Here is a 576,716-nt window from a genome sequence, read left to right as displayed (position 1 = left end):
CTAAGGGCACACAGTCCTCCAGGCCACTGTGGTCTTACACAAGCAACATAATTAGTAGCATGCTTGCTTCTATTAGTCAGCAAGGAGTAGAATGGCAGGAAGAAAGAAAAATAAATGGATTTCCAAGTAGAGAGATTAAAGTTGGTATACTTTAAAATTCATTTTTTTTAATTTTATTTATTCATTGATTTGAGAGAGAGAGAGAGAGAGAGAGAGAGAGAGAGAGAGAGAGAGAGATTTTGTTTAACTTATTTATGCATTCATTTGTTGATTTCTATACGTGCCCTGACTGGGGATCGAACCTGAAACTTTGGCGTATCGGGACAACACTCTAACCAACTGAGCTACCAGGCCAGGGCAAAATTTCTTTTTATTATACAAATATGCTACACATGGTTTGGGGAATTCAGAAAACAAGGTAAGAGGGGGGAAGGATTTGTCACCAGGTCTGGAAACTAATTTATATTTCTGCATAATTTATATCAAAAGATAACTTGGCAAGATTCCTAACAATTACCTCAATGTTCACTAATACAAAGGAGTCAAGTTCATCATTAACAGTGTCTCCCTCACACCTGTCAGAATGGCTATTACCAATAAATCAAGAAGCAACAAATGCTGGCGAGGTTGTGGAGAAAACATAACCCTTGTGCAGTGTTGGAGGGAATGCAGATTAGTGTAGTCACTGAGGAAGCAGTATGGGGTTACCTCAAAGTACTACATAATATTTGGTCAGCAATTTTCTGGACTACCCAGTGATTCCACTTCTGGGAATTTATCTGAGGAAATCCAAAACACTGATTCAAAAGAACATATGCACCCCAATGTTTATTGCAGTATTATTTACAATAGCCAAGATTTAGAAGCAGCCCAAATGTCCCTCAGCAGATTAGTGAATAAAACAGCTGTGGTACATTTACACAATGGAATACTACTCGGCCATAAAAAGGAAGAAAATTGTATCCTTTGTGACAGCATGGGTGGACCTAGAGAACATTATGCTAAATGAAATAAGTCAGTCAGAGAAAGACAAGAACCATATGATTTCATTCATATATGGAATTTAATGAACTAACAAGCAAAATAGAGACAGACTCATAGATAGTAGGCAGACAGCTCTGTTGGGGGGGAGGGAATTAAGGAGGGGGAAGATTGAGCAAAAAAGTGTCTCACCAGGAACTAAACCAAGAACAAGAATATCTAGCTCGATGGACCCATTGGAGTTTGCTTGGAGTCCAGTTTCAGACGCACAAAATAGGAGATTTGCTTAGAAAACTCACTCTCATAGTCCTAACCCCAGACTCTCAGAGCAAAGAGTGTAAGAAAAGCAAAGAGAGGCCATTGAAAGCAAGAATTTTGAAGTGTTAATATCCAGATAAGGCCCCAAAACTTCAGGGTTCCTTGCTCTTCTTCAGTGGCTCCTTCCTACCCTGTAGGCCACTGTTCCCAGGAGGTAATAACTAGGTTGCAAATTCATGCTTCTACCCAGTAGTTTCCAGCAACAAGATAATTAAAAGTATAACAATTATCACACAAGGCTCATTAAATTCTTTCATATTAACAAGGGGTCCTCACCCTCATAAAATTTGAGGGCCATTACTCTAGTCTGTCTTTGACTCCTAAGACTTAAGTGCTTAAGTTATCTCCCATCTAGGTCCTACCCACCCTCATACAGAGGATGTGCCAAGAGCCTTCTGTACCTATGTGGCCCCAGATACCTCATCTGAGTGCAGGGCCTCAGTTTCTCCTTGCCACTGTCATTAGTCATAATGATGGCAATAAGTGATACAAATGGAATGCCTAACCCTCAAAGGTAATTTTGAGAGTAGTAAGATAATATGTGTCCATTCCCTAAAGGCATCCATTTCATAAAAGGATGTTAACATTAATGATGTCAAATATTCTCAAGAACTCCAAATGTAACCCCTAACTTGCCACTTGCTAAATCGGTGTCCAAACTGATTCGCACATCACAGAAAATCTATTGTAAGTCTGCCAAAGAGACAATTGTTCACATGGAATTAGGTACTGAAGGTCATGTTTTCTATTTCCATTGTCTGCCATTAGAATCTTAACTATTTATCCAATTTCAGATTCTCAAGTTGAAAAAAGAATTAAAAGTTCACTCCAGTGAGAATGTTTGCAGTTATTTTTAGGGATACTATAAATTAAAAACTTTGTTCATGTTGTAAAGTAATATCACATAATATTTATCTTTAGAGTTAGTGTAAAATAAATATTTGAGGGGGTGGAAGGACTGAGCAAACAAGAAAAAAGAGAAATAAATAAATATTTGAAAAACACCTAAAATATTTTGAAATATACTATCCTATCTAGTAAAAAGGGAATATGCAAATTGACCATCACGCCATAACAAGATGGCTGCACCCACAACAGAGGCAGGGATTCTGTAACACAAGATCTCTGTGCCCACAGCAGAGGTGGGGATTCCATAACACAAGATGGCTCTGCCCACAGTGGAGGCTGAGTTCCCGTAATGAGCCTTCACGAGCAACCAGCAGGGACCTGAGGCTGTGTGGCACTGGGCCAGGGCATGGGGACCTGAGGCTGCACCCCCCACCTGGAGGGGCTTGACAGGGAACCTCAGGCCCCGCCTTCCACCCCAGCAACCAGGCCAGGGGACCTCAGGCCATGCCCCCACCCATGGGGATTGACGGGGACATCGAGGCGTGCCCCCTGCCCTGGCCTGGGCCGGGGGACCTCAGGCCATACACCCCACCCTGGCACCAAGCCAGGGGACCTGAGGCTGTGTCCCTCTGCCTGACAGGGCTTGACTGGGGACCTCAGGCCATGCCCCCCAGCCCGGGCCAGGGGACCTCAGGCAGCACCCCCACCCAGCGTGGCTTGATGGGGGGGGGGGGCCGGCTGGGTCTGGATCTAGCCCAATGGGGGTGGGGCTGGCTGGGTCTGGGTCTTGCGTGATTTTGAGGCACACATGGGTGGGCAGGGACTTGACTCTGGCTCCCGTGGCGTGCCCCAGACTCTGACAGGAGGAAGATTTTCATATACATTTTACTAATTTTCTTTCATCTCTGACACTTCTATTATAGAGAAAGGGCAAATAGCAATATTAAAATATTTTCTCTAATTAATTCCCTTTTAATGTGCATGAATTTCGTGCACTGGGTCATGAAAATAAATCTCTATTATTATTGTTTAACCTATAAAAACTAATACATCAGCCCTAACCAGTTTGGCTCAGTGGATAGAGCGTCGGCCTGCGGACTGAAGGGTCCCAGGTTCGATTCCGGTCAAGGGCATGTACTTGGTTGTGGGCACATCCCCAGTAGGGGGTGTGCAGGAGGCAGCTGATCGATGTTTCTCTCTCATCGATGTTTCTAACTCGCTATCCTTCTCCCTTTCTCTCTGTAAAAAATCAATAAAATATTTTTTTTAAAAAAAACCTAATACATCGATTTAATCTAGGAAATTGCTGACCAAATATTATGTAGCACTTTGTCCCTAATGAGACTCCAACCAGCAGAAAGTTGTGGGAAAGAATAGGATTTGGTGTCAAAGACTTGGGTTCAAATCTCAGCTATGTCACTTATAGGTTTCCATATAGGGCTAACTCACTTTTTTCAGTTCTAAATAGTAATATTCATAAGGTTGAAAAAAAGGATTGCATGTAATAATCTACGTGAAAGCAGAAGTGCTGCGAAAATTTTAGCTACTCATCAGTGCACAACCCATTATTCTTCTAGTCCAGCTAGCTAATCAATAACTACAACTAATCTCAGCTAGAGTGAGGTGTGGGCATGGGGTATAATCACCCCCAGCAACCCCCACTGAGAGAAACAAAAGAGGTCAGAGGTTCCATTAGTGCTAGCTTAGCAGTTGACACTTGATAAAATATTTTTTCATGGAAACCTAACATCAGAATCACATAGTAGACTTGGAAAATGCTCCCTGTTTAGAAATTCTTGGGAAGATTGCTATTTCATGTCTTAAAGATAAAGGAATTAAATAGCACATTTGTTACAACAAAGTTTCTTCTGCGCCTCCCCGTTAGCATTTGTCATATTACATACATCACATTTGCACTTGATAAAATCATGAGAGTTGCTGTGCATGCCCATTTGCCTGCCTGATTGGAGCTGAGTTCATTCCTGGGTGCTTTCCAGAAATGTAAGCAGGAAAAATTGTTTCTAGGTAACATTTTTGTTTTAAATCAACACTAAACTCTGGATTTCAGAAAAGATAGAGTCTCCAAGGTCAAACAGCTTCCCTCCACATGTTACACCATTTGCGTTACAATCAAATTTAGCTGCAGGTGGTTACTATAAAGTTGAGCTTTCATTTAAAAGGAAACTCTCATTAAATGTTTTTTCATGATGTTTTCTTTTTTTTTAATTTTATTGATTTTTAGAAGGAGGAAGGGAGAGGGAGAGAGACATTGATGTAAGAGAGAAACATCAATTGGTTGCCTCCTGCATGTACCCAGACCAGGATCAAACCCCACAACCTGGGTATGTGCCCTGACTGGGAATCGAACCAGCGATCTTTTGGTGCTAGGGACGACACTCAACCTGAGCTACACGGGCCAGGGCACAATTTATTCTTAAGATAAATTCTAGAGGCAAAATTACTGGGCTGATGGGTATACCAAAGTTACAAGCTTTGGCATGTACCTGCACATTTTTGTTTCCCAAAGTGAGAGTCAGCCATCTTTAAATAGGCCCAGAGATAAGTATATGATTGTCTAACCACTATGCTGTATACCTGACACTAATACAAAATAATATTGAATATAAAATGTAATTTTAAAAAAAAAATTATTTCTTCACTTCAAAGAAAGAACATAAAAAAGAGAAAAGGGGGGAAAAATAGGACCCGAGCTTTCAGAAGTACAGTGAGACTGTTATTCACAGAAACTAATCTCTACCTAGATCTGCTCTCATCAATGGACAGAGGGAGGGGGGAAATGTGTCATTCAACCAAACAATTATTAAATAATTTCTCAAGAACCTACCATGTCTGGCACATAGCAAGTCCCCGCTCTCATTAGGTCCCGTGCCCTGTTGTTGCTGAGGAGTTTCTGCGTGGTCTCCTAGCATGCTCTCTGTACAGGAAGAAATATCGGTCAGCTTCCTTTGGCCAAGCGTCCCTCAGAACTATCCCCATATACACAAAATCGAAATAAACATCTAAATGTAGTCCAAATAAATTTCCCACCAATATCTTAGAACCAGTTTTTATTTTATTTTAATTTATCTTTATTGTTAAAAGTATTACAGTTGTCCCCTTTGTTTTTTTATTCCCATTGTAGAACCAGTTTTGTTTTGTTTTAAATATGTTTTCATTTATTTTTAGAGAGAGGAAGGGAAAAGAGTAGAGGGAAACATTGATGAGAGAGAAACACCATGGATCGGTTGCCTCCTGCAACCCCCACACTGGGGATCAAGCCCACAACTCGGGCATGTGCCCTGACCAGGTATCAAACTGGTGACCTCTTAGTTCCTGGGTTGATGCTCAACCACTGAGCCACACTGGCCAGGCAGAACCAGTTTTTAATACCACCCATAGTAAACCATTCTCTACAAGTTTATATATAGGGATAATGAAGCACTATCCATCATATATTGTTCTTTTTTTTTTTTTTTATTTAATGAATCTTTATTGTTCAGATTACAATTGTTTCTCCTTTTTCCCCACATATCTCCCCACCACCCAGTTCCTACCCCCCCTCTTCCCTTACCTCCCCCCCCGCTATCCTTATCCATAGGTGTATGATTTTTGTCCAGTCTCTTCCCATACTCCCCACACACAGACACCCCTTTCCCCCTGAGAATTATCAATCCATTCCCATTCTATGCCTCTGATTCTATTAAGTTCACCAGTTTATTCTGTTCCTCAGATTTTTAATTCATTTGACTTTTAGATTCACTTATTGATATATATGTATTTGTTGTTCATAATTTTTATCTTTCTTCTTCTTTTTCCTCTTTTTAAAGAATACCTTTCAGCATTTCATATAATGCTGGTTTGGTGGTGATGAACTCCTTTAGCTTTTTCTTATCTGTGAAGCTCTTTATCTGCCCTTCAATTCTGAATGATAACTTTGCTGGGTAGAGTAGTCTTGGTTGTAGGTTCCTGCTATTCATCACTTTGAATATTTCTTGCCACTCCCGTCTGGCCTGCATGGTTTCTGTTGAGAAATTAGCTGATAATCGTATGGGAGCTCCCTTGTAGGTAACTAACTGTTTTTCTCTTGCTGCTTGTAAGATTCTCTCTTTGTCTTTTGCTCTTGGCATTTTAATTATGATGTGTCTTGGTGTGGTCCTCTTTGGATCCCTTTTGTTTGGGGTTCTGTGCGCTTCCTGGACTTGTAAGTCTATTTCTTTCATCAGGTGGGGGAAGTTTTCGTTCATTATTTCTTCAAATAGGTTTTCAGCATCTTGCTCTCTCTCTTCTTCTGGTACCCCCATAATTCTGATGTTGGTTTGCTTGAAGTTGTCCCAGAGACTTCTTACACTATCTTCAACTTTCTGAATTCTCTTCACTTCATGCTTCTCTGGAGGAGTGTCCTTGGCCTCTTTGTATTCCAAATCTTTGAGTTGATTCTTGCAATCCTCTAGTCTGCTTTTGGGTCTCTGTATAATATTTTTTATCTCAGTCAGTGTATGTTTAATTTCTAGTTGGTCCTTTTTCATATCCTCAAGGGTCTCATTGAATTTATCGGCCTTTTCCATGAAATTCTTGAAAAACCTTATAACCGTGGTTTTGAACTCTATGTCCAGTCGCTTATTCTCCTCCATTTCTTTGGTTTGTGATCTGTTTCCTTGCCTTCTCATATTCTCTGCCTCCCTGAGTTGGTAGGGTAGTTTTGTCTACTAGGTGTCCTATTGGTTCAACGGGTCAGCCTCCCAGTTACTTGAGGTGGACACTCTTGGTGTACCCTTGTGTACTGTGTGTTCCCCAGCAGGAGCTACAGCAAGGGCTAGTTTTCTCCTCCTTTGCTTGGGCGGTTTTGGAGCAGTCTGGAGCTGTAGTTGGTTAAGCTGCCACAGAACAGGCCATTTATATGTAAAAGCCGCTGTGTGGAGCCTGGGCGGGTTTGTAGAATGTGCGGGGCGGGGCCTCAGGGCGGGGCCTCAGGGCGGGGCGGGGTCTCAGGGCGTCACTAGGCTGGGGCGTGGCCAACGGCAATGGCTGCCGTCAGCCGTCTCTGCCTTTCCACGTTTCCAAGTCCCTGCGCCCCACGCTCCAGCGCAGTAAACAATGATTGCTGGGCGCACCTCTGCAAAAAAGTCACTCTCACTTTCCGACCCGATGGCCGAGAGTCCAGCTTCTCCCCGTAGGCGTCTGGGTCCCCGAGTGTCCCCAGAAACTGGATTTCAGAGTGATCGGGAGCTTGTCTCCCTGCGGGTTGAAGAAAAGCCGCGCACCCAGCCGCCCGCCGCCGGCCCGATTCGCGTGCCTCCGTACCTCAGCTTTTCAGCGATTGTGCTCCTTTCTCTTCTCAGCTGTAAATCTTCCACTCAGCCAGCTTTCCCGTGGTTCTGGGTGGTAGACGTTTCTGTCTTTTAGTTGTGTTTTTGAAATTGTTGTGTGAGGCAACAGATTAGTTGTTTAACTATGCCGCCATCTTGGTTCCTCCTCTCCTCCCTCTACCTTCTATGCTGTCTTTGGTCTTCCCATATATTGTTCTTTAAACAAAAGTTAAGTCATCCTCACCTTTCCTGACAAAATTCAACTTTGAAAAATAAAGCAATACTACTACAAATAACAGGAAATATTTTGGCCAATGTTTCGGAATCATTCCTAATTTAAGAGCCCATATGTTCACTGGCTTTACATGTAGCCACATCTCTATCACCCTAATATTGCTATCCTAACATTCTTTTCCTCCTTTTGCTATTTCCAAAGAGTCAGATGGAAAAGATCAGTAACAAAAAAAATAAATCAGGAAAACAGTTCAAGACTTAGAAAACTTTGACATCTTTTCCACGACCATCAAAACGTGATTTTTAAAAGCACCACCCTGGCAATGCCTTGATAGCTTGGCAGACATTGTTCTTTCTGCAAGAGCATAAATTTAACACAGAAAACATTGTCATGGGCTGTCAGAACAAGTTCCTATTAAATGACCATTGAATGGGACACATATTTAAAAAGTTAATCATTGCTCTGCAGTAACCCCACTAGTGCCTCTGAGGAGTTTGCCCTGGGCAGGCCGCTTGAAATCACTCACTTAGTTCATGGGGGTCATTGCAGAACTCTGTGCTTACAAAGAGAACTGGATTATGGCTCTCATGTAGCTTAAGATTCATTTAGGACCAGGGGACCACACACCCATGACTGGACACCGTGTTCTCAATTCAGCCAGGTGCTGAGAAACCTTGAGGAACTAAACTGAACCGCTGGATGGTAAGGAGTACGCCTTACTCATCTTTTCAGTTGCCGTCCCTAACACAGGATCTAACACTGTGGATAAATGAACTAAAACACTACAAAAGTTGCACCCTCTAGAGGGTAAGTTTTCCAATGTTGAAAGATGCAAAAGGCAGCAACAGTAATAACGATTATTTACCAAAGCCTGAGTTGACTCTAGTAATCACTAGGCATAGCCCAGGGAAAGAGAGTGGGGCATTAATTCCCCTTCTTTGCAGGCAACCTTCTCCTCCTTTTTGCTGCCTTTGTTCCTAAGAGCACGAGCCCTAAGTTGCCTGCCACTTCTGCCTCTCTCAGCTCGGGCATATTTCACTGCCTTTGGCTCTCCAAAACATGCTTTAATCCCATTTTCTAAGGACTCAATTTTCAGGAGAGGAACAAATCCAGCAAACCTGTTTCAATCCCAATTAACTTCTCTGAACCTTAATTTCCTCATCTGTAAAATGGAGATATTTACCATTTCGAGTTATGTAAACTACTTGACATGAGGCCTGGTGCAGTGCTTGATAAATAGTAGGTAGTACTGTTATTCTTAAGGACCCAGTCGTTTAGATTCCTGGAGGAAAGTAAAAAAAGAGGAAACTTTTTATTTTTTTAATATTTTTATTGATGTTTTGAGAGAGAGGAAGGGAGAGAGAGAGAAAAAAAAGCATCTACTATTAGTATGTGACAGAGAAACATTGATCAGTTGCCTCCCACATGTGCCCTCACCAGGAATCCAGCCCACAACCTGGGCATATGCCCTGACTGGGAATTGAACCAGCAACCTTTTGGTGCACAGATGACACTCAACCAACTGAGCCACACTGGCCAGAGGGAGGGAGCCTTTTAAAAATAGCTAAATCAGTTCCTAATTATTCTCTAGACAAATTAAACTAATCATGATCAGATGGTGACGGGTGTAGTGATCTGTGAGAAGGAAATCAATTTAGCTAGAAGGGCTAATTATTTAAAAAATCAAAAAATTGTACTGGAAAAAATATAAGAAAATAAGAATATCTCTCTCTTTTCCTCTCTCTCTTTCTTTCTCTCTCACTCTCTCACTGCTTTCAAGCATCCTTAAAGTTGGTAAAATTATGACCCTAATACATTAAGAAAAATGCCCCGAACCAGCCCAGAGTGAAAATAAACATGACTGAGCAATAAATTAGGATCTCCTTCATTCTCCTACCTCCCACAGTCCACATGGACGCTTTGGTGTAATCAAGTCCCACTCCAGCCCTCTGCACATGCCCTCCCCCAGGTGACTCCAGGCCCAGGCATCCAGGGGCAATGGATAAACATTAGCTGATACAGATGGAATGAGCAGATGTCTGGAGTCCTGAGCCCAGGCTGTGAAGGACAGACCGTGAGTAGGAGGCTTAGAAGAGAACAGGCACCCCGTTTCCCTGCCCAGTCCCCAGATCCCTGAGTGTCAATAGTGGGAAGAAATGCTCATTCCAACAATTGGTGCCTCCTCGTGCCTCTCTTTAAACCGTGACTCCCAGACATGCTCCTAGAAAGGCATTAGAGCCAAAGCAGTTCCAAGTTCACTAAATGCCATCTGTCCATGTGACAGATAAGAAAACTGATGCCTAGAGGCTTTAAGGACTTGACCAACTTCATATACCAGCTTACTGTAAAACCAAAAACAGATTCCAAGTCTCCTGCCTTCTAGAGCAGTCCTCCTTTTTTATATTCTACTGCTCCCATAGTAGGACCAAAGATCATTCATCCACGCCAGGCACTATGGTGAGCATTTGAAACTGTAAGATTCTTCCATGGCAATAATAAAAGATCCCTTTGCAAATGACAAAAAAAAAAAAAAAAATTGCCCTGAAAGCTTCTTGCCCTTTAATATCAAACAATTGATGAACACCTACTATGTGCCCAAGTTCAGTACTAGGTGCCAGCAAAGAAAGAAATAGATAAGACACTCTCCATCCCCTCCTTGCAATACTCCTAGCTGAAGTTAGATTCCACCAATTCGGATAAACAGAACAGAGATTCAGACCACGTATTAACATGGAATAAACACAGATAACAAATAGACAAGATTAAATATTTAGATTATGCATTGGCCAGGGGTTAAGTGGATTAATGGAGTGATGAGTTGGGCAGAGTTATGGGATTTCCATGTTTAGACAGGGTGGATTAGGTTGTCTAGCACATGGAAATGCAAATCGAAACTGCTATCTTCAGCACTAACACCCTCTATTCATCTCTAGAAGAGCCTTTCTGTCAAAGGGCGGAAAGTGCACGACAGACCATGTCTCCCCATCTTTACAACATCCTGGTGAGTCAGACCCAGAACTGTAATTCCCAGGCTCATGGTGAGGAAGCTGACCCAGGGGAGGAAGTGGGAAAGACAAGTCACTAAAACCTAGTCCTGGCCCCTCTTCACCTCCAGTCTAAATGCCTCCGGAGCACTTGGGCAATCCATACAGGCTCCAACATGAAGACCCACTGTAACACAGCTCCTTTGATCTTTTACTTCAAAGGAGAAGGAATTGTGAGTTACCTTGTAATTATCTCCCCAAGTACTTCAAATGCATGTTTTGGATTCTCTATAGAGCATAAGTTTCTTAAGGGCAGGGATGTACCTTGAATGCCCCATCACTTGCAGTAGAACTGGGAAGCGCTCCAGAGACTGTGGATCTTACACTTTCTTGCTGAATGAGTGAATGGTCTAGCAAAGACATCGCAGAAGAAAAAAAATGGCCGTGCTGCCGACCAGGTGCATTTCTCACTGCCCATTCATTTCTGGCCCTGCACACCTCCCTGCCCCTATGAAGCTTGCTCCTGAAACAAATCTCTACAGAACAGTGATTCAATTGGATGCCCTTGAAATCACTTGCATGAATCCACTACCAACAGAAACAAAAGAGTTGTTTGCAAAGAACTGTGAGAAGTGCCCGAAGACCTTGGTACATTGTTTTTCTGGACAGAAGAATTCCATACTAATATCCTCATCCACAGATACTGCTTGTCAAAGAATAATTAAGGGCACAGGTACCTGGTTCCAGCACCAAACTTTTGTTTGCTCCTTGTAATTTTTCTCCCACACCTGACACCCACTCACTACCCAGATAAATTGGAAAGTAGAGGTTAGAGTCTCTTTCTAAAATCATTATACAGGACGAGCCGAAATAGCTCAGTTGGGAGAGCGTTAGACTAAAATCATTATAATGTTGCTTCTTTATAGGCCACATCTTGTCTGACTTCCAGGCCCCTGTTACTGTGAGTACTAATTTGCCAAATAGTCTTAAGAGAGGTAAAATGCGGACATAGTGGAGTGGAGTGGCCTGGGTTTGACTCTGGGTCCTGCGGCTGCATTAGCAATATGATTCCCTTCGAATGAAAACTTTTGATTTACAGATGACAAGCTGAGGCCCTGGGACATTTAAAAACCTACCTTTTAAACTGTTCTAGTCCATCTCAAAAGTCTATTCCAGCTCCATGCTTTTGACTGCAGTTTACCTGCCTGTTATCTCCCTCCACCCCCAAACTGTTATCTTGTGAGACAAGGTGGGGAACCTCACCTTTCCTTACTGGGAGCTGGCCCAATCTTACCATGCATGACATTCAGACAAATGGCCGCCAATGGTTGCTAGTATGAGTAAATAGGCTGTGACCTTTATATGCCTTCCTGTTGGGTGTGCTCTGCCCACCGCTTTGTTTCCCTGTCTGAGTACCCTTCATCACCACCCTACACAGAATCGAACTTGATTCCTGACCCTGGACCATCTGTCCCATCTATTACTCTTTCAGTTCCTGCCAAGGCAACTACCATTCCCCCAGAGAAGTGGTGCATCCTCTGCATTCATCTCTCCTCCAACCCTTACAGCCCCCACAACTGATCTTTCCTGAGCACTAACATGCCTCTGGTTCATCCCCATCGAGATCTTCAGAGAAAGTGTGTCCATTACTGCTTCCCTCATGTGTTGTTCATTCAATAAATGAGAACGTGACACAGAGTCCTGAAGTTCTAAGAGAGTTTCAATCCTTGAAAAGCTGACATCTATTGCTGTCTTGGTGAGTCTACAAAAGAATCTGTTAGTTCAAGATGGCTTTGGCCTTCTTTGGCGGTTTGAGGGCAATTTTTAAAGGGTAGGAGCTGGAAAGTCCCTCAACAGTTAAAATATTCCTTGAAAATACAAACTGGCAGACTGCATTCATTATTGTGGATTCTTTTTTTTTTTAAGTAGAAAAAACATTTTTCAATACTTGGGTTATGTGCTTTAAACATTGTCCTGACATCTGTTCTTTAAAAGCACAATAGAAGGCATGCTTTCAACTACAAACAAAGATAAAATATGGAAACACAGCTCTGTATTTCTGGGCTAAGGACATGCTAAGTAATAGGGATTTGCATGACTAAGCTTCTACTATGCTGACGTATGCAAAACTCAGGAGCAATTGAATCATCCTTCTTCGTTTGACAATGTTTAAATGAGAAACAGCCTTCACCCTGGATCTGAAGACTTGTGAGCTCACATGAGAACGTGACTGCACCCAATTTAATAGAAATTTTAAAATAGCTCTATCTAAATATTAGGTCTCCTTAGCTAACAGTGATGTAGGCAATGATTCTAATTATAGGAACAAAAGGTCAGGAGAGATTAGACCAGGGCAAATCTGGGCACAATTAACCTGAAATCTGGCTCAAGCTGGTTTTTAAGATCCTACTTTTATTTGCAAAAGTATAATAAAACCTGGAACTTAATGAATATTTATCTTGAAACTTATTTCATGCTAAACTTTTGTAGTGATGTTTTTCCCCTTTCCTTTAAGAAGTGCTACCTCATAACAATAAATGAATTTCCAAAAGCTTAGTCAGTTAAACACTATGGTGACAGCATCTGTTTTGTTCTTTTCAATTACAATAAAGTGGATTAGGGGTTCTAATCAAATTATTTTTCCCCAAACATCAATTACCTACTCCCCAAAAAAAGTCTCACATTTTGAATTTCCTGAATCGCCGTAATTCCAAATTTTCTGTTGTCATGTCACAATAATTAAAATGTCCTGGAAAGTCTTAATTTTTTGTTGTGGGAGGGGAAAAGCATCCAAATGAACTGAAACCCTGTGTTAGAGAGCCTGTCTTGATGTTGATTCAGGAAGTACTCATTGCCTTGAGAAAGAGTTGTAGTGGCCCACCCACATCTGGATTATTTCATAGGACAAAACACAGCCAAACCCCCTCACTGGTCCAACTTGAACCTGAGTCGGGACTGACTTCCTCTAGTGTTTCCCCATATTGTGAAGGAGCCTCTGGCTCTGATTCATGTGTCCTTCCTCCTAAGGGAAGTCACCAGCCAACCACACCTGAGACCCATTTCACAGCAGAAAAAAAGTGTCTGACAGATTGCTGAGAAACCAGCCTGTGTAGGGCCCCACCTGGGCACTCCCTCCCCCTTACACTCCTTAGGAACAGAAATAGTGATGTGGGAGGAGATTGTTGGCCCTGAATGTCTAGGGTGTGATGGTTCCCAGAGGGTGGGAAATGGATGCTGGTGCTTTGAGAGTAGCATGGACCTGCCCACGCAGGTTCCATTGATGGAGCAATACAAACCCAGAGGAAGTGGAAACGCCTACGTTCTAATCAACGTCAAAAGACTGGACAATAATTATTTCAGCAATCATCATGAACATCTGAAGACCAATGGACCCTCCTTAAGTTTTCAGGACTGTATAGGCCTCCAAGTCTCTTACACCAGTACCTCCCAAACTATAATGTGCATATGAATTGCCTGAGTCTCTTGTTAAAATGCAAATTCTAGCCCTAGCCGGTTTTGCTCAGTGGATAGAGCGTCAGCCCACAGACTGAAGGGTCCCAGGTTCTATTCTAGTCAAGGGCACGTATCTAGGTTGTAGGCTCAATGCCCGGTCCTAAAGGGGCATGTTTGGGAGGCAACTAATCGGTGTGTTTCTCTCACATCAATGTTTCTCTCTCTGTCTCTCCCCCTCCCTTCCACTCTTTCTCTCTAAAAATCACTGGAAAAAATATCCTCAGGTGAGGATTAATAAAGAAAAAAAAAATCAAATTCTAATTCATTAGGTCTGGGGTGAGACCCAAGATTCTAGTATTACTAACAAGCTTCTGAGGACCACACTTTGAGCAGTGTCTTAGTTTGTTTAGGCTGCTATAACAGAATACCATAGACTAGGTATAAACAACAGAAATTTATTTCTCATAGTTCTGGTGGCTTGGAAATCAAAGATCAAGATGCTGGCAGATTCAGTGTCTGGTGGGGTCCCACTTCCTGGTTCTTCTTGCTCTGTCTTCACATAGAAGGGGTGAGAGAGCATCCTGGTGTCTGTTCTACAAAAATACTAATCATATTCATGAAAGCTCCATCTTCCTAATACCATCACCTTGAGGATTAGGATAGCAACATATAAATTTTCGGTAAACACATTCAGTCCATAACATGTAGAGAGGTCTTATACCAATCAAGGGATGTGGAGAAGCTCACCCTGGACAACTGATATTGGTCAAATTACCAACCTTGGGAGGTAACTGCCAACAAGACAAATTTAATTTGATTTAGAAATATTAAATAAGTGAGATTTCCTGCATCCATATGTTGTGGAGCAAATGCAAATTCATTTCTTATTCAAGCTGGCCCGTTAGTACTTTAAAGCTTTAAAACAGCTGTTATGCACTCAGCCAGAATGGCTGTTGGTTGAGTGTGACCCTATGCACCAAAAGGTTACAGGCTTGATTCCTGGTCAGGGCACATACCCGGATTTCGGGTTCAGTCCCTACTTGGAATGCATACAGAAGGCAACTGATGGATGTTTCTCTCTCACATCAATGTTTTTCTCTCTCCCTTCCTCTCTTTAAGCATATCCTCAAGAGAGGATGAAAAAATTATATATATATATATATATATATATATATATATATATATATATATATATATATATATATATATATATATATATATATATAGGGTCGTAACATCCAAAATGAGTCGTAACATCCAAAACGATTGAAGACTCAACCGAATGCCAGGCTGCGCGCACAGCAGATGAGCAGGCTGTACTGCTGACCTCTTAGAGAGAGAGAGAGGTGGGGCTGATCAGCAGCAGCAGCAGCTGCTGGCAAGGCCTCTCTCTCTCTCCCAGAGGTCAGCAGTTCATCCCGCTCACCAGCAGCCTGGGGAAGCTGCTGATCAACCCCACCTCTATGATCTGGCCTGGAGATAGGACCAGAGATGCTGACTGGCATAGAAACTGACCAATCAGAACCAAATCTGGGTGAATTGCAAAGAACCAATGGCTGCCTAGGAGGCAGGGCTTTTGATGCTGACTGGTATAGAAACTGACCAATCAAAACCAAATCTGAGTGAAGTGCGAGGAGCCAATGGCTGCCTAGGAGGTGGAGCTTTTGATGCTGACTGGCATAGAAATCAATCAATCAGAACCAAATCTGGGTGAACTGCAAGGAGCCAGTGGCTGCCTAGGAGGCGGAGCTTTTGATGCTGACTGGCATAGAAATCGACCAATCAGAACCTACTCTGGGTGAACTGTGAAGGCAAAACCTAAGGTGGGGGCTGAGGAGGGATTTTAAGGGCAACAACTGTTTGGTGTAAGGTGTAAGAAAGCGGTTCAATTTTTTAATGACCAGTTTGGCAGTATAGTGCATATGGCTGGCTATCAGTCCAGATATAGGGATTATGTGTTTTTGCCTGCCAAGAGCATCTCATCCTGCTGAAAAAGGCTCCCCCCCCCCCCCCCAATTTAAGCAATCCTATCCTATATAATCTATTTATACTAATAAAAGGGTAATATGCTAATTAGACCGGGTCGACTGGCCATCTTCCAGACATCTGACTTCCTTCCGGACAAAGCCATGGTGGTGGGGGCCAAGGCAGAGGCAGCTAGGGGCAATTAGGCTGGCAGGGGAGGGCAGTTGGGGGCGAGACCAGACCTGCAGGGGAGGGCAGTTGGGGGCGATCAGGCAGGCAGGCAGAGAGGTTAGGGGCGATCAGGCAGGCAGGGGGGCAAGGTAGGGGCAATCAGGCCAGTAGGGGAGAGCAGTTAGGGGTGAGATCAGGCAGGCAGGGGAGAGCAGTTAGGGGTGAGATCAGGCTGGCAGGGGAGGGCAGTTAGGGGCAATCAGGCAGGCAGGCAGAGGCAGTTAGGGGTGATCAGACAGGCAGGCAGGCAAGTGGTTAGGAGCCAGTCATCCCGGATTGCAACCAGCAGTTGGACATCCCCCAGATTGGAGAGGGTGCAGGCCGGGCTGAGGAACCTCCCTCTGTGCACGAATTTCGTGCACCGGGCCTCAGTAATAATATAAAACAGGTGTTACCCATCAAAATAGATTAGTCAGCAAGGACCTGCTCTCATGTAAGTAGCCAGAGTCTCCATGGCATCAGTGTATCATCTGCTGTGTGCATTTCATAGATCAACTTTCCATCACTTCACCATCATCTTAACCAAAAGTTTATAACAAATGGTTCTTCATTCAGTTATCATGGAGCTTTTATTTTGTAATAGATGATTATTTTTAAAACCCTTTTAGAACCACTTCATAATCTCATTGTTTCCTACTTCAAAGTTTAAACTCCTAGATAAACAATCTTTCACTGTAGCACCATGTTCTAGGCATCTGGGAGAAACTAGACATTAGGCTAGGCTCTTTACATAGACATCATCACATGTATCCCCCATGAAATGTAGGTATTATTAGTTTCATTTTATAGCTGGGGAAATTGATTCTCAGAGCGTTTAAATAACTTGTTCATGCTCACTTTGTACTAAGTGGTAGAACTGAAAATTAAAAACTCAAGTCTATTTGCTCTGTAGCTATTTCTGTTGGTTTATTTGTTTTTCTTTACCAGGCTACACTATATCTGTGCCTTCTCCCAGCTCCAGAGATAACCTTTAGGATTATAATCCTACTAAAGGCCTGTTGCATGAAGAGATTTGTGCAATAGGCCTTCCTTCCCTTGGCTTCCAGCACTGGTTTTCCTCTGGCACCCAGGACCAAGGCCTTCGCTCCAGCCAGAGTCTGCCTTCTTCGTCTTTGCTGCAGACTCCAGCCGGAGTCTGCCATCTTCACTGCAGACTGCCATCTTCATCTTCGCTGCAGACTCCGGAATCTGCAGTCTTGTCTTCGCTGTGGCACTCTGCTCCTGTAGATCCCTTCACCCCCTGCCCTCCCTCTCATAGCAAGTGTCCTGCCCCATCTGGCCACTGCACCTGGAGCAGCTAGGCAGCTGCCACCTCTGGCCTTCTAATTTGCATACTCACTCTGATTGGCTGTGGGCATAGCAGAGGTGCAGTCAATTTACATGTTTGTCTATTATTAGGTAAAATGGACCACACCCCTATGGATCACTTCCCAATGGACCATCAAACCTTTTCCAAATAAAATAGAATACTCTGTGGCAGGGGCTTAATTTACTTTTCTCTAAACATCTATTTAGAACCTTCCCAGAAAAGGGAAGACTTTAGTCTAAGGCTCAAGATTTTTGATTCAGCTTAAATTTTCCAGATTTTTAATGAGAGTTTCATGAGCCATCTCTAATTCTTTTGTGTAAGCTTCTCTAACAAAGAATTCTCCATTCCTAGAGGGCTGAACACATCTTCCTTAGGATTTAAGACACTGCAGATACTACCAAGTCTTACCTTTTCCTACAGGGATAAAAACCCATATGGGGATTCAAGATGGTACTTATTCTTCTCATTACAATTTCTTTCCAAGTTACTTTACTTTTCTGAGTCTCAACTTATTTAATCGTAAAATATTAGTAATGGCAGCTGATCATTAGGCTGCTCGAGAATTGCTAGAATATCCTATGAAAAGTAACTGGTCCAATAAGTAAAGGGGTGGCCTCTCATAAGGTAAAAGATTTTAGCCTTTATTCCTCTTCTATTTTGTGTGAGTGAAGTGATGGGTAAGGGGAATCCAATCACTTTTATATTTCTCTTCCTATTAGCTAGCAACTCATTTTCTGGCAAACTTCAGGTCCTTTCCATCTTAGTCAGGCTAAAAGCCAGATAATGATAATTAATAATAATAATAATAAACTCTTATCCATCTAGGTATCATTACCATTGTAAATTGTGCCATGTATGGGTCAAGCTAACATTTTGTTATCCTTCTGAAATGGTCTGTTGGGCCATGTCTTGTTCACATTAGGTCTTATCTGGATGACCTCTGGTAGTGCTTTGAAGACTGCTCAGAAAGTACACATTTAGACTGTGGTTTGCCCATAACTGTGTACCTCATCTAGCCACATTTCAGTGACACTTCATCAGTCCCCTAAAGTGAACTCCTGTCCTACAATTATTCAAATCCTACATATAACCCAGATCCTGCTTTTTCTTTTGCTCTGTCTCAGAGTTATCAAGTTAAAGGAAGCTGCTTTCCAAGTCTGGTTCAACTACAGGTCAAAATGATCCCTTTTCCCTTCTTGCCATCTCACCACCAACCACCTTCCAAGGCCTCAGTACTTACATATAGAGCTAGGCACAGGGTTGAACAACTGAGTGAACAATTGTTCCAGCAGGTTTGGGCACTGTATCAAGTCTGCAAGGACACAGGCCATCTATCTGCTTTGAATATTGACACTTTATGGTGTTTTGTCATTTCTCTTAGTTCTCTCCAACCTCTTAAGCACCAGCATATTCATGCCCATTCAATAATACCTCTTAGCTAGGGAATTCAAAATAGTTCTGGGTGAGTAACAATAATTAACAGTCCTATGAAATGATGTCTCTGGATAAAGGGAGAGAATTACAAAGGTAAAAATAGAACTCAGGTATCCTCACCCCAAAGGCATTGCCTGTAGGATCAGCTCCACATTCTTCAGCATGGACAATGGTCACAGTCTAGGTCCTGTCATTCCATATCACCTGCTCAGATGCTCTAATTCCCTGTTATTTAGGATGTGTGTATGCACCATCAGCATCAGCATCATCTGGGAACTTGATGAGAGTTTCATGAGCCATCTCATGCAGGAAAAAAAATAAAATGCAGAATCGAAGGCCCCTCCACAGATGTACTAAATAAGGCCCTGCTTTTTAACAAAATCCCCAGGTGATGACAATGCTCTTTTCTGGGGACTATACTTGGAGTAGCAAGGCTCTAGATTACCTATCATTCCCTAAAGAAGTTACACATGGTTTTGCCTCCAACCCTTTGCTCATATTATCCCTTCTGTTTATAATATTCTTGCCCACCTCTCTGTGAATTCTACACAATTTCAGTTCCTATTATAAATCATCAGAGCATCCATCTTTGCACTAAGCAAAAAGAATGATTAATAATAATTGCTTCTCAGACTCCACATATGCATTTCTAACCACCTGTACTTATAATTAGTTGCCTAAATGTACTGGTCTCTCCAGCAGGATTAAGTTGTTCAACAGTGGGGGCCATGTTTATTTATCAATCCAGCATATGATATGCTCTCAATAAATGTTCATTGAATGCATATTGACACTAGCTCAATGTTCTTCGACATTTTTACATGTTCAGTAGGTCCCAGAAGAAGCCATGTCATTTGTAAGACATCCCACCAAATTTTAACTTGGTGCCACCTTTAGCATACAGCAAATGCTACGTCTTTGACAGGCCATCTTGACTCAGAAACTTAAGATATTAAGTTTTTGCATATGTACTCACCGATGTGCTAAAACAAACAAAAAAATTGTTTGCTCCATCATCTTGGGCAGGTGATTCTAAATTGCAATGTGTAAATGTAACCCATCACTAGGAGCCTTAATGATCCAAAATAGGCTCTGGTAAAGTTTTTCTTTCTCAGTCCAAGAGCACACAACAACAACCTTTGTAGATAGGTAAGTTGGTATACAGTAAAAACAAAAATATTTTAAAACACTCTTTGGAATTGAAGGCATTGAAGTCAATCATAAATTCATCATGTTATTTCCTGCTTCTCACCCCAACCTCATTCATGACTATGCTCCAACAGCTTGGTTTTAAGTAACTATGACTATGAAATTTTCCTTCTTCCCCAAGGCCCCAGCCAAATCCCACTGGGAATGAAAGGACTATGCAGAAACATGGTTGAAATTTCCCATCAGTTGAATTTTTTATTACAATGACTGCTGCTTTAAAAGCCAATTGCAATGCATATGGCTTACAAATTATTGCCTCGTGTAGGGAAAGCAAAACTATTTCTCCAAGTAGATGTGCACTTGGCCAAATCCTATGGTGTAGTTTACATGTTTAGAGCTGAGATTCTATAACAATTGAGGTACCTGTTAAAGGTACCACGGACAGTCCTGGGACAACTCACATCTGTTCATTCTTCACCACTATGTGCTGTGATTGTGCTGGGTTGTGGGATATAGGTTACGGGGCTTAGTCACTGCCAATAGATAACTAGCAAGAGTTTTAGAATTTTAGGTTGTAGATGAACTTCAAGACCATTTTATCTAATGCTTGAATCTCCTAGGTAACAGCCTACCAAGTGGTCTTCTAGCCAATACCAGAACACCTCCAATAACAAGGAACCCATTTCCTTCCAAAGCATTTATGTTCCAGTCTTGTCTCACCTTGTGTATGCAGCCTTATCTCCATCTTTTCCTGTACCGGAACATTGCACCCCAGCCAAACATGGGCTGTGCATGTATCCCAAATAAAACATCTGCTTTCTCTCTCTATGCACCCACTAGCTAGGATTCCTCAGCTTCAAGCAACAGATCCTAACTCTTATTACCTTGATAAGCAAGAAATCTGCTAGGAAGAACAGAAGGAAAGAGTAAAGAATCAGGCCCTATGAAGGGTGGACAACTGGATCCAAGCCACAGGAGCACCAGTGCAGCGTTTTTACAATCTCACCATCGATTAATCAGGTCCAGTGGTTTCCTAGCTCAGAAACTCTGGGTTCAAGTTCCAAATTTTAGGGACCAGAGTCTGTTTAGTCTAAATGGATGTCACTTCTTGTCCAGAGAAAGGCCAACACCACTTAGGCCACATGCAGAAGAATGGGGAGTCCTCCAAAGTAAAAGGAGGTGCTGTTACCAGAAAAAGGAGAAACAACGTTGGACTGACAAAAAATGAAAAAATGTTTATAAAGTCACATCCCTGCTTTGGCCCAAAGCTGGAAGGACCTCTTCCATTCCCAGGCAATTTTAACTGGCGGCCTGGATACCAGCCCCCTTCCCCTTTCTGGCTCTCAGTGCCTCTGCCTTGTTTTGTAGACAACCCCCATGAGTGTGCACATCATATCTCCCACACCAGATTGTAATTTCTTGGAGGGCAGGAACCAAATCTTCTTGTTCTTTTATATGCATCAATACCTACATACAAAGTACCTGCTTATATACCATTGTTTTCCAAAGCAGCAGAAGATGTATATCCAAAAAGTAGGGTAAAGGGTAGGAAGCAGTGAATTACCCTGAGCACTAAAATGTGCATAATTGAGACTCCTTCATTTTAGGATTTTATGGTGTAGGGGATTTCTATTGGTTAAATAAAGATTTCTTTTCCATGATTGTGGTGTTAAGTAGAAATACCTCAACATATTAATATTCATCTTCTGGCATTTCAACTACTATTCCTGTTCTTTCAGCCTACAACCAGTAATTATGCCAAGATCCAGGAGTATAAATGGGCATCATATTTGTCTCTGCCTTCAAGGAGCTCATCATCGTTGATGAGTGTGGCGGGTGGGGGGAAGGTGGTGGAGTGGAAATAAAGCAGGACTTGTGGTATGAGAATCTGTATACCAGAGGTACAGGCTAGGTGCCTCCCTAATCCTCTATTCAGTGTTTCTCAAAGCACAAACTCAGACTTGCTGCAACAAACTTCTCAGACCTCAGACCCCTAGCCTCATGCCTGGCCTATAGAATCAAGCATTTAGCTAGTGCTTGGGCCTAGGAGGTTTTTTTTTCTTTTTCTTATTCTTATTTTTTAATTGATATAAACATTATATAAGTTGCAGATGTACAACATTGTAATTCAATATCTGTATGCACTACATCATGATCGACACCAAAAATCTAGTCACCATCTTTCACCATACAATTGACCCCATTCCCCCAACCCTCTTTCCCTCTGATAACCACCAATCTGCTGTCTGTATCTATGAGTTTGTTTTTATTTTATTTATTTGTTTGGTTTGGTTTTAGATTTCACATATGAGTAAAATCATATGTTATTTGTCTCTCTCCATCTGACTTCTCTCACTTAGCATAATACACTCAAGGTCTTTCCATGTTACAAATAGTAAGATTTCATTCTTTTTATGGCTAAATAATATTCCATTGTAAATATGTACCACAACTTCTTTATCCATCCATCAGTGGACACTTAAATTGTTTCCATATCTTGGCTATTGTAAATAATGCTGCAATGAACATAGAGGTAGATATATTTTTTTTGAATTTGTGTTTTGGGTTTCTTCAGATAAATTCCCAGAGTGGAATAACTGGATCATCTGGGAGTTCTATTCTTAATTTTTTGAGGAAGCTCCCTGTTTTCCATAGTGGCTGCACCAATTTGCATTTCCACCAATGGCATATGAGGGTTCCCTTTTCTCCAGATTCTCACCAACACTTGTTTCTTGGCCCGGGAGTTTTTCAAAAGCATCCTGAGTGATTTTTATGCACATCATATATTGAGAGGTATTATTCTAGTCACAAATTTTTGAGGTTTGTGTATGCAGTATTTTATTATAGAGATACTAGGGGCCCGGTGCATGAAATTTGTGCACTGGGGAGGGGTCCCTCAGTCCAGCCTGCCATCTCTCACATACTGGGAGCCCTCAGGGGATGTCCTACAGATGGCTTAACCTTTTGCACTCGGATGTCGAGTGTGACTTGACACAGTTAGCATTAGAATAAAGGAATCGAGAAAAAAGCAAGCGAGTGCAAAGGTTTAAGCCCGCACCCCATTGGGAGTGGACCTAAGCCGCAGTCTGGCCTCCCTTTGCTTGAGGCAACTGGGCTGATCAGGGGAAGGCATCAGCCCCATCACCCTGCTGCTGCCAAGGTATTTTCATGAACACAAACTCCAGTCCCTTCACCATGAAAAAATGACAACTTTCTTTAAGCATTTTCAAGATGTGTCTTTCATAGGATATGACATTTCTTTCTTTATTTTTCTTTTTATCCTCACCTGAAGATATCTTTCCATTGATATTTTCCCCTTCCCTCCGATCCCAAGCTCAGCCCCTTCTCAAGACAAAAGCCTCTTCCCCAGATTTAGGCTTGGGAAGGGGTCCCCCCCCCCCAGAACCTCCAATCACAGGCTCGGCACCTCCCCAAGCTTAAAGCCTCTGCCCAGGTTTAGGCTTGGGAAGGGGTTCCCCCCAGGACCTCCCCAAGCCTAAAGCCTCCACCCCAGGTTTAGGCTTGGGAAGGGGATCCCCGCCCCTCCGATGGCAGGCTCGGCCCCTTCCCATGCCTCAAGCCTCCGCCCCAGGTTTAGGCTTGGGAAGGGGACCCCCACCCCTCCCATCGCAGGCTCGGCCCCTTCCTAAACCTAAAGCCTCCGCCTGATGGCCAGCTGGGAGTGACCTGGGTGCCAAGGAGGTTCCCCAGACCCAGGTATGTATGCAAATTAACTGCCATCTTGGTTGGGTTAATTTGCATACTCACTCTGATTGGCTGTGGGCATAGCGAAGGTACTGTCAATTTACATCTTTCTCTATTATTAGGTAAGATTACAAAGCCCCCAAAAAACTAATAAAATTCCAATAAAACAATATATAAATCCCCACTAACCCATCATCTAATGAAATAAAACTTCCATGCAGTATCATACTCATTTTCCATGACTCACCAGTCATTGACATACATGGTTCCATTATTAAACCCCGAAGGCGACAAATGGCCTATTTGACAAGAAGAGTTTTCAGACTGGCAAGTGGCTGCAATGTTGTCTGGCCCAGGCATTGGTTAGAAGACTCAGCACAGGCAGTATATCTGGATTGCATTATTGGGTTTCTATTAACTGTGCTCCCTTAATATTTGTTATCCAATTAGAAATGGGTCCCATGATAAATAGGATTTCTGACACAGGGAAGATGCAGCAATTGTAATATGTATAGCTGCTATTAATATTATTTTTAATCATGGGTTGTTTCTCATGATCTTAAAGTCACTAGATATTCTCCCTGCCTTCTATTTTGAGTATAGCAGAAGAGAGAACTGGAAAATGTGCTATTGACTCAGTCAAAGAATGAAGAAGTACAGTGTAATTTCCCCCTTTCTAAAAGCCCTGATAACTACCAAAAAGTGAAACTAAATAAAAATAGAAATGCTGTCCTTTTAACAGCAGGTTCCAAATTTTCTGCGGGAAATGGAACAAGCCTGGCCTTGCAAATAGGAAAGCTAAGTTTGGCCCCACACTGCCTCTTAGCAGATATGGGGACAAATCACCCGCCTCTATACCGAGGTCTCCTCGTCTGTCCATCATGGGTAGCATCTCCCCCAGCGTTTTAGTTGGATAAAATAGTTCACAGATGCAAAAGTATTTTATATACTCACAGTCAGGGCTTCTCACTAGGGGTCCATGGAGCCCACGGGCCTTGGCCACAGGATTCTAGTGAGCATCCTGACATTATAAATAAAACTGAGTGTGTACATGCACATGTGCTTTTTTCTGGGAAAGAAGGTCTGTAGCTTTCATCAGATTTTCAAAGAAGGCTATGACCTAAATTAGTATCCTGTTCCTCTTTTCTCTGTAATTAATTACCAAGTGTTTATTGAGCCTTTACCATGGAATCTGTCATTAGTGGTGCCATGAACCTCCACTTCTCTTCTAACCCATGAACAGTCAGGGACGTTTTACAGGGTTTATGTTGGTTTGAGTTTCATTTTACAGGAGGGCAGGGGTAAGGGTCATGCACCAAGAGATGCCTGAGAAGCATTACCTCATCCCTGGGGGAATCTAAACCCACGGGGCTCTCTCCCAAGCCTCTGACAGGGAGGAGTGCAAGGCTGTCGGGCCTGTTCTAAGTCAGCATAACGTGTTTTCCACTCTAGCAACACCTAACATATGGTGTGTGCACTGATGCTTATGAAAACAGTGATTCATCCTTAATCCTTTAAAAAAAAAAAAAAAAAGAAAGAAAGAAAGAAAGAAAAAACGTCGACCCTATGTGGCCTTGGCTCTGCTCCCTGAATGCCCTTCTGTTCTCCAAAATGTCTGTGCTGTCACCTGCCTCCACCTGGTCCTGTTTGCTCCTCTGCCTTACCTTTCCTGCAGGCTCCTCCTGCCAGCCTTCTGATCTCCGGCTCCTTCCCTTTGTGTTGCTCTTTCTCTGCATCTGCATGGTCACTGCTGGAGCTTTCGCTGCACATCCAAACCCCCTCTGCAATGTAAAGACCTTTCCTCTCACTTCCATTCTATGCCTTGCCTGAATGTCCCCTCCCCTTGCACCCCTTCTAAACCTGGTCTTCTCTATGCCTTTATCATTCTTCCCTATCCCTCACCTCTTCAAAGAAATACCTCCCTATTTGAGGGGAACAGGGAAGTAAGAAGGAGAAGGAAAGTGTAGGAAGAGATGGGTTGCAGGATAAAAACATTGAGAATCACTGATTTTTCCCTCCCTTCTTGATTTAATTCACAAGGTCTTTTATTTGATGTCCAACAGGGCAGACGGCAAAGGTGCTTTATTCTGAGGGAATACAAAACCTCACCAGTCTTGTGAAAAATCAAAGAAGTAAGAGAAGAACAGAGGCACAGATCAAAGAGAGGGAAAGAGTAAAGAGATATCTCACTGTAGGTGATCTCATAGTTTAACTCTGTTTAAACCAAAGTAGATCTTAATCAAATAGGCAAATAGCACAAAAGAGTCATATCTGGAGATAGGCAGCCAATCATTGTCAATGAGACTTGGGAAGAGGACAGACTCGAATTATGCAACAAGGTGTGTTTCAAACATTAGTTGTTGCTTGGGGCTGAAAATGCCTTTTCAAATAAAGGCATTATGATTCAGAGAAGGCAGACAAAACTGAGTGAATCATAGTTCCACCTTGAGCAAGTAACTCATAGTAACCTTGAGCAAGTAACAACCTCTCCCAGCCTCAAATGCACATGAGGACTTCTTAGAAGTATATCTATCTCTATTGCAGGATTGTTGTGACAAATAATGTCTCTCAAGTACCTGGCATATAGTAGATGTTCAATAAATGATGGCTATTACTACTGTTGTTTAAAACCTGCTGGATATGGCAGTTAGAATCACAGGGGGAAACCACAATAGCTAATAACCTGCAATCCACCAGAAATAAAGAACCATGCTTAAAATATATATATAAACCTAACCATCATATACTTAACACTTCTCCAGGAAAATCCAGAGTTTAACCCCCAGCAAAAAAGTAGCTGCTTCTCCAAGTACAGGCTTTGCTGGCATCTGTGCCCTGGGATGAGGCAGGGGGTGGTCCCAGCAGGTGGGAGGTAAAGAGAGAGAGGCAACCTCACAAGAAGTGGTCAAGTTTCTGAGCTCGGTTCCTCATCCATATTAAAAAAAAAAAAAAAAACAGTTGTGTACACTGCACACAGATGGGAAGAATTAAAAATTGACCAGTTACAAAACCTGTGTTTTCTGGAATACCAGTTTCATAGGCTATTAGTAAGTATTACCAAAATGAGAAATGCTGGGTCACAATGCTGGTATATGCTACTTTGCAATGTCTACCAACATTTTAAATGCACCCATCCTTTGATATAGCAATCCTGCTAATGAGATAGAGAGGACAGATTAAATTGACTTCTTTTACAGGACTTCTTCAAGACAGGAATGTGATATGTAACTTTTCCCAAACATATTTCAACTCTGGCGCCTTTTCTTATAGAACATCTCCTGGGACTACTGTTTCAAGGAAGACATTTGGAAACACTAAATTAGATCATGTGCATGTGAGCTATACAGATGGTACTCCACAAGCCTTTTATTTTCTTCTGATGGTCCTAGGATTAGCCCTAGACCTCCTATCCTATCACCACCATCTGTTCCTTATGACCAAAGTCTCTCTCCTCCCTGGCCTGCTGGAGGATACAATCTAATCCAGTAACATCTCCCTACCCTCCTGTCTCTGAAATACAGAGTCACTTAAAAGTTTTCTAAAGCTCTTTACTGCTTATAGCAAGAAGAAATGAAGAACTGCCCTGGCTGGGTAGCTCAGTTGGTTAGAGTGTCATCCCAATACAGAAGTTGCAGGTTCGATCCCTGGTCAGGGCACATACAAGAATCAACCAAAGAATGCATAAATAAATATAAATAAGTGGAACAACACATTGTTGTTTCTCTCTCTCCCTCTCCCTTCCTCTCTCTCTCTCTCTCTAAAAGACAAAAGAAAGAAAAAAGAAATGAAGAACAAAATCATTTTCTCCTCTAATTATCTTAATTTATTCATTTCTCTTTATTTGTTTCTATATGGTATGACAAAGCCAAGTACAGATATTAAAGGTGAGTGTGGGTACATTAAAGACTTGAAGTAAAACTCATCTACATTTCAAGGAAAAAATAGATAATAGATCCTGGGTTTTTCGACAGAAAAGCTAGGGGAGTTTTTCTGTTTTCAGGCTGTGGACTGAACAACAGGTTGGAACAGAGGCTGGAGAACCAAGAGCAATCAGAGTGAAGTCGTTTCTGGAGTGACCTTCCCTTTCCTTTCTTGAATCATCATTAGTCATTTGCCCAAGGATTTGATGTGATGCTTGTGAGTGGATGTTAGACTGGTGAAGGAAAGAGGAAGCAGAGCGGGGCGGGAGGGGGGGGGGGCGGGGGGGTCTTAAAAGGGAAGATGCTGTATACAAAGGGCCATTGGTAATTGGGTAGCACCTACAAAGAGAAATATGTCAATGAATGAGTGAATGAGAAAACTGGACATAAACTGACTATAAGTTAGAAAGCCATAATATTTTAGACTTCAAAAATAAAGATATTAAAAAGAGTTGGATCCAGTTGAACAAGACTGTCTCGGCTGACCAGATAACCAGTTCCCGTCACAGTAGCAGTGAGACTCTTCTTAAGGGAAAGGACTAACTTAATCACCCTTGTTCCAATTCCTTCTCAAAGGCACTGGCACCCAGCAGGCACCTGGGAGAAGGTCATTCTAGCAGATTTATCAATAGACTGAATTCTACTCTAATCTGTCCAGAGAGGCTTCTCTTTGTGTGTAGTTTTTTTTTTCTTTGCGTTTTCATCTTGATGGTAGAGATCTTCACCAACTAGCCATCAGGGGTTTGGCACTGACTGATGAGTCTCTTAAATTCCTTGAATATGAAACAAACACAATGAACACTAAGGAGGAGGAGAAATTTTAACTGCATGAACAGCTGAAAACATCAATATTGACAAAGGACTCCAATTACCATAATTAATTGTTGTGGGGTGTCTTAAGACCATGGAATGTCACATAACTGATGAAAGACTTATACAGTCTTAAAAGCACACGTAAATGCTGACACACACAGTAAAAAGGAAATTGTTTGGCCAATAAAGATAGATTTAAAACTAAATATATTTGTTTAAGTAAAATATAATCAGGAAGATAAACCCTTAACAAGCAAAATCTGACCTGCACTCAAAGCCAACAATAAATTTTTTTAATTCCTCATCGATTTAAATTATGGATTAAAAAATACTTCTATATTTTACTGTAAAATAATTGAGAGTTAACTGGAAACCTAAAGTTTTTTCAGGATAAAGAAATGAATTCTTAAATTCTTAAAAATATAACATGATAAATTTCCTTTTGGTTAAGTGTAATTAAAATGATTGAATTAAAACTAACAAAAGGAAACAAAATAACAGCAAGAATTAGAATTTGAATGTGTTTATGGGTAAGTGAAAGTCGTGTTTTTCTAATTAAGGATGAATTAAGGAATACAATTCTTATTGAAAAAGCAACACGCTTTTCCAGAATCTACCCAATCTTATTTTTTTCTCTAATAACCTTTTAATATTTAAAAATCTTTTAATTTTTCTCTTCTTTGCTGAAAGATAACATCCACTTTTTCAAATCATCCAGGGAAGGTGATCCTGGATGATTCTGCCTCCAGCTGTGGCAGATTAATTTGTAACAGACCCGCGCTCCCCCTAGGAGCACCTGGGAGAAAATGGAGATGGGGGAGAAGAGTCAGCTTGAGGACATCAGAGAGGAACCTAGGCACCTAGCACCTGAGGGGGCAAAATTCCGGAAAGAAGATAATCTGATATTTGTCAGCTGAAGCAGTTTTTCTCTTCAAGGCATTTGATGATCTGAAACAGCAGAATAGTGGTCAAGAAAAAGAAAATCAGCAACATGTGCATTATCCACTGACGCAGTGATTTCATGAAAATAAGTCATATATATTACTTAGCATCTATGAGAAAGGCACTACCAACCTTCTAAGTGGGCACTCAATGATATTGTGCCTGGCCTTCATTTGGAGTTGTCATTCTTCTCATAGTCAGAAATGAGTATTTTAAAACCTTAGCAAAACAAACACTGTAAGTTACCTAGGTGAACAGTCTAGTAAGCAAAGGTAAAGAGCCTTACAGGTTGGGTTCCCCAGAAGTAGATGCTGAGATGGAGTTGGTGTCTAAAATGTTTATTAAGGACCAACACCTGTGAAAGGAAGACTGGAAGAGGGAATGGACAGAGGGGGGAGTTGAAGTGTGATGCAGGCTCAATAAAGTTTTAGCTAATCAGGGAGGGAGCTTTAGAGTAAATATTACCCATCTGAGTTGGCCCCCATTGGGCCAAAAGGGCCAGACCTCTGTATCCTCCCTGCATCAGTCACAGGATTGAGAATGATCCGATAAGGCATGACCGTGGGCAAGGTGGCTCTCTGCAGAAACAGCAGACTCTGAAGGAGTGGACAGCTGCAGGCTTCCTTCTGACAGCACTCCCTGCAGCTGGTCAGCAAGTCTTTCCTTGAAGGAGGAGCGAGCTAGTGCATTTCTGTGTTTCCCAAGCAGCAGTGGCCAACAAAATGGAGCACACTGTACTGAAGAGGAATGGAGTCGGGAAGGGGATGGTGCCCCCCCCCCCCCCCCTCCCTGCACCTGTTCATTCATCACTCCCAAACATTCACAGAGCTCTTATACTGGACCTAGAACTCTAGCAGGCCCTGTGTGGAAACAGAACCAAGACTCACACTGTCCCTGTCCTCAAACACCATCCATTCAGTGAGGGTAGGCAGACATGCACACAGAGGGGCTGTGGGACAGAGGAGGGACACCTCACCTGGCCAGGATTCTTCTTATCTCCCCACCTAAGTGCTTGCTGGACAGGTACGCCTGCCATGTAACTAACTAGGCATACACTGCCATCTACAATGGAGCACACCCCTGGTGACTTATGGAAAAAGTAAAACATGGGACAAAAATGATTTAGGTGCCATTTCCAATAGTCACATGAAGGTGAATCACCATCAACTTCCCTAGGCTTTGATAGTCTGTAACAAAGGGGAACTCTATTCCAAAGAACAAATTAATTCCCATGAAATACGTTCACTGTAATTACAAAATTTGGTCAGGATTGTGTAAAATCTGAACTTGGTTCTCCCAGCTGGAGAAGGCTAGTAAGTAAAATTTAAAGAGTCTGAAGAAAGAGCTAAGAACATGACTATTTGTGTCTGTTTTGTTCATGGCCATATCCCAGCTTCTAGAGCAGTGTCTAGTACACATGGGAAACTCAATAGTATTCCTAGAGTCAGTTACTGAGCAGTCGCTTCTATCCTCTTCTTTATGCTCCCTTTACCCTCTTATTTCCACCCTTCCCCAGCCTAGGAACACCTGTTAGCTAAGACTGTGGATTGGTACACCTGCATGTGCTTCTCCAAGCGGCCAGGACTTCCTCACTGCATGGTTCTGCGTTTCAAAGGTGAGCATCCTGAAAGAGAGGAAGCCATACAGAAGACATAGTGCCTTTTATGAGCTAGGCCCAGAGGTCAAATTGTATCACATCCACTGCATTATTCTATTTGTTGAGATAGTTACAAAGATTTTCCCAAGTTCCAAGGTAGGGAACATACCTTCTCAATAGAGGAATGTCAACATCATATTGCAAAAAGAACAATATTATGTATTCCAGAGGATGTATATGTATCTATCTCTGGAAAAATAGAATCTGCCATAACACTCAAACTTTCCCCTTGTTAACATAAAAACATTAAAACCTGTAAAGAATTTTTGTGAGTTTATTTGCCGGGAAGCAGTATCTCAACGAATTGGGATAATGCTTCAGAGAATGGCAGGTTTTCATCTATATTTATACATTGCAATCAAAGGAGGGTCACATGAAATCCATTGGTGATAGGTTAGAGAAGCGGGAGAAAGCAAAGCAGGGAAACCCCAGGGATTGGATAAAAAGTAAAATGATAGACACATACTTAGGTGGGTACAGGATAGTCAACAATTAACACAATTCACATGAGAACACAACAATGAAGGAATTTGTGGTATCTGTCCTGGAGCCCAGGCACATTAGGTTGTACCCCAAGGGGTCCAGAAAAAAAGGAAGTTACAAGATACCCAGACATTTCAAGGTATGTTATCATAGATGCAATAAGACAGATAGGCTCAGTTAAGGTAAAGGCTGACCTTGTCAGCAAAGACAAGGACTGGCCTAGGACATAACTACCCACCATAACTGCTTTTATTTTATTTTTTTATATAAATCTTTATTGTTCAGATTATTACAGGTGTTCCTCTTCCCCCCCCCCATATCTCCCCTCCACCTGATTCCCCACCTCACCCCATACCCTTATCCCCCCCGCCACTGTCTTCATCCATAGGTGTAAGATTTTTGTCCAATCTCTTCCTGCACCCCTCAGACCCCCTTCCCCCTGAGAATTGTCTGTGGCCTCCCTTTCTATGTCCCTGATTCTATTATATTCACCAGTCCATTCTGTTCTTCAGATTTTTTTTTTTATTCACTTAATTTTTAGATTCACTTGTTGGTAGGTATGTATTCTATGTCTTTTTGTTTTTCATAATTTTTACCTTTACCTTTTTTTTCTTCTTCCTCTTCTTAAAGAATACCCTTCAGCATTTCATGTAATCCTGGTTTGGTGGTGATGAACTCCTTTAGCTTTTTCTTGTCTGTGAAGCTCTTCGTCTGACCTTCAATTCTGAATGATAGCTTTGCTGGGTAGAGTAATCTTGGTTGTAGGTTCTTGCTATTCATCACTTTGAATATTTCTTGCCACTCCCGTCTGGCCTGCATAGTTTCTGTTGAGAAATCAGCTGACAATCATATGGGTACTCCCTTGTAGGTAACTAACTGTTTTTCTCTTGCTGCTTTCAAGATTCTCTCTTTGTCTTTTGCTCTTGGCATTTTAATTATGATGTGTCTTGGTGTGGTCCTCTTTGGATTCCTCTTGTTTGGGGTTCTGTGCACTTCCTGGACTTGTAAGTCTATTTCTTTCACCAGGTGGGGGAAGTTTTCTGTCATTATTTCTTCAAATAGATTTTCAGTATCTTGCTCTCTCTCTTCTTCTGGCACCCCAAAAATTCAGATGTTGGTACGCTTAAAGCCGTCCCAGAGGCTCCTCACACTATCCTCACACTTTTGGATTCTTCTTACTTTCCCCCTCTCTGGTTGGGTGTTTTTTGCTTCCTCATGTTCCAGATCTTTGGTTTGACTCTTGGGGTATGGTGATCTACAGTTGAGTTTCTGTATATTCTTTATTTCAGACAGTGTATGCATAATTTCTGACTGGTCCTTTTCCATTTTTTTTTTTTTTTTGTATTCTCATTAAGGTCCTTGAAGGTCTCTTCAAATTTATCAGCGGTTTTTAGAAGATTCTTGAGTAACCTTGTAAATGTGGTTCTGAACACTGTGTCGTCCATTAGTTTACTTTCCTCCATCTCTTCTATTCGTGACCTGCTTCGGTGTCTCCACATTTTGGCTGCCTCCCTGTGTTGATGGAGTGGCTTTGTGTGGTCAGTGACCTATAGGGGCTGGTAGCTCAGCTTTCCCAATCTCCCTAGGTGGTCGCTCTTGGTACCCCCCCTTTGTGGGCTGAGTGCAAAGTCTTGGTGTTGTTAAGCCTTGATTGCTGTTGGTACACTGGGAGGATTTGACCTCCAGGCCAATTGGCTGTGAGGATCAGCTGTGTCTACGCCGGGAGACAGCCTTATTCAACTAGACTTGCAAAATTGTAAAAGCCTCTGTGCTTAGCTTGGATGGGGCGGAGTTTCAGGGTGGAGCCTATAGCCTTGGCTTCCCGTCAGCCCCGCCCTATGAGGTTCCTGAGTCTCAGTGTCCCTCAGTGTCCCTCGGTACTCCCTGCAAGCACCTCTGAGAGAAAGGCGCCCTGGAGTTTCACCCGCTGCCAAACAGTCTAGTCTCTCCCACAATGGATGTGGATTCCCAGATTCTCGCCTGGAACTGGGTTTCAGTGCAGTCGGAACTGGGGCTCAGCACAGTCCGGAGCTTTTGTCTCCTTCCCACTAAGGCAATTCAGCGGCACAGTCAACAGTCCATCCTCTGCGCGCATTCACGTGCGCACCTCCGGAGCTCTGCCTTTTGCTGCTCCCCTGAGTTTCCACCTTACAGCCCAGATTCCCCCAGTATGAGCCTGGCTTCCCAGGGTCTCACCCGGAACTGGGGTTCAGTGCAGTCGGAGCTGGGGTTCAGCGCAATCTGGAGCTTTTATCTCCTTCCCGCTAGAGAATGCCGGCCAGGCACTCAGCCGCCCCGTCCTCTCCGGCTCCATCCTCCCCGCATGTGTGCGTGCCCGTGTCTCCGTACCTCAGTCTTTTATGGCTCCTCTGATTTTCCTTGTGGTTTTCTCTTTCCTTCTAGTTGTGGGCGTTTCAGTCAGCCAGCTTTCCTGTGGTTCTGGATGATGTCCGTTTTGACTTTTAGTTGTATTTTTGAAATTGTTGTGCAAGGCTGCAGGTTAGGTGTTTACCTATGCCGCCATCTTGGTTTTCCCCCCATAACTGCTTTTAGTTAAAGCTTCATTTCAGACCATCCTTTGTGCTTACTTTAGGTCTCTGATTTTGCAAAACCACCATGCAGGCTTTCCCTGAGTTTGTCAGGTTAGCATGTGGCCCCTTTTGTCCACACCCTGCATTCACATTATCAGCCTAACCTTCACTTTTTTTTTTAAAGAATTTTGTATTGATTTTTAGAGATAAAGGAAGGGAGAGAGAAAGAGAGAGAGAGAGGAACATTGATCAGCTGCCTCCTGAATACCTCCTACTGGGGATTGAGCCTGCATGTGCCCTGACTGGGAATCAAACTGGCAACCTTAGGTGCATCGGATGACACCCAATCAACTTAGCTACACTGACCAGGGCACCTACGCATTTTTTGTGCAATGTTCAGGAGCTCTGCATTAAAAATATGAACAGAATAGCACTCCTTCCCATTCTTGCCAAAACTCAGAACTGAAGGGACCAGAGGGGTTGGGGAGTGCAAAAGTGGGACATTGGGAATGTTTATCTCATCAAGTAGAGAACTCACTTGTGCTCGGGGTGACTTGGGAGCAAAGCCACATACAACTGTCATCACTGTCATGTCACCTGTGTCAGAATGCAATTTCTGTTCCGTTTTACTCCTCATTTTCATTGTTTATTTATCACATTTGTTTGGTTTATGTTACAGGGAATAAATCATCTTGGAAAGAAGAAGACATTACCATACAATGTAACTCCAGTTTCATTTATTTATGGACAATGCTTGTGGCATCATTAAGAATTTTAAGCTAAATTCATTTATGCTGGGTGGCCCATTTGATAGAAAGTGAATTTCAGACTAGGTCAGTACTAAGGCAGTAATACAATTCTGGGCCCTCAATGTCAGGGTGCAATTCAATTATTTTTACTATCAATGGATATATTCATTAGCCAGAGTTAAAATAACCTAAAATCTTCTTGCAACAATATGATTGGACTAAAATAACATCCAGAGTGCTTAGATGGAAACAAAATGGCATTATTCAATTTCCAAATACAGTGCCTTGAATAATAAATTTAAAGAATACATTCTTGTTTTATTACTGGTATCACTTCATAATTGTTCTTTATGTTCTCTCTTTATTTCTTTTTGGGAAGATGGGGAAGGAGTGACTAATGCAAAGCAAAGCCAGTAACTTATCTAAAACCCTAACTACTTTTCCTTTACCCTAAACCCTCAAGACGGGTTTCTGCAGAAAAGGGGGGGAGCGGAATTACACCTTATCCAGTGGAATTTAGAGAGGTAGAAATAAAACAGCCTTAAAAGTTGTAACACATATCTTTCTGGTTTATGACCACATTCTCTAACATCTGTTGAGGGACATTTTCTGACCAAAGGTCCTGTCAGTATCAATAAGGAAAGACGTTTTCCTCATTGTTCTAGAATCTACAGGGTCCAGGGTTATTGAAATGTATATATGGTGTAGTTCATACCAGAAGATAGAGGGCGAGTAAAGAGGGGAAGGAAAAGGGGAGTGTGGATTAAAGTGTGGAGTTGCCCCTGGCCCTGCTTTGAACTCTCCCGGCTTTTCGGAACTTAACCAAGATCAAACAAGCAGTTGCAGCCAGCTCCAGGCCTCTGGTTCTCTGTATAAATTTAGGAGTAGATTTTGAGGTTAAGATTATGAAGTTTTGTGGTAACTTTAAACTGGAAAGTATTGCGTTCACCTTTTATATTACCCAAAGAAAGAAGAAATGCCCAGCCATGTAATGAAACTCCTTTCGATCTGACCATTGTGTTAGGAACAGATTTCACACTGAGCAAATTTTTGTAACCAGACTCAAATGTTTCCCATTAAGGCCGTGCACGGGTATAAATGTGCAAATGCCTGCTGCAAAGTGTGCAGTTCTCCAAGCAAAATGCACACACTTGGTGGTTTGGATATAGTACCAGAAAACGGATCCAAGGTTAACACTTGTTTGCACTTACTATTGCCATAGCTCAGAGCCTCAACAATGAGAAAGCAAACTCCCTCAATAGTCCTATGCGGGAGACCCCCATCTGCAACATAGCTCAGGTTGTTGCAGCCTTAATACCTTGAATGAGAATTGGCCGTTTTCAACATATCTTACAGTTTAGCAACTTTTGTTTCCATGTAAAACAAGTTCTGGAAAGTGGAGGTAAAATATTAGACAGTCTTGGCCAGTGTGACTCAGTTGGTTGGAGTCTCCTGTACACTCCTGGTTTGATTTCCCGTAGGGGGACATACATACTCAAGTTGCTGGTTCAGATGCTCCATCAGGGTGCATGTAGGGAAGCAACTGATGGATGTCTCTCTCACATGTCTGTCTGTCTGTCTGTCTCTCTCTCTCTCTCAAATCAATTTAAAATACATATATAATTTCCTATTTAAAAATATTTAAATATCAAAAGAGGAGATTCTACTCAAATGATTTTCACTAAAGTCAAAGACGTTAATAGAAAGTTTCAATTTTGACTTTTTTTTTTTTTTTTTTTTTTTTGGAGAGGGGTACTTTCCTTTCCCTTCCCCTTGTCTCAGAGTAAATGTTAAAACCCACCTCTTCTGCCGAAACTGGTTTGGCTCAATGTATAGAGCGTCGGCCTGCGGACTCAAGGGTCCCAGGTTGGATTCCGGTCAAGGGCATGTACCTTGGTTGCGGGCACATCCCCAGTAGGGGGTGTGCAAGAGGCAGCTGATGGATGTTTCTCTCTCATCGATGTTTCTAACTCTCTATCCCTCTCTCTTCCTCTCTGTAAAAAATCAATAAAATATATTTAAAAAAAAAAACCACCTCTTCTTATAACATTGCTGCATACTAGAGGACCTTAAACCAGATTAAAGTCCCCATGCATAACTTACGAATTCTTTTTGCATAATGGGCATTGTTATCTCCACTTTATCAGTGGGGAAATCAAGGCACCCAAAGCTAACTTGCTGAGGTCCTAAGATTCCAGAGCCACCAGCAGCAGCCTCAGGTCCCTAGGACAAGCTCATCCTAGAGGCGATCTTGTTTTCAGCTCAGAGATGAAGTGTGCACACAGGCCAGGGCTAACTTTTGTAGAGAATCTGTTGACTGAAGTAAGTGGAGAAATAAGCAGGAAAGAGAATAAAGACAAAAATGAAGGCTGATCTGTGACTCCTCAAAGAAGTTATTTCTATGATTATTCAAAAGCAGACCATTTTTCAGAGTCTTAGAAAGTTTTAGCATAATTTAATACAACTGATGACACAAATACATACTTCTATCCTGAAAGTTTCCCTTTATCCCTTCAGAATTTTAAGTTATATTGAATACTTTCACCTAATATTTCAAACCTGATACAGTAGCCTTCAATAATTTAAAGTGACATTTTAAATTTATTTCAATCTGTACTATGTCATAAGAAAATATGTCTACTGTTACTTTATTGTACATTAATGTCAAGAAACATACAAAATAAAAATACATTTCCACTATTCAATATATTCAAGTTTTGGAAGGTTGATAAGCAATGTTGTAGGGATTGTTTCTGTTTGTCTAGAATTCATCCAAACAGCCACTCTTACTTGTTGGGTATTTTTCCCCTTTCAATTTAATGTTTCTTATTTGCTTACAGTACAAGTGATTAGAATAAGGGGGAAGGGGTGACTTTCTTCTCACCTGGGAGCATAGCCAGCTCCAGCAAAACTCTCCTTTCTCCTAACCCTCTCCCCATTTTGGGGGGTCCCTAGTTTCAATCATCTGAGACTATCACCAAAATGCTCACTGACTCCAATTTAAGGTGATATTGACCCAGAAATATGTGCATTGTAATAGCTAGCTTTGAGGCCTAACAGTTTGCCAGGGTCAAAAGGCTGCTGTCATTTGTAATGGCAGAATTTCAGGTACATTGACAGGTAGTGGGGGAGTCATTTTTGAAACTGGAGTTGATTCCCTCAATTCATGTTACAGAAGTAATTTCTTATATGTGAGGCAAGTGCTGAGTACAGGTTTTTTATTACTTTTCCTTAAATTTTAAAAATTTGCCTTAAATTTTAAAAACCTAACAAAGCTGGAAAGTAATCTACCAAAGAATGAGGGTAGACTTGGGTCTCTCCAAGTCCTTGAATTCCAAACCAGAGACGGATAACCTCTTTAGACCTGCGGGGGTCCCACCTCACTCCCCTGCTACAGGGGAGGGGAAGTAGCAGGAGAAGCAAGAACTGCAGGCCTGACAACAGGATCTTTCAGGAAGCTATGCACCTCATAGAAATTCTAGACACAAGGACAGCTGATGCCTATAGTTCCACAATTAAAGATTCATTCCTCTTTCAATAAAACGGAATTACCCCGATGAAAAGTCACATCTTATTGGATAACCTAACATCACACCTCAACACCTACAACAGAAATACGTGTGGTATTTGGTAAAACTCAGATTTAGTAATTCACACAGAATCACTGAATAAGAATCCTGGGTTTCCCCAGAGCCCAGGAATCTGAATTTTAACCAAAAGTCTCATTTGATCTTTCTGCATAGTTAAGTATGAGCATTTCTGGCTTAGAGCTAGAGAGTAATAAAGGGAAAGCAAAAATAGACAGTGTGGGACTGGGGTGGTGTGCAGAATCAAAGGTAAACACTCATAAAGTATGGCTTATTTGACAAGTTAAGCCAGTCTTGGAAGGCCCAGAGAAAGCCAAAAAGGAAAATCAATGAGAAAAAAGGAAAGAAAAACTGCACAAGTTTTATGAACCTGCCATGTGCCTCTAAAATGTTGTCCTGCATTAAATAGGCCTCTGCTACCTCATCGAGGAAGGAGTTTCGTTGTTTCTTCTTCCTTTCTTCCTTCCTTCCTTCCTTTCTTCCTTTCTTCCTTCCTTCCTTCCTTCCTTCCTTCCTTCCTTCCTTCCTTCCGTCCTTCCTTCCTTCCTTCCTTCTTTTTCACCTTTCTTTTTCTTTCCTTTTTACATAAAAAGATTGCTTTCTCTATTCAATGCACAGAATTTCACTAAGAAAATATGTGTGCTCTTTTAGAATGAGAAAGGTTTTTTACAAATAAATGTTATCTACCTATGAATCCCATGTATTTTCCCACATTAGTTTTTATCAAGGGTTTCTGCAAAGTTGGTAATTTTTCGGGTTCTTTTTTTGTTTTTTATAACACCTCTCTTAAAATAAGCAAAACGTTTATTCACAAAAATATCTTTTACTAACTCTACCCAATATTAGAAGATTTATAGCATCAAAGACTATCATGATCTACCTTCCTGGAATAAAACTTTAGGGATGTGCTTTGAACCCACAGAAGAAATTAAATGCACAGTTAAGACTGATTTTCATCATCAAGTTGCAACAGGGAATTCTCTTTAAAGACATCCCCTGCTGCCTTCATTCGAGTCTTGATCTCTTGCTGCAAATTTATATTCCTTTGTGGGTTTAAGGCAGATATTGGATATCTTTTTAATCTATATTTATTAAGCGAGCTATTGACAAGTCTCATTCTGCCACAAATCCACGAACAATATTCTCGTGGCCACTCTAGTGGGAGTCTTAAGTGAATACATCTTCAGGATAAGAGGCCATTTTTCACAGAGCATTTTTTTAAATGTGCAAGTTAAAAGCACATATTAAAATATATTTTGAGCCCGGCCAGTATGGCTCAATGGTTGAGCCTCAACCCATAAACCAGGAGGTCATGGTTGGATTTCCAGTCAAGGCACATGCTTCCTCTCTCTGAAGTCAATAAAAACATTAAAAAAAAAAAAAAAGATATATTTTGACTTTATCCACAAGCCCCAATCCACCAGCAAAAGTGAAGTATGCCAGTAACAGAACACAAAAAGACAGGTTTTCTGCTCCCCAGCCCCACCCTCACCAGCTGCTTTCCCAGAGAGCCGCTCCCAGTTTAGGACCTTTTGTACTGAGCAAAGTTTTTGATTGGAAGAAACTTTGACCTAGAAACAAGGTGGGAGAGTTTGCCTGATTGCTCTCAGATCCATTCATTGCCGCTTTGTTCTGAATCACCAAAATTGGCCTGTTGCAAAGTCCATTTCTTATGTCCCTTGCCAACTGACATACAGCTAGGTTTAGTCAATGGGAGGCACTGGGCAGAGATTGGGCAGCAGGAGGAAAGGAGAAGTCAGAGTGTTTCTCCCCTTCGTCTCTGTTTTAGGCAGCATGCTTGGCCATGATTGCACCAACTCCATGGTTGCAACTCCTGCAGAGAAGCCTCCCACTGGCTGAACCTAGCTGGAAGCCAGTTGGCAAGGGAGTCTGGGAAAGGCCATTTGCAGATCAGCCCCTTGTGCATGATCCAGAGCAGAACAGGGAAGTATGAGGACTGAATCGGAGAACAGCCAGCCAAATAACGAGCACGGAGTGCTGACTAAAAACTCACTGGGCCCTCTTTATCTTGGTAGGGTGAAGAATGATAGCTGGCTCCAATGAAGTCATGCGATATTTATGGAACATTTAGCAGATGTTAGGATCTGTTCTAGGTTCTAAGAATGCTATGATCTATAACATATCGTCTCAGCTCTCACAGACAGACCTGAGTTTGAATCCTAGCTCTTCATCCTTACTTGCACTTTACATATATTTTTATTGATTTCAGAGAGGAAGGGAGCGGGAGAGAGAGATAGAAACATCAGTGACGAGAATCATTGATCTGCTGCCTCCTGAACACCCCTACTGGGGATCGAGTCTGCAACCTGGGCATGTGCCCTTGACTGGAATCGAACCTGGGACCCTTCAGTCCACAGGCTGACACTCTATCCACTGAGCCAAACCAGCTAAGTCTTCATCCTTACTTCTAGTTGCTTTGGGCAACTTACTTGACCACTGCAAACCTCCTCCTCCATTGTGTAACAGGAGCTACTTCCTGGAATGGTTGTAAGGGTTGCATGAGATAATTGCTTACAGTAGACATTCAGTGAACATTTATTGGATAAATTGTACCTACTGAGACAGATACTGTGCAAGTAAAATGAAGTTACATTTCAGGGATTGCCTCCTCTGTGGCAGGCACATACATTACTTTAATTTCTACAACAGCTGTCCAAGCAGGGTAACAAGCAGCTTTAATAGAATAAGGGCTTTAACAATGGCACCTACAAACTATGACAGGAACTAGTGAGAGGGAATCTGTAGAGACTTCCCAGAGAAATATGGAGGATTTCATTGGTGGAAAGGTAGGCAGGGCCCAAAGAAGGAGGGACTTTGTAATAACAGCAGTAAAGATGACAATAGCTGCCAGGCCCTAAGCTACAGCATCACTGACTCTTCTTGCATGGAGAGCTCTACCTCCCAGAGCTGTGTATCCTATCCATGGACGTATGATTTTATTAAGAACTAGAGGCCCGGTGCACAAAATTCATGCACGGAGGGGGGTTGTCCCTCAGCCCAGCCTGTACCCTCTCCAATATGGGACCCCTTGATCGGGCCTAAACCAGCAGTCGGACATCCCTCTCACAATCCAGGACTGCTGGCTCCCAACTGCTTGCCTGCCTGCCTTCCTGATTGCCCCTAACCACTTCTGCCTGCCAGCCTGATCACCCCCTAATCACTCTGGTGCCAGCCTTTTTGCCCCCAACTTCCCTCCTCTGCTGGCCTGGTCACCCCTAACTGCCCTCTCCTGCAGGGTTGATCACCTCCAACTGCCCTCCCTTGCAGGCTTGGTCCCTCTCAACTGCCCTCCCTTGCAGGCCGGGTGCCTCCCAACTGCCCTCTCCTGCTGGCCATCTTGTGGTGGCCATCTTGTGTCCACATGAGGGCAGGATCTTTGACCACATGGGGGCAGCCATATTGTGTGTTGCAGTGATGATCAATCTGCATATTACTCTTTTATTAGATAGGATAGAGGCCTGGCACAGGGGTGGGGCTAGCTGGTTTGCCCTGAAGGGCGTCCCAGATCAGGTGGGGGTTCCCTTGGGGTGTGGGGTGGCCTGAGCGAGGGGCCTGTGGTGGTTTGTAGGCCAGCCACGGCCCCTGGCAACCCAAGTGGAGGCCCTGGTATCTGGAATTTATTTTCCTTCTACAATTGAAACTTTGTAGCCTGGAGCAGAGCCAAGCCTGGGGCTCCTTCCGAGGCCTGCAGCCATTTGTGTTGGGGTTATAATTGAAACTTTGTTGCCTTAAGCGGGTGGGCCCGGCCAGGGTGTGTGGAAAGCTTTGCTTCCCCTGTTGCCGGCGGCAACCCTGGTCTGCTCTCTCAAGCTCCATTCTGCCGCCATTTGTTTGAATTTGTTTACCTTCTATAATTGAAACTTTGTAGCTTGAGTGGAGGCTTAGGCCTGGCAAGGGCAGGCGGAAAGCTTGGCTTCCTCTGTTACCTAGGAAACCTTGCTCTCTGTGGCTGTAGCCATCTTGGTTTGGGTTAATTTGCATACTTGCTCTGATTGGATGGTGGGCGTTGCTTATGGGTGTATTGGAGGTATGGTCAATTTGCATATTTGTCTATTATTAGATAGGATTAACCAGCCCTAGCCAGTTTGGCTCAGTGGATAGAGTGTCAGCCTGCAGACTCAGGGGTCCCAGGTTCAATTCTGGCATGTACCTTGGTTGCAGGCACATCCCCAGTGAGGGGGTGCAGGAGGCAGCTGATTGATGTTTCTCTCTCATTGATGTGTCTAACTCTCTCTCCTTCTCCCTTCCTCTCTGAAAAAAAAATCAATAAAATATATATATTTTAAAAAAAAAAAGAATTAACCAACATACGGCAGCTGTGCAAATCACAAATCTGTGCACTCATGTCCAACAAACTCTCCCCTCCTTGAGGGAACTGGGATTCTGAAGGCACTTAATTCTTTGGGAAGTCCCACCTGTTTGATTCCAGCTGCACAGCATCCCTTCAGAGGAGGACTGGGGACACAGGGCTGCATCCTCGGTGGGGTGACAATGGAGGTGGGGGACTTGGCTGAGACAAGTAACTCGGTCTCTAGAAATAAACCGTGTAACCTGAAGAGAGGAATTAACTCTTTCAGGGGGTTAATATTTGGTTTAATTATTTCTCCAGGTTACTAAATGTCACTACATGGTCTCACAGAGAAAATGTATCTCCCAAGTGGGAGCCATTGACTAACCTTCTTCATGCATCAATTCTTCCGCCTAGGTAGCTTTTCTTTAAAAGGCCAGTTGCAGCCCATCTGGTGTGGCTCAGTGATTGAGTGTCAACCCATGAACCAAGAGGTTGCTGGTTCAATTTCCAGTCAGGGCACATGCCCAAGTTTCGGGGTCCATCCCCAGTAGGGAGTATGCAGGAAGCAGCCCATTGATGATGTTTCTCTCTCTTCGATGTTTCTATCTCTCTATCACTCTCCCTTCCCCTCTTTCTAAAAATCAATAAAAAATATATTTTTTTAAAAAAGAATGTACTGTTTAAAATAAATAAATAAATAAATGGCCAGTTGCAGACAAGATCATTGCTTTTCTGCTTAATATAAAGTGGGGAGAAGTCCTTAAAACTTCCCAAGATTACTTTTAATGAAAAAATACTATTTCTTATTTTTCCTATTTCTCCCACCTTCTGTGTTGCTGGGGGAGATGAGATATCTATAATAATAAAAGCATAATATCCTAATTAGACCAGACGACCTTCCAGACGAAGCTGGGGTTGCGAGGGAAGCTCGGGTCCCAGCTGCCGGAGGGAAGGGAGGCCTACTCTTGCCCAAATTTTGTGCATCGAGCCTCTAGTTTGCAAATAAAAGGAGACTTTTCCTCAAATTTTAGAGCTGTTCAATTATAAACACAGCCACCTGCAAAGTTGGAAATAAACTACAATCTTCTTTAAAGCCTTTTCAATGCAACTGCTAACCTGTCTAGATGTTTAACTTTCAGGTTTCAAAACCTGTCAGTTAAAACTTGCTTACTGTTACTCCTTTTCTCTGAAGCTACAAGCCTGAAGAGGAATTATATAGCAACTTGGAAACAAGGAACTAAGACTTGATAGCAACACAAAGACCTGCTGACGGGCTGGGGTACAAGAAAGTACAATCCTTGTTCTGAAAATGAATAAGGATTAGAGAGTTCATCTCCTGGCGGCCTCTAATGAGGTTGTGCCTTCTCAGTTCGGAAACAAGCAGTCAATTGATCCCTTCACAAGAACACCTGGTGTATTTTGAGGAAAAAATTAGTCAAACCTGTTGTTGCCAGTCAATTCCGCTAAATTGTGTCATTTGGTGGCAATGGATAGACACAGCTCATTAAAAATACCACTTGGGGGAATCCTAAGGCAACGGGGCAGTCATTACTAAACTAATTCTATTGGCCTGAAAGAGTTAATTCTACTCCTAAAGGGAAGCAATTTACTTTCTATTCCCCAGGAGGATGAGCCAGCCTCTTTCAGAGCTTAATACAATGAAGCTGTTTTATACCAGCCCTCCCTTCCACTCCCCAAACTGAAAGCCCCCTGACAGTTGACAAGCCCAAGATGGGGTGCGTTGGGAGGGTCACCTCGCATTGTCCCATGTGGGGCCCCCGTGAGTTGAGGCGACAGGGTAATGCTGAGTAAATCCACGCAGGCAAGGAACAAGCACAAGGACAAATCCCTTGGCTTGTGTGTCTGGATTCTAAACACCTCCCTGGATTCTAATAGCAAAGCCAGATCAATCCATCAACAGGAGTGGCTAAGGGATACCTGATTTATATGCAACCTCAGCAGTGTATCACTGGGCACAGAGTGCCAGTGTCCACAGTTCTGCACAGGCTCCAGGCCTGGCTGCCGGAGAACGGAGGTCGTCGTCCTCATTGCTAAGGAGAAACGAGCGGGAGAGGACAGAGAAGTGTTAAATAATCCACACATTCTCTCACGGATACTTTTTCATTTTCTAACAATTCATTATGAAACATGTCCAATGTAGATCAAAATCGACATAATATTGTAATGACCCCCTAAGTACCTATTACCCAGCTGCAATAATTAATAACTTACAATCTTATTTCATCTGTACCCCCATCTATTCCCTGCCATTATGCTATCTTGAAGCAAATCCCAGACTTTCTATCATTCCATCCATAAATATTTCACTGTGTATCTCTAAAAGACAAGGGTTCTTTTTATTATTATCAAATACAAAACAATTACTCCCCTAAAAAAATACTCTTTTGACACATGTGACAACATGGATGAACCGTGAGAACAATGTGCTAAATGAAATAAGCCAGTTACAAAAGAACAAATGCATAATTCCACCTATACGAGGTTCCTAGAGTATTAAATTCATAGAGACAAAAAGTGGATGGTGGTTGCCAGGGGTTGGGGGAGGAGAGAATGGGATTATTGTTTAATGGTACAGTTTCAATTTGCAAGATGAATAGAGTTCTGTGTTCGGACAGTGGTGATGGTAGCACAACAATGTAAACTTAATACCAATGAACTGTACACTTAAAAATGGTTAAGATGGTAAATTTTAAGTTAGATATATGTATTTTACCACAGTTTTTTAATTTATTAAAAATAAAACCCTTCACATCAAAAACTGTTTACTAAGTGTTTAATCCTATATAATAAAGAGCTAATATGCTAATTAGACCAAACAGCAGAATGACCATCCAGATGACCTTCCGGACGGATTTTCCGGATGAAACCAGGAGCTGCCAGGGCCGAGGCAGCTGGGGGCTGCGAGGGCCGAGCCCCTTGCACAAATTTCGTGCACCAGGCCTCTAGTTATTACATACATGTCATAAATTTTGTTCAGTTTGTTTGCTTGGATCAGAATCCGCATAATGTTCACACATTGTGATTGGTTGTCAGAGCTTTTTATTTTTATTTATTTTTTATACTAGAGGCCCAATGCACGAAATTTGTGCACGGGGGGTGCGGGGGTGGGGGGGATGGCTGTACCTCAGCCCAGGCTGCACCATCTCCAATCTGGGACCCCTCGAGGAATGTCCAACTGCCCATTTAGGGCAGTCAGACATCCCTCTCACAATCCAGGACTGCTGGCTCCCAACTGCTCACCTGCCTGCCTTCCTGATTGCCCCTAACCGCTTCTGCCTGCCAGCTTGATCACCCCCTAACCACTCCCCTGCCAGCCTGATTGATGCTTAACTGCTCCCCTGCCAGCCTGTTTGCCCCTAACTGCCCTCCCCTGCAGGCCTGGTCCCCCCCAACTGCCCTCCCCTGCAGGCCTGGGTCCCCCCCAACTGCCCTTCCCTGCAGGCCCGGTCACACCCAACTTCCCTCCTCTGCCAGCCTGGTCACCCCTAACTGCCCTCCCCTGCAGGCTTGATTGCCCCCAACTGCCCTCCCTTTCAAGCCTGGTCCCTCCCAACTGCCCTCCCCTGCTGGCCTGATCGCCCACAACTGCCCTTCCTTGCAGGTCTGGTCCCTCCCAACTGCCCTCCCCTGTTGGCCATCTTGTGTCCACATGGGGGCAGGATCTTTTACCACATGGGGGCAGCCATCTTGTGTGTTGGAGTGATGGTCAATTTGCATATTACTCTTTTATTAGATAGGATAGAGGCCTGTTGCATGGGTGGGGGCCAGCTGGTTTGCCCTGAAGGGTGTCCCCAATCAGGATGGGGGTTCCCTTGGGGCATGGGGCGGCCTGGGCGAGGGGCCTGTGGTGGTTTGCAGGCTGGCCACGCCCCCCAGCGATCCAAGCGGAGGCCCTGGTATCTGGGATTTATTTATCTTCTACAATTGAAACTTTGTAGCCTGGAGCAGAGCCAAGCCTCCTGCTCACTCCGTGGTGGCAGCCATTTCTGTTGGGATTTATTTATCTTCCATAATTGAAACTTTGTAGCCTTAAGTGGAGGCCAAGGCAGGCCAGGGCTGCAGAAGCTTGGCTTCCTCTATCGCTAGGGGCAACCATAGCCTCCTGCTCTCTCCAGCTCTGTGGCTGCCGCCATTTTTGTTGGGATTTATTTATCTTCTATAATTGAAACTTTGTAGCCTGGAGTGGAGGCCTGGGCTGGCCAGGTTGTGCGGAAAGCTTGGCTTCCTCCATCGCCAGGGAAACCCAAGCCTCCCTCCTGCTCTCTCCCTGGCCGCAGCCATCTTGGTTGGGTTAATTTGCATACTCGTTCCTGATTGGCTTGTGGGCGTGGCTTGTGGGTGTAACAGAGTGGTGGTTAATTTGCATATTACTCTTTTATTAGATAAGATATATTTTTATTGATTTCAGAGAGGGAAAGAGCGAGAAACATCAATGATGAGAGAGAATCATTGATCGGCTGCCTCCTGCACACCCCCTACTGGGGATTGAGCCTGCAACCCAGGCATGTGCCCCTGACTGGAATCGAACCCTGGACCCTTCAGTCCGCAGGCCAACGCTCTATCCACTGAGCAAAAACCGCAGGGCTTGTCAGGTCTTTTTAAATCTATATGTTCCTGCTTCATGTTTTTCCCTCATTGCAATTTATTTCTTGAAGAAACTTTTCCTATCATTTTCCACAGTCTAGATTTTGCTGTTTGCACCCCTGTGGAGTCCTCTATTCTCTGTTTTCTGGAAAATTGGAAGTTGGATCAGGAAAACAGATCAGATTTAAATTTGATATTTTCGGCAAGACCACTGCCTAGGTTCAACTATATTACTGAAGTGTGTATGATTGACCCAAAATGTGAGTGCACAAAGATTAATCAACAAACTGATGAGCAATTTAGTATGGGGTCCCCATTGAAAGTAAACTTGGGAAGGGGGCAGGAAAAATGAGAGGAGATAAAAAAAAAATGTTCCCTCAGGATTCTAGCCATCAAGGCACCTGCAATTTTGTTAAAGTGAAACTGTTGCATGTGAAACAATTAAATAAGAATAAATGTAAAGCTGTGCCCAGAAACTCATCACATTCCACGGGTGAGATAATCTATGAGTAAAATGGTTTTAGGCAGGACAAAATTCCTGAAATGGGTCTGGAAGGACTGTTAAGATTTTGGAAGAAAGAAGTCATTCAATTAAGTGAAATAAAGAAAAGTACAAAATTGGAACTGGGTACAAAAGTTAGAAATGACAATACAGAAGCATGAAAACCCAGCAGAGATATAAAAATTGGAAGAAATCTACTGATCTCTAGAGATTAAGGCAAATCAGATGTTACTTATGTTTTGGCACTTCAGCAACATTCTAAAGCCTGCTTCGAGGATCTGATATCCACTCTTTCTAGAGATTAAACACATGAAAAATAGTTTCATGAAAAATGCAGTCAGAATTTGGTAAGGTGTTTAGGATTAGCCTCAAAATACTCTGGGGAAGGGGGAGATATACATGGATATACATGAAAAAAAGATAACGAGTTGGTAATTTTTGGTGCTGAGTGATGAGCTTATACTGCCATTATCTGTATTTTTGTGTACGTTTGAATAATGAAAAGAAGTTATTTGTAAACCTATTACTGTTGGGGTCAAGGGTCCTTCCCACATCTCACGTTTCCAATGTTATAGAAAAAAAGGGTTCACTGGACCAGAAGATGCAGAGCTTGTCACTTCTGTGACTAAGCTGTTTAATTCTGAGCCAATTACTTCACCCCTATGGGCTCAACTCCCTTCTCTGTAAAATTTACTGAATGCCTACTATATGCAGGAATTGCAGAATGCACTTTATATACATGATCTCAATGGTAGGCACAATGTTATTCTTAGAGTCTAAAGTCTTTTTCCCACTCTGGGGTTCCAGGAATTATCCCTTTAACTTTCATTTCATTTTTCAATAAACCCATGTTCCGGATACTTTGCTAAGCTCTGAAGACATAGGGAGAGAGGAGACAGCTCCTGTCTTCAAGGAGCTTATGATCAAAAGGAGAAACTGAGGGACACCACCTCAGGATGATTTTAAATTAAACCTGGACACCTTTGGGCTTTGGGCCTTTTTAAAATCTCTTGAGCATTTTTTAATAGAAATAAATTCAGGCTTCACAAAATTATATTTTTAAAAAGAGGAGCTTATGATCTAGAAAGACTAGCATTCTCTGGATGGAGGCTGTCTGCTTCATGAAGTGTTAGAGTTGGTATCACCTTAAAAAAAAAAAAAAAAAGAAAGACCAGTAAGAAAGATTGCAATACAACTGATAAATGTTTTAATAACTGCTGTGTATCGAACAATAACTAAATAAATAAGATGCTAAATGCTTTACATTATTGATATTGTATATCTCTACAATATGAGAAAACTGTGAGATAGTATAATGACAGAAATAGCATAGTGTGCTATGGGATCAAGCAGGAAGGACACACATCCCAGATTAAGGGCATCAGAAAAGGTTTTATAAAGGAGACAATGTCTTTGCTGTCTTTTTTTATTACTTTATTTTAATTGTGGTAAAATATACATAACATAAAATTTACCACTGTAACCATTTTAAGTACAATTTAGTGGCATTATGTACATACACATTGTTGTACAACCATCACCACCATCCCTCGCCAGTACTTTTCATCTTCTTAAACTGAAACTCAGTACCAGTTTAACAATAGTTCCCCATCCTCCCACCCCTCTCAGCCCATGATAACCACCATTCTGCTTTGTGTCTCTATGGATTTGGCTGCCCTAAATACCTCATAAGAATAGAATCATACAATATTTGTCCTTTTGTGACCAACTTATTAACTTAGTATAATGTCTTCAAGGCTTATCCATGTTGTAGTATTTGTCAGAATTTCCCTCCTTTATATCTACAAATTTTATTTTAGCTTTTTATTTTTTTTAAATACAATTGACAAACAATATTATATTATTAATTTTAGGTATACAACATAATGATTAGACATTTATATAATTTACAAAATGATTACCCTTATGAGTCTAGTACTTATCTGGCACCATACATAGTTATTACAATATGATTGGCTATATTCCCCATGTGGTATATATTCAGATCCTCTGCCCATTTTTAAATGATTGTTTGGCTTTGAGTTGTTAAGTTGTATTAGTTCCTTATATATTTTGGATATTAAACCCTTATCAGATATATCATTAACATATATCTTCTCCCATTCAGTAGGCTGTCTGTTTGTTGGTGGAGGGGGGGGTGTCCCTCATCCCAGCCTGCACCCTCTCCAATCTGGGACCCCCAAGGGATATCTGACTGCCCATTTAGGCTCAATCCCCGGGATCAGGCCTAAACCAGTGGTCGAACATCCCTCTCACAATCCAGGACTGCTAGCTCCCAACCGCTCACCTGCCTGCCTGCCTGAATGCCCCTAACTGCTTCTGCCTGCCAGCCTGATCACCCCTTAACCATTCCCCTGCCAGCCTGATTGATGCCTAACTGCTCCCCTGCTGACCCGATTGCCCCTAACTGTCCTCCCTGCAGGCCTGTTTCCCCCCAACTACCCTCCCCTGCTGGCCCGTCACACCTAACTCCCCTCCCTTGCCAGCCTGATTGCCCCTAACTGCCCTCCCCTGCAGGCCTGGTCCCCCCCAACTTCCCTCCCCTGCAGGTCTGGTTCCCCCCAACTGACCTCCCCTGCAGGCCTGGTCCCCCCAACTGCCCTCCCCTGCAGGCCTGCTGCCCACAACTGCCCTCCCCTGCTGGCCATCTTGTGGCAGCCATCTTTGACCATGTGGGGGCAGCCATCTTGTGTGTTGGAGTGATGGTCAATTTGCATATTACCTCTTTATTAGATAGGATATTACATTTTATTGATGCATTTGTTGATGGGCAGTTGGTTTGCTTCCACCTTTTGGCTATAGTTAACAAGCTGCTATAAACATAGGTGTACAAACATCTCTTCAAGACCCTACTTTCAATTCTTTTGACTATATATTATGCTAAGTCTTAAAGAGTGAGAAGGAATTAGACAAAAAGGAGAAGATGAACTTTCCAAGAAGAGTGAACAACAAGTGCAAAGGCACAGAGAGCTATGGTTCCCCACAGCTGAAGAATAGACAGAGGCAGTGAGCAGTGAGAGGTAAGGCTACAAAAAGAGGCAGGGGCAAGACCTTTAGGGGCCTCACATACCATGGGGAATGGACAGTGGAAGCTAAAAGCAGAACTCAAACCGAGTCCCTGATTTTACTGATATTCTTAAAGGGTCCCCTTCAATGTAATTTTAAGCAATTCTTCAAAAACAATGTTTTGACAGCAAAGACTTTGGCCCTAATGGAAATGACACTAGATGACAGACACATTGTGGTGACTCCAGTCTTATGTTTCCCCCACAAAGTCCCCCTCACTCTACAGGTGTTCAATAAATAGCAATGGAATGTTCAATTGACTATTTATGGTCAATGGATATATGCTATTTTATAAAATCTCTTGCTCAAAATAATGTTGTCTAATGTATTGCTTTTGACTGAACTCTTTTCAGAATCAACTAAGCCACAGCACAGATCTGATCATAAGTGTCTGCATTCAACTCTCCTGCTTGCTTTCTCTGCAATATAGGATGAATCTGTTCAGTGGTGAAAATGGTGCCAGGTAAACTTGGGGCCCACACAGATGTGAATGGTTTTATGACAATGCAACCCAAAATCTTTTCATTCTTATAAAGAGTCTTTATCCCATGTGAACCCAATTATATTTTAGAGAACTAGATGGAATGTTATGTGAGTGTGTGTGTGTGTGTGTGTGTGTGTGTATTAGTTTGATACTCTGGTGACAAGTTCTCACATGAGGATCCATAAATGAAGTCCATGTGTTCTTCAGGTTAACTATTTTGGTATTCATGTTTATCCTTTTGTTTGTAATGTAAAATAATAGTAACAATCAAGAACCACTATATTGACTTTTATACCAAAGACATTTATCCAATGGAAGTTTGGTTTGTGTATGTGGAGGAGGTTGTGTGGGGGATGGTGTACAGTAAGGTGGGGATATGTGACCTTGGTCACTTCAGTTGTTGCTTGGTAAGATGTTTTATAAATCCGAAAATTCTATAAACCCAAAGCTCTGGACTTGAAATCCTGCAACATGGCTTAGTCAATGGAGGTGGAGTTTGCAGTGACCTTAACATCATAGAGCAATACAAAAGTCAGCAATATGAACTGGCAGCCTACCAAGGGAGTAATGTCCCCAAATACACTAACAAAGATGCTATGACCAAAGCAAAGGACAGTCTAGTCCTAATCTGTTAGAGAGTGGTCAAGTTACATTGAAGTTTGGTGTTCAGTTCTGGTTATCCTGAAGACTTAAAAGCAACTCTGAAGCATGTGCATGATAAGAATTTTCATTAAATTTCCTTTTATTCAATTTGACTATTTTTAATAGGCACACTGTATTGCTTAGGATTTAAGTTCAATTATATATAACAGAGATTCATCTTACCTCACCCTGCCAGTCCAAAATGGCTTAAACAAGGCAGTAGTTTATTTCTCTCTCAGACATAAGCACAACTACAGGCAGTAAGAGATGGAGAAGAACCCCAGTTACCATCCCACCCCACACCCCAGATGTTGCCCTGCCCACATGGCCAAAGATGGCCCACTGCCAAGTTCTTATTACAAGCCACAAAGTAGAGGAAGGTGAAAGGATGCTGTAGAGATGAATCCCAGAAATGAATGGCACTTCTAATGGCCAGAATTCATCACAGGCCACAAGAACTGTTGAGGGATTAAGTGAGGTGATGTCTACAAGTACTGTGCTAAGATTCCCAAAGAGGTTGCCTATCTTGTTCCACTCCTGGCACCCTTTGATAAAGTTAAAGGGAGGTATCATTATGCTAGGGACTGGTTAATATTTGAATTAAGCAGCAAAAAATAAATTTAATCAACAAAACAGAAACTTTTAAAATAGTTACTTAAAAATAAAAGTGTAACTGTAACATAACAAGAATAAGAATTCAGATTCAGAGTTAGATAAACTCTCTGCTCAAGGGATTTTAAGCAAGATATTTAACCTCCCTAAATTTCAGTCTCCTTATCTGTAAAACATGGCTAAAATGTAGTTCACAGATGTTTTGAAGGATTAAAATGAGATGTCTACAAGCACTGTACTAATCATGACTCTCTTGGTTTAAATATTAAAACCCTGGTTGAAATTAATTATTTAAAATGTTTTTATTATAAAATACATGTTTTTATTGATTTTAGAGAAAGAGGAAGAGGAAGAGGGAGAGAGAGAGAGAGAAACATCATTCCGCTGCCTCCTATCAGTACCCTGACTGGCAATTGAACCTGTAACCTGGGCATGTGCCCTGACCGGGAATCCCACCAGCGACTATTTCATGGAAGGGATGATGCTCAACCAAGCCACCCAGGCCAGAGCTAAAATTAAAATATTTTTAAATTTTTATTTATTGATTGATTTTAGAGAGAGAGGAAGGGAGAGAGAAACATCAATTTGTTGTTCTATTTATTCATGCATTTATTGATTGATTTTTGTTTATGCCCTGACCCAGGATGGACCCACAACTTTGGTGTATCCAGACAACACTCCAACCAACTGAGCTACTTGGCCGGGGTTAAATTAATTTTTTTAAAAGGAATTTATTGGCTCCTATAAGCGGGGAAGTCCATGGACATGACTATGTGTGTAATGTTTGCCTCCTGAATGACACACTGAGCTCTGTGAGGACAGGAATTGAATCTGTGTTATTCACATGGGTCCCTGGTAAGCACTCAAGACAAATTTCTCAAATCAATTCATAAATGAATGGGGAGTCAAAGCATGTGCTCAAGGTAACACAATTAGTGCGGAACCAAGACTGAAACTGGGTCTCCAAACCCTATGTTCTTGTCATACCATATACCTTTTACAGGTGAAAAATAAGGCCCAGAAGGACAAAGTCACTTACCTGACCTTGTGCAATTAGTGGCAGGACAAGGCCTGGAATCCAGGGTACTTAATGCTTAGCCCAGTTCTCTTTTCACTATAATATAAATAGTGCTTTATTTCCAAACCCAAGGAGGTCCTACCTCAGAAAAAGTCAAGATGTTCACAAGATTCTCAATTATGGGTGCAAACAATTTGCTTAAATTCATTTTGATTTTTAAAATAAGTAATAATAATCATATGTAATATGGGAACTTTAAGTTCTAAATCAGGAACAAAAAGCTATAAAAGGTATCTTGGGTTACATTGGGATCATTTAAATATAGACCATATATTAAATGACTATTAAATAAATGTTAATGACCTTGAATATGAGAATAGTCTTGTGATTAAGAAGAAGAATATCCCTTTTCTTAGAAGATGCCGGGTAAAGTATAGGATGGGGAGGGGAAGAGGTGCTATGATATCTATGTACAGAGATAGGATCTCACCTTTGAGCTCATCTTGGAAGATGGTGTTGGGGCTGCTTATCTGTTCCTCCATGAGAAGTGGCATCTTGATCACCACAAATTACTACTGATTAATGTTATCATTTTGATCAGCAGGGACTAAGGTATTTTCCCTACAATCCTGATTGGATAAAAGACTTTATATAGTCCATTTGATGACAAATTATAGTAATACAGCTGCTTTTTAAAAATTCTTTTGTATATCCTGGATTGGTTCTGTTGGGGAACACATTAGAAGAACAAATGTTACAAAATATTCTGTTCCTTTTAAAACATAATTGACCTCTTCAGAGAAGGCCATGTACTCTTGACATCCAGTCCTCATACAATGTTTCTTTGAATCTAAGAATCATTTATGTTTAACACGTGCCATTTCAAAGAATGGCAAGAATTCTTAAACAAGTGACGTTCTAATCTATGATTGCTCTATAGAAACAGAAATGCAAATCACAATAGTTTAAAGCAAAAAATAATGTAACTAATGTCTCCCAAGTGTTTTTATTTCTCCTGCCTTCTCCCCAGACTTCAATCACCAACTCTACTCTTCCAAAGTTATAAAACTATACTTTTTTTAATAAAGCAAAGATAAAAACAAAGAAAAACAAACCACCTTTACGTTCCACAAAGATGTTAAGAAGACACAGATTAGACCTACTAGCAATAATGGTCATTTCACACTAGAATAGCCAACTAAGGTAAGTTCCATCATCTTCATCTCTAGAGAGCACTAAAAATAGATAGGATGGCCCACCACATGCCTCCCATAATTTATGTTCTCAGATGTTCTCTGAGATGTTCTATTGGGTAGCGGTCTTGACCACATCTTTAAAATATTGTCTAGCATTAATATTTTATTTAAAAATGAAAGCAGACCACAAAGGTGATGTCTAATTGTGTTTTTGTGGTATTTCTGTATATACAAATATTAAAGAAGTAGCCAGATTCAAATATTAAAGTGAGTGATCATAGGTGGTCTCCAAGCCAGAGATGGCATAAGAGAAGGACTGAATTTTTACCATTGATTAACTGGGAACAAGATTGAGGAGAAATAGTCCTCCTTTGTCTACTTCTCTAATGTGTTTTCATCAGCCTTAAAGATAGGCACAACATGTTCCTTTTTACTTAATAAGACTCCATATACAAGATGTGAGCAAGAGTAAGCAAAATAAGCCAGTCAGAGAAAGACAAGTATCACATGATCTCACTCATATGTGTAATCTAATGAACAAAAAAAACTGATGAACAAAACAGATCCAGAGACATAGATGCATGGAACAGACTGATGAATCTCAGAGGGAAGCTGGAGGAGAGAGATTAACCAAAGAATTTATATGCATAACCCATGGATATAGACAATAGTGTGGTGAAGGCCTAAGGGGAGGCAGAGGAGGAGGAGGACAAGTGCAGGGTGGAGGGGATCAATTTGCGGCAGGGGCAGCGGGGGGAGGAAGAACATCTGTAATACTTTCAACAATAAAGATAAATTTTCAAAAAAAAAAAAAAGATGTGAGCAAGAGGAACTTCAAATGTGCTCAGGAAAAGCAAGAGGATGTTGATATAATTTATCAGAATAGAAATGTCTGTCACCCCTACCTTGAGAAAAGCTTCGAGAACATAACCAACACCCATAGAACCCATCAATTATGGTCACTCATGAAATACAAAACTGTAAGACTAGCAGTATTTGGGGAGCCTTCATAATTAATATAAGGGAATAACCAGAGGAAAAACGTCATAAATCATTTTAGAATATTAAGTCTAATAGAGGCAGTTAATTAGTTTTTGTCTTCATTTTAGGGAGAGCCACTTTAAGAAAGGATCAGACATGAACACCTCTTAAACCGAAGTCTAGGAGCAAAGGAGGACCTGGAAAATAGCAACTGCTATAGACAGAGTGTTCATATCCCTTCCCAAATTCATATGTTGAGCCTGTTTCCCAGGATGATGGCATTAGAAACTCTACAGGTCATAAGGCAATAGCATGAAGTACTCAAGGTAAGGGAATGCAAGGATCTGAGACCAAGCAAGGCTATCATTCAAAACAAATGGTCAAATAAAGAGCTTCCCAAACAAAAAAAAGGCTAAAGGAGTTCATCGCCACCAAGCCAGCATTACAAGAAATGCTAAAGGGATTGCTGTAAGGGGTTGCTGAGAAGAACAAACAGAGAGAGAATCCTAGCCATACAGAATTAAAATGGCTATAAATAAGTACCTCTCAATAATAACCCTAAATGTAAATGGATTAAATGCTCCTATCAAAAGGTGTAGGGTAGCTGAATGGATACAAAAACATGACCCAACTTTATACTGTCTACAAGAGACCCACCTCAAAACAAAAGACACACAGAGGATGAAAGTGAAGGGATGGAAAATAATTTTCCATGAAAATGGTAAAGAAAAAAAAAGCTGGAGTAGCAATACTCATATCCGACAAAATAGACTTTAAAATGAAGGTCATCACAAGAGGCAACAAAGGTTGCTACATAATACTAAAAGGATTGATTCAACAAAAGGATATAACCCTGGTAAACATTTATGCATCCAATATAGGTGCGCCTAAATATATTAAAAAAACTTCTAGAGGACTATCACTGAAAGATTGACAACAATACAGTCATAGTAGGGGACTTTAACTCCCCTCTGACTTCCCTGATAGATCTTCCAGACAAAAACTTAACAAGGAAACAGAGACTCTAAAGGACACATGGGATCAGATGGATTTAATAGACATTTATAGAACATTTCACCCCAACGCAGCAGAATATACATTCTTCTCAAGTGCACATGGATCATTCACAAAAGTATGGAGTTTCCTCAAAAAATTCAAAATGGAACTCCCATTTGACCCAATTATCCTACTTCTAGAAATATATCCCAAGAAATCAGAAACACCACTCAGAAAGGATATATGTACCCCTATGTTCTTAGCAGCACAGTTTACAATAGCTAAGATTTGGAAACAGCCTAAGTACCCATCAGCAGATGAGTGGATTAGAAAACTGTGGTACATCTACACAATGGAATACTACACTGCTGTAAAAAAGAAGGAATTCTTACCATTTGCAACAGCATGGATGGAACTGGAGAGCATCATGCTAAGCAAAATAAGCCAATCAGAGAAAGATAAATATCATATGATCTCACTTATTTGTGGAATATAATGAACAACATAAACTGATGAACAAAAATAGAGCCAGAGGGAAAAAATATATACTGGAATATAATAGACGTAATCCTATTATTTCCAGATTTTTAATATTTCCTACAACTTTTGTGATATCATACTATGTTAGTACAGTTTTGGTAATATTATTATACTTAAAATCCTTTTATTCTTGAAATATTAATGTTTATTGCATATAACATTATTATATGTAAGATCTTTTTTTTTTTTAATAATTGGTGTTTATTGCATGTAACATTATCATGGTTAAAATCGTTTTTCTTGCCAAAACCGGTTTGGTTCAGTGGATAGAGCGTCGGCCTGCGGACTGAAGGGTCCCAGGTTCGATTCCGGTCAAGGGCATGTATATTGGTTGCGGGCACATCCCCGGTAGGGGGTGTGCAGGAGGCAGCTGGTCGATGTTTCTCTCTCATCGATGTTTCTAGCTCTCTATCCCTCTCCCTTCCTCTCTGTAAAAAATCAATAAAATATATATTTTTTTTAAAAATCGTTTTTCTTGGGGAAAAAAAAAAAGCTGCCCTAACTGGTTTGGCTCAGTGGATAGAGCATCAGCCTACGGACTGAAGGGTCCTGGTTCAATTCCAGTCAAGGGCGCATGCCTGGGTTGTGGGCTCAATCCCCAGTAGGGAGCATGCAGGAAGCAGCCGATCAATGATTCTCTCTCATCATTGATGTTTCTATCTCTCTCTCCCTCTCCTTCCTCTCTGAAATCAATAAAAAATATATTCATATAAAAAGAACTATTGGGAACTTGAGAAGGGCAAGGAGTCTGTTTGTGTGTCCTGGGGTGGGCTATGAAAGGCAGGGAGCTATGGTCTTAGCCCCCTACTAGGAAATCAACTGATGATTCCTAAAACTGAAATCTCAAGAAATAAGCATGCAACTAATTATTTAAAATTATGAAGATGAATACTGAAATAATCAACTAAAGTGTTGGAAGTGTTTGTGGAGCAGAAAATGGGTAGGGATGATCAGGGTTTGCTGTTTTTAGTTACAAGCCTTGTAGAACTATTTCTGAAAATTATGTGCATGTATAATTTTAATAAAAATGAAAACAGAGAAAAATTAAAATAATACAGTAAACATTCATGTGTATATCTTTGCACTTGTGACAATATATAAAAAGTTGAATTTGGCCCTGGCCGGGTGGCTTACTTAGTTGAACCATCATCTTATACAATTCCCAGTCAGAACACATACCTGGGTTGCAGGTTCAATCCCCAGTCAGGGCATGTACAGGAGGCAACCAATCTATGTTTCTCTCTCACATCAATATTTCTCTCTCTCAAATCAATAAAAACATATCCTCAGCCCTGCCGTCATGGCTCAGTAATTGAGTGTTGACCTATACCAGGATTCGATTCCCATTCAGGGTGTATGCCTGGGTTGCAGGCTCCATCTCCAGTGTGGGGCATGCAGAAGGCAGCCAATCAATGATTTTTTCTCATCATTGATGTTTCTCTCTCCTTTCCCTTCCTCTCTGAAATCAATAAAAATATATTTAAATATGTATTTAAAAAATATCCTTGGGTGGAGATTAAAAAATAATATAATTTTAAAATTAAAATAAAAGTGGGATTTAGAGACCAATGAAAATGTGTATTTTATTTTATTTTTTAATAAATCTTTATTGTTCAGATGATTACAATTGTTCCTCTTTTTTCCCCCCATAGCTCCCCTCCACCCGGTTCCCACCGCCCTCTCTGCCTTTACCCACCCCCCACTGTCCTCATCCATAGGTGTACGATTTTTGTCCAGTCTCTTCCTGCACCCCCCACACCCCTTTCCCCCCGAGAATTGTCAGTCCACTCCCTTTCTATGCCCCTGATTCTATTATATTCACCATTTTATTCTGTTCATCAGATTTTTTATTCACTTGATTTTTAGATTCACTTGTTAATAGATATGTATTTGTTGTTCATAATTTTTATCTTTACCTTTTTCTTCTTCTTCCTCTTCTTAAAGAATACCTTTCAGCATTTCATATAATACTGGTTTGGCGGTGATGAACTCCTTTAGTTTTTTCTTATCTGTGAAGCTCTTTATGTGACCTTCAATTCTGAATGATAGCTTTGCTGGGTAGAGTAATTTTGGTTGTAGGTTCTTGCTATTCATCACTTTGAATATTTCTTGCCACTCCCATCTGGCCTGCATAGTTTCTGTTGAGAAATCAGCTGACAGTCATATGGGTGCTCCCTTGTAGGTAACTGTCTTTCTCTTGCTGCTTTTAATATTCTCTCTTTGTCTTTTGCTCTTGGCATTTTAATTATGATGTGTCTTGGTGTGGTCCTCTTTGGATTCCTTTTGTTTGGGGTTCTCTGCGCTTTCTGGACTTGTAAGTCTATTTCTTTCACCAGGTGGGGGAAGTTTTCTGTCATTTCTTCAAATAGGTTTTCAGTATCTTGCTCTCTCTCTTCTTCTGGCACCCCCATAATTCTGATGTTGGTATGCTTGAAGTTGTCCCAGAGGCTCCTAACACTATCTTCATATTTTGGATTCTTTTTTCTTTTTGCTTTTCCGGTTGGGTGTTTTTTGCTTCTTTGTATTTCAAATCTTTGACTTGATTCTTGCGATCCTCTAGTCTGCTGTTGGATCTCTGTATATTATTTTTTATTTCAGTCAGTGTATGCTTAATTTCTAGTTGGTCCTTTTTCTAGGAAATTCTTGAAAAACCTTATAACCGTGGTTTTGAACTCTATATCCAGTCGTTTGTTTTCCTCCATTTCTTTCGTTTGTGATCTGTTTCTTTGTCTCCGCATTTTCGCTGCTTCCCTGAGTTGGTAGGGTAGCTTTGTGTGCTAGGTGTCCTATATGGCCCAGTGGGTTGGCCTCCCCAGTTACCTGAGGTGGACACTATTGGTGCACCCCTTTGTGGGCTGCGTGCACAGTCTTGTTGTAGTTAAGCCTTGATTGTTGTTGGTATCACTGGGAGGAATTGACCTCCAGGCCAATTGGCTGTGAGGATCAGCTGTGTCTATGATGGGAGAACTTCTGTGCTGGAGACACCCTTATGAGGCAAGACTTGCTTCAGTGGGGCTTTGGTGCTTACTGAGTCTGCCCCCTGAGTGTGTCCCTTATGGGTCTGAGGAGTTGTAATCTGGATGGTCCTATTCTGACCCCTGGGTACACTGGCTCTTGGATCTCCAAAGAGGTGCTAATTTAGCCTCTGCCTAAGGCCACTTAGCAGGAGGTATGGAGAGATCTGCAGATTCCTCTTCTTTGTTTGGGTTTTGGAGGTGCTCAGATGAGGCCCAGCTGTGAAACAATGCAAGCTGCTGTGGAGCCTTGGGCCTTATTTTGGATGTTCTGGGTCTCTCTGACTCAGCTGCAGTTTGTTAGGTAAGTTTAGATTTTAAAAGACCAGGCCATTCATATGCAAAAGCCTCTGCACACAGCTTGAATGGGGCAGAGTCTCAGGGTGGAGCAAACAGCAATGGCTTCCCATCAGCCCTGCCCTAAGAGGCCCCCAGGTCTCATTGTCCCTTGGTAATCACTGCAAGCACCTCTGAGAGAAAGCCACCCTCGAGTTCCACCTGATGCCAGACAGTCCACTTTCTCCTTGTATAAGTCTGGGTCCCCAGAGTCTCGCCCAGAACTGGAGTTCAGAGTAGTCAGGAGCTGGTGTCTCCCTCTGGATTGAAAAAGACAACCACATACTGAGTTGCCAGCCCTCTCCGCGCGCCTCTGGACCTCTGCACTTTACTTCCGCAGCTCCTCTGAGTCTCAGTATGCTTTTCTCTTCCTTTCTAGTTGTAGAATTTCCACTTAGCCAGCCTTCCTGTGGTTCTGGATGATGTCCATTTTGTCTTTTACTTGTAGTTTTGAAGTTGTTGTGTGAGGCAGCAAGTTCAGGTGTTTACCTATGCCACCATCTTGGTTTCTCCCCAAAAATGTGTATTTTTAATCTTGGTACATATTGTACCACTGGGATCCAGAAAGGTGAGATAAATTTCAACTACAAGCAATAAATATATGATATTCACTTTTCTACTTCTCTGACACATTTTTTTAAATTTTTATCTCTGACAATATGATAGAAATCATACATTTCATTTGCATTCTTTGGTTATTAAAGTCATTTCTCTCACTAATGAGTATATAAGTGTGATTATTATTGGTTATCTTTTTATTCTTTTGTGAACTGCCTATTTATATCCATTGCCATTTTTTTCTCTTCTGCTTGTTCTTATGGATTTGTAAAGAGTTCTCTGTGTATTATTAATATTAACCTTATGTTTGTCACATATTTTGAAAAAAATTTCTCCATATTTGTTCTAAGATTTTGTGGCATATTTAGAAAATGTCCTCTGTTCTAAAATTATTTTTTTATTATCCTTATTTTATAGTATTTTCTTATTTCATTTTTAAAATTTTATTTTTAAAATTGAGAGTGATAAATCATTCCTTTTTAAGTAGTTTCTGAGTACCTTAATTTAGGAGGAAGGCTCTTGCTACTCTTTATATGTAGCAAAGCAAACATTGTAATTTCTAGATTCCAATTTGATTTTCTATATTTTAGTTGAAATTAGAAATATCTTACTATTACTTAAAATTTCTTATTGCATTTCAATAGCAGTTATCTTAAATGGCAATAAAAATTAATTACTTTAAGTTAAACTAAGATTTCAATAGTTTTTTAGCATGCAGACTGTATACTTATTTAATGTGCTCTCACTACCATAGCTTTTGAAATCTCAGAATGGTAAGTACTTTCTAGAATTGATATCATGGTGAGGTTTAGACAAGAAGGGATTTTAGGTGCTTTTTTGTCAGTAGTTAGGGTGAGTTCATCTTGTATGTTTTAGTTGTTAGTTATTGATAAAGTAGAGAGAAAAGAGGGGGAATTTTGTAATAAGATCTCTCTGTTTCTAAATCACGGCTTTACAAGAAATATTAGACCAAACAGTTTTCTCATAAAATGATCAAAAACAATGGAACCTTCTTACTAATTTCTGATGTTCCCCAACTGGGTGTGTGTTCTTTAGGACTGAATATATGCATGAAAGGGAAACCTAATGAGGTGGTCTGTAGGCTTAAGGAGGAAACTGCATGTTCTTAAATAAGAGGCAAAACAGGGGGGAAATGTCTACCCACTGATTTTACTAATATTAATTGAATTTTGGAACAACAATTATTTTTAACACTACAGTATGATGGAATAGATAATGCACAATCACTATATTGATTATTTCATTAACCTGTGAGTAAAAGCAATTTAGTTTAATTTAATAAACATTAAGTGAGTGTCTAATATGTGCCAGACACTGTGCTAGGTCTGGAGTCATAAAAATAATTGTGGCGTGATCCCTGAGTTAAAGGGACGTATAGTTTGAGAAATCCCATTCATTTCAATATTCAAAGCAATTGCTCTATGAGATGGATGCACAAAGTTCTACAAAGGTAGAATGGTGGGGGTTTAGAGCAACCTGGAGGTTTGGAGAAAGCTTCTGGGAGAAGCTGATACCTGAGTACGAATTAGGGGAAAACTTGCAAGGGCAAAGCCACCAAGACATGAAATAATATGATGGTCACAGAAGGATTACAAGAAGTTTGCTTTTACGAGAGCAACCAAAAAGAGGAGTGAACAGGTGGGAAATGAGTCTGGAAAGGCAGAGAGACCTGAATAATTTGTTCACCATGTTTAGAATTTATTCGACAATAATTAATAAAAAGTAACTTGACTTGGGGTGGTGAACACATAATACAGATGAAGTATTTTTTTAAGTAATACAAGAATAAATTCTGTGTTTCACATATAACAATTAACCTACTTTTGCCCACCCTGTATGTAATGATGAGGAGCCAAGAAGGATATGAGGCAAGAGACAAGTAGTAGCAAGTTTCTTGATGTCCCTGGGCCTCAGTTGTCTCACCTCTAAAATTAGTATGTAGGAATTTCAAGTCCTTTCATACAGAGAAGTCCATGATTCTATTAAAGAAACATAATATATGTGCTTTATCAATTAACTTGTTGTGCAGGGGATCAGAATATGCTACCCCCAAATAAGCACTTTGGCCAAAGAGTTGTTTGGAGCGGAAAGCAATTAAGCAGTAGCAAAAGCAGAAGCAGCTTTTTTTATTCTTATGTTTGTTTCCTCTTCACCTATCTACTTAAAAGCAGGTCATAAATTTCCCTTTGTAAAGGTGTCCTCCTCCCCTTTCCCATACATGAGGAGGAAAACCACCATTATCACTAGAGACAGAAAGTCAGCACCAAGATAGGTCTGCATAAACAAATCTTACTAAAATAACTCTTATCTTCTGTTAGTTTCCCTAGCATATTCACCTTCCTACAATTTACCACCCTTAGGAGCCCAAACCCTTTCCTTTGTCTTGTCACTTCTCCACAAATTTATCACCCTTTGTTAAGATGGTGTATAAGTCCCATATTCTAACCACCCCTTGACTTACTAGTATTCATCACTGAGTTCTTCTACATGTATGTGTGTAGCATGTATAAGCAAACTGTGTTTTATTCTCCTGTTAATGCCTTTTATCAGTTTAATTTGCAGGCCCCAAACTACTGGACCTAAGAAGGTAGAGGAAAGTTTTATTTCTTATCCTACAGTTCCTACATTTAAGCCAGCCTCATATGGGGATGGATTTCTTAATAATATCCATAGGAGAAAGTCATGGGAAAACATAGGCAAAGATTGGAGTTACATCACCACAAACCAAGGAAAACTTGAGGCCACTGGAAGGTAAAAAATAACAACACAAAACAAAAATAAAAAACCAAGAACTGATTCCTCCTTAGAGCCCTCAAAGGAAGAATAACCCTGCTGTCACTGTGATTTTTGGACTTCTAACCTCCAGAACTGTGAGGGAATAAATTTCTATTGTTTTAAGCCACTTAGTCTGTGGTTCTTTGTTACAGCATCACTAGGAAACTAGTACAACTATCATGCTATCACTGTCTTTCTGAGAGGAGAGTATGCAGAGAGTAATGTCAGAATTTCCCAGTAGGAGAGGTTGATTCTCAGGGTTGGAGAAGAGAGGAGCCTGCCGCTTTAGAGATGTGTTTCTGGATCATACTTGAAGCCCATCCCCTGATTTGAATAAGCCTCATCCCCACCTCTCTCCACATCGTGGCTGTACCAAGTCACTGATTATGAGCAGAATATGCCATGTTCATGTGCTCATTCATGATGGAGAGACACAGGCCAGGCTGTGTGTAAGTGTGTGTGGGTTATGGTTGGGCTGGAGGGAGGAATGGAGAGTACTTAGAGCAGGCTCCTCCCATAAAAGGGAAACTTCTCTGGGCCCTCTCTAGGCTCTGTGGCCTGTCTTGTTCCACCCCTGACACCCACTTTTTTTTTATCCTCACCTGAGATATGCTTAGAGAGAGAAAGGAAGAGAAAGAAGCATCGATCAGTTGCCTTCCATACCCAGGGATTGAGTCCGAAACCCAGGTATGTGCCCTGACTGGGAAGCAAACCAGCAACCCTTCAGTGCATAGGAGGACGCTCAACCAGCTGAGCCACTTGGCCAGGCCCCCCTGGCACTCTTTGATAAAGTAAAAAGGAGGTAACATTATGCTAGGGACTGGTTAACATTTAAATGAAGCAGTTGCAAATAAATTCAATGAACAAAACAGAAACTTTTAAAACAATTACTTAAAAATAAAATAAAAGTGTAACTGTAACATAAGAATAAGAATTCAGGTTTAGAGTTAGATAAATTCTCTGTCCAAGGGATTTTAAACAAGATATTTAACCTCCCTAAATTTCAGTCTCCTTATCTGTAAAACATGGTTAAAATGCAGTTCACAGAAGTGTCGAAGGATTGAATGAGATGTCTACAAGCACTGTACTAATCATGACTCTCTTGATTCAACTATTAAAACCCCAGTTAAAGGAGCATTCAACATCATGCTTCCCAGCATGTCATCAATTTGGCTCAAATAAACTCATAAAAAATTTTTTAAGTTAAAATTAATTTTTTAAAAATGAATTTAGCCCTAGCCGGTTTGGCTCAGTGGATAGAGCATTGGCCTGCAGACTGAAGGGTCCTGGGTTCAATTCTGGTCAAGGGCACATGCCCAGGTTTCCGCTTCAATCCCCAGTAGGGGGCAGAGCATGCAGGAGGCAGCCAATCAACAATTCTCTCTCATCATTGATGTTTCTATCTCTCTCTCCCTCTCCCTCTCTGAAATAAATAAAAACATAGTTTTACAAAAAAAGAAAAAGAAAGAAAGAAAGAAAGAAAGAAAGAAAGAAAGAAAGAAAGAAAGAAAGAAAGAAAGAAACATGTATTGGCTTCTATAAACAGGGAAGACCATGGATATGACTGGCTTGAAAAGATGCAGGTGCTCACATGTGATCAATAGTTCTTGCTCTTTTTCTCCTTTTCTCTCTTCATTTCTTGGCTATTCCTAATCCTGTGTTTTTGTTTCATTCTCTTTCTACAATAGTCTTCTTCTATCATAAAGAAAATGTCCACCAATACTGCCAGTCATTTCGCATCCCAACCTAGCAGTTCTAGTAGAAAAAGGAAGCTCCCTATTCCCAGAATCCATATGTCATTCCCAGAGAAGAACTCTGATTGGATTCCCACTGCAGAGTGATTGGCAGGCCTGAGAGGGGCCAGGATGAGAGCAGTCATCCACGCAAATCATTCACACTCCAGGAGAGTTTTCCAGCACGTTGGTGGTTATATGTCTGTGGACATATACCAAACTATTTTCTTCCTAGTGGGATTGTGGTTTGTCTGTTTGCTTCTTTCTGTACTTTCCAAACATTCTGCAAGGAACTGCATTCATTTGACAATGAGGGATTAAAATTACAAAAACTAATTAGAAATACATTGTTGATGAAACCAGGAAATCTACAAAGTTTTCATCAGGGAGACTATCATGAAACATATGAGAATATACCTGCCGTGTCCAAATTCTAATGTGATTAATTGTAATATAGCTGAGACAAGGTTAGAAGCAGGGAGGAGGGATAGAGAGGGAAGGGAGTTCTGCACAACTCCCAGAATAACCTTTGTGGATCAGGTTAGCCTGCTCCAGGGAGAGTCCCATTGTGCCGGGCTGCATGTTACTCAGAGAGATCCCGGAGGGAAGAGGGGGTAAGCCTCGGTCCCCCTCTAGGGGTCTGGTGCTCTTTCTCCCCTTTGCTCTCATTATCCACTCGTCAAGCACTCCCCAGAACTGAGCCTTCATCTCCTGGATGCACCTACTTATTCTGAAAATGGACAACCCTGGTTCTCTGGCCAGAATAAATTCCAGCTGAAATTTACAAACTGGTGTAGGGGAGGAAAAATAATTTTATCTACCCATCTAAATTCCATGGCTGAGAAGCAATAAAAGACAGATTAACAAGAGAAAAACAGAAGTTTAATGACATATATACATGGTAGATATCCAGAAAAGCTAAGCAACTCCCAGAAATGACTCAAGCCAGCACTTTAAACACTAGAGATAAAAGAAATCCGTTGAGGGGTGGGGAGTCCAGTTATGGGAATTTATCAGAAAAAGTCCAGTAAGATTGTATGCAGATTTACATCTGGTGCCTTCTCTATTAACAAGAGTTTCTCATGATTTAGAGTTAGTCCTTGGTACAGACAGGGAGACACCCTACAAATGGAGATTTCCCTTATAAATGTCAATTTCCCTTACAAAAGGGCAATTTCTACTGTCTGCTTTTTCTCAAAAATTATCAGCTCAAAATAATCCTTATGCCAAAGAGGCATATTTTGGGGTGGCACATCCTTCACTACATTTTTATTTTTGGACATATGCAATACAAGAGGAGGGGGCCAATGCCATACAGTAGGTACAAGAGGGGAGAGTAGAATGAAATGAGATAGAAGATGTGAGCAGCAATTTGTTGGCAGATTATTCCAAGTGAAAGGGAAAACCAGTACAGGGTTCCTTAGCTTGGGTTAAGGGAGAAAACAAAGCCTAAAATGAAAACCTACCTGCAGGTAGTTTACTTGGAATGATCCCAGGAAAGAGATCATGAGATTAAGGGAGGGAAGGATGAAAAAGCAGTATGTAAATTGCCACTTACGGCAGAAGCAGTGGGGCTTCATTCAACCTCCGGAAAAGCATCAAGCAAGCTTTCCAGAATTGGTGTCCGGATGGACTAGAAGTGGGACTGTTTATCCTTTGCTTCAAGCTTCCTATTGACCTGCAAATTTAAAGGAATCCCCAAACAGGAAGCAAAGTCCCGCTCTCATCCAGGTGCACAGCAAGTATCCACTATCTTATGAATTGACTTGAAGCTGCCCACCCAGCCACAGCTGAAAACTAATGTGAGGCTGAGAGGTGAAGATGGGAGGCATTTGCTACAGAATGTTTTTGGCAGAGGAATAATGAGGTCCAATCATTATTTAAAGCTAAGGGAATGCACAAAGTCACCTAGCTTCATTCTCCCAGTACCTATATATTATTAAAAAGATAAGAGAGTCCAATGACTAAATCCTTTGTGATTCTAACATTCAGAGACCGTGTAGTATATCAATTCAGAAAGTATTTGATGGCAAATAACAGTATACACTGATAGTGTCTTAAACAGACAGGGTATAGTCTCACATAATGTGAAGTCTGGAGCTGGTGCAGCTGGCCAATGATACTTTGGGGGACCCAAGTTCTTTTATCTCCCCTCCTGCCATCTTTATACATAGGCCTCTGTCCTTGAGCTGTGGCTTCAAGGAAGTTGCACTTTTAGACACACAACCACAACTCAGGTAGGAAGTGCACAGGGTAAGTCAGCCCTCTTTTCTCAAGAAACAAAAGAGGACCTAGAAAAGCTTTTACTCAACCAACTTCTTTTTTTTTAATCCGCACCCCAGGATATGTTTCATCATTGATCATTGATTTTAAAGAGGAGAGATAGATGGAGAGGGAGAGGGGGATAGAAGGGAGGGAGGAAGGAGAGAGAGAGAGAGAGAGAGAGAGAGAGAGAGAGAGAGAGAGAGAGAGAGAGAAACATCAATTGGTTACCTCCCACCGTGGAACAAACCCGATACCCAGGTATGTGCCCTGACCAGGAATTGAACCTGCAACCTTTTGGTGCACGGGACAACATCAACCAACTGAGCCATACTGGTCAGGGCTCAACTGACTTCTTCATTGCCCAGAACTATTGAGACAAGCTAGTAAGCCAGGAGAAGCAGAAGAGGGAAACTGAGATAGATAGTTAAACAGCAGTTTGCAGCCATCTAATAAATTCTACCTTCTCTAAACCAAGGACACTGCTCCCCAACCAGAAGGTAAATAGCTTAAATCACCCTACTCAGTGAGACACAGAAATCCAATTAGTGCCATTTGCCACCACACTCAAAGACAGATGAAGTTAAGGGAATAAATCTTATTTGGTATATCACCATAAACCTGATGAATATTCTATTGAGATCCTCCCATAAATGCCCAGCCTTTAAAATCTCTCAAAACGAAGACCCAGCGCTCACTCTTCCTCCTTTCCCCTCAGCCTTTCCCCTACCCCCCCCCCCTTCTTGCCCCACAGGCATGCATCTTCTAAACTCTAAGGGACCCCATGAGGCTTGCAACCAGGGCAGCAAAGAGTAGTGGCAATTCATCAAATGCAAACCCCCTGAACTTCTCCCCAAGGTCCTCTTTTCTCTGATTTCTAGTGAGCCAAGCAGACCAGCCCAGGCTCATTTCCCCAGCCTTTTCTTGTTTCATTGTCCCCAGCTTTAATAAACGTCCTCTAGCCTTGGCCTGTATGACTCCGTTGATTGGGAGCCGTCCCAGGCACTGAAAGGTTGCTGGTTCAACTCCCTGTCAGGGCACATGCCCAAGTCATAGGAGGCAGCCCTCTACCACACTTCCTCTCTCTCTCTCTCTCTCTCTCTAAAAATCAATTTTAAAATCTTTTTTTAAAAATAAGTAAAAATCCTCTAAAATTCACCTGAATTTGTGTTGTGAAGTTTTTACCAAAGGCCAGGTTCCCTTTCTGTAACACTATGACACATCAACCCCTAACTCCAAGTGAGTCCAGAATGGAAGTATTTTTAGCTGGTCACTTTGCTGCTCCGAATAACACTGGAGTTTTATTCATAGGGAAGTAGGAAGGAATGGCTGTTGCATAAACAGCTGGTCTGTATATTGCCCCAGCAGATAAGAATCCGTGAAGGAGACTGAGGGGTGGCAAGAAAGGTAGAACAAGGACAGTGTGTGGTGTCCACAAAACCAAGGGAGGACATTCTTTCAAGGAGGGAGCAATCACCTGGGTCAAATATTCCTTAAAATCTGGGAAAGATAGGGGTTGGGGGAGAAGAAGTCCAGTGGGATTGGCAACAGGGAGGCCATGAGGGACATGTGAGGACTAATTTTATTTTAGAAGTTGGGCCTTGAAAGAGGTAGTTAGGGGAGGAAAAAGAGGAGTAAAAAGGGACAGGTGAAAAAAAAAAAGGGACGGATGTCTTAGGATAGAAAATATTGTCTATCTCACTAAATTGTTTTGAGAATACAATAGATATCAAATTGCCTTAATATCTATTTTTTATTTTAGTTGATTTGAGAGAAACATTGATTTGTTGTTTCACTTATTTATCCATGTATTGGTTGATTCTTGCATGTGTCTTGACCAGGTAACTGCAACCTTGGCATATCAGAACAACGCCATAACCAACTGAGCAACCCAGCCAGGGCACTTTAATATCTATTTTAAAACATTAAGTTTCAGGGCATCACAAGCCTATTTCTTCCAAAGCTACAAAGCATGATGCATAGAACAACCTTTGGAGTCAGAAGGAGTTAGACTTGAATCTAAGTCTGCCTCTGACTAGCTGTGTGATCTTAAACCAATTGTTTAACCTCTCTAAATCTGTGTGCTCATAAGTAAAACGCGACAGTCATGCCTACTGCAAAAGCTATGAAAGAACAAATACATGTAAAGTGCCTATCACAGTGCTTGACATGTAGTGAATCACCAGTAAGTGGTACTAACATTCTTCTTGCAGATCAGATCTAACATTTACGTATCAAGAAGCTAAATGACATTCCCATGAGACTCAGTATAACAAATGCTTAATAATGTTTGTAATTTCCTTTGAGCCAAAGCACAGGAAGACAGCAAGTCCCATATAGCCATCGTACATAATACATGCAACCCAAGTTACTCCTTCATGTTTCCTTATTTGTAACGTGGCAGAAAATCATGTACCTGCTTGTCTCTCTAAGGCTCAAAGTATTGCCAGAGGGCTGAGCAGCAGCTGAGCATCTGCCTCCTCCTTGAAATTCAGGGTCAGCAGGAGGACAGACCCCCGCAAGAACACTCACAAGGGGAGATAGTTCTTTGCAAGGCAGATGGAAGAACAAATATTAAGCAAGAAAATGTGTGGATGTTTGTGAGTGAAAAGGTATGTATCCATGAGAGTTCTCATATTAAGTGAGAGTTAACTTTATATAGCATTACTTTATAATAATTATTATGATTTTTACTTTTGTTAGGCTTAGCTCTTTGTCTGAAACTGGATCTAGGGAAAGGGGTAGATCAGAGTGGGAGATTCAAAAGGTGTTTGCAGAGTGAGGGAAGGATTCTAATTTCTCTCTCCTGCACAGCACCTTGAATGATTCTCCTGGCTCTCATAGACTGACTTAAAGGAGCAGGGCTCATTGTGCTGGCTTACTTTCTGCTACACACTGCGCACAGCAGCAGAAAGAGCTCAAACACTGGAATCAAACTGTCTAGAATCCAATCCTGGCTCCAACCTTAGTAACTGGGTGACCTCAGGCAAGTTTATTAACCTTTCTGAGACTTAGTGTCCTCACCAGTAAATGGAGACAATAAAACCTACATCACAGTTTCATTATGAAGACTAAATTAAATCATGTATACAAAGGGCCTGGTTCAGTACCCAGCATGCAGTTGGGGCTCTTCTGGTCTGAGCCCTTTCTGCACGTATGTCATCTGTCATCTGCTCCCTTTCCCAACATGCATGTGCCCCACACATATGGCTCTAGGGCTGTGATTAGCATATTTTCTTGGGTTCTCTGGGAAGCAGGCTGGAATGGGGTTTCACAGGAAATACCCTTGAAAGAAAACAGGTAGAAATAGGATGGGACAGGGGGAGCCTTCAGAATAGGATGAAGATGTGACTAAGTCTTCAAACCAAGGGAGCCCTGGAGCAAATCATGCCCATCAGAGGAATTCCTCATGGGGCAGAAATAGCCCAGCCCTCCCAGCACCAGGTGCTCAGTCAGGATCAGGGTCAGGGTCAGGGGCTTGGGGTGGGAGGTAGGGGGAACAGCCCTGGAAAGCCAACCTCAAGCTGAGATGGATCCTAGAGAGAAGGTGCAGGGGGCTCTCAGCCTTGCAGTCTGGGCTGTCTTCAAGGTGCCTCTCAGGTCTGTCATGTCTCTGAAAACAAATTTATTTTTAACACACAATAGAAGTATTCCCGGTGCTGAGTTAGTGGTAGCAACTAATGTGATGACATAGGAGGAAAAGAAAAAAAAAGGAGAGAGGATGAGAAGAAGGGATGAGAAGAAAGGTGAAATAGGAAGGGTGAGGGAGAGGCTAGTAGCTATAACCAGCCTTCTCTGATTCACAGCCTTTTAAAGTTGGCCCTGAGCTGGGCTATGGGCAGAAATGAACCTTAAGATGAACCCTTTCTCTCCCAAAGTGGGTGAACTGCCACCTTGTACATGCTTATCATCGCTAGGCAGGAAACAGAAAGGGCAGAAGGTCTCCTTAGCAAAGAAAGCTGGCCCACTGAGAAGGAAGGGAAGAGTGTCTTGCCAAAACATGGTTGAGAGAAAATCTGCATGCTTCTTTTAGCCTTCAGTAAGGAAACCTTACTGAATGTAATGTAAGTGGACAATCAATGGGTCCAGGCTGCCTGTCACTACTTGAGCCAATTAAACAAACACAGGGTTGAATCATATATGAGCATTTATTCCAATACTGCTGGCAGTATGGGAGAGCAGCAGGTCATTTACAAAAATCTGCTCTGCAGCCCCACACAAGCCAGCTACTTATATTGGGTAGGACAAAGATTACATGGGGAAGTAGGAATTATAGGCATGGGGAAGTAGTCAAGGTGGGCTGCAGGGGGGCGCGGGCTGGGGTAGGACTCCATTGTTTGGGCAACAAGGTTGTTAATCTTTCCATGATAGTAGGCAGTTCTTTTTTTTTTTTTTCAAAATGTATTTTATTGATTTTTGCAGAGAGGAAGGGAGAGGGATAGAGAGTTAGAAACATTGATGAGAGAGAAACATCGATCAGCTGCCTCCTTCACACTCCCTACTTGGGATGTGCCCGCAACCAAGGTACATGCCCTTGACCGGAATCGAACCTGGGACCCTTCAGTCCACAGGCCAATGCTCTATCCACTGAGCCAAACCAGTTAGGGCAGTAGGCAGTTCTTCAATGGGGATGGACCAAGTTCCAAGGTTAACTCCCAGGGACAAGGTTGACTCCCAGGTCCTGGGGGTATACAACTCCCAGCCAGGTTAGAATGTACTTTCTTTAACCAGATTAAAGAAAATACCACTGCTTGTTGAAGATGTTATTGGGCCCATTTTATAGATGAAGAAACTGAGGTTTTGTAGTTTTTTTAGTTTTGCTAAAGGTAAATAGTTTGCCCAAGACTTTGCAAACAATGGCATAGTCTTCATTTGAAACTGGGTCCTCTGATTCCCAAAAGCCTGCCCTCAATCCCATAACATCTTATCCATGAGCCAGGTTGTCCCCTATAATTAGGCACACCTCTTACTGATCTCCAGTGTGACGTGTGAACTGTCCAGAGCCTACCCCTCAGCTGAAGTTCTGTTGCAGTGGAAAGAACATAGGCCTTTAGGGCCAGAAGCACTGGGAGGTAGCCTGGATTCTGAGGTCAAGCAGTAGTGTCCCTGAGCAGGTCCCTGTAAATGTTATCAACCTGGCTTTCCCGCTTATCTTTGAACAGAGGAGATAAACACTAAGATGATCTCTAAGAATCATTCCAGTTCTGTAGTCCTGGGAGTTATTCATTAGCAAGGATGAATAATCCCAAATAATTCCAGGCTAAGTCAGAACTAGGTAGATAGCTCAAGGCGTTTGGACATGTCTTGTTTTCTAAGGAGAAAAAAATGGCAAGTAGCATAACTGCAGAATATTAAATCAATACAGATTGTTAATGAAGAGTCAGAAAGGCTGAGTTTATTTTCCGATGATTATGAATAAAACCTTTCCCATGCAAGAGGCAGATCTGACTCTCTGTTCGCTAGAGCCAGACCTATTTCTCCCAGGAGGACACACACTCATTTCCCCCATATGAAGGAGAAGGCCTCACATGCCTAAACCTGAAATCCTTCCAGTTCAGATGTGCTTTGGGCCTAGGAGGCTTTTATTCCCTCTTTCATGAAATGAATCATGATTAATAATAGCCAGAGGGTGAGGAATTACAGTCATGCCTTATTACTGAAGATGCGTCTTCGAGATGATGACAGCAATGACGAAGCATTTCACCCTCGCATCCCACAGAAAGGCTGTCACAAGGTGGCTGGAAGAGCTGGGGAAGCACAGGCTAGTTAGTCAATTGTGTTGGTGGGTCCACCTCCTACTAAATTCGTGATTCAGCTCTTGGCCCCCAAGAAATGTTTATTTTTTTAGAGAGAGAATTCAAAAATTACTACTGGTCTGAAAAAGTGAATCAAATTTCTTCTGAACAGATAAAAATCAGCAGAATGGATTAAATAACACTAATTTTTAACTAAGTTATATCCCTTCTTTCTGGGTGTTTACCTAATCAAATAATAAAAACCACTTATAGAGCTCGGCTGGCGTGGCTCGGTGGCTGAGCATCGACCTATGAACCAGGAGGTCATGGTTCTATTCCTGGTCAAGGCACATACCCAGGTTGTGGGCTCTATCCCCAGTGTGGGGCGTGCAGGAGGCAGCCAGGCAATGATTCTCTCTCATCACTGATTCACTGATGTTTCTTTCTCTCTCCTTCTTCCTTCCTCTCTGAAATATATACATATATATCACTTATAGAGAGATAGATGCATAAGGGAGCCTGCGTGGCTACTAGTTTTTTCAACTTGTCTTGAGTTCTAGAACTGTCTTGATTACTTCTCAGGTAATAAACCAGTCTCAAATTTAAACACATTTGGGAAAAATATCTCCACTCACAGGGGCACAGGAAAATAAAATATATGAAAGGAAAAAATGAATTGACTCAGCATTCCCCACATATTATCCCTCCAGCCCCAGCTCATCCTTTTGGTGTGAGAACTGTTTTTGTCACAAGTGCAAATGACGATTAGTCATTCAAGGGAGTCATGTTAGTCCAACTCCTTTACTGACTGTGTGCAGTCGATTATTAAATCTAATAAGAATATGCACATTTGTAGCTTTGGGGTATGATGAAAAATGACCTGCAATAAAAATAAAATATAAAGTACTTAATATCTACACTAATAAAAGAGAAACATGCAAATTAACGACCACTCCGCTACACCCACCAGCCAATCAGGAGTGAGTATACAAATTAACCCAACAAAGATGGCAGCGGCCACAGAGCTGGATGGAGCAGGAGGCTTGGGTTGCCCCCAGCAATGGAGGAAGCCAAGCTTCCCGCCTGACCTGGCTGGCCCTGGCCTCCACTCAAGGCTACAAAGTTTCAATTATAGAAGATAATTAAATCCCAGATACCTGCTTCCAGCCGGCCCTGGCCTCTGCTCAAGGAGGCGCTGTAAAAAAAAAAGGAAAGAAAAGAAGCCCCCTTACCCAGGATGGCCACACCCCCATGGAGTGAGGGTCCCTGCTGGGGGGCTTGGGCCAGCCTGCAAACAGCCATCAGCCCCTCACCCAGGCTGGCCAGGCACCCCAGTGGGGACCCCCACCCTGAAGGGGGTGTGGCCAGCCTGAAAATGGCCCTCAGCCCCTCACCCAGGCTGGCCACAACCCCCCAGCGGGGACCCTCACCACATGGGGGCATGGCCGGCCTGCAAACCACCACAGGCCCCTCACCCAGGCTGCCCCATGCCCCAAGGGAACCCGCACCCTAATCCGGGACACCCTTCAGGGCAAACAAGCCGGCCCCCACCCGTACACCAAGCCTCTATCTATACTAATAAAAGGGTAATATACTAATTAGACTGGGAGATCTTCCAGGAGACCTTCCGGACATTCTTCTGGACAAAGCCATGGTGGTGGGGCCGAGGTAGAGGCGGTTAGAGGCCAAGAGGGGATGGCAGTTGTGGGTGATCAGGCCGTCAGTGGGGATCAGTTTGGGGTGATCAGGACAGCAGGGGGAGGGACAGTTTGGAGTAAGCAGTCCAGCAGGGGGGCAGTTGAGGGTGAGCACACTAGCACAGGGGGCAGTTGGGCATGATTAGGCTGGCGGGAGGGGGGCATTTGGGGGCAAGCAGGCCGGCGGTGGGGGGGTGGGGGGCGGGGGGCAGTTGAGGGCGAGCAGGCTGGCAGGCATTGTGGTTAGAAACAATCAGGCAGGCAGGCAGGCAGGTGAGCGGTTAGGAGCCAGCAGTCCAGATTGCAAGAGTGATGTCTGACTGCCGGTTTAGGCCTGATCCCTGTAAACCAGCAGTAGGACATCCTTCAAGGGGTCCCAGATTGGAGAGGGTACAGACCAGGCTGAGGGACACCCCTCCCTGCACAAATTTCATGCACCGGGCCTCTAGTTTTACTATAAAAAGTTGTTTAATGTTAAATCCTGTGGGGTTTAAAGTTTTATAATTTGATCCAGCTTCAATTTTTTTCTGTTGTTGAACTTAGCATCCATACCATCACCTTCACCACCATCCTCCATCCTCCATTGCCCACCCCCCTTCTCAGTGGGTCCTCTCTTTACCTTTAAATTACCCTGACCCTTGCCCTAGCTGGTTTGGTTCAGTGGATAGAGTGTTGGCCTACGGACCCCAGTTCGATTCTGGTCAAGGGCACATGCTTGGGTTGTGGGCTCTATCCCTAGTGGGGGGTGTGCAGGAGGCAGCCAATCAATGAATGATTCTCTCTCATCATTAATGTTTCTCTCTCTCGCTCTCTCTCTCTACCTCTACTTTTCTCTCTGAAATCAATAAAAATATTTTTAAATAAATAAATAAATTACTCTGAACCACCACATAGAAAAAAGGAAGTCTGTTTTAAGTTTAAGAAACTGCCTCTTCCTCTCTTTAATTACAGTACATCCCCAAATAGTAAATGATTCTATCTGTATTTAATCGAAAAAAATCAAAGAATTGGGTTTGGGAAGTGAAGTTCTTAAGATTGTTCCCTAAACATCCTGACAATAAAAACTCAACAAAGGGGAAGTCTCTAAGATTAGCAAAGTTAATGATAAACAAAATTATTTTTTTAAATATATTTCTTTATTGATTTTAGAGAGGAAGGGAGAAGGAGAGAGAGATAGAAACATCAATGATGAGAGAGAATCATTGGTTGGCTGCCTTCTGCACGCCCCCTTCTGGGGATCGAGCCCGAAACCCAGGCATGTGCCCTTGGTCAGAATCGAACCTGGGACCCTTCAGTCAGCAGGCTGACACTCTATTATCCACTGAGCCAAGTCGGCTAGGGCCAAAATTATTTTTTTTTAAAAAAACCTGAAATATCTTGTTCCATGGTCAGCAGCACGTTATCCAAAAGGCTGAATATCCCAAATCTCTTTTTCTTCTTCTTCTCCCTTTGCCTCTTTTGTTAGGTACATTAGTGCATGTTTCCTCTGAGATGCCAAAGATCTTGAGCCCCCTTGACTTTCCCCAGAACAGGCAGAACTAAGAAACATGCCTCATGAGGTATCCTGGTCACTTGAACCACAGGCAGAGCCTAGGGACTTCTTTCAGAAAACAATGCTTATTATCTAAATTCTAAACTATTCCTTTCATCTTAAACCCTCCCAAAGATAAAAAAAACTCGCCTCCTTCCCTACCTCACTCCAAGCACTTTATTTTAGTCACCCTGTATTTTTATTTTTTATTTATTTTTATTTATTTTATTTTATTTTTTTAAATTACTTTATTGATTAAGGTATCACATATTTGTCATCAACCACCCCCCATTCCCTTCCCAAACCCCCCCACATGCATGTGCCCCTCCCCCTGTTGTCTGTGATCACTGGTTAGGCTCATATGCAAGCACACAAGTCCTTTGGTTGATCTATCTCCCTTGCCCCCACCCTCCCCTACCTTCCCTCTGAGGTCTGACAATCTGATCAATGCTGTTCTTGTTGTTCATCTTTTCCCCTAGATGAGTGAGCTCATGTGATACTAGGAATACACTTATAGGAACCGAAAATGAGATAAGCAATAATAGTTATGCTGAGAGGCAAATGAATCAGTCTATAGTGAGTTTCTTTCTGGGCCAACAGTTCTTTTGAGTCCCGGTTTCTATGTCCAACAGTTGTTTATGTGTTTATAACAGCAATGATATTTCAGTTCTGGATGGTGGACAAATGGTGGTAATGCAGGTCCGACCCTCTCTGGTTTGGTCCTGGGCAATCTGCAGTGACGCACATCTGCTGACTGCTAGTATGGCAAGGCATGGTCAGTGTCTTCCATCTCTGGACTGTTTCTCTTCTGACTTCATGGCTAGAGCACTCCTGTCAATTCCTCTCTGTTGCAGGAATCCACATGGTCTCGGAGTTGTTTTCTGAAAATATACAAACATATTCTCGACCAAAAGTTAATAAAGGAATCTTTTCTATAAATTTGACTTGCGATCCTTTTTCATTTTTTTGCCCAAACGATTTTCCTTTGGCTTGTTTTGACACCATGTATGTTTTACCTGGGTGTCTTGCTGTTAGCATTACAAATGAAAGTTAATTTTCTAAAGTAAAAATTTTCTAGATGTAATTTATTTACAGGATATTTTTCCTTACATGATATTCTTCTACTATCCCCCCTTTTTTGGTTTAAATATTAGGAGGCTTTTGGAAATTTTATGCTGTAATCTTGATAGCTTTTAAATTTTACTTTTTTGCACTAAAATGTGACTGCTTTAGGTTCATTATATGTTACGCAAATTTACCATGAGATAAACTACCAATAAAAATTTTAGTTAACACTTTAGGAACAGCTTTTTTGTCCAGTACAATTGATTTTTCTAGAGTATTTGCTTATTTTGATTGGCCAATTTAAATTAGTCTGAAAACTTGACTACTATTTTACTGTCAAATTTAATACTCTAACAACCATCTTGTTTTACCCTGTAATTATTAGTGGAGAGGATTATTTGCCTTCTTGAGTAGGCCCTGAGCATTCTTGGTGCTAGGCTGGATTTAGATATCATAGACTCCAGTTCCCCGGATCATGGGTGCAAGACATCTCCATCAAGTCTTGTTGCAGTGAGAGGGCATCTGCTGTCGGCCATGTCTCAGTTACCTGGGTCCCGATTTGAGCTGGGCATGTGAAGCCTAGCAGCCATGGGGGCAGGAGATCTCCTTCAGCAGGGGTGAGGGTTCAGGCCCCTGCAAACTTGGGGGGAGTCACCCTGTATTTTTAAATGTCCCTAAAACTCTTCCCAAAGTTGAATTGAACTTTCTACTGCTGGGTGTGTCACATCTGTATGTCTTCCCTTTACTCCACTCTTCAGGTGAAAGGGAGGGGCATTCGATTTTAGAAAGCTTAATACTTCAGGTATTCAAAGGTCAGGATAAAGGTAGTTCCCCTCACCTCCCTGTCCAACTGCCTCCAAAGAGTGGCCAGAGAGTTCCTTGGTTTGAACCAAGGCTATCCATTTAACCAAGATGCTCAGCTCTGGAACTTGGATTGGAATCTTGAATCGTTTATTTTCCTCATTTGTTACTTAAAAAAAAAAAAAATCAGCTTACAGGCATTCATTCTAGGCCTAGGGTTTACAGCAGTCCACAGACAAGGATTCTACACGTGTGGAAATTACTGTCAATGTAAGAAACATTCAAACTTGTAAAGAATGTTTGTGAGGTTATTTTAGTCAAACTCTCAACAATTGCCAGGAAGCAAAATTTTAATGGGTTGAGAAAATACTCCAGATAATGGCCCACTACAAGCAGAAAGGGGCTCTATCAAAAAAGAAGACATAAGTGGGTTATATGAAATCCACTGGTGGTAGATTAGGGAGGTAGAAGAAAGCAAAGAGGGAAAAACCTCTGTGATTGGATAAAAAGTAAAATGATAGCCCTGCCAGCATGGATCAGTGATTGAGCATCGACCTATGAATCAGGAGGTCACGGTTCAATTCCTGGTTAGGGCACATGCCCGGATTGCAAGGTTGATCCCAGTGTGGGGTGTGTAGGAGACAGCTGATTAATGATTCTCTCTCATCATTGATGTTTCTATTTCTCATTCCCTCTCCCTTCCTCTCTGAAATCAATAAAAATGTATTTTAAAAAATAAAAACAAAAAATATTTTCTAAAAAAAGTAAAATGATAGGCACATTTGTCTTCTACAAAGGTGGTGCAAGATAGTTAAGTCAACAATTAACACAATAACAATAACAATGAGAGGATTTGTGGTATCCACCCTGGTGCATTGGTTGTGTCTTAAAGGGTCTGGAAAAAGGGAAGTTACCCTGACATTCCAAAGGTAAGTTTATGATAGATGCATAAAGACAATAAGCAGGCTTAATTAAGGTGAAGATCGACTTTTGTCAAGGAAGATTCTAGTCTAGGACATGACTATCTGCCATAAACTGCTTTTAGTTAAAAAGTTTTAATTTCACACCATCCTATGTGATTATTTTAGGTCTCTGAGTTTGTGAGGCCACAAGTTAAGAGGTGATGGTAGTCATGCAGGCCTTCCTGACTTTGTCAGGTTTAGTATGTGGCCCCTTTTCATCCACATTACATTCTGGCAAAGGAAAGCAACAATAATCAGAGAAATAAGATATGACTGCAATGAAGAAAATCAACAGATTCATATGTGAGAAGTGGGATAGAGGTCAGAGAAGTTCTTGCTGAGAAAGTAACATTTTAGCTAAGATCTGTGGGAACATCACAAGAGCCATTCCCAGGAATGACCAGTGCAAATACAGGAACTTGGCCCACTACAGCAGAAAGGAGACTCTGGTGACTAGAGCTTATTAGTGAGGGAGAGGTATGGGCAGCAGGGTGGGGAGCGGGGGGCGGTATATGGAAGGTAACTACAGGACAATCTGATCATAAATTCCTAACTGGGCAGGTCACAGTAAGTAGTCAAGCCCCAGGCATATAGCTTCTTTAGTAAAAGTTTTATCTTTTGCCTTAAGCAAGCCCTGCCCATTGTTTTTGTGCATCTAGGTTAACACACCTTTGAAATGCCTTTTTTCAGACCTCTCCTTCAGAAGGAGAGGTCTATATATATGATAACTGATTTCAGAGAGGAATGGAGAGGGAGAGATAGAAACATCAATGATGAGAATCATTGATCAGCTGCCTCCTGCATACCCCACACTGGGGATCAAACTCACAACCTGGGCATGTGCCCTGGCTGGGAATCTAACTGTGAACTGTGACCTTCTGGTTCAGAGGTCGATGCTCAACCACCGAGCCATGCCAGCCAGGCAGACCCCTCCTTCTAACGTGTGCACTGCCCTTTTAGACCCCTCTAAAGGTGGTAACCTCCCTCAAGATAGCAAATAATCATACTATCCTGTAACCCAATTCCCACCTTGTTTTCTTTCACCTTCATGTAACCTTACTAATTTCAAGTGCAATAAAGAAGCTGCAAAACTGATATTCTCCAGAGCATTTGAATTCTTCTTTCCTGGCATAAGTTGTCAGTTTAGCTCAAATAAACTCATAAAAATTCTCTACAGGCTTGGAGGTTTCTTACATCGACAGGTAGTAGGAGATAAAGATTTAGTTTAAATTTGTTAAAGAACTGAAATTCAACTAAGTAAATTTTAAAGATCCTATTGGCTTTACTCAGCAATTCATCAATTAGGTAGCATTCAAGCTAGCAGATAGAAAGGAACTCCAAGCAGTTGTAAAATCTGAGAGGATTTTATAGACCAAGGTGAGCAGGAATAGGGAGGTTATACTGGGCATTTGCTGATTGGTTAAAGCAGGTTTACTCTCCTTATATGGAGCAAAGCGAAGTCTTGGAGCCTGGTCAGGTAACTTGTGCTCAGCAAACAAGTGCTAATTTCTTGACTTAAGCTTTCCTTTTCTAGGAGAGCCAAGCACAGAAACTTAGTTAAGTGCTGATGTGAGGCCTATCATGACTAACTCCATCTTGGGCCCAATGTGATTACTTTAGCAAAGGCTCTGAGAAGTCATGGTAACTTTTACTCAGAGGGATAACATTATCTGACTTACTTTTAAAAAAATGTTTTTAATTGATTTCAGAGAGAGGAAGGGAGAGGGAGAGATAGAAACATCAATGAGAGAAAATCATGGATCAGCTGCCTCCTGCACACCCCCTATTGGGGATTGAGCCTGTAACCTGGCATATGACCCAATCAGGAATGGAACCATGACCTCCTGGTTCATAGGTCGATGCTCAACTATTGGGCCACACCAGCCAGGCTGACTTACATTTTTAAAAGATCATTTTGAGTATCAGTGGAAGAATAAATTAAAGGGGAGAGTAACAGCTAGGAAAGCAGTAATCCAGTGAAGAGGTGATGGTAGCTTAAACTAGGATAATGGCAACAGGCATTGAAAGAAGTAGAGAGATTCTGATTCGGGGTACATTTTGGTGATAGAGAGAAAACAGGACCTGACAATGGATTGGCTATTGGGAGACAGAGAAAAAAAGGAATCAAAGATGACTCATAGCTTAAAGTCTTGAGCAACTGGATGGAAAGTGGAGACATTTAATGAGGTGAAAGTTAGGGAATGAAAAGTTTTTGCAGGGGAAACAACTCTATTCTTTCATTTTCTCATTTGTAAAACTGGGATAATAGTATTTACCTCATAAACCTATGATGAGGATTAATTAAAATAAAATAAAAAGATAGCACATAGTATATGCTCAATTAATGTTAATTGTTGTTGTTATATGCCAAGAATTTTGCTAGAAACTGGTTTACAAAGGTGAATACTTGCTCTAAAGAAGCTCAGAGTTGCCTGGTAGGTGTGAAGTGGTATTATGGTTATGGTTTAGACAGAGAAAAAAGATATATTAGATATATGTAATGAGCGATTAATGGGTAAAATGGAATGACATCTGGGATTTATTTTTACGTACTCCAGAAAAAGAGAGAGAGAGAGAGAGGAAAGAAAGAGAGAGAGAGAAGATTAAATAAGAATGGCAAAATCCTGATAATTGTTAAAGTTGGGGATTCATCATACCATCATATATGCTTATATTGTTGTCTATATGTTTAAAATTTCCATAATAAAAAGTTAAATTTTAAAAAAGGAATGGCAAGGAAATTTTAATAACTAATTACTATAGAGAAAAATATAAATGTCAAGTACAACTTTCAGTTAATAAATAAATTGGACTTTCCTACTATTGTCAGAGATCATATAGGAAACAGCAGCAGGTTAGTCAGTCATCAGCAGAATAGATCTTTTCTCACTTGTATCAACAACCAGTGTACATGGCCTTAGATGCCAATATAACCTCTGCTTCCAATCCTGTAAAAATAGAAATATACCACCGCTCCCTCTTCTATTTGTCTCATAAACTGTGGTAAAATGAAATGGTTAACAGATATGGTATCCCCACTGAGAAAGTAAAATAATTTACAAAAGTAAGGACTTCCTTCCCCCACTCCCCACATGGACAAGCATTGAGTTGTTCTGGCTCCTAAATGGTCAGATGGCTTTTACAGAACAGAGACAAGCTCCTTAGTCTGTGTTCCTTCCTATTTATTTATTCATTCATTTATGTTAATCCTCACCTGAGGATATTTTCCATTGATTTTTAGGAAGAGTAAAAAGGAGGGGGAGAAAGAAAGAGAGAGAGAGAGAGAGAGAGAGAGAGAGAGAGAGAGAGAGAAACATTGATGTGAGAGAGACACATCAATTAGTTGCCTCCCACATGAGCCCCAACTGGGGCCAGGGAACCAGCCTGCAACTGAAGTATGTGCACTTGACCTAAAATTGAACCCATGAGAGACCCTTTAGTCCTCCAGCCGATGCTTTGTCCACTGAGCCCAACAGGCTAGGGCTCATTCCTCTTTAAAACTGTAACCATGATTCTGTTCTGCATAGATATACATGGTAGGCAGTCATGGATTTCACTCAAACTGACACTCTCAGGGGTGGGTATGCTAGGCAGAGTAACTCAGTTCATTGCTATGACCTCAGAATGCATTTTTTAGGACTGTATGTATCCAGTTCTAGGAGTATCTTTGAGAAGGCTAAAAGGCTAATTCCAATGTAACCCTGATGTTTGGGGGGGCTAGCAAACTGAATCTGTGCCAGTAACCTAATGTACATTCTTGATAACCTATAATTAAGTCACTGCCCCTTTCTCTACAATCTGGTCTTGCAAGACCTGTTTACCTAAAGTACTACTCCCATTTTAGAGAGGCCATAAACCATGAACAATACACAGCCCCCGGAGGGGGTTATCAGCGCTGGCGCCAGGCCAGGCCCTTAGATATTGTCTCAAGGCCCCACCCCAACACACGGGGCTTTTTGCAAAGCCCGTGAAAGATCCGCAAGTCCCACCCATATTTGGGGAACAAAGAAACCAAAGGGAATAAAAGAAGAGCTTCCACCATATTGGTTTGCTCAGACTTTGGAGGCAACTCCTCTGAGACCACTGGCATAATAAAAATGTGTAGCTCCATTTCTCTAAGTGTTGCTTGGGTTTCTTCAGTCTTCTACTTTTCTACAACATCTTACATATATATATATTATTTTTTCTTTAATTTTTAGAGAGAGAGGACAGAAGAAGAAGAGAGAAACATAGCCGAAACCGGTTTGGCTCAGTGGATAGAGCGTCGGTCTGCAGACTGGAGGGTCCCAGGTTCAATTCCGGTCAAGGGCATGTACATTGGTTGCGGGCACATCCCCGGTGGGGGGTGTGCAGGAGGCAGCTGGTCGATGTTTCTCTCTCATCGATGTTTCTAGCTCTCTATCCCTCTCCCTTCCTCTCTGTAAAAAATCAATAAAATATATTTAAAAAAAAAAACGAAGAGAGAAACATAGATGTGAGAGGGGAACATCAATCAGCTGCCTCCTGCACACACACCCCTTCCCCACTGAGGATAAAGCCCAGCAACCTGGCATGTGCCCAGACTGGGAATCAAACCAGGGACCTGCCAGTGCATGGGACAATGCCCAACTAACTGAGCCACACTGGCCAGGACAAGTTGTTCGGGAATTTTTAACATTAGGGTTGATGAAGACTTATAGATTATCACAAATTTGCTTACTACATTTTCAAAAACTAAAACTATAGTTTAGTCTGTGACAATTCATCACTTCAAGGTTTCAACATATCCCCAGACTCATCATGAATACCAGCTACTGTCCCTTTGGGAACAGCTGAGATAGAGAGGAGACATTTAAAATTCAGAGAATCTGCCGAAACCGGTTTGGCTCAGTGGATAGAGCGTCGGCCTGTGGACTCAAGGGTCCCAGGTTCGATTCCCGTCAGGGACATGTGCCTTGGTTGCGGGCGCGTCCCCAGTAGGGGGTGTGCAGGAGGCAGCTGATCGATGTTTCTCTCTCATCGATGTTTCTAACTCTCTATCCCTCTCTCTTCCTCTCTGTAAAAAATCAAAATATATTAAAATTCAGAGAATCTGAAACAGAGTTTTTAAAAGATAATATCTGCTGGGGACAATCAGGAATGGTATAAGGGAAGGAAACATGATCAAGTCTAAAAAGAATATTTCATAGTTGTAATCCCTTAGTCAGTTGGCTATTCATTCATCAAACATTGAATAGCACATCCTGTGCCAGATAAGGGATACACTTACTAAAAAGGCAGATAGTCCCCACCTTCATGAAGCTAAAAGCATAATGGTGGATACTAATGAATACTGAGGCCATTGCAATATGACTTGTTAAGGGCTACAGTAAAATAAGTACAGGTTCAACAGAAAGCCTGATAAGGCGCCCAACCCATTCATGAAATCAAAGATTTCCTGGAAGAAGTGATGTTTCCCTGATGGATGGATGAATAGGTGGGACAAAGGAGGAGATGAAACATATGATATAAGTGTTCAAAGGCCTAGAGGGGAAGACAAGGAAGCAGAGAGGTCAGCTGGCTCTATTTCAACCTACTGCTCATGAGAAATGAGACTAAAGATGTAAGGGCTGGGTCAGCACCATTGTAAGGAAAATTGACTTTAAGAGTAGCACAGGTTTCAGCTCTCTATGTAACAAACCATGCCAAAATGTAATGGCTTAAAACAAAAGCAACCATTTATCTGTTCATGATTCTGCAGTTTACCTAGGGTTTGATAGGAGCGGCCCTTCTATGCTCTATGTGTTGCTGGCTGGGGTCACTTGACTGGAACTGGAGAATTCAAGATCTCTTAGGGCTAAAATGTTCACATGACCTCACTCATCTAATGCTGCAAAATGTGGGGTTGTGTCTCTTTATCTGGCTCTTATCCAGTAATCTGGCCTGAACTACTTTCCATGGCAGCTGACTCCCAAGAGAGGGAAAATAAAAGGTGGTTTCTAAACCCCGGGGTTTAGAAGTTCCAAAATATCACTCCCACCACTTACACTTCTGTTGGTAAAATCAAGTCATAAGGCCCAGATTTAAGAGGGGAAATAGATTCCACCTCTTCATGAGAAGGGTGTACACATGGGAATGGGAGTAAATGTTGGCGCCACCTTCATGGACAATCACACAGGACAGAACCAATCTCTCTTGTGGGAAGACCAATCTCTCTTCAGTGCAGAGAATGGGCTGTAGTTGGGCAGCAGTGCAGGCAGAAAGACCAGTTTGGAGAGTATTACAATAGAACAGGCAAGAGGTAAAGGTCTAGGCTGGTGGTGAAGATGGAGAGAAGTAGAGGGGAAGAGTCAGGTAACTGGCAATTGGGCCATAAGGATGGAGAGAGAAAATTCAAGAAGGACACCAGAGTTCCTACTTGATTTCAGAGCATCTGCTCCTAGTTCTGTCAAAGCACAACTTAAGTAATTCTTATTCCTCACTGAATTTAATCTTTCAGCAATGCTTTAATCATGCTAAGGAAGTCACTCAAGTAGGGTTAGTTTGACTCCAAGAAATCCAAGTTAGCCCTGCTGGTTTGGCTCAGTGGATAGAACGTCAGCCTGTGGACCAAAGGGTCCTGGGTTTGATTCCGGTCAAGGGCATGTACCTTGGTTGCAGGCTCCTTGGCCCTGGTCAGGGCTCGTGCAGGAGGCAACCAATTGATGTGTTTCTCTGTCTTTCCCTCTCTCTTCCACTCTCCCTAAAAATCAATTGAAAAATATCCTCGAGTGAGGATTCACAAAACAACAACAACAACAAAAAGAAATCCAAGTTAAATGTACTGTACTTAACAGGTCAATCAGTGACCCAGCACCCACCTGTGAGTCAAGGAGACAATGTGGCTGGTAGCTTGAAAGGGAGGCAGAGAGGTCAGCTGGCCCCATTCCAACCCGCTTCTCCTGTAGCCCCCATGGAGAGAGGCCAAGGTCAGGCTGTTCTGTCCTGCCTTGACCCCACATCATGGGACTTGCTCCACTTCAATGGCCAGGAGAGTCAGCCTGACCTATTTTCTCTCTGATAGGTAGCCCAGCCACCAGCTGGAGCAGGACTCTAAAATACCTGAGGTAAGTGAATGTCTTGGAGGCTGCAGAAACCTTCGTTCCTGTCCCCAGAGAGCTAGAGTCTGTTTAGAAAGCTTTATCTTTGGAGAGCTGAGCCAGGATGGTCTGGGATGAGAGACCTGTGATTCTAGTTAGACAGGTCCATCGGGAAGCCCTGATTCTTGGAGTAAGGACTCCTCAGAAAAACATAAGTCTAGCCAATGAAGTGAGCTTCCCACACCTCCCTTCACCTGCAGCCAGGGGTGACAAGGATGAAACACTGGGTGGAAGAGCTTCTCTCAGTGTACCTCCTCACCTGGGTACTTGGCACTGAAAATCTGGAACAACTCAGTTGTCTATTGATCCCTTAGGCTCTTGGGTAATTTTAAGTTGTATAAATAGATGCACCTTGATCTTGTGCAAGTCAAAAAACTGGGCTTTTTCACCCTCTATGCATGGAAACTAACTTTTAAGGGAAGACGGAACAATCATAGAAACAAAACAAAGCAGCACAAGAGTGAAAACAATGTGTCTGTCCAAACTGAAATAATCATCTTTCTCCCACCCCCAGTTTCCCCTCCAAAAACCGGTTTCCCCTCCAAACTTCCCTATTTCTTTCAACAGTCACAGCATTCTCTGAGCTGCCCAAGCTTAAAAAAAAAAAAAACAACGAATTTTTAAAATGCTTTTCCCTGTTCCTCATCTCACATAACCATTGTCACCAAGTCTTGCTGGTTCTTGTTAGGTCACCAAAGGAGGAACGCATGAGGCTGAAGGGGGTAAAGAATTATGAATTTACTAGAGGTCCTGTGCATGAAATTCATGCATGGGGGGGGTCCTCAGTCCAGCCTGCACCCTCTGCAATCTGGGACCCCTCAGGGAATGTCCGACTGCCTCTCGCAATACGGGACCGCTGGCTCTCCTACCTGCCTGCCTGATCACCCCTAACCACCTTTGCCTGCCTGCCTGATCACCCCTATCTGCTCCCCTGCTGGACTGATCGCCCCTAACTGCCTCTTCCTCACCCCGTACCCAGGATTCCCTCCCTCAGGCCGGCCGCAGGCACCCAGGACCTAGGCTGGCTTCACCTGGGCCAGCCGCAGCTGCAGGGGACCATGTGTGGGTGGCTTCACCTGGGCCACAGCCATAGGCGCTGGCACCCGGGACCGCGGGGCAGGTGGCTTATCCCTCTCCTGGGTCACAGGCCCAGGTGCAGCTGCTGGCACCTGGAACCATGGGGCATTCAGCTTGTCCCTCTCCCGGGCCGCAGCTCCAGCCGCTGGTACCCAGGACCGTGGGTTGGGTAGCTTGTCCCTCTCCTGGGCCATAGCCTGGCTGGTCCCCATTCTCTCTCGCCAGCTCATTTGTGTCTGGCTGGTCCCCATTCCTCTCTCCCCAGTGTTGAGTGTCTGAGCCATTAAGGCATGATGGTGTGATGACCATTTGCATATTAACTCTTTATTATATAGGATTAGGTCATCTGGAAAACCAGATGGGCTGAGCCCCAAAATGGCGCCAGCACCCAGGGACTGGGAGTTAGAAATTTTAAAGAACTCTATGCAGGCTTTTTCTGGGTGGAGAATTCTCTGGGTGGCTGGGGATTCTGGGAAGGTATGGAGGGGAAGGATTATGGCCTTAGCAAATGGAATGTGGTCTAAGGAAAAGGGAATGTCGGTTGTGAAGTGGTCTAAAGGTTAGTTCCCAGGGGAGGGGGTATCCATTCAATTATTTGATCAGACCTAACAGTTCTTTCACTCCAAAGCTTCGTGACTTTCCCACAGTCCTCCTCTTCTCCCAGGGTCTGGCCTTTCACCCTTCACCTTTCTATATGCCCTGCCAAAGCCCTTCATGGTCTCAATCCCACCTATTTCTCCAAGACTCACCTCTGGTCACTTGTTCATTTCCACCTTTGCCCAAAGCCAACCAATCTGCTTACAGTTCCCACAGTCCCATTCTCTCTTACTTTCCTCTGTCTGAATTGCCCTTCCCCCATTTCTGCACCTGGCTTACTCCACTTAGTCTTTCTGGTGTCCCTTCCTCTGAGAAGCCTTCCCTGATGGCCCAGGCTGGGAACTCCCAAATCTTTTATGGTAGTGTTCATGGTACCACATTAGAATATTCTGTCTCGCATCACTGGACTACGCCCTCCTTCAGGGAAAAACTGCTCTCTTCTATCTGAGGACATCAGAGTGAGTACCCCTTGGATGGGGTTGAATAATTGAGGGTATTACTAGGTCCTTTCTGGACATTCTTCTCTCCCTCCCCACCTCCAATTCCATCGACACCAGGCTCTCAATCTACCCTTGTTTTCATTATCTGCCTTGACCTCAAAACAAAACAAAGCACACAGTTAAGGGAAAAGTTCTAAGAGAATCTGGCATTCATGGCTCTCCAGAAGCTACACACTCTCCACTTCAACCCACTCCCTGAGGCACAGGCACCTCTGTAGCAGGGCTGTCACCTTGAGGCTACTTGAGTGCTACCTATCTTGCTCAGCTGCCCAGTCCCCTGTGTTCCTGCCCTCTTTGCCCTTTCCCCATTGTTCTGGGCCAGCCTAAGCCTCTCAGTCTTTTTGTAAAAATTTTGCTCAATCCCCACCCCTTCCAGGAATCTTTCTCAACTGGCTGAATCACTCTCCGCCTCATTTCTGAATCCTATGACATTTATTAATCTAATCTAAATCATTTATTTGTACTTAACCTTGTGCTGTTATTTAATTATTCTTGAGGATTCTTGAGGATGTATTTTTTGTTCCAAGAACATTCTAAGGGCAAGGGTCATTTTTTACATGACTTTTTACTCCCTTCAATGTCAATATGAGGCAGAAATAACAGGCCTTTAATTTTTATTTAAGAAATCATGGAAAAATCTAAAATCATAAAAGTATAAAGCCCAGCAAGAAACATATTAAACTTTTATCTTCAACACACTGGGATTTCTGTCATGCTTTCTCTCCCAAGTGTTCAAAGGAATGGGTACAAGGTGAATAATTTTTGGTCAGTGGACGTTCATTGATTCCATCATTCCAAAAATAGTTATTGAGGGCCTGTTCTGCCCTTCATTTGGATGTGCCGTCAAGATAGAATAAAGACTCTGTCCTCATGGAGCTTGCAGTCTCAAATATTTTTCTAAGATGGGGTGACCAACCTTGACAGTTTGTCCAGCACTGAGGAGCTGAGGGGTTTTATGGGATGTGGGACTCTCACTGCTATTACTGGGAAAATCTCAGGCACACCAAAGGTAGACTCTTACCTGGACCCCACATTTCTTGTTCCTGAACTTGGGCTCAAGAGTGCATAAATAACAAATTACTCTGCTTGAATCTGTAGAGCTGTGCTGTTGAAAATGGTAGCCACGGGTGGTAGCATATATGGCTTTGAGCTCTGGATATACAGGGTGTTGAGAGAAAAGCTAGAAAGAAATCAAGAAAAAATGAACCCAAGAAAGAGAGGGAGGTATAAACAATTAAAAATATATTGCAAATGTTTATACTGAAATCATTTTCCAGAAGAACACATTTTGATTATTCTAATGAGAAGTAAGAAAATTAAGTTCTCTATGCAGAATCTGCTTCATAATAAAAATTTCAGGAGGATATGTGTCACACACTAAAGAATATTTACAATGATACCTGTGTTCCTTACTGCTTTTTCTTTTAAAAAATAAATTTATCTTTATTGTTGAAAGTATTACAGATGTCCTCTCACCCTCCCTTGACTCCCTCCACCCCACTCCCACACCACTCCCCACCCCCAGGCCTTCATAGAACTATTGTTTGTGCTCATGGGTTATATGCATATATGCATATAAGTTCTTTGAGTAGTCTCTTCCTGCCACCCCCCTTCCCTCTGATATTCATCAGACTGTTCCATGCTTTTCCTTTCAGTTGATTTTTGTATTTCCAGTATTTTTCCCTCATCAAAATCCTTACTAGAACATGTGATAACTTCTCCATTTTATTGACAAGAAAGCCAATATAAACCATACTTTTAATATATTGTACCTTCCAGAAAAAAAAATAAAAAGAACAGTGACAGTCTATAAAGCAAGATTCAGGTAAAAGAAATTATCTCTGGCATTCATTTGCCTTCCTTTTCTGGTCTCATTAAATCTGACTCTTCCAAATGCTTATTTGAATAGCTAACCTTGGACTAACCTTCCCCAGGCAGAATCTGACCCAGACTCTGTATCTGGCTCAGAGTACCCTCTTGACAGAGGGTCTAGTCAGAGTGCAGAGGTCCTGTAGTTGAGATGCCAGTTTATACAGAACTGGATGGAGTGGGATGTCAGTAAGCAACACAGTTCTGATCACTTTAGCATGCTTGGTCCAAAGGGAATAATTATAATCCCTAGATGATCAAATGATACTTCTAGAAGATCCATTTGTGAAAAGCCTGGGAGACACATGACAGAACCAGAGGGGCATCATGCAGGCCAGTGTTTCTCAAGTGTGATGACAAGATTTACAGCATAAGAAACACCTGGATTACTTGTTCAAAGGCAAATTCCTGGACCCCACCCTAGATTTACTAAAGTATAATTCTAGGCTGATGGCCAAAAATATGCATTTCAAACAAGTGCTCCAAAAATTCTTGCCTGCATACTCTAAAAGTGTAATAACCTTACACAGTATCAATACTTCCTCATTTTGTTTCCTTAGACCTTGCTTACTAATCTCTAATACTTAATTCATGCTAATATATTAATGTCTGATAATGGTTTAATAACTCCCTCATATAACTTTTTTTTTTAACAGATATATATATATTTCAGAGAGGAAGGGAGAGGGAGAGATAGAAACATCAATGATGAGAATCATTGATTGGCTGCCTCCTGCATGCCCCCTACTGGGGATCAAGGCCACAAACCCAGCATGTACACATAACAGGAATCGAACCAGGGACCCTTCAGTTTGCAGGACGAGGCTCTCATATAAATTATAGCCAGGGCCTCTCATATAACTTTTATTTAAGAATAGGTCCCTAGATCTTGTAGTGCCTTATCCCAAAAGGAGATATTTATATATATATATATATATATATATATATATATATATATCCTATCTAATAATAGACAAATATGCAAATTGACCACATCTCTGATTGACCACACCCACAAGCCACGCCCACAAGCCACGCCCACCATCCAATCAGAGCGAGTATGCAAATTAACCCAAGCCAAGATGACTACAGCCACAGAGAGCAAGGTTTCCTAGATAACAGAGGAAGCCAAGCTTTCCACCAGCCATTGCAGGCCTAAGCCTCCACTCAAGCTACAAAGTTTCAATTATAGAAGGTAAACAAATTCAAACAAATGGCGGCAGAATGGAGCTTGAGAGAGCAGGCCAGGGTTGCCGCCGGCAACAGGGGAAGCAAAGCTTTCCGCACACCCTGGCCGGGCCCACCCGCTTAAGGCAACAAAGTTTCAATTATAACCCCAACACAAATGGCTGCGGGCCTCGGAGGGAGCCCCAGGCTTGGCTCCGCTCCAGGCTACAAAGTTTCAATTGTAGAAGGAAAATAAATTCCAGATACCAGGGCCTTCGCTTGGGTTGCCAGGGGGCGTGGCCAGCCTGCAAACCACTATAGGCCCCTCGCTCAGGCCGCCCCACACCCCAAGGGAAACCCCACCTGATCCAGGACGCCCTTCAGGGCAAACCAGCTGGCCCCCACCCCTGTACCAGGCCTCTATCCTATCTAATAAAAGAGTACTATGCAGATTGATCATCACTGCAACACACAATATAGCTGCCCCCATGTGGTCAAAGATCCTGCCCCCATGTGGACACAAGATGGCCACCACAAGATGGCCAGCAGGAGAGGGAAGTTGGGAGGCACCCAGCCTGCAAGGGAGGGCAGTTGAGAAGGACCAGGCCTGCAAGGGAGGGCAGTTGGAGGTGATCAACCCTGCAGGAGAGGGCAGTTAGGGGTGTGACCAGGCCAGCAGAGGAGGGAAGTTGGGGGCAAACAGGCTGGCAGCAGAGTGATTAGGGGGTGATCAGGCTGGCAGGCAGAAGCGGTTAGGGGCAATCAGGAAGGCAGGCAGGCAAGCAGTTGGGAGCCAGTAGTCCTGGATTGTGAGAGGGATGTCCGACTGCCTGTTTAGGCCCGATCCCAGGGATCGGGCCTAAACGGGCAGTCAGACATCCCTTGAGGGGTCCCAGATTGGAGAGGGTACAGGCTGGGCTGAGGGACAACCCCTCCTCCGTGCACGAATTTCGTGCACCGGGCCTCTAGTATATATATAATTGAGGAATGATATTCTAAATGGTAGAACTCTAACTAGTAGATCAATTAACTACCTAAAAGGGCAACAAATGATTTGTGGTCAACTGTGACCATAGATTTAAGAAAGGAGATATTTTATTAAGTACCTCTCTTAACCTAGATAATAATTTGGGCTGTACATATATAACAGGCCAGTTACTTTTGGGGATGTAAAGGCCATGCATGTTGGGCTTTTAAAATTATTGTAAAAATTTAAATTGTGCTTAAATAATACTCTATACGGTATAACCCAGCTACTAAACCAGCACAATCAAATACTTGGCTGCTTCTTTATTTTAAAACTAGAGGCCCGGTACATGGATTCATGCACCGGTGGGATCCCTCGGCCTGGCCTGCACCCTCTTGTAATCCGGGACCCCTTGTGGGATGTTGGAGAGCCATTTTCGGCCTGATCCCCACGGGCCCGATCCAGACAGGAGGGAGCCCAATCCTGTGTGTTGAGCATCTGACCCCTAGTAGTCAGTGTGCATCATAGCAACCAGTCGACTGGTCCTTCATTCATTCAGTCACTTAGGCTTTTATATATACAGACTAGAGGTCCGATGCATGAAGATTCATGCAAGAATGGGCCTTCCTTCCCCTGGCTGCCGGCACCACCTTCACTCCAGCCCGGAGCCGCCTTTCCACCTTCCCACGCTGCCCAGAGGCCTGGAGTGGCTGGGGCGGTGTGGATCCTAATCTCACCAACCTCATCTTGAAAATTCATGTCACAGGGGAAGTGAATGTGAGAACAGATCCATACAGCCTATTCCCATTACTAGACAAACAACTCAACATCAGGCCTTTCTGCCCACTGGTCAGTTTCATTTTCATATATCTAAGGTTACATTTGCAAGGTAACTGCATTAGTTTGCTGGGGCTGCCATAACAAAGCAATAAGCCATATTTCCTCATACTTGTGGAGGCTAGAAGTAAAAAACCAAGGTATCTGCTGAGTTGGTTTCTTCTAAAGTCTCTCCCTTTGGCTTGTAGATGGCTATCTTCTCTCTGTCCTTTTTTTGTGTCGGTGACCAAATTTCCTCTTTTTATTAGGACACCAATCATAATGGACTAGGGTCCATCATTTTAACTTGATTACCTTTTTAAAGACCCTACCTCCAAATACAAATACATTATGAGGTATTGAAGGTCAGGAATTCAACATTTTAATTTGGGGTGGTGGGGACAGTTCAGTTTATAACAGCAGCAGACAAATATCATTTGTCAGATGAATATATCTACACTGGTCTTGAATTTTAGACTCACTATATGAAAATGTCTGCGCCTTTTACATTACTGACGTAACAGGAAATTTTTCATTTTGTCCTTTCTCTTTGGACATTTCACAGGAGAACTGCTGGCTGGAAAGCAAAACGAAGATCTTTTAAGTGCCACTTGTCAAACGGTTTCACTTCCTCAATAATTGCAACTCCTTGGTGGGAGCTGACCTATTTGAAAGAGCACTCCAGATGCAGAGAATTATTTGTGAACAAAATGATAATTGGCACAGTGCCACATTCCATTCATTTATTTATGAAGCATTTATCTACTGTGCAATAGATACTGTGCTAGGTAAATACTAGGTACTTTGTAAGTGGGAAGATGGAGAGTATAAGGAATGTGATTCCTATCATTTATATCAGAGCCCTGGGAAAGTTTGGGACAGCTGCGGGCATACTGACCAGGCTGAGAAATCTCCAAGGATCTGCTCTGTTGTAACATTGGAAAAAGCTAGCCTCCTTCCTCCTGGTTTCTCCAGGCCTCCAGATTGAGAGAATCTCTTGGGATTCATTTTGGGTCCTTAGTTGCTTGGAAGATATGGATTCTCCTATTAACTGGGACCCTAATCTCATCTTCAAACATATTAATTTTTAAAAATATATATTTTTTATTGATTTTTTACAGAGAGGAAGGGAGAGGGATAGAGAGTTAGAAACATCGATCAGCTGCCTCCTGCACAAACATATTAATTTAAACAGAGTGCCTAAGCAGGCGTCCTCAAACTACGGCCCGCGGGCCACATGCGGGTGTTTTTGCCGTTTTGTTTTTTTACTTCAAAATAAGATATGTGCAGTGTGCATAGGAATTTGTTCATAGCTTGTTTTTAAACTATAGTCCGGCCCTCCAACGGTCTGAGGGACAGTGAACTGGCCCCCTGTTTAAAAAGTTTGAGGACCCCTGGCCTAAAGCATAAGCTGTGCCCTGGACGGGGGTAGCCCATTTGGTTAGAGTGTCATCTTGATACACCAAAGTTGTGGTTTGATCCCTAGTCAGGGCACATACTTCAAGCAACTAATGAATGCATAAATAAGTGGAAAAACAAATTCCTCTCTCTCTCTCTCTCTCTCTCTCTGTCTCTCAAGGCAAAATAAATGCATAAGCTGTGACCAATGTTTGTCGTCTACATATATTATCTTTTTTTCTAGGTTTCTGAAAAGAATGACTGTTTATATACCATGAATTTACGAACACAGCAGAAACTGTATTCATAGTTTATGCACTGTGTGTATTATCTATCAGTTTACTGTTGTACTAGAGATTTACAACATTAACCATGTTGTAGAAAATTGGTATGATTGCAAATTATCAAGACTAGTTTTGATTTGTATATAATCATAGGTCACTAGATTTGGAAGGGTCTCCAGGACACATCTAGGTCAGTCCCCCTTTTCACAATTGAAGTAACTTGTTTAAAGTCACAAAAAAGCTAAAATTAAACCTCAAGTCTTCAGATTTCCAGTGTAACCTTGCCATTAAACCATATGGTATTAATCTCACTGATTTTATAGTTCTTTTTGTATCTGTTTATCTAGAATCATAAATGCCCCAATTCTCTAGATACCATGCACTGTTTGAAAGCCCTCACCTTCCCTTATCTTAGGTACATGTACATATGAACACCTATAAATACTGTCATTTTGTGAGGACAAAGGCAAGATTCTAACAATCCAGGTTTCCTTGCCTTGTCCCAGTTCTCTGGACTTTCTAGTCAGTCCCTCCTCATCTTTTCCCCCAGTTGCTCTTCCCACCTGAGGACTGTTGGGCTTAAGGCAGTAGAAGCTCCAAGAATGTTCACTCAGGAGGGCTGCAAGGATCCAGAGAAAGGAGCATGTAGAGAAAGGGGAGAATTGCAAGCAGTCACTGGGTACTCTTTGGATGAATAAGTGAACGAAACAATGGGTGAACAAATGAAAGCTAGAGGAAAGAAAAGGAAAATGGTGAAGAGGCTGACATTTTGGATCCTTGGCATCTTGAGTCTTGGGGCTGAAAGGTGGGTAGCCAGGTTTGGAGTTAAGGAATGGGGATCTCTTCTGCAAACTGCTGTGGGGCTCAAGACCAGAGCAGTTCCTGGCCAGCCCGGAGTTGAGAAGAGCCTAGAAGTTCCCTTCTACCTGCAAATATCTTCTCACGTCTCTCTTCCTTGACATTCTTTTTACGGGGGCAAAATTCTAAGTGCTTTGTGTGCATGTTTTTGAGGACAGGGTCTATATTTTATTTAATTTACACCCTTAATAAATTTTCAACAAATGTTTGTTTTCAGTGGATGTTTGACAATTGAGAAAAACAAACATCTGAAAAGTAATACCCACTAAGTTTTAGTCATAGGGTAACTGCTGATTTCCTATCTTTTGTTTAACTATATAGAATCAGAAAGAAGGTTGGTGCAGGGTTTCTGTAAAGGTATAGGTGAATCTGGGGGTTTCAGAAACATTCAGGTTTCAGAAAAAAAAAACAATATAAACTTTGCAGATGTCACGGTTTTACAGGACATAAGTTGTGTTTTCATTGAACAGTATACATAGGAGCTGTGGGCACAAGTGTCTGATAAAGAGATCAACCAGCATCTTGGCATGTGACGTGGCTATGAAAACCCCAACTGTGGAAGCTGGGTTGAATGAGCCCCGGACTGAGCTGGGCTGGTTCTGAATGAAGGAATCCTTAGGCTTCTGACTGGTGAAAGGGTACTTTTCTCATTTCTGTGGTCCTGACAGATTGAAGCACTAATGACTTCTGTAGTGGACTGTGATTGCTATTGCTTTTTTGCTGCCCAGAATGCTTTTCTCCCACCTCTTCTGATAATAAATTCTACTCCACCCCCATATTCATGGCGGGAAGGAGTCTTCTTTGGAGCTATCTTTGCTGGCTGCATCGAGAGCCTAACAGAAGAAAGAAATCTAAAGTGAATGGCAAGAGAAAGAAAAGAAAGGAGAGAGGGAAAAATGATGGCATCCTTTGTAGCAAGAAATGAGGACTCTGGATTTCCCAGTTAGTGAACTACCCTCCCCACCCCCTTATTTTCCCACTAACCATTGGACTTCTTTCAATTATAACAGGTGTCCGTCCTGTCCCTGCCTACTCGGGGTAGCCTTGTCATCTCTGGGCCTCAGTTTCCTCATAATGATCCCCTGTGGATTAGTTGATCACTAATAAGATTTTACCGCCAAACGCAGAGTACAGTATTATTGTAAATAGTAACTCCTATTCTTAGGAACTGCAGGTTTCCCGTCTTGGCTGCCTTACCAGAGTTTCTGAATCAGGGCCAGCTCTCTTTCAATAACACAAGACACAATCTAAGCAGAATAGTAATGTTAGCCCTCAAATTTTAGATAATCCAAAGAACCAGGGACTTCAGTGACTCGTTTAAACGAGGTCCACCATCGGTAGATTTAAAACAACATTTTATTGTATGTATCTGGTTTGTGCTGTGGCATTTTAGTGAGGCTTGAAAAATAAAACTATAAATTCAGGGACAGGAAGCAGTGAATAACAAAAAGCACTAATGTCTCAGCAGTGAATAACAAAAAGAACTAATGTCTCCTTGACATCACCCATTCTTAAGAAGGATGTTTACTTCTGAGTGTACCTCCTAGTGTGTTTTAAAATACTCTTGCAAATCTCAGTCAGCTTGAAATAGTTGTTCTACTTTCTTGTAATAGAATCCCCCCACCTTCTGAGTACACAGGCTCATAGTTTATTGATAAATTTGATGTCAAAGATTATTTTTTACATCCCTCCCCCACCCCCCATACATATAGAGATAGACCTATATACAGCCACAGGCTTCACATAAATTGTTCAGTCACTTAGTTAAGAACTATTGTCAGCAATCATTCACGAAGCATAAATTCATCCTACCGGGTGGAGTATATCTCTAAGCCTATTCCGTGGATATCAGCTCCTTAAAAAAAAAAAAAAATTCCTTCTCTGGTCAAATAAGTTTAGAAAACAATATGCCTCTTTGGGATTTAAAAAAATCCTACGGTAAAATAATCAGGTTATCTTTGTGTAAGTTAGCAATTTCCAATTCTCTTTCATCAAAGCATGCTTTCCTTTCCAACCATATCCAGTAACATTTCTTGAAATAACGTCTTGAGTCACATTTTGAAAACCAGGGAGGTGTCTGCAGAGATGTGGAGGCAGGAGCTCGGGGTGGACGCCTGGCTCTGCCACGCTGATGACCTGGAGCAAGTGACCGCCTCTCAGTATTTCATTTTCACATCCGAAGAGCGAGGACAAGCCCGATCTTCATCTGGTTTGCTTTATGGATTAAGTGATATTATGGCTGTCCCTTAAACACCACACAAAGTTATACAACTGGAAGGTATTGTTAGAGATCACAGAGAAATCAGTCAGCAGACCGGTTACCACGGGAGGGGGTCAGGGGCGAGCGCCCGCGGAGCCGAAGCCCGAGTGGGCGTTGCGCGCCCCCCGCCCCCCAGTTCCCAACGCCCGTCCACCCCCCGCCACGCGCTCGGCGCGGGCAACGGAAACAGTCGCGGGGCAGGCGGACCCGCGCAGCTCTGCAAGCCTCCTTCAAGGATCCTCTGCATAAGGTTGTGTTAGGAGACTAACAGTGTAAGAAATAAGAAACTTACCCGAGCGATCCTTAATAAAAAAAACGGTGTGTCTGTCTGGTTAGGGGCCAGTCCTGAGAGTGGGAAAAGGAAGCACAAAAGGTCAAGGCAGGATTAGAGCGCGTCGCACCCAGAAGTGCCTTTGGCGGTGATCGAAGTTCACCTCCTCACTTTATGGAGGATCCACGTGAGACCGGAGGGGTCAAAGGAATGGCTTCAGGCCCCTCAGAGAATTAATATCAGAAACATCTGATTCCCATGCCAAAGGCTGCCTCAATATGAGACAAATCATAGCCCCATGAAATGTCTGATATAATTAGGACAGACAAGATATACAAATGGCTTAAGTAGAAAATAAGACAACATGGGACAAAATTTTAAAGCTCAAAGAAAAAAATGTGACTGATGGCAGCTAGATGAGGCGATGAATATGTTAATTAGCCTGGCTAGTAGTCGTGACAAAATGAATATACATACCAAAACATCATGAATTGAATTGAAATATTTAACAATAAGATTTATTGGACACTTCCAAATTATACAAAGTTGTAGGAGCTTTGGGGAGGTTATGAGAAATAGACAAGTCCTATAAACTTTTGACATCCTAAATATTTCTCAACCTGTTCTCTGCTGTGTATATTTCCTCTGCCAGTGCATTCAGATCACAATCAGTTCTCACCTCGTTTATGCAATAATATTGCAACTGGTTTCTAAGTCTCCCGGCCTCTGGTCTCTCCCTCCTCCAATCTTCCATTTCACCTCTCACACAATTAGAATTACTTTCCAAACACACAAATCTGCTTTATACCTCCAGTGAAAACCCTTCACAGGCCCCTTTTAAGCCTACAAAGACCAAACGCCTTTGTCTGGCACACAAAACCCTTCTGGTCTTGGCTCCTGCTTACCTCTGTCTCACCTGTAGTTACTCCCAAACCAAAATCGAATCCCATCCAGGCCTGTTTTTTAGGCCTCATTTTCTTTCATGCCGCAAAGTTGCTCAGCTTACTTCAACCTGCAGAACCTCTTACTCATCCTTCAAAACTCTTTCCTTTCTGGTGACCTCAGCTATGTTCCCTTTAGAGTCCTTTCACATACACGTAATATGGCACTTTTAGAGGTACCACAATGGATTGTAAAGTCTGCTTTTCCTACTGAGCTTTGTAATGCTGGAGGCAGTGTGTTAGTGAGGTCTTCCCTCTAATCTCCCAACCCTCCCTTGCAGACTTGAAGTCAAGAGAAGTGCTGTGAGGAGTTACAATCACCAGGAGAGTGAATTAGGCTTCTGGAAAATAAAAAAAAGAGGAGGAAAAAGAAAGGAAAGGTAATATGTGGCCTTGCCAAGATGGCAGGAAAAGGAAGTTCATCAGGAGACAGTTACTTATGCAACAGGAAAGGCTTTCAACACTGAAAAAGGCCAAGCTATTTTCCTTTTTAGGGAAAAACAACACTGAAGTTATCCAGATCTTTTGGATTTGAGCAGATTCCCTTTTTCCCCCCTGCCCTCAAGTCTCACCTAGGATGATCGCTTTTACTATGTGGTGACTTGGAATTGGACCGAGAAGCCCAGCCTCAGGGGCTGGCTAAGGGAACTAAGAGACCCACCTTTGTGCCTTAGTATTTTGCCTGGAGAATGACAGATTTGATATTAAATCTCCAGAAAGTGAGTTAAAAACCACAACGTGATGGACAAGTGGAGACCTCCGGGATACAGGTCATTATGACCAGAAAAGTCTTTTGGAAACACCTGGTTGTAACCCAACCATAAAGTTACTTGGGTGGCCGGTACTAAACTGGGCCTTTCCGAGGAGATGGCACCGGAAAGTACGTTTTGCAATATTAAGGCACAGAAGGTCATTGATTCTCTGATTGTGAAATGAACATAAGACAACATTATTTCAGTTTAGAAAGAATTCAGTTTTTAAACAGCAAAGCCATCATTAAAACGTAAGAAAAAAAACATTTTATTTCATTTACTGCAAGTTTCCGAGACCATGTCTGGTTCTCGGCTAGATTAACGTTGTTAAATAATCCTCCCAAGGTGTGGACCTGCCTAACTCACAGGTGAAGCAACTGGCAAGCTCCGGGAGGCCAGGGGCTACCTTTCAGGAAGTGGCCACCATGTGATTTGAATCCAGGCCTCTTCAGTTTGAGACTTTTCTAGACACTTATGGTTTAATCTCCTCAAACACTGATGCAAATAAAATCCAATGGCGTCACCCGAGTATTTTTATTTTTTAGGGAGAATCTAAGGAATGGGAAGCAGAGTACAAAGTACCGGAGCATGACCCCATTTTTCATTTACTCAGAGGACAGTCCGGGAGAGCATTTCACACAGTACCTCTCGAAACCCTCAGTTTCGATAAGGGAATTAATGCAAAATGGCTATGAGAGACTCGACAAAGTTGTTCATACGGCGAAAGCCCGGAGAGAGACCTCAGGGCCCGATGCTGCGTTTCTATCAGGGACTGAATAACCTCGCCAGGGGCAGAGGCAGGTGGAAGCCTCTCGCGCGGCCGCCGCCGTCGCTATTCCTGGCACTCGCTGTTCCAGATGCTTCCTTAGGTCTGCACGGCCGTGGCTCGCTCTCCATATTCCACTCGTTTTTAGCTCCATGTTTGCCTCGCTCATGGGCCCCCCCCAGACGCAAAACACGCCCGTGGAGGCAAAGATCGAGTTCGATCTCTTTGGAGCCGGTTATCCTTTGTAGGAGGCAGCCGCCCGGGGTCCCCTTTTTGCTACCCCCCTCCCCCCCCCCCGGGCGTCCTCGCCGGTGGGCCGCGTGCCGCGCCGGGAGGGGGCCTTTCCCCAGCGCCGTCCGCGCAGCCCCGCACGCGAGGGCGCGTGCGGCAGCCGGTAGCGGGCAGAGGTGACCTTAGGCTACCCTGGCCCGGCCGCGGCGCGCTCCGTGCGACTACGCGAGGCGGTGTCCTGAGGTGACACCGGCTGCGCGGCAGCGGCAGCAGGCGCCGCCGATCAACTAGTTCGCACGGAGGATCCCTCTTGGTGCGTGGCCCAGTTTTCCTTAGGACGGGCTCCAACCCCTCGCTGACACCGCCCCCCGCGCCGCCACGCTCTGAGGCCTTCCCCGGGGAAGCCTCGCGTCCCACCCCCGCCGCTCGGCTCCGCTCGGCCCGGCGCGCGCGCGCGATTCCTCGATTCCACAGGCGGTTCGCGCCGCGGGTGGGGGCGGGGCGCGCGGGGAGGGGGCCGAGCGCCGCTACGGGAGAGGGGCCGGACCCGGGGGCCGGGGGCGGGCCGGCGCGGGGAGTTCCTCGCTCGTGGACCACACGCTCTGCGGGCCATTCCGGAGCCAGCCTCTAGCTGTGTCTGTCGCACGCGGGACACGTCCTAGCATTTGTTGGCAGGGCCGGTGAGGAGGGGGGGGGGGGGGGGGGGGGGGGGGAAGAAGTGGAGGGAGGGGAGTTGAGTGACAGGCTTACGGGGCAGGCTGGGAATTGTAGTTCCTCGATCCCGTGGCCATAGCCATTTTGTAGTCGGGGGACTACAACTTCCAGAAGATCAAGGGGACGATTCTAAGGTGCCCCGGGAATAGGCGGCTTTCCCCGGGGCCGGGCGTCCTGGCGCACTCGTACCCCGAAGCCGGCTGCAGGTAGACGTGAGGGCAGTGGCGGGGGCGAGCCTCTAGCGGCTGTGGGGTGAGCGGCAAAGCTGGGGAAAGGGGGTGAGGTGGAGCGACCGAGCGTGCCATGCATTGAGCTAGGGAGCCTCTCTCAATTCCACTCCTAGGCTCGGCGTGGGAGAGATGCCTGAGGGGTTGCCCGGGAAGGGTTCGTCGAGGCCTTTCGGGTGTCTCTAGGCGACGGGGCTGCGGGGTCCTGCCGACTGGGCCGGCGGCGGTCGGCGCCGGGGCAGGCGGGAGCCTGGTGGCTTAGCTGTGGGAGTTTTCGGCTGGCGTCGGGCGGGGAATTACCCGAGGAGCCCTAAGTTGTATAAAAGCAGAGTCCATTTAAAGTTGGGCTGGATAGCCTCTCTCTCATTGGTTAGGGGGCTTGGAAAAAAGAGACTCGGCGAGCTCTCGCTGTGGTGCTGCCGCCGCCGCTGGAGTTGACTCTTCTGCTCGCACTGCTGCTGCAGCACAAACGTGACTTCCAACATTTATTTATCTTTCCCTTTTCTTTTCCAAGATGTAACTACAGATCAGACACTAAGGACCTTCACGTTTCGCTGATGTAGTTTTTGGAGGAAAACGGGGGGGCAGTGAAGGGCGTCGGTTTCTTTTTCTTTTTTTTTTTTTTTTTTTGTGTGTGTGTGTTTCGGGGGAAATTTTCCATTATGGGTGTTTTACTAAAGTGAATTTTTTGTTTGTTTTGTTTGTTTGCTTCGTTCGTCTTTGGCTCTTTTTTTCCTTCCCAATTTCGGATTTATTTCAAGGCGAATCGGGCTTTGGTGGAAGAGGAAGAAAAGTCGGATTACAAGAACAACCACCACCAACAACAATAAAAACCACCAGGATATTTTTTTGCAAATTTCTGACGGCTTTAAATTCATGAAGCAATTGTCCCCCTTTGCAATCAGCATTTGGATCTCAGAATGAGCAAGGAAAGACCCAAGAGGAATATCATTCAGAAGAAATACGTAAGTGCTTCCTAACAACATATCTTTTGACTTGCAGTTTTAAGCAATGGCTGTGAATGTCAAGTTTATAGATAATTCTGCAGCCGAAGGGTTTTAAACACAGCGTCCGATAAGGCTGTTTCTTTTCTTTTCTGAAAGAGGGCTTTTCAAGCAAAGTCGTGCCTGCCTAGTTTTGATGAAAAAACATATTGGTGTAGAGATACTTCAAGTGAATACATTGACCTCGAATGACACAACCATAATCTAGTTTTAGATGAAAGGCAAGGGATTTTGGTGGAGCTTGGGAGTAGGGTGGGGGCTGTGGTACTGTAACTAAACTGCATTCTCGGGCAGGTTTGCCCCCCATATTGCACTTTGCATGCAAAGAAGTGTGTATTCTTATTAATGTTTTTCGAAATCGTGTAACGTGTGTGTTGGAAGCCCTTTAAGTTGCAGTCGAGTGTCCGGTTATGGCGATCTTGTTCCTTGCACAGGCACATCAAATTTAATGTATGTGGTCGTTTTGGCTTATCTGGCTCACAACATAAACCAGTTGGGAGTCATGTTACAGCGAATGCATTTGTTGGGATTGACTTTAATAATGGGACTGGTTTTGTTTAAAAATTCAATGATTTCCAGTTTTAGGGGAAAAAGACATACAGTATAGCTAATGTTTTTAAGTAGGCATGTGAATGCATATGTGACTATAAATCTCCCTGTTAACTGGTTTCTGAAATTGGGTGATTATTCAGAGATTTAAATGTTTTGGAATAGTTAAATTTGTATTATACATAGTACAGCTAGGTTTTGATTGGCATGGGGACTGTTTGTTTTGTGTGTGGTTGCCTTTTTTTTTTTTTTTTTTAAGTTTGGGGGGAAGGAGGGTGGAGGGGGGACCGAGAGGGATTAAACAAATATGCACTCGAGTGATTGGTGATTAGCTGCGTGCTTTAAATCAAAGAACCCATTTTTAAAAGGCTAAATGAACATACATTAGAAATAACACAACGTTATAAGAAAGTTTTGTTTGACTCGAGTCGACAAATTGGTGTTAATATTTTCCCTTTTTGAGCAGTGTGATGTGTGTAATGGGAGATGACCTTCGGGCACTGGTTTTGTAAATATATTTAATGTAAAAGCTGAATGCCTTATTGAGAGTGCCGATCCTAATGTAGACACGTAAACTTCAACTAAGAAAGAAATGCAAGGTTAAATAATCAAGCCCTACTTAAACTGTTCCCTTAAAAATTTAAGAATTAAAATACATCCGCATTGCAGAGGGCCGGGTGGAATGCAAAGGACTAGTTTAAATTCAGGCTGTAGAAACTGCATGGAGACACCCTTGCTTTGGAGCATGGACGTTTTCCCAGGGCACGTCCGATTTGGGTGCAGCGACAAAGCAAATGGGGTAGAACTTGGACTAGGACCGCCCTCCGCCCCCGTCCCAGACCTCGCTAAGTTGGAGAGCAGTGTGGGGTGGGATTTTTTGTTGCTGGTGGTCAGCGGATCGTGTCGAGTCCGGGCGACCGGCCGCAAGCTCGTGGCTGGCTGCGGCCGCGGGAGGCGAGCACGAGTTAAGGTTCGGGGAGCAGAGCTTGTGCGCCGGACGAGCTCCAGACGGCGGGGAAGGGGAGGGCGTGTTGGGGTCGCGGCGGGCCGGGCCGGGGTTGGGCGCCGCGCGCGGCCTGTAGGGGGCGGGCTCGGGGCTCGGAGCTCGGAGCTCGGGGCTCCTGGTAGCTCGGGGCTGCGGCCCGGGCCGGCGGGCGGGGCGTGGGGCCGGCGCGGCCTGCCGTGGGGGGAGGGGTGGGAGCGTGCGGCCGCAGGGTGGGGGCGTGCCGGGAGGGGGCGGGGGCGCACAGCTGCAGCGAGCGCCCCCCCACGGCGCGCACGGCGGAGCCTGGCGGCGGCGGTCCCGCGGCTCCCCGCGGCCCGGTTCCAGCGCAGTCTTGAGAGCAACAGGTTAAGCCGGTGAGACGTCAGCGGGCCCCCCTCCCTGTGCCCCCCTCCCTCCCGCATCGCACCGGCCTCCCCTGCCTTCCTCCGCCCCCTCCTGCTGCCGATTCCCGGACGCTCCTAGCCGCAGTCTGTTGTCGTGACGTCACAAAGGGACGGGCCCGGGTGGAACCTCTTCCTCCTCCGTGACGTCAAAAGTCGGGTGGGAGGTTCCAGCGAGATGGGGCTGCGGGGGACGGGGGCCGCGGGCCGCGGCGGAGCGGGACTGCCACTGCGGAGGAGGACGAGGAGGAGGGTGTGCTCGGCCTCTGCCTTCCGCCTCAAACGCAGCTCTGCCCTCCAGGTGAGCGCTAGCAGCCTGTCGCCCTCAGATTAGGGCCCCCGCCTACCTGTGATTCTGAGCCATAAAGAGGTGGAGAGCAGGGAGGAGATGGCTCCTTTCTGTGTAAATGTTTTCGTCTTCTCTGTTAGCAGGTCTTCTGATGGTGTGGCATTACATACAACCGTGGTGGTTGGATCTGCTCATTTATGCTTTCAATAAGCAAGGGAACGTAATTCAGGGAAAGCTTTGCTGCATTTGTGGGAGGACCATGTTGTGGATTCAGCTACCTTGTCCTATTTGGCGTGTCTTCACTGAATGTGGTGCGATGCCTTTCTGGGTGATGCTGCACAGCAGCAACTGTTGCTCTTTCTGGAAGCCTTGCAATACCGTTGGGGGAGAGGCCTCTGCTGTGCCAGCTCTATGCCTATTGATATTTTTTAGGGGGCCAAATGAGGGAAGACTTGTCATTGATACTGTGTGCTTGGAAGGCAACTGGATTCTTAAGTCTTAAGATGTTCTGGGCTTAGTTCTTCTGAACCAGACGAGAAGAGGCCCCAATCTGAGTATTTCCTTTTCTGTAAAATAGAGAAATTAATACCTGCCTTTTGCACTTTACTTTCTCTGAGATTATGTGAGATGATGTGCATGAAAGATATAAAACAGTATGCTCTTTCTTTATAATGTGGTATTATTACTCGAGCTGGTGGAAGGCAACACATTTCCTGCAGTTGGTCTCAAAAGCCTTAGATGCCTGCGGTGTTGCCATTTAGTTTATTGCCGTAGCAGAGCAGAGTTTAGGGGTGGGATTGTAGGTGGCAGACTTTGGGAGAAATGATTGTTATAATTCATATTAAATGACATCTTTGAGAAACTCATAAATTGCAGTGTAACCCTCTCTTAATTGTGCTGGGCACAACTTCCACTACAATACCTTCGATAACCAAAAACATTTGCCTTTCAAAGCCCCAATCCTCTTGGATAATAGAAACAGTTGCAAGTTTTGCTCTATAGGTATTTTCTGCTCATCCTTCCAGTAGTTGCTATTCCTAGGAAGAATCTATATATATAAAATCCTAATATATGCAAATAGACCGAACAGCAGAACAACCAAACAACCAGTCGCTATGACGTGTGCTGACCACCAGGGGGCACGCGTGGAACATAGCAGGCGTTGGCAGCAGGCGGCGGAACATGGAGCATGACGGGTGTTGGCCGCGGCAGGATGGTGGAGCAAGAAGCGGGGATGCCAGACCAAGGTGGGGCGCCAGTTGCTGTCATCGGGGTGAGCCTCTGGTGGTTACTGAAAATTCTTTGCTCCCATGCGCCATGGTCCCGCCCCCGCTCGCACCCGCTCCTGGTGCTGGAGCTGCTGCTCGCACCTGCTGCTGCTGCCCGGAGCTGGCCCCCATAGCTCGGTGCTGTCAGCAGGTCTGAGTGGCAGCTGCTGGCCCCGATCGCCCCTGAGAGCTCCACCTCCCCCCCTGCTCCTGTGGGGGTGATCAGGGCAGTACCCGCTGATGGCGCCATTTCTCCACCTCCCCCTGCTCCTGAGGGGGGATCGGGGCAGCAGCCGCAGCTCACACCCGCTGATGGTGCCGGCCCCAATCACTCTATGCTCGTCAGCGGGTGTGAGCAGGCTGATGCCATCAGTGTGGGCAGGAGCTGGGCTGCTGGCAGACAGGGAACTGACAGGGAACCGGGGCGAGGTGGGTGGGGCTGGGCGGGAGCGTGGAGGGTGGGAGTTTGATTTCTAGGACCACTCAAGCAGAATTTGTACCACTAGGCCAGGGGTCAGCAAACTGCGGCTCGTGAGCCACATGCGGCTCTTTGGCCCCTTGAGTGTGGCTCGGCGTTAGAACCACTTCTTCAAAATAGACTCGCCCAGGCCGAAAACCGACTTCTGCGCATGGGCCACGAAGTTTCAATCGCACTGTATGTGCGCGCCCGCACATGGTATTTTGTGGAAGAGCCACACTCAAGGGGCCAAAGAGCTGCATGTGGCTCGTGAGCCACGGTTTGCCGACCACTGTACTAGGCCATAAGTTAACTATCTAATTTTCTGATTTAAAAGTGCAGTATGACTTAAAAAACTGGGAAAAATTTGTTATAAGACTCAATAGCAGGATTTACTATAATAACAATTACATAAAATTATAAAGAAAAAAGAAAGAAGTACCCCAAAGTATAATGGTAGGATTTATGAGCCTTTCCTCCCCCCCACCTTGTTTTATACTCAATCAGGTTTTTTTTACAGTTCCGGGACCAAAAACTTGTACATATTATTTAATTGCTGTGTTTTTCCTTTCATGGGCTGTTCACGCGATTTTCTCTTTGTCACATAAGTCTAGGGCAGTGATGGGCAACCTTTTTGAGCTTGGTGTGTCAAACTTCGCCAAAAAACTGAGCATAACTCGGGTAGTGTGTCACTTTGAGGAAAACACATTATTTTGCAAATGTTTCATCCTCAGGAGCAGCAAATGTTTCATCCTCGGCATGCGGCAGCCTCAGCGGCCGCGTGTCATCAGAAATGGCTATGCGTGTCAGTGCTGACACGCGTGTCATAGGTTCGCCATCACTGGTTTAGGGCAAAGGAACTTAGCAGCTATGATTAAGGAATGAATACTGTAAAGATAAGAGTCCAAAGTGTGTTTCTGCAATTTGAAAGAAAAATAAGTTATGTCCAAATATAACCCAATTTCAGTTATTGTTATCTGGGTTATTGTTTTACTGTAGAGAAGTATCTGACTTGTGTATCCCCCATAGTCATTGGCTCAAATAGCTAACTAGAAGTATTTGGTACTTTGATGGTATACTGGCTGTTTCTTCTCTCATAGTTGGTTAAACCAGTTCCTGTTGCTGGGCTGAGGGCTACTGACTCACTTCCAAGTGCCTCAGAAATAACTTCCCTGCTCCAAAGGTTATTTTATTTTTTAAAATATATTTTTATTGATTTTAGAAAAAGAAAGGGAGAGAAATATCGATGAAAGAGATACATAGATCGGCTGTCTCCTGCACACCCCCCAGTAGGGATCAAGCCTGAAACCTGGGCATGTGCCCTGACCAGGAATTGAACTGGCAACCTCTTGGTGCATGGGATGATGCTTAACCAACTGAGCCACACTGGCCAGGGCCTGAAGGTTATTTTAAATTTCCCTTCTTCAGAAAGAGAAAATCTTTTGGAGTATATTACAGGTGTCTGTTACATTCAAAATAGAACTGTTTCCTTTTCTTCCTTTCAATGATGACATGGGAAAGTCACATTAAGCTTATAGTACATTAAAACACTTGGTAAAGGCTAAACTGGAATATTTAAAAAAGTATTAAAATATGTTTTTATTGATTTCAGAGAGAGAAAAGGAGAGGGAGAAATGTAGAAACATCAGTGATGAGAGAATCATCCATCAGCTGCCTCCTGCACGCCCCCTACTGGGAATCAAGTCTGCAACCTGTGCCCAGATTGAGAATGGAACTGTTACCGTCTGGTTCATAGGCTGATGCTCAACTACTGAGCCACACTGGCCTGGCTGGAGTATTTTTAATCAAGTGGTTTGTCTTTGATCATGGTGGTCTCAAGACCCAGACTTGACATTTTTATGTGAACGGTTAAAATTTTTGTAGTCTAAGAAATTTAGACATTGGAAATGTAATTGTACTGTTACTGGTCCACATGTAAGTGTCCCCTAGGATTACAGTAGCAGCTCTGCTAACCACTACCTCTCCAACCCACTTGCCCTGTTGGCTGCAGAACATCCTGGCTGTGAAACTCCTGGCTAATGGGCAGCCCTGGGGTGTGTGTGCCTGTGTCCCCTTTGGCTCCCACCCATAGAAAGCTTGCCAAGTGTCAGTTTGTTTCCAAATCTGGTTATTCCAGTTAGTCTTCTTATTGCAATTACAGTTAAATATTATGTAATCCTTTGAATGAGTGTGAAAAGACAGTTGGTTTCTATGAAAATTTAAGATGAATGATTTGGGAACACTTGCTATAAGTGACTTGTTAAAAAAATAAGGCTGTTATATTAGACTAGAGGTCCAGTGTATGAAATTTATGCACTGGGAGGGGGTCCCCAGCCCGGCCTGCACCCTCTCGCAGTCTGGGAGCCCTCGGGGGATGTCCGACTGACAGGCCTGCTCCCCAAGTGGGCCTAAGCTGGCAGTTGGTTGGACATCCTTAGCGGTGTGGAGGCGGGAGCTCCCGCCACCACCGCTGTGCTCGCCAGCTGTGAGCCTGGCTTCTGGCTGAGTGGTGCTCCCCTTGTGGGAGCACACTGACCACCAGAGGGCAGCTCCTGTATTGAGCGTCTGCCCCCTGGTGGTCAGTGCCCATCATTGTGACCAGTCATTCCACTGGTCGATTCGCATATTAGCCTTTTATTATATAGGATGGGGGCCCAACGTTGAAAAGACTTGGGGGGAAAATCTATTAAGAATTCTGCATGCACATTGCCATTGATTCCCTTTTAAGAACCAAACTTCATTTATCCCCACATTCCCTTCTCAACAAAATAAAAAGTACACTCGTGTGTTTAAATTAAAATGTTTATATACATACATACACTATTTTTTTTTTAAGGTTTTCTGCCAGACAGACTTTATAGTAGCTAACCAACTCTGGTCCCTATCACCTCTGATAAGAGTGCTTCCATTGTATTTAGTCTTAATCCCGAAACATTAAACTAGACACCCTATCTAGTTCATGCTTTGAAATATAGCTCAGAGTGGTCCTCTTGAGTTAATTTGTATTATTTTTACAGTAAAAAAAAATTGTGCTATTCAATGGCTGGTAGGGGGCTGAAAGATTAGTGATTTTACACCTAATTTATATGGAATTCAAAAGCTTATATCTTGTAATCCAGCAACTTTTTTTTCTTAGTTAGGAGATATTGTTGAAGGTCTGTTCTATTTCAAATCCTTAAGCCTACCTGTTAATGAAACAAAGTGAATCTGTTTATTTATTTACTTACTTTATTTTTAAATTTATTTTTTTAATATGTTTTTATTGGTTTCAGAGAGGAAGGGAGAGAGAGAGAGAGAACATCAGTGATGAGAGAGTATCATTAATTGGCTGCCTCCTGCATACCCCCCACTGTGGAATCAAATTGTGAATACCTGTGCCCTCCCAGGTTCATAGGTCGATGCTCAACCACTGAGTCACCCCGGCTCAGTGGTTGGAATCAATTATTTTTTTCTTTCCATCTTTCAGGTTGTTCTTCTCTTTGTTCCTCTGACACCCCTGCAAGCCTCAGTTGCTTTCCAGGCCATCTTTGCGTCTCTGGTTCCTTTTTCCCATAAACCGTTTCTTTCATTCCCTTTCTTTCTTTCTTTCTTTCTTTCTTTCTTTCCTTTCTTTCTTTCTTTCTTTCTTTCTTTCTTTCCTTCCTTCCTTCCTTCCTTCCTTCCTTCCTTCCTTCCTTATTTATTTTTTATTGATTTCAGAGAGAGAGGGAGAGAGGGCTAGAAACATCAATGATAACAGAGAATCTCTGACTGGCTGCATAAACCTTTTTCATACTTGCCCCATCATTGCACTCTTCTTTTATCCCAGGAGGTGGGAACTCTGATAACTGGTTTTGATATAGTATTGCTACTTGTCTACTTTTTTGTAGGAAGTTTGAGTGAGATTTTTCTTATCCTTTTAGTTCTTTATCTTTTTTGGGACCTCAGGCAGTGTCACACTTTTTAAAATGGGGTTTTCCTTCATTTCTCATTCAGAGTAAAAACATTATGCTTCTCCTAGTCCAGTAATCCTGTCTACTTCTAGGAGTTCCTGTTCCTGTCACCCCTTGCCGATGGCTTTTATCTTTCTTGTTCTCTTAGGATGTCTGGGATGGGAATGGGCCTATGTTTTGTATATGGAGATCCTGTCCCAGAGGGGAAGTCTAGGTCACCTGAGTGAGCAACTGGACTACAACCCCGGGCCTTGGGTGTCTGGGTTTCTTTTATCACTGTGTGTCCTGTCACAGATTGTATTGTTCTGGTGAGGATGCTGCCCTCTCTCCTAGGGCTCTCTCTGCCATTTGAAGAAATGCCAGAAGGGCTTGGATTGTAGAAAACACTCTACATGGCCACATAACACCCACCCCTCCTGAAAGAATCCTAAATGAAGACCCCGTCAGTTCTGAACAACTATCCACATTTATTGTTTCCATAATGAGTTCATATGAGAAAAAAAGGCTAAGACCATTTTACAGAAGAGAAAACTGAAGCAAATAGATATTGGCCAGATAGTTAATGGCTGTAGCCCCTCAGAAGGTGAGAAAGGGCCATAATATGGGCTCTGGCAGCCCTTGCAGAGATTTTTTGCTTGAGAAAGTTGGGGAAGTTAAGGCAGTTTCTTGGCTTCCAGGAACAGAAGGAGTGTATCCATCTTGAGAGCATGTTTGTGTTTGTTGTATTTTTTAAACACCAGTTGGTGGAGCTACCCTCTCATCCCCAGCTGGCTGTCTCCTTGAGTCCTCATTGGAAAAAGAACTGAGATCCCAGTACCTCTTGGGATACTTGTGTGCTCAGTATTTTTATGTGTCCACAACCCCACCCTCTCCCTTGTACCTGAGGGCCAGTGTAGGCTGCACTAGCTCTCCAGGCCTCTGAGAACCCATTTGATTTCGTAGGGCTGTAACAAATAGGCTTCAATACTTTTTCTGGCACTTGCATTGTTGCCTGTGACTTTGCTGCTTAGGGGACCATGGGGCACTGTGGGAAATCATTTACCCTCAAATCCTCACCAGGGTCTGGGCCTTCCGGTAAACAAAGGCTGTCCAGATATGTTAATGAAGCAGCATGAGTAATGGGAACATTATACATAATTACTCACATATTCATAGGATGTGTGAGGGTGTTGGAAAGGGGAACCCTACTGGCAGAAATTCTTGAGAGCTGTTCTTGAGAGCTGGTACAGCCTAAAAAGCCTAAATTGGATTTTAAGTTCTAATTTTGTAAGTCGGTCAGGCTCCACCACCCATGAAGAGGAAGACCAGTGAGCTTTGAAATATTATCAACAGCAGTGTTTAGTTACCATGAATCCTAGAAGGTTAATAAACTAAATACAGTAGTCACATTTTTGCCCTTCCCTGCACATATTTCCTCCAATGCAACCAGGAATTCTTTTCCATCAATAGTTTTTTGGGATGGGGGGAGGAGTGAGAGGAGTGGGTTTTGTGTGTCTGTTTCCCATCAGGAGACTTTCTAGTTTACTGGGACAGCAGCCCAGGTATGTAATGGTGGAATCATCCAGAATGTGGGAGATCTTTTTGGCACCCTGTGTTATTGCTCTCTTTTTACATCTGGGTGGTTCTTTCTCCATTATTTCCTAACCACATTTTGGTTAGGGTTGCATCTACAATGGTTGAGTGTGTTATCTCTTGGTTCTCATTTCTGCCAGCTGTTAAAGTGTTTGGTGCCTGTGGGGGCAGAAACAGGTGCCAGGAGGAAATGAGAAGGGATTAGGACTGAGCATGTGTTTTTTGCATTTATTCTTTCCATAGGTTTATAGAAAGGGGACTGAATAAATGTTTATTCTGTTAAGCAGCAGTTGGATATAGACATTATTAAAACTTGGAGAGTTTTGTGCTCTATATAGATGCCTTATTACTAGTGCATGGGCTTCAGAAATGTAATGCCTCAGATGTGAACAGGCTTGTTTTGAATACAGGGTGGGGCAAAAGTAGGCTTACAGTTGTTCCTATGGAAAATAATACAATAGTTAATAAGTAATAATACAATAATAAACTCTGTGTTACATGCTTACAACTGTAAATCTACTTTTGTCCCACCCTTTTCATAGAGCACCTATGGGGTAATGGACAAGATTGGGAATATGAGCTGAGCTCACGGTTTGGCCTTACAGTGAGTATACTGGCTCTGTGACCCATGGCAAGGCACATAACCTTGCTGAGCTGCTTCCTCATTGGAACACTTGTCCATGTACCTCACAGGCTTGTTGCTGGGAGAGCCAGCGAGATTTTTGATATGAAATCACTCCATAAACTGCATACTCCTACACAAATTCTTAAAGTATTTTTACACAGTTGGAAGTCATCAATCTGGAGACATCGGGCCTGCTGACAGCCTTCCTAGCTGACTCAGAAATAAATGAATCAATTGAATTCTGTACTTTGCCTCTATTGTGTATATGTGTGTGTTTAAATTTTTAAAAATTGATTTTTAGAGAGAGGGGAAGGGAGGGGGAGAGAGAGAAAGAAACATTGATTGGTTGTTTCCCATACTAGCCCCAATGGGATGGAACCCACAACCTGGGTATATGCTTGACTGAGAATGAACCAGTGACCCTTTGGTGCATGGGACATTGCTCATCCAACGGAGCCACACTGACCAGGGCTATACTTTGCCTCTTTTTTTTTTTTTTAAATATATTTCATTGATTTTTTTTACAGAGCGGAAGGGAGAGGGACAGAGAGTCAGAAACATCAATGAGAAACACCAATCAGCTGCCTCCTGCACACCCCCTAATGGGGATGTGCCCGCAACCCAGGTACATGCCCTTGACCGGAATCAAACCTGGGACCCTTGAGTCCACAGGCCGACGCTCTGTCCACTGAGCCAAACCAGTCAGGGCTATACTTTGCCTCTTAATTAACCAAATGAATGGCAAGATATTCTAAAATGTATTTTGGGATATAGAACAAGGCTTTAAAGATTAGAAGGTGATGTAATCGCTTCCCACCCTTAAACTCTGTTTTTTTTTATTTTTCTTTATTGATTTCAGAGAGAGAGAGAGAGAGAGAGAGAGGGAGGGGGGGGGGGAGGGAGAGGGAGGAAGGGAGAGAGAGAAACATTGATTTATTGTTCCACTTATTTATGCACTCATTGGTTGATTCTTGTATGTACCCTGACCAGGGATTGAACCCACAAGTTGGCATATCAGGAAGACCTCTAACCAACTGAGCTACCTAGCTAGCTCCCCTCTGTTCGTTGTTGAATCTCTTCTGTATTATTCAACACTTGACTTGCATACTTGTCGGGGGAGGGGGGTGTGAATTAGAAAGTGAGAATTAAGTTTAGAGTGGCACTGAGTCTGCACAGAGATGTTTAAACTGGATCCTGGAGCAATAATCCTTGATATTGAAAATCTGATCATGATCCCTTCAGTGGCTCTCAGGGTCAAGTCTAAATCAACTTTTATTGTCAACACAGCGTAAAAAGCCCTTCTAGACCTATCTTGGGCCTATTCTGTCGCCCATTTCAGTTCAGCTGAGCCCAGGCTATTAGTCTTTTCATGTCCTGGTTCCTCAACTTGCTCACTGAACAGATTACCTGAAGAGCCTTTCCCCAGTTAGGCAGAGCCAAGCCCCCTTTCTTTGTTGACCTGATTCCTCACATCTACCTCTAGGTGCTGGAATTATTGTTTACATGTCACTTACCTTATTAACCCCTCAAGAATAGGGGCTCAATTTTATAAGTCATCACAGTTGAGGAATATTTGTTGAATTACGGAGTATTTAAAAAACTAGTGGTGCAAGAGGATTACTATGGATCTAGAAGAAAAAGATGAGCTTAACTAATGAGTTTTTGTTTGTTTGTTTGTTTGTTTTTAATTGATTTGGGAGGTTAGGAAGGGAGGGAAAGAGAGAGAAAAACGTGTCCGTACTTGAATGGAGCCCACCACCTTTTGGTGTTCAGGATGACCTTCAACCTACTGAGCCACACAGCCCAGGGCTTAACTAATGAGTTTTATAGCTGAGAAAACCTGAGGTGTTTAGTACTGACTGTTAGGTGACCTGCCTGGGGTTGCATGTTTTATCAGTGACATACCAGGACATGAAATCCAGCCCTGGGTACAGTAGAGGGGGCTGTGGACATCTCTTTCGGAGATGTTTCTTTCTGCCAGGCGTATTCTCCATAACTGCAGTAATTGGTTCATTTTCACAGAAAAGTAAAAAGCTACATGTAATCCTTATACCTAATTAGGCCAATTCATTTTTTTCCCTTTTGCAAAAAAATTTTTAAATTTATTTACTAGAGGCCCAGTGCACGGATTTGTGCACCGGTGGGGGTCCCTCGGCTTGGCCTGCACCCTTTCACAATCTGGGGACCCTCTGGGGATGTCGGACTGCTGGTTTCGGCCCAATCCCCACAGGCCAGGCTGAGTGACCCTACCAGTGCACCAATCTGTGCACTGGGCCTCTAGTATGCATATAAGATCTTTGGTTAATTTCTTCCCGCCCTCCCCCCTTCCCTCTTCCCACTGAGATTCATCAACCTGTTCCATGTTTCCATGCCTGTGTGTTGAGCGTCTGACCCCGGGTGGTCAGTGGGCATCATAGCTACTGGTCAAATGGTCGAACAGTCACTTAGGCTTTTATATAGAGAGATAGATAAGGAATCATTCAAATCAGGCAGCTTACACAAAGATAGAAAACCATGGTAATTGCACACCAACATTCTTATACTTGTAGAAAAATAGTTTATATATATATATATATATATATATATATATATATATATATGGGTTTCTACTCAAGTGCTGTTCTGTTGTGTGCTTTTTGCATTTATATCTTAGTTATTAAAATATGATTCTGCACCTGACTCTGTACCTGACAGTTTTCCTTGCCTTGTCTGTTTTTGATGGCCTTTTCACAGTTTGGGGGCTGTTGCATAAAATCACCTGTGCAGTATGCTTTACCTGAGTCTTTTGACACTTAATCCCAATTTACTCAAAGTGGAATTACTGACTCAGAAGTGCCTGTGTTTATGTTCAGAACCCTCTTACCACATTGCTTTCTTGGAGAAAGGCTGTACTAATTTATGGTCCCACAGGTAGTATGTGTGAAGCCAGAGGATTTGTTTGTTTGTTTGCTTTTAAAAACCAATACAAAAGCACTTGTAATGAGTTGTAAAGATGTCAGTTGAGTTTTATTTTAGTTTCTGTTTTCTTTCCTTGTCCTCTCAGATTATTGGAACTAAATGAGATAAGATATGTGAAAGCACTTTGTAAAGAAAATTGCCTTAAGCACACAATGTGTTATTAGTCAGAATGATTGTAGTAGCAAAGGGAAGAAGAGAGTCTGTATAATTGTACAATTACATATTTTATATTTATGGGATACTTTTTGTGTGTGGGCATAACATACTTTAAGGTGACCCAGACTCTCATATGTGATTTTGGCCTCATTTGTGAGGGGTGGGGTTTGTATGGTTACAAAGGTTTCATTTGGCTCTGGCTTGGAAGACCATTAAATTAAATACCTCAGGTATATTCTGGTTGTTTGTTTTATATACTTATATATACCACACCGCATTCCAAAAAGGAATTAAGGCCATAATGAGCAGCCATCCTTGGAGCAAATAATTTTTGCTTTGATCTGACTTAAGTTCACTTTCTAAATCCAAAAAGTGACAACCAGATTAAAATATGGGCAGTGAGCAGTTGTCCTTCTCAACCCAGCAGTGTTTGGGCTCAGTAGGTTTTTGTTTTTAGCTTTGAAAACTTGACCTAAAACTTAAATTAAAGGCAAGTTTTGTTAGGTAGTATTGGTATTGACATCCTGACAGAATTTTAATCTGAAAGAATTTTAAAGATGCATGAAAGTAATCCCCCAGTGGTGATGACATACTCAAGTGACAGAGATCAAATTTCTGTTTGAATGCCAATACAGTTTATTACTTTTTTCCACAGTGTAAGGGGCCATGAAGGATTTGGATTTAATAATGAAGTTCTTTTTTTTAGTGGGGGCGATTGATAGATGTTACAGCATGAGTCAGCGTTCTGTGTCTTAAAAAATGTTTTCAAATACTCATTCTGTATCATAATCCTCAAAACTACTGTTAGAATTCCAGACCATTGTGGTTTAAACTTAGCTGGAATCTGAAAGGTGGTTAACAGAGTGAATGGAAAACTCCTTTAAAATAAAGAACACATTTGGCTTGCCTGATAGTCCCAGAGTCTAGGCTCTGGGCATATCTGAGCTATGGGCCAACGCTCCTGTTCAAGGGGTTGGGGAATACTTCTCTCAGTTCAATTGGACTCCACCCGCCCCCACAGCCCAGCTCAATATAAACAACATCAATTAGTCCTGCAGAAATTCCTGCTACCACTAGGACTTCAAAGCTTCCTCTTATACCAAATTCTTATCCAGATGAGAAGCACAGTCCGTTGTACTTGTGATAAATCAGAACTCTAATGATGCTATTAAAGTGGGTTTTCTTATGACCCTGGTAAGCTGAAAAGCATGGGAGTTGGGGAGGATGGGTCTGATTTGGAAATATCTGAAGCTAAAAAGTGGTGTGTTTTTCTCTTCCTTCTAATTCTACTCCCTGCACCAAATGAGTGATGTGATTGCTACCCCAACACTGACACCGCCTAAAATGAAACACATTTTCTACTCAACTGGCCTTTTTTCCTTTCCTCCTTCTATGAGACTTGCTGCAGTTGTCATGTTATTTCTTTCCAGAATTTATTGGAGCAATAGGCAAAGCCTCTTGGGGGAGTATAAATGATGATTATAAAGAACAGTCAGTTTACCTAGTAAGGCCATTATTTTGGACTTGCAAAAGCTTTTACAGTCAAACATTGTTTGCTTACAGTTGTTTAATACAAACGAAGACCTTAATGGTACATATTGAAAGAGGAATTCTTTTTTGTCTATAGAGGTCATCTCAGTAAAGAACAGAACACCTTGCCCAGGCATAACTGCTTCTTTCTCTGGACAGGCATCAGGTATAGGACTGGGATGGTGCTTCATGGTCACTTTTGTTTTCTCCCATTAACAGCAAATAATCCTCTCTGCTGGGTGTTAAAGATTTTTTTTTTTTTTTAAATCCTTACCCGAGGATATTTTTTCCATTTATTTTATTATTATATATATTTTTTGAGAGTGGAAGGGAGGTGGCGGGGAGAGAGAGAGAGAGAGAAAGAAATATCCACATGAGAGACACATCCCACATGTGCCCCAACCAGGGCCTGGGATCTAACTGCAACCGTGGTACATGCCCTTCACCGGGATTGAACCCACAGCCCTTTGGTCTGTGGACTGATGCTCTAACCACTGAGCAATTGGCCAGGGCAAACGATTTTTAAAGGTGTTAAGTAATACCTTAAAAAAAGTGATAAGCTTGCCTTTGGAGTTTTCTCCTAACTGCTTTCTGCCCAATTTATGAATTCAAAGATAGATTTAAAACTAAGGGACTTGTCTGAGTTGGTGGTTGACACTGAATAAATATGTTTAAATGGTTGATTCTCACTCACTTAAAGCCCATGCTATAGATAGCTTTAGGAGAATAGGAAGGCTAAAGTTGCAGTTTTTATTTTTTGGGAAATTAAAGTTCCGCCTCATGGCATGGCACTTTATAGTCTAACTAACAGTATATATATTCTTAGTATATGTCCTTTCTGCTGTATCTTTAGCAAAGTGGCAGTCCTCTTAGCCTTTTTAAAAAAAAAATACACACAAAAAAACTCTTCTTATATCCCCAACTTATTCCAGTTCTTTGGGAAGTTCAACTATTTTTCTTTGCGTGTTTCAGTGGTAGTTCAAGATAAAAGGCAATTTAGGCATCTGTCTTTCCCTGAGTGACTTTGGATGCAAATACAATTTTTTTTCCTCTTAACAATTCAGTGGTTTTTAGTATATTTAGAGTTGTGCAACCATCATCACCATTCATTTTAGAACATTTTCATCACCTGAAAAAGAAACTCCACACCCGTTGGCAGTCACTTGTCATTTCATCCCAGTTCCCCCAGTCTCTGGTAACCACTAATTTACTTTCTGCTTTATGAATTTGCCTGTATTAGACACTTCATATAAATTGAATTATACAATAGATAGCTTTTTATGACTAGCTTCTTTCACTTAGCATAATGTTTTCAAGGTTTGTTTATGTTGTATCACATAGCAGTACTTTATTCCTTTTTAGGGCCGAGTAATATTTCATTGTATGGACATACCACATTTTGCTTATCCATCCATTAGCTGATAGACATGTGGGTTTGTTTCCACCTTTTGGCTGTTAATGAATAATGCTGCTATGAGTATTTATGTATATGTTTTTTGTGAGGTTGATGTTTGCCCTACTCTTGAAATACCCTGAATTAGAAAATTGTGCACATGCATTATTACTAAATTTATTTACCGCTGTTTTACTAACCTGCTAAGCTGTTACTCTCAGCTTTTGTTTTTGAGCCTCCTCTGTTCTGTTCAGCAGTGCCATATTGAACTCTCTGCTTCTGGGCAGTTGCCTTGCCTTTAAGGGGCGGATTCTCATTTTCCTCCCTGCCTGACTGGCCCTCTTCACTATGTGTGTGGGTGCCCAAAAGTGGTCTTATTTCTTCTGTCCTTTTGCACACTGTAAACACTGTTGCCACACATTTATGCTAGAACCAGATGCTCCATTTGCTTAAGTGTGAAAAAAAGGTGGGACTTGGAATTTCATCATGGGGTGAGTTACTTTTTGTTGGGACTCAGGTGTTTTTGACTGTAGTTGTGGGTCTTCAGATGCATCTTCGCATAGCATTTACCACATAGTTTTGGGAGAGGTAGAGTTTAAAATGCTGGCTCCTCTGGGAGTGCAGAGAAGGACGAAGAACTATTTTCCTGTTTGTTTTTTTTTTACTTATGGTTAGCTATGTTGTCATTTTTTGGCAAAGCACTATGGGTACTAGAACTATCTACCTAGAAATTCTCCCTGATTTTCTTGCTCCCTCCAAACCTGCTTTACTTAAATGAAAAAATACTTAAAAAAAAAGGCCATTCCTAGTGAATTCTTTTAAGAAATGGAATTCTTTTAAGGAGGAGGGATGGTGCCAGGTTTTCTTTTTTCTTTTTTTTTTTTTTTTTAAGTAAGTTAGACTATCAATGTTCGGTATTTTGGTTGGTATTATTTGCTTTTTTTTAAAGATATATTTTATTGGTTTTTACAGAGAGGAAGGGAGAGAGATAGAGAGTTAGAAACATCAATGAGAGAGAAACATCGATCAGCTGCCTCCTGCACGCCCCCAACTGGGGTCAAGCCCACAACCAAGGTACATGCCCTTTACTGGAATCAAATCCGGGACCCTTCAGTCCACAGGCCTGTGCTCTGTCCATTGAGCCAAACCAGTTAGGGACCATGTTTTCTTTTGATTTTTCTGATTTTTACCAGATTTATTTTCCCAAGTTGGTGTGAAATTGTTGAGATGAGATTGGCCTCTTATTTAAGTCAGGCACTTTTGGCTCATTTTGAAGTGTTCAGGGAAAGTATGAGGCAATAGAGGCTGAGTGTTGAAAAACTCACGTGGCCTGAGGGTGTCCCAAAGCATTTTGAGAAGTGGGGAGTGCATGCTCTACATCTCTGGGAGGAGTGAGCATCTTGGTATGGATGTCTGGGCCTTTTCTTGAGGTTCCTGGTGTGTCTGTCAGCATTTGGAATTTTATTTATTACAGAGTGCTCTCAAGTTCAGTGTAAAAAAATGTCCTTCCCAATGATATTAATCATGCTTTGTCACACTACAGTTTTTCAAGTACAGCATTCTGTTCCAAATTGACTCTTGTGCTTAGGTCATGGATTTGGCTTACCTAATGGGGAGTTATATTCCATATTTTTTATGTAGTGGTCAAATAACCAGGAAGTTTCAAGGTTATATACCTACCTTCTTCAATTTGGAAGGTAGATGTAAGTGAGTGTGTATGCATGAATGTGTGTGTATGAATAAGAAGGAGTTACTGTTTTAAACTTTGCATTGTTTAACTGGAAATCTGTCCTGCCAAGCTGCCTTTGTGTGGTGTACCTATAACCTGTACAAATACTTGTGCTTTTTTAAAAGCAAGTGCCACATCCCTCCTACTAAAATTGCTTATTAGAGCTAATTTTAAAAATTGAGTTAGAACTGCCCTATAATGTAATGCAGAATATTTCCCAATAATGCCTAGGTTAACAATGATAGTCTTGCTGTATTGTGCAGAAAAGGCTTCTGTTCAGACCCAGCTGGGTTTCAGGCTTAATTCATTGCTCTATGGTGGGATCACCACAGCTGCTGTGGGGCCTTTACAAATGCAAAAAAGCTGTCAGTGTTTGTTTCATCAGCTGCATAAGTGATGAGGCCAAGTTGAGGAATCCATTCCAGTGCGCATTGTGCAGGCTGTAGCCATTATTGTTTACAGAATTAGTGTGTTAGAGCTTTAAAATAGTTGGCACATCGACCGTCCTTTAAAAGCACAAGACTAAGGAACAGGACCAGTTGGTTGTTCTTATAATGTTGGCTGAATGCAGCCAGTCCTTGTCTTTAACAGTCACTGATCCAGTCTGTGTTGTGGGGCTGACCCCCTTTTGGACAAGGTGGGGGCTCTGAATTCTTGTCTCTTTAGTTCTGCATCTCAAATGTAGGTTTGGATTCATTCTTTTAGTAAGTTTTTCAGAGTTCCATAATTGTAATTGAATTTTAAAGCCTTAATCATCCTCCCTGCTCCAAATAAATATGGGATTGTCAGCTGGGACTCCAGATAGCTGTACAGTAACATTCTGGATTCAGTGCTGTGGGATTTATTTTGTGAAGTGATACTGCTTTGGGAATTGCCTTCATTTCTACCCGTGGTTACAGACAGAGGTTAAGGCTACTTATTGGCTACAGAAAGACCCACTGGACAGGTCACTTTCCAATCAATTAGTGGGTGTCCCTGCAGGGCCCATCAGTGGCTGTTGACCTGGGATAGCCATGGCAGCATGTCCAGTCTCTTTTGGGCTGGACACTCATGCGTTTGGGACATATATCCATGGTCTTTCACTGGATAGTGTGGAATTGTCCCAGCCCTCCTTTTGTTTTAATGTGATTTATTTCCAGCCCCCTTCTCAGCTTCAGGGGTCTTTCTGAAAGTCATGCTTCATTGAAGCTGGAGGGCACTGGTGGAGGCCAGTGTGTATAGTTTTTTGTTTTTGTTTTTGGTCAAACAGTGTTTATTGAATGTAAAGTAACCCCAGTCCCATGGGGAAGAAAGTTCCAAGGAGAACAGAACAATACAGATTAAATACCCACCTGTGCATTCACTCTCTTGCGCGCGCGCACACACACACACACACACACACACACACACACACACCCCACATACATATCCAAACTCTAACAGTGACAAATCAAACATATGCTTCCTCCAGCCTAAGTGATAGCTGTTAGGAGGTGGTTCAGAGCTGGGGCTCCAGAATGGGTTTTAATAGCAGCAGCCTGTCCCTCCCTGCCCTGCCCTGCCCTGCCCTGCCCTGCCCTGCCCTGCCCTGCCCCAGAGAGCTGGGGTGCCTAGGAGGTAGGTGGCAACTCTTCCCCACTCTGCCACAGATGCTTCTTGGCTCAGCTCTCATTCATAGCCTCTTCAGTGGAGCGTGTGTCCCTCTTGTTGGCCACGGGCACACAGCCGTAGGTCTTGTTGGCCTGTAGCACATGGGCTGCATCCTTGGCTGCCCCCTTGCCGATAAGGTGGCTGTACTTGTCCTTGTAGTCTCACCACCACGGGTCCCTGCTGAGCTGCCTCCTCCTCCTGCCGCTGGGTCAGCTCCTCCAGCTTCCGTTTATCCTCAGCCTCCTGGGGGTCCCACTCCTCTCCACTATGGTAGGAGTCTAGCTCTTCATCTGAGGGTGCAAACTCCTTTTTGAAGATTCTGACATAGTGACATTCATCATCTTCCCCGAAGGAGATGGATGTCAGGCCAGCCACTTCCACCACATCGTGTAGTATGCTTCTCTCTGTCTTGTTCATCGGCTGAAACTTTTTCTTGATCTGCCCACTGTCTTGGATGAAATTGGACACCTCTTTCTCCATCTTTTTACGAAACTCCACTTTCTGTTGTTTCTCTTGCTCCTGTAGTTTCTTCAGGTAGGCAGCCTGCTCTCAGGTCCTGCGCCGGGTCTCCTGGTCACTGAGGCTGGGTGGCTTTTCCATGGAGTTCAGGATGGAGCCCAGTAGGTCCGCCATCTTGGGAGTGACAGAGACAGGCTGTAAAGGTTTTAAAAGTGGAGCTTGTCAGGTCTCTGAGCCAATGGGATAAATAATGGTGTTTCCTTCCTCCCAGCTGGAAAGGTCCCAGAGTGCTCTCCCATGTTCATGAAAAAGATGGCACAGGGTGCAGGTTCTCCAAATTATAGGTCAGTACTGATTAGATTTATCTTAAATATCTGCCACATATACTCTTCTTAATTCCTTTATGTCTCCACGTTTCACTCTACAAAGCATCTGGAGCCCAAGAGGACAAATGGGTCCAGTGGATCCCATGTGGTATTTGTGCTGATTAAGCAGAATTTGGGGATCCTTCTGCATCTCTTTTAAAGGGCTCTTTTGAGGGGAGAGAATGGTCTCTTGACAAGTATATTTTAATTCTTACTTATAGTGAACTTTCAACAGAGAACAAATACAAATATCAGTTTAGACTTTTTACTTCTCGACACCATCCCATTACCATCACACACACTCACCCTGGAATAGTAGCCATGAGCAGGGAAATAGCAGAGAGAGAGAGCTTCACATCCCGTCCCCCTGGGGGAAGGACTAATTTGCTGGGCCTCACAAGGAAACAGCAGTTTCATGGTCATTGTTCCCCACCTAGTAGTGCTTGGTTGCGCTTCAGGAAACCCCATTGCCCAACCTACTTCTGGCTAGGGTGTTGTATATTTTGAGCTTTAGGAATCTTTTATCAAAGCCGCTTCTGCTTTTATTGAGTTATCTTGAAGCAAAAATGTGTTCTTAATTTTAGTTTGTTTGAAAACACTGTATTCTCAGTGTTTTAAAACGGTTTTGTGAATACATACTCAGGCAAGTATGTATGGGCATGCACGTGGTCTGTGTGTGGGTGTGTTTGTGTTTGTTCATTCACGTGAACGTCGCTTCATGACCCCCAGAGACTTATTGTTGTAATTGTTGTAACTAAGGACTTACCGATCTAAGTAAGGACGGCAGCTGGCCACTGAGTGTCCACCCTGCCACTTCCCAGCTGAGTGTCTGGAAGATCACTGAGCCTCATCTAAAGGCAGCCTCAGTGTTCTCCACTGTAAAATGGGATGTAGGTGCCCCAATGAGCAAAGAGGAGGTGTTTAATAAGTGTGCCCCCTACATGATAGGCATTCCCTTCCAAACCTGCATATATCAGTGTCTCTTTTCTTAAGCTGCTTTGAGGGAGAGTTTGGAATAATACAGGCACATTACAAATTGCTGGATGACAAACTATTAATCAAGGTGTTCTCCTTTGACTGTAAGGAGAGATGGTGAGCTGAACACTGAACATAAAAAATGTGTCCAGAGTCCCTGAGCTTTCTGGAGTATCATTTTCCTGACCTCAGTGTCCTCCACCCACTAACAAAACAAAACACAACACAAACTGAGGGGAGCAGCTCACTAGCATTCGATGTAGCACCAAGTGCCTTTTCCCACATAGACATAGAAGTGGTTGGCTTAGAAATCTGCTTGAAGGGAAGCAAAAGGCCTGGGGATGCCAGCAACTGGGAGAGGAGCGCCTGAATCATAACCAACTGTAAGTGTGTCAGTTGTGAAATAGTCCAGGTAGAACATTGTTCTTAGAGTCAGGTTTCAAATGATAGTAAAATGGAAACAGACTTGGAATACTCTGAGAGTGGAGCACACTGGTTCTGGTGAGCTTTCTGGTGAGCCCATGCTGTTGAAATTCTTTGTGGGAGGACATTTCATTGGCTCTCCTGTCTTCAAAAGTCTGCTGTGATGTAGGAAGGAGATTTTATTCTGGTCTCATTACTGAGGACCTTAGAGGGCCTCCCGGCTGTTAGTCTAACATTTCTTTGTTATTGTACAATCATCTAGATATGGGATAGGACTGTTATTGGGCTGTGTGCGTGCTCATACCTGGAGGGCTATGTATTTTACCTACATTCCTGAGGATGTTGTGTTACTTGGGGCCCTGGGAATAAGCTCTATTCATCCGAGGATTCAGCAGGAGGAAAGTTGGTTCCATGGAGTGCACATTGACATAGCCTTCCAGAATGCTAGTGAGTCAGAACTTAACGCCAGAGTTGTAGAGGGATTCAGTCATTTATACTCTCTGGCCATAGTGGGGTTATGGCCTTCCACTCTCCCCGCATCTCTTGGTGGCCAGGGTGGATGGATGGTGGGTGATAATGAAACCTTTGCTCCTAACTGCCTACCTGCTTACTGGAAATTGTGATAAGGGGTGGTGACCACCACTTTTTTCCTTCTTTGCAAAGCCTATTACCATAACCGATACAGAAATTTAAAATAGTATCTCCAAACCCTCTCAGATGGTGCATTTGACCTGAATTAGCTTTTCATAATGGCATAGCTAGATTTTCCCACATAAGACCTTTAACAACACAACCAAAAAGCTCATTTTTGAGCTTTTGCTATTGTTGACAATGGTTATCTTGCTGCTGCTAATAGAAACTAAAAAATTCATTTGCCAAAATGATTGTCATTTCCTTCTTAGAAGTGCAGCTTAAGTTCAGGACTTCATTTAGTTGGAGGAAAATGGTTGCTACCTCCCTGTTAAGCTTCTTTCCATTATCCAGTTGTGACAGAATGACTGTTGGGGAGGCCTGGGGAGATGGGAGTAAAATAAAGGAACAGCTAAGAAGTAGTTCTACAGAATATGCACCTCTATCTGGAAGCCTGTATGGAAAGGACGATGGCTTTAGAAAGGGGGTAAAGTGGGAGGGGGTAGCAGTCGTTGAAGCATGACAGCCTCTAAAGGCTCCTGGGACTTAAAAACAAAAAAGGGAGCCTTTTGCAGATCTTTCCCTTGCATGTCTTCCTCCCCACCATCCGTTCTCCCTTGCTGTTTTGTAAATCTCCCAGTTGGAAATTTTTAACATGGGAGAGCTTCTTCCTGTGCTTCAGTTGGCAGGATGCTCAAACACAGCTGCAAAGAATTTGCTTCCCCTTTTCACAGCATCTCTCATTTAAAAGCATTAGTGGGACTACAAAACAAAATTAAAACTTGAGGATTTTTCAGAAGTGGACGCCAAGTTTAATTAAAGTCGAGGAAGTTCAGGGCTATAACTCTTTTGTCAAATCTTTTAAAGTCAAGGCATGTGCCAGTGGCAGGCAAGGTGGAAAGTGCCAGCAGCTGTTCCCAGTGAGGAAATTTAAGGCTCCTTGTCTGGTTTGTTCTTGGGAATATCCTAAAGTTTATCAAAACATGCGCTTAGCCAGCATCTCTTGGTGGCCTCAAAATGGTTGCCACTTTGTTAGTTGGTTGCTTCCTTATTGAAGGAGAAAAGTCCTTATAATTAGCTTTCTGTCTCCTCCCAACCCAATCTGAATGCCCCACACTCAGTGCTCCACCCCCAACCCCTGACCAAGCCACTGGGCTATAAAACTTCTTATCTAAAAAAGTGTAGGTTCTGCCTTGATAACTGACTTCTTACATTGGCATTTAATCTTTTAGTGCACTTTGGAGATACCCTCTGAACATTTGGGTGATTAACTGGTTTCTTGTTATTGAATGTTCACAGAAATCTGCTCTGGCTCTATAGGAAAATGCTCTCTGTTGTTCAGGCACCATTTATGTACGTCTGGAGTGTTTCCACTGATGAATAGACCAGTGTCCGGTCTGAGTCCAGAAATGAACTTGTTGTCACTTCAGACCTGGATTGTCAGCAGAAAGGGTGTTTATGTGATTTACCTCACAGATTGAAGATAGGTAAATTTAATATTCTGTGACATGACCTTAAATTGAGTTTTGCAAGGAGATTGATTTAGCTTCATCACAACCTTTTCATTTTTTTCCCTGAGAAGTTATATAGAAACGTGTGTGTGTGTGTGTGTGTGTGTGTGTGTGTGTAGTTTTGTTTTTGTTTTTTAACACAAGGAATATTTAAAAGGGAATATACTAATTCCTTAGTACTTCTGTAGACACAGCACTTCTCTCTTCAAACATTCCTCGGGATGTTGGGGATTTGTGTATTTGGTCCTAATCATTTGTTAGGTAGTCTGAAAATCTTTCATTTATAGGAATTGGTATTTTAAGAAGCTGAATGGTTTTGAGTCCTGTCAGGCTAATAGGTAGTAGAGCTAGAACTTGAAAGGTACCTTTGGACTTGATAGTGACTGTTACAGAGGCATTGGGTTCTGGTTTGGGTTTTTGCTCTGCATGTAACTTACTTTGCCTTTCCACAGTCGAGTTTTCCTTAGTTGTGAAGTTGTAGTGTATGATTGGAACATGATTTTTGACTTCTTATACTTCCCTTTTTTTGCAGTCTGACTTCTCTTTTATTTTATTCAGTTTTAATTCCACACATATATATAATCTACTTTGTATATATGACCAATTATCTATACTAATAATAGAGGAATATGCAAATTATCTGGGATGCCATCACATAATGACTGTTCAGCAGGCTGCGTCCTCACCTCTGCTCAGGCAGTTGTGAGGCCCGGGGTAGGTAGGATAGCATACGATAGCGGGGGGGATAAGAAAGAAGAGGTAGAGGAAGGCAGGTCTGCATGCAGACAGGCTGAGAGGAGAAACAGAAATACAGAAAGGGAACAAGAAAAAGATGCAGGAATGGAAAAGGGAAGGAAATGTGGGGCTGCACACGGGAAGGGGTGGCAACCGCGGGGGGTGAAGCAACTGTGCTGGTGAGGGGCGGGGCACAGGTGCGCAGGCGCGCAGGCAGCGCGGAGCGGGGAGCCCCGCCTAGACGTGGGAGGAAGGCGGTGGCCCCAGGCACGGGCCATTGGGATGGAGGGGTGGACGGTCCAAGGCCTTCTGGGTGGAGGTGCTCCTGCTCTGGCAGCAGCGCCCGGGCCGTGTGGGCCTCGGCCACCCTCGCTGGGCTGGACGCCCTGCGCTGGAAGGGGAGGCGCAGCTTAGCTGGGGCGGAGTCGGACACTAAGGAGGGTACTGCTTTTGTCCCCGAGGGCTGGACCCCAAAGATACTGGCCAGGGTTAGGTTGGTGGCACATTAAGTGTACTTTGTTGACTGGAAGTTGGGGTGTCCCAGGGAGAGAATAGGAGGAGGACGGCGGTGGGGAGGCCGGAGAAGGGAGGGCAGCAAAGGCCTGGCCTGGCCAGGGCTGGGCCCGGGGCTGGGGGTTAACACCCCCTGAACGGAAGCTTTAATATCAAAGTGCGCTCAGGCGGGGCTGGAAGCAGGTCCCAGAGAGGAAAGGGGAAGGTTTAAAAGAGAAACCAGTGAACATGGCGGGGGGCAGAGGCGGGTAATAATAGGGAAGGAGGGGGGGAGGCAGGGTTCAGGCTCACAAGGGAAAGGCGAATGCGGGGGGGGGGGGAGGGTTGGAGGAGTAAGAAGGAGACAGACATGGGGAATGAAGGGAGAGAAGGGCGGAGGGAGGGAGGGAGGGAGGGAGGGAGGGAGGGAGGGAGGGAGAGGGGCTGCAGGAGGTTCAAAGGGAGGGAGGGAAAGAAAGCAGGAAAGAGAAGGATGCTAAAATGGGGTGAGGCCAGGAAAATGTGAGAGTGAGGGGAGTTTAAAAGGAGGTGTTAGGAAAATTAAGTACAGGGTGATTTTTAAAAAATGTAGTTGGACATCCCCTGGGGGCTCCTGGACTGTGAAAGGACGCAGGCTTGGCTGAGGCCCTCCCCTGCACCCTGTGCACGAATTTCGCGCACTGGGCCTCTAGTCTATATATATGAAAGCCCAGTGACCCTAACGGCAGACCGACCGGAATGACTGGTCACTATGACGGGCACTGCGGCAGCCAATCATCCTCCTCTGGACCCTGGTTGGCTCCCTCCAACCACCCGCGGCCCCTCCCCTTGGCGCCCCCCCCCCTCCCATTGCCCCCTTACCTGGCCTGCTGCCTCCCCCCCCCTCCCCCCTGCCCCCCCATAGGCCCTGATTGGGGGGGTGGGGCGGGCCTGGCTGGCCAACCTCCTGGGGTACTTTTCGCTGGCCGGCTGGCCGGCCTCCCAATAGGCCTCGATTGCTGGCCAGGCTGAGGGACCCCACCTGTGCACGAATTAGGTGCACTGGGCCTCTAGTATGCATATATTTTACTCTAGTGGTGTGGAAGGACATGGGGAGGGAAATCCAGGATTGAGACCAAATATGAGGGTTTTAGACCAGTGGATAGGAATCACACAGGGATCTTCTCATTCAGCAGTCTGAGGCAGGGCCTGAGATTCTGTATTTCTCCCAGGCTCTCTGGGCATCTTCCTGCATCAAAGCAAGGGTTTAGGACTAATTTTATTCTTGTGGGTAGTTTGTGCAGTGGTTCTCTCCCTCTTCTCGTGTCTTTGTTCCAACCTGAGTAGCTTCATTACCAAAGATCTCCTCTACCAAAAAAAAATGTTTGGAAGTTGTCATCTTAGAGGATCCAGCTTTCTGAACCAGCAGAGACTGAAGATCATGGTAGTCATTCTCCCACAGTTGAATGATGTTTAAAAACAGTGATGGGCCCTAGCTGGTTTGGCTCTGTAGATAGAACGTTGGCCTTTGGACCAAAGCAGTGGTCGCCAACCTTCCAGACCTCAGGGACCACCGGTTGGCGACTGCTGCTCCAAAGGTTTCCTTAAACCAGCGGTCGCCAACCTTTCGGACCTCTCGGACTACCAGTGGTCCGTGGACCATCCGTTGGTTCCCGCTGGACCAAAGGGTCCCGGGTTCGATTCTGGTCAAGGGCACGTACCTTGGTTGCTGGCCCCTCCCCTGCCTGGGCTCTGGTCGGGGCTCATGCCGGAGGCAGTACTCCTGCCAAGATGTTTCTCTCGGTCTTACCCTCTCTCTTCCACTCTTCCTAAAAATGAATGAAAAAATATCCTTGGGTGAGGATTAAAACAACAAAAAAAGTTAAAAGTAAAATAAAAACAGTGATGGGAAGCACTGTTTGTGACCTGTTAATGTTGCTGTGGCTAACAGGTTCCATTCCAGTTCTACAGCAGTCCCAGTGACCCGGGATTGACTGACTGGTGGCTCGCAGTTTCAGGTCTTGGAGACAAGCATGGGGGAGAGGGTGGCGCGGGGCGCGCGCCGGGAGGGCGGAATAACACAACAGCAGTGATGGGGTTGTAAAACCCAAGCAGTGCTTGAAGAAACCTCTTTTGGCCCAGTGTCTTGAATGCTCCTCTCTGAGGACCATTCACTTCTTATTCTGGAAGGAAGCCTGGTGTTGTTTCCTTACAGACAACTAGTTATAATGCACTGTCTGTATAGTGTTATACATTTCCCCAAACTCTGTCATGTCTCATTTGGTAAACACAGAGCAGTCACAGGCATTTTTGTGTAGAGCCCTTGCTGTCTTGCTGGTTTCTATCCAGAACTCATGTTGAAATGATGAGTTTATGCTTGTATGTCTTTTAAAAAAAGGAAAGTTCTCTATTGGAGTACTTTGATTAAAAACATACCTAAAAATAAATGTTTTATGGACTGTATTTTACCTATTTAGGTCTAACCACAACCCTGTGAAGTGGGCATTTTTTCCCAATTGCAGTTGAGGAAACAAGGCTATTCAAATCTTCTCCCCAGTTGAGATTTGAATCCTAATCCTGTTTCACTTTGAAGGTTTGTGCTGTCTTCCCCATCTTGGCAGGAGTACTGCCTCCAGGTTCTGTAGTCAGATCCCTGGGCTTCAATTATGATTCTTGTCATTTACTTGATCTCCTAATTTACTTAATCTCTCTGTGTCTCAGTTTCCTTATCTGTTAAGTGCGGGGGGCCTACGTATAGGATCTGTGCCAAATAATTTGGAATGTCTGGCACTTCCTGTGCATTTGATTTCTGTTGCGATTTTATTGCTACACTGTCACTGAATTTATAAACCCAGCTCCCCATCGGTCCCACCCCCTAGTAATGTTGTGAAAAATTATTCTCCCAAGTGTTAAACAGAATCTTAATTTTTCTCTCGGGTTAAAAGGTATGATAGGCTAAGAGACTGCATTTATGTGTTGTTATCAGCATACAAAATAAAACCTATTAAGTGGCTATTTATGGAGAAGGAAGTTGGACTATTCAGAATCGGTGCTTACTGGATTTTGTGGGTTTTTATTTTTTACTCATTCAGTTTCTGGGGGTGGAGGTGGGGAGGATCCTGCCTAGAAACATTGAAACTTCCTCATATTAAGAGTAACTGCATGTCCTAATCTTCCCCACACTGCTGTGCACTGATGCTTGAGACTATTTTAAAAAGTATTTTTTATTTGCTAATAATAATGAATACACATAGTGGGTTCTTTCTAAACATATACTAAGTTGAATAGCCAAATGATTAAAGATTTATAAGTGGGGTGGATGAGTGTTTATAATCTCCTTTTCTTCTGCACATGTTCCCACTGTGCCTCCTCTGGGACAATACAAGCCTTACTTACAAAAGTAAAGAAGTGATCTTCAAATAATGATTGTGTTCTTTACAAAATTGTTTCTAAGGGCATTTTTTTTTGAAGCATGATATTTAGAAATTAATAGGATTCTGCATTCCTAAAGATCAATCTCATTCTGTGGGGAGACTCACTGAAGAACCTGTTGGTTTCATTTTTCCCCCCTTCTGTATTTCTCCAAGTTTTTTTGTTCTTTTTCCTTTCCTATTTTTTAAAAATAAGGTTTTTGGACATTATGAAATATTATTCTTTGCATTTTATGAGACTTTTGGGGACAGCCATAATGTTTTTGTGTGCTTCTGTGGCGGTGTAAGAACCCAGTGGATTTTTGCCTATTAACTAGAAAATTAAGTGATTCTTATTTTCACAGAAAAGCTAAAGGTTTCTGTGTATTATCTAGTATTCTGTTCTAAAGAAACATGTTCTGTTTGTAAGACAGGACGTGTGTGGGGAAAGGGCAGTTCAGCAAGCATTGTTGGGTTCTCAGATCCAAATTAATTCAGATAATTTAACACAACCTTAGTAACTGATGTCCCCAGAGTGCTTTATTATATATCAGCACAGGAGATGAGAGGGAGGGTTTAGAGCTTGAGTTTTTATGTATGAAAAGGGTGATTTAGAAGACCAGAGCCAGCAGTTCGTTTGGCTGACTTTTGCATCTGGGTTTTTCTCTTAGTGCTGCTGCTTGGCTTCTGTAGTCTTTCTTGCATCTAAGAAGATTTTAGAGGTTTCCACTTCTCCTTACCTGTTATTTTCCACTCTCCCACCTATCACATCAGTGGGACCCTTTAAAAGCTATTGGGGGAAAAAAGCTATTGAGAATCTGATGGTCTAAAGCTCCACCTGCAGTTAGAAGCTGGATGGCCTTCTGGAATGTTCTTTCCAAAGAGGCTGGTAGGAGTGTCCTGGCTGAAGGAGGTTAGGCTTTTATAGTTTTGCTATTTCTAGAGAGGACACTGGACTTCAAGAGGTCTTTCAGGATTCCAAATTTGTGTGTTAGGATTAAAAATGGGTTTTGCTGGGTTAACTGGGTTTCTGACTTGAGGTCACCCATGGGTGCCAGAATAGAGAGGCAAGAGGTGTGCAGGCAGCAGGAGAAGAGCTGTCATATCTGCCTTGTGAAGTGTCTGTGTTCAGGATCTGGGTTTGGAAAGCACGATACAGGGGCAACAGAAAGACTGGCCTTTGGGGTCAGAGGCAAAGACAAGAGCAAGCTGAAAAACTGCCCTGACCTAGAATATGGTTAATAGATAGGCCTTTGGGTCTTTAGCTTTTTTTTTTTTTAAAGGCTGTGTGCTGTGCACAGCTGATTTGGAAAATTTCCTACATGCACAGCTTCTTCATTAGATACTGATACCGGTTAATTCAGAATCGTTTGTAATTGGAAGCAGCTGCTGTTTCCCAGCTGACTAGGTGTTGGAGTCAGATGCTTTGAATTAGCTGGACTTAGATTATTCATATTTTAATTAAAGTCCGTTTTATCCCCCCAGTCTCTTGCCTCTCCAGTGACCAGGATTTTACAGTAATACATTTGAAATTACATGAGTATCCCAGTAGAAAGGCATAGTGTAAGTTGAAGGACTTGCAGTTGATTATGGTCTTGTATTATTAAAGAGTGAATTTAACTGCCTTGCAATTTCCTTTTCTCACCCTCTGAACCTTGCTTCTGTAGTGGAGGAAAATTTCATTCCATTTAGAAAAGTTGAGACTTTTGTCCCCTTTCCTCCTCTTGGGACACAGGCATATTAGCTTAATTGCTTATGTCACTACTACAGGGAAGGTGCTGCATGAAGTGGGACACACAATTTTCTGCTACTTTTCGTCTAATGGGGTTTGCAAATTAAGCTGTGAATAGTGGGGCTTTGGGGCAGTGGGGATATTTTCTTAGAAGAAAAAAAAGGTGAACAAGTGCTATGGTGAGGCTGTTTATTGCTACTGCGTGGAAACAGAATGTTTAAGCAGCTTGTAGGGAAAAAAATTGCCTTAATTTTCTGAAGAAAAGTTAGGGAAATTTGCCTTGCATTTCTTTCTCTATGATGCTAATGAGGAACAGAGGCTTTGCTGGAGGGAAGGAGTTGAATGGATGTTTCCTTCTTTCCTTTCCCATTTAAGCTACCTAACTTGAGAAAAGTTTGACTTGATAAATGTCCTACTTAATTTAATTTTGTGTTAGTCCCTCTCCTCCCCCTGAGTGTCCAGTTTTGGCTGACTTGCAGAAAAACCAGGACAGTGCAGAGCCATCAGATTTTGCACACCTGTTATAATGCTTAAGCATTCTATGTGGCCTGGTAAATTTAACAGGGTGTAGGAGACATGGTCTTTGTCCAAAAAGGAGTGTAAATGTCCCTGGAGAGACAGAGCATATATCTGTCATTGCATTTAGGGAATTATGTAAATCACTGTCAGTGTGTTCCAAATGATTTGGCATTGTTATGTACTCAGCACTGGGAGAAGGAAGGAGTTCTAGGCTGGTTGGCTGTGTGGAGGTAGAATCTTACCATTAGCAACCATCAGTTTGTTCTCTGAGTCTGTTTTTTTTTTTTTTTTTTTTGCTTGTTTGTTTGTTTTGTTTATTTTAGATCCCACATACAAGTGAAATCCTATGAATTATCACTTGGTCCATTACCCTCTATGTTGTCAGAAATCAAGTGTATTACCTTTATCTCCCTTCTTGCTAATGTATAAAAGCCTTTACAAACACCACTTTATTGAAATTCTGCTGTCATTCCTTTGGCTCTCCCAGTACAGTGGTACTTAAATTATATCGTTATTAATTTGCACTTGTGTTGATTGGTCATTATTGATGCTACACCACCTTCTAACCTCCCAGCTGTTGTCATAGTTACCTTTCTTTAAAAAAAAAAGGTTACTTTTCTACTCAACTCTTTCATATCCCTCTGTTGCTTATGGTATAAAAGCTAAACTCTTAAGCATTACCTAAAATCCTTTATTAGATCAATCTTATCCCAGTCTCCCCTTCTACATCAAACATTCCTGTTCATTTTCTCTGTCTCTTTTCTTTCAAGGTCATGGTCCTTTAAGGCTGTGGTTATATTGCCCATTTCCTTCTTCCATTTCACCACTGGTTGAACTGCAGGGCCCCCTACCACAAACGTTCCGCTTCAGTGTACACTCGGTTCTCCCACCATGCATGGCTAGTGAGCATCTACTGTGTGCTGGGCACTGGGCCTTGTCCTGGGAGACCAGCATGGGTGTAAAGGCACTGTATTGTGTTGATAGGCAAATTCCTACATGGCTTATCCTTGGGTAACTGGTACTTGACAGTCAGGCAGGAAATGTTATCCTAATTTCCATAGAAACCCATATTAGCCCTAGGTTCATCCAGATGAATTTGATTAAATCCCTTTCCCCAATTTCTTATATTTTGCGAAAGTTCACTAGAGAAGGAGAAGGGACAGTATGATGAATACCTGGGCACACATCACCTAGAGTCTAGACCTAGGTTAACATTATATTGTGTGTGTGCATTACCCAGTGTCTGTTTTCTTCCTCCCAGATCGATGGCTTTGGAAAGTTTGTCTTTGTTATCCATTGTAAAAGGATAAAAATAAACATGCTGCTTCTCCTATTGTAGCATTTCAGTAGTAATAAAAAAATAACTTCAATGGGTTTGGTTATTTTCTGCCAAAGTAAATGTTGGCTCTATTTCAGCTGTAGTAATATAGCGTCTCTCAATTTGTTCAAGTTAAACTAAAGCAGGGCCAAATTGAGAAATGAGTTTCTTGTTTTTTTTTCCCCTTCCAATTTAGGAAAAAAATTAGATTTTGGATACTCTTATTTCTGTAATACTCCTCCTGGTTTTCTCCTCCTGAATTAAAAAAGATCATGAATTAGCTGTCAGTGGAAGAGACAAAGATTCAATTGTGCAGTATTTATAGAAGGTTGTTGTGATAATCTTTAAATAGGGTGTTTGAACCTCTATTGAGGGTAGTTAATTCAGCAGTTTGTTCTGTACCATAAAATGCTAAGTACAGGGTTACAACCCTTTTGTTTTAACATGTGAGTTTTGCTTTTCTGCATTACCTATGTATCACCTGGAAATCCAAGCGATATCAAATCATGCCACCATATATAAGTGATAACTCAGTATTATTATGTACTACCTGGCATTTGGAAGACTGTATCAAATCATGCCACCATATATAAGTGATAACTCAGTATTATTATTATATACTACCTGGCATTTGGAAGACTGATTTGGGGGTATATTAGAGAGTTTTAAGGGTGTCAGTGTTTGATTTTTGTCATTGTGGGAGACCTAAATGTACTATACATTTGGGAGGTGGCTTCCAGTCCATCTGTTCCAACACTTGGAGGGCACACATGGGCTTACAAAATGCCAAGTGGCCTGCAGAGCCATTTGGGTTTGCCCCAGATTGTGTATCACTGCATTGTGATTTACATGGTACCAGTAAGAAATAATTTTGTGTCCAAAAGGAAAAATAATGTGAATACATACTAGTATATAAAATTCAAATTCATGATCAAATTCTGATGTTTTCAGAGCAAAATAAGCAGTCCCACTTTGTCCCACTCAGTCTACTTTCTGTGTATTTACACTCATATTTATGGAGATAAATATATAGGGTTTTCTTTTTTGTCTTGTTTATATAAATGGAATGATGGGGGTCATGTGTGATTTGGCCTCTCTTACTTAACTATGTCCTGAAGCTCTTCCCATGCTGTTCTTTTTCATGCTGCGTGGCATCCGGCAGCTGCAGTGTGCTGTAGTGTATTTAACTACTTCCTTAGGATTCACTTCCTAGAAGAGTGCCTGGCATTGTGGAGGTAGTCAGTAGACATTTAGGTTGTTTCCACTGTTTAGTTTACTTAAAAATAGATTTCTTTTCGTACAACTTTCACACATGTGAGCATATTGGCATAGGATTGAATTGAAAGTAATGAGTCCAAGGGTACAATGTTCAGCTTTTATAGAAGGAAGGGATTTTTTTTCTTCCTAAAAGGTTTAATCAATTTACCACCCCCAACAGTGTATGAAAGTGTTTATTTCCCTTCCTTCTTGCCAACACTTGGTATTATAAAGCGTCTTTATTTATTTATTTATTTTTGTTAATCCTCACCTGAGGATATTTTTCCATTGATTTTTAGAGAGTGGAAAGGGGCTGGAAGAGAGAGGGGGAATATCCGTGGAATCGAACCTGATTTGCATTTCTTTGTATTGAACATTTTTCATTAGTCTGTTGGCCATCCATGTTATTTTTGTTCATAACCTTTGCCTATTTTTATATTGATTTGTTTGTCTTTTTCTTACTGCGCTTTGTCAGAGGTCTATGTTCTGGACATTAATTCAACGAATTGCAAATATTTTCTCTTAGTCTGTCCTTTATCCTTTGTGTTTATAGTGTCTTTCCTTATAGAAGTTTTAAATTTTTTTGTATTTAAATTTTGTTTTCCTTTGTGGCTTTGGGTTTTGCTGAAATATGTTTTCCTGATTTCAAGAATATGAAAATATTCTCTTAAGAAATTCTCTTTATTATTTCCCATCTAGTTAAATTCCACCCTCCAATTTCTTAATCCTCTCTACATTCTTCACATTAGCCACTAAAATGGTATGAAACCTCAGCTCTCTGGAATCTTCCAGCAATGACTTCAGACGAACACATTTTATGGATACCTTAGGGTTTATCTCGACCTACCTACCAAAATAGGAGTTAAAGGGGGCAACATCTATCGCACTGTTGTTACATACATCAAAGGTAGAAAATGGATGAAACTAACAGATAAAAAATCTAGGACAAAATAGCTTTCATTGTGGTCAGATTTGCATTGGTAAAAGTCACTTTGAGGACTGGCTCAGCTTTTTGCCTAGATTGCATTCAATGTAGCTTGCCTTTTATCTGTTGTACATATTTACCATCCATCAGATTTCTTTTAAGGGATAGAACTGCTTTAAAAGCATTTTTATTTTAGATTTCCCTCCCCGCCCCTTCCCCCCAACTCAAGTTCTTCCTGAGTCTTGTTGACACTTGCTACTTACTGTTATTCTGAATGTGTTCTTAAGTATATTTTCATCATGCTATTAATTATGATATGAGAAATCAGTTAACTAGGCTATTACTGTATAAAGTAAAGCTAAAAAGTCCCTGATTATGGATCTGGGCCTCTGTGATAAATAGTCATTGCTTTTGTGTCTGAACTTTGAAATTACTTTTGATTCCTCAGAGACCTTTTGTTTATTTTCTACTTCTCTAACATATTCCCTAATAAGTGAGCTATAAGATAACTGAATTCTAGAAAAGAAGGCAGTGTCCTATGTTTATAACCTTTTGCCTCCATAAAATTCATATTGCAGTAAGACAATTTGGAAAGTCTTTGGATTCTCTTATTTTGCTGTAAAACATGCATTATGTATCACACTTGTATATTAAAACCCACTTTAATGAAAGAACAGATTTATGCTGGTTTACTTGGCAACCTGCAACTTCAGAAGTATAGCTAGGATTATTGGTTATACTAAGTTTGGAGTTTCTCTTTTTAGTATAGTGTTTATATTCAAATGACTGTTTTCTAAAAGTGCCGGTCTCTAGCATAATAGCCCACCAGAACCACGACTGACACTGGGACTCATTAGCCTGCCAGTTCATTTCCCTGTACCTACCTCATCTTTGATGCTTGCCCCTTTGTCCTTCACCCATTTCCCAGATGGCAGTGAAAGGAATCTGTTACCATCTTAAAACCCTCTGGGGGCCTCCCATTGTCCCTAGCACTAGTTTGGCATTCTGGCCTGATTTTGTTAACTTTGCACCCTGTTCCTTCCCTTCCCTTCTCCCTCCAATCTAAAGAAAGTCTTGAGTTGTTCTGGTTTTTGTTCTTGTCTCTGCTCCCACCACATATCCTGTTCCTTATCCCGTAGGTACTTTAAAGTTTATAATCTGATGAAATTTGTTGACTCCTTTCTTAAAATGTTTCCAAATACTTAAAGTAAATTACCTAGGATTTTAAAGGGAACCCATTACATTGAAATATAGCCATCAGAATATTATAAAGCAAATTAGTGATATGGTAATATGTGCTTCTGAATCCTTTATTAAATAACAAGCTGCAACAGTGGGTCTCATTATTGTAATTTCAAAGTGATGATAGCAAACAGTATTTTGTACTATCTGCAATCGCTGTAATATGATATGAGTATTTACATTTCTTTGATATGAAACTCATAGGCACTTCTATTTCTGGTTTATTGCCTACATTCAATAGTGTAAGGAAATGCTAAATTTCTGTAAGAGATTAATGAAAGTGAACATGTAATTGTTTCCTTATCCAGTTCACAGACTTAAGAACCTCCGTGAATCTTCTCCTGAACCCCCTGGACTCCCTTCCTATTGCAGTTGTTTCCTTTGCCTAGGGCCGTCTTCATTTCACTGAAGCCTCACTTGGCCTTCATGTCCTCAAGGTGGCCTTTCTAGGTTAGCAGCCATGTTGTACGTGCCATTGCAGTGCCATGAATTGATTTGTATGAGCCCTACTTCCCATGTGGGAGCTCAGTGGTTATGTGAGCTTTGGGGGTGCAGTGACTGTCCGCTGATCCCGTTTCCAGCACAGCATCATAGGTGTCTGTAAAATACTTTTATTTTTTATGACATAGATAGCACCTTAAGCAGAGGGAACACACACACACACACACATACACACACACACACACACACACACACACACACACGAGAAAAGCTTAGGGGTATAAAGATCCCAAAGTGGTGGATATGGTGAGAGGAGAAGTAGAACATGACCAATGGAATGCAAGATCCCCACATCTATATATGCAAATTTCACATAAACATACTTTACATATGTATTCATGTATGTTACATAAACATAGGATGTTAATCCCACGGCCTTGCAGTGCCTGGCACATAGTATTGCTCAGTGCCTATTAAATATTGTATATGAATTTATACCTTACTTGTGCCATAGCTTGCTCACTTGGGAAAATGAGGTTTTCCTTCTCTTAGCTTCTACCTAAGGTTTTTTTTCTCCTCTACAGTTAGAGAATTTACTGTAAGGCATTAAGGAAGCCTTTGGGGTAGCAAAGGTGAATCAGATTTGGATTTTGCCTTCTGCAGAGGGGAAGAAGGTAAGAATGGAACTTAAATCAGCTAGTGTGGACAGGAGGAGAAGGCCTTTGGAGCCTTTTGCATACTAATTGCCCTGGCACCCAGGCCAGTGAGCAGTGGAGCCTATACTAGTTGATAGTGGGGCTCAGCTTGAGGGACTGAGACATGGAGCAGGGGTTGTTGTCTAAGCCAGCAGTTGCCAGCCGGTGGTCCGCGGACCACTGGTGGTTTGTGAGGTCCAAAAGGTTGGCGACCACTGGTCTAAGCCGTGGAAGGAGGATGGAGGCTAGAGAGACAGCCATCACCACTGGGACAGTTCTGTTGGGGAACATTTGGTTGCAAAGACATATAAGTGATCTTGACTGGGGTCGGTGAAACCCAGTTAACACTTCCCTTTGATGAGGTGGTCCTGGAGCTGGGCCTTTAAGAAGTAATTGTGATTTCCTTCAGCAGATGGGTAAGTGAGGGAAGGAATAAGGTGAACAAGAAGCATAAAAAGGAGCGATCAATGCATGGCCTATTTAGAGCAGTGAATGTGGTGTGCTTCTTTAGAGGAAACAATCTAAAAAGAAAGTCTTATTTTGTTATAATGCTTATTATTTTACTCTTGCATATTTTAAAAATGACTTAATTGGGATAAGTACTGCCTTAGTTATGGGAAAAATAGATAAATTTATAAGCTAGTGAACCACCTATCTTAATGGACAGAGGGTGGGAGAAGAGACTTAAAATTTTTTAATCTTAATTTTAATTATAAAAATTGGCAAATGTCTATTTAAAAAAATTTTTTTATTGATGTCAGGGAGGAAGAGAGAGGGAGAGATAGAAACATCAATGATGAGAGTATCTTTGATCAGCTGCCTCCTGCACGCCCCCTACTGGGGATCGAGCCCATAACCCGAGCATATGGCCTTGACCGAATTGAACCCGGGCCCTTCAGTCCACAGGCTGACACTCTTATCCACTGAGCCAAACCAGTTAGGGCTATTTTTTTTTTTTTTTTTTTTTTACAGCTGTTCTTTCCCTCCATGCAAATATTTTTGTAATCCTGTATATACAATTTTGTTCTTCTGTTTTTTTCCACTAGATATTATCATAAGCATTTCCTTATGTTATTACATATTTTCCATAACAACAATTTTTTACCCCACCTTTTACTTTTCTGAAACAACCCCTTCACTTTAGGTTTTCATTATGAGTGGAACTTAGGTCTTCCCTGGTTTGCAAATCCTGCTGAGTGAGGCTTTAAAAAAGTTTGTTCGTTTTTTTCCCACAATAACCATTTTAATGAGTACACAGGTATCTTATGCATGTACGACTGCTATTTTTTTCCATTACATTATTTTGAAAGGTTTTTACATTGTTTTGAATTTTGGTAACACTAAAAAGGTATGATTAGCATTATGTGTTATGTATTACTTTTAATTGTTTCCTTTAGGATAGTTTTCTCATTATAGGATCCCTTGGTCAATAGAAATGGACATCTTAAAGCCTCTTGTTGTAGTTTGCCAAGTGATTCACCGGAAATGAAACTACTGCTCCCAGCAAGGCTGAGAGTGCTTGTTTCACTACAGTACCCCAGAGTCCCCTGGAATATTAGGTTGTAATGTTTTCTTATTTCAAGGTAGGGCACCATTTCAGAAAGATTTTCATGTGTAGTGGCAAGAATATGAAGTTTCTTGGTGAATTTACTCATGCCTGTCATTTGCCTTCAAGCTTTGAAAACAGTTTGCATTTTGAAAGCTGTGTATCCCAAAAATAATCTAAGAAACTGAACAGTTAAAGGAAGATTACCTTGAGTCAGTTTCTTATTTCCACCTACAAATGCACAAGATTTTGAAAAAGTTGAAGACCCTGGTGGAAAGGAGATGCCTTTCCTTTCCAGGGCCTGATGCCTATTGATGCCCTTGAACCTGTCCCTAGTTAGTTCATGACGGGGAGTGGGGGTGTGTGGTCCCTGGAGTGGATTGTGTTAAAGTGTTATTTGCTTTGTTATTGATTTGTGTTTGGATGTTTGGATTTATGTTTGAAAGCTGTGTATTTCCCTGCCCCCCTGACCCCCCATCTTGATCTGATCTGTAGAAATGGCAAACATTGTTAGGCATTATGAATTCAAGCTGTTAAGGGAACTGTCCACATTTCAAGGATAATCCCTTTTCCTTTTTCTTTCTTTTTTTTTTTTTTTTAATAAAAAATTGTATTAGAAGCATTCAGAATGTCAGCAAAACAGCTGCAACTTTTTTTGCAATTACAGAGTATTTGCAGTTATTCAGTTAATAGAACAATAATTACCCTAGCCCTAACCATTTTGGCTCAGTGGATAGAGCGTCGGCCTGCAGACTGAAAGGTCCCAGGTTCGATTCCAGTCAAGGGCATGTACCTTGGTTGCGTGCACATCCCCAGTAGGAGGTGTGCGGGAGGCAGCTGATCCGATGTTGCTCTCTCATCGATGTTGTTGTTTCTAACACTCTATCCCTCTCCCTTCCTCTCTGTAAAAAAATCAATAAAATATATTTAAAAACAAAACAAAACAACAATTACCCTAAAAGCCTAATATGTTAAGTGTCTGGTTGTCTAGTCGAGGGTTCAACCAATCAAAGCGTAATATGCTAATGATATGCTAAGGCCACTCAACTGCTCACTATGACATGCACTGACCACTAGGGGGCAGACAGTCGGCCAGTGGACCAGTCACTATGACGTGCACTGATCACCAGGGGGCAGACACGCAGACCAGTAGGTTTGCTTGCTGCAGGGGTCCGGCTGATCGGGACTGGGCAAGACAGGTGTTGGACATGCCCTGGAGCCCTCCCACGGTCCATCCCTGGCCAGCTAGTCTTCCATGAGTACTGGGTGACATGGCTCCAATCGGCCCTGATCGCCGGCCAGGCGAAGGGACCCCACCCGCGCATGAATTCGTGCACCAGCCCTCTAGTTTGGTATAAGCTGCATCAGAGACAATTGAAGATGAAAAAACTACCATCCCCATATATAACTAATTTGTGCTGTGCACCAACAAGAACCTGCTTTAAATTTCCATGCCTATTTACAACCCCCATACTGTACCAGGCAAGGTTAGTGGCTATTGAAAATATCACCAGGACAGGGCTATCTGAAGACACATTTGGTACTCTGTTAACTACACACAAAAAAAGACACTGTACAGTTTGAAAACAAATCTTACACAGCCTTACATTTCAATTTTTTTTTCTTTAAAAGGAGTAAGTTGTGTACAGGGGAGTTAAATGCTTTATAGACAAGAAAAAAAACACTGCGTTAGAACCAACGTATTCGTCATCATTGTCTACTTCATCATCTTCCTCCTCTTCCTCCTCTCCTCCTCCTCCTCATCTTCTTCATCTTCCTCCTCTTCCTCCTCTTCCTTCCTATTCTTGCTTTTTTTGCAGCCTTGACAACTCCCTTTTTGGCAGCATCAGGCTTTCCTTTAGCTCAGTATGCAGCCATATCCTTTTCATATTTCTCCTTCAGCATAGCAGCCTGACTATCATCTGCTGCAGTGTGATTCCACATCTCTCCCAGCTTCTTTGCAACGTCACCAATGGATAGGCCAGGATGCTCTCCTTTGATTTTTGGGCGATACTTGGAACAAAACAAGAAAAAGGCCGAAGGAGGCCTCTTGGGTGCATTGGGATCCTTGAATTTCTTTTTTGTTTCCCCTTTAGGAGGAATACAAGTTTTCATTTCTTTCTCATAATGGGCCTTGTCTGCCTTTGCCATGTCTTCAAGTTTTCCTTTCTCCTTAGCAGATATGGTCTTCCACCTCTCTGAGCACTTCTTCGGAAACTCTGAGAAGTTGACTGAAGCATCTGGGTGCTGCTTCTTGTGTTCTTCCCGGAAAGTTTGCACAAAGAAAGCATACGATGACATTTTGCCTCTCGGCTTCTTAGGATCTCCTTTGCCCATGTTTAATTACTTTCCCTCAGCGAGCACACAGTCGCCCAGTGCCCGGCCGGCTTGCACTTGCCCCGGCGCTGTCTCTATGGAGCTCAATGTACTGCAATGGCCGTGAGAGCGGGAGCCAGACGCCCCTTTTCCTTTTTCTTACCTAAATTGTGATACCTCTTGATACCTCTTAAACTCTTTACTAATAAATTATTATTATTAGTTTTAATATATTTTATTGATTTTTTTACAGAGAGGAAGGGAGAGGGATAGAGAGCTAGAAACATCGATGAGAGAGAAACATCGATCAGCTGCCTCCTGCACACCCCCTACTGGGGATGTGCCCGCAACCAATGTACATGCCCTTGACCGGAATCGAACCTGGGACCTTTCAGTCTGCAGACCGACGCTCTATCCACTGAGCCAAACCGGTTTTGGCATAATAAATTATTTTTGAATTCACTTTTAAACAACTCTAGTTCTTTGAAGGAACAAATATTTTGTAAACAAAGGAATTAGTGGACATTACTTGTGAATGGACCTTGTAAATGTTTGTGATAAGGCCTCATTCAATATTCTTTTATTTGTTTAGTAAACATTGTTTCCTAGTATTTTCCAGTAAGATTATCCCCTTACCTTAGGGAGCTCACTGTATAGCAGAGGAGACAAATACACAAACTTAAGAATATAGTATGTTAGTGAACTGAGGGACATGCACAGGCCATGATGAGAGCTGCCAGGAAGGAGGTGCCTAACACATTTAGGAGTGAGGTGAGTGGGTCAGAAAGAGCTTCCTGGAGGAAGGCAGTTTCTTACAAAGGATAAATTAGGAAAAAGATTAGGAATTGACTGGCTAGAGAAGCAGATTCAAAAAGAACATTGCAGCCTGGCTGTGGTGGCTCAGTGGTTGAGCATCGACCTATTGAACCAGGAGGTCATGGTTTGATTCCTGGTCGGGGCACATGTCCAGGTTGCAGGCTTCATCCTGGATTGTGCAGGAGGCAGCTGATCAATGATTCTCTTTCATCACTGATGTTTCTATCTCTCTCTACCTCTTCTTTCCTCTCTGAAATCAATAAAGATATTAAAAAAAAAGAACATTGCAGACCGGGCCAGGCCTGGTGGCTCAACTGGTTTGGGCATTGTCCCATATACCAGAAGGTTGTGGGTTCAATTGTCAGCCAGGGCACATGCCTAGGTTTTGGGTTCCATCCCCAGTCCGAGCACATATGGGTGGCAACCGTTAGATGTTTCTCAGATGTTTCTCACTCTTTCTCTTGCTCTCCCTTCCTCTCCCTCTCTCCCTTTCTTCTCTCTAAAATCAATAAGCATGTCCTTCAGTGAGGATTAAAAAAATAAAAAGAACATTTTAGGCCCAGGGGAGAGGAGGAGTAAAAGCACAGTGCTTAGAGCAGCACATGTCTGTGTGTGTGTGTGTGTGTGTGTGTGTGTGTGCACGTGTGTGTGTGTGTGTCAGTGTGTACAGTTGCTGGAGTAGAGATCAATGCAGGGCATGGAAGGAGGTGAGGCCTTAAGAAAGATAGAACTTATTCCTGTAAGTAATCTGAGAAGGCTAAAAAGGGCCAATTCCAATATAACCCTGATATTTGGGGGGCTAGCAATTGGAATCCATGCCAGCAAGCTCAGTGTACATTCTTGATAACCTATAATTAAGTCACTACCTCCTTCCCAGATACTGGTCTTGCAGAACCTGTTACAGAGGCCATAAAACTGTGAACAGTGCACTGCCCCAGAGGGAGGGTTATTAATGCTGGCGCCAGGCCAAACCATCAGATATGGCCTGGAGACCCCCAACACCTGGGGGCCTTCTTGCAAGGCCCGCGAAAAGGACCAGAAGCATAACCCATATTTGCGGGACAAAGGCCACAGGGAGATATAAAGAGAAGCCCCCTGCATTTCTCTTCACTCAGATTTGGAAAGTTATTTCCTGAGTCCACCTGCGTAAATAAAAAGTGTCCCTCCTTTTCTTTTAGAGCGTTGCTTGGTTTTCTTTGGTCTTCTGCAACAACCAAGAGTCAGTGAATCATAAACTTACAGATGTTTAAGCTGAGGTAGTGGTGAACTGGGTGGTGGTGGTGGCGGCTTCATTGTCATTGTTAGATCCTCAACCTGATTTTCCCTAACAGGAGGATTGACTCAGGGGAGGGAGTGTCATCTGGGATACATCTGGGAGCTTGGGACAAAGGGAGGATCCTGGAGCATAAGTTGTTTTAAGAGAGAATGTAATGAACTTAGAGAACCTTTTCTTTATGCTGGATCAACACAATTTCTTGGAAGAAGAAACCTAAAACTGCTTAAACTATTTACTAGTAGGTAACTGGAAAACACCATAACAGATAACTAGAACTTGCCTAGCATGGTCTTTTGTGAATTCACCAGATATGGACCCATCCTTTGTCTTATGCAGACTTTTGGTATGACCAGATGTACTATTTCTAATTTTAATAAAGTTAATTTTATACAAAAAGTAAGATTTTCAGAAATGTGAAGAATTAGCACTTTTGCCCTAACCGGTTTGGTTCAGTGGATAGAGCGTCGGCCTGTGGACTCAGGGATCCTGAGTTCGATTCTGGTCAAGGGCATGTACCTTGGTTGCGGGCACATCCCTAGTGGGAGGTGTGCAGGAGGCAGCTGATTGATGTTTCTCTCTCATTGATGTTTCTAACTCTCTCTCCCTTCCTCTCCGTAAAAAGTCAATAAAATATATTTTTAAAAAAAGAATTAGCACTTTTAATTGAAAATGCGTGCGCGCGCGCACACACACACACACACACACACACAACTTCTTAATTATTTTACACTGGCCCTTAAATAAAGATTGTGTGATCTAACTAACTAAACTGACTGGCTGCCTGGCCAGTGTGGGTCAGTGGTTGAGCGTTGACCTATGAACCAGGAGGTTATGAAGGCAGTGGATCAATGATTCTTTCTCATCATTTATGTTTCTATCTGTCTCTTCCTCTCCCTTCCTCTCTGAAATCAATAAAAAAATATTTTTAAACTGACTGACTGTAGGATTCCAGAGACAGGCATGCCGTTTGACATTCTCAGCTGTTATAGTTGAACACTAACTAGTTGGTGTACCTGCTTTGTGGTGTAATGACAATAAAGTAGGTATTGCTGAAAGTCTTGGTTGTGAGGAGATTGCCCTATGATGACAAATAGTTTAATAGTTTAATCACTGAATAACTCTTTGGCTGTTTAGGGTTTTATATTTAAAACATCTTTTATGTCTCCTAAACATACAAAAGAGGGACCACTTCTCCAGGCCGGTGGACCTCTGTTGGTGGGAATGTAAGTTGATCCAACCACTATGGAAAAACAGTATGGGGGTTTCTCAAAAAATTAAAAACTCCCATATGATCCAGTTATTCCAGTTTTGGGTATTTATTCAAAGTAAATGAACAAACTAATTTTAAAAGATATCTGCAACTTCATGTTTATAGAAGCATCATTTAAAAATATATATATATACATATATGTATTTATTGATTTTACAGAGAGGAAGGGAGAAGGATAGAGAGATAGAAACATGGATGAGAGAAATACTAGGGATCGAGCACATAACCCTGGCATGTATCCTGAACAGGAATTGAACTGTGACCTCCTGGTTCATGGGTTGACACTTAACCATTGAGCCACACCAGCTGGCCTATTGAAGCACTATTTACCATAGCCAAGAAATGAAAACCTAAAGGTCCACTGACGGATGAATAGATAAAGAAGATGTGGTGTACATACAATGGAACATTATTCAGCCATATAAAGAATGAACTCTTGCCACTTGTGACAACATGGATGGCACTTGAGGACATTATACTGAGGGAAATAAGTCAGACAAATACTTTATGATCTCTATATGTGGAATCTTTTGTATACCTAAAAACACAAACCCAGCTTACAGATACAGAGAACAAACCAAGAGTTGAGTGGTAAGAGATAGAAGTGGATGAACTTTTTTTCTTGTGTTTGAGGGTTTGTTGGTTTTTTTTTGTTAAAAAATTAAAAATAAGAATTAGAGACCTGATGTGGCTAAAACTTCCTAACAATTTGGACAGATAATTAGGGGATACAAGGATGAATGCACAAATCTCTTCACCCTGGGCTCCAAACAAACAACCCACAAGCAAAAGAGGAATCACTTCTGCGAGGTCTGTGGTATTTGCGTCTTTTGTGAGCCTAGAACTTCATGTAGAAAGATGTTTTTCATCCAGTCTCCCTCATTTTGTGATCTTGCTTCTTTTCAGTCAAAAAGTTTTCTTCTGTCCCCTTTAAGTAATTTAAAAATAAAAATGTCTTTGTCAGTAGCAGTTTTGTAAGTGGCTTTGTCAGTAACATTTTTATTAGTTTGAAGTAAATGGTATTTTTTTTATTATTCTTGGCATAAATTACTGCCATTGGGCGTTTGTGTAGTGTACATTCTAATGGCATCATTTTTGGAGTATTGCATTTGAGCTTGCAGATTTTTCCAGAGAAGACAGCAGCAAATTTTTTTTTAAATTATTTTTTAATCAGAGAGAAAGGGAGAGGGAGAGAGAGATAGAAACATCAATGATGAGAGAATCATTGATTGGCTGCCTCCTGCATGCCCCCCACTGGGGATCGAGCCTGCAACCTGGGCATGTGCCCTTGACCGGAATCGAACCTGGGACCTTTCAGTCCACAGGCCAATGCTCTGTCCACTGAGCCAAACTGGCTAGGGCAGCAGCAAATCTTTATAAAGCAGCGATACTTCAATATCCTCTCATATTTATACATTTTTTCTTAGTTTTTGTGGTATGCTTTAAAGCTTATTTTGAAATGAAATGTTACAAAAATAGCACAAATAATTTTTTTGATTTTAACATTTTATCATGTCCCTCTCCCTCCACATACTTATGAAATTCTGAACCATTAAAGGTAAGTTACAGTCATAGTTGTCCTTTATTCCCAAATACTTCAGTGTATATTTTCTAAAAGTAAGAATGTTTTCTTTAAAAAATACCACAGTACAGCTCTGCCTGGTGGGTTTCAGTGGTTAGAGCGTTGGCCTGCCCACCGAAGGGTGGAGGGTTCCATTCCTGGCCCTGGTTCGGAAGGCAACCAGTCAATATGTCTCTCTCACATTGATCTCCCTCCCTCCCTCCCTCCCTCCCTCCCTCCCTCCCTCCCTCCCTCCCTCCCTCCCTCCCTCCCTCTCCCTTTCTTCCCTTCCTCCCTCCTTCCCTCCCTAAAAATCAGTGGAAAAAATATCCTTGGATGAGGATTAACAAAAAAGAAAAACAAGAAAACCACAGTACAGTTATCAGTGAGGATATTAACACCGGGAGCCCTTTAAGCTGTCTCTGGTGTCGCTGTAACTGTCCTCATCATTCCTTGACTGCTTCCTGTGTTTCTGACGCTTCAACGTGTGCCAGGCTCATCTTGTACTTTCCTAGCCCCTTAGGTATCTTGACAGTTTTATGGTTTTTGAGGTGTTGTAAAAGGTTTTCTTTCTTTTTTTAAATTAAATTAAATTTTCCTTTTGGTTTACACTGCAGTATTCATAGCACCTCAGGTGTGGTTTTTGTTCAAGTCGTGGTTACCTGCTTACATCCTATGACCATGAATTCCTCAACTAAATTAAACTAAGACATTTTCATAGGTGGTGTTTCAACTTGATGCTTTTATGTATTTTTTTCCAGCTGTCATCCACTTACTATTTCTGCTTAGGCTTTAAGTCACACCCTTTCCCAGAATGTCCTCTCCATGAGCACACTGGTCTGGTTAGGTTAGGGATATTTGGCGCCCAGTAACATGGGTTGGTAGTTCGCTTCATTCTTTTCCTTTCCTCTTGACCGTGCCTGTGGCAGATACTCGCCCTCTGTGAATCATTTCAGAATCCTTTCCACACAGCACTCTACTGATCCTTAAGAATCGGCAAGGCAGGTGGAAAAACTCAAGTATTATTTAGTGAACCCTATATTTTCTCTATAAATGTTACATGTTACTGTTTTTTCCTTTTTGGAGGGAGCCTACTAGTATATGTAGTACAGAAAATTCAGAAAGTAGAAGACAGGGGAAATTTAATATGTTTTTGTTTTTTTAGAGAGAGAGAAAAGGAGAAACATCGATTGCCTGCCTCCTACATGCCCCCTACTAGGGATCAAGCCCATATCAAGCATGTGCTCTGACCTGGAATTGAGCCAGTGACCTCTTGGTGCATGGGATGATTTTCAGCCAACAGAGCCGCTCCGTCCAGGATTGGGGAAATAGATCTTAATGTTCTCTTACAGAAATCCAAATCTGTGCACAAATAGATCTAAGACAGTTAAACCATATTTACAGTGTAATAACTCTTTAGCAGGAACTTAGTAACCACGAGATTTTTGGGGAGATATATAATTCAACTTTTTCTTCATATATAGCAACAGGAAATGATGTAATCAGAGTGTAATCAAATCTAATCATAACTATATTTGAATTGTAGCTCAGGTGATTTTTCACTTTGTTAATTTGCTTTATTAGATAGCTTCTTATGACTCCTCTCTTTTCCGAGTATCTTTATTGATAGTACAAATAAAGTATTTTCTTAAAAAGTGACTACTGGTCTTTGTTAGACAATTTGTAATGAAGTGATAGTTCTGCTAAGGATCCTAAGAGTTCAGTACTAAAACAAGAACTTTGATATTCTGCAAGTTTCTCTAGTTATGTTTTGTTAATAATGTTCTGTTGTTTGTAAAATTGAAACAGTCACCATTTATTTATATATTACTTAGTAAAACACCCTCCTTACAAATAAAGACCTGAATCAAACCACCAACACAATTGAATGAGACAAGATAGTGTGGTGTAGCTTAGTATGTTCTGAGAAAAGATATTCTGCTTTTGGGGTGCAAGAGGAGGAAGCTTTAGCAGTCAAATGATTTTGGGGTACTAGGCTTCTTTTTTAGAGAATCACAACGAACATGAACAAATCTAAAGGACAGAAACCTGTTTAAATCCAACATTTCTCAAACTTAGTTGATCAGTCAACCACAATTTTGAGTAATATCGTGGACCTAGGGTTCTCTGGAACCCCCTTTGGGAAAGACTAAAGTATTGTAAAGCACACCAAGTATTCTAATTATGTCTCTGCTGACAACAACTAATTTGTAAAAATGAAGGTGTCAGTAGGATAACTAAAATTTCAGGTTTCTCTACAATAGAGGTGCAGGTGTGGTCGACACAGGGAAGAAATGGCATTGATCTCGGGGTGGGTCATGGGGAAGAGGGTCTACACACTGAAAATACTTTCTTTGGGAAAGATAGTAGGGCAGGCAGTTTTAGAGGCAACTAAAACATTTGTCCTAGCTTTTTGTCATGTTCTCTTGTGCTTTCTTTCATTAAGTTCTTCAGCTCTCAGAAGTTGGTATTATCACCTGTTCTAGAGTATTAATTTAAAGTTTGGGTAGGGGGTGGAGCTGGATTTCAAAACCAGGTTCACCTGCATTCACTTAGGACTATAAATGGAAACAGAGCAAGTCCTCCCAGCTTTGCCAAAACCTGTAGTCTCTGTCTTCAGGTGCCCCCCTTCCCCTTTCTTTTCTTTCTTCTTCTTCTTTTTTTTTTTTTTTCATTAATCCTCATCTGAGGATATTTTTCCATTGATTTTTAGGGAGAGTGGAAGAGAGGGAAAAACAGAAAAACATTGATGTGAGAGAAACACATCCATTGGTTGCCTCCTGCACAAGCCCTTACCAGGACCAAGGCACGTACTCTTGACTGGAATTTGGTCCACAAGCCGAAGCTCTATCCACTGAGCCAAACCGGCTAGGGCTGGGTTCCCTTTTGTTCCACTGCACTATAGCTTGGAGGCCACACAGATCGCCCCACTGCAGTTTCTAGAGCAGTGCTCATTTTTTCGGAAGTTATTGAGGCAACCTCGCTTCAAAGGGGTGGGCGTGGGTGTGGGCAAATGAGATAAGGTATTCATTATTGAATCATTTTTTCTGTTCTGACTTGCTTGCCTTGAAGATGAGAACTTAGTGTCCTCTTGATGTTCACTTTGCATTCTGCCCTTTAAGAGAACGGGAGTTCTGTCTGGCCACCGCCAGGATCTCAGGCCCTGTGTGTGTGGGCTGTGGAATAACTGTTGAACTGCCTCACATACCCACCTCTTTATACCACCTAATGTTTCTGATGTCTTCATTCCCAGAATTGAAGATATGCCTGAAATGCTATTTCAAGTTAGTCCAGTATTTGTGAGAATAAATTATTGATTCCAGAGTACTTTATTTACCCCTCAACTTGGGCTTGGAATGGTGTGGAGCTGTTATATGCAGACGGAAATCTGTTGGAAAACTACTCAGCTGTGAATGTTTCCTAATTTTTTGACTGCTATTTCTTTCCTCTCATAAGCATTTAAAATCCCGTGCTTAGAGGATCTTGAGCTGAAATACAGGGTGTCTCAAAAAATGTATACACATAGCTCCAGTTTTGAAAAGGAAGTGTGTTTTAATAAACACTGCCTTTATAATTATTCAGTGTATGTATACACTTTTTTGGGGACACTCTATATACTTTCAAGGAAAGATGCATAATGTATAAAGTTTCTCCACCTTAAAGTCTTTAAGATTGGATTGGTTCATGCAGGCAGTTAGGGAAGGGGGAGGGCCTAGGAGCAGAAAGGATCCTTCCACTATTGATTGGATAAGTGACATTTAAGGTTAATTCCACGGAAGCATCTGGGTTTGCAAATGACCTCCTTCCCCTCTCATTTCCAGCTTCCTGAGATACTGTGCTTGTTCTGAGCTCATTCAGAGTAATAAACTGCACCTGTAATTCATGAGCTTGCAAGGCCTTCTGTAATCGCTTGCAGCCAGGAGAATAATGACAACACTTAAAATTACAGATCGCTCATTTTGGACCCTTTCTCTTTCAAATTATGAATGAAATTTATGAGCCAATTACCAGATGGTGGAGCCTCTTTGCAAAGACCAAGCGCCCCCATGTTTTTACTACTGCTGTTGCTTGTGTTTGTGTTCCTGTGTGTGTGTGTGTGTGTGTGTGTGTGTGTGTGTGTGAGAGAGAGAGAGAGAGAGAGAGAGAGAGAGAGAGAGAGAGAGAGAGAAAGGGGCCAAGAAGGGAGCAGGCAATCCTCCCCTGGTGTTTCCCAAAGCTCTCATTCTTAATTGGAAATAGATTTTACAGGACTCTGTCAGAGTTAGAATTCTCATTTGTTAGTAGCTAGCTCATGAGTCAATTTTGGTAGCCAGAAAGCAGAATATATTGGGTGAGAAGATTCTGGGTATAAAAGAACAAGATTCCCTACAAAGTCTCTCTTCAAACTGAAGACTGAAAGGCAAACATGTAAAGCAGTGTATAGGTAATTAGGTTTTCAGTAACTGTTTCTGAAATGACTATAATTTCTCAAATCCCAGGCCTTTAAAAATTCCAAAGGAATAGTAGGGTCAAGAAAGGAGGCTACACATTTATAGGATGTGACTTGAGTTAGCCAGCTGGAACTCGAATTCTTTTTTAACTTTAAAATTGTTTCTCTTTTCAGAGACTGGTAAGAGTGTTAGCATAACTTCAATGCATTTAGAAGTTAGACCATATTAATCATGGACTTTTCACTTTCTGTCATGAGTTTGAGACATTTTTGGCTTGAAATCAGTCATCAGTGTGTTCCTTAGATGTTTACAGAATCTTGTTTATATCTCTTTCTAGCCCTCTCACCCAGGTTTTATCTGAGTGATTGGAAGTGACATTTATTTATTGACTATGGAGGCTAGATTACACTAATGGATAATTGCAATCCATCTCCCATTGTGAGAGGATAACATTAAGTGAGGGATGTTGGTCAAATTTTATATCTATTATAGAATTAACCCTACAGCCTGAAAGTCTTTAAGCTTGATTCGTGTGGGATGATTCTGTTCTCTTTTCTATTGTGGTTTGATAGAATAATAAATGCAGAACTACAGTTGTCCTCTAAGTATATGAAACAAGGGAAAATTGCATGTATACTTGAGTATTAAATTCATATCAGGAAATGAGGCTTCCTTCTTGATGTGTTGGACACATTCTATTATTAGCCTGTGAAGGCACTGTCTGGTTTAGTGACTAGGGTTGTAATAAGGAGAGTTTCTTACTTTTTTCTGGAGTATTTAAAATTTTGATTAATGTATATTGTCAGTGTTGGTGAATTGTATGTTTGTGTGCTTTTTGGTCCTGGTAATTTAAGAATATATACTATCTTTGAAGGGAAAAACGTTTTATAACTCTTCCTACATAGAAGAAAAAGGTGGTGCCTTTTGATCTTTTGCATGAAAGATGATTCATGACATCCAAATCATTCATTTTACAGTTATTAAAAATGTGTTACTTTAAGATGAATGAAGAAAGCTGTTCACTGCAGCTTTAGTAGCTAAAAACCTAATGATGTAAGTTCTTTTTTGGCCTTGACAGATGGTTTATGTATATGCTTTATAATGATTTAGCGTAGTTACTGTCCATGTTTCTTTACTCTCTTTTCCATATTTTCTTATTTTGCCCATTTCATTGATTTCATAGTGATCCATTTTTAGTAATGGGAATTTTTTATGTATCTGAAACCGGGTTTCTTGCCCACTGTCGGAGGTTGGATAATCTAACAGAGGATAACAGGTAACCTCAGTCAGTAATAAATTTATTGTGATTACAGGATTTCTGTTAATTTTCAAAATAGGTGACAGTTGTGAACCACAAGGAATTTTCAAGAAATTTCCTCTTTCACACTTGATGGCAGGCATTAGAATACAATGATAATTATAATTTGTAATTATTGAAGTTATGGAAATTTGAGGCTTATTTTGACAGCCTTATAAAGCAGTTGGTTCCTTTACCTCCCTAGCTCCACTTGCTCTCTGGTAAGGGTAGGATCATGTCTTAAGGCATATATGTGATAGGGAAGCACTTCTCCAGTTTACATAGGAATCTCCGGGGATCTTGTTGAAATGCCTGCCCTGGTTCCGTATGTCTGGATAGGGCCTGAGAGTGTTAGGGCCCAGAGGGTGCATTTCAAGCAAGCTCCCAGGTGGTCCTGAGCAGTGGGTGTGGGGAATGGGAGTGGATCAGTGGCCGTAGCTTCACTTATCTACTGCTGGCCTTAACTTAGGATGCTTTTTATCCTTAGGGCTTGATTTTCTAAAGTTCAGTTTTGTTTGTTTTTTACTAATTTATTGGAAGTATATTCAAAATGCTCGTTGCCCTGTTTGCCTAGTCAAATAAGATGTAAGGTGAGAAGAGCTGCTCCTCTTTTGTTGTTATTAAATGGTTGGGATTACAATTATTTGGTAATGTTTTTAAAACTGTCCTCAACATCCTGCCCCTAAGAAAAACTCCAAACCCAATTGCCATTAAACCCTGGCCGGTGACTCATTTGGTTGAAGTGTCATCTCAGGCACCGAAAGGTTTCGAGTTTGATTCCTGGTCAGGGCACATACCTAGGTTTCTGGTCCCATCCCCAGTCCTGGTGCATATGGGAGGCAACTGATTGTTATTTCTCTCTCCCTTTCTCTCTCTCTAAAATTGATAAACATATCCTCGGATGAGGATTAAAAAAAACAAGGTAAGCTAGTTGAACAGGGCAGTAGTTGAAGGGAATAGAAGCTTTCAAAATGTTTTGAATAATGATATTTCAGGTGCAGGGGTCACTTTGTATTGTTGGTATTAGGTGTCTTCTTAGTTCACCTGGGGTGCACCCTAGCTGTAGGTTTAGTAATAGGTAGCCTTGATCCCAGTACTAAACCCTGTGCATAATTTTTGGTTTAGAGCACTGGATTCAAATCCCAACTCTGCCATTTGTTTAAGCTGTGTGACTTTGAATGACTTGCTTATGTTCTCTGTTTCTTAGGTTGAGAGGATCATAGTATCTTCCTGATTGGGTTGTTATGGGGTAATTAAAAGAGGTAATAAATGCCAATTGCTTGTAAGCAGTCCTAGAATAAGCTCAGGACAGATAATCAGCTCCAGTAACCCGGAGGGATCTTCTGTCCTGCATCTCTGCTTTCCTGCTCCCAATTTGAGCTGTCTGGTCCCTTTCTCCCCACTTCCTCTTTCCTTTTCCTGGAGTTGATAGTAGAGAATAGACGTGGTTTCTGATTCCTCACTATAATTTTGGTCCATTAACCTGCACTTTTTGGTGACCTCCCAGAGAGGTGATATGTCAGAGAATTCCCAGTCTCCTGGCAGTCTTTCCCAGTCCATCCAGTTGCAGATACAGCAAAGAAGCCAGATTGTTGGGTGTACAGCCCTCTCTGCGGTGGCCAGACCATTATCAAATGGCCCTTCACAGACTCCCATTTCTAGATGACTAATGCTTTACTTTTGAACTTTGTACCATGGCCTTTCCCCCTATAACCCTTTAATCATCTTTTAAAAAATCAATCAACAAATATTTATTGAACGTTTCCTTGTAGGCCCACAGGCTGCTCTGTGATTTCTGTCCGGAGTCCTGCTCTTATCCAGGGAGCTCACATTAGCTCTGGCCAGTTTATTTGGTGTCTGTTCTTTTAGATTTAGGAGCTGAGCAGTCTCAGTTTTGTTCTTGGAGTGAATGTGTGCGCGCAGAGCACGAGCTGGCAGGGGAGCCGAGCAGCATCTCCACTCTTGATGTAGTGGAGAGAGTGGCCAAGCAGCATGTCACAGGTGTTTCTTCCGTTTTATTAGCTCTATTCTCTCAGCTGAAGGCTTTTTATGACTGGTTGTGCTGGAACATCTGAAATGTGTTTTGGTTGGGGCCACCACGAGGAGTTTCCCTTGGCATTTGGTGGGAGGGGCACCCACTGGGAGCCAGCACAAGCCTGGGGTTTGGTTGGACAGTGTCTTGACAGTAATTCCCAGCTGGAAACTGAACCGGAGCTGAGGAGGTTGCAGTAGGCTTTTGTGAGGCCTTCTATCTTGGAATGTTAACCAGATTGACAGCTCTTGTGAGGAAGGATTTAAACACTGCCCACTGAAGACTTCGGTCGGCTGGTCTTCTTGAACCCCGCCCCCTTATATGTACAGGGTGAGGCAAAGGTAGGTTTACAGTTGTGAGTATGTGAAACAGAGTTTATTTTTGTATTATTACTTGTTAATTATTGTATTTTCCATGCAAACAACTGTAAACCCCCACCCTGTATAAAGTAATGTGAGGGGATTTCCTGTTCTGAGAGCAGTTCACATCTGGGCTTACCATTCAGGCCCAAGTCCCAGGGCCTGAGCTAAAAGGGATGCAGGAGAGTGCTGACATTGGCTAATTCTCTCATCACTCCAGTTTGGAGAGGGGAAGGCCCCACTATTTGCTCCCAAACAGGCGGATGCCTTTGGTTGTTGATTTACAGTTTTCGTCACTCTAAATTCTATTCTTTTTCACCATCATCTTTTCCTACAACTTGGTTCAGCTTAGAGTTAAAATTGGTTTTATTCTCTGTTGGTGTTTCTCTTCTTGTTTCCATCTGCAGATGAGTTGAAGTTCAAGCTTACAATGGGGTTCTGATGTGTGAGTAAAGCTGCACTGTGACCTTGTGTTTGGGTAATAGGCAGAAGCAGATGTCCTTGTTGACTGAGAATAAATGGAGTTCAAGGTGCCTTAAGGGTTCTTGCTCTTGTTTTTTTTTTTTTTTACCTATCTCTGCTCTCTTTGGAGTACTTCTTCAATACATAGTATTCTGTAGGTGAGAGGTGTTTACCAGTTCAGATGAAGTCTTAGGAATTACACGGACAGTGTATGAATGTTTAAAGGGATCTCACCATTATGTTATATACATGTATATGTACATTACTTTGAACTTTTCAGAGGAAGCATTCAGTATTGTGATTTTTACTACAACTTTTAAAATGTAAAGAAAGCCTGAACCGCTTTGGCTCAGTGGATAGAGCGTCGGCCTGCAGACTGAAGGGTCCCAGGTTCAATTCCGGTCAAGGGCTTGTACCTTGGTTGTGGGCACATCCCCAGTAGGGAGTGTGCAGGAGGCAGCTGATCGATGTTTCTAACTCTCTATTCCTCTCCTTTCCTCTCTGTAAAAAATCAATAAAATATATTTTTAAAAAATGTAAAGAAAAACTCAGTTTACATTTCTAAAGGCCCATGTGTGGGACCAAATCTGTCTCTTTTTTAAATGTCAGGTTGTTCGGAGCTGGACCAACAGTTCTGGGTTTCTGCTGGAAAGTAACTTCAATTTTCATACTTTGAGATCACAAATGGTAGATACTTTCAGTGTTTTTGTAGTCAGGTGGGAGAGTGATGCAGTGTCTCCTCTGGAGTTGAGTGCATCACTGCCTGCAGCAGCAACAAAATCTTGGTCATAATTTCTAGCCTACCCACCCACCCACTGCCTCATTTCTCATTGATAATGAAGCGGGGGTTGTTGGGTTGGCAATATTTTACCTTAGGGATTGTGTCATTATGCCCAAATTCTGAGGAAATGAGAAGAATACTGTGTTCTTTAAACTTATTTTCAGGTGCTTTTTTTGTTTATCCTCACCTGAGGATATTTTTCCATTGACTTTTAGGGAGAGTGGAAGAAAGAGAGAAAGACGGAGAGAAACATCAGTGTGAGAGAAACACATTGATTGGTTGCCTCCTGCATGCCCTCCACTAGGGCCGGGGCCAGGGAGGAGCCTTCAACCAAGGTACATGCCCGTGACTGGAATCGAACCCCAGGACCCTTTGGGCCACAGGCTATAGGGCTGGAAAAAATTTTTAAACTCACTACCGAGGTCGCCTGGCTGGTGGGGCTCAGTGGTTGAGCATCGACCTACGAACCAGGAAGTCACGGTTCCATGCCTGGGTTGTGGGCTTGATCCCTAGTGTGGGACTTTCAGGAGGCAGCCAATCAATGATTCTCTCTCATCATTGATGTTTCTCTTTCTCTCTCCATCTCCCTTCCTCTATGAAATCAATAAAGATATAAAAAAAAAAAACCTGCTCTAGTGAGGTAACATGTAGGAATGTGTACAAATCATAATGTATAGTTGGCATTCTCACAAACTGAAGACATCTGTTTAACTAGCACCTAGATCCAGGAATTGAATCAGATCCTCTTTCGAAGCTATCTTCAACACCATACTTGTGTTTTGAATTGTTTCACAAGAGGCGAGCAGAACCAGGTTCAAGGAATGTAGGGATAACAATATGTGGGGCAAGTGGAATGGGGAACAAATGGAAGGTGGGGAACATTTACAGCTATCTTTTTTTCTGACTTCATCCTTATACCTTCAAGTTCAAATATCTGTTTTCTTTGTTCTGTTTTTTAGTAGATTGCAACTTACATTTCTATCCAAACTTTAAAATTTCTTAGAGTTCTGCTTGGGGGAGGGATTGTGGCTTCTAAAAAAGACATATCTTACCCAGCAAGAAATTTGAACAGTCCATTTTGGAATTTCATAACATAATTTTTAAGGCTTTGTAAGTTGCTCTGGATATTTTTCCTTTACTGATGAAGCACTTTCATAAAACAAAACACTTTTGTTTATGGAGGAAATTTTAGTATATTTCTGTACTTCAGCTGGTTTCTCCCTTTAATATGTGATTAGTTTTATTTCAGGCCTATCACTAGTAGCCAGTGAGAAATACATTCATTGCTCAACTTTGCTAGTATAGCAGAGACTGGTTTCAGTTAATTTGCAGAGTTCATTATAGTGCATAATTCATAGGATCCAAGAAATCCAGACTCCCAGCCACTGTAGCCTAAAACTTAATATTTTCTCTGGAGCCATTCAAGTGACAGCTAAAACAAGCACTTACTAAACTATCGACTGTGACTTGGCTTTGCTCATTCAAACCTGAGTTTCCATTCTAATGTTCATGCCACAGCGCTTTCTTCTTGAACTTTTCCAGTTTTCTGGACTGGCACAGAGGATTCTGTTTTTCACCCCCCATAGCACATTCTAGTAATCTTCCTTAATCTGTTCCCTTTAAAAATATTATCCTAGTGAGTTTTCTTTTTTAACTCATTTGTGTTGTTGGTTTAGGAACTCAATCACCATTTGAAACATTTTTTTTCCGATGATGAAAAGCATTCTTAGTTTTAAATGGCTGGTTAATAAATGAACTTTTAAAAGGTAGACTATTTGAGGTTGATTTTGCTTGTATTTTTTTATAGATATATTTTTATTTTCAGAGAGGAAGGGAGAGGGAGAGAGAGAGAGAGAAACATCAATGATGAGAATCATTGATTGGCTTGCCTTCTGCATGCCCCACCCTGAGGATCTAGCATGTGCCTTGGCTGAGAATTGAACTGTGACCTACTGGTTCATAGGTCGATGCTCAAAGCACTGAGCCAATCAGGCCAGGCCATGCTTGTATATTCATTCATTCATTCATTCATTCATTCATCCATTCATTCATTTATAATATATTTTTATTGATTTCAGAGAGCAAGGGAGAAGGATAGAGAGATAGAAACATCAGTGATGAGAGACAATCATTGATCTGCTGCCTCCTGCACACCCCCTACTGGGGATCGAGCCTGCAACCCAGGCATGTGCCCTTGGCTGGAATCGAACCTGGGGCCCTTCAGTCCGCAGGCCGACACTCTATCCACTGAGCCAAACCAGCTAGGCCTGCTTGTATTTTTAAAATAACCTCTTCACTAGCACTTCTTGCTTGCATAAGGTCCTGTATTATGGTTTCCATCCACATTGCTGGTGAAATAAGAGTCTAGCAGTTATATAGCACTTCCTGTGTGCCGGGCACTAAATATTTTACATATATTAACTCATTTAATCCTTATACCTACCATGGCAGCATGGGTTAACTGTGTGTCAGATGTAGAAATAGGGGCCAAACTCACTGGCAGTCCAACTCCGCGAGCCTTATTTGTGGAGTATTTTCCTCCTTCCTTTACTGTTCTTTAAAAAAAAACAAATTGTCTTTTAGAAAATGAGTTCATTTACATATGAAAAATTTGTAAAAATTGAGGAAGAAATAGTGACAGTTGATCTGTTTAATATCTTCTTTAAGAAATAGAGAGATTAGGCAATTACAAGAAATGTTTTCATTAAAGTAATTTACTTACTACATATATTACAGTGAAGACCATAAGCTGTGAGATTAAGTTAGACACTTTCCATTTTGAAAAGACTTGAGGCTTACACAGTAAAACATTACTGTGCTTTGGCCAGTGACTGAATGTACCCGTTGATCCACCGTGACTCTGCTTATTGGTGAAATTGGTTCTCATGAGCAGTTTGTGTGCAGTAAGTATGCCATGTGCTTCTATAGTACTTAAGCTAAAAGGAAAGTTTAATCATGGCTTTTCTCCAGTTTCATTTAAAGAGTGCAGTGGGGAGCCCTCTGGAAGTTTGAAATAGTATAGTTGAGCACAGTTGACCTTTTTGGTTGACTGACTGACTGACCTTTCTGCGTCTCTGACCCCATACTCCTCCCACCCCCTCCACCCAATCAGGATTCCTGCCTGCCTCAGCCTGAATACTTAAAAATAACTGCAAGGTCCACGTGGATAGCTCTTTGGGAAAATGCCATTCTCTTGAATTTAACAGAGTAATACCTCTTTCCATCTCTTCCAGCTGGTTCCAGTTTCATCCTCAGAAGTAACTAAAAATTGTTTCCTATCCAGCAGGTTCATTGTTCATCTTCTCTGGGCCGAACAACACTCTGCTCCCCTTGCCATTTTTTAAATGAAGATTTTAGGTACCTCATTATTCTGGTTGTGGAGATCCTGCCAGTATCCTTAACAAATGATAACCCATATTTTAAGCTTTCTGTGTATACTATAACTGGTATAATATTTTATATACCATTTGACTCAACCAGTCTGCTTCTAGGAATTTGTCACAGGGATGTTTATCAAGTGTATTTTCACTGGGTACCATAGTGAAAATTTGTAACCAGTAACGAATTAGTTAAATTAGGGAACATCTGTTTCATGTAGTCATTAAAATGGTACGGTAGCAAGATTATCTAATGACAATGTAGTAAGTGAAAAAAGCAAGTGAAAAAATAGTATGTGCAGTATATACAGGGACTCCAAAAAAAATGTATATACACTTTACCAGCAGATAGGTGTTAAATGAAAATGAAATGTATTTTAATAAACACTGTCTTTATAATTATTCAAAGTGTATATACATTTTTTGGGACACCCTATATATTAGTAGTCTTTTTAGATAGGGGATAAAATAATTTAAGTAAGTAGTATATTTGTTCAGGAAAAGTACTATAAAAGGATATATACCATAACCAATAGTGTTTTTATCTTTGAGTGGTCAGAATAAATTGAGTTTTCTTTTTGTTTATCTGAGAAATATTTAACATGCCTGGCATGTGCCAAACACCAGGCATTCAATCAGTGGTGAACAGTGGCTATTATGTTATAACTAGAGGCCTGATGCACGAAATTTGTGCAAGGGGCTTGGCCCTCGCCCTGGCCCCCGAAGCCCCGGCTTCGTCTGGAAGGTTGTCCAGATGGTCGTTCTGCTGTTTGGTCTAATTAGCATATTAACTCTTTATTATATAGGATAGAGGGAGGGACAAGTACTTTGATAGACGAAGTGTCCAGGGTGCTGTGGGCGCACTTTGGGACAACTGACGTGTGAGGGAATGAAAGAAGACTTTCTGGACTTACAGTGGAGGGTAGGTGAAGATGGGGAGCAGTGTGTTTCAGAGTCAGATGTAAAGTCCCAGTTGAGAAATAGCATGCAGAAGTTTTGGAAGGGGGCAGGATGTTCAAGAGCTAAGACTTCTTATTTATATTTTCTTCAAGAAGTAACGTTAATACAATGTAATTTTCAAAAGTGGTATCTAGAGCCCTGGCCAGTGTGCTCCATGGTTAGAGCATTGGCCCGCACACTGAAGGGTCTCTGATTCGGTTCCAGATCAAGGGCATGTAGCTGGGTTGCAGATTTGATCCCCAGCAGGAGGCTGTTTCTCTCTCTCTCTCTCCCTCTCTCTGTCTCTCTCTCTCTCTCTCTCTCTCTCTCTCTCTCTCCCTCTCTCCCTCCCTCTCCCTCTCCCTCTCCTTCTCTCTCTCTCTCTCTCTCTCTCCCTCTCTCCCCCCCCCTCCCTCCCTTCTTTCCACTTTTTTAAAAATCAATGGAGAAAATATTCTCCGGTGAGGAGTCACAACAAAAACAAAAATAATGGCCCTAGTCGTTTGGGCTCAGTGGATAGAGTGTCAGCTGGACTGAAGGGTCCTGGGTTGGATTCCAGTCAAGGGCACATGCCAGGTGTGGGCTCAATCCCCAGGACAGGGTGTGCAGGGGGCAGCCGATCAATGATTCTCTCTCATCATTGATGTTTCTCCCTCTCTCTCTCCCTCTCCCTTCCTGTATGAAACAAAACAAAACAAAACAAGAACAAACCAACAGTAATGGTATTTAGAATCTTGTCTTGGAAAGAAGGAGTCACGGAAGCCTAGGGAAAACTGTCCTGTCTTGAGGAGAAGCAGCTCCCCTAACGGTGGGTGGAGGCGAAGAAGGTTTTCCCAGAATGCGGGGCTGGGCTGGACCAGGCTAGGAGTGTCTGGTGAAATAGATGAACCAGATACATAATATAATTTCTAGAAGTGCTGCTTAAATGCCTTTGCCCTTCTACTACTTGTTAGAGTCAAACAAGCATGTGATTTATGTAAAAATACATGAATATTGGTTTTTATCAGTACCCTGCAGAACAGTATAAAAGTGATGCTTCCTGCCATAACCACTTTACAGAATAAAATTAAGAAAATCAATATTCTTTATAAATGACTAGTCACAGTGGAAAATACCATCTGTTGAACTACCATTTGCAGATAGCATTAGTAAGTCATCCCCTCCCATGCTACCCCAAGCAAAACTGAAACAGTGATTTACATAGCAAAAAACTAGCCAAGTGGAACAAAGATGGCACAGAATTCTAGTTTAGCGATTTTCAAGATGGCACAAGCAATGCTATGACTGCCCTCCCAGTGTCTGGCCCCCGTGTTCTCTGCACTTCTAGCCAGGTAGTTCTAGAGAGATTGAGGTGCCCTCACTGATGTGCAGAAACTTCTGCAGGTGCTAAAAGGGAAAGGACCTAAGTTCTGACTAATGCTTTCTAGGAGGTGGGATTTCAACTTAGAAAATAGGCAGCGCCCTTTTGCCTCTGGGGGAGGGGGCGTGGGGAGGGGGTGGTAGATATAGACCGAGATGATTGTCTTAAAATATATTTTGACTGTGCCCCCTACCAGGATAACTTGTACATTGTTTTATACCAGGAACTGAGCTGACTTTGGTTTGTGAGCTCCCAATTCGGGTTCTGGGAATGTGTTCTGATTTACTGTGCCTGCCTACAGTACCAATCAGCGGGCCCCTTAGGGGTGCTGAGATTTGAGTTCCAGTGCTATCAAGTTCTTGGCTACAGCACTTTTTTTGTGCTGCAATGGGATAGTTCCTGTCATATTTCTTTAACAATAAGGTGTTGGGCTGAGAGACTTTTATGTGTGGAGTACAGACTGGGCAGGGGATTCACAACCCCACTCCAAATCTGGTGGTCCCCCCACAGGAGTGCTCACCGTTTGCGTCTTGCCACCTAGTGTGAATCCTGAGTGTGGCGAGCCTCTGTCAGACATGGGAATTTAAGTTTTCTGGGTTTGTAAAAGTATGAAAACTAGTGAGCAAGTCTTTTCTTTCCACAGGTTAATGCTGGATTTGCTTTTCTGCACAACACAGAGGCAAATTCCTTAACACAAACCACAAATGGTATGCTGATTCAGCTTGTAAAAGAGTGACTTCTTAGTTTTCATCTTTTACTTTTTTTAAAGATAAAATGTACTTTGCCTTTAACTGTCCCAAGCCTTGAAAGGGAGTTTGTATTGTACATATGTCTTTAATAAGTCACTTTTAATAACATGAAACTTGGGGGGAATTTTCCACATTTGGACCAGTTCCCTGAACTGTATCGCCCAGAGGTATGGCTTTTGGCATTGGTGTGTATTTAATTTGGGTGGCTACTTTCCAGAAAAAAAATCACTTTTCTGTTTAATCTAATAAGCTGTCACAACTCATTCTATCTTTGCACTCCTACCCCTCTTTAAAAAACAAACAAACAAACAAACAACAATTGTAAGTCCAGATTTTTTAAAAATTCACATTTATTGCAATAAAAATTACAAATGCAACCATTTCAAGTGTACAGTTTGATACGTTTTGAGAGTTGCATATACCTGGGTATTACCATTCTGTGAAGATATGCCCCTTTGCAGTCATTCTCCCGCCTCCCCTCCCACAGTCCTGGTCCAAAACTGACCAGTTTTCTAGCACTGTTGTAAGAAATGGAAGCACTTTTGTGTCTAGGTTCCTTCATTCTAATGTGTTTTTAATTTACTTAAGGTAGTGGTTCCTTACTGTGTGGAGTGCGCTTCTTCAAAAATATCACCCAACTTGACATTGTAAAGGCAATCACTGGATTTTTTTTCCCATTGATATGGGAGGGAGGGTGGGAGAGAGAGAAAGAGAAAGATCAGTCTGAGAGAGACATATTGATTGGTTGCCTCCTGCACTTACCCCACCCCGGCTGGGGAGTGAACCTGCAACTCAGTTAGTTATGTGCCCTTGATTGCCCTTGATCGGAAATTGAACCCTTGACTCTTAGGTGCTCTCGTGTGCGGGCTGCTGCTCTACTACTGAGCCAAATAGGCCAGGGTCATTATAACGTGTTTTTTTTGAGATTTATCCATACGATGTGTACCAATAGCTTGTTCCTTATTTTTATGGCTAAATAGTCTTTTAATCATTTTCTTTCTGCCTTTCTATGTTTTTTTTTGTCTTGTCTTTTCTCCTCTCTAATGGTCTGGTCCTTCCATTAGTCCCTGTAGAGTCTATTTCTCAACTGGTCATTAAAGCAACTTTTACCTTTCACAGGGACTCAAAAAGCCAAGTAGTGGAAAGGTGATCCAGCTAAGTTCTAACCTCATCCCTCCAGATAAGGGGGAAAAAAAAAGCAAAAATATCCACAGACTCAATTTTTGTTCTGTAATACCAGAGCTGGGACTAAATGGTGGAGTTCTGGCTCAGTTCAGTGTCTTTCCCTAAAACCAGGCTGCAACCTCCATTTCCACAAAGTATGTGAGCTGTTTGTTTTGGAACTTTATTATTTTGGAAAATAATTCAATGCAGAATATCACTGAGTTCAGCACTGGCCATCTGTCACCTTCTTTTGATATTTGGTCATTCCAAATAGTGAGGAACCATGACCTTAAGTAAACAGAAAAATTTCTAATAATCTCTGCCAATGTAGTTTTAATTGATGAGAAAGCCCTGTTCTGTTGGATCTGTATGGCTTATTATTTTCTTCTCCAAAGAAAGTGCTGTGTTGAGAAAGGTGTCTTGTCTGGGGCAGTGAAGGTGGCTTGGGTGTGGAATCACTCGTGTGCCAGCTCCTCCTGTCCTAGAGGCTCTGTATAAACACTAAATACTGGGTCACAGTTCCCATAAATTGTGCATTTGTACCTCCTCATTGGTGGGTTCACATTTTGAAGAGAGCCAGTTTTTTGTTTTTTTTAAATCTGTCAAAACTGAAATGACACATTTTGCTGGTCAAATCAAAGTGTGCAGGGTTGTTGGTGCTAGAGCAGAATATGTGTGCCAGTGCAGTGTTGGGAACCATGTCCGTTTAAGTTGTGGGGTGGTATTGATCCCTCAAAAAAGGGTGTTTCTTTTTTTTTTTTCTTTCTCTACAGCACTAGTTTTCTGATTTGCAAATCTGGGGAACAAGAAGTCTGGAATTAGACTTGGTGGACACATTCCCTGGCTGATATATAGGAATTTGTTGCCTTAACAGCATTTTAAGAATCCATAATTAGAAGTTAGTTTCTTCTCACTTGGGATTTCATAGACGAAGAAGTACCTCAAATACAGTGGTCATCTAAGTTTTTTCTCCTAGCGCCCTGGGCCTTATAGGGTAAGAGTTTGTAATTACTTTAGTTTGACTCTCCCCAAATAGCCTTCACCAGTCTCCTGCTCCCTGGCTGCCTCTGAAGCACTCAGGAAGGCATCCTTTTTGTTTTTCTCTTTGTTATCTTGTTTCGGGGAGAAAAGATTGCCTTTGGGCCTAAGCTCTAGCCAAGACAAGTAATTTTACTTCAGGGTAGCAGTTATTCAGGTGCTATTATTTGCAGGTGAGGATACCCGCAGGCTTCTGGAGGTCAAGGAGTGCTCTTAGGTGTAACTCAGGTAGTGAATGGCTGCACAGAAATTTTCCATTTAAAAAAATACTTTTATTGATTTCAGATAGGAAGGGTTAGGGAGAGAGAGATAGAAACACCAATGATGAGAGAGAATCATTGATGGGCTGCCTCCTGCATGCCCCATGCTGGGGATGGAGCCCGCAACCCAGGCATGTGCCCTTGACTGGAATCGAACCTGGGACCCTTCAGTCCACAGGCTGACGCTCTGTCCACTGAGCCAAACCGGCTTGGGCTGGAATTCTCCATCTTGATTCCCACTTACACGGCTGTGGCTCTCTGCATGGCTCATGTCATGTCCCCATTTCAGTTGCTGCTCCTGCTGGTTATTCTGTCACATTATCCTCTTATTTTCACCATTCACCACTACTTCAAACAGCTTATTTGTTAGTAACTTGTTTTTGTTTTTCTCCACTAGAATATAAATTTCATGAAAACAGGATTTTTTCCGTTCTTGCTCACACATTGTCCTCAAACACCTAAAACAGTGCCTGGCAATTGGTAGTTCGTATTTGTTGAAGGGATGGATGAGTAAATAGTATTTGACATTTGCTGTAGTTTAGATTCTGACTTTTGGTGTTAGATTTCTCATAGGCAGGGCTTTAATTTAATAAATGATATTGAATGCTAAATAAAAACCACACTTTAGATTTAACTCATTAGTTTGCTGCTTGTGTGTTGAACTGACAGCCCCCTGATGATATATCTGAGGGCTTGCAGTGGCAGGAAAGAGGAGAGTTGAGTTTGCAAACTGGCAAACGCATTATGGAATGCAACTGTTAGAAGTAGATCTTGGAGTAAAACTTTGGGGACTGTGAGGTGAATTGACAGTAATAATTTGTGAATTATTATTAATGACTTCTTTCCTTCTTAGTTTCTAGACCGCTTTGGTAAAACAGGAAATGTACCTACCTGACCTGGTTTGTTTGGACCTGGCTGCCACTGTAAAAGCCTTTCACAAGAAGTAGAAGCAAGTGTGGCATGCTTGTCCAAAACCTATCAAGTATACTGATTCTGTCAGAAAGAAGAGTTTAGATGGATTTTTTTAAAATGAAAATCCCTAACTTTTTATTTAAAAAAAAATATTTTATTGAATTTTTACAGAGAGGAAGGGAGAGGGGAGAGAGAGTCAGAAACATCGATGAGAGAGAAACATCAATCAGTTGCCTCCTGCGCACCCCCTACTGGGGATGTGCCCGCAACCAAGGTACATGCCCTTGACCAGAATCGAACCTGGGACCCTTGAGTCCGCAGGCCAACGCTCTATCCACTGAGCCAAACTGGTTAGGGCTAGATGGATTTTTATTACACACATCACTTCTTTAAGACACCAGCTAGTGGACAATCTATAGGATTATAGAGAATTGGTCCCTTGGATAGTGGTGTTTGGTTGACTCCATTATGGGTGACTTAGCAAATTTGATGCCTCACTTTTCCCCCAGTGATACTAGCTGTCTTATGACAAGGTCATAAGAATGACTGTGTGACTTGTTGCCTGTCTTGAAGAACTCCAGTTTCAAACTTAGCTTTGATCGTTAGTCTGGGAAGCATTCTAGAGTTAGCAAACCCTGGAGTGAAGAGTGCAGTCTGGTGTTTTGACTTATACCACTTGTGTATTTAGGAGCTGCATTGTGTCTCAAGTGAAACTGGAAAACCTTAACAATTAGGTTGGGATGCTGCCAGATAAGCGAAGTGTCTTTAACTGCTTCAGGTCAGTTGTATGTGTAGGTCCTGTTAATCGTGGTGGCCTGAGTTACTGGAAGAAACGAGTGCAGTTTGTGCCCAGTTCTTCATGTCTAATTCAGTTTGAGTTTTCAGTCTAATACTGTAACCAGAATTGGGAACATGCTTTAATGAAGCAAGTCCTGTGTTGTGTGCCATCCGGGCCTGGTGTGCTATCAGATATATTCAGTACCTGCTATTTCTGACTTTTGAAGTATGATTTTTTTAATGTTTCCCGAATCTATGAATCTTCTTTTTGTCTTCAGAACATAAGTCATTTACAGGGGCCCTTCTTCCTTTTGTTCCATTCCACAAATGTTATTTTGTTAAGTCTTTTTTAAAAAAAATATATTTTATTGATTTTTCACAGAGAGGAAGAGAGAGGGATAGAGAGTTAGAAACATCGATGATAGAGAAACATCGATCAGCTGCCTCTTGCACAACCCCTCCTGGGGATGTGCCCGCAACCAAGGTACATGCCCTTGACCGGAATCGAACCTGGGACCTTTCAGTCCACAGGCCGACGCTCTATCCACTGAGCCAAACCACCGGTTTCGGCTGTTAAGTCTTTTCTCAACTAACACTGCAAGTACAACCAAGGTGGGGCCTATACATGTTTTCTATTTATAAATTCTGTTGTACAGCAGAAGTAACAGGACTATTTCATTATAAAGATTGCTTTTAAATAATATTTAGGTTTGTTGCTGAGGATGGTTCTTCTGCTTTACACTCCTCAAAAGTGAAGACATTTGGACTATTCTTGCCAGTGACAGTAGTGGTATCAGAAAAAGGAGAGCCACCTCTATTTCCTCTTTTCAAGTAATAGGAGAGAGCTATTAGTGCTAACAGAGAAATACCACGTATTTTAGAGTTTGATGTGCACATGGTCAAGTTGACAGTGAAAGAGGGAGAGAATACTGATGAGAGTGACTGGTGTGTGGCCCTTTTCTCTCAGACGAGCACCCCAAGTGACTTTGGGGTGAACCCATAGGCCACAATAGGGCCATTACTGTTCCTTGAAATCAGGGAATCTCCTAGTTAGAGACTGCAGAGAATGAAGAATTCCCTCACTGTAAATCTATCTTTCCCTACCTCCCTCCCATTTACCCATTCATCCATCATCACTTTTGGAACATCCTTAGTCTCTTAAAGAGCTCAGCTCCTGTTCCATTTTTGAGACCTTTGAAGAGGGATAATTCAGTTAAGGGGATGGCTTAAGTTAGATAGACACTGGGTTTGAATCTCAGCTTTGCCTCCATTGTAATGGACTTGGGCAAGTCCTTTAGCCAGTCTGATAAACAGCCTATCTTTGACTCAGTTTCCTCATTTGCAAAACGGGGATAATAGTATATTTGACTTAGGGTTGCTGTGGAATTTAAATGAGTATATGTCAGATCTAGAAAGAGTTCCTGTATACACTCTTTAAGTATTAGTGGTTGTGATTTTATACTTCCTTTTCCTACCAGTTATTTATAATCAGAAATGGTTCCTTGTTATATTTAATTTGATTATCTCAATTTAGCAATATAATTTTTTAGTCAGAAATAATTTACTCCCACCCCCCTGTGAAACCCCCATGAGAAAGGGGAAGAAACAGCTTTTGGAACCAGATCAGAGACAATGTTAACTTGTCAGTCTTTTTCTCTTCCACTTGAAAATGTTAAGTCTCACTTAGGATAATAGTTTGGCTTCTGGGGTGGTTGTGGTTTGGTGTCACTTGTAGTCATTTAAAAGGTGGTGCATGGATTTGCAAGTGAAGATAGAATTTTGTTTGAAATCTGAGATATTCAGCAAACATTGCACTAAGAGTAATTTCCCCCAAAACCCCCTAGGAAATTTTATCTTTTACTTCAGTGAACCTGGAGTCTTGCCTGTTGAACTTAAATTTTGCACTGCTTATAAGGTCAGTAAAGGTGTTTTTCTAAAGCTACCTCCCTACCTGATTGCTTATTGTGTAACCAGTGGGCCAGGAATCACAACCAGAACATGTTCTCTGAGTCCCTGAGTTGTTGGCTTGGAATGCATTTTTGGGTTTTAGTTTGAATTAGTTTATCTTGTTGAGAGTTTCAAATCTGAGGAAATGCCACGGTTGCCTGAGTGTGTGCTCTAGACAAATACCAACCCCCTTACCCCCTGTGTGGGTGTACCCTTGGAGGCATTTATTCCTTTAAGGGACCACACAAAGCTGGGGTGTGCAGAGGTGGCTGAGGCCAGTAGGGAGGTGAGGTGGTTCATGTCGGGTTTGTTTTCAATACCAGTCCTGCTCCCACAAAACGAGTGTATTTAGGCCTCCTTCCTCCTGCCATGGCTGGGCAGGTGAGGTGAGAATGCACAGGGAGGCAGAGGCAAGGCTGTTTTCTCTGGCATTGAGATTTGCTGATGTTATTGGGTGCTGAGCATGCCCCCAGAAGTGAACATGACAGTTGTGAGAATAAGAAGGCTTACACAGACAGATTTTGCTTTGCCTTTGGTTTGCAACAAAAAAGCTGAAGTGCAGGGTCCCGTCGGACAACAAAAGGATACAGCTGGCATTTTGGGTTTAAAAGGTGAGTGGAGAAGGCAAGGGAGAAAGGAGCTAGGTAACTGGAGCTGTGCCCTGGCACTGCTGCTCCCTGCAGTTGCGCGTCCCTCTGGAAGAGGCATGTTGATGTCTGCAGGAAAACACACAGGATTTTGTGGTAGGATACCTGGGATGTTTTACATATCCAGCCAGAACTTTTGTGGGTGTCTTGATTTTGGTTGTTTTTGCCACTTGCCTGCAAGGAGAGAAGCTTGCTTTGTAGCTCTTCAGCTGCACAGTTGCTGGGAAATAGAGGTGGGGATCTGTATGCTCTTGAAGAGCTTGTTCTGACCTTCATGAGAGGCACCCCCTTTCCCACCCCTTCCATCCCCAAGGCATCTCAGAGCAGTATCATTTGGGGCAGGCCTGATTCACTGGCATGACCTTGCCAGGGCTGGCCTGCCTTATTAGAAAATATTTTTTGGAACAGAGACAACAAGGGATGGGAAAGGTAACAAAAACCTCTTCTGATTCCCGGATTGCCCAGGATGTTATAAACAGTAAGTGCTGCCTTTGATCTTGGAGGGTGGTGTGGGGTAGGCCAGAGAGCGAGGGTGGGTGGTTATTGAGAAGAGAGCTGGAGCCAGACAGCCCTAATGGTTTGTCCAAAGACTGCTGTGGATCCTGGTGGCAAAGAGCTCTGTACTTGCCACTAATTTCTGTTTTCTTTACTGTGGTTGGCTTTATTAAAAGGGCATAAGGAAGCAGCCTAGACATTCGCTTCCAATCAGTTTTCTGAGCTTAAGGGTGGTGGTGGTGGAGGGGGGAGGGTTCAGGCCTTTGGTGATTTCAGAGACAGGATGACTGGCTTTATGGCCTTTTCACTTTCTTGGGGGAGGGATATATGGAATTTTATAAAAAAGAGATTCATGAGATGCAAACGCAGATGTTTCATTCTGTTTGGAAATCTGGGATGAACGAGGGGCTGCTGCCTGAAACATAATTTTGAAAGGCTGTCTCTGGCAGGACTGTATCACCTGTAACCTTTTCCTCTACATGGTTCTGCACTGGTTATTATGTGAGTGAATGAGATGAACTTAACTGCCTTTGGTTTCGGGAACAAAATTGGGAAATGGGATTTGTACTTGAGAGAGCAGGAAAAGTTTAACTTGAGTATGGCCGTTTAACTTTCTATGAGGAAAAACTACATAATCAATGGTGGCAAATTATGTAAATTTGATGCAATAATCAAGCTTCTTGCTCCAGTGCATCATTTACCTTTGATTTCAGAGAAGTTCAGCCCCGTGATTCTTTCCTTATTTGAACTGGAACTAAGCTCTGAGATATTTCAGTCACACCCTAGTCAGGGAGTATATGTATGTGAATATAAGTTGGTACTATAATTTCAAATAGACACAGGCTTGGTTAATTTGAGCTCACCAACTTCTTTCATTGTCACATTTTTCAAAAATTGAAACCTTTGTTGTCACCCCCTTTAGTATGGTTCATTGATAGCTTCTGCTTCTGTGTGGATGAGTAGATGGCATCAGCTAACTGGAAGAAACTTGCCTGTGGCGGGGGGTGGGGGGTGGGGGGTGGCTTGTGAAGAGAATGGGAAGTACATTGGTGTTTTAATTTTCCTCACAATTCCAGTACTTAATATTGAAGATGCAGGTAAAGTCTTGGTAATGTACTAGTCATCCAAGATATGTAAACCATGTTTAGTTTCTACCATAACTGATTTAGAAGGAAAAAGGAAAGCCTTTAATTTAATTATGCATCTCATGAAAACAGAAATACTTTACAAGCCTCAGTAATTTACAGTAGATTCTTATCTGGGGCAGGGGAGGGCTATCATGTAAGTGGGTTGAAGTAGGAGGTGAAATGTTGACTGTTCATTATGTATCAAAAGGCAACATAAATGTAATTTGGAGGTTGTTTTAAACCTACTGTACTTTAAACTCATCTGGTATTCATTACAATGCATTTCCTAAACAAGATGGAACTGTATAGCTAATAACACAACAAGATTCTTCTTTATCTAATCAGGAATCTTTCTTGAGCAGCTAGATTACATGTTATTCAGAATGGATAATATCTATACTAATAAAAGGCTAATATGCAAATTGGTCACGACACCCTCACAGTAACAACCAAACAGCAGGCTGTGTGGGTAAACAAGGCTGGCAGGGGGATTAGTGAGGGATGACCAAACGACTGACCAGCAGGCTGCGTGGGGCGACCAGGCCAGTAGAGGGGGGCAGTGAGGGGTGACCAGGCTGGCAGAGGGGGAAGTGAGGGGCAGTTGGGGGCAACCAGGCCAGCAGGGGGTCAATTAGGGGTGATGAGGCTGGCAGGGGGGGCAGTTGGGGGCGACCAGGCTGGCGGGGGCGGGGGGGCAGTTAGGGGCAATCAAGCTGGCAGGCAGAGGTGGTTATGGGTGATCAGGCTGGCGGGGGGCGGGCAGTTAGGGGCGATCAGGTAGGCAGGCAAGCAGTTAGGAGCCAGTGGTCCTGGATTGTGAGAGGGATGTCCCTGGGATCGGGCTGAAACTGGAAGTCACACATCCCCTGAGGGGTCCCGGATTGAAGAGGGTGCAGGCTGGGCTGAGGGGACCCCCTGGGCATGAATTTCATGCACCGGGCCTCTAGTAAGAAATAATTATCCATTTCAAATAATTTCTCACTATATTTCATTTGTGAAGTTAACCATATGGCCTCTCACATATATCTGGCATATGAAAATAAAATCCATAAAGATCAGTCTATAATATTTTTAGCCAAGGGCACATTAGAATATGATATTCTTTTTTAAAATCTGCATATGAAATATGACATGAAGTTTGGAATAACCCTATAGTATTGGTACATTTGCCCATCTTGTTTGCAGAATATTTGAAATTGTAATATGTTATTGGGGAGGAGAGGCAGTGTATCATAATGAATAACACTCAAGAAATACAATGATTTTACAAGGCAGTGTTTTGGGACTGGTTGCATGTTGTGAGTAGATAAAAAAATGCTAGAAATGTACAAAGTGATTTTGGGAAGGAAATAACTAGATGTTTTTAAAAGTTTGAGTTTGATTTCTGAATGTTATCAATTATAGATGACCTGGGCCTATGCCAATTTATATTATAGTGAGTTTTAATATCACCAGTATAATCAGCCACCTTATTGTAGGCATAAGGGGCATTGATCATACAATTCATTATTAATAGTGTTATCCACTCTGTTTATTAACTGATAAACAGTTACTGTGCCCACATGCATGTTCAGAATGTTAGCTATAGGGCACATTTTGTTATGTGAAAGTGCACACTTACCCAAGGATTAAGTGTGAGAGCAATGCAGTTCAAATGATGTCTGACTAGGAAATATTTAACAAGTATGAAAATCTTTTTGGTTGGGTCATGAGACATTTTGGTTTGTAGCTCTATTTTATGTGTTCAGGTCTTTGGTGGCAATGCAACCAAGTTGTCTGCTCAGAACCAAAGACTGTGTCAGGGGACTTATGTATTCATAACTTGTCCACAGAAAACAGCGTGTCATTGCTACTGTATTTACAGACTAATTGTTGCCCCCTTTGGGGTCAATGGCTACAAAGTAACAACAAAAATACTTTCCTTGAAGAAATGAGAAGTTAGTCCATAATAGTAAAGCATAACTTAGAATAGCACTCCAATTTTATAAAAGGAAGGTTTCTTAACTATTAAAATTGGCGTGTACAGGTTGATGGGAAGGTGGGAAATCATAGGTTCTGATTAGTACAATGAAAACGACGTAAATGTAATTTCAGACTTAACCAAGAAGTGTATAGAATAATATAATGACCATTTGTTGGACCTTAGTGTTCAAGAGATGAAAAAAGAACAAGGAGAAGGTGTGTTGGCACTTGTGATTCTGGTCCTATACCAGGTTAAAGAACAGGGTGCTCAGATATAAGAGCTCTCTAGACTAATTCATTACTCTCTAGACTAATTTAATGCTGATTTGCAACAGCTTACAAATATATTTAATTACCCAGTGTGTTTTCCTGTGCCGAGGAAGGGCTGGACAGATGCCTAGTATGTGATTTTTGACTAACATTATTCACTTCATGAATCCTTCTCCTTTCTGCAAAATGGGAGATACTAAACAGTACCTCCTATCTTGTCAGGATTAAGTGAGTTTGAATTGCATGAGAAATGCTTAAAATAGTACCTAGCATACCGGTATATTATAAGTGTTCAACAAATGTTTCTGTGATTTGTTTAAACCCAAATCCTGGGCAGTATTTTCAGTTGGCATCTGCATTAAGCCACTGGCTGAACCAAACTTTCTCTCTGTGATTCATCAAAAAAGATAGGGGTGATCCTTTGTATGAGGTATCTGTAATATTGTGGGTAGTGGCAGGGAGAGAGAAGGTTAGATGATTTCCTACCAACGTCCAGATTATGTCTTCAATCAAAGCTCTTCCCTGCACGCCTCCCCCCCCCCCCCCCCCCCGAATTCCAGAATATCAGACATAACCATAATATAAACAGAACAGCATACTGCTTAACCAAAGAGAACAATTTCAGACTGTTCTGAATTATCTGGTTCATTTGAGATTAGACTGTATGCCATTTGGTCGTAGTGGCAGGTTCATTCTAGCAATGCAGTTCACTTCAGTGCTAAGTAAGCAAGCACCAGGTTTGTAGGTTACTTTTCTCCATAGCATAGTGGTTGGGTGGTGGGCTTTTGTCTGCTAGGCTGTTGGGCATAGCATGGTTTTCCAAATGCATTTCTCTTGGGTTGCTTTCTTTATCCTCGAAGCATATCTCAATTGTGTGGTAATAGTTATCTCTCATTCTTTTTTTTTTTTTTTTAATATTTATTTTTTACAGAGAGGAAGGGAGAAGGATGGAGAGTTATAAACATCGATCAGCTGCCTCCTGCACACCCCCTACTGGGGATGTGCCCGAAACCAAGGTACATGCCCTTGACTGGAATCAAACCTGGGACCCTTCAGTCCGCAGGCCGACACTCTATCCACTGAGCCAAACCGGTTAGGGCTATCTCTCATTCTTTGCTTTTAATTTTTTACCATCAGAGGCATGAACTGGGGGGTGGGGGTGGGGCGCATAGGGGCGCGCATGTCAGTGAGTGTGACTCACTTTAGCCTAACTTGGGTATGTGCCGCACCAGAGAAATCCTGTCCTCCTGACCTGGCTGAACAGCTTTCATAGATCTGTTGGAGACTATCTCCTACCCCCCAAAATGCAAAACCAGGGGAAAGTTTTCCTTCAGACACCCTGACCTCCTCTTTTTGTGTTTCTTTCTTGCCACATTACTGCCCAAAGTTATTTCATACATGAAAGTAGCCACTGTCCTCATGTAAGCACATGAAATGTGCCTGGTCTGAATCTGTATTTGTAGAGTCTGAATTATACACTGAATCTCAAGACTTAGTAATATGAAAAAAAAAAAAAAAGCTAAACATATTTGAGTTTTTTATTGATTACATGTATATGTATTTTATTTCTTCACCATTTATCTCCCCTTTACCCATTTTTACTCCCTTTCTCCTGCCCCTTCTCTCTGGTTACATGTTTAGATGATAATATTTTGTATATATTGGAGTTAAATAAAATGTCAAAATTAATCTCACCTGTTTTAATAATTGTAATGTGGCTACTTGATTAATTTAAAATTATTGTGTTGCCTGTGTTAGATTGCTATTGGACAACACTGGTTTATTGTGAGCAGGGAACTTGGGGCACACCCGAGGCATTATGCCCTGAGTAAAGTGGACTTATACTGAGGTATAATTCGCATATGGTAAGTCACCTGTTTTAGGCATTCAGTCCTATGAATGCCTAAAAGTTCAATAAATGCATGTAATCCTTCACTGTCAAGTTAATCCTCTTTATAACCACTGATTTCTTTTCTAGATTTTCCATGACTTTTCTAGAATGTTTAAAGTGGACTCTTACAGTATTTAGTTTTTTGAGTACAGTTTCTTATGTATTTGAGATTCATCCATGTTTGCATTAGGATTTCTTTCCTTTTTATTATTGCTGAGTGGTACTCTGTTGTATAGAAGTACCACATTTTGTCTCTCTGTTCATCAGTTCATGGACATTTGCTTATTTCCAGTTTCTGGCAGTTACTAATAAAGCTATATAGATTGTGAGGTTATGGTATTCATTGTGTTTGTTATAAGGAAACTAGAGGCCTGGTGCACAAATTTGCGCACTGGTGGGGTCCGGCCGGCCCGCCCTGATTGGGGTGGGGTGGCAATTGGGGGTGAGGCCGGCCAGGGGGAGGGGCCTTGGGTGGTTGGTGGGCCGGCCCAGCCCGCTGGTCGAACTCCCGGTCGAGGGGACAATTTGCATATTACTCTTTTATTATATAGGATGCCAGTCTTTTCCAGGGTGACTGCGCTCTTGCATTCTACAAGTAAGATGAGGGTTCAGTTTTCTCTTGAGGGTTCATTTATATTTGGTATCGTCAGCTTTTTATTTCTAGCCATTTTAATAAGTATGTAGTAAAATCTCATTGGTTTTAATTTATATTCCTCTAGTGACTGATAATGTTGAGCATCTTTTCATGCATTTATTTGTTCATTTTAAAATTGGGTTGTTTTCTTATTATCGAGGTTCTAAAAAAATACAGTATATTGTGGATAATGGAGATAATGTGTTTTGCCCATGTATTCTTTATTTTCTGTATTAGTTTGTTTTGGGGTGCTGTAACAAAGTACCACAGACTGGATGGCTTAAATAAAATAAATTTATTTTCTCGCAGTTCTCACGGCCATAACTCCGAGATCAGATTTGTTTCTCCTGAGACCTGCCTCCTTGCTGTGGTCGCGTTCCCCTCACTGCACCTGCACATCCTGTTCCCTCTGTGCAGGTCCAGATTTCCTCCTCTTTTAAAGGACACCAGCCACAGTTGTAGGGTCCACCCTAGTGACCTCATTTTACACTGACCACCTCTTTATTTTATTTTATTTTTATTTATTTATTTATTTATTTATTTATTTATTTATTTATTTATTTTTTCAATTTTTTATTTATTTATTTTTTTTATTTCTTTATTGATTAAGGTGTCACATATTTGTCCTCATCCCCCCATTCCCATCCCCCACCCCTCCCCACGGATGCTCCCACCCCCCTGTTGTCCTTAACCATTGGTTAGGCTCGTATGCATGCACACAAGTCCTTTGGTTGATCTCTCTCCCCTACCCCGACCCTCCCCTATCCTCCCTCTGAGGCCCGACAGTCCGATCGATGCCTCCTTGTTTCTGGGTCTGTTCTTGTTCATCAGTCTATGTTGTTCATCATTTCCCCTAGATGAGTGAGATCATGTGTTACTAGAAATATACTTATAAGAACCGAATGTGAGACGCACCTCTTTATTTTATTAAAAAATATGTTTTTATTGATGTTTTAGAGAGAGCGGAACGGAGAAGGGATAGAGTGATAGAAACATTGGTGAGAGAGGAAGTCATCCATTGGCTGCCTCCTGGGCGTCCCCGCCAGGAGGGAACCCACTGGCAACCTCTCGTTTCCCTTGTCGATGCTCCACCACTGAGCGACACCAGCCGCTGGCCACCTCATCACTCCCTCCAGATACTCACATGCCGAGGTGGGGGCCATGAGAACCATCGGGTTTTGGAGGAGAGTGGTCACGGCGTAGGCTATACATTTCCTGACATTGTCTTCTGTAGAACAGAACCACTTTTATGTGGACGAAGCCCATTTTATCCCTTTTTGTGTCCTAAAAAGTCTTTGTATGGTCTAAGATCACAAGGATTCTCTCCTGTGTTTGCTCGGGAGCCTAGTAATTTTTTTTTCCATCTAGGCAGTGATTACTTTTGGAGCTAAAATTCTTGTTTGCTACAAAGTATGGGTAAAGGTGATTTCTTTCTTTTTTTTTAATGAGTGCCCATTTATTTTCGATTTTAAACTCTAAAAGTAATCCATGCTCTTTTACAAAGAATTTCAACAGCACAGAAGAGAGTAAAATAACAATTTCTCCAACTTGTCCAATCTCTATAGAGGAAATCATTTCAAAGTTTTTCTCTCTGTTTACCTGTATAATTTCATTTTCTTCCTATTAAGATGAGGACCATATAACAATTTTGAAACTTGATTTTTCACTTAATTTACAGGTGGTGGCCCCTGGTCTACTTGGTTACATTCCAAAGGTTGTGACAGAAGCACCTGAGGGCCTATTGCAGGTGGCCTCTACATGGGGCCCACTGCTCATAGCCATACTGCTGTCTGGTGCTGGGGGAGCGATGCCCATATTTTTACTCTCAAAATTGGTAACTTGAAAGTTTGTAAGGACAGGAGCTTGTATACTGTGAGAATAAACAAGTCATCTTTTCTGTCAGAGAATAGTTTAGACAGCCGCCATTTTTGACTGCGTAACTTTGCAGCCATAATTTTGGCTCATGTGACTTGACAGCCACCACATTGGTTGGCCCCATGACTTGCAGCTCCCCTGGGGCCACCATCTTGAAATGGCAAAGGTCATCTCCTGCCTTCAAATTAGCCAATTGTGAAAGATTGTGCATCTGAGCCCCAATCAGGAGTGAGGGACAGGTCACGTGCGTCAGGATTAAAAAGCCGCGCGGACTGCCTGCTCAGTGTGCCTGTGCTCCCCGAGCATGTGTGCACGCACCTCCTGCAGGAGTAAAGATATTTGCCTTGCTGCCTGGCTCCTGAGTATGTTTTGTGTTCTACCAGCACCCCTACATTTGGGGGCTCACCTTATTTCTTACATATATCATAACTATCTCTTGTACCGATGTATAGCTTAACTACAATCTTTTTTCCTATGGTTTCTTTGTAGTCTGCGGTTTGTAGGTATTGCACTTTAAAAAAGAAAACAAAAAACAATTCACTGATGATTGTCAGGTTCCCCGCTCTGACATTGAACATTCTCACGTATCTCTGTCTCTGTTGAGTAAATAGATTCTTCTTTTGAGGCTGAATGTTTAGAGGAAGTGTTGCAGACTTCACTTACTCCTCTAGGTTTTGCCCCCCGAGGTTCTGTCTCGCCCTCCCTGGACCTGTTTTGTCCCTTGTGAAGTGAGGTTCTTTACTGTTTAGAGTCAGCAGGACTACCACCTTTACTTGTTTCTTTTTCACATCCTGTTTTCTTCCTATCCTCTTTCTTTACAAAGACTTTTAAAATTTATACCTTGCACCCAAGCACAGTTGTTTCTTAAAGCTTTGATTTTTATCTGCACCAAGAAATTTTTGAATTGAGGCCATGTGTTTGCACTCACCCGCACACACATAAAACTGAAACAAATTTCATTAAAGCTTAGCCTTAGTATTAGTACTAACCATGACATACTCTGATCTAATTTTTTTCTGTTTCATTTAAAAGAAAAATGCTTGCCAAGAAACCCAGTATACTGATTTCCTATTAGGAATCAACAATCTAGACAACAGTGTCTTTTGGGTATTCACAGCTTGTCTTGGATTTATGTATGTGAATGTTTAAAGGCATGTATACCAGTCACTACCACACCGAGGTCTTCCCTCATAATTGTGCTATGAGCAGGAGGGTGTTTAGGGGTACTCACTGTTTTTTTCCGCCAACTCTGGCCTCTTACAAGCCTCACTTCACGTCATAATAAAGGGTAGTAGGGAGAGAGGATCTTTGCCAGGCCTGGTGTCAGGAAAATTCTACTTTTCCCACACTTCCCTTCATCTAAGTGGTTTTTAAAGTGTCACCCATGGATCCTTGGGGTTATCAGGGCCCCTTTCTGGGAGCTTGCAAGGTAAAAAGTACTATCACAGTAGTTTTCCCCTTTCACTCTCACTCGCTCCTCAGGGTGCAGTGGGGTTTTCCATGCACAACAGATAGAATTCAGTTATGAGAATCCAGCTGGCTTCTATTAGGCTGGACATTCAAGAGGTTTGCAAAACCGGAAAACATGGCCACTTTTTTCCACTACATTTAAAAAAATTATTTTGGAAAATATAGTTTTCATAAAAATGTATCTGTGTTAACACATAATGGTTTTGTGAAATTTTTTTACATGAGTTAATATTTTAAAATTCTCAGTTTTAGTATTGTGAATATCAACATATCCCATGTAAACACAGCCCTTTTGAGTCCTTGGAATTTAAGTAGATCTTTTTGTTATTGTTAATCCTCACCCGAAGATATTAGAGAGAGAATGGAAGGGAGGGGGGCGGGGAGGAGAGGAGAGAGAGAGAGAGAGAGAGAGAGAGAGAAGGGAAAGAAGAGAGAAGAGAGAAGAGAGAAGAGAAACATGGATGGGAAAGAGACACATCAATTAGTTGTCTCCCGCATGTTCCGCTCCCTGAGCCTGCAACCGAGGTATTTGCCCTTGAATGGAATCAAACCCGGGACCCTTCAGTTTGCAGGCATGATGAGCCAAACCGGCCAAGGCCAAAATGATCTTTAGACCAAACAGTTTGAGAATTGCTGCTCTACCTATTTATAGGGAATACAAACATATGTGGAAATAGTGAAAATAATGTCACGCGCTGCCATACACTAGTCTCCTAGCTTCAACAATATTCAACTCCTGATCATTTCTGTTTCATTCATACTTTCTCCTTACATTCCTTGGATTGTGGTGAAGCAAATATCGAACATCATGTGTAATTTATATCATCATTATTATTTTAAAATATAGTTTTATTGATTTCAGAGAGGCAGAGAGAGATAGAAACATCAATGATGAGGGAGAGAATCATTGATTGGCTGCCCCCTGCACACCCCACAGTGAGGATCGAGCCCACAACCTGGGCCTGTGCCATGACTGGGAATTGAGCAATGACTTCCTGGTTCATAGGTCGACGCTCAACCAATGAGCCACCCCGTCCAGGTTATTTATATTATTTATATTATTTAATGTGAGTAATTATACTATTTAATGTAATTATTTTTATCATTTTATTATTAATTTTTAAAAGATGAGGATCTTGTTTAAAGAAAATATACCCATGATAGCGAAAGCATAAATAATAATTCTGAATATTAATAACTAGTTAGTGTTCAAATTTCCCCTACTATCTGTTTCTCACTTTTTTAAGGATTCATTTAAAGGTCCATACTTTGAGATTTCTTGATTCAAAACATGAGTTTATTACTAATCTAACAACCTACCCCTTACCCCCACCCCTGCAATTTGAAGTTTGTTTCTCCTGTGGGGTGCATTTTGCGCAGGTGTGTGGGCTGATTTGCAGCAGTATGGAGGCAGAGCTGGAACACTGTTCACAGGGTTTTGCTTTGAAGAGAGAGCATCCTTGTTTTTTTCACATCTCATTCTTACCTTCTGACTAGCCTCCACCCTATTGTGTGCATATTTTCGTTTTTCAGTCCCTCACCTGCACTTTTTCAGGTATGCAAATCTATGGTATGTATACTGTTCAGTTGATATCTGGAAATTTCTGCAAGATCCTGAATTCCTTGCTTGAGTTTGTGAGTGCCTTCACACATGGGTGTATACAGGAATTTGAAATCATAATTGCCTTAGAAGTGCATATTTAATGAAGCCTGAGGGTGAGTTCTGACTTGGGATCTTAGGTAGGTGTAAATGGGAGTGAGGCTGAATTCAGCTGCTTGGGGGGTGCTTGGGAGCCGACCTGGGAGTAGAAAAGAGGAGCAAGGGACAGGATCAAGGCATAACGAAGCCAATGGGAGGAGCCTTGTATAAACAAGTCCCAGTAGGATTGTAGAATTTTGGTTCTAGGGCAGGTTTTATAAAAATCAGATAAATGTGATTGGAGAAGAACAGGACAGGGCCTAGGCGAGGTCTTTACCCTTTTATTTTTACATTCCTATCATTCATGATTCAGTGTCATTTTCCCTGGTCCCTCCTGCCCCCTGTACAATTAGATGTATCCTCTGTGTTTGTGTCACTCTGCTGTTCTGTTATCTCGTTCGTATTTCTGTCACAAACACATCATACAGATCTTTTTTGTTTTCAGAGGCGTCTTTCCCCTCGGTGCTGCCCTGGTTTCCTTTGATCCATCCTGTTAGCAGATTGCTGGTGAATATTTTCCACAGGCTCAGCATGGGTAGCTGTTTATTGAATGTTGACCTAATGGAAGAATTACTCGGAATGAGAGTTCATGAAGGGAAAAAAGCCTCCTGCAACACCACAGGGAAGGTTTTTAAGCATGATGTGGGCCCTCAAAGGTCCTAACTAACCTTTTAAGAACATGCTCTCAAGCACCTGTATGAAATTCAGGTGACTTACAGAACTTGTACCAGAATCTTGAAACTCTCCAAAAGTCATCAGTGATCATTCCCTAATAACGACTATTTACTGAGCACCTACTACGTACCAGGGACTCTGTGAGATGTGCTTCACATGTATTATTTTCAATTCAACTCTGCATTCAGGTTGCTGATTCTTCTGCTCCACTATTTTCTGTCTGTAAGAACTGGGCAGCTTACTTGAAGAAATGCTATGAATTGAGTATATTATTACAACATTATTATTTAGCATCATTGGAAGGGTAGAATATTTATACAGGTACAGTGATTAGGAAATAGCTAAAATTTATTAAATGTTACTCCTATTTTACAGAAGAGTGTTTTGCAGCATAAAAATGTTCATCAAAGTTGTCTAATGTAACTAATTAGTCATTGCTGTAAAGCCAAGACTGGAGTCTTATCTTACTCTAAACTTCCGAACACACATACAATCATAATGAGACTATATGTGTCCTGTGACCTCAAAGTAAGAGATTCAAATGTCAAGAAACTCCTTCTCCCATTTAAGATCCATAGTAACTTTATTTATTACATTGTATCATGTGTTTTATAGGATGTTGGCTATTGCTGTTGAAAGGTGACTCATCAGGTATTCAGAGGTTTGAACGTGATTGTGGTGATGTGCTGAAATGAACTGCCTTATGATTCTCCTTCGTCACTCCTGGCAGGCCTGCTGTAAATGGGTGTGTGTGTGTGTGTGTGTGTGTGTGCACTTACGTGTGCATAGGTGCAACATACTGGACAGTCTGATGGCCTCTTTTGTTGTTTCCATCCCCATTTGAGGCTGGCACAGATGAGTCTCCCTTCATGAACAAGAGCATCCATCTTTAATACGAGGTTAAACCTCTGTCTAGCTGGTGAAGGCCAGACAGTCTTTTGGATTTTGTCTCCCCATTTTGAGATTGAGGTCAGAATTGTGCAGTGTTTGCAAAGTTACTGGGTTTTATTGTAGGATGTCTTCTTCTTTTGCCTACCTATGAAATGCCTTTATCTTTCTTGGGGGAGGAAAGTAAAGAACATGAGTCCTGTGGTAGGTTGCAAAATGTTTATTTTTTTGGTGGGGGGGAATCTTTGTAGACTGTTGGTGGAGGTTTGTGTTGTTTCATAGTTCTGGTGATTTGAAAAATTTACACTGTATAATTGTTTATGTACAGTTTAGTGATGATCAGTGAAATAGGTCTTTAGCAATATCTTGCCTTCACTTAAGTTTTACTGAATTTTGAGGTTTTGCTGTAATTAAACTTGGCATTCATTTAAAGGAATAAGTTGTGATTTCTTTTGTCATGACCTAGGGCAGTGGTCGGCAAACTCATTAGTCAACAGAGCCAAATATCAACAGTACAACGATTGAAATTTCTTTTGAGAGCCAAATTTTTTAAACTGAAACTTCTAACGCCACTTCTTCAAAATAGACTAGCCCAGGCCGTGGTATTTTGTGGAAGAGCCACACTCAAGGGGCCAAAGAGCCGCATGTGGCTTGCGAGCCGCAGTTTGCTGACCACGGACCTAGGGAAAACGGCATGTGTGTGCTCTGGGAATAAATTCTGGTGAGAACCTTTGTATTCTCCCCTTTTCCCCAAAGGTTGTCCATCTCCCCCTCCTCCCCCCTTCATTTCACAAGTCAGACAGTAACTTGAAAAGAAACTGTAGGAGCAGTTCTCCAGGTTATTCACAAAATGAGTCTTTGTCTGCTTTTTTATTCACCATCTGGTTAAATTGGAATCGTCCTTGCTTTAATTATTTTCTACTTGTGTGGCCAGGAGGTTATTTGGTCTGGTGAGGTTACCCTGTAAGCTCACGCGCTCATTAATACCACGGTGTCCACATCCTGCGCCAGCACCGGAATGGTTAAGTTGATCCACTTGTGTGGCCAGCGCTTGATACAACACAGTGGTCACGAAAAATTACCGGAGGAAATGTGGTGTCAGTGTGTGGGTTTTTCCTCTTCTTTTTTGTTTTAATCTCCAATAATGTTAATTAAGTGCATTTTTCTTCCAACAGAAATATGGTTATAAATGGCTTAGGTTGACAGTCTTAGAACAGAGCATAGTGTCATTAAAGGGACACCATATATTTAAAAAAAATTGGTAAAATATAAAAGTATTCAGAACACATTTTGAACATTCCATAGCATGAATGATGGCAGTTGCACAGTCAGAAACTTGATGAGTTAGTTAAAAGATGTAAGCATTGCAAAGAAGTATTGTTTAATACTAGGGAAGTGGTAATCATCGAGAGATTTCTTAAAATGTTTTTTTTTTTTTAATAAAATATATTTTATTGATTTTTTACAGAGAGGAAGGGAGAGGGATAGAGAGTTAGAAACATCGGTGAGAAACATCGATCAGCCGCCTCCTGCACGCCCCCCACTGGGGATGTGCCTGCAACCAAGGTACATGCCCTTGACTGGAATCGAACCTGGGACGCTTGAGTCTGCAGGCTGACACTCTATCCACTGAGCAACACTGGCCAGGGCTTAAAATGTTTTAAAAAAATCCTGACTCAGTTATCTACTCTGCTTGGGAGGACCAAAGCGGGCAGGTTTTTTAGAAGGTGACTTTATTCAAGTTCTGTGAAATATCGTCAGGTATTGTAATTAAGTAATTGCTTCTTAAGATAGTCTGATACGTGCTAACATTGACTTACATATTAATTACAGTAGGTAATGAAATTTAACCTATTCATTGTTTTGTGTAATCATTGATAGTTCTGAAATCAAATACTAAAAGTTGTCCATGTGTGCAAGAGTTGACAAAATATCCAAGAGATTTGGGAGCATACCTGCTAAAGGTAACCCATTACAAATGTATGTACTGGCATAGGAGCCAGAGTTGGTTCATGACTGAAAAATTTGGAAAGGTTGGTAAAAAGAAGTACTTTTAAAATAAAAAACCAGTAGCTCTAAGACATACATCAGAGTAGAAGGGGAGGATTAAGATGGACTAGGAAAAATTGGCAATAAAGAATGATGAGAATATTCACGTGGAAATACTTCCATTGATAATTTATTGATATTTTATGGGAGGGGTCAAATGGTTATTTGAGAAAAATAAATTTGCAGTTTGCCACATTAGTTTAATTTTTAAGGTATGTCTGAAGAGTAATTAGAACTCAGGGTTGTCACACAGTTTTTTCATTAATGAATTAAAATACATTGTGCAATAGTGTTAACATGGAATACTCAAAGTTTGAACTAAATATTTTCATTGCATTAAACTGGCAGGTCTTTTTAAGCAATATTGTGAAGAAACAGTTTTATTATGTGGAAGGAGCAAAATTTGAAACCCCTCTTCCAAAATTACCCATAACGTCTCTTTACTCCTAAAGGAATGTTTGTTATAGTGACAAAGCCCATACTAATCCAGGGGTAGGGTCCATGGTGTTTAGAAGGATTTGGCTTGCTGCCTTGGTAGATGCTTGTTAGACAGGTACTGTGGGTATCCTTGGCCTTTTGCCAGTTTGAGGCTTCAACTGGCAGGGCTTGAGGGTTTCACTTGTTTGTTTAGACCCTGTAGAGTTGGGAAATGGAACAATTCTTTGTTTGGATTTGCCCTGAAAAAAAAAAACCACCCCAAATCTAAATTGGGAAAATCGTTTTCAATACGTAATACATTCTTGTCTTTTTACACACACACACACACACACACACACACACACACACACACACACACACACAAAGCTTCTCACTACGCTTTAAAAATAGTAGCTTTGTTATGATATCCATATACTATATAACTCGCCCTTTTAATAGGTGGTTTTCAGTATATTCACAGTTAATGCAACCATCACGGCTATCTTACTTCAGAACATTTTCATTATCCCTAAAAGGAACCCCATACCCATTAGCAGTCACTCTTCATTCCTGCCTCCCACTAAGCCCTAGCAATTGCCAATGTCCTTTCTGTAACTGGGATTTGCCTAGTCCATATAATTGTATTTTTAGGAATACATTTCAGTGGTATTGACTTTATTCACACTGTTTTGCAACTGTCACTAGTAGTGATTTTCCCGAATTCATTCTTTCTTATTCCCCATGATATTCCATTATATGAATGTACCACATTTACCTATTCATGAATTGGGACATTTAATTGTTTTCACTTATTGGGTAGTGTAAATAATGCTGCTATGAACTTTTGTGTGCAAAATTTGTCTGGATGTAGGTTTTCAATTTTCTTGGGCATATACCTCGGAGTGGAATTAACTTCTTTATCAGAGAAATGTCTATTCAAATCCTTTGTCCATTTTTAGATTGGGTTGTCTTTTTATTGTTGAGCTGCAAGAATTCTTTATATATTCTGGATACATGTCTCTTATATGATGTATTATTTACAAATAATTCCTTTCCCTGCTGTCAAGGAAATGAGGGGTATGCTGGATGCCCTTTTTTTCTCAAATCCATCTGAATGAGTTTTGGTATCAGCAGAGAGGATTATAGCTAGTTTAGCATCCATATTTGTTCAGGAATAAGAAGTGAAAGAGAAAGGAAATAGAGGACTCAGTTATCATGCAGGGCAGTCTGGAGGTGAGAGGAGCAGGCTTTTTTTTTTTTTTTCTGGTTGCTTTTTGAGTCTATGGTCGTTGGTAGGGGTGAACCCACAAAACACATTCTGTGGGCAAAAGTTTATAAAATGATGTTTCATAGTGTGGAAGTGCATAGCCCCAGAGGAAAGCTTGCTTGATACAAGCAGAGGTGTCCTCAGAGCATGTGTAAGTCTGTACGGATGTGCAAACAGGAATTGATCTGACAGTGTGAAGACACAGCAGCCTTCTCTAATTAAAGCCTCTTGATGACATTAAACTGCATTGCTTAATTACAATAAATCAACATTAGAAGATCATGTCTCTGAAGAGGCATTGCCAATGTGCTGCATAACGTAACAAAATTTGACCTTGTAATTGAGGGGGTTCTACGAGGTGATGGCTCTTGTCATTGAGGGTAACGTAAGCCCCACTTGGGTTACTTTGGAATAACTCAGATCTTAGAGAATGCCATCTGATAATTGTCTTTATATGAATACATACTTGCAATGGGAGGATATTTTATAAAAACTGAAAGGAATGGAGTTTTCTACTCATTTCCTGTTTATTTCCTCAGACACTTATTTTCTGGCCTCCTCTTAATTTTCAAACTGGTTTGGGCTTGACAGCTAACTTCCCCAGCAGTTTTTGCATATTTGTTTGGACAAAACGCTTGTTCCTTTGTTTTCCCATATGTCAGCATTCGGAGCCAGCCTACAGACTACCAGATGGGTTAAGCAGGTATTAGGTATTGTTACCAGTGAGCATCTGGAAGACATTATGTCATGTCCTGTACATACCTTTTCTAGATTTTCTCCTTCCCTTTTATTGAATTTATTGGGATGACACTGGCTAACAAAATTAGCCAGGTTTCAGGCACACAATTCCACGGCACATCATCTGTATACTCTATTGTGTGTTCACCACCCCAAGTCAAGTTAGATTCTTAATACTGTAATATCTGGCATAGTATATAACTGAAGAAGGAGATCTTTTTGAAATTTGACATGAAGTAACGATAAAAAATGGACTAATGTGGGACCAGGAAAATTCTAGTTCCTGTTCAAAACTGACTCCAATGTTGATTATACTAGTAGAACTGGAATGTAATAGCATATGACACCACCTATGCTAAAGAATGTTGCTATTAATTTATGTTCATTGGTTTAATTTTCAAAAATTAAAGATATTAACCAGTGGGATATATTTAATTTCTTTTTGATGCAGACTCAACCACTCAGCAGCTTTTAGTCTTCCAAATGGTACCGAAATGCAGGACATCTTAGCTCTGTAGAACTGGAGGGGCCCAGGGGTTACTTACTCTCTTCACACTCCTCATTTTGTGCATAATAGTGTTAGAGTCATCAGTATTACCTTGCTAGGGCAGAGGTGTGCTTTGAACCCCCGATGTGTTGGGGCAGAGCTCTTTCTATTCTGTAGTGCTGCCTATGTATAACACAGCCTTTGACATGTTTGTTCCTACATGTTCTCTCTCCTTTCTTTAGTTCTGGGACAGCATTATTCTCTTGCTTTGTTCTCTTCCTTTCTCTAACCATTCTCTAGTTGCAGTTCCTCTTTCTCTGATTGCCCTTTGGGTGTCCCTGAGCATTTCTTTACTCGTGGTGTCCACTGTCCTTGCAAGAGTGTGCTGCAGAACCACCTGATTCTCTCTCTATCCACGGCCTTTCCTCCAAGCCTGGGCCATGCCCACTATTCCTGTTGAACAGCAGTTAGAATAGGCTCTGTATGCCCTCCTCCTCTTCCTTTTAGTAGATGTGGCTGTCCAAAAGCATGACCCCTTCATCATCCTGGAGGAGTAGAGACTGTTCTGACCCTGACTGAGACTATGAAAACGAGGTACGAGTGGGGGCAGTGGGTAAATTGTTTCTGGAAGGGAAGAGAACGTATGTCAAGTCTAACTTCTTTAGTTATATGTTTTATGACACTGTTTCTACATTTTCAGTATATTGTTGAAAATAGGAATCCAAGCATTAAACATTTTGGCTTTTCAAATTTTGGAATGAACTTTTGACAAACTCAGAATTGAATAATAGCTAACATTTAGGTAGAACTGTACTGTAGATTTTAAGCATACATTTAAGACAACATTTGTAAATTCTTACATAAAATGATAGATACTAAGGCTTTTGTAAGGAAACCATTTTGCCTGGGGAACGATTATTGTACTGATTCCCACATGTTGAAAACTGCTCTCTGAAGCTTATTAAAAGCACCCCCTCCAGTGTTCTGTTTGAGCATTTGTTCACTAGTAAAATACAGGATTATGCCTTTAAAAATATATATACATTAAGTAAAATTTTTAGGTGTTTTATGCATTTTTAACATACAGCTGGGATTATGTATTTAAAAAATACATATATTTTTAGTGATTTCAGAGAGGAAGGGAGCAGGAGATAGAGATGAAATCATCAATGATGAGAATTATTAATCTGTTGGCTCCTGCATGCCCCCTGCTGGGGATCGAGTACCCCTTGCACGCCCCCCTCAGGGGATCCACTGCCTCTTGCATGCTCCCTACTGAGGATCAAGCCAGCACCCTAGGTAGTGTGCCCAGACTGGGAATCAAAATGTGACCTCCTGGTTCATAGGTTGACACTCTTATCACTGGGCCATACCGGCTGGGCCGGAATTATGTATTTTAATACATAGTCAGGATTGGGAACTAGTGTTGGACTTTCACCAAACTTCTCTTTCCAGACAAAGGTTAACCCATTTTCAGTATTGAGAGTGGTTCAGTAGGTCACTTAGTTACTGCTAATCACCCCTCTTACATGTATTCCAGATTCTAGGGTTATCTATCTATCTATATAATAGAAGAATATGCAAATTAGCTGGGATGCCATAACATCACGACCGAACAGCAGGGACTTGAGGCTGCATGGCGCCTGGCTGGGGTGAGGGACCTCAGGCCGCACCCCCTGCCCTGCGGGGCTTGACAGGGGCCCTCAGGCTGTGCCCCTCGCCCAGCAGGGCTTGACGGGGACCTAAGGCCATGCCCCTCGCCTGGCAGGGCTTGATGGGGACCTCAGGTCACGGCCACTGCCTGGTAGGGCTTTATGGGGGATCTCGGGCCGCACCCCCTGCCCCAGCGCTGGGAGACCTCATGCCACGCTCCCCGCCCCAGTGCCAGGCTGGGGGACCTCAGGCCACGCCCCCTGCCTGGCGGGGCTTGATGGGGGTGGGGCCAGCTGGGTCTGGGTCTCACCCAATGGGGATGGGGCTGGCCGGGTCTGGGTCTCCTGTGTTTTTGAAGCACATGTGGGTGGTGGGCGGGGACTTGACTCTAGGTCCTGCAGCGTGCCCCAGACTCTGACAGGAGGAAGGTTTTCATATACATTTTACTAATTTTCTTTCATCTCTGACACTTCTATTATAGAGAAAGGGCAAATAGCAATATTAAAATATTTCCTCTAATTCCATTTTAATGTGCACAAATTTCGTGCACCGGGCCACTAGTCTCAAATAATGCAAGACTGTGTTCTGAGGCCATAGCTATAACATTGTCAGAGTAAGGAACTCATCTGGTGTGCCTATGAAGTGCCTGGCATGCCCCTTTCCTTTTTGTGTCTGCCTCCTCCTTTACTTCTTACTTTATAAATGAAGGCACCTGATGCCCAGTGAGGTCACACAGGCTGGTTTCTGAGCCTAATTCTCATTCTGTGACTTGGGTGACATGAAGGGTATTTTTGACACTTTGCTTTTCATTAGTTGGGCATGTAATTTACCTATTACCTTCGAGTTCTGAGCACTCAGTCTGGTACTAGTTTTGATTTCTTGTGTGGCTGTGCCAGCCCTGTGAAGTCCACTCCCCATTTTGTTTTCAGTGGTTCTTTCAGTGGATGAATATTGGTAGAGCTGTTGAATTGATATGTAGAAACTTTTGATTGCCCTCAGATAGACTTCCATTCCTATGACTTGGTGATGTTCTGTATATGTCTTACAATTTTAGCCATGATAGATAGAGAAGGTACATTTATGGTGTTAATATCATGATCTTTATTCTAGTCCTTAGTTCTTTCCAGGTCAGAAATGTATTTTGTTTCCTCCTCAATGGGAAAATGTGAGTGTGAATGTACGATGGTTTTAAAGAGACTTTTTTTTTTTAATTGATTTTTTACAGAGTGGAAGAGAGAGGGATAGAGAGTTAGAAACATCAATGAGAGAGAAACATTGATCAGCTGCCTCTTGGCACACCCCCTACTGGGGATGTGCCCACAACCAAGGTACATGCCCTTGACTGGAATTGAACCTGGGACACTTCAGTCCGCAGGCTGATGCTCTATCCACTGAGCCAAACCGGTTAGGGCTGGACGATGGTTTTAGATGACATTCCCAGGTCTCAAATGATTTTGTGACCCATGTAATCCTTAAGTCATACGAGGGTGTTAACTGAATTTTGCTTCCTAGCCACGTGCTGGAACATGTCTGTCTCTCCAGTCAGAGTTCTGGCTACCTTGAGGCTTGAAGTACTAATACCCTTTTTATAAACCCAGTGACCTTTATCTCTTTTAAAAAGTGAAAGAAAAGAGACTGCTAAAGGAAGTCTTTTCTTTTATACCCACACTATTCCTACCTGGGAGGTGTTAGAAAAAGTGTTATTTTCACTGTTATGTAAAAGTGATTGTTTCTTCTGTGCAAGTTTGAGTTGTTATCCTTGTTGATGGAAACCCTCTTCCTGGCCCATTTCTTCTCTTTTCTTATATGTAACTATTAATTTCCACTAGTGATTCTCCCTCCCTTACATCTTTCCCACTCATCCACATTTTGAGTGGAAAATTTAAAAATGGTTCTTAGAGTCATGTTTTTTGGAATCAGATGTAAGATCTATAAAGTTTCCCAGAGGCTTTCAATTTCCTACTAACAGATAGGGAAGTGGTCACAGTCTGGAGCAGGTCCCAGCTTCAAATCTTACATTTGCCAGAAATCCTGTCTACGTAGTGGGCCTGGCTCCATAAACAAGGCTTACCATACTTTATTTTACTGGACCTTCTGTTTTGTCATCAGAAGAGTTTATTTTTACATATAAATTTTCTTTGGGTCATACTGTATTCTAGGAATTATTGAAGGAATGCCAATTAATTTTGCTGGTGATTACTGGATTAGTCATTATTCTTTAGTTAATAGAGATGAGAAATAACATTGATGAAAGGCTGGGTTTGGAATAGTGCCCAGGCACTGGCAGAATTACAGTCTCCTTATAGTACCTTCATTGGTAGATACTCAATAAGTGTCTCAACAAAAGAAATTATGTAATTAAATATTATCAGGCAGATATGCCACTGAGAATATCTAAGTTAGAAATTGCAGAAAGAGGAAGAATATAATTTGGTACAGTTTGAAACCCTGTTTTGTGTTTGATTTATTTAAAGTAGCTTTTTATATTACACTAGAGGCCCGGTGCACAAAATTTGTGCATGGGGGCGGGTGTCCCTCAGCCCAGCATGCACCCTCTCCAATCTGGGACCCCTCGGGGGATGTCTGACTGCCTGTTTAGGCCCGATCCTGTCGGACATCCCTCTCGCAATCCGGGACCACTGGCTCCTAACCGATCACCTGCCTGCCTGCCTGATCACCCCTAACCACTGTACATGCTTTCCTGATTGTCCCTAACCACTGTGCCTGCCTGCCTGCCTGCCTGCCTGATCGCCCCTATCCACTCTGCCTGCCTGCCTCATCACCTCTAACCAACTCTGCCTGCCTGCTTGATCACCCCTAACCGCCTCTGCCTGCCTGCCTGATCGCCCCTAACTGCTTCTGCCTGCCTGCCTGATGCCCCTAACCACCTCTGCCTTGGCCCCTGCCACCATGGCTTTGTCCAGAAAGATGTCCAGAAGACGTCCAGTCTATCTGGTCTAATTAGCATATTACCCTTTTATTAGTATAGATTTGTGATTTATTTTCATCTTAAAAACATTTAGCAACTATGGATGCTAATAAAATAGAATAAAAATAGCGACATTTGTGTTACTTTGATGATTATTTTATTTTGATCAGTTTTTCCTTTATTTTCATCTAGTAGGCTGAAACTTTAAGCTACAAAACAGAAAGCAGGCCTCAAAACATATTGCACATGCTACTTCTCTTCAAGTCTTGCATTAAGATAATTTTCTGCATCTTTCTTTGTAACTGGCTATATAGTGTTCCACAGTGCAGCTGAATTGAGTTCCTACAAGCTCCCTCCCCCAGGCATTGTGCAATGTGATCTTCCCTCCACCCCCGCCCCCTTATTGTGTCTATTTAACTCAATATCTGGAGGAACCCAAAACCCAGAGGGTAAGTGTAGATGTGGGAACCTGAGGTAGGGCAGACACACACTCAAGAGTAGTCTGACGCCCAGATCTTCAGCTACCCCAGCTCAGCCACTGTGCTCTGTTGCTTGCTAGAATTTATTAACACCTGGCTTGGGGATAGCGAAGTGAATGCCCTCAGTTTAGTGAATTTTCGTAATTATTTTCTTAAGGATAAAAAGGAGTAAATTATTTGGTCCAGACATACACATTACAAGAAAAAGAGTCTTCTGGTAAGTTTTATTTTTACATAACTCTTAAAAATTCATGGAGATGTCCTGTGATGTATTATAGTTTGTTAAAATTATACAAAAAGTTAGATGTTTTTTATTGATAAAGTGTTTTCATAGGATTATTTAAATAATCTTTTTTTCTTGCTTCAAAATGAATATTACTATGTATTGTGACTTTTCTTCACCCCAGTATTTAACTTATATCTTAATTTGCCCATTTCTTAGGCATGTTGTAGTAGTACTAAATTCTACAGTAATTACTAGTATTTAGGTGCTTTGATTTCAGAGTTTATATCCACTTTCTAAGTTGCCTTAACTGAGTCCTAGGCAGGTAAGCTAATGAGGATTGTTTGGTAAAAGCTGCTTACTTATGCAGTCCTAGTTTAAGATTTAAAAAGTGCTGTTATGAATACTTTTTAACTTTGGTTTTGTGATTTCTGGGATTTTTCCACTTAACTTCAAAGGAAGGGGTGATTAAGTTCTCCTCAAATGCAAACAAATCAGCCTCATAATTTTGGTGGCATTATTATTGCTGGTGAAATTCAAAGATGGTAAACTTATATCTTATTTAAAAACTCCTCCAAAGCTGGGTTTTGAGGTTACATTAAAGAATTGGATGTGTGTTGAGAGTTTGGTCATCTCTTGGTATAAAATTAGGCTATTGTACATCAAAGAGGCCTGTGCAGAGTATGGTCCATCAGTATCTTTGGAGGGGGGAGGAAGGGCAGCTTGATATCCTGTCATTGCGCCTGAACAGTTAGCAGATGTGCTGTGAGTTAATGTTGCCCTTCAGTTATCTTTGACAGAAGCGGGGTCTGGCTAAGATCAAATTGTTTAAACTAATGCACATTGATCTTAGCTTAGTAATCAGAAGACTGTAAGCCAGATAGACAAGGAAAAACTGGTGCTGGATTGTTAGATTAAAAAGCAAAGCAATTAATTATTGGAGAATAGCTTTGGTGTCCTTGACCCATTTTATAAATGTTATTTCTGATACATGCTGCTTTTAGATTTACCTGGGATGACCTTTTGAATAGCTTCTGAGTGTTACCCTGCATTCTTGCTGACCTTGCAGAGCTGGGCATCAGAGTTAGTACTATACATCCTTTCAGACCTCCAGGGAGGTCACTAGCCAAGTAGCCATTTGGTTGTTTTTACACCTATATGACACCTCAATGTTTGGCGCTTGTTCTGGAACTTCAGTTTAACTTAATGTTTATTTAATGCATACATAGTATGGAATCAAATGCAAAGTTTGCTGAAGTTTTAGGGGAAGTACACGATATTCTTTCATACTTGGGAATAAATGATGATTTTATAGTTTCCACGGTGGCTGTGAAACTCACTTTCATAGTTGACTATAAAGTAGTGGTCAATCCTAAAGCAGTTTTTGAAAGTAGATAAAAGAGGGAGATGTTCACTGATGCTCTGTTATTTTTATTCAGTGGGTGGTGCTTGAGTATATAATTTTTTTCTCTTCCATTCTGTCATTTTCCCTGTAACAAAGATTAAGCACACTTGGGCATATACTAGGTGTACTGGTTAATAATGGCGAATTTTGTAATCAAAGAAAACACGAAATTTCAAGAGAAATATCAAAAGTGCTTTATTCAAAATAATGTCCATCGCTAGCTACACATTTTCCCCATCTTTCAGTAACTTTGTGGATACCGTCCCAATAGAACTTTTCTTGTTTTGAGGCAAACCATTCAGAGACCCAATTTTCCACTTCTTTGTATGTTTTGAAGTGCTGCTCAGTAAGTGCGTGTGCCATCGATTGGAGCAAGTGGTAATCTGAAGGAGCAAGGTCTGGTGAATACAGCGGGTGGGTTAATACTTCCCAGGCAAGATCTTTTAATGTGTCTTTAACTGGTTTTGAAGTGTGTGATGGTGCGTCATCATTAAGCAAAATTACTTGCCGTGTCTTCTGGAACATTCTGGTCGTTTCACGATCAAAGCGTGGTTCAAATTGATTATTTGTTGTTGGTAGCGATCAGTATTAATGGTTTCACCTGGTTTTAGAAGCTCATAATACACCACACCTTCCTGATCCCACCAAACGCAGAGTATTGTCTTCTTTCCGAAGCATTTTGGCCTTGCGGTCAATGTTGATGGTTAACTTGGACCAACCCATGATTTTGTGCATTTGGGATTCTCAAAATAAATCCACTTTTCATCGCCATTCACAATTCGATGCAAAAAAGACTTTGAAGTACCATTGAAGTAACATTTTACTGATGACTTTTCAGTTTTTCATTTGTCTTTCGTTCAGTTGATGTGGCACCCATTTTCCTTCCTTTAACATCTTTCCCATTGCTTGTAAATGATCGGAAATTGTTTGCTGAGCAATGTTTTATCTTTCTGAAAGTTGTTTTTGAGTTTGACACGCATATTCATCCAATAATGCTTGTAATTGTTGGTCTTTAAACTTTTTTGGTTGACCTGGACGTTCTTTGTCTTTCACATCGAAATCATCACTTTTAAAGCATTTAACCAGCGTTCACAAGTATCTTGAGATGGAACATGTTCACCATAAGCTTCCCAAAGTATACGATAACCTTTTCTTCAAAATAAAGTAATGAATTAAAATTTCCCGCAAATGCTCTTTTTTCCGGCATGAAATTTGACATATTTAAGCGTAAAAATATTTAGAATGTTAACACCTCCAGCAAATTTGACATATGAAGTTTTGAAGCTTGCTGTCAATACAACAAAATAGCATACATATCAAATCGCATATCAACATCTGTGTAACTCCATCTATTGAAAAAAATCCTCATTATTAACTGGTATACCTAGTAGACGTCTCCCTGACTGGGGTTACTAGTGAGGGTGGAGCATGTGTAGTTCTGTCTGACTTAGCTGTTACAATGAAAAATAGAATTTTTTGAGAGAGGATTATATGAAAGTCTAATGAGCTGTCTGCTGTTTTCTTAAACAGCTTTACTGATAATACTAGAGGCCCGATGCACGAAGATTCGTGCAAGAATGGGCCTTCCTTCCCCTGGCTGCCAGAGCCGCCTTTTCGCTCTGGCCTGGAGCCGTCTTTCTGCCTTCGCACGCTGCCCAGAGGCCTGGAGCAACTGGGGTGGTGCAGAACACCTGTGTCGTTGCCATGGTGACAATGCAAGCATCCCGCCCTGCCCCGGGCCACTCGGTGCTTTCATATGCAAATTAACCCGACATCTTTGGGTTAATTTGCATACCCGCTCCTGATTGGCTGGTGGGCGTCGCAAAGTTACGGTCAATTTGCATCTTACTCTTTTATTGGTGTAGATAAGTTATATATCATACAATCCACCTACTTAAAGTGTACAATGCAAAGATTTTTAGTAAGTTCTTAAAGTTGTGCAATCATTACCATAATCTAATTCCAGGACATTGTGAGCACTCAGTCTCTCTGATTTTAGAAGGAAGTTATCTATGACTGTTTCTTTTCATGAACATGTATCATTCAGTGTTGATTGGAGTATTATGATGGGTCCTATCCTACCTATTGCATAGCTTTTTATGTTACTTTATATATCCTCTGTAGAAAAATGTAATCCAACATTGCCTGCCTTGTCCTGTTATGTTTTCTGTAACAGTCAACTCTTCTTTACCGGCTATACTTGTTTTAATTTCCTATTGTAATGCTCTGGACATCTATATATACATAATTTTATTGATAACTTAAACTGTAAAAAGGCTACCACTAGCAATACATTTTTTAAATAATTGGATATATTGCTGTTTTGGATTATCATCTTCTATCTTTAGTATGAATAGTTGAGGATAAATTAAATATATCTTCCATCTTTAGCATGGATAGTTGAGGTTTGTATTTTTGCCAAAGCCTAATTTAATTAGAAAAGTGAATTTGCTGTTGTGAAAATTATAAAATGATCATCAAATGTTATTTCTCTCTGCATAACCACACTTGATATTTTATTTTTTGTTTTGTTGCTGTTTCCCAGGTTCAGGGATGATAATGGCTATTCTTACTACTTTCTTGTTCCACTTTTCATAAGTTTTTAGAGTAGGTTCTTGTCTTTCTCAGCTTTAGAATAGAAACTTACACACTGCTTACCATATACTAGAGGCCCGGTGCATGAAAATTCATGCACTGGAGGGGCGTCCCTCAACCCGGCCTGCCCCTTCTCACAGTCTGGGAGCCCTCAGGGGTGGGAGGCGACCCGGTGATCAGGGGAAGGCAACGCCCCCTCATACCTCTGCTGCTGCCACTGTTGGCAGCGCAAGCCTTGGCCAGCCCTTGGTTACCTAAGCCTTGGGGGTGGGGGGGGGCCTGGGCGGGTGGGCAGCCACCATCTGAGGCTTGCCTGCACCTCGAACCCGCCCTTGGCGGCTGGGCATTTGCCATCCGAGGCTTGCTAGCATCTCGGGCCGGCCCTGTGGGGCTGGGGGGCTGAGGGGACTGGGACTCTAGAGACAGGTGAGCGGAAGCGGCCTTGCCACGTGCCTGCCGCCCTGGTGAGGCTGAGGGGACTGGGCGCCATCATCTTGTGGCTGTGGGCACTGCCACCTTTGAGGGAGTGGCAGTCAAGTAGCATATTCCCTCCTTATTGGCTGTGGGAGCTGCCATCTTTGCAACAGCATGAGGGTCAATTAGCATATTCCCTCTTTATTAGATAGGATGTGTTTAGACAGGTTTCTTGCAAACGTCTACTAAAGAAGGACTAGAGTACATTCAGAAATGCAGTGTGGTCTCATATTCTTAACCAGGGATGTGTATCTGAATCCCCATGGAACTAAAAAAATTTCACAGCTGTGAGCTCTACCCCTGGCTACTCTAGTTTGGAATAACTGGAGTGGAGCCCTGCTATCATGCTTGGAGCTTTACCCCATTTTGAGAATTGGTAAATTTGTGTGTCTTTGGACTAAAAGTTGGACCAATTTATCTTTGTTATTCATTGTATTTTTGTCACTTTTGATACAAATTAGACAGCGTATAAGTAAGTAGTTCAAGACCTTGGGGTAAGGGGTGGGATATGATTCAAGTAAAATTAAGTTTGTAATTACATATAGCTGTAATTTTATTAATAATGTGTTTTGGGGGATGAAATAAGACCATCTGCATTTTATAAATTTTATAGCTTTTATGAATTTACTCTCCTAAAATATAAATTTTGACTTTATTCCCTTTAGATTTACGTTTTCTTCGAGTGGCATGGATAAGCTTCTGGTTTAATAGAGGCCTCAGGTTACGTGCTGTTTGGATCTCATTGAGCCTTGTGGGTAGAGTAGGGGGCTGAGCTGCAGCTCACTTTGGTAGGGAGCAGCCTGGGGTTGAACCTTTCTTCTGCCACTTACTGTGCAGTCTGGTTCAGGTCAGCCTTTCATGGGTTGTTCTGAGAATTAGTTGTGATGATACATATAAAATATACTCAATAAATGCATTATTGTTTTTGTTTTTATTCAGTTGTTTGTATTTGAAATGATAAATTTTTTTGTTAAGTGAATTTCCTGTCTGGTAACACTAGATTCTGTTTTTTTGTCAGATATAGTCTGGAAGCTTTGAAGAAGTTCAGATTCTTTCCATCCTGTTAAGTGTGCACTGAAGCATCTATTTGGTGAATGTTACTTTGGTGGTTTAAAGAAGTTTAAATGTGCTTTCTCAAAGAACCTGGCTTACATTAATGTAGCCATTTATTCACTGGGGGAGTAATTCATTTCTTATTACATAGTAGCTTATAACAGGTGTTAGAAATTCCTGTTGTTAACACTAATCGCAGTCAACATTTAGCTTTTTTCTTCACTGTCTACTGTCATGTGGTTTCCACCATTTATTCTTAATTGTCATGTATCGTGGAAGTAGTTAAATCCAGGAGTCTCCTCCTCTTACTATAAATGTTTGCACCCCTTTTAAGTTTTCTTGGCATCCTCAGATTCTGGATTCAATTAACATGCTGATGGTTCTCTGGTTTGTAGGGCAGATTAGTCAGGTTTTGTGTGTTTTGTTTTATTTTTTCCTTTTTCCTTCCTTCTTTTCTGCGTTTGGGTGATACACCTGTGTACATAACTCAAGAAAAAGAATTTCTCTTCCCTTTTTTCTAGGAGAGAGGAGAGTGGAGCCATAATTTACAGAAACCTTTCTGGCTAGCTCCAAAAGCATTGCTTGATTTCATTTGTCTTGAGTATGCCCCAGTGGATGTAAGCATTGGGAGGTTTGTAATTTCAAGTAGATTTTGAGTATAGTGGTCAAAGTTATATATTTGAACTATTTTGCATCTGGAAAAAGCCAGGTAGAGTGATTTCCAAAAGCAGTATTTGAGTCTTCTAACCCGAGATATTAGTTGACTAAGTAATCTGAGGACACAAGAACACAACATGTAAACATTCAGTAATTGCTATATTTAAGGATTTGGGGTTGAGAATTTGGCTGTCAATTATGTGGAGAACGAGGAGATGAGGGAGAGAAGAGCCTAGGGGAAATAGTCTACCCTAAGTTATTTTAGTGTAGAAAGTGCATGTTAGTGTATAACGCAAGATTTAATGAAAATGTGTTTGGGGGGCGTGGAGAGAAAGGGAGAAGAGCATGCATGGTGGCTCATAAGAGAAAATGGTTATTATTTTAAGGAAGCAGCATTTTTCTAAGTTTTAACCCTTTAATCCTTCAGAATCCATTTTGCCTGCCCTGATTACTCCTTTGGCAGGTGAACATTTGTGAGGTATGTTTCTGTTCCCGTTATATGTGTTTCAGATTCCTGGGTATATCGGGTAATGTTTTATTTTTGAGGATGTGAATGAAAATGAGATAAAAAGTAAGACATTCTTTACCAGTTAGACTAATGACTTGTTAAAAAATATAATTCTGTTGGCCTTTAAAATTTTACCCTTTGCTTATGTTGGTAGTGGTGGCTTGACATCCATGTTACAGGACAAGGATGCTGTTTTCTCTCTGAATATTCATTGAACCAGATTATTGGGGAGGAGGGGCTAGTCAGCATTTTCTAAAATGTTCAAACTTTTCATAAGCTCACAGGAGTAGTTTAAAGTTTTAATTTGATTTAATATTTTGCTTCAGATGCTAAGTGGAATTTCTTTTTCTTTTTAGTTATACTTGAAAGGGCAGAGAGAATTGCTCTGCTTTCTTCTTAAGTATAAAAATGTCAAACTCGAAGTTATCCTTTATTTTTCATTGAAACCATTAGAGGATAAAAAGCCCACAATCAAGGCTTTGCAGACGGGAACAGTGTACAGCTCGATGAGAAGCAGCTGTACCAGGAGGCTCAGGGTGGGAAGAGCTCACCAGAACACACTTTGCTGCTGAGGTTTAAAATTTACTATTTACTGCCTCCTTGGGTGGTGGTTTGGGGCAGTTAAATCAATTAATTGGATAGAAAATTATTAAATGTATCAATGGGAGAGGCAGGGCATAGTGTACCATCTGAGGCATACAGGGTGGAAGTTGAAGTTTAAGACTCCTTAATTAAGGCCATGAAAAGAACTCCAGGAACACAGTTGAAAAGGATTTTTTTCAACTTAATAATGTGTGCATTAGGGATGGAAACATTTTCAGTGAGATTCCTTAGACCACATTATAATGTGAATTCCCCTTTGACTTTGCAGCTTATGCTGCTCTGCTTATCAGTTTTCTTTCTTTTCACATTTTATTTATTTACTAGAGCCCAGTGTATGAAATCTGTGCACTGGGGTGGGGGGTGTCCCTTAGCTCAGCCTGCACCCTGTCCAATCTGGGACACCTCAGGGGATGTCCGACTGCCGGCTCCCAACCGCACTCCTGCCTGCCTGATTGCCCCTAACCACTCCCCTGCCAGCCTGATCGACACCTAACTGCTCCCCTGCAGGCCTGGTTGCCCCCAACTGCCCTCCCCTGCAGGCCTGGTCCCCTCCAACTGCCCTCCTCTGTAGGCCTGGTTGCCCCCAGCTGCCTTCCCCTGCAGACCTAGTCCCCCCCAACTGCCCTCCCCTGCAGGCTTGGTTGCCCCCAACTGCCCTCCCCTGCTGGCCATCTTGTGGCGGCCACCTTTGACCACATGGGGGTGGCCATTTTGTGCAACGGCGTGAGGGTCAATTTGCATATTACTTCTATATTATATAGGATTTTTTAAAGGTAGATTCCAACCAGATGGTTACTGCTCATTTATGGGTGATGTGGTAGATTAGTCTAGTTAGTTCTGAAGGATCTAAATGGGTATTTTGGCTTTTATCCTATAATTCAAGATGGTGGCTTCCTTTTGGTGATGGAAGATACTGAACAAAAATGTAAAAATGTTCAACTGAGAATAGAATTTTGTGGGCTGGTAAATTTTTAGTGTCTTCATCTACTGCCACAACCACATTATGTGCCCTAATTAGGCGTGTGTGAGTGAAGTGGGCCTAACTGGGTTATGCAAAGAGAATGAGTAGAGAGAAGTTTTCAGTCAGAACTATTTTCCAGGTTGGAAAATTCCCATTTCTATTTCCAGGGTTGTGCAGTCTGGAGGTGGAGTACAAATTAAAGAGCACTGTTTTAGAAGTGGGATTGGGTCTTAGTCTTGGCAGCTTGATAATTGCAGTTTTGGCTCACCAGACATCAGGAGCTCCTGAGGGAACACTGGAGGCAAAAGGAAGGCATACCATAAACGGAAGTTAAGCTGGAGAGGAGACAGGAAGGCCCCCAACTCCCCTCTCCAGGCTGCAGTTTTGTTTATGTCAGTGGGAGTGAGGGAAAGCTGAAGATCTGGTGGATCAAACCCAACAATTCTTCTGGCCTTCATCTTAATGCATGCATCATCTTTTCTTTAGGAATTTTAGCTAATTCCTGCCAATTGTGTTCTGGAGTCACGGCAAGCACTATTTAAAATAAATATGTGTACGATGGCGGAAGTTTTTCCTCACAACCTGATTCCTGACCTTTTGTCACATGTCAAATCTGGTCATTGTTAGTTTTGTACCATCCATTAGATGATGACAGTTGCAGAACTTTTTTTTTTTTTTTAAGAGGTGGTAACAGCGCCCATTGTATCTAAGAGCTAAATATTAGGTAATCTGCTGGATTATTTGTTCAAGTCTGTAGATATACACACCTGTTCTAACTTGAGGCTAGAATTTGGGGAGATGGAGCAGAGGCACATATCCATAAAATCCCAGAATGGACTAGGAGGCCATTATATATGACTAGAGGCCTGGTGCATGAAATTCGTGCACGGGGGTGGGTGTCCCTCAGCCCAGCCTGGCACCCTCTCCACCGGGATCGGGCCTAAACGGGCAGTCGGACATCCCTCTCACAATCCAGGACTGCTGGCTCCCAACTGCTTGCCTGCCTGCCTTCCTGATTGCCCCTAACCGCTTCTGCCTGCCAGCCTGATCACCCCCTAACCACTCCCCTGCCAGCCTGATTGATGCCTAACTGCTCCCCTGCCAGCCTGTTTGCCCCTAACTACCCTCCCCTGCAGGCCTGGTCACCCCTAACTGCCCTGCCCTTTAGGCCTGGTCCCCCCCAACTGCCCTTCCCTGCAGGCCCGGTCACCCCCAACTTCCCTCCACTGCCGGCCTGGTCACCCCTAACTGCCCTCCCCTGCAGGCTTGATCACCCCCAACTGCCCTCCCTTTCAGGGCTGGTCCCTCCCAACTGCCCTCCCCTTCTGGCCTGATCGCCCACAACTGCCCTCCCTTGCAGGCCTGGTCCCTCCCAACTGCCCTCCCCTGCTGGCCATCTTGTGTCCACATTGGGGCAGGATCTTTGACCACATGGGGGCAGCCATCTTGTGTGTTGGAGTGATGGTCAATCTGCATATTACTCTTTTATTAGCTAGGATAGAGGCCTGGTGCATGGGTGGGGGCCAGCTGGTTTGCCCTGAACTGTGTCCCAGATCAGGGTGGGGGTTCCCTTGGGTCGTGGCGCGGCCTGGGCGAGGGGCCTGTGGTGGTTTGCAGGCCGGCCACGCCCGCAGGCAACCCAAGTGGATGCCCTGGTATCTGGGATTTATTTATCTTCTACAATTAAAACTTTGTAGCCTGGAGCAGAGCCAAGCCTACTGCTCGCTCCCTGGCCTCAGCCATTTCTGTTGGGATTTATTGATCTTTTATAATTGAAACTTTGTAGCCTTAAGCGGAGGCCAAGGCAGGCCAGGGCTGTGGAAACTTGGCTTCCTCCATCTCCGGGGGCAACCCTAGCCTCCTGCTCTCTCCAGCTCCGTGGCTGCATTCATTTTTGTTGGGATTTATTTATCTTCTATCATTGAAACTTTGTAGCATTGAGTGGAGGCCTGGGCTGGCAATTTGGCTTCCTCCATCCCCGGGGAAACCCAAACCTCCGTCCTGCTCTCAGTGGCCGCAGCCATCTTGGTTGTTGTTATTTGCATAGTCGCTCCTGATTGGCTGGTGGGCGTGGCTTGTGGGTGTGGCTTGTGAGTGTAGCAGAGGTATGGTCAATTTGCATATTACTCTTTTATTAGATAGGATTGCTTTGCTGTTTTGTGCTGCATATTGACTAGGTATCTGAAGTGACCATGTTATGTTTTGCTGTATCGATGATGAAGGCAGGCCTCATGTTTCTGGTGTAGCTCACTCAGTTTCTCTATTCTTCTATCTAGACAACTTTCATTAAAACATGTAAGTGTATACCTGACAGGTATTCCTTAATTAATAACATAGAGACTGTATAGCTAGTGGCAGAACTTTAGTGTTACAAACTGGTGGTACTTGGTGGATTTTTATGTTTTACTATGTAAAATGCTTAAACTAAGAAATAATCAATTGACATTATGACATATTTTCCATAGTTTGAGCATGAGGAATGGTCATGGTTGTTCATATTGCCATTCTTCCACCAAGTTACAGGCATTGTTAAGTATCCATATATTGCCATTAACTGCTGTTTAAACAAGATTTTTAAAAAAACTTCATTTCATTGCTATATCATATTTCGAATTGAGCCAAAGGCACAGAAATGAAGCAGTAGTTTATAAATTTAATATTAGTGAAACAAATCTTTCTTGTAGCCAGAATTTCATGTTTTCACTACCAAGTGTTTTTTATGGGACCTATAAAAAGAAAGATGGTCCCCAAATTGATAAAGTTATGTGCGGTCTTCCAGGATTGCCTATTTCTGGGCACCTTGAAGGCCGATAAACTGGACTCAATGAAAATTCAAAGCAAATTGCTGGTATCTTGCAGTGCGATTAAGGCATTATGTTCTAGTTAATTGAGAGTAGTGTTTTCAGTCTTAGAGGTATATAATGTAATGGTGAATCTCATACTTGTCAGCACCATTAATTGAAGGTACATTTTCTGTGAAGGAAGAGGGTGTTGCTAAACATTCACGTTTATGAGTATTTGCTGGACTCCTTAGTGAGGAGAAACTCATCTCAGGAAACTTTCCATCCACTGGGGGAACCAATTATTGATTATAGTCCTTGAGTAAGTATATTGTTCTAATAGGTGAACAACATACAAATACTCTTAACAGTTTGGGAAAACTTTTCTGAGGTGAAGAGAGACATGTTCAGTCAATATTTGAATGGTGAATATGAGTTAATTAAGGGAAAAGCTAGCAGAGTTTGGCCAAAACTCCAGTTTTGTGCCCATGGATAGCTACTGGGTGTGGATTGTTCTGTTAACCAGTCAGAGGAAACCTTTCTTCTAGCATGGGGTAGTGTCGTGTCTTGCAAAGACTGTAGTAATGAAGCAGGAGGTCTGGATCTCATCCCTGCCCTTGCTAGAGCCCCAAACAAATCTTTTTGACCATTATTTAGGCTTTCTAGGTCTCAGTGTTCTCATATGTAAATTTTGGTTCAAGTGTGTAGTGTCCTGGCAGCAGGAGGAGGTGCTTTTGTGTCAAGCAAGCCCGGAACACTGAAGCCTCGGAGAAGCCGCTCTTTTCTGAGGGCCAAACCTATTCACCATTACTTCTACATTTGCTGTTTTTTTTGTTTGTTTGTTTTTGTTTTAAAGTGACTACTGTACGGGTTAAAGTTGGAAGTTATTCTAGGCTTCTGAAAAGTTGCTGTGTGGTCCCTCTATGCACACACTTTTGTGCAGTGTTATAAATGGGATGTTTTGGCATCAGTAGATACTAGTACTTCATTTGGCAGGGAGAGAGACAGCCTGAGCCACTTTCCCTGGTGACTCTTCCAGGCTTTCACCAATCCTCACTTCCCTCTGCTGCTTACATCGCAGGAGATTCTCTCCACAAATTAGCTTGGGCTTGACCAGAGAGTTGGTAAAAAGGAGCCAATACTTCTGTAATGCCCTTTTTTAAAAGGAAAATTACCGAGCTGAATCTGAGGCAATGAGGTTTTTCAAGTCCATATTGGTTTTCCTTCAAAAATTAAAAAAAAAAAAAAAAAGTTTTACTCTTTTCTCTCAGAGGTAGCAGAGGAGCTCAGCTCTGCCTGCTAGCTCCTCAGGGGACAGGATAGGCAGCCATCCTCCTTCCCATAAACCTTTGTCTTCACTGCTAGCTTATCTTCCCAGCTCCCCTTCTTCCTGAAATACTATTTGTTTCGTAGACTCAAATTTATTTATTGACATGTAATTCTTCATAACAGAAAATATTAAAGGCTGCTGTAAATCTTGAGTAATCGTGCTCTGCTGAGATTCCTGTGAGGCTGTATATTTAAACAAGTACAGGTCTCTGGATTGATAACAAGAAACTCTTTAGAATCTTTACCCCCAACCTCCCTTCCCAACAGTAATGCCACTTGTCCTTTGTCTCTGAGGCTTTTCCTTATAACACATGCACTGCCATCGTTGGTGACTCAGATACAGATTCCTAAAGAAGCAGCCCTGAGGAGGCACACACCTGGCTCTGTGCATATTCAGTGAATAGTGTGGGAGGAAACGGAGGCACCTTCGATTTCTTTCCCTCCCCCTCTTTAGATCTCTCCTTTCAACCTGCTGTAAACATGAAGTTGTCTGAATTTATATTAAATAGTTTACTTGGAAGACCTTAATGTAGGGAACAGACAATGGATGGCATGCTTCCAGCTGGCACAGCAGTTGAAAGGTAGCATGTAACTCCAACTTTTTCCCTTTCAGACATAATTATAAGTCAGAATTCACTGTAAATACTCATTGAATGTGCAAAGTAGAGTTAAATTTTACAGATTAATGTAGTATAGCCCAGCAGAGGTCATTTGCAAAAGTCAACTTCATTGAGATATCAATGCTTCCTTTTTATTGCCAAACAGTTCCATTTATGGATATGTCACATTCATCCTTTGATGTGACACAGTTGGGCCATCATGAATAATGCTGCTGTGAACATTGGTGTACAAGTTTTTAGGTGAACACGTTTTCACTTGTTCTGGGTATATAGCTAGGTGTGGACTTGCTGGTCACATGGTAACTTTGTTGAACCTGTTGAGGAATATAGCTAGACTGTATTTTATTTTTATTATTTAAAAATATTTTTATTGATTTCAGAGAGGAAGGAAGAAGGAGAGAGAGAAACATTAATGATGAGAGAGAATAATTGATCTGCTGCCTCCTGCATGCCCCTCACTGGGAATTGACCCCGCAAGTTGGGCATGTGCCTTTGACCGGAATCTAACCCGGGACCCTTCAGTCCACAGGCTGATGCTCTATCCACTGAGCCAAACCAGCTAGGGCAGAAAGGCTGTTTTTGAATAACAAAATAAAAAAAAATACAAAATTCTAGCCATCTATAGCAGACTTAGAAAGGAAGAACCTCTCACATCAAATGATCCAGTTCCCAATGTGCATTCCATGTTGTTCCTCTTTATTGAGAAGTTAGAGCAATAGTAAAATCTTTTAGCCATTTTACCATTTCCCTACCCCATGATTTCACTATAGAAAAAACATCTTTTCAATCAAAATGCTCTATTACTTTTCTGTTTCCAGGGTAACATAATAAGCTTTGAGAGATGGTAGTTTTGCCTCAGCCTTCCACCCACGCTTGTTGACCTACTCAGGTGTTCCTACTTAATTAGTGGGCGACTCAGGGAACTGATTGTATATACACACTAAGAGAAAAACAAATGGGGAAAAATTCTGTCACTCATTTTTCTTCAACATCCTTATTTACATCTTAAGGTGGCACTTCCCTCTTAAGTCCCAGCAAATTAATCCCAATATGCACTACAGTGGTCAGCAATGAAGTATTTCAACTGCAGCATTTGCTCTTACTCAAAGGTAGAGAAGATAGTAACATGTACTTTCTGGTGGACGGTATAATGATTCCTGAATATATTCAAGTCCGAATCCCTGGATCCTGTTATTTTATACTAGAGGCCCAGTGCAAGAAATTCGTGCATGGGGGTGGGGGGTCCCCTCAGCCCAGCCTGCACCCTCTCCAATCTGGGACCCCTTGGGGGATGTCCGACTGCCGGATTGGGCCTAAACCAGCAGTTGGACATCCCCCTCGCAATCCAGGACCTCTCGCAATCCAGGACCACTGGCTCCTAACCACTCACCTGCCTGCCTGCCTAATGCCCCTAACTGCTCCCCTGCCTGCCTGATAGCCCCTAACCGCCTCTGCCTGCCTGCCTGGTCGCCCCTAACGGCCCTCCCCTGCCGGCATGGTCGCCCCCAACGTACATATGTCTGGGGTCTCTCAGCTTGGCCTGTGCCCTCTTGCAGGCCGGGAGCCCTCAGGGGATGTCCTTGGGGGAGCGAGCCTAAGCCGGCAGTCCGACATCCTTAGCTCTGCTACGGAGGCGGGAGAGGCTCCTGCCACTGCTGCTGGGCATGCCAGCCATGAGCCCAGCTCAGGGCTTTTGGCTGAGCAGCACTCCCCCTGTGGGAGCGCACTGACCACCAGGGGGCAGCTCCTGTATTGAGCGTCTGCCCCCTGGTGATCATTGTGCGTCATAGCGACTGGTTGTTCGACCGTTTGGTTGATTTGCATATTAGCCTTTTATTATATAGGATAGTAAAAAGGACTTTGTTGTTAAGATAAAGCTAAGGATCTTCTGATGGGGAGATGATCCTGGGTTATCCAGGTAGATCCAGTATAATAATGGAGACTTTATCAAACAGAGGTAAGCTGATCAGAGTGAGAGAAAAAGATGTGAAAACAGAATAGAGGTTGGAATGATTCTTTGAAGATAGAGGAAGGGGCCACAAGCCACGAAATACAGGCATACCTCAGAAATATTGCAGGTTTGGTTCCAGGCCACTGCATTAAAGTGAGCATCACAAAAAAGTGAGTCATAGTCTTTTTGCTGGTGGAGGGTCTTGCCTTCAATTTGTAGCACCTGTGATGCGATAAAATGAGGTATATATGTATAGGCAGCCACCAGAAGCAGAAAAAGGCAAAGAATTGGATTCTCTCTCAGAGTTTCCAGAAGAAGCCGGCCCTGACAATACCTCCACTTTAGCCGAGCAAAACTGATTTTGCACTTCTGACCTCCAGAACTGTAAGAGAATAAATTTGTCTTTTAAGATACTAGTTTGTGGTTATTGTTAACAGCCTCAATACGAAAATAGGCTAAATGTTTTCTTTGTTCCTTTGTCCCTCATTAACAGAGAGGGGGTAGACATGATGTTGCTGTTGACACTCATTAAAACTTTATGTGCCAGACACGGTGTTATATATGCCATGGGCATTCATTTTACAGTTAAGGAAACAGGCATGTACAGGTAAAGTAAATTCTTTAAGATCACACAGGTAGTAAGTAGCGCCAGACTCCATGATTTTAATCAGTTGGTTTTTATAGGGGGATTAGGGAAGGGTTCAGCTTGAATTTGTTAGCTATAGGAGTTAACTTCTTTCTCTATCACCATAGAAAAACCAAGTGTTGAATATACTGAATGTTACATATACAGTTGTTGTAACATTATTTGTAGAATTCAGCCAGTAATTTAGTAAGCAAATCATATGATACATAATCCAAAAATGAGAATTTTATGGGTGATAAATGCTGTGAAGAAAGTTAATACAGTTAATGCATTTAATTGTTTATATTATAAACTATTCAATTAATTTAAACTGAAAACACAAAAACCCCAGTTTATCCATTTCTCCCCCCTCATCTATAAGGTGTTTTTTTTTTTTTTTTTAAGATTCTGCTTGTGAGAGATCATATATTTGTCTTTCTTTCTCTGTCTTAAAGTAATGTATTTGTCTCTCTCTGTCTTAACATCATATCCTTGAGATCCATCCATGTTGTTGCAAATGCAAGATTTCATTCTTTTTTATGAACTAGGGGCCCAGTGCATGAATTCATGCACCTTGAAAGGAACTGTGGGCTGCGGTGGGCACAGGGGTGGGTCTCCGGCCATCTTCCACATCCCTGCCCAGCCCCTCCCGCTGTGGCTTCTGGTCCCCTGTCTGCTGGCAGCCCCCCTCCCACTGCTGCCGCTCCTATTTGCTAATGGCGCCAGCCTGGCTCGCACCCGCTGGCAGCACGGAGTGATTGGGGCCTGCGAGAGCAGCGGGTGCAAGCAAGGTCGGCGCCATCAGTGGGTGCGAGTGGCAGCTGCTGCCTGATTGCTCCTCAGGAGTCAGGGGGAGGAGGAGACGCCCTCAGGGAGATTGGGGCCGGCAGCCGCTGCTTGCACCAGCTGATGGTGCCGAGTGATTGGCACTGGTCCTGGGCGCTGGCAGCAGGTGCTAGTGGCGGCTGTGGCGCCATCAGAGGCTGTGATTGGGGTCATCGCTGCAGCAGGTGCAAGCGGTGGCTGCTGGTGCCGATCACCCCTCAGGAGTAGGGGGAGGTGGAGCAGCACTGGCAGCAGGTGCGAGTGCCGGGCGGGACCGCGGTGGGTGGGAGCAAAGAATTTTCAGTAACGACTAGAGGCTTGCCCCGATGACAGCAACCAGTGGCCCGCCTTGGTCTGGCACCACCGCTCACCTGCTTCACCATCCCGCCGTGGCCGGCGCCTGCTATGTTCCACACTCCGCCGCCTGCTATGTTCCACACTCCGCCGCCTGCTGCCGACGCCCACCATTTTCTGTGCGCATCCCCTAGTGGTCAGCGCACGTCATAGCGACCGGTTGTTTGATTGTTCGGTTCCGCCATTTTGGTCTATTTGCATTTCAGTGTTTTATAAATATAGATGAGTAATTCTGTGTGTGTGTGTGTGTGTGTGTGTGTGTGAGTGTGTGTGTGTGTGATATGGGGATGCAAGTATCTTGCTGGGGCAGATGGTAGTTTTAATTTTAATGTTTGAGGAACCTCCATACTGAACCTCCATACTGTTTTCCATAGTGGCTGCACCAATTTACATTCCTATCAATAGTGCACAAGGGTTCCCTTTCCTCCATATTCTTGTCAACACTTGTTATTTCTGGGTTTTGTGATAATAACCATTCTAATAGTTACAAGGTGATATTTCATTGTGGTTTTGATTTGCATTTCCCTGATGATTAGATGATGTTGAGCATCTTTTCATGTCTTCCTTATCAGATATATAATTTGCAAATATGTGTCCCATTTAGTAGGTTGTCTTTTCATTTTGTTGATGTTTTCCAGAAGCATTTTAGTTTGGTGTATATTTTTTACTTTTATATTTTGCTTTTGGTGTCAGATTCAAATAATTGTCACCAAGACCTATGTCAGGGAGCTTACCAGTAGCCTTTGTTTTCTTCTAGGAGTCTTAATCCATTTTGATAATCCATTTTGTGTAAGGTGTAAAATGGTGCTCCAGTTTCATTCTTTTGTATGTGGCTGTTCATTTTTCTCAAAATCATTTATTGGTGGCACTGTTCTTTCCTCATTGTATGATCTTGGCTTCTTTGTTGTAACTAATTCATCATCTATATGTGGGTTTATTTCTTGGCTCTCTTGTTCCTTTGATGTATATGCTTGTTTTTATGCCAGTAGCATACTGTCTTATTACTATAGCTTTGAAATATAGTTTGAAATCAAAGAGTGTGAAGTCTTCAGCTTCGTTCTTTCTCCAGGTTGCTTTGGCTATTCAAGGTCTTTCATGGTTGCATACAAATTTCAGGATTGTTATGTTTTTGTGAAAAATGTCATTGAAATTTTGATAGGGATTGCATTGAATTTGTAGATTGCTCTGGATAGTATGGGCATTTAAACAATATTTCTTTTTCCAGTTCATGAGCATGGAATATCTTTCTATTTATTTGGGTCTTCAATTTCTTTAATGTCTTTTAGTCTTTCACTTCTGTTAAATTTTTTTCTAGATATTTTATTCTTTTTTATGCAGTTGTAAATGGTGTTTTTTTCCCTTTCAGATAGTTCATTAGAAATGTATAGAAATGCAATATAATTTTTGTGTATTGCTTTTGTATCTTTCAATTTTACTGAATTTATTAGTCCTAATAGTTTTTTCATGGAGTCTTTAAGGTTTTTTATGCAAACTATCGTGTCAGCATGTAGTCACAGTTTTACTTCTTCCATTCTAATTTGGATGCCCAATCACTCTGGCTAGTACTTGCAGTAATAATATCCTATATCAGGCATCCTCAAACTACGGCCCATGGGCCACATGCGGGTGTTTTTGCCGTTTTGTTTTTTTACTTCAAAATAAGATATGTGCAGTGTGCATAGGAATTTGTTCATAGTTTTTTTTTAACTATAGTCTGGCCCTCCAACGGTCTGAGGGACAGTGAACTGGCCCCCTGTTTAAAAAGTTTGAGGACCCCTGTCCTATATAATAAAAGGGTAATATGCAAATTGACCAAAAGGCAGATGACCAGTCGCTGTGATCTGCACTTACCACCACGGGGTAGATGCTCAACACAGGAGCTACCCCCAGCCCATAGGCCCTGATCTCAGCCAACCTCTCAGTCCCTCCCCCCGGCCATCAGGCTCTGATCACCTGATGGTGAATGGGAACCAGGCGTGGGTGGTGGTGGGGGGTGGGGCCGCCTCGCAGGCCAGGCCTAGGGACCATACCCTGTGCATGAGTTTCATACTCTGGACCTCTAGTGTTGAATAAAAGTGGTGAAAATGGGTACCCTTGTTCTTGATCTTAGAGGAAAAACTTTCAGATGTTCACCATTGAGTATGGTGTTAGCTGTGGGTTTGTCATATATGGTCTTTTTTATGTTGAGGTACATTTCTTCTATACCTGTTTTGTTGAGAGTTTATATCATAAATGGATGTTGAATATTGCAAATACCTCTTTTGAGTTTATCATATGATTTTTAGCTTTCATTTTGTTAATGTGGTATGTATCACATTGGCAGATTTGTGGATGTTGAACCATCCTTGTAATAAATGGCATTTGATTGTGGTGTATGATCTTTTAAACCTGTTGTTGAATTTGTTTTGAGCATTTATTTTCATCATGGGTATTGGCCTGTAATTTTCTTAAGGCATCCTTTTCTGGTTTTGATATTAGGGTACTGTTTGCCTTGTAAAATGAGATTGAAGACTTCCCTCCTCTTTTATGTTTTCGAACAGTTTGAGTATTTGGTAGAATTCACCAGCGAAGCTGTCTGGTTGTACTAGACTTTTGTTTATTGGGAGGTTTTTGATTGCTGATTGAATCTCCTTAAAAGTAATTAGTTGGTTTAGATTTTCTATTACATCATAATTCGGTCTGAGTAGCTTGTATGTTTCTAGGAATTTATTCATTTTAGATTGTCTAATTTGTTGATGGATAATTGTTCATAGTAGTCTTTTATATGATTTTGTATTTCTGTGGTGTCAATTGTAACATCTTTTTCATTTCTGATTATACTTATTTGAGTCCTCTTTTTCTTGGTGAGTCAAGCTAAAGATTCGTCCATTTTGTTTCTCTTTTTCAAAGCACCACTTCTTAATTTTACCTCTTTAGTTTCATTTCTTTTTACTCTCTTTTTCATTTATTTCTTCTCTAGTCTTTATTTCTTTCCTTCTATTGACTTAGGGCTTTTTTTTTTTTTTATCTAATTTAGTATGGAAACCATATAATATTTACTCTAACAAATAGGAATTTTATGGGTGATAAATGCTGTGAATAAAGTTATAGCAGGCATAGCCATCTTCGACCTAACTTTATAGTACACATCAGCAGAAACATAGCATTCTTTTTTCTGAGTATTTTTTATCAGAGGTTGGTTGTATTGGAGGATGTGGAACTCACAGATATGGAGGGCCGACTATATAAATACTAGGTTTTGCAGTAGTGACTATCTTAAAACATTTTTTTAAAATATTGATTTCAGAGAGGAAGAGAGAGGGAGAGAGAGACAGAAGCATTTGTGATGAAAGAGAATCATTGATCTGCTGCCTCCTGCATGACCCACACTGGGTAATGGAGCCTGCAACTTTAGTTAATGTGCCCTGACCAGGAATTGAACCATGACCTCCTGGTTCATAGGTCGATTCTCAACCACTGAGCAACACTGCCTGGGCTTTATTGTTTTTTTATAAAAGAACAATTCTTGGTCAGATGAGTATAGTTTACATACTAGTGAGGATTATAAGGCAAATGTGTAGACTTATTTTTATGCTGTTCATTTATTATTTAATGTTTCCTATGCTTCCTGTCTTTAATAACAGATTCATTATGGATGTGATTTAAACAGTGCATGTCAATGAACTTGAATCATAATCTGAAATTGATAACATTATAATCACAATGGGGCAATGTGGTTGAAGTTGAAGGACAAGTGCTTATGTGTTTGAGAGGTATTTGGTAGCTCTCATGTGATTTTTAAGGGAGAATTTCTCTAAGTAATTGTATTTATTGATTTAAAAAATTCCAAGAAATTGGAATTGATTGGAAAATTTTGGGCCAAATTTAGGTGAAATAATCAATGTCCAAAATAATGAGAAATAAATTCTGTCTCAAATATTAAGCTACTAGAGGCCCAGTGCATGATTAAATCATGCACGTGTAGGGTCCCCTAGGCCTAACCTGCCATCCAGGCCATATCCACTGCCCCGCAAAGCCTAGCACGCTCCGCGGACACTGCTAACAGCCTGCTCCCCGATTTTCGTGGCAGGGGGTCCACTGGTGCTGGAGCTGACACACAGCTCCCCGCTTTCTTTTTTTTTTTTTACTTTTTATTTTTATTTTTTATTTTTTTTAATGAATCTTTATTGTTCAGATTACAATTGTTTCTCCTTTTCCCCCCATATCTCCCCACCACCCAGTTCCCACCCTTCCTCTCCCCTTACCTCCCCCCGCCACTGTCCTTATCCATAGGTGTATGATTTTTGTCCAATCTCTTCCCGTACTCCCCACACAGACACCCCTTTCCCCCTGAGAATTATCAATCCACTCCCATTCTATGCCTCTGATTCTATTAAGTTCACCAGTTTATTCTGTTCCTCAGATTTTTAATTCACTTGACTTTTAGATTCACTTGTTGATATGCATTTGTTGTTCATAATTTTTTATCTTTCTTCTTTTTCCTCTTTTTAAAGAATACCTTTCAGCATTTCATATAATACTGGTTTGGTGGTGATGAACTCCTTTAGCTTTTTCTTATCTGTGAAGCTCTTTATCTGCCCTTCAATTCTGAATGATAGCTTTGCTGGGTAGAGTAGTCTTGGTTGTAGGTTCCTGCTATTCATCACTTTGAATATTTCTTGCCACTCCCGTCTGGCCTGCATGGTTTCTGTTGAGAAATTAGCTGATAATCGTATGGGAGCTCCCTTGTAGGTAACTAACTGTTTTTCTCTTGCTGCTTGTAAGATTCTCTCTTTGTCTTTTGCCCTTGGCATTTTAATTATGATGTGTCTTGGTGTGGTCCTCTTTGGATTCCTTTTGTTTGGGGTTCTGTGTACTTCCTGGACTTGAAAGTCTATTTCTTTCATCAGGTGGGGGAAGTTTTCATTCATTATTTCTTCAAATAGGTTTTCAGCATCTTGCTCTCTCTCTTCTTCTGGTACCCCCATAATTCTGATGTTGGTTCGCTTGAAGTTGTCCCAGAGACTTCTTACACTATCTTCAACTTTCTGAATTCTCTTCTCTTCATGCTTCTCTGGAGGAGTGTCCTTGGCCTCTTTGTTTTCCAAATCTTTGAGTTGATGCTTGCGATCCTCTAGTCTGCTGTTGGGTCTCTGTATAATATTTTTTATCTCAGTCAGTGTATGTTTAATTTCTAGTTGGTCCTTTTTCATATCCTCGAGGGTCTCATTGAATTTATCGGCCTTTTCCATGAAATTCTTGAAATACCTTATAACCGTAGTTTTGAACTCTATGTCCAGTCGCTTGTTCTCCTCCATTTCTTTGGTTTGTGATCTGTTTCCTTGCTTCCTCATTTTCTCTGCTTCCCTGAATTGGTAGGGTAGCTTTGTGTACTAGGTGTTCTATTGGTTCAATGGATCAGCCTCCCAGTTACCTGAGGTGGACACTCTTGGTGTACCCTTGTGTACTGTGTGTCCCCCAGCAGGAGCTACAGCAAGAACTAGTTTTCTCCTCCTTTGCTTGGGCGGTTTTGGAGCAGTCTGACTGGAACTGCAGTTTATTTGGTTAAGCTGCCACAGACCAGGCCATTTATATGCAAAAGCCGCTGTGTGGAGCCTGGGCGGGTTTGTAGAATGTGCGGGGCGGGGTCTCAGGGCTGGGCAGGGTCTCAGGGCGTCACTAGGCTGGGGCGTGGCCAACGGTGATGGCTGCCGTCAGCCGTCTCTGCCTTTCCACGTCCAAGTCCCTGCGCCCCGAGTTCCAGCGCAGTAAAACAATGATTGCTGGGCGCACCTCTGCAAAAAAGTCACTCTCACTTTCCGACCCGATGGCTGAGAGTCCAGCTTCTCCCCGTAGGCGTCTGGGTCCCCCGCGTGTCCCCAGGAACTGGATTTCAGAGTGATCGGGAGCTTGTCTCCCTGTGGGTTGAAGAAAAACCGCACACCCAGTCGCCCGCCGCCAGCCCGATTCGCGCGCCTCCGTACCTCAGCTTTTCAGCGTTTGTGCTCCTTTCTCCCCTTAGTTGTAAATCTACCACTCAGCCAGCTTTCCCGTGGTTCTGGGTGGTAGACGTTTTGTCTTTTAGTTGTATTTTTGAAATTGTTGTGCGAGGCAGCAGATTAGTTGTTTAACCATGCCGCCATCTTGGTTCCTCCCAGCTCCCCGCTTTCGATCGCGGGGGAGCTGGCTGTCTGTCCACTGGTGCCGGAGCGGACAGCCAGCCAGCTCCCCTGCTTTCTCTCTCTGCTTTTGATGGTCCGCAGCAGGACGTGGACTCGCTGCCCCAGAGGCCCCTTCTGTGCCGCAGCACAGACATGGCGCAGACGCTGAGCTCGCGCCGCCGCTGAGGACGCGAGCTCAGCGTCCCGCTGGCCCAATCGGCCACCCCGGCCACCCCGAGTCCCGCCCCCTGCACCTCCCCCTGGCCCAATCGTGGGCATAGTGGAGTGATGGTAATTTACATATTACCCTTTTATTATGTAGGATAGTTTGTTCGTTGGGTTTTTCAGAAACTTTTCTGTTTGTGCTACAGAAACTGTATTGTCATCAGGGTCTATTTTTGTATTTAAGGAATTTAATGGCACACTATATCCTCTCAGGCTCATGGATGTCCCCTTCTCTTATTTAAGCATCTTCCAGTTGTGTTTCCTTGCATCTCAGTGAGAAGCAATTCCACTCTCCTCCCATTTTATTGTTGGCCATGTAATTTTGTTTATGATGTTTTTGTTGCTGGTGGTTTTTCTCCTACTCTGTACTCTGAATCAGGAAACCCATCTCCTTTTCTATTTATGGTAATTACTAGAGAGCATTTTATTTTGGCTCTCGGGGAGTGCCTGCTGTGTGTTTCTTTGTGTGGGCATGTATGTTAAAATTGGAAAGAGTTTTCTTTGAGGTCAGGGCTTTTGCAAACTGCTCTGGAAAGTTTGTCACACTCCAATTGGCTATTAAAATTTTTTTGTTTTGTATAGAAAACCTCCCCCTCCCCTGCCTCCTCCATCCTGTTTTCCCCCTTTAAGCATTTCTCCATCGATTTTAAGGATGAAATCCATTTGTTGCATCTGTTTTCTCTGGTGTGTGGAGTGGAGGTCTTTTTGAGCTGCTACCTTTACAACCTGGGAATGTTGGGAATAAAAAGGGAGCAAGCAGGCAAACCCAGTCTCAAAGTATTCTAGAAGTTCACTTATCTGGGAACAAAAATGGATTTATATGTAAAAGTGGGTGGGAGATTTCACAGTGTAGAGCCTGAGAGTTCTTGCTCTGATGGCACAAGAAGAGGAAGGAAAACTTTGGCTGCGTTAATTCTGCAGGAACTTGAGTTTTGGGTAAATGAGAAGAACTCAGAGAACATATAAAGTGTTAGGGTCACCAAAGGAGGAACGTACAAGGCCAAAAAGGATGAAGAATTATGAATTTACTAGAGGCCCAGTGCACGAAATTTGTGCAAGGGCCTTGGCCCTGGCCCCTGCCCGCTGCTGACATGGCCCTATGCTGTGGTCCCCGCCTGCTGCGGCTTTGTCCGGAATTACGCTTTTATTATTATAGATTACGTCATCTGGGTACCAGATGGGCTGAGTCCCAAAATGGCACCAGCCCCCAAAGACGGGGCGTCAGAGGGTTTTAAAGGACTCTAGGCAGGCTTTTTCTGGGCAGAGAATTCTCTGTGCAGATCTGGATTCTGGGAAACTCCGGAGGGGAGAGATACTGGTCTTAGCAAGTGGAATGTGTTCTAAGCAGGTGGAATGTCCATTGTGAAGTAGCCTAAAGGTCAGTTCCCAGGGGAGGGGTACAGATTCAATTATTTGATCAGACCTAACATAAAGCTTTTTCCCCCTCTTAGTTCTCTATGATGGGACATTGGGTCAAACATGGCCTGCCTTTCCCTCCTGGTATAATTAATCCAGCGAGCAATCATATCCTATTTTCCTATATGTGTACTGAGACATTATTTTATTTATTTATTATTGGCAAATCTGAACTTCTCTCTGACTCATAGATATGAGGGTTTTCCTCATTCAGCTTGAGGTATGGAAGCTTTGAGTCGTTTACAGCAGTTTGATTCAATTCCTTGAAGCGATTAAGTGCTTGTTTTATGTTTCAGGGAAAGAAAGCTTTAGTATCAGCTAAAACTCTTTGTTTTTCTTGATGTTAGAGAATTAATGTCAAGAAAATAAAAAGTGTAGTAAGACAAGCTGTGTGCTCTATTGAAATATTTACCTGGTTTCCTTAGTTACATGGGTTTCTTTTCTTTACTTTTTTTTAAAGATTCATTCCCTCAACAGTTATCCACTAAGCTCCTGATGTGTACCAGGCTTGATGTTAGGGAGTTTTCCAGATTTAATTGTGATGCAGTCAGACTGGTTCTCTCAAGAGTGGGTGGAGGTCAGGACTCAGTTCTGGAGTCATGATTCTGAGTTTATCCAAGGGGCACAGGCCACACCCCTGACGAGTTCAGTCAGGTGGCTGTGAGGGCTGCATTTGGTAAAGCTTCCCAGGGGATTTCCAGGGTAGCCAAGCTTGACAACTTCAGAGTAGTGTTTCTAGTGCTGCTCAAACTTGAATTCGAATCCTCAGCAATGGATATGAGAAGTACTTGTTATGCAGATAGGAATGAGTGTCTGGTCATAATAGTGAAGAATATTGTAAGGAGAGAGAATCTTTACTTCAGGAGCTCAGGGTTTGCTAAAGGAGAAATTCGAGGAGAAAGCACAGCATAGGTATGGCAAAGGAGTGTGACTAGGTGGGTAAAGTGAAAATGTTGTTTACTTGGTGGGAATTCTTTTCTGTATTCTTCCTCCAAATCTTAGGATTTAATCTTTGGGCTCTGTATTGCTCTTCCCTTTTTGGTACTGCCAATAGAAGGCAACCAGAAGTAGCTGCTCTAGATCCTTTTAGGAGGATTGGAGAGAAAACAGGTTGTGGTTTGTCTCACCTCCACACAAATCTTTGAGATTTGTGACCACTCAAAAACTTGTGTGCATAGCCATAGTGTTGCCCACAGGGTATCTTGTGAACATATTTTGACTACATGTGAGAGTGAGTTTAAGGCCAATGTGTTCTCAGTCATCCCCCTCTGTCATTTTTCTTACTTACACGTGAAGCCTACATATAAGAAGGAGTGTCTGTGTTTTGTGTGTGTGTGTGTGTGTGTGTGTGTGTGACAGACAGAAATTGAGTGATTGATTTATGACTTCACTTGGTCAAATAGAACTTCTTACCAGCAGCAACTGATGGGGCAGCATCGCCTATGTTGAGCAGTGGATTGGATTTCTATAGCCTCCATTGCCACATTATTGACACTCCATCACTTGTCAGTTTGGTCTGCAATGTCAACTATAGATTTTTATAGACTGACTCGTGAGTAAGTGACATATTCCTTTTATTACGTCCAAATTCAGCCCTCTCCTTTCATTCGTTCTTTATTTTTAAGCATCATTTTTCCTAAGACTCTGAAAATCTTAGCCATAATCTTACTTTTTAAGGTCAGCTAGCCCTTCCCTGACTTCAGGCCTACCTTGTAAATAAATAGGAAACTTTTTTTCCCCCCTTCAATAAATTAGGGTACATAAAATTTGATTCTAGGTTTGATTTTTAAACTACCGGTTATATTCACATCTCTAGCTCTGACACATGGCCTGAACTCTGACATCTCTTCTAGGGTCTGTGTAGGCAGCTCAAACTCAGCACATCCATAAACTGAACAATTGGTTCCTCCCTTTCTTCTCTCTGTTCCAAGGTGCTCTTTTCAGAAGCACCCTCCTTTTTCTCAGATGCGGCGCCATTTAGTGAGATGAAATTTTTTGGAGTTAATCTTTGACTCTTCTTCCTCATACATTCCACTTTAGCCATCAGTTGGCTCAGCCTTCTAAAAGTTTCTAGAATGTAACCAGTTGTCATAGCCTCTTGTTACCAACCTGGTCCTCCCCTCTGGTGTAGGCACTTGCCACAAGGTTCTCTGCTTCTTTCCTCCTCCCCACAAAAGATTTCATCCTCCACATAGCCTGTCGGAGCTTTAAAAAATGTAAATCAAATTCTGTTACTTCTTTGCTCAGGACTCTCCAGTAGTTCCCCATTTAGAGTAAAATTGTCATCTCCCCACTTCTGCTTTGTTCTTTCACACACACTGCCTGAAATGTGAATGGTGAACTTCTGCTTACATCCACTGTGTTCATAACATACATTTTGTTTCTGTGCCATTGTGAAATGTCAACATAGGAAGAATCATAATTTTGCTTCTAGATAGCCCTATTTGCTTCCCCTAAGAGTTTTGTTTTAAGATGGGATATACATATGCCACTACATCTTTTCGGGGTGGGATGTCAGTCTTCATGACTTTGGTGGGAGCTTTGTCAGTCTATAGGTAAACACCAGTCTTTTCATTGAACACACACACTGGTACAGCAGGCTTTACAGAGCTAAATAACTGCAGGAAATCTCACCCTGAACGAAAGAAGAAATAATAGAACTGGCTTGGATGCAGGAACCAATGAAGGTTTTCAGTTTTGTTTAGGTAGCAGTTTGTGATCTCTGCAAACTATTGTGAAATAGATAAATCTTGCCTTTGGACTAAGAATAGATTAACTTGTAGGAAATATCAGTTTGAATACAATTGGTAGCTTGTACTAACAGTCCTGGTCACAGAATCATGCATTCTGTGCAATATAAAACCAAGAGCTGTGGGTAAACACTGAAACAGACATGACTGGTAAATTGAGCACAATTGACTGTTTATGTATTTATTAAAGGTACCAAAGTATTGATAAGAAAAAGAGTATTGAGAAATGGACTTGATTCATGTCTATTGAGGAACTCTGTCATTTACTTACTTTTGAAGTAATGATTGATATTTAGTTAATAAATAAATACCAGTAGTCCTATTTCCTTGTATTTGTTTTGAGATGGGGATACAAAGATGAGAGCTGTTGTCTCTACTTGAGATGTTCACGCCTTGTCAGTTAGGGGTGTTGGGCAATGCAGGGGAAATTAAGTGCCTTAATTAAACGAGTTTTTGTAGGTCCTATAGTAGCTATAGGGAACCACGGAAGGCTTATGAGTAGGGGAAAGAGTGACATGGAATGATGGTTTTAGGAAGTAATTCTGTTGCAATGTGGTTGTGTTTTTAGAATTTAGAGAAACAATGTGGGAAGGATGTTTGGAATAGGAATTGGTTGGTGGCAGTCATTTTGGAAGTTTCTTCTGTAAGACAGGAGATGAGAGCCAGTTCTATTTCTTTTTCCAAGGACTAGAGAGACAGGCAACATTACCTGATTTAGAGAGTGAAAGTGAACAGTGAGAAAGGAGGTGCCAGTCTTATTCAGGATTCCAAACCATGGGTGCCAGTAGGGTAAATTGAGATAGAGTCACACAAAGAGGTGGGGGAGAGGAAGGAGGAGATTGTCAAGAAAATGACAATGGGTATTTTGATCATAATTAGAGGTATGGAAGGAAGAAAGTGGCAGGGTAGAGGGAACAGGAAAACCAGGGAAGAGTCAGGCTGCCAATAAAAAGCTCACATTCGACTTGGTGATTATGTTTTTCATGGCAGTGAGAATGGTTTTCATGGAAAGGAGGTGGAGGTGACTTTCCTTGTGAGGCTGGTGTACACTTGTGGTTCTCAAGGTGTGGTCTTGTTACAGAAGACTGGAGAAAAACCAATACTTAGAGAAATGGAGTTACACTTTATTATTATTATTATTATTATTAGTAGTAGTAGTAGTAGTAGTATTACGTGCCAGCCCAGAGAAAAATGTCTTTCAAATTCTGGGCAACAACATGGAGGAAGTTGTCTCTTTTTATATCTTCTTTAGTCCTTTGTCTCCCAAATATGGGGTTTTCCGGTCCACTTTGCAAGTTCTTAAAAGAGCCCTATGTGCTGGGGCTTTGTGACCTCAACCAAAGGCCTGGCCTGGCGCCAGCACTGATAGCTTCCTCTGGGGAAGGTTTATGGCCTCTCTAAAATGGGAGTAAACAGGTCTTGCAGGACCAAACAATTAAAGGGGCAGTGACTAGATTCAGATTGCCCCCCAAAATGTCTCTTTTTCCCAGTCTTACGAACCGTATCACCAGGGAGAAACTCAATTCATGGTTTATCCGTAGGTGTTTCTCAGGAGTGTATAAATTGTCAACCACTCTCTGAGGTTATTGGTTTTGCACTTGAAGAAACAATTCTAGAACTAGGTCTTAAAGCCACTGTTCTCTTTACACTTTCCACCTGTTTAAGTGTTCACTCATACGAAATGTTTTTAAATGCCTACTATGTGCTGTATGTATTAGAGGAAAAAGGTGAAAAAGTCACATGGCAGATATTCTAGAGCAGGAGTGGGGAATGTTTTTTCAGCCAAGGACCATTTGGATATTTATAACATCATTCATGGGTCATACAAAATTATCAGCCTGAAAATTAGCCTGCTATATTTGGTCAAACATTTAATTAACTCACCCCTAGTGCCTTGGCTGGGCCAGAGCAAATGATTTTGCATGCCTCATATGGCCCGCCGGGTGACGTTCCCCACACCTCTTCTAGAGCCACACACATTAGTCAGGATGCTAGGCAGTTCTGCGCCAGCATCTCAGGCTCATCACTTAGAAATGTTTGTGAGATCATTCTTCATAGTTCCAAAATGTAGAGACTTTATACAAGAAACAAGTAGTATGTGGCCTGCTACCCAATGATCTACATTTGTCATAAGTGGAAAGTACTGTTTGGAGGGGGAAAAGACATTATAATTGTTTCTGGAGACCCAAACATATACTGACAGGGTGCAAACCAATCCCAGGGTGATCCTTAACTCTGGGAACGGCTGAAGGATATGAGAAAAGTGGGTAAGGGGTATCAGAACAAAGTGGCATGATGCCAGTTTGTGTTAAATCTAAGGACAAGGTTTATTTGTATACTTTAACTTGAAAATTGTCATTAAATGGCCAAAAATAAAACTAATGGTTTATAATGTAGCATGACCTTATAGCCAGTCCCCTGGGAATGTATACAGACTTATTTCCTGGCTGGAGGTTAGTGCTGAACCACAAAAGCAAGTAAGACAGCTAGCTCTTGATTGAGCTCATAAATTGACCCCAGCAGTGTCCTGGGGTCTGAGGGAAGAAACAGAAGTACAAAAATCACCCAAATCCTTTGCCATGGCTTACAGGCCCATGACCTTGAGAGGCCTGGCAGCAGGTGGGGCAGCAATCAATCTCAGTGGTTTGGGTCACCCTCCTAGACTGGTTGGTGGAGGGAGGGCTGGCTTTTGTCTGGTCGTAATCCTGGAGGATTTATTTTGTAGGGGATTCCTTAGAAAATAATTTGAAGGCATACTAAAGCAGTGTATGTCTTAGAGGCTTACTTGTAGAGTGAAGAATCTTTTGCTGCATCCTCAATTTCATATTGCCTGCAAAACTGAGAGGTCAGGTGTAGCAGAGGACTGGAGTCACTTTCCTGAGTGTGGTATGGTTGAATATATGTAATTCAAATAGTTTTTTGCCTGCTTTAGACTCTGATTTTTGTTGTTTAAGGTATTCAGCTATTACAGAATTTTCCTGCTAACCTGAGTGGAGCATAAAGGTAGTCCACATTTTGAAGAATCTCAGGCATATAATTAAATGCCTTGGCAAGTAATACACAGTCAATTGAAACTATCCAAACTAAATGCAAATATATGCTCTAGGACAGTGATGTCCAATAGAGTTTTATGGGATGATGGAAACATTCTGGGAGACATGGGCCATTGAGCACTTGAAATGTGTCCAGTACAACATAAGGAACTTAATTTTTAACTTTAAGTTAATTGTAAATATCCACATGTGGCTAGTGGCTACTCTGTTGTTTAGTGCATCTCAGAATATATTTTTTGGGGGCATTCTGATGAACATACAAAAGGATTCAAAGATCCAGATTGCTTAGAATTCCTTTGAGAACCTACTTGTTAATAATTTATTCCCAAATGAAGTTGTAGGGTAGTCACATGTTGGAATTGCTGATACTGAATCGTCCCTTATTAAGATTTTCTCCCCTCTATTCCCTCCACTGATGGTAGATTGTCAATCCAGATTTCTGCTGGAATCTTGGAGATAATCCTGAATTAGATCTTGGGTCTTTTTTGATTATGTTGAGACAACACACTGTCAGAGGAAGAACTGCAGGAGGGCTGAACTCCGTGCTGCATGGTCCTCGCTACTGTTCCCTGACTGCACCATTTAACCGGGAAGTGCGAATGTTGCAGCCCATGCTGCTGCTGCCTTGACAACGGCAATGTCTGACATGCTCAGACGCAAAAGAGCTGACTTGGCAGCTGCCCAGCAGATTTTTATAAAGGCTCAGTTGGTGGCCAGAGATTCAGGCTGTCAGAGTTGTGTTATGCAATAAATCGTTTTCAGCAGAAGTTCTTAATCCAATTTCAACTGTAACCTATTTTTTTTTAAATAGGCGGTAATCAAAGATAAGTACACATTATTTAGTGGGAGTTTGGAAGAAGTAAAACTCTCCTTTCGTAAGCATTTTCAGACCATTTATTTTATCCTGGGAAGCATGTCTGTCTGAGGAAATTTGCTGCTTGAAGTGCTTTTAATTTAGAATATATCATTCACAAGTTCATAAGTCAGTGGTTTCCTGGCCACTTATCTTATTTCTAGGTGTGAGTATTCCCCCAATTTTTTTTTTATGATGTTTGAGTATTGACAGTTGAACCATTTTATGGAAGTTAGAAAAATGGGTTAGCATTGAGTTGACTGGAGAGATTTCCAATGGAGAAAATACTATTTTGTTAAAAGGGAAGAAACAACAGTTTTAGCCTAAGTCTAAGGTGAACTGCTCACATTTTTCTCCAATATTCTCCCTCTCTTCCCCTTATTTATTTGGCTCTGTAAATTCTTGTTTATATTGAATCCATGCCATGAATCAACTCTACAAAAAACCCGCCCCCCCCTTTTTTTGGATGCTTTCATTTTTCTCTCCTCGCACTCTTGATGGAAGTGATCTGCATTTCAGACAGCAACAAATTGTATTATACAGGATGATTTAACAATAGGTTTATGCGAACATGTTTTGAAAATAAAAGACACTCATGCAGAGGTTTCCAGTAATTTTCCCTGAAGGAAATCAGTTTTTCCTCTTCATCTTTCTCATGGACCCAGTCTTTAAAATTTTGTTTTCTTATCAGTCAGCTCTGTGCAGCTGTCAGTCATACCCATGGCCTTCCTCCCCACGATGTGGCATTTCATGTTAATCCATATTAGGGTAGGAGGGTGCTCATTGGAATTGGGCATTGCACTTCATTTTCTTTTTAAAAGGGGTAGAAAGTCACAGATCCCTCCACTCTCAGAGTCGTGGCAAGGTGGGTACGTGGGATATTGGTAACTCATTCAGTGGCTCCTATAACTCACTGTTCTTTGTCTTGGCACTTGTATGAATGTTACTAAAGAGGTTGCATGTAAGGAGAAAGTCTTCCTACTGTGAACCTGAACATCCTCTTCCTTCCAGCTGCCATACCCCAGCCATTCCCCCACTTATTTGTTTTTATAAGAGGCATGACGAACATTTGATGCTGTGGCCGCTCCGTAGAAGCAGGAGCGTTTTCTGTGGAATGTAATGCCATCTGTAACTGGGCCTGCCCCTGTGCTCCTCCATCCCTCTTTATAATAAACAGGTTGACATTTAAAACATTGGTATGAAGTTCTGGATTTCAATTTAAAACACAGGTGTGTATCACACTTCAATCCTGGTACATATGTCTTGGATTTTGCCTTTATTTTTATTTGGTGATTTGATTAAAAATTACCTCTGGCCCTGGCCATTGTGGCTCGGGTTGGATGTTGTCCTGTGCACCAAAAGGTTGCTGGTTCCATTCCCAGTCGGTCAGAGCATGTGCCCCGGTTGTGGGCTCCATCCCCAGTAGGAGTGTGCAGGAGGCAGCCAATCAGTGTTTTGTGCTCATATAGATGTTTCCCTCCCTTCCTCTTCCTTCCCCTCTCTCTAAAAATAAATACAAAATCTTAAAAAAAAAAAAGATCTATATGGTTTTGTAGACATTTCTTTAATGGGTTCAGATCTGCTGGAAAGGACCTAGTACCACTGGTTGACCTGAGTCCCAGTTTCCACCAATTGTTCTACATCATCATTAACAGTGCTCTCATTGGGATGATAGATTACTTGGTCACTCTAACTGTGATGGATGAGTCTCCACGCAGTTTACTCACAAGTGATTGGAAATTAACTATCTTCCATTGGGCTTCATTTAATTTAAAAATAGTTGTAATTGTTGGAAAGTTAAAAAAAATGATCAGAAATGTGCTTCTCTCTAACCCATGCCTTTTAATCATTGTTTCCCTTTCCTAAATCAAGATGTCCTGAATTTAAAACCATAATAAAAACTCACATATGGACAAATTGCGTAAGGATGCTTTGAGTGATGTCCTTAGAATTGATATTCTATCACACAAGGTTGTTGGACAGGCCAGTGAGATAAGATCCCTCCCCCTCCTTTCCCCTCTCCTCTTTATTTGCTAGTCTGTAGCTAGAGCTGTTGCTCTTGAGTTCTGTTTTTTCATATAACATTTACATTCACCTCTTGAAATTAGCAATAATTTTGCTTTTATTTAGGAGTCAATGTGAGTTACACATTTGATGTTTCCTCTTTTAATAACAAATTTCTGAGTTTTAAAATTTGCTTCCTGATCTGGCACCTGCTGAACCATCTGACTACCTGATAGCTAGCACCAGCTCCTGTTTACATACCCAGCTGTGGGCCTTTGGGCAAGACAATGAAACTCACCTCTAAAAAATAACTAAGAGTTTCATGATTACTTCCTTTCCCACCACTTTAAACTAAAAGGGAAGAAGCAGTGGTGTGGACCTTACACTCAGGTCTGAGCAGAGTGTTCCATCCTTGTTAGTGCTGGTCCCACTGCCTAGCATGGAGTGAGCTTCCAGCAGATGTATGCTATGATTAGCATCAATATCCCTTTTTATATGCTTCCCTTAGGTCTCTAAGGGCATCGTCCTCTGCCCTGCGCCTGTTTGGCAAGTTTGACTGACCTGGTGTCCCTGTTTTTTATTGTATTTGAGTCCTCTGAAGATACTTTAAAGGCCTGTGTTGCTGAAGACCTGGCTCTCATTGGAGAGCAGCAGCCTGTGAGGGCTGGGCCTAGACCCATCGCTGAGTGGAGAGTATGATCTTACTGTATCGGTGATCTGATCAGTCTTGAGACAGTAAATTAGAAGAACTCTTGGTGCAGTTACAGTGTATCTAATCAATAATCCAGTGCTTAAAGTGAGGATTATAGAGAGACATTTTGAATGTTCAGCAAATTTATTTACGTTAGAATGCCTGATTTTAGGTTTCATTTAAACTAACAGTGATTTGAATTTACAACCTCAGTGGAGGACTCAAGTACATTGAATACAGTCTCAGTTTAAGTTATCATGCTTATGCCCTTTAACCCCACCCCTTCTCCATGAACACATGTGGGTAGAAGACATGGTGACTTGCACCGATCTGATCCCGCACCTTCTTTCTGTCTTGTGTTGTTTTTTCCCTTTAACTGTGATTGTCCTTGGATTTGAACCTTCCTTTGAGTTTTGTTGCATTGTAATGGAAAAAATTTACCTCTATCTACACCCCCTCCCCCCAAGAAACAAAATCATTATGGAGGATATAGTTAACTCCAAGCTTAATGAGATCCTACAGTGTAATGTGGCTGCTAAAATTTATTCTAACTTTTGGGTTTGTGCATAGAAGTAGATCTTACTGCATATATTATCCTATTCTGGAATATTATTCACATGTTGAATGTGTGTTTAATTCTGGGTGTCATGTTTTAAAGGAAGTTGGCCCAAGCTGGGTAATCAGAGGATAAAGGCTGGAAAGACTGTGTCACATAAGGAATGATTCTAAAACTAACATTTTTTTAAATTAAGAATTAATTTATTTTCTGATTACAGTCGACATGCAGGTATAAAACATAATGATTAGACATTTTATACTTTACGAAGTGATTGCCCCAATAAGCCCTAGTACTCCCCTGACACCACACGTGGAACTTGCATTTTTTAGTTCCTTGCCTTTCTTGTTGTTTTCACTTATGCTATTTGATCACTTATTTAAGCTCAGTGAACAGACGTCAAAGTGAAGATTTCCCAGGGTATACTAATATAGACTTCCTATTTCTGACAGGAGAAATGCCAACAGCAGATAGATGTTAGAAGTATTCATATTGAGGTTTTACCTCATCTTTACCTTTGCCTGTATTCTCATGGAAATTAGAAAGTGATAGGAAATAGGTGTGGGTTGGAGAACAAGTGTGCACAGCAGAACTTCTGAAACTTTCCTGTGTATGGTAATCACATAGGGATCTTTTTAAAATGTAGATTATGATGATGTAGGTCTGGGGTGGGGTCCAGGAGTCTGCATTTCTAACAAGAAGCCAAGTGGTTAGGATTCCGGTGGTCTGTGGACCACACTTGGAGTTGCAAAGGCATGGAAGGAGGTTGTTAAAGGCTTTTGATCTCTAACCTGGAGTATGCATTTTGGAGGATGGTTAGATGGTGCTGTCTGCTCCAGGGAGCATACTGTCTTCATGTACCTACTCCTGTGCTCCTTTTTTCTTACATGTCTTCCAAGTTTGAGTAGCTAATGTTGTGCTGTGTTTTATTTCTAATAAAAAAGATTATGACTATAAGCCTTCAAGTTTAAATTCTGAATAGTTGCCATTTTTTATTAGAAATTCTAAAGTTACTTCAAAGAGAGGCAGATGTTTTCCAGATGAAAAGAAAATCATGTCACTTTTAAAGGCCTTACTATTCAGTCTCCCATTAACCAGGTAAAGTCATTTTTTAGCAGACAATAGCAAAGTAAATCTAATCTTTGTGATTTTTAAAAAATATATATTTTTATTGATTTTTTTACAGAGAGGAAGGGAGAGGGATAGAGAGCTAGAAACATCGATGAGAGAGAAACATCGACCAGCAGCCTCCTGCACACCCCCCACCAGGGGATGTGCCCGCAACCAATGTACATGCCCTTGACCGGAATCGAACCCGGGACCCCCCCAGTCCGAAGACCGACGCTCTATCCACTGAGCCAAACCGGTTTCGGCTGTGATTTTTTTTTTTATTGCCTAAAGTTTTACATATGTCTCCTTTTCCCCCATTGACCTCCCCTTCCCCCCAGCCATTCCCACCCCTGAGGGCAAGCCCCCACCACTCCAGTGTCTGTGTCCATTAGTTATGCTAATATGCATGCATACAGTCCTTTGGTTGATCTCTAGCCTCCCCTCCTCCCCTCCCATTTGTCTCTGGATCTACTTTTGTTCATCAGTTTATGTTGATCATTATATCCCACATATGAGTGAGATCATGTGATATTTATCTTTCTCCGACTGGCTTATTTCGCTTAGCATAATGCTCTCCAGGTCGATCCATGCTGTTGCAAATGGTAAATGTTCCTTTTTTATAGCGGCATAGTCTTCCATTGTGTAGATGTACCACAGTTTTTTAACCCACTCATCTGCTGATGGGCACTTACGCTGTTTCCAAATCTTAGCTATTGTAAATTGTGCTGCTATTAACATAGGGGCGCACATATCCTTTCTGATTGTTGTTTCTGGTTTCTTGGGATAGCTTTAGAGTCCCCCGCTGCCAGCAGCCCTGTGGAACCCCTTCCACATTCGAGGTCTACACTGACCCCAAGGGCCGCATAAAGACATGCTGAATACAAAGGGCTGAAATAAATGAGAAATCGTTAACATAAAATAATAGAACATTTTAATAAAAATTAATATTTTTCCTAAACATTAACTTACCAGACACTGAATAACTGCACAAATTAAAAAGTGTAACACAAATAAACCTATTTTTCTTGTTAACTGAAAGTGAAATATTTCCTGTTGTATACACCAAACAAGTCAGTCCAAGACTAATGATGTGGCAGTCGGCTGCTAAAATATTCCTTTCTAGTATTAGTGGAGAGAAGTGGTGCGTCCGTGTGTAAGGTGCCTAAGGGAAATGAATGCAACACGATTATAGTAATCAGTCATTAGCAAATGTTGTAGTTCGTTATTAATAATTATGTGTAAAAAGGTTATTGTAAAAATTAAGTTACGAAATATTTTATTAAAATGTTTCTCACATACCGTTATATTGGCTGGGCTGCAAAAATGTTCATTGTGGGCTGCATGCAGCCCATGGGCCGCGAGTTTGACATGCTTGTTTTAGGGCCTGGGATAACAGTGGTGAACAGAAAAAAACAATTTCCTGAACCCATGCAGACATTATTTAAATGACTGATTAAATAAGACAACTATTGAAAAAGGGAAAATAAAAAGGAAGCCCTGTAGTTAGAGGTCATATAAACTCGTAGAGAGGTGTTTGTAATTTGTGTTGCTTGACCTTTAATGATAGTTATGATGTTGGGGCTGTTTTTCAGAGCATTCAGTGATTGGCTGTTCTGAATAGCAGAGTGAGTATTAGACTCTCTCTGGCCTTCCATGACACCCAACTTGGAGAGTGCTGTGCTGCCTCATGGTTGGGCACACACCTTTGATTCCACACCTGGCATTCTACTAGGGAGGGGATCCACCACCCTGGTCTGCAAGCTGAGTGTAGGGTGATTCATCATGATTGTGCAGCTATGAAACGCAGTTTAATTTCTGAGTTATTGCCTACCTGTCGAACTTTTGGAAACAGAACAGAGTCACCCATTAGGTTGTGTCTTGCATTAGCATTGAGGATGTGACAAGTCTTGACCAGAACCCCAGGTTATAAAAGAACACTTGTGTTTTAAAAGAAAGTTTGATTTTAATGTTTAGAATTTAAAAACCCATAATCATTGTCAGGGATGTCCTCTTTTGTATTTAAAGTACTTTATAGGTGTAATGAAACTGCTCTTGTACCAGTAAGTGAACCCTAATTGTGTCTTCCTTGCAGGAGTTTTCATCCCACATGGTTTATGTTTTAATTAGAAATTAGTTGTAGGGGTGTAATTCTCTATTATGGGGGCCTGAAGTTAGAATGAAGGTACCAGTCTGAACAGGATGCAGAAAATTGTCACTGGAATTTTACATTGAAAGCTATTTTGGGGCTTTAAAATGTATACATGGTGTAGATGTAGGAAACAATAGTTTATAATCACATCACTTGTGGAGATTGTGGAGATGCAAAAGATGAGAATAGGAAATTGGTTGCAATGAAAAGATTTTTGCTGCACAGCCTTTATTGCATAGTCTGACTGTGGAAGCTGGAAAAGTGGATTTCAGTCTAATAAGCATTAATTCCTGCCACATTTAAGACAAGTCATTCAGTTGCAAAGAATATGCTAGGAGAGCTTTCATGGAAACTCAAGGGAATTGCTATAAGAGCAAATTCAACTAGGATGTGCTTTGTATGTGCTGTCTAGCTAAAGCATCTGCCTTTTACTCAGGATAGTTATTTGGGCTGCTCAGATAGGTCTGGTTACTTCATTTTTCTGTTTTTTAACAAGGTGATTGAAAGGTCTGCAGTGACTTAAACCAAGTAGCAGTTAAGGAATTGTGTGTGTCCCTCCTGTTAGGTTGAGGCAAGATTTGCTGCTTCTTTTAACCTTCATGCTTGAATCTCGACCACCACCTTGGTTAGTAGATGTCTTGGCTCTCAGCAGAGCAACCAGGAAGGACAGGATGTGCCTTCTTCCTCTAGCGGTATCGGAAATCACAGCTTGGCGTGTCTACAAGAGGGAAGGGTGTGCAGGGGAAGGTGGAAATGCTAGCTCCCTTCTTCCCAGGGCTCCTCTTCCCCTTATTATAGAAGATGGAGAATCACTCTGATTCTAGGAAATCCCTGAAGCTTAACAAGAGTGAAGCTTAACTTATTTATTTAGGGCTTAGAGTTCCTATGTGGTTGTATTTCTAAGATGTAGTTTGTATTTATGCGGAGTTTAGGAATTTAAGAGCTGAAAAAGACCTCAGCTATCCCAGTTCCCTTATTGAGTCCCATGGAGGTTTTATGTCACCTGTTAGTGGCAGGGAGTAGAAACCAATTTGTTGGACATCCAGTACAACAGCACCAGTCTGACTCTGAAGTGTTCGGGCTCCTCTTTGAACAGAGGGAACATGAATATCCAAAGCCCTGTTTTTACCCATGATATTAATGTTTCCCTTATTCTCTTGAGGCCCAAAATATCTGAGAAGCTCAAATACTTGCATTTCTAAATCCAACTGTGTGATAAAATGCTTAAGTCCTGAAGCAGGTTTGTGAATGTGAGGGCTTCTTAGATAAGCAAACTGTGCATAGATATCCACAGAAACTAAGAATGTCCTTAGCCATATGAGTCTGCCCCTTACGCCTTAAACACCTTGTTGTTGGTTTCCTACAACAGTTGTCTCAATCCAGTTACGGTGTCAGCCATCTCCATCCTCCAGTCTTGGCTCATGTTCTGTCTTGGTTTCCTCCCTGCCCCCTCCTCCCGTACGGCCTCTTCAATTCTAATTGTCCTTTGTATCTTTACTACTGGAGTGGTCTATAGGCTGGCTGCTAGTTCTTTGGTTCCTCCACCCCCACCTTCTTCCAACCTGGCCTTTATTTTGTTCCTTCCTCTCTCAAGAACTTGCATTGGATCTGATACAGAAGACATAAGGGAGCCACGCTTTTAAATTAGACCTTCAAGACCTGTTATTAACCCGTGTTTATTTTTATCTCTCGAGTCCCCCCTTTTCCCACATTCCATTGCCCTTTCCCACACTGGTGTCTCTCCCTCCCAACCCCCCCTGTCCTTTGTGACTTATTTTCTTAAGAGCCTATTGCTGATCCAGTTTCTGACTGAATTGTAAGTTTCCTTAAAGGTAGCACTAACCCCCCAATGACAACAACAAAAAAGTAGAGCACATACAGGGTATCCCCAAAAATGTATACATACTTTGAATACTTATTAATTCCAATGGGTTAAACATGAATAGAAAAAAAATCAATTGAGCTATCAAAAAATATATGTGTATACATTATTTTGGGACACCCTATATTTGTAAGGCAGTATACATTCTGGCATTGCTTGCTTTATAAAACTCCAATACAATGGTTCATTATTACATCCCTGCTTGTGAGTGTAATAACAACTATTTATGAACTTTGCCAGGAATAGAAACCTTCCGTATTCCCCATTAATGAAGGTCTTTGGATGTGGATAGCTAAGGGGAATGAGGTGGTTTTTGTCATTCTTTCAGTCCCTTGTACAGCCTGTGGATTTGCTTTTTGCTTGAGGTCTCTCCAGATGTCTGAAGGGCCATTGCTATCTCTTACCATATGCTGTAATATTGATCTCTAGAACCATGTCTCGATCACACAGTACTTGTTTGAAATTTAAAAAAAGGTTTATTTTGACTTAATATTTACCCGTTGTCTTTTAAGTAACTCTTTCTTTCATCTCTCTTGGTTTCTCCAGGATGACAGTGATGGGATTCCATGGTCAGAAGAAAGGGTGGTACGTAAAGTCCTTTACTTGTCTCTGAAGGAGTTCAAGAATGCCCAGAAGAGACAGCATGGTGAAGGCATTGCTGGGAGCCTGAAAACAGTGAATGGTGAGTTGAATATTTGTTGAATCTCTGGGCACAGCCTTGTTTCTGAATTGGATGTGTTTTGCAACTTGTGCTTTTTAAGCTAAGTCTTTTACCTGCAGTTATTCCGGACACACTTTTGAGTTTATAGATTCATTTTCATGTTCCTTTATGTTCCGCACCATTGTCAAGTAGTTAGTCTATTCTCTATACACAGGACCGGGACTGCAAATCTGTTTTCTTTCTGGGTTGAATGTGGAGCCTGTTTTACAGGTTTTTCTGTGGATATCTGCTTCATACCCAAGTATGACAGCAGAAGTTTTTGATGATCTTACTGCGGAGTGATGTCTTTTATTCTTATCCCCTGTTTGTAAAGGAAGTAGCCTAAATCCATGGTGTGCCTACTGCCTTTTTTGCTCTCAGGCTCAGCAGCCTCCTAAGCACCTGCTTCTTTGTATGTTGATCAGGCCGGGCAGGTTGATACCCAGCAGCAAGTATACAGTGGTATAGAATTTCTGTGCATCCGGAATTTTACCTCTTCCTGTATGGTTATCAGAAGGATCCTTGAAGCCTGGAAGGAGACTTGCTTCTATCTGCCTTTATTCTTGTATCTCTTTTTAATGGGATTTAGTATGATTGAGATGAAGTCATCTAACAAAAACCATTTCAGAACTAACATTGGTTTTTCAGGAGATGTGGCTGTGGTGGCATTCCAGAGTCACTCCTGTACTTACTAATCTCTTAGAATTATGGATAATGTCAGTCCACCATGTTCTGGTTTGTACTTACATGGAGATGAAGAAGAAGAGATACTGTTCTGTCTTAGAATCTTTGCTCTGGTCTTGAGGTAACAGTTATCCCATGTGGGTTCTCAGCAGCTTTCCAGGATGCAGAGTGACAGGTTCCCGTAGGGCTTCCAGTTTCTTCCCAGCATGCTTAGTGGAAAGGTGAGTTGTCTAAAAGCCTCTTGTTGGAATTGGTGCTTGAAGACGGGACCTGTTGCTGCTCTGTTTCCACAGGGCTGTGGCGGGATTTAGTGAGATGACTTCCTGCCATCCACCCACGTCCTTTCATTCTCTTCTAGTATTGTGTGGTTTGAAACAAGAACCCTTAAATTCTGAGCCATATGTAATGGGAAAGGCCCTTTTACAATTTCTTTCGCATTTGCAGAAGTAAAATAAGTAGTGGAATCTGTTGCCACAGTATACAGTTTAGACCCCCATGGATCTCCAACAGACAGAGACCCCATGTATTCCTTGGCTGCCTATAATATAGTAAACTATTCCCTGTGTCTGTTTGGAGAACATTTGATGTGATAGTTCTTGTCATTGCTTCACACTGAATACAGATGGTCCCCCAACTTACGATGGTTCGAGTTGACGATTTTTCAACATAATGATGGTGTGACAGTGATACACATAATACATCACGAGATAGTCAACACGTTATTTTAAAATGGACTTTGTTAGCACATTTTGCCAAACTGAGTGTTCTGAGCACATTTAAGGTAGGCTGGGCTAAGCTATGTCAGCTTAGGTCTATTAAATGCATTTTCAACTTAAACCCATTGTAAACTGGACATATCTTATTTGGATGTAACCCCAAATGAAAATAAGTTGAGGAGCAGGGTTTTGCTTGATTAAGCTTTTTAGAAGGGTAGTGGGAGGAATTTAATTGAATCCTGGAGTTAGAGTAGAGCAGTGGCTATTATAGATGTAGATCTTAGGGTTTTGATAAAAATGCTTAATTCTGGTGTTCACGAGTGGTAATGCTTTATTGCCCTGGGACTCTCTTAATTTAAAAAACAACACAACAACACATCAGCCTAATTGGGGAAAATCAGCTTTTAGGGTAAGAAGTTAGCCAGGTGTCCAGGACTGAATGAAAGTGGAATTTGGGTAAAAGAACAAAAACTAAAGTAAGTTATCCAAGAAGCAAAGACCACTACCAGCTAGTTGGCTATAAATGTGGCTCTCATGTTTTTTGAGCATAGTTGAGGGCTTGACAATGCAAAGAAAATAATTCTAAGAAAAGTTGTCAAAGATATCTCTATCAGGATCATTGAAGGCTTTAAATAATTCTTGTACCAGCTTCATAAAGAAAAGGTAGTTTTTGTCGTGTTAGTTTGCCTTTCACCCTAATAAATACTGACGTGTCTTTTTTTTTTTTTTAAACGACTTTATTTATTTATTTTAAAAAACACTTCTCATTTTGGTTGTGAAGTTGCTGTGAATATGCCTTTTTCTAGTTCCTGTTGGTGTTTGTGCAGGTAACATTCCAAAGCCACCTTTTTGTTATTCTGTGTATTGCATTTCAGTAGCAGTTTCTCAGTAAACACATTTATCTCCTTGTTTCAGAACTTAAGTGTGTTTTAAGAAGAATTTTCGTAAATGCAGCTAACATGTTAAAGTGTGCTTTCCTGTTTGGGGGTTACTGGAAAGCACAGGGAAACAGAATTGTTACCATGGGAATAACACCTTAGGAACCTGAATCTCAGGAGTGCTCTCTAGGAAAGCAGAAATAGCAGGGAATATTCAGGACTTTTTTGGCCAAATGAGGTTGTGAGTAGAGTTGATTGCAAGCAGTGTTCTTTCTCAAGTGTGCATCACTTGAGCTTGAATGGATGCTTCATAATAGATTATAATTCATATACCGTACAATAGAGTGACCCTGTCTTGAGCTGTAACATCACAGCATACAATCTCGGGATTCTTCATGTGGGCAAGTGAAGGTAAGGTAGTAGAGGGAGAGTGGTTTTAACAGTCATACAAGGTACTTGTTTTTCTTTTATTTTTAAAAGTTGAAATAATTCTGTTGGTCCCATTTTAGAAATTTGTCTGGTGGTAAACTTTGGAAACTGCCCAGTACAGAGCCCTTGCTGGAAAGTAGATGGCAAATGGGCTAGAGCATGTACCTGTTCCCCAGATGGGGAGGGCTTCTGCCCCTGTTCTCCCCTTTATCACTTGGGGACCTTGGGTAGTGACATACTTCTGAGTTTGTTCACCTTGGTGTTTTTCACCTATAGGCAGAATAAACATCCCTGTTGTGTGTGGTAGTGGCTTTCCTGACTCTCAGTTATCCTATCTAATAAAGAGGGAATATGCAAATTGACCGTCACACTGTCACAAAGATGGTGGTGGCCAGTCCCCTCAGCCCCGCTGGAGTCCCCCAATCCTTTCAGCCCAGCAAGGGGGCAACAGCGCATGGTGCGGTTGGACCCAGCCTCAGGTGGGTCCGGCTGCTCCGTGCGCCAGCCGCTGGAGTCCCCCACTCCTTTCATGGAAAATGGGTTGCCTCAAAAGTTGGTTGAGCTTCTTAGGACAAAAAACATTCAAAATCTTTGAAAAGGGAATTCCAATATTTATAAAAGTATGGACTAGACAATTCAAGGTTATTTCCACTACAACCTTCTATGATTTTGTGATATTAACATTCTGAATTCACATAGTATCAGCTGTATTGTATGTAAGCAGATACTATTTAAAGGAATGGCCATTATTATTAAAACAACTCATAAAACCACACTGCTTGTATGTCAAGGACTTTCTGTATGATTTTCCTAATGGCTGGAGTTAATGCCCCTAAACCAGCAGTCAGACATCCCCGAGGGGTCCCAGATTGGAGAGGGTGCAGGCTGGGCTGAGGGACACCCCCCATCCCCATGCAAGAATTTCGTGCACTGAGCCTCTAGTTTATTATACAGTAGCAGCATTGGAATTACAGTTCAAGTTGTGTAACTTTGCATCCAGTACTTATTTTAGAACACATGCCAGATAAAAATTACACCGTATCTTTGCAAGAGTAGTATTGAAAACAAGGTGTTTTATTTTTTTCCCCTCCTATTAAATTTTAAACAAAGATTTTTCTGGGTGATTGATCCAACCAGAGTTTCCTGGAAAAATTAAAATTTAAAATATTTGGCATTAACAATAGAATGGGCATGGCATAATTTTGTGTCTGATTTGAATTGATATCACTTTTGCTAAGTCAATGGTATGCTAGGATGCTGAACAAGCAACCCCTTGCACTGCTTCCCTCTTGTGGGAGGCTGGCTGGGGGTCTGGTATCTGTTTTCAGTGTTCAAACAGTGGCAACTTGGATCTGAGTGGCTGAGCTCAGCTACCCCATTTCTGCAGGTCTAGTGGTAGTAGTAATAACAAGCAGACAAAAGATAGTAAAATCCATGTTTGCCATCAGTCTTGCTTTTGTGGTTTTAAAGTGACAGGGAATGACATTTTTCATCCATCTAGAGGTAGTTAATGTGAGTCTTGAGCGTGGATTGTCTGTGTCGGAATTGAACCATCATTACAACTTGTTGGTTATAGCCAGGCTTAGAAGGCAGTGCTTAGATTTCTGCCGATTGTGAGCCTTCTGTTTACTTCTGCTGTAGATAATGCTACTTTTTCTGGCTGTAATAATTTGACAAAAGCTTAGGAAAGGGCTGGCAAAGGCTGAGGCCACTCTTTGAGGACTCTTAGCCCACTGGGGCTGAAATTAGGGACATTTAAATATCATGCTATACAAATAATGAGTACATATAATTACACAGTAAGAGAGGGGAGCTATTAGCTGTATTTGAATTTCATAATGCAGCAAGCCCTCTGTCCAGCTAAAAAGTCTTGACTGGATGTAAGGGACACTGGACCCTTTTCTTAGAATCGTCCTGTGGGCACTGGTTGAGATAACTAACCTGTTGAGTGCTTACTACTTGGCAGTTACTGTTCTAGCTGTTTATCCATATTTTACTTGCTTAATCTTCAGAACAAACCATTTCATAGATGAGAAAACAATACACCGGTGTTATTTGCAAGTTGCCTACACAACTAGGGTGGGGCAGAACCAGGATTTAAACCCCATCTTTTTGTACTAGAGCTCTCCTACTTTCAGCCACTGCCTAGATAAACCACTTTGGAACCCTCCATAAAGATAGGGTTCCAAAAAATAAAAATTTGTAGGAGAATATATTTTTAATAGCAGTTTTTTTTGAAGCAGAGAAGTGAAATCTTTGATTAGGAACATGTTTCTGGGCTTTATTAGACCTTGTACTTTAATAGAGGGAATAAAAAAATTGTACTTCTTCTGATGGTTACCCTTCTTAGTTCAGTCACAGGCACACACATGCATTCATTTCTTTCTATTTCTTCACCTAGAGGCAGAGAGTTTTACTTTTGTCGAGCCTTTTCAGCACCAATTGCCAAATTTGTAGCCAAGGACCAAAGTTGGAAGTGTAGATATAGGGAGACAATCCCCTTCTCCCCACCCTCCCCCCTACTCACCTTTTTAAGGGATAGAATTTTGGACTTCTGTACAAAATCTTTCTTTAAGATATCTGATGTTTATGGATCGAAACATGGGCCCAAGACATGCTTTCTTGAAGTAGCCAGTTTATGGCCTAAGTAGTGCAGGTGGGGCATTTCTTTTTCTTTTCTTTTTAAAAAAATATGTTTTAATGATTTTTTACAGAGAGGAAGGGAGAGGGAATAGAGTTAGAAACATCGATGAGAGAGAAGCATCAATCAGCTGCCTCCTGCACACCCCCTCCTGGTGATGTGTGTGCAACCAAGGTACATGCCCTTGACTAGAATCGAACCTGGGACCCTTCAGTCCGCAGGCCAACGCTCTATCCAGTGAGCCAAACCGGTCAGGGCAGGTGGGGCATTTCTTGATGGAGCTTCCATTTGGTCAATACCGGAGATGGTTTTTGGATGTAGGAGGTATTCCCAATTGCTTATTTTGGAGGGATTGGATTGCCTTATTCATCCCATCTAAAATTTCATGGAGTAATACTCCATGATTTTATGTTTCAGTAAGAAAGGAAAATAATGATTCCAATTGTAACTGTAAGCCATCATCCTAATATATAAAGAGCCAGGGTCCGTCACGACGTAAACGACCAGATGAATGACTGAACACCAGGCTGCGTGCGCAGCAGGCTCGGGTGGGTGGGGACTTGTGGCAGCGGGGACGGGGGCGGGGAAGGCAGGCGCTGTGGAGGGTGCCCTGTACGCCCCCCATGGCAGTGGCGGTGGTAGCTGTGAGCGCTCCTGATGGCCCGCAGTCGCTGCTTCAGCTTGGCCTGGAGGCTCCACTTGGCACCACTCACAGTTGCCGCCACATGCTGTGGTATAAAACACATAAGCGCAGGCACCACTTCCATGCCACCCCCCCCCCCCCCCCCCACTTCTGCCAGTCCCACCAGCCCTGAGGTGTCCTCCCCGAGCTGTTTCCGGCGAGGCCTGTGAGAAGATCCTGCCCTTGGAGCGCTCCTGGCTCCAGAGGAGGCGGATGGCACCACAAGCATTGTGACGGGTGGCCTGGCTCCCTGTGCGCCGAGGGCCTGGGAGGACCCCAGGGACAGAGGTAGCACAGGGCGCTGCGGTGGCGGTGGCTCTTGTGACTCATCTGGCAAGCCCTCTCAGCCGGCCGCCCTTGCTCTTGCCCTGGCCCTCACTGCTGGCTGATTCCGGTGCAGCCTCCTGGCTCAGAAGGTGCGCAGCCGCTGGGACAGCCACTGTGGTGCGCCAGATTGGATGTCCTCCTGGCCACGCCACATGGGCTTGTGGATCTGCCCAGGTGCAGGCCTCTGGTGCGCACATCCTCTTCTCTCCCCCCTTCACGTGTGAGCGTCCCCCAGCACGCTGTCGCCCATGTGCGCCCACAACAGTCCTGGACCACAGTGCGCGCATGTTTCCCCCCGCCCCCGCTTCTCTGCCACACTTCTGTCAACCCCGGCGTGCCTACGGCCCCCACAAGATGTGCGCACATCCCCTCCGGCATGCTCACATCCTTTGGAGCGTATCTGTGTGCTCGGGGTGGGCGCCTGTGATATGACAGTGAGAGGGTGGAGTGGTGACCCCCTGTTCCCACGGAGGCCAGTGCGGAGATGAGATAATGGGGTAATGCAGGTGCTGAGGAAGGAGCAGGTATGGACAGACACACCTGGTTGGCGCGTGGCGGCCCTTGCTGAGGTGCCTTCAGCCAGTGTTCGAGATCTCAGTGTTCGGGAACCCAGAGGAGGTGAGGAGGTCCGTCCTCTCAGTGAAATGGTGGGAGAGTCGGGGCGACTGCAGAGGAGGAACGTGCACTGGGGGTGCCGGCGCCCATGAGCGAAGGCCGCTGTTACTGAGCCTCGCTTGCTTGGGGCCTAGCGCGCTCCTGCTGGGCAGTGGGCGACAGGACGTGCTTTTCCGAGTTAATGAGAGAAAACATTGATTCTCCCACTGCCCTCGAAGGTGGAAAGCGGAGTGGAGAGACATGCGGGGAGTGAGCGAGGTTCCCTGTCTGGGGGTTCCAAATCTGCCGTTGGTTCCTTTCACCGCTGACTAGATATATACAGTATGTCCTCCCAAAATGTATACACACTTTGAATACCTACTAATTCCAATGGGTGTAAGTATGAAAAGAAAGAAACAACAATGGCGCTGTCATCTGTTAAAAGTGCAGTTGGACATCCCCCGAGGGGTCCTGGATTGGAGAGGGTGCAGGCCGGGCTGAGGGGGAGGACATCCCCCCACCCCTCTCCATGCACGGATTTCATGCACTGGGCCTCTGGTACTTTATAAGATGCTTTCTAATTTTAGATATGCACATTTCAAGATGAGAAGAATATATGTGTCCTGGAATCAGAAAAAAATACAATAAGAGAAATGCTTTAAAAATCAGAAGTGAGTGACTGTATTTGGTTTAGTGTGAGGAGGCTGATGATGTAAATGGCCCAGTGTGGCACTTTCTTTCCTAAAAGAAGCCTTGAAAGCCGTGGGATCTTGTGCAAGGGCAGGAGATTGGGATAGGGTGGTGTTGGGGGCAGAGGTGAGGACCTGCAAATAGATATTGGACAGGTTTCTCTGGCTGGTCTACGTGTACTGCTCTGGCACCGAGGGAGGGGCAAGCCTAACTGCAGCCCTTTTAGCCAAAGCATTATGGATTGCTAGTGCAGGAAGGGACTTCTTGAGGCATAGAGGTCAGGCTCCTCAATTTTCAGATGAGGAATTTTGAACCTGGATGATGAACTTAACTGAAAGGAATGGATCATGCTGAGGACTGATTGGAACCTGAAACCCAATTTAAATAAAGGGGAGGCACCAGGCTTCCCAGTAGGCATGGCTGCTTGCAAGGATTTTATGGAGAATTAAGAATGGAGGTGCCTGTGGAGGTTAATGTGTTTTTATTCTCCTCTTTCCCACCACTTTGTGTTTGAGACCTACTGCATCCTCAGTTCTCTCTCAGCCTGCCTTTGTCGAGTCTGTAAGCTCTGTGCTGTTTCCCCGATTACATCATTAGCCTCATCAAATTGTGGACTCCTTTAGTAGGAGGGGCATACAACACAGAAGGTGTCACTTAGGAGAGAGTGGGTGGACAGGGCAGATGTGGGGTGTGTGAGATGTCTAAGCTTGAGATCATCCTGCACAGTGTCCTTGCTTGTCACAGAGAAATCCAGCTTTGAGGGTTGTGGCAACAAGAGGATAGAAACCCACTGTAGTGTGGAATGTTTCTTAGAGCTGTTCCACCTATAGGGTCTTTCTGTCTCTAGTCACATTCTCCCTTTGTGCACCACGTCTCTCTCTCTCGGTCCTATAAGAACATCACACTGGAAATTATTCTTTCTTTCTTCATCATTATTTACTTCTTTATGAGATCATGCCCATCAGTAAACAAAACATGTTGTAATTTCTTACATAATAAAATAAACCCTCCATTAATCTTGTGTCTCCCTTCCGCTATTAATGTCTTTTGATAGCAGAATTCTGAAAGACAATGTCTAAGCAGTCTGTCTCTCTCTACTATTTATATTCATGTAAATACCATCTCCACTCATTCTTTTTGAACCCCAAGAGTCAGGCCAATTACCAAGGTTAATAATGACCTTGGTTGCCAAATCCAGTTTTCAGTCAGTGTGGCTTTAGTTGTCCATTTGGCAGCATTGGACATGTTTGAACCTCTTTTGAACTTCACCTGCCTTCTGCACTTTGATTTCTTGATAGCCTCATGAAAACTTGAGATGTGCCAAAGCTAACTATATCCACTCTCTTTCATCTGCATCTGCCCTGCCCAGCTTCCCATTCTCAAGAAGTGCCAGTTCCATTCTTCTAGTTGCTTTGGTCAAAACCTTGGAGTTATCTGTTACCACTATTTCTTCCATGGTTTGTCTTCTGTCCTTTAGCAAAACCTGTTTATTCTAAACTCACAATGTCTTTTGTATCTGCAAAATGCCCCACTTCCACTAGTTCACAACCTCTTGTTTGGGCTGGGACTCCTAATGCTCTCTTACCTTCTGCCTTTTACCCCCTCCAGTCTGTAGCCAGCACAGTTCTTTATAAGCGCATGGTTTCCCCATCACTCAGCATGAAGGATGGCCACTTGCTGTGTGCCCCAGTATCTCTCTGGTCTTATCTACCTCCCTCTTCCTTGACTCTGTCTCACCTAATCTGATCTTCCTGCTATTCCAAACATACCGAGCATGCTCTTGCCCCAGAATTTTTATGCTTTCTGATCTTCTATCTAGAGAGCGCTCTCTCTCTCTCTCTCTCTCTCTCTCTCTCTCTCTCTCTCTCTCTCTCTAGTTACCTATGTGACTTGACCCCCTTCTATGTGTTCAAGTTCCTCATCAAATGTGCCCTTACCAAGAGTCTTTCTTGAGCATATTATTAAAAATGGTGTCTTTGTCTGTTAGTTCCCCTTTAGCTCCTTAACATGGAATATTTTTCTGCATAGAATTTCTCACTGCCTAACACTGTTATTGTTGTTTGTTTATTATAAGCTCTCTTTCCACGGGCTACTGTGGGGTTCCATTAGAGAAAAGCTTCATCCTTGTGGACTGCTGCTGAATACACAACTCCTGGGTCTCTGTGGAGCATGTGCTGTGTGAACAGTGTACGCACCCACCATGCTGTGGATGGGTGTGGTCTTCTCTCTCTGTTCAGGGTAGGGTTGTTCCACCTCTAACTCCAGATTTCATGTGAGAAATGCATACACCTAGAACTCTAGGCCCCCGGATCACAGCCCTTGCTATTTATCTGTCACCAAAGTACACATTCATTCATAATTGTGATATGTCTCATCATAGAGATTCTTAGACTTGGGTCACCCTGTATCCTTTCTTTCTGAACCACATTTGTTGAAAGCCTTTTTAGGAACAAGACACATTACTTGGTATTTTAGGTTAAAATTTGGCTTTTAAGAAAAAATAAGTTACCACTTTTAATTTTTACAGCATTATGATAATTATACTATTGCTATCATGATTTTGTGGGTTCCGTGGGTCACAGATGTTAAGCAACTCGTACAAGGCTACAGAGCTAAGAAGTGGTCAAATCAGGATTTGAACCCAGGACTCCTGACTCCAGATTTTGCTTTTTTTAAAATTGAAGAAAACTTTATAAAGTGAGTTTACAAATGCACATATGTCCTTCTGACCAATGCTCCAGGATAGTTGGAAGACTTTCCCATCATCCCAGAGAGATTCCCTCCAGTCCCTTCCAGTTCATTTGACTTCTTTAAAGTCTGTGTTCATTTTGGGATGTGTTAACATGACTGTCAGTTTTTAGAAGCTATGGCTAGACATGGGCTTACGGTGTTTTCCCAGAATGTACCAGATGCCTGAGAGTGTCTCTGAGACTTAAAAGTACCTCAAAGCCCTGGGCTCGTGTGTGTCCAGTAAGCAGCTCTTGGAGGCCAGTGCTTGAATAAGAACCCCCAGTTGGATATTCTCATGAATGGCATTGCTTATCTCATGGTGTCATTTGTGGAGAAAGATGATGTCTTAAATTGGCTTTGGTTCTGAGCTGTCGGGCAAGACCAGACCACAGGTGGGCTTTTGAACAGTTGTAGTTCGAATCCTCTTCAGTTTCACCATTCTCTTGTGGCATTTTTTCCCCCTCCTGCAGCACTGTACTTAGTCTGTGAATTTTAAGAAATCGCAACCTTGCCTGGTATTTGTGGCTCAGTGGTTGAGTCTTGACCCATGAATCAGGAGGTTACAGTTCGATTTCCAGTTAGGGCACATGCCCAGGTTGCGGCCTTGATCCCCAGTAGGAGGAGTGCAAGAAGAAGCCAGTCAGTGATTAAAAAAAAAAAAAAAAATCACAGCCTTGATGTATAATTTAAGAAATTCTCACCCTCGCAGGGTTACTCAGTTGGTTAAAGCATCAACCTGATACTCCAAGGTTGCAGATTCGGTTCCTGGTCAGGGCACATACGAGAAACAACCAATAAATATATAAATAGAACAACAAATCGATGGTTCTCCCCACCTAAAAAAAAAATAAAAAATCAATCAATTAAAATTAAAACAAAAAAGAAATTCTGGAACTGGGGTCTCAGGCGTTGCTTTTTCCCAAAGGCAAAGCCGAAGAAGCATCGAAAGCCATGTCTCCTTTTTGCTAACAGTGTGTTTTCAGTGAGTTTGGTTCTGTGAGGAGCCCATGTGTTGTCTGATGGCCTTGGTGCAGGAACACGTGGCAGCAGCATGGTCAGATCACCAATTTCTGTTCATTTCCTTTTTTAAATTCTTACTTTCTTAAATCTTTATTCGTTAAGTATTATATAGGTCTCCCCCTCCCCCCCATTAACTTCTAACCCCCACTTCTTCCTCCCTCCCCCAGGCCCTCGCCACCTCATTGTTCGTTTCCACAGGTTATGCATATATGCTTACTAGTTCATAGGTTGATCTCTTCCCATCTGTTCATTTTCTTGTGGCTCTCGTGAAAGTCAATATATTAGTCAGCTTGTATTGTCATAAGAAAATAATATTGACAGGCAGCTTAAACAACAGAAATTTATTTCTAATCATTCTGGAGGCTGGAAGTCCAAGATCCATGGTGCCAGCCAGTTCAGTTTGTGGTGAGGAGTCACATGGCTGAGCGAGGGCGTGCACTGGTGTCTCTTCTTACGAGGATACCAGCCCTAGTGGGTTAAGGTCCCACCCAGATGACCTCATTTAACCTTTATCACTTCGTCTAAGTTCTTCAGACAAAGTCACACTGGGTGTTAGGGCTTCAATTAGGAATTTGAGTGTAGGGCTTTGAGTGTAGAGGTGGTGATGATTTAATTTTAGATTAAGTTAATTTCCATGTTAACATACAACATGGTTCCTTTTGTGCTTAAGTGACATTAGAACAATTTACTAGTACATCAGGAATCTTAAGAGCTGTTTGACCTAAGAGAACTTACTGTTCCTCCCAATTGGATGGATTAAACTTGGATTTATTTATTGAGTGCCTGTTTTTGTGAGGCTACTTGGGTTAACCTCAATACCCTACGTCAGTGGGAATTGAAACATGATTCATGTGCAAAGGTTGCTGCTACAGAAGGCCAAGAGCCCTGAGAAAAGGGCAAACAGGGTGAATCAAAGGCCCTAAGGATTTGGGAGGGGACTGGCAAACACCTCTGGAAGGATTTGTCTGTTGTATGAGGTTGAGGGAATCCTATTTATTATACACTAATTCATTTTATTTGTCTGAATGTTATGCTGTAAATATAATTTAGAGCAGTGCCTCCCAACCATTTTCACTTCTCAACCTGTATGGAAAGGGAAGACCCTGTGAGGTAATCAGACAACTTTCACTCAGCCTGGGGCGACTTGCCCATGCACAGAATTTGTTTATCTGTGTTTGCATTTGTAAATAAATGGTAATGTCACCTACCTCCTTCTACTGGGAGAAGAGTCTCATGTGTTTTCTCAATCTGACCCATTTCATGATTTGAATTCTGTGATGTGTGTATTTATGGAGCTTTAATTACTATCAGATTTGCCACCATGGATTAGTGCAGTTTTGCTTTGCTTGTGAATTTCTTCGAATTCACTTGTGAATTGCCCCAAATTTAGAGGGCATTTTAATTAGCTTTTGGAAATAACCTGTTATGACTTGAGCCACATGAAATATTTAGAGACCTGTATAGTATATCTTTAAAGCCAGAAGAGTGATAACTAGAGATGTTTTAGGGAAATTACCCACCCAGTCCATAAATCCCTTAATTTACAGTTTGTTACTCTGCAGCCAAATCTTATATAGCCTTCTATTTTAGTTTTTCTGTAGTCTTTAGGATGCTTCTACAGAGTCCCAAATCTAACTTTGAACTTCCTCATAAGTTCTTTATGATCACAAAATAGTACACGTCTCTCAGTAGAGGAGGTTTGGGGACAATGAGGGAGAAATAGGAGCTGTTTTATAACCTTAGACCTGCCAATCAAGGAGAGTAGTGTCAGCCCAGCTTGTTAGCCAGGCCTTCCAAGGGCTCTCTCATTCCTGCAGCTTCAGGGCTCCTCATACCTGATGTCTCAAGACCCTGTTCCTCCTCACTCTGCACCATTCCCTGACCTTTCATTAGTGTTCTTGGCTCATTCATACTTTGGATTTAATGATTCAGCTCTTTCTGCACACTGGGCCACTTCCTGTGTGACCTGCCCAATCTCTGTCTTCTGGGTTATTCCTGAACCAGGTGTACATTTCCCCTGGCAGGTTTGTGAGCACCCTCAATATGCTTGGCACCTGGTCTTGATGACAGGCAGGGACAACTCAGCCTGAGACTCTCACACCAGCTTCCGGTGCTGTCTGAAATGGCAGTTTCCTTCCAATTTTCCATGGCTCTGAATGGCTATGTTGCCTTCTCATGCAGGAAGGCAGTTGCAGGTCTCTACTTTGGAAACATTTAACTCTTTCTCTCTCTCTCTCCCTCTCTCTTTTTTTTTTTCTGACACTCTCCTTCCTTTGGATATGATGGGGGTGGGGGAGGGGGAGAAGAGTATTCATGAAGGACCCAGAGTTTGTAATCCTTGTTTTTGAAAATTACATCTCACCTTCTAGAGCTATTTATTTCTAGAAGGACTACAAACCCTCTTCAGACACTAGCATGCCCGTGGAAATATTCCATATGTACCGCTTTGGTATGCTAGAAACCTGGTACTTTTCAAGAGGGTTCTACATTGCAAATGCTGAGCCTGTACCCTAGTGGCTTTACTCTGTCCTCACCCAGCAGTTTACCCAACTTCCGACTACTAGTGTTGTTTAAAAAGGGCCTTTCCAGTGTACTCAGTTGGAAAGTGTTAAAGGGTGAGTTGGAAGGCTCTCAGCTGGCACTTTCTGACTCCCTCAGAGGAAAATATTGGCAAACTCTCCACTCTGCCTGAACTCTTCATATAAATCGAGAAGCCAAGAGTTATGAAGCCCTTGCACAGGGCCAGACTGAACTGTGTGGGAGAACACATAATGACTAAGGCTAAGATAACTGACTGTTTCTGATAATAAGACTGTTTGCTCCAGTCCCCTCCACATTTTGATGTTAATCTTCCTGCCACCAAAAATAGAAGTGTGTCATGAGTGCAGCAGTTTACAGTGTATTCTTGTTCCTGGAGAGCCTTTACTCCAGAAGGTGCATGTAGCTTTTTTTTTTTTTTTAATGTCCTCTTTTACATAAGAAGGAAAGTACTGGGCTGCGTTATTCAACAGGTGTTGCACCTTCTACTAAGGAAAGTTGCCTTCTCTCATTTTGGGCTCTTTTTCTGGGGTTTCAGGGTTCAAGAAGCAGGAGCTTGCCATTCATTTATTATCCTGTTTGCTTCCATCTGTCTGCCTTACACCTCAATCTGTTGATGGAAAGCCGGATGTGAATGTGCCATGGGGCCTGAGACAGTTCCATCTTCCTGAGTTGTCTGAGTGCAGAGCCTTTATAATCCCTTCTACCTAGTCCCCCAGTGAGGTCTGCGGGCAGAGAGTGTAACCCGAGGGAGAACATTAGCATAGTTTTTCTTTTTTTATCCATCTTTTTACACCCCTGCCTCCACACATGCAGGTCAAGCAAAGATGCCTCTTCCAGCACTGTGCACACTGTACAGCCCACTCTTGGTGTTCCTGCCCTCTGGGGTCTCTTGATGGAAGAATTCCAAGTTAATAGGTGAAGATTGCCATCAAGTGGCTGCTCTTGGTAGTGGATGGTAGGATACTGGCCACCATGGCTGGCTTCCTCCACGCATGTTCTCCTCCAGTTACTTAGCCCCGCTGGGAAAAATGATCAAGCTCAAGTGCTTTCTCTCTGTGGAATTGGCTGTGTTTTTTTGTTTTTGTTTTTTGTTTTTTTTGGGGGAGAGGGGTGCGAGCAGAGAAAGTTCAGAATATCCCCGCGTTGTAAATTCTCAAGGCATCTATGTGAACCCTGACTGCACCTTCCAGGGTTGACTAAAGCTAAAGGCAGGTTTAGTGCAGTGGTCAGAGCTCAGGGCCCTGGAGCTATGAATGCAGGTGATCCAGAGGCTTACTTGAGAGAACTGCTGGGTGTTCTCTCCTGCCAGGTCTGGGCCAGCAGGCCAGAGCCCTCCACCCTGCTGGTGGAAATTGGCAGGGAGGAATATGTGTCACTCTGAAGGGATGGCCCCACCTTCCCACCAGGGTGAAAAGAAGACCAAACCCAATTCAGCCATTCTGTTTGGCTTCTGTTCATTGTTTCCCAGCTCTGACAAAGGAGTGATAATTTCTTTCTCAGAGGTGATATTTAGGTTTATTTAAAGTTCTTAGTACCTGCCAGAAAATAAGATTGCAAGAGTAATTGTTATTTGAGGTTGTAGATATACATTACTTAACTGCTTCCCATAAAACAGCACACTTATAGGACTGGTTTCCCCCGTTCCCTGGGTCTGGACGCCTGCATCCTGTAATTAGGCCTCACCCTGGGCCTTGGGAACAGAAGCTCCAACTGAGCTTGAAGGAAGTGATTCCTATTTAGTTTTCCCTGGCAGGTCAGCCCTTAATGGTGTTGGGAAAACCTGCCCTACGGTAAGAGTAGGAGTGAGGTTTGTGAATGTGGGGCATCCGGACCAGTGTGCAGAGCACTTGATTCTGTGGTCTCAGCAGCCTGGGAGAAGGCTTTCTGAGCGGGCACATGGGAGGAGAAAGAAGATGATTGGTGCCAGCGGGGTTGGAGGGGGCGGCCTGAGGCAGGACAAAGGGACTATGGAGTACGTCAGAATGGTGGTTCAACGTTGGGTTCGGGTCAAGGAAAGAAAATTCTTAGGGCTTATGTATTTTCAGCAGCTTTTAGAAGTGATAGAGGTTATGTTATGTAACTATTCACATGGCAAACTGTTGAATCATTAAACCAAAATTCCTGGATTCCAGCCATTTAAAGCAATATCAGATGCATAAAAAACAAAACAAAAAACCCATGTATATTGTAAAGAGCACTAACATCCTACCTAATAAAAGGGTAATATGCAAATAACCATCACTCCGCTACGCCCACGATTGGGCCAGCGGGAGGCTGGGGGGCAGGACTCCGGGTGGCCTATCCGGCCGTTGAGAAGATCAAGATGGTGGCACCCAGTCCTCTTAGTTCCGGGGGTCCCTGGGGAGATAGGCAACCCAGGGGGGCGTGGCCGGACCCACCCAGCGGCTCCTGGGGGTCCCTGGGGAGATCTGCAACGGGCGGGGGGAGGGGGGTGTGGCCGGGCCCGCCCAGCAACTCCCGGGGTCCCTGGGGAGATCGGCAACCCAGGGGGGCGTGGCCGGGCCCGCCCAGCAACTCCCGGGGTCCCTGGGGAGATCGGCAACAAGGGGGGGCGTGGCCGGGCCCGCCCAGCCACTCCCAGGGGTCCCTGAGGAGATCAGCACCCCAGGGAGGTGAGGCGGGACCCGCCCAGCCACTCCCAGGGGTCCCTGGGGAGATTGGCAACCAGGGGGGTGTGGCCGGGCCCACCCAGCCGCTCCTGGGGTCCCTAGGAACATTGCAGGCATGGGGTTGCTGAGACCCAGACCAGGACTCTGGCCACAGATTCATAGCTTCTCGGAGACCTAGGGCAGGGATCTGCCTCATCTGCAGAGAGACAAAGGTTCTGCAGTGCCCACAAGACGTGGATGGGCCCAGCCAGGGATCAAGGGGCATGGAAGGACTCCTGGCAGAGGGGCAAGGACCCTCACCCCTGAGGTGGGGGTTGAGGGGTGGTGCCACCTCAGTGGAGGGGTGCTGCACTGCAGGGTACTGGACTGACTGACATGATTCAGAGAAGCTCCCAGTGCTAACGGGCCTTGCTCAGGCGGCCTTCACACTTCAGAGGCAGTGACTCCTGCTCCTGCCTTGACCCAAAAGCAAGCCCAGGGTGCCCTGCCCCATGGCAGAGCATGCCTAGGCAGTGAGTGCGAAGCCTTCCACCTGCTCCGGAGAAGCGGGGGCAGTAAAGAATGGGGGGCAGGGGATGGGGAGAGGAAAGAATGTGGAGCATCCTCAATGAAGAGGTGCTTGAGAAAGAGGCTCAGAAGCCTGACTGGAAGGTTTGTTCTATTTGCTGGGCGGCTGCCCCTTAGGAAGCGCAAAGAGCATGGCTCTGAGGGCTTCCTGTGTGCTCTGAGGGCTTCCTGAGTCAAGTTCCACAGCCAACTGGAATTGGCCTCAGTTTCCTGGTCTGTAAAATGGATGAAGCGTGTCCCAGTGCCTTCACTGAGCTTTGATGGCCAATTGAGATACTATATAAAGAAAATGAGGGAAGAAGTGAGAAAGAAAAGGAAGGACAAGCAACACAAAAGAAAGACTGAATGGAACCTGTAAACCCATTGTCACTTAAATAGGGAATATAGTCAATAGTGTTGTAATGATGGTATGATGCCAGGTGGGTATTAGAAATATCGGGGAACACTTTGTAAAGTATATGATTGTCTAACCACTATTCTGTAACTAATATAAAACCTGAAACCAATACAAAATAATGTTGAATGTAAAGAAATGAAAATTGGAGTGAAATTTTTATAAATTTCAAAGTTTAAATAAAAGCTGTAAAGGAAGGAAGGGGAGAATAAAAATAGTGTTTTTCATTTTACCACTTCATTAAAAAGACAGTTGTCTTTATATGGTGCTTTTATACTTTTCTAAGTCATTATCTCATTTTAATTTCCGGACAACTTAAAGACAAGATAATTATTCTCTCCACTATTCAAAGAAAGGAAATCTTGGTGTCTGGTCCTAATGATTCAATCGTCAAGCCCTTATTGTAAAGCACGGTTAGTAAAATTTTCTGTGCAGGGTCATATCTATACCAATGAAAGCCTTGGGGGTGATCAGGCCAGCAGGGGAGGGTATTTGGAGGCAATCAGGCCCTCAGAGGAGCAGTTAGGGGGCAATCAGGCCAGCAAGGGAGCAGTTAGGGGGCAATCAGGCCAGCAAGGGAGCCGTTAGGGGGCAATCAGGCAGGTAGGTGAGCAGTTAGGAGCCAGCGGTCCCGGATTGTGAGAGGGATGTCCCATATTAGAGAGGGTGCAAGCTGGGCTGAGGGACACCCTCCCCAGTGCACAAATTTCCTGCACCAGGCCTCTAGTTCTATATAATAAAACCCTAATATGCAAATCAACCGAATTGTAGAAAGACCAGTGGAACTACTGGTCACTGTGATGCACACTGACCACCAGGGGGCAGATGCTCAACGCAGGAGCTGCCCCTGGTTGGTGGCAGCTTCTGCATTGAGTGTCTGTCTCCCAAGAGGGGGCGATTGGGGGTGGGGCCGGCCAGCAGGCCCCAGCCAAGGTGGGTGCTAGTGGCCCCCCCCAACCCCATCACCTCGCCTGCCGGTTGCCCCACAGATGGCCCTGATCACTGGCCAGGCCTATGAACCCTACCATATATATTGGGAACAGTCTCTTAGATTTAAAAGTTAAAACCTGGCAAAGCTACTCTAACACTGAAAAACCAGGATGATGTAGCAATGACATGCATAGATTCTGGCTTGCACATTTTGTGGTCAGCCCTGATTCTGACACTTATAACTGTGTGACAAAGCCAATTACCTAACTTCTCTCTGCTTCAGTTTTTCCACCCATAAGATGAAAATGGTACTACTGCCTCAGAAGGATCATGTTATGTATTACTTTTTATAATCAGGGCAAAAAAAATGTAGCTGCCCATACAACAGCAAGATGCCTTTCACCTGTATGAAAAGTATGGTCACTGGTGCATGCAGCATCCCAGATTGCAAGAGGGATGTCCCACTGCTGGTTTAGGCCTGATATCCCCTGAGGGGTCCTGGATTGCGAGAGTTCGCAGGCCAGGCTGAGGGGACACCCCTTCCCCCCAACCCCTATGCACGAATTTTGTGCACTGGGCCTCTAGTTGGATTATAATTCTACTTGCACCAGTAGCTGGGCATCATGGTGAGCAGTTATCTCTTCATAGCTTTCTTCCTTATGTAAAAGAAAGCTCATCTTGTCCCATTCGGCTTTCTTTTAGTGATGATTATATACTGATGTTTATGGCACGTCAAGTTCTTCTTCCGACTTTCAAGGTCCCCAGTGCTGTTGGGTCAGACATTTGGATGCTTTTGTAGAATTTGGGGAGAAATGGCTAGGAGGTAATCGAGAGGAAAAGTGTCTTCCTTGGCCACTGTGCCTCTTCTATGGTGTGTGTATTCTTCTCTACCCCCAGCCTCACCTGCACGAAGGACTGGAGGTTTACTGTGTGTGTAGGGACTAGACAGTGAGCCAAGTGTCACCTGTGTGTGGGGTTTACACCTCTTTGTGCCTCTAACCTTGAGGGTAGCAAAATGTGAGTGAAAGTCAGAATAATTTCATGTGGCACTTGATTTGTTCATGAGTCTTGGTTGGTGATTGCTGACCTTTCACCCTAAAGCTGTGTCAGGATCACCTAAAACCATTTATGTTATAAATCACCCTTTAGGGTAATTGCTTTGCAAACAAAGAGAAAGTTTTTCTACAGTGTTTTGTGAATAAGCTCTTGGCTTTTTAATGTTCAAACCTCTAGTTTCCCTTCTTTGTTCTTCTAAAAGCTAGACTGATTACACCAGCAGCCATGTATGTGCTGCTGAATTGATGGGGATTTGTCAGCTTCTGCTCCGTTTGCCACTCCTCTCCTTTTTACCATGCCTCCTGAAACAGAAGTCACGCCTGTCTGACTTGCCCTGTTGCGTCTAAGCTCCTAGCAGAGGACTGGAGAGAGGTAAGAGAGACTGCTACTGTCTGCAGATTTGACGGCAGGTCTAGAGATTAAATGTGTAAAAATGTATAAGTTAGCGCTATCCAGTGGACCTTTCTACAGTGATGGAGATGTGCTATATCTGCGTTATCTTTTATGGATACCACTGGCTACTAGCCTTGATGTCCAGCTGGTCCAATTACTTAATTAAAAAAACCACATGTGACCACTGGCTACCGAATTTTCGTGCAGTTCTTGAGTCAGGATGAGCATAGTGAACTTGACGTGCCATAAATAAAAGAAATTCTCTCTTTTATCCGCTACCTGTTGTTGTTGTTGTCATTGGCAGTTCTTTCTAGATAGCCAGCATACTTATATTCTTTCTAGAAACATCCTCTTTCAACTACCCTCATGATATGTTATGTAGGCAATGCTAACAAAGTGAAACAAATATTAACCTTTTATTCAAATGCCTTTCATTTGTTTGGGACAATTTCAGAATACTTTTGCCCATGATATTAGTGCCATGATAGTCATATTATCCTTGAATTCAATATAGCAATGTATTGCCCTAGCCAGTTTGGCTCAGTGGATAGAGCGATGGCCTGAGGACCAAAGGGTCCCGGGTTCAATTCTGGTCCAGGGCACATACCGCGGTTGCAGGCTCCTTCCTGGCCCTGACCCTGGCCCCGGCCCAGGTTGCAACTTGTACAGGAGGCAATCAATCGATGTGTTTCTCTCATATCTCTATGTTTCTCTCTGTCTTTTCCTCTCTCTTCTATACTCCCTAAAAATAAATGGAAAAATATCCTCGGTTGAGGGTTAACAACAACAACAAAAACAAAATGTATTGCTGGCTTCAAAATTACCTTTATGTGCTCTTCTCACTTATATCCAGGTATTTTTGTTAGCAAGGTGTTCTTTTTGTTGTTGTTGTATTTTTTAAAAATATATTTTATTGATTTTTCTACGGAGAGGAAGGGAGAAGGATAGAGAGTTAGAAACATCAATGAGAGAGAAACATAGATCAGCAATGAGAGAGAAACATAGATCAGCTGCCTCTTGTGCGCACGCGCGCGCACACACACACACACACACACACACACACACACACACCGGGGATAGGCCTGCAACCAAGGCACATGCCCTTGACCGGAATTGAACCTGGGACCCTTCAGTCCGCAGGCTGATGCTCTATCCACTGAGCCAAACCGGTTAGGGCAAGGTGTGTTTTTTTTTTGTTTGTTTGTTTGTTTGTTTGTTTGTTTTTCTTTTCTTTTTTTATTGAAAACACTTTAATAGTGAATAATTTAGAGATTTTAGAAAATTATGAAGACTGCCACTGCAGAGAATATAGTTTCTTATTTTTATTTTTATTACTAGTCTGTTTTATTTCCTGTGTTCTGCTTCCTGTACTCTTACATATTTTTTAAACCCAATTTTATTATTTTATGCAGTGGAATTTCTGCCATTTAAAACATTGAGTTTTTTGCCAGGCTGGCATAGCTCAGTGGTTGAGAATTGACCTATGAACCAGGAGGTCATGGTTCGATTCCCGGTTAGGGCACATGCCTGGGTTGTGGGCTCAATCCCCAGTGTGGGGCATGTTGGAAGAAGCTAATCAATGAGCCTCTCTCATCATTGATGTTTCTATCCTTCTCTCCCTTTCCCTTCCTCTTTAATAAAAAATATATTAAAAAAATAAAGCATTGCACTTTTCCTTATGTTAATAAGTTTTGGAAAATGTGATTTGAAAAAACATTCTGTGTAATAATTTTAATAAGTTATGTTTCATATTTAGCAGTAGTCTCTGTATGGTAAATGAGACTTTTAAGAAAAATACCATGAAGAATGCACACAGAATTAAGTGACTCATCTAACTTTACTTTATAAAAAAAGTAGAAGGATTATAGTTATTTTGGCTTTCATTTGAACATGTTAGTAACAAAATATGTTTATCTAAGTAGGATATAAAAGGTTAAATACTTTCAGGAAGATACAGAACAGCTTTACGGACAAAGAAATCATTGGCTCCAAAACAAAGAAAACTTTGAAATTGAAGGGGTTAAATGCCTAGAAATGTGAAGGTTATTGTTAGTTTTATGAATGTTCTAATTTTATTTCACCTGAAAATTTGAAGGCTATTTTCCCAAGAATTTTTCATTTTGATCAGCGTATTCCAAGAAATAGGTTTATTATAAATTACAGAGGTTGTTCGTAGCAAAATACTTTTAAACACAAAGAGATAATTCTTGGAACTCTTTTTCTCCTCAGGAAGAGAAGCGGGGGGTACCTTTGAAAGCTTGGTAAGTTATAGAATGGGACCTTCGAGGTAGGACACTTCAGGCTTATGAAAGCCTAAAATGGCCTTTAAGTAGCAACTTAACTCTTTCAACAGCCTTTATTAGGCCTCAGCCATTCTCTTTAGGTATGGACTAGGTTTTGGTGGGCAAGATTAAATCCTCTTGGTTATGGAACATGGTAAGTCAATATTTCCTTGTCACTGTGGGTATTGCATTAAAGTAGCACCTGTAGAGCGGTTGGTGTCACTGAAGGCTGACAGAATGGAGAAGCAGGAGCTTTCTAGGCAGATGGAGAGGAGAGAATATTCTAAAAGAGGGAATAGCATGTGCAAAGGCATTGAGGTTTGAGAGTTCAAGTAATGAAGAGAATGCGTCATTTGCCATGCATGCAGAACCCAAGCTAGCTGTCTTATGGAATGTCTATCATGGAGTGTCATCAAGTTTGAAAACCAAAGCACTGCTAGTCAGTCTGTTGCATGGCTCAGGAAGCTAATGCAAAATAACTTTTTTTTTTTTTTTTTTAAACAGACACAGATAAGATTTAAACCAGTAAAAGAAGCAACAAAATAATGAAACTGGTTTGAAATCCTTGCTCATAAACCTGTGTTTTTCTGAGTAATTTCTTAGTATTACTTTTTAGAAGTGAAATGCTGAATTTCAAACTTCAAAAAAATTGTTGTTACACATTACCAAGTGTGGCTGTCTAGAAATCGTTTTTCAATTTATTCCCATGCTAGCAGTTTATGGGAGTGTAGGTATTGTCAAAATCAGAGGTTTGAAAAGGTGATCAGCCACTCTGCAACAGTGACCTGAGTCAGCATTCCATTTCAGTCCTTTGCAAACAGTTTTCCATTATTTATTCTTCTTCAGTAGGTAAAATGACCATCTTGAGATTCTAGTTGAATTTTACTTTATGCTATTGTAGCTTATATTTTCAGAATAACCTCAGTGTTGATAATCTTTTAATTGGCATCATCTGTTTACCTTTTCAAATTTATTACCTGAATCATTTAAAAATATATTAACAGCTGAAATATATTTTATCTTGTTTGTCTCTATAACAAAACTAGAGGCCCAGTGCACGAAATTCGTGTACGGGGGTGGGAGGTGTCCCTCAGCCCAGCCTGCACCCTCTCCAATCTGGGACCCATCGGGGGATGTCTGACCACAGGGATCGGGCCTAAACTGGCAGTTGGACATCCCTTTCACAATCTGGGACTGCTCTCCCAACCGCTCGCCTGCCTGATTGCCCCTAACCGCTTCTGCCTGCCAGCTTGATTACCCCCTAACCACTCCCCTGCCAACCTGATCGATGCCTAACTGCTCCCCTGCTGGCCCAGTCACCCCCAACTGCCCTCCCCCACCGGCCTGGTTGCTCCCAGCTGCCTTGCCCTGCTGGCCTGGTTGCCCACAACTGCTCTCCTTGTTGGCCATCTTGTGGTGGCCATCTTGTGACCACATGGGGATGGCCATCTTGTGCAAGGGCATGGCAGTCAATTTGCATATCACTTCTTTATTATGTAGGATAATTTACAGTATATTTTAAACAAAAATTCTGATTAACACCAAAGTTTATTGTGACACACTATATAGATAGCAGTTGCTATATACCACGAATCCTTTTACATACATAGTTGGCCTTAATTAAACCAACCATGGTTGTCCTTATATTCATTTTGACAAATGAGGAAACTGAAACACAGAGCACTTTTGGTGTTTCTCTTTAAAGTTTATACAGTTGAGTAAAACTAGGATTAGAACCATGCCGCCTTGTCTGTACTGTGCTGTGTGTGCTGTGATCCACCTAGGTTCTTAGTGCTAGATGCTTACCAATAAACCAGCTATTTTTCTAATTAAAAAAGTCTGATGGAAGGAACATTGTCTTTTCTGATGATAACCTTTTGAGTTTCCTGGTTTAAGTGTAGTGCCATTTCATTGATATTAGTGGTTAAACCAAGTTTGTTTCACCAGTTAATATATAGTTACCCAGCCTAGATCTTCGTACTCTGTTCTTATAATTATTGGTATTATTTTATAATTGTACAGTGTGGCCTTGAAGTCAAGTTGGCTATAGAGCCAGCCACCTGAATTATACAGTTAGCTGAGCGCTGTTGGTGCTTCAGGAATTTACCAAACCTTTTTGGAAAGAGTCCAAGTCAGACTCCATGTGCACCTAATTCTGCTTGGTATATTGCCAGTGTATTAACTCTCATTTAAATATTCTAACAAGTAATGTTTGTTTATATTATGGCAGGTGCTGTAAAGTACCCCACTTCATTAATATTTTTGAAAGTCAAATATTAGCAGGCCTAGGTCATATGATCAATACTATGTAATTCAGCTCAAATAACAAATATCTTTGTGAAAATATGACTAATGCAGTGTGATCATTAAAATTCTACTATTCGGAAATTTCTCAGACTCCAAAACCTTATGCACTTCTCTCACACAGGGCAATCCACTGTACCCCCACCCCTCCTTTATGCTAAGCATTTTTTGGGGAAATTATTGTAAGTTGCAGAGAACTCAAATGCTAAGGTGCTACTTTTGTAAGCAGTAACTTGTATCGGTAGCAGGAAATTGGAACTTTTGGAGGGAGATCATGAATGATAAGGAATGTTCTATGCCTTGTTCCAACTCTGTAAGGCCTGTCTCTCCTTTATATGATGGGCCCTAGCTCTCAATATACACTGGCTTCCTCGATTTGATACACAAATTAAACATGGTCTTAATGCTTCTGAAGCAGTAGGTTCTTTAATTAATCAACACAGAGTACTGTTAGATATCCAAATTTGATTAAGTCATGCAAATGAATTGCACTGTCATTTTATTTTAAGTCCTAGATTGGGGTTTGCTCCAGTCATATATTTTTAAAATATGAAGTGCATTCAGTGGGCTGCTGGAGTTGGCCCGGCTCAGAGGTAATAAAATGGCTATGCACATAGGTAGGTCCTTGATTCTGAAGCTCTTACCAGCAAAATATGTCCTTAGATGTCCTGGTGTTTAGGTGATAATTAGATGGGATGGCTGCCATGTACCTGGCTGGCACCACTGCATTTCTTAGGATAAGGAGATCCTTTCTAAAATTCTGTTCTCTTCTGAAGTAGCAATTGTAGTGCCTTGTTCTCTGGAGTCTTGAGTAATAGAAGGTCTTTCTATTTAAACATTTAGGTATTACAGTGATACATTGCTGGTGCACAAGCAAAAAGTGACACCTGCTTTGGAAATTGATTTGACCTTAACTTGTAAATTGGAGTATTTGCATATTTAAGAATTTTCAATAATTCCACTCCTAGGTATGTATCCCAGAGAAAGACTAGTACCTGCTTTCCAGGGGATAAACAGAAGAAAGTTTGCAACATGGTTCGTGATAGCAACACACTGACAATACTTTAGAACAAGAGAATCAAAATAAATTGTGGAATATTCAATGGAGTATGATAAACAATAGTGAAAATGGATGGGTAAAGTGTAAGCAAAATCATGGATGGATCTTAGTAACCTAATGTTGAGCTGGGGAAAAAACAAGTTCCCTGGGACTAAACACGGTATGATATTCTTTTTGTGAAGTTCATAATCAAGCATAGTGAAATAAAATACTATTTAGGCCTACATATTTGTGCCGTACCTTAAAAATAATTAAATGGGAAGGGGGAAGCACAAAGCTAATGTTTTAGTAATTGGGTTTGACTGTGGACAGGCAGATATTCTCTTTTTTTTTATTTCATTAAAAAATAAACAAAATGGGGAAGACTGAAGTTGATAATATTGGAGAAGTCTTCCTTCATCTAAGAATTGGGACTTGTTCTGATCTTTGACCATTGAAGCTTAGCTACTGGTATTGTCCATCATATTAACTTGGAATAAAGAGAGAGTGCTTGCTAGTCTCACCCTTTATATCCTCTCCTCTTTTCAGGCTTTACATAGTGAGGGTTGTGTTGCTATTCTTAAACTGAACCTAGCTCTCAGTTTTATTGTGTATGTCCTCTTGGATGTTGTTAGTCTGTCTGGAACTGTTGATATGTTCCTCTTTGGTAAACCAGTATTTTATCTAAACAGTCCAAAACTTACAAACCTTCATTGGCAAGAGTTTTCCAACTCTCCTTCCTGACCCAGCTGTAGATTACAGGCCAGAGTTGGACACACTGAGCTACCTAAGCATCTATTTTAGTAAATACTAAAAGCAATCAGATGCTAATAATAGTTTTGGGAGTAAAAGCAGCCTGGGCCAACAACCTGTTCTGTCTTGCCTTTTTCATTTTAAATACCTTGTTACCATGTTAGTTAATGGGAAGAGGAAGCAGCAGTAAAGTCGGGAAGTACTGCTGATGGTTCGTGCACACTCCTGTCAGATGATTGGGGATAAGGACCCATACAACACCCTCAAGCTTCATTTCTGGACAGTTGTTTCTGTCTTGTGGTTTCTACTTTCTTACTAACCTTTCACCAGAATTATCATACATTCAAATATCTGTCTCATATTTCCCTTCCAGTTCTCTCTTTTGGGTGCTTTTGATTAGTGAAGGCGCCAAAAGACAGGTCCCAACAGAAAGAAGAGGAAAAAAGCCAAATAGTCATCCCTTAAATGTCCTTTAATTAACTGTGTATGACTTATACTGCAGTGGGACACATGCCAAGTAGTTGTTCAACATGATAGGAATATACTGCTCTGGAGAGAAGTCAATGAGGGCCTGCTCCGTGGGCTCGTACTGGGCGCGGAAAGATTGCAGAGGGATTTTCCAACTGTGTGTATGCTCCACAGAGAATTGTACAGTGAGGTTGTTCCAGTGTATTACTTGTCCTTGTCCCCAAAAACCACAGGATTCATGGATGCCTTGTTAAGACTGTCAAAGGAACTGGCTCTGCGATCTTGTATAAGAACCATACCTGCACGTGCCTCGGTTTACTCACCTTTCAAGTGGGGGGTTCATTAGATTGTCCCTAAGACCCTATCTATAATTCTGGTTGTCTTATTTATTTATTTATTTATTTATTTATTTCCTCATCCAAGGATATTTTCCCATTGATTTTTAGAGAGAGTGGAAGAGAGAGGGAAAGACAGAGAGAAATATCGATGTGAGAGAAACACACAGATTGCCCGGACCAGGACCCGGGCTGGGAAGGAGCCAGCAACCGAGGTTTGTGCCCTTGACCGGAATTGAACCCAGGACCCTTCAGTCCACAGGCCGACACTATCCACTGAGCCAAACGGGCTAGGGCAATTCTGATTTTAAAATGGTGGATACCAAGTATAGATTAGAGAAGACCATCACCTACCTCCGGGTATTTTTTGTTTAGAAGTGATGCAGGTGGATAGGCCCTGGTGACTTGTTGGCTGGATGCTCTGAGCAAAGCTAACATCTGTCTCCAGTGGCTTTGGGAAGTCTAAATAACTTAACCTGTATAAAGCCCAGAAGGGGCTTATTCATTGGTTAAAAAACAACAACGGTAGCAAACTAAAAATAATAGTAAGCAGCATTCTTCCTCCAGTTCCCTTGGATGAATCTGTGAGGAGAATTTTTAAAGTTGTGTGGGTTCTTTGAGGGTGATGCACCATCTTTTTTCCCCTTTGGAAAAGCGTAAAGAGGAAAGTGTGGGATGGTGTTCAGAGCATGTGTTTGGGATATTATAATTTCCAGCTGAAGTTCAAAAGCTTCAAAAGAATTGACTTTAAAAACCCAAAAGCTTATGAGATATGAAAGGAGATGCAAACTCCAGTTATCTGAGGCCAGGGAGCTGGCCAGCCTTGTTGGAGTCTTGCCTTTTTCACCCTTCTTGCAGCTGCCAGGCTACAAAGCCTGTTTTGTGAAAGATCCTCAAGAAACAATGAGGGAAAACAGCTTCTATTTTATTAGATTAGATGAATTTATGTGCCTGGGGGAGGGGTGTCCATGTGTTGGGGTAGGGAGGGCAGCTGTGGCCCATGTGGTCCTCACATAAGTAACCCTGGTCGCTGGAATTGGAGGGAGGGAGAGGGTGGGCTGAAGGAGGAGCATGTGGAAAGAGATTTCTGCAGTCTGTCTGGAGAGCTGCCCAGGTTTCCCAGCCAAAAAAACAAATAAAAATAAATAAAAGGCAAGTGCTGAATGACACAGATTATGATATTAAAAAGGGATGCCATTGAAAATGTGCCATGGACCCCGCCATCCGTGGGGGTGGAGTGTGTGCATGAGTGGGGGCAGTGGTCTGACAGATTGGGCTTACAAGAAGTGTGGACTGCCCCCATCAAAGGTGCCCCCCACCCCACTCCCATGTCAGAAATCCTAAAATAAGGATTTGTCTGCATTGCAGGTTGGGGAAATTGCAGGATGAGACGCTAGTCTTTTTCTTTTTTTTAAATTTTAATTTATGGGGAGTGGGAAAAAGCCCGAGACCCCTCCTCTTGGGTATTAGATTCCCTCCCACTCAAATAAATAACCTACGCTCCCTGGCTCCCTGGTGTGCACATCCCCTCTCCCCTCTCCCCTCCCCCGTGCCCCTGGGCTGTCCTATTGCTGCGCGGAATCTGCACTGCCGGAATCTGCACTGCCGCCTGCTTATTACGTACTGGGAGGATTGTTGACAAGTGCTCTGGAGCCTGCCTCCCCGCGCTCTTCCTTCCTCTCTCTCCCTCCCTCCCTCCCTCTGTCCTCCTTCCTCTCTGTCTCTCTGCAATGATCCGGCTCTGAGGATGGCTGCTCCACGGGTCTGTCAGGTGCAGTTTTTGGTGGCTTATCTTGAGGAACCTGGGATAGAAGGTCTGTTCCTATAAATAAAATAAAAACCAAATAGCTCTATATTTGTTTCAGGCTGGTATGGCCTTTGTTGGAGAAATAGGCCTTTTGTGGGTTTCCCTACTGGGGTCCTGATTAATCCATTATGGATGGCAAGGTGCTATGTACATGAGTATGTAAAAAGTGTTGTGATTTGCTTAATATTAATATTCTTTTAGCTTTGATATCCTCCCTAGGGGTAGTGCTGGCTCCTGCAAAGGCACTGTGGAAATTTACAAGAGAGAATTAATGTCGCTCTTAAAGCATTTAGCTCTGTTGACCATTTTGGCCAAATCTGCAGTTTCAGCCAGGCTTGTATGAATTTAGACATTTCTTTCTGGGGTCTGAATGCCATCCAGCTATGGCTGGTCCTTTTATTTTATTACCAATGAATGTGATCATTTCCAGCATTTAAAAAAATAGATGTTTGCTTCAAGTTAATTAGTTCATCCTTACCATAGCTTTGGTTTTCTTTATAAACAGCATGATGGTTTTATTTCCCTTCAGACTATCTCTTGTCTTCTCTCCTTGAAAGATAGAGGAAACTGAGGCATGTAAATAGATACTAAGTGATTCTAGGTTAGACCTTACAGCTTTAAACTTCCAGTGCTCTCGATTCTTCTGCCTTCATCTATATTTGTGTTAATACATAAAAACACGAATGAATTTTAGGAGCCATTTATTTCAGGTGCCTCATTATTTTTACAGATTTTGTGGCCACATGCTTGGAGCTCTGCTTTCTGTTCTGCTTCCGTTCGATTTCAGCATTGGAAAGAATAGAGGCAGTAGGCCTCTCTGAACTTGTTTGCTGTCAGCAGATTTTTTTTTTAATTGATCAAAAAAAATTTTTTTTTTTGCTTTAAATAGCCCACTTAATCCTTTTTCATATTCATCTGAAAAGTGGGCGTGCAGTTGATCGGCCTATGTGTGAGTGAGGTAATGAAGGTACCGGGAAACCTGCTCCTCCCAGTCATGCTACAGACAAAATAATGTAGAACTTCTATGGGATCCACTTGTATTGTCTTATGGAATCAAGGCAGCCAGAGAGGTTTGGGAGTAAGGGTGTGACATTTACTTAGCCAAGAATTATGATGTCAGTCAGGACACAAAGTATTTTGCGTTGTGCCTATTTATCATCATAGACTAGTACACAAAACTATTAATCTGATGGGATTTGTTGATTTGCATTCAAGCCAGCTTTGCTCAACTTGGTAGAGATTTGCTAATAATATTTGAGAGCCTGTTTCTTTGACTAACTTACATTTATGTGGGGAAAATGTAAGGATGGTGTGAAGCTTTAAAGATTATAAAAACACACATATACAGTCATTACTTAAAGGTAGGCTAGCACTAGCTCTCTGATAACATCACTAGCTATCTCAGAACATGTTGTATATATGGAAATCTTCCTTTGAGAAGTGCTAATTCCATGATTTGCAAAATCGGATTTTGTCTTGTTATCTGAACATAAAACTTTAAACATGTTGGTCTCATATTATGCTCGGCAACGATGCTATTGTTTTGTAGTTCATTTTCCATCAGCCCAACATTGTCTTTAATCACTTTGCTTCTGAATGTGGAAGGCAGTCTTTGACCTCTGGGGTGTTTAGTACTGGACCATCTGAGAGTGGCATGTCCTAGAGGACTCCAAGGATTCCTTCTTTTGATGGACAATTATAACTGGGTTGCCCAGGTGGCATGCACTTGACTGGTTTTGCCTGTATAGAATTAGTAAGGTGTGGGGATGGGGATGGGTCTAGAGGAGTTAGGATTGCTCTACAATGAGAAGTTGTTCTTTTGCATCCAATGTGGATGTTTATATTTTAATAATAATTATTGTTCAAGTTACTGTACCTTTCCTGTTTGTTAAAGCTGAAAAATGAGTGAAAAGGAAGAGATATTGTAGAGGGAGGGGGAGCCCTTTCCCCAAAGAAGTAAGAGAGCTGCACCCAAATGCACAGTATGTTTTGCTCACTGTTATCAGAATTTCAGTAGCTTCTGGGTTGGTCCAGAAATCTTACCTAGAGATCATGGAGCCTTCCCACTGAGTGCTTTTTATATGGAATGAAGTTCAGCCGTGGTGTTTTGGGTGGTGTTTTGGTTGGCGTTTTCCAGTGACAGTGTTTTTCCTCCTCTTTTGACTCTTGGGAAGGACTTGCGAAGGAGAGATCTTTTGTCTTTTGATCATCTTCATTCATTTGGGGTTTATGCAGCTTGAATAGGGCTGATTTCCTCATAGCAATAATCTGGTCACCCTTCCTGTGTGTAAATGTGCGTCTCTTTGGGTGGGCTCTTTCCTTTGTGCCTGAAGGTGAGGCAATGCCTTCTGAGCTCCCTGTTCTCCCTGTTCTGGGCTCCCTTCTGGGCTCTAATCCTGCTGGGCTCTCACATTTAGCCATTGGCTTGATTCTGAAATAGGAAAAAAGGGAGGGGGTCAGATGCTTTTTTTGCTTACCCAGTGGCCCAACTTTTCCACGTTACTAATTACCACTGTGTCAGGTTTTTACCTAACACTAATTCTCAAAAAATTGAGCATGCGAAGGAGGTTTAGAATCCCCAAGATTTTTGGGGGGATAAAGGTTTGTCTGGTGGCTGTGAAGGGCTCCTATGGGTTCCATTGAATCCATCTCTCTCTCCATCCACCTACCTACCATCCTTTTGGGTGTTAAACTAACAAAAAACCCATGTTTTCCCTGTGTCGTAGGACTCTTTGACCCTTGGCACTTTTTGGACCGCGTTTTCTTGGTTGGAATAGGAAATCTCCATAGCTGATTTGAGAGTAGACAAAGGGGAGCCCAGGTCTGCTCAGGGGCCATTCTCCTGGGGGAAAGGGGTAATTATTTTCCCTAAGCCGAGGTATTAAACCTCTTTCATTTGCGCTTCGCTGACCATGAGTGTGACGGTGACATCATGCCTCACGATTGCCATTTGTTCCCAGCCCTTTCAGCATTTCGATAAGGAGAGGATGTCAGTGGACCGGCCTGGGCTTGGCTTCGCTGACATCTCTGCACTGCTCACCCTCTTCCTGGAGCCCTAGGACGGATGGAAGAGTTTAGCTGCTGACCCGAAAATGTATAGTTGGGTTTTAACTCCATATTCCTGTTGAACCTGTGAAACTGGCCTGAGCAGATTTTCCCTAGCATACAAATGCAAAAAGCCAGCAATCCAATTTTTCTCTCAAAATTTGAGTAAAAATAGGTGTTTTCATTAGTAATGGCAGCAAGCTATGCATTCTGACTACCTCAGAGAGAGTTCTACCTCAACCAAGGGGCTGCTTTTATAATTTTTCTCTCAACTCAGAGGGCTGCAGCCAACCCCATCCCCCAACACACACACACTCAAGCACACACAGCTGCTGAAACGAAAGCTCTCTTTGGATGCTTGACTGTTTAATATGTAATGTGATACCTTGTCTCACAGTGACAGGGTGACAGACGGGCATTGGCTCCATAATACAGAATTACCTTTTGTGCATCCCTCCTACAACAAAGCCAAATCCATTGACTCTCCCTAATATGGTAATGCGTCTGGTGTGCTCCAGATGTTTTGGAAGCTCAGAACAGCTTCAAAGTCTCCTTGTTTTTCTTTTTTCTTTAACCCTTCCTTCTTTAAGCATTGCTTTTGTGAAATAGAAGCATTAGATTTTTCTTAGTTTTTATATTGTAATGGACATGTAGATAAGGAGAGGACTAGAGAAACGTCTTTATGTCTAAAACATCATAAAATTATAAGGACTGTACATACATTCTAGTCCTTTTTTCAGATATTAGTAAAGAATTACCTTCTATGTGTGTTTGTGTTCTGAAATCCGTGGCTCTCATCAGTTGCTTAGTTGAAGTTCCTTTAGCCTCCTTTCTCCTTTATGTTTCAGTTTTCCCAGCCCCTTTTACGTTAAGGCAAAAGGAAGATCAAGAACAGGAATTTGTATTACCCTTCGCTGCTGCTGTTCTAGGCTTAGTTTTGGTGTGTGGCCTTCTATCTTTTCATTTCTCGCTGATTTGGAAGATGGGATGAAAAGTTCCGGAATTTGATGGCAGGGTCTGTTGTATCTGATCTCCTTGGGGTTCCCAGTGTGAGAGAATGGGCCCTGCCATTGTGGTGGATGCGTGGTCTTAGGCCTGTGGCGTGCCGCTCCTCTCAGCTGATGGTGACTAGCTGAGGTTACAGGCAGTCCCCAGGCTGCCTTTACTGCAGTGATTTGGAATTTTCAGCTCATATTTATTGCTTTTGTCAAAGACAATAGACGCAGTTTAATTTAAGTTCAACCTACTGAATATTAATAGAGGAGAACAAATGCTAATGTGGGGAGACTGAATCCTTGGGCCATTCAGTTTCCTCTGTTTAACCTCCTGTCCCCAACAAAGGTTTGTTTAGGCTGGGGGAGGGGTTTGGGAAAATAAAAACCAGTTTGTGTTTGAAGGAGGAGGAGATGCCTTTTCATCTTTTCTCATTTACTAACAATAATAATTTTAAAAATTGTTAGTAGGGCTTTGTTAGAGGGAGGAAAAGGTAGCACCCATTTGCTCGTCTAATATAATAATGGGTATTCTGCCCTGTGGCATCATAGCCCATCTTGCTGACCTGGCTCTTTTGGATTGGGCAGGCAGTAGGATTTGGATGAAAACATTCAAAATGAAAGGGGGTAGTCAGTATACTGGAGATGTTAAAAGGGTGTGTGTGGGTGTGTGTGTGTGTGTGTGTGTGTGTGTGTAGGTGTGTACAAAAGAAAACCCAGGTTTATCCAACCATGTAAACTAAAAATAAATGTGAATGTTCTTTGTGCTGACATACACAGGATGGTAGCACTCATTTTGAAAAAGTCATTCATATGCAGAACAAGTCAGTCTCTCCCCATCCACCCCCCCTGCTGTAAAAGCTGGGAAATGCTAAGGTCATTCAATTTGCATAACAGGCAATCAATTTCCTGGCCTGGGCCCCATTTTCCTATTCTGGAAAGTCAGTCCACAAGCTACCTCTCTTGTACTTGAGGTAATCAGTCATTGTTAATCCTTGGAATGGGGAAAATTTTGGAGCTCTTTGAAGAGATTAGCCTGGTAAGGGCTTCTGAACAATGGACCCACTACTTTTATTTCTTTTAATGTAGCACAGTCTTGCCTTAGTATTTCAGATCATCCTCATCTGTTTGCCTCACAATGGGCTCACATACAGTCCATTAAAATTCCCCATTTTTCATTAAAAATATTATAGACCAGTTTCCCTGCACTTGTAGCTTGGACATTTGATTTTTTGAAGGGAATAAACATTATATGCCTTTTTACACTGAAGTCTCTTAGATATGAACACCTTTCCCAGCCTGTTACTTATTAAAAGTCTGTATTTGTCATTAGCGGACTCTTATAGCTCTGTGATAGGTTTTGTTCTTTTTTTCACTTCACAAATCAGTGATAAAAGGTGGCAGGCAGAATGCCCATACAGAACTTTGGGACTGGGTGTCTCACTGTGTGAGAAATGGCTCACCTGTCCAAATTTCAAATGATGGACTAGGAAACCAGAAGCATGGTGAAAATGAGACTTTTAATAACACTCTTAAGAGCGGGTGCCCATTTTACAGTATCACAAGTGGGGCAAGGAACATAGCCTATTTATTTAGACCCTCCTCCAGTTCCTCATTGGCTGAGTACTATTTGGTCACCTGTTTCCTAATAGGTCACCTAGGTCTTGCTGTCTCCCACTGGGTTATTTAAAAAAATGAGCTGGGGCCTTCTCTAGTTGCCTCCACCTCCCTTTGTCTAGGGGAATCTTCCTAGGACTCTTGCTATCAGCCACATTAATAACTCTCATCCTCTCTCCCCCACCCTCACATCCTGTTTGCTCTGGGGATATTCAGCAGCAGCCTGGCCACATGCTGTTTCTTTTCTGTGAAGATAAATCAGATGTTGTTTCTTACAACTGTGAGTTGTATGGTGATAGTTTGTGCAGTATAATTTATTTTCTTGGACTTCATTCACACTTGCCTAGAGCTTTATAGTGTTTTAAGGTAATCAGGTCTCTTACGCATTTGAACCTCGTTTTCTCCTACAATAGTGGTTCTCAAAAGGTAGTTTCTAGACCAGCCAGAGCAACATCAGTGCCAGCTGGGAATTTGTTAGAATAACATAACTGGGTTGAGGACTAGAGGACTGTATTTGACAAAGCTCTCCAGGTGATTTTTTACTCATGATCAAGTTTGAGAATCACTACTACTGTCTACAATCTACTGAGATTATTCTTGTTAGAAGGACAAGTGTATAGCTGTCATTGAATATCTTAACTTTTCTCTGCTAAATCATTCACTCACTTGCTGCTTCCTCACTCAGAAAATACCTAAGGTCTTGTTATGTACCTAAGGGTAAGGCAGCATTTCTTCTCCACCTTCACCTAGCAGCGTCTAGTTCTTCCTTATTTCCTCCTTGATCCAAATTTATTTTCAAAACCACTCGTCCTTTCCTCCCCGCTACCCCCTCCCCTTCTCCTCTCTCTTCTCTCTTTCCTTTTCCTTTCTTTCATTTCCCTAATGCATTAAACAGCACCAGAGGCATGGATGCATAGAATGGACACACAGATCTCCAAGGGGAGGAAGGTGGAGGGGACTGGAAGAGATTAACCAGAGAACATGTATGCATAGCCATGGACATCTACACTAATAAAAGAGTAAGATGCAAATTTACTGTAACTTCGACGCCCACCAGCCAATCAGGAGTGAGTATGCAAATTATACTCAGGCGCCCAGCAGCCGGGGGCGGGGCAGGATGCTTGCGTTGTCACCATGGCGATGACGCAGGCGTTCCGCAATGCCCCAACCGCTCAGGGCCTCTGGGCAGCGTGGGAAGGCGGAAAGGCAGCTCCGGGCCGGAGCGAAGGCGGTGCCGGCAGCCAGGGGAAGGAAGGCCCATTCTTGCATGAATCTTCGTGCATCGGGCCTCTCGTTAAAATAATAATGTTGTGAAGGCCTGGTGGGGGGCGGGCAGCGGAGGTTGAGTGGAGGGGGGCAAAGAGGAGGGAAAATGGGGGACATCTGTAATCTATAATAATAAAAGCGTAATATGCTAATTAAACTTGACGTCCTTCTGGACAAAGCCAGGGCTACTAAGGAAGCCTGGGTCCCCGGTGCCAGAGGGAAGCCGGTGCCGGCAGCCAGGGGAAGGAAGGCCTACTCTTGCACAAATTTTGTGCTCGGGCCTCTAGTAATGTCAATAATAAAAAGATAGAAAATTGAGATAAAAAAACAAAAACGAAAACACCACACACACAAAAATACATCACTTCTTTTTACTCCTCCTTCACCACCACTGTCACACTGGTTTTCGTGTTCTGATTTTAGGCATAATGCAAATTCCACCTTTGCTCTTCTTGTGCTGGTATTGCAAGCTTGCTTGCTGGCTCCACTGAGTCATGTTCATTGCCCTCCTCTGTCACTTTTTCTTGCCCTATAAGTGCAAAGTTTCTTCTTTGCACATACTACTAACTGGTACAACCATGTGTGCTTGTCCATCTATCTCCTCTCACTGGAATTTAGATTTTGATTGGGATGCCTATATCCCTGGCATATATGGGGGGTATTAAGAAAATGAATGGATGAATATATATTCCCTCTCTTCTTTCCTGCTTTATTCTCCTCTATGTACTTATGTACTATTGAAATATTGGAACTCAACCAAGAGTACACATATTTAGATGCATATCTGCTTTATTTTCTTATTAATTTTACATATGGTGCTGTAACTAGAATTTTTACTATGAATTTTCCATTCTTTTCAAGTGTGGCAATTCATTCATCTTGTCTTCTTTTTACATATGTGACATATTATGTCCCTGGCCAGTTTCCTAAGTCAGTTATCTGTATCTTCCTACTGTTTGTTGGGCTGTTTTGGTGGGCTGGCAAGTCTCCTATCCACAATGTGACGTTACCAAAGTGCTCTAATTTGGTGTTGATACATAAAGATGTAATTTCAACCCACATATGTAGTTTTAGTTTTCTAGAGCTACATTAAAAAATATTAAAAAGCAGGTAAGATTAATTTTAGTATATTTGATAAAATATATCCAAACTATGTCAAGAATTAATATGACATTATTAATCAAATGCTGGTTACACTGTTTTAAATTAATAATAAAAATGTTTTTCCTCATTCATGCTAGCCATGTTTCATATGCTCAGTAGTGGCCACTGTAATGACCACAGCTCTAATCTTTGTAACGTCAGCCTCAGTTCTACCCTTAGACTCATAGATTTATATACAGTTATGTCCCTTTTTTGCCTCAGTGCAAATTCCCCACATTTCTCTTTCTTTGGGAAGTTGTATACATTTTCATTTCCATATTGTATTCATGAGTCCCAAAGCCACATGTGTCAGTAACAGCCACGGGATTGTATTTACTGCACTGAATTAGATTTCCAACCTCATGTTATTACAGATACTCTGAAATGATGTAAAAATAGATAACTGAAGAACTGCATGCATAAACAGGTCAAGTCCCAGGGCTTTGTTGCAGTGTACAATGTTCTTTCAGAAAATTTTAACCAATATATAGGATAGTGTAATCTACATAGTGTTTAGTGCAACTAACAGGAACCACTTTTTCAACCTAAAAGGGATCTAATACAGCGAATTAAGTGCGTACAAAATTGGTGCAACATTTAGAAGAACTAAAATCAAGGGGTCACCCAGCACATTTGGCTTCATTTAAAAGCCAAGTACCATGACTATTTTACAGATACTGTGCTAGCATTCCTACTGATGCCCCTGAGGCTGGTGACTAGACTGTGAAATTGGGGGTCAGTTGCTGTGGACACTTTTGTTGGTACAAGCATCCCCATGGGTAGAATCTAAGTTGTATCAAGAACCTTAGATGCAAGGACATCTGAATGCTAGAAGACCCCTCAGGCTTTTATTCAATTGTCACCCATTAATGTGGCCTTACTGCTTGTTAAATACTTCCATATTACCTGGCATAACCCTTCCCTAGGAACTTTCTCCAGTATAGTTACACATGCTGGGCCTCCACAACTCCCTCTTCTACATGGTGCTATAAATGTAGTAATAGATAGTCCTGATACTTTAAGACAGTCAAAGGCAAATATGGTGACTGTCTAAGATAATGGACTAGAGGCCTGGGGCACGAAATTCTTGCACTTGGCAGAGGTCCCTCAGCCCGGCCTGTGCCTGCTCGTAATCCAGGAGCCCTTGAGGGATGTCCGACTGCCGGCTTAGGGAGTGGGCCTAAGCCTGCAGTCTGACATCCTTAGTGCTGCCGTGGAGTTGGGAGAGGTTCCCACCACCGCCACTGCACTTGCGAGCCATGAGCCCGACTTCTGGCTGAGCAGTGCTCCCTCTGTGGGAGCACACTGACCACCAGGGGGCAGCTCCTGCATTGAACGTCTGCCCCTGGTGGTCAGTGCGCATCATAGTGACCGGTTGTTCTGGCATTCAGTTGATTTGCATATTATCTTTTTATTATATAGGATTGCTATGAAGAGGAAGTTGGGTAGTAGGATTTCTAGTTAATAACTAAGATGTGGCTATACAGTAATGACACTTTTTCTTATATGGCAGGTACTAGTCCTTGAAGGCAATTCCATAAAGGACTTCAGTATTTCTAGAGTAAATATTTAGCCCTTCAAGGTTAACTAGTTTGAATTGGTAATACTTGAGATGCCTTTCTTCTCTTCTACTCCCAGCCCTAAAAGATATTTATGTACTTAAAAAAGAATCCTTCAGTATATTATTATAATTAAAGATTTCTGCTTGAATTTTTTTTTTTTACTATTAAAATTGTTTATTTGTTAGGCATTCACTCCTGTAAAAGGTTCAAAGTAGATGAGGTATGATTTTTTTTTCCCCATTCAAAAGAGATATGTGCCTTTAAATTCTTTTCTATCCATCACAAGCCATTGTGTAGGGTTAACTGTGGTAAAGTGCTGCTTCCTGATGTCATGTGTTTAAGTGTTTGTCCCCTTTTCTTACCCGTAGGGCTCCTTGGTAATGGCCAGTCTAAGGGATTAGGACCAGCATCAGAACAGTCAGAGAATGAGAAGGATGATGCATCCCAAGTGTCCTCTACTAGCAACGATGTTAGTTCTTCAGATTTTGAAGAAGGGCCGTCGAGGAAAAGGTTAGTACCCAAGGCTGAAAGTATTGGGGCCTTAAACCAGGGACTGCAAACGAGGTGTCAGTTTTTGCCACATGGAAACAAACTTGGGCCCATTCACGCAGTCTCCCGATTTTTCATAGAGGAGTCGGAGTTCTAATTTTTATATTAAATGTCCTGGTATCAAAATATAGTCCACTAATTATAACTAAAAAATAAATACACACAAAAAATGGTATGGGCCAAGTAAAACATGTTATTGCCATAAAAATTGGCCAGAGTCACCAATGTGTAATTCTTGTATTCATTTTAAAATACATATTTATTTTTATTGATTTTAGAGAGGAAGGGAGAGGGAGAGAGGGATAGAAACATCAATGATGAGAATTGATTAGCTGCCTTCTGCACACCCCCTACTGGGGATCGAGCCCACAACCCTGGCATGAGCCCTGACCGGGAATCAAGCCCTGACCTGGTTCATAGGTTAATGCTCAACCACTGAGCCATGCCAGCTGGACCTGTCTTATGTTCATTTTAATAGATTGTTTATTAGTAGTATTTCTTGAGTATAATAGATGGTGTTTTGCCATTCCTAAAAAGAATTGTTTCTAAGAATTTAAAGAATTAAATGTGTTTCTGAAAATTTCCCCCCCTCATCAGGAAAGCAAAATCCATATGGTGTTTAATCAGGTTAATAGTTGTGGAATAGGCTCTTAAAACTTGGAGTTTACCAGCAGGTGTTTTTTTTTTTTTTAATGACTTTTAAAAATAAACGTAAGATGGTTGAATAAGGAAGTTGGCTGTGGTAGCTAAGAGTTTGTGGTTTCATGGTCAAACAATGGCAGTGACATTATATAATGATGCTTTCAATTGGGTGTTTTAGAAACCCTTTTGCTTGTTATCTGCTTTATTTCATATCTTATGTGTTGTCCCCCACCATTTACCATTTAGAATTTATATTTCATTTTGTTTCTTTTCCGTTCTCATACTTAATGTTTTCCTGGATGACTAGATTAATGACATTTTCTTAGAATCTGTTAGTTTGAGAGGTTAGGGAAAGGAGAAAAATTTCCCCTGGTCTGGTCTTCTCTGTTTACTCTTTCTACAGAATTATAGTTACCCTTTGGAAACTATCTAGATGTTTATATCTAATGAAGAACTGAGTGTGGTGGAAAAGCAAAAGGATTTTAGCCATGCGTAGATATTTGAAATCCTTAACAGAACTATACTTTGGATCTGAAATTTGAGGTGCATCCCACCAAGTGTTAGTTTATTTTTTGCCAACATGGAATGTCTTTGTTTAAAAAGTTCCATGATACAGTGCCTGTATTAAGTAAGTTCCATCCTCAGTTTTCTTGTAATCATCAGCACTGTGTCTTGGATGTCACTGGATTTGTTGTTCAGTTAGCAAGCATGAATAAGAAGTATCTCTGCCAGTGTACTGGAATTTATATGCTACCCTTTTTAAGGACACTTTGGTGAGTGTGTAACATATTGCTCTGCCTCAATTTGAAAACTACACTATCACTAGAGGAGGGGAGCTCAGGATATGCTAAACCACACCAGTAAATATATTGGAATATGTAATGTTATCCAAGCTTCCAAACATGGTGGATGGTCATACATCTGGCATCATCTTTCATCTCCTTTTGTGGAGCAAAATTCTATGACTGTGTGGCTGGAAGTGATAGCACCCAGTCCTTTAGCTGTGTTGTGTAACTGTCCGTCACCCTCACCTCTGGTAAGACCCGGTTAGCGTGGGAGCTTGATGGTGAAGATCAGCAGGCCTCATTCTCTTGGAGGGGTCCTTTTTCCCTGGCTCCTTTCTCAGATGACAGTGCTGCTGGCTTCCTCTTTGCATGGTACACTGGTGTGGTGTGGCAGCTGTGTGCAAAGAATTTAGCTTTAAATCTCCAAGCCAGTGAAAAAGAGAACCTTTGTTCAGGGTGAACTTAAGGCAAATTTCATTATTGCTAATCTACTCTAATTTTTAATGTACTAAACATCTGAAATCTACCAGAGACTTACTGTAGATGGTTAACCTGTCAGGCTAGGTTTAGGGCTGGTCTGTGGTAGCCTGTATTACAGGTGAAGGGCTGTGTAATTGACCAACAGGTGGGGAAGTTAGGGACATACATTTCACAATGTTGCCGGGTATGTAATAACTACAAAAGAGTAACTTTTAATACTTTTCTGCTCACTTTTTTTTACCCCTCACTGGTAATTAATATAAATATTTAGTATAAATAATTTGGTAGGAACCCTGTCTTCTAAGGCAGAATGTGTGAACTGGAACCTGAATTCTTGGGGTTTTGTTAGTATACTGCAGCAATTTTCTTCCTTTTCATTCCATGGCACACATAAACTAATTGCTAAAATTCTGCGACACACTAAAAAATATACTTTTTGCCAATATGACAAAAAAAATTGTATAATTTTGATTCATTCACACCAGATGGCTATTGTGTTGGTTGTTGTCATTATTTTATTTGACAACCTAAGGGAAAAGCAGTTAGTGCCCCTGCCTAAATAGTCAGGTATTGTATGGTTTAAAGATTCTTGTAGCGCGCCGGTTGAAATATTCATACTGTAAGACTCCCCTTCATTTTACATAGATTGTATCTTTTCTTATACTTGACTGAGTGTGTCATCTCTGCCTCTAAGGAGTCAAGTCCAGAGTAACTTGTTAAAGTGGTTATTTCAAAATGTTACTTTAAGTTTAGGGTGGATTGTGGTCTAGATGCTACTTTTAACATTGTGTCTAAAATTCCCTAACCCTCCCAAATACATTGGAAGAGCAGGTTTTATGATTGACTGTTTGCATTCTCTGTTGTCATTTATACATCATACATTGAATTGTAAAAATCCAGGTCATGATTTATATATTTGCTTTGGAAAAAGCAAGCAGTCTGTACATTTTTGGAATGATATAAACTGCTAGCTCTTCTTGTTCAGTTAATTACTCTTTATAGATACTTGGTTTTAGGAATAGCACTTAATATACATTTTGTTTTGGTAGGGAGAGGGAAAGAAAGGAATTTTTACGCGTGGCTTCCTTAAGAAAAGTTAGTCTATGGTGTAGATTATGCCCTGAGTTTCCAACCTATAAATGGAAACAATTCCATTTTCTGATGACGCTTTTTAAGTCTTCAGTCAGAAAATGTGTGTGCAAAGTGTTATTTTTCTATAGGAAACCCCCTACGCTATGTTTTGCCTTTGGTTAAATGAAGTTGGGAGCTTTTCGGCACATAGGAAGCAGTAGAATCCAGAGATTTTAGTAATTATTTTTCTTGACAGAATTAAAAATAAAAAAGGTATCATTTTGCCTAGCCGTTAAAAAGTCATCATCTAAAGTGTGTCCGTCTCTCATTACACCCCCCCTCCCCCGTCTCTCTCTCTGTCTGATGATATTTCCTCCATTGAATTTCAGAGAGTGGAAAGAAGAGGGAGAAATGGAGAAATATCGATGTGAGAGAGATACGTTGATTGGTTGCTTGCCCGACCCAGGCTGGGGATTGAGCCTGCAATCAATGTACATGCCCTTGACCAGAATTGAACCCGAGACCCTTCAGTCCCCACTCTGACACTCTATTCATTGAGACAAACCGGCTAGGGCTAAAGTCACTCTTTGTAAAAGGAAAAGCCACCCTCTCTCTAGAAATCCTTTGCCTGTTTGATGGACATGGCTGCGCAGCCATTGAAGAGCTGAAGGACTTGGTGTGGTGGGAATTCCTAGGTGTTGGTTTTCCTTTCCCCCACCCCCCCCCCCCCCCTTTTTTTTTTTAATCATTGTGGTAGGTGTTTAAAATAATTTTTAAAATTATAATGTAGTTTTTAATGTTTAGAATGGGAACTATAGACTTTCAGCCTTTTATAGGCCTCTTCTGAATTTGATGGTGACCATACCTACCTAGCTCCTTCCCCTCCTTCCCACCTTATATTGCCTATCCTAATACACTTGATTATTGTAAAATTTGTATTTCCTGCAATAAGTATATGAGTATTTTCAGGAAACAGAGTGGACAGATTTTTGTCTGTCAGGTGTGGATTGACTGAGGGACTCTGAAATGGTTGTTGTGGAGATAGAGGTTATCTGTTTGGCTGATGGAAAGGAAGGTGTTGTACAAAGAAATTGGTGATGGTATATTTTTAGGTGCAAGTAAGTGAAGATCCAAAATGCGTGGTCCACAAAGAGGTCATTTGAATTGACCACTCAAATACATAGGAAAATGAACTGTGTATTTTATTTTATTTTTGGGTAGGTGGAGGAAATAGAGAGGAAAAATGTAAAGAGAGTGGTCTTTCTTAGGGACTGTCATGAGGACCTTGTATGTGGCACAATGATTAAGAGTATGGACTGGAGCTAGACATGTGGTTCTACCATCTGCTTGTTATATGCTCTTGGGCAGGTTCTGTTCCATTACTGGACCTCACTTTTATCACCTGTATAATGTCCTTGACAGTGGTCGGCAAACTCATCAGTCAACAGAGCCAAATATCAACAGTACAACGATTGAAATTTCTTTTGAGAGCCGAAAACCAACTTATGCGCATGGGCCACGAAGTTTCAATTGCACTGTATGTGTGCGCCTGCACGTGGTATTTTGTGGAAGAGCCACACTCAAGGGGCCAAAGAGCCGCATGTGGCTCGTGAGCCTCTGTTTGCCGACCACTAGTCTATGACAATAATAATCACCTCATGGTGGTTTTATTTGCTGAACAAGTTAATTCACGAAGAGCACTCAAGTGTATAATAAGTACTGTGTGCTAGATATTATTAGCTATCATCAGTGTATATGATACTTGAATTGCTACATGTGAATATGCACATTCATTGGAGACTTTGCAAACGTGGTTTATAGAGATTTTGATTTTATAAATTGTGATTTCTATCTTCCCTCCATGGCACCACTGTCAGCAGACATCTGTGGGCAGATGGAAAAGTGTGTCCCTCTTTTGAAATGATTGAGTCACAGGAAGGATCTCTGTGGTTGTATAGTGTGAAATTTCCTTCTCAAAGCTTGGTGTGACCAGGTATTTGCTTGCACAGAGCACGCAGAAGTGAAATGAGGTTGGGAGAGTAAAAAGTGCAGATTATGCCTCTGCAAGGACATAACTTTTCTTCTTGTTAAATAACAGAAAACCTGATATATTTTAGTTAGGCCTTTTATAGTATACTAGAGGCCCGGTGCATGAAAATTCATGCATTGGAGCAGGGTTCCCTCAGCCCGGCATGGCTTGCCTGCGCCTCAGGCGTCGGCTGGACAGCCGCCATATGAGGCTTGCCTGTGCTTTGGGCCAGCCCTGGGTGGCTGGGCAGCTGCCATCCGAGGCTTGCCTGTATCTTGGGCCGTCCCTGAGTGGCTGGGGGGCTGAGGGGACTGGGCGTCACCATCTGTGGCTGTGGGTGCCACCATCTTTGAGGGTGTGGCAGTCAATTAGCATATTCCCTCTTTATTGGCTGTGGGTGCTACCATCTTTGAGGGCATGGCAATCAGTTAGCATATTCCCTCCTTATTGGCTGTGGGCACCACCATCTTTGCGATGGCATGAAGGTCAATTAGCATATTTCCCCTTTATTAGATAGGAAGATTTATTAATTTCAAAGATAGTCCTCTTCCAGTAGATTGGATTTTGAATGTGAATTGTTTTAAGGGTGAAGATGCCTTGACTTAGTGCAGAGAATTTTCCTAGGCCAGTGATGGGCAACCTTTTGAGCTTGGTGTGTCAAACTTCACCAAAAAAACTGAGCATAACTCGGGTAGTGTGTCACTTTGAGGAAAAAACATTATTTCGCAAAAGTTTCATCCTCAGGAGCAGCAAATGTTTCATCCTCGGCGTGTCAGTGCTGACACGCGTGTCATAGGTTCGCCATCACTGCTAGACCAAGCATGTCAAACTTACGGCATGCAGTCCACAGGCTGTGAGTTTGACATGCCTGCTGTAGTCTGTACTTGAATTTCCCCTCCTTGTGCCGTGGCCTGAAAATTCTCAAGGTAGTAAGCTGAGCAATCATTTGTTTCCTATCTTTTGGGATTATAGTGCTTTATTATGTGCTGTTGATTGTCTCGTGTGGATTTTAGTTTTTTTCAGGCAGGAAGTAAATTTTGTCTCTAAAACTTGGTATTAGCTAGAAGCAAAAGTTCTGATCTATTCTTTGAATGCTAAATGAGGGAGAGCAAAACACACCACCAGGAAATATAACTACAATAGTCCCCCCTTTTATGTGGTCAGTCGCGGTCTAAACATTAAATGGAAAATTCCAGAAGCATACAATTCATAGTTTCAAATTATGTGCTATTCTGAGTTGTATGATAGAACCTCATGCTGTCTTGCTCTGTCCCACCTGGAATATGAGTCATCCCTTTGTTCAGCATATTCATGCTATATTGGTATCTCCCTGTCAGTCAATTATTAGCCCTCTCAGTTATCATGTGGACTGAGGTGTTACTGTAGTGCTTATGTTTAAGGAATTCTTATTTTACTTAGTGGCCCCAAAATGCGAGAGTGGTGGTGATGCTGGCAATTCGGACATGCCAAAGAGAAACCGTTTTTCCTTAAGTGAAAGGGTTTGCATGTATAGGAAAAAACATAGTATATATAGGTGGTTTCCAAACGGTATCCCCCTGCAGATAAGGAGAGACTTACCATAGTCATAACCTGTTCATTTATTTTTGTAAGTCATTAAAAGAGAAAACTGAGGATTGCATTAAGCCCTAATGCAACGAAAAAGACAATTTCAAAGTAAGGAAGCAATGATCTATTAAAAAAAAATCTCTCTCCACGAGAGAGCATGAAGTTCTAGAACTTCTGCCTCTAAAGGAAGGACTGCCTCTTTAGTAATATAACACATAGTGCTAATAAGTAAATCTTACCTTAATTTTCATGAAATGCCTGAAAAGTTTTATCATCCTTGTTTTATAGCTGAGTCAGCAAAGTTTACTATACCTTACTAATGACACATTTCTTAAATGTAGTAAAGTCAGGGTTTGAACCCAAGTCTTTGTAGCTGTAATCCTGGACTTTTACATTATACCACGTCACCTTCATGTACCTCCTAGACAGACAAATTCCAGAAGGGCACTCCTTTTGTGCCACAGTACCTGACTTGGTGAGCGAAACATGGCAGGATCACAACCCCACTACCCCCTCAGCTGAGTACCTTTGTGCAGTGCACACCCCTTGTGACTGCTCAGATCATATAACCTAGTCAATGTTCTCTTTTCTTCCAGTGTTTGCATTCCTTCTTTAATGAAATTAAAAAAATATTTTCTTCATTGTAAACCAACCAGTAGATGGAAAGGGAGAAAACACTAGTAGCGCCCAGCTGCAGTGGCTCAGTGGTTGAGCTTCTACCTATGAACCAGGAGGTCCCAGTTCGATTCCTGGGTCGGAGCGCATGCCCGGGCTGCGGGCTTGATCCCCAATAGAGGGGACATGCATGAGGCAGCCAGCTGATCAATGGTTTTCTCTCATTATTGATGTTTCTCTCTCCCTCATCCTTCCTCTCGGAAATCAATAAAAACATCAAAAAACGTTAGTAGCTTATCTTGATCAACATGCATTTTGCTTTTGAAATAATCTCTGGAGTCCTCGAGAGTGAGAGGTTAGAGGTCAGGCTTTTCGTGCACAAGGGCACTGGGAAAAGAGGTTTATCCTGGATATGAGACCATGTAGCAAATGGTTGACTATTCTGTTTCAGGTGGCTGTTCCAAATAGATCTGATTACTTTGTGATTGTAGTGGGTTGTTTCTAGTCCCTCTGGGACAATACCCTTTTATTTCACTTTTCATTTAGCTGACTGCAGTTGGTGGGTTTTGAGGAGTAAAAGTAATTGGCTCACTTCATGGTGCCTGCTTACAGATCTGCTTCCCTTTCCTACTGTTCAAGTTTGGGAGAAGAGTCTGTATCCCTGATCTCTCTATACCTTAACCTTGGTCTTGAGTGTTTTCCCAGATAAGATGGTTACAAGGTGAAACAGAGTCAAATGACTTAAACTGGATAGCAGAAAGCTGTGAGAGCATTTCTGATTGTGCCAGAGGTTCTCACTGGCTGAAGCACATGTGTGTTCTGTTTACTAGTAGACTGGGTTTGAATCCCTGTTTCTCCTCTTAACTCTCCATGGGAGAGTCAGTTTCCCCAAAGAACCTTTGTTGTGTGGCTGTGACAAACACCTGTGTAACTCATATTCTGCTATGTATTTACATGGTGGTATGCCGGCCACTGTTCTAAATTCTTTCCATGTATTAGCCTATTTAATTCTCACAGCAAACCCTTTGGCATAAGTCTTTTATTATCCACCCCCATTTTATTGATGAGAAAACTGAGGCACAGATGTGACTGCACCTTGCCCAAGAGCTAATGCTCTTGGTATATTGTCAACACTCTCTATTCATCTTGAGTGGGTTAGTGATGATGAAGACAGATGGAGGTGATGTGTTTTCAAACATTTTCGAGAGTCCTGAGAATTCTGAGGGCTGGGCAAAGAGATCCCATTTTAACTCTCAGAGTAAGGAGTGTGACCCTCAGGGAAGGGGTGTTAATTTATTCATCAAACTACAAGTTGTTTGCCAGATACTGGGATGGATCTAGAAGATTATTCTTTAAGCCTGATTTTGTGGTACAGGTAATCTCCATTCCAGCGAGAAGAAACAGGAGCAAATAATGCCAAATGCAGTGTGGAGAGTGCCATGGAAGATGTGATGTGACCTCTGTGGGACCCAGAGGGAGTGTCTAGGGAAGTTAGGGTAATGACAGAAAGGTGGCATGCGACTTAGTTTTTTCCTTCTGTGGGGGCGACGTGAGAGTGAAGGAGGAAGGACTCTTCTTACTCTTGCTGTGCTCTGGACTCCATGGTGGAGCTCCTCTTGTAACTTTCTGGCAGAGTGTTATGGGAGCCGGCTTCTGGCTTCTCAGGCAACATAATGAAGAGGAGCAGGCCTGGTGCTTGGGGCTCAATCAACCCGATACTCTAGGGAGCCACAGTGGTAAGATGAAGAGCAACTTAGCGGCTGGGCTGCTTGTCCAGGGGAGGAGACCACAGCTGCTGGAGACCTGCAGAGCAGGAAGGTTCAGCCTCTTGGTTATCCTTGGGTGGGGCTGAGCCTTGACACATGAGGGAATTCTCTGTGCAGGCTGCTTCTGGAGGGCCTGGTGTATTTCAGGACTTTATCTGACTCACCTCACCAGAGGGCTGGGAAGGGGCAGGATTTACTTAGTAACTTTTCTTTACCAGCATGCTGAGCTTGAGACAAGGGTTAGTTGATATTTAGAAAGGGCACACATATTTGTTGGTGGAAAATTAATAGGTCACAGGACAGTTTTCTGTCTTACAGAAGCCTCAGAATTGACACAGTTTTTGTAGTTGATGTAAGAAGTCACCTATAGTGAGAGCAGGTGCACCGCACATCCCCTCACCACCCCTTCCTGGTGACAGCAAGGACACATTGATTGACAGGTCCTGCAGGGACTGTGTGGTGGGCTGAGAGCTGGGGAGGCTTCAATTTGGACCAGCCCAGCTAGGGCTGATCCATATTTGTTGCAGTTACCAACAAATTAAATAACCTCTTAACATTAGGTAGGAGCCTGATATGCTTCAGCATTAGTCCCCAGATGAGTCTAAGCCAAGATGTGCTTAGAGGCAATGAATATTTGTTGACTACATGGTAAAAGACAGCATTAACTGCTTTCCATTATTAAAAGGAACAGGTGAGCTCCTGTCTTCACTTTTGAAAAACAAGCCTCGATCTTCATTTCTTTCTTTTTTTTAAAGAGTTGGCCTAAAGCATAAGAATTCCTTGGCTAATTAAAAGGAATTCGGGAGCACTGTGCTGTTTGGTAGCTCTCACTGTTGTTCTCTGGTTTTGATCAGAAGGGCTTCAGTATAAATTTACACTGGCTCCATCCTGTCTTTAGTTATAAAATTATCGTGGACGTTAAGTGTGTGTTAAAGCAGCACATATCTGGCCTGGGTAATTGGGCTGGGGTAGCACCTTTGATGAATATGGAGTAACACTGCGTAGGAATCTAAAGCAGGGAGAGATGCATCTTTGCTGTCCACTTTTTTTGGCTATGTGTGATTTATTTTAAAATGTACTGTTAATGTTACTTTCTTAGAATTATGTGTGAAGCTGGGCTCCTTTAAACAAGATGTTTTTTTCTGCTAGATATTGGGGTTCTGTATAGAGACATCTTCGTAGATGATCGTTTCTGCATAAACATGCACCATGGTCCTAAGAGGCCAGCGCCCATAGGTCCAAGTATGAAGGAAGGAACAGGAAACATGGGGCCTGCCCAGAGCACGTGTGTCTTATTCAGGGTGAAAGATTGGCAAAATATCTTTGACTTACTTGGGAAATGGGCACTACCCCCATAATTTGCTTTAAGGTTCTTGGTAAGCTCACAGGCTTCTGCTACATCTATTTGTTGAAGGTACATGACTAGAATTTCATTGGGGGCAGTTTTATTACTGCTGTGGTCATTTCCTTTTTCTGTTACCCCAGAGCTCTGATTGCAGGGATATCTATCTCTTCCACCTCCCATGCAAATTATGGTCTAGCATGCTTTGTGGTTGCCATGGAAACTTGAGTACCAGTCTCTTCCCTTCCTCCCATAAAGCTCTTCCTATGCTTTAAATATGAATGTCTTCGTCACGGGCTTTTGCCCTCCTTGCCTCTATACCCACAAAGGACAGCTGTAAACAAGTCCCTCGTGTTTTCAGGGGTATCTGACCCTCCTGGAAGCACACAGCATTGGTTCTCCAGACATGCAGGGTTTGTGAGGGTTTGGTGTCACCTTGCTTGCTTGTGAAGGTGGTGACAGCCATTCGTGTCACTTGTGGTTCACATATGAGTGCCTGTGCAGGGGCTGATAGATACCGCTTCTTACTCAGAATATTCCTTGATCTCAACTCACTTAGCTGCTTAGCAGCTCCATTAAATGCACTGTGCATTGTTGCAGCTAAGATGGGAGTAGAGTATTCTTACTACCACAGACCACATTTCTGTTCCCTCGCCCTCTCCTTCCCTTCCTTCCATTGTTATGGTGGGCATGGGGAGTGGTCAGCTAGAGAGGATCCAAAGGATAAGCTAAGGGGGGAAGGCAGTGACCTAAATGACTTGCTAGGGGAAATATTTTGGTTCATTTCTGTTAGAAATTTAAAAAGATTGTAATAAGTATTTTTTTTTTTTCTTGAAAGAAGATAAATATCAGGCAAGAGTATTTTTCTCTTTTGCTTTAGGTTCAATTGCTTTGGTTTGCAAAGACAGCCCTTTAGGAATGTAAACTTCATAAAATGCCATGGCAGTTTTGTCCCACTAGCCTGAAGCCCATTCACATAATGGGCATAGAGTCATCATCAACAGTGTGTGATTTTCTTGAGTGTGTTTGGGTGGGGTGGGAATTGGGCAGTCACTACTGACTAGACTGCTGATCTGACATATACGCTTTCAAAAACTTTGGCCCTCAACTCCCTCAGAGATGGAAAGTCCTTGTTTATCTTTGTGCCCACGATTGCTGGAGGAGTGTCTGGTATGCATTAAATGTTTACATGTTTTTGTGCATGTAAACAAATTCTGAGAGTAGCCAAATAAAGCCAAGGAACGGAAATCTTTCTAGAGGAGCCATCGTATTTGGGAGGCATATATTCTATTTAAAACTGTCCAGATCGTTCACACTTTTTATTATATTGGGAGGTAGGGATGTGCGAACATGTGTGTGTGTGCGCGCATGTGTGTTTGAGTGCTTGAAATATTACCCATACTTAATTGTTTTGTTTAAAAGGGTTAGGAAAGAACCGAGCAAACTGTTTTATGGTAGTAATACTAGTATGTCCCCCACCCCAACTTGTTTTTCCATTCTCCTTCTTCTCTCCATTCTTCTGTTATTTCATAAATACTCACTGGGCCTAAAATTCCATATTCATCTATACAGAAATCAAAATACAGCTTGTAAACTTACTCCTTGAGCCCTCTTGTTACATGATTAGGTCATAAGGAAGTGCATGTTTTTAACTTCACAACATATTCTGGAGTCCTCACACCAGAGTATAAAGCCACTGAATTTCCGTCAGCCATCATTAATTAATCATGCCAAGAGAAGAGGAAAAAATGCCGTCTTGCCTGAAGGCTCTGTGGTTCTTTTTTGGATATAGGAACTCCTTTTATTACCACTCAGTAGCCTCAGGGCCCTAGAATAAGTTAAGGCACAGAGCAGGCAAGGGGTGACTTTCCAAGGCCCAGGTAATGGGCCTGGGGTCTGCAAGCCCAAAACTTCTTGAGCAAACTCCGGATAGGGCACAGGAGCTTGCTCCCTGGGGATGAGAGGAAGCCTCTGGGGTTTGACATGGATCGCTGCTAGCTCACTTCTCGAGGTAGGGCATGTCGAAAAACAGGAAATCCCAGTGGCCCTTGACTATGCAGTAGATAAAGATCTCTTGGTAAACTGGTAAGGGGGCCACCTCCAGTCCCATGCAGACCAGGATCAGCACCAGCCCCAGCAGCAGCAGCAGCAGTAGCAGCAGGGAGGCCAGCACTACCCTGTGCTGCTTCTGGATCAAAGGGTGTTGAGTCCAGTTGCAGCAGGCATTGTAGGAGTGCTAGGTGCTGTTGCTGATGGTACAAAAGGACCACGGGGAGCTGTGGACAGATGTTTGGCCAGAATCTCTGGTGCTGACTCCCCCATCTGGCTGGAGACAGCCGGGCTCCATCCTCATCATTCTCCAGGTTCTATTCCAGAGCACAGGGCTCAGGGGTTACTGTGTTCAGGCCCTTCCCCACTCCCCCCCAGGGAAAGGAGCTCTGTGGTTCTTCCTGAGGTGCCAACTTAAGGTTCACTATGGTTTTCTGGCCTCTTTAAAAGTTTTTAATATTTAACCTGAGCATTTAACTCCATGATAATAACTCTTACCCTATCTAATAAAAGGGTAATTGTCACTCCATCACAAAGATGGCAGCGCCCATAGCGGCCGGGGCGCTGGACGCTGGTGTCGCCCCAGCGATGAGCCCCAGCATCCCACGCGCCCCGGCCGTGGGAGGGAGGGAGGGCCGGTGGGCAGGCGGGCCTCTGGCCAGAGGCTGGCCAGGGCGTGGGATGCTGGCGTTGTTGCAGGCCAGGCTAGTTCTTTCATAATGATATTGATAAACATATCTGGCACTTTTTCCCTGTTATCTCATACTCTTAGATTTTTTTTTTTTCCAGATGTAGAAGAAGACCTAACTTTTGCTTAGATGTGTTCTTGGAGTTTAGTTATGGAAGAAAATTTCTGTAAAGTTTAAATAGTACATATTGACCAACCACTTTATAGAATAAAGATTGATATTAATTGCCTTTGTCTACTGTAGGTGAAATATAGGAAGAATGAAACCATTTAAAAGGAAAATGAGCCCTGGCTCATTTGGTTAGAGCAGCGGTCTCCAACTGGTGGTCCGCGAGGTCCAGAAGGTTGGCGACCACTGGGTTAGAGCATTGTCCCGATAAGCTAAGGTTTTTCGATTCTTGGTCAGGCCACATACAAGAATCAACCACTGAATGCATAAATAAGTAGAACAACAAATCAGTGGGATACTAGTATAGCAGTGTATACCATCAGGTGCTTTACTTAGTCAAGTAAGTTGTTTTCTGATAACATAAAAAATACTCTAGCCTGCCCAGTGTGGCTTAGCAGTTGAGCATCAACCTATGAACCAAGAGGTCATGGTACAATTCCTGATCAGGGCATATGCCTGGGTTGCCGGCCTGATCCCCAGTAGGGGGCGTGCAAGAGACAGCCAACCAATGATTCTCTCCCATCATTGATGTTTTTATCTCTCTCTCCCTCTCCCTTCCTCTCTGAAATCAGTTAAAAAAGTACTCTAAGGAAGCATTGGCTTTGATATATCTGACACAAATCTATGCAGTGGTTATTGGGATTCTTCTGGAAAGACCATTTTGTCATTGTCTACTTATATGGGGGTGGTGGACTACTGGACCTTTTTTTCCCAGGCCAAAGCCCACCTTAGCTCCTATGAACTCTTGGGGGAGTGCATGGCTTGTAGGTGATTTTAAATAACCATGCGCATAATTCAGGCTAATCTTGTGGGTTACTCTGTGATTAGCTTGTGGTATATTCACTGACTTTTAAAATTTTATTTATTTTTATTTTGAGAGAGAGAGAGAGAAACTCAATGTGAGAGAAGTATTGACCAGTTGCCTCCTATACGTGCCCCTAGCGGGGATTGAACCCACAGCCTAGGTATGTGCCCTGACCTGGCCAGGGCTCACTAACTTACTTTTTAAAAAGAAATTCTGTCAACTTGGTACTGTGCTGAATGAGGTTTCACTTTTTCTCTAGAACATAGTTCCAAATTTGTGCAGCCTGTTATTTTGCCCTTAAGAAATATGTTTGCATTCATTGTGACAGCCTGCAGACTGTTGGTACACTGCAGGGCTGTACTCTGCTTGTTGTTCTGGCAAATGCCATTGTATGATGTGGACTGGCATTTGGCCTTTCTGGAGCTTGTACTTATTTCCCTTTGTTGAGGATTTGAGCTGCCTTGGCCATAATTTCTTTCTTGATTCTCATTACTCATGCCTCCTACAGTTCAGTCTCATTGAACTAGGCTGGGATAAATAGAGCCCTTACAGAGAATCTGAATGTGAAATCATTCTGTTCCATAGATGAGAAATTTAAGGCTTAGAGAGTATTGGGGCGCTGTGAGTCTTTATGATGAGAATGTCTAGTCATGTTTGAGATGATTTAGGAATGATCATGTATACATTGTTCTTCTTCATACATCTGAAACCTATATGTCTCCTAAAAGATGCCGCCTACTGTGTGAGTTTGGGCTATTTGAAGGGGGAAGGAGGGCATGGCAAGTACAGCTTTCCCATTTTGCTGGAGACCCATTTATTTCGAAAGTCATGAAGAGTAATGACAACGTGTGTACTCATCGAAGGCTTGCAGTTGTCACTTTTTATGTCACCCTATTCATCACCACCAGACCTCTACTGCCACAACCTTTGGTGTAAATAAGTGCTTTTCCATGTTATTCAAATATCTTGGTTCAAACTTCAGATGGGCAGGACAAACTTTTATCGTGATTTAAATTTAAAACATTGGTCTTCTCTGATCCTTAGTCACAAAACTCATCTTTACCACTCTCCCACATTTGTTCATATGTCCATCTTTAAGTTCATACTTAAAAAAGGAAATTAGTATACATAAATAAAGTACTTAAGACTGTCAATATAATTTTCTCTTTCTAGGAGCAATTTAAAAGTAATTTAAGAAATGAACTTTGCTCTAGCCTGTCTGGTCCATGCAACAAAAGGTTGCCGGGTTTGAGTCCCAGTCATAGAATTTGCCTGGGATGTGGGCTTACTGCCAGGTAGAGGGTGTGCAGGAAGCAGCCGATTGATGTTTCGTCCTCACATCAATATTTCTTTCTCTCTCTAAAAAAGGGGAAGAAATGTACAGATGTCAGATTGATAGTGACACCATGGATTTTCCAAAGTGGTTTTATCTTGTGTTAACCCTTCATATGAGAACATTGAATCAGAACCATGAGCAGAAAACTGCTTTTGTTGTAATGCCCTGATACCATTAGCCACTAAAGGTATGCCAGTGCGAATGGACACACTTTTCTTATTAAATAAAAGCAACAGGAAGCCTGCTCCCGGGCATTCCTGGCTAGGTAAGCAGGCTAACCTTGCAGACCACACTAGGACCTACATAAAATTCATATGGCATCGGTGTTGCACCCATTATGGCGCTACTTTTGAAATAGAGTTTATCAAAATAGAATTGTTTATTTATTTACTGAATCTGTCTTGTTAATTTAAAATATAAGGTAGATCTTTGACAGTGCCTCACCAATGAAACCAGTCGTCATGTCCACTCCAGGGACAGAATGCCCCTATAATGTGATATAATAGAAAGAACATAGGCTTTTGAGTAAGGCAAATAGTTTCTTTGCCCACCACGCCCCCCCCCCCTTTTTTTTTTCTGCATCGCATTTCTGCTCATAAAAGCTACTTATAGTCTCTGAGCCTCCATTTCTTTGTCTGATAAGTGGCGAATATAATACTTTATAAAGCTGGCTATAATCCAGTGGACGTCAGCCTGAGCACATGAGAGTTACCTGTAGTGCTTGATAAAACAGGTGGCTGGGATGCATCTACAGGGTTTTGGTTCAATAAATCTGAGGTGATGCTGAGAAATTGCATTTCTAATAAGTTCTCAAGTGACTCTCATGTTGCTGGTTGGAGGATCACACCTTGATAGCTACTGTTGTCTATGAATTAAAGCACCTAGCATATTACTACTGTCTTCAGTAAATAATGAATATCCTTTCTGTAGTCACCATGTCAATGGACAGTGACTATCCCTGTGATTAAGAATTTTTTTTAAATAAATCTTTATTGTTCAGATTATTACAATTGTTCCTCTTTTTTTCTTCCCATAGCTCCCCTCCACCCAGTTCCCACCCCACCCTCTGCCCTTACTCCCCCCCCCCACTATCCTCATCCATAGGTGTACGATTTTTGTCCAGTCTCTTCCCGCACCCCCCACACCCCTTTCCCCCTGAGAATTGTCAGTCCACTCCCTTTCTATGCCCCTGATTCTATTATATTCAGCAGTTTATTCTCATTAGTCAACAGAGCCAAATATCAACAGTACAATGATTGAAATTTCTTTTGAGAGCCAAATTTTTCAAACTTAAACTATATAGGTAGGTACATTGTTATTAACTTAATTAGGGTATGTAGTATTTTGTGGAAGAGCCACACTCAAGGTGCCAAAGAGCCACATGTGGCTCGCGAGCCGCCGTTTGCCGACCACTGCTCTAGTCTGCTGTTGGATCTCTGTATATTATTTTTTATTTCAGTCAGTGTATGCTTAATTTCTAGTTGGTCCTTTTTCATATCCTCGAGGGTCTCACTAAATTTATCGGCCTTTTCTAGAAAATTCTTGAAAAACCTTTTAACCGTGGCTTAGAACTCTATATCCAGTCATTTGCTTTCCTCCATTTCTTTCATTTGTGACCTGTTTGTCTCTGCATTTTGGCTGCTTCCTTGAGTTGATAGAGTGGCTTTGTGTGCTAGGTGTCCTATAGGGCCCAGTGGCTCAGCCTCCCCAGTTACCTGAGTTGGACACTCTTGGTGCAGCCCTTTGTGGGCTGTGTGCACAGTCTTGTTGTAATTAAGCCTTGATTGTTGTTGGTATCACAGGGAGGAATTGACCTCCAGGCCAATTGGCTGTGAGGATCAGTTGTGTCTATGCTGGGAGAACTTCTGTGCTGGAGACACCCTTATGAGGCAAGACTTGCTTCAGTGGGGCTTTGGTGCTCACTGAGTCTGCCTCCTGAGTGTGTCCCTTATGGATCTGAGGAGTTGTAATCTGGATGGTCCTACTCTGACCCCTGGGTACACTGGCTCTTGGATCTCCACGGAGGTGCTAATTTAGCCGCTGCCTGAGGCCACCCAGCAGGAGGTATGGAGAGATCTGCAGATTCCTCTTCTTTGTTTGGGCTTTGGAGGTGCCCAGATGAGGCCCAGCTGTGAAGCAGTGCAACCTGCTGTGGGGCCTTGGGCCTTCTTTTGGATGTTCTGGGTCTCTCTGACTCAGCTGCAGTTTGTTAGGTAAGTTTAGATTTCAAAGGACCAGGCCATTCATAGGCAAAAGCCTCTGCACACAGCTTGGATGGTGCGGAGTCTCAGGGTGGAGCAAACAGCAATGGCTTCCCATCAGCCCTGCCCTAAGAGGCCCCCGGGTCTCAGTGTCCCTTGGTAATCGCTGCAAGCACCTCTGAGAGAAAGCCATCATCGAGTTCTGTCCGCTTCCAGACAGTCCAGTTTCTCCCTGTATGAGTCTGGGTCCCCAGAGTCTCGCCCAGAACTGGAGTTTAGAGCAGTCGGGAGCTCGTGTCTCCCTCTGGATTGAAAAAGCCAGCTGCGTACTCAGTTGCCAGCCGGCTTTTTCTGTGGTTACCTAGGGGGAGCTGAGAATAATCTTACAGATATAAATTGAAGCCAGCCTATGACACTCCTCCACGCGCACGCCTCCGGACCTCTGCACTTACTTCCGCAGCTCCTCTGAGTCTCAGTGTGCTTTTCTCTTTTCTTCTAGTTGTAGAATTTCCACTTAGCCAGTCTTCCTGTGGTTCTGGATGATGTCCGTTTTGTCTTTTAGTTGTAGTTTTGAAGTGGTTGTGTGAGGCAGCAAGTTCAGGTGTTTACCTGTGCCAAAATCTTGGTTTCTTCCTGGTTAAGAATTCTTGAAGCCAGTTAGCCTTTATCTGGTAAATACAGCTTTGCTCCTCAAATGCTTAATCTCACAGCAATATTCTCTTATTTCTGTGTGATAGTTTGTGTGACTCCTTTAGGTAATAATGTCCATGAGCTGAACTGGTTTTTCATTTCTTTGGTGTGCTCTGTGATAATTTTGTTGTTTTCTGGTTTGGGTTCTCCTTTGTACAAAACTTTGCACGGACTCCGTGTGGTACAAATTCCTTTATTTCTGCCCTCCTTTTCCTTCATAGATGTTTAATTTAGGCCTTAGCAGATACTCTCATGCCTTTTGAGACCCTTTTCTTTATAGGCTCCCAATGTTTCCTTCCTCAGCTTGTTCATCTGCCTTGTGCACAAGCAAAAGTGTAATAATGTCTTTCCTTCCCTTGTGGTTTATTTGAAATTATTTATAGACCAGTCATGGCTGTACGCCACCTCCTCCCCACCCCCCCACCCCCACCTTTTTTACTGCTATAATTTCACTTTAGATAGTTGCTTCTTCTGTGTAGTATGCCCTACCTAAGAGCACGCCAAGTAAATGAGAGTATTTTCATGCTGCAAACTAAGCAGACAGTGTGATTTAATATCAGACTACCTTTTCAAGGGAGTGTCATAGGCTGGCTTCAGTTTATATCTGTAAGATTATTCTCAGCTCCCCCTAGGTAACCACAGTAGGTTAGGAAGATGCACTCAAACTCTCACTTTATAGGTCCACTCCTCCCCCTTCTAACCCCCACCCCCATTCTTCCTGCACAAAACAATACTATATCCCCACAAGTAACTTCAAGTTATTTCTTCTTTTGTCTTATACTTAGTATTCATGGATGGCATTCTGGCTGACAGAAAATGCAATATCCATTACATCTCTGAGGTTTTTTCCTCACAGACCTTTTCAGTGTGTGTGTGTGTGTGTGTGTGTGTGTGTGTGTGTTAGAATGGGTTTGAGAATCCTATATAATAAAGAAGTAATATGCAAATTGACCATCACTCCAGCACACAAGATGGCTGCCACCATGTGGACACAAGATGGCTGGCAGGGGAGGGCAGTTGTGGGCGATCAGGCCAGCAGGGGAGGGCAGTTGGGGGGGACCAGGCCAGCAGGGGAGGGCAGGTAGGGGCAATCGGACCATCAGGGGAGCAGTTAGGCGTCGATCAGGCTGGCAGGGGAGTGGTTAGGGGATGATCAGGCTGGCAGGCAGAAGCGGTTAGGGACAATCAGGAAGGCAGGCAGGTGAGTAGTTGGGAGCCAGAAGTCCTGGATTGGAGAGGGTGTAGGCTGTGCTGGGGCACACACACCCCCACCCCTGTGCACGAATTTCGTGCATCAGGCCTGTAGTATTTATATATGTATGTGCAAGTGCACCTCTCATTCTCTCCCTGATTTCACAGGTTCCAACTTGTACAGGATTTCATTTAATTTATACCCATTGGGGGGAATCTACTCATAAAACACACACACCTCTGTGAGTCTTATCTCCTCTTCCTTTCACTGTGTGCCTAACAGTTTCTGTGTTTTACAAAGCAAGTTGCTTGGGACCAGAGAAGAGAAGATACTAAATAACACTATAGCTGTCCCTTGGTGCACAGAATTCATGCTTGTAGTCATGTTTGCTGTGAAGGGCAATTCCATATACTGATCAACATTTTCTCTGTAGCATATCTTTTAAAATGGAGTTTGTTGTATTTTTAGCCTATGGGTGTTTTTTTAGGGGTGGTGGTATCTCCCAGAGGGTGTTGCACAGAGATTGGAAGGGAGCCAGTTTCCTCTAGGACAGGCGTCCTCAAACTACGGCCCGCGGGCCACATGCGGGTGTTTTTGCCGTTTTGTTTTTTTACTTCAAAATAAGATATGTGCAGTGTGCATAGGAATTTGTTCATAGTTTTTTTTTAAACTATAGTCCGGCCCTCCAACGGTCTGAGGGACAGTGAACTGGCCCCTGTTTAAAAAGTTTGAGGACCCCTGCTCTAGGAGCTGATGGGGAGAAAGACTTTCACAAAATTCTTACAATGGCAAATAGAGTCAGCTCTAATCTGTGTTTGTTTTAAGCAGAGTGAAGTGTGGTATGACAACAAAGGTTGTGCCCCAGCCCACAACATGAGCCCATTTATTCATCCAAGGATTTCAAAATTCCATTATGTGAAATCCATGGCTGTTTGAAAGTGCTTGATAGAATGTTATTTTACATTCTTTAATACTATTCAATAATAAGTTATCCTGCTCAAGTCACCAAATGTCTTTCTTGAGCTATTGTTTCCTCATCTCTAGGGGGAAAAGAAAAGATGCTAAACTTGAGCTGGCCTTTCCTGTCTTCAGGGTCTGCATCCACGAATTTATCCAACTGCAGATCAAAAATACTTGGGAAAAAATGTTACATTGTTGCTGATGTGTACTCAGAACTGATGAACATGTACAGACATTTTTCTTACTACCATTCCCTAAACAATACAGCATGACAACTATTCACATAGGATTTATATTTATATTGTATTACAGATAATCTAGAGATGATTTAAAATATACAAAATATACATACGGGAGGATGTACTTAGGTTGTATGCTATACCATTTTATATGAGGGACTTGAGCATCCTTAGTTTTGGCATGTACAGGGGTCCTGGAACCAATCCTGCCACATACCGAGGGATAACTCTATAGAACAGTGTTCTTCACTTTCTGAAAGAGCCTTCCTGTGGTGGGACATTTCTTTGAAGTCTTGTGGTATGTCTTAATTCATCACATTTTTCCTTTCTATTTTATAAATAGATTTGGGTTTGTTTTAATAGAAAAATGTTTTGTTATCACCAAGTAAAATCTTTAATTCTGACTGGTTTGGACTTCCTGGATGTTAGGTTACATTTGAATGTTAGTTCTCCCATCCCCAGCTTTATTGAGATACTAGAGACCTGGTGCATGAAATTCATGCACTTGCGTGGAGCGGGGCTGTTCCCTCAGCCCGGCCTGCACTCTCTCACAGTCCAGGTCCCCTAGCTCCTTACCGCCCGCCTGCTCGCTGCTCCTTACTGCTTCCACCACCGCTGCGCTTCCCAGCCATGAGCCCATCTTCTGGCTGAGCAGCGCTTCCCCTGTGGGAACGCACGGACCACCAGGGGGCAGCTCCTGCATTGAGCGTCTGCCCCCTGGTGGTCAGTGTGCATCATAGCAACCGGTTGTTCCACCATTTGGGCGATTTGCATATTAGGGTTTTATTACATAGGACTAGAGGCCCAGTGTACGAAATTTGTTCACGGGGAGGGTGGGAGTCCCTCAACCCAGCCTGCACCCTCTCCAATCTGGGACCCCTCGGGAGATGTCTGATTGCTGGTTTAGGCCCAATCCTGCCTCTCGCAATCCGGGACCGCTGGCTCCTAACCCCTCTCTCTGCCTGCCTGCCTGATTGCCCCTAACCACCTCTGCCTGCCTGTTTGCCCCTAACTACCTCTGTCTGCCTGATCGCCCCTAACCTCCTCTGCCTTAGCCCCGCACCCAGGACCCAGGCTTCCCTCATCCGGCCGGCTGCAGGAACCTGAGACCTGGGCTTTCCTCCCTCAGGCCTGCTGCAGGCAACTGGGACCCAGGCCGGCTTCACCCGGGTTGGCTGCAGGTTCAGGTGCCTGGGACCAGGGGCAGCTATGCCCAGGCTGGCCGCAGGTGCCTGGGAGTGGGGACGGGCAGCTTTGCCTGGGCTGCAGCTGCAGCCACTATCTCCTGGGACCACGGGCTGGCGACTTCTCCCAGCCGCAGCCGCAGCTGCTGGCGCCCAGAACCACAGGCAGGCGGCTTCTCCCGGGCCCAGCTTTGTCAGGAAGGATGTCTGGAAGATGTCTGGTCTAATTAGCATATTACCCTTTTATTAGTATAGATAATTGACATATAACATTGTGTAAAGTTTAAGGTATATGTAAGAAAAATTGAAACCTGCAGAGAATTTTTATAAGCATTGATTTGAGCAAAACTGAGGACAATGGCTGAGAAGTAAGATCTCAGATTCTTCAGAGCATGGCAGTTCTTCAGTGATGGAAGCCTCTTTCATGCATTTGGAATTAAAGAGGGAAAGTGAGAAAGATTGCATGAAAGTGGGAGAAAGCAAGGTGGGGAATTGGATTAAAAATAGTTAACAAGATTATGTGCTTCCTTGAGGGTGGTTACTTTGAAAAAGACATTTCAAATGTGTGTTGACTTAGATGCACAGAAATAATGGATAAGGTTTGCTTAAGGGAAAGATAAACCTTTTACTAAACAAGTTATATGCCTGGGGTGTGTCTGTCCACCAGGACCCACCCAGTTAGGGATTTATGATGAGATCATTCTGTGAGGTTACTTTCCATAGAACTCCTTTTTTGTTCATGTACAACCTGATGATTTGGTTGGTATACGTTTATTTTTAAATGATTGCAATGGTAAGGTAAATTAACATATCCATCACCTCACATGGTTACCTTTTTCTTTTCTGTTGTGATGGTGGTGAATGACTTTTAAGATTTAGTCTTTTTAGCAGCTTTCAAGTATACAGTGTAGTATTGTTAAATGTAGTCACTGGGCTGTACAGTATATCCGCAGAACTTATCATTTTATAACTGGGAATTTGTACCTTGACCACCTTCATACATACATACAGAGGCAACTACCAATTTACTCTACATTCCTGTGAGTTCAGTTTATTTATTTATTTTTAGAGATTCCACTTATAAGCGAGACCACACAGAATTTGTCTTTCTCTATCTCTGACTTATTTCACTAAACATAATGCCTTCAAGTTCCATCCATATTGTCATAAATGGCAGGATTTCTTCTTTTTTATGTGTATTTATACCCCATTTTCTTTTTATTATTTTTATTAAATTTATTGTGTGACATCTATACTAATAATCCTATGTAATAAAGAGGGAATATGTTAATTGACCCTCACACTGTCGCAAAGATGGCGGCACCCACAGCCAATAAAGAGGGAATATGCTAATTGACTGTCCCACCCTCAAAGATGGCGGCACCCACAGCCACAGGATGGCGGCGCCCAGTCCCATCAGCCCTGTGGGGGCAGCAGGTGTGCGGCAAGGCTCCACACGCCTGCCTCCAGAATCCCCCAGTCCCCCCAGCCGCCATCCCCTAAATGGAAGCTTTAAGAAGGGAGGGAGGGAAGAACTTTATAAAGGAATTAGTAGAGAGCAGAGTTAAAGAAGGAAAGAGGATGTATGAGTGAACTGTAGGAGCTATAATAAAAATCAAGTATAGTTGTGTACTGGGGACAGATTTTAAAAGTAGGAGTCAGAAAAGAAAAAAGAGAAATGATAGTGAATAATTAGGCAGGTAGATAGATAGATATTAAAACAGTGGAAGTAAGTAGAGAAGAATGTATGGGAAAGGTAGGATGATAGAGAAAGAGGGAGGGAAGAAAAGTTTTAACAGGGAGCCAGTAGAGCTTAAAAGGAGAATGGGAAGAAGGAAGAAATGAGGGAGTGAGGAAAGCAGGTCTGAGGGAGGAAGTGAAAAATAAAATTAAGGTGGGAAGGAAGGAAAAGGGAAGGTAGGGCAGGGGTAAAGATAAAGGAAAGAAGGAATGTAGGGAGGGAGGGAGGGTAGGAGAAAGATGGGAAGAAGGATGATGGAACAGAAGTAGGAAATAAGGAGGAAAGAAAAGTTTATAAATGATGAGTCAGTAGGAAAAAGTGTTACATAAAGAAGAGAGAAAAATTGTGGGAGAGGGAGAAGCCAATAAGGAAGTCAAATACAATTGTGTGTGAAAGGGAAAAGATTTAAAAGAAAAGTTAATAGGGGCGACTAGGCTGGCATGGGAGGGCAGTTGGGATCAGGCAGGCAGGCAGAATGGTTAGGGCAGGCAGGCAGGTGAGCGGTTAGGAGCCATCCCCTGAGGGCTCCCGGATTGGAGGAGGGTGCAGGCGGGGCTGAGGGACCCCACCCTCCCCGCCCCCGAGCACGAATTTCGTGCACCGGGCCTCTAGTTGGTTAATACAATTTATAGGTTTCAAGCGTACAATTCTGTGGTACATCATCTTGCATTGTGTGCTCCCCCCCAAAGTCAGCTATCTTTCATCGCTATATGTTTGACCCCTTTTCCTTTTCCTCCCCCTACTCCCTTCCCCTCTGGTAACCACTATACTGTCTGTGTCTATGAGATTCTGTTGGTTTGTGTTTGTTGGTTTGTCTTTGTTCACCTTGTTGCTTTGTTTTATATTCTACATATGAATAATATCATATGGTTCTTGACTTAGCATGATATTCTCAAGGTCCATCCAATGGTGTCGTAATTGAAGGTATTTCATCTTTTCTTATAGCACTTTTTTTTTTTTTTATCCCATTTATCTCCTGAAGGATTCTTAGGTTGTTTCCATGTCTTGGCTATTGTAAATAATGCTGCTATAAACATGGGTTGCAGCTATCTCTTTGAGATAAATTATTTCATTTCCTTTGGATTGTTGGATCATAAGGTATTCTATTTTTAATTTTTTGAGGAACCTCCATACTGTTTTCCATAGTTGTTGTAATAGTTTACATTCCCACAAGCAGCGCATAAGGGTTCTCTTCTCTCCATGTCCTTTCCAGTATCTATCATTTTTTAAAATAGTTTTTCTTATTCTAATGTTTACATTCTACTTTCACATTTACTTGAAATGAGTTCAGTCCATGGAGAATGGGACTCTAGTGGACTGTCCTCTCTGGAGCGAGCATGTGGTTTCTCACCTGGTACGTGGTGCCTGCAGGCCTGGCTTTAACTGCCAAGTGGACCCATCTAGCCTCCCCAGGCCCACCAGGAGCCACACCCTGTTCTCCAGCTGGGCGGTGATTTTATTGTTTTATTATTGAGCTGATCAGCATTGAAACCACAGGGTGTGAGGTTATCTTTGCTTGTAGTTGTTTGCTTTGAGAAGGGAGGTCAGGAAGGAATACAGTAAATTGTACCTTTCTTCCTGGCAAGGTTCTCTGGTGGTAAATGATTGCCTCCCAAGCCCATTTCTCTCCCAGAGAAAAGTTTTTTTTCAGTGGTTGGCAGAGAATGACAAAAACTGAAGTTCCAGCCCACTCCCTGGTGTAGTCTCAGTCATATCTTATTGTCTTGCTGTGACTGCTTTAGACTGCTCTTCATGAAACCTAACGTTTCATATATAGGACTGGAAAACGCGTGTAATGTGTATCTTAATGAGTCAGGTGCATTTCTTTAAGGCACACATGTTTGTCCTTCATTTGTCTCCTTCAGCCCGTTTTCTGCCCAGCTCAGTCACACTGTGGAATCTGCCTCAGTTCCTTCTTCAAATGCACCCTTGCATGCGCTTCCATTGTGGGGTCTCCCTTTCATGGTGACATAGTTACTGGGCTTGTCCACATCCTCTCCTTTGTGGAAGCAGAAGCTGGATGAGGAGAAGCTGGGTGTTCTGAGTTTTCTGAGTTAGTTTCCTATTCAGTCATTGAACCGGGTCCAGCACGGCCAGGGGTGAACCTGAGGGGGAGGGAGGGGAGTGTCGGTGAAGGATTAAGGAAGACAGACAAGAGAATAAAGCTGAGGCTAGATGGGATGCTGCTCTCTGACGGAGAGACAGTGCCATGGCCTGCAAGCTGAGTCTTTATTTTATAGCCAGATTCCATGAGGCAAAGTAAGGGCGTGGTCAAGATGTTTACAATGTTCTCTTGGGTTTTGAATCTTACTCAATGCACCTGAACTCTGTCAAGCCCACATCACTCAGCCTCCTGGTACTACAGGTTCGGACCATAAGGTCAAGCTTACAACGCTAGCCTTTGGCTATAATTTTGCTGGGATTGCACATGGCTTTGCCATGAGAGGATCGTGCCCTCTCATTAGTCCGAGGCTTGAACCTGTCCAAATGCTGTAGCCGCTCTCCACAAGTCATTGCCTTACTCTTCTGTGAAACGCATGTGCAGTTTTTATTGCTTATTGACCTATCCATGGGTATGGTTGTTTTTTTTTATTTTTTTATTTCCAGCTCAAGTTTGTTGGTGTCTTGATAATCTTAGAACTGAGACATCATGGAAATCTCTCTAGAACAGGATAGGAGGGGATAAGAAAGGAGAGGCTATTGGTGTCTCCTATTATGTCTGAATAGTATTCCAATGTGTATTTATACCACATTTTCTTTTTATTATTTTTATTGAATTTATTGTGTGACATCTATACTAATAATCCTATCTAATAAAGAGGCACCAATAGCCTCAACGATGTATCCTTGATGAATCCTGTTCTAGCTGCAATGCTAAGTTTATAATATTTTCTGCTTTTAAAATCGTATGACATAAAAAAGAAAACAAACAGTAATTTTGGGGAAAAACACCTGTGAAGTTAGACTGCTGTACTCTGCATCTCAGATGAAGTGTCCTGGGATACCTGGGATTGTGTAAAATATGAGATGAAACAAAGATAAACCTGAGGAAGAGCGCAGTTGAAGGTATAAGCTGAGAAAGTGAATTACTCTAATTTTTTGTAAACCAGTAGTGAGCTCCTCAGGGTCAGTGTCTTGGACCTTTTATGGGTGTGAAGTGATGATAGCTGCTCCGAGGGTATTTCGTATAGAGGTGGGCAAGGGAGCTTTAAGTGTCCAGATGGAAGTGTCCTCCTTCCAGGCTCATTGACAAATTGCTGTAGGGGGAGCCTTAGCAGCCCTGCCCAGGACTGACTTGTGGCTCGGGAGTGTGGTGTTTGGCAACATATTGACGCTATTAAAGATGGATGCCTCTTGGATCAAAGGCGGAGACCATTAGGGCATGTTTAGGCTAGCGGAACTGAAGAGACTTGTTATACAAAGCGTAGAGATGCACCCCTTGGCCCCCAGTGCATGCCACCCACATCTTTATGAACACGATTCAGATTTGCCCACTTAGTTGGCATAGCGTTTTGCTGAAGCCAGCTGTGAGGAAGCTTATACCTACTTAGCTTCTGTTTCTTGGAGCTGGTTAGTGTATTGCAGAGGAGAGAAGGATATTTTTTATTTTTTAAATATATTTTTATTGATTTCAGACAGGAAGGGAGAGGGAGAGAGAGAGAGAGAAACATCAATGATGAGAGAGAATCATTAATCGGCTGCCTCCTGCATGCTCCCAACTGGGGATCAAGCCCACAACTCAGGCATGTGCTCTTGATCAGAATCGAATCTGGGTCCCTTCAGTCCACAGGTTTGATGCTCTGTCCACTGAGCCAAACCAGCTAGGGCTATTTATATTTTTATTTGTTGACATCTTTATGGATTCAGAACATTTTGGTCCCTGTTGCACTCTCCACCTCCACCTCCAGTTACAGCATCAGCTGATGTCAGTAACAATAAAGCTTATGATTGGAAAAAGTCTGTTTGACAAGGTATGGGCAGCTACACACTGGTGTAACTCCCTCCTCTGCTGACTTCCATGTATAAGAAGCCCCTGGATTTTCAGTCTAATGATTTTAGAAAAAAAATAGCATCTTATACACAGAAAATATGGTAATATCTTTCTGTCAGCCCCAAATGAAGGAGACGTATGTGAACTCTCAGGTATTACTTTAGTTTTGTCTTTTTAAAATATTTTTTGGTGGTAAAAATTACTATTTCAGAAACCCATGTTGTGGATTTTTGCCCCAGTTATATTTTTTAGTGTATAAAATGCTGGATTGTGAGTGTCTTTGTATTTTCCATACAAGCAAGGAACTTAAATTGAGATTGGGCTGATGGGATGAAAGGATATTGCTAATATTGTTTCTTATACTACTTTCCATCAACAGTGGCTGGTTTCTGAGCTGTCCTCAGATTTTAGCACAGGTCCTAAAAATTGGTTAATGTTGGGGCTTGGCATAAATCCGAGTGTCAGAAGTCCTTTTCCCCTCAGTGGTTGGTGGTCCCAGAGCTGGAGTATAAAGACTCTTTATTGCCACCTATTGGTGCTTGTTGGCTACTGCATGGGATATCCAGTAGACGGGAAATTGTTCAGCATCCCTTTTCTATTTGTCACTCTTTAAATAAAGCAGACCTCTGTTAGCAGATCTACTGTCTGAGAGGCAGAGGATGTGAGAAACCAAAGCTTTCTCCAGATTATTGCAGGACTAGTCTGTCAGGACCAGTCTGCATTCTGAGCACTGCCTTTGTGCTTCGTTCTCTCACATGCTGATGGAGCTTAGAATCTGGTCCACCATGCAGCTCCATTGAGAATGTTTCTGGTGGGAAGTCTACAGGATCGACTTTTCAGCTGCACCCTTTGGATTCTCCTGGGTTTTGTTCCTTAGTATATTTTTCTTTTCCCTTAAGAAGGAACGAAAACACGATTCTTGTCTCACAAAATCATTCACTCTCCTTATCCAACCATCATCTTAACCAGGATTTGTGGAGATTTCTGGCAGTTCACAATTGGTATTAAGTAACTTAATTGAGAAACTGCTGGGGTTTTTGTTGAAATAATATTTTAAAAACAAAATTGGCAATCCAACCTCAGGAGAGTGGAAAGGCAGATTACCGTTTTAACTGGCTCTTTGAGGCTTTTAAAGCTGAATGTGCTTTAGATAATTTGTTCACACCTTGTAACCATAATAATGTATTAGGGATTTATTTGGCCAGATCCTTAACTTCCATGTGCTGTTCTTCTGACTCTTGTTACCCTTTTTAAAACCCTCTTCCGCTGTAAGATAACAGTTTTTGCTTAAGATAGACCTGAATCTGACAGTCTTTGTGGAAAATGGCATTTGGGGCTCTCAGATCCTGGATTTGGAATTGGAGCCCTGGAAAGAAGAGGGTTATGCTCCCTGGGGGTGGCACAACAGGCAGCTTCCCATAGGTGGTAAACTCTAACACATGTGACATTTGTGACTGACAGAACAAAAGGGCTTTGTTGCTGCTTTAATTGTTGATTAACAATGATCCCTCTCAAATTTGACATGGTTTCTTTCTGGAACACAAAAGAAATCAATGTCAAATATTTCCTAGATCACGACAGTCATGATTTCCAGGAAGCCATGTTTTTTTTTGACATCGTAAGATGCTGCATAAGATTTACAAAAACATAATTGCATACTTTTAATTAATTGGATTAAAAGCTGTGCTGCATATTACTTTTTTTTAAAAATATATTTTATTGATTTTTTACAGAGAGGAAGGGGAGAGGGATAGAGAGTTAGAAACATCGATGAGAGAAAAACATTGATCAGCTGCCTCCTGCACACCCCCCAGTGGGGATGTGCCTGCAACCAAGGTACATGCCCTTGACCGGAATCGAACCTGGGACCCTTCAGTCCACAGGCCGGTGCTCTATCCACTGAGCCAAACCAGTTGGGGCTGCATATTACTTTTTATACCATCTGTGTGGTATCTCCCTGTCCACCTGAGCTTTATGTGCCCAGTAATGTTTTGCTTGGGAAGACGCTGCACATAGCGTATAGATATTTAGTACTGTCATTGACTTTTGATATTCTCTTCTCCTTCCTCTCCCTTAATCCTTTCCTCTAAATGAAAGAAAAATAAAGGCTCACCAATTTCTTTGATGCCTGATTCCCAGTGCCTAAGTTCGGATGTAGTACAGTGTTTGTGAGCAATTGGAACATCTTCTAAGGTGATGGTAACATTTTTGTTTTCTGTGCTTGCCTTCTCCTTGGGCTGACTTTTTCATTGGTAGAGTTGATGAATATATTTGTAAGTAGTTACGTTAGAGTTTCTAAGGATGTCTCAGGATTCTGAAGGATGTTAATGTTTCCCAAGAATAGTAAATAATTCCTAATTGGCACTGTTAAGTCTTAAGGAAGCCGAGTATAGAGAATATTGTTACTATTTAATAGGAATTAAGGGCCAACTTTTGGAATTGTGCCATATTTTAAAAATTTATGAACATTTGAAAATTTCCCCACCCCCATCTTCCAAAGTACCAGACAGACAGTAAGTATACATAAGTCAGAATCTGAAAGTTATAGATTAAATCAGAATCTGAAAGATAAAGACTTTGTTATTTTGCCTGACAAGGTGTAGTTAGGAAGTTGGCGCTGGGAATCTGTAGCTTAGCAACACAGGCATTTTAGAGATTTAAGATTCTGATTTTCCACTGGGCACAGGCAAAAGATCAGTATGTCTCACCTTGAATTATGAAATCGTATATCCAGAGGAATTATTAAAGGAATTACTATACTCAGGTTTTATAGGTGAAGTCAGAGGAGATTGGACATAGAGGGAGCTGTAGTTTTCTCCATTTGATAGTCCCCCTACTTTTTTAAAAAAAATTAGGAAATAGATGCCCAACTTGCCCTGGATTGCAGGTGGGCTGCACTAAAGCCCGGGTTTGTGATGCATTGATCTTTTCCTTATTACCCCTCTGACCAAGCAAAACTTCCTAGGATTCATCTTGAGGGGATTGAACAACAACAACAAAAAAAGGTTTTAGGTAAATCCAGTTAATAACAAACTTCCACTATAAAATAGCCCATCTAATTTAATTAAGACAAGTGCTGCACATATTTTAACATTTTGTGGTTTTTAGCATAAACAAACTATTTCATCTGTTTACATATACAGCAAGAATTGAGGCCTCTGAACTAATATGAGGTCTCCAGAAATACCAAGGAGCAGGCACTCTGTGGAGCAAACTCTCCTGGAGCCTGCTGGCTTCCCTGTGCCCTGATCTCCGTTGTGTGACATCCTCTCAACCTGATAAACAAATTGTCACAGCTATGGCGCAGGGTGGGGGTGAGCATACAGGGTACAGTTTATTGCCAGTGCTTCTTGCGGGTGAGTTTGGTAGGAGTTGGTCTGTGCTTAGCCTCTGGGTTCATTTGAGGATGTGTTTATTTTCTCCTTACTATACAGGATGTTTACAACCACTCTGTGTGGTTTTTCTGCAACTGCACTTGCATTTGAATTTGATGGGCAGCTTGCCCTGGGTAGGGGATGTCTCCTGCCCGACCCCCCACAATCACCAGTGTGTTTGTGCATGCACACACACACGGGCACGCTCTTGTTTCTTTGAGTAGCTGCCAGGTTTGTAGTGTGTGTGTGTCTGGGGGTAGAATAGAGTGGGTAATTATTTTGGGGATGGAAACACAGGAAATTTTTTTTTGAATAGGCCTTTCAGCAAGTTGGCATAGCTTCAGGATCTGGCCCCACACCAATACAAAGAGCGCAGCCATGCTGGTCATTTTGCATTTGCCAGACACAACATGTCTTATTTTTTGAATGAACAGACCCTCCCCTCCCACCCATTTCTTGCTCTTGGTTTAGAATTGAGTTATAATCTAAATAATTGGATTTACCAGCTTACGTTTTTAATATTGGAAAATTGGGTTAATAAAATGGTGCTTTGGCTTACATGTCCCTCAACAAGGGACCAGCTGGGCATTTCTTTAGTTCGCCTACTCCGTCTTGCTTCTGCTTTCTCCATCCAGATTGGACGCATACACTGTGTCTTCCTCAGGTTTGTAAACTATCAGAAATCCTGGACAGAAATGGAATTTAATTAACCTAGAAATTGCTTTTGTGCCATATTTAGAGCTGTCCTAGAGATTGAGTGCAGAGATAGCAGTAAGCTGGTTAACTATCCTGTAGATAACCCCAGAGGAAACCTGGAGGAACAGTGCCTCCCTCTTGTGAGACTTCTGATGGCAAACTGCCTGGGAAGCATCTAAATGCATGATTTGAGGAGGCAAGGAGGGGACACACAGAGGGTATTATTATAAGACAAAAAGTATTTGGCATCGGACTTTGTCATTTCATCAGTGGAGTTTCTTTCACAAAGCATCGCCTTGCAGTTTACTTCTAACTTTCAAAATAATACCAGTGTTTATTTTTGTGTTTCTTTGTTCCCGTAAAGGTGCTTTACATTTTTAACAAACCTAAGTAAATATAAAATATTTGAAGGCATTTTTGGACAAGATTATAAGTGGTCAAACAAAGTAATTTTTGGCTGTTGATGTGCTAACTAAATTTAAATAAGAGACAGCTTAGGAGAAAAAGAATGCCTTTTCGTGTGTATCTTAGCAAGTAGCAGGGAAAGAGGAAGAAGATTGATCCCCTACCCCCACTCCTGCCATGCAGCTGGATCAAGAGGTACAGACGATCTCTGATATGTGGTGGTCCTGTATGCATGGGTGTGTGGCACGGCCATCTTCCCAGCTCCAGCAGATGTGGCCCATGGACAGTTGTGCTCTGAGGCCGTATGGACCACAGCTGCATGCCTCATGATGGGATGGCACCTGTGCTTCATGGTTAATAGCCAGAACCAGATCTTATTTGGCTCTTGTTACATGAAGCTGATAATGGGCAGGTGGTTCAGTAAATTCTTAGTAAGTAATAACTGTGGTGATGGTAGAAATTGTGATGACAGAGGCAGATGCTTGGTAGATGAATCTGATTCCTCATGAAACTGACTGCCAGGACCTTTGGGTAGACTTACACTGGGATGGCCAGGAACTTCCCTGGGGCAGAACACCATGTCCTTCCTTCTTCTGTTGCTGTTGTTTCTGTTTCAAATCCACCCAGGTCTCCCTGGCACCTGGATTGTCATTCAGTCTGCCCCTCTGCTCAGAAACATTCATGTGTTTAATCATGTAATTCCTAAAGAAAGAAGGATGAATGGTGTGGTTTGTAACTGGTGCAGTGGTGTGGTGCTCTGCTCCTCCTCAGTGGTTGTGGAGGCTTGTCCTTGATGCAGATAATCTATATATATATATAAAAGCCCAGCAACTGGACTGGCAGAATGACCGGAATGACCGGTGGCTATGACATGCACTGCAGCAGCCAGCCAGACCCCACCCATGCACGAGTTTGTGCACCGGGCCTCTAGTAGGTCATAAAGAGGAGAGTGCAGTAGAGCCTTCTCTGTTGGGCCCACAGAATATTAGAGGAATGGAATTGGGGTTACGTAGCAGGGGGAAACATATTAGTTTAGGGTGGTTTTGTCTCTGAGAAGGGGAATTTTGAATAGAGAAGCAGAAGAAGTGACCTCCATAAAAAGTAACAGTGCCCCCCCCACTCCCCCCCCCAAAAAAAAAAAGAAAAAAGAAAAAGTAACAGGCCCCTTATTGGATGATGAGGAGCCTGCAAATTGAGAGAACTTCAGGTAGAAAGAGCAGTGTTGAGTAAGCAAGGTCCTTCTGGCTATTGCCTTTATCCTAGGGCTTTTTTTCCTACATAGAGGGTCACTGTGGAATCAGATCAGTCAGTAGTAAATTGATTTCATTTTAACACATGTTTACTCCCTTCCAGGACGTTTTAACTCAAATGGAATCAATATATATCCTATCTAATAAAAGACAAATATGCAAATTGACTGTCACTCCAACACACAAGATGGCTGCCCCCAAGTGGTCAAAGATGGCTGCCCCCATATGGATACAAGATGGCCGCCACAAGATGGCCAGCAGGGGAGGGCAGTTGGGGGTACCCAGGCCTGCAGGGGAGGGCAGTTGGGGGGGGACCAGGCCTGCAGGGGAGGGCAGTTGGGGGGTCCCAGGCCTGAAGGGGAGGGCAGTTGCAGGGGACCCAGGCCTGCAGGGGAGGGCAGTTGGGGGCGACCAGACCAGCAGGGGAGGGCAGTTGGGAGGGACCAGACCTGAAGGGGAGGGCAGTTAGGGGTGACCAGGCCTGCAGGGGAGGGCAGTTGGGGGCAACCAGGCCAGCAGGGGAGGGCAGTTAGGGGTGATCAGTCCGGCAGGGGAGAGCAGTTAGGGGCAATCGGGCTGGCAGGGGAGGGCAGTTAGGGGCAATCGGGCCGGCAGGGGAGGGCAGTTAGGGGCGATTAGGCCTGCAGGGGAGGGCAGTTGAGGGCAATCAGGCTGGCAGCGGAGCAGTTAGACATCGATCAGCCTGGCAGGGGAGTGGTTAGAGGGTGATCAGGCTGGCAGGCAGAAGCAGTTAGGGACAATCAGGCAGGCAGACAAGCAAGTTGTTGGGAGCCAGCATTCCTGGATTGTGAGAGGGATGTCTGACTGCCCGTTTAAACGGGCAGTCGGACATCCCTCAAGGGGTCCCAGATTGGAGAGGGTGCAGGCTGGGCTGAGGGACAACCCCTCCCCCCGCCGCCGTGCACGAATTTCGTGCACTGGGCCTCTAATATATATATATAACTCATGCCTGAATTGCCATGGGACTCCTGGACTCAAGAACTTTTAGAGAAGGGCCACCCCAGATGCTTCACCCATAACAGGGCTGTGCCTCACCTCCCACATGCACGCAGCATGGTGTGACCGATAAACTGGCCTGAGGACCCAAGGTCTGGGTGGTCTTACTTGTTCTGCCATCCATGCTTCATGGCTCAAGGGCAGGCCTTGTCCTTCTCTAAGTCGATTCCATCTATTCATCGAGGGTGATTTTAAGATCACTCCAAAAATTAAGGCCATTCTTCTTTAAACAGTTGTCTCAAACTCCAAATAGAGTTGGCTCTTTGCATGTTTTAGTCCTTTTATTCACATGCATGCATTTACACCATGGAAGCTACGGGACAGCAATGATTTGATCTGAAATTACTTCTTGTCCTTCACCCCACTGCTCCCAATCCTAGATTTCTATACGGTAAATAAAGTGTTGCCCTCACTTTATGTATTTGTTCATATATAAACATATTTATTCATTGCTTCCTCAGTTGCTTTATGTTTATTTGATCTGTATTGATCTGTATTACTTGGCTTGCTGAGAGTTTAGTTGGTTCTTTGACCCAAAACTACACCTACAGTTCCTAGAATGAAGGAGATGTCTGTAGGGGAAACACTTCCTTGATCAATAAAAATCAAACGTGGAAGTGAATTGTGCTCTAGTTGATTCTTCTGACATTTGCATGAAGGACAAACACCCTCTGTATTGTCTGTGTTCTGGCATTTCTGTGTATTATTACCAGTGGGCATTAAGGGCTATCGTGGCTAAACTCAAGGCCAAATGGCTTTGGAGGCCCTACATGCTGTTTTTCCTTCAACCCCACGAACCCCATACTCTCTTCCTCCTGAAGACTCTGAACCTCATTAGTTCAAACAATATTTCCATTTTAGAACATTTTTGCTCTAGTAAGGGAATGGAAGGTGTTGTTTCTGGTTAAGATGCCAGTCAGCTGGTGGGAGGGGTGGGTGAAGTAAAGGCTGCAGTGGGTGGATATATGGCCTTGCTTGCTTGCTTCTGGGGATGATCAGGTGCTCCCAGAGCCGCACTTCTTTCTTCAGCCTGCATTGTCTGATGGCCTGCCTCCCCTCAGCACTGCCACCAAGGTCTCCAGAGGTGGCTGTTCTGCTTTTTCAGCACATGTGCACCCCGCCCCTCTTTTTCTTTTTTTACTGATTTGAGATAACATACACTCAGTTCCTTGCATCATATCTTCTGGAATGAGACATCTATCCCTCAAACATACCTATGTGGCCAAGAGTGCCTGTTCCATGGATTTGGCCTGTAAATTGTGTCATTCAAGCTCTTTTGTTCTGTGGGGCCAGCTGAGCAAAGTCAACACCTTTGTAATCCTCCCGGGACGGTAGGAGAAAGAGCCAAACCGCAGACCTGCCTTTTCTGCAAAGTACAGAATCTTCTGGCCTCTAAAAAAAGATATTGGTTCGTCTTGTTCTTTTGTTACTGCTGTCTTCTGGGTCTCACAAATACTTACCACTTGGGAGTGGGGCGTATTCCTCTTGAGAGGTAATTTATTTTACTGCCACTTTTAAATCTGTTATTGCCTTATTTTTCATAGTCTCACTGAGAAAGTCATCAGGCAAAAAGTCCTTTTATTTAAACGCTGGTAGGAACAGTCTATCTTTGAGGTCCTGAGATTGTAAAGTAGCTCCTGGTGTCCCCCTCTGTCATCTGTGCCTCATCTGTGTTTGGTGTTTGTTTTTCATTATGGCTGTGCTGACTTCTCATAATGTGTAGCATTTGTTGTTGCTAACTTTTGAAAAACACAGAACATCCTGCTCACATGCACCTGGGTTTGTGTAAAACCCTGCAGTGCTCAGAGCGTGAGCTTGTGTACATTTAAACAAAGGTGTACAGATTATAAAATTACAAATTAAACAAGTTTTTAGTAGAGTGAAATGACCAGGTTTTCTGTTAACTGGGAGGGTTGGAGGATGAAGACGTGGAGCTTTGTTGGGAGAAGAGGTCGTTTATGCTGGGATCAATCCACCCGTGGGTGGCATTGCGCTGCAGGGCTGTGACTGTTGGAACGGAGCTGCGTTTCCTGGCCTTGTGCTTCCTCTAAAGCAATGCTGTTCCAGGCACAGGCTCAGCCTGCTGCCAGGGAGTGGAACACAGAAATTGAGAGTGAGCTTTTTAGAATCTTAAGGCAATTAGTTTCACAGTGTGATTTTATGGCTGTTGAATCTAATAAAAAATTTGGTTTGTGTTTGTCTTTTTAAAATTTTGTCTCCTCACCCTCCTGTTTGGTTAGCATTGATTATAAAAATATCTACAATATTTGCAAAAGTAAAGGGGGAAAAATAGCCAAACACAAAAGTAGTCCTCATCTCAGATAGTCTGAGAAGCACCACTCTGAAGTCACTATCTCTCTGTGAAGTTCACTCCTTTGGGCTTAGTAGCTCCTTTAGCACACACTATGGCTATCTCGTCTTACTAATATATCCAGGCAAAAACGATCCTTGTTCCCCATAACATAGGGACAGTGGCATTGCCTTATTCCCTAACCATTGGTAACATTTGGAAAATCGTTAAATTTGTAGAGCTTTCTGCCTCTACCTTGTTAATGTGGCTATTTCATTCACTTGGTTGTCCTGGGTTCCAAAGTGCTTTTGATCAGCTCTGTGATACTTGCAGATTTTAAGGACTGAAGGTTGCCCAGCCAGTACGTAGTGGTCATGCTGTCTCTCTTTTGATCAAATTGTCAGTTTGCACCAGGAATACGATCTGTACAATAGTGCTTTCGGTGGGTGTTAGGGAGGTAAGGGTAGAGAGATTGGTCAGGACTCATAGGAGGCTAAATTTAAAGGTGTTACTTTTTACAAAGGAGAAAACTGGGTGTGTGCATTTTGCTATAGCAGTGATGGCGAACCTATGACACACGTGTCAGCACTGACACGCGTGTCAGCACTGACACGCATAGCCATGTCTGATGACACGCGGCCGCTGAGGCGCCCGCATGCCGAGGATGAAACGTTTGCTGCTCCTGAGGATGAAACATTTGCGAAATAATGTTTTTTCCTCAAAGTGACACACTACCTGGGTTATGCTCAGTTTTTTGGCAAAGTTTGACACACCAAGCTCAAAAGGTTGCCCATCACTGTGCTATAGTATTTTGTTAAATACTAGAAAGTTATTTTAAAATGTTACGTATTTTGAGGCCCTGGCCAGGTAGCTCACTTGGTTTGGCTCAGTGGATAGAGCGTCGGCCTGCAGACTGAAGGGTCTCAGGTTCAATTCAAGTCAAGGGCATGTACCTTGATTGCGGGCACATTCCCCAGTAGGGGGGTGTGCAGGAGGCAGCTGATCAATGTTTCTAACACTCTATCCCTCTCCCTCTTTGTAAAAAACAAACAAAAAAACAGCAACTGGAACGCTGTAACAACTGGTTACTATGATGCCCACTGCAGCCAGCAAACCTGCCCGATCGGGAATGGGGCTGGCCAGCCAACCTCCCGTGGCCTCTCCCACCCGGATCAAGAGTGGGGCGGCTGGGCAACCCCAGCTCCCCCTACAACCTCTCCTCCCGGCCGGCCCTGCCCCTGATGGGGTGCACCACCCCATCGGCCTGCAGTCCCTCCCCCCAGCCGGCTCCACCCCCGATCACCCCCCTTACCCCAATAGGGGGTAGGGCCAGCTGACCAATTGCCTGTGGCCCCTCCCCCGGGCTGGCCCCAGCCCCGATGGGCCCCCCACTCCAATCAGGAGCAGGGCTGGCCGGCCAACCACCTGCAGCTCCTCCCCCCGGCTGACCCCACCCCCAATTGTGTGGGCCCCCCCCCCCCCCAATTGGGGGAGCACACCAATCGAGGGCGGAGCCTGCCGGCCAATCGCCCATGGCCCCTTCCCCCCGGCCAGCCCAGCCCTGATTGAGCCCTGATCGGGTTGGGCTGACCGGCCAACCTCCCACTGTCTCCTCCTCCCAACAGGCCCAGCCCCGATCTGCCCCGATTGGGGCTGGGATGGCCAGACCCCACCTGTACATGAATTTGTGCACTGGGCCTCTAGTATATAATAAATAAGTGGAACAGCAAATGGATGTCTCTGTCTCTCTGTCTCTGAAATCAGTTAAATAATGTTATGTATTTTGCGTGTCAGCAGTTTAAATACTTATTATTTTTTAAGTATTTTTATTGATTTCAGAGAGGAAGGGAGAGAGAGAGAGATAGATAGAAACATAAGTGATTCGAGAGAATCATCAATTGGCTGCCTTCTGTATGCTCCCTGCTGGGGATTGAGTCGGGCATGTGCTCTGACAGGGAATCGAACCATGGCCTCTTGGTTCATAGGTCAGCACTCAACCACTGAATCACACTGGCATAATATTTTTAATACCAACAGTAGTTAAGGGAAGACTTAATTGTTTATGTTTTACAACGAAACAGATTTCTTTTTATTTCTAACTAGAGGCCCAGTGCACAAGATTCGTGAACTGGGGGTCCCTCAGCCCAACATGTGCCCTCTCACAGTCCAGGGCCCCTCAGGGGATATTCGCCTGCCGACTTAGGCCCGGTCCTCAGGTTAATTGGGTTTAAACCGGCAGTCAGACATCTCTCTCACTCTCACGCTCCTTACTGCCCGCCCGCAGCGGAGGCAGGAGAGGCTCCCACCACCTCTGCTGTGCTCACCAGTCGTGAGCCTGGCTTCTGGCCGAGTGGTGCTCTCCCGTGGGAGCGCACTGACCACCAGGGGGCAGCTCCTGCGTTAAGCGTCTGCCCCTGGTGGTCAGTGTGCGCCATAGTGACTGGTCGTTCTGCTGTTCGGTCGATTTGCATATTATACTTTTATTATATAGGACTAGAGGCCCGGTGCATGAAATTCGTGCATGGGGGGGGTTTGTCCCTCAGCCCAGCCTGCACCCTCTCCAATCTGGGACCCCTTGAGGGATGTCCGACTGCCCGTTTAGGCCCCATCCCAGTAGGATCGGGCCTAAACGGGCAGTTGGACATCCCTCTCACAATCCAGGACTGCTGGCTCCCAACTGCTCACCTGCCTGCCTTCCTGATTGCCCCTAACCGCTTCTGCCTGCCAGCCTGATCACCCCCTAACCACTCCGCTGCCAGCCTGATTGATGCCTAACTGCTCCCCTGCCAGCCTGTTTGCCCCTAACTGCCCTCCTCTGCAGGCCTGCTCACCCCCAACTGCTCTCCTCTGCAGGCCTGGGTCCCCCCCAACTGCCCTTCCCTGCAGGCCTGGTCGCTCCCAACTTCCCTCTTCTGCCAGCCTGGTCACCCCTAACTACCCTCCCCTGCAGGCTTGATTGCCCCCAACTGCCCTCCCTTGCAGGCCTGGTCCCTCCCAACTGCCCTCCCCTGCTGGCCATCTTGTGCCGGCCATCTTGTGTCCACATGGGGGCAGCCATCTAGTGTGTTGGAGTGATGGTGAGTTTGCATATTACTCTTTTATTAGATAGGATTATTAGATAGGATAGAGGCCTGGTGCACGGGTGGTGTCCGGCTGGTTTGCCCTGAATGGTGTCCTGGATCAGGGTGGGGGTTCCCTTGGGGCATGGGGTGGCCTGTTCGAGGGGCCTGTGGTGGTTTGCCGGCTGGCCATGCCCCCCAGTGACTCAAGCGGAGGCCCTGGTATCTGGGATTTATTTATCTTCTGTAATTGAAACTTTGTAGCCTTGAGTGGAGGCCTGGGCCTGCCAGAGTGTGCAGAAAGCTTGGCTTCCTCCATCGCCAGGGGCACCTCAAGCCACCTGCTCTCTCCGTGGCCACAGCCATCTTGGTTGAGTTAATTTGCATACTCGCTCCTGATTGACTGGTGGGCGTGGCTTGTGGGTGTAGCAGAGTGATGGTTAATTTGCATATTACCCTTTTATTAGATAGGATGTAATACTCAGTGCAACCTTGAGTTGAGCTGGCATTGTCAGTCTCACACAGATCTAGATAAAGCCCTTTCTATGGGGCAGCTTCTTGGCTCCTTTTTGCTTCCCACCCCCCCCCCCCACCTTAAATACTAGACCTTGTGAATATTATGCTAAGTGAAATAAGTCAGTCAGAAAAAGCTAAGAACCATGTAATTTCACTCATGTAGGATATACAAGTTAAGCAAAATGGCACACACAGACAACAGTATGGTGGCTAGCAGAGGGAAGGGGGTAGGGGGCAGTAAATGATAAAGGGGGCCAAATATATGGTGATGAAAAATGATATGTCTTTGGGTGTTAGGGACAGTATACAGACCATGTATCAGAGTGCAATATACAGATCATGTATCATAGAAATGTACACTGGAAACCTACCTATATGACCCTATTGACCAATGTCAGCCCAATAAATTTAATTTAAAAAAAGAATAATAAAAATTTTCTAGAGGAAATTCTAGTAGATTATTTTTGCATTTTAGAGGCAGACAAATATTTCTTACAGAGGACACAAAAAGCACTAAGCATTAAAGGAAACATGATAAGTTTATCAAAATTCAAAATTTCTGCTCATCAAAAGACACTATAAAGAAAATGAAAAGGCAAACCATAGTCTGGGTTAAAATATTCACAATACATAATCTGCTAGATAAAGGATTGGTATCCAGAACACACACACGCGTGCGCGTGTGCTTTGAGTCAATAAACTCCTACAAATAAATAATAAAACACAATTCAATATAAAAGGCAAACATGTAATAGTTACTTTATAATAGAAGATATACAAATGGCCAAGAAGCACAGGAGAAGGTGCTCCATATTGTTAGGTATCAGGGAAATGCAAATTGAAAGTACAGTAAGATAGTGTTCACCCCCACTAGAGTGGGAATGACCAAAATTTCAAAAACGGACAGTACCAAATGTCATAAGAATGGAACAATTCCTTTGCATGCCCCCTCTGCCCCAAATACTATTTCTTGAGCATCTGTATAAGCAGGGCTGGATAGAAAGTTTAAAGTGGTCTCAGAAGTACCTACTTCTATTACGGATTGAGGTCCTTACAATTAGAGGAAGATTTATTATGAGACAATTTATGATAAATGTCAGGCTAGCTATACGTAAAGGAAAAATATGTTAGGATACGTATCCTAACTATTGGCTATGTTGTTAGGAAAGATGGATAGAAATCTTTCTAAGATTCATTAGTATTCAAGTTGATAGAAAGGTGTGTCTCACATAAGTTTTTGTAAATTGTGGTTTGTAGACACTAAGTGGATAAGTTGTGGGGGTCACTGTCTAGGTAGGATTGTAATGAGGAGAGACCTGAAAGATAGACTAAGGACAGTTTTTTGAATTTCTAACTAAGGGCATTGGGTTTACCCTATAGCCAGAGGGTAATCTATAATCTAGCAGGGATGGAGGGGTTTTGGATAGACTAAAGAAATACATTTATTTTCTGCATTACTAGTATAAGCTTCAACTTAGTGTAGTGACTGTGGATGAATTGAAGTCAGAAGTGATTAGAATTGGGGTACAAGACAGGTTCAGTGATGGATGGACAGCAAAGATGGGCTGGGTGTAAGGACACAGGATTAAGGACATCATGTATTTGTGACAGCGTCATGTTAATGAATAGAATGCTGTTTAGCTGTGGCAGGCTGATTTGTGTTTCCTCATCACTGGGTAGATCAGAAGTCCATAAGCCAGTAATCCCATGTCATCAAACAGCAGTTGTTGAAATACGCAGGCACATAAGTGGTCTGTGTACAGGCATGTGTTGGTACATACTTTATATCAGTGTATTAAACACAGCCTTTTAAACAAAATTCCTGCTCTTTAAAGTTGGCCTGTGGTTTATGAGAGTGTGAGAGATATAGAACCTTAATTATAAAGAGTTTGCTTGAAATAGGGTCTTTCCCCCTTCTGTTTCATAATTTTATTGCTGCACGTAGCTTGATATTCTCTGATCTCTGCTTAATTTATTTTTATTTACTTTTTCTTTTATAGGCCCAGGCTGCAAGCACAAAGGAAGTTTGCTCAATCTCAGCCGAATAGTCCCAGCACAACTCCAGTAAAGATAGTGGAGCCATTGCTACCCCCTCCAGCTACTCAAATTTCTGACCTCTCTAAAAGGAAGCCTAAGACAGAAGATTTTCTTACCTTTCTCTGCCTTCGAGGTAAGCGTTGCCACTTGTTTTGGAGGGAACAGCCTAATTGATAGAAAAAGGAGTAACAGTGCACACAGGACTCCTCAGCAAGCTTCTTTAGTTCCCAGCCTGCTTTGAGGTAGAGCTTAAAGTGAGAAATCCCATGCCAAGGTGCTTGAGTCTTCATATTTCTTTCTTTTTTCATTTGACTCTTAATTTCTAAGTATAGTTAACAGTGAAAATATTGGTCGATATACGTAAACAGGACCAATTAATAGAGTGCAAGTTGAGGATAAAATTTTGTAATAAAGGATGCGTTTGGGTTTACATGACTGTATTTTGGAAAGTGTTTACTATAGTAACTAAGTTTTCTAACAGTTGTGAGGGAAGAACACAAAAAGCTTGGCAAAGAGAATGAGGAGCCTCTTACTGGAATGGTCCATGGAGGTGAGCTTTAGAAAGCTATGAACTTGAAGAGTTCCTTTGTGAAGTTAGTTGATAGAGAAGGTGAACAGGAAGGAGAGGGTCCTTGCTATTGGTCATTGGCTTGAGATTCAGGGTTATCTCATTCTTCACCCCCCCAACTCCCCCAACATTTTGAAATAAGTTATAGCAAGATTTAAGTACAGTGCAAAGAACATTTTCCTAAACTACTCGAGAGAAAATTTCCACCTGATGCCCATTGCTCCTTAACACATTAGTGTGTATTTTCTTAAAATAAGGATAATCTATAACAAACAAAATTAGGACCTTCACAAAGATACGTTACTACCACCTAATCCTCAGACTCCCGTTTCAGATGGCCTCAAATGCCTCAGTGATGTCCAAGTTTAGAGCCTAAGGATCCAGTTCAGAATTGGGCATTGTCTTTAACTGTTGTCTGTGTAGTCTGCTAACTCTGGACCAGTACTTTCGTCTTTGTATCTTCTGACCTCAGCCGATTGTTTTGTAGAATGATTCTATATTTCAATTATCTGTGTTTCCTCATTATTAGATTTCGGTTTTACATTTTGGGCTGGAATATCACAGAAGTGATTCTTCCGTCTTCTCAGTGCATCCTGGTGTGCTGGACAAAATTTCAGTCTGTCCTTTTACTGATGGTATTCACGGTGATCACTTGATTGAGTCTTCTCCATTGTAAAGTTACCTTTTTAGCCCTTATATTTAACTAGAGGCCCGTTGCACGAAGAGATTTGTGCAATAGGCCTTCCTTCCCTTGGCTTCCAGCACTGGTTTTCCTCCGGCACCCGGAACCCAGGCCTTTGCTCCGGCCAGAGTCTGCCATCTTCGTCTTCGCTGCAGACTCCGGAGTCTGCAGTTTTATCTTCTCTGCAGTACTCCGCTCCTGTAGATCCCTTCTCCCCCTACCTCCCTCTCATAGCAGGCATCTTGCCCCGCCTGGCCACTCTGCCCCTGGAGCAGCTGGGCGGTCGCCATCTTTGGCCTTCTAATTTGCATACTCACTCTGATTGGCTGTGGGCGTAGCGGAGGTATGGTCAATTTACATGTTTGTCTGGAGGTTCTTTGAAACACTAGATTTTATTTCTCATCAAACTCAACTTACTTATTTTCTGTCTGTATAAATCAATTTCCTATTCAAAGGGTTATACTCTTTTACCATTGTTTGTTTTGATATTTAGATTGTTCTAGGTATCATTACTGGAGCTTCTTCAAGCTGGCTTTTTGGTTTCTTTGACATGTCCCTGTCATCCTTCCAGCCTTGCTTCCTGGCATAACAGTATGTTCCAGGCTCATCTTGTATGTTCTTTCCCTCAGCCCTGGAATCCTCCAGTTCCCCAAGGAGCATTGTTTTTTTAAACGACAGTTGTTCTTTACAACCCAAGATCTCCTCCTGAGGTGTGCTCACTTCATAGCTATTAGTGCCATTTCTCTAGGTGCTCTGAACCTGTAGTGTGTATGTATGTGTACATGCTTGTTTAGTATATCTAGATGTATATTTGTGTCTCTGTGTATTAAAATCTGTGAATTAGCACCAGTACTTTCAGTTTCAGTTTAACCACAGGGTTCATTCGGTTTTTCAAAAGGAAATACCAGCAGACAAGATGGGAAAGTCAGCAAAAGAATAAACTTGACCTTGGCCAGTGTGGCTCAATTGGTTGGAGCATGCACCTAAATATGGTTCAGTTTAGTTCTGTGCACCAAAACCATGGTGGCAGGTTTGATTCCTGGTCAGGGCTCATACCAAGGTTGAGGGTTTGATCCCCAGTTGGGGCACATGCAGGAGGCAACTGATAGATCTCTCTCTCTCTCTCTCTCTCTCTCTCTCTCTCTCTCTCTCTCTTTTCCCTTCCTCCCTGTCACCCTCTCCTCACCCTTTCTCCCTTCCCCTTCCTCTCTCTAGTTTCTTAAAAACAACCTCAAATCTCAAAATACACTCCCTCCAATCTCCCAGAGACAACCACTGTTAACCACCTCCTTGATGAGACTATTTCTAAGTCTCCTGTGTGCATATGTGATATGTATCACTCCCTGAAATGGAATTGCATTGTTTTTTTACTTTTGTACCCCAACTGTCCAGCATCATAGGAATTAACACTGTCACATGAATACCTGTTCTATTTTCTGGACGTCTTATCATTTATCTATCTAACTTTATATTTATATTTAGATGTGTTCCTCACTGATGACACATATCTTCACTTAAGTCTTTGCCTTCTCTGAAGTCTTTTCAGGAGAAGCTAATAGTTGGGAATCCCATGACCATTATAATACTTGCATTCTATCTATGTATGTTCCTTTTTGGTGTGGATTCCAAATCAAATAGAGCTTGTCAGAACTCCAAAGTTCATGTCCAGCATGAAGGAGTCAGTCACTCCATCACCCTTGGGTGACAGCAGGCACTGTTAGGAGTAAAGAATGCAGTTTTTAATAAGCTCAGTATGAATAGGCAACGAAGTCTGGAATCAAATCAAAGACCTGGAAGTGGTATTGTTGAAGGATTACATATCATTCTTTTCTCCAGTCCCCAACTATTACTGGTAAATTTCTTGGCACTAATTTGAATATGGAAGAGAATAAATCTTGAGATCTTGGGGAGGACACCTGGCCAGCCCAAGACCATGCCTTCGCCCCACAACTCCATTCAGTGTCTCTTCAACGAAAAACCTTCTACATCATTAATAATACTCGGATTAGTGCAGATATGTAAACACAGTAGCCAGTCAGTCATTCAGGGATTAAAAGCTTTAGGGATTTTTAACAATCTGTTTAAGGCATCAGAGACCTCTTGGCTAAGTTTGGCAAGGCTCTCCTCCTTTCCTACCGTGACCTGGATTTCTGAAGGGAGGAGAAGGGATAGATAGTGCAGCAGGGCCAATGTTTGCCTGCCTTGAAGGGGGTCCACATGTCTCTAGCCAGAGGCATAATTAGTATATTTCACTGGTACAAGCAGAGAAGAGGGAGAGGGGGGTATGAACCATATGCTAAATGCAGCAATACATACCATCACTCCATTTTCTGTCACCAGTCTTGTTATTCTTAATGAGTTCTGTCATCTTCTCTTTGTTCTGACTATGTTTATTAACAGATTAAAAAGCTTAATACAGCAGAGCAATGGCAGGTTAAGTGATTCTGTTATTTACATTTTTCTTTTTTTTTTTTTTTATTGATTTTTTACAGAGAGGAAGGGAGAGGGATAGAGAGTCAGAAACATTGGTGAGAGAGAAACATCCATCAGCTGCCTCCTGCACGCCCCCTACTGGGGATGTGCCCGCAACCAAGGTACGTGCCCTTGACCGGAATCGAACCTGGGACCCTTCAGTCCGCAGGCCGACGCTCTATCCACTGAGCCAAACCGGTTTCGGCTTTACATTTTTCTTTTTATGGGGCCCTGCAAACAAGGTGGATTCCCAAGGGGAATTCCTGAAAAATTCCCACCCATATAGTACACAGTTTGTTCTTCTAACCTTGGGTGCCACAGTCCTGCATTGCTGGATGGAGAGAGTTGGTGGTGGTGGTGGGGGTGTTCTTTTTTTAAAAATATTTTTATTGATTTCAGAGAGGAAGGGATAGGGAGAGAGAGAGAGAAACATCAACGATGAGAGAGAATCAGTGATCACTTGCCTTCTGCATGCTCCCCACTGGGGATTGAGCTCACAACCTGGGCATGTGTCCTGACTGGGAATCGAACCATGACCTTCTGGTTCATAGGTCGATGCTCAACCACTGAGCCACCAAGAGGGGGGTGGGGGGGTCCTTAGTCAAGAACCACACTCTCAGCATTTGTGAATCAGTACTTTCTGTTTTGGGACTGTCTGCCTTTGTTTCCCAAGTCTTAGAGACTCTCCAGTGATCATCTGTCATTCAGTTACTAATTCAGCAAGCTTTTATTGAATCCTTTTTATATGCCAGATACCTAGAAAACAGACTGGAAGCAAGAAAGCAGTATCTTGGGAGGTGAGGGGAGGGTGCATATGTAATACTCGCAACATTAAAGACTAAAAAAAAAAAAAAAAAAAAAAAAAGAGAAAGCCATATCAGTGTGGTAAGTGAAAGAGAACATAGCAGTAGACACATGCCATGCCAGGGAAGGGGTATGCACCTTGCCAGCAGGAGGGAAGTGGCACTCTGCTCAGGGCTGTCTGGGATGGCTACAAGAGGAAGTGACACGAGTTGGCTTTGTAGAAAGGCAGTGGGGCTTGGAAAGGGTTTGGCAGAAGCCCTGCACAGGCATGGATTAGTGTTGGGGTGTATTGCTTAGAGTGCCTCAAGTTAAAACCAGGCAGTTAGATATGTCGGGTTCTGCGGGCTAGATAGGAGGGCACCACCCAGGTTCTTCAGCTGAGAGGTGACTTACTGTAACCTTTCTTTAGGGAGATGATCTGGCAGCTCAGTGGAGAATTGCAGCTGCAGGAATGCCATCCCAGTGTGGGTATTGTAGGAATGCAGGCAGGAGGCTGCAGCCTCGGCCCAGGTGTCCCCATTTGTAAGATGGACATGCATTGTCGGTAGTACACATCTCTTGTGGAGTGAGACAGGCCCAGATGGCACCTGTGGTAACCATCCGAGTGCACTTCACGTGCTATTTCCCAGTGAGCTTAGGCAGACATATATAGCGGAGAGAAGGAGGGTTCAAATTGAAATTTAGAAGGAACAATCTAAAAGACCAGCTGAACGGACCGCAGGTATTAGAAGGATGGTGTTTTCTCTAAAGACAGTTGCCGGCTTTGTGGGCAAGGAGCACATTTTGATAGAGTACTGGTTTTGGGTGTTGAGGATGATAAATTCTAAGTAGGGCAAATGCAAAAGCCTGGGGTGATTTAGAGGTCACAAAATGAAAGGGGATTAACCTGCTAGAAAGCAATTAAGTAATCTCCAATTGCAAGGAACACTGTGGTGCTAATAATGAACTTCCTTGAGCAAAATGGGAACGTTTTACATTATAGGAGCTCTTCTGGGAGGAAGGCACAGGGTCAGAGAGGTACACAGCTTTTTTTAAACGGATCCTTCTGCATGGTGTTGCATCTTAATTTTTGAGCACAGTTACAGTGAAAGTTTGCTCCAGAATGGTGTCTAACTGCCCTGAGGGTTTCAGTGGCCTCCCTCTTTTCTCCAAATCAAACCAGCCTTTTTCCTCATGTGCTTGCTTTTTCAATAGAGTGTGTGTTTCTTGGCTGAGTTTTGCTGAGCAAGTGATTTATTCGCCAGGATAGTTTATCAGGCTAGTTATGAAGAAATATGAAACCATGGGATTCTTAAGTGGGGAGGGGGAGGAGGAGGATGGAACCCTTTTAATTGTACTGAGACCTTGATCAGTTGTTAAGGCTCCAAGACATTTTGCTTGGAGGATTGGCCCTTACTCCCAGCCAGCTGGCCTCTGACCAGGCTGTGCCCCCCTCGAATATAAAGCAGCCCCCCCTTTCCCTGCCAGTGGCTGGGGATACAGGCTCCCCGTCATCTCTAGATTTCCACCTACTTTATAGAGATTCCCTTAAATTTTCCAGTCCTTCTGAAATCCTGTAGAAAACGCAGATGAGGAAAATAAACTTTAAGTAAGTATGGTCCAGTTTTGTTTGCTGAGCATCTTGCTGGCTGTCAATATTCTGACAGCGCAAAAATTACTAGTATTCTTGTCCCAAATGCAAGGTGACCTTTCCCTCAGTATTCCATTTCTGTGTTAGGATTTGTGGACACTGCATGGTGGTGAGGAGAGCACAGCCTTTGATGTTCAGGGTGGCTATGTGGTCTTGATGAAGTTACTTCCTATCTTGTTCCACTTCTAAACTCATGGGTGGAAATGGTGGGAGCTGCAACCATCGTATCTGCTATGTGGCATGATCTGTGCATTCATTTGAGATAAAGAGATCCAGAGACCCCATTGAGGTTAATGGGATGTGTATTTGTGTATGTTTTAAGCCAACAATGTGTATAGACAACAATGTGGAAAAGATTGTTGTAGTATTAGGGTAGTATTCCAGCTTATTCCAGCTGTTAATTAAAAGGTGCTTTGTCTTGGTGCTATCCGCTCATCAGCACAGGAGTGGCCTTGTTTGGGAGAGGAAGTGGTTCCTTCTCATTGCTGTGTCTGTGGTGTTAGAAGCTGTGCCCGGATGTGGGGCATATCCTGAATGTGGGGTCAATCAGATAGCCATAACTGGGGTGCATGTGCCGAGGCCAGTGCCCAGGAATGGGACTGGAGAGAGGAGGAATGCAGAGGAAAAGAATGGCCATGCTCTGAGCAGGTTATTACTTCATCCCTCTTTCTTCCTTACAAAGACCTATGTGGCTGAAGGTTTCTAACTCTTTATGTGGCATTACTCCACACTTACTCCCAAGTTCCAGAAATTCTAGCTGTTGAATTCATTTTGCATTTCCACACCTCTCTAGATTCTCGTCACCAACGTGCTTACCTTCCCATTTAGGAAAGCAGATAGGAAGCCGACTGCCTCTGTTCTCACCTGTGGAAGGGACGGTTTGAATTTATAGTTAGGAGGTTTGGTCACTGAAGCCGTGTGTGGGCCCACGAATATCACTGAAGTGTGCATTGCCGATGGTGCTTTTGCATATGTTGCCTCCAGCTTTTAGGACCATCGCAGCTACTGTGGCTGAAGACATTGTGCTCTCCATCCAGGCAGGTTCACTGTGTCTCAGGAGACTGTCGAGCTGACGCTTCAGCCTCTTTTGGGTCTCAAATGTGGAGGCCCCCCCCCCTTTTTTTTTTACATAGGTACAGAAAAAGAAAATGCAAACGCAGGGTGGGCCTCACTGCACAGGCAGCTCCTTCTTCCACAAGGAATAGGGGTCCCCTTTGTGTTTAGCTTTGGCCTGGAGGGCTGTTCCCCAAGCCCTGCTGCATGTATTCCTGGTGGTATCAGAAATTACTTTAGCTGAACGTTTTAAAATTTTGTTGTGATTTTCATGATTACCCTTTCTTTATGGCAAGTGATAATAATTTTCTGTTACAATGGAGATGATAAGTCATGTGAGTCATGAATGGGAATTCCTTTAAAGAAAACAGAAGCCCATGATTATCTGGATATGGCAGATATGTTGTGGTGTATGGAAATAGCTGAAGTTTGGGAAATCCGGTGGTAAATTCTTCCTTTGTAAGTTGTAAAGGTCGTGTGTGACAGCTGTCCCCAGCCTTTCAGGGCACTGTGTGTGTAGAGTGGGCAGGGTGAATGGAGACATCTGGTCTGGTCTGTTTGGGTCACTGGTGCCTACAACAGTGGCTGGTACAGACAGACTTGGATTAATGAACTCAGGCAGTTATTGCAACTGCTTTTTTCTGTGACTTTCTAGTTTCAATGGATGGAGCTTTCCTCTCCTTAGGAAATCAGTAAATAACTATGTCTCTCTCACCTCAGCCAGTCCCTCCCAGTTCATTTTGAAGTCTTGTTTTTTAGTTTAATATGATAGTAGGGGCTGATTACTTCTCATTCTCTTTATGTATCCTAAAGCTCAATCATTAAAATGCCAACTCTGTGAGCCAGCCCAGAGTTTATGAGGTCAAGCTACAGAATTTGACTCCCCAGCTAAATGATGGTGTGCAGGGAATCCCTTTAGGGTCTTTCCAAAATAGAGCTGAGCTATGTTTAGCTTCTTAAGATAAAGAACTGGCCGGGGAGGGAAGATAATGGGAAGGAGGGTGTATGTGTACATGATTTACGGAGAAGAATCCAATTTTATAGAAACCACAGCCTAAATTAGCGAAAGCAAGCCTTTGGATTAAGATGATTTCTGTTGTGGTTGTAACATACCACAGTTTGATTTTTGTCCAGATGAAAACATTTGGTTTTCACTTCAGTAAATATTGTGGAGACATTGCCAGCTTATTCTGAAAAGTAATGAAATACGGCCTTGGCAAAGCGCAGATGCGTTCTCCACTCCCGATTCCCCTCATCTGATCCAAGTTCAGATTTTTTTTCACATTTGCTAATGCACTTGAATAATCAGGAGAGAAATCTGCCTGTAATTTTAATAGAAAACTGTGTACATTTGATACACTTCTATAAAATACTAGCATTCCCGTTGCAGGAAAAATCCTGCAATAGGATTTCCTGCTGCACTCTACCCCGCCTCCGTTCCTCCCTTGTCACCCGCCCCGCCTTCTCCTCCAGCCTGCCTGCTTTCCCCTTCGCCCCGGCCCTGACTTCGCTCCTCCCTTCTCCTCACCCCCCGCCCCCTCCCCCCCCCCCCCCCCCCCCCCCCCCCCCCGGCTTGCTTGCTTCTTGGAAGCTTTACTCCCTTCTGCAGCTCTTGGCTTCTTTCCACGCTGTCTTGATATGCAAATTAGCCGCCATCTTTGTTGGGGTAATTTGCATACTCGTCCTGATTGGTTGGTGGGCGTGGCTTGGTTGGTGGGCGTGGCTTAGGTGTAGCGAAGGTGCGGTCGATTTGCATATTTGTCTATTATTAGATTAGATTAGATTGGTTATAACCCCCCCCCACACACACATACACACATACACACACACACATACATACACACACGCACACAATCCTGGAAACATAGCAGGTAGTTCTGTGTGTCAGGCTCTCTCGTTGTCATGCATAGGGCTTGTACTTCAGCTCATTCTCAACAGGGAGAGTCTCCCCTGAGAATACCAGGGTGAGACTCAAAACGAGGCCTGCTGAGCCCTTTCTGAGACCCCCTTATTTTCACAATTATACTGGTGTTTTGCAGCAGGTGGTAGGTGAGCCCTGCTGTTGAAAGGGAATGTTTCTTTTCAGGAAGCGTTTTTAAGTTGTCAGTTACCTCACTTCTAGCTCTCTAGTCCAGTTACTTTTATCCCTGTAGCTACATTCTCAGTTTCCTGAATGCTGGACCCATAACAAGCTTTTCAGATGTTTGCCTCATCTGACATTTGAGAAGAAATTTCCCTAATAAATTTTCTAGAGATGACATTTACCTCTTATGTGCCAGGATGTATAAGTTGTAAACTATTTTTAATAACACACACACTTCTATCTTCAGATACCAAAATTGATTTAAATTTCTGTTGACTTAACATCAATATGATTATGTAATATACCCACTCATCCATTCTACAATGAGGAATATGGGATAATTTCCACCTGTGATAAATAGTCCAGACTTCTGTGTGCTGTTAGGATCTTAAAATAGCCTCTCCAGTGTGTGTGTGTGTGTGTGTGTGTGTGTGTGTGTGTGTGTGTGTGTGTGTGTGTGTGTAGCACATTCATCCTCCTCTAAGCTTATTTGTAAATTAGATGATCGAGCTTTTATCTAAGGTAGGAAGAAATAAATATGTTTCATATGAATGTTATAACTAGGTTTGGCTTCTCAGATGCTTTCATTTTCTCTTTTATAGTTGAGGTTGTTATATAGTTATTTTCTAGGTATTAGCATATAACAGTCAGTGTTTCTCTGTCGCCTTGATTTTTTAAATATGAGATAATCTTACTGATTTTGTCTCCAGGAGAAAGAAAGATGCTGCTTTTGCAGTGCTGCGATTGATTTTTCCTGGCCTGGACTGCTAGTTCTGCCTCTCCATTACTTTGCAAATGTACATGCCCGTAGGTTCTTAGAGGGGTTTACAATAGCTTCCTGGTGACAGGGCTTTGGAGTTCCCAGCATCAGAATCTGAGGATTTAGTCTCTTCCACTTGCTTTAGTTTGACCACAGGTATGAAGAGCTCCTTCAGGTTCTGAAGACCTGTTCCCTGTGGGAGAAGCCAATAGTTTGTGAGGCTGCTCCTGGTAGGCAGGTTATGGGTTGGCAGTGGCCTCTTGCTTGAAACCTGGAAGGAGAATTAACCATATTCGGGGGAGAGTGGTGTTCCTGAATGCCAGGGGTAAGAATGGGTGCCAGCCTAATATTTGAACTAACGGCCATTAGTACTCCACTCACCTCCAGCTAAAGTTCATCATTACTGAGCAGTGATCTATCTCCTCCACTGTCCCTTCTCCCAGGAGTCTTCCTTCCCTTCATCATGCTAGCCTCTCCATTCCCCATCTGGTTTGACCCTTCATTACTGTCTCTTCTTTGTTGGTGCTTTATCATTAGGTCCAGACCAACATGTCAATCACCTGAATAGAACCCAAATCATCTTTTAGTGGAAGGCAATCGGCTTCTGTCCCCTGTACCCCAATACTTAGAAGAAACCATGTCCTTTCTGACTGCAGAGCTGGTTCTATCAGAAGGACTTTGCATTCTTCTGAGTTTCAGTTGAAGAGCGAATCGCTCAGAACCCCTTCTATGCTTTACTGTCGTCTTGTCTCCTATTTTACATTTCTCTTTTGTTAGTCTCTGGATTTCTTTTAGAACACTTAGGCACTTATTTCAGTTTATTTATATTTTCTGAGAAGCTGTTAAAACAAATCCTTTTAGAAGATGTGGTTGTTTTCTGCTTTTGTTGAGGAAATTACCCTATACTCTTTCTTTAGGGTATTAATGAAACTTGGATGCTTGGAACTGAGCTTCTAGACATTTTCTCAATCTTAGTTCTTTGAAACATAACTCAATGTTCTACCCATCCTCTCCAAATCTTGAGTGTAAGGAATGTGATTGTTGTCTCATGCTGTTCACTTAGCATTTGAGGTTTTTAAATATCCTCCACAGATTATGTAAGTGGAAGTTACTTCCTTGTTTCTTTCTCATATGTCCCAGGTGGATTTTACCTGATTCTTTTGGAACAGACTATTTTTTGAGTCTTACTTTCCCCTATTTTTACATTACTTTCAAATGACCTCAGTTGCAGAATTTATTGTATTTTCTGCTTCAGGGAGAAGGAAGAAGGTGGGCGGGGCAGGGGGAAGGTGATGGCTTACTTCCTGAAAGACATGCCAAAACCCTGCTTCCCGCCAACAGATGGCAGAGTCAGCTGTGGAGGTTACTGCAGGGTCTGCACAGAAACCTGCTCTTTTTGTTTGCCGGAAGCTTTTTGATTACTGCTTCAATTTCTCCCATAGTTACTGGCCTATTGAGCTGTTTAGATTCTTCCTGATTAAGTTTTGGAAGGTTATATTTTTCTAGGAATATGTCCATTTCCTCCAGGTTGTCCAGTTTGTTGGAATAGAGTTGTTCATAGTATTTCCTTCCTTCTGCTTACATTGGGCTTTTCTTGTTGCTCTCTCTCTAACTCTTTGAGTTGTTGGGTTAGGTAATTTACTACCATTGTTTCTTGCTTTTTGCAGTAGGCTTGTAGAGCTATGAACTTCCCTCTCAAGACTGCTTTCGCTGTGTCCCATAGATTTTGGATTGTTGTGTTTTCATTGTCATTTGTTGCCATGATGTTTTTTATTTCTTCCTTGATCTCTCTGGTAACCCAGTCATTGTTTAATAGCATGCTGTTTAGTCTCCATGAGTTTGATTTCTTTGGATTGTTTTTATTGTAGTTGATTTCCATTTTTATGCCACTGTGATCCGAGAAGCTGCTTGATATGATTTCTATCTTCTTGAATTTGAAGAGACTTTGCCTGTGTCTTAACATATGGTCTATCTTTGAAAATGACCCATGTGCACTTGAGAAGAATGTATATTCTTTGGCTTTGGGGTGAAATGTTTTGAAGATGTCGATTAATTCCATCTGGTCTAGTGAGTCATTTAGGATTGATGTTTCTTTGCTGATTTTTTGTTTAGAGGATTTGTCCAATGGTGATAGTGTGGTATTAAAGTCTCCTACTATGATTGTATTGCTATTAATCTCGCCCTTGATATCCTCCAGGAGTTTTTTTTTATGTATTTGGGTGCTCCTGTATTGGGTGCGTATATGTTTACCAGAGTTATTTCTTCTTGTTGGATTGCTCCCTTTAGTATTATGAAGTGGCCTTCCTTATCTCTTGTTATGTCCTTCACTTTGAGATCTAATTTGTCAGGTATAAGTATTGCTACCCCAGCTTTTTTTTTTCATTTCCATTCACCTGGAAAACCTTTTTTCATCCCTTCACCCTCAAGTCTGTGTGCGTCTTTTTTTCTGAGGTGGGTTTCTTGTAGACAGAAGATATATGGGTCTTGTTTTCTTATCCAATCCGTTACCCTATGTCGTTTGATTGGGGCATTTAATCTATTTACATTTAACCTTTTGCACTCGGATGTCGAGTGTGACTCGACACGGTTAGCATTAGAATAAAGGAATCGAGAAAAAAAGCAAGCAAGTGCAAAGGGTTAAAGTTATTATTGATAGGTACTTATTTGTCGCCATTTTTATTCTATACCCCTGTGTTTCTTCTTCGCTTCCTATTTCTTTTTTTTATAGCAGACCCTTTAGCATTTCTTGCATTTTGGTTTGGTGGTGATAAATTCCCTTAGTCCTTTTTTGTCTGTGAAGCTCCTGATTTCACCTTCAATTTTGATTGATAGCCTTGCTGGGTACAGTATTCTTGGATTCAGACCCTTCCTTTGCATGACTTTGTATATTTCATTCCATTCCCTTCTGGACTGACGAGTTTTTGTTGAGAAATCAGTTGCTAGTCTGATGGGGGTTCCTTTGTATGTAACTTTCTGTCTCTCTCTGGCCGCTTTTAAGATTCTTACTTTGTCGTTGGTGTTTGCCAATTTAATTATAATGTGCCTTGGCATCGGTCTTTTGGGGTTCATTTTGCTTGGGACTCTGTGAGCTTCTTGGATTTGTGTGTTTTTTTTCTTCCCTATATCAGGGAATTTTTCTGTCATTATTTCTTCAAACAGGTTTTCTATTCCTTGCTCAGTTTCCTTTCCTTCTGGAACCCCTATTATGTGGATGTTGTTTTATTTTGTGTTGTCCCAAAGTTCCCTTAGGCTCTCCTCCTGCTTTTTAATTTTTTTTTCTAGAAGCTGCTCTATTTGGGTATTTTTTCCCATTTTGTCTTCTTGCTCACTGATGCGGTCCTCTGTTTATTCTAGTCTACTCTTGATGCTTTCTATTGAGTTCTTTACAGCAGTGATGTCATTTTTCATTTCTTCTTGGTTCTTCTTCATTTCCTCTTGGTTCTTATTCATACTGTCAAATTTGTCTTCCATTATTTTCAGCCACCTTATGACCATTTCTCTGAATTCTTTTTCTGATAGGTTGCTTGCCTCTAATTCGTTTACTTCCTTTTCTGGTGATGCCTGCTTTACTTTCATATGCGGGCTGTTTCGTTGTCTCCTCATGGTCTCTCTTCTCCAGATGTCTGGTTATGTAGTTCTCTCTCTCCTGCGTTGATTTAAAGGCACAAAACACAACACAACCAGGTACAACACACAAGGCACTGAACAGAAATGTATTCACGATATTAATAAGCTCCAATAAAGGTGACCACCAGAGAAAGGCAAATTAGGGGATAGGAGAGAAAGAAGAAGAGAAAAAAAAAAAAGGAGTGTCAAAATGAAATTGGGAAAAGGAAAAAAAAAAGCAAGAGAGACAAGAACAAGACTAAGAGAGAAAAGGGGAACAAACTATATATGGGGAGTAAACTCCAATAGAATAATCACTAATCTCAGCAAATGCCAGCAACAAGAACCTGGAGATTAATACAAACTACAACACCAACTAATATCAAGCAAGGCAAGGGGAAACAGAAGTAAAAAACAAACAAAAACAAAGCAAACAGAAAAACCAAACAAAAAAAAAGAATAAGCAAAACAATCTCACAAAAAAGCATAAAATTTCGATATAATCAACATTCAAGCAAACAACAACAAAAGAACAGAGAGAAAAACAATATTTTTGATAGTTAAGACAGTGAAGAGAGAGGTGTGTATGGACTTGGAGCAGGGGATTGGAAATTAGATATATAACTAGGGTGAAATTTTAGCAGGGGGTAAACAGAAAGAATAGGGAAATTATAAAGCAGGAAAGGGTTAAGATAAGCAGGACACCAAAAGGGGAAAGGTTAGGAAGAGAGTGATGGCATAAAGGTAGAGTTGAGATAGGGTAAAACGATACTAAAGAAAGATGAAAATAGAATGTAGAACACTAATCCCTAAGTAAAATTAAGAGAAAATAAAATGACACTTAAAAAAAAAGGTGAAATAGTAGTAGTAATAATGCTGATTGAAAATAAAAATATAATAATTAAAAAGGTAAAATCAAGTGAGGAAAAAAGAAAAAAAATTAGTTTCTTATGTAAAAGATGCAAAAAATGAAAATAACAATAAAAATAAAAATAAAAAAAATAAAATCCTATCTAATAATAGAGTAATATGCAAATTAGGTGTCACTCTGCGACAAAATGGCAGCCCCCATACCCTCAGGATGGCGGCGCCCAGTCCCCTCAGCCCCGCTGCTGGAGTGTCTGGCCTGTCCCACCAGCAAATAGAGAACTGAGAGCAGGGCATAGTTGCTTCCTTAGTGCTGCTGCAGCGGGAAGCCGCCAGGCCCTGCACATACGAAGCCGGCAGAGGAGCAGGGCCTGGAGTCTTCCGATGGTCGCCGCGGCGATCGGGAAGACGCTAGGCCCTGCGCACATGGAGCCGGCGGAGGTCAGGGCCTGGCGTCTTCCCATTGGTCGCCACCGCAATCGGGAAGATGCCAGGCCCTGTGCACATGGAGCCGGCGGAGGGCAGGGCCTGGCGTCTTCCCGATAGTCGCTGTGGTGATCGGGAAGACGCCAGGCCCTGCGCACACGGAGCCGGCAGAGGAGCAGGGCATGGCGTCTTCCTGATGGTCGCTGAGGCGGGAAGACTCCAGTGCCAGCAGAGCAGGGCATGGCGGCTTCCTTAGTGGGGCAGTGGCAGGGAAGTCCCCAGACATGGCAGACAGAGCCCAGACAGCAGGGCTTGGGGGCTTCCTTAGTGGGCTGTGGCGGTGGGAACACCCCCAGGCCCCGCAGACAGAGCCAGGACAACAGGGCATGGGGGCTTCCTTAGTGTGTCCGTGTCTGGGAAGCCCCCAGGCCGGGCAGACAGAGCACACTGCAGGGCATTGGGGCTTCCTTCACATGGCACATGGCGGCAGCAGGTAGAGAGCCACAGCAGGGCATGGGGGCTTCATCTCCATGGCTGCAGGGAAACCTCCAGGCCCCACAGAGAGCAGAGAACCATGGGGAGTGGGCCTAAGCCATCAGTAGGATATCCTCTGAGAGCTCCTGGATTGTAGAGGGTGCAGGTTGGGCTGAGGGACCCCCGTGCACGAATTTCGTGCACCGGGCCTCTAGTAAAAAAATAAAATGTGCAGTAGTGAAGGTCATTCACTTCCTCTATTGTTCTGTTTGACACACCTGTTTCTCAGTGAGGACAGTATTGCAGTTCCCTGTGTTCCACTGCTCCTCAGTGTTGTAAGCCAGTCCTGATTTTTAAGCAGGCAGTGTCTTAATTTCTTGTATTCCTTTATTTTTTACTAGAGGCCTGGTGCACGAAATTCATGCACCGAGGGGAGGGGTGTGTTCCTCAGCCCAACCTGCACCCTCTCCAATGCGGGACCCCTTGAGGGATGTCCGACTGCCCTTTTAGGACTGATCCTGGTGGGATCGGGCCTAAACAGGCCGTCGGACATCACTCTCACAATCCAGGACTGCTGGCTCCCAACCGCTCACCTGCCTGCCTGCCTGATTGCCCCTAACCACTTCTGCCTGCCAGCCTGATCGACGCCTAAATGTTCCCCTGCCAGCTCAATTGCCCCTAACTGCCCGCCCCTGCGGGCCTGGTCACCCCTAACTGCCCTCCCTTGCCAGCCTGGTCACCCGCAACTGCCCTCTCCTACAGGCCTGGTTGCCCCCAACTGCCCTCCCCTGCCAGCCCAGTCACCCCTAACTGCCCTTCCCTGCAGGCTTGGTCACTCCCAACTGCCCTCCTCTGCTGACCATCTTGTGGTGGCCATCTTGTGTCCACATGGGGGTGGCCATCTTTGACCACATGGGGGCGGCCATCTTGTGTGTTGGAGTGATGGACAATTTACATATTACCTCTTTTTATTTAGGATTACATAAGAGTCAATTTTAAATTCAGCCCCTGGGTGGCAGTGTTTCTGGATTGACTTCCGAGACTCTAAGGCCTTTCTAGCCTTCTTTCTCTATGGCACTCAATACCGGTTTGCGGAGGTGGGCTGCCTCAGAGCTGGCTCTCCGATGGTCCCTCCCCGCTCCGATCCCCAGGTTCCAGAAAAACAATTCCCCCCTGCAGTCTTCCAGGGCGTCTCCAACTGGGGATCCTTGCTTAGTAATCAGAAGCCAGGAAATGAGGAGGATAAAGCCCAAGTGTGCGATCAATGTGTCTGCGCGCACCCAAGTCCAAGCAGCCTGCACACCTTTGAAACTCCCAGGCTGTCCCTCCGTGTCAGATTAAAATGGGCTGCCCTTTAGAGATCCCTTCTGTTAGCAGCTCTGAGGACCCCCTTCCACATTCACGGATCACACCAGCCCCAACAGCCACAGACTTTTCTAGGCACAGACTTCCCCGTTCCTCCAGCTCCCACAGCGTGCACGTTTCTCTCTCCCACCGGGACCAGAGACCTGACCTTATCCCCGGCAAAATCTGACCTTTCGGTGGTGGAGTGAAGAGCTCCTTTGAATCCGCGTGTTTGCGCCGGTTGGGGACTGGTGTTCTGGGGCTCACAGCTGTTCGGTGGTCACCGCAGTTGTGGATTTTCAGGCTTCCGATAAGATCCACTTTCCCTTGCAAGATGGCGAGGTTTCCCCGTCCGAGCCCGTAACTCTGGGAAGGGACCCAGCCACAGCCGCAGTGGGGGCTGCCCGGTCAGGGGAACCCCGTCTAGCAGTCCCCCACCTTCTCCTGGAGTTTAGCTGTCCCTTAGCTTGCTAACAAACACTCCCCGTGCGAACCTCAGCTGTTCTTTCTTTCTGCTCCAGGACAAGGCTCAGAACACGTCTGTCTATTCTGCCGCCATTTTCTCCTCTCTCCAACCTGCTCTTTTTGATACTAACCCAGCTTTCTGATTTCAGCCATCGGTCAGTGCATTTGAGGTAGAGTGTAGGAAGGCTCTTCAGGAGAAATTAAACATGGATATGTTGATCTGGAAGGAATTGGAAGGGATTATTGAATCTATCCCCTCTCATTTTACCATAGAGAGAAATTTAACTGCTGAGTTCATAACTTCCAAGTGTTGAAGTTCCCACTGTGTCTATCTGATAGCATGTAACCTGTATTGCTTATGTCATGTTACATGCTAGTATGAGTTGCAGCCTGTGGTAGAATTTCTTTTTTTCACTCAAAACTCCTTTTGAGTAAATGACAAAAGTTCCTTCTGCTTTTCCATAATTACTTATAAAGGTAGATTTAGGAAAGAAGGATGCGGCAGTATTGGTGTACCTGTAAGTGGGGAGTCCTGACTGAAAAGCTCTGATTGGGAAGCTGGGATGGGTGACATGCCATTTTCTTAGTCATCGTCAGTCTTGTACTAATTGTGAAACCATGTAGAATAAGAATGAACATGTTGTTCCAGTGGAAATATATCTAACTCTTATTTGATTAAGTGATTTCCCCCAAAGTCAGTTTTAAGAACCTTTCTTCTATTGAAAATTTGTGATTGGGGGGGGAGGCAGGGTGGATTGTGGCAAAATATCGGAAATGGCTTCTGTTAGACTGTATCCAATTCTGTTATCCACTGAGGTCCTTCTTCCCCCCTCCCCCCATAAATTCCTTCAGAGTTTCATTCCCACTCAGTGGTGAGAGCCTCATCGCTTTTGGGGGTTTGAATATTGGAAGGTCATCACTGCAGCAAAGGGAAGGGGACTGGAGGCGTCTACTCTGTTGCATTTCTGCAGATGGGTGTTTGTTTGGTTTGCCACCCCAGTCCCTGCTGCTGCTGATCCGTTCCCATCTCCTTGTTGGAGCATATAGTGCTGAATTTGGACAGGAATGGTTTTTACCGTTACAATTGCAGTGTAAGATCTCCGTTTGGGAAGGAGAGCAAATTGGTTACTTATATCTTTATTGATGTGACCAGAGTGTTAGCTCATTCACAGTAAAGTGGGCAAGAGAGGAAATGAATCTCACATATTTAATTTATTACTTTTTCTGCTACTTGTTAGTAGCTCTCCCAGAAATATTTTATGAGAAAAAAGATTGAAGTTGTTGTGGGCCAAACCCCAGAATAGTCTCTTGTCCTTAACACTGTGATCAGATGTTTTTATTTTATTTTATTTTTCTTGCTCAATTCAATCTTTGGTGGTCTTTCCCCCACCCTGAACTATTCAGATGAAATTTAAAAATTTTGCTTTCTTATGTTTGGTGATATAGCTCCTGCTGGGGTAGTTTTGCTTGAAAGCTGTTGAAAGGACGCAGATGGAGGTATTTCCTGGAGGGTATTTGAAAAACAAAAAAATGGCAGTGGAGAGGAATACTTGGTTTTGTCTGCTCAGGCATGAGGATTTAGGTGTGTAACTTAGTAGGTGTCAGTTCGTAGTGCTCCTTCTGGAAGGTTGAGCATCCAGGCCTGTGTTGATGAGCCTTTTTCTTAAACCTCCCAGGTTCTCCTGCGCTGCCCAACAGCATGGTATACTTTGGAAGCTCTCAGGACGAGGAGGATGTCGAGGAGGAAGATGATGAGACAGAAGATGTCAAGACAGCCACCAACAATGCTTCGTCTTCATGTCAGTCAACCCCCAGGAAAGGAAAAACCCACAAGCACGTCCACAATGGGCACGGTAGGATCAGTGTGGATTTTGAGTTTAAAAAAAAAGAAAAAGAAAAAAATAAAGCCCTGGCCCCGGTTTGGCTGAGTTGGTTGAATGCCCCATGCACCAAGAAGTCACCAGTTGGATTCCTGGTCAGAGCACATGCCGGGGTTTTGGGCTTGATCCCCAGAAGGCGGCAGTTGATTGTTGTTTCTCACATCAATGTTTCTCTCCCTCTCACTTCCTCTCTCTCTCTCAAATTAATGAAAACATATATTTTAAAAAATAAAATCCAAAGCTTTGGGTGAGAGAGCTGTAACAGGTTGTCTTTTAAGAAGATGAGATGATAACTGATAGCTTGTCAGTGGTAAAGGTAGTTAGTTCTGTATACTCCTCTAAGTGTAAGACACTCTAAGGGTGAAGAGATTAGAATTACAAGGTAGAGGCAAGTCTATTCTAGATAAGTACATTTTTAAGATGAGTATAGATATTGTTATATTGTGGAGAGAATGATAAATTCCCTAAGAGCTGCAGATACTAGGAATCAGCAGAGATTTCACCTAATCAAGAGGGTAAAGAACGTTTCATGAAGAAAGTTTTGTGATCAACTTACTATGATTTCAGCAGATGGAGCTAGTATAGAAAGGAAACCATCGTTCAGCCTGTGAAATCAAGCAAATGCACATATATTATGAACAAGACTGATTTTTTTCCTAGAATGTTATAGAAAGAGTAGGATAAAAGGTTGGATCTCTGAGAGAGGAAACTATTTAAGTTGGCTTAAGGAAGTGCCTACTCATTTTTCAACAGGGAAGTGACTTAATTGGAGATGGGTTGTGAAGAGATTAAGCTGGCATTGATTATGAGGATTAGATAAAGGGAAGTGACCTGAAGAAAAGAAAACATATTGGAAGGCTGTAATTGTAGGCAATGACCTAGTCAGAGTAACAAGGGGCCAAAAGTTGGTCATGGCAATATAAATAACAGGGATATCAGTACAGAAATGAGGAGGCACAGATGGAAATATGGCCAGGTGGTGTTGAGAGGACTTGATAGAGAACTGAATTAGCATGGGGCGAGGGAAAGAAAGTAAGGAAAGCAGAGTGAAGCAATGACAGTGGGTGGGGTAGGAGATCTGATGGCTGTTTCCTCTTGAGCTCCTATCTGGAACTCTGCTAGACATTGTCGTTCATGTAGGACTCAGAGACTCTGTGAGGTAGGGAGCCTTGTGTACAATTGGTAGAAAGTCACTGCTGCCATTAGTGATTGAAGGAAAGAAACATTTCTCATTTTTCTCCACGCTGTGCACAGTGCACTGGGTGTTTTTCTGGACTCAATGAGAAGTAGAGGTCCAAGATAGGCATAGCTTAGACATGCTGGGAATCTGTCTGCCTCTCATTATTGTTGGACTTCTCTACTTTGTCAATTTAATGATTGTTCATCTTTCCCACTTCTTGCTTTTGCTTGTTTTTTAAATGGTCTATAAACATGGTAAAGATGAGACCCTCGTCTTAAAGATTTGGAATTTAGTTGGGGTGATGTGGTTAATAATCCCAGAGCATAAATAAAAAAAATGGTGACTTACTTTTAACCTTTCAGGAAAAAGTTTTGGTTGTGTTTAATATTTTTTTTTTTTTTGATTTGAGGGAGAGAAACAATCAATTTGTTGTTCCACTTATTTATGCATTTGTTGGATGATTCTGTTTTTAAAAATATTTTTAAAAGAATAGTTTATTGATTTTCACAGAGAGGAAGGGAGAAGGAGAGAGAGAAACATTGATTGGAGAGAGCAACATTGATCTGCTGCCTCCTGCACTCCCCCTACTGGGGATCAAGCCCACAACCCAGACATGTGACCGTGACCTTAAATTGAACAGGCAGCCTCCTGGTGCATGGGATGATGCCCAACTAAGCCACACCAGTCCTGACTTATACAGTATGTGCCCTGACTGGGAATCAAACCCTCGACCTTGGCATATGGGGACAATGCTCTAACCAACTGAGCTACCAGGCTAGGGTCAAGATAAAGTTTTTTATCTGCAGTATGGTCACCAAGTAATCTTGATAGTTGAAAGAGCTGTATACGTGATTTGGAACGCAGGTACAGGTGTAGAGATGACCCGCGAAATTCCACATAAACTGGGGAATGTGGAATATTACCTAGTTGTGGAATGGTAGCACATTGACCCACCAGTTTGAGGGTCCACTTCGGGGTAACTGGGAACCACAGGGTAGTGTTGAGAACATACGCCCTGTTAGACAGGAGGAAGAATTCAGATATAGAGAATAGGGCGCTGTTGATGATTTTAGATGTGGCAGTAAGATGAAACAGATCAGGGTCAGAATGATTCCTCCAGCAGCAGGGTTTAGTCTGAAGTGAAAGGAGAGAAGATGAGAGTTCAAGGATTCCAGCCAGGAAACAGCCACTGAGAGGCTTGACTGGAGAACATACAGCAATGCAGAAGAGTGCAAGGGGCATTTTGAAGCAGAAATGGTCAGCTTTTCATAACTGCCTGAAGAGGCAGGGTTGAAGGTAATAGGAATTAGGAAGGGAGTTGATTTGGAGGTAGTTAAGAACTTTATTATCTTTTGAGCTTGTGGTGATGGTGAAAGACAGAAGAACTACAGAGAAAAGATGGGATTTATTATTGTGGAGCTGCTGGCTGAAGCTGTCAGGATGGATGAGCTTCCTGAGATAGAATGAAGCAAGAGGGAGATTTGTAGGGTTTTTTAAAAAAGAAAATATTGAGAAAGTATTTAATCTTTTAAAAATAGAAAATCTTGAGAAAGTATTTAATCTTGTAGTTTTACTTTTTTGGTTTAATATGAATCAAGAGTAGTAGATATGAACAAAACAGGAAGTTAGTCTGTTAGTCTGTGTCCATGTAGTAGACATTATTTCATCAGTACTGTATCAGAGCGGGCCTGTGTGATGTTACCTCTCATTCGCTGCCTGTGGTTGGGCTGCTGAATCCCCAGTCAATGATAATCAGCTGAAGCAGTCCCCTGTGTGTCGTGCAGTTTCGGTTAGGTCCTCAGCTCCCTTCTTTTTACAGATTATTTGAGCTGCTGGTTGACTAGACAATTTTCTCATAGATTCAACTTCCAGTGTCAAAAATTACGATCTTTTTTGTGTGTATATTCTTTTCTTGTATTTTTACATGAGCTGCAGGTTTATGATGTGAAGTGGCAGTGAGTTTCTGCAAGCAAATCACGGGGAATTAAAGAAGGTGGTGGGATGAGGGTGAAGGAACTGGCTGAATTCTCAACTAAGGCAAGAGGATAACAATTTTACATTGATCACTGTCATTGTCATAAATAGAGAACAAACATTGGCAGCGGTTACCATGACAGCTAGAAGTTGTGGGTTTTGTTTGTTTTGTTGTTGTTTTTTCCTTTGCTTTTGCTGAGTCCCATTTCTTTGTAAATGTAGAGCAGAACTCATTAAAATTCCTTGTTATGGTACCCATCTATATATATAAAAGGCTAATAGGCAAATAGGTAGAAATCCCTTGGGATTTCTACCAGGAGAATGGAAGTTTGATCACTCATTTTGACATGTGGTGACCATTAAGGGGCGGCACGGAACATGGAGGGCATCGGTGACATGCTGCAACCTCTCGCTGGCTACCTGGGGACGGGGGTGACAGGGATGGAGGTTCAGTGAGAATGCGGGGTGTTTGCCAAGCTCACTCTCACCCCCCCTGCTACCCTCCCCTGGGACACCAGGGCTCACACACCGGGGAAGCCCCCATGCTCAGGTGCTGGGCGGCTGTGAGGAGCCTGGGCCACAGCTGCCAAGACTGCAGGGCCGGTCAGGCTCCCTGTGGGTTTGCACAGGAGCCGGTCTATGATGCCAGCTGGGAGAGAGCGCGCTACCTGCCTGGCTTCTGTGCAGTGCTACTGGGTGGCCCAGAGGCCCACGCTGTGCCCTGGTGGGCCTCTGGGCATCTTCAAACTGCATCTTCGTGTGGGGACTCAGGCGCTGTGACTTAGGTGGAGGGGGGCGTGTGGGGGCCCTCCGCCCAGGTGCAGCCCAGGGCCCAGAGGTCAGATGGGACCTGCCCTTCCACACCAGATGCTCGCACTTCAATCGCCGGCCAGGCCTAGGGAACGCACTCATGCCCGAATTTCGTGCACTGGGCCTCTAATGAGTTATAAAACAGGATGTTTGTTTAAATGTGATGTATGATGACAGAATGAAACAGATAACTGCTAGAGGGTTCACTTGTGATGGGAAGTTCTCGGTGGAAGTTCAGAAGGGGTTTACCTGGCATTGGACCGGTGCTTTTATCTTTAAAGAAAGTGGATAGATGGTAGGTGATTTTGTATATGAGAAACATGTTAGACCCAGGCTTACCCAGGACCTGCCCTAGCCACTTGTTGGTTCTGTCTGGGGTTCAGAAGAGTCTGCCTTCATGTTTAGAAAATTGAACCTTTTCTCAGTTTCTGAGGGCACCTGCTGAGCTTCAAGCTTGGTTATTAGATTTGCAAGGTGCTGATGCCTAATTGCCTCCTAATGAATGTGGGCTGGTGTCAGAGGGCACCTGACTCGTGCACGGGAGCAGTTGGACTTGCCACTGCCCAGAATGCATTAGAAGGCCCAGAATGTGACACTGGCAACATCAGGTGGCCCATGATGCTCTTGTCCTGCATCTTGTGCTGCTTCTACTCTTCACTGCCATTCTCTTATTTGAGGGGATGCCTGATGAGCGTTGGGCACCATTCTTGAGATTAAAGTGAATTCTCTGCTTGTGAGGAAAGAAAAGGTGGGGCCCAGTTTGTGAACGAGATAAGGGCTGGGCTCTTCCTTTCCCTGCCATGCCTAATTTTCCAAAAAATAAAACCTAGAGACAGATCATCTGCATTTCCTTTTGATTTCTGATCTAGGTGAAGAATGTGCAAGTGTTAAAGTAGATTTTCTAATAAGAATAACCTGGATGAGGGCACAATAATTGTGTGATGTCAAGCAGGGCCTCAGAATTGTTGACTCTTCACACAGGAAAGTGCAGAGCAAGCTGCTGTTGCTGTTTTGTGTTTCTCTGTAATGGTATTTCTCTTGATGTTTTTCCCTACTTTGTATGCCAGGGATGTTGAGTCATGTCAGAAAGTTTAGCAACATCTGTATTCTCTCCCAGGAGGATCCCCTCACCGAAATGTGGGGAAAGAAATGCACAGAGTCCACCTGCGGTGGTTCAGTGGTTGAGCATTGAACTGTGAACCAGGGAGGTCATGGTTTGATTCCCGGTCAGGGCACATGCCTGGGTTGTGGTTTCATTCCCCAGTGGGGGCCATTCAGGAGGCAGCCAGTCAATGATTCCCTCTCATCATTGTTGTTTCTATCTCTCCCTTCCTCTCCCTTCCTCTCTGAAATTAAAAAAAAAAAATCTGTCTATATAATAAAGAGGTAATATACAAATTGATCATCATTCCCTCATACCAGATGGCTGCCACAAGATGGCTGGCAGGGGAGGGCAGTTGGAGGGGACCAGGACTGCAGGGGAGGGCAGTTGGGGGCAACAAGGCCAGCAGGGGAGGGCAGTTAGGGGCTACCGGGCCAGCAGCGGAGGGCAGTTAGCAACGATCGGGCTGGCAGGAGAGGGCAGTTGGGGGCAATCGGTCTGGCAGGGGAGCAGTTAGGTGTCGATTAGGCAGGTAGGGGAGTGGTTAGGGGGTGATCAGGCTGGCAGGCAGAAGCGGTTAGGGGCAATCAGGCAGACAGGCAGGCGAGAGATTGGGAGCCAGCACTCCCGGATTGTGAGAGGGATGTCTGACCGGCAGTCGGACATCCCCCAAGGGGTCCCAGATTGGATAGGGTGCAGGCTGGGCTGAGGGACACCCCCCCCCCCCAGTGCACAAATTTTGTGCACCGGGCCTCTAGTAGATAGGTATCTATCTATATCTATATATATATAAAAAGCCAGCGATCATAACAGCCATAACGACCGGTCTCTATGATGCCCACTGTAGCCAGTGAACCCACCCAATCAGGGGATGGGGCAGGCTGGTCAACCTCATGGCCCCTCCCTCCTGCCTGCCTGCCCCTGATTGGACTCTCCCAACCTGATCAAGAGCGGGCTTATGGCCAAACACCCCTCCCTTCCCCCCGGGCCAGCCCAGTCCCCGATCAACCTGCCCCACCACAATAGACCTGCAGCCCCTATCTTCTGGCTGGCTCACCTCTGCTCACAACCCCCACCCCCCCCACCCCAATAGGGGGCAGGGCTGAGTGGCCAACTCTTGCAGCCCCTCCCCCTGGCCACCCCACCCCTGATTGCACCCCCCACCCCAATAGGGGATGGGGCTGGCTGGCCCACCTCCTGCAGCCCCTCCCCCTTACTGGCCATGCCCCTGGTTGGCACCCATCACCCTGATTGGCCTGCAGCCCCTCCCCATGGCTGGCCCCACCCTTGATTGCTCCCCCATACCAAAATAGGGGGCGGGGACAGCCCACCAACCTCCTGCAGCCCTTTCCCCTGCTTGGCCCCACCCCAGATCGGCCCCTCCCCACCCCATCAGGGGCAGGGCTGGCCGGCCAATCATCCACAGCCTCTCCCCATAGCTGGCCCCACCCCCAATAGGGGGCGGGGCCTGCCAGCCAATTGCCCACGGCCGCTTTCCCAGCTGGCCCGGCCCTGATGGGGCCCTGATTAGGGCGGGCCAGCCAACCTCCTGCCATCTTTTCCTCCTCCCGACAGACCCAGTCCCGATCCGCCCCGATTGGGGCTGGGCCAGCTGGACCCCACCCATGCATGAATTTCATGCACTGGGCCACTAGTGTGTGTGTGTGTGTGTGTGTGTATATATATATATATATATATGAAATGCACAGAAAACAAAATATGGAAAACTTAACACTATTACTGGGCAGCTCTGGCTAGAAACCCTGATTGGGCCACATTTCTGGGAGAACAGTTTTATGTAGGCTGTGTAATCTGAAGACACTAGAAACCACACTGCTGATTGTGTCTCACTTTATCTTGTTTGTCCCCAAAACTTGAAGCCTAGTGAAGCAGCAGGGGTTCCCTTCAGAGCAGAAGCCAGGAGCAAACACCCTCCAGCTCACCCTGTATCCTGCCTACAATCAGTATCTCTGAGACAGCACTCCGCTTCCTTGGCTAGAAGCCTGATCCAGTAGTCTCCTCCAAGAGACTACTGTCCCCAGCCAGATGTTGAATTTTGCAAACATTACAGAGGCATACTAATGGAAATGGACTTGTTTATTAAAATTTATAATCTAAAGTGACAAGGACAGCATCACCTGGCCTTTAAGCTTTGGGTTCACACTTAGATGTTACAGTAAGAAGGGCCCCAGCAACTTCTGTTTCAACAGCTCTTCAAAGTTTTAGAAATACTCATTAATATACAGCGTCTCAGATGATCATAAGGCCAGAGCTCTTAGAGGAGGTAATCATTATCTGGAACAAAACAACACACGAAACTGTTTTGTAGTATATATGTCAGAAGTTGGTATTTGAAATGGCTTAGTTTTTGCAAAGTTCTCATAATTGGTTATTTTCCCCCAGTAGGATAAGTGTGGTAGAGCAGAGGAATTATACATTTGTTTGGAATGAACTTGGCTTTGTGTTTTCCTCAGTGTTGTCACTGTGGTGAGGCATTTGTCACCCATTTGCAGAGAGAACTCGGTGAAAGTTCATTGCTGACATTAGGCACGTATTGTATATTCTTCAAGTGCTTTTCTACACTTAGGAAAAATAAAAGTGGTGGCAGAGACCATTGTGCCTTTGTGTGCTCATCTCATTGTGAACAGGGACATTTCTTCGAAGACTCTTTAAACAACATGCCATTGGATTCCCAGCTGGAATGATTTAATTGCTTTTGGAGTCACATGGGGGGCATGTTGTGTGAGGGGCAGAAAGCAATCATTTGGGCTGAGTTGACCACATTTATGCTCTGTGGTGGCCTCCAAGGTGCATGCAGGCCCCTCTCTGGGTGGTGGAGGGGTGGCTGTACAGGACCAAGGTCCCAGCATAGCTGCCCAGTGAGATGCTCTCTAGCTGACAGATGCTTTATTCTTCATTGACATTTTCATGGAATATCCTCTTGTCCTTTCTTTAACCTCTGGCAGCTAGCTCCTTTGTTTTATGTTGTTGTTGTTTTCCTGTTAAGGTGAGTAAATATTTTAAACAGTTGGAATATGGGCTGGGAGTTTGTTTTTAAGAGTACAGTCCAGGTTATAAAGTATTTGTTCCTAACTGCCACCACTTTGCACACAGGCCACATAGCATGGTGGTTGAGGGCATGGTGCTGGCTCTTGTCATTGCTGCAATCTTGGGCAAGTTTTCTGTGTCTTAAGTTTTTGTGAGAGCTAAATGGGTTAACATAATCGAGAACAGTACATGGCAGTTTGAAAGTGCCTTGTTGGCTATCGTTGTCAACACTACATGTGACTGAGAAGACCAGGAAGCCTACAACAACCTTGGAATTGATAAACGGATTCTGGAAGGTTAGCATGTTTACATGCCTGACACACAGTGAGGGCTGAGTGTGTAACCTTATTGACCTCACCAAACGTGTGGTTTCAAGTGTGGCCCAAGGTCCCCAGTAACATGTCTCCATCCGAATAATGGGCCTGTCCCCACTTCTTCTCACTTTCCTTAAGCATTTGTTCCACTAGTCCATGCAGTCCCAGTCTCTCTCTCTCTCTCCCTCTCTCTCTCTCTCTCTCTCTCTCTCTCTCTCTCTCTCTCTCTCTCTCTCTCTCTCTCACATACACACACACACACACTCTCACAGGCTAGGCTAGGCCATGTGCCTTGCTGGTGGGAAAGAAGCTCCTGGCTCAGATCTGTCTTCCTAACCAGGTGTCATTGGGCCAGTTATTCAGTCTCTTTAAGCCTCAGTTTCCCTGTCTGTAAAATGTTGATAACACCAGCTTTTTCCATTAGGGTTAGAGTTGGGGAGGAGGGAGAATGGAAAGTGACCATTAACGGCCATGGCATTTTATTTAGAGGTGATGAAAACGGGTTAAGTTTACAGGATGGTAATGGTTGGGCAGCTCTGTGAATATGCAGAAATCCATTGGGTGGTACACTTTAAGTGGGCATTATAGCTTATCCTATGTAATAAAGAGCTAATATGCAAATGGTTGTCACACCCTCATGCCCTTGCACCTTCGTGCCCTCGCGCCAGCGCCTGGGGATCTGAGGCCATGCTCCCCGCCCCGGCACTGGGGCCCAGGGGACCTGAGGCTGTGCCCCCTGCCCTGCGGGGCTTGACTGGGGTGGGGCCGGCTGGGTCTGGGTCTCGCACGATTTTGATGCACGCGCGGGTGGGAAGGGACTTGACTCTGGCTCCCGTGGTGTGCCCCAGACTCTGATAGGAGGGAGATTTTCATATACATTTTACTAATTTTCTTTCATCTCTGACACTTCTATTATAGAGAAAGGGCAAATAGCAATATTAAAATATTTCCTCTAATTCCCTTTTAATGTGCACGAATTTCGTGCACTAGGCCACTAGTTAAAGATAAATAAGAGTCTGTTAGGGCTGAGTGAGTGACAGATGCACAGTCCTGACCTGTGGGGAGTCCCAGTGCGTTCGGACTGGCTACTCCTGTGACTGGGCTCCTGCCCCTGACTTTTTCTTCTAAAAAATAAAATACCCTGGGGTTGTGAAGAAATTAATATCGTGTTAGATTCCTGGAACCTTTAATCAATTTTGTTGTCCATAGTTGGCTGGGATGTTTATATCATGACATCGTAAGTTGAATTGCGGAGCTGTTCACCAAACTGCTCAGTATTTAATATTTTCAGCTAAATTCATCTGGCCTGCCTTAAGTGGAATCTTAGTCACTTGGGAAGTTGTGTTGTTTCCCCAAGACTAAAATGTGCAGGTGGAGTCATCTTTTTCCTGGCTGGAGGGTGGGAGGGACTTGTGTGTGATAGAATATCGGACTCCTGATACTCATTTGGAGAACCTTGAAAATAGTCCCTATTTCAGTGCAAATATTTCTATATTGATTTTTTTTTTTTTTTGTAAAATACTTTTATTCGGAAAATGAACAATTTTCCTTGTATAATTGGCCATGCGTATATCAGGTACCTTCCAGTTGAACACATTTTTAAGGTGTCTCTCTCCCCGTGTGCTAAGAATGGTTAGAGTCCTTGTTCACATCCAGAGGTGGGCCAGAACCATGCACTTCAGATGTGGTTGGCCATCCCCTTGCATACGGGGTTTTATGAAATCCGCATCTACAGACACTTTATTCACCTGTTCTTCTGGAGTTAATGCATGTCCCCCTCTGAGTATAACCCCTAGTTCTGTGCTCTTTGTCTTGTTTCTGAGAGTGACAGCATGAGATCCCACTGCCTGCTGTCCCCAAAGGCCATCTGCCCAGATGTTCCCCCCCTGGCACTTTGGAGCATGCTGCGCATGCCTTAGAGCCCTTTGATGTGGGCACCAGCTGTGGCGCTAGTCACCAGCTATCAGTCTTGTCCTTTCCTCAGCTCCTTTGGGGGCCAAGTAGGCCAAGAAACCATTTTTCAATGACAAAAACCATTCATCCTGGTTTATGGTCTTTCTGTTGCCCTGACCTTTATATTCGCATAAAGGTCATTTGCCCTTTTAAACTTTATTATTAGAAATTATTAGGAACAGATGTAAGAAACATGTTTAAATGGCACTTCTATCCAACCCTGGTAGTTATTTTCCATATGTATTCACAATTTTAGACCTGGGATCAGTGGTAACCAAATTCTGATAAGACAAACAAAAAACCTTTCTATGACTTACAGAATATAAGTTCTGACATAGAAAAGAAAATTCAATTTGCTTTGAAAATCTTTTGTAATGGATTTTTTTCTTGTTCTATGTATAGCCAAAGAGCTAGGATTTGACTGTAGAAATTCAAGAGGGGTTTTGCAAATGCCCTGTAAACCAGTAGAACAGGCATGTGGTGCTGGAGTCTGAGGTGCACTGAGTTGCTGTGGGTGTGTCTCTTGCATTTCGGAGTGAAGTTGGTGCTGGGAGTGGGTGAGCTGTGCTGCGAGATCTTAAGGGGGCTCCTGCTGCCTTCCCTGGTTTCACACGTGAATGCGGTCGCCGAGTTAGTGGAGCTGTTTTTGCCCAGGGCAAACGGGGTTACATCACTCTCACAGGCTGCATGAAAACCCTTTGGAACTGCTGGCACAGGTTGGCAGACATTCTGTTGTTTTCAGACAATACTGACTCCAAGTTGAACTGGCTCCAGGGAGCAAGTGCAACTCTTGTATAGTAACAAGGATTTAATGCCAGCCAATTGATGGAGTCTGTCTTCCCCAAGTCGGACACCTTGTAATGACATGAAGCTTACATTTAAATATCTGGCTCGAGATCAGGAACTTGGAGGGCTTCTCTTTTCCTTTCCTTAACACTTTCTTCATTATTTACAACTAGAGGCCTGGTGCATGAAATTCGTGCACTCGGGGGGAGGGGTCCCCCTCAGCCCAGATTGCAAGACAGCGCAGGCCAGGCCGAGGGACCCTACCAGTACACGACCTGGGCCGGGAGGGATGCGGGAGGTTGGCCAGCCAGGGAGGGACCCCGGGAGGGCTCCAGGGCGTGTCCAGCCCATCTCACTCAGACCCCACCAGCAAGCTAACCTACTCGTCAGAGCGTCTGCCCCCTGGTGGTCAATGCACGTCATAGCGAGCAGTTGAGCGGCCTTAGCATATCATTAGCATATTATGCTTTGATTGGTTGAATGGCCGACTAGCTGATCAGATACTTAGCATATTAGGCTTTTATTATATAGGATGATTCTCTTTTTGTCCCTTGGATTTGCTTTGGGGAACAGACTGGAAGCAGGTCTTATTTTATGTAATTTTGGGGTTAGTCCTGTCTTCCGGCCTTGTGTTCATCCTTTCCTTCTTGTCCTGTATCTCTGTGAGCAGACATCTCGGCCCACTGTTCCGTAATGACTCTTGGCCATGTTTCTCTGTCAAGCAGGTGAAAGCTTCACCTGAGTCACCTCAGGATATCATATAACTTCTTTCAGACGCCAGGCAAAACTCAACTAGTAACAGTCATTAGGATTGTCTCCTTTTGTTCAGATGAAGTAACAAGGTTGGGGTGCCTGGATGTGAGCAGGTAATGGAGACGGGCTGGTCTTGTCAGCTCTATTTAAAGGGAATTACTGTTTTCAGAAGTGAGTCTTATCTCTGTCATTGCAGCAGGAGCTTTTAAAAAGTCAACCTTTTTATATTTGCATAACTCCTTTCTCTGAAGAACACAGAGCACGTTATGTACTTTATTTTAAATACTTAATAAATACTTCGGTGATTGCTGGAGGGCAGATCAGGGGAGGCACTGGTTTGTGATTCAGGAAGCGGAGGCACAGCTGTGTTTGGTGATCTGGGAACTAGAGACCACAGCTTAGCTCTCCGCGTCACACCAAGAGGCTGTGTCTATAGTGAGGGTTTTAAAGACCTGTGACCAGCTTCATGAATCTCGGTGCAGTCTGACTATATGAACTAAGCTTACCTGGGACATCATTGAGTACAAACCTGGAGCTGTAAGTGTGAGCTCCTCCTTGAAAAGTGTAGCTTTCTACCATTCAGATGATGGCGGGATTGCAGGTAGATGTTTCTGAAGTAACTTCTCTTGCTCATTTTGTTTTCATCTCTTATTGGGAGCCAATCTTATCTTCTCAGGCATGAAATGACCTTAAATCAAAATACCATCCTTTGGATTTAAAGATTTTGCTTGCTGTGGTGTGAAAACACTTGTCTATAGGCAATTTAACTTTCAGAGTATGCATCTACAAATCAATATATTTGTCTCTGTTCATTAATGTAAGAGCTGTTTGTATTTGTGTACATTTTAGTTTCCTAATACGGTTTACTGTGATAAATGCTTTTCCCCTCTCCCTGAAAGAAAGGAGTCCAATTATCCCTTTTAATTGGGGACAGTGCGCCTAGGTCTTCTATCCATCTGACTCTCTCGGTCTTCCTGTCTCTTATGGTCCGGGTTTAGTCCTTCTCAGTGAGAGCGAACATTTTCTGTTTGTTTGTTTCCTCTTCTCTCCCCTTCTCAAGCATCTTACAAATGAAGACAAAAGATAATTACTTGGAGGGGTAAAACTGGCAGGTTCCCACGACACTTAAAATTAATGAGCTGTTGAGGACAAAATATACCTTTTCTCTGGCTGTATCATCTTTGCCCAGACCTCCCTCCGCCTTTCTTCCCATTTAACACATGATTTGACTTTGGCTGTGTTTGCCATTTGGCTGTGTTTGCCATTGTATCTCTTCTATAAAATAGCAAGATAAGATGGTTACAGAAAGTAGAATCGTTTGAAAACTATCTCACTGTTTAAATTAAAATCAAAATTATTTTATTCAGTTTTAAATGTTTGTATTTTTCTATTTATCTGATCAAAATAGTCTTTAGTAGAATAGGGAACTGTGGTTCATAGAGCAGCCAGTTTTGTGTGTGAAGTTAATGGCACATGTCTTCCTGTCCCCTCTGGTTTCCCCTTTCTGTCTGTCATCAAGGTGCCCACAGCACCGGCTCTGATTTGCAGGCTTGGCTTCCAGAGCCTTGTCCTGCGGAGTTGATGCAGTACTGGTGGTGGGCAAACTCCTCAAGGCATTAGAATAGAACCAGACTTGTGCATTTTGTTTCAAGTGCTGAGGAAGGATCTGGGTTTTTGTTTTCTCTCTCCCCCAGATCTCAGAAAGATATTGCTGGCTATCCAATGCCACTTAATGAATTCCCATGATGTCCCAGCTTGCAGCTGGCCTCGCCCTTTGTTCCTTTGGGAAGGAGGGTATAGGACTGGAGCACTGTTCTGTGCCTGTGCCCTGCTACACCTCTGACGTTGACACCCTCGGAAGCAGTGTGGTGATCCTAGCAAGCTATCACTTAGCCAGCGCTGATTCCCGCCCTGCTAACGCCCCTTCCTAGATGAGCATCTTCTCAGACTCCTCAGCGCAACCCTGTGAGAGAGAGTAAGTGGAGAAACTAAGGCTCAGGTAGGCAACCAGTCCAAGGCCAAATATTAGCAAATGATTTCTGCAGATTCAGATTTAGGAAGCTTTATCTCAGAGCCTGAGCTTTGGGTATCTGGCAGGTGTAGCAGCCTCTGGGAACCACAGTGTGGCCAACCTTGGGAAAGGTAATCCAGCCCAGCAGGTCCAGGCTTTTTGGGACCCCCCCCCCCCCCCCCACCCCCAAAAAAAAAAGGCTTTTATTTTTATTTTTTAAATTTATTTATTTTTCCTTTTTATTGAATTTATTGGGGTGACACTGGTTAATATAATTATACAGGTTTCAAGTGCACAATTCCACAACACGTCATATGTACACTGTATTGTGTGTCCACCACCCACAGTCATGTCTCCGTCTCCATCCATTATCGTTTATCCCCTCTGCCACCTACCCTTACTCCCACCCCCCAGCAAATACCCTTCCCCCCTAGTGACTGTGTCCATTGGTAATGCTTACATGCATGCATACAAGTCCAGAAGGCTTTTATTCATGTGGATTGTATTTATTGATACTTATTAAAATTATAACTGAGGACATTAAAAATATTTACTCATTTAAAAATAACACAAACCCATTTACTAGTACACAGTGTATGAGGGTTACAATGTTAACACAGATAACACAAATAACATTTTTATGAAAAATAACTAGATTCTAAGGCCAAGAAATTATAGGTGAGGAGAGTTGCATTGTGTTACATTTTTACTAGTCTCTTTAAATACCTGTCTCAGTAGAAGACATTTAAGTAGGTTTTTACCTACTTTTGCATTCAGTCTCACAGTATTCCGTTTTGGTTGACATATGTGAAGAAAATCAGACTCAGACAGATATGTGCCTGGAGAGGAGAGGAGCCTTTGTAGATTATTTTATTCTTTGACATCCCACCCATACTCAACCAGTGCTGGTTTCTTAAGGTCAGTTGTTACAGGAACCTGAACCTGTATCGGTGGGCTTTTCATCAGGTTGCCTTTCACTTTGAATGGATCTCTTACTATGCACACTTTTGTTATGTCAGCTATTGATCGTTTGAACATGATGGTTCACTGAGTTTGCACCTGTTCTAATTGTTGGCACCTTTCACGTGTGGGATTAAAGAGCCCCACAGCCCATCATATCAGAAAGGCCTTAAGAGCTGGAGGCTGTCAGACTCATGGTGGTAGGTATAGGTGTCTCAAAATTGTAATTTTTTTTTGCTTGAAATTGTGCATTCTGTCATTGGTAGCAATAACTGTTAGTTATTTTCCTTGACAGGCTTACTTTATTCATTTTTTTAGTAAATGGCTGACAAATAACTGTATTTGTAGTTCTTTCAAATAAAAAATAGCATGCCATGAAAAAAGTAGCTAGCTTGCAACTTAAACAGTCTCGAAAGTGCTTTTCCGTGGAAACAGTTGTCCTGTTTTGGTACGCAGGAGAAGTGCTTTATTTGTAGTTCTCATCTTATCACACAAAGTATGTGTCCTCAAGGGTCAAGATTTAATACCATTAACACTCTGTACTGCTTATCCTCATCCTTACAGGACACTGGCTTTGTTTGTTGTTAACCTGCTGTGAAGAGGACTATAATTATTGAAATAGTTTGGGGCTACTGATGTGTATTACAGCATTATTTTTCCCACCTTTTATTGTAAAAAAAAGAAAAGTTTTACTGAGCTGTAATTCACATCATCATAAAATTTACCCATTCAGGAGGTTTTAGTATAGTCACAAAGTTGTGCAACCCTTACCATGATTAACTTTGAAACGTTGTTTAGCACCTTCTCCCTGAAAAACCTTGTAATATCAGCGGTCACTCCCATTTTCCCCAAACCTACCAGTCCCTGGCAGCCACCAGTCTACTTTCCGTCTCTCTGTATTGGTCTGTTCTGGTTATTAGATGTGAATCTAATCGTGTGATATGTGGCCTTTGTCATTGGCTTCTTTCGCTTACTGTCGTGACTCTAAGATTGGTCCGTGCCGTGACAGGTATCATACTTGAATCCTTTTTATGGATGGATAAAATCCCATTTGTTTCTCTAAGTACCAGATCCATCCATCCTTTGGGACTCCCCAGCCTGTTTTCCAGTGTGGCCCCATTAGTTTACATTCCCAACAGCAGCGTATGAGGGTTACAATTTCTCCACGTCCGCATCATTCATCTTTCTGAGTATAGCCATCCTAGTGGGTGTGGAGTGGAATCTCATGCGCTTTTTAATTGGTTTAAGAGATAAAGGGAGGAAGAGAAAAACATCGATTTGTTGTTCCTTATTTATGACTCATTGGTTGATTCTTGCATGTGCCCTGACCTAGGATTGAACCCACAACCTTGCATATGGGGACGACACTCTCACCAAGTGAACTACCTGGCCAGGGTTCTCAGTGCTTTTGATTTGCATTTCCCTGACAGCTAATCCACTTTCAGCCATCACCATCATTGAAATTATCAACACGGTGACAAAGGCAAAATTGTTGTAGGATAATTATGAAAACAGTTTTGACCTAGGGGTTCCCTTGAAAGGGACTCAGGGATCCCCCAAGATGTAAGCCACTCATTAACCTGGTAGAGATGTGGGGTGTTTTTAACATTGCATGTTTTCTTGCTTGGGCAGGGCATGAGCAGTGCCTCTTTCTCCCATGGAATGGATATTGGGAGGCAGCGGGTGGCCGCTGTGTTCCCTGAGGAGGTGTGAAGGGCCTGCTCAGTCCAGCCATCTGTCTGTGTTGAAGCTTTTCTTTATACTGTATCTGTAGGGAGGGCGGGCAGGAGGAGAGCCTGTCCCAATCTAATGATGTAGTAACCTGAGACAGTCCTTTAAATACCCAGTAATAATTTCCCCCAAACGTTAAGTGCCTGCCAAGCCCCAGACATTATGCTAGGGCTCCCCGCACAGCGGCTCCTGTTATCCCAGGCCACAGATGAGAAAACTGAGGGCGTCAGTAACTTGCCCAGTTGTTAAACAGCAGGGCTGGGGATTTAACTGCTCATACAGTGTCTTGAAATGTTAACAAACCCATAGAATTAAAAAAAAAATCTGAACAAAGTAAGTCATTATGGAGCTGGCACTTATTTCATAACAGGCTGCACCTTTTTTTAAAAAATTTTTATTGTGGAAAATATTACTTATGTCCGCTCCCCCCGCTTTTCCCCTATTAGCCCCCTCCAGCCCGTCCCCACCCCCTGTCCCAGGCTTTCACCACCTAATTGTCCATGTCCATGGGTTATGCATATATGCATACAAGGTCTTTGGTTGAGTACCTCCCACCTGCCCACCTCCCCCACCTTCCCTCTGAGGTTCCACACTCTGTTCCATGCTTCCATGTCTCTGGATCCACTCCGTTCATCACTTTATTTTGTTACTTAGGTTACACATATGTGTGAGATTAGGTGATACTTGTCTTTCTCTGACTGACTTATTTCACTTAGCATGATAATCTCCAGGTCCCTCCATGCTGTCTCAAAGGGTAAGAGATTCTTTTTTCCTGCTGCATAGTTTTCCATGGTGTAAATGTAACACAGCTTTTTTTTTTTTTTAAGAATAGGTGTGTTGTTGTTTTTTAATATAGTTTATTGATTTTTTTACAGAGAGGAAGTGAGAGGGACAGAGAGTCAGAAACATCGATGGGAGAGAAACATTGATCAGCTGCCTCCTGCACCACCTCCCACTGGGGATGTGCCTGCAACCAAGGCACATGCCCTTGACCGGAATCGAACCCGGGACCCTTCAGTCCGCAGGCCGACACTCCATCCACTGAGCCAAATCGGTTAGGGCGTAACACAGCTTTTTTTACCCACTCATCTACTGATGGGCATGTGGGCTGTTTCCAGATCTTAGCTATTATGGATTGTGCTGCTATGAACATAGGAGTACATACCTTCTTTCTGATTGGTGTTTTGAGTTTCTTAGGATATATTCCTAGAAGTGGGATCACTGGGTCAAATGGCAGTTCCATATTTAGTTTTTTGAGGAAACTCCATACTGTTCTCCACAGTGGCTGCACTAGTCTGCATTCCCACCAGCAGTGCACGAGGGTTCCTTTTTCTCCACATCCTCTCCAGCACTTGTCATTTGTTGATTTGTTGATAGTAGCTATTCTGATAGGTGTGAGATGGTACCGCATTGTCGTTTTAATTTGCATGTCCCTGATGATCAGTAACTTTGGGCATTTTTTTCATATGTATCTTGGCAGGCTGCACCTTGATGCACACCCCAGTGGCAGTAACAAAGCACAGAAAAGTATGGAATATTTGAGATTAAAAAACAACCTCTTGTGCCATGTTCCAATAAAGGAGCTGTGCTCACTGCTGTAGAAAATTGGTGAACAGTCAAGAATTGCCTAGATTCATGTTCTTTGGCTTGATTTTTAATCACATTGAAGTATGACTTCTTACAGATGTTGCCTTTAATTTGTCTTGAAAGCAAGCACAGATGCTGCCAGCGTGGGTATGACTGATGCTCTCTGACAGTGGGCAGTTCCTTGCACTTAGAATAAATGCCAGCCATTAAAGCTTCCATTTTGTCTGTAACTGAGAGCATCCCGCAGAACCTCACACACCCAGGCTGACAGGCCATATTTGATGTGGCATGGTCTTTACTTCAGCGCTGAACTTCTGGTTAGAATATGCAATCGCTGGGGCCGGCTCCCATGCAGTCCAGATGTGGGAATGTAAATCTCCGTGGTGTGCCATATACAGAGTAATGACAACTGGACTGCAGAAGTAAGTCTAGCCAATTGAGTCCAAAAACAATTAGGAGGAACCTTGGAGGAATATTTTACCATTTGAAAATATGGAAGGGCTTTCTAGGCATAAAGGTAAAGAAAGAAACTTTAAAAAGTGGGCTAGCAGATTTAGTACAAGAGATAGAAAACCAAATGACAAATAAGAGGATGATATTTGCAACCTATAAGGCATACATGTAATTTGAAGGACACTTAAAATGGAGGTGAACGGTGAAGGAGTGTGTGAGGAAGGAAGTGCGGGTGCAGGTTGGGGAGCAGCCTCAGAGGAGCAGTGGTATGTGTGAGCTCCTCGAGGGCAGGCAGGAGCCGGGACTTTGACCTCTGCTTCTTCCAGCTGCAGGAAAGGTTTCTCCTCACAGCTGCCTGGTCAGGTGGTCAGGTAGCGAGTCCTGCCTGGAGGAGGCGGGGAGACACCTTTCACCAGGAGCCTTCTAAAAGTGACAGCTAGCTCTAGCTGGTTTGGCTCAGTGGATAGTGTCGGCCTGCGGACTGAAGGGTTCTGGGTTCGATTTCAGTCAAGGGCACATGTCCCGGTTGCAGGCTTGAAATCCCCATAGGGGGCGTGCAGAAGACAGCCTGGCCATGGCTCTCTCTCACTCCCTCTCCCTTCCTCTCTGAAATCAATAAAATATATTTCAAAAAAAATAAAAAATAAAAGTGACAGCTAAAGGGGCTTCCTGTCACTTTCCAGCATGACTCTACCTGGAGCGCTCGTAGGGCGGAGCAGTTGAGGCACAGGTTGGCCTTCTTCCTCCGCCTGCTGGGATGGTGTGAGGGGAGAGAGCCCTATGGGTTGATTCCTGTAGAGTGGCCGGGCCTGACGAGTGCATGTCCTGGCTGTACAGCAGAGAAAATGACAGCATCCTCGGAGGGGACTGTGGAAACTCTAGCATCTCTGGTCCCTTTGACCTCCCGTAGTGGGTGGGATCCAGTGTGCACATTGGGCATTGACTGAGAGCCACTGGGGATTCAGAGCGGGGAGCGGGCATGTGCTAGTGACAGACAGCATGGCCTGGGCAAGGCACTCATCCTCTCCATGCCTGCTGGCTTCATCCATCAAACAGGCCCAACCAGAACGTCCTCGGCCCAGTGCACTCACGGCGATGGCAGTGTTCCTGGCTCAGGGGAAGCAGGGGCGGGTGTTAGGACCTCTGGAACAGAAGGGGCCTGGCTTCCTGCCCCGGGCCCACTCCTTCCTCCGTGGTCACTGGTGGGTCAGGTCAAGCAGCTGCATCCCCAACACATTCGATGGCAGGTCCTCAGCCTCACTTTGCGGAACTAAATCTGAGGATGTGTTCTTATTCCAGATCCCTTGTACCTTTACACACGACGTGCTCCTGTTCTTGGAACGGCTGCTAGTTTCTTCGTTTTAATTTCTCTTTGTGTATAAGGCATGATGTTGATATTCTAAGGGCTGCTGGGTGTTTTTGGTAGAGATTTTTAAAAAATGGGGTTTTCAATTACTTTAACCATAACATTTCTTAAGATAGGCTTATCATTTCTCAGTGTGCCTCTGCGTTCTGGTGCGGGTGTGCTTTGACTGGGGGGCTGGGCATGGGGCTGCTTTTGGTAGTGTGGTAGGACCTGATGTACGGAAAGTTCCCTCTTTTACTCTTTCTGACGCCGGGAAGTTTAGGTTCCCTGGCTGCATGCTCAGGTCATGACTTTATTCTTCATTCTTTCTTCCTAGTTTTCAACGGTTCCAGCAGGTCATCACGGGAGAAAGAACCTGTTCAAAAACACAAGAGCAAGGAGGCCACTCCCGGCAAGGAGAAGCACAGTGATCACCGGGCCGACGGCCGGAGGGAGCCGGCTCCAGCCAACCAACCCCCCACGGCCCCCGCCTCGGGCTCCTCGGCCAAGGGGCCCACTGCTAACCACCACCACCCCCCTCTGCATCGGTCGGCTCAGGACTTACGGAAACAGGTAAAGCCCAGCCCTGCCACGCAGGTGACCGTAGTGTGTGGCCCAGAGGGTGCCTGCCAGATGCCACCACCCTGCGCCTCCTAGTTAACTGAAAGGAAAATGTGAGTAGTGAATCTTCCGAAGGCTCAAAAAGCACCACGGTGATGCTCACAGGTGAGGTGGGGAGGTCTGTGGTGCTCACACCCCCTCCCGGGAAGGTCGGTCCCCTGGGGCTGGTGGTGCACTCGCATTCACCCCAGCAGGGGCTGCTGTCGCCAGGTGCCGCCATCTGTTGAGTCTCCCGTGTTGGGATGGATTGGAATGGGAGCCCCCTCGGAGCCAGCCTCCTTGGAGTCCTGGGGGACCATTACTGGTCAGGCCAAGAGTGGATGAGTTACAGCCGGAAGCAGGCCGCCTGCGCTGTGCTGGATTGCTTATCTGTTCATCTTTACGTGACAAGTCAGCATCTCTCCAGGACATCTGACCAGATTAGCGGTCCGCCAACCTTCGGACCTCACAGACCACCAGGGGCCCACGGACCACCAGTTGGTGACCGCTGGACCAGAGGATGTGCGTGGGCTCCTGTGCCGGGAGCTGTGTGTCTGTGACGGGGGGTGGGGCTAGTGGGGTTCTGTGATAGGGGGTGGGGCGAGTGGGGGTCTTTGATAGGGGCTGGGTGAGGGGTCGGGGATAGGGGTGGGGTGAGTGGGGGTCTGTGACGGGGTGGGTGAGTGGGGGTTTTTGATAGGGGGTGGGTGAGTGGGGGTCTGTGATAGGGGGTGGGTGAGTGGGGGTTTTTGATAGTGGGTGGGTGAGAGGGGTCGGTGATAGGGGTGGGGTGAGTGGGGGTCTGTGATAGGGGGTGGGTGAATGGGGGTCTGTGATAGGGGGTGGGTGAGTGGGGGTCTGTGATAGGGGGTGGGTGAGTGGGGGTCTGTGATAGGGGTGGGTGAGGGGGTCGGTGATAGGGGTGGGGCGAGTGGAGGTCTGTGATAGGGAGTGGGTGAGTGGGGGTTTTTGATAGGGGGTGGGTGAGTGGGGGTCTGTGATAGGGGTGGGTGAGGGGGTCGGTGATAGGGGTGGGGCGAGTGGAGGTCTGTGATAGGGAGTGGGTGAGTGGGGGGCTGTGATAGGGGGTGGGTGAGAGGGGGTCTGTGATAGGGGTGGGTGAGTGGGGGAGTGGATTCCGCTGAGCACATTTCAGTCCAGCCCGAGGCCCCTCAGAGGGCACTGCTCTCCTGCTCCCACTACCCCCATTTCTGTCAGATCAGAAAAACAAGTCCTGGTGGAGAAACTCTAAAGAATGGCCTCAGGGCTTAGCCATTGTTGCTGTCACAATGCTCATGTCTTTGGACAGTGATCTCAGTGCCCTGGGAGGGAGGGGAGGGGACAAAGGCGGGTGCCCAGAGGCAGTGGTGAAGGGCTGACTGCCCACCCCCACGCAGGGGGCATTTCTTTGACCCTCTGCTCCTGTCCTCACTCCGTTTGAAAGTCAGGAGCCCTGGGGATCAGAGATGAGCCTGCACTGAGAATTTTATCACACAGAGTTAAATTTTCCCCTAGAATAGACGGGAGACTGTAGCTTTAAAGATTGGTTCGGGCAAGGTTTGGGTGTACAGAAGAGATTTCTTGGCTGGCAGCCGAATGGCTGAAACATGGTCATTGTGGGGGTGGTATTCTTTACTTGTGGTCTTTCCTCATTCTTGAAGACATATTTCTCTCTCATGTGACCAAATTCATAACATACTTAGGAGTGTGTATGAATGTTACTAGCATTGACCTATAGCGTAAATATTGCTCAGCTCTGCAGTTGGTGGGATGACAAGGCAAGCATCCTCACGGATGTTTCCACAGCCCTCAGACACCCCTTCACCCTTTACAGTGTTATCTGGAGATGACGCAAGTGTTTCTAACATATTTTAAACATTCTTCTTTTCTTAGAACAACTGCACATGATTGTGGAATTGGTCCCCAGGTTCTGGGTGCCCTGTTTTCAGGATTGAGCAGCACAAAGAATAGGGCACACCATACCCTTGGTTTTTGAGTTGTTAAAGATTTGTCTCCATTTAATTTCAAAAGTTGATGGTCTGATAGGCACTTGTGCCGAACTCTCCCACAGATGTTTTGCTTATGAAAAAGAACAATTAAAAAGGGACTCAGAGAAGTTGAGGGCCCACGTGGGGCAGGAATGAAGGCTTGTAAAGGATGGATATGCGACTTCATGTTCACATGGAATCATAAACACACACACTTCCTCTTTCACTTTTGTGTATGAGGCTGGATGGAGTAAACTGGTCTAGTTAACTGCCCTTTGCTACCAAACAAGGAAGTTGCACCCATGGAGGAAAGAGCAGAGGTGCCCCTGGCCCTGGGATCACCCTACCCCTTGCTCCGTGGAATGCACAGGGGGGCCTGTTCCACAGGCAGTGAGAGCTGGAGGAGAGGTCTGGGGGCTCCCTGCAGAGCAGACTCCTGCCATCTGAGTTAGTACGGGAGCCTGGCTTGCTTGCTTTGTTGTCGTTGGCGTCTTTGCAGGTGGGGTGTAAGCGCACAGGCGTTCAGGGGGTTTCCTCCCAGCGTCCCTTCCCCTCTCCTGCTCCTTCCTGACTGTGCTCACCCCCCAATCAACCCAGATGGGATGGCCCAGGGCTCCCAGTTCTAGTTTGGCTTTGACCATGACCTTCTCTAAGAGGTGATAGTGAGCTTGTCTGGGACCTATTGTTCATTGGAGCCAATCATGCCTACTCTCATAGGGATATTCTGAGAAATGAAAGGATAATTTTGAAACCATCAGATCCCATTAATTACTGTGAAAATAAGGCTAGTAAAAGCACACTGTAGATTCTTTTGTAACTACCTGATGCAAATGATTAGACTCTGACCTTTCTTCTTTCACCTGAATAAGATAGGGGCCCAAAGGGTACTCTGGTCTTGAATTTCAAATAGGATTAATTTTTTTATGTTGGCCCGAAGAGAAGGATACACACGGCTGTGTGAGGTGCGGGTGGGCGAGTGAAGGGGCCCAGTGCTGAGGGTGCAGCTGAGAAGTGACTGCGCCGTTTGCTCTGGCATCATCTGACGCCTCACACTTTTTACCAGAAGCTTGCCCTCCCCCCCAAACCCACCCCCTGCCTGGCACAATTCTACTTATGGTTCTTAAGCCTCATACAGGCCCTGTGCCTGAGACAGCATGTGTGTGCACTTCACCCAGGCCCTGCTCTTGGCGTGAAGGGCCACACCAAACACGCGTCTGCCGTGTGATGCATATGCGTATAGATCAGCCCTGGGGTTGTTGGCTGCAGTGGCTCCGGATTAGAATCTGGATGTATCACAGGTGTCTGACAGGAGCAAAAGCTATTTTTTGTTTCCTTAAAATAACACTTCAGTTTAAATGCAGTAAAAGGCAGACATTTAGGATGGAAAACAGCTGAGCTGACACCTAGCTAGGGTTTTGAAATGTTAGTTTTCCAGGAGAGTCGTGAGGAGGTTTGTGCTGGTACAGAAATGTGAGTGGTTCGTACGCCAGGACGTGGGTGTCAGGCTGTGCTGACCCTGGTACCTCCCCTGCTCATGGTGGCATTGAGGTCCCCGTGGACACGTGTGGCTGGGAGATGCGGGCATTGCTGCCTCGGAGGGAAGGTTTCACATGAACATCTGCAAGGGTTGCTGCAGAATCCTGGCCTTGTAACATTCAGTGTAGTTCAGCTCTGTTCAAACTAAGGGATTGGGACTGTTCCCAAAGCTGTGACAAAGGCACCTGAGCTCTCCTAGAGGGCTCGGCCCTCACCTTGGCTGTGCGCATGCTGAAGGTCTCACTGTTTCCTCATCAGCTCAGGCTGCTGGTTCGATTGCACGTCAATGGTATCTGTGGCTCAGGGAAGTTGCCTCCAGCGTCAGCAGGTGCTGGAAGAAGATTGAGGACTGCCAGCAGCACCCAGGGCTTCCTCTCCCAGCGTGGGACTAGCTGGCTGCCTGTCCTGCTGTCACTAACTGGGTCTTTGGCCCCGTCTCTAACCAAGGGGCCTGCCACACCAGCAGTCCCTTTCCATCGCTTTGCTTATTTTAGGCTCTTTTGTTTTTTTCAATTCCGTTTTAAAGCCCAAGGGGACTGTTCCCAACTAACAAATGTTTCTCTTGAGCTCCCTACCTGCTCTTCTCCCTTCTGAAGGGGTGGGCAGAGGCATTCGACTCAATGGCTCCCTCTAGTGGGAAATGAGAGCTTGACAGTTAAATTTCTGGTTGAATTGAGGATGGCTTCTTTGACTTCTGTGCCGGGGTGAGCTGAGCCACAGGTGACGGGTGGGTGGTGGGGGGCCAAGGAGAAGAAGCTGCATATAACCCGCTGCCAGCAGAGCTGGGTGCGAGTTTGGAAGAGAAGGACGCAGAGTCAGAAATCCATACCAGAGCCTTGAAGACCTGTGAAGTTAAAGTGTTTTTATTGCATGTGGGAGGATTCTGCCCTGAGCTACCACTGTGTTAGTCTTGCAGTGAATTAAAATGACCCCTCGCCCACGTGCGCCGTGTGAGCACTTCCTCAGGACGGGCTGCGGGGACACCGGCCCGCACGGTGAGCTGGGGAATCGGTGTTTGGTTCTGTTTGGTAAAGCGGTGGCAATATAATGTCTTCTTCCATCCCTTCGTTTCCTTTGGTACCAATGGAACACTGGGCACCGAGAGACAAGTACAGGCCCAGGACTAGGCCTCTGTGCGTTAGTAGGTGGGTCCTGGGTTGTTGGTTCTGTTTTATCCCTACCTTTAGGACACAGGCTAGCTGGTGGGACAGATTGATGCGGGGTTAGCATGTCAGCTGCATCGTGGCCACTAGGGTAGTCAGGAACATGAGCACTGGGTGGGCTTCGGGGTGGCAATACATGCCCTTTCTAGTCTTTGCAGTTTATTTCTTTTAAAGTTCACTGTTCTAATGGCTCGTGAGGGGGGAACACTGAGTTTTCAAGCTTGTTATGTGGACATGGTATGAGATTCGGGAGAGCACAGAAGATGGCTGTGAGAACAGTGAGGGAGGAAGTGGACAGAGTAATTTAGTCTTCTGATAGAGCAAGGTAGTTGGCTGCCCTTCCTGGCAGTGAGCCAGTATTTAAGTTTACAGAAGCATGTAAGCAAGAAGGTGATCTCTTCATCGTTGAAGATGGTGAAATACTTAAATAGAATTCCACCATGCAGAAAAAGCACGCCCTGTAACCAAGCCGTTCGGAGGTCCAGTACCCCTGAGAAGGGCCCCGAATACTTTTCTGAGGTAGAATCTGAGAGATTCTGGCTTCCCGTTCCCATGGGTGGACAGTGATATGGGGCAAGGGTGGGGCAAAAAGCTTGTGGGAACAGAGCCATCCTGTCTGTCTCCTCACTGATCCAATTAGAATTGGGGGCGGGGTGGGGGGGCGGTTTGGACTGTGAAGCCTGGACTGTTTTTAGGCTCCTGCAGGGTTTCTCTGTGGTCCCAGGTTTGAGAAGCCCTGAACCTAACCCTTGGCAAGGTATGATGACTGATGTGTCGGCAGTGGGTGGTGACTCCTCTTGTAGAAGAGGTTCTGGTGTGCTGCGCAGTCTGCTTGAGTGTGGAGGGAGGAGCTGGAACAGGTTGGACTCCAAGAGATCACCCGAAGATGGAGGGCCTGAGGAGCTACCTTCCACTTGCTGGGGATGGGAGCCCTGCTCTGAGACCTGGTGTCTCCATGGTGGAAACATTTCTCTTGAGCCACAGCAGCATTTTACTCTTTGCTTTTATTTTTCTAAATGGTTTTGTTTTCGTCAATAGAAGGATCCGAAAGAAGGATGAGCTCTCAAACAGTGTTGCTCAGTGATTGAGCGTCAACCTATATATGAACCAGGAGGTCAGGGTTCAATTCCCAATCAGGGCACGTGTCTGGGTTGTGGGCTCCATCCCCAGTAGAGGGCGTGCAGGAGGCAGCCAATCAATGATTCTTTCTCACATCGATGTTTCTATCTCTTGCTCCCTCTTCCTTCCTCTCTGAAATCAATCAATCTATCTATCTATCTATATTAAAAAGAAGGATGAACATTTAGAGATATTTGCCTTCCTCAACATACCTACTATTCCAAACTAGTGGTACTTACCATAAAAAATTGTCTTTGGCCGAAACCGCTTTGGCTCAGTGGATAGAGCGTCGGCCTGCGGACTGAAGGGTCCTGGGTTCGATTCCGGTCAAGGGCATGTACCTTGGTTGTGGGCACATCCCCAGTGGGGGCTGTGCAGGAGGCAGCTGATCGATGTTTCTCTCTCATCGATGTTTCTAACTATCTCTCTCCCTTCCTCTCTGTAAAAAATCAATAAAATGTATATTTTTTTAAAAAATGTCTTTGCCCTTACCCTCAGCTTTACAAATTTGTTTTTAATTTATTGTGGCCAGGTTGCTAGTTTTTGTTTTTAATTTTCCATTCTTTTCCTCTCTTTCCCACCTGATCTGTCAGTGCTGCTTCTTATAGGATGGAAAGCAGTGGGGAACCCGGGCTGTGTTCCTGGGCCCTTGCTGAGTGCTGAAGTCCAGGCGGCTCACCAGGAACCTGTCTACTAACCACTGGCGGGAACCCTGTCTCATACCACGATCTGAGGCTTTCATTTACTGTGTAAAATTGGTGGCACATTCAGTGGCTTCTTGCCTTTTTCTGTCTTTGAAACTTTCTGCTAATAGTTTGATTCAGTGATTCTCAAAGTATGTCCCCAGATCAGTTTCCTGGAACCTTGTTACTCGGGCCTGTCCCAGACCTACCAGATAAGAAACTCAGGAGGTGGAAGCCCAGTGGGAACCACTGGTTTGGACACCTGTGGGAAAGTGTGATCTTTGTGCTTGACTCCACTTAAGCAAAATGTGCCTCTTCTTGGGCTAGCTCGGGGCACTGGTGTTGAGAGGAGCCAGCTGCTTTAGGTCTCAGCTGACTCGGAATCCAGGCTCCCTCCACCGGCACCTCCTCTGGGTTCTTGGTGAGGAAAGAGGTCTGTTGTTTCTGCTCTCTGTTTCCCAGGAATTGTGTGATTTTTAGTCGGCCTCTTTAGGGGGTCATGGTTCTTATGGAACCCTGGAGTTCCTGGATCTGTAACTCATGTTGCAAAGGAGAAATCGATGCCCATGATGTTAAGTGACATGTCAGAGGTCACAGAGAGGCAGAGTTGTGCCTCAGTGTCCCCACACCAGCCAGCCCAGCAGCAGCTACTAGGGCTGGTCCTTCCTCATTCTTTGGAAGTTAATGCATTTCTGGTGTCCACGCACATCCGTCTGACTTCTCTCTATAATTGAGGTAGGCTGGTGTGTCGTGGGATTACTGTGGTGTCCAGGCTGAAAAGGCCCTCGCAGGGGCTGCTTGTTCCCCAGTTCCTGTGGAACCGGATGTGGAAGTTTCTGAGGGAAGGAAAGTAGGAACCCCCTGTGCAGAAGAGGGTTGGGCACGCTGTGCTTTACCAAAGAGGTTAGGTGCATGCCCTGCCATTCAGCAAGGGCTGCGTGGGGCATGTCTCAAACACCAGGAGAGGGACAGGTGCCAGCAGTCGGCAGCCACACGTCTGCATCGAAGCTGAACTGCTTGAGGGCTGCTGTTCTTTTTTTCCATATTTTTGTTTTGTTCTTTTAGATTTTTAAATCCTGTGGGCAGATCATGCTTGAAGGGGAGCAAAGAGCAAGCATGTCATTTCTTAGAACAGGCGTGTGTGTGCGCGTGTGCTGCGTGCCTGTGTACAGTTGACTGGAAAAGCATGCCTTGAACTGGGAGTGCCCACCTATACATGACTTTTTCAGTAAACATACAGTTGGCCTTCCATATTCCTAGGTTTCACATCCTTGGATTCTACCAACCGCAGATTGAAAACAGTATTTTCAAACCGCTATCCCGAGTCTGGATGTGAAGGGCCGACTGCATGCATTGTTCCAAGCCCTTTTATACAAGGGGCTTGAGTCCCCACCAACTTTGTTATTCAGGGGGCTCCTGGAACCAGTTCCCTGCAGATACTGAAGGATGACGGAGTGTTTGGGGGTTCTGACAGTTACCATGGATTTTTAGCTACGGAGGATGCGGTTTGGTGCCTCTAACCCCCGGCGTTACTCAGGGGTCAACATTGTACATGCTCTTTTCCCCCCACATGGGCAGGGTCTTGCTATTGGAAATATTCCTAACCTGTGACAGGTTATTGGTGGGCATGGGGAAGGCTTATGGTGAAACATCCGATTTCCTGGAAGAGGAAAGATGGGTGTGGACGGTGCCGAGAGTCTGAAAGAGCCCCAGGCAGTGTGTGTGTTTGCTTTTGCAGGTAGCCCTTGTCTCTGTTTAGTGACCAGTGTGTGGAGGAGTTGCCTTCTTGGCAGGTACTGATTCTGTGTTGTTTTTGTCCTCTGCCTCTCCTGCTGCCTCCCAGGTTTCGAAGGTAAATGGAGTCACTCGAATGTCATCTCTGGGTACAAGTGCAACCAGTGCCAAAAAGATGCGCGAAGTCAGACCTTCACCGTCCAAAACTGTGAAGTACACTGCAACCGTGACGAAGGGGACTGTCACATACACCAAAGCCAAGAGGGAACTGGTCAAGGAAACCAAACCCAATCACCACAAGCCCAGTTCAGCTGTCAACCACACAATCTCAGGGAAAACCGAAAGTAGCAATGCAAAAACCCGCAAACAGGTGCTATCCCTCGGGGGAGTGTCCAAGTCCACCGGGCCTGCCGTCAATGGCCTCAAGGTCAGTGGCCGGTTGAACCCAAAGTCATGCACTAAGGAGGTGGGGGGGCGGCAGCTGCGGGAGGGGCTGCGGAATTCCAAGAGGAGACTGGAAGAGGCACACCAGGCGGAGAAGCTGCAGTCGCCCCCCAAGAAGATGAAAGGGGCGGCCGGCTCTGCCGAAGCCCCTGGCAGGAAGGCAGCGACGGCCCCGGCCCCGGCCCCGGCCCAGGCCCCAGTGGAGAAAGCTCTGCTGAACGGACACGTGAAGAAGGAGGTGCCCGAGCGGAGCTTGGAGAGGAACCGGCCGAAGCGGGCCGCAGCCGGGAGGAGCACGCCGGGCAGACAAGCACATGGCAAGGCTGACGGCGCCTCCTGTGAAAATCGTTCTACCTCGCAATCAGAGCCCTTGCACAAGCCGCAGGAGGCGGCGGCCAAGCCCGAGAAGGGGTCCGGCCGGGTCGGGTGGGCGGCCATGGACGAGATCCCCGTGCTCAGGCCGTCAGCCAAGGAGTTCCACGACCCACTCGTCTACATCGAGTCGGTGCGCGCTCAGGTGGAGAAGTACGGCATGTGCAGGGTCATCCCCCCTCCGGACTGGCGGCCCGAGTGCAAGCTCAATGACGAGATGCGGTTCGTCACGCAGATTCAGCACATCCACAAGCTGGGCCGGCGCTGGGGCCCCAACGTGCAGCGGCTGGCCTGCATCAAGAAGCACCTCAGATCTCAGGGCATCACCATGGACGAGCTCCCGCTCATAGGTAAGCCCTGCCTGCCCCCTGCCTCATCCCGCGTGCCCGTTTCTCTCCCCCGTCACGGGGATGCACTTCTCCCGCCTCATTTGCTGCTCAGGGGAGGCCACTGCCCCTTTTCTCCAGGTCCTGAACATTTGTGGGTATCGGGGTCCATGCTCTCCCCACTGGGTGGTCCCCTATGCCTGCAGGGGCCAGAGCAGTGTTCAGCGTGCGATGGGATGCTGCGCATCCCCCCCAGCCGGGTTTGGTCTGCTTGGCTGGGATGCCCACTATCAGTGCCACAGCCTCAGGAGTTTAAACAACAGGGAGTTACCGTCTCACAGTTCTGGGGGCCGGAAGTTCAAGACCAAGGTGCCTGCACGGGCAGCGTCCCCCAGAGCTCGCCCCTTGGCCTGTGCGTGGCTGCTTCTCCGGGTCCTCACATGGCCATTCTTCTGTGTGCAAGCTCCTGGTGTCTCTCCCTTTTGTTCTAAACACCAGTCCTGTGGGTGAGGACCCACCCCGTTTAATGCCTCTTTAAAGACTCTTCCTCCAAATAAGGTCGAGTTCTGAGGCATCAGGGGTTAAGGTTCTGCACATGAACATTTTGGGGACACGTATCCATCCAAGAATTCTCGTAGACCTCAGCCCATGAAATTTCTTCTTCTGTCTTGTCCTTGTCTCTTCATCCTCCTTATTTTGACTTGAGTTTCTGCTTCCATGGCAACCAACTTGGCCCTGGTGGAGCCCACAGGTTCAGGAACGTGCACACTTCTCCCGAGAGCCGGCACAGCTCTGCCAAGGACGGTCGCAGAGCTCAGCTCGCTGACTAGTGGGCACGTGTTCCGCATTGAGGGCCTCCGGCCCCCAGCAGCGTCCACTCCCAGGTTGTCAAGCTCCCCTGTCCGCTTCTCCTCTGGACCCTGCACCTCCGGGATTAGTTCACTTTCAGACGAGTGGGCTCTGAGGAGGGGGATTTCCTTTGGAGACAGCTGAGTAAGGTCACCCACTTCCCTTTCAGCTCTAGATCCATGAAAGGAAACAGCACATTCCTGCCTCCATTGTGGAGATTCTGATTTTTCAAAGGCTGGGAGAAAAGGAGACGTCTAGCAGCTGTTTAAGTGTCAAGAACTGGCAGTAAGATGGCATTCCTTTGTGAGATGAGGTTTCATTATTCCTCTCAGCAGTGCCTGCCAGGGCTAATGCCTGAGTGAGAATCACTAGATTTGAAAGAATTCTTGGTTGGTGGTGGTCTCTTGTCAGGGGTGCCCTGTGATAGACAGTGACCCAGGGCTGCGGGAATGGGCTGAGGAGCTGAGGTTGTCTCAGGAGCTTGGTGTTGGCTGTGCCCTGTGTGCACTCGGCTGTCGGGTGACTCAGAGCAGCACCAGGTCCTCCTACCCACCCTGAGTTGGGGGGTCTTTTAGGGACCGGTAGAGTATGCAGGTGATGTCACCATGCCAGCCAACCACCTTTTTTTCAGAGTAGTTCATTTTTCTAATACATTTTTTTATTGATTTTAGAGAGAGGAAGAGCGAGAGGGATAGAAACATCCATGAGGAGAGAAAGTCATTGATTGGCTGCCCCTTGCATGCCCCCTACTGGGCATCAAGCCTGCAACCCAGGAATGGGCCCTGACCAGGAATCGAACCATGACCTCGTGGCTCATAGTTTGACTTTCAGCCACGGAGCCTCGCTGGCCTGGCCAGAGTAGGATTTCTTTAACCGTGACTTCCTCCCATAGCAGCAGAAGTCCGGTAGATGGTCACTCGGGTGAGTGTTCTGCTCTTTGCCCCAAGTGTAAAGCATCGTCCCTGTCTGTGAAGGGGTGCTGACCTGGCCTGCTACCCACAGAGGCCTTGGGCGTGGGTCTGAGCTCAGGTGTTTCCAAGTGCAAGGGACTTAGTCCTTTTGAAGCAGTTTCCCAGAATTCACCCAAACGGATAAGCACACAGCCCCTTGGGAAGCTGCAGGGAGTGGGGTCAGCTCGGACCAGGTGAGGGAGGTGCTTTGCCAGGTAGCGGCCTGGTAGCCCTCTGAACGGGCTGATCATGGCAGGTGTGGAGTCGTTAATGGATTTGTGAGAACTGTGTAAATTTTAAGTGCTATTGCATTACAGTGATCTTAGGGGAAAAGGAAAAGGTATGGCCAGCCTTCCCTCTAGTCACTAGTGAGACCCGTGGTTGGAGCTGCTGTGGCACGCTGGGGTGACTGGCTTCGCCCTCTACTTGTGCCCGCAGGGCTGTGCACTGCCAGGCACGGGTCTCCTCGCTGAGACACCAGAGTGTGGCCTGGAACCTGGCAGAGGTCCAGGGAAGTCTCCTCCCTGAGGTTGTTCCGTTGTTCACAAACAACCAAACCCAGCTACACATTGTCCCCTGGTCTTATTTGCAGGAGTGCCTGGTGTGCTAGAATGCTCAGCCCACCTCTGGCCCCTGTGCTGTTCTGTAATTTGATCAAGGGGTGTAGTGAAAACCCACCTCCATTCTTCTGAGATTAGTGGTCCTCTGAGTGCATATGGGAGGGATTGAAGGGCAGACTGTCACGTGCCCTTCTGAATAGTTCCCGTCACCCTGGAAATCCTGTGGGATTGAAAATAAGCAACTCGAGCATGTGTGTGTGTGTGTGTGTGTGTGTGTGTGTGTGTGTGTATTAGGTATGTGTGTGTCTTGGGTTTGTGTATTGTGTTGGGCATGTATATGTTGGGTGGGTGGGTGGGTGGGTGAGGTATGTGTATTGGGCGGGTGTGTATGTTGGGTGTGTGTGTGTGTGTGTTGGATTGGGAGGGGAATTGGGACGGACAACACATGCTGTGTGTATGATTTCCAACATCACAGCTGCTCCAGGTGACATTGGGACATGGATGTGGCTGAGTGGCACAACCGGACCCTGCCCTTCCCTCTCCAGGCATGGGCCACTGCTCCTGGTCTCATTGCAGCTGCCTCCGGGTCTATTAGAAGGGTGTTTACCAGTGCGTGCTGCCCATTTGAGGAGAAGCATGCCAGCTCCCTACCATAGACCTCTGCTTAATGTTACCTCCTCCGGGAGGCCTTCCCTCACCATCCCACCCAAGACTGTGGCCCCCGCAGCTCTCGAGCCCCTCAGTCAGCTTTATTTGTCCCTGTAGTGCGCTGAATTGTCTTAAGGTCCGTCTGCACACACTAAGCTCCCTGGAGGCCAGAGATGATTGTTCACTGTTCTGACCCCAGAGTCCGGCTGCGTCCTGGCACACATGGCGTCACGGACTGTCAGGTGAACGAAGGAGCTCTTGTTCCTGGTCCTTTCACAGACTGTCTCCGTGTTCTCTTCCCTCACCGTCCTAGGAGGCTGCGAGCTCGACCTGGCCTGCTTTTTCCGACTGATTAACGAGATGGGCGGCATGCAGCAAGTGACTGACCTCAAAAAATGGAACAAACTCGCAGACATGCTGCGCATCCCCAAGACCGCCCAGGACCGGCTGGCCAAGCTCCAGGAGGCCTACTGCCAGTACCTGCTGTCCTACGACTCCCTGTCCCCCGAGGAGCACCGCCGGCTGGAGAAGGAGGTGCTGATGGAGAAGGAGATCCTGGAGAAGCGGAAGGGGCCCCTGGAGGGCCACACGGAGCAGGACTACAACAAGTTCCACCCCCTGCCCCGCTTCGAGCCCAAGAACGGGCTCATCAATGGCGTGGCCCACAGGAACGGCTTTCGCAGCAAGCTCAAGGAGGTGGGCCAGGCCCAGCTCAAGACAGGCCGGCGGCGGCTCTTTGCTCAGGAAAAGGAAGTGGTAAAAGAAGAGGAAGAGGACAAAGGCGTCCTCAGTGACTTCCACAAGTGTATATATAAGGTAGGCCCTGGGCGGTGGGCAGGGAGTGGGTGGGCGGGTCCCGAAGCCACCAGCCACTTTCTCTGAGAAATGTAATAAAGAGAAATGTCTGCAGCCTGCTCGGGCCCCAGGCCTCGGGGCGTCTGGCCTGCGGCACAGGCCCTGGCTGCCCTGGGGACTGTGAGCATGGGCGGAGTCGCTTGCCCACTTCAGGCCTTGGCTTTCCTTTTCATTGAATGAGCTGAGAGAGCGCCCGGGTGCCAGGGATGCAGTACCTAGGATGCAAATGTGTTCCTCCTCACCCACAATTCTGCGCCTGCCCCCTGAGCACCCTCTCTCAGGCTGGAGGGCGGGAGCTGCCCAGCCAGGCCTGGAGTGCGGGTTCTCTCTGCCTCCTTATTACTTTCTGCAGAGCCCACTGCCTCACCTCAGCTTGGCCAGTCACCTGTAGAGAGGTCCTTATAGAGCTCTCCTCACATCTCACCACTGAAGCTGCCGAGGGAGGAAGGGGGAGGGCTGGCAAGCACGCGCCCATGTTTCCCAGTTCTGCCAGATCTTGTTGCTGCAACAGCCGTCCTGGGAGATGCACTCCTCTAAGAAGTGAGGCAGAGTCACGGGCGCTCCCGCTTGGCAGCCCGCCTGCCTTTGCTCAGCAGCGGCCACCACAGCCTCCTGTCTGGCTGGTTCCAAAGCCAGGCTTGGGGCTGCCTCTCCCCTGGGGGCAGAGCTAGGAGAGGCCCCTGCTGGGTTGCCTGGGCTTTGACAGGTGCATGGGCGGTACCCGGGGGTCCCTGTCCTGGGTTTACCAGGATGGACGTGTCCTGTGATGAGTCTTGGCAGCCCTCGCTTGACAACCCTGCTCCCACCCGGATGAGCTGGGGGTTTTGGGACATTGAAAATAGCCGCCTGGGGCAGGCCTGGCCTGTCCCCACCTGGTTAAATTGATGTGGACTCTGATACATAGGGAGCCTGGGACTCGTGCAGGTGTGCCTGCCCTTCTGAGTCCATGCTGCGAAGTCGCCTGGGGCCACCCACTGCCACGCTTGATACTTTTCTGCTGGGCTTTAGCCCTGGCCTTTTTTCTGGAACGTTTTCTACTGTGAGACCCAGAGCGGGTTCGGTGTTCCGTTACCTCCCGAGGTGCCTTGCAGAGACCGTGGGGAGGGGAACGGCTGCCTGCAGCCTGCTGATGGCCTCCTCCTGTTTCACATTCTAAATGTTTCATGGGGAGGGAGAGGGATGGTGCGGACTGTGAACTGGGAGGACTTTGGTGTTTCCTGGATGTGTGCCTGAGGAGCCTCCTCCACGGAAACCGCTCATTAAGCCCCGGGACTGAATAGCCAGCACATGAAATGAGATCCTCTCTACGTCTGTTACTTTTTATTGAAGAAGGTCAATTTTATGAGATTGGGTTGGATCCAAGCAAGAGTTTTTTTGAAAACCTGCTTTGTAAAGTGTATTTTTAGATTTCATCGCAAAATCCTACAAGCTGGGCTGCGGGGCGGCCTGGTGGCCCTGACTGTTGGGGCCATTGACTCTTGGGTGCTGGGTGTCCTCTCGAATTGTGGGCACTCTGCCTTAGGGCGAAACTAGGTCCCTCCTAGTCGTTAGGTTTTTACTTGTATTTACTTATCTACTTATATTTTCATTAAAAAATGGTTTTAGAGAGAGAAAAAGGGAGAGGGAGAGAAACATCGACATGAGAGAGAAAATTGATCAGTTGCCTCCCTTACTCACCCCGACTGGGGATCGAACCTGAGACCTTATGGTTCACAGAACACCCCAAACTACTGAGCAACCTGGCCAGGGCAGGCTGTTATTTTGTAAGGAACAGGATGTCAGAAATTTGGAACTGGAGGGAGTATTTCCTTTGTGTCGGCACTCCACAGAGTCACTTCTAAAGCTGAAAGGCAGATCTCCGAGCAGCCAGTGTGAAGGCTTTGCCCTGGTGTCCTGAGCTGGTCCGTGGCGGGCAGGCTTCCTGTGCTGTGGCGTGTTACTTCCCGTGGGGTGCTCAGAGGGAAACCTCCCCTGTCCCTCAGGGCCGTGGCGCAGGCCGGGTGAAGCTGCACAAGTGCTGTACAGGGTTGTGTTGGTGTCGAGCCTGCTCTACCACAGCCGCTGACCTGGGCCTGATACACCATAGGTGCTCGGCACATATTTCTGTAATCAAGGGGTACATGTGCCTGGTCACCAAAGAGTGAAAGGCATGAATCTTACAAGCTTGTCTCTAACAAAACCTGTTCTGTGGAATAGGTCGGAAATAAGGCCTCCCTGGACTCCCAAATGAGAACAGAGAGCTGTGTGCTAAAGGAGCACCGATCATTTTGAATGTCACTGGGAGGGGGGAGGGGGACAGCAAGAGAGTCACCAGGCTACTTCCGTCCCCTCAGATCCTCGAGGTGAGGTAGCGTGTCTGGCTGCTCTTCATGTGGTGAGGACCCTTGGGGCCCCAAGTTTCTGTCTCTGAGGATCTCCCAGACTTCTCTTCTGGGTTTGTCTTAATGCTGTTAGTTTCTGCACTGGCCCACAACCTTGATCCTTCCCTCACATGGGTAACAGGAATTCTGCCTCCTTTTCCACCCGTACCCATTTCTCCAGAAAGTGAAAGCTGACCCCGCGGCCTCCCGGTGCACCGCCTCCCGGTGCACAGCCTCCCGGTGCACAGCCCGTTGCCTCCAGATACCAGGTCTATTTGCTCCTGGTGCTACAAGACAGTGTGACCTCGTTCCCTTGTCGGCACTGAGCTTCGAGAATGATCCCCCGCCTTCTCTGCTGCGCTAACTTGGGCACCCGCCGCCCAGGCCGCGGGGGTGCCCGCAGAGCCCATGGCAGGGCCAGCCTGATGTGGGCCTAGACTCAGCTGTGTTGCTTCAGCTGGACTTACCTGTTTTTGTTTTCTTTCCAGGGAAGGTCTGTTTCTTTAACAACGTTTTATCGAACAGCAAGAAACATCATGAACATGTGCTTCAACAAGGAGCCTGCACCAGCTGAAATTGAGGTGAGCTGAGCTCCTGCTGCCCGCGTGTTGGGGCCGGGCCTCCTGGCAGCCTGAGAGGACTGGAGTGGTGGACTTCTTTCCCTGTCCTGGGGCAGCTGCAGTTTTAACTCTTGTTCATCTAAACTTCTCAGACTCGGAAAGATAGAGTGAAGAGAGAGCCTCCTCCCGGCTTGTCCCTGATTTACCCCAACCAGAGGCGGAGGCCAGGGGTGAGCTGGGCCTCGTCGTGTCCCCCCGCCACTGGCCGCTCCTCCCCGCCCTCTGGGTGTGTGTTACGCAGGAGAATGTTTGGAATTCCTTGAAACCGTAGCTCTGCTGTGCCTTCTCCCCTGTTTTATTTAGCGGGACTGGCAGAGTGCCATTGTTGTGTTCTGCCAACTCTGTTCTGAGTGTGTGAGGTTGGAAAGACAGTGAGCACCTCTGTGCCCAGACCAGTTAGGGGAGTTCTGTGTGAGGTGCTCCAGGACTGAGACCCTTGGCCAGTGCCCAGCTGAGTGGCTGAGAACTGCCAGCCGCTGGCATCGCCGCCCTCAGCAGCACGTGGTGCTGTCGGAGAGACACCAAACCTCTAGCGCCGTTAAGGGCAGCTGTGGGCGGGAGAGTTGTGCGTCTTGTGTTCTCAGGGACGGATGCCACCTCTTCTGGGTGACCCAGGCTGACCTCTCGGGCCCCGTCATCCTGATTTGACCATGTTTTCCTGGGAGTGGGATTTGCAGGACAGTCTAGGCCACACCAGGACGCCGGGCCCCCTCCATCGGGTACATGTGATGCCGCACCTTCGCCGCCATCATCAGAAGCTCAGCAGGTCCCACTCAAGTCTCCGGCCGTGTCTCGGCTTGGTGTTTCCGTGTCTGCCTTCAGCACCGTTGGCACCTTTTAGGCCTGGGTCTCTGCTGGTGGGCGCACGCCGAGCTCTGTGCTCTGGGTGCTGCCTGGGAACGCCACGCTGTGGCCTGACCGCCGCCCCATCCCCCCGCCAACGCCACATTCCATCAACCACAGTGTCAGCCCGGCCCCGGTTCGGGGACACGTGGCCACACAGTTGCTTGCGAAGCGCTCATGGCCTGTGTGGCAGGCACGTCAGAAGAAAGGAACGCGGCTCTGGAAAAAGAGGCCTTTGGTGCACAACGTCCATCCTTGCGGGCCGGCATCTCTGAAGGTGCAGGGTTTACTGCCATCCGTAGCACGAGGAAAGCTTGGCGTATGTTAGTTTCCTACTTGAGAATTCATTCTCTCTGGAAGTCTGGCTTTTGCTTTAGCAGTTACATACTATTTAAACACAATAGAAATATTTGCTAAAATCCAAACGTTTTGTCTGAGGCCGTCTAGCTTCTGGCTCCTTCAAAGAAGGCCCCCCTTCCTTCGGCCGGTGCTCAGCAGCTGGAGAGCCCCCCTGCGGCAGTGGGCCCCTTCCTCCCACAGCGTCACTCACCGACGACAGGCAGGGCCCGACCGTCACCAGCCCCATCAGCCACACTATCGCTTTCTTCCTTACGTTCGCGCACCTCTGTAAGGAGTCCAGGCGTTTAGAGGCAGTGATTTGACTTACTCTTGGCTTGGGGCCTTTGGGCCGCCAGCCGGCCCCTCTCTGGAAGTTGCCCAGCGCTGTGGGCACCTGCAGCGCCCTCCCCTTCTGCAGTGTTATCACCGGCAGCACTGCCCTGAGCTGACCTGTGGTTATTGGTTAGGCTTCCTCCTCGAAAGGTGGTTCCCGCTAAATGGGCTTTGCCAGGATTCGGGAAGCGATGCCGTGCTTCTAGATTGGTAAATGAAACGAAATGAAAAGTGTGTCCGAGTGTGGGAGTTGCCTAAAGGTGATCTGGGCACGTCTGCTCACCTGTTGGTAAAGCGCGTTCCTGCCACACTCTGTCGGTTCTGAGGGCAGCACTCTGCACGGCCGCTGTGCCCACCGCCCTCCTCCGAGGCCGCTGGCGCGGGTCCAGCTGGGTGTGTGGGCTCTGCCCTTCGTGGAGGTCAGGAGGGCTGGCGCTGGGACGCGTGTGAGGTGCGTCTGTCGAGGTGCTGGAGCAGAGGCTGTTTACTTCAGTCTGAGGACCGCAGTGGCATGTCCTCTGCCTCTGTATCATTTCATTTCCTATCCCCTTTCATTTAAATAATTTTTATTATGATAAACTTAACTTTACCATCCTAACCGTTTTTAAGTGTCCAGTTCAGCAGTGTAAGTACATTCACATTGTTGTGCAGCCATCACCATCCATCCATCTCCAAAATGCTGCTCATCTTGCAGAACTGAAGTCCTGTTTCCATTCTGCAATAACTTCCCGTGCCTCTGTCCCCCAGCCCCTGGCAGTTGCCATTCTGCCTTCAGTCTGTGCTTCTGACGGCTCTCGTCCTCATGGGAGTGGACTGGGCGGTATTTGTCCCGTGGGACTGGCGTATTTCCCTGGGCGTTGTGTCTTCGGGGTGGGTCATGTGGCATGTGTCAGCCTGCCCTTCCTTTGAAGGCTGAAGAGCAGGCCTTTGTCCGGACCGCCTCCTCGGGCCTGTCCGCCCATCTGTGTGGACACGGCCTACATCCTCGCTTCCGCTGAGGTGCACAAGGCTGCCATGAACGTGTGTGCATTTGTCTGTTGGGGTCCCTGCCCTCTGTTCTGGGCCCTGCCTGCCTGCAGAGGTCATTTGAACATCGCTGTCCTACTCCGTGCTCCCTTGGCGGCTGCTCTGTGATGGCTCCTTCCTGCCTCTTCCCGCAGCAAGAGTACTGGCGGTTAGTGGAGGAGAAGGACTGCCACGTGGCGGTGCACTGCGGCAAGGTGGACACCAACACTCACGGCAGCGGGTTCCCCGTGGGGAAATCGGAACCATTTTCAAGGTAGAGTTGGATCTGTTGTCTGCATTTTGGGGACTAGATGTTCTTCCCGCCAGCCTTGTGACGTCCCTCTTTCTTCTGCAGGCATGGATGGAACCTCACCGTCCTCCCCAATAACACAGGGTCCATCCTGCGCCACCTTGGTGCTGTGCCTGGTGAGTCCCACGTGGCCGCCGTCCTCAGGTTCCCGAGGTCTGTTGGGAGCTGGAGCTGGAAAGGGACGGGGACTTCTGGTGGAGAGTATTTAGATTCAAGACACTGATTTGCAGGAAAGAAAGAAATAGGGTCATAGTTGAAATCTGTAATATGTAGGAAGGTGGACCACATCACAGCATCTAGAAGCTGGGCAGGGGCCTAGAGCCAACTTTTCACCTTGAAATTGGTGTTTTCAGAGCAGAAGTCTTGCCTCCATAGGACTAGTGCTGGCTCCTAGCGATAGGTTCTCATTCGGAAAGCCGGTGTCCTGGGGCCTCGGGTCACTGAAGGCTGGGAGCCTCCACGCCCAGTGGAGGTGAGTACTAGGGCCTCTCCAGACACTAGTTAGGTCTGGTGCCCCCCGTTCTCAGCCTTGGGGTCCAGCCCATGGCTGCTGGTTATTTGCCAACAGTCGTCAAGGTCACGTTCCCTGGGGCATCGTGCTGTCTGACTTGTGGAGTAAGATGCTCTTTCACTGCTGTTTGTAGCGTGCCCATCTCAGCCTGGCTTCTGTGCAGCAAGCAGGAAGAGCAAGTTCCTTCTTACTGGGCTTTGCCTGGCTGGTTTTGAATCCTCCCTCCCTTCCTCCCTTCCTTCCTCCCTCCCTTCCTCCCATTTGGGGACAAAAAAGTGATTCTGATAGCTGTTACTCAGACATTGTTGCTGCTTTCTCCCTTTATGTTTTAGGAGTGACAATTCCCTGGCTAAATATTGGCATGGTCTTTTCTACCTCATGCTGGTCTCGAGACCAAAACCACCTTCCCTACATCGACTACTTACACACTGGTGCTGACTGCATTTGGTGAGTATGCTGGCCCTGGTGGTGGTGGTGTGGGGGGGGGGGGGGCGTGGACAGGCTCCGAGAGCTGCTTTCCTATGTCCCAGCTCCTTGTCCGAGCTCCCAGCTTGGGGTTTCCTGCCTCTGTTGGAGGGGCTGGAGGCGGCAGGGAATAATTTAAGTTGCTCTGGTGATAAGCATCACTTCATGTGCTCATTTATGTTCCCTTTTTGTCAGTTGCCTCTTTCTATTTGCTTTTCTTCTAGGATATGACTTCTTATTGTTGGTTTCCAAGTGTTTGTTTCATGCTCGGGCTGAGAAACAGGAAGAGTCACAGTGGGACTGCTGGGTGGTGTCAGGCATGCTGTTCCCTCTCTGGCCTCGGGAGCAATGGTTTTGAGTGTCTCTGCAGCAGAGCCTCCCAAAGCCCTCTCGGCTGCGGGGAGAGTAGGTCTTATGGGAAATGGAGTTCTTCCTGTGTCCGGGCGCACATAGTGTCTCCCCTGGACACATCTGTCTGTCTCGTGGGAGGCAGTCTGCTCGGTGCCCACCTGGAGCCTGACTGTCACCTCCACCCAGGTCTGATCCGTGGCTGGCTCTTCCGTTTCTTTATTTAGGTGGCAGCTGGGAAATTACTGCAAATAATTAGACGTCTTGTCGTCTGACAGTCTACCAGCCTCACGCTCATCCTGCGCTGATTGTTTATTGTCCTCTTGGGGTGATGAGGCTTCTTTACGAAAACAAACGGCCTTGGCACTTCGGTCCGCGCTCTGAGGAGCCCGCGTCTGCAGCGGCCTCACCAGGGCGCCCGTGTCCCAGCCACACCGTAGGGAGTGGTGGTTGGTGTCGATGGGAGCAGGACCTGCGGGCCTCCTGGGGGGGTGTGCGGGGGAGGGTGGTCTCGGCGCCTGCGGTTGGTCTGTGAGCGGCTGCTGCCTGGGGAGGCCTGGGCAGAGGACGTGTAGCTGTGCTGTCCAGGGCGCGAGCGGCTGCTGGGACTGTGGGAGAGGGTGTGGTCCCCTTCCCCGAGCCCCTGTGCCCTCCATGTCGTTCCCGTGGAGAAGCTTCTGTGGACAGCGCGGGCCTGGTGTGGGGTTCGGGGAGTCCCCCCAGACCTGCGACCTGAGCCAGCACTCCTGACGGCCCCTGGGCCTGGTGTGCGAGGACCATGGCCAGGAGGGCGACCGGTAAAGGAAGGTGGGGTTAGAGGAAGGGAAGGGAGAGTCTGTGGACTTCCTGAGCACAATCCCCTGCCCCTCACTGAGGGGGAATAAAGAGGAGGCCGGGATGTGATTGGAGAACTTTATGGGTTGCGGTTTTTTGTAAAACATCTGATTTTGGTTAGAAATCCTGGGCTTAAATCACAAATCAGTAACAGAATATGTTGGCATTGAAATAACATGAGCATAATAAAAACCACTCCATGTGGCAACTGAAACAGGATTTGGCCTCCAAGTGAAGGATTTCATCACAGACACCTCAGCGTGGCTGAGAGCAGGCCTGCCCGCGGGCCTGGGGGAAGGTGCCAGGTTGGAACGGGGCCTGAGGGCTGGGCGGCTGCCCAGAGTGACCAGAGCTGGGCGGCGTCACAACTGCACCAGAGCCACTGCCCCTGACCTGGCTGACCCTGGGCCGGTGGCTGCATGTGCTCTGCAGGCCCAGGGCCTGTCAGGACACTCGGGATGGAGGGGGCGGTACTCAGAGAGGTCACCTTGCCCAGGGTCCACTCGGCAGGTGTCCCGCTGCAGCCTGCTGGCCCCTATGGGTGGGAGACAGAAGGGAGGGCCTGGAGGAGGCCTGGCACACCGGCCTATGCACGCGACTGCCTGGTCCTGGATTTCACAGGTAGGTGTCCCCTTGTGGGGACACCAGCAGTAATCCCCCGCTCTCCGTGGCCGCGGTAAGGTTCCAAACTTCCCTGTTAGTTCAGGTCTGCCGACATCCTCGGCCTTCCCCACCCTGTCTTCCCTGTCACTCCGTAGCTGTGCTCGGGGGTCTGTGCTGTCCCGAGCCCCACCCTGCAGCTGCCTCCACCGCCTGGCTCCCGACGTCCCTCAGTCCGCGTGACGCAGACCTGCCTGTGTGGGTTGATTTCCTGTGTGTTTCGCCAGCTGATCCTTGGCTGGCTGGGTTCTGGCTGCCCAGCTGCCTCAGTGGGGCAGGCCTGCGACCCGGTGCACCCTCCTCTCATTCCATCATTTCACAGCGGCCGGTCGGCTTCTGTGCCGGCACGAGCCAGCATGTGCACAGGCAGGCCTCCTTCCCCACCTTTTTCTGTATTTGGAGAACTGAGGGGTTCCCCTGCCTTTCTGGTCACCCAGCCTGCCGCTCTGGGGCCAGGAGGTTGAGCTGGGCCAGGCTCTCACGAGGTGGCCCGGGTTGGAGAGCTGAGGGAAACGCGTATTCCAGCACTGAATCCTAGTTCTGCGGCGCCTCCTGTTACAGAACAGCGTCAAATGCCAGCCCGGGGATGAGACGCAGCCTTGGCGCACTCACGGAAGGCTAACTGAGTCTGCAGATGTGCCTGTGTCTGATTTATATGGGGTTTTAAACATCTGGTTTTGATTTGAAGGTTTTTGGGCTCATGTATAGGTCAGATCTGCATAAAAGATGAGCATGCTGTGCTATGCTGGTCGGAAGCAGCCTGTTGCCTGGGAGTGGGGTGGGTGTGGCCTGAGAACCACGGTGCCAGTCACCGAGCCAGGCATCTCCCTGCTCCTGGGACTCAGTCTCTCCTCCAAGTTTCAGTCTCTCCTGCGCCCGAGGATGCAGGGTGGGCCCAGCCCATGCTCCCCAGGCAGGTCCTGGTCAAGCCTCTGCCTTGTCTCCTGACACCAGGTATTGCATTCCTGCTGAGGAGGAGAGCAAGCTGGAGGACGTGGTGCACACTCTGCTGCAAGCCAATGGGACCCCAGGGCTGCAGATGCTGGAGAGCAACGTCATGGTATGTGCAGCTCCTGCCTGTGCTGGCGCCGGGCCTGGGCTCGGGGTAGGCAGGGCTGTTGGACAGTCACCCTCTTGGCTGGCCTGCCTTTCAGAGGCACAGAGGACAACGCAAAGTGAATCCTCACAGCGTCATCCAAACTCATTGTCCTCTTCTGTGGACACCAAACAGGTGCTTTCCTCAGATTGCACAGGGCGTCGGGCACGTGCGCCGTGGCCTGTGATCTGTCTCAGGGCCGGTTTTGTGTGTGGAGACTGGGGTGTGTGGCGAGGTGGGTCCTGCTTTTGGGTGGGCACTGGGGTCTGTTGGTACTGCTATTCCCACCTGCTGGGCACCTGGATGCCTGGACAACAGAGCAGAAACCCTCCACCTCACAGGGGTGGGCACAAAGGCTTCTCTGATCCCGTTTTCGAAAGTCACGGGGCTGTTGAGTTCCTGGGAATCCTTTTAGCCTCGTGTTTGGACACCTGAGCTCAGGCCCCTCTGGCCCCGCTGACCCCTCCCTGGGCCTCAGGTCTGGCTCGGGGAAGCTGAGCAGCAGCCCCTCTAGGGTGCAGGTTTGAAGGTCCCCAGGCTGTACCTCTGTGGCTCTGCCGATTGAGGATTTTTCCCATTCCCACCCCTGTTACTGCTGGGCAGGGATGGGAAAGGCTCTGATGTGGCCTGTAGGGCTGTGTTCTGCTAGTGGCCACACATCTGGGTGGCTCTGTTGCTTGGTCCAGTGTCAGTTCAGATCTTTCTTCTAATTAGGTTGGCATCTTTATTTTTTAAATGAGAAACAAAAAATCTTCAATACCAAATCTAATCTGTCTCCTCATGAACCGGCCTCTTCTTAACTCCGGGGCCCTGCCTGGAGGGCAGGTGTGGGTGTCACCCACCTGCCGGGCAGGCTAGCGCATGGCGGGGCAGTGGGGGTGGGAGAGTGGCCACGAGTGTGTCCTGCAGAGTGTGTCTCAGCCCCGATCTGCTCCCCAGATTTCCCCGGAGGTGCTGTGCAAAGAGGGCATCAAGGTGCACAGGACCGTGCAGCAGAGCGGCCAGTTCGTCGTCTGCTTCCCAGGATCCTTTGTGTCCAAAGTGTGCTGCGGCTACAGCGTCTCCGAGACTGTGCACTTTGCCACCACCCAGTGGACAAGCATGGGCTTCGAGACGGCCAAGGTAGGCAGGCGATGCGCATGTGCAGACACTCGCCCCGTCCCCGTGCTGCCCGCCCCTTAGATGGGTTTAATTTTAGAAAATGCTTCTGAGCGGTGGCGGAGAGGGTTTCCCAGGAGAGAAGATCTGTTAGGGGTTAATTTGTATCAAGAGAGACTCTGAGTCCCATTGTGGGCGCACCGGAACCTGGGGGGACCGACTGATGGCACTTCAGGTCAACACTGGAAACGGGGAGAACGTCACCCCATTGTCACGTTGGGGCCCCTGCCCAGTGGCTGGTGGCACAGCAATAGCGTTTCCTGGTCCCTGTGCCTTTCCCACAGGCAAACAGGATTGTTGTACGAGTTTCACTGCTTTGAAACCCAGTGGAACTCCAAATTTGAAAATTCAGATTGCATCTTCTGCCCCGTAAAGTCTCCCGCCTAAAGGGACGTGACCGCTTCTTGCAGGAAATGAAGCGTCGCCATATAGCTAAGCCATTTTCCATGGAGAAGTTACTCTACCAGATTGCACAAGCGGAAGCGAAAAAGGAGAACGGCCCCACTCTCAGTACCATCTCGGCCCTTCTGGATGAGCTCAGGTAACCAGACCTGGTTCCGACCCTGGGCCGAGGCCAGGGCGCCAGGCCTCACCGGGGCTCTGCAGGGTGCGGTGCAGCCACCTGCTCAGAGTGGCAGAGCCCACCTGGTGCTTGGCCAGATGAGTGAAACCTTTTGGGTCTGTTTCTTTTTATCTCTATTTATTTTGTAATTTAAACTTCCTCTTGTTTTCATGTTTGCTACTTGGAGTCAGAATTTCCTGAGGTGCTGATGCAAAAGGTTACCCCTCTGTGGGATGACCAGGAGGTGGGCTCTGATGCCTGGGTGCCTCGGATCCTAGCAGCACGTTGCCAGGGAGGAAATGTTGGCCACAGCCTCCTTTCTGGAGGTTAGAGTGGCGTGGAGAGGCCACAGAGCCTCACTGGGCTTCTTGCCAACCTGCTCAGGACGCTTCCATCCCGCAGCGACCGAAGGAGCTCTCCCTAGGTGAAGCCGATCAGGGCCGAAGCCGAGGAGAAGTGCCGCCCTTTGCTTGGCTTCCTGTGTAACCCTCTTCTCTTTTCCCACCATGTAGCTTCGCCATCTCTCCCTCCCCGGGGAGAGACTCGGTCGGTAGTGCTGACGGACAGCACACGGATTTCGACTCGTGTTGGTCGAACCTTTGATGACAATACCAGCAAATAGTTTGTTACACCCGTTCTTGGCTCGGAGCGAAGGGGCAGGGCCCCCTAGTGGCAGTGAGGGGTTTGCCATGTGTGCCTGGTGTTGCTCTCCTGTTAGGCAGAGCCCAGTTGTGAGAGTAGCCTTGGAAGCTGGGGGGTGTCTGACCTTTTGACTAAAGAACACGGGTCTTCATTGGGGGTCTTGGGAAGGCGAGCATGTACTTCTCACCGCCCTCCTCTGACAGGAGGGTGCACCTGGACGGGGGGGGGGGGGGGGGGGGGGGGGCACAGTTGCCTGGGGCGCAGCATGCTCCCTTTGAAGGTGAGGGACGGCCAGGCACCGAGCTCAGCCTCCTGAGGGCCCGGCGCTTGTGTTGTGTTTGGACAGGGATACGGAGCTGCGGCAGCGGAGGCAGCTGTTCGAGGCCGGCCTCCACTCCTCTGCCCGCTACGGCAGCCACGACAGCAGCAGCACCGTGGTGGATGGGAAGAAAAAGCCTCGAAAGTGGCTGCAGTTGGAGACCTCGGAGAGGAGGTGTCAGATCTGCCAGCACCTGTGCTACCTGTCCATGGTGAGCTGCGGGCCCCTGCCAGCTCCCGCCTGTGCCTGCCCGCAGAGGGGCTTCCTGCTGCAGGACGCCTGTCAGGAGGCCCGCCCTTGGACCTCCTGCCCACCTGCGCCGGGGTCCTGACCTCCAGGGGTCAGCACCGCATCCTCAGCATCCAGGTCCGAGGGACCGAGGGCGGGTGGGCTCCACTCTGCCCGTCTTTCTCCACAGAGTCTCTCCTCACGTGTAGCTTCATGTCTGCAGGAAGAGGGCCTCCCTCACGCCGCTGCCCTGTCCCCGCCCCTCGTCCCCAGGCTTCCCTTGGTGTCCCCTGGTGAGGGGCTGGGCTCCCCCACTCTGCTGCCAAAGTTGACGTGGGGCCTCACCTAACCTTGGCTTTTCCCCGTTTCCATTCATCTACGTGACCTCTCATTGTCCTCAGGACTCTGAAATCTGTCTTTGGGTAAAACGAATGTTTCTCTTCAGCAACACACACCCATCCCCAGCCTCCCCGCCTCTGATCAGAGTTGCCTGTGAGCCAGCTCTTCCTCCTGCCCCTCTGTCCCTCAGCGCAGCCCCGCCTCCTTCTATTCTTTCTGGTTTGTTCCCACAGGGCCCGAGGGCTTGGGGCTTCCCCCCTCAGCCTCACCTGTGATTTTGTGGGGTGGCTTACCCCGCCCATCCCTGGCCAGAGGGGCCTGGCAGAACTTGGCTCAGCTGGGCTGGGGTAGCTCATCTCTCCCCTCCCACCGGGCAGCTGCCCTGACACAGGTGTGTGGGTGCCCCAGCTCCCACTCCAGGTGCTCCCCACCACACGCCTGGCACTCGTGGCCTCCAGTGCTGGTGCCCTCTCCCCTCCCATGTGCATTCTTCCTCCAGAAAGAGAAGCTTAGATAGTACGTGCCCACCCCATGCCAGCATGGCACCAGCACCCCTCACGTGAGGCCCACGTGCCTAGACGCAGAGCAGCAAGTGTGCCAGGTCTGACTGCAGCGCCGCACGCCTGCGCCTGACTCCCACCGCTGCCCTGCGGAAGAGATGGGCCACAACCAGTCCCAGCTGAATCATGTGCTCTTTGTGGCATCAGGGAGGTCAGAACTCTGAAAGGAGAGAAACTGCTGTATTTGTTTGCTGCTGCTCCTGTGGCAAATACCACAGACTGGGGGCTCAAAGCACAGAGGCAGAGGCTGGGGGTCCGAGACCAGGTGTCAGCGGGGTTGGTTCCTTCTAAGGCCTCTCTCTTCCTTGGCTTGTAGGTGCCCCTTCTCCCAGTTCCTCCCCTGGTCTTCCCTCCGCACATCTGTGTCCTAATTCCTTCTTGTAAGAACATAGGTCATATTGGACTAGACCCCACACTTAACCACCTCATTTTACCTTAATCTCCTCTTTCCGGGCCCATGTACAAATCATCACATTCTAAGGTCCTGGGGTCAGGACGCCAGCCTGTGAACTGGGTGGATGTAATTCAGTGTGTAACAACCACACGTCTTCTGTCTAGTCTGTCTTTGCCCACGTTTGTGAAGATCACTTACGAAGTCCTTGAGGTCTGTGTTCATTCCTCTCCCTCTGGAGTGGATTGTCCCATGGGAATCACTGCCTCACTCCGTGAGCACGAACGACCCTGTCGGGCCCTCCATGTGTGGCCCTGGTCCACTCCCCGGGGCTCATTGGACGCTTTCAGAAACCTGGACCTGGGAGTTGTCATCAGGCATTTCTTACCAGCCTGGATGTTATAAAGCGTGTGTCCTAAATTCATAGGTAAAAATTGAGGTTTTATTTATAGTTACAATTTTCATTGCTTGGACACCTGGTAAATGTGGGCATTTTTGTCCGTCCCTCCCACTAGCCATGTCTTTAAAGGTGATGCGTCTCTGCCAGTGTCACCTCTTTGCCCAGAAGCACTGGAGACAGGACCCCCAGGTCTTCCCTTACATCTTCATGAAAGGGTCGGGGAACCTCTTGCATCTTGTGGCTGAAGGCAGCATTTCTTTTTAATTTTAAACACAGAACGAGAACAGGACTAGAAGTTGGAGTCAGCTATTCTTTCTCCTTGCCCCACGGTCCAGGTCGCCCGTGCTGTGGTGGGTCAGGCCTGTCCACATCCTGCCCGCACGTGCTCCGTGTGGCCTTGGGGTCTGGCGTGTGCTCTCACACGGCCGCTGGAGGCTCTTCTGTGTGTGGGAGGAGGGGCCTGTCTGGGTGGCAGAGGATCAAGACTGTGCTGGTTGGTGTCTGGCCCCAGGGGCTGGGGTGCAGAACAGCTCCCACGTTCCCAGCTGGACTGACTGAGCTGCGGGGATGTCCTGGGCCTGCTCCCGCTGAGCTGGCACTGCTTGTGCCTGCCCAGGTAGTTTTGAACAAAAAGCCTCAGAATGTGCGAGCTTCTAAACAAGCATCAGTACTTTATCCCATCTTCCCCGCCTAACGGCACCTAGAACCTCTCACAGGCAAGTGCAGCAGGAATCGGGGGACCTCGAGGCACCCTTAGGTGCAACTTGGAGACAGTCTGTTACTCGTTTCAAGTGTTGTTGAAGACCTTGCTGCAGGTGATTTTGAGAGATGCACACTCCTTAGCGTGGACAACGATGTCAGGACAGGCCTTCCCTGGCTCCTGGGGCCTCGCCCCTCCCAGGCCCCTCCCTGGCACGTCCCGGGCAGCAGTGCTGCGATCCCCTTCAGCCCCTCAGGACCGTCTTCCTTGCAGGTCGTTCAGGAGAATGAGAACGTGGTGTTCTGCCTGGAGTGTGCCCTGCGCCACGTGGAGAAGCAGAAGTCCTGCCGAGGGCTGAAGCTGATGTACCGCTACGATGAGGTCAGTGCCGCCACGTGAGGGCCTGCGCGAGCAGCCGGCGGGGGCTCTGCAGGGGAGGGCCCTCGTGTCGCCGGCCCTCGCTTACTGTAGGGATGAGCCGGCCTCTCATCACCCAACTTGAGCCAGTTTGGCACGGCCCAAGACCAGGTGCATCCCCCGTGGTTCTTTCTGGTGCTCGTGGCTGGACAGCCCAGCCTGTGGGAAAGTCGCAAGATGGGGGATTGTGAGGTTGTCTGACCTGGAGAAACCCAGGAACTGAAACTGGAAATTTCTCTTTCCCAATCGTGGTTTCATTCGTTTTCTCCTCCATGTCGCTCGTAGCTTTGTAGGTGGGCCTGTCCACGCCTCCCCGTGCAGGGCCGCAGTTCTCCCTCCCCATCGAGCCCTGGCGGCATCTCGGTCAGCGTTCCTAGCCACCAGGCCTCCCTCCGTTTGTAAGGGATGTGGTTTCCAGATCTGGTGCTGGTGTCCCTGTGCCGCACTGGCTGGCCGGGCTAAGGAAACGGCGGACCGTGGGCCGCCTGTGCACACCCATCACAGGACAGACCCCAACTGCAGCACCTGGTTCCAGCGCTGGTTCCTGGTTCCTTTCCTTCCTCCTCCCAGGCCCTGAGCCGTCTGGGCCAGTGAGATGCCGAGTACGTAGCTGTGGCTGCTGGAGGGCCTCAAAACCAAGTCTGTCTGGCCGTGTTCTCAGAGAAGCCTGACGCAGGGTCTCGGGGCCAGGGCAGAGGAGCCCTGGCTGTGGCCCTTCCTGGACCGTGCAGCTGGCAGGGCTTGGAAGGGATTTCTGCTGAGACTCTGTGGTGGTGAGAAGGCTTTCGTTCTAACTTAGAGAGCCCCCCCCCCCCCATGCTTGGTTGTGATGCCTCACACGTACACTGACCATTATAACCCTGGCAGCGCTGCCGGCAGGGGCAGGGGCGGCTGTGGCTGCATCGCGGTGCTTTGGCAGATACCTCCATCTCTTATGGAAAAGCTACAACACAGCTCAGCATCCTTTATCCTCTCCGCAGGCATCTAACTTCAGGTCAGAGCACACAGTGGGCAGCAGGCTGTGGCACATGGTGCCGGGGCCGCTCTGAGCTCCCCAGGCTCCATGTCTGGCAGGAATTGCATCCAGCAGGGGCCAGGCTCTTTGCCCTCACCCAGGGGCCCCAGCTAACGTGCGGGGAGAGCCTTTCTCCTCACCGTGCATCCATTTCTGTAAGTCCTGTTGGTTCCACCTTCCAAGTAAATCCCAGGTCCAGCCAGTTCCCACGGCTGCCAGTGCTTGTGCCCTCAGTTAAGGAGCCGGGGTGGGACTCCCTCCATCGCTCTCTGGTTCCTGTGCCCAGGTGTGTCTTCACTGAGACCCCCACTCGGCCTGAGACGCTCCATATGGAGCCCTTCCTGTGCCAGCTGGTTGGCAGGTACAATCCATTCGACTCCCGTGGGTGAGCGCGCTTCCTTCAGCCAACACACCTGGGCACAGGAACCAGGGAGCGATGGGCCTCCAGGTAAAGCCAGGCTCCCAGGCTCTCCGCTCCATGCAGCGAGCACGGGGGTCCCTCTGTCTGCTGTCACCCCTCCAGTTTCTCATAAATACTTCCTGCAACATACGGCCCTGCCCCTCAGAGGGCACCTTTCGCTTCTGACTGGCCCAGAGCCCTTCTTGAGGATCCCCCTCAGATTGCCATGGGGACCCGTCACCCATCCTGGCCGGCCCATTGCTGCACACACTGCCACCTGGGGGCCCTTCCACCAGCCCTTGCCCGCCATCTTCCGCAGCGTAGTCCCCCTCAGGCGGCACGGTCCTCAGTGGCCTCAGGCCATGTACAGGGCACGACCTGTGCAGCCGTGGGCCCTGCCCGGAGCCCCCCTCCGGCTCCCCTTAGGCTTCCTGGAGGTTAATCCACACGAAGCCATCACACACCCGGGTGCCCAACAGGCCTCTGGGGCGAGGGGGCCCCTGTGGGAGCCCAGCTGTGGGGCAGGTTTGGTGCGAGTCTTTGGCTAGGTTGTAAGATTGGAGGCTGAGAACAGATCTCGGCATCTTGGCTTTTTAAGAGCATGTCAGGCAAAGCCAGGAACCACGTTGCCCTTCCACCATCGCTCTAGCAGCAAATGGCTTCTAGAACAGTTAAAACACCCTGGTGTCTGACAGCTGGCAGAGTGCAGCGGCCGCAGCGGGGCCTCTCCAGGGCGATTTCGAAGCTCTCCAACATGTGGGTGTTCCCACCGCCAGCCGTCTTGTCGCGAGATGTCTGATGAGACCGAGGTCCTGGAAGAAGAATCCCACACGTGGGGCCCGTCGGTCTAAAGCTTGGTTGGTGGTGTTCTGAAGCCCCTGAGCTCCCTGTGGCCGGGCTTATCTTAGCAAATGAAAACCTGCAAGTCCGTTGGGAAGTTGGACTGTTTAATTGCGGAATTTTCAGCCCCGGTGTGCACTTTGGAAATGGCTCTGAGCGCACCACAGCTCTTTTTGACGCCCAGCAAACAACCGTGGGCCGCAGCGAAGTGTGGGCTTCCTCGTGCTGTGGAGGTGGCTTTAGTCCCACGTCTCTGGGTTTGACCACAGCTCATCTAGATACCACTTGTTACATGTTTATGTCTAAGTGTCCAAAGGGCCAGAGGCTGTACCTCACAAACATTCAGCCCTGCCCCTTCCCAGGGCGTCTTTAACTCCTTTCAGACACTTTTCCCTCGCTGCCTTTACCCTTTCATTTCTGTGTGAGGAGCCTCCTGCTGCTGTTTCCAGAAGGCGGGAGGCAGGCAGGACCTGGCTGGCCCTCAGGCCTCTACGTGAGTAAAGGGGCGGCCACCTGTGTGCCCTGTGTCCACATGGTTCCCTCCATCCCTGGCCCAGCAGCTGTCATAAAACGTTCTGTCAGAGCTACATGACATTTTGATATTTTTGTGTGGTTTCTTTTAAAACTGGATGATTATGAGTTACGTTACAACTGTATTTTTGATAGCAACAGAGAAATGGTTATCGCGAGTGAATTTTAAGAACGCATGTTTTGTTTGCCATCTCTCCTTCACAGAGGGAGGGAGGAGGGAACAACGGAAACGTTTCTAGTCAAGTGTTTGCGTTCATTTGCGAGACCAGGTGACACAGGCTGGAGTGTCAGGGCAGCGGTGAAACGGCAGCGTCAGGCCTGTGTCACCACCCAGGGAGCACGCTGAGAGGACCCGAGGCCTGGAGCCCACGGGTCTTTTCTCCTAAATGCTCATTGTGGAGGCGGCGAGCTGAGTCCTCCCCTTCGTAGGTGGGGCCCCGGGTGGCAGCCGGCTAACCTCTGAACTCCGAGGCCGCAGGGGTCATCCACAGGTTCCTGGTCTCAGGGCTGTGTGTCCCGCTGTGTGGTGAGGGAATCTGTACCTCAGGACCAGGAGTAGACCCAGACTGGGATACAGCTTTAAGAAACAATTACGTAGCGAACTGTGCAGTTATAGGACGATGTATTGCAGGCTTTAGCATATTAGTTTGTCTACACCTCGCAGCCACCAGGAGATGTCATCAGGTAGCCGACTGTGACAGGCACCTCGGCCTGTGCCGTGCTGGCTGTCAGGTGAGGTGCAGCGGATTCTCCCGAAGACGGGAAGCGTGTTTTAGGTGCGTCCTCAGAACTGCCTGGCCTGTCTCCTTCTCTAGCCTGCTGCATCCTCAGACTCGACGCGATTCCTAAAGTCTGTCCCGACTTCCCTGCAGCCCGCTCCTCGGGCAGCGCTCAGCAGTCTGTGTTGACGAGGTCTGAGGAGGATGACTGGCAGTGCTGCCATGCTGCCCGCTCTGCTCGCACCGGTCGTGGTGTGGTTCCGGGGCAGCACGCTTCTGGCTTCTGGTTTGTTAATTCTTTGTCTTCCTTCCAACCCTCAACAGGAACAGATCATCAGTCTGGTCAATCAGATCTGCGGCAAGGTCTCTGGTAAGAACGGCAGCCTGGAGAACTGTCTCAGTAAACCGACACCAAAAAGGGGGCCCCGCAAGAGAGCGACGGTGGACGTGCCGCCTTCCCGGCTGGCCCCCTCCAGCTCCTCCCGGAGCGCAGCGAGCTCGTCCTGAAGCTGCCCCCGCCGCGGCCGACGGAGATCTATTTTTTGTAATTACCATATTCTAGTTTGGAGTACTTGCTGTAGGATACAAGCTGTCTTTGCACTAGCTCTAAAGAAGATTTTCTTCTGGTTTTAGAGAACTAATTTTGTTTTAGCATTAAACTGTTGAACTTTTTTTTTGTACTTAGAATACCTAGATACTGCAGTCAGATTTTTGAAACTGCCGTATATTCACTGTTTTAAAACCCTTGAGGGGCTGTATTAATTTGTATCGCCCCTGTGGCTGACAAAAGCCTTTTTGTTTGATTTTTTTTTTTTTTTTTTTTGTAACTGTTGGGGGAAAAATGATTTTTTTAACCCATTTTTGAAGAGGGTGAAGTTTGGAGAACAAATTTTAAAACTTTCAGTCATGTGAGATTTTTCTAGAGAGGAAAGGGGTAGGAGACAGACACACACACACACACACACACACACACAAAACTTGAAAAGAAATGGCTTTACTTTGGCTGTCTTTTCTTCAGTCATGTGCAAGATGAGTTTGTAATTTTTTAAATCAGAGAACCCCATTTTGTTTCTCTGGGCGGTTGTGGCAGCTGAAGGCGGACATTGTTTCCTAACCATAGGCAAAATGAGGAGATTTGAGTGACGAGGTTCTCCTTACCAGCACATCACTATGCATCTAAGAAAGAAGAGAGAGAAGAGAAAGACTGCCTGTCTCGGAGGGGTCACGTGCAGAAACCTGTGCCTGATTTCATTAGGAAATCCATCCTGTTATTTTTTTGGTGCTGTTGGCTACTTTATCAAAAAACCCTTCAATAGCATCCTTAAGGGAAGAAAAAGAAAAAAAAGTGATTGAAGCCGTAAGTGCTTCTTTGTCATAGATGTGCAATCTTTCTAACATTCCATCTCATCTCACTGCTTGTTTCACACCTCACAAGTCAGCATTAATCTTCTTGTTAAATTTGTTTTGTTTAGGATCATACTTAGAGCCACTAGGAGGTCTGCAGTTCTTTTTGAATGTGAAAATGCATTTGTGCTCATCTTGTCTATTTTTTCTCTTCATGTTGTAACAAAAAGAAAAAAAAAAGAATCCCATCCTTTTGTACATATGCCTGTAAATTGTTTTAAATACTTGAGCCTTTTTCTCAGTGGGCGTGGGGAGGGGGGGTGAGAAGACAAGATGAAGAAAAGCCTTACATTTCAGTTTCTTCATCGGTTGGATTGGATGCTTACAGGGTTTTTCTTGTAACATTTATAAGTGCTGCTTACATCACTGAACAACAACACAAAAATAATAATGGAGTAGCTGTTGCCCTTCTCCAGTTGTGTGTACAGTATGTGTGGAATAAAGAAGGGAAACTGTTTTCACAAGCTGTTCTTTGTTTCATAATTGGATTCATCGATCCCGTAGCTACCCAAACTGCACTGAGCTTGCCAGTGGGACTGTCAGGAACGTCCTGTGATCCACTTTGTTGGTTGTTGTTGCAGAGACTGAACTGTTTGGAATATTTAACAATTACATAAGCGGAGTCGTGTTTTCCAATGTGGTTGTCGGTTTTATGGCCTTGCTGTGTACCTTCCCTCTTTCTGACAGTAAACTTCTGCCTACGGCTTACAGTTTGACGTTTAATTTATTAGCGCTGCTCTGCACTCTTCCCTCGGGAGGGAAGACTTCATGTTGTTTATTGCCAGTTTTTTGTTTACTTTTCAGGTTTGTACTACAAGGTTTAATAATAAAAACAAAGTTTTTTGGACATTTGTCTTGTGGAAGATGAGTGAATGAAATGAGCTTTCTTTCCCGGTAAATGGGTGGAGGGTGAGAATCCTCCCTTAGCCGGAGCGGCAGACAACACCGCCTGACCCGGCTCACCGTCCTCTGCTACCAATGCCTGCTGCGTGCCTCTTGTTTCCCAGCCAAGGCCACTGGGAGCAGCACTGAAGGGCCAGGCCGCCCCGCCCTGGGGGTGCGGGTGGGGGTGGGGCTGGGCGCCAGGCTTCCCTCACCCTGAGGCGGCCAGCTGGGCAGGTGGGCCCCGGGGGGCGTGGGGGCGATGAGGAAAGCGGGAAGGAAAGCCCCACCCCGTCCGGTGGAAGAACGGCGCATGGTTTGGTTGTTTCCTTTGGGCCCAGGTGCTGCTGCGCTAAAGCCGGTTAGTTGCGGAGCTGATTTGGTGGTGAAGGCCCGCTTTGGTCAGGTTAGCTACAGCTCGGCTTTGGAGGAAGCAGGGCTTCCTATCTGTGAAGGCCTTGCTCGCTGAGGCCACGTGGAGACCCCGTTACCCAGCCCGCCAGCCCTGCGGGCTCCCGGGGGCCTGCGGGGCCCAGGCTGCCCTTCCGCCCTCTAAAGCCTGAAGGTGCCTGTGTTTGGGAGCCTTCTGTGCAGACTGCCACGTACTCCCAGTTAACGTCCTCACACTTTATTGTTCGCTTTCCTTTCAGTCAGTTTCTCAGGAATTACTGGCAATTGTGTGACAATCAAGAGCCTCTGTCAACCACCTGCCTTCAGTGGGATTCTGCACAGCTGGGTCTTCTCAGCGGTGCTCAGGGGCGATGCCGGGTTTAGGAGTCACTGTCGTCGCTGTGGAAAGTGGCCAGGGCAGTGTCCACCTCAACTCCCTCCTCATCAGACTGGACGACGGGGGACTCTCCGCCTTCGCTGGAGTCCTGGGCGGCTGGGTCCGTGCAGCTGGAGGATAAGGAAGGCGGCTGCGCTCGTAATTCCGCGAGATGTGGAACCGGAAGAGTAATTTCATTCTGACCAGTATTTGATTCAGGCCCTGCAAAACAGGAAGAACCCTGTGATAAAAGTATCACATTTAAAACTGCTACTGAAGATGGTGGTCTGAGCTCAGGCTATTAGGAAAGGTGTCAGCGTTTTGTGGTGAGCTGGGCCCACAAAGGAGGCCCCCACGACAGTGCAGGAGCTGTCCCTGGAAGAGGCCCGCACTGCCCCTTCGGCCCCTGGGACAGACAGGAAGACCCTGAGCCCGCCCCAGCATGTCCAGGGAAATACTGTGATGAAGGCCCTGGGGCACTCCCTGCATTCCTTTGAGGAGCATCCCATGTAACCATCATAACCTAGATTTACTCCATGTCTTTGCAAGTAGTAATTCAGAGAGAGTAATGCTAAGAGAAAAACGCAATCTTTTTCGCGTTTCTCCAATTTCATGGGGAGTCAATAAGTTCTTAAAGGAACCAAAGCATATGCAGATGATGGAGTCCCTGTTTCAAAATCTCTTCTTGATTCTGGGAAAGGGGCCAGCATTCCTTCCCACGTCCAGTGTCCCAGCCTCTCAGCATAGGGCTGCCCTCCTGGGGACAACTCTGTTCTCACAGATTTGCTGGGAGAAGAGGACAGAGAAGTGGAAAACAACACAAATGGCAACAACTCTAAAGGGCTTGACCTCCGAGGCAGTGGGACTGTGGTGGCCGCAGGAGGACTGCCCTTTGCCTTTCCCTTGTGTGTGTGTGGGACAGCCTCTGCTTGCTCTGTAATGGTGTGTGTATAAGAAGATCCCCTAAGGTCTGATCGGAAATTTAACATGAAGTGAGCCCATGTATAGGCTTGTAACCTCAGGAAATACTTGCGGAATGAATGTGAACGTTTGGGAAGGCATAAAATGAAGTGCGAGTGTCCACAGGGTTGCACCTGTCTTTAAAAATATAAGCCAAATGCTGAACACATGCCTTGGCCTTGCCCACAACAAAAATGAAATAAATATCAGCTGAATGAAGGGGTAAGAGTTAAAGATGACAAATGCATGCTCAGACCAGCACCAGGTGTGTGAGTCACAGGCGATCTCCCACCTTCCCCCAAATTCCAGTCCTTGAAATAACCACAAAAATTAAAACTCAAATTCTGAGACGGAGGAGGTAAAACAGGAATTAAGAAAGTCCCCTGTTGCCGAAACCGGTTTGGCTCAGTGGATAGAGCAGTCGGCCTGCGGACTCAAGGGTCCCAGGTTCGATTCCGGTCAAGGGCATGTACCTTGGTTGCGGGCACATCCCCAGTAGGGGAGTGTGCAGGAGGCAGCTGATCGATGTTTCTCTCTCATCGATGTTTCTAACTCTCTATCCCTCTCTCTTCCTCTCTGTAAAAAATCAATAAAATATATTAAAAAAAAAGAAAGTCCCCTGTTCTTGGACGGTGTGTGGGTAGAGCACTGGAAATCTTTGAGAAATTTGTGACAGAACAGCTGTTTCATTTGCCCACCATTGTGAGACCAGACACAGGCAAGTGGAAATGGATGAGAACAAGCAGTTGCCCGCGGCTTAGAGATCTGCATCATTACCCGACGTCTTCCCTCTGAGGGAACAATGGGGTGAGGTGTTTATGCAGGTTGGTCACCTCCTACCTAAGACAGGGGACAGCACGGCGTTATCTTCTCCGCCTGAATTCAAAAAGACATCCAGGGCCTCCTGGTCGCTCACGTCCATCAGGTCCATCTGCTCCAGCATGTCGACATTCACCTCCATGGACGACATGCTCCCCATGGGCTCTGGAATAGAGTGGCACCAGAAGAACTGACACTTTATCTTCAACGATACTTTAAAAAGCGAACTTCAATTCATTAGGCGAACTGCGCTGCATTTTCTAGGTATAAAATATCTCCTGCTACTCCAAACTTTAAAAAACACAATTGGGAGCAATATAGTAAATGCTGCATCCCAGTTTAATACTTGAAATCTATCCGAGATTAACACTGGTTCCCTAGCAGGTTTCCTGTTCACCCCCAGCCCTTTGTCTGCAGGTGCTGCAGACAGACCCACTTCTGCATTAAGCAGTTCCTGGCTGCTGGGAGAAGGGCATTATCTGAAGGAGGGGAACATTCCTGCAGCAGCATGAGGTGATTAGCAAGCTCCCCACCACACACATCTCTGCTTCCCCCACACATCTCTGCGTCTGCCCCCAAACTCTGTTATCATTGCAGTTGAAGTTTTACTGCCCTTGTGACATTTCTCTACTCGTCAATCTTAGCAGCAATGTTAGGGCATTAGCAAGCTGGGGAGATGGAACCATGAGCCCCTGCAGTGAAAACACAGACTAAAAAATAATACAATCAGCCCACCAGCAAAAAGAACCTATAAGACTTTAAAGAGTCTGACTCAGCTGGGTACCAGGTAAGAGGTGCTTCCTGAGTCTGGAGTTGATATTTAAACCACCTCTGTGGTCCAGAAAAGTACGGCTGGTTCAGTCACCCCAGGCATGATGGTGCCTGGCAGACGAGCACACACGTTATTTCTGGGTGAACACACCCTTAACCTTGCATCTCAGAGGCACAGGAAAACAAAGTCCATTTTAATACAGTCCCAAACTTACAGCACACACATGGAAATAAGTCAGAAATAAGCTCAGTATTAGCATTCTTTCCCAATAATTTTAAATAACTAAGCATTTTTAATCAAATAAAAGATAATAAAAAATGAACAAGGTAGAAAAATTAGTGCAGGCACTTGAGAAAGAGCCAAATAACTTGCAGATAGGGAAAATCTAATCACTGAAATTTAAAATTCTGGGCACAAGTTAAACTGAAGATTATTAACGAGAGCCAAAGAGAGAATTCGTAAACTAGGAGACTGAATAAATTCCCCGTTACACACAAAGGAAAAGATGGGAACGAGGAAAGAGCTTAAAAGTGATGGAAAATGGAAAAGTTTACACAGTTCTAATGAGAGAATGTGGGGAGCAGCCATATTCAAAGGCTGTTTCCCGGGCCTGCTGAAAGATCTGAGGTCCCAGATTTAGGAACCAAAATATATTCCAAGCAAGACAGATAAAAGAAATCCTGACCTACATCAATTGTAGGGAAACTGACAGAACAGAAGAGGAAGGGCAGATGAAGAGAGAGGTAAGGTCAATGCCACCTCTAAAATTCCTTATCATTAACCAGCACTTATGATCAAGTATAAGATGACAAGCACTGTCAGAAACCCTGGCCGTGAGCCTGCTCTCAGGAAGATGGTGGTGAATCCCAGAAGGAAGGTCTGGGATGCAAGAAATGTTCAACAGCGGAAAGTCTCGTAAGTTAATAATACAAAACGTTGAATAAACTCATAGTAGTGTCCAATTTGGGGGATTTACTCTGGCAGAATTAAAGGACTGAGCAATTTTGGTAGGAGGGGAAGGCTGTGATGAGAGATGAAGCAATGTAAGACCCTTGTTGTATTTGGTATGAAGGGGAGAATCTGATGGTGTTTAGTCACCACAAAATCAAAGTTCAGCACTAAAAGAAAGGGTAAGTAGTATGTCATTTCTACTTTTAGCTGGGGGAAAGTTTTTTATAGTTTAGACGATCCCCCTGAAGTGGCAATATCCAAAGCAATGTAGTCAGAAGTCCGCCTTCTCTGCATCAGACCTGACCAGGGCATGGACCTTGTCACAGAGCTGCTTCACATCCGCAGCCCGATGGATCCAAGGGACACCGGTGCAGTGTTCTCCTGGAGCTTCTTCCAGGCTGACTGGTCAGGGCGAACTGGATGGCACAGTGGTCAGACTTGTTCTGTGGGTGGTGAGCTGCTAGAAAATCAGTGACGTGCAGGTTTTGTGTGGCTGTGGAGGCCACCAGCGTGGCATTCTGGCTTTTGGCCTTGCTTTGACTTGAGTTTTGAAAGGGGCAGAGGCTCCTTTTCTGTCTGTGCTGTCCTCTTAAGGGGGGCAAGAGTATATTTTTAAAACAAAGGAGAGAAAAAAAAGTGGACTAAAAATCATAGAAAGTGCCACATAAGGTGGTAATGAAGTCAGGTATGTTAGTAATCACAATAAATGTAAATGAACCAAATTTGCCAGTTAACAGATTATAAAACTGAATTACTAGTAAAGTGATAAAATCTAGCTAGTCTGTTTATAAGAGACACTCCTAAAACATAGACACATAAACAGTAACATTTTTTAAAAGTGGAAAGTGGGCAAACAACTTTAAGAAGAAAGCTGGTATAACTACATTAATATCAAATAAAATAGATATAAGAGGAAACAAAAGCAATATTGGGCTAAGGAGTTATACTCACTGATTTTTTAAAGGTTTACTTTTCCAGGTAGATATTTCAAAATTTCTGTGTGACTATAAAAATGGCTAGAAGGACAAAGTGTAATATTCATAGTCATGGGGTGGGGTATAGGAGGGTTAAATATACCTCTTTGAAAATTGATAATTAAGCAATCCACTTGATGAAATGGAACCCATAAAGAAACCATGCCTATCATTTAGAATTTTGTTCTCAAGTGCACATGGAACATCTAGAAAAGTTCTCTGTAATGGGCCTTAAAGTAAGTCCTGAATAAAAAATATGTATATATCAAAAACCCATTCTCTAACCACAGTTGAAATTTAATTAGAAATCAGTAATAAAAAGTAACTAGAAAAACAGTCCATAAGTCAAATAAGAAATCTTACAGGAAAATTATAAGTACCCAGAAACTATTACTTATCAAAACCTGTAGAATAATATTAAAGTGGTACCCTAGTGAAAAATTCATAGCTCTGAATATCTTAATAAGTCTAAAAATTGAGTCTAAACATTCAACTTAAATTAGACCAAACAAAATTAAATTTAAAATCCCAGAAATGCCCAGCACTACAGAGAAGAAATGAATGAAATAAAGACATAGTGGAAAGGAAGAAGAATAAAATGAAAAGTTGACTCTTAGTTGAAAACACTTAAAAATGAATAATTTAAGATTCATAAAAAAGCAATAAAAGTCCCAAATTAACAATTTGAGGAATGCAAAAGCAAACCTAACCCCAAATATGGTAAACACTAAGAACTATGGACATTATGCTAGTATATTTGAAAACTAAGGACAAGTTGGGCAAAATCCATAAAAAATTTGCTAAAATTAACAAGATATAGGAAGTCACTATTACTGGTCAGAGAAAAGGAACAGGTAATCCTCACAGAGAAATCACTGGTCCCAGACAGGGTCAGAGGCAATTCTCTCCACCACTCAGGAAATAAATGATGAGATCACTGTATGCACCACAGAAAATCCCAACCCCACTTAGCCACCAGTTCTCACTTGGTGTAGAAACAATGCAATTCCAATCAAGCTCTGGACAGGGTTTTCATAGAAATTGGAAATCTGACTTTAAAATTCATAAGGAGGGACAAATTCAAATAGAAATAGCGAAGGCAACTCTGAAGAAAAAAGAATGTTATAAAGTGTGTGTAGGGGCAAGCAGAAATCACTCTACCACATATATCAAGACTTCCTGTAAAACAGGGTCCTGCACCTAGCACTACTGGCACTTTGGACCAGATAATTGTCTGTTGTGGGGCTGCCCTGTATCTTGTAGGATGTTTTAGCAGCATCCCTGGCCTCTACCTATTAGATGCTAATAGCACATGCCTACCCCAATCACAGCAAGCAAAACTGTTGCCAGACCTTGCCAAATGACTTCCATGGAACAAAACTGCTGTCAGTTGAGAACCACTGCTTAAATCATTATAATTAAGGTAGTATGGTTTTGGCTTGAGGCTAACAAATAGAAGAATAGAACAGAAAAGAGAGCCTAGGAGAGACTCACACTGCATGGAAATTGACAATGTGAACAGTGGAGAAAATGCTCAAATAGGTACTGCTTTGGAAAAAAATTAAAATTGGACCTATAGCCCATGACATAAACAAAAATCAAGTGGTGTGGACTTAAGAGCCAAATATAAAATGGAAATTTAAAAACTTAGTAGGATGTTCTTATAACTTGGAGTTATATCAAATATATACTTATATCCTTCTAACAAACCATTTTATACATCTGGACTAGTTCTTAACATTCTTTTAATATCTGAAGCAAATATGGTAAAATATTAACATGCTAAACCTGGAAACAGGTATGTTACATTATTTTCTGTTCTTTTTTGAATATTTAAAATTTCCAGTTAAAATGAAAACCAGCCCTGGTGGGTATGCTCCATGGTTAGAGCATTGACCTGGAAACCTAAGGGTTGAAGGTTCGATCCCTGGCCCTGGTCAAAGCCTGTGCAGCAGGGAACCAATCAATGTTTCGCACTCGCTCTCCCCCCTTCCCTCCCCTCCTGCTCCTGCCTCCTCCCCTCCCTCCCTCCCTCCCTCCCTCTCATTCTTTAAAAATCAATGGAAAAAATATCCTCAGGTGAGGATTAAAAAAGAAAACCAATGATGGATCACAGTAAGTTTCATCGATGTTTCTAGCTCTCTATCCCTCTTCCTTCCTCTCTGTAAAAAATCAATAAAATATAAAAAAAATGTATATGTTTCAAAGTTCTAAATAAAACCATTGTGACAAGATAATCATACAAAGTTAAAATCATAAGCTAGCAATTATGTTTGAGATATTTTTGCATTCTGGATTGTATCTTGGGGGACACTGTGAATTTCAGGATAGGTGTATATCTATTCTATCTTTTCTAACTGTTAATTTTACCACCAGCCCTAACATCACCTCTTCTTTCCCCAGCACTGGGTCCACTCTGGAACACCTGAGGGCTGAGTCAGTGTCTGAGGGTACAGGGGACACCCCTGGCTCCAGAGGTTGGACTTTGCTGCATTGCCAGCTCAGCAGAGATGCACAGGATCCTGAGGACTAATTGTGGGGATACACGGGTACAGAATAGGGCATCTCCACGGTGATCTTTTTATCACTAACTGCACTGTGAATACCCTGGCACTCGGCAATAAAATGAAAGAAATAAATGCTTTCCCAAGAAAACGGGAGTCAAGTCAGGTGGAAGACAAAACCTGGATCAGGGTCCTACAAAGGACCTAACTTTGTTCACTGGCATGTCGATCTGCTGGGCATGTGCAGGTCCAGGCCCCTCTGCTCCTCAGCATGCTGGCGCTGCCTTCACTCCCCTTCCAGCACACGAGACTCCCTGCTCTGGGTCCTCCAGCCTCGCCACCGATCAAGTGCTCACAGATGCCCCTTCACCCTTTACTCTGGTCATTTTCTGGATAAAACTTCCCATGCCTTTGTCTTAATTAAAAAATGATGCTTTAGAAAGTGAGAAAGATTCAGACTTGAGACTTCTGATTCAGTGGAATGAGTCCAAAATATCATGTGATTTTAAATATATATATATATATATTTCAGAGAGGAAGGGAGAGGGAGAGAAAGATAGAAACATCAATGATGGGAGAGAATCACTGACTGATTGCCTCCTGCACACCCCACATCAGGGATGGAGCTGGCAACCTGGACATGTGCCCTGACTACAGTTGAACCGTGACCTCCTGGTTCATAGGCAACACTCAACCACTGAGCCATGCTAGTTGGACATGATTTTTTATTTTGATTGATTCCTCTAAATTAAACATCATCCCTGGAGATGAACACAAGGTAAGAAAGAAACGTGTGACTCGCCAGGCTGGGCATCTCAGGGATGGCTCTGAATAGGCTGTAGGGACATGGACATACTGTTTGTCATTTGTGAATGTCTTTTCAACCCTAGCTGAGACAGAAAGCTAAAACACCCACATTCTCATTTTCTTCTTTCTTTCAAAACCACACATATTGGCAACATATGCCTGACTCCCAGTTTTTTTACCTTAAAAAAAAATGAGCCCAATACGTTTTTGAAACTTGATGAAAATTATTGTTCTAAGAGCTCAAAACCAAAAAAACAATTCACTTCCTTAATGTTTAACTGCTGCCTGCTCAGCATGTGGGGATGAGCACATTCCTGCCAGCACCACTGCGCTGGTCCCGGGGCCCTGCATCACAACCAGCCCATCTGCCAAACAGAAACGGACTCTGAACCTATCATGCTTCTCTCAACCCACAGGGGTGTTCATGGGTCTCCCTGAGAATAGGAGCTTCGTAAGGGACACTTCTATTTTCTCTTTGCCTCCTCTGGGCCTAGGAGTGTGCTGAACAGTTAGCAGGTGCTCAGGAAACGTCTTTTGCACTAAACTGAATGAGGGTAGCATGAAAGTGTTCAGCATAAGAATTTCTATTCCTGTTCTCTTCATGGTCCCACCTGCTCTCAATGTAATGTCTCATTGTGCTCAAATTTGTAGGTCAAATTTGCCAGGGTGTCTGTATCTGAATGGGCTGAATGTTTGTGCTCCCCTCCATTTGTATGTTTAAGCCCTAACCCTCCTTGTGATGGTATTTGGAGGTAGGGCCTTTGGGACATGATTAGGTTTAGATGAGGTCATAGGGTGGTGCCCTCAGAGTGGGATTAGTACCCTCCTAAGAAGAGACACCAGAGAGATGCTCTCTCTCCATCATGTGAGCAGAATGAGATATATTAGTAAGCCAGGAAAATAACCCTGGCAGGAAACCAAATAAGCCAGGACCTTGGTCTAGGACTTCCAGCCTCCAGACTGTGAGAAATAAATTTCTGTTGTTTCGGCCACACACAGTCTGTGGTATTTTGTTATGGCAGCCTGAATGGACTAAGACTGTCCTTCTCAGCTCCTGCCCATGATGGCACAAATCTGTGGAGCAAAGCAACAAACACTAAGGAAGCTGAACACTGCACATACTCTGAGGAAACAGGCTGACTTTCCTAGATGAAGACTCTAGGTTAGTGGAGTACAGAAAGGGAGAGCTGACTGAGATAAAGAGGTTAAACTTCAAATCCATACTGTGAGTTTAAAAAGCATTGTCAGAGATTAAAATGGCAGTGGAGTAACTGGATGCTGCACGGATATGCTCTCAGGTCCAAACTGGAATTATAACTAAAATACAGAAAAACTTCCTGAGTAATCAACAGAAGACTCACTGGAGCGAACCCTGATAACCAAGGACTGAAAGTGGAGACCCCATAGAGACTGGTAGGAGGGGCAGGGAGGCATGAAAGGGCTGGCTGGGCCCCCACAAGCAGCAGCTGAAGTTCTGAAGGGATATCTCAGCTGTGGGAGGTTGCCACTGAGAACTCGGGGGTCTTAATTCCCCAGCTGGGCCCCTCAGCAGAGAACACCAAAACAGAGAAGATACCCACATAATATCTGGCTGTGAAAAGCAGAGGGGTTGCTGTCTGCCAGGGAGAGAGGGTTAGAAATTCAGGCACTCTCTTAAAGGGCCAATGCATAAAATTCCCTGTGGAGCCACCCGTCTTGTGCTCCAAAAGAGGAACAGCAGAGTGGACTGGAGCTGGGTGAGCAGAAGCCAGGACCAAGGGCTCTGGGTTAAGAGCTCAGAAGGCAGACACCCTGGTTTCCTGTGCTGAGCCATTCCCTCATGCTGCAGATGTCATCTTTCTCATGCAGACAATTGCTACACAGGCAGCATTGCCTGGGGGGAAGACAGCTGACCCACCCTATTGGAAAACTCCTTGCCCCTTATGAGAATAATAATTAGCCTCCAGGCAGAAACAATTACTGTTGAAGAAAATCTTACCACACCTGTGGATGATTGCCTGAGGGCAGATCAAGAGGAATCCTATCAGTCTGTAGCCACATGTGGAGGCTTTGAGTCTTTGCCTGATCTAATTAGTCAGACACAGCTTTTGACACCATCTTGCACTAGAGATTGAGGTGTAGTAGATTACCTAATACAGAGTCGCAAATCCAAACAGGCCATATATGACAATTTACAGCGAACATCGTACCCAATGGGGGCAAAAACTAAAACCATTTCCACTAAGAACAGGAACAAGACAGGGATGTCTGCTTTCACCACTCTTATTCAACATAGTACTGGAAGTCCTAGCCACAATGATCAGACAAGGAGAAGAAATAAAAGCATCCAAATTGACAAAGAAGAAGTAAAACTCTCATTATTCACAGATGACATGATATTGTACATAGAAAACCCTAAAGACCCCACCAAAATACTACTAGAGTTAATAAATGAATTTGGCAATGTAGCAGGATATAAAATCAACACCCAAAAATCAATGGCTTTTTATATACCAATAATGAATTCTCAGAAAAAGAAACTAAACAATCCCATTTATCATTGCAACAACAACAACAAAATGATACTTAGAAATAAACTTAACCAAGGAGGCAAAAGACCTGTTCTCGGAAAACTACGGGATGTTGAAAAAAGAGACAGAAGAAGATATCAACAAGTGGAAAAATATGCCATGTTCATGGATTGGTAGAATCAACATCATTAAAATGTCCATATTACCCAAGGCCATCTACAGATTCAATGCAATCCCTGTTAAAATACCAACAACATACTTCACAGAACTAGAACAAATACTCCAAAAATTTATATGGAATAAAAACAAACCTCAAAGAGCTGCAGCAATCTTATGAAAAACAAAGTAGGAGGAATCACAATACCAGAATTCAAGTTATACTATACAGCCACTGTAATCAAAACAGCCTGGTACTAGGCACAAAACAGACATATAGACCAATGGAACAGAACAGACCCCCCAGAAATTGACCCAAGCCATTACACTCAATTGCTCTTTGACAAAGGAGGCAAGAGCATACAATGGAGGCAAGACATTTATCTTCAATAAATGGTGTTGGGAAAATTGGACAGATACATGCAAAAAAAAAAAAAAAATGAAACTAGACCACCAACTTACACCATACAAAAGGGTAAACTCAAAATGGATAAAAGACTTAAATGTAAGTCATGAAACAATAAAAATCCTAAAAGAATCCATAGGCAGCAAAATCTCAGACATCTCTCGTAGCAATATGTTTACAGATACATCTCCTAGGGCAAAGGAAACTAAGGAGAAAATAAACAAATATACTACATCATAATAAATAGCTGCTGCACAGCAAAAGAAACCATCAACAAACTGAAAAGGGAGCCCACTGTATGGGAGAACATATTTGGCAATGATATATCAGATAAAGGGTTAATATCCAAAATATATAAGAAACTTATACAACTTAACAAAAGGAAGACAATCCAATTAAAAAATGGGCAAAGGACCTAAATAGACACTTCTCCAAAGAGGATATACAGATTGGAGAGACATGAAAAAATGCTCAAAGTCACTGATCATCCGAGAGATGCAAATTAAAATGACACTGAGGTATCACCTCACACCTGTCAGAATGGCTACCATCAATAAATTTACAAATGACAGTGCTGGCGAGAATGTGGAGAAAAGGGAACCCTAGAACACTGCTGGTGGGAATGCAGACTTTTGCAACCATTACGGAAAACAATATGGACACTTTCCTAAAAAAATTACATATGGACTGCCATTTGACCCAGTGATACCACTTATAGGAATATGTCCTAAAATCCCCGAAGCACCAATCAGAAAGAATGTATGCACCCCTATGCTTGTATCAGCACAATTTACAATAGCTAAGATCTGGAAACAGCCCACATGCCCATCAGTAGATGAGTGGATAAAAAAGCTGTGGTACATATGCACCAAGGAATACTATGCAGCAGTAAAAAAGAAGAATCTCTCACCCTTCGAGACAGCATGGAGGGACCTGGAGAGTATCATGCTAAGTGAAATACGTCAGTCAGAGAAAGATAAGTATCACATGATCGCACTCATATGTGGAATTTAAGTAACAAAATAAACAGATGAACGGAGTGGATCCAGAGACATGGAAACATGGAACAGAGTGTGGAACCTCAGAGGGAAGGTGGGGGAGGTGGGTGGGTGGGAGGTACTCAACCAAAGACCTTGTATGTATATATGCATAACCCATGGACATGGACAATAGGGAGCTGAAGACCTGGGGTAGGGGAGGGGAGGGCTGGAAAGAGTCAATGGGGGAAAAAGGGAACATATATAATACTTTCAACAATAAAGATTTATTTAAAAAAAATAAAAAAGCATTGTCTACATAATGCAGTCTTCAGTGCATTCTGACCATTCACATATTACCGTTTTTTCGTTTTTCCTACATTATTTTCTTTCCTGGTTCTTTGATTTCTTTAACCTCTCCTGGGGTGGACACAGAGCTGACTGACCAGGAACAGAGTAAGGGTAACAGAGATAAACTGGGGGCTGTGGTAAGGGTCTGTATAGAGAACAACATCCACAGCCAGGCAGGCCAGGGAAGCGCAAGAGAGCCGAGCACAGAGATATCTGGGAAGGAGAGGGGTTTCCAGAGGTGAGATGCCCAGGAGGACAGAAAGGCAGGCAGTTGGGGAAGCTCTGGGCACTTCTCCACACTGTCTGGGACCGGGAGGCTGCTCCTGCCCTCTCGCCCACCTGCCCAGTGCTTCCTGCTGCCCCCACCACTCCCAGGTCTTGGGAAGGAGGGGCTGATGGAGGAGCCGGTAGCTTAATAGTATTTCTCTGCTACTTAGTTTGCTCTTGGGAGCTATGAGATGCAGCCTAACGTTCATGCATCTAGATGTTGATCATAGCAGTTATAGAAGTTCAACTAGATTCACCCTGACAACGAAGATACAGGCTTTAAAACATCTTTCAAAGAAGTTTTAATATCAGGGGAAAGACCCCACACAGTATTAAGAAAAAGTATAAAGCCAGATATGTGTACAGTTTGATACCAACTATATAGACTCACACACGGAGACTGGAAAGAACCATTTTAAACAAGTGCTAGGGATTATTCTGTGCTGTATAATTATGGGTAATGCTTCTTTTGTCTTTTTTTCATTGACATATTTTATGTTTTCTAAATATCTTCAACTAAAGCCCAGAACTATAGAGAGGCAAAAACAATAGCAAGACAAATATGATGCATCCACTGTGATTTTGGGGGACTTTACACCACACCCCACTGGGGGTGCACATGACACCATCTGCCTCTTGCCTTGCCACTTGCCTCGCCTCTCCATCTGCAGGTAGCCCGTGGACAGGTACTGCTCCATGTCCTGCTGGAAGGCTTCTTCAAAAAACTTCTGCCGCTCCTTCAGCTTCATTTGCTGGGTGTGTTCCATTTCCAGGACCTTCTGGGTGTGCTCGGCATCTAGTTCCGCTAAGGAAACAATAATTTGGGTCAGGTTTGAGAAGAAACTGAGATAGGAAGTGGGTATAAATACCTACTCACATCTACCCTCTAAGCTGATCGTGTCAAACTCTGGAGGGTGCCCTGACTGCAACACAACCACTCCTCCCTCCGAATCGGCTGCACTGTGCCTGCCACCTTTGCTCATGCTGTTCCTCTGCCTGGAATGACCTTCCCACCCACATCTCCCACTCTTCCCAGAAGAGATGTTCGTCTTTCAAGACTGACTTCTCAGTTAATCCCTCAACTCAGGTAGAATCTGTGCTCCATCCTGAGGTTTCTGTAACACTGTGAGCAAACTTCTGTAGCTGACATGCATCCAGTACAACCAGTAAAGACTTGGACTTCCTGGAGAACTGTGACCACGTTATTCATTTTAATAACTTATCACCTCGCTCAGAGCCGGGCACATAGGAAGGACTCAATGTTTCTTAAAGAGCAACAATATAGCCATTGTGGTCTAGTAGAAAAGGCTTTGCTGTTTATTAACTGTGCAACCTGGCTAGTCAGTTAATCTTTCTGAACCTTACAGTACTCATCTGAAAATTTAGGACAGAAATATTATGAATCCAATATGAATGTGGAACTTCAGTGAAATAATGTGAAAGAATTGTATAATTAAAATGAGCAGTGATCCTTCAAGGCAGGGCTGAGGAAGTAAGAAAACAGATCTCAGCCTGGCTGGCACCCGTTTCAGCCTGGGAGACCCTGAGTAGAGAACCTGGTCGTCACACCAGACCCTGACTTCTGACCTACAGACTATGAGCTAATTTTGCTGTTTCAAGCTGTGGTTATAGTGATTCACTCTGCAGCAGTATAGGGTACTCCAAATGAGCTGTCTACAGGGATTCCGGCCCTGCCCAAATCTGACTAGCTGGAGAATGGAAGAGAGAACAACTTGAGTTCTTTACCTTAAACAAATACTGTGCCACACCTACGCTGTGCAGACACCGTGCTTGGATGAGTTTGGCAGGAGAACAAAATCGCAGCTACCTTACTGTCCTGGGGCCCATAACACGGTAAAATAATTTCACCCAAGACACTCTCCCTTCAGGTTCATCTCTGGGGAGTGCCAACAACTTTGGGATATTAGAACTCATACAACACAAAAAACAAAAAACAAAAACAAAATCTAATTAAAATGCATAGAGGATCTGAATAGACATTTTTCCAAAGAAGACATACAAATGGCCAACAGGTACAAGATAAGATGCTCAACATCACTAATCATCAGGGACATGCAAATCAAAACCATAATGAGATACCGCCTCACACCTGTTAGAATGGTTATCAAAAAAGACAAGAAATAAGTTGGCAAGGATGTGGAGAAAAGGGGACGTTTGTACATTCTTGGTGGTACTGTAAATTGGTGCAGCCACTATGGAAAACAATATGAAGGTTCCTCAAAAAATTAAAAATAGATCTACTATATGATCCAGCCACTGCACTTCTGGGTATTTAGCCAAAGGAAATAAAAAGGGGATATTTAAAAGATATCTGTACCCCCATGTTGACTGCATTATTCACAATAGCCAAGACACAGAGAGAGCCTGAGTGTCACTGGATGAATGGATAATAAGGATGTATTTATAAAAACCGTAGTATCAGTCGGCATGAAGAAGAAGGAAATCCTACCATCTGAGACAGCATGGATGGGTCTTGAGGGCACTTTACTGAGATAAGTCAGACAAAGACAAATATTGTATGATATCACTTCTATGTGGAATCTAAAAAATCTACTCTTAGAAACAGAGTAGACTGGTGGTTACCAGGGGCTGGGTGGTGGGGGATGGGGGAGATGTTGGTCAAAAGGTACAGATTTGCAGTTAGAAGATGAGTAAGTCCTGGAGACCTAATGTACAGCACTGTGATGATGGTCAACAATATTGTGTTATAAAAGACTAGAGGCCCGGTGCAGGAAATTCATGCATTCGGGACGGTCCCTCAGCTCAGCCTGCGCCCTCTCCCAGTCCAGGAGCCCTCGGGGGATGTCCGGCTGACGGTGGGGAGCGGGCCTAAGCCAGCAGTCAGATATCTTTAGCGCTGCCACGGAGGCAGAAGAGGCTCCTGCCACCGCCGATGCGCTTGCCAGCCTTGAGCCTGGCTTCTGGTTGAGCAGTGCTCCCCCTGTGGGAGCACCCTGACCACCAGGGGGCAGCTCTGCATTGAATGTCTGCTGCCTGGTGGTCAGTGCGCATCATAGTGACCAGTTGTTCGGCCATTCAGTCAATTGGCATATTAGCCTTTTATTATTTAGGATAATTATGTGAAGTGATGGAGGTGTTGCTAACTCTACAGTGGTATTTATATTGCAATATATAAATACAACAAATCAACATGTTGTACACCTTAAACTTACACAATGTTATTTATTGATTATATCTCAATGAAAAACTCTAGGATGCTATCAAGAAATTTTTTTAAACAACAAAAAACACACCATAGCAATATGTACAATGATCTACTAGCTCCATATGGCTGCCTTAGTCATTGCGCTACACCCACAAACACTCAACATCACAATTCACAACTCTGAGTTTTATAAAATCCTGTAGGCATGATGTATCTTAAAAACTCGATAATGGAGTATATTTTTATTCCAAACTGGTTACAGTATCCAATACTTAGAATATTCTGGGCATTCTTCCATTGTAATCTGCATATATGCAAGAAATACAAATTTATCATTAACCAAAGCAACACAAACAGGAAAGCAAATCTTCCCAAGGATATATAATCCTATATAATAAAAGGCTAATATGCAAATAGACCGAACGGTGGAACAACCAGAACAACTGAACGCTGGTTGCTATGATATGTGCTGACCATCAGGGGGCATGTGCAAAACATGGTGGGTGTCGGCCACGGCGGGATGGTGGAGCAGGTGAGTGGGGCGCCAGACCAAGGTGGGGTGCCGGTTGCTGTCATTGGGGGGAGCCTCTGGTGGTTACTGAAAATCCTTTGCTCCCACAAACCGTGGTCCTGCCTGGCACTGGCACCTGCTGCTGGCGCCAGCCCCGCTTGCACCTGCTGCTGGCACCACCACTCACACCCACTGCCAGCGCTGGCCCTGCTCACACCCGCAGCCGGCACCAGAGCCGCTGCTCGCACCCACTGCTGGCACCAGCCCCAATTGCTCTGCGCCATCAGTGGGTGCGAGCAGGGCTGCTGGCAGACTGGAGACTGGGGGCTGTGGAGGGAGGGGCCGGTCAGGAGGCAGAGGATGGGCCAAGACCCGCCGCTGTGCCCACTGCAGCCTCGCAGCCCACAGTTCCTTTCAAGGTGCACGAATTTGTGCACTGGGCCCCTAGTTCTATGTTTAATACTGATGATGTGCATTCTATATTTCCACATCACCCTAACTTACACATGTACCTCACATCTTTGTTAGCCAAAGGGAGATGTAACCTGAAAAGATCACAGGTTCTAAATCAGTCAGTTGGGCTGGGGTCTTATCCCTTTTAGCAGGTGCTTCTGTGCCTCACACCACAGCCCTCCCTCAGCCTACCTCTGATTTCAGCTGCAACTCTGGAAGGCAGCTCTGTGGGATCTCCTTCGTATGCCCATAGGCCCCACCGCAAGGCCATGCCTGTGAGCCTCTGTGACTTTCTGGCTGGAGTATTCTCCGAATCCAGGAATGGACAAGCTAGCATAACACGTTCTGGGGAATGAAGGTGGCTTTCACCCGAAGGCTGACAGAAGTCCGTGTACCACAGCTCAGTCTCCCATCCTTTGGGTGGATGACTCTAGAAGTCATCTGAACACGACTCACAGGTCCTGGTGGAGCTGCAGACCCTCGACTGTGGCAGCAATTTGAATAATCCATCCCTTTACTAACTTTTCTTCCTTGCTTGCTCTCTCTGCTCTCTCACTCCTGCTTCCTGGGATCACCTCCCAAACAAACTTCCTGCAGCAAAATCCTCATCTTGGGCTCTGCTTCCAGAGAAACCCTGGCCAGGACACCTATTACTAGCTAGAATTAACTTAATCTCTCTGTGTCTCCACTTCCTCCTCAGTAGAAGAAAGGTAAAAAGACCTATTTCATAAGGTTGTTGGCAGAATTACATGAGGTAACACATATGAATCGCCAGACATACGGCACTGACCAATAGCTGACAGCTAATGTTAATACCAGCACTATTTAAAACAGCAGATTCTTAAACAGGAAATATGAAACATTACCAGGAACCAGACACTTCAGAGCTAGTCACCTCTCAGTGCCCTTAATAAATCTGCAAGGAATTCAGAGTGCGCTCCCAAGAGCAGAGAGAAGAGGACTGAAGAGGACAGCTTTCCCTCTGTCTCCCTTCAGCCGGCAGCCCACCTGTCCCACGCCCCGTGTGCAGGGAACAGACAGCCCTGAAGCAGATCCGGGATGCTTCAAACACTTCTAACCTGTTAAAAGACAATTACAGAATAAGCAGCTCCAAAACAAAGATCAATGTACAAAGCATCAAAGGGATTTTCATGAAAGACGATGCTGTTTGAATTGAATTAATATTTTCTAGAGATATACTTATGTAACTTGGAAACTTTCATTCTTCTCAAGACTTCTGCTTCAGTTCCGTTCTCTCATGTCTCTCAGTTGTAAGTCCTACTGTTTTTGTTTTTTGTTTTTTGGAAGCGAGATCACTTTAATTCCCATCTGGACAGACGCCGCCCAGAGTGGGCGGGGCAGGAGGGGCTGGGGCCTGTTCTGGACAATAAAGGTGTCCTCAGCGGATGTGGGATGTGGGCCGTGTCACTGAGGAAGGGTGACTTCAGGCAGCCTGTGCAGAGCTGGTCCACCCAGGAGTGGCGCCTCCTGCTGGGGGTGCAGACGGCGCAGGTACAAGGTGAAATCTACACGGTAGTTGAGCAGGCAGCCGAGGGAGGCCAGGTACAGGTCAGAGAAGTGCATGCGGTGCCCTGGGAAGTAGGTGGGGTTGTGGAAGGTGCGGAAGATGCTCCCAAACTGAGCGCTGAACAGGGCCTTGGGGATACACCTCAACTCCTGCCGCTCCTTCATCCAGAAAGCCAGCACCTGCCATGACTCGGCATCCTGGTAGGTCTGCATGCGTTCCAGCAGTCCCGGGAGTGCCTGCTGCCACGTCAGCGAATGCATGTACCGCTCCGTGTAGATGATGCGGATCTCGCGCTCCAGCTCAGGGAGGATGGCACCTGTGCGCCAGGCGTGCTGCAGCATGAGGTCTGCCAGGTCACTGAAGAGGCGGTCCCCGAAGCAGAGCACACAGGACCCACGCCATTCTGTGGGACGCAGGAAGTCAAACAGGTTTCCCTGCCGAGAGATCCTGACCTTTTCCAAGTTAGTGATGCGGTCCCACTGGAGCGAGCCCTTCTCATCAAGTTTTCGGAAAGGCTTGCGTGGGTCAGTGAAGAAGCTGGGCCTGTCCGCCTGGATGATGACCACATCAAACAGCTGGCACAAGTCGGGACCCACCATGTGCCGTATCCCCTTGTCCACGAAACTAAAAGGGCTGTTGGTGATGAGGAACAACTGTTTCCCTGGTCCACCAGGCGGCTCAGGACGGTGAACGTCTCATCCCCTCTCAGGATGTACTTCTCCATGTCCCGTTCAATCCACTAGTACCTGAGGCCCTTCACGCGCACATCTCGAATGGCATCCGTTACATCCTTGTAGAGGCGCGCTTGGTCAAACTCCAGGCCATGGCCCAAGAAGTGGTCCACCACGCAGGAGAGCAGCGCCATCTCTGGCAGCGAGAGGATGTCCATGAACTCCTTGATGGAGGCACCCTTGCCATAGAAGTCGCTCATCTGGTAGGGTGGGATGTGCTGGGTTCCCTCACAGGTTGATCACTCCTCATCTGGCACAGGTTGCAGGCCCCTCTAGGCCGTTCCCAGTTGCACATAATGGAAGGCGTCAATCTTCATCAAAAGGCTCTTCTGAATGTCATAGTGGAGGCCACAGATAGCAAAACTGGGATTGTAGTCACACTTCCGAATGCCCTCTGGGTACTTGTAGTGCTCAATCAGGATGTCCCACGCGACACTGAAGACCTTGGGATGCAGTGAGTCTGCGTACTGGGTCAGCGTGTAGTCATAGTTGAAGCCATAGGCCTCGACATCATGCAGGCGGATCTCATTGTTGGCATAGATGGCTGCTGGGTTCAGGAGACTGCAGAGCTCAGGGGTGCAGGAGGTCACGCATGGTGAGGCCTGCAGCGCAGCCGACGCCAAAGCAGCCCCTTCTCTCTCAGGCCCTGTACCTCACCCAGGTGACCCTCTTTAACTCATTTTAAATTGGAGCAGGACTGGGCCTTCCACTCTAAGGTGGTGGACCAGCAGTCACTGGGCCTGCCAAATTCAACCAGTCCTGCGGATTTTTATCTTAGGTTTTCAGTATGGCAATGAACTCTAACCATGTCTCAACCTCACAAAAGGGGAGGTTTGGATTAGGAAACTTAAAATAACATTTTTTAAAAAAGGAAGAAAACAATTGTTTTAAGTTTTAAGACACTTTACACACTTGTTTGAAATACTTCAATTGCCCTGTGTGGGCACACACTGTTTCAGAGCTCCTGGCACCTCAGCGCTGCAACTGAGTGAGTCTGACGGTGAGCAGTCACACTCCAGCTCCACACTCAGGTCTCGTAAGAAGAGCACACAGCAAAGGTGGAATTACTGTCCTGCTCAGCAGCTGGGAAGATTCACCCTCAGCCACATGCCTGCATGAGGATGTTTTTTTTTTTGTTTTTTTTTTAAATTTCTTTATTGATTGTGTCACATATTTGTCCTCATCCCCCCATTCCCATCCCACCCCTCTCCCCACGCATGCCCCAATCCCCTGTTGAACTTAACCGTTGGATAGGCTTATATGCATGCATACAGGTCCTTTGGTTGAACTCTCCCCCTCCCCCTACCCTCCCCTATCCTCCCTCTGAGGCCCGATAGTCCGATCGATGCCTCCTTGCTTCTGGTTCTGTTCTTGTTCCTCAGTCTATGTTGTTCATCATTTCCCCTAGATGAGCGAGATCATAGGTCACTAGATATATACTAATAAGAACTGAATGTGAGACGAGCAATAATAGTTATGCTGACAGGCAAATGAATAAATCTGTAGCGAGCTTCCCCCTGGACCAACAGTTCTTTTGAGACCCAATTTCAATGTCCAGTAGTTCCTTATGTGTACATGTCAGCACTGACCCCTCAGCTCTGGATGGTGGACAAATGGTGGTAATGGAGGTCCGACTCCCTCTGGTTTGGTCTCGGCCGAACCCAGGGGCACGGCGTCACCCAGACTAAGGGGCACGTGGCCTCACCCTTACCCAAGGGGCGCGTGGTCACACCCGGGCCTGGGACCCAGCCTCACCAGGATGGATCCAGGGGCGCACGGCCTCACCCGGACCCAGGATCTGGCTTCACCCGTACCCAGGGACGCTTGGCCTCTCCCAGACCCAGGGGCACGTGGCCTCACCCGGGCCTAGGTGCACGAGGCCTCATCCGGATCCAGGGACACATGGTCGCACCCGGACCCAGGGACGCTTGGCCTCTCCCAGACCCAGGGCCACTTGGGCTCACCCGGGCCTAGGTGTACGAGGCCTCACCCGGATCCAGGGACACATGGTCTCACCTGGACCCAGGGACGCTTGGCCTCTCCCAGACCCAGGGCCACTTGGGCTCACCCGGGCCTAGGTGCACGAGGCCTCATCCGGATCCAGGGACACATGGTCGCACCCGGACCCAGGGACGCTTGGCCTCTCCCAGACCCAGGGCCACTTGGGCTCACCCGGGCCTAGGTGCACGCGGCCTCACCCGGATCCAGGGACACATGGTCTTACCCGGACCCAGGGATGCTTGGCCTCTCCCAGACCCAGGGCCACTTGGGCTCACCCGGGCCTAGGTGCACGAGGCCTCACCCGGATCCAGGGACACATGGTCTCACCCGGACCGAGGGACGCTTGGCCTCTCCCAGACCCAGGGCCACTTGGGCTCACCCGGGCCTAGGTGCACGAGGCCTCACCCGGATCCAGGGACACATGGTCGCACCCGGACCGAGGGACGCTTGGCCTCTCCCAGACCCAGGGCCACTTGGGCTCACCCGGGCCTAGGTGCACGCGGCCTCACCTGGATCCAGGGACACATGGTCTCACCCGGACCCAGGGACGCTTGGCCTCTCCCAGACCCAGGGCCACTTGGGCTCACCCGGGCCTAGGTGCACGAGGCCTCACCCGGATCCAGGGACACATGGTCGCACCCGGACCCAGGGACGCTTGGCCTCTCCCAGACCCAAGGCCACTTGGGCTCACCCGGGCCTAGGTGCACGAGGCCTCATCCGGATCCAGGGACACATGGTCGCACCCGGACCCAGGGACGCTTGGCCTCTCCCAGACCCAGGGCCACTTGGGCTCACCCGGGCCTAGGTGCACGCGGCCTCACCCGGATCCAGGGACACATGGTCTCACCCGGACCCAGGGACGCTTGGCCTCTCAGACCCCGGGGCACGTGACCTCACCCATGCCTAGGTGCACGAGGTCTCACCCGGATCCAGGGACACACGGTCTCACCCGGACCCAGGGACGCCTGGCCTCCCCCAGACCCAGGGGCACGTGGCCTCACCCGGGCCTAGGCGCACGAGGCCTCACCCGGATCCAGGGACACATGGTCTCACCCGGACCCAGGGACACCTGGCCTCCCCCAGACCCAGGGGCACGTGGCCTCACCCGGGCCTAGGCGCACGAGGCCTCACCCGGATCCAGGGACACACGGTCTCACCCGGACCCAGGGACGCCTGGCCTCCCCCAGACCCAGGGGCACGCGGCCCCACCCAGACCTAGGTGCACGAGGCCCCACCCGGATCCAGGGACACATGGTCTCGCCCGGACCTAGGGGTGCGTGGCCTCTCTCAGACCCAGGGGCACGTGGCCTCACCTGGACCTAGGTGCACGAAGCCACCCGGACCCAGGGGCGCGTTACCTCTCTCAGACCCCTGGTCGCGTGGTCTCACCCGGATCGAGGGGCTCACGGCCTCACCCGTACTCGGGACCCAGCCTTACCCGGATCCAGGGGCCCACGGCCTCACCCGGACCCAGGGTTCAGATTCGCCCGGACCTGCATGAGGATGTTTTAATTCTGCTGTTTGTCCTGGAATCACCAGCCCAGTTTTCACCAAGAAACAACCACATTTGGGAATAGCAAAATGATGAAAGGACATCTGAGGGAATATTTCAAATCTAGAGAGTGAGTAGCATGTAAATTTAGAATGACTCTAGAAAAATACAAATTATAGACATTTTCCACAAGGAAAAATGATGCCTTGTTTGCATTTATGATGTCATTTATTATACTGGGGAAAGCAAAACAAATACAAAGATTTATACAACTGCAAAACATAGCCTTAAGATTTAAAAAAAAACAACCATGAAAGAATTGCAGTTTTTCTACCAGGAGTCAGGTGTAATCATTTAATTCCTTTATCAACCCAGGTCTGTTTCTTTTTTATTTGAACACCAGATCATTGCTCAAGTTTTATCTGACTGCAACTTCCACTTTAGCAACCACTACCAATTTCAAATGGATAAATTACTCAAAACAACAACAAAATCCCATTACCAGTGAAGATGGCATAATCAATTCTCAATTATAAATTTTAATGAGGCATGAGGGTTCCATAAAATATATGAAATACTTTTTAAAATCCATCAGGCTCATTTTAGGAATCATTTCAACCTATTCCACATCTACTAGGTGCACCGTTTAATAATGGCGAATTTTGTAATCAAAGAAAACACAATAATTTCAAGAGAAGCATCAAAAGTGCTTTATTCAAAGTAATGTCCATCGCTAGCTACACATCTCCCCATCTTTCACGTAATTTGTGGATACTGTCCCAATAGAACTTTTCTTGTTTTGAGGCAAACCATTCAGAGACCCAATTTTCCACTTCTTCATACATTTTAAAGTGCTGCTCAGAAAGTGCATGTGCCATCTATAGGAACAAGTGCTAATCTGAAGGAGCAAGGTCTGGTAAATACAGTGGGTGTGTTAATACTTCCCAGGCAAGATCTGTTAACGTGTCTTTAATTGGTTTTGAAGTGTGTGATGGTGCATCATCATGAAGCAAAATTACTTTGCCGTGTCTTCTGGAACATTCTGGTCATTTCAATCATCAAAGCGTTGTTCAAATTGATTATTTGTTGTTGGTAGCGATCAGTATTAACAGTTTCACCTGGTTTTAGAAGCTCATAATACACCACACCTTCCTGATCCCACCAAATGCAAAGCATTGTCTTCTTTCTGAAGCAATTTGGCCTTGCAGTCGATGTTGATGGTTGACCTGGATCAACCCATGATTTTGTGCATTTGGGATTCTCAAAATAAATCCACTTTTCATCGCCAGTCACAATTCAATGCAAAAAAGACTTTCTTTCGTGCCGTTGAAGCAACATTTTACTGATGACTTTTTGGTTTTCCATTTGTCTTTCATTCAGTTGATGTGGCACCCATTTTCTTTCCTTTAAAATCTTTCCTATTGCTTGTAAACGATCAGAAGTTGTTTGCTGAGCAACGTTTAATCTTTCTGCAAGTTGTTTTTTAGTTTGACACACATCTTCATCCAATAATGCTTGTAATTATTGGTCTTCAAACTTTTTCGGTTGACCTGGACGTTCTTTGTCTTTCACATCAAAATCATCACTTTTAAAGCGTTTAAAATAGCGTTCACAAGTATCTTGAGATAGAGCATGTTCACCATAAGCTTCCCAAAGTATATGATAACTTTTTCTTCAAAATAAAGTAATGAATTAAAACTTCCTGCAAGTGCTCTTTTTTTTGGCACGAAATTCAACATTTTTAAGTGTAAAAATATCTATGATATTAACACCTTCAGCAAATTTGACATATGAAGTTCTGAAGCTTGTTGCCAATACAACAAAATAGCATACATATCAAATCGTATATATATCAACATATGTGTAAGTCCATCTATTGAAAAAAATCTGCATTATTAACCGGTTCACCTAGTAAGCCTTTAACACCACTGCTCTGCCAAGTAGCGAAAGACAGTGAGGTGCTGGGCCTGAAAATGGCCCCGCAGCTGCTGGGAGGAAGGGCACAGGGGATGTGAGGACAACCAGGATAACCCTCTCTAGTAAAAGAGTTAGTGAGAACTTTTTCAATGTGAAAAGAAAAACAGTAAAATTTAAATATGAGTTAAGAAAAAATTTGGCAATCTTTACATAATATTAAAGATTAAGAGAATTTTTCATCCAAGATAAATAACAGACTAAAAATAAATTTAAAACCTATGATTTAAATATTTAGAGTTCACATGTTTTTATACTGTTGGAGAGTATGAGAGTATGAATTTTGTGATACTAAGATACATATGACACGATCAAGGCAGAAATGTGAAATCTCTGAAAATTTCTAAACAAATTTCTCAATACAAATAGTAAGCAAATACTTTCCAAAGTGTTTTTGATAAAAACTTAACCGCTAATGGGCTGTCGAACTACAGGACCTCTAAAAGACAATACTAAAATCTGTCAGTGTGTCAGAGCTTTTAAAAGTCCTCTGAAATCACCGAAAATAGATGACCACAACTAACATTTGGGTGTACATACATCAGGTTTTCTTTTTTCCGTGAACTAGATGAAATTACTATATTCAATCTTTTTTTTTTTTTTTTGTACCACTGGAAAAATTGCTGTTTTTAATTTTTTTCTTTGAAACAATGATAGGTTCAGAGTATGTTGTAAAAAAATGTATAGGATAGTCCCGTGCATCCACCCTGAACTTCCGCAATGTTATATATAAACAAGATGGTACAATATCAAACTCCAAACAATTGACACTGGTGCATTCCACAGTGCTTAGTCAGACTTCACTAGTCACACATGCACTGTGTGTGTTTGGGGGCCAGGCAGGGGAGCCCTACGATGTTTTATGTACAGTCTTGTGTAACAGTAACAACCACAATCAAGACATTCAACTGTACTATCTTAGTTGCCCAGGTCACCTTCTTGTAACCATACCCTCCTTTCCCTAACTACTAACCTGTTCTCCAAATCTATAATCACTAGAGGCCTGGTGCACAAAATTTGTGCACTTGAGGCGGGTTGGGGGGTGGTCCCTCAGCCCAGCCTGCACCCTCTCGCAGTCAGACATCCTTAGTGCTGCCACGGAGGCGGGAAACACTCCCGCCACCACAACTGCACTCACCAGCCATGAGCCCTGTGGGGGCGCACTGACCACCAGCGGGGGCAGCTCCTGTGTTGAGTGTCTGCCCCCTGGTGGTCAATGCATGTCATAGCAACCATTGTTCCGCTATTCAGTAGATTTGCATATTAACCTTTTATTATCTAGGATGTTATTTCACACATTTTACATACATGGAATCATGAAGTATATACCCTTTCATTTTTTCACTCAGCAAAATTTCCTTGAGGGTCATCCAAGTTGTTGCATGCACTGACAATTTGTTCCTTTTTCTTGCTGAACAGAATTTCATGGTATAGATGTATCACAGTTTGTTTAACCATTCACTCACTGAATTCATTCATTCACTATTGGCTATTATGAATAAACCTGCTATGAACATTAGTATATTAGTTCCTGAATGAAAATAAGTCCCTTCTCTTAGATAAATGTGCAAGAATGCAATTCCTGGGTCATATGATAAGTGCACTGTTTGGTTTGGAAAGGAACTGCCAAACTTTCTCAGAGTGGCTGTTCCATTTCCTATCACCATCACCATGCCTGTCTGGGTGCCCCCACTCTGCCAGCACCTGGTGAGACTTACTAACTGTAATGCAAGGAATCTGTTACCTGTCTCCCTTCTTTTCCCCAGAGTGTGTGTCTGTTAGAGACAAGTTTCAACTTCCTCTTATTTTTAAAAATTATTGCTTCTTTTCTAATGGTACTTTTATTTCTCTTTTTTTCCATAACTTTACTTTTCTTTACATTTGGACATAGTAAAACATTTAACTTAAAAAATTCTATTCAGGAACTGAGGACTTGTTAGACAATGAAAAAATATACAATGCAACAAGATTTCCTTTATTTTAAAACCACCAATTCTGCGCTTTTACTATATTTAACAGCTATGTTTTATTTCTGCCTTAAATTAGTTTTCAAAATAATACAAACTCAACCATTTTTAAAGTCTATCCAACCTCCTGCTTCTACCTTAAAAATGAACACAAGCTGTCTCAGATTGGACCTAAAAGACACACTAAAATATTTTTCTAGAATAGGGGTTTTTAAACATGGATTTTTAAATTATCAACTTCTGTACCCTATGATTCTATAGTTTTTAAAGGTTTTCTACTTAGCTTTCATGAATAATTACTCTCTATGACAGACTTAAAATTACTTTATACCATATATTATTTTGATGAGTATTCTAAAGTATTATAGAGCCCCTATTCCTCAGAATTGGTATTTCAAAAATTAATTCTCCTGAGCATGCTAAAATAAACACATTTTTAAAAAGAAAGTGAAATGACTTTTTACAGTTTTCTTCACCCTCCTCCAACACACATACATGCACACACACAAATACCCCTTCCACACATTTATCAAGAACCAAATGGTACTTATTTTATTTCTTTACATGCAACTAAGAAAGGATGGTCCTTACCTAAAGTGTGGTGGTTTAGAATTGCAGGCAGTCAGAAGAAATAACTTTTAGACAACAAAGAACTCATGGCAACTCCTCAGGAGACGTCACCAAGTTCTGAGCAGCTACTGAACAGCTGTTTCCTAAACCCAGGTCACAGGAAACAAACACTATTCTAGTATCTAAACTTCTGGAACACTTTCAAAATTTCTGTCAGTTACCCTGAAGGAAATGACCACTATCTAGAACATTAGCATATTGATACTGCAGAAACACAATGTGTACAAGTCTGCTGAAAAGAGTAAGACAGAAATGCTCAACTGTACCTTATCTTTTCTGGGAGGAACAAGGTGGCCCAGATGACCTGGGGTAGCTGTGAGTCTCTAGCCTCGGATGCCCATCAGTTAAGGGGGAAGGAAGGGGTGTTTGATGATATCCATAAGGAGATCACGTCCAGTTCTTAAATACTACATTTCTATTTGTATTAACTTTTCATCGAGGAAGGAAGAGGTAATCCCAAATCCTGTCTATGCTTTGGTAAAATTATATGAAAATCAGATTAGCAGTAAGGAATTTAGAACCTTTTGAATTTGACAGTGATATTTAAAAAAAAAAAAATTAAATGTAACTATTAACAAAAACCTTAAGGTATTTTTGTATTCCTTTTCCTGGTCATTTTATTGCTTAAAGAATGATTAGCTTAAGGTTAATGGATAAGTGAGAAATGCACTCAGTCTGTGGGCAGAAGTTTCATGATCTATGAACCTGTTCAAGGCTAAAGGTGGGAAGTTGGCGGCAGAGCTTAGTGGCCTTGAATGAGTTCAGGTAGCATGGAGACTGCTGTACTTCCTGCAGGGATCGACAGATAACTAAATGAATAGGATGAGTCACACAGGTCAAGGAGTGGTTCAACTCCATTTGAAAGTGCTATTCTGTGATATGTTGACAGAAGGTACTTTTTCCAGAAACAATACATAAAAATGCTGTGTAAATTATGAAGTGTTATTTCATGTTACCCCATGTTTTGGGTAGTTTACTTTTTTTTTTTTTTTCCTGTAGGACTAAAAAATTCCAGGCTAGAAGCTCTGTGTTATGGATATTTAGACAATAGCCAATTTCCTAAAAGTTTTACGTCACATTTGAAACTTTCCCGAATTTTACTTAGGGTACTGTGACCTACTCAATAACAATTATTTGTAAGGGGGAGAAGAGAAGAGGTTTAGATCTCTATAGGAATCCTTCCCAACACCCAAGATATTTTTTTATTACTGCATGAAAGATTCTGGAAAATCAGTATAAACCTGCTATTAAAGAATTCATTCAAAGGGGTTATAAAGTAAGTCAGTGGTCTTAAACTTTAGTGGCATCAAAATCACCTCAAGAGCTGATGAACATAGTTGCTGGGCCCCATGCCCAGAATACCTGATTCAGTAATGGGGGGACAGAGACTTTGCATTTCTAACCAACTCCCAGGTGATTCCAATGCTGTGGGGTCCAAAGATCAGACTAAGAACCACTGCTTGAGATGAACTATAACTGTGCACCCACTTCAAATTTTTACTTTGTACAAATATTTGTAGAATGAAAAAATGAAAGAAATATAAGATGGGGAAGCTGGCACAATTCACAGAAATGACAGAAATGGCCTCTCCTTAACTCTTTTAAAAATACCTACAAAATCATCTAAAAAGGAAACTCTTCAACAACAACGGAATGCATGATATCAAACAAGCATGACCTATGATCATCATTACTGATGAGAGACAAGCACCCTAGGTGGATTCCCTCCCCAGCAACTCTCCCATTCTGTGGAACCCCGTAAGTCCCTGCCAGTGGCTTGGTGGCTTCATACAGCAGGAGACCAAAACAAGGTGACCAGATCTATTTTTTTTTTGTCCTGAACCCAGTTCTAACCACGGTTATGTTCTCATCCTTCCCATATCCAGAAACAACATAAAGAGGTTTTCCAATAATTTTTAGTTAGACATTCATGTAAACAATATAAAATTACATTTGTATTTAAACTAACAGATAAAACTCTGGAAAATAAAACCCAAGAGAAAAAAGTAAACATACCCAAAGTGAGATATGAGAGAGATGAGATATGCCAACACAGATGCAGAAGAGATATAAAAATGTGATGAATAATGGCATTCAGAATATGCCACTCCAAAATATGGCACCCTGGCATACTGAAGATTTTAAGCTGAAGGAATCTGAGAAAATGACAGAATCAGGAAGGTTACTCCTACCTTCCTGCCACCTTTCTCCCCTGAAACAGGGGATCCTCATACCCGGAGGAGAGGAGCACCTTCACCCCAAGACAGAGGGACTCTAAGAAGAATCCGAGCACAGGGGCCTTGTTAAGTCTCCCCCCCACCAACCCCACCCCGTTTTCTACACTCACCTTATACCCCTTCACCTGTTGCATCCTCCACTACTGTGCATTCTCCATCCAACCTCGCATAACAATACCCAGGTCTGTTTCCTCAGGTCTTCATTTCCTTATGAAGGACTCCATGTCACATAAACTTATATTACATAAATTTGTATGCTTTTGTCCTGTTAATTTGTCTTTGTTAGTTTAATTTTTAGACCCAGCCAGGGACCCTAAGATGACTGAGGAAAACTTTGCCCAAATATATGCTAACACACTTTGAAACATCAACAAAATAAATAATGTGAATCAAAATTATACATACTACAAAAATTAACAAAAGAATTGAAATTGTTATATATAAAAATCTGATGAAAAAACTGAAATTCTTTTCAATTTTTCAAAGACCCTGGGGTATGGAAAAGAATGTGATACCAGTAATCCTGATCTCACAACTTTGATCATATATATTTTTTAAAAGGTAAAGGAGAGAACAGCGTAGCCTTACCAGATATTAAAACACTTCATAAAATAATAATTAAAAGATCATGGAAAACAAGAAGAGATGGGTAGATCACTAAAATGAAATATCTCCCAAACAGACTCAACCATATGTTAAACCGAAAGGAAAAATCAGAACAAATGAGAAAGTAAAATAATCTGTAATAAATGATATTGTAAAAACTGGCCAATTATAAATAAATTTAAAGGCATACCAGATGAATTAAATAATTGAGCAGAAAAAATAAAATATGAACAAATTAAAAAAAACACAAATTAAATCTTTAAAATTACCAACAGAAGCATCTTCCACGCTATTGAAGAGATTATCAAAGATCAACAGATCTTATGGAACACAAACACTAATCTTGCACATTTAAAAAAATACAATGGAATGGGAAATGACAGATTAAAAAAAAATAGTTACCACAAGTGGCCAAAGACCATTATTTTGAAGCAAACTGTTGGAAAAAATTAAGACTCCAATAATATCCTTTCTATAGAGAAAAAACACACAGATAATTCACAGAAAAGAAAAAATGTTCAGCCCTATATGTTACCAAAAATGAAGTAACATTTTTGGCCAATTGTATATTGGCCAATATATAAACAATACTAACAAGAGTAAGATGAGATACTCTACTAGTGATAGTATAATTTGTCAAAAGACCCTTTGAAAGTAATTTGATATCAGGTGTCAAAACGCACTAAAAAATCCATATACTTTTACCTAATACTGTCTCTTCTCCACAAATGTGCTAATTACATAATCCAAGAAAAAAGAGCTATCTACATAAAGAAGCTCATTCTGCATTAAATGACACATCCACTTGATGAACCATCATGTAGCTATCAATAAATATGATGAAGATATTTATGATAGTAAGTGAAAGAAGAATAAAAAGAAGAACGAGTAAACACTTCTGAAAATATAATTTCATTAATACGGTGAGATTGTGGATGGTTGTTAGCTTTCAATGGTATAACTTTTTTGTAATATGGCTTTCGAATTAAAAATTCAAATAAGCTGATGATTCTATAAATACACAAAATATTCCCCAATAACCATAAGATGTATTTTGACATATTCAACACTTTCCTGGTTTTAGTGATGTTACAAACTTAAATAATTCATTACTTAAAAATATTCAGTGTATGAATGTATTTCTCAATTTATTCTTATGTGATACCATTCATGCATTTAATTTATTCAGTACATTTAATAAGCATGCTTACTATGTGCCTATAATTCCTTATAGCTCATTTGTTCACAACTTAAAATACCACTTTAATGTAGCAATACTATAGTAAAATCTATGATTAACTGGAATTTTTACAACCAGAAATTTTTATTAATCAAAATTTTTGAGCTTCACCAGTTTAAATAGTTAATCAAATGATAACCTAAGGCATTAAAAGATTTTAAAAGATTCTGAATTATTAGAAATTTTTATAAGACATTATACTGCTTTGAAAATTGGTAATTTTTGTCAGACTAAATGGTAGATAAAAGGTTTGTATTAACCAGAAACTTCCTATCCTTGGAAACCTAGCATGCTTATTATGCAACATTTTAAAAAGATTTAGAAAAGCTCCACCTGCTATGGATTCATGGCTGTTAAAAAATCTGTTCATGGGTTAAGATAGATTACCCCCTAGGTTTTGTATCAGTATTTTCTATTCCTAAATTCTAAACCCAAGACCACAAGTTCTTCCAAGATTTAACATTTGGAAGGAAGGAATGACTTTTTTTGTCAACAGAAAACATAAGGATACAAAAACCAAAAGCATCCCCTTGCTCCTAACGTTTGGAATTCAGTACAATAGTGGTGTCAATGGAATTTGCTCAGTAAGACAATTCTCAGCTCTACCAGTGACTTAGACTGGCTCCTATTTTATAAAAGAATCTTGAAACATTTCAAAAAGCTAAAGTCACATGCATTTCTAGAGAGTTAGAGGAGTGGGAGGAAAAAAAAAAAGAAAGAAGGTAATAACATCTAAAATCTAAAAATGAGGCAATGTACAGTTACATTTAAAAAAACAACAACTCATAGTGATTGGGCCTGGTGTTGAAGCCTATATAGTATGGGGTTTTTTAATCCTGAGAAAAACATGGATACTACGTTTAGATTTTCATTAATTATTAAAAATTTATATTTCTGTATCTTATTCAGGAACAAGCGACCATTTGACAAATGTGAACTAAAGCAATCCCCTGAGATTACTCTCACTGCGGAGTGGGGAAAAGCTTTGGTTGCTTTCTCCTGAGTCAGAAAAAAAATAAAATGCAGTCAGAGATAATACCACTTACAATTTATGTTTGATCCCAAAGAATGTGTCAAAGGACTGCATCTGAAAGTCTATAACTTGAACATTTCTACTTGAATGAAATGACTTTTTTTCTTTTTAAAAGGGATCTGAATAGAAAGTCCAGAAACATGCAGCTGGGTGTGGGCACACAGTGGGTGGATGGACTCATCCTAGCACCCCACCCTGCTCCCTCTGGCCCCCTGGCTCCCTTGGGCCTCCTCTTGGAGCTAATTGTCCTGCCCGCAGTAGGATGCATTACCTGCCCTCCCCCCCCCCCCGCCCGCACCCCCCACAGCATTTTATACTCAGCTGGCTGTCCACTAAGCTCTGTGAAAAGTTTTTACAGGTAAGACCCTTCCAGCTCTTCAGAGCCAAGATTCTGTGTTTTGAGGTTTACTATTTCCCTGGAACATCTGCATTTTATTAGGACACTACAGAATCCAAAAGCCTTTAAAGCTCAAGAAATAAAGCTAAGTGAGGAATTGCTCTCTTAATCATTTTGGGCAGGGGCTCAAAATGGGACTTTGCCAATTTAATTTCTACTTCAAGAACTGTTCCTGTCTGAAATGAGAGAACTTAAGTGCTTGGGCAGGCAGTTCCCTGAGATCCCTCCGTGGAATGCTCAGAAATCAAAATCATGTTTAGTTTAAGAACACACATTAGTATAATGATTTTCAGTGTTAATAAAATAACTTCAGATGTTAGATTTCTTTAGACTTTAAGAACACTCAATATCCAAAACCACCACTTTTAAAGATGTTTGTTTTGCCCTAACCAGTTTGGCTCAGTGGATACAGCGTTGGCCTGTGGACTGGAGGGTCCCGGGTTCGATTACGGTCAAGGGAATGTACCTTGGTTGCAGGCAAATCCCCAGTGGGGGGTGTGCGGGAGGCAGCTGATCGATTTTTCTCTCTCATCGATTTTTCTGACTCTCTATCCCTCTCCCTTCCTCTCTGTAAAAAAATCAATAAACTATATTAAAAATATTTTTTAAAAAGATGTTTGTTTTTTACTTATGTTGCCGTGATTTCAAATTAAGTAGTCCAAAATTACAATCTAAAACAATGGTTTCAAACCTATTCAAGTTTAAGGGTGGGTGTACTTTTATTGACACTTTACTGAGAAAATATACATGACAAAAATCTATTATGAACTCAATAGCACTTTCAAAAATGTTTTTATTGATTTTTAGAGAGAGAGAGAGAGAGAGATAGAAACATCAATGAGAGAGAAACATCGACCAGCTGCCCCCTGCACACCCCACAATGGTACCAAGCCCAAAACCTGGGCATATGCTCTGACAGGGAATCAAACAGGCGAGCTCTTGTTTCATAGGTCAAGGCACAACCACCGGTGGTTGATGCTCAGCCACTGAGTGACACTGGCCAGACATCAGTAGCACTTTTAAAATGACTCTGAAGTTTATTTCCCGTAACAGTTACACACATTTAAAACAGAATACTGCATATATTTTTAATACGGACTATTTCTTTCTCACATAAGACACAGAGCTCAACATGCTTTTGGATGCAAGGGCCTCTTGTTATAAATGTCTTCATGCCACAAGTTGGAAATACTGTCTTTAAAATGTTCAGTGACAGTCAAATCTCAGCATGCTTGAAATCGGGTATCTGCTGGAAATCTCATTATTTCCAAAAAATATTTTAGAAATGGGAAATATTTGAGAAATGAAGGCTTATAGTGAGTGGCTTATGAATAAAATAGTAGTATGAATGGCTGCCTTGGTCCCCTCCCTCCTTCCACCACAAGTCTCTCCTCACATCCAGGTAATTAATGAGATGAGGATGAGCTGGTCCCTGAGTAGATCCACAGTCCAGAAGCAGATAAAGGGGCTGCAGGAAAAAGGGACTAGCATGGGAATGTCAGTATGTGGGGCAGCATGCTGAGTATCCTGAATATTTTCTCTTCGCTTTGTACTATTTTCTAAAATTTCACCAGTTAGAGATTTATATGTTTTAACATTTCCCTTTTAAGCAATTAGAATACTATATTTGGGAGATTTGAGAAATTTTTCACATTCAAAATTTAATGTGAGTTAGTTTATGCTTACTTTCTCCCTATACTTCTCTCAGATTAATGCTGTAGAGATTTGGGTGGAAATGAGTAGACAGATGATTTAGAGAAAGGAGCAGTGGGAAGGGAGGGGCAGCTGTCGGCGGGGGGGGGGGAAGGCCTCAGTAGAGACTCTGGCCATGAAGGTGTAATGCCGGGCAGAAAGAGGGACCACAAATGAAAAAGACAAGAGGAAATACACTATTCATGATTCAAAATTGTGCACACAGTTTTTTGTGTGTTTTTTTTTGATGCTTTGCTCTTCCTGTTTTCTCCTGGCTCTTCAACTACATTATGGGCAGTGAAGATATTTATAAGAACAGCTTAGAAACTAAACCACCATTCAGGAACTTTCCCTAAGAAACTGCTTTCCCAGTTACAAATGACAATCATCATCATATGGTACCTCATACAAACCAAGCTCTCTTCCCATGCCCCACCTTTGTGGGTGTGCTTGCCCTTTGCTCATAGACTTGCACTCAGTGAACCTCTGTGCATCCTCCAGGTCTCAGCTCAACTGTTCATCCTCCTCTGACAAAAGCAGGGAGCTTTAGGCTCTCTCTCCTCCATGCTCCCACGGTAACAGATACATCGGCACTGCGCCACATGCTTGCTCTCTGTCACTCCACCAGACACTAAGTTCCTTGGGAATAGACACTACATCTTTTAAAGGGGACAAGGATATGGCACCCCAAAATATGCCACTTTGGCTTTAGAATTATTTTGAGCTGAAGGCCTCTCACACACAACACAGCAGGTGCAGGAAAAGCTCTTTGCCCTTCCTTTTCTGTCTAAAATCAGGGTATACATTTCCCTTTGTAAAGGAAGTATAAAATTCCACTAGTAAAGGTGTCTCCCTCTCCCATTACAGGAACAGGATGATGACTTAATCACTGGAAATGATTCATCAATGCAGAAGGCACCAAACTTGAGTCTGCATGACAAATCTTACTAAATATCCCTTATCTTCCATTATTTCCCATATATATATATATCTCACCCTAAAGCCCCAACCACCCTGCTTCCTTTGTCTAGTTACTTCTCCATAATTTATCACTCTTTGTTAAAATGGTATATAAGACCCCAGGTCTAATTGCTGCTTTGGGTCTTCACTTCTTTTCTGTGAAGGCCTTCTGTGTTCATGTAAAAATTAAAATATCAACATCAAATAAAATTTGTATGCTTTTTCTCCTATTAATTACACTGTCTTTTGTCTGTAATTTTCAGGGCCTTAGCACTAAACCTAAGCAGAGGAGAAAGCCTTTCCTTCCCTACACTTTCAACTTGGCCTTTAATGACTATAATGTGCTCAGCACAAGTCTGATGAATGAACTGGAGACTGCACAGTAAGTACCAAATGTCCAGGAAAAAGGAAACACCAGTTGCACGAGGCAGTCACAACCAGCCAGATGTTCAAGATGCAGCGATGCAGAAGGTGAACAGCACACAGCTCAGGAAACAGCAGTGTGGCTGACAGGAAACACTGGCATTCCACTATGTGAGCTGAGAACAAATGTATAATTATCAAGGCTAAAAGTGGGAGTAGTAAGTGGCTACAATAGGCTTTTAGAGACTGACAGTGGACAATGATGTCAATTTGATCCATATAATCAGTGCAGTACATATTAAAAACACATGAGCTTAGCAAGATTCATTTTAGTACAAAAATGCCCTTACCCAAGGACTTTGAGAAAAGTTGGCTGAGAAACCTGTAAAGCATTAAAATAGCATTCTAAAAATAATCAATCATCCCCAAATGATAAACAAAATAAAGCCTCTGAATCACTCCCCAAAACTGATATTTATAAAATGATGCAGTGTACCTTTCCTTAGGGTTGACAACAACTGAAAGCAGCCAGAGAAACTGGAAGAGTATAGAGAGGTTTATTCCGAATAGCATAAACCTGTAAGGAAATTTATCCATTCCATAAAAAGTTCATCCTCCATATAAGAGATTATGGGAATTCCCTTATATGCACTCGATTAAAATCACAGCAGTTCATATATAAGAAGCCTATTTAGTTGTAAAAGAAAAGTATAACTAACTCACAAGCTAAGCTAAAATAGGACCCATATTATTTTGAAAACTGTGTCCTTTTCATGAACTCTTCAAATGTCACTTTTCCTTAGAATGAAGGTTTGCAGATATAAGTTGTTTCCTCACTAAGTGGTCTTCCACTGGTCTAGGCACAAAGGAGGAACTCAAAAGTTACTATGAAATAAGGAAATTGTTGACTAATTATGAGACAGGAGTAAGAAGTCATAGTATTTAGGAAATACCCACTAGTTTCTCTATGAGATGGTTTGTAACACATCTGGACAACCACCCTGTTGTATTTGCATGTACTTTAAATATGCTAGTATAGAAACTAAGGCCCTCGTTAAAGGTACATGATTGTTAAACACTTAAAAGCACAAACTTCACAAAATGTAAGATGGCACTATATAACATATATACTCTGTTTTAAACTCAGGTAAGACAGAACCACATATATTCTAGACAGGTGATTTGATTAGCATCTTGGCATAAATTGTGTTAGGCCTTTCAATGTCCTTATCATAAGCAGAGAAACAACTCTGTTTATTCTTCATGCTCAAGGGAATTAATAACAATGATCTTGGCAACAGGTGACCTTTGGCTATGCCATTTCTCAAATTTACTTATAAAAAGTAAATCCATGTGGATCACTTAGTAAAAGGCCCAGATGTCTGATAGTTATTTTTTTTCAATTAATCTTGATTGTTGAGATTATTACAGATGTCCCTCTTTTTTCCTCCTATAGCTCCTCTCCACCCGGTTCCCACCCCACCCCAGGCTCTCACTACCCTATTGTCTATGTCCATAGGTAAAGCATACATCCATATAAGATCTTTGTCTAAACTCTTCTCACACCGCCCCACACCCGCTTTCCTCTGAAAATCGTTAGTCTGTTCCATTTCCATGCCCCTGATTCTATTCCATTCACCAGTTTATTCTGTTCATCAGATTTTTTATTCATTTGATTTTTAGATTCACTTGTTGATAGATATGTATTTGTTGTCACTTTGTTGTTCATATTTTTTATCTTTACCTTTTTCTTCTTCCTCTTCTTAAAGAATAACCTTCAGCATTTCATATAATACTGGTTTGGTGATGATGAACTCCTTTAGCTTTTTCTTATCTGTGAAGCTCTTTATCTGCCCTTCAATTCTGAATGATAGCTTTGCTGGGTAAAGTGATCTTGGTTGTAGGTTCTTGCTATTCATCACTTTGAATATTTCTTGCCACTCCCGTCTGGCCTGCATAGTTTCTGTTGAGAAATCAGCTGACAGTCGTATGGGTGCTCCCTTGTAGGTAGCTGTTTTTCTCTTGCTGCTTTTAAGATTCTCTCCTTGTCTTTTGCCTTTGGCATTTTAATTATGATGTGTCTTGGTGTGGTCCTCTTTGGATTCCTCTTATTTGGGGTTCTCTGTACTTCCTGGACTTGTAAGTCTATTTCTTTCACCAGGTAGGGCAAGTTTTCTATAATTATTTCTTCAAATAGGTTTTTAGTATCTTGCTCTCTCTCTTCTTCTGGCACCCCCATAATTCGGATGTTGGTATGCTTGAAGTTGACCTGAGGCTCCTTACACTATCTTCATATTTTTGGATTCTTTTTTCTTTTTGCTCTTCTGGTTGGGTGTTTTTTTGCTTCCTCATATTTCAAATCATTGATTTGATTCTCAGGATCCTCTAGTCTACTGTTGAATCCCTGTATATTATTCTTTATTTCAGTCAGTGTATGCTTAATTTCTGACTGGTCCTTTTCCATTTTTTTGGCATTCTCACTAAGATCTTTGAAAGTCTCACTAAGTTCCTCGGAGGTTTCTAGAAGATTCTTGAGTAACTGTATAATCATGGTTTTGAACTCTATATCCAGGAGGTTTGCTTTCTTCCATTTGTGACATGTTTCTTTGTCTCCACATTTTGGCTGCTTCCCTGTGTTTGTTTCTATGTATTAGGTAGCTGCTAAGTCTCCTTGAGTTGATAGAGTGGCCTTGTGTAGTAGGTGTCCTATAGGGCCCAGTGGCTCAGCCTCCCCAATCATCGGAGGTGGGGACTCTTGGTACACCCCTTTTTGAGCTGTGTGCACAGTTTTGTTGTAATTGAGCCTTGATTGCTGTTGGTGTCCATTGATTGCTCCAGGCCAATTGGCCATGGGGACTGGCTGCGACTACAGTGGGAGAGGTGCTATGCAGGAGACACCCCTATGCAGCAGGACTTGCTTCAGTGGAGCTTTGATGCTCACTGAGTCTGCTCCTTGAGTGTGTCGCTTTTGAATGTGTAGAGTTATAATCTGGTATGGTCTGACCCTGACCATGGGGTACACTGGCTCTTGGGTCTCCAGGGAAGTGCAGTCAGCCACTGCCTGGGGCCACCCAGCAGGAGCTACAGAGAGATCTAAAGATTCCTCCTCTTTGTATTGGGTTTGGAAGTATCCATGCAAGGCCCAGCTGTGAAGCAAGGCAGGCTGGTGCTGGTGCCAGCCTCGGGCCTTTTATAGATAGCTTTGGAGCTCCCTGACCCAGCTGCAGCTTGTTTGACAGGTTTTTGCCTGAGAAAGGACAGACCATTCCTATGCAAAAACCCCTGTGCACAGCTTGGGTGGGTAGTAAATTGAGTGGGGCTGGATTTCAGGGAATCTCCAGGGTGGAACAAACAGAAATGGCTGCCAGTCAGCCCTGCACCAGGGAGGTCCCAGCACAGCAACAATGACCGCTGCGAGCACCTCCGTCTGGAAGAAAGCCACCCCTAGTTCCTGCCCCCCCCCCCATGCCAGACAGTCCAGTTTCTCCCTGTATGTGTCTGGGTCCTCCAGAGCCTCACCCAGCACTGCAGCTCAGAGGAAGTGGGAGCTTGTAAATTCAGTTTGTGGTGCCGGCCTTTTAAGAGGAGCAGCTGGGTCTCCAGCAGCCTGTGTGTCACTCAGCCCAATCCACACTGGTTTTTACAGCCAGTAGTTCTTACAGCCCAGCCCGTAAGGACTTCTTTCACCAGCTCTGGGACCCTGGGTTGGGGATCTGGTGTGGGGCTGGGACTCTTTGCTTCACCAGGTAGCCTCCGCAGAGACAATCTCCCTCCCAATTAAAAAAGCGCACACCCAACTGCCTGACCAGCCCATTCTGTGCCTCCGCACCTCCTACCAGTCTCAGTGTACTTTCTTCTTTACCTCTCTAGTTGTAGTACTTCCACTCAGCCAGCTTTCCCATGGTTCTGGGTGATAGTTGTTTTGTATTTTAGTTGTAATTTTGATGTAGTTGTGGGAGGCAGCAAGTATAGACGTTTACCTATGCCACCATCTTGGTTCTCTACTCTGATAGTTAATTTTTACGTCTTTTCATTTTTTGCCCCTCTCCTTTCCTAAACCAAATTCCTTTCATTTATGATCATGGATATATACAGATGAAATATTTTCCAATTTACTAGAATTTCATCATTTTGACAGTCAAAAGGGTGTAGATTTGCCAGTTAGGACATGAAGACGCTAAAGTGGCCTGGCCTGGCAGGCCAGTGTGGCTCAGTGGTTGAGCACTGACACATTCACCAAGAGGATACATGCTTGGGTTATAGGCTCGAACCTCACTAAAGAGTGTGTAGGAGGCAGGCGATCAATGTTGATGTTTCTCTCTCATTGATGTTTTTATCTCTCTCTCTTCCTCAACTTTCCTCACTCTCTCTAAAAAAACATATTTAAAGGTAAATAAATAAATAAAGTGGCCCTGCCAGTGTGGCTCAGTGGTTGAACATTGACCCATGAACCAGGAGGTCACAGTTGATTCCCAGTCAGGGCACAGGCCTGGGTTATGGGCTCAATCCCCATTAGGCAACCAATGTTTCTCCTTCAATGTTTCTATCTCTCTCTCCCTCTCTTTTCCTTTCTGGAGCTCAGAGGAAGTGGAAGCTTGTAAATTCAGTTCATGGTGCCGGCCTTTAAGGGGAGCAGTTGTGTGTCACTCAGCCCCAATCCGTACTGGTTTTTAAAACATTGAAGGAAAAAAAAAAAAAAGAAGATAAAGTAATCCACTAAAGGAATTTCAACATCATGTTCTATTTTTCTTTCTCTATAGTAGCATTTCATTACCTCTCTTTCTCTATAACTTAAACCAAGAGAAACCTTTGATTTTCTCTGTGTACTTCAGGAAAGTGCAAAAAGAAAATATGTTGCCAGGCATCAATTTAATTTCACAGACAGGATAGAAAGCACTTAGTAAAAATAATATGTGTTAGTTTTCTGAATAAGACACTTCTCACCATTAGTCTAGAAATCACAGTGTTTTCTGTTGTATTTTAAAAGATAAAAGAAATTAGATTTATTGGAAATCCTTTGAAGAATAGTAATTTCCTTCTATTCATGGAGTCAACTTAAGGGCACTCTGAGAAAATCATAGAAAAGATCTTCCACATTTCATCTTTTAGAACTAAAATAAAAGCTCAGAGCTTCAAGTTGATCCTGTAGTCCTTGAAAATGTCTCACAATCATCTTTTGTTGAATTCGTGGATTAGAGCTCACAGCTTGAGTCACTTTCCTTGTTTCCTTGTATTCACCAGACTCAGTTATGAAAGGGTTCAGAGCAGGCCTTCCCAAGATGTGCTACTTCGCATGTGGATTATTTTGAGCCAAAGGCAATCAAGACCCTGTGGGCTCAGGAGAAAGTTGCCCTCCCTTAACTACCTAGAAGAGTCTAAATTGGGGGCCTTGACCATAATAAGCGTTATCTTCAAAAATAACTTTTTATGACCTATTTATAGAACAGAGCAAGCATCTAATTACTGAATCTCTGTTCTCACCATCCGGCAGTGACCACCTCCACCATTGAAGCCCCAAGGTGCCTTACTCATCTTTAGCTCAGAATGTCACATTTTATCTTTCTGTCTCTGAATCTCTTGGATATTTGGGGTTCCCTCAGGTACATATGTAATTAAATTTAGTTATTTTCTCTTGTTAATCTAACTCATGTTGATTTAATTATACCAGCTGGAAGAATCTAGAAGGGTAGATAAAAATTTCTCCCTTCCCAGCCCCCTTACATTTCCCCTGATAACTTCCTAAATTCACAGAACAGGTAGGTCAATCCTAGACTACTTAACCCTAAAATATAAGCTACTTTTACCTAAAGAGTTCCTTTCCCACATCAATAGGACTTGACCTTCTATGTGTGTGGCCGAGTGCTTGCCATAGTAGTACTTAACTTTTATTGTTTTAAAAAGAATAAATAGGTAACTTGCTTTTAAATTTTCCCCAAAGTCTTATGAAGGAGGAGGAAAGTACTAAAGCTGCTTAAACTAAATTGCTGTGTATAAGCTACCAGGACTTTACCTCCTGGTTAAAAAAAACAAAACAATAAACTCAATGAGCAGAACTGAAAACAGGAGTGTGCTAGGTAACTGAGTGGAAGCAGCATATACTACTAGCTTACTCACCCTATTATAATTTCCTGGTTGGAAAGTTTGGCCACGCAGAACTCCAGACAGGCAGGCTTTCAGTGTCCCTACTATTCTCTATTTTCACATTTTCCCTCAGTCCAAGCTGCCATTATCTCTCACTAACTGGCCAATAGCCTCTAATTGGTCAATCCAAATCCACACTGGCCCTCTTCCAGTCAATTTCTACACAGCAGGCAGATTTGCTTCTGAAATTTGCACAGAATTCTACACGTCACCCCCTGCTTAATAAAACCCTCCCTGACTCCACTTCTCTTAGGACCGTGGTCAGCAAACTGAGGCTCGCGAGCCACATGCAGCTCTTTGGACCCTTGAGTGTGGCTCTTCCACAAAATACCACGGACTGGGCGAGTCTATTTTGAAGAAGTGGCGTTAGAAGAAGTTTAAGTTTAAAAAATTTGGCTCTCAAAAGAAATTTCCATCGTTGTACTGTTGATATTTGGCTCTGCTGACTAGTGAGTTTGCCGACCACTGGCTTAGGAGGAGTGCTTCACAGGGCCTAAATGATCCTATCATCTCTCCATTCTCATCATGTACCACCACTTGCACTCAATCCACCCAGCTGTAATGGCCTCCTCCTACCTCTTCAAACTTGACATAATCCCACCAGCCTTGAGCTTCCCATGTGCTGTTCCCTCGAGCTGAAATCTCTTCCCTCCCCTCTTAGCTTCTACTCAACTTTCAGATCTCATATTGTGATATATAGATTTGGCCACTCAGATAACCAAAATATGTTTCTCAGAAATATTTGGTCTTCCTCCACAGTTCCTGACTCACAGCTCCCAAATACTTTAGACTTTCCTAAGTGATAAGAACAACATTGGTGTCCCTTAGGTTAACAAGGTAAATTTTGGATCCCCACTCATAGGTAGGAGTTGGTTGCCAGGGGAGCTAAACATGTACTTAGATGGTTGGAACTTTCAGTCCCCTGATTTCTGGGGAGGGGAGAGGGGCTTGAGATTGATCAATTACCAATGGTCACTGACTTAGTCAATCATACAACTATGTAATAAAGCCTCCGTTAAAACTCAAAAGGATAGCTCGTTGCTTCTTTTTCAGAGTGTCCATACTGGGAAACCAGAACACACGCTACCGTGCTGGGCCATGTTCCCCAAGGATGGAAGCATCTTTGTTCCAGAACTCACTATATGTACCTCTTCGTTTGACTATTGATTCGTATCCTTTAATATCCTTTGTAATAAATCAGTAATCTAGCAAGTAAATGGGTTTTTCTGAGTTTTGTGAACAGTTCCAGCAAATTAATCAAGTCCAAGGAGGTGTCATCAAAATCTCTGATTTATAGCCAGTGGGTCAGAAGCACAGGTAACAACAGGGGCTTGTGACTGGAATCTAAAGGGGGTGGTAGGTGGTAGGGGAAGTCTTGTGGGACTGAGCCCTTTACCTGTGTAATCTGAATTCTTGGATACCCTGCTGGTGTTGGAAAATTGCTTGTTGGTGCTTGGAAGCCTCTGTACACACACATTGGAAATTGGGTCTCAAGAATCCAATTTACAGTTTAAGTACCACTTCCTCACAGAATTCTATCACCTCCCTAAATAGGTGAAACCCAACCTATATAAAATCTCATAGGAAGCTTCTAAGAAAAAAATCATCATGTCTGTGGTTAGGCAAATAATTATTGGATATGGCAGCAAAAGCATAATTCATTAAAACAATTTTGATAAAATGGACTTCATCAAAATTAAAAACTTTTGTGCTTCAAAATATACTATTAAGAAAATGAGAGGAGATCCAAGATGGCAGAGGAGTAGGCAGAAGTTACATTCACCTCCTCCCACGAACAAACTGGAATTACAACTAAAATATAAAATAATCAACCTGAATAACCAACTGAAATCTAGCTGAACAGAAGTCCTACAACCAAGGATTTACAGAGCAAGCCACATCAAGACTGGCAGGAAGGGGAGAAACATGGAAAGGACTGGCCCTGCACACACACCTACCCAGCAGCAGCTGAGATTCTGGAGGAATATCTCAACTGCAAAGGTTCCCCCTGAGGAGCTTGGGGTCTCAATCACACTCTGGGCTCCTAGCCCAGAGCACTATAGCTGAGAAGAGGCATCACATAACATCTGGCTGTGAGAATCAGCAGGGATTCTGACCACCAGGGAGACACAGGAGAGTGCTAGAGACTTAAGGGCCCTCTTAAAAGGCCAACACAGAAAATCTCCTTTGCAGCCACTCACTCTGGGCTCTGGTGGAGGGAAGGCAGAGTGGGCTAGAGTCACATGAGGTGCGACTGGGATTTGTGGCTCCAGTGAGAGAGAGGTAAAGCAACAGCCCACAGGGTCCCAGTGCTGTGCTGAGTCCTTCTCCACATAGCAGACACCACCTTTCTTGGGTAGAGCACTCCCCTTCATAGGACATCAACTGGGGAATGCAATAGCTCCATCCTCCTGTCTCTCTGTTGCCCCATTCTGTGTAGCTTGTACCCTGCAGATGAGTCACCTGCCTGAATCCAGGGTGTAGGGGTCATGCAGACTGCTTTACGTGGCTTTGGGGTGGGAGCCATCCCCATCACCTTCCCAAGAGCCTGACTAGTGTCATCCCCTCATAGGAGATCCACAAACCCAACTCTCCAAATTCCCTGAGGCCCGCCCTGCTGAGCTTAAGTGGTACTTAAGCTGTAAATTAGATTCCAAAAGGTTGGGCAGCATCCAGAACAGTCTGAGTTGTGTGGCTCTAGGACGAGGGCCATTTTTTGCCCCCGTACACCAGACCCACCAAGGGATTAACTTATTTGGAGTTTCATTATATTATATTTTGTACATGTTTAAAAACTTCTGTAACAAAAGGGGGAGAGGAAGCATAATAATTTTTAACTGCCTATTTGATCAAAGAAAATAATTTCAGCTAGCCGTAATTTATATTTACTTAAAAAACAGTCAATCTGAATTGAAAGGCTGAAAAAGCATATCACCTGTCACATTAACCTCACCTTAATCTCTTAGAAGACTATAAATAATTGATTTGTGAAGAATTCTTCCTCCCTGTTTCTTCCTCTCTTTTAGGTTCACTGTAACCACTACTCTGGGGGTTCCAATAGCCATGTGGGTTCTCTTTCAAGATACTTGTATACTCACAAGACAGGTGCACAGAATTCCACAAGTTTAGTGACACGTGATTGTAAGGATGCCTGACAACCTCCTCTATGGGCTCATTTTTACCTCCCTAGCACTGGATAGAGTAGATTTACTGCAAGAACAGTAAGCACAGGTGTTTACTAAACAAATAAACCGCATTTCAGACATGAGGGGGTTGTTTGAGGGAAACGAGGCTCCCTTAGAGAAAATGAAGTAACTGAAGCTGAGCCCGATACTCCAAAAGGAAGGACACACTATCACGTGAGGCAGTTGTCAAGGTTCTGAGACCTAAAGGAAAGATTCAGATATATCATCCATACAATTTTGGATATCTTATACACAATAATTTCAGTCCACTCTGAGCATACTGTTTTCACCAAAAACTGTTAGAAGTGAATCTACTGTAACACTCTCCAAAGCACATGGTAATAAACATCCTCCAGTACACAGAGCACTGTCCTCAGCAAGCTGTTCCACTCAAATGCTCAAAAATGTTTGTGGGGGAGTAGAAGGGTAAGAAAGTGTTCAAAGGAAGAGTTCCTTTGGAGTAACTTGGACATGAAAAATAAAAATCTGTTTATTAGTTAGTGATAAAACCCTCTTAATATTTATCTTGATCAGAATGGAGTGTCAATATGATACAAAATCCTCAGAAGGTAATTATTGATGCTGGACAAGGCAATCTCAGACAATACTGAATATGAGAGAAATGAAACAGTATAAAAGCAAACCAAATAACCCACTCATCCCCTACAATGTTGCCACTACTCTCCAATATCATTGAATGGGCAAGAGACCACAAAACTACTTCTAATTTTATGATAATACTAGAGGCCCGGTGCATGAAATTTGTGCAAGGCGGGGGGGTGGGGGGTGTCCCTCAGCCCAGCCTGCACCCTCTCCAATCTGGGACCCCTTGAGAGATGTTTGACTGCCTGTTTACAGGGATCAGGCCATGGGGGTGTGGCCAGCCTGGGTGAGGGGCTGAGGGCTGTTTTCAGGCTGGCCACACCCCCTTCAGGGTGGGGGTCCCTGCTGGAGTGTCTGGCCAGCCTGGGTGAGGGGCTGATGGCTGTTTGCAGGCTGGACAAGCCCCCCAGAGGGGACCCTCACCCCATGGGGGTGTGGCCAGCCTGGGTAAGGGGCTTTTTTTCTTTTTTTTTCCCAGCGCTTCCTTGAGCAGAGACCAGGGCTGACTGGAAGCAGGTACCTGGGATTTATTTATCTTCTATAATTGAAACTTTGTAGCCTTGAGCAGAGGCCAGGGCCGGCTGGAAGCCTGCATTGCCCCTGGAAACCCAGGCTCCCAGCCCCTCCTTGAGCAGAGGCCAGGGCCAGCTGGAAGCAGGTATCTGGGATTTATTTATCTTCTATAATTGAAATTTTGTAGCCTTGAGCGGAGGCCAGCGCCAGCCAGGGCGGGTGGGAAACTTGGCTTCCTTCATCGCCAGGGGCAACCCAAGCCTCCTGCTCACTCCAGCTCTGTGGAGGCCGCCATCTTAGTTGGGTTAATTTGCAAACTCACTCCTGATTGGCTGGTGGGTATAGCAGAGTGATGGTTAATTTAAATGTTTCTCTTTTATTAGTGTAGATTTCCAGTTGTAATTGGCATTTTGGTATTTAGTCTCACAAAAGCACAAATAATGGAACTGGCAAAAGTAGCAGTGAAAATGTCTCTGCTAAAACAGTGTCCCTGCAAAGGAAGAAGCAGCTATTAAGATTGTGAGGCCTGTGAGCAAAATAGCTTTTACTGTGATATATCTATATATATAAAAGTCTAAGCGGCTGTCCGACCATTCGACTGGTAGCTATGATGCACATTGACCACCAGGGGGCAGACACTCAATGCACAGGCATGGAAACATGGAACAGACTGATGAATCTCAGAGGGAAAGGGGGAGGGGGGAGGGCGGGAAGAGATTAACCAAAGATCGTATATGCATATTAGAGGCCTGGTGCGGGGATCGGGCCAAAATCAGCAGTCCGACATCCCCTGAAGGATCCTGGATTGCGAGAGGGCACAGGCCAGGCCAAGGTACCCCACTGGTGCACAAATCCATGTACCGGGCCTCTAGTATGTATATATATGAAATTCATGCACTGGGGGGGGTGGTGTTCCTCAGCCCAACTTGCACCCTCTCCAATCTGGGACCCCTCAGGGGATCCAAGGCTGCAGGTGTGTGTGTGGGGGATCACTATGTGGGGAGTGAATTTGTTTTTGTTTTTTTATAAAGGGTCAGGAGGGCCTCTGGGCAGCATTCCGCCAGGCTGTTTACGCTGCCGGCTCTCAGTGGCAGTCCTCCCTGGGACTGGGGACTCCGGTGGGCCTGAGAGGACTGGGCACCACATCCCTTTCACAATCTGGGACTGCTGGTTCCCAACTGCTCGCCTGCCTGCCTGATTGCCCCTAACCGCTTCTGCCTGCCAGCCTGATCACCCCATAACCACTCCCCTGCCAGCTTGATTGACCCCTAACTGCTCCCCTGATGGCCCGATTGTCCCCAACTGCCCTCCCCTGACAGCCCGGTCACCCCCAAATGCCCTCCCCTGCATATTCCCTCTTTATTAGATAGGGTTTTTTCTTTAACGTATTGGACAGCCCTAACTGATTTGGCTCAGTGGATGGAGCATCAGCCTGCAGACTCAAGGGTCCCAGGTTCGATTCCGGTCAAGGGCATGTACCTTGGTTGGGGGCACATACCCAGTGGGGAGTGTGCAGAAGGCAGCTGATCGATGTTTCTCTCTCATAGATGTTTCTAGCTCTCTATCCCTTCCCCTTTCTCTCTGTAAAAAAATCAATAAAATATATTTAAAAAAAACACACATATTGGACAGTATATCTGCCGTGGTCTTAACAAACCAGTAAAAATGTAAACCTGAACTAAAAGTGTCATAAAATAAACTCCTTAAACAGGAATTTCATGAGACCTTGGAAAGGTGATATCATGTGCTTGTTTCTTCCTTTTTTCCTTCTCTTTCTTTTTCTTGATGTTTCATCTTTTGTCCTTTCTTTCTTTTCTCCTTTTATTCCTTTTCTGTCCTCTCTTTTTCTTAACTTTTCCGTTGGTAGAATTGTCAGTACCTGAATCTGTCTTGCTTCCAGAAGACCAAGAAGAGGGAAACACACAGTCATCTGAAGAAAAAGATGATCTATGTGGGGATCGGTGGTGTTTCTGGTTTTGCTCTTTTCCCGGTTAGTTTGTCATTTCTGCTGGCCCTGGCATCTTCAGGACTTGTGCGTGGGCACTTCTTATTCACGTCTACAAAACCTCCCTGCCTTGGTGAAAACTGTAGGGAAAAAGGCCTTCCTGGGTGGGCTCAAGCCCTGCCCGAGGTGCTGAGGAACCAGGGTGGGGAGCACCCGCACTGCCCTTGCAGAGCCAACCTCCGGACCTCAGGGTACGCTCCAGTAATGTAACTGCAATGTCGCCGTTTGACTTCAGAAATTAGTTGCAAGTTACTTCCGATGTGAAACCCCACCTCAGACATTTCCTTTGTGGTTTCTAAAGATTTTAAACAAAACCCATTTACCTCCCTAACCTGGTCAGAAGTTTCTACCCAATGGGAGAGGTTTGCTGGGCAGCATTGCCCAGATACCCCCCTCCCCATCTCCAATCACTCAACTGGGGGCAAGGGAAGTTCCAAGGCGGACTCCCCTAGGCTGCCAGTGGGCCAGGATCACTCACCCCATCACAGGTGCTTCTGAGGCTGAGACCCTAAGGCTATAAGTGTATGTGGGGGGGATCACTCCATGGGGGCATAGGCGCTTTCGAGGCTGACACCTCAGGCTGCTGCTGGGAGGAGATCGCTCTGCGGGAAACGGCCGCCTCCCAGGCCGACAGCCCAGGCTGCCACTGGGAGGGGATCACTCCATCGGGGTACTGGTACTTCCAAAGCTAAGATCCGAGGCTGCAGGTGTGTGTGGGGGGGATCACTCTGTGGGGAGTGAATTTGTTTTTTATAAAGGGTCAGGAGGGCCTCTGGGCAGCATTCCGCCAGGCCGCTTACGCTGCCGGCTCTCAGTGGCAGTCCTCCCTGGGACTGGGGACTCCGGTGGGCCTGAGAGGACTGGGCACCGCCATCTTGTGGCTATGGGCACTGCCATTTTGTTGTGGAGTGACGGTTAATTTGCATATTACTCTTTTATTAGATAGGATATCTTTATTATAGATCAATGAGTAGAAACTGTCTTGTCAAAATAAACCCAAATAATATATATTCTTCCCTTTTTCTTTTTACTGTGGTAAAATAACACATAACATAGAAGTAACCATGTTACCTACTTTAAGTGTATAGTTTAAAGGTATTAAATATATTCATAATGCTGTGCAACCATCACCATCCATTCCCATAACTCTTTTTATCTTATAAAACAGAAACTCCATGCCCATTAAACAATATTTCTCATTCCTCCCTCCTCCCAGCCCCTGGCCACCACTATTCTACTCTGTTTCTAGGAATTTGACTAAGTTTTCTTTTGACTAACATTTGCATGACCTGTTTGTGCCCATAGATTTAAAGGACCATACTTTTAATTACTGTAGCTTTGTAATATTAACGAAGTGGGGCAAAAGTAAGTTTACAGTTGTGAGTACACAAAGCACAAAGTTTATTCTTGTATTATTAATTAATTATTGTATTATTTTCCTTATGAACAACTGTAAACCTACTTTTGCCCCATGCTATATTTTGAAATCAAAGTCTGATGCCTCCAAGTTTTGTTCTTTTTTAATCCTCTCAAAATTGCTTTGGTTATTTGGAGTCTTGTGGTGCTGTATGGATTTTATGATTGCTTTTTATTTATGTTGGGTGTGATCAATATTTTTGAATTCCTACTATATGTGAACTATTTTTTCTTTTTTAAATGTAATTATAGTTGGTATACAATAATGTACCAATTATATTAGTTTCAGGTGCACAATATAGTAATTTGACATTTTTATACCTTACAATGTGATCATCCCGCTAATTCTAGTCATCATCTGTCACTGTGAAAACTAATCACAATATTATATTGACTATATTCTCTTTCACCTTTTTCATCTGTCCCCTCTGACAACCATTCTTTTGGTCTGTTTCTATGACTCTATTTTTGTTGTTTGTTTCATTTTTTTAGATTTGACATATAAGAGAAATCATATGGTAGTTGTCTTTCTCTGACTTATTTCATTTACCATAATACCCTTTAGGTCAATCCATGTTCTCACAAGTGGCAAGATTTATTTTTATTGCTGCACAATATTCCATATATACCACATTTTCATTCATCTACCAATGGATACCTAGCATATCTTGGCTATTCTAAGTAATGCTGCAATGAACATGGGGGTGCATACATCTTTCTGAATTAGTGTTTTCACTTTTTTTGGATAAATACCCAGAAGTGTAATTGCTGTGTTGTATGGTAGATCTGGTTTTAGTGAATAATCTCCCTACGGTTTTCCACAATGGCTGCACTCATCTGCAATCCCACCAACATTGCACAAGGGTTCCATTTTCTTCACATCCTTGCCAACACATTATTTATTAACTTTTTGATAATACCATTCTGCCAAATGATATATCCTTAAGGTTTTAGTATAGAAAAAATTTTCAGAAGCCTTCTTCTCTTAGGAAAGTTCTATAACATGTGCACTTCATGTGTTTTAGAGAAATGCTTTATGCTTTTTATTTTTAACCCTTAAGTCCTACGGTTTCCTAGCAGGAACTTCCAAAACAGACCCCAAAACTTCAACGCAAAAGACAAGTAATTTTCGACTTGGCCATGTACCATATATACACAATGGCCAGTTTCATACCACCTCTGCTCTTCTTTTTACATCCTTCTTCTCTCCGCTTTCATATTCCTTTTTTCTATCTCCCCAGCTCATTCCAGGCTGAAATCTGATGTTTCCCCCTACATTTTCCTTTCCTTATGTTCCGGAAGGTTTTGTTCATGCTTTCCCAACCCTTTTCTCTATTTATCAGGTCACATTTCCGTAAGTTTCATTACTCTCTAACCTCAGGCTTCACATGCCCCTCACCTTAGGACACACTGTCTGCAGAAATAAAATTAGCAATAGCAACAGCGAGGCAGAACAAACAGAGCTTGTCCACCTTCCCTGGCAATTCTTTCTGCACCACATGCGGCCTCCTAAACCCTCCCATGCTTCCTTGCCCACACCCACTGGGTGAAACATCTGAGGATCTTCTGAAAAGGGCCAGTCTTATTTAAGTCACTGTGAACCAAAGGCCCTGCCACTCTCCCCACTTGCATTCAAGCTTCACACCTCAGGGTTGGGTTCATCCATCTGTCTATAACTCACTGACAGATCCTGGCTTGATGAGAGGCCTATACAGATGGATCTGACAGGATCCTTGTCCTTAGGTACCTCACAGTCTACTCAAGGAGGAAAAACACCATGCAGATAACTGTAATTAATATGATGAATTAGATTAGAGTCAGCTAAGGGTGTTGTGGAAGCAGAAAAGAAGGGAACCTAACTTGCTTTTGAGAGTCAAGCAGGGCCTTCCTAAGGGGTGGCAACCGAGCAGTCCTCAGAGGAAATAGGTAACTGCCACGTGAGGGCATGAGGGCGAAGAAGTGGAGTTTAAGAAGAGTCGGCATGAACAAAAGCTGGAGCAAGATCAGGGTGAGTTGTTTTTAGACCATGAGGTACAAGACGCAGACGAGTAAATGATAAAGCTGGAGAGGCAAGCATTGGCTTTCAAGAAGAATTTTGTCTATTATGTTAAAACTAGAGGCCTGGTGCATGAAATTCGTGCACGGAGGGAGGGGGTGTCCCTCAGCCCAGCCTGCACCCTCTCCAATCTGGGACCCCTTGAGGGATGTCCGACTGCCTGTTTAGGCCCGATCCCACGAGGCAGTCGGACATCCCTCTCACAGTCCAGGACTGCTGTCTCCCAACTGCTTGCTTGCCTGCCCTCCTGATTGCCCCTAACCGCTTCTGCCTGCCAGCCTGATCACCCCCTAACCACTCCGCTGCCAGCCTGATTGATGCCTAACTGCTCCCCTGCCAGCCTGTTTGCCCCCAACTTCCCTCCTCTGCCAGCCTGGTCACCCCTAACTGCCCTCCCCTGCAGGGTTAATCGCCTCCAACTGCCCTCCCTTGAAGGCCTGGTCCCTCTCAACTGCCCTCCCTTGCAGGCCTGGTGCCTCCCAACTGCCCTCCCCTGCTGGCCATCTTGTGGTGGCCATCTTGTGTCCACATGGGGGCAGGATCTTTGACCACATGGGGGCAGCCATATTGTGTGTTGGAGTGATGGTCAATCTGCATATTACTTTTTTATTAGATAGGAAGCTTGGACTTAATCCTGAAATTCAGTTTTCTAAAGTACAGTAGGCAAGCTAATTTGGGGTGGTACAGCCAGTTTTAATAGTTATGAATTTACTTTTGTAGTTAGTTTCTATTCATGTCAAGTAATACTAATTTTCCATTTATAATAAGTGTATTTTTAGAATACATTTTTAACATGAGTTGATTTAAAGAAAATCATTTTAAATACAGTCCAGATTGTACATGGATACGACAAAAATTATGGAAGTGCAGCTCAAATGACTTATGTTTAGGAAACAGTGCTGTAAGAATTAGGAAGCCACTTCAAGGTTCAATGACATGGTCAAATCTGAATTTTCAGATAGATGACTCTGACAATATTTGGAAGACAGAGTTAGAAGGGAGATGAAGCCAGAAAGTAAGGAGATACGATATGTCATAGTGCTCCACCGATCCAATGAATTTTTGGAGAGTACTGTGCCAATCACTGTCTGGACACACAGGATATAGCAGAGAAAAGCCAAATAAATATATGTCATGTCTGCACCTTAAAAAAATAAAATGTATGTCATAAATAAAATAAAGCCAGATCAAGGGAGAGGGCGAAAATGATGTACAATTTAAAATGTACACCTTTGAGAAGGCAGCAGGAAGGAATAAGCCAGACCACCATCTGGAGGAAAAGCAATGCAGGCAGAGGAGGAGATGCCCTTGGCCATAGTGGAGCATTTTGGGTCTGCTGGAGGATGGGACAGGAGCCAGGAAGAGAATGGGAGAAGCTAAGGTCAGAGAGGAAGCAAGGGGCTGGGTTTGAGGGACCTTGCAAGACATGAAAAGGACTCAGATGGATTCTACTATAAGCATCATGGGAAGCCACAAGAGTGTTGTGAGAGTTTGGAGGGTGAGACTGGCAGAGCAAAGTCCTGAAGCAGGAGGGAACAGATAGCTTTAGAACAGGCACAGTCCCATAGTACCAAGGAGGAAGCCAGGAAATAAGCAGACACAGGAAGCCGGGAGAGTTACTGGAAGAAGCATATTCGAGTTCTCATCTGATTGCTTCTACTTCCTCAGTGAAATCAGAAGAGATCAACTAAGGATGAGGAACAGGGATGGGATGCTGGTAGTCTGAGAAGAGGAGCAGAAGTGAAATGCAATAGGACTACCAATCTGTGCCAAGGCTCTCTAGTGAATTCTGGTCAAAATTTATTATTTCATTTTTTAAATATATTTTTTATTAATTACAGAGAGGAACAAAGAGATAGAACATCAATGATGAGAGCAAATCATTGATTGGCTGTCTCCTGCACGCCCCACAATGAGGATCGAGCCCACAACCTGGGCATGAGCCCTGACAGGAAATTGAACCGTGACCTCCTGGTTCATAGGTCAATGCTCAACCACTGAACCACACCAGCCAGGTTATTCTGGGCAAAATTTAAAGTGAGACAGCAGAGAAAGGCTATATGTTTTTTCCAGCTTTCTTCATCTGCTCAGGTTCAGGTGCCATGCAGGCAGAGTTTAATTTAACCAATTAAATTTTGCCAACAGCAGGGGTAGAGAACTGTAAAGGATTACTCCACAGTACATATTAAAAAAATTAATTACCTTCATGGCAAAAAATTCAGTGCTCACTTCACTGAATTTTAGATGAATTAGAGTAAAATCAGCAAATAAAAATTAAGCTAGAATAAAAACTGGAAGAAATTACAAGTTAACATTTTTTAGGATTGGGAGAGAACTTTTTAAACATAAAAGCAATAGAGGATATTATTAAAAATTCATTTGAATGCATAAAAATATTAAACTGAGAGATGTCAGAGGAGAGGTGGATGAGGCAGATGGGATGAGAGAAGGTAAAGAGAATAGCTAAAGAACATACATGCATAGCCCCTGGACATAGACAACAATGTGGTGAGGGCCAGAGGGAGGAAAGGGTGAGGTCTGGATTGAGGGGGGCAAAGTTGGGAGAAAATGGGGGACATCTGTAATAGTCAACAATAAAATAAATTTTTAAAAATTAAATTTTAAAAATTAAAATTAAATATAATTTAAAAATAAAAAGTAAACATAACTAGAACTAATGAGTTGCCCTCACAAAGTAAGTTTCTGACTATTTAATTCCATTTTATGTACAACTACCGTCCTTCTTTCATTCATTTTTAAAACCGTAGAGACTTGAAAGTGAATACCATATTAGTAAGTATCCTATACTAATCTTGTTGTTTTACACAAATACTTTAGTCCTTCAGAAAACAGAAAAATGAATTAAACACCTCAGTATTATTTCAATGTTTCTTTAGTTAATTTCCCTTACCTTAGGTTAAATAATATTTTATTACTCAACTATAAACAAATTAACCAAATTTTAAATATCTACTTTTATTTGTGGTATTCTTTATAAGGAAAGCCAATGAATATTAAGTAGAAGAGAGAATTTAGGGAGCAGCTGGCCACTTCACTGCCCCCTTGCCCTAAAAGTCTATCTAAATCATCAGGCAACTAACTACCAGTCTTCCGAGAAGGTGCAAACTCTATCACTTGCCCCAAACAATGTAATCAGCTGAGCTACAAAAGCCCATAGGTTATTTTCCAGAACAAACTTCTAAAAAACATACAAAATCATGACGCTCCATATGAATTCAACAGATAAAATCTCTGTTTGAGCCTTACAGGTAAGATTTTCATAAAACTCTTTTTGTGGTATCAGAATTTAACTTTGTGAAAGGTATAATAATTTTTGCTATCAAGTTTATACCATGTTCCAGCAAGGAGGTAATGAAACAGAACAGCTGTATTTATTCATGACAGCAAACATATATGATACACAACAAAAAGTTGTCCTGATATATTTCTAAAGCATTCTACTGCTGTAATTATTGATTATATAATAGTATATTATAAGAAATCACAGAAAGGTAACATTTAAGCATCATGACCAAATCTCAAGGCTCTCCTTTAGCGTAGTTTAATAGTTCAACAAGCCATTAGAATTCCAATCCCCCTTCAATATAAAATATCATCTTAAAAAATTCAGGTCATGCCACAGTATGACATCTTATGACAGCGTAGTAGAATAAAGAATCAACTAGGTCTTAAAAATAAACTGTCTTAAAACCAAAATTAATAGACAGGATATAAATATTTCTGTACCACAGGACATAAACACTAACTTTATTTAAACACTGAGTTATATAATATAAACCAGCTTTTTAAAAAAGAATATACACATAGACATACTGATGTGAAAAACAAAGAAGAGCAGACAGTTACCAACAAATCAAGATTTTCATAATTTCTTCAATGAATGATTTAAAATTTTTAAATTTAATACTAGATTATACCTATATTCAAATATTTACTATTAGAATCATTATATTAATATAGTATGAATAAGTGTTATTATATATTCCTTAAAACATTTAAAAAATTAACACTAAAGTCCTCACTTCCTCCATTTTTACCAGTTTACTCATGAACACTTAATAAATACTGAACAAGAATGTGGTAATACTTCAAGTTAGAATTTCCTTCCATTAATGCTCCAATATTATAATGAATTTTCAGATGTCTTTTGCTTCAGTTAATATGTCTACCTGAGCTTAAAAACTTGAAAGGTTTTACTCTACTATACATAAAATGAGAATATGAGAGAGGGAAAGAAAGAAGAAACTTTCCCTTTAATTCAAGTTTAATGTACCCTATTATAATCTGTAATCTCAAAAATAGAAAAATCATGATAGAGTAAGAAATTAGGGACAAGATGTACGTCTTTCATTTTTTTTTCCTTTGAACACAAATACGCTTCTATCCTGACAGGTCATGATATATAATATATCATAATATGTGCTACCTTAAAGATATAATACTGGATGTTAAAAAATGCAAAAATTACTTAAAATTATTCCTCAGTTATCTCTATGGGTAGCATAATAAATTACTCAACAAAAAAGCCACCAATTAACTTTTAAGGTATAATTTTCTGCAGTAAGTTTCGCAAGTTCAACATCCTTGTATATGTATTTATAAAAATGCCACATATGACATCACTACAACTATAGCCTCTAGCCAACAGGTGATGGGGTGCATTGGAGTTCTGCATCAGGAAAATAATATATATTTTTTAATCTGTATAAAGCATTATGACATTTTCAAAATCCACTTGGAAAATCAGCCATTTTAGATAAACCTATAGTGGCACTGAACGAATTTCAACTTTACACTGTTATTGGATATGAACCACATATTTAACTGCTTCTCAAAAATAAACATACTAGCAGAAAGGTATGCTGAATCAATTTTATGAAGCATAAGAACTGCACTCATTATTCTAATAGCTGGCATTACTTTCCTGGTATTTCATGTTTATCTTTTAATATAAATGCTGCCTCATAAAATGACTGTCTGGTGAGTTTCACCCGATAGGTGATAAGTCTATTATAAAAGCAAAAATCCTAGATTTCCATGCAACATTTTTTACTTATTGTTTTGGGTATTAGTTTAGTAATTATTACTTCTTGGTAATATACGGAAACTAATAAGGCTATCATTAAAATGTATTGTTTGTAGGTTCAAATCAAGTTGAAATTTAATTTCTACTTTTTAATAATATATCATCAGCATACCATGCAAATACTGCAATGTACCCAAGCATGGAAATAAAATTTTAAAGAAAAACAGTGAAGAAAAACACATAAAGTTCCACCTACAGGCATTCCTCTGACTATTTTCGCTGAGTCCTGGAGATGACATGAATGTGAGAACTGAACAAGTAAACAGAAGCCCAGTGCTGGTCGAATGGAACCTGCAGTTACTAGGCAGCTCCCCTGATGTGCATCTTCTGGGATGTAGAACAAAGGAAGTGAAGCTGAGGCCAGAAGCAGGTTCCAGATAAATTGTATTAAGCCTGTTAGTTTTCTGCCGATGGCTTAAACAGACAAACACCAAAATCTACTGCCTCTATGAGAGCCAAATGCAAGCTCTCGGGGCTCTGGTGTGCAGAGATGCATGCACAGATCTGGGGCCATACCAAATGCTGCTCAAAGGCAGGGGGAAGGCTGAAAATACACTAAATTCTGAATTTGTCATCTAGGCACAAAGATGCATTAGCAACATACCAAAAGAGAGAAAAAAAACCTTGCTATCTGAAAGGATTAAAGATTAAGTTCATAGTTCATTTCAAAACACATAGGTATATTTAAATATCCCCCATTTCATTTTTAACATAGTTCTCATCTGAAGATCCCTTCAAATTTAGCAACAATAACCACTAACCAGTGGCTTGGAATTTTAACAACTGCCTTTTTATTTATTATTATTATTTTAATCCTCACTGAAGGATATTTTTCCATTGATTTTTTAGAGAGAATGGAAGAGAGACAGAGAGAAATACTGATGTGAGAGAAACATCTATCAGTTGCTTCTTGCAGAGCCCGGGTCGGGGAGGAGCCTGCAACCGAGGTACATGCCCTTGGGAATGGAACCTGGGACCTTTCAGTCCGCAAGTCGATGCTCTCTATCCAATGAGCCAAACTGGCTAGGGCTGTGCTATATATTTTTAATAAGTATCTTCAATTATCACAATTCCAAGAGTTATAAATACCTGTAAAGTCTTTTCCTGTTTCAAAATAATATGCTCTAAATCCCACTCCCTCTGGTCTGTTTTGAATCACAGCTTCATCAATCAGCCACTCTCACTCATCTTCAACTCCTGCCTCTCTACAGTCTCTTTTCCTTTTTCATACAAAGGTACGCAAGTTATACACAAATTAAAAAGAATTCTCTTCAAGGTAACCCTTCTCTTCCAACTTCTCTTCATTCCTTCCCCAAGCCTTAGCTTTTGAAAGCATTGTCTCTACTTCCTTGTTTCTCAAATATTTTCTAAGTACCAAAGGGCCAAGCACCTAAGGTCACAGTGCTGTGCAAATAAGGCAGAATATTCCACTCATTCCCTAATCCTCCTCCATATGGTTTTCACCCTGCCTCCACATACACATACCCATGCCGCTAAAACTGTTGCCAGTAACATCACCAGGTAGCTTTTAATTGGCAAATTAAATGACCTTCTTAGACTACATTTCACTTTGCCCTTTCCACAATATGACTTGCTTCTTTGACATTTCCTTGAAATATTCTAGGCTTAGTGACAACATACTCTTCCTCTTACCTCTATGGCTGATTGTTTTCAATCTTCACTGTAAGCAACTAGTTTTCTCCTTATGCCTGTTGAGTGAATGTTAGTGATTCCTTGATTTCTATCTATTGTAATTTTTTTTATTCTGCCTGCTCTCCATGGGCACATTAATCCCACCTATATGCTGACTACTCCCAAATCTAGTTCAGATGTTTTTCCTAAGATCAAACAGCCCATTGGACACTTCTGTCTATAAGGCCCCATTGATACCTTAAATTAAATATGCTCACGACAGAATTCACTCAACAAGAATATTTAGGGAAAATCCTAAAGACTCTATCACCAAATCCTCATGTGTACTCAGAAAATGAATTCAGTAAAGTTGCAGGATACAAGATAAATATATAAAAATATGTTTTATTTTTATATAATAACTAGAGGCCCGGTGCATGAAATTCATGCATGGGGGGGGATGTCCCTCAGCCCAGCCTACACCCTCTCCAATCTGGGACCCTTCAAGAGATGTCTGACTGCCTGTTTAGGCCCGATCCTATCGGTGACCAGGCCTGCAGGGATTGGGCCTAAACAGGCAGTGGGACATCTCTCTCACAATCCAGGACTGCTGGCTCCCAACTGCTCGCCTGCCTGCCTTCCTGATTGCCCCTAACCACTTCTGCCTGGCAGCCTGATCACCCCCTAACCACTCCCCTGCCAGCCTGCTCACCCCTAACTGTCCTCCCCTGCAGGCCTGGTCACCCCTAACTGCCCTCCACTGCAGGCCTGGTCACCCCAACTGCCCTCCCCTGCAGGCCTGGTCCCTGCAACTGCTCTCTCCTGCAGGCCTGGGTCCCCCACAACTGCCCTTCCCTGCAAGCCTGGTCAACCTCAACTTCCCTCCTCTGCTGTCCCTCCCAACTGCCCTCCCCGGCTGGCCATCTTGTGGCGGCCATCTTGTGTCCACATGGGGGCAGCCATCTTTGACCACATGGGAGCAGCCATCTTGTGTGTTGGAATGATGGTCAATTTGCATATTACTCTTTTATTAGATAGGACTAGAGGCCTGGTGCATGAAATTCATACACAGGGAGGAGGCGCTGGGGAGTGGTGTCCCTCAGTCTGGCCTGTGCCCATTTGCAATCGGGACCCCTCAGGTAGAGTCCCTAGGCCTGACTGGCAATCAGGGCCTATCGGGGCTTTCCTCCCCCAGCTGCCGGCAGCTGACCCCACCCCCCACTGCTGCCCATCTGTGTGGCACTGCCTCCCTTCCCCCGCCACCGGTTGCTTTCCTCTGTGGGTGACAGGCATAGGGTGCGACAGCTTAGCTGGCCTGGGCCTCCCTCTGCAGGGCTATTGCTGGCCAGCCCCACATACCTGCCACAGCATCGCTGGCTGGTGGCCTGGGCCTCCCCGTGTGGGGTGATCGATCGCAGGGCCCCAGATTGATTGCCTCACAGAGGGAGGCCCCGCCCACCTGCCGCAGCACAGGAAGCCAGGTGGCCTGGGCCTCCCTCTGTGGGGCGATCGATCATGGGGCTCCGTGATTGATGGCTCTGCAGAGGGAGGCCCTGCCCACCCACCTCTGCGCCACCAGCCGGGTAGTCTAGGCCTCCTTCTTTGGAGCAAGTGATCATGTTGCTCCTCAATCAATCGCTGTGCAGAGGGTGGCCTGGGCCTCCCTCTGTGGGGCGATCGTGGGGCAATGGCGGGGCCCTCTGACCAATCGCATTGCACCCGCCTTGGCTGGCCTGGTGCCAGTGCATGTCATAGTGTGGTCGTCCAGAAGGTCGTCTGGACAGTCAGTTGATTTGCATATTATGCTTTTATTATTATAGATAACAAACTATTTGAAAGAGAAACTAAGAAAACAATCCCACTTACAATGGCATAAAAAAAATCTAGGAATAACCCTGGTCAGGTGACTCAGATGGTTTGGAGCATGGTCCCACGTGCACCAAAAGGTTGTGGGTTCGAATTTTATAACTATGCATTGTTATGGATGGTCACTAGACTTATTGTGGTGATCATTTTGCAGTGTATATAAATATCAAATCATGTTGTACACCTGCTGAAGCTAATATAATGTTATATGTCAATTATACCTCAATTAAAAATAAATAGCCAAAACAAGCAATCTTGAGAAAAAACAAAGCTGGAGGCATCTCACACCCTGATTTCAAACTATATTATAAAGCTATAGTAATCAAAACAGTATGATACTGGCATAAAAACCAGACACATAGATCAATGGAACAGAATAGATAGCATAGAAATAAACCCACACATATGTGGTCAAGTAATTTATGACAAAGGAGTCAAGAGTAATGAGAACAGAATAGTCTCTTCAATAAATGTGTTAGGAAAACAAAACATCTACATGTAAAAGAATGAAACTAGACCAAGATCTTATACTACACACAAAAATTTACTCAAAATAGATTAAAGACTTGCAAGTAACACTGAAACCATAAAATTCCTAGAAGAAAACATAGTTGGTAATCTCTTTCACATCAGTCTTGGTGGTGATATTTTGAATCTGACACCAAAAACAAAGGCAACAAAAACAAAAATAAACAAGTGGGACTATATCAAACAAAAAGCTTCTGTGTAGGAAAAGAAATCATCTGCAATTTGAAAAGGCAACATATTGAGTGAAATAAAATATTTGCTAATTATATATCTGCTAAGGGGTTATTATGCAAAATATATAAAGAACTCATACAAATCAACAAAACAACAACAAATAATCCTATTAAATAAGGGACAGAGGCTCTGAATAGACCTTTTTTCAAAGGAGACATACAGATGGCCAACAGATACATGAAGAGATGCTTAACCTCACTAATCACCAGGGAAATGCAAACCAAAACCACAATGATATATCACTTCACAGCTATTAGGATGGCTATTGTAAAAAATATAAGAAATAACTAGTGGTTGCAAGAACTGGAAAAAAGGAAACACTGGGCAATGCTGGTGAAAATGCAAATTAGTGCAGCCACTATGAAAAACAATATGGAAGTTCTTATAAAAATAAAAAATAGAACTATCATATGATCTAGCAATTCCATTTCTGGGTATTTATCCAAAGAAAATGAAACACTAACTTGAAAAGATATCTGCACCTCAATATTCAATGCAGAATTATTTACTACAGCCAAGATATGGAAACAACTTAAGTGTCCACCAATGGATGAATGGATAAAGAATATGTGGTATTGTATATACACACATAGAATATTACTCAGCCATAAAAAGAATTAAATCTTGCAATTTGTGAGGCATTTTGCTAAGTGATATAAGTCAGACAGAAAAAAACAAATACCATATAATCTTACTTATATGTAGAATCTAAATTTAAAACAAGGGGCGGGGGGACAAGATTAATGATACATAGAACAGATTGTTTGTTGCCAGAGATAGTGATAGGGGGTGGGAAAAATGGGAGAAAGGGTCAAAGGTAAAATCTTCCACTTACAAAATAAATAAGTCATGGGAATATAATGTACAGAATGATGCTGGTGACTATAGTTAACAATACTGTATTGCATATTTGCTAGGAGAGTAAATCTTTAAACTTTTCATTACATACAAAACTTTGTAATTATGTATGGTGATGGATGATAACATGAGATATTGTGATCATTTTGCAATGTATACAAATATCCGATTATTATGTGTATACTTGAAACTAATATGTTACATGTCAATTATACCTCAATATAAAAAATAAAAATAAATGCAGCAAAAAAGAAAATAACAAAACACTGCTGAAAATTATCAAATATCTAAATAAATGAAGACACATTCCATGTTCATGAATTGCAAAACTCAATATTGTTAATATAACAATTCTCCCAAAACTGATCTATAGATTCAACACAATCCCTATCAAAATGCCAGCATACTTTTTTGGGGGGTAGAAATTAAGAGAAAATTACCCTAAATTTATACAGGAATGCAAAGAGCTAAAATAGAAAAACTGATTTTGAATAAGAACAAAATTGGAGAATTTACACTTGCCAATTTTGAAATTTATTACAAAGCTACAGTAATCAAGGCATGGTGGTATTGGTAATAAGAAACAAAATCTAGAGTCCAGAAATAAACTCTTACATTACGGCCATTAGTTTCTTTCAAAGTTGCCAAAGTAATCCAGTGAGAAGAAAGATAGTCTTTTCAAAAATTAGTTCTGAACAATATAAATGAGCAAACAAAACAGAAACAGACTCATGGATACAGAGAACAGACTAATGGGTTGCCAGAGGGGAAGGATTTGGGTGAAGTGATTGAGAAGTACAGATTGGTACTTACAAAACAGTCATGGAGATGTAAAATACAGCATAGGAAATCCTATATATTAAAAGCCTAATATGCTAGGTGTCCAGTCGTCCATTCAACCAATCAAAGTGTAATATGCTAATGATATGCTAAGGCGCTCAACTGCTCACTATGATGTGCACTGACCACCATGGGGCAGACGCTCTGACCAGTAGGTAAGCTTGCTGCTGGGGTCCGGCTGATCAGGACTCAGCGCGACAGGCCGACACACCCTGGAGCCTTCCCGCGGTCCCGTCCCAGCTGGCCAACTTCCCGCGTGCCTCCCTGGCACCAATTGTACACTGGTGGGGTCACTCGGCCTGGCTTGCGTCCTCTTGCAATCCGGGACCAGTTTTGGCCCGATCCCACTAAAGGCAGGAGCTGCAACCTGGTTGTCAGTGTGCTCCCACAGGGGGAGCGCCGCTCAGCCAGAAGCTGGGCTCATGGCTGGCGAGTGCAGTGGTGGTGGCGGAAGCCTCTCCTGCCTCCACGGCAGCCCTAAGGATATCTGACTGCCAGCTTAGGCCCGCTCCCTGCAGCCTAAGCCATCAGTCAGACATCCCCCAAGGGCTCCCGGACTGTGAGAGGGCACAGGCTGGGCTGAGGAACTCTCCCCTGAGGGCACGAATTTTGTGCACCGGGCCTCTAGTTTAGTCAATAATATTGTAATAACTATGTATGGTGCCAAGTGAGTACTGGTAATATTGGGGGGAATACTTGTAAAGTATATGATTGTCCAGCCACTATGTTGTATCCCTGAAACTAATATAAAATAATATTGACTATAAACTGTAATTGAAAAAAATATGTAACATATAAAATCTGTAGGACACAGCTAACATAGTGCTTATAGAGGAATTCAAAAGAAAAAAATAGTGCCAAGAAAATTGGATATCAGTTATGTAAAAAAAAAAAACCAACCTTAAGTTTTACATCACATAAACTCAAAATAGATCATTAAAAAAAGGATCATATAACTAGATGTAAGAGTAGATGTAAGAGTTAATAACAAGTGTTGGCAAGCATGAGGAGAAAGTGCAATCTTCATACATTGCTTGAGAGAATGTAAAATGGTACAGCAACTTTGGAAAACAGTTCAGCAGTTTCTTAGAAAGTTAAACAAATTTATTATAGAATCTAGAAATTCTAGTCTTAGCTATTTAATGAAGAGAAATGGAAACATATATTCACAAAAAGGCTTGCCTATGAAAGTTTATAGCAGCATTATTCACAATAGCCAAAAACTGGAAGCAATCCAAAATGTCCCATCAGCTCTAGCTAGTTTGGCTTAGTGGATAGAGCATTAGCCTGCAGACTGAAGGGTCCTGGGTTCGATTCCAGTCAAGGGCACACACTTGTGTTGCACGCTCAATCCCCAGTTCTGTTTAGGGCATGTGTGAGAGGCAATCAATCGATGTGTCTCTCACACATTGATGTTACTCTCTCTCCCTCCCCCACTTCCTTACACTCTCTCTAAAACTCAATGGAAAAATATCCTCAGGTGAGGATTAACAAAATGTACATTAACTGGTAAATGGGTAAACAAAATGTAGTATACTCATACAATGGAATATTAATTCAGCAACAAAAAAAGAACAATCTACTAATACTAGTATATGCCACAACATGAATAAACCTTAAAAATTTAACACTGAGTGAAAGAAGCCAGATGCAAAAAGACTATATATTGCATGACTGCATTTAAATGAAATGTCCAGAAAAGGCAAATTTACAAAGACAGAAACTGATTATTGATTGCCTGGAGCTGGGGATGTAAGTGGGTATTGAATGCAAACAGGCAGAAAGGAATTGCTGTGGATGATAAAAATGTTTTAATACTAGACTGTGGTGATGGTGACTATAAATTTACTAAAAATCACTGAATCATACACTTAAAAATTAATGAATCTTGTGGTATATAAATCAAACCTAATAAAATTGTTTTAAAAAAGTATTTCTCAATATAGCTAATACCAAAAAGTTGTGCAATTTTGTGTAATTATTGGGAACTTGCCTGCAGTCATGAATAAACTGACACTTTCACCTCCTCCCGAAAAACCCAGAATTCGCTACCATTCTCTCCTGAACTTTCTCCTTTACCTATATTACATATCCTGGTGAATAAAAAAAACTACCCTACCCAGAATTCTAGGAGTCATTCTAGACTCCTTGTAACAGTCATTAAAACAGAAATTCTTTTTATTCTAGCTACTTAGTTTGTTGAATCTGTGTCTTTCTCTCCATTCTACCATTTTCTTAGTTCAAATTTTTAAAATAATTCCCCAACTAATCTCTCACTCTAGAGCTGCTCTTTCCAATCTATCTTCTATATGACCCCAGAAAATTTGTTCTAAATTGCAAATGTAATCCTGTCACCCTAATTAAAACCCTCTGGGTTTTCTCACTCCTACCCTGTCTCTATGAGCAATAACAATACTTCTTAAGCTCTTTTGACCACCCACCCCTCCATGAATAAAAACATTTAACATGCACTCCTAATGTGTATATTTATATATCATATGCATACATGAATTCCTGTAATATAACCAAAACTGAAGTTTAAAAGAATGACATAAAAAAGAAGCCAATAGAAGTTTCAGTTTTTATCTCTACTTCTACTGTTTTGCATACTCACATGCCTCTTTGGAGACTACTGGCCCAAAGGAAAAAGTCTAAACCTCTGCATGACATAGAAGTCTGGTATCTTTTGTTCCCTGCCTACACCTCTACTTCATCCCTCACTACTTCACCCCACACACCAGATGCCTTAGCCTTAACAAATTATTTGTAGTTCCCTCACTGAACAAGAAGTTAAAATTTAACTTGTACTCTTGAAATAAAATAAACATCTCTGCATCTTTGCAATTGTTCTTTCCTCTTCCTGTATGTCCTTACTACCTTTTTCAGCCTGGTGAGCAGATCCAGCATAAATGCCATTGCCTTTCTCTAAAGAGTAGATTCTTCCCACCTTAGTGTGCTTATTTCTATTAAAATATTTGTACATTGCATTAAAATTATACATTTGCCATTCTGTCCTATAAGCTTTGCAAAAGTGCTTTAGATCCTTGAGGACAGAGGACAGTTATACTATCTAACCTGAGTCTCCAACACTTAAATATTGTCAAATGCTGACTGAACAGTTTTGCCTTAGATGTTAAGCTAACCCTTGAATTGAACCAACAAACTACCAAGTTTATCATCTACATCATAACTAGATCTGTAATATGTTAAGGGCTGCCAAGCCAGCAGTATGCATAATCCATATCCAAGAGTCATCCTAACAATTGAGATTCCTAATGGTCTCAGAATGCTCTAATTCAGATGACCTATTCAATCTTATGACTTCTGTGTTGACTTAAATTTAGTCATGATCATCACTGGGAAATGCTCTACCTGTAAGATCACAAACTGAAATTCCTTTTTTGACCACAAGATCCACCTAAACTATTTATGTGTTCACCTTTCTGGTGTATACTATGCCCAGTACTTCCTATCTTGCTAATTTTACTGGGCTAGTCAGGCCTGTCCTTTCCAGCCTTAATTCCATGGCCAATCATTTTAATTTTACTCTCATCAGCATCCAAGATTACCATGCTCTGCTAACCCACCATATATGTATGCTCTTCCCAGCCCCAGTTCTGTGTTAACAAAGCATATTTGTTGTGGTTTTAATTTCTACTCCTGAGTCAAGCTCTGCAAATGGAGATGATCTTTCCTTACAATAGAGGCTCAAAAACTTACTTCCTCCAAGTCAACTTTTCCCCATATTACCAGCCATCCTTTCCTTTGTTGAGGTCTCAGATAAAGAGATGTCCCTGGGTCCTCTCCAAGGATAACCTACCTGAATAGCACTGCTTTCCATCCTCTCTAGGATCATAATCAACAACTTAACATCTTTCATTTTACCTTCTCCCCTAATCCTGACTCTGATTCTCTCTCATTATCTTTTCACTAGAGGCCCGGTGCACGAAATTCGTGCACGGGGGTGGGGTGTCCCTCAGCCCAACCTGCACCCTCTCCAATCTGGGACCCCTCAAGGGATGTCGGATTGCCCATTTAGGCTCGATCCCGGTAGGATCAGGCCTAAACGAGCAGTCGGACATCCCTCTCACAATCCAGGACTGCTGGCTCCCAACTGCTCGCCTGCCTGCTTTCCTGATTGCCCCAAACCACTTCTGCCTGCCAGCCTGATCACCACCTAATCACTCCCCTGCCAGTCTGATTGATGCCTAACTGCTCCCCTGCCAGCCTGTTTGCCCCTAACTGCCCTTCCATGCAGGCCTGGTCCCCCCCAACTGCTCTCCCCTGCAGGCCTGGTCCCCCCCCCAACTGCCCTTCCCTGCAGGGTCACCCCCAAGTTCCCTCCTCTGCTGGCCTGGTCACCCCTAATTGCCCTCCCCTGCAGACTTGATTGCCCCCAACTGCCCTCCATTGCAGGTCTGGTCCCTCCCAACTGCCCTCCCCTGCTGGCCATCTTGTGTCCACATGGGGGCAGGATCTTTGACCACATAGGGGCAGCCATCTTGTGTGTTGGAGTGATAGTCAATTTGCATATTATTCTTTTATTAGATAGGGTTTCTTCCTTTTCACTTATGAGAGAATAGTTAGTTCATGTGACCTTTATTTTCTACTTTCTCATATACTTCTAATATTCAATCTGGGTTTTTCCTTTACAAATAGCTCTTTTAAGCCACCAATTACCTATTCACTGTCAAATCCAATGGGATTTCCCCATTCTGTTCAACTTCTTTGCATTATTTGTATCACTGGTAACCACTTTTCCTTTAAACTCTTTCCTCTCTGAGCTATTGTCTTTCCCCTGTTTCTCTGACCACTCAGACCTGTTTCCTTCATTGGCACTGCTTTCCAAGCTATGTGATCACACTGTATCAGGCTGGTCTTAGCTGTCTTTTTCCACACACTCTGATGATGATCCACTCACTGTCACAGTGATAACTCCTAAATCCTAGCATGTTTTCACACTGGCAAGTCACATTTCTGGCATGGCTGGGTGTTTTAACACTAAGGAGGCTATCATGATGGACATCCTCTTATATGATACCACTGGACCCCATGTTGCAAATTTAGCTTTTAAAAAGCTATTAATATAGAAACCCACTAAAACACTTTAATTTAAAATATAACCATACTTTTTATTCATGAATTCTCTGAGTATAGGTCCACTGATTTGAAAATTCTTGCATAAGCCACCCATACTGCAGTGGATAAAATTTCCACTCTATTTTTAGAAGTAGAGCAGGAATTTAAGATGTGAAACAATCTGTGCACAGAATCTTTTAGGATTTTTATTTTTCCCCAATGTTTTTTTAATTATATCCTTTACATCAATGTTTAAAGCCACTTACTTACATAAGTCTTCTAAAGCAGTCAACTTAGTTTTCTTACAGTTCTCCTTAACACTGAAATTTCATCATTTTATCTGATAATTAAACTATATATCACAATAACAAGTATAAATGAGTTCAAGAGCAAACACAACTAACTTGGGTAAGCATTTAATGCAACTAGTGGAAACAAAAATGTTTAGATGTACAGATGAGCAGCCCATCAGCCACCAGCATTCAGCATGCTATGGCTGTCAGTATATTTTATAGAGAAAATGGAGAATGACAATTAAATTTGGTAAGGCATTTAAGGAAAGGTTAAAGAACAAATCTGCATATTAAAACCATATTAAGATAGAAACCTTAGATATTCTTACTTTTACCTCTTTTCAATGGCACAATATTTCTAGACTTACACTTAAAATCTTAGGAGTGATTTTAAGATTTATACATGGACAGTCTATTTTAAAAATGAAAGTGGAAAATGATGAATACTCCCTAAATAATAGATATGTGTATTCATGGCCAATTTCACATGTCTTTAAGGAGTGTGAAAAACTTCCAGGCATACCTCAGGGATATGCAGGCTCCATTTCAGACAACTGCAATAAAGCGAGTCACACAAATTTTTTGGTTTCCCAGTACATATAAGAGTTGTGTTCACTATACTGTAGTTTACTAAGTGTGCAATAGCATTATGTCTAAGGAAATAATGTATATATCTATTTAAAACTACTTTACTGCTAAAAAAAATGTTAACTGTCATCTAAGTGTTCAACAGATTGTAATCATTTTGCTGATGGAGGGTCTTGACCCAATAATTGATTTCTGCTGACTGATCACAAATCACCATAACAATTATAATAACTAGAGGCCCGGTGCACGAAATTCGTGCACGGAGGGGGGTTGTCCCTCAGCCCAGCCTGTACCCTATCTAATCTGGGACCCCTGGAGGGCAGTCGGACATCCCTCTCACAATCCAGGACTGCTGGCTCCCAACTGCTTGCCTGCCTGCCTTCCTGATTGCCCCTAACCACTTCTACCTGTCAGCCTGATCACCCCCTAACCACTCTGCTGCCAGCCTGTTTGCCCCCAACTTCCCTCCTCTGCCGGCCTGGTCACCCCTAACTGCCCTCTCCTGCAGGGTTGCTCACCTCCAACTGCCCTCCCTTGCAGGCCTGGTCCCTCTCAACTGCCCTCCCTTGCAGGCTGGGTGCCTCCCAACTGCCCTCTCCTGCTGGCCATCTTGTGGTGACCATCTTGTGTCCACATGGGGGCAGGATCTTTGACCACATGGGGGCAGCTATTGTGTGTTGCAGTGATGATCAATCTGCAGATTACTCTTTTATTAGATAGGATAGAGGCCTGGTACATGGGTGGGGGCCAGCTGGTTTGCCCTGAAGGGTGTCCCTGATCAGGGTGGGGTTCCCTTGGGGCGTGGGGCGGCCTGAGCAAGGGGCCTGTTGGTGCTTTGCAGGCCAGCCACGCCCTCTGGCAACCCAAGCGGAGGCCCTGGTATCTGGAATTTATTTTCCTTCTACAATAGAAACTTTGTAGCCTGGAGCGGAGCCAAGCCTGGGGCTCCCTCCGAGGCCGGCAGCCATTTCTGTTGGGGTTATAATTGAAACTTTGTAGCCTTAAGCAGAGGCTGGGCCCGGCCAGGGTATGTGGAAAGCTTTGCTTCCCCTGTTGCTGCCGGCAACCCTGGCCTGCTCTCTCAAGCTCCATTCTGCCGCCATTCTGTTTGAATTTGTTTACCTTCTATAATTGAAACTTTGTAGCTTGAGTTGAGGCTTAGGCCTGGCAAGGGCAGGTGGAAAGCTTGGCTTCCTCTGTTACCTAGGAAACCTTGCTCTCTGTGGCTGTAGCCATCTTGGTTGGGTTAATTTGCATACTCGCTCTGATTGGATGGTGGGCATGGCTTGTGGGTGTGCTGGAGGTATGGTCAATTTGCATATTTGTCTATTATTAGGTAGGTGAAAACGCTTGAAATATTGTGAGAATTACCAAAATGTGACAGAGACACAAAATGAGAGAATGTTGAAAAAACAGCATCAATAGACTTGTTCAACACAAGGTTGTCACAAACCTTCAATTTATAAAAAACGGAATATCTTCTAAGTGCTATAAAGTGAAGCACAATATGGGAGAACATATTTGCAAATGTTACATCCGATAAGGGTGTAATCTCCAAAATTTATAGGGAACTCATACAACTTAACAAAAGAAAAACAATCTAAACAAAAAATGGGCAAAGGTCCTAAATAGACACTTTTCGAAAGTGGACATACAGAAAGCCAAGAGACATATGAAAACATGCTCAAAGTCACTAATCATCCGAGAGATGCAAATCAAAACGACAATGAGGTACCATCTCACACCTGTCAGAATGGCTATATCAACAAATCAACAAATGACAAGTGCTGGTGAGGATGTAGAGAAAAAGGAACCCTCCTTCACTGCTGTTGGGAACGCAGACTCGTGCAGCCACTATGGAAGACAGTATGGCGTTTCCTCAAAAATTTAAAAATGGAACTCTCATTTGACCCAATAATCCCACTTCTAGGAATATATCCCAAGAAATTAGAAACACCAATCAGAAAGGACATATGCACCCCTATGTTCATAGCAGCACAATTTGCAATAGCTAAGATTTGGAAATAGCCTAAGTGCCCATCAGCAGATCAGTGGATTAATAAAACCATGGTATATATATACATGGAATACTATGCTGCTGTAAAAAAGAAAGAACTCTTTCCATTTGCAACAGCATGATGGACCTGGAGAGCAATATGCTAAGCAAAATAAGCCAATCGGAGAAAGATAAATATCACATGATCGCAGTCATTTGTGGAATATAATGAACAACATAAACTGATGAACAAAAATAGATCCAGAGACATAGAAGCATGAAACGGACCATCAAACTCAGAGGGAAGGCAGGGGAAGGTGTGTGTGTGTGGGGGGGAGAGGGGGTAGGTAAGAGATAACCAAAAAACTTGTATGCATGCATATGAGCATAACCAATGGACACAGATAGTAGAGGGGTTGAGGGCATGTGCTAGGGGATGGGAGCAGCTGGAGAGAAGTCAATGGGGGGCGGGGAGGAGACATATGTAATGCTTTTAACAATAAAGAATTTTTTAAAAGTGAAGCGCAATAAAACAAGGAACCCTCATACATTTAGTATTCTACATGTGCTTATAATAATGGAATTCCTAGAGCCCAGTGCACGAAATTCGTGCATGGAAGGGGGGTGTCCCTTAGCCTGGCCTGCACCCTCTCCAATCTGGGACCCTTCAGGGAATGTCTGACTTCTGGTTTAAGCCCGATCCCAGATCATGCCTAAATCGGCAGTCGGACATCCCTCTCACAATGCGGGACCGCTGGCTCCTAATTGCTCACCTGCCTGCCTGCCTGATCACCCCTTACCACCTCTGCCTGCCAGTCTGATTGCCCCCTAACTGCTCCCCTGCCAGCCTGATCACCCCCTATTGCTTGCTCCCCCACCAGCCTGATTGCCCCTAACTGCTTGCTCCCCTGTGCCGGCCTGATCTCACCCCTAACTGCTTGCTCCCCTGTGCCAGCCTGATCTTGCCTCTAACTGCTTGCTCCCCCGCCAGCCTGATCGCCCCTAACTGCTTGCTCACCTGCCGGCCTGATCACCTCTAACTGCCTCTCCTCGGCCCCCACCACCGTGGCGTTGTCCAGAAGGAAGTCGGACGTCCAGAAGATGTCCAGTTGACCCGGTCTAATTAGCATATTACCCTTTTATTAATATAGATAATAAAGGGGTAATATGCTTATTAGACTGGATGTCTTCTGGATGTCATTCCAGACATCCTTCCTGACAAAGCTGGGGCCGGAGGGAAGCCAGCCCAGGTCCAAGGTGCCTGCAGGTGGCCCGCGGGAAGTCAGCCCAGGTCCTGGGTATCTGCAGGCGGCCCAAGGGCAGCCAGCCTGAGTCCCCGGTGCCTGCCGGTGGCTGGAGGAGGGAAGCAGCCCGGGTCCCGGATGCCTGCAGGCAGCCAGAGGAGGAAAATGCAGGTCCCAGGCACCTGCGGGCGGCCGGAAGAGGGAAGCACGGGTCCCAGGTGTCTGCTGGTGGCTGGAGGAGAGAAGCTCAGGTCCCGGGTGCCTGCTGGCAGCCGAAGGAGGGAAGCCTAGGTCCCAGGTGCTGAAGGGAAACTGGTGCCGGCAGCCCGGGTCCCAGGTGCTGGAGGAAAGCCGGTGCTGGCAGCCAGAGGAAGAAAGGCCTACTCTTGCATGAATTTTCATGCATCGGGCCTCTAGTATATAATAAAAGACTAATATACTAAGTGTCTGGTCGATCATTTGACCGTTCAACCAATCAAAGCATAATATGCTAATAATATGCTAAGGCCATTCAACCAATCAAAGCATAATATGCTAATAATATGCTAAGGCCACTCAACCGCTTGCTATGACATGCACTGACCACCAGGAGGCAGACAGTCGACTGGTCAACCAGTCGCTATGATGTGCACTGACCACCAGGGAGCAGGTGCTCCGACCGGTAGGTTAGCTTGCTGCTGGGGTCCAGTTGATCAGGACTGAGCAAGACGGGCCCTGGAGCCCTCCCACGGTCTCTCCCTGGCCACCAGCCCAAATCGGCCCCAATCGGGACTGGGCAAGATGGCCCTGATCGGCTCTGATCAGCCCTGATCGCCAGCCAGGCAGAGGGACCCCACCTGTGCACGAATTTCGTGCACCGGGCCTCTAGTTCAACTATAAATGTACTAGAGGCCCGGTGCACGAAATCTGTGCATGTGGGAGTCCCCTCAGCCCAGCCTGCACCCTCTCCAATCTGGGACCTCTCGGGGGATGTCCGACTGCCAGTTTACAGGGATCGGGCCTAAACCGGCAGTTGGACATCCCTCTCACAATCCTGGACCACTGGCTCACCTGTCTGCCTGCCTGGTTGCCCCTAACTGCTACCTCTGCCGGCCTGATCACCCCTCACTGCCTCTGCGTGCTGGCCTGATTGCCCATCACTGCCTCTATGTGCCGGCCTGATCACCCCTAACTGCCCCCCCTGCCAGCCTGGTCGCCCCTAACTTCCCCCCACATCACCCCCAACTTACCCCTCCCTGTGGGCCTGGTCGCTCCTAACTGACCCCCCCCCACCGGCCTGGTACCCCTTACTGCCACACCCCTGCCAGCCTGGTTGCCCCCAACTGCCTCCCCTGATGGCCTACTCACCCCTAACTGCCCTCCCCCCCGCTGGCCTGGTCGCCCCACGCAGCCTGCTTGCTCAGTTGTTTGGTCATCTCTCGCTAACCCCCCTGCCGGTCTGGTTGCCCCACACAGCCTGCTGTTCAGTCATTTGGTCGTCCCTCACTAACCCCCCTGCCAGCCTGGTCACCTCACACAGCCTGCTTATTCAGTCGTTTGGTCGTCCCTCACTAACCCCCCCCCCCTGCCAGCCTGGTTGTAGGCAGCCATCTTGTGAGGGTGTGAGGGTCAATTTGCATATTACCTCTTTATTATATAGCAGGAAGATAGTGGAAAATCCTTAATCATTCAGTAAATCAAAAGGTCAATACGAGCTTATATGTGAAATATAATTGAAATGAGTCTCTCTGAGAATAGTGATTTCACTACTGAATTGCTAATGAGCAGTTGAAAAACAGTGAATTGGAAGGGCTTTGAGCTACTTGGAAAGTCTGTGGTTTTCCCTATTTTTCACTAGTGTTTCTCCATGCCTAGTAAGAGTCAACATGACCAAGAATTCTTCAATGCTCTACCCTCAGAAGTTCCCTAAAATTAAAAAGCAATGCTGGATGCTTTTAGCATATCAGAATATAGTTCATCAGAACTTCTAATTTTGTAGATTAAAAAAAATCCTGAAAAACATTAAGAGACTTATCCCAAATTTCAAGACAGTGGCATAATGTGACCCAGTACTGAGTACCTCTCAGCAGGTTCAAGTAACTGTGGGTCAATTGCAGAAGCAAAGCTCTATCTCTATCACCACACACTGCCCTTGTGGTCCAGAGTTTACATAACAGAAACCAGAATCTTTTGAAATTATGATTCTCAGCAACCTCAAAGTTAGCACTGTGCCATCCTAACGTATCTATATATATAAAAGCCTAATATGCAAATTGTCCCAACAGGAGTTCAACAGGTAGACCGATCACTCGCTATGATGTGCACTGACCACCAGGGAGCGGCGCGGAATGAAGGGAGGCAGCCAGAAGGCCCCAATCGGCCCTGATCGCCGGCCAGGCCTAGGGACCCTACCCATGCAGAAATTTCGTTCACTGGGCCTCTAGTTACTTATAATGGTCATTAGTAGCAACTCTCACTCGGTACATGTGTTATAGCTAAACAATATCAAAATCACTTGTGATTAAATAAAACTGACAAATAGTATTAAGCAAACTTTTTTTTATGTAAACTGATTTAAAGAAAAAGGAATGAGTTCGTTCATCATCATTAAGAAAGAACATCTGACATCAATTAAGTCTCATCTACTTTAAAGTGAAGAATTAAACACAAAATTACCTTTGAAGGTTTCAAGTTCCTTCCTATAGAAAAAAGAAAAGAAAATGTAAATTTAAAATAATCTATTCCCAATGAAAACTGCTCTTAGATTATAATAAAAATTTATGTACTTTAAATGCCCAGTGATATCGCTGGATGCTTACATATCATGCTTTACTGTAATTATCAATATAATTAGCCTAAATCTACTATTTTCAGTTTTTCTATTACACTATTAATTGCTCAAAAAAATTCTGCCAAAATTTAAAATACTGAAATACTTATAAGAAAACACAGAGCATTTTAATGCCAGCTATGAGCCATCTTGTATATATAATAATCAACTTATAAGAACACTTTATTGTCCTTCCACTAATAAACTTTAAATAATAGAGTTTTAAGATCTCTAATTAAAAATTATCCGGAATAGGGGCAGTTATTTCCTCATTTAAATAAAAGGGGAAGCGAGTATCAAAAGACTGAGGTCTGTAACTCATGCTGACACAAAAGGGCCGAGCCTCCAGGAAATTCTGTGCTTGACAATTGTGTCAGTGTCAATTAAGGATGCTAAAACATAAAGTTTCCTGGGGAAATGTAAAGCGAGAGCAAACAGATGAAGGAACACAAAACAAAACATTTTTTACAAAGAAGTTGATGCAAGTATGTCCAGGTTTTCCTTCATAAAATTATAATTCCATTTTCCTTTATTACTAGTACTAATAAAAAGTAATTTTAAGGAGGTAAGTTTACTTAGTAAAGGCTTGTTATCCCACTCAAAATATGAGACATTTTTCTTTTATTTGCACTCTAGGTTTTGCTAAAAATCTAGAGCTATTTTGAATTCTTAAATCTGTATTCCACACTTCTAATTACAATACCCCTCATGTTCCAACATAGTTGACTACAATTAATAGCTGGCAGGGAGGGCTGACATGCTGCCATCTACTGGAAGGCCAAACAGATAATATTCTTGTAACAGCCTAGTGGAGGTTCTTAATCAGATGATCATCTCACTTCTCTTTTTCTAGAAATACTGACTCTTCATAATACTGCTCTAGCATCAAGTTCATTAACTAAGTAAAAGAATGTTATTTTCAATCCCATCTTTTCAATTGCTTCCCTTTAGCTAATAGTCCAACTTAATTCTTCCCTTTAGCTAATAGTCCAACTTAATTCTTCCCTTTAGCTAATAGTCCAACTTAATTCTTAAAAGATTAGGTACAAAATAAACAGGCCTAAAACCTACTTTATATTCCAATAATTGGATGAACACTGAAATACCTAACAGAAAGGCAACATGAATCATAAGAGAACATCTTGAAAAGATATCTTCAACTTACTTCTTAGGAGCAATTCCCTAAGGTCACTGATAGGTGGAAAAGATGATATCACTCAGGTTAATATTGTAATGAGTAATTCTTTTTTCTATAACCACAATCATATATATGTGTGTGTGTGTATGTGTATGTGTATGTGTATATATATATATAAATCTCCTATATAATAAAGAGGTAATATGCAAATTGACCCTCACACCCTCATACAAGATGGCCACCCCCATGTGGTCAAAGACGGCTGCCCCCATGTGGTCAAAGATGGCCACCACAAGATGGCCGGCAGGGGAGGGTAGTTGTGGGCGATTAGGCCAGCAGGGGAGGGCAGTTGGGGGTGACCGGGCCGGCAGGGGAAGGCAGTTAGGCTGGCAGGAAGGGCAGTTAGGGGCGACTGGGCCAGCAGGGGAGGGCAGTTGGGGGTGACTGGGCCGGCAGGGGAGAGCAATTGGGGGTGACCGGGCTGGCAGGGGAGGGCAGTTGGGGGTTACTGGGCCGGCAGTGGAGGGAAGTTTCGGGTTATCAGCCCAGCAGGGGAGGGCAGTTGGGGGTTACCAGGCCAGCAGGAAAGGGCAGTTGAGGGCAATCGGGCAAGCAGGGGAGCAGTTAGACATCCATCAGGCTGGCAGGGGAGTGGTTAGGGGGTGATCAGGTGGGCAGGTAGAAGTGGTTAGGGGCAATCAGGCAGGCAGGCAGGCAGGTGAGCAGTTAGGAGCCAGTGGTCCCGGATTGTGAGAGGGATGTCCGACTTCCCCCAATGGGTCCCGGATTGGAGAGGGTGCAGACTGGGTTGAGGGGACCCTCTCCCTCCCCGTGCACGAATTTCGTGCACCGGGCTGCTAGTATATATATATCATTGATTTCAGAGAAGAAGGAAGAGAGATAGAAACATCAATGATAAGAGAGAATCATTGATTGGTTGCCTCCTGCACACCCCATACTGGGGATTGAGCCTACAATCCAAGCATATGCCCTCACAGGGAATCAAACCATGATCTTCTGGTTCATAGGTTGACACTCAACCTCTGAGCAACACTGGCTGGGCTATGACTACAATCTTTACAGAGCTTCTGCTTTCCTTCTCTTAGATTATGTAGCAGTGAGCAAAATTTCTAAAAGGCACCTCCATTTTAAAAAGCTAAAACTCAGAGTAATAATTCCACAAACACCGTTCTTCCCCACACCCAAATATCAGCAACCATAAACAAAGAACCCAGTGTAGTGTATTAATGAGTAATTAGCCAATTTCGGAAAGCTGCTTTTTATTTGATATCATGCTCACCTTTCCTTCTGGCTGCCTCATCAAAATCATTGGGAAGCTGCGACTGAGCAAAGAGTAGGGTCTAGCAGAGGGCTTTTTCTAGACATACTCTGTTTACAGAATATAATGACCCACGACTGTTAGTAAAGCGTACAAGAAACTTTACTTCAAGCAGTAAATCATATCTGTGCTCAATTCTGAAAAACAAAGCTTGGCTGAGGTCATGGTGGCACAGGTAATTGTGGTTTAAGTAAAAAATCGTATTATGAAACCTTTATAGAACTGATAAGTAAAGCAGTAGCACTAAAAGCCCTGAAATTTCCTAATCTTTAAGGAAGACTCCACCACTTGTTAGCAGTAATAGGTATTTGGAAATATAGAAGAGACAAGAGAAGGGAGGGGAAGGTACATCAAGCAGAGGTGAAAGTGATGGTGTGGAGGAGAAACAATGCCGGTTATATTTAAGAAACAGCAAATTCTTCAGAACATCAGGATGAATGCAAAGAAGGTAGTGGGAGGTAAGGTTAAAAAGTTAGAGGGTTCTGACTGCCAGGCTAAAAGGATACGGTTTTATTTTTAGCAGGAGAATAACATGAGCAATGCTGTGTTTTAGGAAGAATATTCTAGTTGTGATAAACATATGTTTTGATAAGGGAGAGAATAAAAGCAGGGAGCACTTTGGAAACTATTAGAGGAGTTTGAAGAAGAGCTTACTGGTTCCTGGGAAGAGCAACTCAAGTTCCTGGCAGTGGCAGTGGCAATGAAAAGGAGGAGTCCAATTTGAAAAATGCTGTGGAGAAGACGCAACAGCCCATGGCAACATGGGCTAATTGGAGGAAGCAGACAACTACATTAACCATGAGGGTTCTAGCTGGATCATTGGGAGGAAAGTGAAGTCATTAATAATAGAAAACTTAGGGAGAAGAACAGATTTTGGAGGGCCATCGTGAGTTCAGTTTGGGATCTGATAAAATAATCTGGAAGGTTGGAAACCTAAGGCTGGTGACACTGAAAGACATAATTTCTATCCCTGTAGTCTATTCAAATATTTAGCTCCTACAGATTTCTACTCCTCACTTCCTATTCAGTCATGAACCTATTCCAGTTTAGCTTTCAGACCCCACCACTGCACTTTCAAGGTCACCAATCATCATGTTGCCAAATGCAATGATCACTTCTTACTTTTCATTCAAATCCATCAGGCAGCACATGACCAACTGGCAATTCTCTGAGCAAGCTTCCTGGTTTTTTCTCCTGCTTCCTCAATTTCTCAGTGAGCTTCTCCACCTCTTCCAGACCACTAAATGCTGGAGCACTCCAAGTTCGGCGTTGGGCCCTCTTCTCTCCTGAACTTACATTTTCTCACAAGGCAATTTCAACCTGCTAATTAGCCTTAAATACCATCTATATGCTACTGACTTCCTGATTTATATTTTTGTCTAAATCTCTTGTTTGAGCTCCAGATTCATATGCAACTACCTATTTGATAGCTCTACTCAAAAGGGGAGTAGGCTTCTCAAACAACATCTGCAAAACAGAGCCTACTCTTCCTCCAGTTCCCTCATCTCAACTAATGGCATTCCCAAGTTCCTCAAGCTTTGGTTTATCCTTCTCCCTCCTTCTCCACATCTAAATCCAGCAATAAATCCTGCCAACTCTATCTCAAAACATTTCCTGAATTCATCCAATTCTTTCCATCATCACTGTTATCAACATTGTATAAATATCCATTTTCTTATACCAAATGTAACCTTGAGTTCAATCATCCATTCAACAAAAAATTATTGTGCCTTACACACACTAGGAATAATGTGAAGAAGAGTAGTAGGAATAATGCTGAGTTTGAGATGTACATATTCCATCACCTCAAGGAACTTCAGTGTGAGAGAGAAGTAAAGCAACAATTTGAATTTGATGTAACAGGTTAATGCTCTAGTAATGACGTGCTGAGGATTCTCTAAGAATAAAGAGAAAGGAGAAACTCATACACTTTGGTTTGATAGGAAAGGCTTCTTAGAGGAGCAAGGATTGCATTGAGTTTTTGCAGCCAAGTAAACTGATGATGACGAGATGATAGGTTACATTTATTAAGAATATGACAGATATTTTATTCTTAACCATTATATCATACTCTCAGTTAACCAAATGGAAAAAAAAACAAAAACATAGGTAAGCAGGAGTTTTAAGTCCTGGTTACTCTCCAAATCCTATATAATAAAAGGCTAATATGCAAATCGACTGAACAGCGGAATGACCGGTCGCTCTGACATGCACTGACCACCAGGGGGCAAACACTCAAGGTAGGAGCTGCCCCCAGTGGTCAGTGCACTCCCACAGGGGGAATGCTGCTCAGCCAGAAGCCAGGTTCACCCTGGTGAGTGCAGCGGCGGTGGCTGGAGCCCACTGCCACAGTGCTAAGGAGCAGTGAGCCGAGCGGTAAGGAGCAGCAAGCAGGTGGGCGGTAAGGAGTGAGGGGTCCCAGGCTGCGAGAAGGTGCAGGCTGGGCTGAGGGACCCACTCGAATGCACAAATTTCATGCACAGGGCCTCTAGTCCTACCTTATAATAGAGAAACATGCAAATTGACCGCACCTCCGCTATGCCCATGATTGGGCCTGCGAGAGGCTGGGGGCGGGACTCCGGGTGGCCTATCCGGCCGTTGAGAAGACCAAGATGGCGGCGCCCAATCCTCTTAGTTCCGGGGGTCCCAGGGGCGATCGCCACCCTGGGGGGGCGTGGCCGGGCCAAGCCAGGCGCTCCCCAGGGGTCCCAGGGGCAATTGCCACCCTGGGGGGGGCGTGGCCGGGCCCAGCCAGGCGCTCCCGGGGGGTCCCAGGGACGATCGCCACCCTGGGGGGCGTGGCCGGGCAGAGCCAGGCGCTCGCGGAGGCGATCGCCACCCTGGGGGGGGTGGCCGGGCCCATCCAGGCGCTCCCGGGGGTCCCGGGGGCGATCGCCACCCTGGGGGGCGTGGCCGGGCCCAGCCAGGTGCTCCCGGGGGCGATCGCCACCCTGGGGGGACGTGGCCAGGCCCAGCCAGCTGCTCCCGGGGCAGGGGTCCCCGGGCGATTGCCACCCTGGCCTAAATGGCTGATGCTGAGAGGGATCAATGGGGCCGGCGGAAGGAGCGGGTGGTAGTTGACCACCGAGGGCATCTGCAGCAGCCGGATGCAGAGCTCGGGTCCGCATTCTCCAGATTGGCCTCCGTGGGGTCCGCGTCGCACCCATAGTGGCTAAGTGGGGACGGTGGCATCGTAGCCCCAGCACGAGGCCAGCTCCCCAAGCCAGGCTGCAGAGGGAGGGAGGGTCTCTGGGCTGGGAGCACTCCCCCACCCCAGCGGACAGGGCACAGCGAGCGGAGCAGCAGAGAGCTATTAGCGGTGGTGGGTGTGGTGGCCTGGCTTCCAAGAGGCTAGCTTCAGCTGCTGTGGCCTGCGCTGAGGTGGCTGGTGGTGGGGGCAACTGCGGGGGCGCATCCGAGGCTGGGGCACTGGGAGACGTGGGACTGCAGCCCAGAAAGCGAGACTCCGGAGGACCTGGTCACCGACTCCCGGCATTAAAGCCGCCTCCTACAAGATGTATCCTAGCCTAGGTGTGTGGGAAGCAGGTTCAGGAACCTCTCCCTTTGCGGCGCGAGAGCCCAGGCCTGCCAGCGCCCCAGAGGAGACCCCCGCCAGGATCGGGGGCTTGACCAGTCTCTAAACCAGGGCGGCCATTATCCCAGGCCTGCCAGCACCCCAGAGGAGACCCCCACCAGGATCGGGGGCGTGACCGGCCTCCAAACCGCCAGTGACCCTAACCCAGGCCTGCCAGCGCCCCAGAGGAGATCCCCACCAGGATCGGGGCGTGACCAGTCTCCAAACCAGGGCGGCCATTAGCCCATGCCTGCCAGCACCCCAGAGGAGACCCCCACCAGGATCGGGGGCGTGATCGGCCACCAAACTGCCCGCAGCCCTAGCCCAGGCCTGCCAGCACCCCAGAGGAGACCCCTGCCAGGATTGGGGTCATGGCCAGCCTTCAAACTGTGGCGGCCCCTAGCCCAAGGAGGCCTCCTGGCCGAGGACGCCTGAGTCTGTTCTTGACCTAGGGCTGGGCTCTCCCTGCAAGGGACTCAGAAGCCGCCAGAGTCTAAATGCCAGTCTCTGGGAGTGCATCCACTGTCCACCAAAAAGTAGGGCCATCAAACCATTCAGTCTCAGTGCAGGCACAGGTCCGTGGCTGACGGGGTGGAGGCCAGACCAAAACAAAACAGCAGAAACACCCTGCCCACCTGGGCGGGTACTGCTGTAGTCCACGTGGCCTGGGCAGTGTAGAAAGCGCTACCTTCTCCCAGGTCCTGTGCTGGCACCGCCGCCTCGCTTACCCTCAAGCCCCCCTGAGTCCTGACAGCAAAGTGTGTGGGGCATTCTGCAGGAGTTGTGCCGTTCTGGGTGCTTTTGCCCAAAGACACACTTTGGAATGAATTCAGAGCCACATCTCATTTCCCATGAGACTGGAAGAACCATGTAAAAGGATTTTGACAAAAGCTTTCCACATCTCTGTTTATTCTTTTAAATCCATAAAATGACCTTAAAAAAAGCATCCGGGCCACCTAAGAAAGAATGCACTTTCTGGCCAGAGCACGCAGGATTCTTTTGCCCAATAGGTTAAAGGGAGCAGAGCTGGCACAGTGGGAATGGCCCTGGTGCCCTATGAGGAGACAGGGGGAATGGGGTTGCTGAAATTCCATAAGCCTCTTGCCACATTCTCCTTTGCAAACCACACCATCCAGATCCACCAGGACTGGAGGCAACTGGGAATCACAGCCGTGATTTGGGACATGGTAAGCAAATCTTGAGGGGCCTCTGAAAACATCTGCAATTGATTATAAGACTGGTCTTTATTTAAAAAGAAATAAAAGAACAGCTTTGTTGAGATATAACCCATATACTGTACATGTCACCTAAAGTGTACAATGAACTGGTTTTTTAAAGTAAATTCAGAGTGGTACAACCATCACCATGCTCAATTTTTAAATATCTTCATGACCCATCCCCTCCAAAAAAAACTTCTACCCACTGGAATCACTTTCCTGATCATCTTCCCCAAAATAGATTGCACTTTAAAGGTGGGTAAAGGAAAGTTGAGGGAAGTTAAAACACTGCACAAAGGATATTGTAAGATGACAAAGCCCAAAGTGAAGATCATGTGTTTTCTTTAAAAAATATATATTTTTAAAATTTCAGAAAGGGAGAGGGAGAGAGAGATAGAAACATCAATGATAAGAATCACTGATCAGCCGAAACCGGTTTGGCTCAGTGGACAGAGTGTCGGTCTGCGGACTGGAAGGTCCCAGGTTCGATTCCGGTTAAGGGCATGTACATTGGTTGCGGGCACATACCCCGGTGGGGGGTGTGTAGGAAGAAGCTGGTCGATGTTTCTCTCTCATCGATGTTTTCTAGCTCTCTATCCCTCTCCCTTCTTCTCTGTGAAAAATCAATAAAATATATTAAAAAAAAAAAAAAAAGAATCACTGATCAGCTGCCGCCCACAGGCCCCCTACTGGGGATTGAGCCCGAAACCCAGGCATGTATGCCCCTGATCAGAATCAAACCTGGACTCTTCAGTCCACAGGCCGATGCTCTCTCCATTAAGCCAAACTGACCAGGGCCATGTGTTTTCTTCAAGTTCTGCGTGGTTGTAATGGTCCCCAAATCTATACTAATAAAAGGGTAATATGCTAATTAGAGTGGTTGTCTTCCGGACATCTTTCCAGACAAAGCCGCAGTGGCTACAAAGGCCAAGGCTCAGGCAGCCATAACCAGCTGCAGTGGCAGCAGCATTGGGGTTATGGGGGTGGTGCCTCCAGAGGGAGGCCAGACTGGGGGCCAAGGCACAGGCAGTTTGGGGTGATCAGGCTGATAGGGGAGGGCAAGGTAGGGGCAATCAGGCTGGCAGGAGATCAAGGTAGGGGCGAGCAGGCAGGCAGGCAGTGGGGTTAGGGACAATCAGGCAGGCAGTCAGGTGAGTGGTTAGGAGCCAGTGGTTCCGGATTGTGAGAGGGATGTCCGACTGCTGGAAGTTGGACATCCCCTGAGGGGTCCCAGATTGAAGAGGGTGCAGATTGGGCTGAGGGGCACCCCCCCCACCCCCCCCCAGTGCACGAATTTCGTGCACCGGGCCTCTACTCTATAATAATAAAAGCATAATATGCTAATTAGACCAGATGTCCTTCCGGACGACCTTTCAGACAAAGCTGGGGCTGCAAGGGAAGCCCGGGTCCCAGGTCCCTGCCGGCTGCTGGAGGGAAGCCCAGGTCCAGGGTGCCTACCAGCAGCTGGAGGGAAGCCCGAGTCCCAGGTGCCTGCTGGAGGCCAGAGGGAAGCCCGGGTCCTGTGTGCTGGAGGGAAGCCGGTGCTGGCAGCCCTACTCTTGCACAAATTTCATGCATCAGGCCTCTAGTGTTATTAGAAACAGTAATGACAATAATCTGTGTGAAACTGTCTTCAGGTTCATCTTTTCTATAAAGACATCCTTGACATCCAATTGGCGATCTCCCCTTATCTAAACTCATAAAACGTTTAGTTCTATCAATGTTATAACACCTCATGCACTTGTAATGCAGTTGTTTCCGTACATGTGTCATCTCTACAGTTACATTACAGAGCTCCTGAAGTGCACAGATCACGTTTCATCTGCCCTGTCCATACATGTGCAGAATCACAGTCAGACCCAACAGACACCTAGCAAATCATGATTATCAAGTACTGTGACTACAGATTGGCTAAGAATATCTGCTTTTTCAAAGAAGCCCTTACTATGACTAAAGAGAATTTTATTCTTATATTAAAAAAAAACTTGGTCACATAGTACCTCATTTGATAACTTGTTTGCCATTTTTTTATAAATGGAGTCTCTTATTTTTTCAGTTCAATATAGTATTTTCAGAAGATCAAATAAAGAGAAAGAATTGAAATGCCTTCTTTTAGATTTTACATTTTAAATTTTACTCAATTCAGCAAGTGCCGTTACAAAATTTAGCATAACAAATCCTGAAACTAACACATTCAACAAACAGCACAAGACTCAAAGTCTAATAATACTTCTAAAGGGTAAAACTGCTTTTTAATCATTTTCTCTATAGGAGTTGAGTTATGAGGGCAGCATAAAAACAAAAAAAGCATCAGATTAATAAATAAATCTATGGAATGTTGCAAGAAGTATATTAAATCTGTATATGTCTAGGAATCAACTAAATCAGACATGCAGATGTGAACTTGACAGATTGGAACCAGTGGATAAATGACTCCATAAACACAAACATATCACAGATGGGAGCACACTTTCTCTACATATTACACTGTTTCCCATGTTAAAAATCTAAAACAATGATTCTTTAGGGAAAAATATCACATTCAAAATGCCAACTGTAGAATCAACTCTAACATTTTCCTTAACACTTAAAAACGTTTAGAGGAAAATTCTTTTAAAGTACGGTCAGCGATACTTTCTGTATAGAACACACTTGCAGAGCGACCCTTCGTTACGTCTGATGGACAGCGTCTATCACTGTGACTACCTGTTCATAGGAAAAATCTCACAAGACTTCTTTCAAAAGGACCACCTACCATTTACAATTACCAAGTCTGGTGTTCCCCAGCATTCTAAGGCCATGAAAATGTGTACTTACAGGCTTGGTGGATTTGTGGTTAACAGAGTAGAAGGTGGGCTGGGGGTTGGGAATAGAGGTGGCCTTCAGCTCGAAGTACATTTCCTCAAAACTGCCTACCTCTTAAAAGTCCCTGTTGTTATTCCTTACACAGATACTGCCTAGGGGATGTGTTACAGAACAAGATATTTTTAACACATTATCTTGAAAAGCAGCTACTTCATCATAAAAACTGTGCTGAGTTCTTATTTATCATGCTATTGATATAGTATAGTTTCATATATTTATTTACTTTGGGCAAGCACAGCCTAGAAAGTAATAAAATGATAGGATCCTAGAATCTTGGCAGTTAATGCTGAAAAGGATCTGAGTAATATGGTAACAAAGATTTGGAATTTTAAAAATTGACCCCCAAAAAGATAATGAAGGTCTAGGAAACTTGCAAGAAAATGACTTTCCTAGACCTGTTTTCCATAAAAATTTATTTGATTTGAAGGGGGTGACAGGTAGTTGAGACAAGTAAGGTGAAGAAGGATGAGACAGAGATAAGGAATATTTATTTGTGTTCTTACTGTAAAATATATTGTTCTTACTCCACATATTGTACAAAGCACCCACATACATTATCCCCTATAACCTACAATACCCTATTGTAGGTGCTATCATCCTTATTTACTACATGAGAAAAACGAAGCTTGAGGCTGAAAGGCCACACTGCTAGTAAGTGATAGGACTGGGAATAAAAGCCGCACCTCTCTTTGACTCCGTGTGTGTGCAATCTTTACTAGCCAGAATGCAGTTCAAGGGCCAAATGCAGCCTATCTGGATGTAAGTGTGACCTACCAGAGACATTTTAGCCCCACCAGGAAGACACCTCAATAGAACAGCAAGTCTATTGAGTACCAGAGTCATGCATATGAAACTCAGAGCTATCACAAAATTTCTGAGCAACATCTGGATCCATTCAGCTCTGTGGAAGTACATTCTTTTAGGAAATTGTTGAAAGTTAAAAGCCATCATCATGGATACCCCAACTTGCCCTGGAAGATATCTTGTGATTTTTCAAAAAGAGGTCTGTTAAACACTTTTATTTTCACTGATGTACTGAAAAGTGTTCAGTGACTAACCCATAGCAACTAATTGATTACATTTAACATTATAAAATTATTAAAATAATTCTATACCTTCGTGCTACTAATTTTTTAAATTCAATTTTTTTAAATGGCTAGCCAGATTCTTAAAAACAAATTAAAAAAAAACACAACAGCATCACTCATCATTACCCAGGCAGTGGTTTGTTGCTTCTCAGCATTATATAGTTATGCCACACCACCTGAAACTGTATATCCTTACAGGCATGGTCAGTTTTTGGTGGATAGGGTGGACAGTGAATTAAAGAGAAAAAAAATCATGCATCTCACATCCAAACCTATTCCTGATCCAGAGGAACCACTTCTGTAAAGATTTGCTTGCCCCTATTTACACTTAGCAGTCACAAGGGCTGAAGTGGTCAATGCACCAAGAGAAGCAAGATCCTTTTCATACTTCATAGCATTCAAAAAATGAAAACCCAGAGGTAGGAAAGGTTTGTGTGAAGACAATATAATAGAAAGGATATGAAAAAACACTGGTCTAGTGTGGCTCTGACATTTCTTGGCTCTGCAACTCTTGGTAAATTATTTTATCTCCTCTCAACTCATTTTTCTTGTTGGTAAAAAGGAGAGTACATCAAGTCAAATGGTCATTATGAGAATTCTATGAGTTAATTTAGACTAAGATTTTTAAACACTGTACCTGGTACATAATAAGTGTTTGGTAAGTGCTACCGTTATCTAATTAACATCATCATCATAATTTATTTTTTATTCTGAAGATGATGAGAAGCCTTAATCATATCTGCATTTAGAAAAAACATGAACACTCTAATAGTTAACATAAATGGTTTGAGAAACAAGATTATAGACAGGAAGATTAATTAGGAAGCTATCAATATAACTGGGGCTACAAAGATGTGGGCTTGAACGTAGGAAATGACCAGTGAAGACAAAAAAGCAAGAACAGATTCAAGAAATACTGGACTGGACTAGGAATTGAGTAGAGACAGTAAGACAGGGAGAAAGAGATGACAACGATTCTCATGTTTGTGGGTAAATCTGTAGAAGGTGATGCCTTTTTGAGACAAGAAAAGGTCAAATTTTGCCATGTAAGATAATTTGGGACATGCTGCTCTTGAGATTTCTGTTGGTATATCCAAGTAGAGATATCCAGGTAGCAACTGGTTCTAAATGTAAAGACAGAGAGACCCAAACTGAAGACAGTAATTTGAAAATAGTCATCATCTGGGTTTTAGATGAGCCAAGGATATTGGAAGAGTTTACCTAAGGAGGGTGTGTAGAATGGGAGGAGGTGATAACCAACAATAGAATCCTAGAGAATACCAACAGTAAAGCATCTACAATGGAAAATAAAAGCTAACCTAAGGCAGAGAAGAAATTTTAGCATACTAAGTGTTACAGAAGTCAAGAATAGACAGTTTCAAGAGGTTAGGAAAATAAGGATTGATTTGTCAATGTACTTAGCTACCTAAACACTAAGAAAAAAATATAGATTAAATATTTAAAGTACATCATGGAGTCAGGTTTTATCAATGTCTTCATGTTATACAATCTTTTCTATTAACAGTATTTTAACTTTAGTGTGTTGTCTGTTCATTTGCATAGATAAATCTTTTTTAAAAGTTCATTTATAAAGTAAAATAGTGTTTTAACTTTCCTTGAATTAACCCATTATTTATTTATAACTTTAAAGGATATTTTTCAACTTATTAAAATCCATGTATAAGCACAAAATATTGATTTCAACTGATAAGTTCTCATCTAACTGAATTAATCCTAGATAGCTATATAACAATTTCTATTTTCTCTTCATCAAATAAGTTATATGTTATTTTATATGACAATAATGCACTTCTTTGATACCAGTATATTGATATAACTGGTCATAAATAAAACATGACATGAAACTCCCAGAGAGAAAGAAAAATGTTGGTCACTGTGGGAGGCAACGTCCCTCTTTGAAATCCAGTACCAAACCTCTCCAGTAGCAAACTAGTGCATGCCCTTTGAGACAATTAAGTGCCAATTTTCTGACCCAGAACTAAACACTAAAAATGGTAGAAGGAAGGTAAGGAAAGAGACCATTTATTAGCCACAGTAAAACTGGGCTAATATAACCTTGAGGACAGACTTAATTGTTTAAGAAGGAGAAGCACCTCATTTTCTTGCTGAGTTTCCCATAATCTTTTCTGCCACTGATGTCAGAACAGGTAGGGCAGACAACTAAGTATGTCTCTGCCTGTCCCATTTCTAGACTACTTCAAAAATGCCAGAAAAGAGAGAAAGGCAAAAGGTCATGCCACGGTTTTAGCTATGCTCACCTGAAGACTAACGTAACTGATGTGAAACGTTTGAAAGCATCTCTGAAAAAATAGTAACCAATGAGTAAACATAAACTTCAAAGTGGTATTGGGTCATTCACAACATAAAATATTATTCCAAATTTAATAAACTGATTCTACGATATTAAAAGTTATGACACACTCTGTAAGTATAATGTACAAGTTATCACCAATCTATCTTCAGAAAAAAGATTATCTTTTTCTAAAATCCAAGATAATCATAATTATGTTTTGCTGAATTTCAATAAACCTTTCTCGAGAATGCTATATCTTGTCTTGACAACTCTCAACTGCAACTATGCATTATAGATTTTTATCATCTCTATTAAAAACAAAAACATAACTTTATGAACCCGAATATATAGAATGGCATTTACACAACTGGGAGGAAAAGTTCAGTAAATGAATTAGAGAAACATTTATTATTTTTTAACAATTAAGCCAGAACATAATTTTTGGTTTTTTTTAGAATGGTTATTCTCTATTTTATTTTATTTTTTCCATTACCACTTATCCTCCACCCCTCATTGATATCAGTATATGGATATAACTGCTCATAAATAAAACAGGACATGAAACTTTTCAACTTTTCACTGTGGAGACACCAGGCACTGTTTACTAATCCTTTTTGATGTTTTTTTTCCCCCCTCCTGCCTCAGGAAGTGTCCTCACACACATTATCAGTACTCTGCTGAACATTCCAGGGAAACCCTCTGCAAACTTGTGCGATTCTCTCTGTGCACCACTCTTCCCTCTGGTACTGTGTCCTGTGTCCTCCAACTGCCTTGGTTTTCCCAGACTCTCAACTCTGTCTCTTCAACTCAGAGTATCTACCAGGCTCTTCCTGAGTTCCCCGCCTCGCTACACTGTAGCTGGGAAACTTTATCAAGGCAGAATACTGGAGCAATCACAGGGTTCACCTCATTTGTTTCCTGTCTAGCAAGGCTCACTTGACTCCGTTGCCCAACGTTGAATGTCTTAAAAAGTGTTATTTCAGATAATTTGTCTGGTTTAGGTTGCATCAGGTGGGAGAGTAAATCTAGTCGCTGTTACACCATCTTAGGCAGATAGAGAAGTCTGCTTTTTGTAAAAGCACTGTCTGAAGTAAAGTTCTCCTGACCCACTTTGCAGAACAGTCCTCCATTGAAGAACCTAATTATTGTCTTTCCTTCTCTCCCTTGGGTGAGGTGCTCTGGAACTCCACTTCTGGATCCAAAAGCATCTTCACCCTGGAGAATGCCATTGGTTTCTTCTGTTCAAGCCAGGCCTATGTGCCACACTCCTGCCAAGCCTCTCTAGCACCATCCTCTTCAACTTTCTGAAGGGGAAGTACAGGTCAGACCTATGGCCCACTACTTGTCTAGCTTAGTTTAGACCAGGGGTGGGAAATATCTGGTCCTTGGGCCATAGAAGGCCTGGGAAATCATTTGGTCTGGCCTTGCCAAGGTATTGGGGTAACTTAATTAAATGTTTGACCAAACTTAGCAGGCCTTTTAAAAAATATTTTTATTGATTTCAGAGAGGAGAGGAGAGGGAGAGAGAGAGAGAAACACCAATGATGAGAGAGAATCACTGATTGCCTGCATCCAGCACACCCGCACTGGGGATTAAGCCCACAATCCAGGCATGTGCCCTGATCAGGAATCGAACCATGACCTCCTGTTCCATAGGTCAATGCTCAACCACTGAGCCATCCCAGCCGGGCTAGCAGGCTAATTTTTAAGTTGATAATTTTGTAAGGCCTGAGAATGATGTTATAAAATATCCAAAATGGCCCTTGGCAGAAAAAAGGTTTCCCACCCCTGGCTTAGACAGTCATTTCTTGAAGCTCAGGACTTTGGCAGGTTATTCTCTAGAACACAAACTGGTCAAATACTGCTAAAGCTATGCCATGAGACCTCAAATAAAGCTGTATGCTTTGCTTTAAATGCCTCTCTAAACTTATCTATAATCCATGTGACCAAAAATTAAACATAAACACAAAGAGCATGTTCCTAACATTAGCTGTAACACATAAAGCAAAAAGAATAATGACTTTCTCAAAATATGCATGAGCACTAAATCTCATCAATAGAAGCAGTGACCCCCACTTAGATGACAGAGTTTCTAAGAGATAGCGATTATCTTTCAAAGTCCAAGTGAATCAGTGACAATGTTTCTAGATTTAATATGCCCCTAACTTGATTTCAAGTCCAATGAAAGACTGTGTTAAAATTATGAGTCATTTATAATTAAGCAGAACTACTAAAATCACACTGTTCTTTAAGATGCAGCTATTTTCAGAAAAAAAATCTGATAATATGCTGCATACAGAAGGGGAAAATGAAGGATCTGTAAGTTTGGAAATAAATACTTTCATTAAATTATACATTTATATCTGATTTAAGTACAGTATAATTACTTATTGTGAGAGAATTTCAATAAACATTCTGAGGAATATTATGGCAATAGTGGAAAAATTTAGAAGGTTGAGATTCTACATTTCTTTTTTAACTCTACATCTTCATTCTCCTGAACTTATCTATTGTTCAAGATTCAGGGCCTTTGCACCTATTGCTCCTTCTGCTTGGAACTGTATAATCCTAGATCCTTATATGGCTTCTTCTCCAGGTCTTAATTCTCATGTATTTCCTCAGAAGGGCCTTCCCTGCTCACCCTAGTCAAAGCTCACCCTAGACACCTCTCCCAACCTTACCACTATAACATTATTCAGCTTTATTCTCTTCAAAGCCTATATAATTATCTGAAATTATCCTTTATAAATTACACACTTATCATCTACATTCTCCCACACCCTGTGATTAAAAGTGTGAGCCGACTCCCAAATCTCAAGTCCATATTTCTAACTGCTAGCTAGGCAAACCCATGTAAATGGTTTTAAGTTCTTTATTTTGGTTCATATACTAAATATTAACTCTTCCTACCTGATGAAAAATGCATTTCCTATTGCTTATGAAAGCTTATGCAATGGATCCTGGAGTTCTACCACTGTTTTGTGTTTTATGTTTTATCAAGGCAGTGTCTATGCCAGTCCACAAAAGGTACTGGTAATAGTGATATCACTTTATATGCACAAGAGTTATTACAAAAGCTATTTGTAGGTATTCTCCCCCTACAACTCTATGTTTAATGTATGTCACTTTCATTAGATAACCAGCTGAAGGAGGCTCTTTAATGCAGAAATGGTTTAAACCATCTATTCAAATGTTTTTCAAGAGTAGACAGTGCTATTGGACTCTTCCCTAGGAACATACATAAAGCTGTATGTCTCCCTCTGCCCACTGTGAGAATCCCTGTCATTATAAGCCACCATTACTGTTGGGAATTGGTCATATCCCACCTTTTGTAGGAGGTAGGAATCTATTGTCTATTCTGGGAACATCCATCAAACGTATGATAAAATATCATTTCTCCATACACAATGGAGAATGCATTGATATCAGCATCTGGGACTGATTCAATTTGTTTCAAATCAAAAGTCAAGAAAAGATAAGTTCAAGGGGTCTGAATATTTGGTTCTGATGCTGGATCCTAAACAGCCAGTTTATTTCATGTAACTCAATCACCTCCTCAACTCTAATAATTGCTGCTCTGCCCATTCTACAGGCTCTGATGGATGAGAAAATGCACTGGAGCCTATTCGCATTGGAGGTGTGTGAAAAATTATCATTTGTTCTCCATTCTCTCCACCCCATCCAGATGTCTGCCCAGATTTTCTGGAAAGCTACAGAGGTGCACACATTGTACTCATGCGCGTATGTGTGCATGCACACATGCATACACACACACACACACACACACACACACACACACTCACACAGCCAACCTTTTGTTTATGTATTATCTTCTCAGAGCGAGAAAAGAAAAAATCATTCATTTAGTTTGCAGGGCATCTTTTTAAAAGTGAAGGAGGTTTATTTTTTAAGAAACTCTTCTCTTGTGGGTCAGATAACAAAAAGTTTAATTTTTGGTAACAATATTTGAACATTTATCAAATGGTGTTATATAGAATATCAAGTCAAAGAATTTTAATATGTATTATATGCAAATTGGATCTTTAAGCAAGTAAGTTGTGAAATGCTGAGTCGAACAAATTTCTTTACTACAGACATTTTCAGAAGCCTTAATACACTGAGATGTATTGCCTCCCTGAGGCAAATACAGGGTAAAGTGTTTCTGAAACTTAATTGATCATGGAATTTTTATCAGTGGCTATTTTCTCAGTCTAGTATTCCATGTGAAACACCTCAGGGAATGTTGCAGCTAATAAAAAATTTTTAATTCAATTTTACGTTTATCAAAAATAACACACGTGCATTCCTTAACTCAAATAGTACCACAAGGGTTTGTTTATGATGAAGATTAGTCCCTTGCCCCAGATCTCTCCACCTTTCTGTTCTTTCACAAGCAGCCACATCCAATTCTTTCAATTATTTTTCCTGGTATTTACCTCCATTATTTCTAAATAATATTCCAACACTAATATTTATTCATTTTTTCTATTTTAAATATTACTCACTGATTTCCTGCTGTGGAAAATGAGATAATATATATTATTAGTTTATTTTCTATTTATTTTGGTCCATTTCATATTGAAAGATTTCCTCATCTTCCCAATAAGTAATATTGCAATTGTGGCTTAAATCCATATTATACATTTAATTATTACAAAGTTATATAAATATTGTTTATAACTGAACCATGTAGTTTATCTACATATATAAAAGCCCAGCAACTGGAACAGTGGAACAAACAGAATGACTGGTGGCTATGATGCGCACTGCGGCAGCCAACCAGCCTGATTCAGGCCTCCATCAGCCCCCAACACCCCGATCGATCGGGGGCAGGGACAGCCAGCCAACTGCCCGCAGCCTCTCCCCCCAGCTGGTCCCGCCCCCGATTGGCCCCCACACTCCGATCTGGGGTGAGGCCAGCCGGCCAACTACCCACAGCCCCTCTCCCCTGCTGGCCCGGCCTGATGGGCCCCCACTGGGGTGGGCCGGCCAGACCCCACCTGTGCACGATTTTGTGCACCAGACTCTAGTTTCTTCTTATAAAACTGTGTTTCCCTTTAGTGTTAATAGTTGCCTTGTTTGCTCAGTTTTTAAAAACATACTTATCACTAATTCATCATCAAGCTCTCCATCAGAGCTTATAAAACTCCTCTCAATATGGTCAAGCAGATCAGACAATCTATTACCTTCATTCCTCCCCACCCCCCAAAAACACTGCTCATGGAATCACCCAGAAGAGTCTCCTGCTTCAGTCTGATGCTCTCCAGCCTGCTGAGATTTCTCTCCATCAGGTTCTGAGAAGTCCCTTTGCTTCTTTTCTAAATTGGATGGATTCTCTTAGGGCAAGTCACCTCTTTTCTGTGTTCATCCTTCCTTCTTGGTTTTCTCCTTTGTGTATAGAGCACATCCTCCAGCAGTTTCCTGGTAGTGTGCACATGAGCTAAATTTGAGCCTTTGTATGCCAGGAAATGACTATTTCCTCACACTTGATAAAAATTTTGCTAAGTATATATAAAGATAAAGTGAAAACTATTTTCAACTTCCAGTGTTTCTGAAAAAGTTGAAGTTCTTTTGATTTCTAATAATTAATATAAGACCTTAATAAAGGCTTTTTTTTTAATCTTTATTTCTAGAGTATAAATTTATAAAATTTATAAAATTATGGCTCTTTATCCACTAATTTTTCCAAGTACTTAGTAGGCCCTTTCAAACTCATATCCTTCCATTCTAAACAAATTTTCTGTATTATCCCTTTAATAAATTAGCTATCCATTCTATTTGAGAATGAGGCACCAAAAAGTTGATTAGAAGTCATGTGCAGAGGTGTAGGGCTCATCATCAGAAGATGTTAAGATGCAGACCCAGCTGTTTCATCAGAGAACTCCCCAAATGTCCTTACCTACAGGTTTTTTCTCTGAGGCTGGTCAGTTTCTCAGATGAGGCCTCCAATATTTTGCATAGAAAATTTAAGTTTGGCTGCCAGAATTGTCAGAATGAAAGAGGCCTAAAGAGCCTCACTGTTTAATATGTAGACTTTCAGTTAATTCCTTTATTTTCAATACTAGAAGCCCAGTGCATGAAATTCATACACGGAGGGGAGGGGGGTGTCCCTCAGCCCGGCCTGTACCCTCTCCAATCTGGGACCCCTCAAGGGATGTCCGACTGCCGGTTTAGGCCCGATCCCTCGGCAGTCAAACATCCCTCTCACAATCTGGGACCGCTGGCTCCTAACTGCTCACCTGCCTGCCTGCCTGATTGCCCCTAACCACTTCTGCCTGCCAGCCTGATCACCCCCTCACCACTCCCCTGCCAGCCTGATAGCCTCCAACTTCCCTCCCCTGCCGGCCCGATCGCCCACAACTGCCCTCCCCTGTCAGCCCAATTGGCAGTTGGGGAACTGCCCTCCCCTGCTGGCCTGATCTCGCCCCCAACTAACCTTCCCTGGTGGCCTGATGGCCCCCAACTGCCTTCCCCTGCTGGCCTGCCTCGCCCCCAACTGCCCTCCCCTGCCAGCCTGATGGCCCCCAACTGCCCTCCCCTGCTAGCCTGGTCGCCCCCAACTGCCCTCCCCTGCCTGCTTGATCTCGCCCCCAACTGCCCTCCCCTCCAACTGCCCTACCTTGCAGGCCTAGTTGCCCCAAACTGTCCTCCCCTGCTGGCCTGGTCACACCCAACTGCCCTCCCCTGCCAGCCTGGTCGCACCCAACTGCCCTCTCCTGCTGGCCTGATCATCCACAACTGCCCTCCCCTGTTGGCCATCTTGTGGTGACCATCTTGTAGTGGCCATCTTGTGACGGTCATCTTGTGGCAGCCATCTTGTGACATGAGGGTGGCCATCTTAGACAGCCATCTTGTGATGATGTCATGCAAAGACAACACACAACGTCACCTAGGCTTTTATTATATAAGATAGTAGTAGCTCAACCTTCCCTAAAATTGTGTCCAGACTCCTCAAATCTGGAACCTCTTGGGTGCTACCTAACATCATCTAATGAGCTAGGGTCCGGGTAATCATGTGGCTGAGCAAAAGATCAAGAGGTCTAACTTCTCATATATGTACTTTCAATACCTTTTACCTTCTGAGGCTTATGGTGCCTTCAAATGCTGAGCCTTTCTGGAGTTCTGAGGGACACATCAACATGCTTCATGCCCTATTCCCCTGTGCAGGTACCTGAGTCTCAGCTCAGCCTTCAGCCTCCTTGGCTCTGCTAAGTCAGCTTCCACTCATCATCTACCTTCTCTGCTCCAAAATGTGGATGGCATTGCCTCTTCTGGTCTTTTTGTTCTTGTGAATTATAACTTTTAAAAAGTTCTTTATTATCATTTTAGGGCTTCAGTGAAGATAATGAAGTTCTGTATCAAGCAAAACTAATTTGGTGTCATTGCACTAACCTTCACCATATTCCCAGTTTTGATACCTAAAGATTGAGTAGAAGTAAATAAGAAAGTGCTTAATATGTAAATAAGCCCTGACTGGTTTGGCTCAGTGGATAGAGTGTTGGGCCGAGGACTGAAAAGTCCCAGGTTCGATTCCAGTCGAGGGCATGTACCTTAGTTGCAGGCTCGATCCCCAGTAGGGGGCATGCAGGAGGCAGCTGATTGATCCCCAGTAGGGGGCATGCAGGAGGCACCTACTCGATCCCCAGTAGGGGATTCCAGTCGAGGGCATGTACCTTAGTTGCAGGCTCGATCCCCAGTAGGGGGCATGCAGGAGGCACCTACTCGATCCCCAGTAGGGGGCATGCAGGAGGCAGCTGATTGTTGTTTCTCTCTAATCAATGTTTCTAACAATCTATCCCTCTCCCTTTCTCTCTGTAAAAAAGTCAATAAAAATATATTTTAAAAAATGTAAATAAGACATCTTAAATAGTAAATGTTGTACATGATTTACTACTTAAAAGATACTCTTTGATCTACATTTGACTGAATAAAACTGCTCTTTCTCAGTGTTGTCAACTCAAATTATTTCTACTGCAACCAATTATTAACTAGACAAATACATGTATTGATACATGTGTGTAGCTTAACTGAATAAATTTCTTCCAAAAGGTAACTTTGAAAAAGATATTTCAACCCTGGCCGATGTGGCTCAGTGGTTGAACATCATCCCATGAACCAAGAGGTCACCAGTTCGATTTCCAGTCAGGGCATATGCCCAGGTTGCAGGCTTGATCCCTGGTGGAGGGTGTATAGGAGGCAGCTAGTTAATGTTTCTCTTTCTGATCCATGTTTTTTTCTCTCTCTCCCTCTCACTTCCTGTCTCTCTAAAATCAATAAAAACATATTTTAAAAAGAAGGAAGATACTTCATCCTCTTACATGGTGAATAAAATAAGTTAAGCATTTCAGAAAGATTATAGTTTATAAATGTTATTAAGCAATGTTTCATAATCAGTATTTCTACTATTTGTGTTTAGAAAGGCAAATTAACTAGAATTGAGAATTACCATTGATTCTGTGAGATAATGGGCCTGCTTTTATTTGGCCTTTAAAAAAACACACAAACACCTGTCTCCTATCTTCCATAATCCTCTAAGACAGTATCATTATCTCTATTTTACAGATAAAAAAGCCAAAGATAGGTCATTTGTAAAAGGTCATACAGGTAGCAAGTGGCTGAGAAGAAATTCTGGCTTAGATCTGCAAGGACTTTTCACAATAACCAAAACCAATTATATTTCTGTTAATACTTTTGAATTAAATTAGTAGTAATCATTTCAGGATAAAAATATGACTTCAATTTAAGTCACGTGTCTAATATCTTAGTAAACAATTGAATGTAAAATACTTTGGGATTTATTGATATTTATTTTATAAAGATGCTATGAGAATTAACTCCCCAATGATGAATCTCAGGAATCTGCATTTTATATTATATTATTATTTTATTTTTAATATGTTTTTATTAATTTCAGAGAAGAAGAGAGAGGGAGAGAGATAGAAATATCAATGATGAGAATCATTGATCGGCTGCCTCCTGCTTGCCCGCCACTGAGATCAAGCCTGCAACCCTGCAACCCGAGCATGTGCCCACATGCCCTTGACCAGAATTGAAACTGGGACCCTTCAGTCCGCAGGCTGATGCTCTATCCACTGTGCCAAACCTGCTAGAGCAGGAATCTGCATTTTAAACATTCTTTCCAGGTGATTCTTATGACTTATTAACATTTACTAGTAAGACCCAGCCCTAGGGACACATGGACCTGACTGAAAATTTCAAAATATTCAGTTTTCATCTCTACCCGTTGGCATTATCTAGATACTTTATCACTGTGATAATCCACAATACCTACATTTTAGCTTCACTTTTAAAAAAATTTTAAATGTTTTTAATCCTCACCCAAGGATATGTTTTTTGATTTTAGAGAAAGAGGGAAAGCGAGAGAGGGAGAGAAGGATAGAGAGAGAGAGGAAGGGGTGGAGGGAGTGGGGAAGGTAGAAATGTGAGACAGAAACATCAATTGGTTGCCTCCCATACCCACCCTGACCGGGGACCGGGGATCAAACCCACAACCTAGGTATGTGCCTGACTGGAAATTGAACTCTCAACCTTAGGTGCAAGGACAACACTCCAACCAACTGAGCCACCTGGCCAGGGCTTAATTTCACTTTTTTTTACCTCTTATATGCCAGTAACCAGCACTTCCTGCCAGCAATCCACTCTTCCTACTGCCACACTCTAGATCCAGAACTACTCAATCTACCAATCATCTTAAAATCAAAAGTATACTCTGCCAAACCTGTCCTCTTCCGCTCCCACCAAATTTGCTCTTCAGCCTCAGCAGGACTCCAATCTCATGGCTTTTGTTTTCTTTCATCTATTAACCCTCCTCTACTTCCTGCTCTGCCCAGATGACAATCTCAGGCACCCTCACCAGCTACTGTGGATCTCCCCATGGACTTCAGAGGACCCATTCTGCACCTTCCAACTCTTCCCACAATGTCACTGTACAAGTTGGCATGTCACAGTTAGTTCAGCAGGCTATTACCCTTAGACCTCTCTTCCCTTTCCTGTTCAGGTCAGCCTAGTGATAATAATCCCTATAATAACTTTCACTTACAGAGCACTTATTGCATTTGATAACAATTATCTCATTTAATCCCCACAACAACTCTGTGAGGCGGGTACATTATTATCCTCACTACTATAAACTGGAGATACTGAAGCTAAAACAGATGAAATAATTTGCCTAAGGTCTCACAGCCAGTATGTGATAAGATTGAGATTCAAACCCATCTAGCTCCTGTCCACAGCCTGGGTTCAGATTCCTTTCCTCCTTCTTTGGTAATAAAAAAAGGAGAAAAGAAAGAAAAGGGGGGAAAGCAGCTCAAGCATTAGCCACTTGGGAAAAACAAAGTCAAGGCAACAATTTCTTAGAAAGCTTTGTCCACTATTCTGCTCCCCTCCATTTTTCACTCTATCCTGTTTGTAGAATTCATCTTCATAAAATGGCAACAGATAATGAATATGTACAAAAAAAAATACATATCCTGTTTTGGAAAGCTTATTAATAAGATTTATGTTTGAAACATTTTTTTTAGCAGTCCAAACTTATAAAGAATAGCATGTAAAGTTCTGTAAAAAACTGAGATTGAAAATTAATATTGTGGCCATTTTTCAAACTCACCTCTTATTTTTCTTGTAATTTTCCAGTTGTTGGGACTGCGTGTGTTTGCATCTTTCTAATTCACACTGTGCACATAAATCTTCCAGATTCAGCAGGTGGTTTTCTACCTCCTCAAAACTAGTTTCTAAATGCACTGAAAAGATGTAAGATCAAAAGAACAAACATTAAAAATCAGAATCCTCAGTTATTGAGAAAAGTATCCAAAAGTTAAGTTTAAACTTTGCCATTGTTTTGCATTTATTTAATATTACTTATTAAACTTTCTTGAAGCAAAATAAAATACACTGACCAACATTAAAACATACTTCAAATTATCTTTTTTGAGTATATTTTTATATTTCAAATATTTTTAAGATATAACTTTCCATAACACTCTATTAACCAGGATGATGAGGAAACAGTATCTTGATTAATCTAAAATTATATCATAATTACCCTATATACCAACCACACATGAATAATCAATTTCAAATAATGAGAACACAGCAAAATATAACACAAATTATACTGAACATAATGGAATATTTGAGATTTCATTACTTTAGTATTTGTTTTGCCCCATCATATCATATAACAAGTCTTCAGGGAACTGTAGAGATGAACAAATACTCAGTAAACATACTCAGTGTTGGTGGGAAGACACTCAGCTCTGTCCACCAATTAGTCTTCTGCTACTCTAATTTGCCTTTAGGCCACAAAGCTTTGCAGCTTTATAGAAACATGGAGATCATCTAGTCAAATCCTTCACTTAAAAGATTCAAGACTAAAACCTGCAGAAATTATTTCAGCACATTGCCCAAGGTCACCTAGCTAGGGAAAGGCAGTCAGGAATAAGAACTGAATCCCTCATACAGTACACTACAATGATTTCTAATTGATAGGGTGCTAAATAAACCAAGACCTCACAGTTATAGGGGTGAGGACTGGTTTTCTTAAACAGAAAAGTTTTAGAGGTCAACGATTTTAGAACTCAAACAGCATCATGGCAATTTACCTTGAGTACAAGGACTGTCTTTTCATCTTTGTATTCCAGTGTCCTTGTACTCAAAGAGCTTAAAATAGAGAGTAGACATATTTCAATGACAACACAGCCACAAAGACCTAGGTATGAGGTGCTGTGGGAACTCAAGGAGCTGCATCTAACACAGATGAGAGAGAAGGTGGGAGAGGCTCAACACAAGATCTGACTCCCAAGTCAGGAAGTCACAGCCTTCCAGTGGGGCAAGGGTCAGCAGTGAAGAAGCTGGCTGTGCAGTTTTCCAGTCTGTTTCACTGGGTAGCTGCAATACAATTACAGTGTGTCAAATTCCTTCATTTATCCATTGTATTTTCATATGACTTTCTAAATTGTTTTTTAATCCTCACCTGAGGATATGTTTTTATTGATTTGAGAGAGACAGAGAGAGAGAGAGAGAGAGAGAGAAACATCCATCAGTTGCCTTCTGTATGCACCCCGACAGGGGATGGAACCTGCCTGCAACCTAGGTATGTGCCCCTTCCAGGAATTGAACCCGTAACCTTTGATGACACTCAAACCAAATGAGCCACCTGGCTAGGGCTCATATGACTCTCTTTTCCTTTTTTTTTTTTTTATAAGTTGTTTTTTGTACTGATATGAGAGAGAGACGAAGGGATGGGAATAGAAAGATAGAAAGATCTATGAGAAAGAAACATCGATTGGCTGCCTTCTGAACGCCCCTTACTGAGGATCAAGCCAGCAACCTGGGCATGTGTCCCGACCAGGAATCGAAATGGTGACTTCTTGGTTCAAGGGTAAATGCTCAGTCACTGAACCACACCAGCTAAGCTCATATGACTTTCTAAAATAGCTTTTGTAGCATCTAGGTTACAAGCAAACTCCTCAAATTTTAACTTGCGACTTTAGGTTTGATGAGATGCAAATTCTGACCTGTTTTTAATTAATCTTTGTTTGATCCAAAGATTTATTAAATCCAGAAACATTCACATTTTCTAATATCCTAAATTTTAACTCTACTAAATCTCTATGCTTATAAAACTTCCTCTTACATTTGGTAGGTCTAGAGCTTAAAGTTATTGATTGGGGAGAGGCATAAAATTTCACTGAAAAGCAAAATATGATGACAAGTAGTTTAGCATTCCTCTTCAAAGACATTAGATACTGACTTTGATCATATTAATGTATCACTATAAACCACTGGCAAGTCTGGAAAAGGCTGATAACAATGCAGTTCATAACAGTTTTGAATCTATCATCAGGGGTCACATAAAACAGCTAATATATCAGCTAGGCTAACCTGAAACAATTTGCAAAATCTAAATTTTAATCTATTGAAAATGTAACTAAGATTTTTAATAATGTCATAAATCGTCTATAACAAGTTTATATGGGGAAACAAACAAAATGATGCAATTATACTAGTTGCTATTTAGATTTTTTGTTTTTATGTTAAATGTTAAAAAGACTGGGAGACTCAGCCTGAAAGGTAGTACTACTGGCACTGAGGAGGCAATATTGAGCCCATTCTGTGAAAACTGGTTTGACAGGTTTAAAAGATCCTAGCTAATAGGTTATTTAAGAGGCTACTTCACTTTGCTTAGTGACAAGAACTGGAATAATTAAATTTATTAAGGACTCCATTTAACTTCAAGCTATGCAGTGCCTGCATGTTACTTGGTATCATGCAGGTTATCCTCAGCATAAAGGGGACTGGTTAAGAGTAGGGTTTGAATCACAAGCTTGGAAACCCAGCTCTGCCCCCTACAGATGAGGTGAGGTGAGGTGAGATACCTCTTCAGTGAAAAGAGAGCTAACAATACACATCTTGCTAAGTTTTCTAACCTTTTGCACTCGGATGTCGAGTGTGACTCGACACGGTTAGCATGGGTAGCAGCTCTTTTTATACTCTTTGAATGTATCAATAATTTGAAATACAAAAAAAATCCAAATAAATAAGTTTATATGAAAAGAAACTCCAGTTTTTTATTCTACTGCCGCGCTTTGTAAAATCTGGGGTATTTAAAAAATTAAATCCCGAGTAGAATAAAGGAATCAAGAAAAAAGCGAGTGCAAAGGGCTAAAGGGTTCAGCAAGGAAAAGTATGTAAAGTAGCTAATTTGGCACTTGGCAGTAAGTAAATAATTAATGGCCGACTATAAAAAATGCAGAGAAAAATTTTTATAGGTTAAATAAGTTTTGTGAAAGTCATTTAAAACTAATAATTTTGAGACCAGTAATGATCATGTTGTAAATGACACCTATGCATCTCACACACCAAAATATCAGCAAAATTTTCCTTTTTTTCTGGCAAAGTTATATACTTGTAAATTATACTCAAGGCTATGTTCTGTTCTGATACTTAAGACCACTTATTCTTATAAGTGAGGGGAATTATATTTCAAATTATTTTTCTAAAAAGAAAATATATAATGGAGTCAATTATATTTGAAAACATATACATTCTTTCCACCATTTTTTTTTTTTTTTTGGACAGAGGGCAATTTCCATTTAGAGTCTAGCTCTGTTGGTTGATTACAGAGCTAATGAGGCCAGGAACTCTAATAAGTTAATCTTTTGGCGGGTCAATTAACTTCTCATGTTCTAGGTGCAAATTGAACTTGCCGGCCTAGTTCACTTCTGTTAATAAAATGTGAACCAGGTGAAAACATATGAATAGTTTAGTACCAACTACTAAGAAAGAAAGAAACAAACTACATGTCCTTCTGAATAGGCCAACAGCATCATGTTCTTGTGTCCAAGAGCAAATTTAGATTTAAAATGCTTGGGACAGTCAGCCCTAGCTAGTGTGCTCAGTGGTTAGAGCATAATTTGGTACACGGAAGAGTCGCAGGTTTGATTCTCAGTCAGGGCACATACCCAGGTTGCAGATGTATCCCTGGTTGGGGGAGGTAGGGGGTATATGGGAAGCAACCGATACATATTTCTCTTTCCTTCTCTCTCTCTTCTCCCCCCACCATCTCCCGCTCCCAGCCCCACCCAACTTCCTCTCTCTCTAGAATTAATGAAAGAAACAATCTCAGGTGAGGATTTTAAAAAAATGCTGAGGATAGACAGTGGTCATTTTATTGCTACCACCAAATTCATATTTATGTTCTCCCCTTTAAAAAGTTTCAAAGTGGGGAGAACCAAGATGGTGGTGTAGGTAAATGCTGGAACTTGCTGCCTCCCACAACCACATCAAAATTACAACTAAAATACATCACTCAGAACTGCCTGAAATCTAGCTGAATGGAGGTCCTACAACTAAAGAAATAAAGAAGAAAGCACACTGAGACTGGTAGGAACGGTGGAGGCGTGGAATGGGCTGGTCCAACACCCATGTGTGGCATTTCTTTAATCAAGAGAGAGATCTTGGCTGTATGGGATCCCAGCCTCACACCAGACTCCCAGCCTAGGGTTCTAGAACTGGGAAGAGAAGTCCCATAACTGCAGGCTGTAAAGACCAGTCGGGATTGTGGCTGAGGGACACAGAGGCTGCTAGAGTCCCAAGTGTTCCTCTTAAAGGCTACACACACAAACTTACATGGTCCTGCTTCCTCTGAGCTCCAGCACCACTGGGCAGCAACTTTGGGGGAATCCAGGGACACATGGGGAGGAATTGGATTGTCTGGCATTAGGGCAGGAACTCAGGGGCAGCTTTCTCCTAGACAGGGGTGCTCACAGTGGTCATTGTTCCTGTGCTGGGGCCTCCCTTGTCACAGAGCTCAATGGCAGCCATATCTGAGTTTCCATCAGCATGGCCCACACTGTTTATTCTGCCCTGGTGATTCTCTGAGACCCCGCCCCATCCAAGCTGCAGCCCCACACAAATTGTTTGCAGCTGCTTTTCCATATGAATGGCCTGTCCCGGCTCAGGCTTCAGACTTTAAAATCCCTTAAATAAGCAGTAGCTGGAGTCAGTGTGCCCCAAACCTGTCAATAAAAGGCCCAAGACCTGGCACTATCACCAGCCTGCCTTACTTCACAGCTGGGCCTCACCTGGGCACTTCCTAGCCCAATATATGTAGCCGCCATCTGCAGATCTCTCTGTAGCTCCTGCCAGGTGTTCCCAGGCAGTGGCTCACTTTGCACCTCCTGGGATGCCCCAGAGCCAGTGCACCCAGTGGTTAGCTTCAGACCATACCAGATTACAACTCTACATATCCACAAGTGACACACTCAAAGGGTAGACTCAGTGAGCACCAAAGCCCCACTGAAGCAAGTCTTGTTCCATAGGGGTATCTCCTGCATAGCAGCTCTTCCATTGTAAATGCAGCTGGTCCTCACATCCAATTGGCATGGAGGCCAATTCCTGCCAGTGACACCAACAGCAATCAAGGCTCAACTACGAGACTGTGCACACAGCCCACACAGGGGCACACCTACAGTGCTCAGCTCAGGTGACTGGGGAGTCTGAGCCACTGGGACCTATAGGACACCTATTTCACAAGACCACTCTACCAATTCCAGGAGACATACAGCTCTACCTAATACACAGAAACAAACACAGGGAAGCAGCCAAAATGTGGAGACAAAGAAACATGTTACAAATGAAAGAAATGGAACCAAGCAAGCTACTGGATACAGAGTTCAAAACAATGATTATAAGGTTACTCAAGGATCTTAATGAGAGCTTCAAGAGGCTTAGTGAGACTTTCAAGGATCTTAGTGAGAATGTCAAAGACATAAAAAAAGACCACTGAGATATTAAGCATACACTAACTGTCATCCTATATAATAAAAGGCTAATATGCAAATTGTCCCCCCGGTAGTTCAACTGACCAGGAGTTGGACTGACCGGGAGTTCGACCACTCTCTATGACGTGCGCTGACCACTAGTGGGAAGCGTGGAATGAAGGAAGGCCCTGGCCAGCAGCCGGCAGCCGGGGGAGGAAGGCCCTAATCGGCCCTGATCGCTGGCCAGGCCTCGGGACCCTACCCATGCATGAATTTCGTGCACTGGGCCTCCAGTAAAGAATAATTTAGAGGGATTCAACAGTAGAGTAGAGGATTCCGAGAATCAAATCAATGATTTGGAATATGAGGAAGCAAGAAACACCCAATCAGAAGAGAAAAAAGCTATCATTTAGAATTGAAGGTCAGATAAAGAGCTTCATAGACAAGCAAAAGCAAAGGAGTTCATCACCACCAAATCAGTACCACATGAAATGTTGAAGGGTATTCTTTTTTATTTTATTTTAATTCTCACCTGAGGATATTTTTCCATTGATTTTTAGGGAGAGTGGAAGAGAGAGGGAAAGACAGACAGAAACATTGATGTGAGATAAACACATCAATTGATTGCCTTCTGCACGAGCCCCAACCAGGTCCTGGGCCAGGAAAGAGCCTGCAACCAAGGTATGTACCTTTGACTGGAATGGAACCCGGGACCCTTTGGTCTGCAGGCCAATGCTCTAACCATTGAGCCAAACCGGCTAGGACTTGAAGGGTATTCTTTAAGAAGAGGAAGAGGAAGAAGAAGAAGAGGAGGGGGGGGAGAGAGGAGGGGAAAGAGAGATGGAGAAGAAAAGATAAAAAATATGAACAATAAAATGGCAATAAATATGTATCTATCAACAATTGAATGTAAAAATCCAAATAAATGAACAAGAAAACTAATGAACAAAACAAAGCGATGAATAAAATATAATCAGAGGCATGGAAACATGAAACCAAGGACAAAATTCAGAGGGAAGCAGGTATGGGGGCAGGAAGAGATTAACCAAAGATCTTATATGCATATATGCATTACCTATGGACACAGACAATAGGGTGGTGAAGGCCTGGGGCAGGGGGCAGGGGGAGGGGTGGGGACCAGGTGGAGGGAGGCAATGGGGGAGGAAGAGGGACAGCTGTAATACTCTCAACAATAAATATTTAAAAATAAATAAATAAAAATAAAAAATAAGCAAAACGTTTTAAAGGTTCGCAAGTACTTGAAGAATCCAGTTTAACTCCTTAGCTTAGCATTAAGGGATCTATCAACCCCTGGCCACAACCTACTTTTCCAATCTCACTATGACTTCGATTCAGGACTCATTATTCCCAGAATAGTCCTGCTTGTCCAAGACGCCCCTGCTTGCCTCCACTGTCCAACCTGAGCTCCCTTCTCAGGCTCAGGTCAGTGCTATCGCCCCCTCCTGCCCCCAGAGCTCTCTTCCTCTTCTGTGCTTCCACGTACCTTTGAACCTATATAGGCTCACATTCTAACTGACATTATACATCTACTTGTGTACTATCATCTCTTTCAGGAAGTAGAAAGGGTCTTAAGGGTAACAACATTATTTTTGCATCTTGTATCCCCTAATACCTAGTCTGTTGAATTAAGAATGATTTCTGGTGGCAGAATGAGTGTATCACTCTAAGTAAAATAATAACCAAGAAAGCAAATCTATGATTCATGTTCATCTAATTTATGCTAAATTTTGTAAAAGAACAAATTAATAATGGGAAGAGAACTTAGATATTATGATATTTTGTTATTAGCGTGTCAAACCAGCCCCTTTTATCAGTAAGTTAAAGCAGTAGAAGCAAAGGGAATTTTCCATTTTAACTCTTAACAGGTTGAAATTAGTAATAACATATAGGAGAACTGCATTGACAAAAATAAATTTTCTTCCCTTTATACATTAAAAACTTAAAAATTTTATTTAAATAATAATTACAACCATGTATATGAAGTACATTCTGAATATTTTATATTGAGTTTTAATGGTCATAAATTAATTTCCCTGTCACAACCTACTCATTTCCTATTACAAAATGAGTTACATATATGAGTAAATTTGGTAACCAAACTTAGAATGTATGTACATAAAACACTAGCAGGCCTCCATGGACACAAATACACCTTTATAAGAAGCTCAGATCTCACCATTTTGCTCACTGTAACAACAACATATGTCTCATTTAGTGATCAGTAGAGAAGATCGCTGGAATTTATTGTGAAAAACCATTTGGGAATGCCTGACAGCTGTGCAGGAAAGAGCTTCACAAATCTTCGTGAGAAGGCTATCCCAGAGGAAGGGCGATTCTGTTTGGAATTTTTCTTTGAGCCATTTGTTTCAAATATTATTATATGTAGTGTAACCACTGATATATGAAAAATGAAGCAGCATGCTAAACCTAATAATTTCACACTTCATGAATACTTTTCTAACAAAAATAATTTTATCCTCAAGGAACAAACAAATCTTCTTTAACTACAAATCCATAGGTCACAGAGGCCAGGTACTAAAAGACCACAAGATTCTTCAAATGCTTACATTACTCTTTTATCTAATAAGGTAATCCAGTAATGATGGTATGGTAATAAGTGAATTAACCTACAAAAGTCATTATGAAACAATTTAGATCGTTTAGTATACTAAAGTATCTAAAGAGAGTTAATGTGCTTCTTAAAGGGTTTAATCTCAAAAAGTAACCTGGACAAAAGATAATCTAGTTTATAAAACACGGAGCTGTGACAGTCTCCCTGCCAGATGCTCTCTCAGATTCTGTATAGAAGAAAGCAAAACAGTAATATATCAGGTTAGGTCAGAGTTTTAAAAGCTACAGATTCATTTTCTTACAGCACTTCGTTATTTATAAACTAACAGAACCTACTGTCTAGAAGTCTTTTTAAAGTAGGTCATAAAAAATAAACTAGGCAATAGAGAAAATTCAGTTTAAACTCCATAGGTTAAATTTCAATAAAGGAATAGGATTTGACTACCCTCTAGTGGAAGTTCAAGAGAATTCAATAAATACTTTTGAAACATTTCAGTCGTTTTATGATAAAACACACACTATGGTAATTACACAGCATGAAAAAGTGTATAGAGTCTAGACAACATTCCATTTATCCTTCCAATGCACAGAAGACTACATTGTTCATCTCATCACACTTCATTCTGTGGTTTTGCATTCTGACCTATTTTGCAGGACAAGCTAAATTGCATAACACCCATCCAAGCCCTCTGTCAAAGAACAATGGATTTTAAATTTGTAAAGGCTAGAGAAACTCCCACTAGAATGTGAGCACCTTGATGGCAGGCGCCCTGTCTTACTGCTATATCCCCAGAGCCTACAAGCAGCACATGACACTCAGCAGACGCCTAATATATATGGGCACTCTATTGAGTGCTTTACATCTGTCGTTTGACCCTATAAATACCCTATGAAGCAGGTAAGGTACTCTCATCCTCATTCTGCAGATGAAGAAACTAAAGCTTGGAGCAGTTAAGAAACCTGCTTGGCATTTCACAAAAAGAAGTTGTGGGATTGGGATCCAAACCTAGATCCACAAGTTAGTTTATAGCCCTTATTTTCCAGTTCCCAGCATACTTTTATTTTACTTTACTTTTTAATAACAAGCTTTATATTACACAGGCTTTTGTAAGCTGGATGGATCACACCCCATTAAAAAACAACCAACATGAATGGATTATCCATTCTTATTTAATAATTCCTGAGGGATTAAGTAATCAGGCATTATATTTAAGCTATAGGATAATGAAGCCAAAGTTTCATCAAAGGTCCAAATTGCTCACATCATATGAAGCTGTTATTCTTTAGTAAAAGCAGACACTCTAGAGAACAGAGTTAAGTAGCCTGGCAAATGGAGGGTAATAGATACAACGGTGAAAAGGTAAAAAGTTCAAAGAAGTTAAGGGAATCTTGTGACTAAACATAGGTTAGTTATTATTTTCTTTTTATTATTGCCTTATAATATTATATCAAGGTATTCAGGTGATAAGAGATATTTTGAGGCTACCAAAAAAATAAAATAATACAATATTTGAGCTAATATTTAAAACACGAAGTGCTTCTAGTACCTAATAATGATGCATAAATTCATCAAAATGAATTCATAAATTATATTGATACAGAGGCCTGGTGCACCGATTCGTGCACATTGAAAGGAAATTAATTAGAATATTTTAATATTGCTATTCGCCCTTTCTCTATAACAGAAGTGTCAACAAATTCACAATCGTCAATGACAGAGGGAAACACACGTGTGCGATTGGTGTCAGCAAGAGCTTTATATATACAGATAAACTTGCTTAATTAGAGCTGCTTTCTGATTTAGCTAAACTTTTTCCAGCCCAGTGAAGAACCCCAACTTCTCTTTCAGGTAATTGTCAGCAACAAATATCGACACGAAGCAGATTATTATTGTAGATCACGCAAGGAAAACAAAGGGTGAAATATTTAACTGTAGCAGTGTTTGACTATATTCTGCGCAGTGAGAAAACCTGAAATCATTTTCAAGTTCCACCATTTCTTACTTCTTTTCAGTCAGGTCAAGTTTCTAAACTTTCTAAATCTCCGTTTTCCAGCTAATGAAAAGAAAATAGGATTCTACCAAATCTCCTATGTACCTACTCCAGGACTTCTGTGAGGATCAAATGAGATGAGGCACGTGAAAACGCTTCACAGACATTTTGTTAAATGTTTGCACCTGGCTATAAAGCAAGTCATGTTCCTGGGTTGAAGAAACTACAAGGTTAGTCGCTAGAGAGAGGAAGCTGGGCATTGCTATGTGACCTATGTGACGTCATTACCTGGCACCCACAGCGACCGTTTTGGGCTGGGCTAGGCTGTGGGCCGCATTTTGCGCAATGGAGTCTTGCAGCGTTGGCTGTGGTTTGGTGGGTGTCACTCTGGGGTGGTGGCGGGGCCTGGGTCCCACTTGGGGGAAGCCAAGTGTTGCTTTGTCAGCGCCAGGTCCATAGTGCCATTTATTTTTAAATGGCCTATGGCTAGGGAGAGGAAGCCAGGCATTGCTACATGGCGTCATTACCCGGCACCCACAGCCACTGTTTCCGGGCTGGGCTGGGCTGTGGGCCACATATTTGCACCATGGAGGTCTTGGCAGTGCTGGCTGCGATTTGGTGGGCTGTCGCTCCAGGTTGGTGGTGGGGCCTGTGTCCCATTTGGGGTAAGCAGAGTGTTGGTTTGTCAGCACCAGGTCCGCAGTGCCATTTCTTTTTATATGGCCAGTGCGCATCACTGCAGCTCCTGTGTTAAGCATCTGCCTCCTGTTGGTCAGTGCACATCATAGCTACCAGTCAGACGGACACTTAAGCTTTTATATATATAGATAGGTATATGTTTATAGAACTTACCCCAACAAATTTGGCTTCAAAATATGGCTCCTGTAAAGAACATCAGCACTAATTCTAATAAGCTTAAGTTGCTTATCTAAAAGTCACATTTTTAAAACACCTCTCTATGAGCTTATTGTAGGTCAACAAATACTAGGCCTCTTGAACTCCAGTTCTGACTTGCTGCTATCTTCTACAATCAGTCATTCATCACTAAATAGAAATATCAGGCAAATAACAGCAACAGATTAAAACACAAAGATAGCATGTATTTCAAATGCTAATGATATTTAGATTGGCAATAAATATAAAAACCAACCATCTAGATTTTAGAGGTATCTTCTAAGAAAACTGAATTAATTCTCCAAAAAGAGCTCTAGATGGGTTAGACACAGGTCTGCCTTCTGATCATGTTATGGTTGAAGTCCTCAGATTAACAAAGACAGAACATTCAAGTGAGCATTTGGGAAGCCCAGCCCATTCATGTAAGAAGCCATGATGCAGTTTCTAAAGAGGAAGGTCATATATCATTAACTATAAAACTTGTTTCAGGATATTAGAATCCTAACTGAGAATGAAAATACAATAATTTCTATTTTAAGAAAGACGTATATAAACTGCATTTCCTAAGCAGAATTAAGTATGAAAATAATTAGAAGAGTGGAAAATGCATTTAATCAACAGAGTGGTATCAAACAAAGCACATCTCTAAACAGAATTTAATCTAAGTTGGCAAAAAAAAAAAAAAAGAGGGGAGGATTATCATAGAATATCTCTGCAAAGAAATATACAACCAATGAAAAGCAGCAACTCAAAGAGATGCAGGAACATAAATAAGCTAAAAGAAAGTGGCTGGAAAAAAAAAAAGCAACGTATCTTGGAAGCTATTTTTCCATCAGTTAATTATCAAAGGCTTGAAAAGGGTCATGCCTATACCCGCGAGAACGCAAAAATGCAGAGGGCAACCACAGTTATTTCACATTTCTACTAAATCCCAGGATATTTTTTTCATGACCTCCCTTCAGAAATAACAAACAACTGACACCAGAAAAAAATTTTAACAGCCAGAGCTTTGTGAATACACTTCCTAAGTCTACTGACAGCTGTCATCCTAACTGCCTCATCCCCCAATGGGACTCATCACTGTAGTTGGGATCCTGGATCCACACTGTATGTGACCCAGAGAAAATCACAGCTTCGCCAAGCCTTACTTGCCTTATCTGTAAAGTGGGGGATAATAAAACTAATTTTGTAGGGCTCATAGGAGGAGTAAAGCACCTAATAATATGTGACATACAGTGTTATAATATTAGCTACTATTAATGAGCAACAGCATTCCAAATATCATCCAGGTAACTTTATTCACCCAGAAAAAAACAAACAAACCTGTTTTAGGATTTGCTAATTGTTTTGTAAATCATTTTTGTTTTGCTTTAAAAAAAAAAAAGGTGATACTGAAAAACAGGAAGAGATGTTAGGGTATTCTTATCTTCTTACCCATAAGACCTGATCATGTTATTATTATTATTATTTTTTTTTATTTCTTTATTGATTAAGGTGTCACATATTTGTCCTCATCCCCATTCCCATCCCACCCCTCTCCCCACGCATGCCCCAATCCCCTGTTGAACTTAACCGTTGGATAGGCTTATATGCATGCATATAGGTCCTTTGATTGAACTCTCCCCCCCCCCCCCACCCTCCCCCTACCCCCCCCTATCCTCCCTCAGAGGCCCGATAGTCCGATCGATCCCTCCTTGCTTCTGGTTCTGTTCTTGTTCCTCAGTCTATGTTGTTCATCATTTCCCCTAGATGAGCGAGATCATATGTCACTAGATATATACTAATAAGAACTGAATGTGAGACGAGCAATAATAGTTATGCTGACAGGCAAATGAATCAATCTGTAGCGAGCTTCCCCCTGGACCAACAGTTCTTTTGAGACCCAATTTCAATGTCCAGTAGTTCCTTATGTGTACATGTCAGCACTGACCCCTCAGCTCTGGATGGTGGACAAATGGTGGTAATGGAGGTCCGACTCCCTCTGGTTTGGTCTCGGCCGAACCCAGGGGCACGGCGTCACCCGGACTAAGGGGCACGTGGCCTCACCCATACCCAAGGGGCGCGTGGTCTCACCCGGGCCTGGGACCCAGCCTCACCCGGATGGATCCAGGGGCGCACGGCCTCACCCGGACCCAGGATCTGGCTTCACCCGTACCCAGGGACGCTTGGCCTCTCCCAGACCCAGGGGCACGTGGCCTCACCCGGGCCTAGGTGCACGAGGCCTCAGCCGGATCCAGGGACACATGGTCGCACCCGGACCCAGGGACGCTTGGCTTCTCCCAGACCCAGGGCCACTTGGGCTCACCCGGGCCTAGGTGTACGAGGCCTCACCCGGATCCAGGGACACATGGTCTCACCCGGACCCAGGGACGCTTGGCCTCTCCCAGACCCATGGCCACTTGGGCTCACCCGACCTAGGTGCACGAGGCCTCATCCGGATCCAGGGACACATGGTCTCACCCAGACCCAGGGACGCTTGGCCTCTCCCAGACCCAGGGCCACTTGGGCTCACCCGGGCCTAGGTGCACGCGGCCTCACCCGGATCCAGGGACACATGGTCTCACCCGGATCCTGGGACACATGGTCTCACCCGGACCCAGGGACGCTTGGCCTCTCCCAGACCCAGGGCCACTTGGGCTCACCCGGGCCTAGGTGCACGAGGCCTCACCCGGATCCAGGGACACATGGTCTCACCCGGACCCAGGGACGCTTGGCCTCTCCCAGACCCAGGGCCACTTGGGCTCACCCGGGCCTAGGTGCACGAGGCCTCACCCGGATCCAGGGACACATGGTCTCACCCGGACCCAGGGACGCTTGGCCTCTCCCAGACCCAGGGCCACTTGGGCTCACCCGGGCCTAGGTGCACGAGGCCTCACCCGGATCCAGGGACACATGGTCTCACCCGGACCCAGGGACGCTTGGCCTCTCCCAGACCCAGGGCCACTTGGGCTCACCCGGGCCTAGGTGCACGAGGCCTCACCCGGATCCTGGGACACATGGTCTCACCCGGACCCAGGGACGCTTGGCCTCTCCCAGACCCAGGGCCACTTGGGCTCACCTGGGCCTAGGTGCATGAGGCCTCATCCGGATCCAGGGACGTATGGTCTCACCCGGACCCAGGGACGCTTGGCCTCTCCCAGACCCAGGGGCACGTGGCCTCACCCGGACCTAGGTGCACGAGGCCTCAGCCGGATCCAGGGACACATGGTCTCACCCGGACCCAGGGACGCTTGGCCTCTTCCAGACCCAGGGCCACTTGGGCTCACCGGGGTCTAGGTGCTCGCGGCCTCACCCGGATCCAGGGACACATGGTCTCACCCGGATCCAGGGACGCTTGGCCTCTCAGACCCCGGGGCACGTGACCTCACCCATGCCTAGGTGCACGAGGTCTCACCCGGATCCAGGGACACACGGTCTCACCCGGACCCAGGGACGCCTGGCCTCCCCCAGACCCAGGGGCACGTGGCCTCACCCGGGCCTAGGCGCACGAGGCCTCACCCGGATCCAGGGACACACGGTCTCACCCAGACCCAGGGACGCCTGGCCTCCCCCAGACCCAGGGGCACGTGGCCTCACCCGGGCCTAGGCGCACGAGGCTTCACCCGGATCCAGGGACACACGGTCTCACCCGGACCCAGGGACGCCTGGCCTCCCCCAGACCCAGGGGCACGCGGCCCCACCCGGGCCTAGGTGCACGAGGCCCCACCCGGATCCAGGGACACATGGTCTCGCCCGGACCTAGGGGTGCGTGGCCTCTCTCAGACCCAGGGGCACGTGGCCTCACCTGGACCTAGGTGCACGAAGCCACCCGGACCCAGGGGCGCGTTACCTCTCTCAGACCCCTGGTCGCGTGGTCTCACCCGGATCCAGGGGCTCACGGCCTCACCCGAACCCGGAATCCAGCATCACCTGGACCCAGGGGCGTGTGGCCTCACCCAAACCCAGGGGCGTGAGGCCTCACCTAGACCCAGAGGCGTGTGACCACATCTGAGCCCAGAGGCTCGCAGGCTCGCCTGGACTCGGGTCTCAGCGGGGTTTCGTCTTCTTGATCCCAATTCCTGTTGGTCAATTCCCTCTCAGCAATTCCTTCGGTCATTTTCTCAGAGCTCCAGGGCGGCTGCCGCAGAACTCGTTGGGCGGCGGGCTCGGCAAGGCTCCGGTGTGCCCGGTGCCCGGCGGTGGGCTGGTCCGGTGTCGCTGCGTCGGCCCTTGGGTCTGCAACGGTGGCCAGTCGCTGAGCGTGCGCACCTGGCCACTTCGGGGCATTGAGATTCTTGAAGGACTCGGAGGTCAGCAAGCACGGAGTCTCCCACCCCATGTCTCCCAGGGGCTCGTCTGTCCGTGCTCGGCAGCGAGTGGAGCCGTCCCCTCAGCCGGAGACCGCCGGGGGAACTGCGCCGAGCACGTTCCAGGCCACCATTGTGTCGCCTGAGCCATAGTTCTTAAAGTGTGGACTTTGGGTCACCGGCATCAGCATCATCCTGCGTACCCCTCTCTTTTATTCTAGTTGTAGAGCATCTGCTCAGCCAGCCCCCCGGTCTTTCTGGCTGGTGTCTGCTCTGCTCTCCCGTCGTAGTCTCAATATTGTTGTGGTAGGCAACGATCAGGCTGCCGCCCTATGTCTCCATCTTGGTCCTCCTTTGTACAGTTAAGTCTTGATTGTTGTTGGTGTCACTGGGAGGAATTGTCCTCCCGGCCAATTGGCCGTGAGGACCCTCTTTGTCCACATAGGAAGAGTTGCTGTGCAGGAGACATGTTTGTGGGCCGGGTCTTGATGCAGCAATGCCTTGGCGCTCACTGAGTCTGCCTCTAGAATGCCTCCCTTATGCAAGTGATTGAAATCTGGTGTCATCTCACACCAACCACTAGATGCCCTCGTTTCTGGGTCTCCAATGCAGTGTGGGTCAGCCACTACCTGAGGCACTCAGCAGGAAAAAGCTTCTGCTCAGCTTGGCTGGGGCGGAGCTACAGGGTGGAGCCTACAACCTTGGCTTCCTGTCAGCCCCGCCCTATGAGGCTCCTGTGTCTGTGTCCCTCTGTATTCCTTGCAAACACCTCTGAGAGAAACGCGCCCTGGAGTTTCGCCCACTGCCAAACAGTCCAGTCCCTCCCCTAATGAATCTGGACTCCCAGATTCTCGCCTGGAACTGGGTTTCAGTGCAGTTGGAACTGGGTCTCAGCGCAGTCTGGCGTCCCTGTCTCCTTTCCAGCAGGGCCACCCAGTGGCGCAGGCAAAAGTCCGTCCTCTGCGCACCTTCCAGTGCGCGCGTCTGGAGCCGCCGCTTCTCTGTGCCTCCGCCACCACAGCCCAAATTCAGTCCCCCAGCGTGCGCCTGGCTTCCCAGGGTTTCGCCCGGAACTGGGGTTCAGTGCAGTCGGAACTGGGGTTCAGCACGGTCCTGAGCTTATGTCTCCTTCCCGCTAGGGCAGTTCAGTGGCGCAGGCAACAGTCCGTCCTTTGCGCCCCTTCCCGTGTGCGCCTCTGGAGCTCTGCCTTCCCCCGCTCCTCTGTGCCTGCGCCCCACAGCCCAGATTCATTCCCCCAGCCTGCGCCTGGCTTCCCAGGGTTTCGCCCGGAACTGGCGCTCAGTGCAGTCGGAGCCGGCGCTTAGCGCACGCCGGCTCCATCCTCCCTGCAGGCGCGCGCGCTCGTGTCTCCGCCAGTTTCTCATACCTCAGGCTTTTACGGCTCCCCCATTGTCCCCGTGGCCCTCTCCTTCCCCCCAGCTGTGGTCATTTCAGTCTGCCAGCTCTCCTGTGGTTCTGGACGATGTCCGTTCTGACCTCTAGTGTGCCTTTGAAATTGTTGTGCCCGGCTGCAGGTAGGTGTTTCACCTATGCCGCCATCTTGGTTTCTCTATCATGTTATTATTGATAGGTACTTATTTATTGCCATTTGAATTCTGTATAGTGAGGTTTCTCTCTCTGTTTCTTCTTTTCATTACAGCAGTCCCTTTAGCATTTCTTGTAATGCTGGCTTGGTGGTGATGTACTCCTTGAGCCATTTTTTGTCTGGGAAGCTCTTTATTTGACCATCTATTTTGAATGATAGTCTTGATGGATATAGTAATCTTGGTCTCAGATCTTTGCTTTCCATTACCTTGAGTACTTCATGTCATTGCCTTCTGGCCTGTAAAGTTTCTGATGAGAAATCAGATGTCAGCCTTTTGGGAACTCTGTTGTAGGTAACACTTTTCTTTTCTCTTGCTACCTTTAAGATTCCCTCTGTCTTTAATTTTTGGCATTTTAATTGTGATGTGTCTGGGCATGGGCCTGTTTGGGTTCTTCTTACTTGGGGTTCTCTGTGCCTCCTGAACTTGTGTGACTTTGTCCTTTACCAGGTTAGGGATATTTTCTGCCATTATTTCTTCAAACACGTTCTCTATTCCTTTCTCCCTTTCTGTCTCTTCTGCCACAACTGCTATTCTAATATTGTTATGTTTCACGTTGTCCCATAGCTCCCTTAAGCTGTCCTCCTGCTTTTTAATTGTTTTTTTTTTCTGTTTGGTTCTCTGATTGAGTGATATTTTCAACTCTGTCTTCTGATTCACTGATTCGATCCCCAGCTTCCCCTAATCTGCTGTGTATTCCTTCCAATGTGTTCTTTATTTCTGCTATGTCATTCTTTACCTCAGACTGTGCTTTTTTCATAGTTACTATATCTTTTTTTTCATGCTGTTGAGCATCTTTACATCATTACTCTGAACTCTGTTTCAGATAAATTTCTTACCTCTGCTTCATTTATCTCTTCTTCTGGAGAATTCTCTAGTTCTTTCATTTGGGGATTGTTTCTTTGTCTCCTCATTCTGGCTGTCTGTTTGGGTTTGTGACTATGTATTAGGTAGATCCTCTATACTTCTCAATCTCTAGTGCAGGACAGTTAAAGGTTGTTTCTGACTAATTAGATCCAGCAAAGACTCAAAGCCTCCAGAGAAGGCCTCTGCCCATAGACTGATAGGGTTCCGACTTGAATTGCCCCCCAGGCAATCCTCCTGAGGTGTGGTGAGAATTTTTTTTCAACAGGGTGGGGCAGTTGCTTCTGCCTGGAGGCTAATTGTTATTTTTAATCTCTTAAATCGCCTCAGAACAAGGTGTTTTCCAATAAGGTATGTTGACTGTCTTCCCTTCAGGCAAGGCAAATGTCTATGTGGGAAAGATGTCCTCAGCTGCACAAGGGAATGACTCAGCCCAGGAAACTTGGGGTGTCTGCCTTCTGAGCTCTATCCCCCAGTCTCCAGTCCTGTCTTCTGCTCTCACAGCTCCAGTCCACTTCACCCTCCCACTGCCGTAGCACCAGGTGAGTGGCTCCACAGGGAATTTTGTGTGCTGGCCCTTTAAGAGGGTGCCTGAATTTTCAGCTGTCACTCCCTGGCAGACAAAAATATTCTTTTTTTTTAAAATATATTTTGATTTTTTTACAGAGAGCAAGGGAAAGGGATAGAGAGTTAGAAACATCGATGAGAGGGAAACATTGATCAGCTGCCTCCTGCACGCCCCCTAGTGGGGATGTGCCCACAACCAAGGTACATGCCCTTGACCGGAATCGAACCTGGGACCCTTCAGTCTGCAGGCCGACGCTCTATCCACTGAGCCAAACCGGTTAGGGCGACAAAAATATTCTTTAGTCTGTGCTGGCATCTGCAAGGCTGGGACCACTTTAATGCTCAGCATGAGACACTTCAGGTGTCAAAGGAATTTCCACTTTTATAACCTACAGGCTTGCCAAAATTGTATAACCACACCACCTAGTCAGAAGTGCTATCTATTTCTGTTACACAACAGCCACCACCTGGTTACAAATGGTTGCTGCAAGCCTTAGCATAGCCTGCTTACCATGTCTACATCTCTTACCATGGGCTGGCTGGATATTCTATTGTGGAAACCAAGCACCTTCTGGATCTGATCAGATTATTAGCTCAAAACGTTATCTCCTCTGCAGACAGCTCCTAACCCTTACTTGACTAAGACCTCAAGCTTGGTTAGAAAGTAGTAAGCCATAATATTATCCTAGGATGTAGCATTGTCAAACATAAACGTTAATTTTCTAAATATAAGCTCAAGAAATAAAGAATATCAGCAAAATTCATTGCAATAAAAAAAAAATACCAAAAAAATATAAACTTCCACAAGGCACAAATTTAGTCGAACAGATACCCTCTGGTAAGTGGATTTGTTTGATATCTTTTCAGTTTGAAGAGAAAAAAAAAGCATACTGCAAGACATGATGCTCTAAGCAGACCTAATCTGAAAAGCAACAACTACCAGAGTATATACCATAGTCAGGACAAAGTCACCCTAATCCCTTTTATTTGCCATACTTATACTTTTAACAGAGAGCTAATGTCACAAAGATAACCCTGTCACTTTAAGAATCAAAAAAACTATAATTGTGTTTTCTGAGGTGAGCTGAGCCAGAAAAAGTTACTGATGTATATTTTAGAAATCATTTCTACACTTTAAATCATTTTCTGTCTAATCCTCAATCAGAATATGAAATTAACTAGAACATACCACTTTCTAAAAAAATTCTGTTAACCAAGAATTTAATGTATTCTTAGAAAGTTTTGAAATTATACCAGGTCCAGTCCAAATTCTTTTCATTCCTAATGGTAATGTACAGATGCGAACAAGAAACTTACTCAGATTTGCTGTCATGGATTCTAAATCTGCTATTAAACCTGGAAGCTGCTGAAGCTGCTCCTGTAACTCTATTAGGCTCGTCTTCTTTTTTTCCCAGTGTGCTGAAAGCATGACCACCTCGCTATCCACCAGCTGCAACACAAAAGAGGAAGGGTAAAGTAAAACCAGATTTTAAGCACAAAGAAATTGTAGTCATCATCATGAGAGCTGGCTGATGTTGTCTTTAAAAACCCCTCTACCAATTATAAGTCACAGGACACTAGATAGAAGACTGAAGTTGTTTTCTTTCTTAGAAAACAACCAATTTAATATTCAGTATAGAAAACCTCAAATTACTGCTTGTCTCAGTGCATCTTAATTCAGAGAAGACAAAGTTCAGAAATGACCTTAGAAATCACTTCTAAGTATACCCTTTTTTAAGTAAACCCTGAATTTGAAAATCCAAATCTAGAAAAATAAAACAAAAAACTACCACTAACAACTGAAAAAACAAACAAAAACAACCCAAAACATAATTGCTAGGTAATTATTTGCTTTTTACAAAAGGAATTCTTTACAGAAAAGTCCCCTAATGCATTTAGAATACACTGATTTCATTTACATTTAATAGGAACAGATTGCATAAGGTAAATGGTTCTTTTATATGAAGAAATTATTGAGGCAACTGTTCAATTCCAGAAAGAGAAAAGAAGGATTTATGTTAACAAAGAAGTAATTCAGATGTAAAATATTAGGGTAATAGCAGGGTGGTGCAATACTAGACTAGTCTAAAATAATTCTAATTTATTTTCCTGAAGACTCTGAAGAAAATGACAGACATCAGTTTCTCCCAGACAATTTTGTTTTGCTCTTAACAGGGTGGTAAGGGAAAGAGCCTAGAATAAGATTTAGAAGGAGCAAGGAGAGGTCATCTTTTGAAAACATCACCAATGATAAGCACGAATTGTGAAAGAGACCCACACAGTAATATAAAGATGGCAAAATTCACTGTATAACAAAAAAAATGCATTTGTATTTTATATGTAAATCAGGGTTCACAGTTAAGTTACAGTTTTAAAAAAAGATAATTTACATGTTCCAAGGTTAAGTAAGAGTCTACATAAGTTGAAACATGAACATAATTGATTCTTACTGAATATCTCTAAAGAAAGAGCTACACTGTTTGTTTCTACATTTTAATAATGTAGGAAATTCACAACATTGAAGCAGAAGAACTAAGCTACAATAAAGAGGTCAGAAAGCTGCCTAGTTTCCTCACTCTATCCCCAGTTCTCATACCTTTCCATTGTTTTTCAACCCACACTGAAAGAATAACCACATCATCTCTCACCTACAAGCCTCAACTGAGCTGGAAAGGTGACACCACGCTTTATTCAAGTGGCATTCTCATAAATGTTGTATATTTTAAAATGCCTGCCCTAACTGGTTTGGCTCAGTGAATAGAGCATCGGCCTGCAGACTGAAGGGCCCCAGGTTCGATTCTGGTCCAAGGCATGTACCTTGGTTGTGGGCACATCCCCAGTAGGAGGTGTGCAGGAGGCGGCTGATCTATGTTTCTCTCTCATAGATGTTTCTAACTCTCTATCCCTCCCCCTTCCTCTCTAAAAAAATCAATAAAATATATATTTTTTAAAATAAATAAAAAAAAAATAAATAAAAATGCCTTTTGGCCCGGCTCAGTTGGTTGAGCATCATCCCATGCATCAGGAGGTCACAGATTAGATTCCCAGTCTGGGCACATGCCTGGGTTGCAGGCTCAATCCCTAGTAGGGGGAGTGCAGGAGGCAGCTGATCAATGTTTCTCTCTCATCGGTGTTTCTGTCTCTCTTTCCCACTTCCTTCCTCTCTTTGAAATCAATAAAAATATTTTTAAATGCCTATTGCCTACCAGTTTTTAAATGATCCCTAAGAATAGTTTTAAAAAGACCAGCAATAAAAAAAAAATGCCGAGCAGTCTTCATAGGCAAGCTGTGAGGTAACTTACCATCATCAGGAAACTAAGGCTTGAACAAGGATCTGTGTTCATAAAATTCATTTAAAATAGTCAACAAGCCCTGGGTGGGTAGTTCAGTTGGTTAGATATGTCAAGGTTGCAGGTTTGACCTCTGATCAGGGCATGTACAAGAATCAACCAATGAATGCATAAATAAGTGAAACAACAATGTTTCCCCCCCCTCTATAAAATCAACAAGTAAAAAATTTAAAATTTTTTTAGACTTCTACAGACCATCTACTATCTGCCAAGCATTGTTTTAGGCACTAGAAATACAATGGTGAATAAAACAAGAAAAAAAAAATCCTGCCCTCTTTAGTGCTTATATTGTCATAGCCGGTCTCACAAATTCTCTTAGCTTTAGTACTAAACTCTGAAAAAAAAAAAATTTCTATATCACAAGGTTGACTTGAGGATAAATAATATATTTTTCCTGGTTCATGGAATATCTTTTAAAAAGCCTGTGAAATCACCCTGGCCGGGTGGTTCAGTTGATTGGAGTGTTGCCAGTACACCAAAAGGTTGCAAGTTTGATTCTCAGTCAGGGCACATACCTAGGTTGTAAGTTTGATCCCCCGCTGGGAGGTGTACAGGAGGTAACCCATTGATGTTTCTCTTTCTCTCTCTCTCTCTCTCTCTCTCTCCCTCTCTCTCTCCCTCTCCCTTTTCTTTCCCCTCTCAAAAAAAGAAAGAAAAAGAAAAAAGAAAGGCTGTTAATCTTAGTTACTCTGGTTAATTAGGTTAATAGCTTGAAAAATCTAGAATAAACAATTTTTAGATATTAGTCATTTCTTACTAAAAATTAAAATGCAACATTTAAATATTAAACTTAACTACAGTCTAGTTCAATCCTTCCACAAAATTAAAAGTTATATCCTAAACATAAAATGTAAGAAGTGTTTATAGAAAGAATATATCAAAATACACTAAAATGTTGCTTTCATTTAAAAGAGTGGGAGGTTGAATAGCTTTTCAGAAATCATTATTAATAATTATGTAATAATACTAAAACATTCTGAGCATTTTCTATGTTCCGGGTCCTGTATTAAGCAATTTACATGTATTATCTCATTTAAACCACATAACTATCTTGTATACTAAGCATTATTACCACCTTCATTTTATAAATGAAGAAACTGAGGCATAATGAAGCGAAATCACTTTCCCAAGGGCCACAGTGGAGCTATACTCAATCCCAGGGATTTTGACACTTTAAGTTCATACCCTTAAATCAATGTTCTGGGAACTGTACTATATGGGCTTAAAAAGGAAGAAGAAAAGTGAAAAACTAGCAAAAAGAAAACGTTCTGCAAAACTGTACTTAAACTTTACTGAATGATAAGAAACCAGCTACCTCCAGAAGGCCAATGTTTTTACTTGGTCCATATTTCTGAATAAACCCAGATTCAACACCAGGAAATCAAGTTTAAGGAGGAAGACAAACCCATAGTGCTTCATTCCAAAAAAAAAAAAAAAAGCAGGGAACACTGATGATTTACAAAATGGCTAACAACAGGACCTTACTGTGTATAAATCTTGACAGTTCAGAGTGTGGGGATATATTAGTTCATATGATTTCCATACTGCTTTGTTTGGTAAGCAGGGTAAGTGGTGGAAACTAATTTCATAGAGGAGGAAACTAAAACAGAGAGACTAATTTATGTGCCCAAGGCCAACATGTATTCATGTAGAAACAAGGATTTCTAATGCTCAATCAGGTCACCTTTTACCACAGGCAGAGCAGATCCATGCTGGTCCAACTTAACCAGCTTACATATCAAATTATTAAACAAAAAATGATTCTTAAGAGTTTAATTTGAAGGCAAGTAAATATTTCACGATAGAAATTACAAGCAAATAATGCACTATAAGTCTAACTTTAAAAATTTGCTCTCAGAGTCTAACTCCTAAGTCAGTATTAACTATATATTCATTTATATATTGCTAACGGGAGGAAAAAAAGTCAAAGAACTTGTAAAGAAAAAGTTGTAGAAAAAGCTTAGACAACAAAGTTACCGTTGACCATAGCTATTTGTTTTCTAAGATATTGCCCTAAATTTCAAGACTACTGTATATAGTAAGGTTTATCTTTAAATTAGATGAGTATAAAATAATTTGTCAAACAGAATTGAATTGCTCTTAAGTATATTTGCCCTGGTAGGGTCAAACAGGTTGAAGACCACCAAAGACTTTTGAGCATGGTCTGACAAAATAAACACATGACAGGCTTAACACTATACATATTAAAGCTATACATTTTTTAAGGCATGAGGGAGAGGCAGAGGCGGGGCAGAAGGGGTGGATGGGGAAAACAAGGGGGACATCTGTAATACTCTCTACAATAAAGATAATTTTTAAAAAATAAAGTTATACATTTTAAATATTTACATACATCTCAACAATACATCAGAGGGCTTTAAATTTTTTTCATTTTTAAAGTTGAGGACTTCATTTCTGGAGAGCAATAGAGGCACTTTTGATTAGATGTGAATCTTAAAATAACCAAGTACTCAACCATGAAAAACTTTCCCAAAATAACATAAATTCAACAATAGATCTTACAGAAATTTATTTCTCCTATATTTATTTTATTATGAAATACTTCTTCCAATCAAAAGAATAATTTTTGTTAAAGATCCTCTACAGGATACAGTCTTAATTGCATGTTGTTTGTGGGATTCATCCACACTGATAAATGTAGGGATAGTAGTTTTACTGCTGTATGGTATTTGATTTTATAAAGAATATAATTTATTCTGTAGATCAGAATAAACGAGGCATGCAGCCCGCCGGCCACAAGTTTGACATGCTTGCTGTAGATGGATTTAGGGACTATCTAAAGTTTCAACAGAACCTGCTACAACATTCTCATGCAAATCTCCTGGTGCACACAAGCAAGTTTCACATTGAGTTAGAGATGTGTCCAAGTTATTGCTCTTATCTCCTAAAGTGACTTGACAGGACTTGGGGTAATTAGACTCCCCCCAGCCAAATTATTGCTGACTTCAAATAGCCTCATCTTTATACTACACTAGAGTACCGGTCCATGAAATTAGTGCATGGGTAGGGTCCCAAGGCCTGGCCTGTGATCAGGACCAATCAGGTTCCCTGCCTCCCCGCCTCCCTGCCTCCTCCTTCCCTCGCCACCCATGCACCATGCCCCACCGCTGCTGCTGGCCGCCCACCATGTTCTGCACCACCCCCTGGTGGTCAACGCATGTCATAGCGAGCGATCAAACTCCTGGTCTCCCAGTTGAACTCCCGAGGGGACACTTTGCTATATATAGACTAGAGGCCTGGTGCACGAATTTGTACACCAGTGGGGTCCCTCGACCTGGCCTGCGGGATTGGGCCGAAACCAGCTCTCCAACATCCCCCGAGGGGTCCCAGATTGTGAGAGGGCGAAGGCCAGGCCGAGGGACCCCATGGGTGCATGATCGAGGCCAGGGAAGGACTCAGAAGGTTGGCCAGCTGGGGAGGGACTATGGAAGGGCTCCAGGGCATGTCCTTCTGTCTTGCTCAGTCCCGATCAGCCAGACCCCAGCACCAAGCAAACTTACTGGTTGGAGTGTCTGCCCCCTTGTGGTTAGTGCACATCATAGCGACTGGTCAACCGGTTGACTGTCTGTCCCCTGGTGGTCAGTGTACATCATAGCGAGTGGTTGAATGGCCTTAGCATATCATTAGCATATTATGTTTTGGTTGAAAGGATGACCGGACACTTAGCATATTAGGCTTTTATTATATAGGATAGTAAATAGATGATATCATACCAACATTACCAGAGAAAATGTGTGCCATACCAATATCCGAAGGAAGTTTGGGACACAATACTCTTAAAATAACCCTAGGAAGGGAAATTGTTTGAAAGGTATGTGCAATTTCAACTTCCACTTATTGCCAACTCATTTTTTTCTAATGTGATTGTGCCAATGGATTTACACTCCCTCATCATGTTTCTTCCCAGGGAAGAAACAAAACTATCTTCTGCAAATAATAACTGTCTGCCCAGAAAACTCAAGGCTTAAATTTTTGATTATCTAAGGAGTGTAAATTTGTGGTTTTAATTTGTATTTCCTTGATTACTAATAAAATTTGAATACATTCTCATGTTTATTGGCCATTCCCATATTTTTTCTTCTATAAAATGCCAGGTCCTACCTTTTGCTTGCTTTTCTGTTGGGTTACTGTCCTGTTTTTATTGGTTTGTAGGGGTTATTCATATTTTCTGAACACCTGTACTATGTTTTGTGAATTACTTAATATTTTAATGATATTATTTGATAAATAGAAGCTTTGATAAAAATTATCAACATTTGTATTTATGGTTGGTGCTTTTTATGCCTTGTTTAAGAAATCTTTTTCTATCCTGAGGTCTTAAAGCTCTTCTATTTTCTAAAATATGTGTAGTTTTCTTTTTTACATTTAAGTATAATGGAACCAAAATCTAAACCAAGGTCTTTTTTTAATTTTACTTATTTTTATTTTTTAAATATTTTTAAAAAGTGGTTTCAGAGAGGAAGAGAGAGAGAGAGAGAAAGAAACATCAATGATGAGCATCTTTGATCAGCTGCCTCCTACAGGCCCCACTTGGGGATTGAGCCTGCAACCTAGGCAACCCTGACCGGGAATCAAACCATGACCTCCTGGTTCATAGGTCGACACTCAACCACTGAGCCATGCTAGCCAAGTGCAAGTGTGTATTTTTAAAGGTAAATAACATTTTTTTGCTGATTTCAAAATATTAGTGATTTTATTTTCCCCACGACAGAACAGGACAGCCATAATAAAAAAATCTTCAATTAACATTGACCTGCATTCAAAATAAAACACAGATGTAGAAGAATTTAAACCAAGGTCTTTAACTACTTTTATCCAACTATATACTAGAGGTTCTCCCCAGTGTAAAAAGACAAGAAGAAATGAAAGTTGTACAGATTAGAAGGGAAGAAATAAAACCTACCATCTCCACAAAAGAATTCCCACCCCCAAACACAAATTACAAGAATAAGTGGACTTAGCAAAATGGTTAAATATGGGATAAATATACAGCAAGTCAAAAATTGCAGGTTTTGGTAGATAGCAGTACAAAGACATTATCTTCTATTAAAACCTTGCTAAATGTTTTACTCTGAGTAGATATCTAATTTTACTGAACGTATTTTCTGCATCTGATGATCATATATTTTCCTCCTTTAATGTGTTAATGTGGTCAATTACATTTAAAAGACTTTCTAATGTCAAACCAACCTCTTCTTTTAAATTTTTACTGATTTTAGAGAGAGAGAATGAGGGAAAGAGAGACAGAAACATCAATGATGAGAATCATTGATTGGCTGCCTCCTGCACACCCCACACTGAGGATCAAGCCTGCAACTTGGGCATGTGCCCTGACCAGGAATTGAACTAAGACTTCCTGGTGCATAGGTCGACACTCAGCTATGAGCTGGGTTCAAACCAACTTCTTAATCCTGGAATGAACGTGGTATATTTTGTTTTTTATGCTTTGCTGAATCTGTCTGTCAATATAGCCAAGCACTGCAGAATGTGTCCCAGGCCACTGCAGAATGTGTCCCAGGCAGAATGTCTTTTGTTTTTCATTCAATATTCACAAGACATATAACAATCAATACTAAGTTTGGCTTAACATTTATATAGGAAAACTTTATATTTAAGCAAGATACATATTTTAAGAACAATTATGAGAACATTCTGAAATTACATTTAAAATACAATTATTAGAACATGATAATCACAAGACAGTTTGAGGAGTACATCCATAAAGGAGACACGTGCCTTGCATATGAACAACTGTTTGTTAATAACTGTATCAAAAGTTTGGCAATCAGAAAACTATGTTTTAAGCACTTTACATCTTAATAGATTGCTAGCCACCCATGTATAGACATAGACATATTGCTTGTTTTAAATATACTTTAGAAAGTTGGTTGAGGGTTTGGGGTTGACATGTAACACATTGTAATTTTTCACATTTACAATATAAGAAATAGGTTCCTGGTTAGTGTCTGCACAAACCATCTGATTTTCAGAAATTGATTATTAAAGTTAAGTGAGAGATGATGCTATTTCTGTTCTTCACAAATTAACCTTAAAATTCTGTCCTCCATATTTAACTTTAAAATCTGAGGTTAGTCAATATTAATATACTAGAAGCCTGGTGCACGAAATTCGTGCACGGGGGGAGGGGTGTCCTTCAGCCTGGCCTGCACGCTCTCCAATCTGGGACCCCTCAAGGGATGTCCAACTGCCCATTTAGGCCTGATCCCATAGGGATCAGGCCTAAATGGGCAGTTGGACATCATTCTCACAATCCAGGACTGCTGGCTTCCAACCGCTCACCTGCCTGCCTGCCTAATTGCCCCTAACCGCTTCTGCCTGCCAGCCTGATCACCCCCTAACCACTCCCCTGCCAGCCTGATCGATGTCTAACTGCTCCCCTGCCAGCTGATTGCCCCTAACTGCCCTTCCCTGCAGGACTGGTCCCCCCGCAATTTCTCTCCCCTGCAGGCCTGGGTCCCCCCCAACTGCCCTCCCCTGCAGGCCTGGTCCCCGCCAACTGCCCTCCCCTACAGGCCTAGTCCCCCCCAACTGCCCTCCCCTGCAGGCCTAGGTCCCCCCCAACTGCCCTCCCCTGCAGGCCTAGGTCCCCCCCCAACTGCCCTCCCCTGCTGGCCTGGTCACCCCCTAACTTCCCCCCTGCTGGCCTCGTTGCCCCCTGACTGTACAGAAGGAAGTCGGATGTCCAGAAGATGTCTGGTCACCTGGTCTAATTAGCATATTACCCTTTTATTAGTATAGATTACAGTCTCACTAATGTAGGTAAAGGGTAAAGAAAGTCAGTCTAAATTAATTTAACATCAGAATCACAAAAGCGTCTTTAGAAAGAAGTTTGATTGACATTAATAGCACAGAGTATTTGATCTTGGCTAAAGCTCTAAGTACATGCACCAAATAATTTTAATTATAAGTCACATATATTCATTATACACTCTATGTAGAGTGCTAGAGAATAGTTTGATCTTTTAAGTGAATTAAGGCTGACACCCCTAAAATTTTATATTTATTTGCTAAGCAAATTAGTGATTTTAGGTAGATTGACCAAAGTTAAGCTTTTGTCCAAATAATAAGAAATTCTTAAATAGTGGGTAAAAAGAAATTACACATTGTAATGTACATATGCAAAGACATTAGACTCAAATACCTTGATGAACCATGTATTTACTTGTGACTTGAGAATAAAAGTCAAACTCTCTAAGCCTAATTAAACTACCTGCCTGAGATATTATGAAAATGTGCTTTATATAGGGAGTTTCATAATCAACTGCTAAATTCAATTTCAGATATCCTGAAAAATATTTTAATATAAATTTAATTTCTTAAAAACTAGCATATCCCACAAATATAAGATTAACCAATAATTCTTTACCTCTCCAGCACTCGCACATTCCTTGGCTCTTCTGTGAAGTGCAGCCCATGTATCTTCATACCTTAGAAAAGCAAAAAAATATTCAAAATGCAAAAAATAATTCAAAATTTTAATGTTTTAAAACATTTAAAAATACTATTTAAAGATGAGCCTAGAACATCCTATGGTTTCTGAAAAGAAAAGCTAAAAAAATAATGGGGATATATCATAAGGATACAGAAGTCACTTTGAAGGGGCTTCCAATGGTCAAATCTGGGAGAATTTGAGCAACACAATACATAATGGTGGTATTGGGTTATTAATTCAAAGAATTAAACAAATATCCATGAGTTTATAGTGATTTAAATAAATAACTAATTAAAAGATGAGAAAGTTGATGAAACAAAAATTTGGTTCTTCAAAAAGATGAACAAATTTCAACCTTTAGATAGACTTATTAAATAGAAGACTCAAATAAGATTAGAAACAAAAGGGAGACAATTATTAATTCTACAGAAATAAAAAGGATGATAAGAGAGTAATATAGATAATTATATGTCAACAAATTAGATGACCTAGATGAAATGAATTCCTAGAAATGCAAAACCTACCAAGACTGAATCCCAAAGAAACAGAAAATATGAATAGACCCATAATTAGTAAGGAGAATGGATCAGTAATAAAAAACTTACCTCCTGCATCAAAAAGAAATTAAAAGACAAATAAAAGTTACCTTGAGACAAAAAAATGGGAACATAACATACCAAAACATATGCAGCAAAAGCAGTTCTAAAAGGGAAATTCATAGCGATAAACCCACATTGAGAAGAAGGACCCCAAATAAAGAAGAACAAACTGAGCCGAAGCTAATAGAAGGAAGGAAATAATAAAGATCAAAGCAAAAATAAAAGAAACAGGAAAACAACAGAAAAAATTATCCAAACTATGAGTTGGTTCTTTGAAAAGATAAACAAAATTGACACCTTTCACTAGATTCACCAAGGAAAAAAAGAAAAGACCAAAATCAACAAAATTATAAATGAAAAAGGAGATATTTCAACTGACACCCCAGAAATACAAAGAATCATAAGAGGCTAGTATGAATAACTATATGCCAACAAACTGCACAACATAGAAAAAATGGAAAAAAATCTTAGAACCATACAAATTATCAAGACTCGGTCAAGAAGAAACAGAAAGGCTGAACAGACTAATTATTAATAAGGAGGTTGAATCAGTAATCAAAAATGTCTCAATGAAGAAAAGTCCAGGATCAGATGGCTTCATTGGTGAATTTTACCAAACACTTAAAACAGAATTAATGTAAGTCCTCTCACTCTGTTCCAGTAAATATCAAAAAGGAGGAACACTCAAACTAATTTTACAAAGCCAGCATTACCCTGATACCAAAGGCAAAAAAAGACACTATCAGTAAAGAAAATTATAGGCCAATATCCCTGATGAATATAGATGTAAAAATTCTCAATAAAATCTTAGCAAACCAAATTCAGCAGCACATCAAAAGGATCATTATCCATCATCAAGTGGGATTTATATATAGGATACAAGCATGGTTCAATATCCATAATCAGTATGATACATAACATTAATGAAAGGGGAAAAAATCATATTATCATCTCAACAGACACAAAAAACAACATTTGACAAAATTAAACATCTGTTCATAATAAAAACTCTTAACAAATTAGGTACAGAAAGAATGTATCTCAATATAATGACCATACAAGATAAGCCCACAGCTAACATCCTATTCAATGGTAAAATGTTGAGAGCGTTTCTTCTCAGATCAGGAGCAAGACTCAGGTGCCCATTCTCACCATTCACACTAATTAGAATACCTACAAAACAAGCAAACAAGAAAATAAAAACTCCCCAAAAATAAGTTTTGGTGAGGATGTGGAGACAAGGGAACTGTTGTGCACTGTTGACAGGACTCTATACATATAAAGAGGTAATATGCTAATTTTCCGTGATGACCAATTTGAATAATTGATGTGCACGCAGCAGGGGGCAGACAGCCAGAGCCAAGTTCCCCAGGGTCTGAGGAGACTGCCTGACAGGAGCCGGGACTGCAAAGAAGGAAGAGGAAGCGGCCACAGGGAGCTCTTCCAATCCCCCTGAATGGACACCCTACCCCAGCCCCTGCACCCTCGGGGGACGAACACCCTACCCCAGCCCCTGCACCCCGGGGGGGACAGGGAGGCTGACCGGACGGGGAGAAGACCCAGCCTCGGGGGTAGCTGCAGCCCTCACCTCCGACTCCCAATCTTTTCCCCGACTACCCCCGCCAGGGGCGCCCACAACAATAGCATGCTGGCGACCACCCATCAATGCCCCCGGAGCCCACGGCCTGCCACAGCCAGGCCCCCTCTGCTGGGGCCAGGCACGCCTCTCCTCCCTACAATTCCAGACCCAGGTGGAGGCAGGCCTGAGCAGCCCCCCAGGGTTAGACCCTTTCCCCGCCTCAGCAGAGGAAGCACGCTGAACCTCTCTGGGTACATGGCTAAAACCGCCCTCCTAGTCCACCTGGCTCCGCCCTGGCCCGGCCCCCACCCCGCTCCAGGAGGTTGGAGCCCCGCCCTGAGCAGGTGCAGCTGTGAAACAGCCACGTACAATTTAAAGAATGGTGCCAAGCGGGAAGGTTTGACAGTTACTCCCCCTTCGGCCTCGCTGCCCCCTTAACAACCCACCCCCTGCCAGCGCCTCCAGAGACCACCACCACTACAGGGCTGCTGACCAGAGCCGCCCCTCCGAGGCCTGCGGAACCCTCTGCAAAGCTTCCATAGCTACAGTCCCAGGAAACAATCATGCCCTCCTCCCCTAATCAGCACCTGCTACCTGCGAGGGTACCCGTGGGCTTAAAAATAACAATCCCTTCCCATTTAGACATCACTTACTTGATGAAACATTTCTATGTTTATTAGCTCAGAACCTCCTCATGACAACCCAGTGAGGTAGGAGGAGAAGAGATTACAATTCCCATGGTATATGCGTATGTATTCAGAAATGAAGCTCAGAAAGGAAAAGTGTCAAGCCCACTGGTTTCCAAGATGCAGCACATGCCCCACAGGGGGGGGCAATTTGATTTTAAGTGGGGACAATTCAAGAATGAGTTAACCGTCAATTTTTTGCATTTCTTACGGTTCTAGGGGGCCTCATCTACAGGGTATCCTACATAATAAAAGGCTAATATGCAAATGACCGAATGATGGAATGACAGATCACTATGATGCACGCTAACCAACAGGGGGCAGACACTCAACGCAGTAGCTGCCTCCTGGTGGTCAGTGCACCAGGCCTCTAATATATATATACTAGAGGCCCGGTGCATGAAATTCGTGCACGGAGGGGGGTTGTCCCTCAGCCCAGCCTGTACACTCTCCAATCTGGGACCCCTCAAGTGATGTCCGACTGCCCGTTTAGGCCCGATCCCAGGCCTGGGATCGGGCCTAAACGGGCAGTCGGACATCACTCTCACAATCCAGGACTGCTGGCTCCCAACTGCTTGCCTGCCTGCCTTCCTGATTGCCCCTAACCGCTTCTGCCTGCCAGCCTGATCACCCCTAACCACTCTGCTGCCAGCCTGTTTGCCCCATCTTCCCTCCTCTGCCGGCCTGGTCACTACTAACTGCCCTCTCCTTCAGGGTTGATCACCTCCAACTGCCCTCCCTTGCAGGCCGGGTGCCTCCCAACTGCCCTCTCCTGATGGCCATCTTGTGGTGGCCATCTTGTGTCCACATGGGGGCAGGATCTTTGACCACATGGGGGCAGCTATATTGTGTGTTGCAGTGATGATCAATCTGCATAGTACTCTTTTATTAGATAGGATAGAGGCCTGGTACAGGGGTGGGGGCCAGCTGGTTTGCCCTGAAGGGTGTCCCTGATCAGGGTGGGGTTCCCTTGGGGCGTGGGGCGGCCTGAGCGAGGGGCCTGTGGTGGTTTGCAGGCCGGCCACGCCCCCTGGCAACGCAAGCAGAGGCCCTGGTATCTGGAATTTATTTTCCTTCTACAATTGAAACTTTGTAGCCTGGAGCAGAGCCAAGCCTAGGGCTCCCTCCGAGGCCCGCAGCCATTTGTGTTGGGGTTATAATTGAAACTTTGTTGCCTTAAGCGGGTGGGCCCAGCCAGGGTCTGCAGAAAGCTTTGCTTCCCCTGTTGCCGGCGGCAACCCTGGCCTGCTCTCTCAAGCTCCATTCTGCTGCCATTTGTTTGAATTTGTTTACCTTCTATAACTGAAACTTTGTAGCTTGAGTGGATGCTTAGGCCTGCAACGGCCGGCAGAAAGCTTGGCTTCCTCTGTTACCTAGGAAACCTTGCTCTCTGTGGCTGTAGCCATCTTGGTTTGGGTTAATTTGCATACTCGCTCTGATTGGATGGTGGGCGTGGCTTGTGGGTGTGCCTTGTGGGTGTGTCGGAGGTATGGTCAATTTGCATATTTGTCTATTATTAGATAGGATACACTGAGAGTGGCCAGATTATTATGTGTTCAGAGATCATAATAATCTGGCCACTCAGTGTATATGCTGTCAATTGTTGACTGAAACATATTTATGCAGCACACGACAATTAAGTATTATTCAGCCTTGAAAAGGAAGAAAATTCTGACATAAACCCTACAACATGGACGAATCTTGATAACACTATGCTAAGTGAAATAAGCCAATCACAAAAAGACAAATATTGTACAAGTTAATTTATATGAGGTACCCAGAGTACTAATCAAAGTCATAAAGAGAGAAAGTAGAATGACAACTGTCAGAGGCAAGGGGAAGGAGACAATGGGGAGTTATTGTTTAACAGGTAGATTTTTAGTTTTGCAAGATGAAAAGTTTTGGAGATTGGGTGCACAACAGTATGAATGTACTTAACACTACTAAATTGTACATTTAAAAAATGGTTAAGCCCAGATGGTGTAGCTCAGTGGTTGAGCGTCAACCTATGAACTAGGAGGTCAGGGTTTGATTCCCAGTCAGGACACATGCCAGGGTTGCAGGCTCGATCCTCAGTAGGGGGTATGCAGGAGGCAGCCAATCAATGATTCTCTCTCATCACTGATGTTTCTGTCCCTCTCTCCTTCTCCCTTCCTCTCTGAAATCAATAAAAAATACATTTTTAAAAAATGGTTAAGATAATAAATTTTATGTTATACTAGAGGTCCGGTGCACGAAATTCATGCACAGCGGGAGGGGGAGAGGGACTGTCCCTCAGCCTGGCCTGCAACCTCTGCAATAGGGGACCCCTCAGGGGATGTCCGACTGCCTCTCGCAATCCGGGGACCGCTGGCTCCTAACCGCTTGCCTGCCTGCCTGATCACCACTAACCACTTCTGCCTGGCTGCCTGATCGCCCCTAACTCTTCCCCTACCAGCCTGATCGCCCCTAACCACCTCTGCCTCGCCTCGCACCCGGGACCCAGGATTCCCTCCTCCAGCCAGTCACAGGCACCTGGGATCCGGGCTTCCCTCCCTCTGGCCGGCCGCAGGGGACCATGGCGGGTGGCTTCACCCAGGCTGCAGCCACAGGTGCTGGTGCCCAGGACCGCAGGGCAGGCGACTTGTCCCTCTCCCGGGCCGCAGGTGCAGACGCAGCTGCTGGCACCCAGGACCATGGGGTGGGCAGTTTGTCCCTCTCCCAGGCCGCACCCCCAGCCACTGGCGCCCGGGACCATGGGACATGTGGCTTGTCCCTTTTCCAGGCCACAGCCTGGCTGGTCCCCATTCTTCTCTCACGAGCACATTTGTGCCTGGCTGGTCCCCATTCCTCTCTCCCCAGTGTTGAGTGTCTGAGCCATAATGGCATGATGACCATTTGCATATTAGCTCTCTATTATATAGGATTAGTGGGGGGGGGTCAATCAGGGAAAAAGGAGACATATGTAATATTTTCAACAATAAATATATATATATATATTATATATATATAAATAGTTTAAAATATATATATATATATTAACCAAATAAATAAATAAATACAGATAAGGAAAAACCATACTTTCTACTGCACACATCTTAACCACGTATCAGTCAGATGACACATTTTTAACTACAGAACTACATATAACAACATACAACATATAAAACCATATTTAACAGTTGTATTGAAATAATTCACCCTCTAAAAGTATATAATTCAGTATTTTTTAGTATACTCACAAATTTGGGCATCTATTACCACTATCTAATTCCAGAAAACTTTCATACCCCCAAAAAACATACACATTTGCAGTCATTACACATTCCCCTCTCCACCAAACCTCGGCAACCACATATATATTTAATGTCTCTATGAATTCATCTCTTCTGGACATTTCATACAATATGTGGGCTTTTGTTTGGTTTCCTTAACTTAATATATTTTTAAGTTTCATCCACAGTCCTTGTTGTGACTGAATAATATTCCATTGTATGAATATGCCACAGTTTGTTTATCTATTCAGGTGATGAATATTTGTACTGTTTCTACTTTCTGGCTATCATAAATAATACTGATTTATGAATAATACTGCTCTGCACACTTGTGTACAATTTTTTATGTTGACATATGTTTTCACTTCTCTTGGTGTGAAATTGCTGGGTCACATGGTAAATTTATGTTTAACTTTTTGAGAAACCTCCAATCTTTTTTCCGCAGTAGCTGCACCATTTTACATTCCCACCAGCAATACAAAAAGTTTCTAATTTCTCCATATCCTCAACAATACTTGTTATTATCTGTCTTTCTTATTATTGTGGGTGTGAAATATTATTTCATTGTGGTTTTGATTTGCATTTCCCTGATGACTAATGATGTTGAGCACCTTTTCGTGTGCTTATTGGCCATCTATATATCTTCTTTAGGGAAATATCTATTTAGATCCTTTGGCTATTTCTTCATTGGGTTGTCTTTCTATTTTTGAGTTATAAAACTTACTTATATACTCTAAATACAAGTCCTTCATCATGTATATGATTTGCAAATATTTTCTCCCATTCTGTAGATTGTTATTTCTTGCGCTTTCTTGATCATGTTCTTTGAAGTAAAGAAGTTTCTAATTTTTCTGAAGTCCAATATTTCTATTTTTTCTTTCGTTACTTATGCTTTTGATGTCATAGCTAAGAAAACCGTATCTATAAAACCATGAAGAAATAATAAAAAAGTAAGAATCAAAGTAAGAAAATAATTGAGGACTCAAATTCAAGATCAACTTTCTTGTGACGAGGTGAGAAGGCCGGCAGGGGGTTAGTGAGGGAAAACCAAACGACTGAACAGCAGACTGCGTGGGGCGACCAGGATGGCAGGAGGGGCAGTTGAGGGAGACCAGGCCAGTGGGGGGGGCAGTTGGGGGCTACCAGGCCAGCGGGGGTAGGGGGGTTAGTTGGGGGCAACCAGCCCGGCAGGGGGCACAGTTAGTGGTGATCAGGCCGGCAGGCAGAGGCAGTTAGGGATAATCAGGCTGGCAGGCAGGTGAGCGGTTAGGAGCCAGCAATCCCGGATTGTGAGAGGATGTCTGACTGCTGGTTCAGGCCCGATCCCGGCAGTTGTACATCCCCTGAGGGGTCCTGGATTGGAGAGGGTGAAAGCTGGGCTGAAGGGACCCTCCCCACCCCCGTACACAAATTTCATGCACCGGGCCTCTAGTAAGCATAATAAATACACATAAAGTATTGAGTAGTAAATATAATTTGATCATTCTGCTCAGTCTTAATGGCCTTTGTATTAACCAGTGAAAAGTAAAAGTCCCTCTGAGAAAAGAATAAGCAAATAATTCCCAATCACTATGTTCATATAAAATTTCATTATTATTAAAGTTTCTATCTACAAATTATAAAATATTTTAGACAATAAAATAGTCAGAAGTACAATCTTCTTATTTAAATGAAAACACTTACCTGCTAAGTAATTCCAATCCAGCAGAGTACTTTGGCAAATATGAAACAGTCCTGCCAAAAGAAACACTTATTTTATTAAAACTGTTTCTAATTTAGGCCAATTAAAAAAGTTACATATAAGAATTTTGACATTGTCAATTGTAACATGAAATATTTTAAAATCACTAATGACAACTTACCTAAACTTTTAGAGAAATATATTGCTTTATTTCAAAGTACACTGTTGTATTCTATCAACAATCACTTGGCCCTATACTAGTAAATTAGTTTCAGCACATAATAATAAACACTTTAATGTAGTGCAAAATAAGAATTTTTTTGAAAGCTCATTATCTCTAGGTTGAAAGTGACATTTGGCCATGTGTTTTACTTTATTAAAAAGTGAACAGAGCTAAAGATGTTTGCTTGCCAGGTACTGTTCCATTATTAATTTGCTTCTTAATGCAGGACTTTTAATTTGCTCTTAGTATGCAAATAAAATGATTAATGAAAAATAGCCATTGATTTTCAGAGTAAAACAATTACACTTAACCATTTTTTCAATCATTTTACAATTTTATCAAAAATTTTTTCAGTGTTACAAAATTTAAAAGAATCATAAGTTGTTTTGTAGTCAGATGCACTTAATAGTTATAAAACCCATTAAAGTAATTATACCATTATGACTATAACTAAAATTTGGATGAAATTTAGGTCATAGTAAGTCAAATCTTAGCACAAGCTTACCTTGGTTTGCTTTTTACTTTAGCTTCTCTTGACTTGTCACTTAAAGTCTTCAACCTATAATTAAACAAAAATATTCTTAGAGCTCAAGAAAATTTTTCAATAGTAAATTACACAGTTGTTCATATTTTGGATTGAAGAAGCCAGTATTTTTAGCAAGAAAAAGTATTTGTAAAAGCATAGTGTTTACTATGTATTATATATCACAAATGAAAAATCTGTAGTAAATATATGTGGTATATAGTCAAACATAGTCTTTACTATATGTGAGAAACTACAAATAGAAAATCTGTAGCAAACATTTTTATGTTTCCTTGTCCCAAATACCCTTTTTAGAAACAACTCCTCTGTGTGATCAAACTAGAGAAACCTCATTTACCTGGCATCATTAGAAAAAGAGGTCCACTTATGTGTACTTGGTAGGTTTCATAAAGAGAACTAGGCAGCACAGTTTATTAAGTAAAACTTCAAATCTCTACCATTTGTTGAAATTTGGGGGTGGGTGGGTAGATGGGTGGGGAGAGATTAACCAAAAAACTTATATACATGTATGCATAACCTTCAGACACAGACAACAGTGTGGCAAAGGGGGGCGTCATGTGCAGGGGAGAGGGGTTCCACAGGGAAATGCTTTCAACAATACTTTCAACCATAAAGATAAATCTATGTATACTAGAAGCCCGGTGCATGAAATTTGTGCACTGGCGGGGGGGTGTCCCTCAGCCCAGCCTGCACTGTCTCCAATCTGGGACCCCTTGGGGGATGTCCGACTGCCGATTTAGGCCCGATCCCTGTAGGATTGCACCTAAACCGGCAGTCAAACATCCCTCTCACAATCTGGAATTGCTGGCTCCCAACTGCTCTCCTGCTTGCCAGCCTGATCACCCCCTAACCACTCCCTTGCCAACCTGATTTACGCCTAACTGCACCCCTGCTGGCCCGATTACACCCAACAGCCTTCCCCTGCCAGCCCAATTGCCCCCAACTGCTCTCCCCTGCTGGCCCAGTAATCCCCAACTGCTGTCCCCTACCGGCCCGGTCATCCCCAATGCCCTCACCTGCCAACCTGGTCACCCCTAACTGCCCTCCACTGCCAGCCTGGTCACCCCTAACTGCCCTCCCCTGCCGACCTGGTCACCCCAACTGCCCTCCCCTGCAGGCCTGGTCACTCCCAACTGCCCTCCCCTGAAGGCCTGGGCCCCCCCAACAGCCCTCCACTGCCAGCCTGGTCACCCCTAACTTCCCTCTCCTGCTAGCCTGGTCGCCCCTAACTGCCCTCCCCTGTCGGCCGGGTCACCCCTAACTGCCCTCCCCTGCCAACCTGGGTGCCCCCAACTGCTCTCTCCTGCTGGCCTGGTCCCCCCAAACTGCCCTCCCCTGCCGACCCGGTCACCCCTAACTGCCCTCCCCTCCAGGCCTGGTTATCCCCAACTGCCCTCCCCTGCAGGTCTGGTCACTCCTAATTGCCCTCCCCTGAAGGCCTGGGTCACCCCTAACTGCCCTCCCCTGCTGGCCTGGTCATCCCTAGCTGCCCTTCCCTGCTGGCCTGGTTACCCCTAACTGCTCTCCCCTGCTGGCCTGGTTGCCCCTAACTGCTGTCCCCTGCCGGCCTGATTGCCCACAACTATCCTCCCCTGCCAGCCATCTTGTGGCAGCCATATTTGACCAGATGGGGACGGCCATCTTGTGCGAGGGCATGAGGGTCAATTTGCTTATTACCTCTTTATTATATAGGACTAGAGGCCCAGTGCATGAAATTCATGCACAAGGGGGTAAGGGGTCCCTCAGCCCAGCCTGCACCCTCTCGCAATCTGGGACCTCTCAGTGGATGTCCAACTGTCAATTTAACACTCCTCTTGCAATCCGGGACTGCTGGCTCCTAACCGCTCACCTGCCTGCCTGATCACCCCTAACTGCTTGCCAGCCTGCCTGATCACCTGTAACCACTCTGCCTGCCTGCCTGATTGCCCCTAACTGCTCACCGGCCTGCCTGATCGCCCCTAACCTCCTCTGCCTCGGCCCCCACCACCACGGCTTCGTCCAGAAGGACATCTGGAATGATGTCCAGAAATTCATTCAGCTGCCTGGTCTAATTAGCATATTATGCTTTTATTATTATAGATAAGCCTAAGTGACCATTTGGCCATTTGACCTTTCAACTGGTTGATATGATGCGCACTGACAACCAGGGGGCAGACGCTCAATGCAGGAGCTGCCCCCTGGTGGTAAGTACGTTTCCACAGTGGGAGCACCACTCAGCTGACCGATAGGCACCAGACACAGGGCTCAAAGCTGTTGAGCGTAGCTGCAGCAGCGCAAGCCTCTTCCTTGAACACTCCCCCTGGGCGCCCCGCCCCCATCTGGACCCGGACCTGATTGGGACCGGCATTGGGACTGACTGGGCACGAGCCCACGGCCGCTTCTAGGTCATGAGTGCTGATATCACCCTAGGATGGGTGCTCGGAGACCGCAGCAGAGCAGCAGCGAGCCTACCAAGTGGCGGCGGTGGCAGGTGCAGTGGGGCTGGGATGAGCAGGAGCGGCAGGCGGCATTGGACTGCCGGTTTCTGCCCCATTCCCGCAGGCCACGCGGAGGGACCCCAGAGTGCACTGGGCCTCTAGTTTTAAAATAAAGCTTTCTAAAATATATTACAAAACTCTTTCATTAAAGAGGGTATGGTATATTCTATTTAACATTTTCTGATAAACTCCAGGTCATTATTATGACTACCACTGACTGCATTTTGTGGCGAAACAGTACTCTCCTCACATTTACAAGGTAGGGATGCCTCTTCATTTACTAGCTTGACACCAATCCACACTAGTTTTTTTTATTTAGTTTGTTTGGGATCCTGTGTCTATTTTTTCTAAATTTAAGTTTTCCATCTCCACCACTGGACACCTTACTCCTTCTGTGAGCTACTTAACTATACAGCTTCTCACATTTCTACTTGCTTTTTTAAATTATTCGACTGGAAAACAGATAAATGGGCCAGAAATGCGTATACAAAATGAAATAGGCTTTACTATATATAAAATATAAAGTTAATAAACTTTGTATAATTTATTTCACTTCACTGGCCCACTGTTACCATTTTTTGGCTGTGGACTCTGTACTATATTATTGAGGTCACCAAAAAGCAAGTGCTAAATTATGATATAATCTCATATGAGACAGTATTGCTATACATGCTTTTTTAAAAAAAATATATTTTTTATTGATTTCAAGGAGGAAGGGAGAGGGAGAGAGAGATAGAAACATCGATGATGAGAGAGAATCACTGATCAGCTGCCTCCTGCAAGTGCCACACTGGGGATCAAGCCCTGACTGGGAATTGAACCATGGCCTTCTGGTTCATAGGTTGATGCTTAACTATTGAACCATGCTGGCTGGGCTGTACAGGCTCTTCTTGATTACTTCAATAAATACTCATTTCTAAATAGAGTCTGAAACATAGGCCACAGTACCACTGCAAGCCCTTACACAGCCTTTGTAAAAATAGAAGTGCTCCTTCCTTAAGATACTTCACTGCCACCAGCCAGAAACTGTCCTAATACACAAGCTGACTCATGTACAAATGCCCCAACCCTGTGCTGTGCAGTGTATAACCCGCACAACTGTACATGCAAACCCTGACACAGGATCCCATGTTTTTTTGTCAATAATGCCTGGCTAAACACCAGACGGAAACTTCTGAGCAAACAACTTTAACGAATTGGAATGCCAATTTCATACAAAGATATTTATATTATTTTAAGTTCTTTTTCAAAAATTAAAATATCAATGAGATTAATTTATCTACAATGTTAAAAAGACTCAATAATCTCTTTACTACAAACTAATTTGTATATATCTCTCCAGATGAGTCTAGGAAGTTGTATTTATTTATTTTTATTCCTTTATTTAAAGAATTTTTTTTTTATTGATTTCAGAGAGGAAGGGAAAGGGAGAGGTAGAAACATCCATGATGAGAATCATTCATCTGCTGCCTCTTGCACGCCCCCTACTGGGGATCGAGCCCGCAATCCGGGCATGTGAGCTTGACTAGAATCAAACCTGGACCCTTCAGTCCACAGCCTAACCTTCTATCCACTGATCCAAACCAGCTAGGGCTAGGAAGTTGTATTTAAAAAGTCTAACCTGCCATACAGAAACAATAAATACTTCCAAGTTCACTTTGGAAACTTGTAAATCTGGTTTAAAGTAGGTTAAGCAACAACTAGGTAAAGTTATTTTGATTGCTATGCTCTACCATTTCCACTCCAAAGTGTGAGAAAGACACTTAGTTGTGAAATCCTCGGTATGATTATCCTAGTCAGTCATTACACTCCAAATTATTTTAGTGTTATTTTTAGTGATTCAGGAAAATTCCAATGGTTAGCTGTTAGAAGGATATTGAAGGGGAACTGCTAAGATCCTCTTTGGACCACTCTTACGTGATCTCACAAATATCTAGGTTGGTATTTCAAATATTTATTTCTAACCTTTCAGAAATAAGTCAGACAGAGAAAGACAAGATGCTTACCAGAGGGGATAAGGGATGGGTGAAAAAAGTGAAGGGGAATCTAGTCAATAATAATAATAGTGTGATAACTTTACACAGTTGGTTACTAGACAGATGATTACTAGACTTAGTATGGTGAGCACATCTTAAGATATAAATATGTCGAATCACTATGTTATACACCTGAAACTAATATTGAATACCAAGTATACTTTAATTTAAAAAATAAATAGTGTAGAGAAGAGGAACCAAGATGGCGGCAAAGTTAAACAACTAAACTGCCACCTCGCACAACAATTTCAAAAATACAACTAAAAGACAAAACGTCTACCACCCAGAACCACGGGAAAGTTGGCTGAGTGGAAGATTTACAACTAAGAAGAGAAAGAAGCACAAACGCTGAAAAGCTGAGGTACGGAGGCGGCGAATCGGGCTGGTGGCAGGCGACTGGGCGCACGGCTTTTCTTCAACCCGAAGGGAGACCAGCTCCGAACACTCTGAAATCCAGTTTCTGGGGACACGCGGGGGACCCAGATGCCTACGGGGAGAAGCTGGACTCTTGGCCATCGGGTCGGAAAGTGAGAGTGACTTTTTTGCAGAGGTGCACCCAGCAATCATTGTTTACTGCGCTGGAGCGCAGGACGCAGGGACTTGGAAATGCGGAAAGGCAGAGACGGCTGACGGCAACCATCGCCGTTTGCCACGACCTAGCCTAGTGACGCCAAGACCCCTCCCCACACATTCTACAAACCCGCCCAGGCTCCACACAGTGGCTTTTGCATATAAATGGCCTGTTCTGTGGAAGCTTAACCAGATTAACTGCAGCTCCAGTCAGACTGCTCCAAAACCGCCCAAGCAAAGAGGAGAAAACTAGTTCTTGCTGTAGTTCCTGCTGGGGGGCCTCAGACAGTAGCTGACCTGCACCCCATTGGAGATCCAGACACTAGTGTATCTAGTGGTCTGTGTGAGACGACACCAGATTTCAACCACTCTCATAAGGGACACATTCAAGAAGCAGACTCAGTGAGCACCAAAGCCCTGCTGGAACAAGTCCTGCCCCATAAATGTGTTTTCAGCACAGCAATTCTTCCGTTATAGACACAGCAGGTCCTCACAGCCAATTGGCCTGGAGGTCAATTCCTCCCAGTGACACCAACAACAATCAAGACTTAACTACAACAAGGCTGTACACACAGTCCACAAAGAGGTGCACCAAGAGTGTCCACCTCAGGTAACTGGGAGGCTGACTCGTTGAACCAATAGAACACCTAGTACACAAAGCTACCCAACCAACTCAGGGAAGCAGCAAAAATGAGGAGGCAAGGAAATAGATCCCAAACGAAAGAAATGAAGGAGAACAAACGAATGGATATAGAGTTCAAAACCACGGTTATAAGGTTTTTCAAGAATTTCATGGAAAAGGCCGATAAATTTAATGAGACCCTCGAGGATATGAAAAAGGACCAACTAGAAATTAAACATACACTGACTGAAATAAAAAATATTATACAGAGACCCAACAGCAGACTAGAGGAACGCAAGAATCAACTCAAAGATTGGAATACAAAGAGGCAAAGGACACTCCTCCAGAGAAGCAAGAAGAGAAGAGAATTCAGAAAGTTGAAGATAGTGTAAGAAGCCTCTGGGACAACTTCAAGTGTACCAACATCAGAATTATGGGGGTGCCAGAAGAAGAGAGAGAGCAAGAGGCTGAGAACCTGTTTGAAGAAATAATGACCGAAAACTTCCCCCACCTGATGAAAGAAATAGACTTACAAGTCCAGGAAGCACACAGAACCCCAAACAAAAGGAATTCAAAGAGGACCACACCAAGACACATCATAATTAAAATGCCAAGGGCAAAAGACAAAGACAGAATCTTACAAGCAGCAAGAGAAAAACAGTTAGTTACCTATAAGGGAGCACCCATACGATTATCAGCTGATTTCTCAACAGAAACTATGCAGGCCAGATGGGAGTGGCAAGAAATATTCAAAGTGATGAATAGCAAGAACCTACAACCAAGACTACTCTACCCAGCAAAGTTATTCAGAATTGAAGGGCAGATAAAGAGCTTCACAGATAAGAAAAAGCTAAAGGAGTTCATCACCACCAAACCAGTATTATATGAAATGCTGAAAGGTATTCTTTAAAAGGAGGAAAAAGAAGAAAAAAGTAAAGATAAAAATTATGAACAACAAATACATATCTATCAACAAGTGAATCTAAAAGTCAAGTGAATAAAAAATCTGAGGAACAGAATAAACTGGTGAACATAATAGAATCAGAGGCATAGAATGGGAGTGGATTGATAATTCTCAGGGGGAAAGGGGTGTCTGTGTGGGGGGTACGGGAAGAGACTGGACAAAAATCATACACCTATGGATAAGGACAGCGGGGGGGAAGTAAGGGCAGAGGGGGGATGGGAACCAGGTGGTGGGGAGATATGAGGGGGGAAAAGGAGAAACAATTGTAATAATCTGAACAATAAAGATTTATTAAATTTAAATAAATAAATAAATAGTGCAAGTCTTTTAGGTAAAACATAAGAATACTGGAAAAGGTTAAGTAGACTGGTTACTTTGGCAGTACTAAATAAAGTATATCTATCCATACTAATATATAAAAAGCCAGGGGCCATCACGACCTAAACGACCAGATGGATGACCAAACAGCAGGCTGTGTAGGGCGACCAGGCTGGCAGGGGGGTTAGTGAGGGATGAACAAACAAGTGAATAGCAGGTTGTGTGGGGCAACCAGGCTAGCAGGAGGGTTAGTGAGGAACGACCAAATGACTGAACAGCAGGCTGCGTGGGGCCACCAGGCCAGCAGGGGGTGCAGTTGGGGGCAACCACGTCGGCGGGTGGAGAGGGGTAGGACAGTTGGGGGCAACCTGGCTAGCGGGGGGGGGGACAATTAGGGGCGATCAGGCTGGGAGGCAGAGGCAGTTAGGAGTGATCAGGCTGACGGGGGGTGGGCAGTTAGGGGCAGTCATGCAGGCAAGCAGGTGAGCAGTTAGGAGCCAGTGGTCCCAGATTGTGAGAGGGATATCCGACTGCTGGTTTAGGCCCAATCCCCGGGATCAGGCCTAAACCAGCAGTCAGACATCCCCTGAGGGGTTCCAGACTGGAGAGGGTGCAGGCTGGGCTAAGGGGACCCCCCCCCCCCAGTGCACAAATTTCGTGCACCGGGCCTCTAGTATACTTATAACTATGATAAAAGAGAAAACAGAACAAAACACAAGTCTGAAATACTGCACAAAGAAATGAGAAATAATCATCATTGCCAGTGCTATTTCTTTTACTTTTGGTAAACTCAAATCACTGAATATAAACTGAACATGGTATTATTAATCAACGTGAGACTGGTCAGTAAACCAGGACAAGTAGAACAGGGAAACTGATACAAGATAGCTAAACAAACTGACAGAGCAATTCACAACAGATACAGAAAGTCACCTCTCTAAAGATAACATCTAGGCCTCAGTTGTGCTTCAGCTTCAGACCCAGGAAAGTGGCAGAACTAGGTGGGTGATACCAGTACCAGCTGTGATGACTGAGGACCCCCTACCCTGAAACAGACCAATCAGTGGAGAAGCAAACCTAGAAAACTAATTAATATTCTGCTGAAACCCTCCCGAGACTTCCCCTAAGATTCCTGCCTGTGAGAAAGATAAACCCTCAGGACAAAGGACCCAGCTTGTGCTCTTCTTCTGGGGAGCAGCCATTGCCATTCCTTTTCACCTTTCTTCCACCACAGGAATCTATCTCCTAAACCCTAATGGACCCCGTAAGGCTTGCAACCAGGGGAGCAATGGGCAGCGGCCCCTTGTCCCAGGCTACCCCCTGAACCTGATCCCAAGGCCCCCTTTTCTCTGACTTCCCAGAGAACTAGGGTAGTTCAGCCTAGTTTCTCCTGTTGCTAAGCCCTTTCTTGTTTTACTGTCCCCATCTTTAATAACATTCCCTCATAGTTACCTGGACTCCTGCTGTGAAATTTTTCCTACATGAAGTCAAGAACACACACACTACTGGCTGGCCCCAGCCAGATCCACCAAGGGCCAGGTTCCCTTGCTGGTAACAAAAGTAATTCATATTGAATGTCACAGCTTTTCTTCACTCGCACTTTTATAAAAAGCTTATATTGCATTATTGGTTAGTTGACTTATTGCATAACTAGAAGCCCGATGCACGAAGATTCGTGACAGAATGGGCCTTCCTTTCTCTGGCTGCTGGCACCACTTTCGCTCTGGCTGGAGCCGCCTTTCCACCTTTCTACGCTGCTCAGAGGCCCAGAGCGCCCCTGGCCGCTTGGCAGCTGTGTATGCAAATTAACCGCCATCTTTGTGTGTTAATTTGCATACTCACTCCTGATTGTCTGTGGGTGTCGCGAAGGTACGGTCAATTAGCATGTTTGTCTATTATTAGGCAAGATGTTAACCATTAATCCCAGTCATGTTAATACTTTAGATACCTTTAAAAGTGCAGAACTTCAAATTACTATGTAATGGTAGAATTCAATAAAGATCACTTTAAAAGTAAAATAAACTTAACGTCTCATTTGTAATATATCAACTTTGGGATTCTCCCACTACCTCCCCTCAAAAAAAAAAAAAAGATTAGTTAGGAATAATAGAGAAAGAAGAAATGTTACAGGGAGTTGAAAATAAAATTGTTGAAGGGAACAATGAGAGTTTCTCCATGTGGCTCCTTAACAACCATCTGCTTTAAAAATTGGTCTTCAACCAAATGTAATGTGTGGAACTTATTTGATCTGGCTTTGAACAAATAAACTGTAAAAAGGCATTTCTGAAAACCAGGAAATCTAGTTATGGACTGCACAATTGATAATATCAAAGAATTAGTGTTCATTTTGTTAGGTATGATACTGGCATTGCTTTTATATAATATCTGTATTTTTTGAGATGCAAACTGATGCATGAGAGATATAACAGACAAGTCCAAGATTTACTTTACAAATAAGGAGAGAGACAAAGCAAATGTGGCAATAGTTGATAATTGCTGAATCTGAACAATGAACATACGGGGTTCACTGTGCTATTCTATTTTTGTATATGTTTGAAACTTTGTAAAAAAAATTTTTAAACAAAAACAGTTTTTTAGATATTCATCTTTTCTCATCAAATCTGTTCCACATAAACCATCAATGTGCCAAAATTCAGAATAGAAACTGTGAGAAAACATAAAGTAGCTAGAAGGAAGTGGGAAACAATCAAGTTCAGGAGAGAAAAAAAAATAAAAGGTTAAAATGATTCTCATTTTAAGTTAAAAAATAATTAACAAGCAACAAAAAAAGCAAGAAGATACTTTCTGAAATACATTTGAGAGCCAGAATTCAATTGAAAATAGCTTACTATTTTTATTTTGAGATAACCCTACTTAAGTTTCTCACAGTAATCCTGTGCTGGAAACAACCCATTAATAAAGTCAATTTAATACAACACAATGTCATGACATGCTGAGAAGGAAATAATGATCTAGGTGTAATACTCCAGTTTCCTCAAACATAAAATAGTAGTATTATCCTGATTATAATGATTTGCAACAAGAATTAAATAAACTCCCAAATATGACTTAGGCAGCATTCTGTAAACTACAGAGCCAATTCAAATAAAAAGCATCACCATCAAGAAAGGTAAGAATCTATTACATTACCGGGACAAGGTGAAATAAAGTGGAGGTCCCCCCATGCACCAGTCCCTATAAAAGGCTTCTCCACTGTTCCTAACCTTCCTAATACCATATACTCCAGGAAGATATAAGTGTTGCTGTGTGAGCATATTAATATACAGACTTAAGTGAGCCACCTGACAATTATTTTCTACCAAAAGCAACTGATGCACTCTTTTGAGTTCAAAGCACTAAAACCTCAAATTCACCAGAGTGCTTCAATAATTTATTTTTAGATTGTTCCAAAGACTTAACCTTAATTTGACACCAGCACATTTATTTCTTCAAGCTCTGTAAAAAATACTAACATGGAGGCATCTTACTAAGAAATGAAGGTGATTAGAAAACTGCTTAGACAAAAATTCGAAAAGAAGTAGATTAAACAGAACGACATATTGAGCACTTCAATGATTGGTGAACAGAAAATGTGCTTTTCTCTAGCTGATTCAATGGCATGGGTGACCTCAGTGGCATTCTCTTTTTTTGCACCTCAATTTCCTACTCATCTAACCTCATCCGCTATTATAAAAACTGAGCATGTGACCTCTTAAATCATTTTTTTTTAAAATAAATGGAAAATGCTTCTATGGAAAAGTACAGTTTGAGAGCCTAGTCTAGTGTCTGGCACATGGTAGCAAATCAGTAAGTATCTATTAGATGAAGTTGAATATTGAGATAGCTTTCTGATTATTAAAAAGGTGAATAGTCCTGGAAAAGGTAACATTTCAGGCAAAACCTCACCATTTTAACACACTGAGAATTAGATGAATAGATCCTCTCCTTTGAGCAGGTTTTGATACTATATGAGGGGAGAAGAAAGAATGAGTATACTGGGCAGAGGTGGCTTTGAGGGGCAAACACCCATGGTCTTGGTGGACTAGTAGTAACACAGTTTCTATCCCTATGCACAGAACTTAGAGCATTACAAACAGGAAATGCCAGCTGGTGACAGGCAGCCATAAACCATTAAGTAAATCTGATTTTCGGTTCCCTGGAGGGTTTTGCATGCCTGAATACGTCAATCCTGAGGTCTTTGGTCATAACCACTCCACAGGTAAACTCAAAGACCAGAGTGGGCTGCAGGAGCCTGGGGGTGCTGAGTCTGCTGTCTTGCAGAGGAGTAGGGAGAGCGCTGCCACCATTTTGCCTGCAACACCTGCCCTTCTGTGCACACCACCACCTGCAAGGTAACAAACAGGAAGTATCCAAAGCTGAAAACAGTGGATGATATGCTTGGTGGAGCAGCTGCCTGGGAGAACGTTGACTCTACAGCAGAGCCATGTCCCAAATGTGAACATCCTCGTGCCTATTTCATGCAGCTTCAGAACCATTCTGCAGATGAGCCAATGTCCACTTCTATAAGTGCTGCAATGCTGGGTGGACACTGCTGGAGGGACTAGGGCCAGGCTGGCCCAGCTGAGTCGGTGCCTGTTAACCTTATTCCCCAGAGTGGATTCCAAACTGGGAGCGAGCACTTGTGTCCTTAGGGTCTTTGTTGGTGTGGTGGAAAGCTAACCTTTTTCGGGTTGTTGGCCAGGGTGTCAAGAAATGGACAGCCTGGCTGGCGTGGCTCAGTGGTGGAGCGTCGACCTATGAACCAGGAGGTCACGGTTCCATTGCCAGTCAGGGCACATGCCCAGGTTGCGGGCTCAATCCCCAGTGTGGAACATGCAGGAGGCAGCCAATCAATGATCTCTCTCATCATTGATGTTTCTATCTTTCTTTCTCCCTCTCCCTTCCTCTCTGAAATCAATAAAAAATATATTTAAAAACTACCGAAATGGACAGCCCATCTGCCAGTGGGTGAACTCATTACTGTCCAGGAAGATTTTGTGTGTGGGGAAGATTACCCACAACTAAGTATACTCTGTTTAAGATCCTGTTCATTCATCTTTTACATTTATTGAGCAATTGACATTATTTTAGCATCAACCAATACTTTTAAATATTCATAATGTTTGCACAATAAAGAAAAACATTAATTTAGTTAATTTAGTTGTTCCTAAATACTTAACTGTTAATTGCAAACTTTTAATCAAATTTATTCTGAATATTTCATTAAAATGAAAAGTTTAATTCTGACGAAAAAAGAAGACCATGGTGGTATGAAGTGTGCACTTCAGTATATCTAAGTTTCCCTCAGAGCTCAAGCCATTCCCGGAAAAGCAGATAGTCTATGTGAACTCTCCAAAAGACTCCAAGTTCTGAGTGAGTTAAATCTAAACAGGACTCGAGTGAGGGGAAGAGTGAGGTCTAGAACCAATCCCCTCAATCCCTTTAGGCCACCTAGCCACCCACTTACGTCAGAGAGGGACATAACTTCTAGGTGTCTCAATGTTGACATAATATTATGAATAAAAATTTACCAAAAAGGCCACAAGTCCGTGGACAACCTATAGTCCCCCACAGGCCACCAGCAATCTCTACACTGCCCTTAACTGATGATCTTTAGTTTCATTCTTTCTAAGTTTAAAAGGAAGGTAGAAATTCACGGCATTCATCAGATATGTGAGAGTAAAGAATAACCTTATTGTACTTTTAAAAAAAAGTTAATTTTCCTACATTTAAGCACCAGTTACATAAATTTTCAGAAATTGAAAATGAGCATCGAGATGAGGATGCTGCTCTCGATGACTGTGAGGCCACAGTGGCCACACGGAAGCAGCTCGGAAAAAGCCTTCCGATTGTACTGACTGATTCCCTGGGGCAACGGGAACCCTTGAAGTTAGTTGCCAATTACTTGAGCTGCTCTGGCTTCTGTGGGCAGTAACACCAAGTGGTCTAAAGGAATGCCAGGTCCAATCTGGAAATTTGGGAAATTGAGAGCCATGTCACTTTCATCTTAGAATCCCTCAGTGCCTTCACGCAATATACACGTGTGCTGTGTTTAATTTCATCTTTTCTCAGCAAGGCAAAATATTCAATTGTGTAAAACAGGTTAATCTCAAGCTAAATATGTAAGAGTTTGCTAAAATAAAGTAAGCGGGGTTTTTCTTGGTAAGAATTGCACAGGAATTTGAGGACCTGACAAAAGTGAACATCAGAGTTTCGAGTTCCCAGTCAACTGGAAGAGAGCTATCACTTGGAGATGAGTTATTTCTCTGCCAGGTAACAGGCACTCACTGGCAGTCCAGTAGTTTGTCAGCTGACAGTGACCTGTACATGGAGAAAGCCAACAAAGGGCCTAAATGGAGTGAAAGGCCTCTCAGGCTGTCTAATTCCAAACTGGTCCCACTCTATGGCATCTTTCAAGAAGTCAGTTTCCATGAGGGTCTAATCAGATCCCCACAAATCTCTCCCTAAAGTCAGGTTACTCAGCTCCCCCAGGGTGATTTTGGTCCAGAGTCCATACTCCTAGGTAAGTTTTAACCCCTGAGCAAAGGTCAGGTGCATCAATGGGTTCTGAGGTAACCACACCACCGGGAGAGTTACAGTAACGATCAGAAAACTGTCATTCCATCAAGGAATTCCTTGAAGTCAGGATAACAGGTGTGTTTACCATGCTCATGTTACAAGTAGACCATTCCAGCATCATACCCAAAATTCTCAATACAATAATTTACACTCTGAAAAGAAGTTACTATTTAAATTTAAAGGGGGAGGGGGAATGCAAACATACAAGCACACCGTCAATGAATGACTCCTAGAGCATCTATAATAAATATTATTATAAGAACACCAAAAATACCAAAAAGGCTTTATAGGTGGTAAGTGCTCAACTATTTGCCAGGTTGTTACTAAGCACACAAAAGGCAAACAATATATTAAACATTTTTGTCTAATAAGATAAAACTTTAGCTAACATTTATCTCATCGGAAATCTAAAACAGCATTTTCAAGGTGCCCTCGTTATTCAGAGCATTTTCCAAAGGATTTGTGAGCTCAAGGTGACAGACAGATCCTTTATAAAGGTGAGCACCTTTCTAAAGTGATGGGAAAATTAAAATGAATTTAGCACTAACAACGATAGTGACAGAGTAATAACAAGAGTGACATATATTTTACATGTCAATTCATTAATCCTCACAACAATCCTTTATCCCAGTTGTAGCGCATCCTGGAAACTGAGGCAGCTGAGTGATGTGCAGAAATATGCTTTGCTTAAGCGACAGGGATGAGAACCTGTGATTCCCAGACTTTGCCACACACTGGAGTCCCTTTGGGGGGGGGGGGTGTATTTAAAATTCCACTCCGGGCCTAATTTGATTGGCATGAGCTGCGACCCAGGCATCAGGATTGGTCAAGGTGTCCAGGTGATTGTAAGCAAAGTGTGGGAAGCGCTCGGTTTCCGCTCTGAGCCAGGAGGCATTAACAGGATTGCGGCAGTGCTGTTGTTCCTCCGGCCCAAGAATGTTCTTGCTGAGGCGCTAAAACCCGGGCAAAGGGGGCAAACGGAGGGAAAGTAAAAGGGGAAGAGGCAGAAAGCCTCGCCAATGGTTACGGCGCGAACGGAAACCGGACGCAGCCCGCGGGGCCGGGGAGAGCCGCGGCGCCGGCGACCCGGGGCGGGGCGGCGGTCCCACGCCAGGTGGGGTCTCAGCAGCCCCGGGGCCGGCGGGCAGGTGTCCCGGCCGAGTTCGAAGCGCCGAGTGGGCGCGGGACCAGTCCCACGCGCTCCCTCTCACAGGACGGCCTCCTCCGGCCCGCGGACGCCGGGGGGGGGGGGCGGGGGGGGGCCGCGGATCCCCAGACCATCCCGCCCCCCGGAGCGCGAGTCCGAGCCAGCCCGTTGGGACCCAAGTTACTTTGTGCCGCCGGGCCGAGCCGGAAAGTTCGTTACTTTCCTCCGCGGAGCGGGGATGGGGAGGCGCGGGACCAGACTGGACTGGGCTGCGGGAGGGGAGGGAGGCGGCGTCCCGGGCGGAGACCCGGCTCCTCCGGCCGGCCCAGGCCCCCCGCTCCCTTTTCGTCCCCACCGAATACCCACCCGGAGGTGAAATCCTGCTGCACGCTCAGCAGCCGCTCCCGCAAGGTCTCCAGCATCTCCTCCGCCACCGCGACGCCTCCCCTCAGGTCTCAGAACGCCGCCGCCGCCCTCGCCCCGCGCACCTGTCACCCGCGCGCCCGCACACTCGCAGCCCGCCCCGCCCCCGGCCGGCCCTCGCCCCGCCGCAGCCCCTTCCGCGTTTCGCCCCCGCTCGCCGCTCTGGCCCCACCCCGCGCCGGCCGCGCAGCCGCAGTGGGCCGCGCCGGGCGGGGCTGCGGGAAAGGGGCGGCCCTGCCCTCCCCTCCCCTCCCCGCCAGGAAAGCGAAAGGCTAGGACGGGTTCTCCCCACCAATCCAGGCTTTCTCGTTTTTTCTCTTTAAAATGGAAGTGGTATCGAGAAAGAAAGCGTTAAGTCAAGGGCTCTTCTGAGTGCAATGTTGGTTTCGACGGTTTGGAGGAGCGTTGCATAAATTCTTGCAAAGCGTACACCTCCCTGTAACAGACTCTGGGTCAAAGGTCTGACCCCACTGGTATTGACCTTGGATGAGATGGTTATCAGTTCTCAGTTTCTTCATTCATAAAGTGGCAATAAGAATCAACTGTTTCGACATCCTTACTTTCCATTCTCTTAAACCTACCCCATTAGGCTTTTGTGCCCTTCACACCAAAGGAGGTTACCACCGTAATGCCCAGACCTTTTGCTACTTATGTGCCCTGATTTTGTTGTTGTTGACTTCTCGGTAACTCTCAAAGCAGCTCCTTGCCCCATTCTTAAGACACATTCTTCTCTTGACTTCAAGGACACCATACTTCCACTCTTCCTTTGTCTCCACTCCTATTTCAACAGCTGCTCCCAAGGCGACATCTCCAGCCTCCCTGTCACCTCCAGCTGTGCTCTCTGCCTGGATTCTTCTATTCATCATCATGCTGTAAATTATATCAAGGCACGGATGACGCCCAAATCTCCATCTCCATCCCTGTCCTTCCTCCCCTCCTCCTTATATCAGTTGTTTACTCAGCATGTATCCAATGGGCAGCTCAAACCCAACATACCCAAAATTGAAAATTTGCATATTCACCTCCTCAGCTATGCATCCCCCAGTCTTTTCCATTTCGGTAAATAGCACCACCATCCACAAAGTTGCTCAAGTTAAGCCACCTGAAATCACCCCTGGTTCCTCTCCTTTCCTCCATATAAACACATCAAATCCAGTCAACTCTATTTCTAAAGTAACGCTGAATGCTGGAACCTGCCCACCTTTCTCCATCTTCACTATCATCACCCTAGTGACTAGGCACCACCAGCTTTCACCAGGAACCTGACAGCTCTCCTGATTCTACTCTTATGCCACCCACACCCCTGTAATCCATCTTTGACACAGCAGCCAAATAAAATTACTTAAAAGAGCAATCACATCATGTTGCTCTCCTGCTTAAAACCCTTCAGTTGCTTCGTGTGCCCGTAGCATAAAATTCAAACTCCTTATTTGGCTTACAAAGTCCTAAAATTTGAATCCTTCCCAATACTCTATCCAAAGCAAGTACTACTCACCTATTGGGTGCTTGATATTTAATCCACACCAACCTTTTGTGTATGCATGTTCCTTGCAAATTCCAGGTTCATTTCTACTCTGAGGCTTTTTCACAGGCTCTTCTCCAACTGTCCCATAGCTGGTTTGTTCATGGCATTCAGGTCTGAACTTAAATATCATCTCCTTAATCTTCCCTGACTATCAACTTTCCCACCCAATCACTTCCTATCACACAACCTGTTTCTCAACTTAATATACATTACTGTCTGATAATTTATTGAAGAGTTATTTAATTTTTAAAGTTAGTTATGTACACATTTATTTTAAAACCAAGACTGGGACTAGGGTGAGCAGATAAGGCATTCACCTCAGATGCAAAATAGAAGGGGGAACCGAAAAGCTCAGTAATCAAGATGAATAATATTTTAATGCACTACTTAAAATTTTTGAAGTTCAAAAAAAATCTGTGAAGATCAAAATATTACAAATTTAAATAAAGCCAGAATTTGATAGGGCTGAAATTGGATGAGGTGAGGGAGGTAGGCTGCACAAGTACAGACACTAATATAAACTGCCCTGTCTGTCAAGATTTAACTCTGTTTTATTTCGCTCTGAGTCCCCAGCACCTAAAACAGTAAATGGTACCTAATAGAAACTTACGTACCATTGTTGATTGGTTTGTTATGGAATTAAATTAGATAAAGGGCTCAGCTTATGGTTAGGGAGAACACCTCTTCTCCACTCTTGATGTTTTCTCCATGAGGAGGACCCTTTACTAGTCTAATACTTCAGGCCTTTCCTGGTGGAGGAGAGGTGAGCTAGGGAATAAGGAGCCTGCACCTACACTTGCTTCTTTACCTTGGGTGCAAACTTCCAACAAAGCGCACTCACTTTACACGGCCTGTGTGGTTCAGCGGTTGAGAGTCAACCCATGAACCGGGAAGTCACGGTTTGATTCCTAGTCAGGGCACTTGCCTGCATTGCAGGATCAATCCCAAGTAGGGGGCATGCAGGAGGCAGCTGATCCATGATTCTCTCTCACCATTGATGTTTCTATCCCTCTTTCCCTCTCCCTTCCTCTCTCTGAAATCAATAAAAACATATTAAAAACATTTTTTTAAAAGAGCACCCACTTTAAGGCCAGGCTCCCCAGGGAGAAGGCTGGGGTAACCCAGTGCTTTCTGTGAGTGGGTGGGCAAGTCTTAACCTAAATTTCAGGGTTAGGAGTTCTGCTCACCCATGAATATAAGCTATGTGCTTCATCACCCTTATCAGAAATGAAAGTTATGTTTTAGCCATTTTATGCTGATGCTATTTTCTTATTTCTCAGTTGATCCAGACAAATAAAAGAGAGATATATTGTTTAATGAGCCTTCTTCCACTTCCCAGAAACAACCTGGTAAATGATCAAATGACCAAATCTATAGAGGCAGATGCCTCTAGTACTAGGAAATAAGAAATTTTTTCTTATTTTACTCAATTAAATAAGCTTTTAATTTCCTAAATTTCATGGATTCCAACAAATCACCAAATCAGAGCAAAAAAAAAACAAAACTCTTCCTGTCACTAAAATTAGCTTTACTTGTTGTGCACAACAATTTTTGTTTTGACCACTCATTGTTTATCAGTCTTTGGCCTAGAGCTTCATTTTGAGGTGTTTTATGAATATTCTTCATCCCATCATGACTGATAAATCCAAAAACTGAAAATTTTAAAAGAAGACAATCTTATTTCACTTAGCATAAGTGAAATAAGCCAGTCAGAGAAAGATAAACATCACATGATCTCACTCATCTATGGGAAATAATGAACAACATAAACTGATGAACAAAAGCAGATCCAGAGACAGGGAAGCATCGATCAGACTGTCAAACCTCAGAGGGAAGGTACGGAAGGGTGGGGGTAAGGGGGAGAGATCAACCAAAGGACTTGTATGCATGCATATAAGCCTAACCAGTGGACACAGACAACAGGAGGATGAGGGCATGAGTGTGTGTGTGTGGGGGGGGGAGGGGGGGGAGGTAATGGAGGGATGAGGACAAATATGTAATACCTCAATCAATAAAGAAATTAAAATAAAAAATAAAAGAAGACAATCTATTACAAAGAAAATCAAAATTTAGAAAAAAATAGAAAAAAAATTTTAATGAAAATAGAAAATGACCGCTATTGATGGCCACTATTACACATGAATTGTTCTGTAGGCATGATTAAGGACCAAGAGTTGAGGCATGTGACAAGTTGTGCTGATGTAAGTAACAGTAATCAGCCAGAAACTAGAAAGATTGATTGACAAGATGAATAAACACAATTTTAAAGTACAGTTAGAGAACCAACATCAATAATGGAGACTAATCTTAATTTAGCAATTGGTTGAGAGTAGATTTGAGAACATGTTAGCAAGCACAGAGAAAGCTTTGGTGGTAGAACACCAAAGCTGTTAAGCAGCCCCCTCTGTGCTTACCTGGACCAGCAGTTCAGCATCACTTGAGAGCTTACTGCAAATGCAGAATCTCAGGCTTCACCCAGACCTACAGGATGAAATCTGAATTTTAAGAAGATCTGCAGGAGATTCATATTCAGATAACGTGTGAGAAGGACTGCTCTCAGACACTCACTGAGGAAAGGGGATTCCTTGTCACAACAGATTCTTACAGTAGACAATCTGATAAATAGGGATTTAGTGGAACTGGAACCAAAGAGCAAGATCCTATAAAAGGAGAAGCTAGAGAGTCCTGAAGGTTTCACACCACTTTATTGGCAGAGGTCTTTTAGAGTCATTGTAAAGGCACTATTGCCCTTTGAGTTATAGGAATCTAACTTAGGTTTGTAAAGGTATCTATAGTGTGCTATTAACTTATTTGTATACTTTTTAAAAACCAGGATGTAAGTATTTCTGATATCTTTAATTTAAGAGTTTAAAGTTGCCAAGAGAAACCATTTAAAAGCTGTAAATGAGTAGTTCTAAGCACAAGGCAAGCTATACAAAGCTGGAAAGGTGAGATCAGCATCGCATTTGGCAAAGGAAAGCAGAAACAGGCACCAGAGAAGTGAGTAGGGGCATTCCAACATACAGGAGCAAAGATTAGGGCCCAGTTGAAGAGAGACATAAGAGAAGGGGGGTCGGGGGAGGATGCGAAGACAGGAGTTAACAGACCCAGAAGGCAAGCACTGTCCAGAGTGACACTCGGGACAGCCAAATGGAAAGAGTATTTTCAACAGGAACCAAAACTGAAAGAACAGTAAGAGGCAGCTCAGGTGCATCTATTGGTGTTTTGAAATTTCGTCACACTCCAGGCATACCTTGGAGATATTTCGAGCTCAGTTCCAGACCACGGTAATAAAGTGAGTATCACAATAAAGCAAGTCTTAATCTTTTTGCTGGGGTAGGGTCTGCCTTCAGTTTGTAAAAAACCACAAAAAATCCCCAACTCAATATCAGTAAAGTGCAATAAAGCAAAATGCAAAAGTAAAACGAGGTGTACCTGTACAATAAAATGTAATCAGTCACCTAACCTCATTTTTTTTTTTTTTTTTTTTTTTTTTTTTTTTTTTTGCTCAGGGGAAGGAAAGAAAGGTACTGTGCAGTGCATCAGAGGAAGAAAACCTCTGTTTGGCTAATCTATGTTTGGATCTATATTATCTATGAGATATTCATAAACAAATGAGTGACTCCATTCATCAAAGTATAGAAACCCTGCATGAATAAGGGAGACCACATCCTGTAACTCCTACAAATAAATGGTTTTCCCTAGACAAAGTATATCTCAGAAATTACATCTATGAACGACTATAGAAAGCTCTTCAAATGGGAGAATTAATAACAAACTAAAACGTTCTAATAAAAAGTAGTAGCAAAGAAAGAAAGAGAGAGAGATGAGAAGAGAGAGAGAGAGAGGGAGAGGAGAGAGAGAGAGAGAGAGAGAGAGAGAGAGAGAGAGAGAGAGAGAGAGAGAATTATTACCTACTAGAGGCCCGGTGCACAAAATTTGTGCACTTGGTGGTGGTGGTGGGGGGGTCCCTTAGCCTGGCCTGCACCCTCTTGCAGTCCAGGAGCCCTGCAATCCATTGCCCCACAAAGGGAGGCTCCACCCACCTAACGCAGAGCCGCCAGCTGGGTAGCCTGGGTCTCCCTCTTTGGGGCGATCTCGGAGACCCCATTGATCGCCTCCCTCTGCAGGGCAATTGTGGGGTGATGGTGGGCCCCCCAACCAATTGCATCACACCTGCCTTGGCTGGCCTGGTGCCAGTGTGTGTCATAGCATGAGCATCTAGAGTAGACGGTTGTTCTGCTGTACAGCCTTTCGGATGATTTGCATATTATGCTTTTATTATTATAGATAGTTAGCTATCATCTTTATATAGGCAGGATGAAAGTTCTAGTAATTGAACAGGATTGAGAAGAAGGGCAAATATTAAGTCGCAGTGCCCTGAGAGTTCCCCATGTCATTGGAAACTAATACTGAGAGTGACTATTAGGAAACTAGAAAGAGTTCTTTAAACGCAGTTAAGTTGCTGGTTCTCAACCTTGGCTGCAATTTAGAACCACTTGGGAAGCATTTAAAAAATACCAACGTCTGGGCCAACCTCTGGAGACTCTGATTTAATTGGCCTGAGGTCACCCCTCCACATCCGTACTGTCTGAGGAGCTTCCTAGGTGACTCTAATGTGCAATCAGTGCTGGGAACAACTGAGCCGCCCCGTAGGGAAAGGCAGCAGAAGCCCTTGCTAGAAAAGCATCTATGACTTCAGAAGCCACCAACCCCCTCTGACTTCAGGATTCAGGCTGTATTTTGTCTCTGCCTTTCTCCTCATCACTTCATTTGTAGCATGTTGTGCATGGACCTAAGTGGCTCTAATAGCTGTCATTTCAGAAAAAAAAAAAAAAATCCCTTGTTCCCTCTCCTGGTGACTTTTCCAGTCCCACTTATCTCTCTGTCTCTGACACTCTCTTCTTTTACTTGTTAGTCTTTCTAATTTCTGCTCTGCCATATGATATTATGGCTTCAGCTTCATGCCTTCTCTCTCCATGTCTCTTGGTTTCCACCATTGCTATAACTGTGCCCCTCCCTGGGTGACCAGAAGAAGGCTCTAAATGTTTATGCCAGCGTTCTTTTAACAGAGAATGCCTCAGCTAAGCAAAGCTCTTATACCAGACCACCACATGCTATATATGTCTGCCTGTAGGCCAGGTGTCAGTCCCCAGCCTAATTTTTAGTGACCAGGTTACAGAGTCAAGCAATACAACATAAGCAAGAATTGCACTTGGCCATCCCCACCCCCATAGAGGGAACTATGAGGTACTGTTTCTCAGACCTATGCAAGGGGTAAATAAGCCTATAATAGCTAAATTAGAGACAATGTACCCAGTGTAATGTTTTTGCTTGTATTACTTCAAGTCAGAAGTTTATATACAGTAAATGGTAAATTTTCAAATATTGCTTTTATGATGTGCTGAGAATCTCAACAAGGGACAGGGGCGTAGTTCTCATGTACACAAATGCTGGGTCCCTCTTTAACTAGTGTATTGTCTGTTTATACCCAGAAATGGAAGTGAACAGTTGTCTTAATTGTCTTAATAAACAAATTTTCTATGCCAATGGGAAGCTTGTGGTGAATATTAAATGGTCTGTGCCTCCATTATCAGAGTTCTGGTCCTGAAGTGAGTCTAATTTCTGTGCTTATGCAATCCTCATTAGTTACCACTCATTACCTGGTGGTACCTAGTGGAGGAACACAGCATTGAGAGACAATGAGCTGGTCAATGAAATACTTTTCTTGAAACCTTAACTTTTTTCTATATAGTGGAAATATCACAAAACAGGAACTCCTTTCTTCCCCTCCTTGAGCCTACAGTGAAGGGGAAACACTGTGCAGTCACACAGAGTAAGATGGGGACTGGGAAGAGGAGTACAGGAGCACATTCCACCCACTGATTTCCCATCACTTCCTGAAATGCATCCCTCTGTTCAGCAAGCCTGTATCCTCATGGTTTTCTGCAACTTCATCTACTCAACAACCGATTTTTGAGGTACTACTTATGATTGGTACTCTACTAGATGCCAGGGTCATAGTAATTATATTAATTTTATCTTAAAATTCTATATAATAAAGAGGTAATATGCAAATTGACCATCACTCCAACACACAAGATGACCAGCAGGAGAGGGCGGTTGTGGGCGATCAGGCCAGCAGGGGAGGGCAGTTGGGGGCAACCAGGCCTGCAGGGGAGGACAGTTGTGGGGGACCCAGGCCTGCAAGGGAGGGCAGTTAGGGGTGAACAGGCCTGCAGGGGAGGGCAGTTGGGGGCAACCAGGCCTGCAGGGGAGGGCAGTGGGGGGCAACAGGCCTGCAGGGGAGGGCAGTTGGGGGCAACCAGGCTGGCAGGGGAGGGCAGTTAGGGGCAACCAGGCCTGCAGGGGAGGACAGTTAGGGGTGACCAGGCTGGCAGGGGAGGGCAGTTAGGGGTGACCAGCTGGCACGGGAGTGCAGTTAGGGGCAATCGGCCAGTAGGGGAGCAGTTAAGCATTGATCAGGCTGGCAGGGGAATGGTTAGGGGCTGATCAGGCTGGCAGGCAGAAACGGTTAGGGGCAATCAGGAAGGCAGGCAGAAGAGTGGTTGGGAGCCAGCAGTCCTGAAACCTAAATGGGCAGTCGGACATCCCTCAAGGGGTCCCAGATTGGAGAGGGTGCAGGCTGGGCTGTGGGACACACACACACACACACACACACACACACACACACACACCTTGTGCACGAATTTTGTGCACTGGGCCTCTAGTATTAGTATAATGAAAATGATGGTTATTATTTACTGAGCTCACTTGTGCCAGGCAGGATTCTAAGGACTCTACATGTATTATTTTACCCATTTTATAGATGAGAAAATAAGTTGCAATAAGGCACCTACCAACCCTTGAAGAACCTCTATCTAGAGGTGAGGTAATTAGTGTTTTAAATGTGGCTGTGGCAGCCCAGATGAAGGGTGACTAACTTTAACTTTGCTTTGGAAGAAAGAGCCATAAAAGGGAGCTAGTTTGGGGGGATTACCTGGGAAATTTAAATTCAGATTTTTCAGTATAAACTCCTGGAAGGTACATGTGATTAGCTGGTGAGGTTGAGCATTTGGCCCAGCCTCCCAGGGCCAGCTACTGGCAAATGGCGCCTGGTTATGTGGAAGCCAAAGCTGCCCTGGAAGGGAGCTGAGCCAAGCTAGCTCTGTTAGACTGGTTATCCTTGGAAACTCCTCCCTCTCAGACTGGCAAGACCCTGCAGGAGAGAATAGAGAAGACAAAGAAGCCACCAGTGTTAGGAGCAGAGCAGGAGAGAGGGACATGCCCATGCCAGGCACTCTTGTACTCTGCCATGTAGAAGGGAGTAGGAGACTCAAGGTGGGAAGGAGATTCCCCTTAGTGGAAATAAGAAGCTTTCCCGTGTGAATGTGAATCACAGACCTGGATGGGTGGGTGTTGAGCCCTGACTCTGGGAATGAAGAAGGAGAGGTGATAGGCCCAGAATGGGGAATCTGACTATTCTAAAAAAAGCCCTGGCTATTTTGTTTTTTTAAAGTGTCTTGTCTATGCTTAGTGAGCCGTAAGCCATCCTGTCTTCATCTTTAAATAGCCTATATAATAAAAGCATAGTATGCAAATTGTCCCCTCTACTGAGAATTTTTCCGGTAGTTTGACGAGGGGGCAGGGCCGGCCAGGGGAAGGGAGGGAGTACCCAGCTGGCTGCTGCCAGCCACTAGGAACCCTATCAGTGCACAAATTTCATGCATTACACTTCTAATACACACACACACACACACACACACACACACACACACACACACACACTAGTGGCCTGGTGCATGAAATTCATGCAGGGGTGTGTGTGTCCCTCAGCCTGGCCTGCACCCTTTCCAATCTGGGACCTTTCGGGGAACGTCTGACTGCCGGTTTAGGCCCAATCCCTGTGGGATCCCTCTCCCAATCCGGGACCACTGGCTCCTAACCACTCACCTGCCTTCCAGCTTGATCACCCCCAACTTCCCCCCCCCTGTCAACCTGCTCGCCTCCAACTGGCTCCCCCTGTCAGCCTGCTCGCCCCCAACTTCCCCCCCCGCCGTCAGCTTGATAACCCCCAACTGCCCTCCCCTCCTGGCCTGATTGCCCCTAACCACCTCTGCCTTGGCCCCGCCACCATGGCTTTGTCTGGAAGGACATCTGGAAGGTCTCCCAATCTAATTAGCATATTACATTTTATTACCCTTTTATTAATACACACACACACACACACACACACACACACACACTGAGTGGCCAGATTATTATGATCTATGAACGCATATATTAGAGGCCCGGTGCATGAATTCGTGCATGGGTGGGGGTCCAGCTAGCCTGGCCAGGCTGAGGGGACATGGGCAGTTGGCCCGCCTGCCTGCTGGTCGAACTCCTGGTCGAGGGGACAATTTGCATATTAGCCTTTTATTATATAGGATATATCAGTTGATTTCAGAGAGGAAGGGAGAGAGAGAGAGAGAAACAAACATCAAACATCAATGATGAGAGAGAATCATTGATCAGCTGCGTCCTGCACGTCCCCTACTGGGGCTTGAGCCCAAAACCCAGGCATGTTCCCTGACTGAGAATTGAACCATGACCTCCTGGTTCATAGGTCAATGCTCAACCACTGAGCTATATTGGCTGGGCCTGTCTTCATTTTTTAATATAGAACATCATCACCTCTAAGTGTTTATAATATCTTATTGCATTTTCACTACTGCAGCCTTAATGCAAGTCAAATCTGGGAGCGTGTCCCACAGGCCAGATGGAATTCAGCCAAGGATCAGATCCAGTCAGCAAACTGGTCCTCTTTTCTCTCCTGTCATTTCTTTATATTCTTTTTGCATTTGAGGCAAGTGTATTTTATCCAAATTTGATGATGTATTTTAAGTAGGAATAGAGTTTCCATTAACTCTCCATTTTATATTGATCACTAAATTTAACTTCAGATGTCAAGTCTCAAGTTCTTTGCCCTAAAAATAGTTAGGGGCTGAAATGGGAGCAGAGGTGAGGATCAGTGTCAGCTGTGGTTTCAATCATCAGAAATCCCTGCTGTTCAATGCCAGCAAATTCCCCTTGTCCTACTCATGTTCTGCCTTCACATCCACCCTGTAGGGTGCTGTGTCTAGATAGATCATCACTCTTCCCAACCATAATTAATCCACATTAATAAATACTAAATACAAAATCTCTGTGGGGCACTCTTCACCCTTTCAAATGTTTTGGAAAATTGGCCATTTTTTCTTTGGAAATTTAACCTTATACAAATTTATTTGAAAACTAAAACTTTCAATTATAGCCTTCCTGCCAATAAACCCAGTATAAAGTGTCTTACAAACTTTTAGTAGGAATGCAAAAACTACAATGGTTTATGCTAAATATATTCCATTGAAATAAAATCAAGTCTCAGCAATTAAAATAGCATGCCAAAGTCTTTTGTTCATTTTTCATAAAACTTAAATTTCTAGCATTCTTAAACTACACACACACACACACTCACATGCACAGATTATTTAGAGAAACTGAGGAGGAAGGAGGTGGGATTTCCTGCAATGGCATTCAGTAGGTCTTATAATTTAGACTTAATGGGGTCAAGGGGGTCTGGATTACTTAGTTTATTGCTACCTATTGGTCTTTTAGTTCTATGTTTTCTATTTCGCCCAGTGGTAAAATTACATTATTTATTTCCAGATGGTATGTGTGTTCAGGGCATAGTTCTTGGTTGTGATTTTAGCTTATATATTCATTTGACACATAAACGACCCTGGAGAACTCCACTTTTGGTAGCCAATGAGTCATTAAACAACATGCAACTTGAACTATTTTCTCATGATCTAAGTCACTGTAATACAATATGACCCCATAGTACATTTGCTCTCAGCTTGGAATTTGGCATTTGTGAAAATCTCATGTTTTTTGCTGGCATTACATTTTTTGGAGTTCACAGCTAGAATTACATGTAGAGATTAATGCCACTCTCCCATTTCACGGTTGAGAATATTGCTGCCGCACATTGGGTGCATAGATACCAGCTGCCAAAAAGAGCTCTTCATTTTGACTTTATTTGCAAAATCTACTGTGTTTGCAGATAAAGAAAACTGAAGTATAGAAAGATTAAAGTCATAATTGGACATTTTAAAATTCTCAATCTGCAAAACTGTAGTATTTATTTGGCTTAATTTCTAACAGCCATCTGAATTTTCTGTTTCTTTTAAAAGATTTTTTATTGATTTTTTTGAGAGAGTGAAAAAAACATCAATGTGAGAATCATCAATCAGTTGCCTTCTTTGTGCCCTTCTCCTCCCTCCCCGACACTGGGGATTGAGCCAAACCCCTAGGCATATCCCCTGACGGGGAATCAAACCTGAAACTTTTCAGTGCACAAGAGACGATGCCTAACCAACTGAGCCACACCATCCAGAGCTTTTCTGACTGTTTTAAAAAAAACCTTCATGATTAGCACATATTGATGATTTAAGATCAAAACCCTATCAGGCTATATTCTTAACTTTTATAGTTTTTCTAAATTAATAGAAAACAACTAGTTAAGTTACCATATTTTCCGGCGTATAAGACGACTGGGCGTATAAGATTTTCCTGGGTTAAAAAGTCATCTTATACGTCGGAATATACGGTAACTGCAAAAGACATGTAGTTTCCTTTTTTTTTACATTGTAAAACTAGAGGCCCGATGCACGAAGATTCGTGTAAGATGGGCCTTCCTTCCCCTGGTGGCCGGCACCGCCTTTGCTCTGGCCCGGAGCCGCCTTTCCGCCTTTGCTCTGGCTGGAGCCACCCTTCTGCCTTCCCATGCTGCCCAGAGGCCTGGAGCGGCTGGGGCAGTGCGGAACGTCCCCGGCTGCTTGGCGCCTGTGTATGCAAATTAACCCACCATCTTTGTTGGGTTAATTTGCATACTCACTCCTGATTGGCTGGTGGGCATTACAAAGGTACGGTCAATTTGCATCTTTCTCTTTTATTAGTGTAGATTGTTATGGGTATGGCTTTCTTGAGATGTTCAATACACACACACACACACACACACACACACACACACACACACACACACACTCCATCCATTCCAGCTTAAAGTTCCATCCTCCACTCACCCCTTCCCTCCAAAGGTGCTGGCCTGGCCAAGGCTGGTTGGACCCTCCAGAGAGAAGAGGATCAAAGAGGACTGGTCTGTGCTTGTGCTTTTGTTCTTCCCTCTTCTGGTTTTAGGTTCTCCCTGGGTAGGGCAGGGAGTGGGAGGACAGACTAAGGGAAAGGGGAAAGACATCTTACTTAACTGGGCACAGATATAATCCTCTGCAGAGGGCCCTGTGGTTTCCCACCCACCACTGCCTCCTGCCCCCTGCAGTGTCCTGATCTGGGTAATCTGACTCCTCTTTCCTCCCCTTCCTTCTCCTCTTTCCCTCCTCCCTCCCCTGCCCTTAGCCTCTGGTTACCTGGGTGTGCTTGCACAGCAGACAGCAAGCACCCTGACAGGTACCTCAGAGAAGCTCCCACTCTCTCATTGTCCTGGGGAGAGTGTAAGGTACCCATGAGTTTGTTAAACCTTTGTTTATCTGTACTCCACATAGGCAGACTAAATAAAGATGCAAGGCAGACATGATAAAAGCCATTGTGCACCATTAAGGGCTTAACCAAATTACATGCATGAGGGATGAATGTTTGCTTGATGATGGAACTCCCCAGGCCAGATCGCTCAGAATAAACACTACCAACAAAATCACAGAGTATAAATGATACATTATAGACAGTGCCTAATCTATGAAAAAGCCATGCTCCAAAAGTTTATAAGCCAGTGTTTAGAAATCCAAGATGCATTTCCCCCCAACCACAAGGTTATAAATGGGGATTTGGTTGCAAGGCATTTTCTATGGGTGGAAACCACTTTGACCTATAATGTGGCTGAATGACAATAGGAGTCTGAGTTCTAGGTCCAGACTGGCAGACCATGTAAGTTCTCTGTGCAGATGAAAAGGAAAAGTGCTCCGCCCCGCTTCCAGGGTCCAAGGCTGCCCTAATTGCCCTTCCCCACTGCAGGTCTCCATTTCTTCAAGCACATGAATCTTCATTTGCCTTAAGCTCTTGCACTTCATCTGGGCAGCCCCTACTTCTCTAGAGCACCCAAGTCACCTACCTCCACCTCTTTCCTCCAAATCCCAATCCCTCAATGAAATTAATAGGATGGGAAACATAACTAATTAGTTCAAACTAATATTTGATTTTCTAGTAACCCTTTCCTTTTCGTAAGTGCTTAGATCTTTGAAAAAGGATGCTTCTGTGTTTGGGATGTCACTTGGCTATAGGAGTGTGGAAGATCAAATGGGGTACAAAATAATAACAGAGCTATTACTTTTAGGGTTGTCTCAGATGGTAATTATCCCTCTTTCTCAATTGCCTTTTAGCTTCTTAAGGCAAAATAAGCCATTTCTGGTTTATCTGGCAATGCAGCCACACACTACTGCCCTCCTCCCCATCCATATGACTGATTATTCTTCCTGCTGAGGTAGGACCCTTCATTTCACTACTGGTATTATTGCTATTGCATATTATCTATTACTGACTTTTGTAATAGATACATGTTGCTTTGGGCAGTTCACCACCTTTGAACTTCTGCCGGGGTGTTATCCTGCATCTAGAAGGGGTCAGGAATCTGGAGAAGGGCTGCGAGTAAATTAATAAAGAGACTAGATATGATATATAAATTTGGAATACATGGGGGAGCCAGATGGAGCTTAGCTTTAGTAACTAAGTTCTCCTTCTGAATCTCCAGACCCAGTGCTTTTTATTCACACATTTTTGCCCTAAAGCAAAGCAAACACACATATCAAAGGTAAAGTTTGGTAAGCAGTAAAGTATCATGTTGGGGGAACTGCCTTCTTCTGTTCAGCTGTTTGGCCAGCAGCAGGTAATAACATGTAGATTTTCAGGTTTGGGGAAATGCCCTCAGCTGTCTGGCAGGAGGCAATAATATGTATCGTCAGCCCTGCTGAAGCCTCAAGGTTCACCAACCTTTTGATGAACTTCTTGCATTTGTGACCTGCTGGAATTAGCCCCAAGCAAACTTCCTTTGGACAAAAGCACTCATCTGCAGGAATTACCCCTCTCTCATTGGAAATTATTCAAATGGGACTTGAATTATGATGATCATCCTCTTTTTTTTTTTTTTTTTTGCCAATGGCTGGGAAAACTACCCTTGCTTGACTAATTGCTGTCTTTCTCCTTGAACTTAGTGATGCAAATACTGAAAGTGGTTGTGAAGGTTCATTCTTTCTTGTCCAGGAAACACCTTAGTAACTCCTGCTACTGAGATCTTCTGGAGATGCCTAGGCCTGTGTGTTTTTTACCTACCCTCCTTTTATATCCTTCTATGCCATATATCAGGGGTGGGGAACCTTTTTTCTGCCAAGGGCCATTTGGATATTTATAAGATAATTTGAGGATAATTGGATGATTAATACACAATTATCAACTTAAAAATTAGCCTGCTATATTTGGTCAAACATTTAATTAACTCTCCCCTAAGGTCTTGGCAGAGCCAGCCCAAATTATTTCATGGGCCTTATATGGCCTGCAGGCCAGACATTCCCCACCCCTGACATATATCTTTCCAAAAGAATTCCTTTTTGTACAAGTTGGCCAGAGTTGGTTTCTGTTGCTGATACAGAACCTGACTGATAGAGCTCTCAATTCCCTCCCTTGGTCTATCTGTACTATGAATTTGGGGACAACATCTCAAAAGGATGACATACTTCTTATTCCATTGAGGTATCTCACTCCTACCCCAAACTTTATTTTAATTCACCAACCTCATTGCCAAACCTAAGAAGACTTTGGGCCCTTTTGGTGTTTCTGTTGTTTGATTTCTAAAGATTTGTTGAAAGATCAGTGGATCCTTATTTGCCTTCTTCTGGTGAATGGTGAGGATGTAGCTCCTCAAACCCATCTTAGAAACCAGTCCCCCCACATTTCACTCACTTCTAGTCAGCTGTGCTTCCAAGAATTACTTACCAGGTTTTATTGCATTTGTCTGCAAAGCTTTGGTTGTACTTGATCATCCAAATGAATTTGCCATTGGTTGAATTCCTACCAGTATAATAAAATGGACTAAAAAAGTTTAGGCCAGGTAGGCTGCTGTTTTGCATCATTTCCCAATGAAGTCAAGACAAAAATGGTTTGGCAATGTCACAAATCCAAATAAGGACAAGTTTCATTAGCTTCTATCCTTAAACATGCTTGCCAATATACCAACTTTTATTTACATTATTTACATTACAAATTATATTACCTGTACTTTTTGAAACCACTGTCAACTGCCTATTATTCCTGTATGAGCCTAAGATGTTTCATCACCAGTGTCTTGTTGCAGGTGCAGGCTGGAAATGCTGGGATACAAAACCAGCTCAAGCTTTAAGAGATATTATAGGGTGGAGTCAAGAGTCAAACTCAAGCTATCTGATTTTAGGGCTCCACTGCTTCTCTAACAGGGAAGGGACTAGATGTTTTCGTAATGAATTTTGTTGGCTTAATGTAGGAAGCTGCTGATCTGACCCAAGTTCTCTATTTTTAGAAAAATTAACTATGAAGTATAACAAAACACATCTAAATTTCCAAAATGGAGAGAAAAGGGTTTTGGATATGATGAATGGCCTATATGATAGGTGGTCTCCAAAGATGGCTCCCCAATCAACCGTACATCCCAGTTTTCATGCTCTTATGTAGTTTCCTTCCCTTGAGTCTTCTCTGGCCCTATAACTTGCTTTTAACTTGCAAAAGTGATGCCTTTGTAAATTCTCAGGCTACTTCATAAGGAGTCTTGCAGCTTCTATCTGGGTCTCTTGGAATGCTTACTCTGAGGAAGCCAGATACAAATTAAGAAGTCTAACCACCCTGAGATGGCCATTCTGGGAAGAAGCCCAAATCAATCACATAAAGAGAGAATATGGAGGAGAGAGAGAAAGAGAGAGAGAGAGAGAGAGAGAGAGAGAGAGAGAGAAAGAGAGAGAGAGAGAGAGAGAGAGAGAGAGAGAGAGAGAGAGAAAGAGAGAGAGAAAGAGAGAGAGAGAGAGAGAGAGAGAGAGAGAGAGAGAGAATGTACCTGGCCAGTCTCCAGCTCTTCCACTCATCCCAGCTGAGACATTGAACTGTCTAGTTGAGCTTTCAGATGACTCCAGGCCCAGGTGCCATCTGACTGCAATCACATGAGAGACCCCAGGTAAGAACTGGCCAAGTGAGCTCAGTCAACCATAGAACCATGAGAGATAACAGTCATTGTTCTTTTAAGTTACTTAATTTGGGCTAGTTTGTTATTAAAACAATAGATATCTAGAACAGATGCTGAATGAAAGAGGGATTAACAAATACTGAGATTTTACTTTGTGCCAGACCCTGTGCTATTTTCTTTACATATATCTTGGGGTGAAAATTATCAATGTGTAATGTTGGCAGATTTTCTACCACAGTAAAAGCCTGTCATTTCCAGTTTAATTTAAACCTCCTTATCTGCCAACCTTCACCTTCCAAAACAAACCGTTGGTCTTTCTTTCTCAGAAAGGTTCCTCTATACTTGTTAGGCAGAATGACCAAAGAAACATAGAATTGGAGAGACTAAAGTTGAAGACAAGGGACTTTTCAAAGAAATTAAGTCAAATTTGTAATAAAGACTAAGAAAGAGGTGAAATGGATAGCAGGGGCGGTGAGGCGGGAGTGACAGGAAAAGCGAGGAGGATGTTCTGTGGTTGTAGGTAAATGAGGAATTCCAGGTGATACAAGTGAATTAGATAGAAGAAACAAGCAGCTGTGAGAAATATTGCAATTGGTTATGACTGCATTCTCTTTAATGCTGAGAAACTTAAATAAAATTGGAATAGCTTTTCCATGATTGTTAGCTCGTAAATGCTGTGCTTCTTTAATGCTGTGGCACTCCTCTGGAGCTGGACCACATGGGTTATGACTTCACTTAGGGTTACATGTGTATCATCTTATTTAATCCTTTCAGTAATCTCATGAGGCATGTATTATTGTCCTTTTATTATAGAGTCAGAAACGAGGCTCAGAGAAGTTAAGTAACTTGTTAAAGGTCATACATTAGTAAGCAATAAAGCTGATATTTAAATCCAGTCTCACTGACTCCAAATCCCATGATTTTCCAACTCACCATTCTGGAGTCAGCTCCCCAACATTGTAACCTCTCTTCATAATACTGTCCTTTATTCTGCCCCTGAACCCACTGTATCTCACATCATGGTGGTGTCACTGGGGATCCTGAGTGGGTATGAGTGGGAAAGAGGTGGCAGTGAATATGTTTATATGAATTTTGTATGTGAGTTAGATAGCTTAAAAATCAGAAACAACCTATACTTTCTATATATTTTCTTAAGATTCCACACCCTGAATTTCCTAACAGTTTCTAAAAGCAGGTTTTAAAAAACAGCTCATACGACTGTCAGATCATGTAATTTCTTAAAACTTGGTTGTATGTTCTTTATCATATTCAGTTGTATTATGATCGATTGCATTTTAAAGCAACTGACTTGATGGACTCTACAAAGACAACATCCTAAAGCTGTCTTGGAAAGCTACCTTTTAATAATAAAAGATGTTTCTGTTTATTATAAAATCGGATAAAAGTACTTGACAAGAAAAAGAGATTGCGTTCTGATTCTTTCTTTCTCTTTTGGATGCTGGCAGTTGATTGCTAACCTTTCCTGATCACCTCCACCTCTATCTCCCTTTCAAAAGAAACAAAATCATTCCACATTCTACTGGCACCTTTGTGTCATAAAGCAGGCATGCTTTGGGGAAAGAAATGAGAGATGTTAGCCTGCTATCATGATTCGAAACATTCATCTTGAGCTTCCAAGACAAAATATATATATAACGATGTTGCTTCTTAGCGATATTATGAATTTCCTATTTAAAACATAAAATTGTGATATATGAAAGTGACTCTTTAAATGGAGCACATATATAAAAGCAAATCCTGATTACACAGAAACGTATTGTCTGGTGTGTTGTCACAGTCACCTTTTGGCGGTTTTCACTCCAGCAGAGCGTAGCCAAGGGGAAGCAGGGAATTGCAAACCAGCCAATTTGACCACGTAACTGTACTGCTTTTCTAATTAAAGATCTGGCAGAAAAGCCAAAATGAGAATTGGCAGTTATCTGTGAATTTTAACTATTCCCTGTTGTCTGTCTCTAAAATTTTCTGACAGATGTCAGTAATTTTTTTTTTTTTTAAAGTAAGAGAGGTAGTCCAAGGAGGTAGGACAAGCATGGGCTTTGCTTGGCCTTGGTTTGAACCCTGGATCTATAATTTGCAAGGTGAGTGACTTTGGGTAATTTCCTTAATGTCTCTGGGATTCTGTTTCCCAGCCTGTGGAATGGAGGTAATAAACTGACGGCAGATGATGTTGTGGGGCTCCAATGGCACAAGGGGTGACTCTGTGTGTCTGGCACCGATGCATACATCGGAGGATAAGAGCACATAACTTTGGAAGATTAGGGGAGTAATTCTATTCTGCAGCCTTAAAAAAAAATCTATGCTTATTATTTTCTTGGAATTACTACTAAATGTTCACCTTCAAAAGCATAAAAGATACTGGACTTGGAGCTGGAGACTAGTTGGGTCCAGTTGGGACTTTCTAACTTTTCTAGACATCAGTCATCACAGGAAAGAAAATATAAATGGCCACATTAGCTCCAAACCACTCGTAGGGTTGTTGTAAATATTAATAAGCAATCAATTCGCTTTAAATACTTTGGAGAATTGTTTCACACAATAAAAAATATTCATCAATATGTACAGGGGGGAAATGTTTATAAAGTGTGAGATTTCTTATGAAATAGTTCACTGAAGCCTGCAATATTGTTACAGTCATATGTCTGGTGATATTTGACACAGGGCCATGACCTTCTGAAAAAACAGTTGTATTAGTGGACATGATTTTCAAATATGTGCTTTGTGGTGTTATACAGTTTGCTGTTGGGAATCAGTTTCCTTTGCTCATTGAAATTGTTAAGGTTACCGAGACTTGTTCTCTGCTTTGCCCACAGGGCAGCATGAAAGACAGCTTTACTTCTACTTGCCTATTTTAGGGAAGATTTTCAACATTTTCACTGAGTTGTGTTGCTATGTTGGAGCTGACCTGCTGTGGTTCAATCTCAGAGAGAAGCTGTGTGGTGGGAGCCTTGGAGCCAAGCAGATTTTAATTCCCAAGTGTCATCATCCATGAGCTGTGTGGCCTCAGGCAAGTCACGGAGCCTCTTCGAGGCTGTTTTTTTCAACTGTAAAATAGAGATAATAATACAGCTTGCAGGAGTTTTGCAAAGATTAAAGTTTCAGATAAAAAAGATTTAAGACACAGTTCCTACCATATAATGGGCTCTCACAAATGTTTAGGAGTACACAGAATAGTCACTCATAAATATTATAAATATTGTTTGTGAAATTAAAAATCAAAAAATAAGTTATGCTAATGCTAACCCACCCACATTACAGATGAATAGTTTGGTTTCAGGATTAAATATGAAACATCTTTTAAGACATATGCAGGGGAGATAAATTAACATTCATGTGTCATGAAAATCTTAAATTTTTTATTTCCTCACTTGTGGTATAAACTTTATAACACATTGCAAATTATTTTGTATGCTCCCTTTTCTTTTAATTTTATTTACTTTTAATAAACAAATAAACCCACAGCATTGTGTACCATATTAGTAATAACGCTACAGGGGAATGAAGCAATAAAAATGAAATTTTAACTCTAGTTATCAGTGGGAAGCCAGAATCTAGCAGCTAATATTGTGAAGCTTCTAGAAGTTACTTAGGTTATTGATATTGCTGGGATGTTATTAAAATGGTTATTTAGTTTGAAATTAGTGGGCATTAACCAAAAAGGAATTTTGGTGTTAGCTATCTCACCTTTTTATTAAATCAAAACTGAAGAAATTACTTAGGGCATGCAGCTATTCTCTGGAGAATGTAATTATTTTTTAATTACTTAACGTGTGCCTCTGGAGAATTCTTAGGAAACATTCTAGAGAGTTTATGCAAACTGCAGCCTCTGGTGGCAAGTGCCCCAGCATGAATCTCCCACAGGAATCAGTTCTCAGGTCTGAATGCAGCCTTTTCTCCCTTCCTAGCATCGCCTCCCTCCTGTCCCTTTCTACCACCACTGATCTAGGCAATTCCTACCTCGCCTACCTGCCTCCAGGCTCTCGTCATTTTTGCCTCTTGTGTCCTCTGCTAACAGTTATCTTCATAAAGCACAGCTCTAAACAGGTCGGTCTCTTGTTCAGACACTTTTAATGCCTCCCATGTCCTATGCAATGAAGTCCAAACTCCTTCAAATGAAATTTAAGGCCTTCTATGATCGGCCCCAATTCCTTAACCTCATGGATTCATTCAACAAACATTTTAAAAGTGCCACAATCAAGCATCAGAAGGATGAGCAAGACAGCCTCTGTTTCCAGGGAACTCAGACTCTGGAGATGGGTTAAATACATTAAAAAAAGTTACTGAATAATGTGCTGTTATATTTATGCACTAAAAATCCAATGAATATTTAACAAGTACCTAGATGTGCCAAGAATGCACAAGGCACACGGCAGAGGGAATGTCTAACATTTCCTGGAGTCAGCAAAAGCTTCAAAGAGGAACCAGCATTAACTGAATCTTGAGAGATGAGCAGATGGCCTCCAGGTGGGGGAATTTCAGGCAAGAACAAAGTCCACATTCAGAAAAAAAAGCCCTGGAGGGCAAATAACACACAGTCTTGCTGGCAGGGTTCGAGTGGCTAGAGCTCAACTTTGACATCATTTAGGGCTTGAGTTTGAGGAAACACCTTCTTTCATGGCCCCAAACTCACCACACACACCCTCTATGTCTGTTTCACTCTGTTCCTTCTTCAGACCTGGCTTGAGGGTCACTTCTTCAGAGAAGCCTTTCTTGTTAGTCCAGCCCCCAGTTACTCACTCTAATAATGCCTTGTACTTTTTCCTTCTAACACAATAATGGTAATTAAAGATACTTACACAATTATTTAATATCTGCCTCTCCTTTGCCACCTTCAAACTTTAAGTGCAGTGAGGACAGACTTATGTCTGCTGGTTCACAATATATTCCCAGTGCCCAGCACAGTGCCAGGCATGTAGCCAATGACCTGGACTACATATTTTTGAATGAATAATTATATACATTTATGGTTACTTTTCCTTTTTGGAGTTTGACCTTATTACTCTTAAATAATGGGCAAGACATTCCAGAACCCAGAGTCTATTCTATTGAGACTGCTCCTCACCTTGCCTGATGGCCAACAATACGCATAGGACTCCTTTATTCTTGCCCTGCACCCCCACTTCAACACACACAAACACTCATATTCTTCTATTAATTTTTATACTTGCATTAGAAGCCAATACTTATGTATTGAGGGATGATGGCCTAGCTAGGAAATCCTATTCCAGCTGTATCTGAATTGCCTTCATTCCAAAAACAAACAAACAAACAAACAAAACAAAACAAAGAAACAAGCCCCACAAAATACCAAGATCTCTGAAAACATTAAATACAGGGAGAAACTACAAATATCCAATCTCTTGACATCTTATAGTTCATCTAGATTCATGGCTTCAAAGATAATTTATGTGTTTATCTCAGGTTGGGTGCCCCAGAATCAGACCCTCAGAGATGAGGATTTGTGTGCAATTATTAATCAAGGAAGTACTCCCAAGACAGACTAGTGAGGGAGAAGGAGACACAAAACAGATGGGAGACGAAGCCAGGCAAAGGTGCAACCTCAGGTAGTCTTGTGGAGGGTAGTTTTGACCTGATCCTGGGTGTAAGGAAACTCTGGGGTTTCAGTTATGCCTCAGTTTTCCTGAGACAAGGGAGCTGGGCTCTCATACATTCATCCCCCAACCCCCAATTCTGCACAAGTGTCAGTCATTGCTCAAGGGTTGTGCTGCCATTTCTAGGTCTCTGCCTGCAGGGAAAAGTATTTCTAGTGGCTCCGGGGCTGTTCTCTGAAGAATTTACTCAAGTGCTGAATGTTGGAAGCAGAAGTACATCATGGTGGTGAGTGAGGCTCTGGGAAGATAAGAAGGGATTCAAGCGAATCTGGTGGAGTGCCTGGCCATGTCCACTACAATGCTGATGGCTCTCAGAATCTTCTCCAGCTTGGACTTGTCCCTTGAATTTTTAGATCCATATATCCAACTGCCTACTTGACATTTGTACTTGAAAATCTGTATCAGTTATCAATTGTCACAATAATGCTGTGTAACATCCCACAAAACCTCAGTAGACACAATAACAAGCTATTGTATTTGCTCACAGTCCACAGGTCAGCTGGGTGGTTCCGCCGGTTTGAACTGGGCTTTGTGAAGCTCGGTTGTGCATTTTTTTTTTTTTCATACTGTTGGCTGTGGGTTAGCTAGAGGCCTTGGCTGATGGATCTTTGCTGGTGATCTCAAATGTCTGGGCTGTCAGTTGGGAATAACTGAGCCGACTCCACTCTGCATCACGTCTGATTCTCCAGCAGGCTAGCCCCGGCATGTTCCCACGGCAAATGCGGAGATGCAAGAGAGAGGGGAAGGGGAAGCAGACCTTTTGAGACCTGGACCCAGAACTGGAACACATCATCACAGTCACCAGGCCAATTCCAAAGGTGGAGAAATAGACTTCATCTTTGATGGAGGAGCTGTAAAGTTCGTTTTGTAATCAACCTACCATACTGTCTAATGGGCATCTGCATTAATGCTGACAGATAAGCAGAGTTCAACTACTAAAGAAAACTCATAGGACCTAAAATTACCATGTTGGCAAATCTACAATTTGTTGCAGGAAAATGCTATACTATAGCTATAGTGTTAAAATAGGGGCATAGGTCACAACCGGCCAGGTGCAAGCTCCCTTTGTAGGAGCCATGCTGACTATACTTTCTTTCTCAGATCAGGAGCCATTGATGTGTGCCTGAAATACTTCACAATTAGGAAGCCCCAAATGAAGTCTTAGTTAGGGATTCTTATGTCCCATAGGCCTCATCTACAGGCATATTGCTGCTATATAACCAGGCCAATGGCAGAGCCTCTGGGGGTCTCACTGAGTCTAGACCCACACTATCAACCTCACCAGTATCAATTGAGGCAAGGTTCTGACAGGCCGGTACAAACTGCCCAGAAATTCCATGGACCTGGGGTTACAAGGCAATCAGTATATACCGTGTCTTCAGCAGGGCCAGTGCTGTGCAGGTATATTTCTCATTTTACTACGAGTTCAGGCCAATTCTATATGTGCTGGAATTGACTTTCATAGCACAAGCTTAACATGCCCCAAATTGAGTTCTTGACCTTAGCTCCTAGATTCTTCCTCATCTTGTTATGACAATTTTATTCCCTTTGCTCAGACCAAAGACCATGGCACCCTCTGTGACTCTCTTTATCTAACCTCCTACCTCCAATCCATCAATAAATCCTTTGAGTGCCACCTTCAAAGTATATTCAGAATCCCACTACTCACCATCCTTATTCATACTACTCTGATCCGATGCCCTCACCTCTCACCTGGTTATTTTCACATCTGACTGACTGGCTTCCCTGCTCCCCTCTTCCTCTTTCAGTCTCCTCTCAACATAGCAGTCAAAATGTCCCCATTAAAAATGAAATTCATAGCCTTCACTTTTCTGCTCAAACATCTCACCTCACTCTGAAGAAAAGCAAAAGTCCTTATTCTGACCTACAGGCTCCATAAGATCTGGCCCCTCCTACTTTTCTGATTCTGTCACTAACTACTCTTTGCTTTGTTTTCTCCACTCCAGTCAGACTGTCTTCCCTATTCCACAAACGCTCCTGCTGTGCACTTTGCCTGGGTGTTCCTCTCATCTTTATCTGGATGCCAGATCTTCTCAACTTTAGATTCCTACCTCTTTCACATTAATTTCAATGAAATGTTATCTAAAATTTCAACCTCTACCCAACATTTCACAGTCTTTTTCCAGTCTTTACTTTAGTCCTTATATTATCTAACACAATGTCCATTTATTTGTTTAACCTTTTTATTGAATGTCTTCCTTGTAGAATGTAAGTTCCATGAGGGTAGATAATTTTATTTTGTTTACTATTGTAAAAAGTTGTATTTCTAGCCCCTGGAGTAGGACCTGACATAGAGAGATTGCTCAGCAAATAATTTTTAAATAAATAAATGAATGAAACATACCAGAGAGGAAACAATCATTTATCCACCAGATTGTAAATTCTTTTAGGACAGGGGCTCACTTATTTATTTTGATATTCCACATTGTACCTAATATAATGTTTTTGTGTGCAGATTATCAGTAAACATTTATTGGAAGAAGTAAATTTTATTGAATTAAAATGAACTTTTAAATAAGAAGGTATACTAGTGTTAATATTTGGAGATATGAATAATTTTCTAAAATAATGCAAATACTTAAGATTTTTATAGAAAATAATTACCAAATTTGATAAAATCTAAGACATTGAATATATGACACATTATTATTTTATATTCTATGGAGAAAGAAAAAAGTGCTGTCAAACCATGACAAAATGCTTTATTACTTGAATTTTTATTTTATACTAATTGAAAAGCTTTTAATAACTTATTTATCAAATAAATTTTCTATACCAACTTTGTACAAGATGAAAAGAAAAACAGAATTGCAATGAATTGGTTAAGCATTTCTAAAATGTTTTTCATATTCAGAATCCAACTCTTTGGAATCATTTTTGACATTGTGTCATTAGTGTCCATGGTTTTGATCAAGAATGTTCTTAAAAGAGTGCTCCACTATGACTCCGGGATTTCCCCCACATCTCTGACACCCAGTGAGCACTTTTTAATATGCAAACACAGGCAATAGCAGCTACATTATGAAGGCCACCTGGCCTCAGTGGCTGTAAAAGGCATCTCAATTTCAGTAATATTAAAATTTTTTAAAATGTGCATCTGAAAATCAGTGAAATAAGGAATACAATGACACACCCATTTCCAAAGACCTTAACGCTTAGTTAAAAAAACACACAATTCTAACATCTTTCTCTGTACTATCATGGAATAGGCAAATATTATTAACCATGGCAATACATCTACAGGACATGAAATCAAGAAATTATTTTATTCACATTCATCCTAATTATTTGCACAATGATAATTATAGGTAATAAAGTGAATTGCAGGGATAATCATAAAATTACTAAAGGCTGGTAATGATTTAAATACAACCAATTGAAAACAGAATCCTTTAAAATATGATTATTTTAATCCAAGAGGAACACATGAAAATTATTTAGATGGATTACATAGTAATGCTATTTTTAATTTTTTGGAATTGCTAAATTGATTTCCATAGGGACTGCATCATTTTACATTTCCATCCGCAATGCAGGAGGGTTCCAATTTCTTTATGTCCTCACCAACATCATTAAATATATTTCTGAAAACAGTTTTTTTGGAGCTGTAAAACAGAATTTATGGAAGTTTAAATTTACAGAACATTTTGGCACACTGCTTGGAGCGTTATTTATTGGTTCTTCCCTGAATGCAGACACCCGCTTATTGGGAGCCATTGTGTTTGACTCCTCAGCTAGTTTTAAGGCCCCGTCTCCTGCTCCCTCAATCTTGATGGGCCATTTTCTCATAGGCCTTTATTTCCCCATTTTCTCTCTGCAGCACACGAAGCCTTCCTCTCCTCACCCACTCAGTATTTCCTCCCCCAAGCCCCAGTCTCAGTCATTTAACAGAAAGAGCCCCCTCCCCTCCCGCCTCCACTGCCCTAGTGCAGCTTGATACTCTCTAAAGAGACTCCATGACAAACACTGATTCTCTCTGTTGGATTCCTGCTATTTCAGGCTCTAGTCAAACACCTTTCTGTTATGAAAACCTAGCAGTTTTTCAATCAAGCAGATTGCATAGGTCTTAAAAGAAATCTCGTGATCTTGGTGTGGTGAAAAGCACATTGCATCAGGTGACAGAAAATCTGGGGTCCAGGCCCCCTCTCCTGCTGCCTCCATGGTGTGTCACCCAAGACCTTCAAGACTTTCGTTCTTTTCAACATGGCCTACCGACTTCCTGTTATGTGCCATGTATTCCATTACAATGGACAAATCACTTATCCTGCCTAGGTCTCAACTCTGTAGCTGCAGAAAAGAGAGTATCTTATTTGCCTGGGATCTGATGATCTTGGACATCCATTCCAGCTGAAAATAATTCTGTGATTATGAATTTGAAAGGTTGACATGGTCTTAGAAGTAGAGATGAAACAAATAGGAAAAATGTCCAAAAAAATTGGACATGAGACATTTAAAAAATACAATTTAATATCATTATCATTTCATAAAGCCCCCCAAATTTGGTAGAATAAAAATCATAGAATGAGAGTCAATCCTTTAACTTAAATGCATTTTTTGCTTATTCTTCTAATTTCTAGGGAAACAGAGGAGAGATATTCAAAGAAGTGGAAGCCCAATCTCTTACCATCTCAGCAACATGTGCCACCTGACCGGTTCCCATTTCTCTGTCTTCCTAGTTACTTATTTGGTTATTTGGAACTCAAAAGTGGGAGGGAAATGTGCGCTGAAGGGGAAAAGATTTTGAAGAGTAGCTAGCGCCTGCAGCCACTAGAGGGAAGACCCGAGCCTGAAAATGCAGTTTTAGGCTACAGTACCAATCACCTCATTGCATTTCCCCTGCGTGTCCCCAGAAGGAGCTGCTACACCTGATTGTTCCAGTCACCAGCTCCAAAGCTCCTGGCAGTTAATGCCTCCCTTGATCTGGTAGTGAAAGTTTACCTTATTTCAGAGAAAAAGTTGGGAGGGGCCCCTTGTTTTCAAGACAGTGCCCTGTATCAGAAGCCAGGGAGGAGTTTTCCTCTTCAGAATGAAATTCTGTAACTTGATTCCTCATTGGTCTAATAAATATGTATAAAATCCTTCAAGAGTGTTGTAGTCTTCTGAGCATTAAACTAGAAAGATCAAACAGAATCTGGCCCAGCAAGGTCGAGTGACCTCTCAAAAAAATGCTGAGAAAATTCTCTATCAGTCAATTTCTTCAGGGACAGCAGGGTGATACTATTCCTTTCTTTTATCTAAAACAAAAGATACCAACTTTGGAATTTTCTTAGAATTCTTATATACACATTCTTGTTTTATCCTCAACCCTGTGAGGGAGCATTTTGATTAATTTTATTATTATTTTAAAATTCAATCTCAGTTGTTGTTTTTGTTTTTTTTTAAATCAGTTTCTATTTTAACAATTAAATTTTCTCAAGTAAAGTTGATGTTGAATATATGAAATGCAGAGTTCCAAGATGGCTGTGGAGTAGGTGGAAGTTAAATTCACCTTCTGGTGCCAAACGGGATTTATAGCTAAATTGTAGAGCAGTCAACCTGAATAACCAACTGAAGGCTAGCTGAACAGAAGTGTTATAACCAAAGATTTACAGAAGAAGCCACATAAGAGATTGATAAGAAGGGGGAGACACAGAAAGGGCTGGCCCCCACCCACCCATGTGCCCCAGCTGAGAATCCAGACAGATATCTTGGCTGCAAAAGTCTCCCCTGCAGAGCATGGGGACTCAACCCCACATTGGGATTCTCAACCCAGAGCACCAGAGGTGGGAAGAGGAGCCCACATAGTATCTGGCGGTGAAAATCAGTGGGATTCAGTCTTCTTGTGTGAGAAGGGAATCTGCTAGAAACCCAGATGCCATCTTCCCAGGGTCGAGAGTTCCTATTCTTACAGCATCAACTTGGGGAGTGTACTATCTTGGTCCTCCAACTACTGGTGACACCACCCTGCTGAGCTTGAGTCCTGCGGAAAGGTCTGCTGGCTGCACCCAACAGGTACCTTTGGGGTGCTCTTCTTCTGAGAAGCTCTTGGTGAAGACTCAGACAGTAATTGAGCTGTGTAGCTTTGGAACAGGGCCCTTTCTCCCCCACCTCAAGTGCACAGCCTATGACCCCCACCCCACCTGTTGATTCACTTGGCCTGTCCTTCGACTTCTGGTGGCCCTGCCCTGCTGAGCTCAGTCCTGCATGGGGTCAAAGTCCTGTGCAGAGCTGGGACCTTGGGAGTGAGTCTCCCTGGGAGGCTGTCGTCTAGGACTCTGACAGGTGCTAGGTTGTGAGTTCCAGCTGTGGGGAGACATTCTTACCCCCTCTGCAAGCCCAGCCCATGCCATTCCCACATTTGACCTGTCCTTCTGACAACCAGTGGCCCTGCCCTGCTGAGCTTAGTCCCACAAGGAGATCAGAGTGCTGTGCAGAGCTGGGATCTTTGGAGCATGTCTCCCTAGGAGGCTTTTGTCCAGGACTCAGATGGGCACTGGATTATGTAGCTCTGGCACAGGGAAGGGCCACTCATCTCCTCACCATTCCCCTAACGGGAGACTCATTTGACCTGTCCCTCTGATGCCTGGAGGCCCCATCCTGCTGCTCGTGGTTATGCAGAGGGGCTGGCTGGCTGCATCCAACCTGAACCTGCAGTGTGCTCCTTCTGGGGGAGCTAGGGTTGGAGATTTAGGCAGAGATTGAGTAGTATGGGTCTGGAATAGGGACCACTTTCCCCCATTGAGTGCCTGATCCCACTGCCCTCAGCAGCAGATCCATTAGCCCTGTCCTCCCAACATGATTGCCCCTTCCTATCGAGCTTGTGCCTTGCAGAAGGGTCTGTGGGTTGCAGCCAGCCTGGGCCCACTCTATCATCTTTCTACAGAAGGCTATTGAGAAAGACCAGGCAACCTTAGGGAGTAGCAGAGTGGCCAACAGGAGGAGGCAGACCTCAGGGTGCCTTGAACCTTTTACTGATCTTCCCCTGGCTCAGAGGTGGAGGAAGCTGGCCCTTGTACAAGCTGGACCTCAGGGAAGAATAGATGGTCTTAGTGAGAACATAAACAAAAAGACAGTAAGCATGCCCTGGCCAGTATGTCTGTGCTGGTTGGGTGTTGTCTGTGCACTGAAAGATTGCTGGTTTGATTCCCAGTCAGAGCACATGCCTGGGTTGCAGGCTCACTCTGCGATAGGGGGCTAACAGAGGCAGCCAATTGATGTTTGGCTCTCACATCAGTATGTCTTTCTCCCTTTCCCTCTCTCTTCCTCTCTACCTAAAAATCAATAATAATAATAATATAATAAAATTTAAAAAAAGAGTCCCTAAACTTAAAAAAAGTAGGCATGTTAAGAGACATAGAAACCATAAAAAAGAACCAGTCAGAAATGAAGAACACAATATTTGAAATGAAGAACAAACTAGAGGAAGTGAACAGTAAGTTAGATGAAACAGAGGATTGAATCAGCTATTTAGAGGACATGATAACAGAAAATACTTAAGCAGAGCAGAAAAAATAAAAGAAAGTCTAAGGGACCTCTGGGACAACATCAAGTGTAACAATATACACTAAGAGAAAGAGAAAGATTTAAATTGACCGTACCTTCGTGACGCCCACCAGCCAATCAGGAGTGAGTATGCAAATTAACCCAACAAAGATGGAGGGTTAATTTGCATACACAGGCGCCGAGTGGCTGGGGGTGGGGTGGGATGCAGGTATCCACACTGCCCCAGTCGCTCAGGGCCTCTGGGCAGTGTGGAAAGGTGGGGCCAGAGCGGAAAGAGGCGGCTCCAGGGGCCGGAGCGGAAAGAGGCAGTGCTGGCAGCTAGGGAAAGGAAGGCCCATTCTTGCATGAATTTTCGTGCATCAGGCTTCTAGTTTATATATATAAAAGGCTAAGTGTCCGTCCATCTGACCAGTAGCTATGACGTGCACTGACCACTAGGGGGCAGATGCTCAATGCAGAAGCTGCCCCCTGGTGGTCAGTGTGCTCTCATAGGGGAAGTGCCGCTCAACCAGAAGTCCTGAGCCAGGCTCACAGCTGGTGAGCACAGCAGCGGCAGTGGCAGGAGCCTCTCCCACCTCTGTGGCAGTGCTAAGGATGTCTGACCGATGGCTTAGCCCCGCTCTCCATGGGGAGTGGGGCTAAGCCATCAGTTGAACATCCCCTGAGAGCTCCCAGACTGTGAGAGGGTGCAGGCCAGGCTGAGGGCCCCCCGAGCGCATGAATTTTATTCTCCAGGCCTCTAGTATTGGCATAATAGGGGTACCAGAAGGATAAGAGTGGGAGCAAAGGATCGAGCACCTGTTTGAAGAAATAATGGCTGAAAACTTTCTTAACATGCTGAAGAAAAACCCCACACACAAACTCTAGGAAGTAGAGAGAATCCCCAAAATGATAAACCTAAAGAGGCGCATACCAAGACACATCATAATGAAAATGTCAATGGGTTAAAGACAAAGAGAGAATCTTAAAAGTAGCAAGAGAAAGACAGTGATTTAACCAAAAGGGAGCTCCCATAGGACTGTCAACTAATTTCTCAACAAAAACATTTCAGGCCAGAAGGAATTGGCATGAAATATTCAAAGTGATGAAAAACAAGGACCTATAACCAAGACTGCTCTACCTAGCAAGGCTATCATTTAAAATTAAAGGCAAAATAAAGAATTTCCAAGACAAGACAATGCTAAAGGAGTTTATTACCACCAACCCAGTATTACCAGAAATGTTAAAGGGTCTTCTTTAAGAAGAAATAAAAGGAAGAGAGAGAGAGAGAGAGAGAGAGAGAGAGAGAGAGAGAGAGAGAAAACAACATAGGTATCCTATATAATAAAAGGCTAATATGCAAATTGACCAAACGGTGGAATGACCAGTCTCTATGATGCGCACTGACCACCAGGGGGCAGACGCTCAATGCAGGAGCTGCCCCCTGGTGGTCAGTGTGCTCCTACAGGGGGAGCACCACTCAGCCAGAAGCTAGGCTCATGGCTGGTGAGCAGGGGCGGTGGCAGGAGCCTCTCCCACCTCCGCAGCAGTTGGACATCACCCGGGGGCTCTCGGATTGCGAGAGGGCACAAGCCAGGCTGAGGAACCCCCTCCTCTGAGTGCACAAATTTTGTGCACCGGGCCTCTAGTAAGGAATAAAATGGCAATAAATAGGTACCTATCAGTAATTACTTTAAATGTTAAAAGACATAGGGTAGCTGAATGGATAAGAAAACAAGACCCATATGCATGCTGTCTACAAGAGACCCACCTCAGAACAAAAGATATACACAGACTGAATGTAAAGGGATGAAAGAAGATAGTCCATGCAAATGGGGGGGAAAAAGCTATGGCAGCAATACTTGCATGAGACAGACAAAATAGACTACAAAACAAAGGACATAAAGAAGGACTTTACATAATACTAAAGGAATCAATCCAACAAGAGGATATAACCCTTGTAAACATATGTGCACCCAACATAGGAGCACCTAAATACATTAAAAATATCTTGGTGGACATAAAGGGAGAGATAAACTGAAATACAGTCATAATAACACCCCATTGACATCAATGGATAAATCTTTCAAACAAAAAGTTAACAAGGAAACTGCAGCCTTAAACAACATACTAGATGAGATATATTTAATTGCTATTTACTGAGCATTTCACCCCAAAGAAGCAGAATGTAAATTCTTTTCAAGTATACACAGAACATTTTCTAGGGTAGAACACATGTTAGGGTACAAAATAAAGTCTTAATAAATTCAAGAAGATTAAAATTATATCAAGCATCTTCTCTGACCACAATGATATGAAACTAGAAATCAATTAAAAGAAAAAAACCAGGAGAGATCCAAGATGGATGCTGACGGGACAACAGGCTGCAAGATAGTGTGTGAGTGAGAGAATGAAAGGAGAGTGTGTGGACATGCAGGGAGTGTCTATATTTGTGAGTAAGGGACAGCTATATTACAAGGGACTGTTGGGGACTGGCAGACCGTCCCTACCCTCCCCCCCCCCCCCCGCCCTCCCTGCCGACCGGGCAGCCTCTACTGCAGCTGAAATCTCTCCCGAAGTGGCCAGCTCTGCCAGAGAGACTGTGCCATCTTGAAGGGGAGACCATCTGTAATTTGAAGCCCAGACTTACCTTCAACTGGGGAGAACTCAGATACCTCCCAGGATCCTACAACCACAACGCCCAGGGACCAGCTGCCTCAGCTGCAAACCCAAGAATGCTGGAACTCCAGCCTCGCTGACTGCGGGCACCTGGGAGGTCTGCTCAGGGGGAGACAGAGCAGTGCAAATTCACTGACAGGCCCTGCACCTTCTCACAGAGCAGATAGAAGGAACAGCTGAATCAAACAGCACCCACCCAGAACTGGCAAATTAAACACAGCTGGTGAGGCAATCTGTGGATGGAAAGGTCAGATATCACCCAGAGAAAGGTGAAATTTGGGATCCAGGCTGGAGGGAGAAACACACACAGCGGGAACTAGAGTCTCAGAGGAAGACTGTGCTCCACAAAATCCACGGCTGTTGGGATCAGTGTAGCCCTCGAATGTGGAGGGCTGCTGGCAAAAGGGAACTCTAGATATTAACCCACAGCTGGAATGGGCCCAGAAAGGCAGCCTGAAGTTCTGTACCGGCTGTGCAGTGTCAGGGGAAAAAGACACGAGTGGGCACTCCTCCTCTGGCTTTTTTTTTTTTTTAAATCCGTACTTTTGCTGGCTAAGTCCAGTACATTGGATCTTCCAATTAAAAACACTCACCAAGACTGCAGGGGAAAGTTGTTTTTGTGGAAACGGAATCAGAGTGGGGAGAGATGAACAGAAAACCAGCTCTGGGGCAGTTTGTCCCTCCAACCCAGTATTAAGTGCGGCAGGAAAAGCAAGATCTGAATACTGGGTAGAGAGGCCTTTAAGCCCCGGATATTAACCCTTTTCACTCACTTGCTTTTTTCTCGATTCCTTTATTCTAATGCTAACCGTGTGGAGTCACACTCAACATCTGAGTGCAAAAGGTTAAGACAGAAACACTGCCACCAAGGGGTTGTATCAGAAATTGACTCTTGTGTGTAAATACAACTAAAGGCATGCTGAGAAACAAAGAGAGCAGAGAGATCCCGCCTGCTTGAAAATAGGGTTGTGGCTTATGACACAGAGGATTGGTGGATCTCAGGGAACTTCAATACTGTGCTGACTTCCTGAAAGGAAACAGACGTGCCAAGCAGAACAGTAGAGGAAGTGAACGACCTACACTACTTCACATTTTTATTTTTTATCTTTTACTTAAGAAACTAAAT

General features: G+C 43.5%; 3 protein-coding genes, 2 non-coding genes and 1 pseudogene across 6 annotated transcripts; 3 read left to right on the top strand and 3 right to left on the bottom strand.

Annotated features, from left to right (window-relative positions):
- The first annotated feature begins 102,762 nt into the window (after positions 1-102,762).
- Positions 102,763-390,649, top strand: JARID2 (jumonji and AT-rich interaction domain containing 2). The gene is made up of 19 exons (XM_008146096.3): positions 102,763-102,837; positions 103,620-103,823; positions 235,103-235,238; positions 274,140-274,281; positions 316,469-316,638; positions 335,416-335,592; positions 355,964-356,199; positions 364,559-365,615; positions 368,912-369,414; positions 372,302-372,394; positions 375,109-375,227; positions 375,309-375,379; positions 376,107-376,221; positions 379,036-379,141; positions 380,117-380,299; positions 380,746-380,876; positions 381,886-382,069; positions 384,750-384,857; positions 388,723-390,649. The coding sequence occupies exons 2-19, from the start codon at positions 103,779-103,781 to the stop codon at positions 388,903-388,905; spliced, it is 3,759 nt and encodes a 1,252-aa protein (XP_008144318.2). The 5' UTR covers positions 102,763-102,837; positions 103,620-103,778; the 3' UTR covers positions 388,906-390,649.
- Positions 123,296-123,968, bottom strand: LOC103290197 (sperm-associated antigen 7-like; annotated as a pseudogene).
- On the top strand, positions 130,815-130,937 carry LOC114233218 (small nucleolar RNA SNORA54). The gene has a single exon (XR_003619361.2). It is a non-coding gene; the product is annotated as a small nucleolar RNA SNORA54 (small nucleolar RNA).
- On the bottom strand, positions 143,814-144,431 carry LOC114233185 (high mobility group protein B1-like). Its single transcript, XM_054721449.1, has one exon. It carries the CDS (start codon positions 144,324-144,326, stop codon positions 143,853-143,855), a length of 474 nt encoding a protein of 157 aa, XP_054577424.1. The 5' UTR covers positions 144,327-144,431; the 3' UTR covers positions 143,814-143,852.
- A 647-nt stretch (positions 390,650-391,296) lies between the features above and the next one.
- On the bottom strand, positions 391,297-543,131 carry DTNBP1 (dystrobrevin binding protein 1). 2 transcript variants are annotated; one of them, XM_008146095.3, is made up of 10 exons: positions 542,986-543,131; positions 527,868-527,921; positions 527,142-527,192; positions 519,275-519,335; positions 509,834-509,966; positions 490,062-490,194; positions 465,746-465,768; positions 404,557-404,709; positions 393,251-393,394; positions 391,297-391,672 (listed from the first exon to the last, which is right to left on the bottom strand). In XM_008146095.3, the coding sequence occupies exons 1-10, from the start codon at positions 543,039-543,041 to the stop codon at positions 391,455-391,457; spliced, it is 1,026 nt and encodes a 341-aa protein (XP_008144317.2). In that variant the 5' UTR covers positions 543,042-543,131; the 3' UTR covers positions 391,297-391,454. The 2 variants fall into 2 exon arrangements, with proteins under 2 accessions (XP_008144317.2, XP_054577423.1); XM_054721448.1 differs by lacking the exon at positions 542,986-543,131 and adding an exon at positions 538,800-538,842.
- Positions 451,048-451,125, top strand: MIR9242-2 (microRNA mir-9242-2). Its single transcript, NR_130523.2, is given in 1 exon segment — positions 451,048-451,125. It is a non-coding gene; the product is annotated as a microRNA mir-9242-2 (primary transcript).
- Positions 543,132-576,716: the final 33,585 nt, after the last annotated feature.

This window comes from Eptesicus fuscus, chromosome 9 (genome assembly GCF_027574615.1).
Source record: "Eptesicus fuscus isolate TK198812 chromosome 9, DD_ASM_mEF_20220401, whole genome shotgun sequence".
Taxonomy (NCBI): domain Eukaryota; kingdom Metazoa; phylum Chordata; class Mammalia; order Chiroptera; family Vespertilionidae; genus Eptesicus; species Eptesicus fuscus.
Note: the sequence above shows the minus strand (reverse complement) of the source record. Positions and strands in the feature narration are given on the sequence as shown.

Bases quoted from the DNA above. Each gene is read 5' to 3' on its own strand.
- LOC114233185 (XM_054721449.1), bottom strand. From the start codon at position 144,326: ATGGGCAAAGGAGATCCTAAGAAGCCGAGAGGCAAAATGTCATCGTAT.
- DTNBP1 (XM_008146095.3), bottom strand. From the start codon at position 543,041: ATGCTGGAGACCTTGCGGGAGCGGCTGCTGAGCGTGCAGCAGGATTTC. The intron at 527,922-542,985 runs GTGGGTATTCGG...GTTTAATTATAG, and splicing joins CAGCAGGATTTCACCTCCGG to GTTGAAGACTTTAAGTGACA. The intron at 393,395-404,556 runs GCAAGTGGCAAG...ACTCTATTCCAG, and splicing joins CCTGCAGATGGAGAGGCGAG to AGCCCATGGGGAGCATGTCG.
- JARID2 (XM_008146096.3), top strand. From the start codon at position 103,779: ATGAGCAAGGAAAGACCCAAGAGGAATATCATTCAGAAGAAATAC. The intron at 369,415-372,301 runs GTAGGCCCTGGG...TTTTCTTTCCAG, and splicing joins TCCACAAGTGTATATATAAG to GGAAGGTCTGTTTCTTTAAC. The intron at 380,877-381,885 runs GTAACCAGACCT...GTGTTTGGACAG, and splicing joins GCCCTTCTGGATGAGCTCAG to GGATACGGAGCTGCGGCAGC.